The sequence below is a fragment of the Colias croceus genome, chromosome 2 (genome assembly GCF_905220415.1).
Source record: "Colias croceus chromosome 2, ilColCroc2.1".
Classification (NCBI taxonomy): Eukaryota; Metazoa; Arthropoda; class Insecta; order Lepidoptera; family Pieridae; genus Colias; species Colias croceus.
The window spans coordinates 11,047,395-11,612,851 of NC_059538.1; the positions used below are offsets into that span (position 1 = coordinate 11,047,395).

The 565,457-nt window shown below is 34.5% G+C and overlaps 20 protein-coding genes and 2 long non-coding RNA genes across 29 annotated transcripts; 9 read left to right on the plus strand and 13 right to left on the minus strand.

Moving 5' to 3' along the window:
* The first annotated feature begins 1,537 nt into the window (after positions 1-1,537).
* LOC123702434 (solute carrier family 22 member 3-like) lies at positions 1,538-36,290 on the plus strand. The gene is made up of 12 exons (XM_045650183.1): positions 1,538-1,728; positions 24,063-24,295; positions 30,137-30,314; positions 31,948-32,077; positions 32,413-32,541; positions 32,745-32,937; positions 33,336-33,441; positions 33,638-33,870; positions 34,136-34,215; positions 34,729-34,904; positions 35,391-35,545; positions 35,948-36,290. The coding sequence occupies exons 1-12, from the start codon at positions 1,726-1,728 to the stop codon at positions 36,006-36,008; spliced, it is 1,677 nt and encodes a 558-aa protein (XP_045506139.1). The 5' UTR covers positions 1,538-1,725; the 3' UTR covers positions 36,009-36,290.
* A 5,554-nt stretch (positions 36,291-41,844) lies between these two features.
* On the plus strand, positions 41,845-59,476 carry LOC123700561 (solute carrier family 22 member 3-like). The gene is made up of 12 exons (XM_045647815.1): positions 41,845-41,871; positions 45,172-45,404; positions 52,010-52,187; positions 53,872-54,001; positions 54,319-54,447; positions 54,659-54,851; positions 55,803-55,908; positions 56,145-56,377; positions 56,662-56,741; positions 57,265-57,440; positions 57,847-58,001; positions 59,250-59,476. Exons 1-12 carry the CDS (start codon positions 41,845-41,847, stop codon positions 59,308-59,310), a joined length of 1,701 nt encoding a protein of 566 aa, XP_045503771.1. The 3' UTR covers positions 59,311-59,476.
* A 1,619-nt stretch (positions 59,477-61,095) lies between these two features.
* LOC123701625 (general transcription factor IIF subunit 1) lies at positions 61,096-77,767 on the minus strand. Of its 2 annotated transcripts, none has more exons than XM_045649116.1 (13): positions 77,744-77,767; positions 67,340-67,515; positions 66,739-66,873; positions 66,332-66,433; positions 66,091-66,159; positions 65,529-65,647; positions 65,216-65,335; positions 64,826-64,934; positions 64,227-64,292; positions 63,744-63,886; positions 63,225-63,326; positions 61,666-61,804; positions 61,096-61,329 (listed from the first exon to the last, which is right to left on the minus strand). In XM_045649116.1, the coding sequence occupies exons 2-13, from the start codon at positions 67,447-67,449 to the stop codon at positions 61,122-61,124; spliced, it is 1,422 nt and encodes a 473-aa protein (XP_045505072.1). In that variant the 5' UTR covers positions 67,450-67,515; positions 77,744-77,767; the 3' UTR covers positions 61,096-61,121. The 2 variants fall into 2 exon arrangements, with proteins under 2 accessions (XP_045505072.1, XP_045505065.1); XM_045649109.1 differs by lacking the exon at positions 77,744-77,767 and adding an exon at positions 67,624-67,680.
* LOC123701639 (kelch domain-containing protein 4) lies at positions 68,214-80,447 on the plus strand. Of its 3 annotated transcripts, none has more exons than XR_006752759.1 (10): positions 68,214-68,413; positions 68,690-68,863; positions 69,358-69,479; positions 69,945-70,053; positions 70,651-70,878; positions 71,401-71,598; positions 72,122-72,299; positions 72,699-72,908; positions 73,586-73,869; positions 80,230-80,447. XR_006752759.1 is itself a non-coding variant. In XM_045649137.1 (10 exons), exons 1-9 carry the CDS (start codon positions 68,303-68,305, stop codon positions 73,714-73,716), a joined length of 1,461 nt encoding a protein of 486 aa, XP_045505093.1. In that variant the 5' UTR covers positions 68,214-68,302; the 3' UTR covers positions 73,717-73,745; positions 80,230-80,447. The 3 variants fall into 3 exon arrangements, 2 of the variants coding, with proteins under 2 accessions (XP_045505093.1, XP_045505085.1); XM_045649137.1 differs by having other exon boundaries at positions 73,586-73,745; XM_045649129.1 differs by having other exon boundaries at positions 73,586-73,739.
* Positions 80,448-84,944: 4,497 nt separating this feature from the next.
* Positions 84,945-186,048, minus strand: LOC123703726 (glypican-4). Its single transcript, XM_045651826.1, has 11 exons — positions 185,663-186,048; positions 119,721-119,873; positions 101,176-101,299; positions 96,228-96,338; positions 92,974-93,130; positions 90,877-91,039; positions 90,102-90,674; positions 89,486-89,639; positions 88,732-88,904; positions 87,995-88,138; positions 84,945-87,249 (listed from the first exon to the last, which is right to left on the minus strand). The coding sequence occupies exons 1-11, from the start codon at positions 185,880-185,882 to the stop codon at positions 86,903-86,905; spliced, it is 2,319 nt and encodes a 772-aa protein (XP_045507782.1). The 5' UTR covers positions 185,883-186,048; the 3' UTR covers positions 84,945-86,902.
* Positions 130,788-132,841, minus strand: LOC123703735. The gene is made up of 2 exons (XM_045651838.1): positions 132,323-132,841; positions 130,788-131,898 (listed from the first exon to the last, which is right to left on the minus strand). The coding sequence occupies exons 1-2, from the start codon at positions 132,774-132,776 to the stop codon at positions 131,843-131,845; spliced, it is 510 nt and encodes a 169-aa protein (XP_045507794.1). The 5' UTR covers positions 132,777-132,841; the 3' UTR covers positions 130,788-131,842.
* Positions 186,049-188,014: 1,966 nt separating the features above from the next.
* LOC123703517 (probable pseudouridine-5'-phosphatase) lies at positions 188,015-191,965 on the plus strand. The gene is made up of 4 exons (XM_045651561.1): positions 188,015-188,327; positions 188,503-188,721; positions 189,435-189,667; positions 190,206-191,965. The coding sequence occupies exons 1-4, from the start codon at positions 188,213-188,215 to the stop codon at positions 190,383-190,385; spliced, it is 747 nt and encodes a 248-aa protein (XP_045507517.1). The 5' UTR covers positions 188,015-188,212; the 3' UTR covers positions 190,386-191,965.
* A 23-nt stretch (positions 191,966-191,988) lies between these two features.
* LOC123703525 (NADH dehydrogenase [ubiquinone] 1 alpha subcomplex subunit 2) lies at positions 191,989-193,547 on the minus strand. The gene is made up of 3 exons (XM_045651573.1): positions 193,370-193,547; positions 193,161-193,267; positions 191,989-192,119 (listed from the first exon to the last, which is right to left on the minus strand). The coding sequence occupies exons 1-3, from the start codon at positions 193,450-193,452 to the stop codon at positions 192,037-192,039; spliced, it is 273 nt and encodes a 90-aa protein (XP_045507529.1). The 5' UTR covers positions 193,453-193,547; the 3' UTR covers positions 191,989-192,036.
* Positions 193,548-194,807: 1,260 nt separating this feature from the next.
* Positions 194,808-198,499, minus strand: LOC123703868 (DCN1-like protein 1). The gene is made up of 3 exons (XM_045652055.1): positions 198,396-198,499; positions 197,662-198,261; positions 194,808-195,949 (listed from the first exon to the last, which is right to left on the minus strand). Exons 1-3 carry the CDS (start codon positions 198,483-198,485, stop codon positions 195,755-195,757), a joined length of 885 nt encoding a protein of 294 aa, XP_045508011.1. The 5' UTR covers positions 198,486-198,499; the 3' UTR covers positions 194,808-195,754.
* A 242-nt stretch (positions 198,500-198,741) lies between these two features.
* Positions 198,742-202,837, plus strand: LOC123704905 (probable glutamate--tRNA ligase, mitochondrial). 2 transcript variants are annotated; one of them, XM_045653397.1, is made up of 6 exons: positions 198,742-199,191; positions 199,459-199,654; positions 200,132-200,346; positions 200,932-201,047; positions 201,825-201,934; positions 202,298-202,837. In XM_045653397.1, exons 1-6 carry the CDS (start codon positions 198,851-198,853, stop codon positions 202,835-202,837), a joined length of 1,518 nt encoding a protein of 505 aa, XP_045509353.1. In that variant the 5' UTR covers positions 198,742-198,850. The 2 variants fall into 2 exon arrangements, with proteins under 2 accessions (XP_045509353.1, XP_045509357.1); XM_045653401.1 differs by having other exon boundaries at positions 202,304-202,837.
* Positions 202,838-208,385: 5,548 nt separating this feature from the next.
* Positions 208,386-349,418, minus strand: LOC123704473 (diacylglycerol kinase eta). Its single transcript, XM_045652871.1, has 22 exons — positions 349,236-349,418; positions 338,228-338,338; positions 248,445-248,525; positions 227,472-227,617; positions 226,906-227,104; positions 225,615-225,706; positions 220,644-220,849; positions 219,999-220,195; positions 219,440-219,585; positions 219,081-219,192; positions 218,202-218,377; positions 217,821-217,908; positions 217,320-217,427; positions 216,809-217,005; positions 215,153-216,568; positions 214,579-214,995; positions 214,188-214,362; positions 213,604-213,833; positions 213,070-213,190; positions 212,567-212,725; positions 210,913-211,032; positions 208,386-209,908 (listed from the first exon to the last, which is right to left on the minus strand). The coding sequence occupies exons 1-22, from the start codon at positions 349,368-349,370 to the stop codon at positions 209,630-209,632; spliced, it is 4,911 nt and encodes a 1,636-aa protein (XP_045508827.1). The 5' UTR covers positions 349,371-349,418; the 3' UTR covers positions 208,386-209,629.
* LOC123704485 lies at positions 254,296-260,400 on the minus strand. Its single transcript, XR_006753141.1, has 2 exons — positions 256,661-260,400; positions 254,296-254,867 (listed from the first exon to the last, which is right to left on the minus strand). It is a non-coding gene; the product is annotated as an uncharacterized LOC123704485 (long non-coding RNA).
* Positions 349,419-349,892: 474 nt separating the features above from the next.
* Positions 349,893-351,561, plus strand: LOC123698847 (tubulin beta-4B chain-like). Its single transcript, XM_045645631.1, has 2 exons — positions 349,893-350,131; positions 350,222-351,561. Exons 1-2 carry the CDS (start codon positions 350,075-350,077, stop codon positions 351,503-351,505), a joined length of 1,341 nt encoding a protein of 446 aa, XP_045501587.1. The 5' UTR covers positions 349,893-350,074; the 3' UTR covers positions 351,506-351,561.
* Positions 351,562-353,654: 2,093 nt separating this feature from the next.
* Positions 353,655-355,348, minus strand: LOC123698852 (tubulin beta-4B chain). The gene is made up of 2 exons (XM_045645642.1): positions 355,174-355,348; positions 353,655-354,983 (listed from the first exon to the last, which is right to left on the minus strand). Exons 1-2 carry the CDS (start codon positions 355,228-355,230, stop codon positions 353,712-353,714), a joined length of 1,329 nt encoding a protein of 442 aa, XP_045501598.1. The 5' UTR covers positions 355,231-355,348; the 3' UTR covers positions 353,655-353,711.
* A 1,408-nt stretch (positions 355,349-356,756) lies between these two features.
* LOC123702602 (tubulin beta chain-like) lies at positions 356,757-358,983 on the minus strand. The gene is made up of 2 exons (XM_045650366.1): positions 358,812-358,983; positions 356,757-358,133 (listed from the first exon to the last, which is right to left on the minus strand). Exons 1-2 carry the CDS (start codon positions 358,866-358,868, stop codon positions 356,847-356,849), a joined length of 1,344 nt encoding a protein of 447 aa, XP_045506322.1. The 5' UTR covers positions 358,869-358,983; the 3' UTR covers positions 356,757-356,846.
* A 586-nt stretch (positions 358,984-359,569) lies between these two features.
* Positions 359,570-367,363, minus strand: LOC123701139 (alpha-1,2-mannosyltransferase ALG9). Its single transcript, XM_045648547.1, has 9 exons — positions 367,148-367,363; positions 366,675-366,841; positions 365,832-366,018; positions 365,264-365,463; positions 364,659-364,936; positions 363,961-364,115; positions 362,579-362,757; positions 361,820-362,035; positions 359,570-361,207 (listed from the first exon to the last, which is right to left on the minus strand). The coding sequence occupies exons 1-9, from the start codon at positions 367,246-367,248 to the stop codon at positions 360,921-360,923; spliced, it is 1,770 nt and encodes a 589-aa protein (XP_045504503.1). The 5' UTR covers positions 367,249-367,363; the 3' UTR covers positions 359,570-360,920.
* Positions 367,364-367,787: 424 nt separating this feature from the next.
* On the minus strand, positions 367,788-369,749 carry LOC123701153 (pre-rRNA-processing protein TSR2 homolog). The gene is made up of 4 exons (XM_045648550.1): positions 369,512-369,749; positions 369,019-369,154; positions 368,395-368,531; positions 367,788-368,081 (listed from the first exon to the last, which is right to left on the minus strand). The coding sequence occupies exons 1-4, from the start codon at positions 369,614-369,616 to the stop codon at positions 367,914-367,916; spliced, it is 546 nt and encodes a 181-aa protein (XP_045504506.1). The 5' UTR covers positions 369,617-369,749; the 3' UTR covers positions 367,788-367,913.
* A 462-nt stretch (positions 369,750-370,211) lies between these two features.
* LOC123701159 lies at positions 370,212-371,656 on the plus strand. Its single transcript, XR_006752694.1, has 2 exons — positions 370,212-370,592; positions 371,095-371,656. It is a non-coding gene; the product is annotated as an uncharacterized LOC123701159 (long non-coding RNA).
* A 445-nt stretch (positions 371,657-372,101) lies between these two features.
* On the plus strand, positions 372,102-394,235 carry LOC123701164 (DNA topoisomerase 2-binding protein 1). Its single transcript, XM_045648561.1, has 26 exons — positions 372,102-372,298; positions 372,601-372,752; positions 373,032-373,164; positions 378,344-378,451; positions 378,737-378,874; positions 380,156-380,277; positions 380,558-380,733; positions 381,094-381,191; positions 381,285-381,401; positions 381,719-381,946; positions 382,542-382,716; positions 382,960-383,094; positions 384,000-384,175; positions 384,698-384,870; positions 385,646-385,845; positions 386,252-386,443; positions 387,123-387,236; positions 387,920-388,057; positions 388,705-388,853; positions 389,432-389,533; positions 389,652-389,705; positions 390,010-390,343; positions 391,002-391,135; positions 391,923-392,123; positions 392,875-393,098; positions 394,012-394,235. The coding sequence occupies exons 1-26, from the start codon at positions 372,209-372,211 to the stop codon at positions 394,205-394,207; spliced, it is 4,059 nt and encodes a 1,352-aa protein (XP_045504517.1). The 5' UTR covers positions 372,102-372,208; the 3' UTR covers positions 394,208-394,235.
* A 3,073-nt stretch (positions 394,236-397,308) lies between these two features.
* On the minus strand, positions 397,309-406,355 carry LOC123703125. 3 transcript variants are annotated; one of them, XM_045651026.1, is made up of 6 exons: positions 406,292-406,355; positions 403,214-403,389; positions 402,463-402,632; positions 401,027-401,062; positions 399,515-399,681; positions 397,309-397,943 (listed from the first exon to the last, which is right to left on the minus strand). In XM_045651026.1, the coding sequence occupies exons 2-6, from the start codon at positions 403,380-403,382 to the stop codon at positions 397,748-397,750; spliced, it is 738 nt and encodes a 245-aa protein (XP_045506982.1). In that variant the 5' UTR covers positions 403,383-403,389; positions 406,292-406,355; the 3' UTR covers positions 397,309-397,747. The 3 variants fall into 3 exon arrangements, with proteins under 3 accessions (XP_045506982.1, XP_045506988.1, XP_045506997.1); XM_045651032.1 differs by lacking the exon at positions 406,292-406,355 and having other exon boundaries at positions 403,214-403,400; XM_045651041.1 differs by lacking the exons at positions 401,027-401,062; positions 406,292-406,355.
* Positions 406,356-411,615: 5,260 nt separating this feature from the next.
* On the plus strand, positions 411,616-414,601 carry LOC123703794. The gene is made up of 3 exons (XM_045651954.1): positions 411,616-411,701; positions 412,386-412,676; positions 413,580-414,601. The coding sequence occupies exons 1-3, from the start codon at positions 411,656-411,658 to the stop codon at positions 414,581-414,583; spliced, it is 1,341 nt and encodes a 446-aa protein (XP_045507910.1). The 5' UTR covers positions 411,616-411,655; the 3' UTR covers positions 414,584-414,601.
* A 141,243-nt stretch (positions 414,602-555,844) lies between these two features.
* LOC123705739 lies at positions 555,845-562,500 on the minus strand. 2 transcript variants are annotated; one of them, XM_045654728.1, is made up of 5 exons: positions 562,312-562,500; positions 561,367-561,509; positions 559,835-560,090; positions 559,653-559,733; positions 555,845-559,323 (listed from the first exon to the last, which is right to left on the minus strand). In XM_045654728.1, the coding sequence occupies exons 3-5, from the start codon at positions 560,088-560,090 to the stop codon at positions 556,517-556,519; spliced, it is 3,144 nt and encodes a 1,047-aa protein (XP_045510684.1). In that variant the 5' UTR covers positions 561,367-561,509; positions 562,312-562,500; the 3' UTR covers positions 555,845-556,516. The 2 variants fall into 2 exon arrangements, with proteins under 2 accessions (XP_045510684.1, XP_045510685.1); XM_045654729.1 differs by having other exon boundaries at positions 561,355-561,509.
* Positions 562,501-565,457: the final 2,957 nt, after the last annotated feature.

Sequence of the window (565,457 nt, forward strand, 5' to 3'; positions counted from 1 at the left end):
ATGGAAACGTACCTTATTATCATTACAGTTTTTTTTTTATTTAATTATAAGCTATACTTTCCATAGCAACTGAAGAATTATTGTTGTGAGTGAAAATTTTCTTCATTTTGTGTTTTCTTCATAACTGTAGCCTGCTAGTAGTTAGTTATTAAGTATTCTGTGATAACTATAAAAAAATAAAACAGTTTTATCTAATTTCTTGTGTTAGATTTTTGATAAGTAATGTTTTCATCGTACGAAAAAAAATATTTCTCAATCCGACAGCGAATGTATGTAATGTACTTACTCTTATAATGCGGTAGCTCAAGTATTTTAATTAAAACGCTTCATTAAAAGTATCAACAATAATTACTGACGCTATATTGCGCCCTTTTAAATTGTAAACATCCTGATAACTAATTCAGGTCAATTACAATACGCCAACCATATAAACCTCTGTGGGAACTGAGAACTATAACATAATCCGAAGTCCACGATTGGTCGTAACTCGTATGATTAGCTTTTTAATTCGTTGTTTTGGCGGGCTTTTGATCACTGCTTTCGTGCCAGTATCTTATTATTGATTTTTTTTTTATTTAGATAGCTAAGTAGGTATGAAGTTACCTATATTAATTAAACATATTTTGTGGTGGTTTAGGAACAAAACATATTTTATTGAATTTCAATACATTGCAAACTCGAATTTATAATGATGGATTTTGTACTATTTATTTTATTTATTTATGTAAATGACAATTGAGTAATACCTACGCACGGCCATAGTTTAAACGTAAATACACAAAATAAATATTAATGTAGGTTGACTGTCAATCTTCCAATATCTGACGATATAAAATATTTGCAAAACATTGAAAAGTTTCATCTACCTAGTTCTGTGTGTATATTAGCACACAATATTGTTATTAATTAACCTGTGGTACCTACACATTTATATACATTTATTTTGTCAAGGTAACTAAGTAATTCAACGTAAGAAAACCTCCCACTCATGTCTTCATCCTATCTTGACTCATATGACTGATAATGGATTAGGTACCTATACGTTATAAGTAATTAATTTTTATACGATTCGTTTATGACTTTTATATCATGTAAATAAAAGATTGTAGGTAGGTATCATCCGATCGTACGGTGCTTTAAGAATTACTACAAAAAAAGCTCTATTCTATATTGTGTAGAACACAGAACATATCTATTATAAAAGATGTTCTGTGGTGTAGAATTCGTAATACTGGCAGCTGTAGCCAGTTCATTCAATAATATTTCGAACAGGTAGTCTATATAAGTCAAACGCCATTGGTCCATTCTATATTTGCCGCAATGCGCAGTCCTGCCAGTTCAAAAACGGATACTTTCTCTCGTTTGAAACTACTATAAAAAATAAATTCTTTTCTTGTAAGTAATGCCCACTTGAGAATGCATTTAAATGATTTCATACTTTATTGTCTTTCGCACAAAGCTTAGTTTATATTTAGAGCAAAAGGTCACTGCAGTCATTCACACGAACCGAACATGTGGTAGTCCGTAGTAGCTAGTACACTCGCGCCAAGGCTTCGGGTGGCCGCGCCAAATGTAAATCCATTTTTAAAATTCGAGAACCGTTATTTTTACTCTTTTTATTTTTTCATTTATTGTCTGTGGCCGCATAGTGATTATAAACAAATGAGGAACAATTTAAAATTTTATTTCCCGCTGTTGTTTTGAACATTTATTCACCAATCAGCCATGGTAAGTTGGCAAAGTTCCAATTATTACCTACGTTAAATTAGGTTCATTATACAGTTTAATTTCGCGTCGTAAAATTGTTGTTTCGATATCTCATAATATTATTATTATCGTCAAGACATTGACTGTATTTTTGCAAGTTGTTACATAAAATAATAATAATTTTATATCACTCAAAGGTACTTACGACACTTGAGTAAACAAAATGCGATTAACGATTTATATCTAGTAGACCGTACTTCACTGAATTGAACAGTATTAATAATAAATTGTAACAATGGAACTATAGATTTTTAATGATTATTACCTACAACTTTTTCAAATTATGTGCATTGTTTAACAATTTTAGCACATTTAACTAAAAAAATTAAGATTTTACTAGTGGCGAACGCAGCAGTAAAAATCTAGGTAGTTCATACCTAAACATGCAATCCAAATCATTTTTATAGGCATAGGTCGTCCGATGAAGGGGTACGCCACTGCCAGCACTAGCAGGCAGAAATGATAACTCAGGGGTGGATGTCAGTTCTTTACTAATAAAATAATTATATAAAGGTTGTGGATCAGTGGTCGCCTTTCCACACAAGGTCACAATACACTATACTAAGAATAGGAGAAGTTAGGGTCTGCGCGGGAAACGTTGTGTCGCGTTCGCGGTTAATCCTCGACTACCGATAACGGCTGCACGTGTAGCAGACGCGCCGGCCGTTACAGAGGGGCGCGGGAGGTGAGGCGAACCATATTGGAAAGCGTCCGCGACTAACAATAACGGCTACACGTGCGGGAGATGCGCCGGCCGTTACAGAGGGGCGCGGGAGGTGAGGCGAACCTTATTGGCAAGCGTCCGCGAGAGGCCCTTGTGGTTAAGACGCGGGCGGCTACAGGACTACGGTTTACTATATACTCCCCCTCTAGTTCAGGTGTACGCCCTCGTTCCTGGACTAGCTGCTCTTTTACCTTCTTCGGTCGTCCGCGTTTCTTGACGGGGTTAACAGGTTCCGGCGGAGTATCATCGTTACTAATGAACGGGGTTAAATCTTGAACATGGTATTTCCCTATAATCTCGTGAGGCAGCTCCATACGCGCAATGTTGTACGTCGTAGGGCTTATCTTCTTGGTGATGACGTAAGGACCATCGCGTCTCGGCATGAATTTTGCAGTGAGTGCCTTTGAACCTTTGCTCAAGAGGTGCGATTTTAGTAGCACCTTATCACCCACCTTGTATTCCATCCGCCGACGCGCCTGGTCGGCGTATTCTTTCGCCTTGTCCTGTTGCTTCTCGACTCGTTCTCTGATCGCCGACAACGAGCTGAGGAATCGTCGTAAGTAGGGTGTTATTTGTGGAACAAAGTTATCTTTGTCCAGTATGGCACGTTGGTCATGTGTTGCTTCCGAAGGTGACCGCAGCTCTCTTCCGAATGTCAGGTACGCCGGTGTTGTTCCTGTTGTACGGCACACGGCACTATTTAGAGCAAATCTGATCACCGGCAAGTTCTTGGGCCAGGTACTATGGTCTCCTTCAACCAATCGTGCTAACTGTGCCTTAAGGTCGCGGTTTTTCCTTTCTGCTGGGTTGGCTTCTGGGTGGTATAGTGGCACCAAGTTCTGTGTCACACCCAAGACTGACATACATTGACGCATGACTGCCGAAATGAACTGAACTCCGTTGTCGGATATGATCCGACGAGGCAACCCAAACCGCATGAAGAATTCTTCGATGAGGACACGTGCGCAGGCTTCAGCTGTAGCATCCTTAAGCGCGTATAGCTCTACCCATCTTGTGGCCGTGTCTTCAACGAGCAATATCCACCGTTCCCCTTCCTCTCCTTCCGGTAATGGGCCGAATAGATCTATGGCCAACACCTCGTTACGTTGATTCATGACGGGCGTCTGGAGGAGGCCTGGAGGCTTGTTATTGGTGGCCTTGTATCGTTGGCATTGAACGCAGGCTTTCACGTAGTCGGCTATTATCCTGCGCATTCCTGTGAAGAAGTATAGCTGTGATACTTTCTTGTAAGTATTGTCAATACCAGGATGCCCTGCTACTGCAGAGTCATGACATTGCTTCAAGATGTCTTGCTGTTGACCAGCTGGAACTACGAGTTGTGGTGATTCACTGTCCGAGTCGGGGTTATACCGGTACAGCACTCCTTGATCCATCATATATCCCCGCTCTGTCCATCGCTGGGCTGCGACTTCCTCGGTGGCTTCGCGCTCCTTGACAATCTTCTCCAGTTCTGGATCTGCCAGCTGTTCTTGTCTCAACACATCCGGTTTCTTCACAGGTACGTCTATTATTACAGTGCAAATGCTGCATTGATCGCGGGTTTCTCCTGTGCAGATCGGCCTACTTAATGTGTCGGCCACAACATTTGCTTTACCTGGAGTATACTGGAATTGTATATCAAACGACTGGAGTTTGAGAGCCCACCGCACTAATCGACCGGTTGGTGATTTTAGGGTCAGCAGCCAGCGGAGTGGTTGGTGATCACTTCCAATAATAACGGGTTGCCCATCGAGGTATGATCTGAAACGTTCGACTGCCCATACCACCGCTAGAGCTTCACGCTCGGTGGTAGAGTAGTTTCGTTCCGCTGAGGTAAGGAGTCGACTCGCGTACTCGATTGGTCTTTCCTCTTTTAACTCCCCCTGAAGTAAAACAGCTCCTAAAGCGTAATTACTGGCATCCGTTCGTAATATAAAAGGCCGACTAAAATCAGCTTGGGTCAAAATTGGGGCTGAAGTCAGCAACCGCTTGAGCTCATTGAACGCTTGTAATTGAGCTTCACCCCAAGTCCATGGTTGGTTCTTTCGTGTCAAACGCGTTAACGGTTCAGCCACTTGGGAAAAGTTAGGAATAAATTTCCTAAACCACGAACACGTTTGAAGGAAGGTTCTCATGTGCTTGAGATTGGCCGGCTCCTTCATTTCGAGTACCGCGCTTACTTTATCATTGTCGATGGAGACGCCTTCCTGTGTGATTATGTGTCCAAGGTACTTTACTCTCTCCCTTGCAAAAACACACTTCTCCCTATTTACATGGAGGTTATATTCAGTCAAGCGCTCGAAAACTGCCTCAAGGTCTTTGAGGTGCTGTTGGAATCCACTTGAGATTATCAGGAGGTCATCTAAATAGGCTAACAGGACTACATCCTTTAATGATGCGCAGGAGCGGAGGCGGTCGATCAGCCGCTGGAATGTGGCCGGCGCGTTCTTGAGGCCGAAAGGCATGCGCTTAAAGCGATATATGCCAAGCGGAGATATGAAGGCTGTCTTATCCCTGTCTTCTATCTGGACGCTCACTTGCCAGTACCCAGATCTGAGGTCCAGCGTGCTCATGAAGCAGTTCCTTTTTGTTGATTGCAGGAGCTCATCAATTAGTGGCATAGGGTACGTGTCCGATTTGGTAACAGCGTTCAGGCGCCTGTAATCTACACAGAACCTGACGCCCCCACGAGCCTTAGGTATCATCAACGCTGGAGCGCACCATGCGGACTCGCACTCTTCAATTATATCTTCCTGCAGCATTTTCTCAATTTCTTTTTTCATCACCTCTTTCTTCGCGGGATTCAAACGGTATGGGGGCACTGCTATCGGTGGATGTTCACCTGTATCTATACGGTGCTCCGCGAAAGGCGTAGGAGCTCCCCCTAGACGGAAAATGTGCGCGTGCTTAACGAGGATCTGGGCGAGTTCGTCTCGTTCTGCCGACTCCAGCTGAGTACCCTCGTCATCCCGGAGAACATCTGTAGAGGCACAAGTAGTGCCACGCGAAGTTGGTTCAAAAAATAGCGTATGTTTAACGCGATGATCGTTGTCAAAATACCATAATTCCTTGGAGAAATTAATAACGACACCCATAGCCCTAAGGAAATCTATACCGAGTAACGTCTCGTTGTCGCCGGACTCGGGGAAAATAAGAAATGGTATTGTGATGATAACGTGTTCCAACCGCACCTGCAACGTGGTAGTGAGAACGTTCATTTCGCGTGCGTGGCCATCGGCGAGTTTAATTTTCCTCGTCGAGGGCGTGAGCGGGTGGCCTTTGCGTAGAAGGAGAGCATATAGTGTGTGACCGGCAATACAGTGTTTCGCGGCAGTATCAATTAAAGCTGTACCATTTACTCCCAAAATCTCGATTTTGAAAATGGGACGTAAGTCGCGACGCTTGACGGGCCTGTCGCCGACGCTACATGCCAACAAATCGTCATCGTTCCTAATACGCACATAATTATCATCATAACAATATATTAAATTCACATCATCAGTAAAGTTACTGTTTTTTACATCCGTTGATTTTTGCGAAAAATCTGACTTATTACAGGTTTTATAGTTTGAAAAATTTATACAATTACATTCAAAATCCGACTTAATACACTTTTGAATTGTACCGTTACATGTATGCTTACCCTTAGTGTCATTTTGAGAAAAAACAACATTTTCGGTGGTAACAAGATTTTGTGAAAAATCAGACTTATGACCTTTTACTTGAGGGCAGGTTGTTACAATATCATCGATTTTATAGTTTGAAAATTTAATACAATTACATGCAAAATCCGACTTAATACACTTTTGCATTGTACTGTTACATGTACGCTTGCCCTTAACGTCGTTACAACAAGAACACGGAACGTTGTGTGATAAATCTGAGTTACTGCACTTTCCTTCGGGACACATGTGCGAAATCTTTACGTCATTGCCTTTGTGACAACGAATTTGTTCACAATTATTATTACATACAAAGTTAAACTTGTTACATTTTTCCCGTGTACAGGTATGAATTACGTCATCGATTTTGTGACTACGAAAATTATAACAATTTTGTACAAAATCGGTATCGGACTTTTTAAATTTCGGTATAGCTCCGTTACAAGGTGTAGGTACATTTTCAACATTATTAGCATAACAGGCACACTTGTCGTTAACGTTACATACAACATCTGTACTTTGTGTACACTTTTGGTTATTATGAGAACAGATCAGATGTGAGTTGTGATTATGATTGTTGTATGTATCGTTCGTGAACAAAATGTCCGAATGACAGAACTTATTTTCATAAGGAATACCGGTCAGCTTTTCACGATTACAGTAGTCATTGTTCACTGTACCAAACGAACTATTTTGAAAATCACGATCACGCACGGGTAATTCGAGACTATAGAACTTTTCCGATTTATTTACGTAATTTACGGCACTTTCACTCGCGTTATAAGAGTTATTATTATGACTGTAAGACTCACCTCTGTCCTCTAACTTACGACACTGTTCACGTCGGTGACCGTAGCGCTTGCAGTAGGTACAGTAGGGACGTGCATGACCCGAGCCGGAGGCCGAGGTCGTCGGAGGAGCCCGAGGTGTCGCGTTCACGCCAGGCGCTCCGCGCGCTTGCGGCTGCGGCGGCGCGGGCGCGTGCAGGGCTGCGGTGGCGCGGTGCGGCGGCGGCGAACAAGAGGCCGCAGGCCGCGCGCGCATCGCGGGCGCGCCTCGTGCCTGCGGTCCGGCGGCAGCGGAGGGGGCCGGAGCGGCGCGGAAAGTACTCGCGCCGGCGGACGGCGATGGCCTCGCTGTTGATGCTCGTCGTACCTCTTCTCCCATGGAGTCTTCAATATTTCTAGCGTGTTTTAGTAACTCGGCGAATGTCGTAAACTCCTCTCTGCGGAGTCGTTTTCTTATACGAATGTTTAACAGGCCGTATATCATATCTAGTTTCACTTTTTCCGTTAAGTCACTCGGTGGCAACCTTGCCAACAAGGCGCGAGCTTTCGCCACGAACACATCTGTATTTTCTTTCCCTTGTTCGTTTTCAAACAAGTCGCGGTATATTCTGTGGGGCGGCCGTCGGTCGCCGTAAGCGCTTCTTAAGTTAAATACGACCTCGTCCCAAGTAGATATTTGATTCTTAATGCCCTGCCACCAGGTGGCCGCATCATACGTCAACAACATTGACATCCCTTTAATTGCGTTGGTATCAGCCACGTTGGCGCACTCTTTGTAGCTTTCCACTGCGTCTATGAATCCTTCTATCGATTCGTTCGGTGCGCCGCTAAATACCGCCTTGCACCGCGCAAAATTACCATTTTCGGCCATTGGCGCGGGAGTCGAGGTCATTGCGCGGTTCCCAATAACACTATCCAGGATTTCTTTAATTGCTTTTGTTTGTGTTCTCTGTAAACCCTCCAGGAGCATGGACACACTCTCTTGCGAGAATGTCGCGTCAGCGCAGTGAGGGGCGGGGGGGGGTTGGGGAATGCGTGTTGCATCATCCCCCTCGTCGCCATGCTGGTACTCCTGTTGTTGTTGATGCGCGTCTTCTCTGTTTCCCTGTCTGGTACGCGTCATTATTATTAACACAACACGAATCGTTTAGCCACTAATCCACCCACTGTTGGGACGCCAGATATAGGCATAGGTCGTCCGATGAAGGGGTACGCCACTGCCAGCACTAGCAGGCAGAAATGATAACTCAGGGGTGGATGTCAGTTCTTTACTAATAAAATAATTATATAAAGGTTGTGGATCAGTGGTCGCCTTTCCACACAAGGTCACAATACACTATACTAAGAATAGGAGAAGTTAGGGTCTGCGCGGGAAACGTTGTGTCGCGTTCGCGGTTAATCCTCGACTACCGATAACGGCTGCACGTGTAGCAGACGCGCCGGCCGTTACAGAGGGGCGCGGGAGGTGAGGCGAACCATATTGGAAAGCGTCCGCGACTAACAATAACGGCTACACGTGCGGGAGATGCGCCGGCCGTTACAGAGGGGCGCGGGAGGTGAGGCGAACCTTATTGGCAAGCGTCCGCGAGAGGCCCTTGTGGTTAAGACGCGGGCGGCTACAGGACTACGGTTTACTATATTTTTAAATAAATATTATAAATGCGAAAGTTTGTATCGATGCATCTATGCATATCAATAATAATACTTAGTAAAGTTTTTACTTTTTGTGTTTATCTACACTAATATTATAAAGAGGAAAACTTTGTTTGTTTGTTTGATTGTAATGAATAGGCTCATAAACTACTGGACCGATTTTGATGAAATTTAGCACAGACAATCTTTAGACCCTGAGAAAGAACATAGGCTACTTTTATTGCGAAATATTATGTACCACGGGTGATGCCGGGGCGGACCGCTAGTAAATTGTAAAATACATAGTCGTGTTAGAGTATAGAGTCAATATTTTAACTCACGCAAGTATACAGCTGTTGGTCATATAAAAGCAATGAAATCAAAATCGTTTCTTTTTTTATGGAATTTGATTCTCATTATGAGAGAACTCCAATAAAAAAGAAACGAACTGAGATTCTTGATAGTTTATACCTACCGTTAGTTAAAAATGGATTTTAAATTGATTCAGTGGACTTTTTATTATCTTTTGGCTGAAGATGCTGATTACAGTTTTCTGATATTATTTCTTTCATCCCGGCACGGTCGTATAGGTAAATAATTTTAACAGTTTCGAAGAAAGATAGATAATTTATGTACGGTCTACTTACAATTACATTTTTTATTGTTACGTAAAATTAAAAAAAAATCTAAAAATAAAACTTATCGCACATAGGTAATATTCAATTAAAATGCAGAACACGAATTTGGATATATTTATTCAAATCAACGCGTAAATACTTTAAATGTGCTTTAAATTCACTGTTTGTATTTAACAGTAAATACCTATTTAACATTACTGAATTCTTATCATGATTCAATCAGTATTCGAAGAGAATATTATGAGTCCTTATAGTTTTAAGCACTAGGTTTCCGCCCGCGGCTTCGCCCGCGCAGTCAAAGAAAAACCCACATAGTTCCCGTTCCCGTGGGATTTCCGGGATTGCGTCATTTTCCCGGGATAAAAAGTAGCCTATGTCCTTTCTCGGGTATCAAAATATCTCCATAAAATACATAAATTTCATGAAAATTGGTTCAGTAGTTTAGGCGTGATTGAGTAACAGACAGACAGACAGAGTTACTTTCGCATTTATAATAGGTATTATTATGGATTTCAATGCCATAAAAAAAAAACAAAAATTCTTAATTGACAAAAAATGTTACTTTTATAAACTTCAAACTAGTTTACTATTTTTAACCGAGACTCAGACGCGTTCCTACGAATCCCAAAAAAACCGACCGCAACGCGACGGCTCTCAATTTGTAGCGTATAGGGTCATTGCGCCTGTTCGCGTCCACCTGCCTATTCGCGTCCATTTTGCGGATATCTTTTAGAAAATACGCGAAAATAAGTATACTTTCTGTAAAATTGTAATAAGAAAAATTTCCGATAATACCTCAATGTATAAGAGACATGCACTCATATTCAAAATATTCCTGTGCACCGCCTATCCTATTTTAAAAAAATATTTAATTTTGGCTATTAAACGAGAGAGCTAAAACGCGCGGGATTTTGAGAAAAAAATAGTGCGCAGCGTCGCGTTTGACGGTAAGTATCTTATTGTTAAATGTGAATTTTTGAATATGTAACTGTTTCTTTACTTTGCTAACAAAACATGGATTATGAATCAGCTTATTTCTTTTACAATTAATAGCTAAAATAAGGTGGACGCGAATTACTACACCGAATTTGCACAACTTCCATTTTGCGTCCACGGTGGGCGCAAACTATACCTATAGTGCATAACAATAGAACATATTGCGTCCACATTGTATTTCATTACGTAGCAATGAATTGTTTGTTAAAATATGTAATTTAAAATAGATTGTAAATTTTTGACTGAGACCACAAGTTGATAATTTAAATTTTCATTCAAATTAGCAAATTTTTATGCTATTTTTTTTCATTTTAAAATGGGTATTCTAAGAATGAGACTAGTATCTGTGAGAATGAGAGTCAATAGGTAAGTCTGTGGTTAAAAAAATAATATAAACAAAAAGAAATTTAATTCATTAGGAACTATTAAATAACGTTTATAATATAACGTTGTTTTTTGTTAATTTTTAGTTCTATTAATGATGAGAAGATAAATATAAATATGTTTTTCGAGTTTCCTTACAGTGAATTATATTAATAATAGTGTTGATTTTAGGGTTCCGAACCTCAAAAGGAAAAACCGGAATCCTTGTAGGATCACTTTTATATCCGTCCGACTATATGTCCGTCTGCCGGTCTGTCTTTCTGTCAAGTCCCTTTTTCTCAGTAACGCGTTCAGGTATAAAGCTGAAATTTATACTGAATACTCAAGTCTACGGTCCCTTGAAGCAGTGAAAAAATCAAACTTATAAGCCAAAGAATTCAAAAGATACAGCCGTTTATGCTTCAAATTTTCGCAAATTTCGACATTCGCTAGGGAATCAAAACCTACAGGGTTATTTACGTGAACACAGACACTTAAAGTTTGGTACGAAGCAACGTTTTATAGCACGAATAAGGGAAATATTGAAAAAAATAATCATTAACAGTTAAAACATATGAAAAAAAAAGCAGGTTAATACGGAACCCTCGGTGTGCGAGTCCCACTCGCATTTGGCCGGTTTTTATTAAATAACTATATTCGTAAATAAATAATTTATTAAAATCTAATTTTTATTTGCATTTATCTGATAAAATATCACCCAATACACTCTAAATTCCTTTTCTAAGCTGGTGCACGCGAACTGGTCCACGGGTGGACGCAAACTGGAATTTTTGGACGCGAACTGGGTAAAACGCCTAATTCTGCTATTTGTCTAGATAAATAAAAACCACATGATATTTCCAACACAATTGAAAGTAAATCTTATAATAGACTATGTAATGAACACGTTACATAAATTTTGGGTTGAAATTTATTCTGGAACATTTTTATTTTCTACTTCAAACTTTCCAACTGCACTAAGTGGACGCGAACTGGCGCAATTACCCTATTATGGTTAGATTCAGATAGACTTCGTTATCGAATAACTAAAAGGCTATAGTGAAACCGGAAACGTTTGATAATTATTTATGCCGTTGAAGAATGAACGCTACTATTTTTTGTAAATCAGGCAAGGTAGATACCTACTCTGTTGAGATTAAATTTGGTTGGTGAACAGTGAAGATTATATTTTAAAATAGCCATAGAGACTTCAATGCTTCAATAGACAAGGTCCGTGTATGTCTATGGTGTATGTCCGTGTTCGTGTGTCCCTTTCATAGGAGAGTTTATGAATCAGAATTATTTCCTAAAATAATGGGCTCATCTGGTTACCAAATGGCTAATTTTCGATCTGCCTATCGGCCTGCTAAACCGACAAAAACTCAAATATTTATTTATTCAATTAGAATTTATAACATATTTTTAACATTTAATACCTCAGAGCAATAATTGCTCTGAGTTTACTACTGATTCGGAAAGCAGTATCTATGGAGAAGACTCTATATCTTGTCTCTATATAGTTGCTCACAGATAATATAATAATACCATAGATATTAATCTATCGCTAAGAATCAGAGAAGAAGGAAATTATACGTTGGATTATGTGCATCTAGGTACCTATTTATTTGACTGACCGGTTGGCTTGGTTGGTAGTGGTCCTTCCAAGCCAGAGGTCGTAGGTTCGATTCCCACCCGGGGCAAATGTTTGTGTGATGAACATAGATGATTGCTCTGTGTCGGGGTGTTAATCTACACTAATATTATAAAGAGGAAAACTTTGTTTGTTTGATTGTAATGAATAGGCTCATAAACTACTGGACTGATTTTAAAAATTCTTTCACCATTCGAAAGCTACATTATATCCACGAGTAATATAGTACATAATATAAATATCAAGCTAAGACCAACAGGAGCGGAGCTACGCGGGTGAAGCCGCGCGGCACAGCTAGTTATTTAAAATTATATATGAATGTTTATCAGCAATCTGCTTTCCATAACACAAGCGAAAGCCTAGTATGGGATCAGATCGTGCCGTGTGTGAAAATAATTGTCCCGATATATTTATTTATTTATTATTTATTGGAACTTCCTACGAATGTAGCGAAAGTTTGTAATAATGTAGGGTTTCCTCTTAAAACAGATGACCGGATTGGATGCAATTTTGTATAGAGATAGATAATATCGCAATGCTTCCTTATACCTGACGTTGCAATTACCTATGTTAGGTAATTGCAACGTCAGGTATAAGGAAGCACCGTTCATTTGCTGGTTGAATTATATGAATAAAAAATCTACGATCTGAATAAGCACAAAGGCTAGGTAACGTACCTACCTCCTGGTCACAGATAATATAATATTATGTACTATACCAGCGTATCCAGCGTGCCGCGCCAGTGACACCGCGGACTCCAGCTAGTAACTATTATTATAGAAAGAAAGAAAGAAATTATTATTCAACGATGTACCCAAGTAATTTCTTTGGTCAGCATTATGTACTTGGCGTTATTCATTTCACGAGAATAACAATCAACTGATAAGTAACAATCAAATAGACGATCATATCTCTGTTCACAGGCTGGTGCGAAATGATGACATGTTCTACGTTATTTACCAAACTAAGCCAATGTTTTGATACATGCCACCCATACTAGTTTATGCTTTATACAATCACACTGAAATAATATAATACGCTTGACTAAACATATGTATTTTTGCATACAATTTGAAAAATATTAAACACAAAAAATTTGAATGCATTTTAATGTTCATCGGAACTAATCACCTTTTGTAGTCGTTAATTTTGGATGACAATGGCACAACAATGGTGGACAATGGTTTTAAGAAGAAAAAAAGTTAAGGTTATTAATTATTTGCTGCCAAAATAGATACCGAGTTTGTTTTTTGAGCAGAACTGATATTTAAAATGCCTAAAAAAGACTCAAGGAGCATTGTTTTTTTTGTTGCTTTTTGCGAAATTTTACATTTATCATCCAAGAGTCGAGTTTAAAAGCCTGATAACAATTAAAGTTTATTATTTCAACGGTTGAAATTCAGCAGTTATGTGATTGCAATAATTATATTTTTAATTAATGATGCAAAAAATATCGCTTAATTGTTGCCTAATTGGACATAATTCTGTGGGTGGTCACTTACAGGTTACCGACCTTATTATTATCAGGTACCTTGTAGGTATTATGCAAGTTAATAACAACAATGAAATAATATAATCTATTCCACATGGTTGCATAATAAAATAAATACACTAATATCTTCTTTCTACAGTTTCACATTTATGGCGAATAAATCACAAGGCAATGAATAAGTACAATTAATGCGAGGTAGGTAATCAAAATTAACTACCTATTGAAAATCGAATGATCGTCAGAAATCGAATAAATAATGAATCGTAGTTTATAAGAATTAAATTTTAAATTATCTTCTGGTAGGTATTAGGTAAGTAATGTTGCGTTGATGTCGCAGTTTTCTGAAAAAAAAATAAACACATGTTGCAAAATTCAAACATTATGCCATGAAATTAATTAGATAATAAAGAAAAATAATTTCATAAATAGTATTAGGTTATGCATAGGTAAGGTTTTCCACTATCTATAAAATACGGAACATGCTCACAATTTCAACTGAAGACTAGACTAGAGAATCTTTTTATAAAATGTATATTTACCTATTAAATAAAAGATTTCACCTTCATTTAACAATTTGTAAAAAGTAATTAGAAATTACAGAGATGACACATTTAATACTTATGAGTAATTGTAATCAGACAAGATAGGTCAAATATAAATGTTCGCCGATTATAATATTTCATCTTATCTTTTGTTGTCAATGAATATCAAGATGATGTAATTTTTAGATTACAGAAGTAATATTTCCAAGAAACATAATTGTTAACTTTTTACGTAAAAATATAACTGTAGATTTTCACATCATCATCATCAGTCCATATACTTTCCCAAATCCCACTGCTGGGACACGGGCCTCCTATCAGGGTACAGGCCAGGTTTTCACATGCCTTGGTAATATTACATTTTGCAATTAAAGTTCACATAACCACAGATTACTTGATAAATACAAATAGTTACTTACTGGGTAAATATTACGCAAAACATAGACCAATACTAACGCTAGTTAGTTGGATATATAAGAAACTAGCTTTCCGCCCGCGGCTTTGCCCGCGTTTTCAAAGAAAAACCCGTTCCCACTTCCCGTAGGATTTCCGGGATAAAACCTATCCTATGTCCTTTCTCGGATATCAAAATATCTCTATACCAAATTTCATGCAAATTGGTTCAGTAGTTAAGGCGTGATTGAGTAACAGACAGACAGAGTTACTTTCGCATTTATAATATTAGTATGGATTACTACACTCAGCGGCACGGAATCTTGGCCACTTACAAATTTGCCGATAAAAAAAGTTTGAAGTGTTTTTCACGATTTTTTTGTATGCAGATATGTTAACATATTATTTGTTTAATTTTATCGTAAGAAATCATTGAGTTTGAGAACAATCTTTTACCATTTTTTAAGAGTTACTCGTAATTTGTGATTTGTGCGGTTAAGCCGAAGTTACGAATTGTTCGTTTTAAATTTTTTTTGATATCGTTTATGCCGTTTTAAGATATTGTTATTGTTGTACTATAGTCAATGATCATAACAAACAATAAAAAATGCCATTAACATCTGAACAACCTACTCAGGCCATCACAATGTTAGACCAATGACTGCCGCAACGTAAAGTACCTAATGTACAGTATGTACCTCGTTCAGCAATGCACTATGCATGGAGAAGATACCAGGAGACTGGCAGCCACATGTGCAGACCAGGAAATGAAGGTGTGAGGTGCGCATCAGCTCGAGAAGACCCGTTTATTGTTCGAGAGATACTCAGAAATGGCTTTCTGACAGTTTTTAGGATACGCCACCGGCTCTTAAACACCAGGATAATAAATGTGAGTGAGCAATCGGTGAGAAGACTAATGAAAGAAGTTAATTTGAAGGTTTGCAGACCAGCACGCCGTCCAGAACTCCTCAGACATCACAGAGAAGCACGTCTTCGTTTTGCACGAGAACATGAAAACTGGACCCACAGCCAGTGCGCTCGTGGGGTGTTCACAGATGGCTGCTAAGGTACTTTACGAGCTTCTGATAGCCAACAGTCAGTATAGAGGAGACGATAAGAGAGGTTTTCACACATCACCACACTCAAAATGCGATTTTTCATGGAGGGTCAATAATGGTATGGGGAGGTATAAGTTCCGATGCTCGCACGGAGTTATTTATCGTAGATAATGGCTTAAATTTGATCAGGTACATCGAGGAAATTCTCCAGGAACATGTTCAGCCCTATTACAGGTTTATCAGTGAAGAAAATTTGCTACTTATACACTATAACGCACGTCCGCGTGTCGTACGATACGTATAAGAGTACCTTCAAGAGGTTATTATTGAAAAATTGGAGTGGCCAGCTCGTAGCCCGGATCTTAATCCAATAGAACACATCTGGGACATGCTTAAAAGAAACATAAAGTTCGATTCCAACCCAGCACTAATGTTAGATGAGCTTAGAAATACAGCTGGGGCCGTTTGGTACACTATAGCTCAAGTGGTCTCCAAAAATGTATTCTAGAGTATGCCAGACTGGATGCAAACAGTGTTTAAGGCAAGAGAAGGAAACACCCTTTATTAAAAGGTTCAATTTTTTTTTTATGGAAACGTTATTTCTAATTTTTTAGCATTTTTTAAGAAATCATTTAAATTTCACAGGAAAAGCGTAAATTCTTGTTTAATTCATATCTACTCGGTAGTACTTCTTATTAACTTCCAATTATTACTAAAAGTTAGTAAAAACATTAAAGTAACTAGTTTTGATTAAATTTTTATTGAATTTTGTAGTAGAAAAGAAATAGTGTTATTTTACGCAAAAATTTGCAGTGGCCAAGATTCCGTGCCGGTGAGTGTAGATATACAACAAAAAAAAGAAAGCACATAAGCATACAATTACAAGCACCAGGTAATGATAAATATGTTTAACTACATGACAGAAGAATTTCCTCAAAAATAAATAGCCTCCTGAGTACATATATCAACGTTATCTCTGAAATGGCAGTGCTATGTGTATAATTCACATTACACTGTGTACACAATACACAATGTATTGTGTACAAAGCCAAATTTACATTACGTAACCACTAACCAGTATAATGCATAATGAAATAAATTTTAAGAAATTTGATGCAATCCAACAAACTTTATTTCTGTGAAAACATCACTATGTACCATTGAGATATATACATATGGAGACGACACCGCCTACATCACTTATGTTCCGCTCAACATACGCCATATGGCGTAACTGCACGCTCATTTTTTATTTGTTTTAAAGTGAAACGCATCAAATATGCCTTCGTGTGTGTTAAGATATTGCACAAATACTTAATACAAATAACACGGAAAAGTGCAAAGGAATAACTTTCATCGGTAAGTACCCAACTAGATAATAATTTTTAAAACTTAGTTAGAGCAAAAAAATGGCGCACAGATTTTGTTCGTGGTGTCTCCTCCATACGTAGTATTATTATCTCAATGATATGTATGTACAGACAGGTATGTATCACTAAAATGATTACTTTGACTGTTAGCATCTGTTTTTGTGAGTTAACCAAAATGTTAATTCTAATTCATTGTGTTCAACCATCCGATAATATCTTCAAAAATATCCGTTTCATAGTAAAAAAAATATAAACTTAAATATTTCCCGATAAATCTGTCAACTCATTGCACTACGTTTAATGAATGGTTCTGTAGAATATAACCCTTCAAGATTATTTTAAAGCTCATAAATAAATAGTTTAGAATTTAGACTCTAGTTTATAACTTCATTATGAATTACCTACTTTCGTTGCGTTGTTCTGCAAATGTCCTAGGTTGGAAATTGGAATAAAGAAGAAAATATCTCTTAGACCGATCGCGACAGGACGCATGGCCCATTATTACACTATACTGGTAAAAGGTAATTTAAGGTAAACGATAGCAAAAAAGACATACACTAGACCTAGAGGATAAGTGTTACTAGTTATATGAATCTAATGAAAACTGTAAATGAATCTAGCGAAGCAGTGGAGAAACAGCCTACCTATATGTACATATTTCCCAGCACATAAGACTACTATACTATGATTTTATACGAAATTTATACGACGTCATACTAATTTCAGCTAGATCTATTCAGTTTTATGAAAGAAACGTCGAATATATGTATAACATAGGATATGATGGTAATACAATCCTTAGCAACATTATTTATGTTTCCAATTTAGCTACTGAACCCTAAAATGAGATCATCAATATTATTATGATTGACAAAAAAGCCTCGTACGAGTAAGCTTAACAAAAAACCATAAAAACCTATTATAAGTACTAATATTCGTATTTTTTGTAAGCATCATTATTGAAGACCAATGATATGCTATTTATACCTAATTTGAGGTTTTATGGTATACTTAGTCATAGGTACCTATAATGAATTTAAAATCTATTTGCTGAGTATAGATAGATGAAATAGATTTTTATGTTTATTTCGTGTACTTTGGCAAACATAAGCGTAAAATATATTATATCACCAATCCAAGAATGTACTTTTTAGCCCATGATATTATTAGATAGTAGGTATTTGATTATTTTATACTTATGTAAGTATAGCATGTTTTATCAAACAAGTTTGCGAAAATATAATAAACCTCATCCAAATTATTCACGAAGGAGTCTGAATAGGAGGATTGATCTTGTAGAACCAAAAGCTGCCTTCCTTTTAGTTTTCTTATGTACTTATACGTTATTGTAGCCTAAGAAAATGCTTCCTTGCATGTAGGTCAGCATCTGACCTGCATATGTAGTACAGATTATTTATTCAATCCGTTTGTCTGTCAGATAAACATAATGGCTGATTGTGTCTTTACATAATTTACGAGGGGAATTTTTGCACAATCTCCGAGAGATTACTAATGGAGAAAAAATATTTTTATATGCGTCCTGCTATTTACACGTATAGATATTTACACGTAGTACATATATCTCGATGATATTTACTGATAACAGGATTTTAGGTCTTCTGATTCTGTGTACACTAATAAATATATTATGTACTTATAGCTTTATAGAAATAGAGATAATTCTTACTCTTCTTATAAGTTAGGTATTGTTTATCACATAGAGAGGCTAGCTTATGGCGCTTTAGCACAGATTAGTTACTACAGGGCAAAGGTCAAATCGCTTTCCAATTCCGCTCAATTCTGATTATTTTCTTTTTCCTTAATTTTTCAAGCATTTATAATTTTCATTTAAGTAAACAGTACTACAAAAATTTTACGTCAGTCTATGAATTTTTATCTACTATGTTTAATTAGTAACTATTCCTTTTTTATTCGTATGACGTTAATAAATGTACATCTTTTGGCTATTTTCGTTCTGTCAGGACCTAAGGTCACCGATTTTTTGTAAAAGATTTTATATCATTACTTTTTATTTCATATTTTGCTTCTTGTTTTTACGTTTATGTTTTATAAAGTAAGCATAATTATCATTATACATCTTAATAACGTTCTCGGTTAATTAATTTGCTAACAACTTGTGTACGCACGGTTAAATGTACAAGTAGGTAAGTATATATATAGGTAAGTATATCCGTTATACTCGTTATATAACGAGTATAACGGATATGGAAAGCTTTTGAAAGAACTTACTAATGAGGCGCTTGAAGTTTATATTTTCATAATGTTTTTATTTGACTGATATTTGTGGTAAAAATCCTAAATTCATAATAATAATAAATATCTAAATGGTTAGTTTTTAAGTCAACGGCCAGGATTGATCCTTTTTGTAAGTTGTAACCTTTTATTTATCTTCAAATTTTTTATCACTCACGTACAAGTGAAGTAAACTAAGACATTTAATAAAATATTCAGCCATAAAGTGCTGTAATTGTCGAGGAAATAAAACTTCAATTTAACTGCAGCCAAACAATTATTGTTAATTTTACTGCATACAATAATTTCATGTTATAACTTATGAGCTTAGTGATGGCATACATATGAGAATGTCGTGTTTGTGACTAATTATCTTTTAATACTTGTAGTACAATGTTAATGACAATAAATTGTAAGGTTATAAAAATATATTTTATCTATAAAATACCTATCTTGATGGAACTTGGTAGAGGAAAATAATAGTGTTATCTATCTATCCAGCTAATAGAGCCCATAGAACTACCGAAATAATCTCTGAAACTTATATTAGTTGCATAATATGTATATAGGTATCCATAATACTCGCGTACCACCAAAAGGACGGTACATGGTCTTTTGAAAGGCTTACGTGGGGACACGGATCCAACACGCAGAGGCCCTATTGAGAGTTTTAATGTGTTATGACTTATGAGACACCAGCCGCAGCCTGCCAATGACTGCACTATCTAGAGATATTATATCTATTGCTGCTATATTATGTCAGTTTATTATTAACTTTCCGGTGCTCTGACGTCACACATATTTTTTTATTTCTATCCCCAGTTGCAGATAGCAATCGATTGAATTACAATTGATATAATATACAGATTGAATAGTCCAGAGAGTTACCATGACGTCTTAAAGCAGTATTATTTCCAAGGTAGGAAATTGATGGCGCTATTAAATTAATGCTCTAAGACTGGAACTAATACTGCGTTCGGACAGCATACGAAAATTCATAATATTGTACCTACACGAGTATCTCCCATTTAGAAGCACATAGAAACGTTCATTCATAAAGACGAGTTATCAGTTACTGGCAATGATCTTGATTATAATATACACTTGTCGCCCTGGGGCCTTAGACAAACGTACGTAACGCCATGGAATAGAAACTGCTAACGCTAATTATTGACATAAGCTCATGACATTTTGGTAATGGTTCGATCACACTACCAACGACGCAGACGACCACGACCAAAGTTCCAATCTTGCCGAAATTTGTTCATAATCAATATTAAAATCTCCCGTCATTCTGGTACTCAGGAATAAAAAAAATCGAGGTCAATTAATAAAAAGAAATAGGGTTTTTTGCGATTTTCGCCGAGACGGTAAGTTTATCATACAATCACCTGAACCAAAATTGTATATAATCTAATTATCTATAAAAAAGGTTAAATACATTTTTTTCTAGGAGCCACCGTTTCTATGAAAAACCTGTTTGTTTATCCATTGATCTCAAAATTTTTTTTTTCCAAACACCAATACGACAGGAAATTCTTAAATTTCATTTTTAATTGTGTTTTGCACAATTTTATTTAATTGCGACTGGATGAAAATTTTGTTCGTGGTCGTCGTTGTCGTTGGTAGGGTGACCGAATCCTTATGCAAAACATCATACGCTTATGTCAATTTCTATCGATAGCGTATTCTATTCCTTGGCGTTTTGCCGTTTGGCTAAGGCCCCTGGGCCATCGCCCCGCCCCCCCTAACGCCGGCACTGATGATAATTGCTATATTTAGATAATAATCAGGTAATTTGATAGGATTATAAATTCACCAATATTTTCCTGTTATGATGTTGAAATCTATATGGCTTATATCATAAGATCACCAATTATTATTTATAGACTATCTCTTCGTACAGATAGCGAATATCCATAGTTACTAATATTATAAATGCGAAAGTAACTCTGTCTGTTACTCAATCACGCCTAAGCTACTGACCCAATTTTCATGAAATTTGGTATGGAGATATTTTGATACCCGAGAAAGGATATAGGCTACTTTTTATCCCGGGAAAATGACACAATCCCGGAAATCCTATGGGAACGGGAATTATGCGGGTTTTTCTTTGACTGCGCGGGCGAAGCCGCGGGCGGAAACCTAGTATTTTATATGTGGAACACTACATGGTACGTATAGTCAAAACAGAAATAAAATTTTAGTGTGAAATTAGGTCTTCAAAAAGACTGTTGTTAATAAGTACCTAGGTAGCTGGTAGGTATATAATTTATAGGCCACCCAGAGTAGCACAGTGCACACACTAGGTAATGCACAGTGCACACATTTTCTTTAAGAAAAACTTAGTCATTAATTCGTTAATTATGCATGTACCTAACTCGATCTAAATATATTGTAGTGTAATAAGAAGCCTTAACATAAGTTTGATTCCTTTATAATAGGAATATGGAAAATAATATTGTAATACTGTGGTATATAAACACACTCGTATTTAATATTATGATACTCGTATTCGTATATAATACTTATCATGGCAGAATAATTTTTCTCTTGGATATTATCTTATGTTTATCAAAACCATACATTATATTTATAAAGGAAGGTTACGAAAAGATCCAGTAATGTCTTTCGGATTGGGGCGAAATTTGGCACAAAGATATTATGCCACATAGAGAACTTGTCTACCTGGCTTTGATCTATCTCTTTTTTTTCAAACTTTCTTTTTGTCTTGAAGAAGGAATTAGCCTACTTACTTTTCATTTCGGAACCAAGCGAATGAGTTGCATAAATAAAAAAGTATCGAGATATTTCATCATAACCAAAATTTATATTTATTTTACAGAGATGAAAAGAAATATAATAAATGAATAAAAACGGTTTAGGTATGCTACAAGTTCTTCTTCAAACTTTCCCTAAAAAACATACCTACATCGTTTTGGAATTCTCAAGTCACGTTGCCAGAAAAGCTTCGTCACAGTCATGTCACAGTATAAATATTATAAACTTTACTTGCGATAAACTTTTGACATCGTTTCTAGAATTTAGCAAATGATAATAATAATTACTAGCAAAGACTTCGCAGAAAACAATTGATGATCAAGGATTTCAAGTAGGTAATTAATATCTAGCAAATGCCGGTAAGCACGTTTAGTAAGTTTTTGAAAGCATTCCGTTTGCGGCTTTGCTAAAACATTACATAATAAGATATACTAAAACCTTCCTTTTGAACCACCTTATCTATTAAAAATCCCCATATGCCATCAAAATAGGTTGCGAAGTTTTAAAGATCTAATCCTACATAAGGACGGATTTTTGTTTTGTTTTACGATTTGTTTTACATTATGTGTGAAATTGTGATATAGATGTGAATGATATTGCATCATAAATTAAATATTATATCCAAAATACGCTAGTATGCGATACTGTCCATTTTTCCGTGTGTCATTGATAACAATTTTATCAGCTAATATTAAAAACGTCCACGTGCAGTAGAAGCCAGTGTGGAATAACTTTTGGACGTGCTGTGTTCTAACATGATTCTCAACGATGTTAAAACTGAGGTTAGAAAATATTTCTAATTGTTTTTCTACACCACTATTTCAATTTTACCGTTAACATTACTACAACAATTGGCATTGTTAATTACTTCTATTACTGCTTACATAACTTTAATTTTTATTACACTTGTTCATTTGTAACATTGTTCTTATCTCTACTCGTTTTTCAATTAAGTATTGTATTGAATGTATTCAGTTTTAAAAGCGATGAAATGCAATTTTATTTTAAACGATTGAGGATTCACAAATTTCATGACTGTATTCAATATTCATGGGCTTTGGTCAAAGGTTGCATGCAAGTAATTGCTCCTCCTTTGTGCAATGTATACTGTAATTTCGTTTGTATATTTACCTTGCTATATTTTTGTGCTCATGTATGATGTCAATTTTGTTTTAGTCACTATTCGTAACATAGTTTTAATTGAACATACTTAAACATACGTAAACATCTATACAATAACAACTCTAGGTGGGTACTATGCAGTTCCATCATCCATGGACTGTTGTTCTGGTGTGCTTGTTATTTTAAAGTTTTTATGTGAAAATTTAAGAAGTTTTGTTTTATCATTAACTATATATTAAATGGAAAATGCAACTAAGCCGTTCATATACCGATAGGTTGTTGATGATATTGATACATTTGTTGTTCTACAATATCGGATGGGAGTAATAAGTGATAGCTAGTCAGTTGAATGAAACCAATATAAATTAATTATTATTGATTTGTATCTCAGATTGCTCATAACAGAAACAGTTTTCTATTTATTGCACATATGATAGAAAACAATAAATAAATAACATTGCAAGCTTCAGACCAGCAATCCTCTGCAGATTTTGAATAATATAATTACATATCCAACATGAAAATTAATTACTTACACCAAAAATCAGTTCTAACTAAAATATGCTTTTCTTGTTTTAATTACAAAGGTGCCTCTACATTATGCCTCACATTTGTTACTACCGGGATTCATGCCTTCTACGATGGGTTAAATTCTTTTTACGCAACCAATAGCTACAATTTGTAAATATAAAAAAAAAAAAAACATTCGAACATGGGCGATCTTCCTTCGATTAGAATGTCCATTGCCTCACCGACCGCGCACTTGCGAAGAAAAATTTAATAAAATTTCATTTTTGACATAAATTTTAATTCTATTTTCCCTTTTCCAGGATGTCAAAGAAGAACTCAACAAAAAGGCGCCAAACGATGACAGCGACGCGTTGGACGCCGTCATCTTGCACATGGGCGAGATGGGCCTGTACCAGAAACTCCTGTTTGTCATGATGGCGCCGTTCGGAATATTCTTCGCGTTCGTTTACTTCGTGCAGATGTTCATTGCTGCTACACCACAGAACCACTGGTGTAAGGTGCCAGAGTTACAGCACTTGGATGTTGAATTGAGGTATGGTAAAAAGTTTCAGTAGGCTACCGATAGAGCTTAGATATATTTGATTAGGATTAAAAGTAGTTAGTTGTTTGGTGGGAATTTAAATAATATTTAGACCTAGACCTAGATTTATCTAATGATTCATATATATTATGCATACTATGTTTCTTATCAATATTGAAATAACTGTACATTCTAGTTATCCTCCCAATAATAACGTAATATCACAAAATTATGCACAAAAACTAAGTAGGTAACAGCCAAAGCATAGCAATATTATAATTCGATAAAATTAACCTTTGTCCTTGACCTTGTATAAATTTACCCCCTACTGGTACGGTTGCTATGGTAACGAAAGTGTAATCATTATTTCTTACGTAAGCTTTTCCTTTAATTAATTGTAGTGTTTAACTAACGGCTTTTACATTAAACGAGCGAATGCTCATTTTAACCTCACTATGTCAAATTCTTTAGTACAGTCGTAGAGCATTCTTTCGTTCGAAAAGATTCTAGGTACCTGTGCAATGTTCTAATACTGAACAACTTACTGAATACGAGTTTTCGTTGTCACTAAAAGATCACGAATGAATGCTCTTGCTCTGGCTCTATGTTCGCTTTGATGGAAATTCACCGTTAACACATACATAATATTTTCTAAGTGAAATATGCACAGGAAATATGCTTCAAGAATATATAGCATAATAAATGAATTAGTATTACCAAAAATATACAAATATAATACCTAGGTAGGTACTAGACTGACTAGACTACTATTTAATAATTATATCTAATACTAACTAAATTATTAGTTAGTATTAGATATAATTATTAAATATTGACTGCTGAAATTAGTTAGTGTAAGTAAATACATTAAGTAAAAATAAATATTTGAAATGATGAGACTTCTTAATTCTTACCCAAATTATTATCATTCTGGATCTTTTGGTAATAAAATGACTTAAGATTATATAATATGCGCAAATAAGTAAATACAGAAAAAATAAATATTTGAAATGATGATACTTCTAAGTTCTAACCCAAGTTCTAAACTAATTCTTATCCAAAATTTTATTAAGCTGGATCATTTGGAATTAAAAAAGCCTGTTATCTTAAGGAAATTGCTCTTTACAAAAAATTACTCAGTACTCTTCTATTGAATAAATCTTGTCATCCACAAAGTAATAAAGATCGCAATCGTACCTACTTTAATCTTATTTTTACCATTTCACGTTTTCGATTCATGTACAGTTTAGCTCAGACAAGAATTTTTAATATCTTCACTTTCTCTTTACCGTTGTTTTTTTAAGTTTACGTATATTTCTTATTTAATTTCTTTCCATTGTTACAATAGTGTTAAAATAACAATAGGAATCATTATTGGTAGCAGAAAATTGTACCTATCTCGTTTTGTAGAAAGTGACTATTAATCAATACTAATAATATTATAAAGCTGAAGAGTTTGTTTGTTTGTAACTACTACTGGTCCGATTTGAAAAATTATTTCGGTGTTAGATAGCCCATTTATCAAGGAAGGTTATAGACTATATATCATTACCCTTGACCAACAGGAGCGGAGCAATGCGGGTAAAACCCCGGGTCAATCACGTACAAAAATACAATACGCATTTCTTAATTGTTAGCTTTGATTAGAAGACGCCATTGTTGATATCCAAGGGTTTATGTTTATTTGAAATTGTATCGCGAATTACCCACTATTGATATTAATAATCTGATAACTGTTGTCATTGAATGATTGCGAAACATATTACAAGATAAACGAACGACGAAGTCGACGCACATTGATGATTCGTTATCAATTTAATATGGATTTATTTCTTCTAATATATGTATATATAAAACTCAAAGGTGACTGATATAGTGATCTATCAACGCACAGCCCAAACCACTGGACGGATCGGGCTGAAATTTGGCATGCAGGTAGATGTTAGGACGGAGGCGTCCCCTAAGGGCGGCCGTACACGGACCGCTTCAAGCAGTTGAGACCACAGTATTTTTTTTATGTTAATAGCAGGCAAACGAGCAGACGGGTCACCTGATGTTAAGTGAACATCGTCGCCCACTTGCACCCACAATACCAGGGGTATGGCGAGTGTGTTGCCGGCCTTTAAGGTGGGTGTACGCTCTTTTCTTAAAGGTCCCCAAATCGTAACTCATTGGAAACACTGCCCGCGGGAGCAGATTCCAAATTTCCGTAGCACGAGGCAAAAAGCTTCTTTTAAAGCGAACTGTTGTTGATCGCCAGCTGTCCAGATGGTATGGATGGAATTTGAGCTTGTGACGTGCTGTACGGTGGTGGAATTCAGCCGCAGGCAGTGTTCCAAACAGTTCTTCAGAGCACTCCCCATGATAAATGCGGTAGAAGACGCATAAGGAGGCGACTTCTCTACGCAGTGCTAAAGAATCAAGCCGATCGGTTAGACTTGGCTCGCCAACGAGGCGCACAGCTCTCCGTTGGATTCGGTCAAATGGAAGGAGATACTGTTGAGGTGCACCGGCCCAGAGATGGGAGCAGTATTCCATATGCGGCCTGACTTGCGCCTTATAAAGTTTAAGGCGATGGCTCGGAGTGAAATATTGCCCCGCTCTACAGAGTACACCTAATTTCTGGGAAGCCAACTTAGCTTTTCCTTCCAGATGACAAGAGAACTGCACATCACTCGTGATTTCGAGACCAAAAATTCCGATACTGGCTGTGGCTTTTAGAGGAGTATTTTGAAAAATGGGAGAAAATATTGCAATATTTCCTACAGTATGGCAACGAATGGCACAGAGAAAAGGAGGGGAACTGGGGGGGGGGGTCGGGCGACGCGGGCCGCGTACTGCAATCACGCTTAGTTTGCATTATCTAGCGTGAACGGACGACGCATTCGTATTGTTTGTGTAATAATTTTATACTTACATGTTCTTTATTGGCGCGCACAAACTGTTCTGTTTATGGATGTAAATCTACATCGAAATCGCAGAAGTTATTAAGATATTTTAGATAGATTGTATTTGTATCTATAGAATTTTAATCAAAGCTGTGTATATGTTGTTCTCATTCTTGTCTTATCAGATTGTTCATCGCAATGCAATACTTATTTAAATGTTATAATAGACAATTAAGAAGATCCAAAAATAAAGTGTCAACGTAAATATTTAGCACCGTAATATTATATATGTAAATACATATATATGTATTTATGAATAAATAATTATATCAGATTTAATAATCTCAATTATTATTTGTAATGTACATAATACATATTATGAATAAATGAATTCATCATAATTCATAAGATTAATAATCACAATTTTTTTATTTCCCATTTCTTGCAACCCTAGCATATTTTCGTGTGGCAGCGTAAGTACCTACGCTGGCGGCGGCATCGCGCGACATCAAAGGCGTTTCCTTACTGTAGGAAATAATATTGTAATACTGTGGTTGAGACCGACTGCTTGAAGCCGCGACCGCACGGTGAACTATAGACATTCATTCACCGCCGTACACATGACTGCTCGAGCCGTCGCCACCGCATCAAGCCGTCAACTGCTTGACGAAATTCCATCGTACCGTCGACTGCTCAAGCCGTTGACTGCGCTAGAGCCGTCGACAGCTCCCACCCCCCCTGAAAATCAATGACTCGACTAGTCAAAAAAATCTATCTATCGATCTAAAATCTAAAAATATAGCTATCAACCGCGAGCGGTTGGTAGCGACGGCTCGAGCGGTCAACAACCGACGCGACGGCTCGAGCAGTTGACGCCAACCGCTCGAGCCGTCCGTGTACGTCGCTCAGCCGTTAACTGCTCGAGCGGTCCGTGTACAGCTCGTTTCTAATAAAGGCATTGTTCATTATTTTAATAAAAATTGTGTTTCTCTATATTACTGTTGGATAGAGTGATGTCGGCTGCGAAAATTATTGTACCTAAAAAACTGATACTGTGCTATGACTTATGATAAACTGCAGTAAAACTGTGTTATGCACCGCTGACCGCGGTCCCGCATTGCTCCGCTCTTATTAGTCTGTGTATGATATTGTATATAATGTACAGTACGTAATGTATCTAATACACAAAAAATCGTTCCCGTAATTTCGAGATTAGTTCGTTCAACCGACCATCCAAAAAAATCTTCAGCTCAATAATATTAGTAAAGATTTGTTTATTTTTATGTGCAAATCATTGTCTTGCAATATTTTTTGCAAGGCTTTTTGTTCTTAACCTAGACCTGTTGACCTAGAGTCAAACAAAATAACCCTTAAAAACCTACGAGTCAAGATTAGATAACGGATTTGTATATAACTTCTACCATACTAGGTAAATGGTATTAAATAAATGTTACAAGGCGAAGGATCGACTCCTTATAAATTATTAACATCGAGAACATTGCAACGCCTAATGGGAATATAAACAACCTTTTCACCTTCCTTAAGAAAACAATATACCTAGGTATTTAATTATTTACGATTCAATTCAGTATGTAATTCCAATAGCTATTAGCTTGCTCGAGCTTTTTCTTTCTTTCCTTATTTCTGCTGAACATTTTTGCTTCCATATGAATCCATACTAATATTATAAATGCGAAAGTAACTCTGTCTGTCTGTCTGTTACTTAATCACGCTTTAACTACTGAACCAATTTGCATGGAATTTGGTATAGAGATATTTTGATACCCGAGAAAGGATATAGGATAGGTTTTATCCCGGAAATCCTACGGGAACGGGTTTTTCTTTGAAAACGCGGGGAAGCCGCGGGCGGAAAGTTACTTATAAATAATTATAATGTAAATGTGAGTAATATACATGCGGTAAATTAAAAAAAAAAAAAACTACGAAATGCCTCCTAAATTATTATCCATGACCGATGGACATGGATTTGTAATGTAATGGTATAAAAACATAGTTATTTTACGTTGAAAAGAAATCTCTTACAATTACGCAAGAAAGATTCTAACGTAATCGCATAAATAATATTTCTATCTAACGCCTTTCAAGTTTCTTTTCTGCAAAATAAAGTATAGTATCCCTTGCCAAGAACGCGTCATTGTCCAAGATCTAACTCATTTCTATATTACAATAATTCATAAAAATCGATTTGTCGGTCGTGAGAGCAGAACATTTTATGTATGTTACGATTGGTTTAATGCTCTAAGGTTACGATCGGCAAATATTAAATTTATCTAGAATGTGGTACTTCAATGAAGCGGAAGTACCCTTTCGAACTTACAAGTAGCAAAATTCCTCATATCCTTTTACAGTTCAAATTATCAAAAGTTCAAGACAATGCTCTTGGCCAGCGTTGTAAATTATGGCCTAAACCAATAGAGGGCCCTTACTCTACATTGGTAAGGTGAAGCTTTATGCCTCCTCCACACTACTCGCGAAGTTGAACGAGGTTAGACGAATAGAATAATGTAGAGAGGCACTTCGACTTACTTCGTCCAACTTTACCTCGCCTCGGCCGACTTTCGTTTGTTGTCGGTTTTTGCGCCCGAGTCAAAGGGCACGAAGTTACCTGAAGTTCGTTCTGAATATGAACGTATGCGTTCCTCGCGAAGTTGAACGAGTGTGTAGTGTAGCACCGCGGACTTCAGTCAACTTCGGCCGAGTACTTCGCCGAGGAACTTCGCGAGTAGTGTGGAGGAGGCATTAGACTTTAGAGTGATCTATCACCAGCGATGTTCCCGAAGAATTACGATATTAGGTCAAGAGACTGGAAAAGTATAGGTACTGTAACGCCACCAATGTTGCTAGTTTTTATGAGCGATGTAGACCGAGATCACATAACATCAGATGGGCCTGCCTCTTTCCTTGTTCAGCATTTAGATAATTTTATAAACTTTATCTATTACAGACGGAACCTCACATCCCCACGGATCGGCGAAACATGGGAGAAATGCCTGATGTATGATGCTAATTGGACTCAAGTGCTCATTGACATGGCCATACCAGTGAACGCAAGTATGGTGCCTTGCCGAAATGGGTGGGAGTTCCAGCTGGGAGACATTCCTTACCATACTGTTGTTAGTGAAGTAAGTATCTCTAAATATCTTATACGTATAAAAAATAACTTATAGTTGCTTGTATAGGATATACAAAAACTATTGGACTACCTGAAAGAAATAGAACGGCCCACTTTATTCTTGGGAAACATACCTAAGCTAAAGGAATTTTTGGGGCTTATACTGGTGAAATAGGACAAATGAATATAGAGATAAAATTAACAAAACACGTCTTCCAGTTCCTACTTACTTACTTACTTAACTAGCTCCGCGACCCAAACAGAGTCTTGGCTTCCGACACGAGTTCACGCCACTTTCCTCGATCGCGCGCAGTTTCTTGCCAATTCTTCTTCCAGTTCCGCCATTTTTAAATTTTTTACATGAATGTTGGAAAAACGTTTGTTTCTTGTTGGCACAAAAAACCTTAGTTCAGTTTGAACTTTTTATGATTAATATGATTTTAAAAACATAGGTGAACTTTTTATGATTATTTGAGACCTCTACCTAAATAGTACCTGATATTTACCACGTACGATAGTCATAATAAGTTTTTGGTGTATTTCATTATTTGGCGAGTACCTACAATGATAGCAGTTACATTAAACAATGACAACAAAAAGAAAGTAATGGTCAATTGTTACTGGTTAAGGATTATGATCGCGTTACTAAAAATAATTGCCATAATCAGATTATGGGGACGCATACCAGTCATAGCAGTCATGCAATCATTAAAATAATGCGCAGTGCAGTTCAAGCGTCACATTTTTAGAGAAATAAGTATTATAAAATATGATTAAAATATTTAATATAATCCCGAACAATTTTGGTTCCGCAACCATGCAAATAATGTGTATTTCGTTTACGATGCCTTTAATTTTCTGACGTTACCCATGCGTGAATTGCTTGTTTAGATTACAACAGTAATAAAATTTATAGCAAATATAAACTTACTCGAATGTTTAGCTTTCCCGTGTTAGTAACAGTTATTTTTGGAAGACTATTTTATTTTAACTGTCGAATGAAAAATAATCCTGCCTAAAATATGGTAGGTACTCCGTGGCTTTTTTGTATTGTTCGAAGATATTATATTTTCTCATTAGCAGAATAATTTGATGCATAATGGCAATTTATATACCTATTTATATTTATATACTATTGACCTTTGGGTACGACCAAAGTACAATAATCTTTTAATGTCTTCGATTTCGAATATGAATGCGAAATTACAAAATCCAATATTGTTTCTTTTAAATTATCATTAATTTACTTAAAATAATAACATTTTCAGTCTCTACGTACAAACATTTATTCGTTTCCCACTCAATTTTATTCAATTTATTTTCAACCAATTAGTCTAAATAAAAGAAGGAAGTTCTCAATTCGACTTGTTTTCGGTATATTACCTTCGAACTTCTGACCCTGTCCAGTTTTGTGTAGTTCTGCCAATTTTAAGGAACTTTAGATTCTTTCGAAGAACTAAAAGTTTGATGACATGTGGCATCTGCCAACCCGCACGCAAGGGTGGCAAGGGTTGTCTTATAGTTTGAACCCACATAGGAGGCCCGTGTCCCTGCCGTGGGAACACATATGGGCTGATGATGGAGATGATTATGATGATGATGATGAAACCATCCTTAATTTTCTTTATTTTCGATACTTTTAGCGTGGTTGGGTGTGCGAAAACGCTGGCTACGTACCCCTCACGCAGGCGATCTTCTTTGGCGGCTCCATGGTTGGTGGCATGTTGTTCGGCTGGGTAGCGGACTACTACGGCAGAGTGCCGTCTTTGGTTGGTAAGAGTTTGTATGTAGGTGAATGTCTGGTGATGGAAATTTTTGGAACAATCCCATTGATGTTCCAATTCGTATTGCAGATTTTTTTTTAATCTTGACTGGTCTCAATCTCATCTTAGCAAGGCTGTGTACTTATAAGATTATTCGAGAGGGTTTCATTAAACATTAAAATGTACTTTTTTGCTGTATATTAGGTTTTGCTGGTCTTTTATCAAAAACATCATATTTTGGTTATTTTATGAATCTAATTTTTTTTTCTGGACACCTCATCAGAAAAATATGAAGAACAGGATTTTTTTCTACAATTATTGATATTTGAAAATATCACATTCCAGGAGCAAATTTAATAGCACTCGTCGGTGGTATAGCAACCATCTACTCTACTGGAGTTTGGGACTATGCGTTCTGTCGATTTCTCGTCGGCATGTCGTATGATTCCTGCTTCATGGCTATGTACATTTTAGGTAATTATTTTTGTAATCACTTATTTAATTGTTAAAGAATGTTTTCTGATTATGACTCAAGCCCCAATGTCTTTCGTTTCTCAATAAAATGTGATCCGTCAGCTTATAATCTAACGCATTATTTTTCGATATATTTTAATCTATCGAAGTGAAACCGTGAAAGTTCGATTTGACAAACTTCGAATGTCTAATGCCCCATCTAGCGTTAGAGTACGTGGGTCCGCGGCACCGCACGTGGGTGAGCAACATGTCGATCGCGCTGTACTTCGGCGGTGGCTGCCTGGCGCTGCCCTGGCTGGCCGTGTGGGCGGCCGACTGGCGCCTGCTGCTGTGGGTCACCAGCCTGCCCATGAGCGTGGCGCTGCTCGTGCCGCTCGCGGTGCCGGAGAGCGCGAGGTGAGCGGGGCACACGGCCAACTGCTGTGGGGCAGCAGCCTGCTTTTAGTGTTCCGCCGTTTCAACCTTAGGACGCCATTAGGGCATAAGACTCTTCCAAAGATTTCCAGTACGACCCATTAGTTTATTCAAGGTGGACGCACACTTATCCGGGCCGAACAAAACGAAGGAAACAATATTTCTGAATACACATTTAAATTAAATACAGTTGTGTTACAATATCTTCTTGATCAGTTCATTGTAGCTGTAGGTTCTAATTAGGCCCCAGGTCCAATAAATCCATTTTCTAATACGGTATTCACATCTGTATGTCACCATTTAAGTGAAACTCCTATCCTTATATCAGATAACATTTTTTTGTCCTTACTAAGCTTATATTTATTTTATAAAATTTACAGATGGTTAGCATCTCGAGGTCGGGTAAACCAAGCCGTTACAGTATTGAGACGTTTCGAAAAAGTCAACAAAAGCAAAATTCCTGAGGATGCTTTAGATGAATTCATTGTAAGTATCCGTGAAAACTTAGCGAAAATTTTACCTGCCCTGTAATTTTTATCGTGCCCTTGAAATTCTTGTTTTATTTTTTTGCTATTTACTTATTCCACAAAGACAAGATCTTCTACCACTAAACATAACCAAATCATATCAATATTCATGTAGTCAAGAGAAATATAAAATGAACTTTACTGTTTATTCCTAGGTGTCCGCAAGCCAAACCCGTCAATCCAACGAGTCCATAATGGACGTGCTAAAAAGCCCTCTTCTCCGACGCATGTTCTTTCTCATAATCTTCGTATACATGGCGAGTGCGCTGGTCTTCGATGGCCTGGTCAGAATGTCTGAGGGCTTGGGGCTGGACTTCTTTATTACCTTTACGTTGACGTCTGCTACTGAAATACCGTCGGTGGCTTTGTTGGCGCTGGTTCTTGATAGGTAAATATTTGTCTTGAGTTTTAGTCTTATATGTGACGTTGGCTGTGAAACTTGTATAGTAAAAGTTTTATAATTATCTACCTTCTGGTAGCGTCTGTGTAATTGATAATTAAATAATATTTGAAAGATTTCATATTTTCCTTCAGTTTGTTTTGAAATTAAATTAAGATTATTTTAATGCATTCTTCTTGAAACTTGATTGAGAACAAATTTTTGTATTAATATCAATCATTCAGCATTTTAAGGGTAACTTTTCCCTTTTCAGATGGGGTCGTAGAAATCTCGCAGCAGTACCATTAGCTATTTCTGGAACATTGGCTATAATTGCTGCTTTTGTACCAAAAGGTGAGTTATTTTCATGGCATTCTATTAATGAACTATAAAATAATAGAAAATATTGCTTAAATATTTTGCGACTTTTCTGAAGCATTTGACTTGTACCATTCCACTTTATTACGTAATTTTAGTTACTATGAACTCAAAAACTTCTTAAAGAGCTTATTAGTGAGAATTTCATTGCTTCGTAATTTCAGAATAGAATACAAACCGTCGTTGTTGTTAATGGTGAAACATCTTGCAGTTTGTTGGTTCACATTGGAGTTCCACAGGGATCTATGTTAGGTCCCTTTTCATTTCTATTTTATATCAATAGTTTACTCCATAATTTACAAGATATATATTTTGAAATAGTTTTATTTTACAGATTATTTTGATATTCATAATGTAGATGGGCATGATTAAATTTTTTATAGAAGAAACAGCGCGCATAAGCGTATCTAATCAGTTTTTTGCTTATTTTTTAAAGCAAACAAAATTCTATTCAATTTGTCCATAACTTTAACATTACATCCATCACAGGCATCCCGCAAGTGACGTTAGCCATATTCTCGCGGTTCACAATCAACATGGCGTACAATGCGGTGATCCAGTGGTCGGCTGAGCTGCTGCCGACCGGCGGGCGGGCGTCCGGCTGCTCGCTGATACACGTCAGTGGTTATGTGGCGACCGTGCTGTCGCCGTTTGTTGTGTTTTCGGTGAGTATCAATACATAGTCGCTTTCTCTGTCCCTATCACTATGTCCTAATGTTCCTTTATCCATATGTATCCGTCAGCCCTGCACGTCTTCAGCCCCTTTATTTTTCAAACTGTTAAAAAAATTGGGTTTCAAAACTTGTTTCTGTAAATTTGAAAATTTAATAGGATAAAGTTTATTTATTGTACATCTTAAAAAAAATTGACAGGCGATTACAATAAGCAGAAGTATATGACAGATCAATTAGAAAACGCACAGTTGATGAGGTAAAATAAACTTTATCCTGTATACTCGAAATTTTTATATGTCATCAAATAAACGTCTCAGAGTAAGTATGTACAATGCCAGGCGGTTTTGAACAGCATACGACCTTGACAGGCGAGGGGACAGTTGCTAAGGGCGGCGTGCAAATAAGAAATGTTACATGCCTGCACTTGGACCAATATATTAACCCGTTATAATATATATACGTATGTATTGTGCACAGGAGCGCGTGTGGCGGTCGCTGCCGCTGGTGCTGCTGGGCGGCGCGGCGCTGGCGGCGGGCGGCGTGTGCGGCGCGCTGCCCGAGACCTGCGGCCGCCGCATGCCGCAGACCGTCGCCGACGCGGAGCGCACCGTGCGCGCCTACACCTGCTGCGGGTATGTGTGAGTGCTGTAGTCAACAGTACAGTGGCACTGCAGTACAGTGACATTACACTTCAGTAGGTACAGTATGACTACAATGCAGTACAGTGACAATACAGTACAATAAACTGCCAGGTATGTGCATCGTATAACTGAATACCATACAACAACTGGATTTTAATTTAACTGATCGTAAATGTATCACGTGTTTCACACTAATCACAGTTCGTTTAAATTAGTTTTATTCATTAGCAACTGTATAACTAATAGTAATATGGGTTGATAAAATACCTTATTGACTTGAACTTAATGTTTACTTTTCTATTTTAGCTACAATAATATACTAATTGATAATTGATTCCTATCATTCCTTATACGTAATAATTAAATATTCAGTAATCACAACTATATTTTCAGGTCGGCAGTCGACGACGAAATCTCAGCAGATGAAGGCGAGAAAGACAAGGCTGTTACTTAGATTATTAATTTAGCATTTATTGAAATCAACTCAATTTCCCAAAAGGGTAATTTGAACAGATACAAGCTATGAGCGAAAGCGGGAGCGACTTATGGAGTTTTTGAAACTAAATATCTTAGGATTTTTAGGACGTAGTTTACCAACAATATAATGCATTTATATTTTATAATGGTACTTATAATGGCGTTATTAGGCTATGTTCCTTACTCCTTTACTCAAACAACAAATATTTTTAAACTAATATTTTCATTGTGAATGTTATATTAAATACGGAGTATTAAATTGAGATTTTATTTTACATGTGTTATATTCCACTCGTAATACAAAATTTAAGTACTATAGTATCTAATAATTAAATGGTCACAACTTTTGGCATTTGCTTAAAGTTCGCTCTGTCCGCGAATCGCTTTCTTTGATAACGTGATCTTACCCTTAACTTCCACAACGTGCACGAATACTTGAGAAAAGTATCTTAATATTGTTACATAGTTTCTGAGTTATTGTAAAATATATTGTACCTAAGTTTATGGTTGTACTAAATATATTATTTTTACATTTATTTTGGCATTTCTTTTTTACACTTTCAATAAAAAAAATTTAGTTACTACTTATTTATAAAAAGACCGCGTGTGCCGAGAACACGTGTCAGAAGTGAAACTTCTTTGGCAAAATTCCAAGATACCAAAATCGTCGCCTCACTCCATGACGTGATTTCTATGACGCGACCTTGAAATTTTATGTTACGAGCCAAGAAATTTTATTTCAAAAAGTAAATAATAAATATTGATAATATGAATGAATAAAAGTACTCTAAATGAAAGTTAATTTATGATTGGTTTATGATTAACTACTATTTCCTTGCCTTGTATATTACTAATGTTATATTTAAGATATACAATTTTAAGCACATGCATCTGGTATGCTCAAAATGTATAAGCATCTTATGATTTTGTCTGTGATATTAAATGTCAATAACATTATTTTGCGGAATAAAACATAAGAATTGTTAATTTGGTGTTTATTTTGATTCTGTGACTTATCCCATCGTCATCAAATCGTTCGGCGAGAAAAAAAAATTTGCAGATTTTCGGTGGTATGGCGACCATTTGGAATCGTCCGAAAAGTATGGCATGGCGATTTTCGTAAATGGCTGCACTAACCTAACCATATCTCCCTTTAGTTTCTGTGATCTGTGACTTGTGAGTAGTTACAATGTTAATGACAATAAATTCTAAGAATATGAAATTTTATTTTATCTATAAAAGATCTTGGTGGCACTTGGCAGAGGAAAAGAATAGAGCCCACAGAATTGCCGAAACAAACTCTGAAACTTATATTAGTTATATAATATACTAGCTGAAAGAAAGAAGAAAGAAGAAGACCTGGCTCCACTCCTGTTGGTCGTAGATATACCTCTATACCCTACTAGCTTTCCGCCGGCGCGGCGGCTCCGCCCGCTCTCAAAGAAAAACTCGCATAGTTCCCGTTCCCGTGGTATTTCCGGGATAAAACCTATCCTTTATTACTCGTGGATAATATAGCTTTCGAATGGTAAAGGAATTTTTAAAATCGGTCCAGTAGTTTATGAGCCTATTCATCAATCAAACAAACAAACAAAATTTTCCTCTTTATAATACATATTAGTGTAGATAGCCTTCCTCGATAAATGAGCTATCTAACACCGAAAGAATTTATCAAATCGGACCAGTAGTTCCCGAGATAAGCGCGTTCAAACAAACAAATAAACTCTTCAGCTTTATAATATTAGTATACCTATAGATAATATTATATTGTATCTATTGCTGCTATATTATGTCGGTTTAACTTGCTGGTGCTCTGACGTCACACATATATTTTTTTATTTCTATCCCCAGTTGCAGATAGCAATCGATTGAATTACAATAATTATAGTTCAGGATACATCGCCCATTTTTGCAAGTGACCACTATCAAGCTAATTTTCCGTTTGTAGCTTTATTTTGATGAGACGCCCAATAATTTCGTGTACGAAAGTCTCGATTGTGGTAGCTAACAGAGATAACAAGGATAAAAATTTTTGATTTGATGGTTCTCAAATATTTATTAATAACTGAATTTTTTTTTTCAATCTCAAGATAGTTACAATTACCTAAATTATTCGAAAAAATATTTGTCCTACAAAATCTATGGTTGGTTCAAAGAGTCCCCCTTTCCCAAGTGTATCGATAACGAGGTCATCATAAATGATTACTAACAAGCAGATTTTTTTGTTTTCAGTTAGTTCATATAATTCAACTAAGAATTCAACAGACATATTGTCCTACAAATTGCGTAATAAATATTTGAGAACCATCAAATCAAAAAATTTTATCCTTGTTATCTCTGTTAGCTACCACAATCGAGAGTTTCGTACACGAAATTATTCGGTGTCTCATCAAAATAAAGCTACAAACGGAAAATCAGCTTGATAGTAGTCACTTGCAAAAATGGGCGATGTATCCTGTAACTACTATTAATATAATATACAGATTGAATAGTCCAGAGAGTTACCATGACGTCTTATAGCAGTATATTTCCACAGTTCCACACAGGCGATTATTCCGTAACGTAACTATTACACATATCAAAAAACTTTAAACCGATATCGAAAGTACTTTACCTAATAAGTAAAATGGCCATAATATTTTGAAATCGAGAAATATCTAAAAAAATAACTTTGAACCCTCCCATACATTTAGTACATTTAATATGAAAGATTTTAGCTTTTCCTTTCTTTTTTTGGTTTTCTGCTTTACTTCGCAAATTTGAAGGGAAGTTCATTTAGAAACTTATTTAGAAACTGCAAATAGAACTCCTCATTTATTGCACAATGTGGACGTCACTTCGAAAATCTGCTATGAATACAAAATGTATGGGAAATAAAATGTATGGGAGCGTTTAATGTAACATTTTTGGATATTAATCGTTTTATTAAAAAAAAATATGGCCATTTTACTCATTAGGTTAAGTACTTTCGATATCAGTTTAAAGTTTTTTGATATCTGCAATAGTTACGGAATAATCGCTTGTGCACACTTAACGATTACACCCTGTATATAGCAATGTTGTTGGAACCACACTGGAACTAAAACTGCTTAAAGACAAGGTTCGCGGGCAGCTTATAATCCAGCATACGAAAATATCTAATTTACACGAGTATCCACACGAGTATCTGTAGTCTGTACCTTCCATTGCTTAGAAGCACATAGAAACGTCCATTCATAATGACGAGTTATCAAGTAATGGCAAAGATCTTGATTATTTACACCCGTCTCAATGATAATTATTGGTATAATATTTAGATAATTATCAGGTAATTTAATAGGATTAAAATTACACTAATATTTTCCTGTTATGATGTTGAAATTAATATGGCTTATCATAAGATCACCAATTATTATTTATAGACTATCTATTCATACAGATAGCGTATATATATTTTTGATTTTCTATGTGGAACACTGCATAGTACCTACGTAGGTAGTCAAAACAGAAATAAAATTTTAGTATGAAATGAGGTTGTCTTCAAAAAGACTGTTGTTAATAAGTAGGTAGGTATAATTAATAGGTCACCCAGAGCAGTAACTATTCTCTAATCTGTGCCCAGAGTTGCACACACTGAAACATTATCTTGAAGAAAAGCTTAGTCATCAATTAGTTAATTATGCAAGTAACTAGATTTACCTAAATATATTGTAATTTAATAAGAAGCGTTATTTCTATAACATAAGAAATAGGTAACTCTGTCATGTTAATGAGAATGGCTAATTTAAATAAAATAGAATAATTGTAAATCTATTTATCCCAATTTAATTTACCCGTCTCATCTGTTTATCAAATATCAGAATCAATGAAACGAAATTTTAAAATAAATTGCTAAATCTACTAAGTATGCTAGGTACAGTATAGACCACAGTATAGACACATTTTTTTTAATTTAAAAATTTAAATTTGGAACATAACAACGGGTTAAATGAGATGTGTCATGTGGCACGGGTGCCAACGCCCACCTCCATACGTGAAATTAAGATACATCTTACAATAATTTTAACAATAATAGGTATGCAAAAACATGATTAAACATATTTAAGCATATTTTTTGATTAAACATATTTAAGCCTACTTATCATGACAGAAATATTTTTCTCTTGGATCTTATATTTGTAATTTACGAATACCATACCTATATTTATAAAGGAAGGTCACGAAAAGATCCAATAAATGTCTTTCCATAGTAACGACAAAATGGTTAATAAAATGTAGGTATTTTTATTACTATTTTTTTTTTATTATTTAACTACTCTTTCACACAAAAATTAATTGGATTGGGGCGAAATTTGGCACAAAGATTATTTTGGCAACGTAGAGAACTTGTCTGCCTGGCTTTGCTCATCTCTTTTTTACTAATAACTATTTTTTTTCAAACTTTATTTTTGTCTGGAAAAAGGAATTAAGCCTACTTTTCATTTCGGAACCAAGCGAATGAGTTGCATAAATAAAAAAGTAGATATTTCATCATCGCCAAAATTTATATTGTGTTATTTATTTTACAAAGATGAGTAGAAATATAACCCACTAGCTGCTCCGCGCGGTTTCACCCCCGTGGCTCCACTCCTTTTGCCTGTGTGATGAAATATAGCCTATAACCTTCCTCGATAAATGGGCTATCTAACACCGAAAGAATTTTTCAAATCGGACCAGTAGTTCCCGAGATTAGCGCGTTCAAACAAACAAACAAACACACTCTTCAGCTTTATAATATTAGTATAGATTGAGCCCCGAGCGGCCCGATCGGTCCACGACACAATAGATTTTCTATTGTGTCTGTGATTCCGGGGCCTGAGTTAATAAATGAATAGACAACGAAGAAAACGCTTTATCCTAGAAGTTCTTCTTTCCTTCTTCTTCATACTTTCCCTAAAAAATACATCGCTTTGGAACTCCCGAGTCATGTTGTCAGAAAAGCTTCGTCACGTTATAATTATTGTTATACAATATAAACTTAACTTACTATAAACTTTTGACATCGTATGTAGAAATTCGCAATTGATGATAATAATTACTAACAAAAACTTCGCAGAAAGCAATAATTGAGATCAAGGAATTCAGGCACATTCAGGCAAATGCCGACCGTAAGCACGTTTAGTAAGTTTTTAAAGTATTCCCGCGTTTGTTAAAACTTAAGAAATTGTTTCTATAAATTTCCTCTTGAACTAATCTATCTATTCAAAAGCCACATTAAAATCAATGACCTATTATACTAGTAGACGCGGCATACGCCAACATCATTGCACTAAAAAAACAGCGTAATTAATACATACCTACTTACTAACGCATTATCACCAATACAGTTGTTCTCTCTTTCACTCTCACGCACGAGACATAATACATGTCTCACTCATGTACTTCGTAATAACAACTGCCGATTAAAATACAAAAAGAACGTCCAGCCACGACGCTGAATGGTGCGTGACTAAGTGAAACTCTGGCACTTACCTGAGTTTTTTCTTGCCAAAATAGAGAGCGGGTAACGTATCTAGCTCTTTTATATATCATAGATCAAAATCCGTTGCGAAATTTTAAAGATCTAAGCATTCGGTACGGATAGATGCGGAAAGCGACTTTGTTTTACATAATGTGTGATATAGATGTGAATGATATTGCATCATAAATTAAATATTATATCCAAAATACGCTAGTATGCGATACTGTCCATTTTTCCGTGTGTCATTGATAACAATTTTATCAGCTATTATTAAAAACGTCCACGTGCAGTAGAAGCCAGTGTGGAATATCTTTTGGACGTGCTGTGTTCTAACATGATTCTCAACGATCTAAAAACCGAGGTTAGAAATAATTTCTAATTGTTTTTTTACACCACTATTTCACTGTTACCGTATAGTTGTTAACATGACTACAACAATTGGCATTGCTAATTAATTCTATTACTGCTTAAGTACATAACTTTTAATTTTATTACACTTTTTTATTTGTAACCATTGAGATATAGTAGGTATACGTATGGAGAAGACACCTCCTACATCACTTATGTTCCGCTTCCGCTCAACATAGGCCATATGGCCTAACTGCACTCTGATGGTCGCATTCAGATTACAAAATAAAAGACAGATGGAGCGTTGCCGAACTAAGCCGAATAATTTATCGTCATTTTCAATAAAGCTATGTGTGCTGTCATTTCGCCGCTGTACGTACACGGTGCTTCTGTGTGCGTGTAATGTTGCCAGATATTGAAAAATTTCCCAAATTTTTCCCCGACTACGGAAAAAAGAGGGTTATGTTTTTCGAGTTTATGGATGTATGTATAATATTTCTTTGACACGCCCTGCAGTATAAACCGTTGGACCGATTTTGAGTTGTGAGGTTTCATTGCAATGATATGAATTATTATGTTAGTGGCGGTAGTGACGTAGGCTATATACATAAATGAGAAGTCAAGTTTTAATTTTTATTATTAAATTCTTTTATTACATAAAGTACCTGCCTGCTAAAGTTATATATGGACAAAATAATTATATTCAATTTTTTATTAAATAAATTACGTAAAAAATGTTTCAATATTAACTATAATAATTATATTATTTTTTATTTTTCATAACATATGAATACGAATAGCGGTAGTTTTTAGTCGAGAATACGGGACATTTTATTTTCATCATATCCATCATGGAGTTCACATAAATTAAATCGCTAGCGAAAACGACTATGATGTTTTTAAGCTTTATAAAAGTAACAAAATAATGTATTATGCTTATTAAAATAATCTAATAATTATCATGAACCTTTAGTGCACTATACAAATAATCACTTTCACGATCGAAAAATCCAACAGCATTACCCTGAAGATCTTTTAACCATTTTACCGTTTTACCAATAAAAATGGCAAATTCATTTTCAAAATACTGGCAACATACGTTGAAGTTTTGTATTCCTTCATATCTGTAAAATTATTATTCGTATTAAAGAAATAAATCAGCCAAATAATCTACAGAAAACCTGTGAAACGATGTTTTATCTTTTTTTTTGTTTTCGGGAACAAATTTTACAGCGTTTTATTATCACAAGACGGCATTTTTTTACTAAAATTGCAAACCCTTTTTGACGTGTTGCATGACACTTTATGCGCTATAGCACTGGTGCAGCGCAAGTGCAGCGACGTATTTGTTTTTGATTTCGTATTTTCTTTGACAAGGGCGACGGGCGGTTGTCATGCTCCATCTGTACTTTACACTAATTTATTTTGTAATCTAAGGTCGCATTCATGTCTTGTTTGTTTTAAAGCAAAAAACCAAGAAACTCATCAAATATGCCCTCGATTGTGTTACGATATTGCACTAATAATTCAAGTAATGCGGCAAAGTGCAAAGAAATAACTTTTCATCGGTAATTAACTAAATAATAATTTTTAAAACTTGGTTCGAGCAAAATTTTTGGCGGGCGCCATTTTGCGTCATCGAATCAAAATTTAAGAAATGCCATTTGGTATGAAAGATGTTTAGATAGTAATATTACATGACGTAAATTTATATTGTGGAAAATAATAATTTTACACATTTAGAAAATATTGTACTGTGGATATTATTTGAAAAAAGGTTAAAACATGAAAATATGAAAATAAATTGCATACGTATCAATTTTTTTTAAGCTATTGCATAGCTTCTATCGCGGGCCTTGAGCGCGGGGACCGAATCGAGAAATTCCGTAACGAAAAAACCTCACGCTCCCCACTCCGACGGGCGGAGGTGGGGCTTGAAGGCATAGCATGCAAGAAACCGCGGCAGCCCCCGAGTGCCACTCGTCGTTTTTGTTACATTGATTGGTTTTAATTTAAAAGTTTTTATTTGATATGTTTATTAATAATTTATTTATTAGATTAATTATGTAGGTATTTTTTTGTTACATTGATTGTTCTAGGCAGAATATTTAGGATGTTTCGCCTCTATGGCGGTGGAGACGACGACATCGCTTAATCTATGACTCACTAGCCGCCTCCGCGCCGCTGCGCTTGGCGCACAGATTTTCTTCGTGGTGTCTCCTCTATACGTATTAATAATAGCTCAATATTTGTAACATTGTTCTTATATCTATACTCGTTTTTCAATTAAGTATTGTATTGAATGTATTCAGTATTTATTTTAAACGATTGAGGCTCAAGGGCATAGTTAAAGATACAATCTTTTACAAATTTCATGACTGTATTCAATATTCATGGGCTTTGGTCAAAGGTTGCATGCAAGTAATTGCTTCTCTTTTGTGCAATGTATATACGGAAGATAAATACTGTAATTTTGTTTTTATATTTAGCTTGCTATATTGTTGTGCTCATGTATGATGCCAATTTTGTTTTAGTCACTATTCGTAACATAGTTTTAATTGAACATACTTAAACATACGTAAACATCTATACAATAACAACTCTAGGTACTATGCAGTTCCATCATCCATGGACTGTTGTTCTGATGTGCTCTTTATTTCAAAGTTTTTATGTCAAAATTAAGCAACTAAAGAAAAACAACTAAACCGCGTTCATATACCGATAGGTTGCTGATGATATTGATACATTAGTTGTTCTACAATATTATAAAAAAAAAATATCGGATGGAAGTAATAAGTGATAGTCAGTTAAATGAAACCAATATACAATAATTATTATTGATTTGTATCTCAGATTGCTCATAACATTATCAGTGGTTTTATATTTATTGCACATACACGTATATAAGGCGTATAGAGAAAACAATAAATTAACAACATTGGAAACGTCATACCAGCAATCGTTTGAAGGTCCTGAATAAAATACAACATGGAAATTAATATAGACAACTAAAAAATCAGTCCAAAAACTATTGCTAATACTTCTCTTGTTTTAATTACAAAGGTGCCTCTATATAAGGTGGCTCACATTTGTTATTACCGGGATTCATGCCTTCTTTATTGGGTTTAATTCTTAATAAGCAATGTTGGCATTGTAAGAATATTAAAAACATCAATCATGAGCGATCTTCCTTCGATTAGAATGTCCATCGCCTCACCGTGATGACGCTTTCGATCGCCAAATTAAAAAAAATCGACATTAAAAATAAACTATTTATCCCTTTAAATATACTATTTAAGTATCCCTTTTCCAGGATGTCAAAGAAGAACTCAACAAAAAGGCGCCAAACGATGACAACGACGCGTTGGACACCGTCATCTTGCACATGGGCGAGATGGGCCTGTACCAGAAACTCCTGTTTGTCATGATGGCGCCGTTCGGAATATTCTTCGCGTTCGTTTACTTCGTGCAGATGTTCATTGCTGCTACACCACAGACCCACTGGTGTAAGGTGCCTGAGTTACAGCACTTGGATGTTGAATTGAGGTATGGTAAAATGTTTCAGTAGGTACCTAGGCTACCGATAGAGCTTCCGGTTAGATAGATATATATTTGATTGGGATTAAAATTTCTTTATTTGAAAAATTTAACAACTTTTTTTTTATACGTAGTTACTTAACTAAGTAATTAAAAAAAAATTACGTGAAAAAGCTTTCCTTTAATAAATTACGGTAATACCTAATGTCAACGAAATGTTAACCTTACCTATTTAAGGTTTTCCTTTTTACCTAGACCTAGATTTATCTTATGATTCATATATTATGTACAATATAGGTACTATGTTGCTTATCAATATTGAAATAACTGTACATTCTAGTTATCCTCCCAATAATAACGTATATAACAAAATTATGCACAAAAACTAAGTAGTTAACAACTAACGCATAGCAATATTATAATTCTATAAAATTAACCTTTGTTTGTCTTGACCTTGTATACCTTAATACGTATCAATTTTTTTTTTGTTACATTGATTGGTTTTAATTGAAAAGTTTTTGATTGATAAGTTTATTAATAATTTATTTATTAGATTAATTATGTATTTTTTTGTTACATTGATTGTTCTTAATTGATAAGTAATAGGCAAAATATTTACAAAGTTTCGCCTCTATAGCGGTGAGTCGATGACATCGCTTAATCTATGACTCACAAGCCGCCCCGCGCGCGCCGCCGCGCTTGCAGCACAGATTTTGTTCGTGGTGTCTCCTCTATACGTAGTAATAATAGCTCAATGTATTTTCCCTTTCTCTTTACCGTTGTTTTATTAAGTTTACGAATATTTCTTATTTAATTTCCTTCCATTGTTACAATAGGTTTAAAATAACAATAGGAATCATTATTGGTAGCAGAAAATTGTGCCTATCGCGTTTTGTAGAAAATGACTATTAATCAATACTAAGTAATAATATTATAAAGCTGAAGAGTTTGTTTGTTTGTACTACTGGTCTGATTTGAAAAATTCTTTCGGTGTTAGATAGCCCATTTATTGAGGAAGGTTATAGGCTATATATCATTACCCTTGACCAATAGGAGCGGAGCAATGCGGGTAAAACCCCGGGGCGCAGTGTGAACAGTGGTTCGCATCGACACTTGACGAATATTTAAATTCATCAATCACGTACAAAAATACAATACGCATTTCTTTATTAAAAGCTTTGATTAGAAGACGCCATTATTGATATCCAAGGGTTTATTTTTGTTTGAAATTATATCACGAATTAGTTACCCACTTTTGATATTAAAAAATCTGATAACTGTTGTCATTGAATGATTGCGAAACATAAGTAATACAAGATTAACGAAGTCGACGCACATTGATGATTCGTTATCAATTTAATATGGATTATTCATTATTTTAATAAAAATTGTATTATTCATTATTTTAATAAAAATTGTGTTTCTCTATATTACCTTAGGTAATTTGGATAGAGTGATGTCGGCTGCGAAAATTATTGTAACTAAAAAAACTAACAATATAATTTATTAGGTTTTAGACAAAGACTTTATAACACTTAAACCTACAAGTCATAACGATATACGGATTTGTACCTATACAGTACTCCAAAATTAATAATGCGCATGCAGATCTTCGCTAATTATCGTACATATTTCCAGAAACACCCGAATCACCCCGGATCATTAATTAATCGTAAGTGCCCTAAACAATGCACTTGCATCTTGCACCTTGTTTGAAAGAAATAGGAGTCAATTCAGAGTCATACAAAATCGAAAAGTGATCGAAAACAATTCGGGCGGTAGGTGACGGTAGCTTGTCAGTCAAAAAATTCAAAAATCCGTCAGTCGTCTTTACATATTGGTGGTGACCGCACGTATTATCTCTGTATGGAATTACAACCCCTCTACAGTTGGTGACCTCCGACGGAGCAAAAAGAAAACATGGAAGAAAAAGACTAACATCATCATGAAGAAAAGCACTGCGAGCTGGCCCCCGTCTCCATCCAGTCCAGGCTGCTACCATCTTTAACAGAGACTGCCTACCGAACCAAGCACATCTACTTACAAAATGAAATAAACAAGTATCTACACAATAAAAAGAAGAACGACAAAACGCCTATCGAATGGACTACTGCAGCAATTGAAGCTTTTGAGAAATGCCGACAAAGCATCACAGAAGCGACAACATTATGTTTTCCCATTCCTGGCTGCTCCCTTGCCATCATGACTGACGCCTCGGATCATAGTCTCGGCGCTGTACTTCAACGAAAGATTGATGGAAACCGCTAGCCTTTTTCTCTAAAGCAATGAGTGCTACGCAATGTCGCTACAGCGTGTATTTTCGCGAATTATTAGCAATATACGCGGCTGTATTACATAAGTCAATTCTGTTCCAGTATCAAGTACATCAAAGGAGAAGAGAACACAGTCGCCGACGCGTTGTCACGCATCGAAGAGATCCAATGCCCTAATGTAATCGACTACAAGCAGTTAGCCATCGACCAAAGTAACGACGAAGAGCTCAGAAAATTAAAAACTCAAACAAATTTAACATTCGGTGAAGTCTCGCTACCCAGACTCGATCGACCAATCACGTGCGAGCTATCAAGCGCATCGCCCCGTCCCTTTCTACCAAAGGCATACCGTTTTATGGCATTTAACGCTCAACACGGACTATGCCACCCTGGAATTAGAGCTACTCGAAAGCTAATAACATCGAAGTTTTTCTGGCCAGCTATGAATAAAGACGCTACGTTATGGGCCAAGTCTTGTATCAGCTGTCAACGAGCAAAAGTTCACCGGCACGTCGTCACTCCATTAGCAGAGTTCCCACCTTCGCAACGCTTCGAACACATACACATAGATATAGTCGGTCCACTACGACTCTCAAGAGATTACCGATACTGTGTTACCATCATTGATCGTCTTACAAAATGGCCTGAAGCAGTTCCAATTCAAGAAATAACTGCCGAAGTCGTCGCGAAAGCATTGTACGAGAACTGGATTGCACGCTTCGGCTGTCCGCTACGCATATCTACCGATCAAGGCCGACAATTTGAATCTGCTTTATTTAAGGCACTCATGAAAAGATTTGGGGTTACAAGAATACGCACTACGGCATTTCACCCTCAAGCAAATGGGCAAATCGAACGATGGCATCGCACTATAAAAGCCGCGCTCATAGCTCGCGGCAGTACTTGTCAATGGACAGACGAACTACCGACAGTACTGCTGGGTTTACGCACAGCTATAAGAGAAGATAACAACTTGAGTCCAGCTATGATGACCTACGGCACTACACTGCGCATGCCCTCCGATTTCTTCGTGCCTACACGGACGGGCATTGAAGACGCTGACTACGTGAAACGCCTGACAGAAACTATGGCTATACTCACACCGACTAAAAGATCCCCCGCAAATCGAGCAACATTTATTTACAAGGATTTGTCTACGTGTACTCATGTATTCATACGGAACGATACAGTTCGAGCACCACTCACTCCACCGTATGACGGCCCTTATGAAGTACTGAAGCGCTACGACAAGTACTACCAAATACAGTTACCACTTCGGACTACAGTAGTATCAATTGACAGACTCAAGCCTGCATACATATTAAACGAACAGGTTGAAGGTATGGCAAGCACAGCAGTAGCATCTACACCTACACCTACGAGTGCTACGTCGTCAGTTCCTGCTACAGACTACAACACGGACAAGGCACGTCCCTACACTACAAGAAGTGGACGCGTCGTCAAGAAAAATGTTCGCTTCGCTTGAGGGGGGACACTATGGGAGACATGCATAGAGTTTATATATATCATATTGTGTACAGGCCGGCGCATTCTTTTTCATAATCAGAGCGCATTCTAAATTTCAATATCAACATTAGAATTCTGATTGGTTTTGTTTTTGGTCAATTTTTGTATAAATACGGATATTGTGTGCAAAATAAAATCATTACGATCAGTATCGTCTTTGAGTTCACAACCCCTCTACAATATAAAGCTGCTGTTACATACCCTTCTTAGTTTTGTTTCAGTTGAATTTTCCGCTAAAATGATTATTTACACAGGTAGCAGATAGCTGTGGGGAAAGTGAAAATTAATAAGAGCATAATGAACGTTCTGATCATTCTACGATATCAGAAATAGAGATAATCCCTGATTCTGTAAATCCTATTTTGTTCATCCTATTAAAAAATTTAAATGTAAACCAGTATTTAAAAATCATTTTTTTTTTTAATAAACTTTGTCTTATTTTAACCTTGCATACATCCATCATTACGCCAGCTTCAATAAGACACTTTAATAGTTCTAAGTATAGTATAGAATTTTCCAAGTAAATCAATACAACAAATATATTATATTCGCAATCGTGTGGCTTATCCTCGCTATTAACTTACATTGAATTATCGAAACAAATTTCGTTACTTATCTCTTTTACGATAAAATCACAATATTATTCTATTCTATTCTAAGAAAATACATTTCACCACTCTATATACATATCATCTTCGGAGGCTCGGGGAATATGACAGTTGCCGAACAGTGACGAATTTTTCTATGCGCATTATCAGTTTGGGAGTACTGTATAATATTATCTTCTACCATACTAGGGCCTTAGACAAAGCAACAATTACAAAACGATAACGAAGTTAGAAATCGCAAAAATGTATGGGATTGACATACGCCGCGTTAGATCACGTGGTCTATCTATGTCAATCCCATACATTTTTACGATTTCTAACTTCGTTATTAGACCGGGAGATACTGACACAAAATTTCGAGTCTTTGTAACAGGATGGCGGTTCTACAGGGTTCTTAGTACGCAATGACAAAAAGAAAAACGATGGTGTGAACGCTGGTACCGGCGGCTTAGTCGCGTGGGCGTTAGTCGAACTCGTCGGAAAATAGCGAAAGTCAAACGATTTGTAACAGTATGGCACTTATTTTTCCTGTAAGTTTGAGGATCAACGAATATAAATACAAAATTTCAAAGATCTAGGTGTTGGAAATCTTCACTTATATAAATTAATACTAAATTAATTTTTCAAGTATGACAGCACTTTTTCCCCCTACTAGAAGTATGGCAAGTATAATAATGGTCACATTTTATCGAATACTCTCCAAAAATCTAAATTATGCAATACTGGTACAAAAAGTTTGGCGAAATAAACATTTTTTGCAGATTTTCGGCGGTATGGCGACCATTTGGAATCGTCCGAAAAGTATGGCATGGCGATTTTCGTAAATGGCTGCACGACGATGGTTACCTGTGCAAAAGTTAGCCTGATACGTTAGGTTGAATAATTGTTTTATTTAAATCAACACATTCGCGTCGGTATGGCGGGCTGTAAGTCACACCGGAAAAGTATGGCATGACACTACCGCCTACTTCTTTTTTATGGGCTATCGGTAAATTCTAAAATTTTTGTGTTACAAATCGTTTGACTTTCGCTATTTTTCCGACGAGTTCGACTAACGCCCACGCGACTAAGCCGCCGGTACCAGCGTTCACACCATCGTTTTTCTTTTTGTCATTGCGTACTAAGACCCCTGTAGAACCGCCATCCTGTTAAAAATGACTCGAAATTTTATGTCAGTATCTCCCGGTCTATATCGTTTTGTAAATGTTACTTTGTCTAAGGCCCCTAGGTAGTTAAATGGTATTAAATAAATGTTACAAGGCGAAGGCTCGTAACATTCATTACCTAATCGACTCCTTATAAATTATTAACATTGAGTACATTGCTATGCCTAATGGGAATATAAACAACCTTTTCACCTTCCTTAAGAAAACAATAGATATATTTAATTATTAACGATTCAATTCAGTATGTAATTCCAATAGCTTGCTCGAACTTTTTCTTTCTTTCCTTATTTCTGCTGAACAGTTTTGCTTTCATATGAATTACTTATAAATTATAATGTAAATGTAAGTAATATACATGCGGTATATTTCAAAAAACTATGAAATGCCTCCTAAATTATCCATGACCGATGGGCATGGATTTGTAATATAGGTACCTAATGGTATAAAAACAAAGTTATTTTACTTTGAAAACAAATCTCTTACTCAACTCTTACGCAAGAAAGCTTCTAATCGTAATCGCATAAATAATATTTCTATCCAACGCCTTTCAAGTTTAGTTCCTGCAAAAGAAAGTAGCCCTTGCCAAGAAAGCGTCCTTGTGCAAGATCTCTTTCATTTCTATATTTACAATTCATAATAATCGATTTGTGGGTCGTGAGAGCACAACATTTTATGTAAGTACCTTTTTTACGATCGGCAAATATTAAATTTAGCTAGAATGTGGATATAAGTAAGTACCTACTCCAATGATGTCGACTAGTATTTATACCCTTCCGAATTTATAGATAGCAAAGTTCCTCCTTCCTTGTAAATTATGAATAGGAGCTTTAAAGCGATCTTCGGGAACGCCGCTGGTGATAAGCATCAGTGTCCCTGGAGAATTAAGACATTGGGTCAAAAGACTTGAAGTACCTACATGTAACACAGCCAATGTTTCTAGTGTTTATGAGTGGTGTTGACCTTTTATGACTCAACATCAAGTGGCCCACCTGCCCCGCGTTTCCGTGCTTAGATAATTTTAAAAACTTTATCTATTACAGACGGAATCTCACATCCCCACGGATCGGCGAAACATGGGAGAAATGCCTGATGTATGATGCTAATTGGACACAAGTGCTCATTGACATGGCCATACCGGTGAACGCAAGTATGGTGCCATGCCGAAATGGGTGGGAGTTCCAGCTGGGAGACATTCCTTACCATACTGTTGTTAGTGAAGTAAGTATCTCTAAATATCTTATATGTATAAAAAATAACTTATAGTTGCTTGTATAGGATATACAAAAACTATTGGACTACCTGAAAGAAATAGAACGGCCAACTTTATTCTTGGGAAACATACCTAAGCTAAAGGAATTTTTGGGGCTTATCCTGGTGAAATAGGACGAATGAATATAGAGATAAAATTAACAAAACACGTCTTCCAGTTCCGCCATTTTTTAATTTTTTACATGTATGTTGGAATAACGTTTGTTTCTTGTTGGCACAAAAAACCTTAGTTCAGTTTGTTCACACAAAAACATAGGTGAACTTTTTATGATTAACGGAGACCTCTACCTAAATAATACCTGATATTTACCACGTACGATAGTCATAATAAGTTTTTGGTGTATTTCATTATTTGGCGAGTACCTACAATGATAGCAGTTACATTAAGAAACTGGAAAGCCGTAAAAAAAGAAAGTAATGGTTAAGGATTTTAATCGCGTTACCTACTAAAAATAATTGCCATAATCAGATTATGGGGACGCATACCAGTCATAACACTCATGCAATCATTAAAATAATGCGCAGTGCAGTTCAAGCGTCACATTTTTAGAGAAATAAGTATTATAAAATATGATTAAAATATTTAATATAATCCCGAACAATTTTGGTTCCGCAACCATGCAAATAATGTATTTCGTTTACGATGCCTTTAATTTCTGACGTTGCCCATGCGTGAATGTCGAATGAAATTTATAGCAAACTAGATTTCCGCCCGCGTTTGCAAAGGAAAACCCGCATAGTTCCCGTTCCCGTGGGATTTCCGGGATAAAAACTATACGATGTGTTAATCCAAGTTACCCTCTATATGTGTGCTAAATTTCATTGTAATCGGTTCAGTAGTTTTTACGTGAAAGAGTAACAAACATCCATACATCCATACAAACTTTCGCATTTATAATATTATCTATAGGATATAAACTTACTCGAATGTTTAGCTTTCCCGTGTTACTTCTAAGACTATTTTACTGTGAATCACAATTGTAACAACTCAAATCGAATGAAAAATAATCCTGCCTAAAATATGGTAGGTACTCCGTGGATTTTTTGTATTGTTCGAAGGTATATTTTCTCATTAGCAGAATAATTTGATGCATAATGGCAATTTAAATATACGTATTTATTACTATTGACCTTTGGGTACGACCAAAGTACAATAATCTTTTAATGACTTCGATTTCGAATATGAATGCGAAATTACAAAATCCAATATTGTTTCTTTTAAATTATCATTAAATAATAACACATTTTCAGTCTCTACGTACAAACATTTATTCGTTTCCCACTCAATTTTATTCAATTTATTTTCAACCAATTAGTCTAAATAAAAGAAGGAAGTTCTCAATTCGACTTGTTTCCGGTATATTACCTTCGAACTTCTGACCCTGTCCAGTTTTGTGTAGTTATGCCAATTTTAAGGATCTTTAGATTCTTTCGAAGAACTAAAAGTTTGACGACATGTGGCATCTGCCAACCCGCACTTGGCAAGCGTGGTCTTATAGTTTGAACCCTCATAGGAGGCCCGTGTCCCTGCCGTGGGAACACATATGGACACATATGGGATGATATGGGAGATGATTATGATGATGATGATGATGAAACCATCCTTAATTTTCTTTATTTTCGATACTTTTAGCGTGGTTGGGTGTGCGAAAACGCTAGATACGTACCCCTCACGCAGGCGCTCTTCTTCGGCGGCTCCACGGTTGGTGGCATGTTGTTCGGCTGGGTAGCGGACTACTACGGCAGAGTGCCGTCCTTGGTTGGTAAGAGTTTGTATGTAGGTGAATGTCTGGTGATGGAAATATTTGGAACAATCCCATTGATGTTCCAATTCGTATTGCAGATTTTTTTTTTAATCTTGACTGGTCTCCATCTCATCTTAGCAAGGCTGTGCACTTCTACGATTATTAGAGAGGGTTTCATTAAACACTAAAATGTTCTTGTTTGCTAGTCTTTTATCAAAACATCATATTTTGGCTATTTTATGAATCTCAAATTTTTTTCTGGACACCTCATCCGATCCAGAAAAATATGATAAGATTTTCTACAATTATTGTTATTTGAAAATATCACATTCCAGGGGCAAATTTAATAGCACTCGTCGGTGGTATAGCAACCATCTACTCTACTGGAGTTTGGGACTATGCGTTCTGTCGATTTCTCGTCGGCATGTCGTATGATTCCTGCTTCATGACTATGTACATTTTAGGTAATTATTTTTTAATCACTTATTTAATTGCTTAAGAATGTTTTCTGGTCAAGTCTCAAGTCTCAAGTCTTTCGTTTCACAATAAATTGTGATCCGTCAGCTTATAATTTAACGCATTATTTTTCGATAGGAAAATCTATCGAAAATCTATCGAAGTTAAAACCTTTAAAGTTCGATTTGATAAACGTTGAATGTCTAATGTCACCTCAAGCGTTGGAGTACGTGGGTCCGCGGCACCGCACGTGGGTGGGCAACATGTCGATCGCGCTGTACTTCGGCGGCGGCTGCCTGGCGCTGCCCTGGCTGGCCCTGTGGGTGGCCGATTGGCGCGTGCTACTGTGGGTCACCAGCCTGCCCATGAGCGTGGCGCTGCTCGTGCCGCTCGCGGTGCCGGAGAGCGCGAGGTGAGCGGGGCACACGGCCGACTGGCGCCTGCTGCTGTGGGGCACCAGCCTGCCTTTAGTGTTCCGCCGTTTCAACCTTAGGACACCAACAGGGCATAAGACTCTTCCAAAGATTTCCAGTACGACCCATCAGTTTATTCAAGGTGGACGCACACCTATCCGGGCCGAACAAAACGAAGGAAACAATATTTCTGAATACATATTTAAATTAATATAAAGAAAGCTTTTGTATCACAAAAAAAATGCATCCGAGCTATATGTGGTGTAGGGCCTTTCGAATCATGCAAACCCCTTTTTATAAAACTTAAATTATTAACTTTGCCGTGCCTTAACATAATATTTGAAATTTGCAAATTTGTAAAAAATAATCAAAGATTATTTACCACGGCTCAAGAAATGTACGGGAATTTACGTCATCCTAATAGATTGATATTGGATTGATACTTGACCATAAACCTAGAACATCTTTGTACTCAAAAAACTGTCATGCTATGTGTGTTAAAATATATAATAATATTCCAGGGACCTTTTGGATTATAAACATAAATATTGACATGTATAATAATAAATAAGTATTTGAACTTCTTTTGAACTTAACTATAATAATGTTTATGTAATAAAATTGTATTTTTTTCTGATTATGCGGAGCTGTGAAATTATGTTTGCATGCCAGTATAACTGGCGAATGTGCTGTACTTTCCATAAACTTGTGAACCACATTTGAGCAAATAAAGATTTATTTATTTATTTAAATACAGTTGTGTTACAATATCTTCTTAATCAGTTCATTGTAGCTGTAGGTTCTTATTAGGTCCCAGGTGCTAATAAATCCATTTCCTAATATGGTATTCACACATCTGACTGTAACCATTTAAGTGAAACTCCTATCCTTATATCAGATAACATTTTATTATCCTTACTCAGCTTATATTTATTTTATAAAATTTACAGATGGTTAGCATCTCGAGGTCGGGTAAACCACGCTGTTATAGTATTGAGACGTTTCGAAAAAGTCAACGGAACCAAAATTCCTGAAGATGCTTTAGATGAATTCATTGTAAGTATCCGTGAAAACTGGACGAAAATTTTACCTGCCGTGTCATTTTTACCGTTACCTTGAAATTCTTGGTTTCTTTTTTTTGCTATTTACTTATTTGCACAAACACCCATTTTCACATTAAAACAATAAAAGTTCTTTTAATGTGATGATGGGTGTTTACACACTTAACATATCATATCATCATTTAGTCAAACGACAAATAAAATTTACTTTTCTATATTTTCTATTCCCAGGTATCAGCAAGCCAAACGCGGCAATCCAACGAGTCCTTAAAGGACGTGCTAAAGAGTCCTCTACTCCGGCGCATGTTCTTCCTCATGATCTTCGTGTACATGTCGTGTGCGCTGGTCTTTGATGGTCTGGTCAGAATGTCTGAGGGCTTGGGATTGGACTTCTTTATTACCTTTACGTTGACATCTGCTACTGAAATACCGTCGGTGACTTTGTTGGCGCTGGTTCTTGATAGGTGGGTAAATATTTGTCTTGAGTTTTGGTCTTATATGTAACGTTGGCTGTGAAACTTCTATAGTAAAAGTTGTAAAATTATCTACTTTCTGGTAACGTCTGTGCAATTGATAATTAAATAATATTTGAAAGATTTCATATTTTCCTTCAGTTTATTTTGAAATGAAGATAAAATTATTTTAATGCTTGAAACTTGATTGAGAACAAATTTTTGTTAATACAAAAATTTGATATTAATATATTATCAATCATTCAGCATTTTAAGGGTAACTTTTCTCTTCTCAGATGGGGTCGTAGAAATCTCGCAGCAGTACCATTAGCTATTTCTGGAACGTTGGCTATTATTGCTGCTTTTGTACCAAGAGGTGCGTTATTTTCATGGTATTTTATCACTGAACTATAAAATAATAGAAAATATTGCTAAAATATTTCGCGACTTTTTCGAAGCATTTGACTGTGTAGAGTGTAGACCATTCTACTTTATTACGTACTTTTAATTTATTTGAACTAAAAAAACTTCTAAAAGAGCTTATTAGTGAGAATTCCATTGCTTCGCAACTTCAGAATATAATAAAAACCATCGTTGTTGTTAATGATGAAAGATCTTGCGTTGTGTCGGTTGTAGGTGTTCCACAGGAATAAATTTTAGGTCCCTTTTCGTTTCTATTTTATATGAATGGTGTAGGTACTTTATTATTGGCAAGATAAGTCTGAAATAGTTTATTTTACAGATTTGACTTTGATATTTATAATGTAGATGGGCATGATTCAATTTTTTATAGAAGAAACAACGCGTATAAGCGCATCTAATCAGTTTTCTGCTTATTTTTTAAAGCAAACAGAGTTTTATTCAATCTGTTCATTACTTTAACATTTCATCCACCACAGGCATCCCGCAAGTGACGCTAGCCATGTTCTCTCGGTTCACGATCAACATGGCGTGCAGCACGGTGATGCAGTGGTCGGCTGAGTTGCTGCCGACCGGCGGGCGGGCGTCTGGCTGCTCGCTGATACACGTCAGTGGTTATGTGGCGACCGTGCTGTCGCCGTTTGTTGTGTTCTCGGTGCGTATGCGATAATATAAATTATAATACTATGTTGGGTGCGTATAGTACAATTAAACATGAATTGTTTGGTTTCAGGATTTGTCGTATTGTGAAACAGGAATATTATTATTTGGTTTTAGATTTTTGTGGTTAGTTAAGGTTAATTGTGTGATAAAAAAATTGAACCTAATTTACGGCCCACAGGTTCTAAATGATTACTTTTATATATATATATTTTTTTATTATTGTAGGATGTGCCAACGGACGTATAGAATGACGTATCGTCTTTTACCAAGTCTGCTACTGTAGTTTATGTTAACTGACAGACAACAGCCCAGTGCCTACTACTATGGGTTTACAACTGACAGGCGACAGGCTATATTTCTATATCTTAACCCGTTATAATGTATTGTATTGTGCACAGGAGCGCGTGTGGCGGTCGCTGCCGCTGGTGCTGCTGGGCGGCGCGGCGCTGGCGGCGGGCGGCGTGTGCGGCGCGCTGCCCGAGACCTGCGGCCGCCGCATGCCGCAGACTGTCGCCGACGCGGAGCGCACCGTGCGCGCCTACACCTACTGCGGGTATGTGTGAGTGCTGTAGTGTACTACTGTACAATGACATTGCACACAGTGTGACTACAATAGAGTACAGTGACAATACACTATACTACTGTACAGAGACTATACTTAAAGTGTGACTACCCTAGACTACTGCAGCACTGCAGTACAATACACTACATTTAACTATGTATGTATAAATCCCCACTGCATAGTGTAAGTTACTGGACTAATATAATAATTTTACTGATCGTAGATGTATCACGTGTTCGGTGTTTCACAGTACAGTGACATTGCACACAGTGTGACTACAATAGAGTACAGTGACAATACACTATACTACTGTATAGAGACTATACTTAAAGTGTGACTACCCTAGACTACTGCAGCACTGCAGCACAATACACTACATTAAACTATGTATGTATAAATCCCCACTGCATCGTGTAAGTTACTGGACTAATATAATAATTTTACTGATCGTAGATGTATCACGTGTTCGGTGTTTCACAGTACAGTGACATTGCACACAGTGTGACTACAATAGAGTACAGTGACAATACACTATACTACTGTATAGAGACTATACTTAAAGTGTGACTATCCTAGACTACTGCAGCACTGCAGCACAATACACTACATTAAACTATGTATGTATAAATCCCCACTGCATCGTGTAAGTTACTGGACTAATATAATAATTTTACTGATCGTAGATGTATCACGTGTTCGGTGTTTCACAGTACAGTGACATTGCACACAGTGTGACTACAATAGAGTACAGTGACAATACTCTATACTACTGTACAGAGACTATACTTAAAGTGTGACTACCCTAGACTACTGCGGCACTGCAGTACAATACCCTACATTAAACTATGTATGTATAAATCCCCACTGCATCGTGTAAGTTACTGGACTAATATAATAATTTTACTGATCGTAGATGTATCACGTGTTCGGTTTTTCACAGTATAGTGACATTGCACACAGTGTGACTACAATAGAGTACAGTGACAATACTCTATACTACTGTACAGAGACTATACTTAAAGTGTGACTACCCTAGACTACTGCGGCACTGCAGTACAATACACTACATTAAACTATGTATGTACAAATCCCCACAGCATATACCTTACCTACTGACTTGAACATAATATTTACTTTTCTATTTTAGCTATAATAACAATATTTACCAAAATTGGTATATTCTAATTGATTCTTTACTCGTAATAAGTAAATATTTAATAATCACACGTATATTTTCAGGTCGGCAGTTGACGACGAAATCTCAGCAGACGAAGGCGAGAAAGACAAGGCTGTTACTTAGATTATTAATTTAGCATTTATTGAAATAAAATTCAATTTCCCAAAAGGGTACCTAATGTTTGACAGACACAAGCGATGAGCGAAAGCGGGAGCGATTTATGGAGTTTTTGAAACTAAATATCTTAGGAGGATTTTTAGGACGTAGTTTACCAACAATGCATGCATTTATATTTTACTAGCTGTTGCCCGCAGCTTCGCTTGCATGGAAAAGATAAATTTTCATGGTAAATAATATAAGTTTTCATCTCCTATTTTTCCCCCCCTTAAGAGATGAATTTTCTAAAATCCTTTCTAGGGGACGCCTACGTTATGACATCTACCTGCATGCCAAATTTCAGCCCGATACGTCCAGTGGTTTGGGCTGTGCGTTGATAGATCACTATATCAGTCACCTTTGAGTTTTATATATATAGATAATGGTACTTATAATGGCGTTATTAGGCTATGTTCCAATACCTTTACTCAAACATTTTTAAAATAATATTTTCATTGTGAATGTTATAATAAACACGGTGTATTAAATTGAGATTTTATTTTACATGAGTTCTATTCTACTTATAATACAAAATTTAACTAGCTATAATGTTCAAATGGTCAAAAAATTTACATTCGCTTAAAGTTCGCTCAATCCGCGAATCGCTTTCTTTGATAACGTGATCTTACCCTTAACTTCCACAATGTGCACGAATACTTGAGAAAAGTATCTCTAATATTGTTACATATATAGTTTCAGAGTTATTGTAAATATTGTACCTAAGTCTATGGTTGTACTAAATATATTATTATTTTTACATTTATTTTGGTATTTCTTTTTATACTTTTAATAAAACAATATTAGACTGTAATGTTGCATGCCATGCCTTACGCTTCTTAGTAATTACTTATTTATAAAAAGAGCGCGTGTGCCAAGCACACGTGTCAGAAGTGAAACTTCTTTGGCAAAATTCATAGATATCAATGTCGTCGCCTTACTCCATGACGTGAAGGTATTGCCATGACGCGACCTTGAAATTTTACTCGCAACGAGCCTAAAGAAATTTTATTTCCAAAAGTAAATATAATATTATAAAAGTCTCTAAATGAAAGTTATTAGGTTTATGATTAAATACTATTTCCTTGCCTTGTATATTACTATAAATGTAATATTTAAGATATACAATTTTAAGCACATGCATCTGGTATGCTCAAAATGCATAAGCATCTTATGATTTTGTCTGTGATATTAAATGTCAATAACATTATTTTTCGGAATAAAACATAAGAATTGTTAATTTGGTGTTTCATTTTGATTCTGTGACCTATCCCATGAATATAGAAATAGCTAAAAATATATGTACTTAGAATTTTCATGTTATTATTTCCAAATATTTGGCTATTTCAACATATTTACCTACGTACTACGAACTACGAAGATAAATACTACTTACTACCTATAGTATACTCACTATCGCCTAATAAAATAAAAAATGTCCGAACAGCGTTGTGCTTTTATTCAAATTAACACAATTTTGAGCAGTAATGTTCGAAGTAAAAAATCTAAAATTGTATGCGCTAATTCCAAACCCTGCCTAATAGAAACGTAGGCAGACTTTTGGATCGGATAATTTATAAGCGTGATTGTGAATCTAGTTGAGTCCACGATTTTACAGCTTAAACTCAATACTTATTGGTCACGCTTCGTTTAAATGGAAGTTAAAATAAAACTAACCAGACTGTACGTCAGTGACCAAAAAAATTTTTTTAACTAATTTTATTTTCTGTTCGTCTAAAAAATAAAACACACAAATCTAACAAATGAACTTTATTAATAAATCAATTATTCTTAATACTAAGGTACATTTTCCCGTTAATATTCTGTTTGACCGGGTTAATTCTCTTTAATATTTGCGTCATTGTTTCCACGAGTCGTTCGCTGCTGACCCCAGTACGTTTGGATTTGAATTTGGTTAGAAGTTCTGTTGTCGTCATTGGCTTGCGCGCTAGATACCGCCTCACGGCTTCTTCTGTCACGCCGCATTCCCTGGAAAGAGAACTATAATTAATATTGCATTACTAATTGTGCAAAAATGCAATTAAAATTTTTACATTTTGAAATATTAGAAAAGTTCATCCATCGATATTAGGCATGCTTAGAAGGATAGACAAGGTCACATAAAAAATTCCAATCATTCATCTACAGTCTAGATTTTACACTCATCAAAATGATTGGTCCATATTGGTCAACATTTACGCACAAGCATATACACTCCCATTATTCCCTTCTCAACCTCGACCACATTGGCCCATCATGGCCCAACGCACACCACATTCCCCTTCTCCCCCCCCCTCCCCACTCCCATCACCCCCCAACACTCACGTATAAGCCGGGTCGAGCTTGGCCCGCTTGGCGGGCTGGTGGCTGTGCGCATGCGCGTTGGCCGCCGCCACTGCAGCCTGCGCAGCGCTCGGGGTCGGCGTGCCTGCGCGGGATGTACTAGCACTGCCCGGAGCACTAGCTGCAATGTACAAAAAATACAATAAAATTAATATTTTTATTTCAGATTTTTCAAATCAAACAATTTATTGCATACTAATAGGTACATTTTACATAATATTGTGATTTTTAAAGAAACAGGTGTACGATTATCGAGAGTGCTTGCTGGAATGTACAAAAACTTGTTTTTTTAGTTCAGATTTTTAAAGAAACAGGTGACCTACTTGACGATGATGTATACCAGTGGTAGTTTTTATAAAAAAATGGAAATATAAGAAATAAAAATCTGATACGTGTAACAGCTGCTACAGCGAGTTTCACAAGTGTAACAGCTGCTACAGCGACTGTGACACGTGTAACAGCTGCTACAGCGAGTGCGATACGTGTAACAGCTGCTACAGCGAGTGCTCTAGGTGTAACAGCTGCTACAGCGACTGTGACACGTGTAACAGCTGCTACAGCGAGTGCTCTACGTGTAACAGCTGCTACAGCGAGTGCTCCACGTGTAACAGCTGCTACAGCTACTGTGACACGTGTAACAGCTGCTACAGCGAGTGCTTCACGTGTAACAGCTGCTGCAGCGAGTGCTCTACGTGAAACAGCTGCTACAGCGAGTGCTCTACGTGAAACAGCTGCTATAGCGAGTGCTCCACGTGTAACAGCTGCTACAGCGAGTGCTCTACGTGTAACAGCTACTACAGCGACTGTGACACGTGTAACAGCTGCTACAGCGAGTGCTCCACGTGTAACAGCTGCGACAGCGAGTGCTCTACGTGTAACAGCTGCTACAGCGAGTGCTCCACGTGTAACAGCTGCTACAGCGAGTGCTCCACGTGTAACAGCTGCTACAGCGAGTGCTCTACGTGTAACAGCTGCTACAGCGAGTGCTCTACGTGTAACAGCTGCTACAGCGAGTGCTCTACGTGTAACAGCTGCTACAGCGAGTGCTCTACGTGTAACAGCTGCTATAGCGAGTGCTCCACGTGTAACAGCTGCTACAGCGAGTGCTCTACGTGAAACAGCTGCTACAGCGAGTGCTCTACGTGTTACAGCTGCTACAGCGACTGTGACACGTGTAACAGCTGCTACATCGAGTGCTCTACGTGTAATAGCTGCTACAGCGAGTGCTCTACGTGTAACAGCTGCTACAGCGACTGTGACACGTGTAACAGCTGCTACAGCGAGTGCTCTACGTGTAACAGCTGCTACAGCGAGTGCTCTACGTGAAACAGCTGCTACAGCGAGTGCCCTACGTGTAACAGCTGCTACAGCAACTGTGACGCGTGTAACATCTGATACAGCGACTGTGACACGTGTTACAGCTGCTAAAGCGACTGTGATACGTGTAACAGCTGCTACAGCGAGTCTGACACGTGTAACAGCTGCTACAGCGAGTCTGACAAGTGTAACATCTGCTACGGCAAATCTCAATCAAATCTTACCGTTAGCAGAACTCTTATCGCCACTTTTGCTCTTCTTCGGCTTCTTGCTGCCGCTGTTCTCGGGATCCGTGTCCGAATCCGAACTGAACTCTGTTTCAGACTCTGTAAATAATTAAATATTACAAAAAGTTTTTTATTATTTATTAAACTCATGAAAAAATTGTATTGTTACCTTGTAAAGTGTACAAAATTTGAATTGAATCGGGCAGTTAAATTCTAGTCAAAAGGAGTTGGTTACATACAAAGGTGAAGTTAATATGAACATTTTATAAAGAACTAAAAATATAGATAAATTTAACACTCAATTTTCAATTTAACATTTACGCGGTCTTACTAGTAAAAAGTTAAACAATGGATAAATTTCTACCATTTTCTACCATAGCTGTGTCCTGTTCTTGCTCACATGAAGCGTCAATCGTAAAAACAAGACAGGTTATTGCAATAACTAATCCATTGCATAGCGAATGGGTAACATTTTATTAGTAAGACCGTTAGTTTAAGAGCCCTATATAAACGCACCTTTTTTATCATCAGCCTTCTTCTTCTTCTTAGTGAGTTTACTAGCCCTCTCCTCTCCCTCCTTGGTGTGCTCGTCCTCTTGTTCCGACTCTTGTTTCTGCTCCTGCTCAGAGTCACTATCTTCGTCTGAGGTTAGGAGTTTCCTAGAAACGAAATATTTTTTATTTTTTTTACATTGAATAAATACCAACTCGAACATTTTAATTGAATGAATAAAACATTTGTGTTATTTTTTTGAAGTGAAAATTCTTTATCGGGGTTGGAAAATAATTTAGTGTAACATTTTTTCGTTACGTGTGACATTTTTCCGCTACGCGCCATTCGAGATTCGACGTATTTCTGTAAAGTTGCATATAGTAAATTATTTTTTGAAAAATAAGGTCATAAAGAAGTTTCACTTCTTACGTGTGTACACTAGTACACGCACATATTTTTTTTTATTAAATGTAGTATTATTGCTAAAAAATCAAAGTTACAACAAACCTTAAAGCATCCTCCTCAGCAACACCCTTGAGTTCCTTGTTGGCTTTGGTCTCGTGGTCTGATTCACTGTGAAAGATATTATTTACGAACGTTTACAAAAAAATCTATAAAAAAATACATTTTAATCTGCGGAAAAAACTTTATTATGAAAAAAATGTATTTTTTCAGAAAACATAAAAAATCTCACAATTTTTCATTAAATCTAATCATAATTGCAGAACTTAATGAACTTTACAGAAATGCTTACAGTGCAAATTCTTACAACAGACGTAACTCTAGACGAATTCACTTATTTAAACAAAAACAAAAATTATGTAAGTATAACTTAAAAAGATCAGTTAAACTAATCATATTAGAAGTACCTACGTCCTACAATCGTATAGAAAAAGAGGGTTAAAAAATACAAAAAAAACGACGTGTGTCACTCGGGGACTGCCGCGGTAAAGCTATTGCATGCTATGCCTTCAAGCCACACCTCCGCCCGTCGGAGTGGGGAGCGTGAGGTTTTTTCGTTACAGAATTTCTCGATTCGGTCCCCGCGCTCAAGGCCCGCGATAGAAGCTATGCAATAGCTTAAAAAGTTACTTCTGAAAACTGACCTCTCAGAGGAGTCCGATATGTAGTCCCTCTCCCGACCCTCCTCATCACCATCGTCACTCTCTTCGAATGCTTCGTCTTCTACCTTCTTCTTCTTTTTAGGTGCGGCACCTAAATAAAACAAAAAAATAACAAAAAAAAAATGCAAAAAGAGAAAAATATATAATTTTCTATTCTATATATTTTTTTTTTTATTTAAAACGCATTTGAATACTATAGAACAAAAAATATAATCCAGGTCAAATCGTTTAGTCTCCTCAAATATGGTCTTTGTCTGTCTGTAATTCAGGTACAAAAGATTAATATTTCGAATTTTTTTAAAGCAATCTTATACAATATATTTTTCATGATAGACATAAAAAAAAAATATTCTAACAACCAGATGCACTTACCTTTTTTGTCTTTCTTCTTCTTACTGCCGGAATCGCTATCTTCCTTCTCTTTCTCACCCTCCGAGCCCGACGAGTCGTCGTCCGAGTCGATCCATTCATCCATGTCCGAGATCTTCAATTCTAAAGGATAATATTTATAAGTATGTATTACAAAATAAAGTACAAATCAAATCAAATAATTTATTGCATTACATATTACAACCTTATGCAGGTATTGCAATACAATATTAAATTTAAATTACATTTATATTGTCTACACACAGGTGGCTACAAAAGTGAAAAAAAAAACCTTTTTTTATACATATCAAAATACCTTTTTTAGCTTTAGAAGTCTTAGTTTTCTTTTCATCCGGGTCCTCCTCGTCCGCGGCATCGTCACCGCGCATTCGCTTCCGGAACATCAACGAGAAGTAGTTTATTACTTTGTTACGTCTGAAATACCGTAAAAACTGGCCCTTAGGTATTTACTATATGGCCTAATCTATACTAATATTATAAAGCTGAAGAGTTTGTTTGTTTGTTTGAACGCGCTAATCTCAGGAAGTACTGGTCCGATTTGAAAAATCCTTTTAGTGTTAGATAGCCCATTTATCGAGGATGGCTATCGGCTATATATCATCACGCTAAGTCCAATAGGAGCGGAGCAATGCGGGTGAAACCGCGGAGCACAGCTAGTTACTAATAAGCTGAATAGGGCCTCAGGCAGTGTGATAAGTAGACCATTTAATTCAAGGTCTTATGGATGTAAGATAAAAATTCGCGGTGTATTTTTTTCTATTTAACATCAACTGACGTGACATTAATATTTTATGGGCAAAATACATTTTTGGAAGAGAACTTTATATCACTACTTACAATACAACTATAAAGTTTACCTGCCAAATTCCTGTTCAGCTTCCTCAGCCGATAATGCTTTGTACCTTTGAATGGGTTGGAAATTATACCTGGAATAAAAAAAAATGTAAGTAACATTTTTTTATAATACAGCGAGTAACGGAGCATGAGCACTCACAAAGTTACCTTTGTGAAGCTGTTACCGACTGTCGAAGGTGGGTATTGGCCCTCTTTTTAAATAAATCCATGTCATACAAATTTAAGGTTTTAAGAACTTGTTACCATTCTTGCAGCGGATAAGCGTCAATAGCCCCGTCAGCTGCGTGCGTGAACACGTAGTATGCCGCATTTTCGGAGACACCTCCCTCACGGATACCCTTGAACCTAAAATGTGTAAAAATGTAATACATTCAATTTGAAATTATTAGGGTTTCACAATAACCAAAATAAGCTTGAACATCTTATACTAATATTTGAAAAATTTGTTTGTTTGCTTGAACACGCTAATCTTAAGAACCATGAGTCAGATTTGATTTCACTTTAAATAGTCCATTTATTGAGGAAGGCTATAGGCTATATATCATCACGCTAAGACCAATAAGAGCAGAGCAATGTAGGTAAATCTGCGGGGCACAGCTAGTACCCCCTTTTACATACAAGCAAATACAAACTATAGTGAAATAACTTACTTTTTCCCCGTTTTTCCTCCCACTTTCAATATCCAGGGTTGATCTTCAGGTTTATATTTTCGAGAAATAATACCAAATTTCTTCCTCCTTGCTTCTTCTCTTAAACCTCGGCCATATTCTGATCCTGCACCATACCTATTATAAAATTATCATAAGCAAATGGTAAAGAGCCTATAGTATTCATGAATTTAGGAAATATGGTAAATCCAACTCAAACTCAAACTCATTGAATGTCTCAAATCCATGGAATTTTGTTGTTTAAGCACCACAGTAGTTATCGGACATAATTATTATTTTAAATGTAAAATGCTGTTATGTTGATATTATATTGAAAGAGCAACAACAGTTTCTTGTATGCTCTTCTCTTTAGAAACTGCTTTCCACCAACAAGTGGTAAATTAATATTTACACTGCAATACTAAATCCTAAATCAGATGTGATATGAAATTATAAAGGTGATAGATTTAAGGCAAACATAATAATATAATTTTCTCAAAAATCAACCTCTAAACAAATGAATAAGGGAAAAAACCTTAATACTATAATCCGTCATAGATTTTTAAATGTAACTATTAGAACATATAAAATTGTAAGTACATACTTGGGCATGTCCTCATCCATTCCTTTGTATTCTTTTATATTGTTCTCTCTCTCCATCTTTACATGAGTCCATTTTGCAAAATCCACATTTAGAGTAGCGTTGAACCGCATCACATGATACTTTTTCTTTACATTTTTTGGGACTCTGATTTTAAACTCTTGCACCGCTGCAGACGACTGAAATAGTGTATTTTATAAAGACTACGAGTCTTACAAGATAAAAATACCTACTAAATTATAAGTGTATTAACTTTTAAAGTAAAAATAAAGACTCATAATACATACCGAGGCTCCAGGAGTAGTCATTTTAAATACTAAGGTCCACAGCAGTCCACAGAAAGAAATATTGGAAGAACAAAGTTAAATTAATTTTATGAATGAGTTTTTGTCATATTCTACAGCATTTTCTTTATAGATTGTAAAAGAACTATTATAAATAATTTAAGGGCCAAGATAATACTTGTGCGAAGTGACACGAAAACTTTCTTTTTGAGAGAATCAGAGAGAAGAGAAATGAGAATCACAGAATTCACAACTCACAAGATAATACTGTCACAAGATGACAGAATTGCGAGAATGCCGATGGTTAAATAATGTGTCAATGTCATTAAAATTTTGATAAAATAACAAACATCAATATTTAATTTGATTTTATTAATTTCATGTCCATTTAATACTGACCTATCTATTATACATTATATTTGATAAATTTTCATTACCACTTTTCGGTTTATTATGTTTTGTATTTGTACTCCCTTTTCGGTTATTGATTTATAATCTATGGCAAAAAAGTCATGTCAAAGTCAACCGCACATGGACAGCGCGCGGTTCAGAGTTGTTCAGACTTCAGAGTTCAGACTTCAGGGTAATTGTCATTGGTCAAAAATCACAATAGTGTGTTCAAATTTGAATCATTTTAATTTTAAAAGGTTTTAATTGTATTTTTACAAATTATTAACCTAAGATGGGTAAGAAAAAGAATAAGAACAAAGTTAGTGGAGCTGTTAAAACTGCCGCAAAAACAGAAAAAAAATTAGCGAATAAACTCAAAAAAGAACTTGCGAATATGGGAGAGGTTAGTAAACAAACCGACATGCTCTAAGATTGTCGCTAATATTACTATTAATTATGTAGAATTCACAAATATGAGCTCCTAATTTTCGTTAAAACTCACTCTTTAAATAATTTTAATTATTTATAATAATTAAATTCATAAAATGCCGCATGTATTTACTTTCAGTAAACCGGCACAATATCGTACACAATAATAATCAATATCGCTACGTAGATAATATTTTGAAAAGATTTAAATAATGCTCTTTAGCTATTATATTCTTTATTTTTCTCCCAGGAAGACATAGCAAAAGTGATTGCAGAAATCGAAAGGGAGGAAGCTAAAAGAACAGCAGCAACAGAGAAAGCCCTCTCTGGCCCACCATCAGCCAGAGCTTACGCATCTCTCACTCCCCATCCAATAAATAATGAACTTATTCTGTTTGGTGGTGAATATCATAATGGCCAGCAGGTAAATAAAGTTTAAATTTTAACTAAATTCAATTGTGTAAAAAGTTGAGACTGAACAAGAAGTCCTGCTCTCCATATGCCTGTATGTGTTGAGCTAGGATACAAATAATAAAATGATAAAAATACCATGTTATTCAGTAATGATTTAGTTCTAGTGAGAAAAGAATTTTCAAAATTGGTCAAGTACTTTTATCAATTTGTAACATGTTAAAAACATTCAAATTTCCATTGTTAAATATTAGTTTACATAATTATACATTTTTAAAACATTGCTTTCAAGTCTTGTCTCAGATTTCATCACTAAAACTGAGTACTGACTGTACTTTAATATAGGTAAGTTCAGTTCATAAAATAAAAAAGTGAAACATTGTATCAGATAATACATTGAAATTAATTTCTTATTTTTTACCTACTTAAAAATAAAAAATAATTAATTATCAAAACTCAATTTCTACATGCATTTTTATAACACAAAAAATAAAACCATAATTTCAGACGGAGGTGTACAATGACCTGTTGTTCTACAACCCAGTTAACAATACTTGGCGGCAAGTGAAGGCGCCGGGAGGGCCGCCGCCACGCAGCGCACATCAAGCTATTGCTACACCCGCCAATAGGTAAATTTAATAAAATATTTATATATAAGAAAGGGAAGTCCACCTTAGCAGTAGTAGCTGTAACACATGTCAGAGTCACTGTAGCAGTTGTTACATGTGTCAGCTTCTCTGTAGTAGCTGTAACACGTGTCACAGTCGCTGTAGCAGCTGTTACACGTGTCACAGTCGCTGTAGCAAGTGTTACACGTGTCTCAGTCGCTGTAGCAGCTGTTACACGTGTCACTCGCTGTAGCAGCTGTTACACGTGTCTCAGTCGCTGTAGCAGCTGTTACACGTGTCACTCGCTGTAGCAGCTGTTACACGTGTCACAGTCGCTGTAGCAGATGTTACACGTGTCACAGTCGCTGTAGCAAGTGTTACACGTGTCACTAACGCTGGAATAGCCTTTAGTTAAATTGTAAATTCTAACCTAATTCATGTAATTACTGTCACTTATTAAATTGTATGTTTCTTCATTTCTTGCAGAGGTGAACTGTGGGTGTTTGGTGGAGAGTTTACAAGTCCAACAGAAACACAATTCTATCACTACAAAGATCTGTGGTGTTTTTCACTTGCTGACAAGAAATGGGAGAAGGTATGTCGTTTAAATTATTGAATTATGTATTTATGCATGTGCTTTTTCGTTTTGTCTTATTTTTCATTGTTGTTATCATTACCTAAAATCTTAATTTTTTTATTTTTTATTTATTTTTTTTTTTTTGTATGGTGTTTCTCAATGTTAGCCAGAAGGGCTACTACAATTTAACGCGGACGCGGGGGTGAACTGAAGGTTCACCCTGGTAGCGACATGCACAAGGGCGTCCCCCCTTGACGGGGACCACGAACCTCGGCTTGAGCTGTCGCTTGAGTGGAGGAGGCCAGAAGGGCCCTAATCGGATGGGGATTTTTTATTGAAACACATTTTAAGTTCTACATTTCTGATCAATGTAATGGTGTTCTAGTATCCCTCACTTTCTGTCATATTGGAGAAACCGAATAAAACAACTGTTCTTTATTATTCATTCTGTTCTAAAAATAATTTATAAATTAGAAATTGTGTTATATAATAATTGGCAGTCAGTTGTTTTTCCGTTTATTCATTTGTTTTTCACCAAAGCTTTTGATATCATACATGATTTCAATTCATAAAAATTTACTTTATCTAATAAAAAATCAAAGCCAATCCATCTAGGTAGTAGCACCAAACGGTCCGTCCCCCCGCTCCGGGCACCGAATGGTCCAGCTCGGGCGGAAGCTGTTCATCTTCGGCGGCTACTCAGATGACGGTCGAGAATGTCGATACTTCGACGATCTGTACACTTTCTGTTTGGATACAAGGCAGTGGGAGAAACTCGTGCCAAGTGGTAGGGGGCCGTGTGCTAGGTCTGCCTGTGTTATGTTACCGGCTGGGAGTGATTCGGTAAGTTATCTAGTTTCTTATTATCTATTTAGGGATTTTTGGAAGGTAAAAATGTCAATCTCATTGTACCTTATGTAATACATGGCACTAACGAAATAGAAACTATTTGTTCAAAATTTTAAATGCAATAACATTCTAGAATTTTATGAAATACACCAAGTATTCTAATTGGTATTTTTAATTGTGGTTATGAACCTGTTGAACAATTACAGTTTTTATTTAAATAACTCAGCCCCCGGAATAACAGACACAATAGAAAATCTATTGTGTCGTGGACCGATCGGGCCGCTCGGGGCTCAATGGGTTAAAAGACGGTATTGGTGTTATAAGAAGTCCTATGATATTTCATTATTTTGTTACTTTTAAATTGCATTTATTTATTTAGTGTTGATTTTTGATATGATATTATCTATAAATAATTTTTTTAAGGTGTGTATTTACAGGCTAAGATATTATTTTTGTGCAATGGCATAAAACATAAAAAATCAACATTTAAAAAAATAACACCTTATATTTCCACAGCTAATAATCTACGGCGGTTTCTCTCGCGTGCGCGAAGGTCGCACGGAACGCACACACACGCACACAGACATGTACAAGCTCGCACACAAGGGCACGTGGACGTGGAGGTCACTGACCGGCGGGAACTGCGCGCGCGCGGGACTCGCTGCTACCGTCAATGTGCACAGCAATAGGGGTTACGTGTTTGGTGGGGTGCGGGTGAGTGGCAAGTATTTTGTAGGTATGACAGAAAAGGCGGGAGTGGTGGGGGTTTTTAGAAACCTAAATTTTTCTCTTTTAAGCTATTGCATAGCTTCTATCGCGGGCCTTGAGCGTGGGGACCGAATCGAGAAATTCCGTAACGAAAATACCTCACGCTCCCCACTCCGACGGGCGGAGGTGTGGCTTGAAGGCATTGCATGTTAGCTTTACCGCGGCAATCCCCGAGTGCCACACGTCGTTTTTTCATGTGTATGGTTGCGTGTATGGATAATATGAAAGCGTGTGAATGTGAATTTTGGTACTGAATTTTCATTAAAGTTCTGTTTCTCAATATCTACTCATCATCAAATCATCTCCTTTATATCTAATCGTAAAGTTCTATATACGTAACTAATAGTGATACGAACGATTAATTCAAGGGTGGGTTTAATCCCAGAAATACCAGAAAAAAATTTAGTTCAAATAACGATTTCTATATATACAATATGGTTGACCTATTGAAGTTCATATAAATCACTAGGATGTGGAGGAAACAGAAGAAGACCTTCGCGGTGAGATGAGCGACGAGTGGCAAGTACTAGACCTCGATACGTGTCGCTGGCATGAGCTCACACTACGCACTGACGCACAAGTTAACACGCAAGCTAGCACGCAAGCTGACATGCAAGTGGACGAAGGTGATAAGGAGAGTGTTACTGGTAAGTTCTGCTCTAAAGAGCGACGTCACGTGTTGTTGGTATGAGCACACATTATGCACTGACGCGCTAGTAAATAGGCTGGGTTTAGTTTATTTAAAATTTCACTCAGGTTGACCTTTTTAAAAACTGTTGCAAACAAATGATAATATACTGAATTGAGTATGATTCAATTCTTTCCCCTATTAGTAGTGTAATTTTTTTTACTACTGACTATTTTGAAATCTTACTTGAGTTTATGAGTATTATTTTTTATATTTTGTAGATTAACGACTATTTTAGAATTCAGTTTTTTTCAATCCTTATAAGAATAAAATCATTTTATTAGGTTAGGTTATCAGAATATTACTTTTCGCTGTCATTTGCTTTTTACGGTGTTCTATAATATTTTTATCTCCGCAGTGGTAACAGACGAAGTGTTCACCATGAAGCTGGGCGGGGCCAAGCCGCCCACGGCCACGCCCACACCGGCCCGTACTAGTGACACTAAGCGCGCAGTGAGCGGGCGCATGTCGGCGATGCTGGCCGTGCAGCGCTCCGTGCTGTACGTGTACGGCGGCCTGCTCGAGCGGGACGACAAGCAGTTCTACCTGGCCGACATGTACAGCCTGGGTGAGTGGGGAGTGGCGCGTGTTGCCGTGGCAACGCACGCAACAAGCGGGCGCGTGTTGCCGTGGCAACGCACGCAACAAGCGGGCGCGTGTTGCCGTGGCAACGCACGCAACAAGCGGGTGCGTGTTGCCGTGGCAACGCACGCAACAAGCGGGCGCGTGTTGCCGTGGCAACGCACGAAACAAGTGGACGCATAATCAGAATAAATAATTTATATTACTTCGGGATTGGGGTCTTAGGAAAGAGTCAAGGTCATATTGTGTCAAAAAAAGAGCGACAAAATATTTGCGATACCACCAGTAGTAAACGTAATTTTTTATGGGTGCTGGTGACCACTTAATACACATATTCTTTTCGAACTTTACTTACTCGTATCTCTTCAGTTTGAATCACCGTATTAGAAAATAACGTCGTAATGCATACTTAAATTAACTTCAATTATGTATTATCTACACTAATATTATAAAGAGGAAAACTTTGTTTGTTTGTTTGAGTGTAATGAATAGGCTCACAAACTACTGGACCGATTTTAAAAATTCTTTCACCATTCGAAAGCTACATTATCCACGAGTAATATAGGCTATATAATATTATCACGCTAAGACCAACAGGGGCGGAGCCACGCGGTTGAAACCTCGTGGCACAGCTAGTAAGTGATAAAAATCTGTCTATTTCAGACCTACACAAATTAAATGAATGGAAAACAATCATCGCACAACCGAAATTACCCGACTGGCTTGGTTCAGATTCGGAGGCATCGGACTCGGAGAGCGAGACAGAAGATAGCGATGATTCTGGCGATGAATAAGGATAGATGTCGTCCCCTTACTGGTAAAAGTGATTATCTGCACAAAACATAAACTGGAGTTATAAGCATTTGAAAGTATGACAACATTTTAAGTTGTGTAGACATCAGTAATCTAGGTTATTAGTGGTTTGTTATGAAAGGCCCATTATTCAGGTAATGTTTTATCAGAAAATAATCTAAGAAATTGCAGAAGAACTTCAAGAAAAATGAAGAATAAGCTGAGGGGGGGCGCAGTTACCTGGTTTAACCTGAATCACGAAAAATGTCTATATTTCATAAACTAGTTGACTTGTGGATAAAATGATTTACTTTTTATAGTTCTTTGTTTAAATTAAGTAAGTATGTCTTAATAAGAACTTGTTTTGAATATAAATGGCCATGTCACATAAAAAAACGTAAAAACGTAATCTGTTTTACCTGAATGAAAAAAAAGTATTTTTGTATTATTTGCAAGATTTTCTATGATTTCCTTCTTTGTCTTTAGAAAATGAGCTTGAAATCAAAGGAATGGGTAATATTTTAGTCAAAACCACAATATCTGTTTTATTGAATAAAAATTGTCAAAATCAATTTAGAGCTGTCATTTGAATTTGAAAGTTACACGTGCGAGTAGAATAGCAAACTGCTTTAGCATTGTCAAATTAGACTTAGCGATTTTATCTGCCACTGTAGAATTGGCTCTATTATTATGATAACTTACTCGTAGTGTGACTCATCAGAATACTCATCATCTGTGTCAGATAAGGTTGCCTCAGGCAAGCGGTCCACTTGGTTGGCCTCAGTAGGTAACGATTCAATCCACCCGTGATATACCCTTTACGGCAAAGATTGATCAAATCTTTTTTCTTTGCCATGGATATGGGTAAAGGTCCATCATAAAGTTGTTTTAAGGAAGAAAACACTTCATTATCGCTAGTTGACGGCGGCAGAGACTCGTCATCTCTGTTCTGTTGGTGCCTCCGTTTATTCCTCGTGGCATAACCATGTTGCAGATGAGATGAAGCTGTCGCTGAACTCGCCGAGTCGTTTTCTTTCAGAGAATTAGTCAGGTCCATGGCCATGAAACTTTCTGACATGTCGTAGTTATAATATATCTTTTTGTCATCTTTAAGGTATTTCATCCTTTTAATTTTGAGCCAGTTAACTCGTTCTCCGTCCGTATTTTTTGATCTATTGATGATAACAGTGTCAGCCAAAGCTTTTAAATCCTTGAATTCATCGTATTTAAATTGTTTAACATGGTAACAATTCTTGGTAACTTTCTTGCCATCTATCTTGTACACAGTCTTAGACCGAGCCCGTTTTAATATGTTTATCCAGTCAGACATGCAGAATATTTCGCAGTTTTTCTTGGCTGTCTCAATCGCACTGTGCATGGAGTCTACCTCCATGTACGAGTGGTTAGACTCAAGAAATTTGTGTTCTACAACATTAAGTTGCGTGTTCTGCATCATCAGCCTGCGCTGTACTGGTTTCTGTTTTGGCCGCCACATGTATCTGAGAATAGGCTTATTTCCGTAATCTCTTTTGGCAGACAGCTCGTCAAGTAATGCAATAAAATAGTCCCAATTTCCGAACTGCCCTTTTTGCCGTTCATTTCATTCCACATGAAACAATAGGCTTCATTGGGAAGCTTATTTTCATAAACCGTTAAATTGCACACTGTCAGCTTCCTAGTGTAATAAAGAAGACCTACTCCCGAGGCTGGAATTTGCAAGATAGCTTGCAAATCGAAAGTAACTGACATGAAGTTACTTTCTTGTTCAGCTCTTTTATTGTCATTTTCTTTTCTTTGTTGCAATCCTGTTTTCTCTTTATATGTTCGTCATAATCCTTCTTCAGATTGGTTCGAGATTCGCCGCTTGCTTGTTTGAATTTATTGCATAAAATACACTGATCTTTTTTAGGCACATAGAAGCCCAAATTGAATTCCGTACAAAAAATTATTCGGTAGGTCATCTCAGATACAGCTGGAGCAACATTTTTTTCTTTGCACTCGTTTTCATAAAGAGAATACATTTTACTTAATGTAAGCCCAGCTTGTAAATATTGGCGTTTTGTCTTTTTTCGCACGTAGTGGCTCTCCATGCTGGGGAACGATGCTATATGTCTTTTGACATCATTTACTGCTTCTGGGGATGTTTTATTAGGAGGCTCTCGGGGTCCACGGGGTTCTTGTTCTTTTGCATATTGTCCAAAGCTATTACGCTACTTTATAGCATTAGCTATGACACCGGGCGAAATCGATAGTGTTCTGCAAAAGAAATCTTGACAAATTTTTCTTGAATTATTTTCTCGTTTTCTATGATGAAGAAACATTGCTTAGAATAAGAACGCTGTGTTGATCGTGTTCTTTGCAAGAGAACTCTTTTTGGATGCTTTATAATATCTATGTGAGCTAATATAAAAGCTTTCTTTGCCACGAAGTTCAAAGCCCAGTACTTCCTGCATATTTCATTCCGCATACTATTAGAAACATGAGAATTGCATTCAAATTTGCACTTTGAACATTCCACAAGCTTGGGAATTTTCGGCGTTCTAATTTTATTTCCAGTTACGTATGAAAGGCCTTCATTTCTTCGCCTTTTGTTTACATTTATTTTCCACGACGCGCGATCTTCATTCACCCACCTAGATCGTGGTTTTATAGTCTTCCAGCAAGTTTTAAACACTTCATCCATTAAAGATTGAGCTATGTAAAGAGGCTCATTGTTATTAGGATCAGCAGCTTGTTTGGTTTTACCAAATACCATATGGATTCCTATTTTTTCATATTTTTTCTGTTATTGTCTGTCTCAAATGGATCGAACAAATCTGAATCGGAATCTGAACTATGTTGAGGAGAATTTACTGGAATGTCAAATGGTATGATGTAGGGTCATCGTCGGAAAAATCCCCACCAAATAGAGACTCTTTCTCAGATTCTGCGTTCGCTTGTTTCGTAGGGGAGTTACCTGCAACAATTGTTAGTAAAGTAAGTAATATAATCGATAAGTAACCACAGTGTAACGTATAGTGTCTGCATTGTGTAATTTAATATTATAAAATAATAGATGAATACCTACCTGATAAATAATATCTATAAATAATATAAATAATATAATATAAATCTTGACTAGATTGTACTGTGGTACTAGACGAAACAATCTTAGATGTGCCTTGTATAACACTACGACATCTTGTTCTAGGAGGCTCTTCTGTATTCGAAGCAGTATCGGTATCTGCAAACATAAGAAAAAAAGTAAATAACTGCAGATTTACACCCAATAGGGTGAGGCACATGTCCAGCAACTTACTTGTACTTAGTTTTCTAGATCTTGGAGATTTAATGAATAGATACTTACTAGAATCTGACTGCTCAGAAGGTTTGTGTTCATTGGCCTGTGTTTCTATATCATTCCCTTTATTTTGAGCACAGTCAATTATTTCCTTTTCTTTAACTTCACCTGAACAAACTACATCTGTAAATAAACAGTCACAAATCAAATTAAAACCAAAATCAAAAAAAGGTATTCTTAAATGCTGTTTAATTAGTAGAAAAATTGTTAGCGGGCGAGTTGGCGTGGCGGGTAAATAAATAGGCGGGTGGTGAGTTATTTGTAAGTCAAAATGCAATAATTAACAAAATATTGAAGCAAGACAAGAGCAACTTTAAACAATCCGTGAAGTCTTTTAATGAAATCCCAATTATTCCATTTTAACTCTCGGTCTAAAGCGGAACTAGTGGGAAATAAAAAGTTCCAATCATTCCCAGTGGGGACAAATAAAACGTTTTTTTGGGACAAGCGGGAAGTACCCGTTTCTAATCATTCGTACGTAGTAAGACCTAAAGTTTTAAATAAACGAAATATAAATCTCGTGTTTCCCGGTAGAGCAAAATGTTGTCGGGCCCCCCCGGTAAACCACTCCATAAAACAATTTTTTCATTATGTTAGCAGGATAGAATAAAATTACCGTAGTACTTAGTACTTTTATAATTATATAAATGACGTACTTATTCGATACAAACACACACATAAGAACCTACCTTTTATCGTCACTGGAGATAGTAAATTACTACTCGAAGTAACATTCTTGAGAACTATCGACTCTGGTTGACTTATGTATTCATCATAAGCCTGTGATAGTAAAAGGCCCTACTCACGGTTCAACACAACCCACAATCTGCTGACACAATTTGTTGAAGTCGCGATTGAGCGTTCTCTACTCACGATTCATCCAGCCCTCAATCTGCTGATACAATTTCATTCCGCGATTGCTTGCTACAACGTGTGCACGTCACGTTGATGCCTGTCCTGATGCTAAACCTCAACGCAATAATACGCATTATTAATGGATATACTAATTTATGAAATATAAGATAATTATCTTTGTAAAGCATGTATTTTTTCCAATTTTATTGATAGATTTCAAGGGCTATAAAGTATAAACGGCTATAAAATATAAACATTTTCCTCAAATATGTAAAAATGTCTTTCCCGCGTTTATCTCAAAACCGCCATTTTGCGATTACTGCGCAGCGCGATTGAGCCGAGATTGGAGCAATCACAATACTCACGTTTCAACACGCACACAATCTGCTGAGACAATTTGTCGGGTTGCTTCCGCGCCGATCCAATACGCAACATGTTGGGTTACGCCCCCAACGTGCCCTCAACTATACTATTCACGACACAATCTGTCAGCTCACTGCAGATTGTGTCAACAGATTGTTACTGAAATTGAATCGTGAGTAGGCTACTTAAGTTGTCACAATCTACAAGGTCATCTTGCCAGAGATCTTTGCAACCTATAAATTAATTAAATTATTTTTTACTTACGTTGAACACAAATTGTTTTGAAAAATGGCAGTTGATTGATACTAACATTAAAAATTTCGCTACTTACCTTGATGTTCCTGGTTATTTTGTAGTTTAATATCATCCTCGTCTTCTTTAGTACTCATTTTTCGAATTACTTTGTCACCAATGTCGTTTTAATTAGATAAAAACAAATAAAACGATAAAACAACACAACCGGCGCGCGAGTAGACAGCGAAATAAAAGCGGTTAACACTTAACAGCAGGAGCAAGTAATATAGGGTTAACAGCGAGAGCGTGCGCGACCAGTGTTCGAAAGAGACGACTATAATTGGATAGTTAGTTTTAGCTGAAGCTTGCAGTACGAGATCCGGCTGCAGGATTAGTGCGTTCATCGGTTTTTTGCTGAAAACCGATGACCAACCGGCAACCCTTATTTGCGGCCGGATTTAATTAGGCAACCATATATGATAATAAATAGAAAAAAATTAGCTTTAATTTGATATATGATTCATAAATGTACGTTATGAACGTAAAAATGAATCGAAATGATACCTGTTTGCACCAGGCTGCCAAGATGTTGCGGCCAGGTGAAAAGCGGCAACCGTGATTTTTTAGAATCTTTATATCATTTGCCGTGATGTAGACTACATTTTATTCAAAAAACAAGTGAACGAATTTTTTTCCCAAAAATCGATTAGAAAAATTTTAATTAAACATGCTTGCGGCCAAATTTTGACTGGCAACCTAGTCGATATATATTCTCCTTATTATAAATATACATAAAAAGAATGCGTCGGTGTACTAATAGGCGTAAATATATATAATTTTTAACAGCCGGCAACCCTTATTTGCGGCCGGATTTAATTAGGCAACCATATATGATAATAAATAGAAAAAAATTAGCTTTAATTTGATATATGATTCATAAATATACGTTATGAACGTAAAAATGAATCGAAATCATACCTGTCTGCACCAGGCTGCCAAGATGTTGCGGCCAGGTGAAAAGCGGCAACCGTGATTTTTTTGAATCTTTATATCATTTGCCGTGATGAAGACTACATTTTATTCAAAAAAACAAGTGAACGAATTTTTTTCCCAAAAATCGATTAGAAAAATTTTAATTAAACATGCTTGCGGCCAAATTTTGACTGGCAACCTAGTCGATATATATTCTCCTAATTATAAGTATACATAAAAATTCGGTTTTCAGCAAAAAACCGATGAGCGCACTAATCCTGCAGCCGGATCTTAGACTATTGGTTTGAAATTTCGCGCGCGGCGCGCTTCAAACATAAAATATTAAACGCTTGTAGTTTGTTTTATCTGAAGTAATTTAAAAAGCGTGAAACTAATGTAATTCAGTAAATTATTACTGAATTACATTAGTTTCACGCTTAGTACATTAGTACTACAATCGGATAATTTATTTTACTTGCCTCAAAAAAGGCAAATACGCTAACTAATATTCAAGAAAAAGTAGGTAACTAAAGCTTTTTCACTTTTATTTTATGAAGTGTTAATCAATAATTTTGTAATATTTAAAGAACCACAACCAACTACTGTAGGATAACTGGTTTTAAATGAATCGTTTCTGTGTATGATGAATACAAGTGTCAATAAACGAAAACGTGTTAAAATGCGAAACATTGTCTTAACAGTATACATTTTTTAGAATAATATCCTAAAGCAATTTAATCGTTTTTTATAGAAGCAATTGTGGAGAATCATGCAAGAAAGTCTGTTTGCATGCAAGCCGAAGATAACTTTGTAATTACGCACCGTAGAAGATAAGGGGTTTTACCTGAAGATAGATCTTGACGAGACGAATCGATTGGTGTATATAACTGAATTTTGTAAAAATGTGCAGTTAGTCAGTTTTACCAGTAAGGGGTCGATATATGTGGTGATGTAAAACATCCTAATTATAAGACAAACACAATTACCTTACTTATTACACAATTACCTTAATTACCTTTAAGTGTATTATTTTGTAAAAAATATATTAAATTTTACTAAAAGATATGCGTGTTTTTTTTTTATCCACTACGCAACAATTTAGATATAGTACACTTAACGTTAAAAATTTAATACATTCTGCTGAATCAATTGTCATCTACGCCAAAAAAGTTAGGTAACTAAGTAGTTTAACTCAATACGCAATAATTTAGATAGGTATCTATTACCTTCCGATTACAGGCAAGGTTTAATAAACCCTATATTACTTTATATTCTTGAATCAATAAGAATCTTATTATTTTTTAATCTTATTGAAAAGCAGTGCTCATACTACTACAGTACTTTTAGCGCACAAAATATTAATTTTATGGAGAACTAGTCTAAGTTGCCTTGTTTTGTTATACAATTCTATCCAAATAACCATAATTGCGTGTTACATTATTGTGGAATTTGAGTAATTTTTTAATTTGAAACACGATAGATTCGTTCACTGTTAATTTGTGGTTCTTAGCATGAATTCCGGTCACATCGACTCTAGCAAATTTCATTTATTTTGTCGATGATACTCCAAAAGCCTTAGAAAAAAGATATAACCAGTCGCTTCGATGCGTATTAATAATAACGTTATTCTTTTTTTCTAATTTTTCCAATTAATTAAAATTCCGGGATTCAGAGGATATTTGTCAGATCTATCTGAAAAATTAAGATAGGTACTGAATAAATCAGCCCCCCTAGTCAAGTGGCTTTCTGTTAGCGTAGCGTTCAATAGAATAGACTACGAATGTATGAGATTGACATACTCATACATTCGTAGTCTATTCTATTGAACGCTACGCTAACAGAAAACCACTTGGCTAGGGGGGCAGAACGCTTGTGGGGAACAGTGTAATTCATTTTCTGTGCTTTCTGAATTAAGGCGATAACAAATGCCGTTCGTTCATACATGTGGTACAAATTAATATCAATGCAGTGCCACCGCCCGCCCGTGGCATGGTACATGCGTGGGCGTATGTTCGGCGAGAGACGAGTGAGAACGCAGACAGAAGGCAGTTATTTCATTTAGTACAATAGCTGGCTTCGGATTCGGATACATCATTGGCATTCTTTGTCATTTTTTGCAAACTTACGGCAGTTGTAACAGATACTTTAAAGATAGTTCCAAATCTTGGATAATAAATTAACATTTAAATCACATATAAACCATGTGAGATCTAAGTTAATACCACTTACAGGAGCTTTAAGAAATGCGGCTAAATATATATCATTTAAATTACGTTATAGTATCTAGGGTCAATGTACCACTAGCTGACCAAGCGCCAATACATGACCAAAATTCAAATATACGCGCCAATTAAGAAAATACGTCAGCCCCAGATGATAGTTTATTGTTTTTTTCTATAAAGCAACATCATCTATAAAATAAAAACAAACCTTGCTGCTATTGGTCAGAAATATCGACATTTTTTCAACACGAAGATGTAATTAAGTAGGTAATCACATTTTTTACTAAGAGTTTTTATCGGGAGTTGATTGGGAAATATTAATTTATCTTGAATGCAATCGATTACTCTTTATATGTCTTGTTATAGGTGTCGTGGTCATATCGTAGATTTGATCATTTCATGATATGAGTGGCCATTTCACGAAATGGTCGCATATCGTGAAATGGCCAACATAGTTTGATCAGATCGTTAAATCGTCAACGTTTCACGATTTGGTCATCCACATTTGGCCAGATCGTATAAAATATAAAGAGTCCATAAAATATTAAAAAATTTCAGAATAACTATATTCTAAAAACTTGTTTAATGTCACTTGTTAGAGCCGCGGCAGCGGCCGGCGAATGCCAGAAGCGAATCGTTTTTGCAATAGAAAACAATTAGGTTAGGTTAGGTTACACTTTGATAAACAACGCACGAGCCGAGCGAGCAAAGCGAGCGTGCCGCGGCAGCGGCCGGCGAGTGGCAGAAGCAGATCGCTTTTTAAAAAACAAACAATTATAATAATATAGTAGTAGTTTCTTAAATTATTTTATTTAAGTCGCATTTTTTCTTAAATACATATAAGATATCCACATTTTCCATAGTACTCGTACCTCTTCGTCGTAAATTCTTTGCTATGACTTTCTTCATAATATTGTTATTAAACGAATTATGAAGTTTTTAACTGCGAATAATTTAATTTTCGCCAGCGGCCGCCATCTTATCACATAAACACAGAACTTGCAGCGCCTCTACCAACGATTAATGTAACTATTTTACGATATGATCGAATAATTTTGGTCATCTCATGAAAAAACCGTGCGTTAATTGGCCATATCGTGAAACGATTTCTTATCATTGATCTGCCCAAACCACATCAAGATGTGGCCAAACTAAATTGGCCATTTCACGATATGCGACCATTTCGTGAAATGGCCACTCATATCATGAAATGATCAAATCTACGATATGACCACGACATAGGCATAATGTTGAACCATTCTGTTATAGACTTTCGGCTTCATTTTTGGCATGAACAGTTTTTCATGATTTTTAGCGGCCTGGTTATCTTTTGGAGCAACAAAAACAATTTTTCGCCTATTGTTGACCAGTATGGTCAGCTCTTGGTTCTTTATATTTTGCTAAGAAAGACTTGCTTTTTTTTGTGCTTATACCTAATTTAACAAACCATATAAGCCGTCTAAGTCCAACACCAACAATGCATCTCGAATCAACATCAACTTCAGTCAGTCATTTCCTTGAACCTCCTTCGCCCAAATTAGTAGATTTAATAACTAAAATGCAACAGCAAATAAGCCCAGCTTTTGGCAAACATTTAATATGGCCTTCTGATTCTCCGAAAAGAAGACTGAACGCTTGCCCTTTGCTACAACTTCCAAGAAATGGCAAGACTACTGGGTGTCGAAGGAAAAAGAGAAAGAAGAAAAGATTGTATGGTACGTAGGTATAGTCATTAAGGATTAATAACAGTATTGTAAGAATGATTTATAACATTTAATAAAATAAACTTCAATACAAATACAGACTTTTTTTATTTATTAAACAAAACTAATATTCGAAGAAGGACATTTTGTCCATTTTGAAAATGGTCAACTTTTAGAGCAATGATGGTCAGATATTGGTGATCAGTGGTCAGGTATTGGTACTTGGCAGAAGATTGGCAGAAGTAACTTTCAGAGTAGTTTTCATAAAACCTTTAAAGGTTATCAAATTGATACTAAGAACAATAGTTGCAGTGACTATTCAATTATCTGTGTCCCAAAAATAACATTGAACGTAAAACAAATAACCCGTTTTTTATATATAGCTAAAGATAAAACCGCTTAAATGGTCAACTAGTGGTACATCAACCCTATAACACGCTTGTTAAACCACATCTAGATTATCTTATCCCAGTTTGGGGGCAATCGGCGCCTACTAATTAAAAAAAAAACTACAAATTACGCAAAACAAACTAGTAAAAATCCTTTTTAACTTTAATTTTTTAACGCCAACTAAGGATCTATACTTCCGTACCAAATTGTTTGATTTAAATAAATTATATAAATATCACACTTGCATACTGATTAAAAATATTCTATCTAATAATATAAAAACACAAATAACACTAAACAAAAAATCCCACAAATACCACACACGAAAGAGTGATAACCTTGAATTACCATTTATAAGAACTTTATACGGTAAGAGAAACTTAAGATTTGAGGGAGCACAATTGTACAATAGCTTGCCTAAAGCAATTAAAGAATCCTCATCAATTAATATTTTTAAAAATAAATTAAAGACATATTTAACTAATTTCGATAGCTGATTGTGTTATACTAACTGCAAAATTGTTATTTCTCATATTTGTAAAAGATCATATTGTATTGTTCTTGTTTATGAGATTATTAAAGTTCTTTAAACCGAAGATGCAAGCAGCATGTAGCATTTGAATGCCATAAAATCAAAAATATCAAATTCAGCATAATATAGTTTGTAACTATGTAGTTAAGTATCTATTAAATGTTCATGTATTTTTTTATTTTTCTTAAATTGTATTAATATTGAAAGTACTTATTTAAACTAATATTATAAACGCGAAAGTGCGTTTTTTTTTTGTATTTCTTTCGCCTCACAACGGAGATATAATTTTATGTCTAGAGACAGCTTGGAAGCTAGACAGAGTTAAGAGCTACTTTTACTGCAGTAAAACATCGAATCCCAATTCCCATGGGAAAGTTCATTTATAAATTGTTTATTGTACAATCCCTCCTAAATTTATAAATGGAGTTATAACTATTAAAATTAAAAAGATGGGACATTTATATGACATTTAATTTTCTTTGGCCACGCGAGCGAAGCCACGGAGAATATCGAACAATAGCAATTGAGTAATTCAGTATGTATATTAAAAAAACCAATACTCGTGAGTTTGACAAGTTACAACAAAATATGAAGGGGAATGTTAAAAAAAACAACACCATACACATGTTACCATTTTATTTACACATTACTTATGCAGTAATATATTTTTATAAAAATTTCGATACCTATTCGTATTTAATGTCACACTTAATAATCGAGATATTTTTAAACAGGCAACATTTCTTGACAATACATCGTTCTCAACGAAGTGTGACTGCTAGATTGATTCATAATACAAGGGATGTATTAATAATTATCCAAATTACGTATATTATAGTAAAATAATTAGAGTCATGACTGAGTAATTTAACTTGGTATCACTGGTATTCAGTTTTCTTACAATGAGCATTCTTAGTTACATAAAAATGATGAAACTTATATAAAAGTAAAATAGATGATTTGAACGTATATCGGTAAATGTTAAACATTTTCTGGTTAAATAATGAACAGATTAAAACTGAATCATAAATCAACTCGCAGTAAATCTATATAACATGTTACCCTGTTATTATATATAAGCGAACTGTAAAAAAGCTATCTCTAACATAGAACAGACAAAAATTACATTTTTAAATGTTTATAATATACAAATGTCACGTAAATCGTAATTACCAGTTGAAAAAAATGCATTAAAAACATTAGGTAAATAAATACACAAATAAAATAAAATTTTAAACATTTTTTGCTTTAATATTACAAGAAACAAAGTTCATGAGTTAAACTTGCCAGTATATAAATCTATATTCTATGAGATGTCATGGTGATAAAAATATTAATCTGTGCAAGATACATTGCGAAGAAATTTACTATTTAGTTAAAAGTAGATGGCACAATACAATTATTAAGGGTTTAGTTTTGGTCCCGCAACTTGCACGTATTAAAAATTTGCGTTATGGTGACAAAAAGTCTAAAATAAAAAATAAGTAGGCAGTTAATTTAGCATTTATATTGAAGTACATGTTAATTAATTTCAATGTTGTGCGTAAAAATGACTAAATGATTGATTTTAAATATAAAATTCCTAAAATATAATAATTAACAGCTACCAAGACTAAATTGAATAAGAAGAAATAAAAATATAATGCATTGGAAATATAAAAAAAAATATTTACATTGAAATTATAATGTAAAACTGCATTTTAATAATTGTATATAAAATTAAAAATTAAACAAATTATGACACGAGTCGTTTACTTAGTAGGAATAAGAAAATGCGGTCACAAAAAATAAGAAAATTTCATATTAAAGTATTATAAAATAAGCTTGCCATTGCATTAAATGAAACATAATAAAGCAAAGCGAATCAGTCTCAACTTATGCTTAGTTTAACGACTAAATTTTATTTACATTTTATAACATTTCATATCGCCGATGCTTCGCGCCATTTTTATGTACATTTACACTATTCCTACATCCTTCATCATAGACAATTTTTTTTTAATTTTAAATATCGTTTCCTTAATCTTTCCGAACGCGAAGCAAATCGGCTCAAAAGACCATTACATACAAACATAGTACGTGAAAATAAAAACATTCGCTATCTAAATCGATCATAATTTACACGTTAATATTTACAAGATCATTAAATAAATACACAATTTGGCTGATATTTCTCTAAACATTTTTCGATTACGACCTAAATTCATTGGGATAGTTATTTCCGTTATTGTCGATCACTTGATATCCGACCGTGAGATACGAACCACCAATTTATAATCTGTATTTAAACGTCACTTTTATTATCTGTCCTCTGACACTGACAGGTCAAAACTTGCCACAATATTCCGTCCTCAATTTATCACAGGATCGTGCGTGTAACATGACCGCTTCAAAACCGTCGCTCGCACTGACTAGGCTGCATTGGCGACGACATTTTTGGGTTCATTTATTGTGCAACACTGATTGAGATTATAACACTGAACCAGAAGTCAAGATGCTGTTGAAAAGTTCAGTATATAATAAAAGCCAGTGAGATTTATTATGCGTTGCCCGTTAAATGTCATCGCCTAGTGGAGTTTAAAACAAGTCGGTAACGATTGTACCGAACCACGCGCACACCACGGGCAAAGCGTATGAGAAGAGAGCGTTTTGTAGCGACGGCCTGTCTGCGGCTGAAGCGACCGGTTGTTCGCGCACCGGTGTCCTTTCCTTACTGATATCGGTATCGGTATTGGTGTCGATATCGATATCGGTGCCAATACCGGTGCCTGTGACGTCATCAGGGCCGGTGAGATCGGTACGAAGCCGGGGTTGGCCGTTGTTGATGGCCGGTGAGTCAATGATGTTGGGCACTTCTGATATCGGTGTCTGGCTGTGCGTGTCGATGTCTGTTGTCTCTGTGTCCGTTTGGTGGTCACCGGAACCTGGAAAGTAGAAAATAGTTAGGTCTATATATGGTTATTCTAAATTCTAAGACCATGGTAACTATATGGTAACCATTGTTGTAAATCCATTCACTCCTTATTTATGTTAAAATTCGAAAAAAAAAGTTTTTTAAATACTAGCTTCTGCCCGCGATTCCGTCCGCGCGGATGTCGGTCTTCGCGTGGATGGTTCATTTCTCCATTTTGAGAAACTCTGACAATGACATCTTATAAATATCTATTGGACCCAAATACGGCTAGGCCTATAATAATACGCAACGTGTGTTCGCGGTTATACAGAACAACGTCTATGGATAAAACTGAAAAATTAAGAATTTTTTTTCTACGTATTTTTCCAGGATAAAAAGTATCCTATTTTACGCCCAGGATAATAAGGTATAATTATACCAAGTTTCATCGAAATCGAACCGGTAGTTTTCACGTGATGTCTTCACATACAGACAGACAGACAGACAAAAATTTTTTTAAACACATATTTGGGTTTGGTATCGACCCAGTAACACCCCCTGCTATTTATTTTTTCAATATTTTCAATGTACAGAATTGACCCTTCTACAGATTTATTATATGTATAGATTAGAGCACTACCAAAACATTATAGTTCATCATTCAAATGTACAGTTTAATTAAAATCTACAATCTGACCTTTCCAAAGGCCCCACATTTCGACAAAATTCCACTCAAACCATATACCATACCAATATTAATTTCAAAATAAACCCACCTTCAGGATAGTCATTGCCAGCATCCCGATCCTCGTCATCATCAGGCAGATCATCATTATCATCGATGTGGTCTCCGGAGCCAGACCCTGAGCCAGCACTCTCGAATAAGTCTAGATTAGTTTCAGCCGCTTGCAGATCTTCAGCTGGGGATAGAATATTGAGATTTTATTATTTGTGTACATAGCTTTATATAATACTAGCTTTCCGCCCGCGGCTTCGCCCGCGTTTTCAAAGAAAAACCCGCATAGTTCCCGTTCCCGAGGGATTTCCGTGATAAAACCTATCCTATCTCTCAAGTTGGATCGAACTGCATATGGTGTGCGAATTTTATTATAATCGGTTAAGTGGTTGTGGAGTCCATTGAGGACAAACATTGTGACACGAGATTTATATATATTAAGATTTCACGGTTTCTGAATAATTTATTTCGCAAATCTAAAGCGTAGATTTATTTTTTTCAGTCATTCAAAAACCTACTTAGATGTATGTAAAAACGATTCAAACATTTAATTTTGTGAGATTAACGAGACGAAAATCGTCTATTAATAGTCGCAAAAAATATCCGTTCAGATTTGTATAAAATATTCATTAAGAAAAACTCTGCCAAATACGCATAGGCAGAGTATTGCTTCGGACACAGATTTTTTAGCGAGATTGCGAGTCTAGTTATTTCGTGCATGCGAACCGATCACAGCTATCAGAAGTGAAACTTCTTCTAGAACAAATAAAAACTTACCCGAATCCTTCCACTGCACCTCCACTCCATTATACGCATCCTTCAACCTTGCTGTGAGCGTTTTCAGCGAGTCCAGTTGTGTTCTAGCGACGCTAGAGGGCGGTGGAGTTCCGCGCACTTCCGGGTTTGACGCTAGTGCTGTGCTCCCGTCGCCTGCTGCTATTGCTGTGTATCTGTAGATAATAAATAGTTATTTAGATATATTTATTATATAAGGGGTTTATTCGTGACAAAGGTGTATAAAGTTGGGGGGTATTCAATTAATACATTTTTCGGTGCAATTGATTTCCTAAAAAATGTCGAAGTGACAACTACTCACGCTATGACATACGTTCTGTGTACGGTTCGTACACCTGGGGATACTGCTGCTGATAAGAATTAAAACTAGGCTACTAAATATAATATGTTTTATTGCTATGCTGTTATGCTAAGAGTTACACACGTACGCGGCTCGCGACGTGAACTAATGCTATATGAAAATGAAAATACTGTGACATACAAAAATGATGATGATGCGCTTTGTACGGTTGCACCGTACATTCTGTTTAAGCATAAGGTGCTGCTAACTATAATAATCCTAACTGTTGCAAAACATATCAACTGGCAGTCAACAACTTCAAAAAAAAACCACACTTTTTTTTCTCTGTTATGGCAAAAAAAACACATTGTCAAGTTGACAGGTGACACTGACAGCTAACAAAGTGACAGCTGACAGCTACAGCCGCCATAGAGAAAGAAAAAGAAATCAACTCACGCGGCAACGTGCGTCCCGTTGAAGCAGGGCGCGGATGTGATACTGGCGGAAGCGCACAGCAGCGCGGGGAGGTGCGCCCAGTAGCGCCGCGAGCTGCGCACGCGGGCGCGCGTCTCGCGGACTAGACGCTCGAGGGCCGGGCCGCCTTCTGCGCCTGGGGGATGATGATTTATGTTAAAAAATAAATAGTCGAAAGTCTCTAAAATTTTAAACCGATACATTAAAATTGTGACAGATATGAAGCAAATAAAAATAGTTCTAAACCGAAAAATTATAATTGGGAAAAAAAAGCAAGCAAAAAATAATCGGAAGTCACAAAAATTTTCAAAATAAAAAATTACAACTGTGACAAAATTGAAGCAAGAATCAGAAGTAACCAAAAACATATAATTGTGATAAAAATAAGTACACGATTAGTAAATTAGAAGTACAGAATGTATTGGGCAGAGCTAAGCGATCTCGTTAAAATGTTAAAAGATATGAATGGATGGATGTCCATTAGTGTGAAGAGATATAAGGAATGCCAAAATCATAGATCATAAAGATATGAAATTATGAAAAAAAAAAACTTTTACGCCGCTATACTATCGACTGAATTATTCCAAACATGACTTACCATGACTCTCTTCGACTTTAGTAGCTGGCTTCTTCTTCTTCGAACCGCGCTTGCCATCAAACTCGTACGACCTGTAATCTATCTCTCCCGCCGGCTCCGGGTCTGCGTCTCTCTTCTCTCTCTCCCTCTCATGTTCCTCATACTGCTGCAAGGTTATATCTCCCCTCATATACTGCAGGAACCGGGACCTCGACTTCGCCTGTTCCTCCATCTCCTCCGTCACTCTTTTGATGTCCTCTGGCGTCCGGAGGCTGTTCAGTGACGGGTCGTTATTCACAACTGTCTCTAGCGACGTTTCTATCACGAAATCGTCTACGTCGTTCGCCTTGTTCCAGTCCATTTCTGGTAAGGAACGTGCGAATCTTCGCGTCCTGTCTGGTGCGAAGAACGGGCCAGAACTACCACCACCGCCCAAGACAGGCTTGCCGCAACCAGAAAATATTTTCTGTGATATCTCCTGGTTGCGCTCCTGGAAGCTCATGATGGCTTCTGATATCTTTATGTCTATCGGTCCGACTACCATGGCTATGTTAAACGGCCCGAGCAGGCGGTCAGCTACCTTTTCCACGGCATCTGAAATAATTAAGATTTATTTAAGATATTTTTCACATTATTTGTATAAGAGTGTTGTAATGTTTATATGTTCTGTGGATAATCCTGCTCCTTTTACAAATCAATCTAGGTTAAGTAAACTGCTTTTTAACCTTCTCAATCCTACACCAGAACCTTCACCCAAATGCTTTACCCTATCTACTCTCTAAACTCCAAAACTCACCAACATAAGCGTCCCACTGTTCACTAAGATCAGCATGAGCCGGCAAACAGCCGCGGATCACATTGTGGCAGTAGCGGCTGCAGGCGAGCGTCGGGTCGCCCGCACACGTGCCGCAGTACCGTAATCGAGCCCAAGCAGTCACGCACTCTTGACTCACTCCCACCTGGAAGGGGATGATTGTATGAAGATGATATGTAGAATAGATGATAAACAGTCTAAAAAAGATTTTTTAATAAAAAAAAAGATGTTCCAAAAAGAAAGAATTTTCAATTTGAAAAGATAAACAGTGGTGCACCAAGAACATTGAATAAGGTCGCGGCTTAATATGTTTCTAAAGTTATAGATAAGTTCTGCTATGAATTATATATGCTCCAGAGTGGCAATACGGATGTCAGGTAATTGCCTGACATTTGTAAGCTGGCGAGAAGAATATGTTTTATACGTGGGAGTGATAGAGTGGGAGAGATAGTGGCTTATAACAGACTCGGCATTAATAAAGCCACGTTAAGAAATCGTTTTTATGATGAGTTAGTTTTGAGCCAATAGGTAATCTCTATAGCTCTACTAGATATTTACAAAATTCTAACGACGCAGGAACCAAATATCATCTATCGAAAATAGCCATATTTATTTCTTCACTTTCCACTGAAAAAATTGCGCTGTTTCAAGAACTGTACCGAATGGTGAAATCATCTCTCCTTGACCTTAACACTAATCAAACAAACATTCAGTTAGCGAGTGGTGTTAGCAACACGATGACATCAGCCTCTTGAACCGAAACAATTAGTAATAACTTATAATAATAACTGAATCTTTGCTGCGAACTGCCGGCATGTGCGACGCGATTTAATTGGGTTACTTCATTTGTCGTTCACGGATTATTTAGTTCGTTTTGAGAGGCCGCTGAAATTAACGTAACGAGTTCGAAGAGGCTTAAAGCATTTTATAATTAAAATTAATTGAATCGACCCTTCAACTTTGGTCTGTTCTACATACAATTCGCATATATTTTACATTTATTAAATAGTATTTTCTTAATGATAATCCTTTTTGAATCTACCAAGTAGATATCTTTCAAATTATTATAGAAAAGAAACAATATTTCTCCTTTTTATGTGCAAATTGCAATCTATTAATTTCCTCTGAGCAACTAACTACTGCAGTAAGGACCATAACGCTATTATAATTAAGGAAGCAATAAACTAATCCAACCTAATTTTAATGGAGAACAGACATCGTAACATTCAAATAAAACGTATTGCAATGTATGATGTTTCATCTGGCGCCAAAGATCGTAATGACGTGACCACAGAATATATAATTATATTTAATCTGTGATGTGACTGTGCAAAGAGGTCTGAGACTCCTTGTTTGCTAAATATGGATGTCGATGGTACCATAAATACTAGGATGATTGTCTTTGATTGCCAAAATCATGATCAAATAGAGAACGACCTACCGCGCGAGGTTACGCAATATTAGGGCTTAGAAGATCGAAACCTATTCATATCTGTTTTTAGGTAGAGTATAAAAAAATATTATAGGTATCATAAGGAGTAGATGAGTGGCCATTCAAACACTTTCAACTTTAAAATTATGGTGAAGATAAAAATCGTACAACATCTTCTTCTTAAACGTTCAATCTAAAAACTCATTTTGTTAGCTTAGTAGCAAGGGTCAATAGTAATAATGTTTACCCTTGTAGGATATGTCTGCAGCGCCGAGGGTGTGGGCTGTTTCCTTTCATATATGTACAAAGAAATGTAATTTACCAAGCAAAGATTAATATCATGTTGAAATAACAAATCAATGCTGGGACAAGGGCCTCCTGTTAAGGATCAGGCCATAAACTACCACGCTGGCCAAGTGCGGGTTTGCGGATGTAACATGTTTTCGAACTTTTTGATTCTTCGACATGTTGTTTACCTCACGATGTTTTACTTCACCGTTAAAGCAGTGCTGATTTTATAAACATGGGCAGATATTTTGAAAAATCAATTTAATTTCTGCATTTTTGCACACTCGCCTGGTATCGAACTCCCGACTTATCGATTTGAAGTCCGACTGAGCCACCACTGTACTTTTGCTAATACATACCTGTACCATATTCCTGACAACATCTGCTCCAGCTCGCAATGCTTTATGGAAGGTGCGTGTAGCAACGAAGGCGCGACGGAGTTGCACGGAAAGTTTGGAGGGCACATCCTCGAATGGTTGGATGTCTCTCATGTGCTCGCTTACGCATTTTAGGTATCTGGAAAATGTAGAAAGTTCATAAGTAGTCTGTTTGTTTGGGGTACTATAATTATGTATAGGTTCAGAATTGAAGTTTGATCTAGATAAATGCCTAAAGTATAATGATTGGTCTTCGTTTTAAGTTTGATAGTAAGACTTACAAACCAATCATGCTCTAAAAGAAGGTAAGTTTATAATACACTCGTCAAAAAATACACAAGTAAATACTAGGAACAGTTTAGTTCATGTTTTTATAATAGGTAACTTTCTAAATAATTAGAGCTTTGCCTTAACATGATTTCGCTTTTCTCGAATGTTTCTGAATTAACGCAAATGTTAATGAATAATTTGAACAGACTCCTGTGAGCACAAAATCTTCCTTTGTACATAGTCACGCTGTATATTCCAAGAAACCGTTTTTACTATACAAACATTAAGAAAATAAACTTTTTTGTATTGTCTGGCCGCAAGTGTGGGCGGCAGTTAATTACGGCGGTGGCGTACTTGCTACAATTTGTTAGAAAACCACAAAACCGCCTTGCTAGACGTATCGGAAAATTATGAAATGTATTTACCGATATATCTGCTCTTGTTATGCCAATTTCAGCTCTAAGGTTTATAGATAAAAGGTTCAAAATTGATCTGGATAATGATTTGATATTGATTAATAAGCATATGAAGTCGATTCATCAAACACATAATAAACACAACTGCTTGTAAGTTGTAATGATGGATGAGTTGTTGACATATAAATATAAATGATTTATTTATTTGTGAATACATATAAAAACATACTAGTCATAAAAGCATAGAGCTGAGCTGTGCTAGCTATTTAAAATCTTATACTGTCTACATTTTCATCTTCACAACTAACTGTTGCTACCGAAGCGAGCGACGCCGCGGCCGTCTGCTTCCAATTGATAGTTTCACCTTTTAACCAAAATGTAGGTAACTATGATTCAAATTAATTTTATTAAAATAAAGGCCCGATTGACAAAAAATCCAAGATAATCGCGAAAAATCACATTTGCGACATTGTCGCTAACAACATTGTCAAGTTCACTTAACTTTAACGAACGTCGAAATAACTGTATCTTATTGAATTAACGATCAAAGAGTGCACCGAATTCCCAGTAAATTGTATCGGTAAGATTAATGGCCGCATTGTGCCAACAACATCGTAAACCTATAATTATCTCTCGGCGGGCAAATTGCCGAAGTTACGCCTAAATATATTGTATATTTCATGTGAATCACCCGATTTATTATCTACCTAAAATACACTTTCTTCTGTGCTGTGGTCTGTGAAAGTTATCAAAATTGTATTTAAAAAAGCAAAAATGCCACTCTTGTTGTCCTCTATTAAAAAAAATAGAAAAGAAGTACAAAATTGATGCACAAAAAAATCAATACAAAAAACCATAGACCTAAGGAAAAATTAGACGACGATTAAATTAATTTAAAACATTTTTATTTATCTCCCACAGATAAACGATCGATTATTATTATAAACGACCTGCTTGACCCATATATTTTGTACGTAAATATCATGTGTCAGATATCATTACACGCATTCCAGTTGAATACGGTCATTGGTGAATTAATATATGATTACTCATGGATTAGACGATTATTAGTCAAAATATAACATCGTTGTAATGATTAGCTCAAATATATCATTGTTTAGAATTCTTGCATGACTTCATACAATTTTCGCAAAAAATAGACGATTTTTTATCTACATTAGTATACCTATACGTATAGTTCTAAAATCGGAGTACAAATAGGACTAAGATAGGGACGTAAACCTTGGACAATTCTAGAAAATGTGAACTCAGCCCCAAGTGAAATTCTATTTCCTATTCCTAGGTAACGATGCGATAAAATTACAAACATAATATCATTATCTTCAGTGTTTTTTCCATAATGGAGTTTCTAATAAAAATGCGGCTAATGTTTAGAATATTACAGATTACTAACCCACAAATGGGTCATAGTTACTAAAAAATTTGGGCTTCACATGCAACTTTATCGTCCGGCGGCTTATTAGCATATTGGCGCAAGCATGCGACATCGTGCCCAGAATACTTAAGATTATTTGCTTCATTCTGTGCTTTTAACACACTTGACCATGCAATACTTATAATGAACCAGAAATCTATTTATTTTTCCACTATTCAACAAGCGAGAGACAGAAATAATGCTTAATTAAAAGTAAATGTAGTGTAACACATAAATAAGAATTTAGTGTGTTGGTTAAATAGCAAGATAATGAAAAATAGACTGTCATTCGTTGAAAACTTTTTTTTGAAATAGAAATACAAATTTTCTATTATTATTCCGAAGTTTTCTTAGATAATAGTTTTGAGTTTGTTCACAAAATTGTACATTATCTATAAAAGGTCATTCTCGTCAATGATACGTACATTTATTTTAAATAATACATAGTAATTTTAAAGCGCTATAAGAACAACACGCTAAATTTAATATTTATATTGTTCTAATTCAATTGTATACCATTTTGTTCCGCAAGCTATTTGTTATGACATCACGTGTCCATCGTATTTTGTTTACGTGTGCACATAAAAGCGTCAGCTCTATTGCTTTTATAGCGCTATAAACACCGACGGCAAGCTTAGGACACAATGTATCTTAATGCTTAGTTAATAGGGTTGTTTATTGTATGACTAATTATAGGAAAGCTAAGCACAAAGGTATTAGAGGCGACATCAAACAAAACCAAAGGCTTAGTTTCAAATGGTGTGTACTTAACTACTTATGTCGCAAATCGGACGGTGGCATATGCGGCATACCAGCGCGCATAGGTCATTTATTTAATTTAATAGTTTAATTCGTAATAATTAGGAGTAATCGTTTTAAGTTATCACAGTCCATAATAACACAATAATAATGTAAGATTTACATAGGAAATGTTAAATAATGATAAACTATAGTCGCTCTTAACGGAGTAAGGTTGGTTGACTGAAAAGATGGCTGATAAGGCTATAAAGCTTCCTTATACAAAAGTCCCTAGTACTTAGTTACTACCTACCAACTTTTTAACAACTTTCTAAACAATGAAGTATTCATAAATAAATAATGTGAAAGATACTTACTTGTCATCAAAACTGTACTGCGAGTTGAGAACCGTGAACATTTTCTGGTAGAGTATTCCGAAGAAACTATCCATCATTGAGTCAAAATCTGTGTCGCCGCGTGTGTAGTACCTGGATAAAAGTACAATATTATTTATTTTAAGAACGCGACTAAAGTCAAATCACCAATCAACATTTAGTTGATACGTGTAATATTCAAGACCAAATATAAAAAATAAAATATATGTAAAACTTGATGATATTTTCGATTGTCCTGTTTGATCAAAAACATAAAATATTGAAATTGACTCGATAGAAATAATTCACGAAGTTACCTCTAAATTTCACACTTTGAAGTTTTTTACTTGACATGGTTATGCCTATTATGTTATTTTTTTCATAAACAATTATATTGAAACATTTGTGAGAACTTTGTTATACCACTTTTGTCTAATTACTTTTAGTTTTGATTTAATCACGATAAAACACTTTTGGCGCTTACTATATTTTTAATTACGCAAGAAATCATCTTGCATCGCACGTTCTAGGAGCTTCAAACATAATTCTATTTCATACATCAGACGCTATCGCTCCGTTGAGACGAGTAGACTGTGCTCAAATTGCTGTGCCGCGCGCCGATTTTTAAATAATATTGTTTTAATATTGTTTTTTTGAAAATGGTAAACAACAAAAGAAAATTGAAACTTCAGAAACGAGAACTAAAAGAGATTCGTATTTACATGATATCTAACTAATTTTCGAAGATAAGTATAGTATTGTAATCATATTAATAAATATTAAATACCTAATTATTATTTATAATAAATAATAATAATTATTATTTATTAATATGTATTAATAAAAAATACGACTTTCGATTCATTTCAGAAACTTTATGCAGGTGAGTTTAGATATTACATAAATATGTAATATCTAATCACACTCACACGAATTTATGCAAATGCATAAATTCGTTTCCGTGGGCTGAGTATTGACGCGACGATCTTAGGTATACAAACATATATATAGGTATATATTATATGGATACAAATATTTCATTCATAGTGTTACATCAATAAAATCAAGAAAGATTTATATGTACCTAGTATATTTTTTTATTAATTACTTATTACCATTACTACTATGATTACCTAGTACCTACTACCTATTTGTAGATTCCTATGGTTGTTCCAGTAAATAACGTAAATAGGTTGTGAATAGTAGATATATATATAATATAATATATTCACAATCTGTATTACAATAATCACTGGTGCAGTGAACTCCCATAAATAATTATAATCCATACTATAATATTATAAATGCGAAAGTAACTGTCTGTCTGTCTGTTACTCAATCACGCCTAAACTACTGAACCAATTTGCATGAAATTTGGTATGGAGATATTTTGATACCCGAGAAAGGACATAGGCTACCTTTTATTGCGAAATACATATGTACCACGGGCGAAGCCGGGGCGGACCTCTAGTAAATTATAAAGTTATACCTGCTCATTATTTGAAATCTATCGTAAAATTAAATAAAATAAGTAACTTTACTCGTCTAAATATTTGTATATATAAAAATGAAACCCGTTTCGCGTTGTCACGGTATCACGTGTGAACGGCTGAACCGATTTCGATAATTCTTTTTTTATTGTATCCCTTGAAGGATGAAGGATGGTTCTCATGTAGAGAAAACGTAAAAATGTACGGGCGAAGCCGGGGCGGACCGCTAGTTACAAATAAAATACATATATCATTCATAAGTAACACGCGAAACCGAGCGCTCTCGATTGCGCTCATATGAAACAACATTCAGTACAATGCCTACATACGAAATCCAATAAGAGAAATTTCGCGACAGTCCTGCGCGTGAATCAAAAGATGGAATATCCATTTTTGGAGCGCCGGTTTCAAGCGACGGTGATAGCAGCAATTGCGCGCGACGCGACGGCGACCTTGCCACTCCTATATTATAAACAAACACTATGAATAGGGTTGCCAACTTTTTTTACAAGAAATAAAGTACGTATATTCATTATTCAGGTCTCTCTCTCTCTCTTGTCGGTCCCTCATGTCTGAGGATCGTGGTCAGCATCAGGGTTGCATCTGGAGCGGATGATTTGCCTCCACCGGTCTCTGTCCATGGCGTCTCTTACGACCGTGTAAAAAAAAATATTAAACAGTATTTATTGTAGTGTGTGCCCTCTGACTAAATAAAAAAAATTGTGAGCGTCTAAATGTAACACATTATATCTGTCTATATTATGTGTCTGCACTTTGATGCTGAAAACAGTCTTTTGTATAAATACTTTTTATTTGATAAACAGTAAAAAGTATAATTTAGTGAAAAACAGTAGAATAATGTTTGGCAACCCTAAGTATGAATACACTCGCGAATGCAAATTCGGGGATTTTCTAATTTTGCTAAATTTTTGCGTTTGTAGTAGTGTATGGTCAGCAAATAAAAAAAACAACATTTTATTTTTAGTTTTTATTATAAGTAAATACAGGGTTACTTGTAAAACACCAGCAACCTCGCAGGACAAGATACCTTACATCATAAGTAACAACATTAATAATTGTTCTACGACTTTTGATATTTTGTTAGATTTTATTTTCATAAAAAAATAAATGTTCATTTCATTTTCCGTTTGAATATTATAAACTCTACGCGCATCACAAAAATTACGTAAACAAGAAGCGAACGGGAGGGGAAAGGGGGCGTCGCGTCGCGGTTGTCCTTTCGATGATGAGTAGAACATAGACTTACAAACGTTAGGAGAGTACAATAAAAATTAAAAGCTTAAAAAATCATTTAAAAATAATTTATTTCGTTATGCCAACAGCCAAAAGTCGTAGAACAAATGTTACTTATGATGTTAGCTATCTTGTCCTGCGAGGTTGCCGGTGTTTTACAAATAACCCTGTATATGGGATTTTAAATTAAACTATATGTGTTTCTCCTCTGAAAAAGATGAAACTTTATTTTAATATTTGCACATTTAACATACGTATAACTTTTACATTAACAATTAACAATATAAAGTTACAACACTTACACACAAATTAAACACTTCAACAAATATTATAACAATAATAACAAATAATAACAACAATCAACAAATACAAAATTTAACAATTACGTAATAATTATAACTTTTGAATGAAATGTGTGCTTTATGTTCTAACGGTACCAAGCGACTCACGGACTGCACGTGGTACCTGCGGACAGCGTAAACTGGTTTATTCTGGTTTTGTGCGTGTTTCCACTTTCAACTATCAAGTGACGATTTATTTATTTGTTTTGTTTCATAATTATTATGGTCAAATATTAATAACGAAACAAATTATTATGGACACGATATTTTATTGTTTCACGGTAGTCGTTTTGTCGTTTGCTCAAGAACGTGAAATTGAATGATAATTATTTTTTTTTTTATAAAGTCAAAACCATTTTCTTTCAAATAAAAACTTGTTTTTATTGAAATCAGAGTGTTGCTAGGAATAAGTATAAAATTAAATAGTAATGTAAGGATATCGAAACATTTTTGTATAGGCCTGAACGTTATAGTGGAAACGCGCTCTAAGATCTGAGTAATATACACACCACTAGATATGCAAATATTTCTCCAAGCTAATTTACCTTGTACTAATATTATACTAATATTGTACTAATATTGTAAATGTGAAAGTAACTCTCAATCACGCCTACTGAACCAATTTGCATAAAATTTGGTATAGATATATTTTGATACCCGAGAAAGGACATAGGATAGGTTTTATCGCGGAAATCCCACGGGAACGGGAATTATGCGGGTTTTTCTTTGACTGCGCGGGCGATGCCGCGGGCGGAAAGCTAGTATATAATAAATATAATATAAATTATAAAGTATAAACACAACAATTTAACATTCATTCAAATCATACAAACAAACAGACAAACAGACAGAATTTTTTACGGATTCGTGCTCTATACTGTTTCCCTAATATCGTTTTTTTGAATATATTACATACGTATACACTTTTTTTACTGTTTTATTATATACGTATAGATTATCATCAATTATTAATTATAAATAAAAATTAAAAAATAATAATAAATTATCATATTACATAATTTGCCATGATTTCAACTTCACCTTATACTAACTACCGAAAATACGCGTTGAACGCGCGAAGAATATTGTGTTTAATTTAGCGTCCGATGAACTTTACGTAAGTACGGTGAGCCGTGTATGATGGAAGAATGATTGCGCGCGGCATGGCGCGCTAGGGCGGGGCCCATAACTTTAGAAATTCTCTGGCTTTATGCCCACTCTTAAGCAGAAGTTTAAACAGTAACGGTATATTATCTTTATAGTTGGGAAAATATGTTCAGATTTGATCTTTTTATTAGAAAACTACCTGTTTATAAGAAGCACATGCCATACCAAGTTCGGTTCCCGGCAGTAAATAGGAACAAAAATGTCTATGCAAAAAAGCCAGTAGTGCGGGAATTTTACCATTCATTGAAACAATAAAAACGTCACAATGAATCTCATTTAGTTATCGGTATCTTTTATTCATATTAATATTATCATTTTATAGCAGCATTGATAATATCGCAAGAATTTCATCCCATAAATTATTAAAATGAAATTTTATCACATTAAGACCATCAAAATAGCACACTCTAAAACACTGCAAAAGATAGATTGATCTTTATAAAATTTATCATGACTTTTATCACCATACTTATGGGCCCCAGCAAAAACCCCAGCAAAGGTTATCTTGATACCCAAAAACATTAGTCTCCTAACCTAGAACTGGAACGTTACCGTGACGTATTAAAGTCGTATTAATTCTAGTATAGGAAAAGGACAGCGCTATAGCTTGTGTAGCCCCATCACTTTCATACACTGGATTTAGTACTACTTTAAGATGTCAAGGGTTACTGCAGTAGTGAAGCTAGGAAAGGATCTTACCTCTCCAATTGCTCGAATAGCTGCACGAAGACGTACGAATGTTGTTCGTAGATCATTCCGTATGTCCGTTTGAACATAGCGTGGAACTCTTCGCGGGACAACTGTAGAAGTTTCCGGAAGAATTCTGGAACAAACAAATGTCAATTTAAACAAGGAGCCATATAAAGGTAAATCAGACTTCATACTTTCAAATACTTACGTATTTGCAAAATCAACTAACATTACTTTATTTAACAGCTATAGTTCAACATTATATTTATAGAAAAAGATTAATGTCTTATTAGAATTTTCATCCTTTCGCAAAACCTAATACCAACCTATTATAATACTCTGGCAATACACAACTGTCAAACAGGTCGTTCAAAGTTCAAGAACGTTCTAGAATTTTCGAAACAATATTCCCATACCAATTCAAAACAGAGTTGAAAGCCGGCGAGAATCAAATAAACGTTTCATGTTTTTGCATTTGCTAGAGAGACAAGTAATTTCGCATGCTTAGCAATGCTTCAAATAATTTATATATTCTAAATATAGCACCTGCTTGCATACTATTTGCAGGCTTAACCGCATGTGCCGTAAACCTAGTTACTGCTGTTTCGTATAATATTGCTTTGAGAGAATTTCAATACAGTGCCAGTGGCATGAATACCGTGTTATAAACTTTATGTAATTTCATTAAATTAACTGTCCTTTGACAAATTTGATTATAATTAATTTTTAAGGTAAAATAAAAAATTATTTTCACAATTATTGTTGGTGATCGAATTTTTTCTATTCTTTATATAATTTTTTTTTTTGGAATGTGAACATAATTCTATGAAACTTCATTTAAATGAATTCAAATAAATCCTAGTAAGTAGGAACATATTAGATAAATTATTCTCTAAAATTTAGAATATAAAAAAAAATTAAAAATATTATGAGGTACGTGGCCCTAAAGGTACCTACTATAAAAAAATCTGATATTAAAAATTAAAACTATGAATTTAATAAAGCTTTTTTACCATTTATACCTATAAATGACGAATAGACCAGACCAAACCACGTGATTTATATCAAACAAAAAATATGAACATCACGACTAAAAATAGTTTGTTTATGGAACTATATAAAGAACGCCAGAAGCTGTTCAGTTTGTAATTTGTTCATAAAAATTATAGCAACGTGCTTTTTCTTATAGTTTTTTGTGTCATAACCTGGTTTTGTTACGTATTTATTCAAACAATGGTCGTGATGGTATTTTTCTGTGTGATATTTTGTAATCTATGGTACAATCTGATGTTTGATACGTTTATTTTTATAGGTAAATAGCTGCGCTCCGCGGTTTCACCCGCGTGACTCCGCTTCTGTTGGTCTTAACCTGATGATATATAGCTTATAGCCTTCCTCGATAAATGGGCTATTCAACACCGAAAGAATTTTTCAAATCGAACCAGTAGTTCTTGAGATTAGCGCGTTCCAACAAACAAACAATGAAACAAACTCTTCAGCTTTATAATATTAGTATAGATTCTATTAAATTAATAAGAAGTGGATTGTTCATGAGTCTGAAAATGAGTAATTGCTATAAAATGTATAGATAAGCTATGGATAAGATTCAAAATCTTCAACATGACCAATTAACCTGAAAATCTAATGTGACATGATTTTGTATCCCGCGTAACGAGACATTTATAAAGAATAATAATAAGAATTAATTAATGCTAATGCAACTAGAGCATTAATTAATACACTTAATAGGTACCTACCTACTTGAACTTGTGCCAAATCAGCAAAACCGATTTTATTGTAACTAGAAAGCATCACATAAACTCTTTAATATTGCGCCAAACGATATGTTCAAACTTCAAAGGCACCTGGGATTAACCCACATACAAAATAAATATATACAGTAGAAATATATGAAAACAACATCTTCGTCTTTAAGTGCAATGACCGCAGATATAATTGGACTGCGACTTGCGATAATTTCGTCGCGAACACTCCGTCATCGATGTGTAATCAATTTTCTTCTGTTATTCACCGACGTATTTATATTTTATGTGCGAAAGAGACGGTTATACGTGTCAACTGTCATGTGAGTAAAGGAGACATATAGGTAGGTACTAATTAATCTCTGTATTAACTGTATTTAAAATATTTTTTGTGTGCTTGTGAAGGATTTCTAGAGATCTTTAGAGTTGTATACTGATGTGCTTAGTGTATATTGTGTATACCAATGTATAATCGACGTGGCTCGCTAATTCATCTGCACATAATACAGTAACAGTATTAAATTTAAGAGATGGAGGAGAACTACATCTACATAATATGAATCATCAAATTTTTCTATCTAGGTATCTATTGTTGTCCGTTTTAGGTAGGACATAATAAGTAATAATATATCGATATCTTACATTATTAGGACTAGATAGTGAGTAAATTCATTTCATATAGGTAGATTTGTGAAATTAATTTTTCGCAAAAAAAAGCTTTGTCGCATGAAATTCGTGTGATTCGGAAATATAAATGTTAATTATTTCCATGTTTACATTTAAATATGTAATGAATCTCATTTGTTATGTACGTAACATGTTTATGTATGTATTCAAATAGTGCGTGTGCGTGTGCGTGTTTATAGAAGCTAGTTCCGTACTAACTTACTGGTAATATACTTCATTATGCAAAGTTGGTTCAATGTTATTGTTTACATTCTCGAATGAGATGGGTCATGGGAGAATGCTGTATAAAATAATCAATTTACTTATATACGTATATTAGGTATAATATATAAAAATAGTTATTTTGTAAGGTAAAACTCAATTTAGCTGTGGTCATGTATTTTTTACAGTGATTATGTGAAAAATTTTTATTTTATATTTTCTATTTTTGTTTCTTGTGGTTTAATAATTTAATTTATAAATCTAGATGTATTTATTCGTCAAATTGTATTCCATATTATGATATTAAGAACTTCAGAATATCTGATGGTTAGTGTTTAAAGTTTTAACTTTTAAGTATACCACTACAACTCACTCAACTAGGAACTAATGTAGTTATTGAAATAATTATTAAATTATCTAAAATTAGATTACAATAATCCTGTCCTAAAAAGCGAAGATTTCTCTCGTATAAGTTACGTTTGTTCAAATAAAATTTGTCTATTCATAGATTTCACACGTCTTACACCAAGCTTTTGTTTTCTCAATTAGTATGAAAGCGACTCTTCTTTCTATAATCTATTCCATACATAATTCATCTTATAAAATCTCACAGTTGAAAATTCTCCATTAACATGACAACAAATAAAAAAAAATCCATGAGACTACGTAGAAGTAGAGTAAATAAAGCTCATAGAAGGCTAGCTGAACGCTGATTTAAAACGAATTTTCGAAAATCGATTACGAAGGAGATTTTTTGAAACAAACAAATAAAAAAAGCTTTTAATATATTTACGAGTAAGTACTGTACATAATAAAAGAGAAATGTATGGTCAATCACCGATATTAATATTAAGATCAAAAAACACAAAACGCCCGTGAAACAAAAAAACAAATACATAGCTATTGATTATAATAAATTATATAAAAGCATTGAATTAAGTAATTGGAAAAATGAAGATAATAACTATACTAATTTAGAGACGTTTATTAAAGAAAAAATTGTAAGTGCTGAAATAACAAAATACAAAATGGCCAATTTACCTAAATCTGACTGGATTAATAAAACAATACTCAATTTGATTGAAGATAGAAACAGAATTTGGCATTCTTATCTATGTGACCCACATAATACCGCTCTGCACATGCAACATAATGCTGCAAAATTGAATGTTCGTACAGCCATACATAACACAAAGAAGAAATATTATTACGATTCTTTCAATAAATGTAAAAATAATCCAAAGAAGATGTGGCAGCTAATCAATACCTTGGTAAAAAATAAAATAGACAATAATTGTGCTCCTCCAAATCTAATTATTGACGGTAAAATAATCCAAAAAGGAACTGAAATCTGTAACTGTTTCAATAATTATTTTGCTACTATAGGCACTCTTTTGGCTAGTAAATTACAAAATAATAACACCGCATCAACACTGTCACAAAATACTATTAAACATTGTAAGACTTCTACAGAAATTAGGCTCGATAAATTTGAATTATGTACAAAAAATGAAATATCTAAAATTATAGATAAATTAGACAACAATGCAGCTGCTGGAATAGACGGCGTTACTACCAAAATCATAAAATGTATAAAGAATCTTATAATAGATGACCTCACTAATTCTATAAACAAATGCCTAGCTGATGGTGTCTTTCCCGACAGTCTAAAAGTTGCTAAAGTGACACCTATCTATAAAACTGGACCTAAATCTGACCCTGGAAATTATCGACCTATTTCAGTACTGCCTATAGTATCTAAAATTTTCGAAAAGGTTTTATACACTCGTCTGCTCAAATACCTAAATAAAATAAATTTTCTAATTGAATATCAATACGGTTTTCGTCCTAAATCAAATACACTATCAGCTACAATTGATCTTGTTTCCAAAATTAAAGACAATATAGATAAGAAGCACTTGGCCTTAGGAATATTTATAGATCTTAAAAAGGCATTCGACACCGTCAGCCACCCCATACTATTAAATAAATTAAAAAACATAGGTATAACTGATTCAGCTTATAAAATACTTGATTCATACCTGAGCAACAGGTATCAAATAGTAAAAATTAATAATTATGTATCGAATCTCGCCGAAATCAAATATGGAGTCCCTCAGGGCTCTGTCTTAGGACCGTTGCTTTTTTTGGTATATATCAATGATATTAGTAGCGCTGGATTGTCAGGGAACATATCACTGTATGCTGATGATACTTGTCTCTTCTACTTCGGGGATTCAGCAGTCAACTTAACTAAAGTTGCTCAAAATGATCTTAATCTATTAAATAGCTGGTTTAAATTAAATTTATTGACAATTAACGTAAAAAAGACCTCTTATGTAATCTATGCAGCCAAAAATAAAAAAATATCTTATTTTCCACCTCTTACAATAGACTCACAACCTTTAAACAGATCTAATGAAGAAAAATATCTTGGCCTAATCTTGGATAATAAATTAACATTTAAATCACATATAAACCATGTGAGATTTAAGTTAATACCACTTACAGGAGCTTTAAGAAATGCGGCTAAATATATACCATTTAAATTACGTTATAGTATCTATAACACGCTTGTTAAACCACACCTAGATTATCTTATCCCAGTTTGGGGGCAATCGGCGCCTACTAATTTAAAAAAACTACAAATTACGCAAAACAAACTAGTAAAAATCCTTTTTAACTTTAATTTTTTAACGCCAACTAAGGATCTATACTTCCGTACCAAATTGTTTGATTTAAATAAATTATATAAATATCACACTTGCATACTGATTAAAAATATTCTATCTAATAATATAAAAACACAAATAACACTAAACAAAAAATCCCACAAATACCACACACGAAAGAGTGATAACCTTGAATTACCATTTATAAGAACTTTATACGGTAAGAGAAACTTAAGATTTGAGGGAGCACAATTGTACAATAGCTTGCCTAAAGCAATTAAAGAATCCTCATCAATTAATATTTTTAAAAATAAATTAAAGACATACTTAACTAATTTCGATAGCTGATTGTGTTATACTAACTGCGAAATTGTTATTTCTCATATTTGTAAAAGATCATATTGTATTGTTCTTGTTTATGAGATTAATAAAGTTCTTTAAACCGAAGATACCAGTGGGCAGGGAGGTAGGCGGTGCATTGTGATTGAAATGTAACAACATTAACATATTACAATGTACCTATCTGCTTTGAAATCGTTCTAACTTCCTAGGCGTGGTTTCTCCAGAAGTCATTGTTATTCATTTTCCAACTTAATTGAGGTAATCGTTTAAACGGGCAATGACACTATTGCTTAGTTTCAAATACTGTTTATTTTACTAGCTGCGCCCCGCGGTTTCTCTCGCGTGGCTCTGCGCCTGTTGGTCTTAGCCTATAGCCTTCTTCGATAAATGGGCTATATAACACCGAAATAATTTTTAAAATCGAACCAGTAGTACCTGAGATTAGTGCGTTCAAACAAACAAACAAACTCTTCAGCTTTATAATATTAGTAGGTATAGATTTAAGTATGATTTCTATGCAATTCATCTACATTTAATTGAATATTTTACTTTATTAGGCAATTTTTGTATCCATTTATTGTCGCTCAAAACAGACCATCTGTTGAAAACTTTGAGGGTGCTTTTCCACCAATAATGTGCAATAAAAAATTTGTAAATAAAGGATTTGTAGCGAGGAATGTGTTTGTAAATGACCAATCATATCGCTTGATTCAGTATGAAGCGTTTAGCGTTTGTAGCGATACTAAATACATTCCTCGCTACACATCCTCGCTCATTAATGGTGGAAAAGCACCCTAAAACATAAACAAAACAAGAAAACAAATGACTATAGCTATACGACATGTATATTTGCAACACATGCAAAGATAGAACTGCAGTAAGATGCGAATCAAAGCAAAAAGGTTTAGCCCATTTACGCACTCGACCTAAATCCAGATTGACGCCATGTTCTCAGTTTTATGGGCTTCTAGACTTTTCCATACACCAAAGAATGGATATACAATTCAAAGATTGTGTCTTAAAAAACATATGGTTATAAATACACACTAGTTACTTGATGTTTGATCTCCTAGTATAGGTACATATAAGTAATATTATGTAGTATAAAAATAAAAAAAAAATTGGAAAATACCTGACAAAGAGAATCAATAAACATTTTTCGAAAACCGACTAAACCCATACAAATTACATACGTTATTTATGGCTAAGAGGAAATGATGCTATCCTTTATAAAGACTCAACACTGCTCCTGTGCAAAATTTGAATTAGGCTACTAGGTATAATATACTAGCTGTGCTCTGCGGTTTTACCCGCATTGCTCCGCTCCTGTTGGTCTTAGCGTGATGAGATATAGCCTCTAGCCTTTCTCGATAAATGGGCTAACACCGAAAGAATTTTTCAAATCGGACCAGTAGTTCCTAAGATTAGCGCGTTCAAACAAACAAAGTCTTCAGCTTTATAATATTGGTATAGATTATGATCTTCACATATTCTCAAGAATGTTAAATCATCACACAGGTGTATTAGCACCTAAATATACATTTTTCATTAAATAATACATATAAACGATATTCCCTAGAAAGAGTATGAACCGCAACGAGGAAAAGTTAATGAAAAAACATATTCCGGTTTTCTGGAAATATATATTCTGCGAACTTATGAGTCTTGAATAAATGTAACCGAGTTTCGTAGAATTGAATGAGATTTGTTTTCGTTCATTGCTATATCTACTGAATGGAGTGAATGATAGATTCAAAACACTTATTTATTTATTTATTACTCTTTAATAAAATTATAGGTACATGGGAAACTTATTGCTAACGTAGGTATTCAAAACGAAAAACAGTATACTTAGTTTATTAGGCGGCCCTATCACTTCTCCTCTCTTCTTCTCCTTGTACATTATGATGTGTCATTCGCAAATGAGTTCGAATATGTATGTTGGTAAATCAATAATGTTTTGTAATGGGTTTGTTTGTTCATGTGCACTATTTTGTACAGGATTATGTTATTAGAATTAGTATTAAATGAAAAGTTAAGAATTAGCAACTAGCAAGTCAGTGTACCTACTTCGCTATGGTATACTTCATTACTATGAGCATCCTATTCTAACTAATATTATAATAATTATAAATACAGAGCTACTTTAAATTCCATCTGCCCTTTTTCACGTTTGCCATTTAAACCGAGTTGGTTGAGCCGTTTACATAGCTAACAAATAGACTTTTAAACTTGTAAACCATTGTTTACATGAATTTTGTTTCTGTCTTCTTATCACAGATAGAACAAAAATGAATGATGTAGAACGTGGAAGAACCCCAGTGCGTCGCTCCTGTTGGTCATAGCGCCAGCGCGATAATATAGCCTTCCTCGATAAATGGGCTATCTAAAACATAAATAATTTTTCAAATCGGACCAGTAGTTCCTGAGATTAGCGCGTTCAAACAAACAAACTCTACAGCTTTATAATATAAGTATAGATACGTAAGACATGACTATCAATAATTACGGTTAGTATGCCAAAGCTTTCAAACCACAAGCTACTCGATCAACAGGAAAACTGTAGGAACAGGAAACAAAACAATTGAATACAATTCATTGATTTTTGAATTCATTCATACATTACACGCATGGCGTGTCTTTTTTTTAAACCGCCAAATCAATATGCGAGTTTTTACATATACTTTTTACAGGAGAGGAAGGTAAATGCAAAAAGCATGTCGCGTGTGTTGAACAAAATGATACAATGTATGTATTTACATGTTATATATACTAGTAGGCCCCCTGGATTTCCTTCGAATATGTAGGCAGTTGATTTAAGGGAACAAAATGTTTTAAACTATTTACTGCGTATTTAAAATGCGTAACTCAGATGCGCTGTAAACATGAATTTGAAAATATACTTACTTTAATATAAAATTTTATCAGTGTACTTGTATCTTGACCGCCTCTTTGGTACAGTGGTTGACGCGTGAGCGTAAAACCGAAGGGTCCTGGGTTCGATTCCCGGTGGAGACGAAGAAAAAAAATGTCTCGGTCGGGCAGGACACAGAAGGTTTATCACCTACTTGTCCCTAAAGAAATTCGATCAGTGATACAAATTTATAATGCATCTGCCTCATACCCCACTAGGGGACATGGGACTTCACTTTCACACTTCGAGCTACTATTTTCCTAAGCGCTACGAGACTTCCTAGCTATGAACTTTTATTTCTGAAGAAAAAGATTGATTTAATGGAAAATATTCCATTTTACAAGCTTCAACCAGATAAATATGTTAAAAATTAATGGTTTTCATTTTAAACGCATCAGATGTTATTATGTAAGACGTATGGGTATGAGGTCAAACCAACACCTACACATACCGCGTAAATTATTTCGACCACAGACGTTACGATATACGTACCTATTAAGAAAAATCTAAAATTTCGATATCACGAATCACAATCTCAAAGAGTTCTTTCCGATTGTAGATAAAAAGTTAACATATTCAGAATTTAATCTGTCCATAGATAAATGTATAAACTACGATAATCATAGATAAAATTGATATACTATTTACGGTAGCCTAAAATATTCCATAGATACCGATCGAGGTCAGTTAACTCTGTATTTATAGTTTTATTTGTTTATTGCTATATTTAATTACAAAGTCATTATTATTGGAAGATTAGATATCTTTTATAAGTAGGTATATTTATTATGAAACAATTCTAAATATATTACATACGTCGCTATAAAAACTTGAGCAACGTGGGTGTTTATAAATAAGTTCTAGGAAAAAAGAACTAACAAACAATTTACCTCATTTCAATGGAAATGATAATTTCAATCGAAATGATTCATTCACTGCCCCTATCATATTCGTAAAAAAAATTCATACAATATCCTATCCTATCCTACTAATATTATAAATGCGAAAGTTTGTGAGGATGTATGTTTGTTACTCTTTCACGCAAATACTACTGAACCGGGCACACATATAGAGGGTAACTTGGATTAACACATAGGATAGATTTTATCCCGGAAATCCCACAGGAACGAGAACTATGCGGGTTTTTCTTTGAAAAGGCGGGCGAAGCCGCGGGCTGAAAGCTAGTATATATACCTATAAATAATTTAATGATTTGATCATCCACCCACGTAATGTTTAATATATGTACAAATATGTATATTTATAAACATATCGACGACTAACGATTCAAACATAATATAATATTATTATCTAACATTTGAGGAACTAAATACGTTAATAATTACTTGTATATATAACGGTTGCAATTAATAAACGGATATGTAATTACTAATAATAATATAACCTAGACATTTCTCGAATTCCAAACAAAAATGTTTGAGCAATATCTGGAGTAAGGAAAATGTTTAGTTTTCTAAATAACGTAATCAATAAAATACTAGAAATCAATGCAACCTTAATTTATACATATTTTGTACTAAAGGCAATATCAATAGGTCTTTATAATTGTTCGTAATATTCGTATCATAACATACAGTAATAATAATGACGATCGCCATTACTAAAATTGTTACAATATGCAGTCGTAGCATCAACATAATACTAAGTGTTTAGATATATTATTCTTATGCACTAATGAGTCGTTACAAATGATCTCCGAACTGCTTATTACAACCACTATTATTATTACAACTATTGATAGAACTATACATTTATTTTGCAAAATTTCAAGTACAATAATATTCCTACCTACTCGTGCTATGTTACACATGTCGCATATTTACTAACATTTACGGTCCGTCCTAAATACGCCAATCTTAGCAAACAATTAAAGTTCTAGAACATTCCAGAATGTCATGCCAGGAAATATAGGAACGGTACAATAATCGATCATTATCAGAGATTGTGTCCGGTCAATTAATGGTTCAGTTTTCTCGCCGTCTGAATAACTTTCGAGTCAAGTTGCCATGTACGGCCGCTCACAATTAGGTCTTTGAACGATGCGACAGAGAAGGAAAAGAATTATTACAGTGCAGTTATGAACAAACATCTCTACAAGTGTACGTACGGTGATAATTCTTTGTGACACGCTTCTTGAGCCCGTGAGATCTTTTGACACGCCTTGAGAGTTGACTCCTGCGGTACGTTGACTCTTTGTTAATAAAATAGCATGGGTTCTGTAAGGGGTTGTTTTGCGCTTTGTTTTCGCATATTTCATTGAGTTTTTGTTTGATGGTGTCATAAAATTAAAGGAAGCCTCAAAACTTTTATCGATACTTCGATCGCTCATTAACTCCAGTGTCATAACATTTTATTTCATTCAAGATTGTTCATCAAAAAACTGTTAATGTTTTGTATTTAATTGTTCTGCATTCCGAACATATGATAAGTTTTCCTATATCCTGCAGGAGTCCATGTCCCATTTTTTCTTAGCTTAACACAGCTCATTATAAATGGGGTAAACATTCTTCTTGTATATTTATCTTCGGGTTATTCAATTAAAGACATAAAAAATGCTACACAAATTCCACTTACAAACTTACAATTACGGGCATGACAGCATTTCACTCATTTTTTATCTCACCCGCAAAAGAAGGTATGCAAAATAATGAGCTGATCAATTCCGATAAAGTGCATGTAAAACACACCCAAACCAGCTTTTGAGTGTTTCTTCACCAAGTTGTAAGGAATAAGGATTAATTATTATAATGACCGATTGTCAAAGAAACAACGCGTATGGTAATGAAATAGCATTGCTGTTACAAATTAGGCTGTACCAAGCTTCCATTTCGAGGACCGAAATGTTTCCAATCAATTTAATTATCTTGTACTTTCTACATGTGAATTGTCTTTGCTAACATTGTTTCAGGGGATGTCAACCTGATTTGTGACATCTCATATGTAACTAATTAAAGAATATGTGCTCAAAAACATCTAATATTATCTCACAACTTGTGAGACAAAGACAAGGGCACTGTAGCGACACTTCTGAAGAGCACAATTGAAATGTTTTATAGTACACAACTTCTCCGTAGCATCTATAAGGGCTTTCCTACCCGACCAGTCTACTTAGTCAAGTATCCCTACATTTTCGTTTGTGGAATAACAGCTACAGCCTGCTTCTTGAACATGTGGAGGAAGGAAGGTGGAATTCCACCATCGTGAAAGTGAGGATCCTCAACCAGTCTATTCGACTGTTAATTATTTCAGAGCGATGATTCAGAGCGAGATGTCGCTGCAAACAGATCAACTAGAGTTATTAAAGACATTCTCCAACAAGTCTAGCCCATTTTTCACTGCCATTACTAGATTATTACGAACTTTGTCCATACCACCCTACATGCACACGCAATAAAAAGCACTGTTCCTAATAAATCCGTGTACTTAGCTGGAAATCTCGGTCCCAGACCATAAGTTTAGTAGCCCTGGTCCTCTTGACAGACGAGCCGTATTTGGTTTGGCGCCCAGTCTCGACTTTACAATTAATCGCAGAGGCCGGCCACATGTATTATGTATGTGAATTTCACAGCAACAAAAGTCACGGATGATTGGTGGCAAAAAGCGATTGCCAACCCCGTGAGAAAGATTTGATTAGATTAATTAAATGTTAACTAGATGTTATGTTAATAGACAGATGAATGTTTTACAATGAAAAAATAATTAGCGTTTTAATACTTGTCTCCGTATCAATTGCATAGTTACGTAATTTTCACAAATCCGAAGCTGCATTCCAATGCAGAAAATTGCAAAACCTAAATGGTATCTATCTGGTATAATATTGAAATTACATAAAGCAAATTAATTATTTACCTCACGTTTGCTATATCTATCTGTTTAGATTGAAATACAAGAACTGGTTAAAACAGTTCCAATTCCTACTAAAGCCTAGTATCCAATCTGTGCTTGGCTTAACTATTTTATATTCGAGTATTACTTAACAGTTAGTTTCCTACTTTAACTATAGTTATTCTCATTTATCCATCAACCAATACCAGCAAATATACAAACAACCTCAATTTATATACCCAATACCAGCAAATATACCAATGACCTCAATATTCTCACGTGTAACTTTCGCACTCACAATATCAACATATCCAGCCACTACAATCCGTGTGAAAGATCAAATCCAAACAGATGGTCGCTATCTACATCTGCACACGTGGGTGGATATATTTAGACTTCGGTAAACCAACACTAGGCAGAACTCCCGGCTTTACGAGCGAAATGAGTTATGAGTGCCGGAGAATTCACGTTTATTGAAATGAGGTATACATGACAAAGCAGTTCTTGGATTTTCTTTAATGATTAGGATATCAGAGTTATTGTAGCTCTGAAAATCTAAATTGATCATCAATAATGTATACTATAAGTAAACTCTCAGTTAAAGTCAATAAATTGCAAAAGACATTCAACGAAATATCACATAAGCATGTGCTTATGTTTAGCTACTATTATTTATTCTGATATACAATATAGTAGCTAAACATTAGTGAAAAATATGGCAAGGAAATAAGCTAATAATTAATTAGAAGGTACAAAGACGGTAGAACCGCCTTCATAAAGTTCATGTCATTCTATATATTTTCTGCTGCTCAAAAAATGACATACATTATCATCAAAAAGCACTTGCCGTATTAAAGTGTTTAAGATGATTCATCATCTACAATTCGACTGAACTTTTACTTTTTACTGTGAATTGAGCAAATTCCTTGACCATAAGACACCAAGTACAAGATAGCAATCTGCACTTACAAAAGAATGTTCTACAAGATATGATATTCACAGTTATTCCTTGAACAGCCTGTTGAACCTAAAAAATATTAATACCAGCTTACATAGATAGCGTAACCGTTAGCAACGACAACGTCGAGGTACGACTCGTATGTATGTCGAGTAATGTTGGTACATATTTTGTAACAGACCTGTGTTATCAAATCTTGGACTTTTTAATGGTTTATTTGTCTTTGATAGCCTGTTTAGGTTAGCCTTCCAATTATAACCTGTTACCGTGTTTTTTGTTATTGTGAAACCAAGACAAATACTTTGATAATGCTATTGTCTTCAGTGTGATCCGTTTAATATTATACAATTCTGTTTACTTTTGTGTAAAAATCAATAATAATGTTTGAATAACATTGCATAGTTCCTTATTTTTGCTTCGTACAGCATATATTGATGTAGATAGTAATAATAACGCAGTGCAAATAGGTACATATTAATGATTTTTTTCATTATGTAAATAAAACAAGAAATAACTACAACATTGAATAAGTTCATAATGACGTAATGATAGTTTTAACAAAATAACACAGATAAAACATGACTTTAATGTTTAATACAAAGACCGGACAAAAACCTTAGCTCATACTGTCCATACACACACACAAACATACACACAAAACACATCCATTAACCCCGTTAGTGTCGTTCTTGACACAATATGATTTATATTTCACGCCACATTACCATGTGCGTTACTAATTATCGCTTGCTGCTATCTGTAATCATTTATTTTCCTTCTGTAACACAGATTATTATGTATCTGTGACAAATTTAAGAATACCCGCCAAAATTTATAACCTTTAAAATAGAAAATTGTAAGAGTTCATTAAACTTCGAAGTCAATAACATTTTAGTTTGTACTAATAGTTGCTAATTATCTTAACGATGTATAAATTCAAAGACCTTATCATTTGTCTCATTTTATGTAAGCAGGGTAAACGTAACAGCTAATTTATTTGTGTGTTTCATTCAAAGCAAAAACCTTTCGAAAATAATTTCAAACTTGATTAAATCTATCTGTTGATTCAAAGATGTTCAATGTTATATCTGAAGAAAAAAACAACGAACAATAACCATAGAATAAATAGTATAGTTACTAAATTTACTACAATCCTAAGCCCTAATTCACACTACATTTTTCTCGATTTTTCCATCATTATGTAGTCGCTCCTTTCTTTAGAACACTTGTTAATACCTAGTAATTCTTTTCACGTAGTTACGATGCAAATCGCACGTGTAAGTCTTGGGAAACTATAATGACGGCTTTCCAAGTACTATCAGCGTTTATCTTAATCCGTGGTAATAAGTGTGAGATAATTCCTATGTAAGCACATATGATGGAGTTTCTTCATACAGTTTTGAAATATGGATCATGAAAATAATGAACAAGAATTTTAGGCGTTTGACGATGAAGATCTGATTACGTAAAAATTTTTTCAACGTAAATTATCATTATAGTCCTTTTAAAATAATGACTTCGCTATTCCAGCTGTCACAATTATTAAAATAAAATACACGATCTTCTATAATTAGAGCTAGCGCGCAAGAGCAACTTTTGTCTCCGCAACTATGTATTTTGTCTCTCCCATCAACTCTATGGGCTAGAAAGAAAATGCGCGCAGGTCGCGACGCAACTCCCGGAAGACTAGTTGCGGTGACAAAAGTTGCTCTTACGCGCTAGCTCTAGGAAACAAAAATATATTTCTTATTTTCATACAGGAAAAGTATACACGATCTTCTAAAACTTTTCACTAGGTCACAGATTATCAAAATTAAAAACTCTCCAATGTCTGTATGGAAACAGGGGCTATCGGATCAATATTGACACTTTCTGTTCATCAGAGACTCCCACGGTAAGTCACATGTGAGTGAGGAATTTTGTGTGTTTAGTGTCGGTAGTGTACTCATAATAAAGGAAAATTAATAAATACGCTACGAATTAAGAAGCCTTTTATGTTTACAAATACCTAACGTTAAAAAGGAAAGCAAATGCGATTGATATTGTATTACATACATAACTTGTTTATAAACAAGAGTATTATGTAGTTATTGTAATAATTTCTTGTTATGGCAATCAAACTTTATTAATAATTATTTGAATAGTCAAACAACTGTGCTAGTTATACATATTCTAATCTATACTAATTAAAGCTGAAGAGTTTGTTTGTTTGTTTGAACGCGCATCTCGGGAACTACTGGTCCGATTTGAAAAATTATTTCGGTGTTAGATAGCCCATTTATCGAGGAAGGCTATAGGCTATATCATCACGCTAAGACCAACAGGAGCGGAGCAATGCGGGTGAAACCGCGGAGAACAGCGAGTTGAAAATAAAAATAACATAATTTATCAAATAAATTGCCGAATTAAGTATTCAACAATCTTAATTAAAAGTTACATCCTATTTCCTGTATATCAAAAACTAATATATACGGAAAATCTAAGTTCAAATTGACGAAATCCTGGAATTTTCGTCTTTATTTGTCGAAATGAATCCTGTAATAAATACCTAGAGCCCTAGATTAGACAAGAATTCATCCCTTTCAAAGTTCTGTTGGGATTATGTACCTGAGATAAATATAAATAGAGGTAGGTACGTCATTTAGTATTTAATGGAAGACAAATACTAGTCTCTAGCTGCGACTTCGTCTGGATTTATACGAAGAAATGTAAACCATGTTGCTCAGGAATTAAATAGCTTATTGGTGAAAGAATTTTCAAAATATTCTAAGCAGTCTTTGTGAAGCACCTACAAATGTAAGTTCTCTTACTATTAGTGTAGTTCAAATACATAAATACATGCATTATGAATAATGATTTTTCAATGCGATACAGTAGATATATTCAATATTATGTCTAGGAATATAAATAACATTGATTTAATACGCGAATAACAATACATTATAAAATCCACCGAACCGAATAAAACTTGTTCTGTAAGTGATTATTTCAAGTACATTACATGATGGATCAACATAACAAAGTGAATGGATTGAAAGATATCTCATTTTTTTTTAAGATATATATCATAAAAATTAAAAATCATGTTTTGTATATTTTTATTCTCATAATATTTTCTTTAACACGTCATATTTACAATTTCTAATATTAATTAATATGAGTAGCAAATGTACAAAATAAAAATTAAAACTCCTTCTAATTGAATAAATAAAATAATAGTAATCACGTTCATTACTATTAACTTCATTTAAAAACCTTTTAAATTGATACGAACTTATATTTACCATAATAATAAAATAATTTATCTCAAACAAGCATTTATTATCTGTGATACGTCTGTAAAGAACAAAGAGTTGTGAGGTTAGGTTAGGTCATGGATTCAAATATGGCGATACAGTTTATAAACAGGCTTTAGATGAAAGATAAATATCGCAATTATTTTATGAGGAAAATATTTATTAATATACGTATTTAGTTTAATAAAAACAAAGAAAAGAAAATGAATGCAAACAATTTTATACTTAGTTCTTTTTAATTCAACAAGCTTTTCTATAGCTTTGAATAAATGAACCGGTATTTAATTAAAGCATAGACAATACAGGTAGGAATTTAAAATGCTGCTTTCGTTTATATAATAAAACATAAAATGAAACCTACAAGGATTCGTATATTACATAGATATTTCAAATGTGACCAAAGATTATGTTTATAAATAGATATTCCATGGGTAGGTAAATACCTACGTTCTAGAAAAAGTTGTTCATGGGAAAAAGATTATTTTTTATTTCGCCCGACCTCTGAACGTAAGTTCTTCGCAGAATAGTCTTAAATCTCAAATCCCTTACTTAAATTACGAATATTTTATTCTCCATACCACAAACATTTAACCGTTAAATATAAAACATTGCAATTTATATAAAGCGGCACTTCAAATAACTGCAATGCAGAGTGCGTTTGACTCTTAATTTTAACCTAAAAATTATTTTTAATTCCAACTCCAAGTAAAGCCGTTTCAATTCGCACTAGTTTCATTTCTTTTGGTAACTATGATTGCGTCGACGTTGTAGAAGTTTTATTAAAACTCGCATTTTTTTTATTTCGTGAAATTATAGTTAAATTTTAATTTTTTGTCTGTAAAAGTTATGATGTAAAATATGAAATGAGCTTTATTTAATTGTAATTTACGTTAATGCTAATTTTATTAAATAACAGGGACTTACAGAATAGCGGAAAATAAGCATGTTGTTGTTTATGTAACACTAGCGGTCCGCCCCGGCTTCGCCCGTGGTAGGTAATAAAATTTATGCCTATGTTCTTTCTCAGGGTCTAAAGATTGTCCATGCCAAATTTCATCAAAATCGGTCCAGTAGTTTATGCGTGAAAACCATATCTACATACAAACCTTTCCTCTTTACAATATTAGTATTATAGATAACAGCAATTTTTCCTAAGAACTAAAGAGATTTCAATTACAATAGCATATTTTTTCGTAATGCATTTTGGTTTTAGTTTAGAAATAAATGACCATATTTTAAATGCAATCTTTGTTCGAATTGTATCAAAAATCTAGCGTGGGCGAAATCGCTGCATTTTTAACCATAAGCTAAGTGCTTATAAGATTTACGAACTACATGCGGGGTCACCATTAGATTGCTTTTACGGGCAGTCAAGGTTGCTGCCCACGATCTGCCCACTGTATATGAACTTGTGTAATATTCAGCGATATTATAGTCTATAGAAATATATGTATATGGATTTTATTGCAATTTGCTTGGGCAAGATTTCCAAGAGTCGATAACATAGAAGACAAAAGCTTCGTAATGAGCTTGCGCCGATCAGATTTCAAATATTATTAGGCTATTTCACGGCATTGTGTATTTTTAAAGCTAGTAGTAGTAGGATCAGATGTAATTTTGGCACTAGGTACAAACCGTATCATTAGATAATTGATGCAATAAAATAGATTATTTATTTATTTATAATCATATTATTGAACAAAAATTTGAATTTATTTTTATATGTTTATATGTGAAGTCGTATACCTACGTATTGCATATGTATATATTTTCATGTGCATCATCCATATTAATAGATATACGCTGAAAATTCTCGAATAACAAATTTGTTCTAGTAAGTGTCAGGTTAGATCAACATTAAGTTCTAGAACATACCATCAAACTTCTTCGCCTTGTTCCCCAGTACATCTGCCAGCTTCGTCAGCTCACTGCGCAATTGTCCCTCCAACTGAATCCTCGCTTGCTGCGTGAGGCGCGGCCGTGCGGCCGGCCCGCAGCAACCCTTGTTGGCGCAGAGCTCTCCCGCGTCTATGGAAAAAGAAAAAAAATGAATAAAAAAAAAGTGATTGGCAAAGGCTCGAAGAGCGGGAAAATAAAAAAAAGTTTTTGTGTCATGATTGGTTGTTTTGATAAACCTTAACGTATTTCTAATATTTAAATTGTATTTTAGACGATTTAAATTACGTATGTGCGTTGACAAATAGTTATGGAGTTTTTATTTAAATATCTAAAATCTAAAACTCTCTGATTAAAATGCCATACAACAATAATTTTAAAGTTTAAAAATCAATCTACGAATAGATGTCTACAGTCAGCTTTTTATTATTAATCTACGTGTACATAACTAAGCTTACATTCAATTGAACATTAAACCGCTGTTTATGGTATAATAAAAAATCTAGATGTTAATTAAAGATTCCATATCACTATTTCCGTAACCTTGCTTGCGTGTTTGACTCCGAAGCTTGTATAACCTCGATAAAAATCATAAAATTAACAACAACAATCGTAAAATGCATAGCGACTCTACTGTAAATATCTTTATTTTGATTATCTTACAAGAGATCGCACGGTCACTATAAAATATATAATCGATTTTATACAACAAAGTTATGTAATGTCTTGGATTCTTTATCTGCATTATAGATTATAAATTTCCTTTATTATCTGTATTTTCATTGAAAATGCGGGAAGTCAATAAATAAAATTCAAAATTCGAACTTTGTATTCCGTCACGGTTGTCTATGCTCACCCTAGTCGTTCAGTAATGCAATAAACTCTCCATTCAGCGGATGTTTAAACTTATTTCGCCCCATAGATTATAGAAGGTACACTTCGATAGGGTCGCGACCCTAGTAAGATTGTGATGTTAGTGTTGTTCTAAATATAAAATTTTGAATTTGAATGCTATTCCTTAGAGAAAGTAACTCATGAATATAATTTAAATTGATTTACATTTTATTAATAAGAGTTTAGGTTACTTTTCGACCTCTCATAACAATTTCATTATTTTTTTGAAGAAAATACTTACTGAAAAATCAATTTCTTTTAAGAATAAAATAAAAAATTTAAGATCAAAAAAGGCACGTCTAGATAATCAAAATATTTATAATCTAAATCAACAATCAAAATAAACATCGATACATATAGCTATATCGATATCGATAGAAGCACATCACTACGAGTCAAAATTTATTTACTGATCAACAATAGGCAGCTCGGATCGATACAAACTAAATTACTCGTCTCCGTGTGGTTATGACATCAAATAGTGATATCATGGTTTGAATTTTCAATAAAACAATATTGTATATGAATACAGAAACCACATACCTATTGAACTAAAGGTATAATTATTTAAATTTATTTACGCAGTGCAAGCTGACCTTTTTTGTGGGTTTAAACTTTAAATCTACTAAAGTAAAGGCAAACTTTAATTTCAGAGTTTAAAAAATGCACGACTAAAAATATAGGTAGGTATTTAGATTTTTGAGCACGAAAATAATACGAAAGTTTCACAAATTCTAAAGCTCCACAGATACACAGATACAGACACATAAATATGTAGGTATTTCAATGACATTACTGCAACGTTCAAACTAATCTTAAATTACCAATTGTTTCCAGTACATTTTTACATATAAACATAACTTATCTATATTTATGAACAATCACATCTCAATTAATGCATCCATTGACGCGTCACCGCGTGAAACTAGACGTGCCTCCAACCTACCAACTAGGATAACGCAGATTTATGCTAAACATTGCAATATAATCCTTATGACCGGGATGTAAAGTTCATTGTAATTTGCATAGCGAGATTGTGGGGTCAATATAAATTAAATGAGGGCTGAGGTAAACGCGACTGGCGATTTTACATCGAATAATGAAAAATAACTTTATTCTATGGAACTCTTAGTGTCGCGAGTCCGACTCGCATGTAACAGATTTATTCATTTTTTGTATGTATGAAAAGTTAACAGATTTTTATCAATACAAAATAACTTTCTGTGAACTCAAGAAGTATGAAACCATATTTTATATCTAGAAACAGATCGAGCGTATAATTAATTGAAGTAGAAGCAAAATCCAGGAAGTTGTAAATTATTTATTTGACATTTAATCTGAATACGCAGATCCTTTTTTTATACTAGGCTGTAAGAAAATGGCTGAATAAAATAGGAAGTAACCTTAATTCAATAAAACATAAGAGCAATCACACCATTAGCATAATTAAACCAATGCCGTATTCACATTTATTTCTTAACACCGTCTGCTCCAAGATCCAAGAATTAAAAATAAAAGCACTCCTTTCTAGATAAAATAAACAAACAAAAACTTGCACGTATGATTTACTGCACCTTTAATCTCTGCATGGAGCGAACAAAATAACTTTAATGTAAATAAAACAATTAAGACAGACAAGAAAGACGTGGGTGTTTTAACTCAGCTGCAGCGGTAGGTATCGTAATTTAAAATGAAATTGCATACAAATCTACTCTATCATCACTACATAATATCTACATAGTACCTATAAAACAAAGTCGCTTGCTCCGTCCCTATTATCCCTATGTAATATGTATGCTAAAATCTTTAAAACTACACAATGATAGAGTATTTCTCGAGGATATTTTTAGTATATAATTTATTAAATTCCAGACAAAGCGGGCGAAGCCACATGCGAAAAGGATATAATATATTATATATCTACGACTATCACTCTAATTTTACACTCGAAGAAGCACTTTATACAAGTGACCACTGTTTCACAGATGTTAAACTGAATTGACAGAATGATGAATGCATGTCAGACCCAAAATATTCTTCTTATCCTTTTTACGTTTAAACTTTGCAATACTTTGGATGTATCTTAAAACCAGACGTAAACTTTTCAAAAGATGATTGGCTATCTATAGGTAACACTTTACATGTGATAATTACTTTAGTCTTTATTCAACACTTTACAGTTCTATAAGTTTTCCAAGGATATACTATTATTTATGTATCTCTTAAGTAATTTAGATATCTAGTCAGTATGTATTATCAAATCAATGTCATGTCGTTCGTATTGAACCCATATATTATTGTAAATTGTAATGACATACGGAAGCGTCTTATCGTGAACTATTTAAAGAAACCATTGCAGTATAAAATTGTCGTTTTGAAAACTTTAGTCATTCTTCCAATTATAAGTCTCTCCTACATGTTCTTACTAAATCAATTATTTGAAGTGCATCTTCCGACTTCCATTTAGAAGTCCTCGTCACCTACTCATATTAATTTAATGAATTTTGCGCTAGTACCAATAGATACAAATCATAGATATAAACATTATTTAAAATATAATCGGCGTGTGTGCAGAACACACGTGTCGGAGTGAAACTTCCTTGGCAAGATTCAAAGATACCAAAATCGTCGCCTACTCCATAACGTGACGGTATTGCCATGATGCGACCTTGAAATTTAACTCTAAACGATCCTAAAGAAATTTCACTTCAAACCACAAAACAGATCGACACAACATTAACACCAAGAAATCTTGAACAAACGCAAACCCGTTTTATAATCCAAAATGATTTATTTAAAAGCGTCGAGAAGTGATTCCGCCTCGAAGACTCCCTCGTTACAAGTGGGGTAATTTTATTTCATATTTCCCTTTGATAATTTCCTTTCACCCCAGATTGAAGTGCCGCTTCTAAGGTGCTAAATAATGAACATTTTGCGTTGACAAATTGAAAGATTTTGTTTTGTTTCGCATTGTAATTTAATTGTAAGTCATCAGTTTACAAGAGACTAACTGTGTCCCGCGGTTTTACTCGCAGTGCTCCGCTCCTGTTGGTCTTAGCGTGATATATAGCCTATAGCCTTCCTCGATAAATGGACTATCTAACACCGAAATAATTTTTCAAATCAGACTAGTAGTTCCTGAGATTAGAGCAAACAAAAAAACTCTTCAGCTTTATAATATAAGTATAGAAGCATAGATTGGATTCACGTTGAAAATTAACTGCAGACTTGGTAGAAATGTGCGTACATACAAAATACAGTAATTTTCTTTAATTTAGGTTATGTCGGAAAGATAACTAGGTATTAGTTATGCAGTAGTGGCGTCGATAATAGCGTGGTAAACAACTCCTCAATTAAAATAAAATAGACGACTTGTCAACGTACTAGGAATGCTACCTAGCAACCTGTTTATCCTCCTACATATCTAGCTTTAATGCAATTTGCATATAAACAACATAGTTGATAAAATAATGAGCGTAGCGCATTTTATAGGATAAGGTATACTAAGTAATTAAATTGACACAAGCACAGCCAAGATATTATAACTGGCAAAATATGTAAATAGTACCTAATTAAAATAATTGCGCGGGAATAAATTATTTCCTTTTTTACATATACACATGTTTTAATGTAAAAATAATAATTTAACCAGAGGTCGAGGTTTTAGAAAAACACTAGCGGTCCGCCCCGGCTTCGCCCGTGGTACATATTAACGTTTTCTCTACATAAGAACCATCCTCGTACTTCAAGGAATATAATAAAAAAAGAATTATCGAAATCGGTTCAGCCGTTCTCGAGTTATGGAATTACAACGAAAAGTGGCATTGATTTTTATATATTAGATTATAGTAAGATTGCAGATATGTTTTTAGAGCATCTCAGAGTAAATAATTTCATAGAAACATGTATTAGCAAAGATTACTACAAAGGTTTCTTTTTCTTTAGAGTGGAAACTAAAATGGGCTGATGATGATGATGATGATGATGATGACATAATAATACCACGTGCTAAATTGTGATAGTTACAACTTACACCTACTATTAATACATACAACAGTAAGTGATTTGTAGTTCAAAGAACATAGCTAAAACAGCAGAACAAAATATAAGTTGACATTTTATTGAACAATCAATGACCTATTATTTAAACAATAAATGCAATAATATAGTTTAATACGTAGGTACAATAATTGTTATATTATCGATATCTGGGTATCTCTATTACCAAATAAACTTAAAGGCATTTTAGTAGGTAATCATTCGACTAGTGAAGCTATCAATTTGTCAAAATTATGATCATTATGTGAATACCCATTATTTATTTGAGGACGACCACCCGAGCAGTTTTCCTAATAGTTACTAATTATTGATAATTTAAAAGTCGTGCAATGAATAGACTTTTTGCAGATGATTTTGTTTAACCGCATAGAGCAACAACGATTAAAATTCTTATATTTTAATTTATAAAGAAAGCTTAGGTTATAAAAGTCGATAATAAATTGGACACCTGTCCAGGCGGAAGTTTAAAAAATATAATTAGCAAAATACCGCCACGAAATTGACAATACAGAACTAATGTTGCCATAAAACACGGAAAAAGCAAATTGACAGATAAATCAAGAAAAAAATATCTCCAGATATAAAACTAAATCATTTTTATAGAGGCTATTATAATAGTAATGTAGAGATGCCTCAGGTGCTAAGAGTAATAAATATCTGGCAAGTTTAAGTGGCGGCAAAAGATTAAAATATTTATTATTAACAAAACGCGTTTATAGTCTTTTGTAGGATACCACATGGCGAAACATATTTATAGACTTTCTCTAGTTTCTGGATAATTTCGATTATGATTAATCACGTAATCAATCAAATATTTTCCTATTACTTTTATTTATAGATCTATATTTTTATTTTATTATTAGCAAAATTGTATCAATATAGTATATATTATATGATACTATAGACATTTAATATAACATAAATTTCATAGATATAAAAATAACAATACATATCTACCAATGTTATTAGTGTTATTATATACCTACGTATCTAAGGCCTATTTTTGAAAGAAAAACTATAGATGTTACTGAATTTTAGCATCCATAGGCGAGTTTAGATACTCAATTAACATTTTAAAACTAATTAATCTTTAACCTACCTTATCATAGTGATATTAAAATACCTTCTTATCATTTTAATAATGAAGCTTACTAATCTTTAAAAACTAATAAAGTGTCGTGACTTTTCCAAAATATTTTTGTCTCTCTCTATCTTTGGGAGGTCTATTACTAAATTCTATTGTGTGAAAGAGAAAGGGAATGTAATGACGTGTAATTATGGACCACCCCGAAGACAAAAATATTTTATAATATTACGGTTGGACATAATGAAGTTATCAAAATGTTTTGGTTATGGGTCGACCGCCGCGTAAATCGATTTTGTTTAGAGCACCATTTTGTTATTTTATCTGTTACAGATTTTGCCAGATTAAACATTAAGTACGTCATATATAAAAAATAGTGTTTTTGTATTATATATGAACATCTTCATATATTAACAATAAAATAGAATGAATATTAAATTAGGTAGAGACATAAAAATTAAACTATTCTTTATTAGTTATTATGAAAAACACTGTTATTTCACGTGATACAAGCAAACTGGCATTATATTATAACATCAAGTATCACCAATTTATTGAGGAAAAATAGAAAGTTTACAAAAAACTTCATTTGCATATCATTCAACAATGGATTTGCCGGTAATTGGTTTTTATAGATTATGTTACATTTGACACGCTCGGTTACGCAGTAGTAATTCGAAATGACACTTGGACAAATTATTGCCAGTGTAATAAATTATTTATATCGGTAAACGACGTTTTATGAAAAAAAAGAAACAACGTGTCAACTGTCGGGTACAAGAATGCCTTAATGGAATTTCCGAGTATGAATATCACAAATGTAAGAAGAAATTGAATTTTATGTTATTTTCTAACTGTCACTTTTTTCATGTTATTCGTTATTTTTTTCTCTACATGATACGTGGACTGTGGAGAGATAAGAGAAGATACGATTTTTATTCATATACTAGCGGTCCACCCCGGCTTCGCCCGTGGTACAATTTTACGTTTTCTCTCCATAAGAACCGTCCTCGTACTTCAAGAAATGTAATAAAAAATGAATTAACGAAATCGGCTTAGTTGTTTTCGAGTTATGCGCTTACCAACACATTTTGGGATTCATTTTTATATTATAGATTACAAATGATGTATCATTATTTTCAGAAAAAGCTGCTTATTAATAAACTAATCTACACTATCCATCTACACTAATATTATAAAGAGGAAAACTTTGTTTGTTTGATTGTAATGAATAGCCTCATAAACTACTGGACCGATTTTAAAAATTCTTTCACCATTCGAAAGCTTCATTATCCACGAGTTATAAGTTTAGGCTAGGTCCTAGGAGTACGTAGTACGAGTTATAAGTTTAGCTAGAGTATAATAGTTAGGCTATAATATTATATATTATATTATCACGCTAAGACCAACAGGAGCGGAGACACGCGGGTGAAACCGCGCGGCACAGCTAGTAATTCATATTTTAATTTAATGACGCATTTCAGTACTTGTTCAAAAGTTTATTGAAGCATACGACACATAAATGATAAAATACACAATATATTGCATCTGAAGGGTATAAAATTGTTTAACTACACATAAACACTTGTAGGAAAAGTCACAGGTTTAAATATTATTTCTCACGCAATTTATGTTAACATGCAATACAATTATAAATTATTTTGTCTGCATATCTTTATAATTTTACGATATAATACCAGCTATACTAGCTCGCCCCCTCGGTTCCATCCAGGGGCGTATTATGACTTTTTATTTCCAGACAGTTTAGTACGCCGTGAATTGACTGGCAAATTCATATTTTAGGTTAATTAACCATAGCAGGTTATTTCGTCTAAATCCATCCAGTATAAATCCAAAAGGTAACAAAATATACAAAGAACCAAAAATGATTAAAATTCTTCCCGTTTTTGACATTGGATTCTCGTGTTGTAATATCGAAACTTCTGTGATTAGATAGAGCCAAAGCATGTACAAGTTTTCTAAACTGCTCAAAAGTCGGATTAAATCGAGATTAAAAACACTTTTCTGCTTTCAATATCATTTCATAAGTCTTCATAAAATTAAATTTCCTAACTGAATATAATATGTACCAGCTTATTATCTGACCTACGGGAAAGTAAAGAGTAAAGGCGGACGCATTTTATGATCGGATGTGTCTATGGTAGGACGAACGGTATAAATATAAAATCTGCGGTGAGACTTTACTGCTGTGTTGCCATTTCTAATATTAGCTCCATAAAATTGGAAATTAATTCATCATTTCATGCTATATGCATGCTAGCTGCGCTTCGCGGTTTCACCCGCATGGTGCCGCTCCTGTTGGTCTTAGCGTAACGATATACCTATAGCCTTCCTCGATAAATGGGCTATCTAACACCGAATTTTGCAAATCGGACCAGTAGTTCCTGAAATTAGAGCGTTCAAAGAAAAAAAACTTCAGTTTTATTATATTAGTATAGATAAACATACCTAGTTAATGATATTAGTTCGTCAATCTCTTAGTCCAATGCATTAGTATAACAAAAGATCTTATAAACACATCAACGTTCAAAAAACGCGTGTCTTAAAAAAGTAGAAGCCCGCCAAAAACTGCACTCCCCATTAAGTTAACGTTACAAAGGACTTTTTTCATGTGCAAATCCTTTTTTACTTTGCAAAAAACTGGTCGCGGATAAATAAAGGATGGTGGGATTCCATTATAATTAGACGTTCGGAGCGGCCGCGCATTCCACCAAAATTGCCCATATTGAGAGAAAAAATGCGAACACTGAGATCGATCGCTGCTTGCGCTTTAGTGTACAGTTAGTCAGTTAGGTATTGATTTAATGCTTAATAATAATTGGAACATGTTTATACAACTGCTTATGAGGAAAATCTTTATTTAATTATAGATATAAAGGGTTGTATAATGATAGTTTTGATTAAGAGTTTTTACAAAGATTTTCGTAGATTTTACAAATAAATAGAGTAAAAGTCAGCTATTATTTGTTAATAAGTTTTATGGTCTAATCTATCGCTATCTTCTTATACATTAGTATTTTTTAGAAAACTGACGTATGTTAACAACAGGTTCAATATCCTATTTCACAAACCTGGCTGAAAAGAATTAAACAATCAAATCCATTTAAATTCTAAACAATTGCCAACAGCCCTCAATAGTCAATACGTGCATACTGGGAAGCGTTTAACGCCGTGAAGTGGCTGATTGATAAGGAACGATATGCGCACGCCACTCGACTGACGCGAATCGACAGTGAACATACTGCATTATAATATTATATTATGTGGGGAGTATAGTATAGATGTATGCAGTTCGGTGTAGAAAGGTTATTGGTTTTAGATTACAGACGTGATGTAGATATTCAAATTAACTTTATTCGTTGAATGTATAATGTTAGATAGGCATAGAAATACGTTGGCAATATTATGATAGGAGTTGCAATGTAAATAATTCTGTTGTTGTATAGTCTTACTTTACATTGCGATTATAGAGTTAACAGAAGCTTTAAAAATGGCCTTGATTTATCTGTCCTTCCTATGTATACGAAATTTTAATGCATGTAGATTTGAAGGTAAATAATTATTTGACCATTTCATTGCAACACCTAGCAATTAGCAAACATCATATTATGTGTTAACCTATAACACACTTGTAACAAAATTACTACATTCACAAGTGCATTGACACGTCTTGGCGGAAACGGGTCGACACTCAGCTTCTCAAAGGGTCTAACACGTTACCACCATTTCACAGATAGTTAAACCGAGATAAAAAATCTCCACGCGACACTTATCCGAACAATCAGGGTAACCATCACGAAAAATATCTCCATGTCGCGGTGTGAACGCGCCGAGAGGCCACAGACTATAAAAACTCCCGCCAGAAAACGTCGGGACAGATTAAAAAAACTGTCACGTATACAAAATTCTCCGATGTAGAATGTTTTGAAGAGTGCATTGTTATTCAGTAGCGACGCCTCTGTATTCAATAGTGTAATGTAAATCATTACATATTTTAATATCAAAACTGGAATGCATTCCCAAATATCTTTGTTTCGAAAGGGCTTTCATTCTTCGACACGTAACATATGAAGGGTACAATTGAAGCAGTATTTCATATTATCTATTTGAAACGTGATTTCAATGGATTGTATTTTGAAATTAGTCTTTTATGGATTTGAGACCTAATTTTTAACAGTGTGTGCGAACATAAATAAAGATCGCGGTCTCGAGATACCAAGATATAAAATGATCAGTTGAAAGCGTTTAAAAGAAGTTCATTAATAATTGAAAGAAAGAAAGAAAGAAAAGAAATCATTTATTTGACTCCACAATAATAACAAACACAATTGACACAGAATACAATAATTAAAATTAAAGCAACACAACATGAAACAAGACAATACAAGTACAATAAATGAAAGAGTAAAATAAAATAAAATGAAGCCTTTTTTTTATGAAGATTTAATTTGCATTTCAAACAATATTATAAATTGACGTATTATGTACCTACAAGTTTTGACGTATTAAGTACAAAAAAGCAATCCACCAAACGAAGATGAATGAAAATAGCCGATTCACTTGTTTGTCCCAATTCAATGTTGTCACAGAACGGGAGCAATTGCTTGTTATCAGTACATTGACGGTTGATTTACTGCTAGCCTCTGAACCCCTGATAGCGACAGTTAATGGACTGCATTACATTCGCAATGCTCGATTCGTTGCAGAACTTTCAAAGGCGCAACTGTTCAGTGTGGGCTTTTAATGCGTTTCCTTGTACTGTTCCCATGTAGTTTGACACCTTAGTTAGGGTTGGCAATTACAAATAATAATTAAAGTATTTATCACGCGCAATCTGTTAATAACAATGTATTTGATATTGTCATATAATGTTGCTACGCTGTTTATCTTAAACCGATTGTTGCATAATTGATGAGTTAAAATAATTAAAATTGACGTAACATTTTTATCAGTCATATATGTGGGGATGGTGTAAATGAAAAGCCAAATTCGCCCAATCGATTTATTTCCCAGACACCGGTTACATATCAAAAATACATTCCAACAATCCTCCATTACATCGTACCAAAAAACACAAAGTCAAGTCATAGACAACATAGATCGTTTTACAGTCTACAGATAACATATCCACAGATTAAATAATAGAAAAGCACAGACTAAAAATAAAAGTAGTTATGAAATACAATCTTAATTATTTATCCTATTCCCACACGGTCATCCTGCAGAATCATCTGTCCCAGATGAGTCAACAGTCGTAGATGATCAATATGGTAAGTAGACAATGGTAAATCACCTTTATCTATTACATGTAGAAATCCTTCCTTCTTTCCTCTTTTATTTGAATTAAGTATACATTCCACGCAATTATCAATGTTTGTTTTAATCTTTTCTTTTAAATTCTCCATATAATAATTTCTATTTATTAATTCCTCAGTCTTAACACAACCAAAATGTCCGTTTTCATGATGTTTTCTTATAATTTCATTTTGCATTTTCTTAGGTACAACCATTAATTTATTTCCATCCTTAATCTTCCATAACATTCCATTCTTCTTTTTTGCAAGCACAATTGGACTAGCATAATCAGACTTACTTGTTTTTATTATTCCTTCATCAAGCCATTCTTTAATCTGTTTGTCAACAATGTTAAGCTCCAAAGGTGACAATCGTCGTGGATTCTGATAAACTGGTACATCATCGGTTAATAATATTTTAAGTTTTACATTTGATTCTTTAGTACATCTTTTGGGGTTATATTCTTTTATAATATTCTGTATTTTATTCTTATATTCTTTGTTTTCAATATTTGTGATATCTTCATTTTCATTCTCTAGCATTGTAAGGTGTAATATTCTTGTTGCAGTGATAGTTCCAGATTTAAAATTGATTTCTACTTCTTTCAGTACAGGATTTCCTAATATAATGTTGACAGGGATAGCGCCATCATCAACAACATAAAATAAAGTTTCAAAATAACAATCATCAATTTCAATTTTTGCTGTGAAAGATCCTTTTGTATAAATTTCCTTTTCAGCTATTCCAGTTAAAGTTTCTGTTGTTCCTGAACTATAAGATAACAATTTTTCACCTTGAATCTTCCTAAAATAAGACATAATTATTAAATTAGCATCGCTTCCGGTATCAATCAGGGCTTCTACATCAATATTATTTATTTTCAGCTTCTTGAAAGGTCTCACATCAATATTATTTTTAGTTGACATAATTTCCAAACTCTTTTTTATACTTTTAGAACATTCAGTTGATTTATGGCCAAACAAGTTGCATTTAAAACATTTAATGCCTTTAGTACAATTAGGCGACTCATGATCTAAATCTCCACAATTGAAACATCTCTTTACTCGTAGTGTTTTTTGAATTTTCATGCCAATGGACTTTGATACTGAATTACTTTGAATCTTATTAGGTGAATATGATTTTTTCTTAATTTCTGAATAAATGTCTAATTTCTTTCTGAATTCTTTAATGTTACAAGCGCCATATAAAATATTTTTGTTGGACTCACTGTCTTTAATACCGTCGATGACATATTCCATCAGGGCTTCATCTTCAACATTCCCAAGTACTGCAAGTTCCTTTATATGTAAAAAATATTGCTGATGAGTCTCATTCATCTTCATCCGGCGAGTTGAAAGTCTCTTGTGAACAGTTGCACTGTTCAACTTCTTACCAAATTCCTCACGGAGCTCAGACTTAAGTGTATCCCACGTGGTGGTCCCACTTAGTGAACGTAAAAATAGCTTGGCGGTTCCCGCGAGAAGCCGCTTCGAAAATATGAGTTTTTCTATTTCGCCCCATTGCATTAAAGAGGAAATATCTTCAAAATCTTTTACGAATGTTTCGATGCCATAGGCATCATCACCCGAAAATGGCGTCATTGATTTCTCTAAGTCATTGAAGGAAATACGCGGCGATGGTTCACCACAATCATCATCATCTTTTACTCGTTTCGGCGGCATGTTGAATAATGTAAATAAAAAGTTTTATAGTCTTCAAGTCGTAATCGTTTAATCATAAGCTTCTTTAAATCTTAGTCTTCGTTCGTAATTCGTAAATTATTCTTAATCAGGTTAAATCACCGGCATCATAGTCTTCGTCTGTTTTTTCTTTATTCCACCATCCCGTATCCCGGACGAGCCCCCAAATTATGTGGGGATGGTGTAAATGAAAAGCCAAATTCGCCCAATCGATTTATTTCCCAGACACCGGTTACATATCAAAAATACATTCCAACAATCCTCCATTACATCGTACCAAAAAACACAAAGTCAAGTCATAGACAACATAGATCGTTTTACAGTCTACAGATAACATATCCACAGATTAAATAATAGAAAAGCACAGACTAAAAATAAAAGTAGTTATGAAATACAATCTTAATTATTTATCCTATTCCCACATATAATTATTATTTTCATTCACTTGAGTTATTTATAAACGTTACTTTAAAGAGGTAAACATTTGGTTTAGGTATCTTTATACACTATCATACTACAACATTAAAACATCGACTTTAATGTAATATTTATTTGCTATCCGTACCTTATGTTGTACACTGTGCAAATAAAGCATTGCATTCATGGTTTTTCACATGACATTTATCGATACACGCACAACGGTACATAAATTCCCTTCACTAATAAACTGTCGCTATTACCTATAGGTAAATAAAGATACCTGTAAGGCCTATCCTATACTACTCATATTATAAATGCGAAAGTTTGTGAGGATGGATGTATGTGTGGGTATGTATGTTTGTTAATCTTTCACGCAAATACTACTGAACCGATTACAATAAAATAGCACACAGATAGAGAGTAGGTAACTTAGATTACCACATAGGATAGGTTTTATCCCGGAAATATCACGGGAACGAGAACTATTCGGGTTTCTCTTTGAAAACGCGGGCGAAGCGGGTGGAAAGCTAGTCTAACCTCTAAGATATAGATATTTTTCCTAGAAGCTCAGTAACTCCACATTCACTAGAAATTTTATCGACCATTGTTAAAGTTAAATGCACTTCGAGGCTTTGTAATTTTCGCTCACTGTATTGTACAAAACAAGAGGATGGTGAACAAGAGAAGTTGTTTTTTGAACTTTTTTCGTGTTTTCAGGCCGCAATTTGGCTGTGTAACGTTTGTAACAAGTACAGGCTCCATGGTAAAAGGTGTAACGTAGTCGTAGTTGCAGTTTAAACGCTTTAAAAAGGATATTTGGAACCGCCATGAAAATGTGTTTGTGAAAAATAAAGTCATTTAACTTATATGTTGTGCAGATTTTTTTTTTATTTAAATAATCTTTAAACAGAATCTTTTATGAATAACTAGCGGTCCGCCCCGGCTTCGCTCGTGGTACATTTTTACGTTTTCTCTCCATAAGAACCATCCTCGTACTTCAAGAAATGTAATAAAAAAAGAATTAACGAAATCGGTTCAGTTGTTCTCGAGTTATGCGCTTACCAACACATTTTGCGATTCATTTTTATATTATAGATTTATTTAATTCTAATCTTTACTTTTATATCATGTAGATTATAGGTACCATATTATGTCACTATAAATAAGTGAATAGACAACTTGCATAATATCATCCAATTTATCGAAGGTCATCATACAATCTGCTCTACTGTAGATAAATATATTAGGTATATAATGTAAATATATACTCATATTATAAAGCTGAAGAGTTTGTTTGTTTGAACGCGCTAATCTAAGGAACTACTGGTCCGATTTGAAAAAATATTACGGTGTTAGATAGCCCATTTATCGAGGAAGGCTAAAGGCTATATTATATCATCACGCTAAGACCAACAGGAGCGGAGCAATGCGGGTGAAACCGCAGGGAACAGCTAGGATATAATAAATTAGTATGAAATTTACTCACACATTAGGTTATTTCGGATCTAACACATCTAAGTAGTAGGTAAACTCAATCGGCCGCTAACCCGTACAGTTCAATAAGTTAATTGACGTTTAACAGGCGGAAGTCACTTCAACAGATCATTAGCTTTCTAAATATGGGCGCTACGCCACGTGCCTTTGATTTACTATAACATAATATACTAGTTTACGCCTTTTCTTTGACTTGGCATCGAAACAAAAACGCAAATGTGTTTGAACTTTGACGGAAATAAAAAAAATTAGGTACATGTTTCGATTTTTTTTTTTTAATTCCAATTTCAAAAGTTTCTAGAACAATCATAGTCATAGACAATGACAGACAAACCAATAATGAATCTAAAAAAAATATAGACTATATAGAGTTAAGTATAGAGTTTGCACGTGCAAAAACTAATCCTTTTACTGAAAGCCAATAAGGAATCTTGTTAAAATATTCACAAAATCGAACTTTCGGAATCTAGGTGACGCGAGATATTCGGAAGCAATTCTTGTCACTTATAATTGTGAAACTTTTAATCTTGCCCCCTTTATTCCAGGACTATTGAAATTGTTACCGAAGTTATATTGAAGTTTAGATTACCCCTCTGAACCCTTCGATGTCAAATTAATTATGACAAAAGATGATGATAGTGCCTTAACCCATTGAGCCCCGAGCAGCCCGATCGAACCACGACACAATAGATTTTCTATTGTGTCTGTGATTCCGGGGGCTGAGTTATTAAACGATATTTTGAACATAAGACCAATTAACTTGATATGTTAAACATTTAAAATACTTGATAGTTGATATACGTACATACATATGTATACCACATATGTATAGGTACGTGGTACCTACGTAAAAATATACAAGTAAGGTCAACATAAGTCACTGAACAGATTAGTACCTAATTACTAGTTATTTTTATAGTGTTCATGTTTTATTTACGTTTAATATAGAAACGGACGGAAATATAAACGTTTTATAATATCAAGTAACTTAGAAGCTTTATAGTTAATCCCTTTATATTATGCAGACTGTACCAACTAGAGTACACTGTACAATAGATCTGCTGAAAATTGCATGTTGATTAAGAATTTTCTAGAAATAGGACATCGGCAAGTATCATCAAAATTCAAGCCAATAACTTCCATAAGTTATTAAAGTTTCCAATTTCAATATTAGGTAATAGAGAAGTTATTACAATTCAAAGATTTCTCATTAAATTTGCTATTGGACATTTAAATACGTAGGTATAAGTGAGACCTTTGACCCTTTTAAGATATGAGTCAAATATGCTTCACATCTGTTTCATGATCGATTTTCATAACAGACAGCGTTCTGTACCATGAAAAATTAATAATTCTTTAAGATTACACCTAAGTTTTGATTATACATATAATATAATATGTCTATGGCTTCTTTTATTGAGTAAACCAGTAATAACTCAATTTACTTAAAAAAACAGTAAAGCAGTAACAAAGAAGAGCTGGCAAGAATGACTGAAATAAACTACTCTTTGCAAATCATATAAAATGTACCAACGTAAGTATACAGTTTCTCCATATTATAAAGTAACTAGCTTTCCACCCGCGGCTTCGCCCGCGTTTTTAAAGAAAAACCCGCATAGTTCCCGTACCCATGGGATTTCCGGGAAGAAACCTATCCTTCGTGTTAATCCAAGTTACCCTCTATATGTGTGCTAAATTTCATTGTAATCGGTTCAGTAGTATTTGCGTGAAAGAGTAACAAACATAAACACACACACACATCCTCACAAACTTTCGCATTTATAATACACTAGTGGTCCGCCCCGGCTTCGCCCGTGGTACATATTTCGCAATAAAAGGTAGCCTATGTCCTTTCTCGGGTATCAAAATATCTCCATACCAAATTTCATGCAAATTGGTTCAGTAGTTTAGGCGTGATTGAGTAACAGACAGACAGACAGACAGAGTTACTTTCGCATTTATAATATTAGTATGGATAATAACATAATATTAGTAGGATGAATATCCATAAAAACCAATGTCATACCGATAATACATTTAAACCTCTTTCCATAGCCAAAATGCTTTAATATAAATAAAATTCGGATATCGTTTTAGTGCACGAAACTGAATTTTATTAAAATGCAGCTACATTTTAATTCTAGGTTAAACGGCTCAAAGCTTTGAAGCTATATAGGTGGAGTGTTTCAAGAGGTTTATACAAAGGTAAGTGTGTCATAGAATCTATAGAATAACCTTTAGTCACTGGGATCAATCAATGATATGATGAAAAGTTGATTGCGACTTGAATATTTGTTAGTTGTAATACAATTTAAAAATGAATAAATTGTGACTGTATGTGACAATTTTCTTTCAGTGGTTCTTATTTTTGTTTTTATCTATTATCAAATTGACAACTTGAGTGTAGTTTTACATGTTATTCGTAAAATTTGTTGTAGTATAATTATTATTTATAAAATAATTAATTGTGAACATTTGACAATCTATGCGACCGGGACTACTGTTTGCAGAGATCCTACGCGATAATTTCCTAGCACGCATTATATTTTCGCGCCTTTCTTCCATATTCATAAACAACGAATTATCTGGCAACACTATAATCATTAATCTTAAAAATTAACGCGTACTCTCGCGTACTATAATGACGTATTAAAAATCCATTTACCAGTCAACCCGTCTATTATTGGCGGATTATAAATAAATATCCCTTTCGATAATAAGTAATGTTCCATTAGAGAAAGCTGCTTCGTCTCCATCAGCATTGGTGTTTACATTACAAGGGCGAGGGTAGGGTTGCCACTTGATAGTTTTGATTGTAGCAAAATGATTCTTACGAAAAAAAAACCAAACTTCAAATTGTGAGAACTAGCAGAACGCGGAAGAAACTAGCTTTTCAAGTCGGAAGTTCAACGTAACAAAGAAAACAAAATACAATTGAATTGATAACCATCACCTTGTCTTGAAGTCGGTTAAAAAATGGAAAATACCTTGTGATTTTACTTTATATTTACAAAATATAGGACACACCTACATGTGTTAATCATGTCTATGTAATCGTTTTTAAAAATATCTCAAGATAAGATTATTTTAAAATGATGTTAATATTTATATATAGGTATGTTATCATTTGCGTCATTGATACGACTACAACGCGAACGGTAGCTTAAAAATCGTATGAGAATAGACGTATTATAACTACATGTTGTTTAAAAATATCCTTTGTTTTAAATAGTCATAAAAATCCTACTTCCTTCCTACTAATATTATAAATGCGAAAGTTTGTGAGGATGTATCTTTGTGAATGTGTATGTTATATATTTGTTACCCTTTCACGCAAGTACTACTGAACCAATTACAATGAAATTTAGCAAACATATAGAGGGTAACTTGGATTAACACGTAGGAGGTTTTATCCCGGAAATCCTACGGGGACGGGAACTATGCGGGTTTTTCTTTGAAAACGCGGGCGAAGCAGCGGGTGGAAAGCTAGTCCTAAAAAAACTTAAATGTTTCTTCAAACACGTCGAACTATTACATAAATATAAAATAAGTTGAAACTGCGTATACACAGCCCTATAATACCATCGTATAGTAAACACACGCGTTTCATTATTTCATGTAAACAAACACACAGAAATATCATTTGTACGATCATTCATAATCATAACGAAATGGGAAATATTTTGACTGCAACATTGAAACGGTGATATCAATGGTATTGATTTCTGATGACAAAAGACTGAAACAATATCTGCGTATTGTTCAAAGTGGAGTATTTAATATTTAATGTTATTAATTCTGCCTTTCTGCATGTGGAGTGTGGACTGTATTTGTATGGTTAGTGTAGTTACAAAGATTAATTATTTATTAATTTATGAGATATTAAATCAAAATCAATTAAATAAATGAACGAAAATATGTTCTTCTTGTCTCATGTGTAAGGAGATTGTATTCTCACGTCAATGCGAGTAAAATATTGCCGATTTTTTTATCCACCATATACCTACTCACTCAGGTCAGCATTTTTGATGTGTGTGAAACAAACTCTCATTAGTACCTGAAAATATAAAAAAAACAACACTTGAACAAAAATACATTAATAAGATATAGGTAGTGTTCTTATTTACAATTTCTATGTGTATTTTTGATAGATAAAATCCATCATCATTATCAAGTAAACTTTCTGATGATAATAGAATTCCAGTGCATTATCAATATAAAGATCTTGAGGTATTCAAACAGATTATGATGCCTTTATAAACTCCTAATCAATTGAAGCGTAAAATCTCAGCTTTGTATCGTTTACAATGCTCGCAGATTAAATAGCACAATTATTTATCTGTGAAGGACTGAGCCTTAATCCTTGTTGAATTAAAAAAACAAGTCAAGAGCGAATAAAAAAATACATGACAGAATTTTAAAAAGAGAATTACGTTTTGTAAACTTGTGTGCACATTGCAATTTCAAAGAGCTTTATAGAGGAATGTTAACTATGGAATAGTGAAAAAATTATCTGTGATCGCTTGGTGATCGCACTTCAACACACGGATGCGTTCAGTCTTTTACTAGAGATGCTTCAACGAAGTTTCCTTTTTGAGCACTTACGCTAAAAAATCTTCAGAATAATTGCTTGTTGAGTATTTGATCATTTATTAGTTCTACAGCCTTTATAATGATAGTTACACATTAGAACACTGTATCAACGTTCAACATTTCTAAATCTATACATTTTTAAAATAACGTTTTAACAATGCGTAGGACCGCATGGCGCGGGCGGTGCGAAAGTTACAAGTATTTGTTCAAACAGGAAGGGACCCTTGTCCCAGAATTTATTTATTTATGAATTGAACAGAATTGAATAGAAACAGTGTTTATTAGTCCATTGCTTCGTAATTTGAGCGTCCACGTATAGAAATGTTATTTTAAACCACAGAGCTTTTGTGATCATCTTGATTCTACGGTAATGTGGAATTAATTGTTATTTATTCTATTGTTATAGTGTATAGTAGTTTCTGAAGAAGTTGCCATGTGTGCAATATAAATAGCGTTTTTATAAGAATTTATATTATTATTACACATATTTGTATGCAAATACGAATAATAATGCTCACGTTTTGAAGCAAAACTTCTTTAGGTGAGTTGAGAGTAAAATTTTAAGGTAGTGTCATGGCAATACCGTCACGTCATGGAGTAAGGCGATGATTTTGGTATCCTTGAATCATGATAAAAGAGTTTCACTTCTGACACGTGAGCTCGACACACATGCTATTTTTTGATCTCTGAATCATTCTTACAAATATAGGTATTTTTAATGAAAGGAAAATGGCGGTTGACAAACAATTGATGTGTGTTATTATGTTATTATTTTTTTAAGTTTAAACTTGTTTTACCTAAGTTATAATGAAAATAAAAGTGTTTGTCGTGTTTTATATTTCTTGTTTACTACAAAGTACCTCTGAATTTTGTGATAACGTTGCGATAGTGTGAAAAATAAACTTATTCTTAGAATAGCGAGGGGTTTTGCCAAAGAGATATTGGAAAAGGAATATGCGTCATAGCTAATAAAGATCTTTATAATTGTGTAGCGTTTTCTTCCTTTATACTTATTGAGTAAATACATTTTTAGAAGAGTAAGAGTTTTACGTCTTATTTTTCATGCAAATTGTAACGATTGTTTATTTAATTCATTCAAAACAATATTCATAAAACATTAATTAATCGTCAATTTTTTTCAAAAAAAAATTGTTTATCTTTACAATTTTTATATGAATTTTAATTGTTTCCAATTTTATTCAATCCTCATTTCAATTGACTATTTGACCAGAGTCCGGATAGATTCAATTATCGACCAGTATTGCCAGCTATAAAATTCGAACACATCTATCTTTAGTTGTCAGGTAAACATTAGCGCCGCTATAGCGGTCAATATCCTACCACAAATAGATGTCCGACAAAGGGTGAGCTTCTTGAACGATTCTGGTTTAGGGCTGAAGGGTAAATGTGTATTATTTTATGAACGGTAGAACCAATTAACGATGTTCCATGGTATGGAAGGACTAGTCACTAGATGTAGGTTTACTAAGATTAAACCTTGATGTTTTAGTACTTAAGTGTTGATGAATAATACAAAATGTTATAAACTTTAAAGAATATTGATTATAATTTGGAAAGATATGTGTTCTCTTCTACAAATACAAAACATTAGACCAAAGATTATTTTAAAATTTAAACAGTGACTTAAAATCCATGCGTGAATAGCATCTTTAGAATCTAATGCGCTAGCTACACAACCTCTCCTATTACATATTATTGTAGTGTTGCTACCACACACTACTTTATTCAACTTTATTCAACACTATTGCAGCAAGTTTTTATTGTAAATGTTACGTCTCGCCAACACAATAGCTTCAAGCTCAAAGGTGACGGAAGGACGTTTGCCTGAATGCGTGCAATGATTTTGTTCTGAAGGGGAAACTCAATACGGCCTATTGTGCCGGCCTATTGTGGTCAAATTTAAAAGTCTGCCAATGAGGGATCATGTTTGGTTCTCTAAAACTTGCTTCAAGAACACGGGTATTACCATCTCTGAGTATCTCACAAAAGCCAGGCATGACACTTTTATGGCTGCACGCAAGAAGTTTGGTATTCCAAGGTGTTGGACGCTTGAGGGGAGTATTATCATCCGGACCTCTGATGGAGTTCGCCACAGAGTTGTTTCATCCGAGGACCTTGATCTTATCGCTTGTGATAGCACTGAGCTATCTGCTGCTACATCCAACAACACTAAAGATACCAAGGGGACAACCGGCTCTCGAACGAGGCGTCCTAAAAAGTAAAAGTAAATTTCAAATCTATGAGGTTATACCACCCATTAGGTACTTATTATATTTCTTTTTAATTTCACTCTTGCTTCTTTTGTTCATGATCTGTTTATTTCGTTCACTTCATAATTATTTTATCTGTGGTATTTTACCTCTTAGCTTTTTACCCTCTTTACTTATTATGCAATTACTTTCATGTTTACTTTTGTATCTCTCATATTTCAAACTAACTTGTCAAAATATGTCAATTGTCATTTCATTGTTGTGATTGTCAGCTGTCACCTGTCAGATATAGACTAGATGTTAGTAGTTGTCAACTCAATTATTGTTGCCATTTGTGAATTATTATTATTTTTTTATTTTTTTTAACGTTCCATTAATATGTTTTATGTGATTTAAGTATGTATTACTTTCAAATGCTGCTGGCGGGTATAGGAAAATTTCATATTTATATTTTATTTTCTCTTTATTCAAATTTACTTTTATATTTTTCTCTTTCTGTATATTATACATATATTTATTTATTATACTTACTTAAATATAATTTACAAATATTGCTCTATTAAATGATACAGATTGCAGTGATTCCTATCATACTTTATCCAGCTCAAATAACAGCTTCAATGATAGTTTCCATAGCACAGAGTATTTACCACTCGACAAAACGCTTGCTTCCACTTTTTCCAATGTTCCTAACAACCTTAATCTTATCCATATAAATGCGCAAAGTATTCCGGCCCACTTCAATGATTTGCTTGCATCTTTTTCCAATGCTCCCATCCATGCCCTTCTTATTTCTGAAACATGGCTTAAACCCTGCCTTTCTTCCGTTGCCTATTCCCTTCCTGGTTTTAATTTGATACGTAACGACCGCACCGGCCGTGGAGGGGGTGGAGTTGCTATTTACTTACGCAACGACATACCGTTTTCTATCGTCAGCACTTCTCCTCAGCCACCGCCAGATGATGCGGCCGAGTATATCCTATTGGAATTAAATATTTCGAGTAAAAAAATCCTTTTAGGTGTTTTCTATGTTCCCTCTCTCCTTGTCAATTATTTCCATAACTTTGAAACTATCCTTGAAAACCTACGCCCTCTCTATGAACACGTACTGATTATGGGTGATTTCAATACTTGTCTCTTGAAAAATGATGCCCGTAGTCATAAACTTTCCTCTGTTGTTTCCTCTTGTGATTTAAACATACTTCCTCTTAATCCTACCCACTCTGCTCCTGGCTGTAATCCTTCTTTCCTAGATTTAATTATTGTCTCTTCCACTAGCCATGTTTCGAAACACGGGCAATGTTCCGCCGACGCCTTTTCCTTTCATGACCTAATCTTCCTGTCATACCTCCTACGTCCTCCTAAAAAGAAGCACAAGGTTCTGCTACAGCGTAATTTTCGTGATATGAACTTAGAACGTCTATGTGAAGATGCACAAAAAATAGATTGGTCTCCCGTTTTCTCTGCCGACACAGTGACAACTAAAGTTGATGTCTTCAACACTATTATTGTAAAATTGTACGACGTCCATGCACCCATTAGAGCTATTAAAATGAAACATGCCCCGGCTCCTTGGCTTACTGATGAGCTGAAATCGCTTGTTCACAAGAAGAATTTAGCTAAATCAAGGTTCAAGCAGAACAACTCAGACTTCAACCGGGAGAAATATAAAACTCTTCGTAATCGCTGCAATACGATGTGTAGAGACGCGCAACGACGCCACTTCCATAAATCTGTTGAGAACGGCAACACAAGTAGTACCTGGAAATTTCTTAAATCCCTTGGAGTTGGCAAATCTAATACTAATATTCCTCTCAATACCAACCTGAACCAATTAAATAAACACTTTACTTCTTCGGTTGCTCCTCTAGATAGCAACACTAAGTTTGATACTATTAACTTTCTTTTATCTTTGCCGACCCCTAGTTTTCCTCCGTTCAATTTCTCATCGTTCACTGACAGTGATATTAAAAAGAACATATTGTCCATTGCTTCGAATGCTTTGGGCTGTGATGGCATTGGCCGTACTATGATCCTACCTATCCTTGACATAGTCACTCCTATCATATCACATATCCTCAATTTCTCCATTTCAACCGCTAGCTTCCCCGATAGTTGGAAGGACGCTCATGTAGTTCCTCTCCCGAAAAAGATTAACCCTTCCAGCTTTTCCGATTATCGTCCCATTTCAATCCTGCCCTTCCTTTCAAAAATCCTCGAGAAACTAGTACAGCAACAGCTGTGCCTTTTTCTAACGAAACACTCCTTATTAGATCCTTTACAATCCGGTTTCAGAGCCGGTCATAGTACGGTCACTGCGCTTGTCAAGGTTACAGATGATATTCGTCTGGCAATGGATAATAAACAACTAACAATTCTTACTCTTATAGACTTTTCCAATGCTTTCAACACCGTTGATTTCGATATATTGTTGGCATTGCTGAGTTCTCTTAATATATCTCCTGCAGTGATCGACTGGTTTCGTAGTTATCTACATGGTCGCCGGCAGTGTATCCGTGTTGATAATAATTTTTCAACTTGGTGCGATATCACTGCTGGCGTACCTCAAGGCGGCGTGTTGTCACCACTCCTTTTTAGCGTATTTATTAATTCAATAACTTGTAAATTATCTTCTCTCTACCATCTATACGCAGACGATTTACAAATTTACACCCATGCAAGTCTTGAGCATCTTGAACAAGCTGTTGAGTGTATCAATAAAGATCTGCGTGCTATTGTGACATGGGCTCATCAGTATGGACTTAAAATTAACCCAACGAAAACGCAAGTAATAGTAATAGGCAGTCCTCACTTCATATCTAGAGTTTCTTTTGAAGACCTGCCTGCAATTACTATCGATGGTGTTGATGTTGACTACAGTCCGACGGTTAAAAATCTCGGCATATGGTTTGACCAAACTCTATCGTGGACAGAACACGTACAACAGGTAAGCCGTAAGATCTTTGGGGTTGGTTCGATGTTAAGACGACTGCGCAATTTTCTACCAAAACCCACGAAAATTTTGCTCGCGCAGTCTTTGCTTCTTTCTATCCTTGACTACGCTGATGCAAGCTATTTAGACCTTACTGAGGAGCACCTTAACAAGTTGGAACGTCTTCAAAATTTTGCAATTAGATTTATCTTTGGTTTACGTAAATTCGACCATATCTCCGATTTCCGCTCACAGCTCAGATGGCTTCCTATCCGTCTTCGCCGGAATATGCATATCCTTTCCTTATTATACTCCATCCTTTTTGATCCTAGAACTCCTTCCTACTTGAAAAAAAGATTTGTGTTTATGGGGTCTTCTCATGAACTCAATCTCCGTTCCTCCAACAATCTAACGCTTCGTATGCCTGTTCACACTTCCAAATTCTACGATTGCTCTTTTACCGTACAAGCCGTAAGATTGTGGAACTCTCTCCCGACAACGATCAGGCAAGCCCAATCTTTATATAGTTTTAAAACTCTTGTTAAGAACTACTATCTATCTCTTTAATGCTGTTTGTCTATGTTCTTTGCTGATTTAGTTATATTCTATTTATGTAAATTTATTTTCCTCTCTTCTAATATTTGTATTCCTATACTGCTCATTTCTCCTTTGTTTTTGTATAATATTATTTGATTCTTAAGTTATCTATCTATGTATAATTACAGTTCCTTGTATATGTATGTATTTATGCACTATCTACCTTTTTACTGATTTATTTTTCCTATATCCCAAGGTTGCCTGGAAGAAATCGCTTTTAAGCGATAAGGCCGCCAAATTGTACATTTATTATAATAATATCGTTTCTGTAAATTTTGTTTTTGTGTGCAATAAAGTGTTTTCTATCTATCTATCTACGTCATATTAAAGTATATTATATGGATATGTGTCCAAAATTGTTTTAAACATTATTTTTTTTAACAAATAAAGTCTAAAACAAAAATAAATGTAGGTTTGTTTAATTTTAGTGCGTTTTTAAACCTGTAGGTACCCAACATTTAAGCTGGGTCTCTTAAGAGCTAAATACTTAGGTGATTTTAGTGTTATAATATATGCTATATCTTCTTCCTAAATTACATCAGTACTTTAACTACCTATATGTGTAAAATATAATTAATAAAGCACCTTCATATTAGAATTTTAAAAGAATACTAATTGTAAGCACTAAAAAGAGATAGGGCTGTCAGACATATTGAAAATGCATAAGTATTATTGAATCTTACCCTTTGCAAGTCGATTTGAATACAGGGTTGTCACTTGCCACTATAAATTAGTAGGGACATAGTATATTAATTTAGTTATTGTCTGTACCTACTCTCCTATTTTATATAGTTTCTTTAAAGTTAGAAAATATGAAATGATATAAGGAAGTATATTGTATTATATTATTTAACTTTCACAGTAATAACTAATAACTTTGTTCATGCAAAAATGCATTGAAAGTTCAAGTAAGAGCAACATCAAATTTTTACGGTTCATTTTACGATTATAAGATTGATTAGGAAATAGAACGATAACCTAACTACAAATCATACCAACAACTACCGACCCAATATTTCGCCACAATAAAAAACGTTACATTCCAATTGAATACCAATCACAAAGAACTACAAACTCATCAACCCTAAAAGCAGTCTACACAAAGTACTCAACATCCTGATGAAGCTGGGGACAGAAGCACCCTTCGCACTCCCAACGTATGTACCTCTGTACTTTAATCTGACTTTATAGTACTAATGCCTTACGTCTATGGACACTTTTTTGTATAGCAGCACTAATTATCTGTCAACTTTTTTAGTGATTCATGACTCTAAAAAGGCTATAAAGTTATTACTGGCACTTTGATTTCATCATATTAAACCGATCGTCCCAGCTTTCGATTGGTGAAAGAATTTTTGAAATCAGTGCTAGGTACTGCAAGTTTTTGTGAGAAAATATTACTAACATACATATGAAAACACAAATACTTAGTTTTTATGATTTATCATACTAGTTTAGTTAGGTTAGATACAGACAGAGGTCGTCTTACGTCTGTACTTACGTGGTTAACTCTGAAAATCCGAAGGGATTTGGGTAAATATCCTTTCAGAATAGTGGATTTCTTATGCATGTAAAATTATATAGGAATTAGGATACGATACTTTTTATTTGGGATTCAAACCAAATACACATAAACATGTATAATATCGGTAGCTATGAGAAGATTAAAAATATCTTATACACCTTTAAATAGATACAAAATAACAGCTGAATGTCAGTCATCATAACATTTTAAATTTTTATATATAAGTAATTTACCAAGAATTTACCACTTAATTCCCTACAATACGGTAATAAAGAGCACAAGATAGACATTTTAATCGCAATAACAATATGCACTAATAATTGTTATAACGAAGACAAAAGGCCATTCACGACGAGACAATTCCTCCATTTGCGTCGCAAATTAAAATCCCGGGTAATGGAGAAGTTGCATTCCGTGCGTGAATGGCGGATCTACATCTGTACTTGAAATTTTCAGTCGACAGCTGCTAACAGAATAACACCTGAACTATCTATAAAATTATCTTATTTTATTGTATTTTAAATGTGAGTACAAATAAGTAGGTATGTTTAAATGTATGTTTTAAATTAGATACTTTATCCACCGAATTTTGGCAACTTATACAATAGGTATATTATATACTACTAGCTTACCGCCCGCGGCTTCGCCCGCTTTGTCTAAAACCTAATAAATTATATACTAAAACTCTTGAATCACTATCTATTAAAAAAACATCAATACATAGTAAAAAAGACACTTTGTTTTATACTATGTATATTTGATTATAGTAGGTACTTAACCCAGTTTGAAAGTAATCTGAATCTTAACTTGTATAAAATTAAAACTAAAAATCAATTTGAATATTTTTTTCTGATTAACCGAAATCTTGGTTTTCCTTGCTTGCGTACATAAATTATTCAATCACTGTGACAAGTATTTACATCGATTACAAAAAATATTGTCGCCATTTTCTTTTGTCCATTGTTCTTTTTGTTGTTAAGCGTAAACGACCGAGCAAAAACAATTCTAACATTAATGATTAATTATCTATTCGATGATGCGTGACAAATGTTTAATGTAAAAAAAATATATTTTGATTGTGTGAAAGTGCTGAATCTAAAACTATCAATAGAAAATTGTTTTTGCATTTTTTACCGTAACTACCTAGATCAATTTAAACATTTCTAAATTCTAGTAGATACCTACAGATACCTACTTAACAATTTATTATATAATATACCGTAATTTACAAAAAAAAAAACAGATTTTGTATGATCATCTAACAATACTTGCTCTTTCCATCAAAAACACGACACAAAGAACGATAAGTATGGGTAGGCACTGTAGTTTTTAACATTTTTAAGATGTGTACCTTACATGTGTATCTATGTACACATTTTATTTCTTCCAGTAATCTTACAAGCCGAACTACAATAATCACTATCACAATCCAAAAACCTAACCTCCCATTGCGCAGTCGGTATTGCCACCAAGTTACGGTTGCACCATAAAGGACCATTATATCTTATCTCCTATTGTCTGGCAAACAGCGGCGCATGTACTCGCAAGCCGGGTTATTAAGCACTGCCTTTGAAAACTCCGTTTCACGGTATTTACTATGAAAATTTCGTGTCTAGTACAATATTTGTGTTAGTATTCATATGTGCCGCTGATAGGAATTGTCCACATTCCTAAGCTTGTAGATGTATTTATTTAATTACTAGCTATCCGCCTGCGGCCTCGCCCGCGTGTTCAAAGAAAAACCCGCATAGTTCCCGTTCCCGTGGGATTTCCGGGATAAAACCTAGCCTATGTTGCTCAGTGAAGATGCAGCTTTCTAATGAAGGTAAGGTGAAATAATTTTTGAAATCGGTCCAGTTGTTTATGCGTGAAAACCATACATACATACATAATTACAAACCTTTCCTCTTTATATTATGTATTACATAGTATAGATGAAAGGGATTATATTATGATACATGAAAGCACCCACAAAATTTTCTTTAATTTTCAGGGAAAAGAAACTTTACCGGAACTCTTCATCTATTTGTTATTATGAATTAATTTTTTGATCTTATACCTACTAATATTATGAAGCTGAAGAGCTTGTTTGTTTGCTTGAATGTGGTAATCTCAGGGGTATATTTGAGAAATTACTTCCCTGTTATATGTAACATGCATTTATCGAAAAGGCAGCAGCGGAGAAATGCGGGTAAAACCGGGCACAGCTATATACATAAAAAAATACAAATACCACCCATTTCTATGCCAATGCACACAACTGCTCCCGCCGACCTACCCGACCCTACTGATCAAAGAATAAATTTGTTCCAATGAATTTCTTAATTCAAACGGGCGATAATTAAAACCAATTCATGGACTCCAAATTGGAATTTGGGAAAGCAACTGTATTAACAAAGGACACTTACTTAAATATAATTATGGAGTCATTCACGATTCTAATGCCACAGGATGGCACGGCAGCCATGTTGGTAGGTGTTCATTTTGATAGGATTAGGAATGGAAGTAGGTTTCTGGGATTAACTTATATTTTATTTGGTCTAATTGTCTATTTGAAAATCTTTATTAACTTATAGTAATTTGGTAAAAGTATTAGAAGTCAGTCTTCACTGTTCAAGGGCTGCCTAATTTTTTTATAATTAGATGATTAAAAGAGCTTTTCAAAGAGCTTTTGCTAATTTTTTACTTCCTTCGATTTATAAATGCAGACGATTAAACGGACATGAAAGCTCTATCATTAAATTGAAACATTTATTTACGGTTATCTATACCTATAGCTTCAAACGCCTCTACACGATACTATAAAATATTATAAATTTATACAATCTGCCATCAAAGCTCAGCCAATCAGGACGCAGCAATTTACACCAATAGCAAAAAGCTTTCCAACCAATCAACGTTCAGCATTCAACCGCAACCCGTTAGTCGCACACGTTCAAACTCTATTAAAACTCTAGATTATTGCAAACCACAAACATAATTTCTACTCAACATAGCAAACGTTTTACATTGCGCTTTCCATGTCTACATATGTATAGACGCTTTCCACGAACCAAGCTATGTATTGCGTCCTTCGGTAATATTTCGCTTTTAACTGTGAGGTGGTTTACTCTGTACAATTTGCAATAAATTATACATTTTATTACGTCTAATATTTAACAGAAATATACGATTAGAATGGTTGGTATTGTATGACAAATAAATTTAAACTTTCAATGTAGTAAGGCTTCGTCACTATTTCCTTCAAGTAGCTATACAAAGATCATCAATTCTTAATAGTTAATATCTATCTATCTTATTATCAAACCTAACTTCACAACGTAAAATAAATTATCTTGAATAGGTAAAGCCTTGGCCTTACTTCGCAACTGCTATTCCTATATTTAACCATGTGTGCAAATATAATAAATAAATTTTATAACCATTCTAATTACAACAAACTGTCTTCAACGGGTAAAGCATATAAAAACTGCTGCAAAGTTGTCATATTAATACCAGCAATTATCTTTGTGTGCACAATTGCACAGCATTCCATAGTTTCTGTGCATTTTACATGATTACTTACTTCGCAAATAATTAAATAACAACTGTCGACAGCCGTGTAGCTAAATTGCGCACGCAAAATATGTACACTAAGCGTTTTAGGGGCCATCCATAAAGTACGTCACACGTAAAGAGGGGGGGAGGGGGTCGACAAAGTGTGACATGGTGTGACAAGGGGTGGGAGGGGTCCTAAGTTTCGTGACATCACATTTCAAAATCTAGAGGTACTAATCGCGTAATTTGAAATATAAATTAAACTAAAAAATATGTCCAATTCTATCTTTAGGGCAATACGGTTTAAATTGTTTTGTGGACAATTTATATTTATTAATTAGTTTATTTTTTTGTTATTGTTTCAAATATTTGATATTATGTTGATTTCATAAAAAGTACTTAATTTAAATGGAAATAAAACTATTTTGAAACTGCTGTTTTAATTTAATAATTTTGATGTTAAATTGCAAAACATGTGACGTCACACTAGGGAGGGGGGGGTCTTAGAAATGTGACCACCTGTGACAAGGACGGGGGGGTGCTCAAAAACTCATGAAATTAGTGTGACGTACTTTATGGATGGCCCCTTACCGACTGCGAAGTTATTCTTTCAAGTTTAAATATACAGGCTCTTAATACTTTCAAGAGTTAAGTGTGTGAACAGGTTTCGCCTGCTGCTAAATTAAGAATATTTAAAATACATTTCACTCAATACCTGCGTGCTAATGAACTAAAGGAAAAAGTTAAGTTACGCACAAGTTAAGTTAAAAAGCTCTATCTGCAACCGTTTGTCATCTTTACATTTTTTTTTTCTCACAGACGTTTTTATAATTTGGCAGATCACCGTAACTACAAAACATATAAATATTTGTAGCACTGATAGTGCAACCTTGAACATGTCACATCCAAATCCAGAACTACCACCACAGTGGCGTGCCTAGGGTGTAAGGACTGGGCAAGCCCAAATTTGTCGAAATGTTTGCTGAGTAGGTACCTTTTTCTCAAATTATACTGTGTACTGTGTAGTGTGTACCTATGTTCGTTATAAAACTTATAAAAGAACTGTGAACATACCGAATCAAATCTTCTAAATATAAATCTAAAATTAAATCTTTTTGGGAGTTTTGATGCCTTTTTAGTTTTTACGACTTGAGTTAAATTATTTAAATCGTCATAGCCAGTTGTGTTTCAAACGTTCTTTTCGTTTGAAAAAAATATGCAAGGCCAACAATAAAACTTATTAGAATGAGAGCAACCAGCAAGCCAATGGGTTTTATAAATGGATCTATTAAAATTTCGTTTATGTGACTTACTAGTTTGGGTAATGCACAAATCGGGAGTTGGTTTTGGTAAAGAAATTAATTGTTGTTTATGAGCAAAGTTTAACGATTTTACCTTTCCCCCGCTGAGTAAAACATGCACACAACGCAAACCATCACAATTTACAACACAATCTGCTGTCGCGACACTCATTTTATCACAATATTCGAAAAACTTTCTAAATTACACCGTTACAATCACCCGCTCAAACAAACACTAATAATAATTATAGAAAAATTAAATTCATAAATCATAGTTCATACACTCAATCGTATCTCTCACTTACTCGTATCTCGCATTCTTTCGCGCATCGTTTGACTATTTTCATAGTACCTATAACTGCTGTACTGCAACGAAAAGCCGGGCATTTTTCCCCATACAAATTGCTATAGAATTTTATAGATAGGTATGTAGCTACTTAGTCGAAATTTCATACGTTAGAAGAGAGGCGCGCAAAGCCCGGTAAAAGCCCACGCGTGCGAGCGAGATGCCACTCAAGAACGACAACACAAAATGTCAACATTAAAATTACGACCTTATTTGGACAGCGAGAAGGATGAAATTAAAACGAATTCGACATTACTTTATTCTAAGCGTACGCTATTCGCTAGGCGTAGGTAAGTTTTCGTAGAATTTCGGCTCGGTTTCGGCAAAGGTTAAATTACTCATTGCGCGCGAATATTCAAAAGTGAATTTGGATATTTTCCTGACTCGTAGCGAATTTCTTAGGCAAGCCGGGCTTTTCGGCTTGTATGAACGTACCGCCACTGTACCACCACATGTTATTCACACTTAATATCCCCATACCAATCAAACAAATCTACCAAAACTTTTTCATTCAATTTAAATAATCAGCAAGCATCAAGCATAAAATTACGATAAATTATATTTAATTACGTCGCTGCAAACGAGACTGGTGTTGCAAATTGAAAAGTAAAATAGTTAATTTTAGACGCGCATAAGTATTCTAGCGGCGGCCGGGCGGCGGCGCCACTGGGCCGGTACGTAAATCAGATGTCTTAAGGACGCGTTTACGAATCTGACTAAAATAAGCAGTTTTTCGGTGCATTTTGCGGCGAAATAGCACAAAACCAAATTTAACTAATAATTACCATAAATAGATTACTCCTTAATCTTTAAGTGGTACTAATTTTTAAGTCGAAAATTTTGGTTTATAATATTGAAAAAAATAATTTCCGTTGCCTCTTCACACAAAATTGACAATATCGTGCTGAATAAACGAGCATTTTTCTTGTATTTAATAAAACAAATTGATTTATTTAAAAATATTTTAAGTAAGTAGACATGTCTAACTCAAAAAGGTACTAGATAAAACTATCAAAATGTTACAAATAGGCTGAGAAAAAAATTAAAATCAAATCTTATTTTTTCACATATTTAGCTGTAACGCGTGATACTTATTGCATTGAAATAAGGGTTATTTTATTTGTCACTATCTTGATAAAATTTGTAATGAAATATTTTAGTAATTTAGTCGGCGCTCGGACGCCTTTGTGAGTAGACGCTGTGACGCTTGTAAGCAGTTCCTCGTTTACGAAAAGATCGCTGTACGTATACAAAATATTTGACCTAATAAACTTGATCATTGACGCATTCTGCACCGACAACCAAGGCACACCAAGGAAAGATTTTATTTATAGTTTTTCATACTTATGGGATTATAAATTTCATATTTAGTTTCTGACTTGATGGAGTGACCTGCATGTGTACTTCGAAAGTTCGAAGACTGCTACTGGAACTAATAGACGAGTAGAGCTAGGTATGCCGAGTTTGGGCTCGTTTTGTTAGTTATGTTGAGACCTTACCTCCGGACTTGATGGAGTGACCTGCAGGTGTACTTCGAAGACTGCTACTGGAACTAAAAGATGGTTAGAGCTAGGTGTGCCGAGTTTGGGCTCATTTTGTTAGTTATGTTGAGACCTTACCTCCGGACTTGATGGAGTGACCTGCAGGTGCATTTACAAAATATGTTTTATTAATTAATGTAATAATATAGTGTCGTAGTATACGTACGGTTACTTACATATTTTGTAAAATTAAATTGTAATACTGAAATGATTTAAAAGAGCAACTATGGAGTTTCTTGCCGATTCTTCTCCATAGATACTGCTTTCCGAATCGGTGGTAAATGATAAAAATATGTATTGACGTTTCAAAAGTGCTTCTCGAAGAAGTCTAATTGAATAAATAAATGTTTGAGTTTGAGTTTGAGTTTGTCGACTTATAAAAATACTACAGGTTTGCCGGCAGCTTCGCCTGCATCATTTTTAAATTTAACCCAAATTCGGCGCCATTTTGAAATTCTTTGTTAATTGACCGATTTCGTTCAAAATCGATATCTGAGGATCCTTAGGATCACAAAACAGGAAACTGTTACAAAAATTTGAAAAAGTCAACGCCATTTTGAAATTTTCTGTTATTGTACCGATTTCGATCAAAATCGATATCTGAGGCTCCCTGGGATCGCAAAACAGGAAACTGGTACCAAAATTTTAAAAAGTCAGCGCCATTTTGAAATTCTTTGTTATTGTACCGATTTCGTTCAAAATCGATATCTGAGGATCCTTAGGATCACAAAACAGGAAACTGTTACCAAAATTGAAAAAAAGTCAACGCCATTTTGAAATTTTCTGTTATAGTACCGATTTCGTTCAAAATCGATATCTGAGGCTCCCTGGGATCGCAAAACAGGAAACTGGTACCAAAATTTTAAAAAGTCAGCGCCATTTTGAAATTCTTTGTTATTGTACCGATTTCGTTCAAAATCGATATCTGAGGATCCTTAGGATCACAAAACAGGAAACTGTTACCAAAATTGAAAAAAAGTCAACGCCATTTTGAAATTTTCTGTTATTGTACCGATTTCGTTCAAAATCGATATCTGAGGCTCCCTGGGATCGCAAAACAGGAAACTGGTACCAAAATTTTAAAAAGTCAGCGCCATTTTGAAATTCTTTGTTATTGTACCGATTTCGTTCAAAATCGATATCTGAGGCTCCCTGGGATCGCAAAACAGGAAACTGGTACCAAAATTTTTAAAAGTCAGCGCCATTTTGAAATTCTTTGTTATTGTACCGATTTCGTTCAAAATCAATATCTGAGGATCCTTAGGATCACAAAACAGGAAACTGTTACCAAAATTGAAAAAAAGTCAACGCCATTTTGAAATTTTCTGTTATTGTACCGATTTCGTTCAAAATCGATATCTGAGGCTCCCTGGGATCGCAAAACAGGAAACTGGTACCAAAATTTTAAAAAGTCAGCGCCATTTTGAAATTCTTTGTTATTGTACCGATTTCGCTCAAAATCGATATCTGAGACTCCCTGGGATCGCAAAACAGGAAACTGGTACCAAAATTTTAAAAAGTCAGCGCCATTTTGAAATTCTTTGTTATTGTACCGATTTCGTTCAAAATCGATATCTGAGGATCCTTAGGATCACAAAACAGGAAACTGTTACCTAAATTGAAAAAAAGTCAACGCCATTTTGAAAATTTCTGTTATTGTACCGATTTCGTTCAAAATCGATATCTGAGGCTCCTTAGGATCACAAAACAGGAAAATGGTACCGAAATTTAAAAAAGTCAACGCCATTTGGATTTTTTTGTTATTGTACCGATATCGTTAAAAATCGATATCTGAGGATCCTTAGGATCACAAAACAGGAAACTGTTACTAAAATAAAAAAAGTCAACGCCATTTTGAAATTTTTGTTATTGTACTGATTTCGTTCAAAATCGATATCTAAAGATCTCTACGATCACAAAACCGGAAACTGGTACCAAAATTTTAAAAAATCAGCGCCATTTTGAAATTCTTTGTTGTACCGATTTCCTTCAAAATCGATATCTGAGGATCTACGATCGCAAAATAGGAAACTGGTACCAAAATTTAATAAATTCAGCTGGTAAAGAAGCAAAATATACAATTCTTGCAGTTTCTATGTCAGTTAACTGTCGAATCTTTCTGCCAGCGTAACCAGCAGAGCTGAGTTTGATCCTAAGGATCCTCAGGTATCGATTTTGAACGAAATCTGTCAATTAACAAAGAATTTCAAAATGGCGCCGAATTTTTTAAATTTCGGTACCATTTTCCTGTTTTGTGATCCCAGGGAGTCTCAGATATCGATTTTGAACGAAATCGGTACAATAACAGAAAATTTCAAAATGACGTTGTCTTTTTTTCAATTTAGGTAACAGTTTCCTGTTTTGTGATCCTAAGGATCCTCAGATATCGATTTTGAACGAAATCGGTACAATAACAAAGAATTTCAAAATGGCGCTGACTTTTTAAAATTTTGGTACCAGTTTCCTGTTTTGCGATCCCAGGGAGCCTCAGATATCGATTTTGAACGAAATCGGTACAATAACAGAAAATTTCAAAATGGCGTTGACTTTTTTTCAATTTTGGTAACAGTTTCCTGTTTTGTGATCCTAAGGATCCTCAGATATCGATTTTGAACGAAATCGGTACAATAACAAAGAATTTCAAAATGGCGCTGACTTTTTAAAATTTTGGTACCAGTTTCCTGTTTTGCGATCCCAGGGAGCCTCAGATATCGATTTTGAACGAAATCGGTACAATAACAGAAAATTTCAAAATGGCGTTGACTTTTTCAAATTTTTGTAACAGTTTCCTGTTTTGCGATCCCAGGGAGCCTCAGATATCGATTTTGAACGAAATCGGTACAATAACAGAAAATTTCAAAATGGCGTTGACTTTTTTTCAATTTTGGTAACAGTTTCCTGTTTTGTGATCCTAAGGATCCTCAGATATCGATTTTGAACGAAATCGGTACAATAACAAAGAATTTCAAAATGGCGCTGACTTTTTAAAATTTTGGTACCAGTTTCCTGTTTTGCGATCCCAGGGAGCCTCAGATATCGATTTTGAACGAAATCGGTACAATAACAGAAAATTTCAAAATGGCGTTGACTTTTTCAAATTTTTGTAACAGTTTCCTGTTTTGCGATCCTAGAGATCCTCAGATATCGATTTGGAACGAAATCGGTACAATAACAAAAAAAATCAAAATGGCGTTGACTTTTTTAAATTTTGGTAACAGTTTCCTGTTTTGTGATCCTAAGGATCCTGAGATATCGATTTTGTACGAAATCGGTACAATTAAAAAAAAATTATACTGCGTCCATAGATAACAGGTATACCTGTTATACGGACGCAGTATAATTTTTTTAACAAAACGAGCCCAAACTCGGCACACCTAGCTCCACTCGTCTATGAGTTCCAGTACCAGTCTTCGAAGTACACTTTGGCAAGTACTTGTTTACCAAACAATCACTGTCCAATGAAATTAGATAAATGGTATCTACTTTTGTGACCATTCAACGTTACAAACTTTACAAATCAAAGTAAAGTTAAAAAAACATAGCAATAAAAATAAGCTCAATTATCAAGTCGTGTCAGTTTACTCATAATTTCGCCGCTTCGCGCATTTCGATGTGTGTGTGAGCCGTGCACGTGTAGTAGTAAGACTCAATACCTAAAATTGATGCGCGTCAATTTGTAAATACGTCCTTAAGTCGCCAATAAATCAAGTAATCTAACTAGTATGCTGACCGTACGCGCGCCGGTTAGATTAAAGCCTAAATACAACGAGCAGATGGGCCCGAGAAGTGTCAAATAATGACTCATGTTGGGGAGTGAATCACCCCACAGAACGCTTTGTACCTGCGCTGCGTGAAAGCATTAGACAAGGACGGAATATACACACCTTAGAGATTAGCTTTTTTTAGATAAGTTTCAAGTTTAAAATAAATAGCCGTTTTATCAACGTCGTCCTTTACACCCGGTCTTGTTTTTTAAACGGAATAATGATTAAAACGTTTCAATGCTGCGCTTTTAATTTTCTGATTGTTACTTCGGCTCGAAATATTTTAAAAGTTACCTACTTTTCAAATTTGTCGCTTATAGGTCTACCAGAATCTGATGGCATATTTATATTTAAGAAATAAAAGATTTTCATATGGCAATTTTATTTGATAACTATCAAAATGGTTGTCAAATTATTTGTCTTCTTTGCAATTCTTGAATAATTTTTAGGATTTTGTCTAAAAAATCTTCGAAGATGTCGAAAAAGCCGCTGCGATCACAAGCAAGAGGTGTTGTTTATAATGTGTATAGAAAAACATTCGATGAAGAAGGGTCAAACACATCACAATTTTCAATTTTGAATATTTTATTGGTAAATTGGACTTAGCCGTTTTGATACTTAAAATCAAAAATATTATAAGTAGGTAAATAACTATAATATTGTTTTTTGATTACAATATAATTTTATGAAAACTTATTACAGGAGTTTCCAATACGGCTATGCGTCAAGTCCAAGCTATCCAAGTCAATTTTATAATTATTTGTGTATCTGTTAATACTTACGAAAATAAACATAGTTTTATTTTATTTTATTGTTATTTTATTTTATAAAAAAATATTAGCATTATCTAGTTTTGATCTGCATTATCATTACATCCATATTTTTACATGGCTTAATGATAATGAATATACAAATATAGGTATGTGTAAATAATAATATTATGTATTACATAGATAAAAGTAATATGTATATTATACAAGTAAGTAGAACCTTCAAAATATTAAGTGGATATCTCATTATTTGGTACAGTATTGTTCACTTATGTAATGTGACTAATGATGTTGAGGACAAAATAAAAAATAAGCAGTATCAAGATCGGTCAGTCCATTTTCCCTAGGGTTGCACACTCAAAATTTTGATTTCCCCAATTGCCATCAGATTCTGGTTTACCTATAATAATATAGACCTAGTGAACACACAGCCTTAAAAATATACATCAACGAGAGGTAACAAGAATTCAGTCATACTTAATGATATCTACGAACAAAAAGTTAACATGAATATCATCGAATAAAAAAAATGTTTGTATAGCATGTTTTAACATAATAAACCAATAATGTCACAATGACCGCGCGCCCTACGTCTTTAGAATGTTGCAGTGAGCGCACATCCGCAACTTTTTTCCCACTAATTAGGGAAGAAATCGCTCGTCTATAAATGTTAACATTACCTCACGCAATGACAGCATGCATATTCTTTATGAGGGTAACATTGTATTCACTGTTGACAACCATACATAGTTTCTAACTAATTGCTTTAAATCTAAACTAGACATAGTATATCTATAAGAAAAAAGGAAAATTGTGGTATACGCATGTTTTTTTATCCCTTTCACACCTAACTTGGTCACCCCCACAGAAAGAGATAAAAAAACATACAGGCGTCATTCAAGGTCATATTTTCTTGTTACAAGTTAATGTTCATACTAAAATCTCCAGTGTATTAGATATAAGCTTCTTGGGTAAAAGGTTCATTTTGTCAGTCTTTGATGAAAATAATTTATCCTAATAACAAGAATATCGACGATTTTTGTCAATTTTTTATTTAGCAAGTGACGAGCCAAGATAATTTTATTTTGTCATTCTTATAAACATAATAAGATAAATATTAAAAGAATGTATGTAATGTCAATTGAAAAATAAACCCCGTCCTGTGAAGAATGGGCAGATGCATTTTGCACCTGTATCACTTTTCGGTTAGGTTATACATATTATTGATGTTTTTATGTTAACGATATGGGTGGGTTTCACACTGGAAGTTTTATTTTATGCGGGGACGAACCCAGGACCCAATAGTTAAACCTATTAATTCTGTAGCAACACTCAATCGACCGATTTTAAATAATTTTATGAAGATAACAACATCCAAAATTATTAACCTCAAAGTTGTAGTATGATAGCAATACTTCAGACTTCTTAAAGAAAGTTGGTAGTCTTCTCTTGCCTTGCTATTTTTTCCTATTATCACATATTATGTTATCTAAACATTAATACCAAGCAATAATTAAAAAACAACAACTACCAAGCTATTATATCCAAGGAAATGGTATAAGTAAATAGAAAATACATTATCAATCATTATCAGCTGTTACGCTTAGGAAGCGAATAAAAACTGATACGTAATAAATCTGATAAAGTTTCCGACTTACAGTTTTCACATGTAGACTTACTTTGATAACCTAAATAACACGTGGAAAATAAATAAAAATAAAAGAGTACGAAGAAAGATATTATGATCGTAGTCTACGAATTACAAATTTCCCACAAAATACTCAAAAAATATTCACATTTTATGAGACTTGTTGAGTTTATAGAACACTAGTTGGTCTTCGCGTACATATTGTCTGGCTAACGAAAGATGAGACTGGGAAAAGGCGGCAAATTCAAAAAATCAACATATGGCAACTTAGGTTATAGTTGGAAATATAGTTTTAATACTTTTATTTATTATTTTCTCTTACGAGCAAAAAAAAAACAACAAACTCTTCATCTTTATAATATTGTTTTAAGGTGGTTTTAAGTAATATAGTACAGTTAAGAAATACAGATAGACAAAAAAGAACACCGAATGAAAGCAAGAAAAAACACAATAAAAATACAATTAAAGTTTGTTTAGTCAATATAATCATTTTAAATCTAAAAATTCAACCGCGAGTGAATAGTAAGAATCACTATCATTATCTCTGACTCTTATTATGAACTCTTCCATTTCTGCAGTTTTTCCATGACGTTTTTTATACTATCTTCAACACGAATAAGTAACATGGTCCGGTCATAGAAGAAATCTCGTCAAGATACTGATTTTGAGTCTTTAAACATTTTGAACGAAACAGATCATTCAATTTTTTTTTATTGTTGCTTGAATAGTTTATAACTGGACTATTGGTATCATCCATGTTACCTGCAAAATAATAAATATTTCAGAATGAATAGTATCAAAATATCAAAGTCACACTTAACAATGCATTGAGATATTTCACGTAAACACTCTTGTTTTTCCTTGAAAACTACATCTCTTTCAACTTGTTTCTTTTCAAATTTACTAATCATAGTAAAAAGAACCTTTTTTAAGTCGCTTTTCAATGTTTTCGTCTCGTTTTCAATTAGAAATCACTAAAATCGCGGAAATAATTTTCACTTTGACATATCAACAACTCAGGTTTTATTGACAATTACGTAATTATAAGTGTTGCCATATAAATTTTCGAAATAAAAAGCCAGTCTCATCTTTCGTTAGCCAAACTTTATCTAACAACGAAAGAATTTTTCAAATCAGACCAGTAGTTCCTGAGATTAGTTCCAAACAAACACATAAACAAACTCTTCGGCTTTATAATATTATATTATGAGTATTTGTATTAGTATAGATACTCAAATTTCGACGGACCGAAGGACGTTTTTTAAAAAGACAAGATTTAATTTAAACGTCTTTAATATGTGCTCTCTACATCCAGAATGAAAACTTAAACTATAAACTTATCGTTAAACAAAAATGCAACGCTGCAATCTATGTTCTAAGAAATACAAAATGCATTAAGGCGATGCAGGGTGGCCGTAGTTATGCTGCGTTAACAAATACGATATCACATGCATGTACTGCGGGTTGCCCCGACATAACTCCTCCATCCTCAGTTTCAAGAAAATCTGAAGGATTTTCTTGAATACATATTTCTCTTAATTTAGACTTAATTACTACCACAATTACAATTATAATTACGATTAATACAAAAGTTATAATGTTAATCACTCCGACGGCACTATTCACTGTACTACTAAACTGGTTTTCACTATTTTCACTATTTTCAATTAAATGCCTAAGCATATTTATGTCAGTTAAATTTGCACCCTTCAGGTTAACAGGCTTCCTGTCGGTCGGGAAGTTCATCAAATTTGGTAATATAATTTTTGGTAAACTTGGGTATATAATACCAATTCCATTTACTTCATATTTCTTTAGTGTTATATCTCCGATTTTCACGTAACAGCCAGTCTCGTCTAACGTCAATAAATAGGTACCATGAAGGAATTCTTGGGTTACCTCGTTTTCACAGACCTTGGTAAGTACTGTTTCCACATTTACGTATAGTATCCATCTATTTGGCAGAACATTGTCGATTTTCACGTCATCTATGGAAATGGGAATCGGCTGACAACTGGAAACATTTGTAGATAGCCGCAAAAGATCAGCTAAACAATCGTCTTTATATAATGTTGATGTCAGTATTTCCGGGCATAGGAACCGGTCTTCATCTATTTCTTTGCATGGTTGTGAAAGTGGCATGGTTTTCAACCCCTTCACAAGGACATATGGGTATTTGGGTAGGATAAGGGAAGTCTGACCTTTTTCTTCGTTAAATATAGGTAAAGGTATTATTTTAAAATATGAATAAATGTCGTCAGTAATTAATGGAATAGTCATTACGAATTTTATTTGACTTTGTTTTACATAAGTTTGTACTTCTATTAATTGTTCAATTTTAAGAACATTATCTAAATTTACTGGAAATGGCAACTTAGAGCTAGTTTCAATGTTTTTTAATAAAAGTAATAATTCCTTAGTATCTACAACAGATTGGTGTAAAAGTTTAATTTTACTAAAAGCTACAGCAGTTTCTATTTCACTTAATCTAACGTAAAGAGACATAAAATTATATAAGAATGCAGAATATGTATGTATAATTTCATTAGTCCTTTGATGTAAATTTGTGTCATTTAAAAGCGAATCAATTACATTTAGCTTATTCTGGATTGCAATGAAATTGTTATTAGATATTTCAGCTACATTTAATAACGAACCCACCATCTCAGTAACTATTGTCATCTTATGTATTATAGAGTCTTGTTTAGTCTTTAATTTATCAATAGTGTTTTCAAATTTTATAGCATCTTCGTTGTCGAGGTTACCGGTGATAATTTTTATAACTGAACCAAGTGGATTTAATAAACCACGTTTAGATCTAGAAGACGGAATTAATTGTTCAAATTTATCGATAGTATAATTCATATGATAATCTGTTTGCAATTCGGTTATAATAAAATCGGAACCTAACGCTTGTATATCAATACAACTATGAACCTGATTCCTAAATGATAGATAACTATTTATATTAAATTCTAAATCGTCATATATTAACTTTAAATCTAAAACCTTAATAACTCTCCATGTGTCATTGCTGACGACTGCATAGCCTTCACGGAGAGGTAGTATTCCGGGGTTCCGTTTAATCTGGTGCAGTTGAAGACCCTGGTTTTGGATCACGTGGATCGCCAAAATTAGTAACCTGTGGAGGATGCTTAATGTTTTTAATGGGGACTTTAGTTTCACGATTGTGCGTCGTTACTGGCACAATATTTTTATGGATCGGTCCCGTGACTATCGCTTTCTGATACCTAGGCTTATCTGTAGCACGTCTCGTGTTAACTCCTTTAATGTAAACTGAATCTCCTATGTCTATGTTAAAATTATTTTCACCGCCATGCTTATCCTTAATAACCTGTTTCTTATGAATAATTTTGTCTTTAAGATATTTGTTTAAAAGTTTTGTATGTTTGTGGTGATCTTTTACAATTTGTTGAGTTAATTGTTTATTACAATCTACAGCTTCATCTAGAATCAGTATGCCTTCCGTATCAAGATCGCGAGCTGAGTGAACCGTATCTGTATTTTCGCTATTATTGCTAGACGCGGTCAAGGTGCTGCTTTCCGCGGTTATTGTACTACTATCGAGTGACGGAATCGAATATGGGGATCTCGGGCAATTATTTTTAGTAATAGGCACTGTTTGGTCTGAATCAGACGAAATTGTATTCGGCGTCAGGGGTCGCGGGTCACATGTTCCAGCCTGATCGTTACTAACTTTTACTATTTCGTCTGTTGCATCGGTTAAGTGTTTTTGAAGATTTCGCTCCTTTTCATCTACATTAACTTTCATTGCCACGTCAACTATTGCTGCTGGCATACGAACGCTTTCACGAAAAGTCTGAAAATCTAATGTAGAGTCACCGTTCTGAAAGTTAGTTGGAATTGATACTCTAGTTTCTGATCGAGGCTCTAAGGTGATTTTTAACGGAGGGTTATAAATAATCGGTATTTTGGCGTTAAATGTTTCTAAAACTTGGTGTTTCATATCGATATTTGCATCTAGGTTCTTAAGTAAATCAGATCCGATTAATCCATCATACTTACTGTCTACATTGTATACATAAAATTTGTGGGAAAGTGAGCTTCTAAAAGTTTTTAATAACGGAATTACTATAACCTCATCATGAGTGCTTTGCGCATGTGTACTAACAACTGTAAATTGTTCATACTGTTTATGGTCTCTAAAATATTCTTCTGCTTTGGCCGGACTTATAAAAGAACGACTGCTTCCTGTATCTATGAGAAACTTTGCTTTTATTTCGGGAACTATAATATGTGGTAATTTTAAGATGCTGTCACAATAATTTAAATTAATTATTTCACTGTCTCGTCGGAGGCCGGTAACAGGAAATTCGTTATTGTCATTAAAATTGCTTTCAGTTACTTCCGGATCGGTAAATTCGTATAAATCGTTCGCGGCGTCTTCGTTATAATCTAATGTGGAGTTACCGTAATTTTCGTAATTTGGTTCATCGCAGTAATATAGATTATGAGTTACGTTTTGCCTCATAGGTGCCGTACGCATTGATACATCACTATTTAAGCCGGGGTTCGGTGCCTGAGCATGTTGTATGCCAAATTTAAAACGAGGTTGGTCCGTTTGTTGATTTGGGATTCCAAATTTATAACCGGAATTTTGAAAAGGTCGCAATTGGTGGTTATTATTAGATTGTGTGCCAAATTTATAGCCTTGGGCTTGTGGTGTTTGCCTTAACTGTTGAATAAAATTTGGTCGAGGTGGTTGCATTAAATTTGGTCGAGGTTGTTGAGCGAAATTCGGTCTATAACCAATTGGCTGTTGAGGACTGCCGTATTTAAAGTTTTGATTTAAAGGCATCGTACTAAAATTAGGTTTTAATGGATTTTGGAAAGTGTTTTGAGTTATAGGTTTTGGCTTACTAATCTTTGCGTTATATTGTTGTATAAAATTTACTTCTTCTGTAACTACGCTAAGTGCATTTTCTAAGTTTGTACAACCCCTTAATCTAACAATCCGGATCATGTCCTCCGGGAGGTTGTACAGAAAAACATTTAACGCAGTATTATTGTATATGATCATCTTCGCGGCTTTAACTCCTTCATCCGTGAGGCGGTTTACTTTTGAAAATAGGGAGCTTTTAACATTTTGTATTCTGTGGCAAAACTGTATGTAACTTTCACCTTGTTTTATTTTTAACCCTTCTAATTCTAGTGCGATACATTCTTCCGATCGCGGGTCTCCGAAATGTTGGGTAAGTATTTCCTTTAATTCAGTCCATGAAGTTATATTTTGGTAATCACTAAGCAGTGAAGCTGCCTTACCGATAAGCCTACTCGTTATGGCATGATATACATATAAGTTTTGTGCGTTATTGTTCGCATCTTGGAATGATCTTATAATGTATTCGCTTTTATTGATAAATAGGTTTAACAGTTTTTCATCTCCATCAAATTTGGGGATGATACATAGTATTTCTCTTGGTATGAGTTTAATCTCTTCCATTTTGGTTCTTTTAGTTAGTTTTAGCGATTAAAACTCTAAATATAATAAAGATAACACTATTTTTTACTAATAACTAACACTTAAAATTAAACACTAAAAATTACGACTTATCACGATAATTGTAACGAACAAAATCAAATAATCGTAATGATTAGGCCGACTATTTTGGGTCGGGGATTTCGTGAAAACAGGGAATGTGAAAAACAGGAGTGAAGAGGTTTACTCACAGACTGCTCGCTCCCATGTCCTTCACTTATGATCCTGGATGCTCGTCCTTGAGGTCACAGTACGCGTTTCACTTCAGCGATTGAGTTTTACGCGTACGCGTCGCGGGAGAGTTATTTATTTGGTTCGAGGATACTCGTACAAGCACCGCACTATCACAGATCCTTTCGGCTATAGTGTTAGCTCGGCAGCAGGATATTATCGAGTATCCTACCGGCTGCGCCACTCAAATTTCGACGGACCGAAGGACGTTTTTTAAAAAGACAAGATTTAATTTAAACGTCTTTAATATGTGCTCTCTACATCCAGAATGAAAACTTAAACTATAAACTTATCGTTAAACAAAAATGCAACGCTGCAATCTATGTTCTAAGAAATACAAAATGCATTAAGGCGATGCAGGGTGGCCGTAGTTATGCTGCGTTAACAAATACGATATCACATGCATGTACTGCGGGTTGCCCCGACATAACTAGATTGAGACATTATTTGTTTATTGTGATATTTACATCACTTGAAATACAATAGAAAATAACACTATTTTCAATTACCTTTCTTCCTAAAGGAAACAAACTAGCACTTACAGATCGTTCAGACATCGATGCGACATCCGGCCGACCCACATCGGAAGTGAACAACTAATCTTGACAGTTCTGCCGCTATTTGTCGCGACTTGTCGCACGCTATATGCGTAATGTACATGCGGCTTTAGTTTTTACAAGAATACGTACTTTTTAACGACGTTATAGTCTGGGATACATCGCCCATTTTTGCGAGTGATTACTATCAAGCTAATTTTCCGTGAGTAGCTTTATTTTGATGAGACGCCCAATAATTTCCTGTACGGAACTCTCGATTGTGGTAGCTAACAGAGGTAACAAGGATAAAATATGTCGATTCTATGGTTCTCAAATATTTATTACTAACTGATTTTTTTTTGTTCAATCTCAAGATAATTATCTAAATTATTCGAAAAAATATTTGTCCTACAAAATCTATGGTTTGATCAAAGAGTCCCCTCTTTCCAATGTGTATCGATAACGAGGTCATCATAAATGATTACTAACCAGCTGATTTTTTTTTGTTCACTTAGTTAATATTTATAAAATTCAACAGACATATTGTCCTACAAATTGCGTGGTACGTTATCCTGGTCCTACGCTTAGAAATTGTTGATACCACAAGACCATTTTTTTCATTACTAACTGTAGGACAAAAATATTACATAATAGGTTAGTGTGTTCTCAGCAAAACAGGTATGTATCACTAGTCCGACAAGAATTGTAATTTTTTCGTTTTCCTATTTGTTAAATAAGATACAGTGAAAAAAGCTTTTTAAAATTTAAACAACTTTATTTTTTAGTAAACAGTGGCGTGCCTAGGGTGTTAGGACTGGGCAAGCCCAAATTTTTCGAAGTGTTTGCTGGGTAGGTACCCTTTTCTTGAATTAGGTATACACTGTGTTACTAAGTAGGTACCTACCTATGTTCGTTATAAAACTTATAAAAAATGTGAACATACCGAATCAAATCTTCTAAATCTTCACGCGCGCCCGCAAACAGTTGAGTCAAACGTTTACCATTACAATCATATTAAAATCTACCTATATCTATAAATTATATAAAACTGTAGGTATGACATTATATTATAAAATTGTACAGATCATTTATATTCTAATTCAAAACGCCGATCTTTCTGAAGGAAATATTTTATAACATCGGAATAGAAGTAGATACTTAGGTGATTGTTTTAATTCAATTAACAGCTCTTTCTCAATGACAGTCATTGTTAATTCAGAAAGGCGTTCTTGGCCTTGTGTATTTCTTAAATACGTACCCTATGAATTCGATTTAACGCTGAGAAAGCACGCTCCGTGGAAGAACAACTAGCAAGAATCGTAAATACCAAAATAGGTATGTGCAAGTTTCATCAGAAGGCTTCTTCTAACCAATTCTCATTCATGAAATCGATTAATTCGTAAACATTACAATTAAAATTTGGTTTATGTTACTTACTGCACAAATCGGGAGTTGGTTTTGATGAAGAAATTAATCGTTGTTTTACAGTAAAGTTTAATGATTTTACCTTTCCCCGCTGAGCACAAAGCAAACCATCACAATTTACAATACAATCTGTGTCGCGACACTTATTTTATCACAAAATTCTAAAAACTTAACCTAAATTACACCGGTATAATCACGCGCTAAACCATACTAACAATAATATTCACGACGTTCGTTCGCGCGACGCGCAATCGTTACTATCTTCACACTGTTAAAGCCCGGCTTTGTTGGCCATATAAATTGCTATAGAATTCTATAGATAGGTATGTAGCTACTTCAACGAAATTTCATACGTTAGAAGAGATAAGCGCAAAGCCCGGTAAAAGCCCACGAGTGCAAGCGAGAGAACTATATGTCACTCAAGAAGGACACCGCACTGTTTATACAAAGTACGACTTTATTTAGATAGCAAGAAGGATGAAATTAAAAAGTTTGACTCGAATTCGACATTGTTTGTTGGTGAGTTTTCATTGAATTTCGGAGCAAATTTTGAATTGCTCGTTGCGCGCGAATATTCAAAAGTGAATTTGGGTATTTTCCTGTCTCGTAGCGAATTCCTTAGGCAAGCCGGGCTTTTCGGCTTGTATGAACGTACCGCCACTGTTAGTAAACCAGGTACAAAAATTTGTGAACATAAAAGTTAATCTTCATCAGATTCATCTGATAAATCTTCGCTACTAACATCGCTGTCATTTTCATCTGTTTCACTTTCCTCACTCGTGATATCTGACTCTGTAATAACATGAAAAAATTAAGTAAATAATATAATAACTAGCGGTCCGCCCCGGCATCGCCCGTGGTACATATTTCGCAATAAAAAGTAGCCTATGTCCTTTCTCGGGTATCAAAATATCTCCATACCAAATTTCATGCAAATTGGTTCAGTAGTTTAGGCGTGATTGAGTAACAGACAGACAGACAGAGTTACTTTCGCATTTATAATATTAGTATGGATGAATAATCAATCATTAAATAATAATAGTATTATTAGGGTACCTTGTAAGTCAGAGGATAATTCTTCAAATGATGGACTTTGGGGACCATCAAACCAATAATATTGATATTTACCATCAATTATTGTCCATCCAAAATTTTCTGGCAATTTTTCCGTGGGGCACCGCAAGTGTGCACATACACCACCATACATTGCAGATGAAGAAACATTATTAATTGTTTATTTGAGAAACATGCAAATAAATACAGTATCTACATGAATATCACATAGCATCATCGATATTGAAAAAATTATCCCATATTAAATTAATATTTATATTTACAAAAAATTTAATAAAAATGTAATATAATATACTATCAAAAATTATTGTTTAAAGAATGTAACAATGCTACAATAGAATGTTACAATGCTAATGTATGTTGTCACTCAGCTGCTGTAGTAGCAAAATACAGAAACCCAAGCAACACGATTTTTTTTTTCAATTTTTTGTTGAATTTAAATTGACGATTATTAATTCTTATAACTTCTTTTAAATTTTTGAAAATAATCAAATCGAGATATTGTATCATTGCTACCTCTGTTAGCTACCACAATTGAGAATTTTCGCATAGGAAATAGTTGGGCGACTCATCGAAACGAAGCTATTCACGAAGATTCAGCTTGATAGTAATTATTTTTATATCAAGGATCTGTACTACAACTTTTTAGCGTAGGACCGGGATAACGTACCACGCAATTTGTAGGACAATATGTCTGTTGAATTATATAAATATTAACTAAGTGAACAAAAAAAAACCAGCTGGTTAGTAATCATTTATGATGACCTCGTTATCGATACACATTGGAAAGAGGGGACTCTTTGATCAAACCATAGATTTTGTAGGACAAATATTTTTTCGAATAATTTAGATAATTATCTTGAGATTGAACAAAAAAAAATCAGTTAGTAATAAATATTTGAGAACCATAGAATCGACATATTTTATCCTTGTTACCTCTGTTAGCTACCACAATCGAGAGTTCCGTACAGGAAATTATTGGGCGTCTCATCAAAATAAAGCTACTCACAGAAAATTAGCTTGATAGTAATCACTCGCAAAAATGGGCGATGTATCCCAGACTAATTAGTACTTTTGAAGTTATACTTCTTTTGGCGCGATGGAGAAAAATAATGAGTGAATTTTTACGATGCGCGCGCACACCGACACCTAAATTTATCAGCATGAAGTTAGTTCTAGGTGATATGAAAATTGATAAATATGTTCAAGTTGTATAATGTAGTATTTTCCATACGCCAAAGAAGTGTAACTTCTAACGCGTGTACATAAGTAAACACACTCTTTTTTTAACACGCTTTTATTCTCAGCTTTTATTAGCTTCACCTGTATTCACCTGTATGTGACTACGTCATGTTTGTGTTCAACCGACTCCTTTAATTGTCCCACTTTAAACATATTTAATACAAACTTTGTACACTTATCAAGGTTTGGTGACAAAACAATTATTTCATGAGTTTTTAGTTTTTTTTTTTTCAAACAATACTAAATATTTTACAAGAATGCTTAACTTTTAAACGAACATGTAATCTTTTGGGACGCTTTGTAGCTATGGACTAAAATTCGGTAAAAACACAGATTTCTTAGCATCATTTTTTGCGAATTTTCATCGAAATCTCTCAATTATCTCATATCTTTATGTATTGTAGTGATGAAAAAAAACTTCCTAATTCACTTTTTTTCGTTTTATTACGTTTGCTATTATTACTTTACAAAAATAGTGGCCTACATTCGCGTATTTATGAATAATGTCCGACCCAGTTCCGTCTATTTTGGCATCTCTTTGAACGCCCACTTGTTACATTAGCCACTACCTACTGATCTATCAGCTTGCGGTAAATCTACTGTTTAATTGTTTAGTGTTTACTGAGAAATATTTACATTACGTGTGAGCTTTTACAAAAAAAAATGTGTAAAGGTACATATTATTATTTAAAGTTGGTTTTGATTAACTAATATGAAATAAAAACGGCTAGATTTTGCGTACATAATTTTTTATTTTTTTGCGTATATAAAAGTTATTTCGATAGGTAGGTACCTACCTACAAGTAAATAATATATTAAGCTATTGCATAGCTTCTATCGTGGGCCTTGAGCGCGGGGACCGAATCGAGAAATTCCGTAACGAAAAAACCTCACGCTTCCCACTCCGACGGGCTCGGAGGTGTGTCTTGAAGGCATGCTATGCAATAGCTTTACCGGGGTAGTCCCCGAGTGCCACACGTCTTTTTTTTTCATATTTTTGTTTTCCTTCGTATGTTCATTAAAAATCTGTAAAACATTATTGAAACAATATTCAATGTCAAAAGTCTAATTAACATTAATGAATGTAATTTAAAGAACTACTAAATTTTAAATCTCCATAAAGCTTTCACTCTCCTTTTTACATACGTGTTTACTATTTATTCTATTTCCATCAAATACAATGACTAATTAACGGACAACTAAACAATTCGTATCGATAACCAAATGCAGCTGCGTCTTATTTATATCCAACCCGTTCCACCTTCGTTTAAACTTTAACAATGATGAGACGCCCGCATTCCCCGTTTCCGATCTTTATTACACAGACTGTAGAGGATTCCCACAGACTATATTACGGTGTGACCATAGATTATATAAATTCGTACTTATCAGTTGTCTTGTCTTTGGTTTTAAGCGAATCTTAGGGTGTATATACGTTTCTGAATACTTAAAATTTGTACATATTACATACTTTTTTGACGTGACAACGTCTTATAATTCGATAGAGCCGGCTGCACGCCCGAAAAAACATGACTCATGCGGCGTTACCTCGCTCTGAGGCGTTCCATGTAAGGCTTGAAGTGCAAGCGAGAGCGCGGAACGAGCGACAAAGAAGCACAATCGTTGTCACGTTCAACTAGCGTCAGTAAACCGACTTTACAGACAACCAATTTTTTTTTTATTGTAGATAGGGAAGTGCTTGACCACAATCTCGCCTGATGGAAAGCTATGGAAAGCTCCCTTTTCCTTACAACTAGAATGAGGATTATTGTGTTATTTTACACTTGCACTTGCAAAAAGGAACAATGTAGATAGCACGAGTTGTTTTAACAAACGATTTTACCTTCCGTTATTGTCCCAAAAGGGATTTAATTTGCCTTGCAGTGGGGTAAAATAATTTTGTCGTATTTAGCTTTTGAAATGACATCATACTCATTACTCAATAGAAGCTAGTGCTACCTAATATAAGTTTATCTATGTGTAAAACTAATAGTAGGTAATAGCGTAAAATTTGGCTATCATAGATTAAAGATAAGATAGAGCAGACACAAAAAAACTTTTGAGTTTATAATTTCATTGTCTACTTATCTATACTATCTGCAAATATTCTTAAAACCTTATGGATTATGGTAATAACCTAAAAAAATACAAGAAAATGCGCATTAAAATATTATCGCGAAGACAAAGTGTGTCAAACGAAGTATGATATTTATGAGCATTATTTTTGTGTTAAATGGGTGCTAACGAGTAAAGTCGTTAACTATATCCGCTACGAATATATACATATATTTATTGTTACATTGATTATATTTTCTTTGTAGTATTTTTTAAGCTCACATTAATTGTATGAATTATTAGGACGATGTTTCAAAACTTCAAAGTATATGAATAAATAATGTTTATTCAAAGATTATACTGTAACAATAGGTACTTTAAAATAACAGGAGAGATTAAAAACACAAAAAATCATTTGAAGCTTGGTATTTAGATTTACAGACTACAGTTTAGATTTTCCAGGTGCAGGTGAGCTATAAAACCGCAATGGCTTTTATATAAATAATAAAGCAGTAGGTAAATAATAATAGGTACGTCTTTATGAATGTAGCCTCAATGTAACATGAGTCACAAAAACTGTGTCATCTATACATACGAATCGAATAACATTTAGCCACGTAAACAATCCAAACATAACATTCCCTAAGTAATATTGTCTCATTGTTGCATTATGACTAATATATATTTGTTATAAAAACTTAATAACTGAAGTGTTGTGTTACACCATCCAAGTAATTTATCTATTCTAAACTTTAATTGCATGCAATAAAGTTGAGATTTAGTTCGAGAATATATCTCCGGGGAGGCGGCCGGCGCCTTTGATAGAAAGAGATAACATCTACATTGGGCAGGTAGGCATTTATCGACATAACTATATTTTAGTGCAAGTCCGGACAAGAATTTAGTGGATCTCGAGAGAAGTGAAATAAACGTCACAATGGTCTAATTGAAACTATCTTTGTTTACCTATTTATTTTGTCTAGCTGTAAATAAAGGTATGGAAACTAGTGTGAATTGAAAAATAATCTTAACTATTATGGGCATTTGGACCGAAACTTCTATAAGTATATAATAGGTAGGTATGACCATGACAAATTTTGCAATAAAATAAAGTTCTAACTTACCAATTCATTCTTATAAATCCAAAATAACAACCGAACTTTCTGGTTAAGATGTAAGTCGGTAAGTGCGTCATAATATCATATGGGAGCTGAGTAAAACAACTTTGAAGTCAATCAGGCGTAACCCACAACCAATGTTCCGACTAAACGGTATTTTGTACTAGCTACATAATAATAATATCATAATAAAACACCACATACCGATGTAAAGCCTTTGGCGCGCTTGATACAAATAAAAGAAAAATGGAAAAACCATAGAGTTCAGTCATCCATAGAGTATGGTCTATACTATACTCTATGTACATAATGCGTTGCATACACGATAAATAGCTCTTACGTGACAAGGAATCATATGTTATAGGTATTTAATCAATATATACAAGATGAACATTCCACTGCTCTTTGTGATGTAAAACGAATTAGCTATTCTGTTATTTTAATACGGCGCGCAGTCCTCAGACTTTTGAACACTTGTGTAAAGAAATTTGGTACTTAGTACTGACATGACTTCCGATAAAATATCGTTTATTAAACAAAATCTAAAATCGCTCATTCATTTCGCATTGACTATTGTAGCTATTGTATGTATATGTATATCAAGCTATGTAAGTTCATCCTTATATTTTGAAATGAATAAAACATTTAACATTATAAGAGCACCAAATGAACTTTTCATAATGGGCTATTTATATCACTAGAACTGTTGACTACTGGATATAATGCAATATAATTAAATTCTGTATTGATAATATTAATTGCACAGCAAATTGCTTCATACATTTATAAGTTTACTTGCCCCTAGTAACTAATAAAATAACATGTACCGCTCACCGATTATACCGTCGCGTCCGCGTCTGCATATTCATGCAAGATCAACAAAAACATCGTATATTTTATAGTTTACACGATTGAAGAGATAATAAAAGCAAGGTAATTCAATTCGCTCTTCACTTAACATACATTATTTATGTTTAAATTTAAATAATGACGTAACAAGATTAAACCGCTAGATCGTAGTTTATGAAAAAAAAAAAGGTTATGTTCATAATCCGCAATGAAGATGTTTATGGGTGGCTTAATTACACCTATAAATGTTGCAATTAGTAAAAATTGATTTCTGATTCGATAGGCACAAACTTATTTATAATCGAGTAGGTAAGTAGATACGACAGATACATAATAATCTAGTTTTGAAATGTCACTTTCTGAATTTAAATTCAGAAATCGAGCATTACACCAAACAACGTATTCGTAAAAACTGAATACCATTGAACCTTCGTTTTTGTGGAAGTCGGTAAAAAACTAATTTATAAAGGACACGACCATTTAATTCTGAAGCACTTGGTTAAACAACTAGTTAATAGTAATTTCATTTGTAAACTAAAGACAGTCAATGGTTGGTCGGGGCAGGTTTTTTATCGTAGAAATTTTCAAATTCCGATCTCCACCGTGGCCGGGGGTCCACTTTCATTCATATACCATTTGAAATAGTTCAAACGGGTCTATAACCTTATAGTTATTATCGACGGATCTTGACACTGTGTTGAATGCACTGAACTTTAGTTTCCTATCGATTTTATATAAAGGGCAGTTTATTTGAAAGGTAACATTTAATAACTTCTTTTCTTTTGTTTTGAATGATAGTTTGACATTAATTATTGTAATAAGAATTGTAATTACTTACTGAGCGTTATATCGGTGCGGTTTGTTATATTTTATCTTTACTTGTATAGAATATTGTATGCTTATGCAAACGGAGAAAAACATGCTGCATGTAAAACAAAAGAGGGTTTATATTTTAAAAGTTGTTTCATCAAGAACAATCGCCGATAAGATTAGAGAATGTGTTAGAGAATAATTTAACCATAGGTATATGAATGTTACAAAATATTTGTTATTATCCAAGAGATTTGAAATATCTCATTATAATTAAGATTTAATTAAACAAAACGTCATTTGTAATTCTGTTATCGAAAATTTATTTTCAATTGACTATTTCCGCACATAGAAAAAATTACACAGAACACTGCACATACATTCTATGCAACTTTTTACGTCATTCAACTTCTCTTTGACCACATGTTAGTTTGCACTAGGAAGCGCCTAATGAGAATAGGGCCTTATATTAGGCTCACTTCTCATTGAGCGGAAACGTTCACAAAAACAAAGGCACATTGTTTAACATTTCTATTACTGTCCGAGTGTACCACCAACGTTGTCTTTTATCGTAAACACGTCATCTCCTTTTATAAATCACGCTGTTTGGAATATGAGATATTTATTGATTTGCTTTTAAAGTTGGAAGCTGACGTCTGCTTACCATATTTGATTTTTGGAATGCGTAATGGACGACGGAACTGTGAGATTGCCATTTACATGCTTATTACGTTTCCCTAAAGTCCTGTATGTTATTAAATAAATTACCCATATTTTCGTAAAAAGGTATTTTTAGTTGGAACCCAGAAATTTTAACTCCCGTTCTTAATAAAAAAACCTTCATACATCACACTTACGCTCTATTACAAGCTAGTTTACAAAAACAATAAACATCGTGTTTCGGCAATTCGCAACACATTAGTTCAGTGGCGCTATGGTCAAAGTGTGATCGGCCGTTCACATAATTACCTATAGTCCGCTTTACAGCCCCTCCCTCCCCCCGCAGCTGCCAGACCGCATTCCGCTCCCATGCGACCCGCGCCGCGTCCTGGCTCAGGACCTCACCAAATTTTTACTTTTTATTATCTACCGTAACGGGCAACCCCGACCAATATAGTCTGTGCACTAAATGTCATGTGAAATTAGGCTGAAATCCTGGCTGGATGACTACTTTTTTAAATTCTAAGTACCTATTGTTTTGAAGTGTTATTCAATTAATATTCTTGGTACCAAAGACAATTTTAAATATATGCGAAAGATAGACTGATAAGCGTTGATAAGAACATATCTCAACGAAAACAACGATTAAAATCTTAATAAGATATAAAAATAAACGCGTAAAATCCGTCAGCCGCAGCGCAGGCAATAAACGTGTAAATCCCAAAAATCCGTGTGATGATACCGATTCACACGCTTATTGCCTATTCCATTAACTAAATCAGACGATGACGAATCGACGCCGAGATTATAATGATCACTGCCTCGCGGGCGCATTCTTATTGAAAGAATCGATGGAATGCACGAACACGTTTCGATTTCGCCACGTCATAACTCGCCCTCGACCTCGGACCTGTCTGAGCTCGAATCACATTGTTTTCGATTCCACATTTTATAAATTTATACCTTACTCTGTTGTATTTAACTATCATAATCACGGCTAATTATATGAATTCATATTTGCTGACTGACATTCGATACATGTCGGTGTCGAGTTTATTTTGGAATTTGCGATGCACGACTAACAAAACTTGTTGTACAGGATTTTAAAATAATTAACAATAACTACAATACCTCATTCTTGTATGTAATATAATGATAGAACTGAATATAAATAAAGATTCATATGAAATTGCTTTGTTGTCCGTATAATGTACGTATACTAAGAAGAAATTAGTACTTACTTTATTATTATTTCAATTTCTTTCAATTGGCTATTTTCTTAATTCTAAAATATTGTGGTAGGTAACTCAAGATATCAATTGGGTATATAAATAACTATTTTTCGATAAGCGCTAATAAAACATTACGGCAGTTCAAACTTGAACGAACAATTAATTTTGACTATAAAATGAAGAGCCGCTTAACATTCTAAAGGCCACATAATCTAAAATAACAATAAAAATAGTCAATAAGTCCTATTTACATAACATGATCCTGAAGTAACTTATTATTCAAAGATTAGGTAAAATTTATAGTCTATTCTTTTTAAATTTAACGATTCATCCAGTGATAGTTAGCCATAAATTAATGTATGTTCTTTTAACTAAACAAGACTATTAAAATAAATAAAAAATGGGCATATTTTTTGCCAATAACACGTAACAAATAAATAATATTGTCCGATAATCATAAGTCGGCCATTTGCAAATAGAAGGTCATTCACTTGTGGATAACATTCTTAAATATTAACTTGTCACGTTCAGTAAACCGTGTTAAACTAATGTGATTAGATATGTGAGCGAAATCTTTCTGCATTTAAAATTGGTACAAATTGTTTATAAATTAACAGATATCATCAGATGTTACATAATGATCCGTGGTATTTCTTTATCTTAAAAATATAAGGCAGTTTAACGCACTAGCAATCTCCCAATTATTATAGACTACACTTTCTATAGTAAAGCAATAAGGCGGGCGGCGCTTCAAACTGTCAAATGTCAAAACGTCATAATTCCCTCGTTAATCCTAATTTCTTTTTAATTAGCCGTAATGGCGGGGTGTTTGCATAAACGTATGCGGTTGACAAAAGATCTTGAGCGTTTTTGCGGTCCGGACCGGTCTTCGTCTCACGTCTGGACGAGTCGCCACCTGCATCGTTGTGGAATGCTCGCTGATGCGGTCATCGTTTAGAGGTCTTGCAAATTAAAAGTTACTACGTGGAGTTTAAGCGGAATTCACTTGAGGTGAAAAATTGTTCAAGCTTATGATGCAGAAACGGCTGAATGCTACATTTTTCCTTTATATTTTTATGTGCTCATAGTTTCATTTTTGCATACCATTTAATCTGTTAATAAAGTTCTGCTTTCCCATTTCAGGTATACAACAACCAAAAAGGTAATCTAGTACCCAACTGAAAACATATTATCATTATCGGTTATACCAATTTTACCCCGGATCTAGCTCATTGTCTCCCATATAAATTGTTATTCTAATCCATTGTTCAGAATTCGCAAGCAGGATGCTCAAACGCACACGAAACGTGGGTTGACATAACAATTTGCTGTATCTATTTACGTCAGAGCTAGCCTCGACGTGGTAAACCAATTTTAACGACGCATAAATAAATCTTACAATTATAACCCTGACTTTAAGGATGCTGTGCATATGGCTAATCTGTTTTAAAGCTTGCTATTAAAAATTTCAATTGAATGTTTGTTATGTATGTACATTTTTTATTTTTTATATTTACCTGTTTCTCGCAAGCACCAATAAATTTATTTTGTTGCCAATTAATTTGTTACACGTGGAAACAAGACCCTTATCACGCGTCCTTTCAATTTCCACCCATTCAAGCATTTAGAAAATTCCCAACGGCATTGCTAGTAATAAAAATTTCAGTTAACAATACGGCATCCTGCTTAACGAATAATTCGAGGATCTAATTACAGAATAAGGTTATGGGATGCGAAGCGACACAAAGGTTCTGTCAGAGCCTGTGACTGATGGAGCCTCGTTCACTTAATATGATTGAAAGGGTTCGGGTGATCAAATAAAGGTAGGCAATTCATGTGCAGTAGATAGGAGCGCCCATTCATGTACACACTACCTTTATAAATTACTTTTTTCCGTTTCATTTTATAATTTGCTCGGTATTTATACATACGTTTATTATTGGAATCTCAATTCATTTCGATTTTTATTAGCGTTTTTTTCGCAGGCCGAATAGGTCTTTGTCAATCGTATTTTTTTCGTTAATTACCTACCTATCAAATTTTCTGTAAAGGCAAAATTTCCCTCCACACTGATTTGTTAAACCATAGATAAAAAATTCTCTGATGCACTAAGTACATACTTCCTACTGGACACTAAATGATAAATAACTAATAACCCGGAATCTAATCAATATGGCTGAGCAGGCGGGTTGTCGACCTCCTGCATGTTTACCCAGTCTTTGTCGGCCTGTCAACCAGTCCACCCACTAGACAATTTGTATGTCATACCATTTATTAAGGTACGGCGACAGTGTAAACAGGAATGTTGTACAAACTATGGATTTCACATTTTTTGATCATACTCTGATACGCTAACCAATTAACGACTTGAGACAAGTTAATTTGATGAAGATAGGAGTTAATTATTAGGAATACGATACCAAATTTAACTATGTAATTATATAGAAGAAAGACAAGTTAACTCATTATGAAAATGACTAAAATGAGTGGCTATGTATGTTTATGATTTAGTCACAAGAACATTTTATATAGAATATATTATACGTATTGAATAAAGTAACTTTTTCAAAATCTCGAGGCATCATATTGTTAGAAATCTCATTTCATAAAGCAGACGAACTTCACACCTCCTTATATTACCATAAACAAAATTCCCACCCAAATTAAAGAAGAAACCGTGAATAAATCTACCAGTGTGAATAAAAGTTCGAGTTACATTACGTGAATGCCACACAAGCTAACTCCACTTTCCCAAGGTGGACATACGTTATCTAAAGTGACTCCTATGACAGCCATGATAGATAGGTTAGCTTAGAAAGTATCCAAACAGGATACCCAATGATAACGACATCCTTGTATTAGGGATAATATTTTCTGTACGAAGTCGGATATTATAATAGCACTAGTTGGAGAACGCGGCATCATGCTTGAAGAAAGAAGAAGTGCGAAGTGCTTTTGCTGCGATGTTTATCCACTTTGAGTGAGTAAATAAACGAAAATAATTTATGTCTGAATGGCGTAAAAATAATAATCAAAGTTAAATTAAAAAAAATTACTCTATGGTCACTTAAAAAAATATTAAATGTGAAAAATAAAGAAATAAAAACTAGAGATCTAGGTACTCTTTATGATGAGACCGATGCGAATCTCATTTAAAAAAATCATTAATTTTTTATACGTATAGATAATTATAATCTTTTAGATATTATTAAAGAATTATAACCAATGGATAAATAACAAATGGATAAACTATTAAATAGGATTTATGTTTCCTTTTTAGTTAATAAGTTTCGATAAAATAGACTTTGAATTGTTATAGTGACTTAGAGAATAATAAATTTTCAAACAGGTTCTTAATCCATAATCAACTTGATTTTATTCTAGGTATTGAACAATCTAGCCTTTTGAATATTGTATCTTAGATATTATATAAAGAAATAACGTTTATTTGTCTGTTTCCCTGCAAATTTTAATGTAAATACACAATTAATCCGTGTCTGTCTGTTTGTTTCATTTTAAATTGTACGTTTGGAGCCTGATAAAAAATGTAAGCCTAGCCTTTTAATTTCAGAAAAAAAAACCAAAATGGTTCCCTACTAAAAATCGACGAATCCGCGCATCCCAACTAGTGATTAATGCCCAAGCGCCAACCGCCACAGATATAACAAGAATATAAATGAGTGACTCATAACATCCCTTTCCGGCGAACTAACGTCTTCTTTATAATAAATTCATCATTGCTAAATATACCGTCTACAATTTATGCCGGTAGGTAGTCGTCGCGACAAACCGAGTATTCGCGAATTGCATACATAATTAGCGCGTATCAAATCTTATAATACGGCCGTGAACTTATTAAAACTTTTAACTTGTAAACGTGTTTTTTGTGAATTATAGACGGACGCTAGACAGGTCTTGTTTATGCCCTTTGATGTACCGACGTCGACATCAATGTTCATTAATTGTATATAATTTCTGGTACATTGATTTTTAAAGAAACACAATTTTCTAGACATGTATTAGATGACCCCCTGATATCGGTTCTCTAAAACAACTTTTGTAACAGGTATTGGGTACTTGCCTACTTGGTTAGATGCCTAAGTCATAACATTAATTTTACAAATCTTGTGCAAATGTTATCTATTATTGCAGGCATTTGTTTATGAAATTTTAATAGATAAAATAAACAAGGATTTAAGAATTCCAGTCTGTCTTAAGTCGAGTTTATTTCGACTCCAACTCAATTCGCATCTAGTAGAGCATAATATACTCTTTAACCTTTAGCAAGTCTATTATAGTCTATACCCACACATTCCTTTGGTTATGTAAAACGCGGCAATGTCACACATCACGGCAGCTCTATCAGACATGACCATATTTGGTGAGCCAGTTTCCAGCCAGTCTTGAAGTCTGTAGACTTAATAACTCCGTATCACTTCGATTTACATTGGCGACGTATAATTGTTATTTACGAATGAATTTGCGTATTAACTGCATAAGTGGTTTAACGGGTTTGCTATTTCATGCATGTTTAAGTGACTTGGTGAGACACGGTTCTACTTTTTTTTTCTTTGCCATCGTGTACAGCTGCATTTTCCATTATCTGAACATATGAATTCTTGATAATATATTGTTTAATGGACGGTATAAATATTTTAAGAATAATGTTTTTATTACGTTTTTGTTATTTAAATAATATGTATCTATGAATACAGTCAAGTTCAAATTTAACCTAACAACAATATACCTACCTAGTAGAAATTTTTACAAATCTGTGCCTCCAGTGAATAAGGGAATAACTCAAAAACAGCACTTTTCAGTAGAGATAAAAAACTACCTATATATCAACACTAAATCTTTATAACTTCAAATTTTTAAGCTTGTATGGGTAAGATATGATGTTAGACTTTAGTTTTACATATGAACAGATATTGTAACAACCCCATTAATATACTTTTTTCGTGTTTTTTTGTAGTTGTGCCCTTATGAACGAGTACTTCATGGAATAACTCAATGTATTCACATAAGGTTTTTTTTGCTCTTTGCAATATAACGACTTATGCCCTAATGCACTATGTTCATAGTCGCATAACACGACTTAAATTATTGCCAGTTTTGGTTTTATAGAAATGATGCGACTTATTATGCTTGAAATTTGTGTACTTTTTGACTCAATTGAGGCCTTTTAGTGGAACAACCATGCATGTAGTTTGAAAAACGAATAAAATCAACGGATTTTTTATCGTTATTAGATATAATAAAAACAAAACAACATGTAGGTGTTTATGCATTTAACCCTAGAAGTCCAATCTACGTAAATTTAATGTACACCGCGGCGAAATAACTTTGTCTTTTCTATATTTACCATCGAATCGCTTCGAAATCCAGAAACAACTCATTAGCCGTCGAGACCTAGCAGTACCTACATAGTTGGCTCATCCCGGTAAATTCCGCCATTTTGTAGTAAAGAGGATGTTGTACGTCATTTTGACGTATAATTGGGCTTTTCGTAACTTTTACGATTGTTTAAAAAAAATATGTTGATTTATTTGAATATTTTTTTTCCAAGTCACGTTTTACATGATATAGTATTATATACTATATATTGAGTATAAAATAGGATCCAGAAAACTTTAACACTAGGACGAAAAACCTTCAATTTTAGTAAATGACGATTATTGTCCTCCGCTGGATTTGGACTCCAAGCAAGAGGATTGGGTGGCTGAAGATGTTGTCTGGAGAAAAACCGAATATGTCATGGTGGTTATACATTGAGGATACAAGCACTATTAAGAGATAAGAGAAGCTCGAAAACCATATTCCTGTAGGTATGTTCAGTTACCTTACAGGGAAAGTTATAGGTGGTCAGTGGCAATGTTTTACGGCATGATATGGAATTTTAACAATTTCTATACCTTATAATATCAAAATAATATAGATAAATAAAGAAAAAACAATGAGCCGCAAAGATTTTATGAAAAAATTAAGCACAGATTTGAAGGTGCCTTGGATGCAAATACGACTTGAAGAGACTCTACGTGACAATATCCAAATTTTTTCAAAATATGTGGTACCAGAGTATCCATAATATGTTTACGATAATGCAGGACCAAAATAGTTAAGATATTGCGGATTTTTTCCTATAAAAAGGCAAATTACAGTGGCTAAAACGCTATATGAGAGAGAGCACAATATTCATAATTGTCAAGACTGGTTATAATTTTTTTTTCTATGCGTCTATAATAATTATAGTATTATTGTAGTTAGATTAAATAAAAAAAAAGATTAAAAACTAGTTATTTTTTATAAAACTTACCCAAATATAAGAAGAAAATATTATAAGTTTAACATTTTTGTTGGCTTTTTTTAGTTGATTCAATTATCGTTCTGTATTTATATAAACAAGGAGTATAATATTAGCACTTAATGTGTTAATTAAAACTGTATTTTAATATCTATTGCAAAAAATAGTTAATTTCCATAGAAATATTATTAGTATCCCAAGTTAACTGATAAATAAAAAAAGATTGAAAAATATTATTAAGCAAAAAGGAATAGTGTCCGTTGTTTCCGTGCAGTATTCAAATAGACCAATAGTAACACGGCATAATGCAAAACTGTCTCATGTCGTCACTTGAACCAATGACACTAAGAGTTGTTCCTTTATGCTCATGTTAGAAAAATGACACAACTGCGTTTATACTAAAATAGTGTTAGCACGGATGGAACAAAATGAATTAAGTCTTTATTCAAAAAGTATAACTACACATATGTCTTTGTGTTCGTGGGTTATTTTGACTCGAGACGAATAGTTCCTTTGCGATTGCCTAAAATGATGGATAAGGTAACTTATACCGTTTATCACACCCTACTTATACCGTTTGGGTCATTCGAAAAACTGGGTTAGGATGCAGCTAGAGATATGACCTTTTGATATGTTGTGTATTTTGACGAGCTGAATCCAATGGTGCAATAAAAACCAAAGGGAATAACTCGTCTTACTCCCTTATTCACTGGAGGCACAGAAATAATCTTATACATAAATCTAATTCATTTCGTATTACATTATTGCAAAGTGTTTCCTTACAAAGTGACGACATTAAATCCTTTGGGATATTGTTAAATGAATACGCCTATCGTATTTCCTCGGAGACACTTTGTTCATGTCAGAACTTTAGTAACAAACTGCGACACCCCTTTTGGGTCCATTTTCTCAATTTAACTTGTTTTCCTTTACTTTATAGGCTCGGAAAATACAAGGAACGGTACTCTCCACTCTCCAGTAAAAACTTATAGCATTTACTTTGTAGTTTTTATTGACTTTTATAAAATCTCATTTTCGTAGATATCTACAAAAATATGCATAAAGATAAACCTAATAGGCATGACGAAAGATTTTGAAATCCTCTTCCATAATGTGTGTATACGTTTACTATACAAGAAAAACCCTATATTTCGGTAGTATACTTAAATTTAACGAAGATAAAAGCCATTTTTCTAAAAATATTTATTAACTGTGCCAAAACAGCTGGCAGGTGTCATGGCGTAGGCGTGACGTCACTCTTTAGTAAATACGTAATTATTTGTACGCATTGCGAAGAAAATTTTAAAAACATTTATTTAATATGTGTTATAGAAACGAATTTCAAAGTTTATAAGTGTTGTGCAATATTGCAGTGTGAATCCACATAAAAATAATGCTCAAAAATGTGCAGTTAGTAATTATTTCAAGCGAGAAAATAATAAGAAATGATTGTATAAAGTTGGTGCGGAGAACTCCGAAACCACGTATTCGTGAATTCGCAATTATATTTCTCTTCTGAGTCGATAAAGCATACGTAAAACAATAGAAAATAAATAAAAATGCGTTACCAACAAAATACATCTGACGTCACGCGTGTTTTAGTCAAAATGGCCAACTGCAGTTTCAATGTTTTATTTTATTGATAATTTCATTAATCTTAATGTTTTTAAGTCACTATATTTAATTTATTTATAATACATTTTCCCTTAAAAACACTAATACGATCATTTTTATGGATACTGTCGTCATGCCTATTATGTGGCCTTTTTTATATGTGTGACAATTTAGGCCCAGGAGGTACTTTGCCTTATTTTGCCGTTTCTTATTCCCATTTAATTAGCACAAATTATCTATTTAGGTACAAACGCGTAAGGTAAATTATATTTTAACAATTGACGTTGATTAATTGAGAAATTCAATGCAAATACAAATTGTTACAAATCAACCAACTGATTTATTACCCGTATCTTTATACCAAATCGCTTTATAGATTTACGTCTAGAAGTAAACTTCGGAATTAATTGCAATTGTAGAGCAATAAATTAATCCGGTTTTGTCTTATGTTATAACTTATAAGTGTACTTCGCCCACACGATTCTTGCTACCTTTTGCCTACTGTCCGTTGTTTGACACATTGCATTTTTAACTCTATGGTTTAAAAATAACGATCGATTTTGGAATTTTTCTCTATGTTCACAAATGGGATTAATTAATAAAAAGCGTTATGCAGTAGGTAGGTACCTACGCTATTTGTATTCTGGTTATATATCAGTTATTATAGGTAATTAGGAGGTGTTACTCAGACAGACGGCTCAACATCAGACGTAAAAAATTATCAAGTTGAAATTTCGAAACAATTGCTTTAACAAGTTAAAAAATGAATGCGTAATGTAGAAATAGAGATTATTGGCGATTATGATAATAACATCGTTGATATTTAGGATAGAAAAGGATAAAACTTACAAAGGATCTCCAGGTACCTAGGTAGTAGGTACCTTCTTAAGTCTCTTAATTATTTTTTGAAAAACCCTCGGTAAATTATTGTGGTTCTTAGCAGCTAAATATTGATATATTGATAGCCTAACTAGGTACCTACCTACTTAATGATTAAATTTTATTGAAAACTAGCGGTCCGCCCCGGCTTCGCCCGTGGTACATATTTCGCAATAAAAAGTAGCCTATGTCCTTTCACGGGTATCAAAATATCTCTATACCAAATTTCATGCAAATTGGTTCAGTAGTTCAGGCGTGATTGAGTAACAGATAGACAGACAGACAGAGTTACTTTCGCATTTATAATATTAGTATGGATGTATCGATATTTGAAGATCTGACAAATCACACAGTCACACAAAGCCGGTTCACGCTATTCAAACTTATTTGGAATCAAAGCTTTTTGACAGTGATCGGAAATCAAAATTAACATTTGTTAGGGGTGACAACAAACTGTTTACCTGTTTTTGTCTTTGAATATGAATCCTACCCGCATATCCGGTATTTTATAAAACATTTTTAATTTTAATAAGACTGTTATTTCATCAAATAGCGATATGAACATTATCATAAATACTATCTACAATCGATGTTAAAATAGAGAGCGCGTGATTCTTACCTGAATTAGGCTGTTCTTGCAAGTCAATCATCGCCAGCATTCCTTTCTTTTCAAATAATGTTTTCACATTAGCACAGGACATTTCCGAGTCTGCTGCCGATACCGACACCAAAAAGCCAATAAACAATACAAAATACAATATTTGGCTCTTCATTCTCAATCCAAAAATCGATTTTTTGTTAGGCGACAATTCAACACAACAACACACGTTCACAGCCATGTTTGCGACCAAGTTATTTACGAATAAAATAAGATCAACTTATTCTTCTAAAACGTTTAATAAATTATAAAGAAATTAATTTAATTTTTAATATAAACTTTGGACAATATAGTGCCATCGAACAGGCCCGCGACGCTCTAACTGCGATCCATGACGGCCGCAGCCCGACTGCCCGACTGCGCTGTCAAAGTTAATAGTACCTAGCGAATTCCGATCCTCACCCTTCGCTTACTTCGATGCGTCGCGTGAATATCTTTGGTGAATATGCTGAAAACGTCAACTGTCAACCCTATTTATTAACGCGTAAATTATTCATTTATAGTGAATTCAAATAAAATAAGAAATAGCTATTAATTAAGTTAATTGATCATGTATTATTTTAAAGTAATTACGTCAGTAAAAAGATATTCCTCATCAAACGAAACATAGAATATAAATTACACAGTATGAAATGTTTAAATTTTGGGGTAAATTAAACATTAGAAATAGCAGTAACGGTATTTTAATTTAATTGTTAAAGTTAATTGTATTGAATTACTCATTATGAAACTATAAAATAAGGATTCCTCAAAAGACCTTGAATCTGAAAGACATTCAATCAAGAAGCTTATATCTAATACACTGGAGATTTCGGTATGAACATTGACGTGTAACAAGAAAATATTGCCCAGTTCATGTTTTTTATCACTTTCACACCTAACTTGGTATTGCCACTGTTAATACGAAGTTTTCCCAAGGCTACTATGGATGCTGTAATATTCTGTACAAAAGGTTAGTTTTTGTACATGAGTTTGTTGATAAATTGCCAAAAACGTCATTCAGAAGCATTGTTGGATGAGACAATTATTATTTATGCTAAATAAAATAAGTATCTGAACCAATTATTAAAAAGCGATACTCCCTGCTTATGGGTAGTCACCATAATAAAATTGTAGCAACTCTCACTTTGTCAATATGGCATGTGTGTCAAAAAAATTGCGTCGATTCGAATATTTAAGTTAATATTGTTGCTTATTTAATGAATATTTTCCGAATATAAAGAATGCATTGTATTGTGCAAAATTGCAGAAGTGTTTGGACACCAAATTCTGGCATAGAATTTCACAGGCAAGTGTATATTTACGTTATTTACAATATTCCTCAATACTCCAGCATTGACCTGTTTAGAATCATTTCAATGGCAAAAATTGTCTAATTAAGCATCATTTTAGTAAGCAGTCATGTTAAATTTGTTATTTCCCCAATACTTTATCATTTTTCAACAAGTTTTCAATAAACAAATTTAACAAGTAAGGTAACCATGATGACGAGTTTTTATGGATAGCGAGGAGAATATATTGTAATAACAATATTATGATGAAAATTTAGAACACCATTTAAAAGATTGTTACTAGTAATGAAACAACACACGACATCGGTATTGCACTCACATGTAGTTATAAGATTGTAAATTTTTACATTGAAATTTATACTTTTTTAACTTGTGCCCATCAAGATTACTGAGGATTACGACCCAGAAAAAAATACCTTTTGAAAAATAAACTTTGTAAAGTTAGCTGAAATTTGTGCAAGGCCGCTATAAATTTTCTTTGATGATTTTGGATTGAAATTGACCCGTCGAAGCAACGCGTTTAAAAAGAAGATCTGAGTAGCTTACAATTTGGTAAACAGCATCTGATGCAAAACACAACTTTTCTCTATTTACAAAGGATGTTAATGCTATATATCGGTTCATATCCAAGCTTTGTAGCCAAAAGTTATTTAAAACTATCATTCTATACCAATTAAAATTGTATGTACCTATAAAGTATGACCATAATATTATAATATAAATACTGTTAAAAATATACCTATGTCGTTATTATTTATAGACCATGATTTTTAGTTTTTTCTATTTTGAAAAATCCTGAATTTACAAACCAACGTGGTCACTCAACAGAAAGAGACAAAAAACATGACTGACGTCATTCTAGGTCATATTTTCTTGTTACAAGTTAATGGTCATAGTGCAATCTCCAGTGTATTAGATATAAGCTTCTTGCATTCAATGTAAAGTACTGTTTTGTTTATGGTTTTTGTTTGACATTGTCACTTACATTGTCAACTGTCAAGATTGAATTTGAAGGTGTCTGAAGGTGTCAACTTTTAGGCCTTTGGAACTTTTTTCGTACTTTTGAGTTGACTTTAAATTATATTATAATTATTATAAATAGCTTTAACATAAATTTTATTCATATCACTGTGTAGCTAAGTACGTATAAGTCGCCCGTTAGAAACATTATTGATAGTTTCATTCAGCAAAACGTTTACATAATACTTTCGGCATAGAAATGAGGATTTTTCTTTTAAAAACTGTGTCGGATACGATCGGAAGGCGATTTTTATCAACTAAAAATGTAAGGAAAGTTACCCATTGCATCTTTGATATGGACGGCTTGTTATTAGGTGAGTTAAATAACATTTTTTTATTCGACCTTTTTCATTGCTGTCAATGTTATTGTCCTGTGTGCTGAAGGTTATATTTACATTATAATATGATAATGTTATTCAATGAAATACTGAAAGTGCGCATGTGAATCTCATTTACACATTTAATGTATAATGCTAATAACTATTTCAGATACTGAGTTGGTGTATAAAAAGATGATAACGCAGTTATGTGCTAAATACGGACATGAATACACTGATGAACTCATGATGAAGGTGCTGGGGGGGACTGAACAGCGTCTATCGGAAATTCTATGCAAAGAGCTGAAACTGCCAGTAACTCCAAAAGAGTTTAGGGACGAATTACTTGTGATGGGAGACACTATGCTGGCAAACGCACCATTATTAGATGGTTTGTTTATTTCTATTTATATAAAATACTTTATTTAATATACCTCATGCAACTAAAGTTGTAAGTTCAATAATTGATAAAACTGTAAGCCAAAATTAATTAAAATCCTTACTATTGCTTAGATGGAAGACACAAATGTTCATATTTTTTTAATATTCACATTAAGAGATTGAATTTCATTATTTAATACAACTGCAAATAGTTATACTTCCCATAATTTTCCTTAAAAAGTCCAATGTCCATGTAAAAAAGCCCTTAAAAAATATTAGCTCAATTATTCCAAATCATAGAATCTAAATTCATATAGTTTTATTTCATTTATCAATTTATTCTATCTATTTCATTCCATATAATCATTTGATAATATTATCTTATCTAATGATATATTTGTATTGGTTTGGCATTACATAACAAATATGCAATGATGATATTTAAGCGGCCGTACAGGGGCAGCTCGAGCTGTTAACAGCTGAGCAACATACACTTGAGCGGTCAATCGTTGACGGACGGTCTGGACTGAAGATTAATACATATTCTATGACCCACTTTCAATTTTTAATTGAATAGATATGCAAATATCATTTCACCATACAGATAAAAAAGTAAAAACTAGGTTTTTAGATCAAACCTCTGCTAAAATAAAAATTACAATAGAAGTGTGTGTTGTGTGTGTGTGAGTGATCTCCTATAGCTTCGTTTTGTTTATATTACAGGAGCTGAAAGGCTAATCCGACACTTACACGAAACTAAAGTACCTTTTGCATTAGCAACATCGTCAAGTGATAGATCAGTGAAAACAAAAATAGCAAGCTACAAGGAACTATTCAGTTATTTCAATCATATGGTCATGGGGAGTACGGATAAGGAAGTCAAGTTTGGGAAGCCGAACCCTGATATATTTTTAGTGGCTGCATCACGGTTCCCTGATAAACCTGAACCTAGCAAGGTAAGATTTTTACGGTTTTATATTTTTTGCTAATATTGTGGTAGAATGTTCTTTCAATAGAAATGTCTTCATAATTAAAATTTTGATTTATAGAATTTGATGTGTAATATAGAATAAAGGAATATTGATAAAAAAACATTTATTTGGATTCAAAAAAAATTTTTGCGTTATTGAATATCTATAACTAAAAAATTTATATTTGAAAAGGCGAAAGTTTAATTGCATAAGAACAATCCTCATATTAATCTTATTGCATAAGAAATCTCATGATAATGTTGTATGCCAATTGGTGTAGTTGCCAAAATATCCAATCATAGACAAGTATATTTTTTATTAAATAGAGTTTGAAGTATTTTTTTTAACACCTAATCATTCAAGTATTTGCTGTCAACTTATTTAGGAGTTTGGTGTTACAATTATGAAAAAAAAAATTACATTGCAAGTTATTTAGATTTTTTTTTTGGGTTTTAATTGAATCTTTCATCTTCTACAGTTAATGTCTTAAAATTTTTTATACTCATGTCTGTGTGTTTTTCAGTGTTTAGTCTTCGAAGATTCACCGCACGGCGTAACAGCAGGGATTTCAGCTGGCATGCAAGTAGTAATGGTACCAGACCCACATTTAGACAAAAGACTGACAACCCACGCGACAATAGTGTTGCCAACGCTAGCAAAATTCCAACCAGAAATATTTGGGTTGCCAGCGTTCAAGTCGTAACTAGTAAGACGTACTTGTATAATATTGTAGTATTAGCTGTGAAGTATTTAGTATAGAGCTGTTTATTGTCTTCCAGGTTTTGTATTCAAATGTATTTTTTTTTATAAATGTTGTGAATAATTTTGAAAAGTTTTGACATACTGTACTGTAAACATTTAACATACTGTAAACGCATACAAATTTACAGTATATAAAATGTGTAACACAAGATAGAATTCAATTTATAAGTTAAGTTAAAATATCTAATTGTGATTCAGTTTTTTAAGCTGTGTTCAATTACTTACTAACATATCTAAAATGACCAGTTAGAAAGCCAATGTCTTGTAAGTTATACTTGTATACGTAGTATATTATTATTAGTCTGTGGTTATACATTATAAGTGAAACTTAATTGCAGAAATTTTGCTGCAGTTTTTATTACCTATACTAGAATCTGCCGTATATCAGTAAATTAATAAAAGGTTGACCATTATGTAAACGGGTAGATTATTAAAATAGTCATTGATGGTTAGAAATACATAATAATATGTAACAGTTTGAGTTGATTTAGAATGAATATGTATTGATTTGTATTTAATCCATTTATGTCCCGAATAAATCAAAAATTGTGTTTTTACTTGTGGAATATGATCTCATCACTTATTATTGTAAACTAATACATAGTCTTATTTCATATGAAGATTGAAATATCCAACTATGAAAATCTAAGATATTTATTAAAACCATACACAATATTGTTATCTATGTAAATGTATTAAATCAAAATCAATAATATTTAAAAGTATATCACAACTGTGGTATAATATGGGTAGTGCTTAAAATACCTAAAAATATTTATCCTTATGTGCCAACACATAGCTAAATGTTAGCCCATATATGACCATAATGTAATATTATAATTAAAAAAGTGTATAAAAGTTATTAGTGCTTTGAGAATAATTAATATATTGAAATGTGGCGAATTAGCCACATTTTAGTTCAGTTTCTTTTTTGTCTTAAAAGTTGAATCATGCCCTTTTTAACGTCTAAATTGTGTGAGCGTTAGCGTGCCGTTTTTGAAGATATGTTGTGTTGGTAACCTATCTACACCTTTTTACTTATAATATCATTGCCATAATGTAGGTAATTTTACCTTATACATGGTGTTTTTAAGCATGTTATGACTCCAACATATTTTTTTTACTTTAAGCATCTTTTTTTAATAATAATTTGCTGCCATATAAAAATGTTTAAGAACAACATAATGTTCTTTAATCTAAAGCATATCAGTCATAATGTATATTTTAGCTTTAATAAAATTTTTGATGTGCATATAGCGATTTTTTTTAATCAATATTTTTGATGTGACAGATATAATTGTAAAATAATAATTTCGTAGCAAATATTAACAATTTTATCAAAGCATGGACTTATTATCAGATTTACTAAATCATTGCACATTACATTTTCTGTATGTTTTAAAATAACAAATGTGTTTTATTATATTTTGCCATACAATATCCAGGGTAGATAAAGATACATATTTGTATCTTTCTTTAGACTTTAAGCTATTCAAGTATGTGCTAGTTCTACTGTGTTTTATGTGCAAATAAAAGAAAAAATATAATAATCTATTTTTTATTTAATAACAATAATTCTAATAAAAACATAATCACTTCACAAGCTGTTTAAGTGCAGAAAAGACATCACTGGCCGACAAATTTGTTAGAGGCATGCTTTGTTCTACTCCTTTCTCTGAAAAAAAGCAAAAATTAGTTTAAAAGTTAAAAATTAAAATAAATCCTTGTTATTAAAATAAATACTAAATACAGACTAATAAACAATCATGTTATTTTTAAATTCCAATAATACCTAGTTAAAATTTCAAATTCAAATAGGTAACTAAACCTTTTTACACGCTTTATATTAGCTTCACCTGTATGTTTGTAACCGACTTCTTTGGGCGCGATTTTGACCCACTTTAAACGGCCAGATTTCGTTCAAACTTTGTAGATTTATTGAGGACCAATGACAATACACTTATTTGATAAAATTTTCTATTTTTTAGTTCGGTTTTCTATAAAAAGCGTGTTTTTTAGTTTTTTTTAACTATTATTATTATTTAAATAATTAAATATACACTAGTCTACTTCTCTGTTATAAATATTCTATGTTACTAGAAACTGTCAAATAAATTTCAAACTTCTACTAAAATTTGTAAAAACAAACTTAAATGCGGCACAGTTTATATATAATGCCCAAAACCTGAGCACTGGATAAACCACACAAGGATTCACTTGCTTCGCAACCTCTTTCTGAAAATTTAGATTGTATTTGTAGACCAACTTCTTGGTACTATCATTAATTATTTATTTAACACTTTATTGTGCAATAAACCAAGTACATAAAATAACAATTTTACAATAAACAAAAACACAAAGAGCGGTGCTATCACTGCAGTGTTTTCTGATAAACAACCAAGGCAGAAAGGCAAAGAAACGAGATATTATATTGATAAATAAAATATATCATTATTTATTGTATAATAAAAATTTTACTTATTCATTATTCGAGGGTTTCTTAGTAATACTTTCTAAAAATCTGAGACTTCAAGGTAGATCATCTTTAAGGAATCTAATGCATTTACATAGACAGAAAAAAGGACACTTCAATTATTTAGAGTATCACAAGCATGATTTATCGTGTATAAATAATTACCTGCTCTTTTGAGTTTAATTTTAATAAGTTGATACAATCATTATTTGTTTAAATTCAATAAGACTGCATTAAACTTACCGTAACGAGCCCAAATGCGCGGTTGGATCCCATTGCATTCACGAATCAATATGGGGAAATTAGGATTCTGTTTCTTAATATTTACATAGTTCTTCTGAATAAATTCTCTGTAAATTAAAGTAATATTTATAATAATTTTTAATGCAAAAAAGACAGGTTAGAGATGTTTATGTAATAGCTCTATTTAATAAAGTTATTATTGTTTTTACCTTACGCCAGCTGATTGTGCGCTTGTTTGGCACAAGTGAATCCTTAGCTCTTTAAGACTTCCACCCAGACGGACTGCAGCCATGGCTATTTATTTTAGGATCGAATAAAGGAAAATTAAATTCACCAAAAGCACAAAATTTTCAAGAATTGCTATCAATGTCTAATTGACAGTTCAAACTTCAAAACAATCTATTGACAATGACAATTGACATATAGGTACGTTGTTTTTTTTAGTGTAAAAATAATTTACTACGAATGGGTACCATAGACTATACATATTATTAATTATATTTTACTAGAGAATTAATAGGTATAATATACATGACATACCTAGTTAGCCTAGTTACTAGGAAGTAGGAACATGGAGATTTTTCAGTACCTACTAGATCCTTGGAGCTAGGTAATGAAAAATTTCCTTCAACAAATCCTCATTATACCTACTATACTAGATAGCACTTTAATTATTGTTTATGTAAAGTCATTAAAATATCATCTTTATTATTATAACTAAGTATTATGTATTAAATTCTTTAATAATTTATCTACACATATCTCGAAAGTGTAAATTACGATTTAACGAGTTAATAAATTAGCCTTAATGTAATAATATTAATAATCCGAGTAGATTCCAAAATATATAATAATATTTTTGATTTTTATTTATGTAATAGATTTCCGCCCGCGTTTTCAAAGAAAAACTCGCATAGTTCCCGTTCCCGTGGGATTTCCGGGATAAAACCTATCCTATGTGTTAATCCAAGTTATTACACTCTATATTATGTGTGCTAAATTTCATATATGTAATTGTAATCGGTTCAGTAGTATTTGCGTGAAAGAGTAACAAACACACACACATCCTCAGTAACTTTCGCATTTATAATAAAGAATATTAGTTAGAGGATTTCAACTTGCCTCAAGATATAGTTTTCAGCTAATTTAGTAGATGAGATATTTAAATTAGCTCCAAATCTTCAAGAATAATAATATTATCAATGATATGGTTCGTTTATAGCCATTACAGCGAATCAAATCGAGATAATTTGTCATGTAATAATTTTTTCATTATTAGGAGATAATAATAATATTTTAAAAGCAGGAGTCTTACACCAGGTCACCAAGTGCCTGCCGTAGGTACTTTAACCGTTACAGCAGCCCACTGTACGTTCGTAGGAAACCATCTACTCTGTTTAAATAGCAACTCGAAACGAACTTTTTTTTTAACATTAAAAAAAATATTTGGTACAAAAAATTACACGTGTTATAGGGGGGAGGGGCCTAAAAAATGCCAAAAAAAATATTGTTTAAGAAGGAGGAAGGAGAAAATATGATTCAGTAATCATTGTCTATGAATAAAGGGTTTTATTTTGTAAACACTTATTTAATAAAGCCGATTATAACTTCTCACTCCCCTCCCCATATAAAAATAAAAAGCAACCAGTCTTTTATTTAACAATTTATTTCAATTAATACTCCATACATCAATTTTATCTTTTGTACATTTAACTAAGTACCAAACTCGATATTACTCTAAAAGCTGATTCCCCTAACATTATAATAATGTTAACATTTTAAAATTAACACTTCAAAAAACCAGCAAACAGTAATTTAGTACAAAATGTCGCTATTGTTTAATATGTGTTCATATTGTAACATTATTTTACGAATATTTAGAATAAAACAAGGCTCATGAATTTTAACAATTATTATTATTATTAAATGTCATTTAGAATTTTTACTAAGTTATCATACAATAAAGACAATAAAGAAGTTATCATTGCACTGAACATAAGCAGGTTATAAAAATATATTTCTATTTGGGCAATTAAATTAGGCATTAAAAATAATTGAAATCACAACAAATTAAAAAATTAGACATTCAACATTACTCTCCTGACTGTTAAATAAAAAAGTGAAGGAAATACTAAACTTTAATTGTAATAAAAAAGAAAAATTAATATCATTATTATATATACATATTTACATCTTAATTTAAAATCTTCACAGATTAGTTACACTATCAGTAACGAGATTAAAATCTTTTGAAAAATTCGAAAAATCACCTACTATATAAAGTGAAAAACGAAAACTTCAAGCTAAGTATTTGAACTGATTTATCGGATCTAGTCAATTGTCTAACGGACGAAAGTTGGAGGCTATGTACACTCTTGTGAACTCGTGCTAGAGGAAGCATCGACATTACACGGTCAGCTACATAAGTCGAAAACGATGATTATTGCGATCCATTCGACCGTGCATAGCTCGAGACTGTACAGAACGAAGCATGACAATAGCGAACAAATGTATGAACAGAAACGCCTGACTAAGCTTCTTCTAGTTTCCGTAATGTGTGTCGTTGCTTCGTTCTGCCGTCGGTAAAGTATCAGCTAGCCAGACGCCGGCTCTAGAGCTTTGACCCCATCCGCGGTTAGTTCATTCTTTTGACACCACTCTACAAAGTCATCAATGAGAACCGGCCAGGCTCCTTCTGCGTCATAATTGCTCATTCCATCGTCTATTTGTGTTGCAAAATCTAATAATAAGTTCCAGGTGTCTTTTGGTATAGATCTTTTATGATGCTCCTGAAAATATAAAAATAGTTTTTAGATGTTTGGAGCATTGGATCATTGGGGTTTTCAATTAGTTATTCATACCCATGCAGATTGAAAAAAAAAAAAATAGTGCATGTATCCACGTAAGAAGTGAAACTTCTTTATGACCTTATTTTTCAAAAAATAATTTACTATATGCAACTTTACAGAAATACGTCGAATCACGCGTGGTAGGGAAAAGAAAAAGATGGCGCGTAACGGAAAAATATCACGCGTAACGAAAAAATGTTACACTTAATTTTTTTCCAACCCCGATAAAGAAGTTTCACTTCAAAAAATATGTAAGAATAAATGCAGTAAAGGGAAATTTGCTGTTAAGAAAACAGTAATTCATGGTCAAAGAGTCAACAATCATTAAAATATGTAATACAGAAATTATTGTAAGGTGGGGAAAGTGCTTGTGCATATATCTATATTATGGAGTTAAGGATACCAGTCACATTTAGATAATATCTTTTATGGTAAGTAAAAGAGAATTGAGTGAAAAATATACTACCTACCTGAATTGTCATATTTCAAAATTCTACCTGATTTTACCTGAATAACTTCCCGATTTTTCAACTGAATTTCAAAGTATAGAAGTTTTGTATAATAGATAAAACATTAAATTAAATTTATTGATTGATTTGTTACTGACAACAAAAAGGAATCTTTTAGATTGGTCAAGTAGTTTCAGAGTTGAATCATAAGAACTCATTTCTTCCAATTGAATCTTTCCTTTTTATATTTTTACAGTTGCATGTATGACTCATTGTATTCACAGAAATTTCATATGATGTCAGTAAAAATTAGCACCATTTAAAAGTTTGATAGATTTCTCTTTTTATTTGTTTCAAATATATTACCTACCTGATTCCTGTTTAATTTACATTAGAATTAAATATTAAGCTATTGCATAGCTTCTACCGCGGGCCTTGAGTGCGGGGACCGAATCCAGAAATTCCGTAACGAAAAAAACCTCACGCTCCCCATTCCAAAGGGCACGGAGGTGTGGCTTGAAGGCATGCTATGCAAAAGCTTTACCGCGGCAGTCCCCGAGTGCCACACATGTTTTTTATATAATTTATTTGTCATATTATAGGTACTAGTTTTTCAAAAAAATTGTATATGACTAATGTAATAGATATTAGTCAGATATTGAATGATTTCATCAAATTCTATTGATTTTATATATTTATTTATATGATATTTTTATGAATAAATCTATACTAATATTATAAAGCTGAAGAGTTTGTTTGTTTGTTTGATTGAACGCGCTAATCTCTGGAACTACTGGACCGATTTGAAAAATTCTTTCAGTTTTCAATAGTTCATGTATCGAGGAAGGCTATAGGCTATATATCATCACGCTATGATCAACATGAGAGGAGCCACGGGGGTGAAACCGCGCGGAACAGCTAATATGGTATAAAAGAGCAAATACAAGATAATTCAAAAGGAAATTCAAACAATAATGCACAATCTTTATCTACACATATCAATTGTTTTATGTAAACTAAATTCCCACATTATCTGCATGTTTATATTCATTCAATATCATATTTGCAAGTTGTCTTTATCTTTTGAGTTTATGATATACATTTATAGTAGGTTAATCCTCTCTCTTTGATAATAGACTCTGTTAAATAAATAAATGGCAAGTGACATTTTTAAATAAATAAATAAATTAAAAACATACATACCGTGAGAAATTTACACCACGCGTCGAGGAACTTAAATCTCCCACGGAGCACAATATTCCAATAAGCTATCGCCATGTCTAATTCCAATCCTTTTTGACCCGGATTTTTCGCATAGTTGAAAGTAAAGTGATAGAAATCTTTAAATTTATTTGGGTCTTTAATTTCTGTTTCCAGTGTCGGTAATTTCGCTTTTAATTTATCTATACTATCAACACTGAGTTCTATAAGCCCTGTTGTGAATTCCTCTTTCGTGAACTCGCATTGCACAGCAGCTTTACACTTCCAAGCTATAATTAGGATTAAAATTGACTCAGGACTTAAATTTAGGTCTTCTAGGAACTTCATAACACCGTCAACAGTAATTTTATCGTTCTCTTGCTGGTCTCTGTACTTATTGAATAACTGTTCAACTTTTTTCCTATCCACTAACGCTTTTGAAGAGTCTTTGTAGTACGCATCTGGATTTTGAAAATAATTGTCACTAGCCAAGTCCAATTTCCAATCATTTTGCGAAAGGCAAAATATTGCCGTACTCTCCGTTGTTTGCGTGAAAGCGACAAATTTTTTCACTTTATCTCTCTGTGATGATTTTAATTTATTCTGAAAAGAAAACGCAGTAATGTCATAACCTTAGTTTTATGCTTAGCTGTCAAATAAAATTTGCTTATTGGAAAAGTTATATGCTGAGTATTGAAAATAATATGATAATTCATTCATAAAATATGTTTACAAACCATTTTTGCAAAACTTTTTTTATTATTGTCTAAAACTTTCACCAAATTCGCTATTGTTTCGACATCGGAACTAAATGAAATAACAACCATAGACTCTTTTTTAATATTTTTAATTTACAAATGGCGACCATAAGCTATGGCTTTTGAACTTATATGTATAAAACAATTACTTATTATTTTATAATATTTTAATAGCAAATCTATATCAGAAATTTAAACAAACGAGTTGAAAATAGTATGACTATTATCATTATTAAATGAATAATTATCGTAAATTAATTTTAATATTCTGCTCTTAATAATTAGAACAGCTGATTTTGACAGTGACAAATGATGAACAATTTAAATCGCGTTTGTGAAGGTTATCCATTTGTTTTGGATTAGATTTTATTTAAATTATAAATAAATAGGTGTATTAAGTGTGTTTGTATCTACGTAGGATATACAGTTAAACTATGTGGTCTTATCTATACAGACGAGTGATTTTTACATCGAAAAACAAGTTATTACGGAGCCTTGCAACCGATGTGCCGAGAGTTAGATTTGCTCCTAGTCCCACTGGATATTTACATTTAGGTGGTTTAAGGACAGCTTTGTACAATTATTTGTTTGCTAAATCCCGAGGCGGAGTATTTATACTACGAATAGAAGACACTGACCAGAGTCGTAAAGTCGAGGGGTCGATAGATGCACTTATAGATGACCTGGACTGGTCAGGCATCGAATGCCATGAAGGACCGCACAGGGGTGGTAAATATGGGCCATATGTCCAAAGTGAGCGTTTACATATATACCAGTAAGTAAGGTATTGATATTTTCGTAAATTTAATACAGGCTGTCCAAAATTTTGTAAATGCATAGATTTCTTTATTTTTAAGAGTAGATGTAAAGCTATTGCACCTTCGAAGCTTAAATAGATGTCGATCAACTTGCTAATATTATGTTATTAAAATTAATAATTGTATTAGAGTAATTTTTATTCTGATTCTACAATTCATATTTGTATATTGTTCTGATATTCTGGAATCTTAAAATTACTAAACGCTGTGATTTACACTTGCAGGGAATACATAAATAAACTATTAGAAAATGGTTCAGCATACAAATGCTTTTGTACTGAACGCAGATTGAATATATTAAAAGGAGATGCTATAAGGCATCAGCGAATACCTAAATATGATAATAAGTGTAGGAGTCTTTCTGATGATGTTATAAAAGAGAAGATGCGTGCTGGGACTCCTTATTGTATTAGATTTAAGGTTTGTTATCCTACTAATAATCTAAATGTGTTTGAGGATGTATGTATGTTTATTACTCTTTTATGGGAAACCACTGAATGTATTTTGATAATGCTATGTAGTCTATATACAATTTGTTTTTGTATTTGTACAATTATTGTATATGTATACATGTGTATTTGTATTTTTTATTTTACAAAAAAAAAAATTGTACAAATTATACAATTTTTTTTGTACAATAAAAAATATCCCTAGACTGTTGATGTGTGTATATCTAATGTTAATTATATGGTTATGCTTCTGCATTTAAAATGTAGGGAGGTAAGGATAAGGAAAGGTCTTAATTAAAAACAATTGTTATTTTAACCTTTATTTCTGATCAAAACTAAGAACACATGTACACACACAACACTAGGCGTTGCCCCGATTTGGCAAAAAGACGAAATCCTGCCTCAATTTTTTTCTTTCTTTAAACATGTCTCATATATTTTAAACCAGCTGTCATCCGACTGCCAAGCTTTCGAAGATATGGTGTTCAGTGGTATAGCGTACGACGTCTCCATGAACGAAGGTGACCCAGTTCTGATGAAGAGTGATGGCTTCCCAACGTATCATTTTGCTAATGTTGTTGACGATCACTTGATGGGAATCACGCATGTGCTGCGAGGGGTTGAGTGGCAGATATCGACGACGAAACATTTGTTGATTTATAGGTATGGTTTTATTATTTATAGGTATTTATTTGTTATTGTTGAAAATTTTAAAGTATGTAGAAAAGCAACTTATAGTCCATAAATGGGGCTGCTCAAATACATTTTTTTACATTACTTCACTTGAGACTCACGATTTTAGAAGGCAACTGTAGTATGATAATGTTATGGCGATCTATTTCTTCCAAGGTTTTATTTATTCATATTCATCCAAATCTATTCAGTAGTAAATGAGATCATGTTAATGGCTGTTTAGACTGACCTCACTTTAAAGCCTATCTGAATTCAGATTCTTAATTCAGTATCTGATTTTCGTTATTGTGCATCAGATGGTTATAAAATTAAATAAAATTATAAGAAAATACATTACTCACTATTCATTTAGCAGCACAACTAAGACGATTCATAATCTTAAAACTTTTGTTTGTTTGCTCTTTAGAAATGTATGGAAATATGTGTGTTCTGAATTCAGAATCTGAAATTTTCAGACCCTTAAAATCGCTTGACTGACAAATTTATCTGAAAAATAAAGAATCAGAAGCCGATTTTTTTTTCAATTGCAATTCTGAATTCCATGTTTTTATACAGAGCATTCGGTTGGACTCCGCCGCAATTCGGTCACTTGCCGCTCATTGTAAATGCGGATGGAACCAAACTTAGCAAGCGACAGAGTGATGTTAGAGTTGAAGATTATAAGAAGAAAGGTAAATTTTGAGTTTTTGCTTATTTTTAAGTTGCTCGTGATTTTGTCATGAACCTATTTTTTACAAAAGTTGTCGTTATCTTTCTAGTAGTGCTACTTAATCACTACATAGTATAAAACAAAGTCGTTTTCTCTGTTCCTATGTCCCTTAAATCTTTAAAAACACGCAACGGAGTTTGATGTGTTTTTTTTGATAGATAGAGTGATTCAAGAGGAAGGTTTTAGTATATAATTCATTAGGTTTTAGACAATGCGGGCGAAGCCGGGGGCGGTAAGCTAGTACTACATAATTTAAAAAGTATGTTTTTAATTAATCAATAAATTACACTTAGTACACCGACGCGGACGTTAAGACAACCTGAATATTTATATCATTAACCTATCAGAAAAATTCCCAGTAAAATTGATCATTCAGAAAATATCTCGGTGCTTATTCCAGAAACAAGGACCACTCACACAAGGATACTACACGCCATTTTATACTAGCTTTTTGCTCACGGCTTCGTTTGCGTGCACGTCACGTTTAATATCGTGTGGCAATAAAAAATATATATTATTATCTTTTTTCACTTGCATAAATTTATCTTTCAAACTGACAAATCTCTTCTAAATTTGGTTCACCATAACAGACAGACATGTTAGTAACGTAGTTGGTAGTTATAATTTTATTGTGGATTGTAATTTACTTTACTTTAATATCGTTTATACATGAAATATCAATTATATTAATATGCTTATAATATATTACGTTCTATATCAAAATATATGTTTTTTTCAGGTATATATCCCCTTGCTTTAGTTAACTATATAACATTGTCTGGCGGTGGGTTTGACCATGTGCCCGGGGAAGGAGTGAGGCTGAAAACTATAGACGAATTAGCTGCTGAAGTAAGTATTAATAAAGTTATTTCAAATTGTAATTTGTTAAGTTCAAAAGACAAAAATATATTTGATAGCATTGACGAGCAAAGTCCAAAGCAAAAGTCTGCCTACGCATGCAGGTAGAGTTTTCTAATGAGGGATAGGTAATAGATAATATTGAACGTTACTGCCACGAAATAAAGTGTTAATTTCAATTAATGTTTTATACGGCCCGGCTCAGACATTTCTTGACGACATTTTATTGGGCGATTACGATTCATAGTTAAGTACGTCAATGTTTTGTTGAACATGAATCTATTTAAATTTTAGAGTATAATATATTAAACTTCAAAATGCGTTTTACCAAAAAAATAATTAACACATTTTTATGAACAGTTCCAGACGGAAAAAATATCCTCTCACCCAAGTCGCTTAAACCCAGATCTACTCGAAGAATGCAATAGATTGGAAATAAAACGTCGCTTAAGTGACGAAAACCTTACTAAAGACTTAGTGGAAAAGTTACAAGGGCTTATAAAGGAAAAGTTCTATGACCAGAATTTGAATATAACAGAGGACCATATAAGAACCGTTTTATTATGGGCCACATCCAGGATAACAAGGATAGAAGATTTGGTATCAAACAAATTCGCATTTCTATGGATTCTTCCGCAAAATAAAACAGAAATAGACACACAATTATTTCATAAATTAATACAGAATTTGGAAGATTTGCAAAACTTTGATGAAACTTCAATAAAGGGGAATTTACGCGAATTTTCTACGGTGAATGGCATAAAGTTTCCCGCGTTAATGAAAATGTTGAGATCCGTTTTGAGCGGGCTGAGCGAGGGACCGGGTGTAGCGGAAATGATGCAGTTGTTGGGTAAGCGACAGTCGTTGGAAAGAATAAAGGCAGTTATGAGATAATATTTGTTTTATTCTGTATCCATATTAGGTGTTGACTTAAGCGCGTCACACACGGTGAAGATACTATAATATTTTATCTTAAGATTCTCTAATATAAAATACTATAAAAATGAATCGCAAAATGTGTTGGTAAGCGCATAACTCGAGAACGGCTGAACCGATTTCGTTAATTCTTTTTTTATAATATTCCTTGAAGTACGAGGATGGTTCTTATGGAGAGAAAACGTAAACATGTACCACGGGCGAAAACAGGGCGGACCGCTAGTATAAAATAAAAATTTTGTGTCAGTGTTTCGGGTCATTTGTAACAGGATGGCGGTTCTTAGGGGTCTTAGTACGCAATGACAAAAAGAAAAATGATGGTCAGAACGCTGATACCTTAAGATACTATAACGTTTTATATTAGAGAATCTTAACATAAAATATTAAAGTATCTTCACCGTGTGTGACGCGCTTAATGTATCTTTTAATATTTTTATCCGACGATCGTTTAGTCAAGAAAAAAGGCCTTAGACCAGCATGTTTATCCGCATAAAAATAAACTCTTCAGCGTTATAATCTTAGTGTAAAAGGTATAGGAGAAATAAAAAGCAAAGCAATGAGTAACAGTATAATTTATTGAATTCCCAAATATAAATTAGAGAAAATACACGATAATCTGATTCAAAATTTAATATCAACAAGATCGCACGCACACAAACAGTAAGGCTGGTTGCAGAGCTTGACCGACCATCAGTGCGTACGTCAGTCGCGCTTGTCATATGTATGGAAATTCATAAAACCGTTCATAGCTAGACCGACCATACGCACGCGTATTGTCATGCGTATTAGTGTCATAGTCATACAATTGTTGATGCGTATCGTCAGGACCGACGGTATGCACTGACGGTCGGTCAAGCTCTGCAACCAGCCTAAAGATAAGTAGAAAAATTATTAAAAAATCGTTATAGGTGTATTGTTTATTAAAAGTAAATGCTTTCACAGAATTTTGTCTATGGTTTTGGGTATCGATATTTAACCTGTATCTAATCTTGTTCACTTGTTGTTTTTTTAAATTTTTGGTGTTATTTCAATTAGTTTTTCATGTAACGTGATGTAATTATACGCTTTAAGCTTTATTTATTCGAAATTACTTACAAATTTGACATAGGTAATTATTTCAGTTTTATAATACATGGACAGACTGGTAATATTAAACAATACACCTATAAACATTACGTTTTATTCACAAAAACTTAGCAAAATGATGAGACAAGTTAAAATCTTGACCAATTTGATTTTATTTATTAATTGTAGACTTAAATATCGAAGCGTATTTTTACTCCACACTTATAATTATTACATACTTAATAATCCTAAAGAAATACTTTAAGGGATGCGACGAAATAAAGAAAAATAATATTGCGATCGACACAGTGCTTTCTTTTTTTGCAGTGAACATTTACAAAAAATACTTAACCTAAAGAAACCATTAAAACTAAAATTTATAAATAATATTGAGCAAAATTAACACCAAAATTGTGAAACAATAACAAAACAATACAATCATGTGCACTTAATTAAAAATAGATTAATGAAATTATATAACACACATTAATAGAACAAAAATAAATAATTACCACAATCAGTCTTTACATTAGTGAAAGTACATGAGATTTATATTATATACATTAACATTTAACATAGGTATAGTGTATAGATTTAATGAAAAGAAAAGGAAATATTTCATTGTCTATGGTATTCCATAAATGTTTTAGTTCTGTTAAAATGACGTTTCACGCATATCAGTCTGTCAGAAAAAATGGCGACCTTTTGCATGTGTATGGTGAAAAATAATAGAGAATAAGTCACAATCACACGATTGTGACTTATTCTCTTTCTTTGTCATCTTTTGTCATACAAGATACTATTTTCCAAGAAGCTTATATATCTAATACACTGGAGATTGCACTATGAACATTAACTTGTCACAAGAAAATATGACCTTGAATGACGCCTGTATGTTTTTTTATCCCTTTCACACCTAACTTGGCAAGTTGGTGTGAAAGGGATAGATATAAGCTTCTTGCTTAGAAGCTTCTTGCTATTTTCATTGCTGGCTCGATCAGTGAAATATTTCCTTTAGGTACTTCCCAATTTTATAAAATGAAACACATTTGAATATGACACTGATTAAGAATACAACACCTACCTAAATAACGTATTGATATGAATATTTTATAAAATATTAAAAATTCTTGAAAATGTTTCAATTACACGTCAATAATTTAAGTACATAATTATAGAATGAAAAATAAAAATGGGAAAGACTTCTTTGGATACATAAAGTTTGTTATTGAATTTATTCAAATGTTTACCTACTTAGGTAGGTAATTAATTAAAGTATAACAATTTTATTTTAAATTATACGATGACAATACATTTTAAAGGTAATATACCTTAAACATTACATAAAACGATTAACAATTTACATTCACGACGTCTCTTCACAATCTATCACCATAGACAAAACAAATTTCTTAACTAAAAAAAAGAATATTAAAAAGATCGATATATTTAATTTATTACCTATCAATTCACGAAGATTATGTTTTTCTAGAATGTTAGATAGTAATAATTCATCATTCGAATATAAGTACTAAAATGTTCTAAGGCATTGCCGCATTTGGCGGCGGAGTAAAGGACTAGGTTATGTTAAGTTTGTAAGGCTAATATAAATGCTATATATAAATAAAAGTATAGACATACGATTCTCGTACATTCGTCTCGAGTATAAGTAGAAATAACTCCTCAAAGGTATATTTATAAAAAACACCTATAAGGCAGATCCTTTAGGGGGCGATCGCGGTGGATTTAAACAGATTATATATAAAATACAAGAACAAAATATATATAAACGAAGTTAAGAGATTACACAATAAAATATTGAAATAGTCTTTCACTTGGATAAACATCAGAAACTGCTAGATCCAACACGATCACCTTATAACTACATATTAAAAAACGAGAGATCACATTTTATGTTAAGAGAGAGTTTATATTAATTAGGTATTTATTATATTAATTGTCACGTAGACATAAGATGTTGGGATTGCTTGTTTTATTTAGAATCAAGAATAAGACACCTACAGTAAACTATCTAATAATAAAATTGAACGTACTATTGCGCATAGAATTCTACTACTAAACAATTTGAATATCTGTCTATATATCTAGGACTACTTTTAATATTTAACTACGTTTCCTTTAGTCTATATTGAATTGTCCCGACATTACGATCTTTGTAATGAAATAATATCTATTGGTTGCAACAAAAAATATTTCCTAGTAAACTTAGGCCTATTCAGATTAGAGCGGTAGTCCGATGTAGGTAGTATCCCGATGGCACACGGCAATTTAACGGCTATGTTTCACGCTACCCACGGCCGCGGCGATAGCGGATACCGCTCTATCTGAATAGGCCTTTACGCAGGTCCATATTATAGAGTATAAAGTAGCCTACTCACGATTCAATTTCAGTAACAATCTGTTGACACAATCTGCAGTGAGCTGACAGATTGTGTCGTGAATAGTATAGTTGAGGGCACGTTGGGGGCGTAACCCAACATGTTGCGAATTGGATCGGCGCGGAAGCAACCCGACAAATTGTCTCAGCAGATTGTGTGCGTGTTGAAACGTGAGTATTGTGATTGCTCCAATCTCGGCTCAATCGCGCTGCGCAGTAATCGCAAAATGGCGGTTTTGAGATAAACGCGGGAAAGACATTTTTACATATTTGAGGAAGATGTTTATATTTTATAGCCGTTTATACTTTATAGCCCTTGAAATCTATCAATAAAATTGGAAAAAATACAAGCTTTACAAAGAATTATCTTTGAAGAAAATTAACTATCTTATATTTCATAAATTAGTATATCCATTAATAATGCGTTAAGGTTTAGCATCAGGCCAGGCATCAATGTGACGTGCACACGTTGTGGCAAGCAATCGCGGAATGAAATTGTGTCATCAGATTGAGGGTTGGATGAATCGTGAGTAGAGAAAGTAGCCTACTCACGATTCAATTTCAGTAACAATCTGCTGACACAATCTGCAGTGAGCTGACAGATTGTGTCGTGAATAGTATAGTTGAGGGCACGTTGGGGGCGTAACCCAACATGTTGTGTATTGGATCGGCGCGGAAGCAACCCGACAAATTGTCTCAGCAGATTGTGTGCGTGTTGAAACGTGAGTATTGTGATTGCTCCAATCTCGGCTCAATCGCGCTGCGCAGTAATCGCAAAATGGCGGTTTTGAGATAAACGCGGGAAAGACATTTTTACATATTTGAGGAAGATGTTTATATTTTATAGCCGTTTATACTTTATAGCCCTTGAAATCTATCAATAAAATTGGAAAAAATACAAGCTTTACAAAGATAATTATCTTATATTTCATAAATTAGTATATCCATTAATAATGCGTATTATTGCGTTGAGGTTTAGCATCAGGCCAGGCATCAACGTGACGTGCACACGTTGTGGCAAGCAATCGCGGAATGAAATTGTATCAGCAGATTGAGGGTTGGATGAATCGTGAGTAGAGAACGCTCAATCGCGACTTCAACAAATTGTGTCAGCAGATTGTGGGTTGTGTTGAACCGTGAGTAGGGCCTTGGAACGCTCAATCGCGACTGCAACAAATTGTTTCAGCAGATTGTTGGTTGTGTTGAACCGTGAGTAGGGCCTTTCATACATACCTATAGGCTATAAATATTATTATGTGATTGGTTCTATGGTTTAGTGTTTTTTAATTGTGTTGTTTGATAAAGGTTTGATACGATAAATGCTACAACAGTAAACATAATTTTTTATTCATTTTACTTTGCTCGTAGTTTACAAAGTAACTACAATGATTAATAGAATTTAGGTTATTTTATCACAAAGATCATATTGCAGTTTTAATTTTTCTTTAATTATTAAATCAAAAACAAGAATTTGTTATTAAATCTACTATTGTTATATTTAAACATTCAATTAAGTAAGTAATTAAAATTTATAAATTTATTTTATTGCGCATGCAGAGAATTCGTCAAAAATTACTTTTAAAAAGATTTATTGCTATATGACGAAATGAGATTGCAATTAAACAGTTATTGTAGTCTAATTATTAAAATAATTAACGCTATATTATTATATCTATTACAATTATTAATTGGTGTAAGCATGCATTGGAAAAACGGTTTCACAGTTAACATTTAGAAGTATTTTAATTTGTAAATACAATAAATACATATTATTTGAAACATTAAAAAGTCACCTGTATGAACTGTTGATGCTTTATTTTTGAGTAATCACAGATATAAGTGCTGATTTACACAGGGTCAGTAGACAAGTCAGTCGCGGCGCCGAATTTCGGCGCCGAATTTTGACTTTAACTGTTTACTTAGACTTCAAGCCTCTGTACTGACTTCAAATCTGTTTACACAGGGTTTTTTTTCGGGTCAGCACTGATTTGCCTCGAATTTGTAGTCAGTTACTGACCCTGTGTAAATCAGCACTTAGATTAAGTCAAATAATACAATAATAAACGGAGATATTATTAAAAAATATTAAGTTACAAATAATTGATACTATAGACAACACATTATTTTATCACAATATATTTTAGTTGTAAGTTCCTAAATACACAATGTATGTGTCTAACAACGTTTATGAACACTAAACAACAAAATTTTAAAAGTAAATTTACTATGTTTATTCCCTTGAACAATTACATATTATTAATAGTAAGTATAATGCATTGAAATCGCATGTATTTCTCTCTTATGAAATTTAAAATAACGATCAGTAATTACTCAAAAATTGTGAACACACGGTTATTTCTAGCTGTAAATACGACGTATATATTATGACATTGTTGTATGAGTAAAGGGGTAAAGTAGATATTATAATATAGTTAGCAAATATAAGCATTCTGATTAATTCTTTAATAAATTCGCCCTTCTGTTCCCTTTTTTCGAGAAAAATTCATTCGAACTGCTTTAACTGACTGATTCTCTGGAGTTGTGTTTATGTTACAATAATTTTAAATCGTAACTACATCAAGATACAAAGATATTATTGATCTTAAAAAAAAATAGAGTCTAGCTCTAGCAATTGAAAAATTCGTAAGCGAAGAGTATTCGTTGAGTGCTGAGGTGTATTTAGGATAAAATTTTCGATGTTTGTAAGAAAGGCAAATGATTTGAAGTAAAGCGCGACGAGTTCCAAACTTATACAATAATTATCAATCGACTAACGAATAGGAATGTTCAACTGACACTTACAATTAGAGAGATTAACAATATGAACGGTATAATTTGGTCATTACATAACGCCTAATCGGGATACGAGTGGCAAGTCAAGAATCACCTAACCTACGAAATATCTTGAAATAAAATACTTTGAGCTTAAAAATCGATAATCTAAGAGTTAAATCACAACGTTGTAGGATTGAAGAATAAAAAATGACATTTCAAAAAGTATATCTATATATTAATGCGCAGTGGGTCTTCTCGTACGTATTTAAGAATGTTCCATCCACGCATCGCGATGATACTGTTTTCTAAGATGATTTTAAACGTTATTGACTGTATATAGCTGTTTAATATCATCCAATGGAGACTTTTATCGTGTATGTGATATTTTCATAGCGATACGTGAATCGGAACACAGGTGACAGTTACAACGTGATCGAATTTCGACCACCATCCGTTGCTAGTGCATCATCAATTCACCTGTGGCCGTTCTCCTCTGAACGGCCACGGCGTCGTCACTGGAGATCTTTCACGGCTTGCAGGATCCTCTTTACATGTCCGACTTTAGTGACGCCCAAATCGCGTAGATCCCGCCTGGCCAGAGACAACAGTTCCCGCCCGGTGATGTCGTGTTTCGCGAACGCGTCCGCGTATTCACCTAGCTCTATTGTCTCTAGCCACGTTTGCACCTCCTTGGTGCCCCACGAGCGGACCTGCGCAGTCTGCGCCGACGCTGCGCCACCTTCGGACACGCTTCGCCGGCTCCGCAGCCAGCGGGAGCCTTTCTTCGGTGCCTAGGTGATGAAAGTGAGGTTATGGCGGGGTCACAGGCCGGCGTGTATCGGGGTCACGCTACGCTATAGTTGGACGTGTTGGGGTTTTGTGTGTGTTGAGTATATTGATTTTTGATACGTGTCTATGGTAAACGTAAAGCTAAGGGACTGTAAGAATGAAAAAAACTAAAACGTATAAAAAATAACTCAAATTAAAAAAACTTCAAATCAAAATTATTATTTCTTTGAAATGTGGGTAGTTAATATACAAGTTTTCTTTTAGTAGTGTTCTTTTATTTGTTGGGAGAGACAAATACTGAAAATAAGTACCATACAAATTAGATGCTTTGAAGTGTATGTAAACAGTAAACTGCAAAAATAATGTAGAGTTTAACACAAAGACAGATTCTGGTATGACGAAATCAAAATATTATTTTGCATGCAGTACAATAACTAAAAAGTCCATAAGTGAGGGTAGCTTTTAATGTGTTCAAAGTATAAGAACTATCCTACCGTCTAAAGACAGTTTCCGTGTCGGAATGATTTCTGGAGCCTGGGTAGGGGATGTTCGTGTGTGACAAGGAAATAATTTATTGTCCAAATTAGTATTTATTTGTGTCCAATTTATTATGTAGCTATTTAATACACTATTTCCGTAAAGCAATACTGAATGCTGATTCGAGAATAGTATCAAAAATTTTGTAAACTATTTGAGAATTAATGTAATATTTCGCATGGAGTTCAGATTACAAAAGTGTAAGACAAAACTGGTATTTCAACGAGCACACAATAATAACACAGATCTACACACATTATGCTGGTTAAAGCTATTATGGTGGAAAGCAAGACTGGACAAAAACATTTCGAACATATTTCTATTCCCAAGATTGACATCCTACCAAAGATCCCCATTACTTAGCAAAAAAAAAAATCTTAAGGTTAATCACCCTGTCTTTGCACGAGACTAAAGCTTAGCTTTAAAGTTGCCTTTTCCATACAAATTAGTACGAAACAACCAAACATACCTCCTCTGTATTGATAAAAGCCAGGCCATCTTTCGTGGTGCAACGCGCGAGCTGCGCGCGCAGCCCGCCCGCCGCGCTGCCCACCGCACCGCTCTCCAGCAACTCATGGCAGCTCTCGATCTGAATATTGTGGGATATTGGTTCATTATTGTCATGAACCGATAAGTTATTTTAAGGAATTGTCAGTTTTGTCTAAGATGCGGGAGATTGGAAAAAAAGAAACGCAACTATTTTATTGCATCAGTAATTGTGTCTGACTTGAATTAATTGCACACACATCCGTTTAAAGCTCTTACAAACAACATTTAGCTCTTTTTTTTTTTTTTTTTTTATGTTAATAGCAGGCAAACGAGCAGACGGGTCACCTGATGTTAAGTGAACATCGTCGCCCACTTGCACCCACAATACCAGGGGTATGGCGAGTGTGTTGCCGGCCTTTAAGGTGGGTGTACGCTCTTTTCTTAAAGGTCCCCAAATCGTAACTCATTGGAAACACTGCCGGCGGGAACAGATTCCAAATTTCCGTAGCACGAGGCAAAAAGCTTCTTTTAAAGCGAACTGTTGTTGATCGCCAGCTGTCCAGATGGTATGGATGGAATTTGAGCTTGTGACGTGCTGTACGGTGGTGGAATTCAGCCGCAGGCAGTGTTCCAAACAGTTCTTCAGAGCACTCCCCATGATAAATGCGGTAGAAGACGCACAAGGAGGCGACTTCTCTACGCAGTGCTAAAGAATCAAGCCGATCGGTTAGACTTGGCTCGCCAACGAGGCGCACAGCTCTCCGTTGGATTCGGTCAAATGGAAGGAGATACTGTTGAGGTGCACCGGCCCAGAGATGGGAGCAGTATTCCATATGCGGCCTGACTTGCGCCTTATAAAGGTTAAGGCGATGGCTCGGAGTGAAATACTGCCCCGCTCTACAGAGTACACCTAATTTCTGGGAAGCTAACTTAGCTTTTCCTTCCAGATGACAAGAGAACTGCACATCACTCGTGATTTCGAGACCAAGAATTCCGATACTGGCTGTGGCTTTTAGGGGAGTACTTTGAAAAATGGGAGTCGCGATAAAGGGATTCTTCTTAGCGGTAAATGCGCAGACTTGTGTCTTATTGGGGTTAAATTGGACCAGGTTAATTCGACCCCAATTCGAGACTTCATCTAAGGAAGTTTCGATTTCGGACACAAGATCGTTCCGGCACTCAATGACGCGATCCCGAGAAATATTGCTTCGGCCGGCATAAACTGCATCACACGTACTGTCATCTGCATAGCAATGAATGCTGCTAACGCGCAGCAAATCTCTTACAAACAAATTTTATTCATGTTCGCCAGATGTAAAGTATGCAATCGATAAGCGTATGTATGTTGTTTTATATCTATTCATGTGATTATTCTGTCTCTCGCTCTGCGTTTTCATAAACGTCTCTGAGTAACTGTGTGCGTGCCATTGTTGCGTGACTGCGTCACTGCTCCGTTCGTGTATCATTTTTGCGTCTATGTGTTTTTGTCATCGTGTGTTTGCGTGAGTGATTTGTGCATGTACCTTATGAGGTACATGCAATAATGTACATGCATAAATACATATATGTATTTATCTAGATGTATGCTATGTGTGTGATGTATGTATGTATGTATGCGTGTGTGTGCGTCTCACCAGCGCAGCCAGCAGACGGCGTAGGTGCGGCGCGGGCAGCAGGCGCCCGTCGGCGTCCTGCAGCGCGTCCGCTTGAGCTGCGACGCGACGAGCGGTCGCGAGCGCACCGCTCGTGCGACCCGCGCCGGAACCGGTATCCGATATGCACGCTAGCTTCACCTGTAAATATAATGTATACCGTTGAATGAATTAATCAATTTAAATAATAAAAAAGATTATCTAGATTTTAAAGACTAACGGATTATAATCGCGATTCATTCATCACATTATTATTCCGACGCTTCGCAAACTTTGCAGCGAGCGTGGTCACGGGGAGAGAGTCTCCCGGTGACTACGCTTTAAAATCCGTCTAAGTCTAAAATTTCTAAATACTCACGTAAAATCCAACACAAGAAAATACTAAAAGATTATTTAATAAACTTCGTGTCTACCAATTCGTCCCTCCGCCCACAAAACACCACTCAACATAGTTACTATTCTGTGACCCAACATTAAATACGTACATGTTTAACAATGGTGTTGACGTCATCGAGCAGTGTGAGCAGCTGTGCCGCTTCGGCGGGCGGTAACGCACGCGCGACACCCACCGCTGCCGCTTTCTGCTGCTGTTTCTCGTCCCATGCGCTACACACGTCATATAAATGAAAATGGGCAATTATAGTTTAGCTAGTATAGGTAGAAGTATTCACGATTTTTTATGGCGGCATAAATTACTCGCTAAAGTTTCTATAAAATGTGTGTCAGGATGAACACGAGATGACATGAGTATTTAATTAATAATTAAGGCACTCTATGATTTAAGAATCGATTTGATTAAATACCTCTTATTTATTCATACATATACTTATCTAGATGTATGCTATGTATGTGCTTTCATAGTAGAAAAACAAACGAAAACATACATAATAATTTATTGAGATAAGAATATCGTGAGAACGCTAATCTGACGTCGCCCTATAACACCGCGAAATGACGCCGAGTTGTGGTACTATCAATCCGACAAAGCTATTCAGAATCCGCCTCACAATCCCACTCACCGCAAGCTCGTCTCCAACGCCCTCGAGCGGCACAACATCTGCGCTCTATTCTTGTGTATGATGCGCACACAACCGGGCGGCTGCAGCCACGCCTCGCCGTCCACCTGCACGGGCACGCACTCGTCGCCGAGGATGTTGATCTGCACCGCGCGGCATTGCGCTATGCGGTGCTTCTGAAGGTTGATCAGGCGGGACGCGGCCATTTGAGCGGAGCCGAATACTGCGACCACCTGGAGATGTTGTGGCAATGTTATGAACAGGGAATTATTACCAATATTGTAAAAGAATTAAAAAAGATTAAGGGCACACATACATACATAATAGAACATTGTGGCAAATGGTTTAAAATACAGAAAAAAATTTTGGACATACTATTTTTCGTGAAAAAAAATAATAATTTAAAAGATGCTGATAGAACATCTTGATTAGAAAGCTGACGCGAGTTTCGCGAGTCATTGAAAGCCATTCTAATATCGTACAACTTTCTAATAATTGAAATGGCAGAATATGTCTTTGATGCTCTAGAATTTCAAGTAGGTATAAAATCGATATTATTATCGATCTATAATTCATATCATACTTACTTCAAGCACACGATCATCAAAAGATGGCGCCAAGAACAAGTCATCGCCCCTCGTGCCGCCCCAGAAATTGGTTCCTCCCATGAAAGAGGGAATATTCAGCACCACGATGCCTTGTAACTCTGGGAGTGGTATGCGCTGTCCGTCGCACTCTAGTTGAACACGCTGACCCAAATGTCTGAAAGGAATGATTATAGATTATAAGTTAATTCTAACAGCCATATTATGCAAATAAGCAATACGAACTTATTAACATTTTTTTTAATGTGGTCTAAAATTAAAAAGATTCGGAAAGGTTCTTCTTGTTTCTTCAATATAATATACATATTTTTGTTGCTTTTCCTTTTAACATTATTAAGTTACAGAGTATAAAATATTATTCTACATTTCTTACCTATACGTTCTATTCACCCACTCCTTCGATCCCAAAACACCGTACCACATATAGTTTCTAGCCCGTGACCTGCACTTTTCCGGATGTTCCTCTCTCTTATTATGAAAGTCGAGCGTGATCTTTGCATCGATACCAATTCCAAAGTAGTTATTCATTACTGCTCGTTCATAAAAGCCTTCTAGCAGCGTTTCATCAGGATCCATCAAAGGACTGACAGCAGCGCATAGAGCGTCAGCATTTGCCAGAAGACATTGGCTTATGAACCCTTGAGTGACATGCGGCCAAGCTGGTAATTGGACTAGTGGGTTTATAATCGGGAGTTTTCTAGCCCTTTCACTCGAATCTGACTTGGTTGTTGGGCAACCGCTGAATGTACCGCTCTCCCCCCATATTGATGATACGGATGTTGAAAGCCTGCTTTAAATAAAAATAAAACTTTAATAAACAAATAATGGTAAACGAATATTAGCATCATAAAACCAAAAAAAATCGATTGTTCTTATTTAGAAAGTATCTAAGAGTAATAAATAATAACAGGATTTTTTTTGGAAATAAAGAATTATAGATTACTTACTTATCTGGTTCACCAGGTTTAAAGAGGCTCCCGCAAGATATACGTCTAGTTGCAGCTGGAGAGCAACTCAAAAACTGCCCATATTCCGAATCGGATCCTAGAAGCTTTGGGTTATCGGACTGACGACGTTCCCTTGCGCTTATTATGCTTGGTTCTGGCGAGTGAACGCTCAGAGTGTCTGTTCCGTGATCAAATATATCACTCAATACTGATGCCATTCGACTTGTACTCCTTATACTCTTCCTATCTTCACTGTGAGACGGCGATGGAGGTTCTACTACAACACTGACTTGCGGAAATGCTGGTATCCCTTTGTTTTCAGTATTTTTTACCTCTAAACTTTTGGGTTTTGGTGAATCTTGAGGTTGTGGTGATTCGGGTTTAAGCACTTCTTCTGTAGTCGACTTTGGTAGTAGGTGTTTTACTCCACTTTCATCTACGACGCGTTTCTTTACGCTTTTTCTCATGTGCTTCCGAAAAGACTTCCTAGCTATGTCACTGCCCTCTTCGAATTGTGCTAAACTGCAGTATTTTACTTGTTCTTCTGCCTTAGCCGCATTTTCGAGGTAAAACACTTTATTCTCAAACCCAAATTTTTCTACATCTGCATCTATTGGCTTTTTAATTTTCGATATGTATCTATGTTTCGATTCACAAGTTTTCTCGATGCTCGGATTCCGACTATCCATAGGTATGTCTGATACTGTGTCTGATGTGAATAAGGTAGTATCATCTGTATATGTTTCATTTTCTCCATTCTTGCCCATCATAGCCATGAGTACATCTTGTCCTAGCATTGAACTGATATCATCCATGATTGACTCTCCGTGTAAAGTTTCTGAATTCATATACGTCGTTTCTGATACTTCTGGCGAATCGATATGTCCGATCCCACCCTCTTCTATATCTTCTGGTTTACTGTCGATAATTTCTGATATTAAACTAAAGTCATCGCTAATGTTGGACCCTTCAGAGCTGGTCGCATCCATCTCCAAGTCTACACTAGAAAGCTTCCTCTCAGGTGTGCAGTCGCCACTAGTTGGCGCCGCTCTCTCGCTCAACTCGTGAAAGTGAACTTCATCCGTATACGGTTTGTCGATGTCTATAATAGTCAATTGGTCCGATTCATAAGTTTCTCCCTGTATTAACGATCTTTTATCACTATCGTCTGACACGACTAGGTTAGGTATTGTAAGACTACTGCTATTATATGTTGTGCTTCCGCGATCTCCATCCGGCCTAAGTAGATTTCTGCAAGAGCTAGTATCACAGGAAGATAAGTTTGAAAGCGAAAGGCGATCTTGGGGTGACGCGGAACTCGTTTTGCTGCGGTCCCGTTTCTCCACCTCCAAGTAATAAGCTGGTTCTGGATTAGTACTAATTAACTTAGCTATGTCTTCATCTACATCTGGAATGCTGAAAAATAACATTGAAACGTTAATGATTTTAAAGTTGGTAGCATAATAGAGCAAAGCACAGGATTTTTTTTAAATGCTTCATGTTAAAGTGGTTTAAATTTTCATAGTTTTTCCTAATATTATTATTATTATAATTAACTGAACTATTTGCTCTCCCCAAGTGAACCAAAACCATTCTCGAGCCTATTAATTTACAAGGAATGAAATTTTTTGATACTGCTTTTATTTTTACACTAACTTTTCCGGCTGCATGGAAGCTGCCGATATAGCGCTGGCGGCGGACGAGCGGCGACTGTCGGCGAAGGCCCGCGGCACCGGCAGCGCCGACATCTCCTCTCCCCCCGCGCTCCCCGCACCACCCCCGCCGGCTGCACCCCCCGCGCTCTTATCCGCTGAATCCTCCACCTCTTTGCATGTTTGCTCTGCATTTGAATCCTGGTGAAGAATAATTCTCGAATTGTTTATACATATAGTTAAAGTTATGTTAAGTAAGTACAGTTTAGTTATAATGTAGAGTTATAAAATTTGTTTAATCTACTTTATTAATAAGAAAGACTTGCAGTTAATGCACGTTTTAAATCAAAATATAAAAAAATTCTGCCTACTTAGCCTGCTGTTAAATATACCACTGTGTCTATCATTGCTCTTACATACGTCTCCACCGTGTCCGTCTACGTCTACGTTATTTCATTCTACCCACACCATTGTTCATACTCTACGTCTTCATAAAATCTCTTCCAAATACCCACCTGCGGATAAAGCATCGCAAGCGTCCGCACGAGCGAGCGTAGCGCGCGCCGCACGCTGTCCGCGCGGCCCGCGAGCGCACACCCGCGCGCCGCCCAGTTCAACTGCTCCTGGTTGATACACACCGGGACATGATATGTTAGCACAGCTTTGTGTTACTGACGAGTTGATCATTGCATGTAGATTAATGAGTAATGTACAATATGTAAGTATAGTTATTATATGTAAGAAATATTATAGTTTCGGTCGTGGACATAGTAATGGTATTATTATTATACAATAAACTGAGTAAACGAAATATCTATAATGTATATTATACAAGTTTATAATATGTACTATATACAATGAAACGATTAAATGCTAATATTTAAAAAATCTAGATTTTAAATTATTATGAAAAATTTTTTTTTGGTTAGAGTTACTAATAAGCATAGTTTTACGCATCTCATATTTATAATAATGTAATCATATTTACACAAAAATACGCAATCAAAATTAATCACCTTTTCAGTCTTTTCAATGCTGCCCTTTTCAGCAGCGGGTGGAGCCTCTGGTTCGCTCTCGCTCGTTGTGTCTAAAGCTTCCCATGACCTTAATAAAATACGTTCCAATTTATTCATTTGCTATAATATTGTGGTACCTAAATAATACTTGTTATTCATTTGAAATTAAATGCCAACATTTTTAGTTTATATAAAAAAGAGAGTCAAACAGTATAAACATTTATTTGACGGCTATAATGCACAACACATATAATCGACAAAAAAAAAACATCACCTGACTGATTACATCAAGGCATCCCGTTCACGACTGAGCTATTAATTACACTATTACTTACACGGCTCTTACAACAATCCCACTACAACATAACAACAACAACTCACTCGCACTGCGCGTGATCATGAGCGATGTGAGCGCGCGCGTGCAGCAGCAGCGACAGCGCGCGGCGCAGGCGGTGCGCGGCGCGCGCTGCCCCGCCCCCCGCGCGCTCCCCCGCTGTAGCTAGTCGCGCGCAACCCGCGCGGAGCGACGCGCGAGCCACGCGACACGTCTCACCCGACTCGCTCGCCTGGAGTTATTACATTTTATATGATTAAACAGGGTGTAACTGTAACATTTATTAGTTAGTAAGTATAAAAGGACATACGTAAGAATACATTATCAGTTCTTGGGATATAATATGGTATTATGGTATTATAGGTATAGTATGCAGTGAAAAGAAAAACTGCATTCATAATTTTCATACAAATTTTTTTCAGGATTTGGATTCGGGGTGTTTTCAAAAATAAAAATTAGATTATTTTTATTTAAATAGTGAAGGTATTCCTACGTCCATTCTCGTGCTATTTTCTCATTTGCCTCTACATTTAATTCTACCATCAGGAACGGGAAAATTGTATAGTTAAACAAGTGATAACTGCGTTAAAAACAACCGACTTCAAACTTGCACTTGCAAAATTTACAAATACCTACAGACAAAAATGCTCATAAAATAAAAACTACTGGGCCTATCCGAATAAAATTTTTATGGGACCAATTCGACACCATCCCGCATCGAACAAAAAAAGAATCACGTAAATCGGTTCAGAAACCTCGGAGTAATCGGTGTACATACATAAAAAAAAAAAAAAAAAAATATACCGGCCGAATTGATAACCTCCTCCTTTTTTTTGAAGTCGGTTAACAATCAAGTGAAGTCAATGCTTAGCATAACCCATATAAAAAACTGGTCAGTACCACAGATAATATAATTATTACTTTACCTGCACGATCTCCTGCAGGTTGTGCAGCAGCGGCGTGTCGTCGAGCAGGTCGGGCGGTACGGGCGGCGGTGGCGGAGCCGTCACTGCGCGCTCGAACGACATTATCGACCATCTGCATAAATAAATAAAAAAAATCGTACCTTACATAATATTCTGCCGGCTTATAACTTTTTAACTTTCCTTTTACAGTCGACTAGTCTTATGAAATGAAAATTTAGGTATACAATGTTCAATTCCTAAAAAAATCTTAAATTTTTTTATATGCCAGGTATTTTTTAACAATGAATTCGTAGTGCAATTAGCAGAAGGTGCAATTTCAGCAAATTGCATGTCAATTTTAATGACTGTAACCAACGAACCTGTCCAGCATCTTAGTAGAAGCACGCTCGTACCGCTCGAGCAGCATCTGCAGGTTCGCTGCGTCATCGCACGACGCGCCCCATCCGAGCACGCGGGCTAGATCGTTGCCCGTGCCCAGCGGTAGTACGGCCGTTTGTACTTGCCGCTGTAAGGACAACGTAAATGATTGAAAATATAACGAGATTATGGCAAATAAATATAATTTCGGAAAGAAAATATTTCTTATTGTAATTTCGATGCGTTGTAATCGAGAGGAGGTAGAGCGATTATAATATCATCTAGTTAGATGATCTTACCGGACCGTTGGTTCAACAATTAAAAATTGATATACCTACCTAACCATATTACATTAGAAAATTATTTTTATATCCGATGACTTAATTATAAATTTCTGAAAGTGAATTAAATCTTTAGTTTTATAACATTGCTTTATAAATGAGAAATTTTCGTGAAAGTGATCACCCCACAATCTAAATACTTTAAAATGTTCATGACAAGTTTAAAACTTACGACAAATCATCCCTTACAGCTAGAACAATATACACATCATTCACATACATGCATGTCCAGCTTGTCGATCTCCTGCAGCACCCATCCGACGGAACCATCCCCGCTGCACACGAGCACCCGGAGCGGGGCGAAGTGCCGGAACAGCCGGAGCCCCAGGCGGGGTCCCGCACCGCTCAGCTCGAAGACTTGCGCTGGATTGAGCAGTTGCCTGAAGCGGCGCAGGAACTTGATGCCTTGGTTGTCGCCTGGAAGACATAGGAGCTTCATTGTAAATGTGATTGAAAAACAGTAAAATAAAATGATGAACAAACTAAGATAGATAAACTTGATAGAAAAATGGAATGTGACAATAAAGCAGCCACGCTTAGTTTAAGTGGAGTTTTCATTTTTTACCTACTTAAATTGGTATACGTACAAATAAATTTCCATAAAAGGAAATAAAAATAGCAATATCTTGCCCTATTGTAATAATATTCATTGTTATATTTTGAGATTGATCCGAGCAGATAGATTTGTTACAATTTGTTTTTGAACACTGAGGTACAATAATATTTTACCCTTATTAAAGAGTGAGTATACTCTTAGCCTTTAAAAGTTCATATTTTAACCATACGTTGAAGCTTGTGCAGTATCTCACTCATAACTTTCGAACCCACTAAACTATCTAACTTCTATTCTTCACACAACACTGACCCGATCTCGAGTTAACGAACACAATGAGCGGCGACGCGTTCGCCGGCCGGTCCGGCAGCCAGCCATCGTCCGGTCCGACCGAGTGCAGGCGTGTGGGCGGCACGACGGACGCGCGCGCCGGACCCAGCGAGCAGGCAGCGCGCCAGCACGGCCGGCAGTTCGCGTGCACGCACTTGCGGCACCATATGCAGCGGAGATCTTGTAGTCTGAAAAATATATGAATAAAATCAATAAAAATACGCTATTCATTGAGAATCTCCTGGGATAAGGAAGTCTCTTCTGATAAGAATTTTATTGACCTAAAGTAATAGGTGCTATGGTAGTAAATCATCCAATGTCTGCGAACTACCTTTACACTGATTTGTTTGTTATATTTGGAATGTTAAGACTGTCCGCAAGTTGTATGCTGAGCTTTGCATATGTAAGAGTGACCGCCAAAAGTACCGCTGAAACTGTATAAACCATTCAAAGATGCTTCTCGCTCCAAGCCGAAATCTCATCCACACTATCCATTTACACTCACACAAATGCAAAGCACGTATATATGTACATAAGTCATAATATAAGGAATAATGGAGGGAACACTAAAACAGATAGGTATCATAGGTATGCGTATGTATGTACCTAATATACGGAATAATGGAGGGAACACTAAAACAGATATGTAGAAGTAGATTCAGGGCAAATTCATTATGTACAGATCATTTCGATTAAGGGAAAGTAATTATTATTCCGTAAGTGGTATACATGAAATTCAATTAAACGTCAAATAGAGTCATCAAATATCAGATTTCCATCTGTAAGGACCCCTTCCTTCATTGTGGTGTGCTGATATGAAATTTAATCCAATGGGCACAATAGGGTAGTTGGGATCCTAAATTAATTATTATAGGCACCTATAGGTATCTTATATACCTATAACTACGATGTTTGTCTACTAAATATTGAAATGTGTATTCATGTTTAAATCTTATGTGATAAATGGACCTATACAAAGAAGTTATATCAGAGAAATTAAAGAAATTTTCATAATTTTAACTAAGAAGTAGAATACGTGAACGAAGTACCTAACAAATCTCTCATGAAAAATACCCACACTTAATGTATATGCAATAAATATGCTCAAACTCTACCATTCCTTCTAAAGAAAGTATTTTTTATTCAACCTAAAACCCAAGAAATAAACTTGCAACGTGCCAAGGCAAATAAAATTGCGCTTTCCCCGTTTAAAATGCATTCGAACAGAGGCATCCGTTCCATTTCCCGCCAGAACGTAAACGAATATATTTGCCACAGACTATAGTAAAGAATTATATTATCTGTGGCCATAGACAAGCGACACTGCGAACTTCGGCACGTGTTACATTTGCACAATCATTTGCATAACGTTTAGAACGTCGCACCTCAGCTGGCCCACATTCGTAATGGATGCGTTTAACTTTAATTTGTTCCGACTGCGGACTGATGCATTGAGAGCTTTGATTAAACAGGATACATATTGGAAAGTATGTCTATCAAGATAAATCTCTTTAAAGAGAATTAGAGCATCCTCGAATGAAAGTTTAGCTTATCCCTAACTAGCTTACCGCCCGCGGCCTCGCCCGCTTTGTTCAAAACCTAATAAATTATTTACTAAAACCTTCCTCTTGAATCACTCTATCTATTTAAAAAAAACCGCATCTAAATCCGTTGCATAGTTTTAAAGATTTAACTTTTAGGCATACAAAGGGACATAGGGACAGAGAAAGCGACTTTGTTTTATACTATGTAGGTAGTGACGATTTCGAATCGGTCGTTAAAAAAAAAAATTACTTTGAGAATCAATGCAGCAGCAAAGTCAGCATGTTTCAACTAGTAAAATATAGAAAGAAAAAAACGAAGCTCATTTCTTATTTTATTTCTAGTAAGAATAACTCAATTTATTTTCCACATCTACTTTTAAACTTAAGTCATTAAGCGGTAATGTTGGTACTAAGATAAAATGTTTGACCTAATTTAAAACTTCTGTGAGCCATTACAATTATTTCTTTTCAAAATAGGTCTTGGCGAGATATTTTAAGGAATTACTCTAACGAGGATATCATTTAGTTAAAACAGTTTATAAATTTTATTTAGGACTAAGAACGCTTGTTTGGTTTAGCAGGTTCGTAAAGGAATTACCTGTAACTTGTGAGATATTTTAAATGAAATATTATTTATATTGTGTAGCCAGAAGTGTCTAAAATTTAATAGCGAGTAAAGTTTTGTACCGACTGACCTGTCCCATTTCATGTAATTATATAATCTACCTTCTCTCATTAAATTAAACCTTTGCACTTTCTTATAATTATTACTCAACATAATTTTTTCATCATTTTATTAAAATTTAATCTTAGTATTATGATAGCCTTATAATGGAATTTAATTTTAGAGCTGGCTTTTAAAATATAATAAACTTCCTTGATGCACTATGTCTACTTTTATTCACGTTTTACGTTTATTTAAATACAAAAGGTAACCGGTTTCTGTACATCACCGTCAGGTAAAAATTTCATTTCCAATTTAAAATATTTAAGGCAATATACAACGTGACAGTACGACACTTATACCTGTTTCATATGTGCCCCATTCTATTTGAAATTCAGCAGAGAACTTCTGAATCTTTGAACGCAATACCGCGTTCAACGAGACAGCTAGTATATTACCATCTTTATCATTTGCACTAGTTTCTGTATATTATTGTGACAATTTAGCCTTTGTTTCTTAAATTTAACCGTCAGTTCTGATATTGTTATTGTGGCTGTTATAAAGATTTAGATGTCTTTCTAAATGAACATCGTATGAAAAGTGTAGGCTTTCCCCTTTCCCCGTATGTGGTTGACAAAGTTAACATTTGTTTCACTGATTTAAAAGTCAGTAGTTATAGGTGAAGCAAGTTGTATTCATATCACCAATCGTGCCCACATTTACATTAAACTTCTGAACCTAAGAAAAGAACCAGGAAATATGATTTTAAATTAATTTCGACCAGGCATAGGTCTACCTCTTACTCTATAACGCTCACCATTTTAGCAGCTAAGTAGGCAAATAACCATAAAAAACGTTACCACGTTATAGTTCCAATTTTCCTAGCTATTCCCATTAAGACCACCCACGGGTTTAACTTCAAAAAAGTAACTACTATTTTATTTTCTGTTAGAAAAAAAAACCCTTTACAAAATCGAGTGAACCGTAAACGTAGTGTTCCTAAAATAGACATTCTGCTTCATTTTAATTTTACTTAAAATGTGAGAGCTATTTCAGGTTTCAGGTAAATCCAGACTGGATTTAACATTTGTTCAAAATATATATAACATACAGTTTAAGAAGCTTTGCTAGGACTAAACTATTTATTTATTTTATGGCTTATTATTAGGAAAATAAGATATATCATTATAGAACGGGTTAAAAACATTGAGATATACATATGGAGATGACACCGCCTACATCACTTATGTTCCGCTCAACATACGCCATATGGCGTAACTGCACGCTCATTTTTTATTTGTTTTATAGTGAAACGCATCAAATATGCCTTCGTGTGTGTTACGATATTGCACAAATAATACAAATAATGCGGTAAAGTGCAAAGGAATAACTTTCATCGGTAAGTACCTAACTAGATAATAATTTTTAAAACTTAGTTAGAGCAAAGAAATGGCGCACAGATTTTGTTCGTGGTGTCTCCTCCATACGTTGTATTATTATCTCAATGGTTAAAAATTCTTTATACAACAGTTATAAATTAAAAATTATGGATGTCAAGGTATTTATTTATTGCTCTTATTATTATATATCTTAAAATCATTAGGGACAAGCATGCTGGTAAGAAGCCCGAAAACATATTGGCTACCAATTTTTATCAAGATATCGGTCGCACGTGAAGCCGCGGCTTAAATCTAGCTTCGACTCCGTTGGAACAACTAGCTGAGAATAACGATGCTGATGAAAGAACTCTCAAGTATGACATAAAGCAGCATAATAAATATTCACATAAAATAAATATTCCGCCACTACCACGCATTTTAATCTTGCATTGTTATCCAGAGCGTAGTTATGAAAAACATCAGGTCATAGAAAATATATAGCTACATACTCTAGAAAAAATAGATTACATCATACAATTCCTACCACTCGATAGTGAGATTACAGAAGAACTTATTGGCAACGAAATAATCTCGAAACGTATAAGCTTAATAACCAACTTCGAAGAGCCACTCGATCAACATATTATCTTTAAACTAGTTTCATTACATTGTCCATTGCCCCTATCGCCTGCTGCCGGTACCTGAAACTTGGAGGCACGTGTACATTCGAATAAATAAGACGAACATATTGACAAAGTTAGGGGCCACGTGCCGACGCTCACGTATTCGACTATAGGACTTGACTCTAGAGGCTATTGGATCGCTCCGCTAAATGTTTTCGGTGAAGCCGAAGTTATTTGGTGTAGTTACGTACCTACTATTTCTATTCGAAATTTACGCTTCTCGTTCGTATGCTTGAACTTTGATAGTAATCTTATTTTATGTGGTTACAATTTTGTAACAGCTGTATATAGGAAAGATATAATATAGATTTGTTTAGTAGAACACTCTCATTGGAGTGATCCATCTCTATGAGATCGGAAATTGCTATATACCTAAAGCATATTATATTGATTTTCTATTCGCTAAATCAGATTTATTTATATCTTCATCCTGATTCTTTCAGGCTACCTACTTCAACTAAGTTTGGGTAATTTTTCGTGAAACAAATATTTGTTCAGTTCATATAAAAACTTTCGGGATTTTAATCTTAGAATTACCTATAGGGTCTATTTACTTAGTACATAAGTTCTACACAAATCCTACGTAAATATTTTAAAGTAGGTACCCGTTATAATGGGCGAAAGAATGTTAAGTTCTAGAATGTTTTAGAACATTCTTTCAAAAGAAAAGTCATATAGAGTACCTGAGTACGGAGCCGCAGGTCTTGTCGCAAACATCACACTTGGCCGCCACCGGCAGGTTGCCTTCGAGCCACTGATGCGGCATTATGATGTTCTGCAATGGAATTATTCGTTTAACCTATCATAAAATAATAAAATATGATTTTATCCAACTTCATTTGAGAGCTTTTGATCGTCATGTTACACAGGAATTAGATAAAACAAATGAGTATATTTCTTTTGAATGGAGTTGTAATGTAACACCGCATTATCCAGCGATTAAGTCATAATTAAAATTCGGTTTCTTTGAAGGATTCAATAGTAGACTAGTAGATAATCTAATGCGTCTAAAGCAAAAGACGCGGATTCGAATCCCTCTCTAGAAAAAAATGATTCCCTTGTATATAAAACATACGACTAAAACTCGATGATTAATGACTACGATTTGTTTATATGTTTATAGTCATAATAGTAATCATTCGTTCGTTCAATCGTCCAACACAAATAGGAGCAATATTGACATATATCAGCTGCTAATAGAAGGCCGCTGTGTATCGACGGCGGCGGTTTTATGAGGCAATAAATTTGCTACGATTTCATTTTATAGCCCTCAGGACGCTTCAGTGTAATTGATTAGTACTTGGCTGCCGATTTGGATTATATTATTTATGATATACACTGATGACATGAGTGACTATATAAAAATCGATCACTGTGAAAGATATTTTCGATTCTTGATAACAGATGAAGCTAATTTTGTTATTGTTAATCGTTGTATTAAATATTAAGTTTTATAGCATTGAAAAGCTTTATAAATTAGATTCTTTTTTAAAGTATAGAAAAAGTTCGACCACGGAGGCGTTGTCCCGGCATGACAAAAAGATGCGATTTCGATTTTTTCTATTCCAAAAATTTTCTAATGTTACTTGTATGTTTAACGTTGTCATGTAAACAGAGCATAATATTGATTACATCAAAGCTATCATGTCGTCTGTACTCTAATCTGCCAAAGAATGATTACTATTAATCCTTCCTTCCTTCTTTGGTCCTTCGAGCCAACGTCAAACTGTTACTTGCAGTTGCATGACAGGAGGCGCAGGCTTGTGCGCTTGCACAGCGCGAGTCATAAACCATTAACTATACATTGAGTTATACTACGCATCCCCTCAATGTCTTCCACGACGTGCGGGCCGAGCAAGGCGAGCGTGTTCCACTTGCACGAAGGGAGAGCACGCGCCGCGCACCACTTGTGCGTTTTGTCCTTGCACAGCACTGTTCTATAGCACTAACTATATATTAAGTCATACTACACACCCCCTCAGTGTCTTCCACGACGTGCGGGCCGAGCGAAGCGAGCGTGCTCCACTTGCACGAAGGGGGAGCACGCGCCGCGCATCGCTTGTGCGCTTTGAACTTGCACAGCTCACAGGCGAGCGCGTGCGCAGTGCCGAGCGCGCCGAGCGATTCGCGGCAGACATTGCAGAAGGTGGGACGCGCGTGTGTTGCTGTGTACCTGGTTGATATATAAAATTTGTTAATGTAATACAGACAGTAGACGTCAAAAGTGGATTTAAACCATATAATATGACGGAGAAACTATTAAAACTGTTTGTCTTTTTGCACGTGTTATGACGTGATACAATTAGGTTTAATTTCGTTAATTCTGTTTCAAAAATGAATTAATAATTAATGCTTGATACGGTACAAATATATTTTCTATCTTCTTTTTTTCTTGCTTTAATGCCTCAAGGTATAAACCACCTTAACCTAAAATACCTACCTAAAATTAAATCGATAGCTTTACATGTACATACAATAGGTTTTCTTATAACTTATACACAATAACAATAACTACGTCAATTCACGAAGAACAACATTACCAGTGGTGGTCCCCAGTGGACAGGCTGGCGACGAGATCAGCAACATTGGAGCCGCTGTGCAGCGCACCCCGCAGCGCGTTCGACCACGCCTCCATCTCGCCCCGTGTGTCCGCACAGAGGACCAGGCAACGGCTGGCTGTTATCACCTGAAAGAGATGACAGTTTTTAAGTTTCTGAATAAAAATGGTATAATATATCGATTGTCATCGTTCTTATGTTAAAAAGAAAAAGAGAAGTTAAATGGCAGCCCTATTGATAAATTTTATACCGTTATTTGTTTGGAAATATCGCTTGTTAGACGCTCTACAATTTAAATCTCGCTATAAATATTGGAGATTAAAGTATCTACGATTAAGTATGTAATCTCATATTGTTCTCCAAACCTTATCATATCCAATTATTATTGTTCTGGTACCATTCTAATAGTCGTTATCAAAGGTTAAAATATTATTCTGGTTCCATTCCCATATTCAATACAATAAACCGCAAATGCGTCCATTCCTTTGGACCAGTGGGCAACTGTTCAACAAGCAAATAGTCAACCGCTGAGAGCACTACGCTTCGAATTTGATAATAGTTTCAAAGTTAACCGCTCCCAAAAGCTTTGACGATCTCAGCTTGTAACCACGTCACATTCTAGTACCTACAGTTTATATTTGACTTGCCGAGGCACTAATGAAACAATAACAAATGTGGTTTTGTATAAATAGCACTGATTGCGTGTATATAAAGTGTGCTAGTTTTATGTATTGTTTGGTTTACTGCATGGAATATGTAGTTATTTATTAATGTTAAGTACAAACAAGGCATTTCTTTTCATTGCATGATCAAACCCTTATATTTTTAAGTTGCTTTGATTGAATAATTAAGATCCTATAAAAAGCTAGTATGTGAGCAAATTAAGTTAAATTATTTCGACGTTAATTTTCCGGAATGTCTGAATGAATATGAATCTTGTAAACCAAGTATGAATGTCCAACATCTGGCATACAGATTAAAAAAGTCACTTCATTTTCACAAGCAAAGCCAAAACAAAAGACTAGCAAGGAGCCTTCACCTTTTGCATGGCGTTAATACTAAACTAACCCCTGGAGGATAAAATCAATAGCCTAGAGACTCCAATCTATTGAAAGCAGTTAGGGTATTTGCATGTGAAATGTCAATCTGAGTGCTGTAGCTACCGTGATATTCTATCATTCATGTTTCAGAGCTGAAGTATATGTATATATATATATACACATAATATATAATATTCTAGACCTACAATATTTAGGATTAAAATGGATATGATTTTATGCTGGTCAACGATTTAAATTTGATTGGTCTACGTATACTTAAATTAAAGACTTACAGACAAAATCTATTGAATCTAAAATAACTAATTTAAAATAAATAATAATAAAAAATAAATAAATCCAACCATGCATAAACATGTACAATGTACATACATTGTTTCGTTATATTATTTATTTTCAGAATATTTATAAAGCTATTAAATAAAAAGTAAACATTTCGAAAGTGTCATAAACCTATTGGGAGTACGAAACTTCAATGTGGAAATCAAACTTAAATGCGAGCATAGATACATCTCTGATTTCTAATACGTATATTTATCCTACATCATACACCATATAAATCTTAAACACGAGTACTTCACCTTTAATATAATGAAAACTAAAAAAACTATCCAGGAAAAACACGCGACATCGGAAAAGAGCAATACAGAAATAGCCGAGAAACTCCCTAGTGTACTTTCAAAGCACGTGAGCGCTGTAAGCGACACGTGTCAACGTGGCCGTTGGTTGTACGTAGGTACGCTGTCAGCGCTGCAGCGGCTGGATGCCGTGCTTTTAAACAAAACACTGCAGGGTTGGCAGTGGTGGAGACGGGTCAAGGATTGCAATTTTAAGCGAATAAAAAAGCTATTTAGATATTTTTGTAGCTATTTTTACGCTACAAAAATCGCCAAACACTTTCACTTTTCAGAGAAATATTAAGCGTATTTTATAATTACAACATTATATTGTTTCTAAATTTCAAGCAGCCAACTTGAAATACAAGTTACCTAACAAAACTATGCTGAAACTTCTCTTAGCTCGGGGAATAGCTTTAATATAAATTAAGTTTTGAATCCTCAGGGATTATTTTAGTTTGCTGACCTACTCTATTTAGTGGGTACCTATAGATACCAGTGTTATGATGAATGGAAGGCAATATTATAGCTAGTAAGATGTCACCTACAAAGCCTGAATGAACCTTTGAGATCGAAGAAATGGTATGCATTTCATTCAACTATCATAAGGAGTAAATGCACACTTCTCTAGTTTAGGAACGTGAAAATTTGCATGGGAATCCCTTTGACATTCTAGGGCTTTTGAAGTCCCTTTGACATTAAAAAGACGTGATCTTCACTTCTTAACATAACTTAACTATAAATGGATCAGTACTATTTTAATATTACGATAGGGGAGAAACTATCTTAATTTAGCTTTAGTTAATTAGGTATCACCAAAATGTAACTTAATCTCAAACTAAAATAGTTTAATTGACTTGGAGTTTTATTATTAATTTGCTAGTCAGAATAGCCTTATGACTGTTCCCAGCAATTTATTTGTTGTTTACAGTTATTTTTTAATAATTTCTGGCGAGTGACAACCCTAGCCCGCGGACTCGTTTGTTAATTGTTGACACTGCGTGCAAATAGCCGCGGAAACATCGTTAGTAAATGGAATTCGGGAAACGTGCGTTACGGGGCGCGTTGTTTAATTTGTATAGTTTTAGAACGTTTACATTTTGCCATCGGCTGCTAGTGGATTTGTTATGAAATATTAGTTTGCTTTCGGTAAACGGAATCAAAGCAAAACGCAGATATACCTGTACATTTCGTATCGTTTAAACGTGTGTTTCGCGCGTCGCGTGGTTCCTCTATGCTTACACGGGATGGAATTCTGATACCCGAAGAGAAAGTATATTTTTAATACTGTAGATAGGAAATTTTCAAATCTAATGAAAGATATAAAATGTCATCCCGTATGTGTTATCTTAGGGCAATTTGGTATGTAATATGTATGTAATATGAAAAAAAAACCGACTAGTTTCACACACGAGAATGCGTGAAAAACTAAAATGTTATGATGGATTTATGGATACCTAATCCGCTGAATAAATATAATAAAGTGCGTCGTAGACAATCAATTTAAATAGGAAAAATATTAAGAAGCTCGAATCCCTCATTTTTAGTTATGGTGAGCTAAGCATGTAGATTGTAGACCCTTGCCCATCACTGAAAGGTTAGTATATAACCTTTTTTTCATAGGTATATTTAATATTTAACGATGTCGACTTTCGAAGCTCGCATAAAGGTCCCTATTAGTAGTTTTTTTGTGAATAATAATATACATGTTACATATTATATTCGTATCCATGTAAACTTTAGGATTGTGAATATTATTAGTATAAAGAAAATACGCAAATCCTTACATAAAACTTAAGAAATATCATTACATTCTAGCTTAGACTTTTTCTGGTTACTGCCATATCAAAGGATATTATTAAATTGTTTTCTATTTTCGATTGAATTTAAATAAGACAGAGGTTTTTCCGATCTATTATTAAAACCATACCATCTGATATTGACATCAAAATCAAAATGTCTGATATCTAGAAGATTTGTAACCCTTTCCCAAGCGCAACGCTTTGAATGTTACAAACATTTATTCCCTTTTCAAGACGAAAATACCTAAAATAATTATGCGCTCCTTTCACAAAACTTATTCCATTCAATTTGCCAACACAGCGTCTCACTGAGGCAAGATTGACGAGAAAATCCCAGCACATAATACGAGTGATACATCGTACAGGAAACGTGGTAGCATTTCGGACGTATCTAAATGTATTTCACCAATCAATGCCATTCATCATGCCCGTCCCGAGACCGTCCTTATACTCTGAATTAAGCTCGGATGGTATTCATGTTGAATACAATTGATGTAGCACATAGAATAAACTTTGGGTATCGTAAACTGAAAACATAAAATTAGCTTTGCGCTCGCGGTTTTGCTTCGATTGCTTGTTGCTATGCGAAGATCTTCAGCACTCATTCTATACCAAAATTACATATTCAAGTTTAATTTTAAAAAGCATTTTATTATGTTCTGCAGCACCAACTATCTCACTACCAAATTGATTGAAAAGAATGAAGATTGTCAGTTTGCTGGTATAATTCTAGTTTTACAAGTATGTAAATAGGTAGAAATACCCCAATTCGTCTTTCTTCTTGAATCTTATTTATTTATTATTCTATTACTCGCATATCTTTTAAACTCATTAATATAGCAAAAAAAATCTTTAGATCTGAGCGTCTCCTACTATCAAATTGCTATAAAACTATTGTAGTACAATTCAGAATAAATACAGCCGACATCGCAGGTAAAAACAAGTACAATATCACTAAGAGGTCCCAAAAGATCTTATCACTAGATGGATTGCTTGTCAAGCAGGGAAACGACGGCCATCTCGAGTGTAAAATATCTGAGAGCTCATTGGACGACTCAAAATACACATTTATCTTCGGTAGGTATAATGTTTCTTTGATGAATTTTGTATACAAAACCGAGCACTGAATTAATTGTATTAGAAACTAAGGTTTGGATTATGGCAGATAATTTATGGGTTCGTTTGTAATGTTACTCTTTGTAATTTGCTAATTCATAAATAGTAGATGTGGGTTAATCGTTGACCTCAAACCATTCATTAAGTATCTAGTTTATTTTTATAAGTCTAATTTGAATCTATCTATTAGATATCAATATATTCCTCGAATTAAATGAAAAATAAACCCAGGCCCAACGCACATTGAAACTAATTCTGCTCAAAGACTTTCAAAATGACAAATTAACGATCGACAAAATAAATTAACTTGTCATGCACGAAACCATTTTACTAAAGTAAGCAAATTGGATTTAAATTCAAAGTCAATGGAAGTTGGAACCCTCAAGGCATTGCAAGCAATAATAGAATATATATATTATTTGCTATCGAGACAGAAGGTTCTGGAATATATTCTTTAGATTTCAGAGCATTATCAATAGAAACGACATTCGTGGAAGAACTAACGAGACACCCCTTGAAGACTAGCTAGGGCTGCTTATGATGAAAATAACAATATTTATAGTTTAAGAATTATCTTCGTTTTGTTCGATGGGAGTTCATTTATAAGTTTATAAAACTGAATTATCTTTATGACGAGTATAATACAATTGAGCATTTTTAAAACTATTCTTAGTATTAGCATCTTTTGATCATAAATATAAAATGAAAATAATTATATCAATGTTATATTCAACATTTATAATATTTATAGCAGTAACTTTCTGAATATTTTAAATTTATGTTTGTATACATTTAAATATTTCCATTTGTCGCAACCATACAATTTTCTCGTTCAACAATATTTCTCCATTCAGAATTCCGATTTCCTCCGCACTATTCATTTCTTTATTTCAATTCTATTTGCGCTTGTCAATCACAGATGTTTCACGTAACACAATACAACACGCCGCCAGTTGTTCAATAAAACTTATTTTTGGCAGCCCTACGCTATGCTGACTCGTTTCTATCCGCACATACCCATTGAGGTGCTCTAAAATGTACTTCACATTTCATTATATGCTTAAAACTTATGTCTGCATTATAGTTAGCCCCTATCGTTAGCATAATCCCCATATTCACATTATAATTTTATTATGCGAACTTTCAGTTTATTTGCATAACGATGTCGTACACTTTTATGGACTTTTTAAGTTAGGGTCGTAAAAATTTGTGAAGTTTATTCCTTTTAGAGAGCGAAAAACAAAGGTTGTATGACGTGTACAAAAATTATGACGTAGATATGAACCACGTGATTATATTTTTGTCAGTACCTATTCATGCGTTTAATTACGATCTCTTTGACCTTTGTACCATGACGTTCACACTTTTATTATATTTATTCGTTGTTAATTACTGTTATATACATACACTACACGTTTTCCAACGATAGAGAAACATTTATATTTTATACTCTGACGTTCTTGAAAAAGCTACACGAGCTAAGAGTCTGAATTTTGTATATAAAAATATCCTGGTAAGTCGGTAGAATACAAATATGTAGAAGTTTATAATCTAGATTAACTCACGAAGTTTTTATCTAGATTATGCTGAAGCAAGAAAAAAGGTGAAAATTTTTTCTTTGAAAAATTTGTGCACATTTTACAACAAAAACTTTGAGAGCGCGCACCTAAACTTCAAGTAAAAACTTTGATCATTTATTATCGTAATAAAAACGCCACTTTTGTCTCATGAAAGCGATTTGAACATATATTAATGTATGTAAAAACTCTTAATCCACACTCAATAAAACAATAATGGCCTTACCACAAAACAATTTAAACATAGTGGTAACGCCAATATAATTAAAATAGTAAATGTAGAAATTAAATGTTTATTATTTGTGGTGTATTCCTTCATCCTTCCCTACATACGAGCACAACCAATCATCGCGCGCTATTTAGCGCTCGTCACGTGACCTACCTATGTCACGAACGACAGCCAGTAGTTCTCTCCGATCTTTCGCGAGGATCGGGACTCACCGCCGGAGAGCTTCCACGAGGCTCTCTAGATCATCAGGCATTGTGCTTTTGTAACACCACCGGGGTATCCCGTGCCCCGGCCCTTGGTCGCGCTCACCGCCGCGTGTGTGTTTGTGTGGAGTGTTGGACTGGACCCGTTCTTGCCCGCCGCGAGCTGGAGGACCCTGACCGCGTGGCGCGGCGTGTGTTCTGGACGCTACTCCCTTCGACGAGGTATGTGCCGTGTGTTCCCGTCTTTCCCCTCTTTGCTAACACCACGTTGATCTAAATACAGTCCACTTTTATATCGAGAATATATTTTATATTGGCGCGACCATTGATTGGTACCTTCGATCCGGATAAGAATCATTGATTGGTACCTTCGATCCGGATAGTAACCATTGTTAGTCCTTACGAATCGTACATTACCTGATGATTCCACCGCCCTTGTTAGGATACTCATTGTGTAGGCCCTAATAAGCGTATTAGTAGTATCTTCAATGCGAAATACTATTTAAAATACCGCGTAGAACGACAGTGCGTCTTCTACTATTATTTATATAAAATATATTTTAAACCCGCCCTTATTAGGATACTCATCGTATGCCCTAATAAGTGATTTAATAGTACATTCATTGTGAAATAACTATAATTATTACCGCATAGATCGACATTGCGTCATCTATTATTTTCCGCTTAAAATATATTTTATTCCGCCCGTGACAATAAGTTACGCGTATATTATTATTAAAATAGTTAATTAAAGCTATATTCATATTGTTTATCCGCAGTTATAACGCTAAAATCATTATAAATCGAACATATTTCATCATATTTATCTACGGTCTACCCGCACTCGAAATTTATCGAGTACCTACATTCCGCGATCCGCTGTTATAATCCGACCATATTGTAATTGCATAGTGCATACTCGGTTCTTATTACGCTTGCGTCATTGACCTACTTTATTTGGTCGTATTACTTGTTATTGTAACTTTTACTGTAACATTCTCAGTTTGAATATATACTTTTGTTATTAAAAATGCCGCCTAAGAAAATGACTAAGTTACCTGATAGTGACGCTTCGGATGTTAATGATTCGGAAGATATAAATGATTCGCAGTTATCCATGTTATTAGCTAAACGCGAAGTTATATTCGAAATGGTGCAACAAATGTATGATTTGTCTTTAAACGTTCATAACAACGCCTCGCTTATGGAAAGTTTCCTTGACGAGTGCGCGCAGATAGAATCACTACGTGAAAGATTTGAAAAATGTTTAGACGAATACAATACTCGCTTATTATCGTTAACACCTACCGCGAAACCTGATTATAAAAGTCTCGTTGCATTCGAGTCTTTATATAGCAGAGTTATAAGAATTAAATCTCAATATTCGCAACCAAGTCCGTCACACGGAGATATTAATAATTTGCATAAAAATAGGCCTAAATTACCGCCTATCGAATTAGTACCATTTTCGGGTGATATTCGCTCATTTCCGCTGTTTCTTTCGAATTTTGAATCAATTGTTCATAACAATCCTGGCCTTACAGATGCCGAGCGTTTATATTATTTACTAGGTAAATTAACGGGGAAGGCCACAACTGTTATAGCTGGTATAACCCCCTCCGCTGAAAATTATAATTTAATTTTACAAACTTTAAAAGATAAATATGATGATAAACGTATGTTAGTTTCCGCGTATTTAAATCAAATGTTTGATTTTAAACCTTTGCATTGTGCGTCCGCAACAAACTTTGATTTATTTACTGATAACTTTATTAGCGCAGTGCGCGCCTTACAAAATATAAAGTTAGATAATATTACAGATTTAATGATTATTCATATCGCGTTGAAGAAGTTAGACTCAGACACTGTTCGCGCTTTCGAGACTGAGTTTGGTAGTGAAATGCCTACTTTTGATAACTTAGTTCAATTTATTCAAACTCGTGCGAAGGTATTAGAACGCATTCATCCTTCCACAAATTCGGGAATAAATAAACCGCCTCGAAAGAATAATTATAACCGCAGTTCAAATAATACTTCTTCCGCACCGCCTAAGACGTATCAGTCTTACGTAACAACAGCTGATTCCGCTTATAGTTGTCTTTGTAAAAATATTACGCATCAACATTTATATAAATGTTCGAGTTTTCATAAAATGAGTCCGCAGGAACGTTTGAAATACGTAAAGGATAGAAACGCGTGTATAAATTGTCTCAGTATAAAACATCGAGTTTCTAGTTGCTCATCTTATTCTAATTGTCGCGTTTGTAAATTAAAACATCATACAATGTTACATTTGAAACGCGAATCTTCCATACCCGCGCCTGCGTCTCACCCCCCGCCGCGCAGCTCCCCGCCGTTGCCTTCGCCGACACCGCCCGCACCGTCGGGCGAGTGCCGCTCTGATATTGCGCTATGTACCGCTAGCTATACAGCTGATACTGATAACGCATTTCAATGCAACGCGCCCGCGAATAAAGTAATGTACTATTTTATTATCAACCGCTGAAGTCGTAGCTTATAATTGTAAAGGTGAACGGCTTATTATTCGCGCGCTTTTAGATTCCGCTTCGCAAAGTCACTTCATTACGAATGAATGTTGTGAACGCTTAGGTATTAAACCGCAGAAAACCGAACGTACTATTATTAAGGGGTTCGGTGGTTCAGAAAAAATTATAAATAGTAATTCCGTAAATATAAAATTTTATTCGCGTCTTGACAACAACATATCTTTTAATATTTCACCGCTAGTTGTTGATCATGTTACGGATTTATTACCTACCGCTGTTATAGACACTTCTGTCTTATCGCATATTTCGCATTTACCGCTCGCAGATGAGAGTTTTGGTACGCCAAATAAAATCGATTTATTAATCGGTGCTTCTCTGTTCCCTCATCTGCTTCTCCCCGACGTAGTTCATGCAGCTCGTGACTCGTCGGCGCCCGCTGCATTGCGCACGGTGTTAGGCTATGTAATAATGGGTTCAGTACCCACCATACCTAACATACATAAACCGCCCTTGACGTGTTGTCACGTTCAAGAGACCGCCGCTATTGACTCATTAGTCAGGCGTTTCTGGGAGCTCGAGGAGCTTCCTACCGCACCGCCCGTTCAACATCCCGATGATGTTGAATGTGAAGAATATTATAAATCAACTACAACCCGCGACCCCGTGAGTGGCAGATATATTGTTTCGCTTCCATTTAAGGATGATTTCTACACTCTCGGTGACTCATTTAATATTGCCCGCAAACGTTTCATGTGCCTCGAAAGAAAGCTACAGGCTTCACCTAAATTAAGGTTGGCATATGATGACGTCATAAAAGATTATCTAACGAAGAATTATATTTCACCCGCGCCTCCGTATGATCCGCGTGACCCTACACCTATTTATATTATACCGCATCACGCTGTTCTGCGCGAGGATAAATCGTCGACTAAGCTGCGCATGGTTTTAGATGCTAGCATGCCAACTTCTGGAAGCCAGCGTTCATTGAATGACCTTCTGCATGTTGGGCCGAATTTACAAGGCAATTTGTTTACAATTATTTTAGGTTTTCGTCTCCACGCGATTGCCATGACCGCCGATTGCCGCCAACAATTTCTGCAGATTTTCGTGCGTGAGTTTGATCGTCGTTTTCAATGTTTTTTATATCGTTTCAGCCCGCAGGATCAGCTGCTTCTTTATCAATTTAATCGAGTTTGCTTCGGCATCAAGTCTAGTCCTTATCATGCACTGCGCACGGTAAGACAGCTCGTAGAAGATGACGGCGCGAAATATCCGCTCGCGAGTAGCATTGCGTCTTCCTCGTTGTATATGGATGATATCGCCTTCTCTATTCCCACGGAATGTGAAGCAGTTTCCGCGTCGCAGCAGCTCATCGATTTGTTTAAGGGAGCTCAGTGGGATCTAGTTAAATGGAATAGTAATAGTAAAAATGTGTTAGATAATCTTCCCGCTTCGCACAAACTTTTACCCTCCGCGGTGGAGTTTGATAAGACCGTGCAACATAAATTACTTGGTCTGCATTGGTCTTCTGTTGTTGATTGTTTTTATTTTAAAATTACCGCACCCGCCGATGTGATGTGCACTAAGCGCTCCATCTTGTCAATTGCCGCCCGTCTGTGGGACATGATGGGCTTCGTTGCTCCCACAGTCGTGTATAACATCCCATCAGATAATTTCTACCATATTTCTGGTATTGAAAATCCCGCTGACGTTCTTTCGCGTGGCATTATGCCACAAAATCTCGTCTCGCACCCTCTGTGGTTCCATGGACCCCAGTGGGCTCGTTCGGACCCATCTGAATGGCCTCTTAGGAGTCTCGATGGTGAGTCTATTGCAGACATTCCCGAACGAAAATTATTAACACACACTGTGTGCCCGCCTATAAAGCATTGCGCTTTATACGATACCGCCCTTCGCGTCTCGTCGCGTCGTGTATTTTATATTTATAGGTTCCTTATATTATTATCCCGCCGCGGTGTTATGATGACCGTAGAGGAACCTAATTTCGCTGTAAATAAAATTATTCCCGCCCTGCAAAATAAATATTTCGCAGAGGAGTATTCTAATATACTCTATTATAAATTTTATTCGCAGGCCTTCAACCACTTGAAGCCTTTTACTCGCAACAGACTTATCCTCATTGGACGTCTAAGCGATACCGCCCTGGAATATGCACATAAGCATCCAGCGATATTACCGCACAATGATCACATAATTATCATGATCATTGATTATTATCATATTAAATATATGTATAATATTATAACGAATTTGTTTCGTGTTATTTTAATTACCGCGCTCTTATTATCATTACCCGCGCCGCAAGTCAAATCTGATCACGTCAGTTTGCTTGATAGGCATTCGCTACTGGACAAGTTAGTTCAGTCGTTTTGGAAACGTTGGAGAATGGAATACTTACACGGTTTGCAGGTTAGGCAGAAATGGAATACGCCTTCCACACCTATTACTCCTGGAACGGTCGTGGTTGTGATAAATGATAATGCACCGCCCCTAACCTGGCCTTTAGCCGTCGTAGAGAAAGTACATCCTTCAAAGGACGACATCGCGCGCGTTTGTACAGTTAGAACCGCCAAGGGAACTTACCTTCGCCCGGTCGTTCGCTTATGTCCGCTTCCAAGACAATAGTTATATCGCATTAATATATTACCGCAGTTAGTTAAGTTTAATTTTAAGTTTTGCACCGCTTTCGATATAATTTCTTAGTTATAAATACCGCCGTGACTTTAGGAATTTTTTATACCCCGCTCGCATTACGCGATCCTAGAGTCATAGAATTTGTTAGTTATATTTTCCGCCGTGACTTTTAGGATTTTTTATTATCCCGCTCGCATTATGCGCTCCTGGAGCCATAGAATTTGTTACTTATATTACCGCCGTGGCTTTTAGGACTTTATTAACCCGCGCGCATTATGCGATCCTAGAGTCATAGTTTTTCGCTGTATCTTATGATTGGTTTTAAATGGTGACCCATTTAGGGCGGGTGGATATGGTAACGCCAATATAATTAAAATAGTAAATGTAGAAATTAAATGTTTATTATTTGTGGTGTATTCCTTCATCCTTCCCTACATACGAGCACAACCAATCATCGCGCGCTATTTAGCGCTCGTCACGTGACCTACCTATGTCACGAACGACAGCCAGTAGTTCTCTCCGATCTTTCGCGAGGATCGGGACTCACCGCCGGAGAGCTTCCACGAGGCTCTCTAGATCATCAGGCATTGTGCTTTTGTAACACCACCGGGGTATCCCGTGCCCCGGCCCTTGGTCGCGCTCACCGCCGCGTGTGTGTTTGTGTGGAGTGTTGGACTGGACCCGTTCTTGCCCGCCGCGAGCTGGAGGACCCTGACCGCGTGGCGCGGCGTGTGTTCTGGACGCTACTCCCTTCGACGAGGTATGTGCCGTGTGTTCCCGTCTTTCCCCTCTTTGCTAACACCACGTTGATCTAAATACAGTCCACTTTTATATCGAGAATATATTTTATATTGGCGCGACCACATAGTCTAACTTTAAACCAGCGATTTGTCATTTTAATAGTTGTCTATGGGAAATACGATAAAACTAGATTAAAGAGAACCCGCGCTTAAAGTTAAACCCTGTCAAAAGTTTTTTTTTGTGGTAAGACAGTAAGCATTTACGGGCAGCTCAAATTTGAGAAAACTGAACATTTATCATCGTAATTATAACGAAAGCTTAAGGCTCGATCATCTTACTCCGCTGGTACCAACATCAATTTTGTTACAGAATAATGAGGCTTCATATTTCTGTGCCTCCAGTGAATAAGGGAGTAAGACGAGTTATTCCCTTTGGTTTTTATTGCACCATTGGATTCAGCTCGTCAAAATACACAACATATCAAAAGGTCATATCTCTAGCTGCATCCTAACCCAGTTTTTCGAATGACCCAAACGGTATAAGTAGGGTGTGATAAACGGTATAAGTTACCTTATCCATCATTTTAGGCAATCGCAAAGGAACTATTCGTCTCGAGTCAAAATAACCCACGAACACAAAGACATATGTGTAGTTATACTTTTTGAATAAAGACTTAATTCATTTTGTTCCATCCGTGCTAACACTATTTTAGTATAAACGCAGTTGTGTCATTTTTCTAACATGAGCATAAAGGAACAACTCTTAGTGTCATTGGTTCAAGTGACGACATGAGACAGTTTTGCATTAATGCCGTGTTACTATTGGTCTATTTGAATACTGCACGGAAACAACGGACACTATTCCTTTTTGCTTTATAATATTTTTCAATCTTTTTTTATTTATCAGTTAACTTGGGATACTAATAATATTTCTATGGAAATGAACTATTTTTTGCAATAGATATTAAAAATACAGTTTTAATTAACACATTAAGTGCTAATATTATACTCCTTGTTTATATAAATACAGAACGATAGTTGAATCATCTAAAAAAAGCCAACAAAAATGTTAAACTTATAATATTTTCTTCTTATATTTGGGTAAGTTTTATAAAAAATAACTAGTTTTTAATCTTTTTTTTTATTTAATCTAACTACAATAATACTATAATTATAGACGCATAGAAAAAAAAAATTTATAACCAGTCTTGACAAATATGAATATTGTGTTCTCTCTCATATAGCGTTTTAGCCACTGTAATTTGCCTTTTTATAGGAAAAAACTATTTTGGTCCTGCATTATCGTAAACATATTATTGATACTCTGGTACCATATATTTTGAAAAAATTTTGATATTGTCACGTAGAGTCTCTTCAAGTCATATTTGCATCCAAGGCACCTTCAAATCTGTGCTTAATTTTTTCATAAAATCTTTGCGGCTCATTGTTTTTTCTTTATTTATCTATATTATTTTGATATTATAAGATATAGAAATTGTTAAAATTCCATATCATGCCGTAAAATATTGCCACTGACCACCTATAACTTTCCCTGTAAGGTAACTGAACATACCTACAGGAATATGGTTTTCGAGCTTCTCTTATCTCTTAATAGTGCTTGTATTCTCAATGTATAACCACCATGACATATTCGGTTTTTCTCCAGACAACATCTTCAGCCACCCAATCCTCTTGCTTGGAGTCCAAATCCAGCGGAGGACAATAATCGTCATTTACTAAAATTGAAGGTTTTTCGTCCTAGTGTTAAAGTTTTCTGGATCCTATTTTATACTCAATATATAGTATATAATACTATATCATGTAAAACGTGACTTGGAAAAAAAATATTCAAATAAATCAACACAAAATATTTTTTTAAACAATCGTAAAAGTTACGAAAAGCCCAATTATACGTCAAAATGACGTACAACATCCTCTTTACTACAAAATGGCGGAATTTACCGGGATGAGCCAACTATGTACTGCTAGGTCTCGATGGCTAATGAGTTGTTTCTGGATTTCGAAGCGATTCGATGGTAAATATAGAAAAGACAAAGTTATTTCGCCGCGGTGTACATTAAATTTACGTAGATTGGACTTCTAGGGTTAAATGCATAAACACCTACATGTTGTTTTGTTTTTATTATATATCTAATAACGATAAAAAATCCGTTGATTTTATTCGTTTTTCAAACTACGTGCATGGTTGTTCCACTAAAAGGCCTCAATTGAGTCATAAAGTACACAAATTTCAAGCATAATAAGTCGCATCATTTCTATAAAACCAAAACTGGCAATAATTTAAGTCGTGTTATGCGACTATGAACATAGTGCATTAGGGCATAAGTCGTTATATTGCAAAGGGCAAAAAAAACCTTATGTGAATACATTGAGTTATTCCATGAAGTACTCGTTCATAAGGGCACAACTACAAAAAAACACGAAAAAAGTATATTTATGGGGTTGTTACAATATCTGTTCTTATGTAAAATTAAAGTCTAACATAATATCTTACCCATACAAGCATAAAAATTTGAAGTTATAAAGATTTAGTGTTGATAAATAGTTTTTTGTCTCTCCTGAAAAGTGCTGTTTTTGAGTTATTCCCTTATTCACTGGAGGCACAGATTTATTCCCTAAAACATGTGCCTCGAACCGCCTTCGGGCTTAATATAAATTACATAGTTTTGTTCAATGTCCTGTATTACCATTATGCTTTATTCCACGGAATATTTTATGAACATTAATAATATTATTGTGTTTAAGTCTACGAGTTTACAATTCACGTTATAATATTATATTTGTGAAACTTAACTTTATAATTAGTTATTTTTAAACTATAATAAAAATACAATTTCATGTATAATAAAAATACAATTTATATTTTGACTGAAATATTTATCTTAGAACAAATCTTTGTTATAGGTATCTGCTATTCGTAAATAATGAAAAAGGTCCAACACAATGTTTCAAGTTACCTACTTTCTCTAAGAACAAATAAATCTTATATACTCCTACTTATATATAAATTAGTTTATTATCTCCATATTACCACACTGAAGGATTGATTACATAGCGACCGATCGTTTTGTCGATAACAATCATTGATATCTACATTGACTCTGGATACTGACAACGTTCATTGGATCAAATGTTTTTCTCCTTTTGTAAGTAACTCATTTGAGTGAGTATTGTGAATGAGTGGCTGATAGTGAATGACTATTTTGAGTGATTGGTTTTGACGTGATAACGTCTTTAAAATCGTTTTAGTCGGGTGACATGTTCCGAAACTTGTGTCACACCAAAACCTCACGAGCGCGATCGCAGGTATAACGAGAGAGAGACGGACCGATCTCCCGTCTCATCTCGAGCGTCTCATCTCATCATAAGACGTTATCACGTAAACATCTCGATCGTAAACCTACTTTACAAACAACCAATTTTTTTATACTTCATTTTAGACTAGCGTTTAAGGATGAATTTTTCATCATCTTCAGTATCAATGAATGTACTTCAAGGCTGAAGCAAAATTGCATCTAAGTATTTTAGATACATAGATAAGTAGGTATTTTAAATTATAGTTTTATAACTAATTATTTTATACATTTTTGAGACATTTTTAATTATCATTTTGTTACTCGATAACTCAGTGGGTGTTAAACCGATTGACGTGATTATTTCTGTGTTTGAATTGGAATTTTTTGTCACAATATGTTTCTTTCATAGAATTCGGAGTGGTACCTCCCGTCCAGGAACTTCAATTAAGTTAAGTAGAAAAAAAATATTAACATAAGAAGGTTAAGCGTACGAAAGTTTCAGAAATAAACGAGCATAAAAAATACAAAAGCGAGCTATTACAGTTTCAGCGTTATAAATGACACACCAAAGGCAAAGTTATACAACAAATTTGCCGAGCTAACACGAAATCCGTGTTAGGTAATTTGAACACTATAAAGCCACCCCAAATTTTGTCCGAGTCAAATTAAAACTTGCATTATAAATCGAAATACGAAACAACGCCCGTAATTTATAGTACCAAACTAATTACATAGTTCAAAATGCAAAGCTATAATATATCGTTTCAAATTTAAATATAACTGGACACGGGAGGCACCAGCTTTCAAATAAAAAGGAATTATCGTATCCAGTTCACCTACTTGAAAGTTATGGGGTAACAAACCAAAAAAAAGAGCGTGTATGCTGAGCACACGTGCCAGAAGTGAAACTTCTCTGGCCATATTAAAAGTTTCCAAAATCGTCGCCTTCCGTGACGGTATTGCCATGACACGACCTTTAAATTATACTCTCAACGTATATAAATATAGTCGAATTGAGGAGCTCCTTTTTTGAAGTCGGTTGAAAACTGTTTAAGTTCTTGACACTTGAAAGATGAACGTGATAGCTAGACCCCGTCTCTATACATCAAATGATTACGTACTAGGTCACCGCAAAGAAAATCGCCCGACATTGTTAACCATCTCTACGATCTAGGTTACTTCACCCTTGTCGTAGATAGATGTAGGAATGTGGTGGAGGTTACTTTTTACATCGGAGTTTAGTTAAGCTCAATATTTAAATGATAGCGGGGTAAATGAGCAATTTATTATCATAGTGAAACACATAAGTTCTTATCGTTGGCGTATGCATGTATAAATGATTAGCACTATCTGCAAATGTATTTGGTACCTTAATTTTTATTACCTATGATCAATGTTTTGGCGTCCCTTGATGTGGTACCTACCACGGTCTAGTCTATTTAATCCGCTAGTAAATTCACAACTATACAACTTACAAGTAATTATCTTTGTGTGCAAACGTTGGTAATGATAATATCATGTATGTGTCTTTGGTACCCCCTCTTCACAATGTGAAACTATCAAACTAGTCATGATAATATATACGGCCTATAGTGACAGTAAATATAAAGTATATAAACTAAAGTTGTGCACCACCAAAAGACAATATAATTATATATAACATGTGTTAAGTTAAATCAAACACACATATAAATTAATGGTATAAATTAACGGGAACGAGGTATTTCGTTCATTTTATATTATAGTATCCAAAGACGTGAGAACACTCGCTCGTTTCAAACGTTTGTGATGCTTCTGGAAAGGATTTCTTGGTGAAAAATACTGTTTCTACGGTTATATTCCTTTATCAGACTGAACCATTCGCAATAATTGCACCACGACATTTTTGATAGGTATTCATCCAATTTTATCGTACGCAGTATTTTTTAGCCCATTGAGCCCCAAGCGGCCCGATCGGTCCACGACTCAATAGATTTTCTATTGTGTCTATGGTTCCGGGGCCTGAGTTATTACTGCTATTATAGCTCACCTGTATTTCTAAATCTTATTAAACTCACGTGCTAAGAAAGCATCTATAATACTGTAATCAGTAGTGTTATAATGTATTCTGTGTTATTGCATTGTGAAATGTTATAATGTTATTCATTGGAATTGCTAACGTACTAGAGGAGCTATAAAAATACTAAGAATTGCTACCGTTTAAGTCTATAAATTGTAAGCTTCATAGCAATTTAATAAAAAATGTATTTCTATGAATTAACAAGATCCTCTTTAACTTGGAAAAGAAGTAAACAATGCAATAGCTGGAAATTTCTCAAGTGTTTTTCATCTTATGGAAAAATTCTTCACTCGAGTCTGGAACTATAAACAAGCTGTAACTACTATTCATTTAATAAATTTTTTTTATCTAGTATTGATATCGATCGACCTATAATCTCCACAACTATACAAAAACAATCTTTCCATTGCATTCAGACAAGCTTTTGTCAGAAAACGATCAGGAAATACATCTTTGCGACTTTTGTATTAGAATGATTACCATCAGGCGTTAGATAAAGTGTTACGTGAAAAAGTAAAGTGTTACGACACTAAAAAGGGCTATGTGTTACAAGGCCACATGGCCACCATTCCGCAAAGTGCCCGTTTCTGTCAATTTCCTACGACCTCCTTTCTCGTTCCGCATTTTTTGACGCGCTAAATGCCGTCTCCATTAATCAAACGCGACTCGTGTCCTATTTATGCATCATTTATAACCAAAATACTTTACGATTCTTGTATTTTTATTATTTATGTGTCACTGGGACACGCGACCACATTGCTACAGGCAAATGGCCTGTCACCTAGACACATTTGTCACAATTAGTGGTCAGAATTGCAAAATACAAACGATACATCATTTATTTTGTTTTATTATTGATGTGGTAATGAGTAGTGCTCAGACATATAAAAGAAATGATAACTATGCTGATCGCAGCCAAATTGCTCTGTAGCTGAGTCATAGAAGTGGTCACATAAATTGTATGGTTTATTTTATTAAAAAAAAACGAATATATACTATCAGAGTTTCCATTGTTATAACTTTCCGAAGTTGACATCGGACTCGAGTGATAATCAATACATAAAATAACTTTATTTTAAACCCATTGAAAACTATAACATTGAAAACGCAATCCACGCTTGAAACAATACAAATATTCGCTAGAACTTCGCTAAATACCTAAGGAAATAAAACTAGTAAGCCCAAGTTTACTTTAACAGTCGGTTGATAATATTATTTCCTCTGAAGTCTCTGTACGTACCCAGTAAATATTTGATTTCTTTTGTTCAGCTCTAACAATTTTATTCTTTGTAATGTTCTTATGATAAATCTTTTAGTAGAAGTGTGGAAGTTATATCAACGATATAAGTGGAATTATTAATAAGCTACAAGAAGGGGAATATCAATTCAATGTTTGTATTATTGATAATATGTTTTATCCCGTGGCTTATTCACTAGCGTAATGTTCAATGTTGTGATATTATAAACTTAGTTATAAACACGAAGAAAACATGATATTTAGTTTAATAGCATTGAAATGCTTTAAAAATATACATTTTTAAATAAAAGCAAAAATTCAATGAAACAATTCAAGTTCACGAGGCAGGATTCATACCCGCGTCTTTCGCAATGCCGGGGAAATACGAGCCGTCTCTCCTGAGTCCTGACCCATGATGTTTTAAGCCACATTTACTTCCCTCACCAAAATACCACCAAGTTTTTTATACATACCGATATATGTATAATCAAAGTCAAGGATCTAATCAGAACTACGAACCCTTGATCCAACACTACCACTAGTCGGGGTAATTTGTCAGCCGTCTCGGCTGACCCAATAAGCCGCGGCTTCACTCATTTGGGTCAACCCGGCTATCCGTGATGTATGAACACTTAAGTTTGATTGGAGCACGTACATTAATTTGTTAAATTGGCCATTGGCTCGCAAATTTGAATGGTTAATCTGTAATGTGGAATCGTTGATGTCGTATTCAGAATTTGTATTGTATCGTGAATACAATTTCCCATGTAGTTATTTAACGATGTATACAATAGTACACATTCGTGACAATCTAAAGGTAATTAAGCAATAAACGGAGCATAGAAGATCGCATTCCTTTAATTCATTAAGGTTAGAATTCAATATTTATCCTCCATTAATATAATATATTCTTTCTATAGGTAGGGCTTTCTTCGCTAGCTAGCCTCCATTGTTTCCTTTTCCATGCTATTCTTTTAACTATTTTTATGATAAATTAAAAATAAATAAAAACCTAAATCTTCAATACCTAAATTATTTTGGCACCTATTACATATAAGACGATATTCTTATACTGCATCTTCATATACATAGCATAGAAGATATAGTATACCTTTATCTTCTAAGCGATGGACATGTTTCCTTGTGTAAACCAAAACCATTTGCGCAGGCCGAGACAATTTCCCGTCACATCGTGTAGCATCTAATGTTCTGGATGTTGACCAAAATGCATCACCCGTGTTGGTTATTGTTTCTTAGAATTGCGTTTTAGTTTCGCCACGTTTATAACGTAGAGTTTGCTTTGAGAAACACATTCTTGTTATGTTTTCTTTATTTTGTACTACGTTCGAATACATGTTGAACCACAAGTTTACACTTATTGAAATTTTAAAATTACTTAATATTAATTGTACTAAAGCGCATTTTCTATGTGTTTGGTAGAAGTAAACACGACTTTTAAATATGTTCAAAATTAATTTCACTCAAGTTTAGGTGGTAATATAGATATTACATAGGCTGCAGATGTTTGACCACAGCTACGTCCTGAAAAAAAATGGTGACGCGGTCTAAAGTGATCTGTTATAGTGATAAGTCATATTTACCTGGAAGGTAATCCATACTAATATTATAAATGCAAAAGTAACTCTGTCCTTTAACTTAACTTTTTACCCCGGGACATAGGATAGGTTTTATCCCGGAAATCCCACGGGAACGGGAACTATGCGGGTTTTTCTTTGACTGCGCGGATGATGCCGCGGGTGGAAAGCTAGTAAATAATAAATGTTCCTATATATGCAAAGAAATGTTAAAAAAGGTATATAACTATACATATATCTCACTTGAAAGCTGTGGTTAGCGTTGCTGATGCTACATTCGGCGAACGTTGCGTCTTCTAGCTCATACTCGTCCCATAGTTGGCTCTGAAACAAAATATATTATTTTTAAATTGTGCGATAAGTTAGAATAATTATAATTATATTATAAACGTATGTATGACCTGTTAGAATGCGTAGTAATATCTGTATATAAAAAAATCTAATACTATTTAATTACCTATTATTTTGAGTAATTGAGTTCAATTTATTTAGAGTCATAAGTTTCCAATTCAACTAAATGCACTTATTTCGGTTGTTTGTGTCAAACATGTTATCACCATATTTAATTATGTAGGTACCTACTATAATAATACTTAGAGAACAACTTTACAATTAAAAGGTATAAGTTTTGAAGCTATAAATTTTGAGCGGAGTTGTAATTATTAATGTAGTAAGATTTTCTAAACTATGACCGTATCTACTAGTCAACATAACCACTACCATATACTTTCTGTGAAACATCTATACAAAGAATAATTACGCGTCCTTTTTACGTATAATACTTCGTAATGACCCTGCTGCGTGTAGATTTATGCCACCCCATCGCGATCAAGGATGGAGACATTACCGCCTGAATGGAGGAAATGATATTACAGCTAATGTAAGGCTTTATCACGTTTTATTATGCTACACGTCAGAACATGGTCATTAGCTTGATTTCCTTTGGTATTTTTCACGGTGTACCATTGCGATAAGGAAGGAAAAGAGCTTTTATCATAATAGAGACGTTATTACTACGTATTAAAAAACAAAATCCTACGGCTGTCTGTTCGCGATAACTCAAAACTAGTAAACCGATTTTCGTTCTCTATTCACCAATGGATAGCGTGTTAAGTTTTAGAAAACGCGGGCGAACCGCAGGTGCAGAGCTATACTAAATTAGCTAGTTGTAAACTGCGTGTGTGTGGCATATGCCTGCAGATAATTATACTTTTTACTTGTATTCCTTTCGAAAAATATACAGAGAATAAAATAATAATATTCCTTACGTTGAAAATATTCTTGCTGTGAGTGCAAAACAAATAGTATTCAGTTTTGAATATTGTAGTAGTCACTAGTAACCAAGTATGTTCAATGTCACTGCATACAATACCAACTATTTCTTGTGAAATATCTAGTCCGTTTGCATAAACATATTTTTTTTTTCAAATCTTAGTTTCAGTTGGAATAATCTTAGTAACAGTTAACCCGCGACTTTTGCTATTAACAAGTACGAGTACCTACAGCTCAATTGTGGCACTTTTAAATTATGAAAATATTCCTTTATTTTACACTAGTTGTGCTCCGCGGTTTTACCCGCAGTGCTCCGCTCCTGTTGGTCTTAGTGTGATGTTATATAGCCTATAGCATTCCTCGATAAATGGGCTACCTAACACCGAATGAATTTTTTAAACCGGACTAGTAGTTCCCGAGATTAGCGCGTTCAAGCACAAACTCTTCAGCTTTATAATATTAATAAGTATAGATTATACAGATCAAATTTACGTCATCATTTCATTCATAATCACTGAAACAAACTATCTTACAAATATCGTTTAATTATTACGATAAAACGTTATTTCTATACTTTTCATCAATAAGAGCATCATTTAAGTCTATTTAGCGTTAAGGAACACACTGCACACACAATTAACTTCGACTTTCCAATATCCTCGCCTCATTAAACCTCTAAAGCTGCAATTAGCACTTGCGCTTGCAGAAATTCGACTTCTGTACGGTCAATTATCTTATGTTGGCTTTGCAATTACAGACACTAATATAAGTAATGTTCATAATGCACAAAAACATATATTTTTAACTAGCTTCCGCCCGCGACTCCGTCCGCGCGGAAAAATTAAGAAAAATTAAGATTTATTTTTTTCTCCGTATTTTTCCGGGATAAAAAGTATCCTATTTTATGCCCAGGATAATAAGGAATAATTATACCAAGTTTCATCGAAATCGAACCGTTAGTTTTCACGTGATGCCTGAACATACAGACAGACAGACAGACAAAAAATTTTTAAATCACATATTTGGGTTTGATATCGATCCAGTAACACCCCCTGCTATTTATTTTTTCAATATTTTCAATGTACAGAATTGACCCTTCTACAGATATAATATATGTATAGATAACGTTAAAATATTTTTAATAACGTTAAAATGCTATACAATTATTTAATTGTAGAGCCATTTGATTGATTATTATGCTATATGTATACAAAGTGCTTTCTTAATAAAGATGAGATACTATTATTTTTTCGGGATAAAGTGAAGTCCCATGTCCCCGTAGTGGGGTAAGGGGCAGATGCATTATGCATACATCTGTTTCACTGATCGATTTTTCTTTAGGGACAAGTAGGTGATCAGCCTTCTGTGTCCTACCAGACCGAGACTTTTTTTTTTCTTCGTCTCCACCGGGAATCGAACCCAGGACCTCTCGGTTCTACGCTCACGCGTCAACCACTGTACCAAGGAGGCGGTCATTTTTTCGGGATAATATACCAAAAATTTAGAGCTTTCATCTGCACTGGTTGTAAGATTAACAGGAGTTTTATATAAATACCTATTTTGTACTACTTAGCAGTAAAAATTCAATTGCTTTTATTGAAAAATCACGAACCCTACTTTGGAGCTAATCTTCCAAATAGAAAACATTAAAACAACCCCATTACTGCGATTGCAAATACAGTGACTAAGCATAGCTTGGAACGCTAGTCACAGTTCATTTAATCTTATGAATAATTCATTCGTGGAATTTCAAAGTACGTACGCCACAAATTTGTTACAAAATACTGCATTGTAACTGCTTAACATGTATGTTTCTTTCTTGGTACAGTGGTTATTATGTGAGCGGAGGATTCAGTAGTAGGTTCGATTTCTAGTAAATATAAACTTTAAATCGTTCCGATATGTGAACGACTTATTAAAACAATAGATTAGTATTATTTTATAACAATCTACTCACATATACTTAGTTTGAGGCTTTTTTAGTTTTTGTTTTTTTATGACAATTCTTAAGGAAACTTTTGGTCCATCTTGAAGACGTACGGACCTAAAACCATGTTTTTACGCTGTTAAGAAAATAAATCAGACATGAGAGAGTTTGCCAACAGCTCAATACACTGTTATCTTAAGCGATATCACAATAAATATTGTAAGAAAAACATTCCCAAAACCGCAAAACGAGGCCTTAAAGAATTCTAGTTAATACAATTGAAGCAAATTACATTGAATTGTAACAACGTTATCTATACTTATAATAAATCTGTAGAGAGGCCAATTCTGTACATGAAATATATTAAAAAAAAAACTATGAAGGGGTGATAAGGGATCGCTACTGATGCCAAAAATGCAATCAGTAAAATTTTTGTCTGTCTGTCTGTCTGTCTGTCTGTCTGTCTGTCTGTATATTCGTTATAGAAACAAAAACTACACGACGGATTTTAACCAAATTTGGCACAATTATTCTTCATACTCCTGGGCAGGTTATAGTAAAAGAATCATGTAAATCGGTGTAGAAACACCAAAGTTATACATGAAATACGCTATAAGTCATCGCGCGTGAATACAGAATCATGCAGCCATAAGGATTATTTTTGTGTATCAGTTGCCGCGTTCGACGCGCTTCGCGGCGGGAGCTATAAAAAGGCGGCGGGTCTGCACCCGTTTCGCGTTGTCATGGCATCACGTGTGAACGGCTGAACCGATTTCGATAATTCTTTTCTATTATATTCCTTGAAGTACGAGGATGGTTTTTATGTAGAGAAAACGTAAATATGTACCACGGGCGAAGCCGGGGCGGACCGCTAGGAAACTGACCGATATAAGTTGCGTTGCTACCCCAATCTACAAAACTTTTTTGGTCTTACATTAAAGACAAAAAACGCGCTTCGTCCGTTCCCACGCTTACTCTGGGTAATCGTTCAGCACATACAGATATTGAAAATAAGTAATATGTTCGCAGAGTTCTTTTCATCTGTCTGGGAAAAAGACTCATCAGAACGTGCACTTAGCCATGGCAATTAAAATAAAAATAATTTCGTCATCAGATAATGCAAACACGTGTTTACGTGAGTCATAAATTTATTATGGTATAGTCCTAAAATGTTTTCTAAGAAACAATAGTGTACTTACATTGTCGGCAAGTTTATTTTATTTTATTTTATTAAGGCTCATTAGCAGCTGTACATCGATTGTTTTACATAAAAAGTACACAAAAAAGTTCAAGTTCTTAAAGTCGGCAACTTATTTTTGTTCGAACAATAGAGATAATAAATTCCAAATGATCAAGTTGTAGATAAAGGTTGTAAAATAAAACGTTGCTATGGTCGAGATACAAAGGTGAAAGTTAATTTTTCGAGTTATTTTATTTTATTTTATTTTCTTTATTAGGGATAATAAACAGCAGAACAGTGGTTAATTGTACAATAAAACTTAATCTAAATACAGGTATAATTACTGTCCAACCAACAACATTATCCACAGTTTGGATACATACATTTTTATACGTGCAACAAATGCGAATAAGAAAAAATAAATATAAACGTGCACTTAGCCATGGCAATTAAAATAAAATAAATTAAGAATTGGAGATAAAAGTAGAGGGACGCAAAATAAGATAGGTTATTGCATGTTTAAGAGCAGATCAACTAAACTTCTTCGAACGGTTAAAGAGTGAAAATATGTACCAAATGGCTTGGAGGGACTCGGTGATTATTTCAACTAATAGAGGGTCAAGATTTCAAGTAATGGAGGTTTTGGTGTTTGAGGGGAAGGGAACAAAACATTTTTTCTAGATTTGGCGGTATTTGACTTATCGAGGTTCGACTTAACGAGGTGCTACTGAACATGAAATACGCTATAAGTCATCGCGCGTGAATACAGAATCATGCCATAAGGATTATTTTTGTGTATCAGTTGCCGCGTTCGACGCGCTTCGCGGTGGGAGCTATAAAAAGGCGGCGGGTCCGCGTGCGAGGTTCATACAATATTTGGCTGTTGATGCGAATAGACGTTCAGAGTGTTCGACCTTATTGACAGATTTCTTTTGTTGTTGTTGTTGGTTTTAGTAGTGTTAAAGCATATTATTAGTTTACATTTTATTTCTTTATAAGTGAAGTACCAGTAGGTACGCATTTTAGTTATTTTGGAAGTGTTTAATTATATTAATAGTTTTTTTTCGTAATTATTTGTTTTTCTATAGGTTTTGGTAGTGTTTAAGCATATTATTAGTTTACATTTTATTTCTTTATAAGTGAAGTAGCAGTAGGTACGTATTTTAGTTATTTTGGTAGTGTTTAATTATATTAATAGTTTATTTTCGTAATTATTTGTTTTTCTATAGGTTTTGGTAGTGTTTAAGCATATTAATAGTTTACATTTTATTTCTTTATAAGTGAAGTATCAATTGGTACGTATTTTAGTTATTTTGGTAGTGTTTAATTATATCAATAGTTTATTTTCGTAATTATTTGTTTTTCTATAGGTTTTGGTGGTGTTTAAGCATATTATTAGTTTACATTTTATTTCTTTATAAGTGAAGTAGCAGTAGGTACGTATCTTTGTTATTTTGGTAGGTATTAATAGTTTATTTTCGTAATTATCATATATTTATTATAGTAGTGTTTAACTATAATTATTATAGTTCATTTATAGATTTCTTTTGTTGTTATTCTATAGGTTTCGGTAGTGTTTAAGCATATTATTAGTTTACATTTTATTTCTTTATAAGTAGTAGTAGGTACGCATTTTAGTTATTTTAGTAGTGTTTATATTATATAATATTAATAGATTTCATAAGTGCAAGGTAGCTTCAGTTACTGTTGATTAAAAATACACAATGCCACCTAAAAAAAGACCATCTTTATCTCGAAATTCTAGAGATGCTAAGAGGATGAGAAATGCGCGTTCTCAAGAATCGGCAGAGGAAAGAGCATATCGGTTAAACTCTATGAGAGTTAGTGCCTCAACTTCTCGAGCCAATGAAAGCTCTTCAGAGAGAGAGATGCGATTAGCAGCTGACAGAGCGAGACGAGCTACATCACGGGCGTCTCAAAGCTTTTCTCAACGAGAGCTAAGGCTTACCATTGACCAAGAACAACATGTGTTATCCCGAGCAGCTGAAACTGCTTCACAACGAGAATTGCGTCTCACAGCTGACCGCGAACGACATACATTATCTCGCGAGTCCGAAACATTTACTGAAAGGGAATTACGTCTCACAGCTGACCGCGAACGGCATACATTATCTCGCGAGTCAGAAACCTTCACTGAGAGGGAATTACGTCTTACAGCTGACCGCGAACGTCATATATTGTCTCGCGAGTCAGAAACCTTCACTGAGAGGGAATTACGTCTTACAGCTGACCGTGAACGTCATATATTGTCTCGCGAGTCAGAAACCTTCCAACTCACTCCAACAACTCACTCCACTTCCAACCAACTCACTTCTTTCCTTAATACACACAATATCCTTAGTGATTTCCAATCTGGTTTCCGTCCTGGTCATAGTACGACTACAGCTCTTATCAAGGTTACTGACGACATTCGTGCTGGTATTGACAATAAGAAGCTCACAGTACTGGCTCTGCTGGATTTCAGCAATGCCTTTACCACCGTCGACTTCGACATACTGTTGGGTTTGCTGCGTTTAATTAACATATCTCCTTCAGTAACTGACTGGTTTCGTTCCTACCTTACCGGTCGGAGGCAGCGTATCATGATAGGTTCTAAGCACTCGTCTTGGTGCGCAGTCTCTGCTGGTGTTCCGCAAGGCGGTGTCCTGTCTCCTCTCCTCTTCTCCATTTTTATCAATTCCTTATGTTCCCGATTGACGGCTCTGTACCATATGTATGCAGACGATTTACAGATTTATACCCAGTCTACTATCGCTGACCTACCTAAAGCAATAGATTTTTGTAATAATGAATTAGCTTCCATACTTAGTTGGTGCGATGATTTTGGTCTAAAACTAAATCCTTCTAAAAGCAATGTCATCATAATCGGTAGTCCTTATCTTATTTCTGAAATCGACTGGGGTATTTTGCCTAGCGTCAAAATCGGTGGCGTAGTCTTGCCTTACCAAAAGGTAGTCAAAAACTTAGGTGTTCTGTTTGATCAAACGTTATCCTGGTCTAATCATATCCAGGAATTGAGCCGTAGGATTTATGCCGCTTCCGCTACGCTCCGAAGGCTTCGTAACTTTTTGCCCATTCCCACTAAAATTATGCTAGCACAATCCCTTCTACTTCCTATTCTTGATTACGCTGATGCATGTTTTCCTGATTTATCAGTAGAGCTAACTGATAAACTTGAGCGACTCCAAAATTTTTGTATTAGGTTTATTTTCGGCCTTCGGAAATACGATCACGTTTCTATCTACAGAAAACAGCTCAAGTGGCTCCCCATCCGTTTTCGCCGGAATCTTCATTTGTTGCAATTACTGTTCCGTATCCTTTTTGATCCTTCTGCTCCTATTTATCTCAAAAACAATTTTTCCTTCCTGCACAATGAAAACTATTCTCTTCGCTCGGCTGATAGACTCACCTTGAGTGTTCCTGTTCGACGTACTCACTTCCTCGCTAAATCGTTTGTTGCCACTGCTGTCAATCTTTGGAATTCTTTGCCACTACCTATTAGACAAGCTAAAAATATATCTTCATTTAAAAACCTCTTGCGACGACACTTTCTCACTACTGCTTTCAACTCGGCACATTAACTATGTATTTATATATTATTAATTATACACAGCATGCATTTGTAGTATTTTATATTTGTTTTATGTAGTATACGTATGTATTTAATAATATGTATCATGTATTTAATTTATAGTCATATAAGTATATGTATAAATTGTATATATTATTATTGAATTAATTGTATATATTCGAGTGTAGTATATTTATCTATATTATGTAGGTATTTTTATTATATATCTATCTATATGTATATCTATTTTAATTATTATTATTTATTTATTTATCTTGTTTTGTTTTTTGTTACTTGCCTTTTTTTCTACCTACCATCGTAATTTCAGTAAGCTTGTTACCTTTTGCCCAGGTTGCCTGGAAGAGATCACTTCTAAGTGATAAGGCCGCCTAATAAACTATACTTTTCTTGTTTTGTTTTGTATAAGTTAGCAATAAGTTTCACATGTATAGTTTTGTTAAAGAGTAATAAATAAAAATAAATAAAACCTTCACTGAGAGGGAATTACGTCTCACAGCTGACCGCGAACGTCATATATTGTCTCGCGAGTCAGAAACCTTCACTGAGAGGGAATTGCGTCTCACAGCTGACCGCGAACGTCATATTTTATCTCGAGAATCTGAAACTTTTACTCAATATGAAGACCGTTTGACAAATGATAGGGTGCACCATAATATTGTTCGATCACTCGAAGATGAACATGAGCATGAACAACGACTAGAGTCGGTACGCGAACATTACAATTCTTTGACACAAGAACGATTAATAAGTTTGTCTAATGAAAGATTAAGAATCGAAAATATTCGGTCTCTTGAAACGGACGAACAGCGAGAGGCCCGTCTTACTGCAGACAGATTTCGTCATAGTCTTAATAACTTAGATGTACACATAGAAGATCAATCTAGAAATACGGTGGCGTGGTCAGACAAATATAAAAGTGGGTTTGCTTATAATTTCACAATTGATTACAGATCATCTTCTGTAATAGGCGATATGAACGTGGTATGTTCTTTTTGTAATGCTTTAAAGTGGAGTAAGGAGTCGGCTGGATTCTGTTGTTCTGGAGGTAAAATAAATTTGCCTTCATTCGAAGACCCACCGGAACCTTTGAAATCATTACTTTTAGGGGAACATGTGCAATCTAAACAGTTTTTCGACAACATTCGCACTTATAATAGTGCGTTTCAGATGACATCCTTTGGTGCTCAACAAATCTCCGAAGGTCCTTTCATGCCTACTTTTAAAATACAAGGTCAGGTTTACCATTTGATAGGATCTCTTTTGCCTGAAGACCAACCTAAGTTTCTTCAAATATATTTTGTATCCGACTACAACGAACAGTCGAATATAAGAAATCAATATTTCCCAAATTTAAATGCTGAACTCATTTCACAACTTCAGAACATGTTGCATCAGATTAATTCGTATGTATGCAGTTTTAAATCGGCATTAGAAGCTCTTCCTCGAGATGATGATAACAATTATAAAATTGTTATAAATGCCGATAGGCGTCCAACGCAGGAACACCCTGGGCGTTATAATGCTCCATCCACGAATGAAGTTGCTGTGGTATTGGTCGACCAGGAATGTGATAGGCGTGATATCGTTATCCGTTCCAGAGACAATCGTTTACAACGTATTTACGAAACCCACAGGGCTTACGACGGTTTGCAATATCCTTTGATATATTGTCGAGGGGAAGATGGTTATAATTTTGCTTTATACCAAACTGATCCGCATACAGGCGCACCTATTTATAATAAAAAGATTTCATGCCTTCAATTTTACTGTTACCAATTGCAAGTAAGACGGAATAGGTTTGTATACTTGCAACGTTTTCGTGGCTTATTCAATCAGTTTATTGTAGACATGTACGCAAAAATTGAAACCGAAAGATTAGTTTATATACGATCTAATCAAAGGCAGCTGCGCGCTGAAGAATACGTGCACCTTCGCGACGCCATGCAGCAAGATAATGATACGGTGAATATGGGCCGTTTAGTTATTTTGCCCTCTTCTTTTACTGGTGGTCCACGCTACATGCACGAACGTACTCAAGATGCTTTTTGTTACGTAAGAAAATATGGACGTCCCGACTTATTTATTACTGTAACTACCAATCCTAAGTGGGATGAAATCACTCGGGAGCTTCTTGAGGGTCAAGCACCGCATGACCGCCATGATATCATCGCAAGAGTTTTTCATTTAAAATTAAAATCAATGATAGATCTATTTACCAAAGATAACATTTTTGGAGAAGTATTGTGTTATATGTATAGTGTTGAATGGCAAAAACGCGGCTTACCCCACGCACATATCCTGCTTTGGTTAAAAGATAAGGTTCGACCTAATGATGTAGACAGTTTAATCAGTGCCGAAATTCCAAGTCCGATTGCAGATTCCGAGTTATACGACATTGTTAAAACTCATATGATACATGGTCCATGTGGTGCATTTAACGTGAATTCTTCTTGCATGCAAGACGGTCGTTGCACTAAAAGATATCCAAAAGCCTTAGTGGAAGAAACTGTAACAGGACATGATGGATACCCGAAATATCGTCGCCGTTCAAGAGATACTGGTGGTTTCACTGTTGAAAAGCGAGTGTCTGGACAACAGGTTATTTTAGACAATAGGTGGGTCGTTCCGTATTCTCCTGTGTTGTCCAGAGCATTTCAAGCTCACATAAATGTTGAAATGTGTAATAGTGTAGAGTCAATAAAATATATTTGTAAGTACATTAATAAGGGCAGTGACCAAGCTACATTTGCTTTGAGAAATGAAAATGATGAAGTTACAAGATTTCAGTCAGGCAGATATATAAGTTCTTCAGAAGCTGTGTGGCGGATCTTAAGTTTCAACATTCATGAAAGATATCCACCTGTGACCCATCTGGATGTTCATCTTGAAGGCGGTCAACGTATATATTTCAACACCGAAAATGTCACAGAACGGTTAGAGAACCCTAGACAAACAACTTTATTAGCATTCTTTCGACTTTGCCAAACTGATGATTTTGCAAAATCTCTTTTATATGAAGAAGTTCCATCGTATTATACCTACGATAAGCAACGAGGTGTCTTTAATCGTAGACGCCGTGGCAGGCCTGTAGATGGCGAGTCAGGTATTTTCAAAGAACATGTTCTTGGTAGAGTATACACCGTTCATCCTAACAACGCTGAGTGTTTCTATTTGCGATTATTATTACATACTGTGCGAGGACCAACCTCATTTATAGATTTGAGAAAAGTAGACAATGTTGTTTATCCCAGTTATCATGCAGCTTGCCAAGCGCGTCATTTGCTTGAAAATGATCAGCATTGGGATGACGCTTTAGCAGAATCCTGTGTTAGTGATAATCCAAGACGGTTACGTCATTTATTTGTAACATTACTTACATTTTGTAATTTGTCAGATGCTGTACAATTATGGGAAAAATATAAAGACAAATTTTCAGAAGACTTTCTTAGAAATATATCTAACAATGATGAAGGCACAACTAATGATAATTTCCGTGATCTTGCCATAAATCAGTGCTTATTAGCTCTTCAGGATGAGTTAACAGCAGTTGGCGGTAAATCACTATGTGAATATGGTTTGCCAACACCAACCTCAGTCGGAGAGGTAACTAATAGGGAATATTCCGCAGAGATTGGTTACAACTTAATGGAACTGCTGACAACATTAGAAAACGGTGTCCCAATGATGACTGCAGAACAACGTTCAGTTTATGACCGTGTGTGCGGAAGTGTTCAAAATAATTTGGGAACAATATGGTTTTTAGATGCACCTGGAGGAACTGGGAAAACCTTTTTGACTAAATTAATATTGGCTTATGTTCGAAATCAGCGTAAAATAGCTCTTGCCGTAGCTTCATCTGGGATAGCTGCAACATTGCTACCAGGAGGTAAAACGGCTCACACTATGTTCAAAATACCAATTGATTTAGATCGCACGGAAAGTCCAACCTGTAGTATTTCAAGAAATAGCGACAAAGCAAAGGTATTACGCGAGTGTAATTTAATCATATGGGATGAATGTACGATGGCCCATCGAAAAGCAGTAGAAGCGGTAGATAGAACTTTAAGGGATATAAGACAAAATGATCGACCAATGGGCGGTATCACGGTTTTATTTTGTGGTGATTTCCGACAAACCTTACCGGTAATACCACGGGGAACCCGAGCTGATGAGGTTAGGGCTTGCCTGAAAAGCTCTTATTTGTGGCGTGATATACAATCGGTGCATTTGACTATAAACATGCGAGTGAGAACTGGAGATAACCCGGATGATAGTCAATTTTCTGATTCATTATTAAAGATTGGTGAAGGTACCTATCCACAACTACACCAAGGAAAACTTATTCTGACGCCTGAATTATGTTGTATAGTGCAATCTCAACCACATCTTATATCGTCGGTTTACGGTGACGTAACAAATATATTAAATAGGGACAATTCCTGGCTATGCGAAAGATCTATTTTAACTCCTCGCAATGACCAGGCATCTGAGATTAATAACAAAATACTGTCGAATATACAGGGGGAAAGCAAAGTTTATAGATCAATAAATAGAATGGTCGATGAACAAGAAGCAACTAATTACCCGATAGAATTTTTAAATTCTTTAAATATGCCCGGACTTCCTTCTCACGAAATTTGTTTAAAAATTGGCATTCCGATTATTCTACTCCGAAATTTAAGACCACCACAACTTTGCAATGGAACTCGACTAAAAGTAACCCAGTTGCAACAAAATATAATCGAGGCTCAAATTTTAACAGGTTGCGGTGCAGGAGAAACCGTCTTTATCCCCAGAATACCCTTAATACCAAATAATTTTCCATTCCAATTTAAAAGGACGCAATTCCCAGTATCGGTGTGTTATGCAATGACAATAAATAAGGCTCAAGGGCAGACTTTTCATGTTGCCGGAGTAGATCTCGGTGTCAGTTGTTTCTCGCATGGTCAGTTATACGTTGCTCTTTCCCGTGTTAGCAGTTCTAGAAATCTTTATGTTCACGTGCCGGACGGGTCAACTTTCAATATAGTTTACCCGGAAGCTTTGCGCTAAAGTATTTTGATTCTATAGGTCCTTAAGCCTCATGTGAACCTGATGTAAATAATATTACCAATACATTTTAAATTAATAATACACAAGGAGTTACACGCTGACGTAGTCGCGGGCACAGCTATCTATACTTTTCTGCCGGAAGTCACTATTCCACGCGGACGAAGTCGCGGGCAAAAGCTAGTTTTAAATAAAATGAAACGATACGTAAAATAAATTACATTCTGTCTGTTTCATATTACCGCGGGCTCGGCCCCTCGAGCAAAGCCTTTTAACGATGCGATGCGCGTAATCAAAGGAATAAATTCATATACAAACACAAATGTATAACTATTATTGTTATACATTATACATTTTTCGCTTCATGTATACTTTTGACCTTTAGAAAGTTAGTCTTAAAGTTGCCTAGCAGTACCGTGCCGTTCCATTTATAATCAGTATAATATAATATTCCGCCTATTATATTGTTTTTTGTGTGTTTTATGTATGTTTTTTTTCTACCTTATCGTCTTTGGTCTTTGAAATTCTTTTCAAAGAAAGCAGCCACAGATTTTGTAACCTATAATATATTTCGATACATTGTAGCCTATCACACAGAGATTAATCACACTTCAACTGTCCCAAGAGACATGAAGCCGCCTCAGGTAGAATTTAATATGTCTGTCGAGTTTGAGTTGAAGTTACTTGATGTGAGTATAATACTCGAACACAATGGTTTAAGCCAAAATTGTGGTTCGTAAATATTGGCTAATGTTAAAGGTCGTATACTCATAGGTCTAGATTTGAATATTTAATTTAAATGTCTTAAATTAGATACCATCATCGTATCTGAGTAATGTAAACGCATCTGTGTGTATGTGTTTGTTTTTTTGTGTTGCTTACATCAAAATTTAAGAGTTAAACCAATCTTACACAAACTCATATTTTTTTGGGGGCATTTATGAGTTTGAGAAATATTATAATAAAGTATGCAAGAAGTAATAAATAAGCATTTCTTGAATGCTTATAATAAGGCTAGATATCTAAACTTACAAAATAATAAACAGTTCATAAAATTTATTATCCATTTAATTACAATATACAGTCATCTTAAATATTAAACAACACAATTTATTACGCTATCTACGTTCCTTCGTGATATACGTAGCACGAGCTACGATGTAATTTCGTAGACTCGTAGACAGCGTAGCGTCGTAGCTCTATCAAGGAGACAATAATCATAAATTCTATACTTGTATCGATCATTACGTATAAGAGTCGTAATAAATATGTTTATTATTTGTTAAATAGTCACAGCAATTGTAAATGTTAATGTTTACAAATAAATAATTGTTGTGTTTTTTATGATGAGATACCTTTATCTAGAAGTGATTCTGCTTTCAAAGTGGTTTTTTAATTCACAATTCCTTCAATTAACGTTTATTTATGATTAATTAGTTTAGGCGAGTATATAATATATATATAATAAATGCATACTTAGTTTGGGTGTTGATTTACATTGGCTGCAGGTTTGATTGCATATTTGCAATGAAGTAACCTACTAATATTATAAATTCGAAAGTTTGTGAGGATGTGTGTGTGTTTGTTACTCTTTCTCGCAAATACCACTGAACCGATTACAATGAAATTTAACACACATATAGAGGGTAACTTGGATTAACACATAGGATTGGTTTTATCCCGTAAATCGCGCGGGAACGGGAACTATGCGAGTTTTTCTTTGAAAACGCGAGCGAAGCCGCGGGCGGAAATCTAGTGTTTTAAATAAATTGATCAATGTATATTGTATATCTACGAAACAACGCAATTAAATAACACATAATAACCATAAAACACCCTAAATTCTACTTCCCCGCATTACAACTCTAGCCAATCCCTTCATTCAAAAGATTACACGCAGTCAAGCCATCAATCTTAAGTCTTAACAAAGAGAAGGTAGTAACAAATCTACACACGTACAAACGTTCATAACTCCTCACAGAGGCTTATGCGGATTGAGAGTTTAGTGCCGAGGCGCCTGCGGTTCAGGGGAGGGATTACCTGCAGCTTACACACTGTGACGATATGGTTACTTCAAAAATATATTAGATTGTTTGAAACAGGTACTTTATGTTTGAATTTTGATCTTAATGTGCTCAAGACTTCATAATTAACACGCAATTGATGTAAATCTACAAAAATTTATGCGCGAAAACACATATACTCATCAGAATATATAAGCATGGGGTTTTATAACATTATTTTTGTGTACATATTTATAAATAATTGTGAAGGAGGTTTTTGCTGAAAATTACAATTGTATTGTTTTGGGCAAAATATGTACATTTTAATAATACTTACTAATCTTTATAAATTAATTTGGTACGCTTTCTCATAAGCTACTTATATCAAAAATTTAGGTTCAATAATTTCAAAATTAATATTGCTTACTAGCGGTCCGCCCCGGCTTCGCCCGTGGTACATGTTTACGTTTTCTCTACATAAGAACCATCCTCGTACTTCAAGGAATATAATAAAAAAAGAATTTAGACATTTTGCGATTCATTTTTATATATAAGAAGATGATTGTAACTTAAAGCATTGTGATAAGGCGGACACTCTCTTGCATACAGAAATAGCTTTCGAAATAATTTAAAAAGATCTGCTTCCTAAAACAGACATCAGAATTTACAACGTTGACTTCTGAATACCTCACCACGCTCAATTATTCAGGTAAATGTGACACGTTTAGATACGCTACGTTGCATCGCCTTTGTTATAATATTTCAGAGGTACAATTTGAATTATACATGCAATTATTAATGCCGAAATATCTGTACGTTTTGTGTACATATTCTGAAACAGAAAGGTTTCCGATTAAAACATAAAATTTGTGTTTCAATATATTGATTGAATATTATATCTATTGATTAATTATTAATGACGTTAATCCGTTTTCTAAACGGGGAATATGATTAAAAAAACACTTTCATACTCACTAGAGCTCTACAGAGAAAGAGAGAAACCTTTATGACCTTATTAATCGATAATTACTCTGTATTTTACGTTATATCATATTATATAATGTATAAGAATTAATTCTATTGTCTTTTATCAAACAGCACAGTCAGTAAACCATATAGTTACACGTGCGAGAGGATTCCCGACCGATATATAGCTCGGCTTGCCGTGTCAACGTTATTTTGTGCCGCATAAAATAATTTGCAATATAGGCCGGTTACTGTGACGTCATAGAGCAATACTACTCCCATTGTGTGACAGTGATGTCGCTAGACGACCTGTATAGCTTTATCTTTGTCTCACAGTGGAATAAGTACTGCTTTTGGAAGTAGTACTGCGATAAGAATTGAAATGCCTTATAGCAGTATTTATTCCAGTGAGGGAAAGTGACGCGACTAGACGACCTGTCTAGCGCCGTCTCTTTCGCACACTGGTAATAGTTCTGCTTTAATATGCCAAGACAACCCTGCAGGGGAAAGAAAACATCCTGTTGATGGCGCAAATGTTCCGTTTTAAAACACCACCGTTCCAAGAGCTGTAAGATATCTATACTTAAAAAAAAATACAAAAAATAAACCCCTAAAAAACAGATACAAATTCAACACGTCAAGCGAACAAAATCGCCTTGAAATCTCAAACATGTCCCCGTCGTACCGAATAAATTCCATCTATTTACAATATGCTTGTAGTCTGTAGTAAATAGTACTCCGTATGCCTCGCACGTAGGACAAGGGCGTAGTAGCCTTGGCATTGTGGGTGTGAATGTGGCCTTGAAACGTTCAAGGCACGAGCGAAAGCGGAATAAATATCTACTGGCTCCTTTCACTGCGCGTCCTTCGACCTCCATGTCAATGGGATAGACGAATTTCAGGTAATTACTAGGTCTCTTTATTGCGTGTCTATGCTGTGTATTGGACAGACGAGTTTCAGTTTAAGTGATTGATTTTTTGCAATGGGTAATGATCAGCCTTCTGTGCACTGGTGAAACACGATGATGTGATTTTAATAACTCAATGTATGAAACTATTATGAGCAGTGTTCATTGACTACAATATCTCCATTTTCTAAAACGATTTTCTAGTGATTATCCTATTATAAGGAATTGAATATGTCAAAGCAGACACGCATAAATTAGTTTTTATTCCAGGAAAACGATAAATATATATAAGATATATTATTGAGGATTTTCAAGGAAACCAATTTGTTTCTCTGTAAATTAAAAGTTTTATTTTAATAGTTTTCACAATAGTTTAACATACAAATAGTTTGTTACTACAACAACTTAACATATGTAATCTCACCTGTAAATTAAAAGAAACGACATTTAAAGTCCACATATAATAAATCCCCAATTATATCCCTTCTATCTTTCAGTTTTATTATAAATTGCGTTGCACACCAGCACACAATACTTTAATCCTTTCTCGCCATTTTTTCTTACCGCTACGTCAATCCGTGCCACAGATAACGTGAACGCACGAATCGCGGCAAATTTGAATATTGATGAAATGGCATTTCATTACATCTCCCCCCCCAAAAGAGAAAATTCTCAATAATATATCCATATAAAACGACATTTTCGTTAACTAAAAGAAGATGGACCGGTTGCAGTTTGAGTTTACGATGATAGCTTCAAATGATGGCAAATCCAATGTGTTAGCCATAACCTCAATTACTACAGAAGAAGGAAAATGTTATGTCTTACCTGATGATCTGAAACCGGTCATTCACCATACATGTATTGTTAAAATGAGTACATTCTCGAAAATAAAAAACAGCATAAAGAAGAGGCATCAAAGCCGAAAAATTTGGATAAAATTAAATGAGGATCAAAAGAAAACATATACAGATGAGGAAGGTAATATGCAATTTTTGGATCAATACTTGGAAGAAATTAGCATCATACAACCAAAAGACAAAGATAGTAATTTACAAAATATATTAGAAAAATTAATTGAAACTACCACGAATAAAGAAAATCAACATAACCTAAGACATGTCTCGGAGAAATTTATTATTGAAAAATTCACAAGTAAGAATTGTAATGCATTGCAATGGATAGAGAATTTTGAAAAAGAGTGTGACCGCTTCAGTATTACAAAAGATGAAACAAAAATTGAAATATTGAGATTGTTTTTAGAAAAATCTTGTTTGGATTGGTATAGCTCGATGGCCATCAAACTAACAGTAACTTCTGAATGGAAGGAATGGAAAAACAATTTTTTGGAAACGTTTAAAAACCAAGGATGGGACATGGTCTCATATGCTTTTTCATTCAAGTATAAAGAAGGATTATTAATTGATTATGCAATAAAAAAAGAACGACTTATACTAGACATAAACAAATCAGTAGACTCCAAAACAATAATAGATCAATAATAGTTTTATAAGATATATTATTGAGGATTTTCAAGGAAACCAATTTGTTTCTCTGTAAATTAAAAGTTTTATTTTAATAGTTTTCACAATAGTTTAACATACAAATAGTTTGTTACTACAACAACTTAACATATGTAATCTCACCTGTAAATTAAAAGAAACGACATTTAAAGTCCACATATAATAAATCCCCAATTATATCCCTTCTATCTTTCAGTTTTATTATAAATTGCGTTGCACACCAGCACACAATACTTTAATCCTTTCTCGCCATTTTTTCTTACCGCTACGTCAATCCGTGCCACAGATAACGTGAACGCACGAATCGCGGCAAATTTGAATATTGATGAAATGGCATTTCATTACATATATTTCTTCTATGTTAGTAAATATTTTATTACACAACTAAGCTTTATTTAAAGCAACAAATCTTGTCATATACGGTAACGGTAGTTACAGATATCGTACAGTTTATATATATCAATCTGAATTTGCGCCAAAGTCTATCACTTAACGTCTAAACTATTACGTAGTTATCGCGCTGGTGGCCGTTTTATTGCGTTCAGGATAATGTCCTTGTGCCGCCATTACGATTATGATTTTCCCGGCAATACCAAACTGAAACCACTATCTATGGACAGACGTGTGAATAGAATAACTTGATATAGAATTCTAGTAGTGTCCATTGTGTCCTCTTTTAGTATGTTTTAGCTATCCGCTCGCTATATGTAAAGATATAGGGTTTTTATGAGAGTGGATAAACGTGGGTCCTCGGGGATGTGTTTATGTGTCGGGGACTTAAATATTAACTGTATTGAAAATAAGGATATTCATTTTCCTATTTTTGTCTTTGTTTTACCTAAGAGAATATACCTTCTCCATGTGTATGTTAAAAAAATTAAAGGATAAGAACTAAGAACTATAGTTCTGTAACTATTAATTAATTAAATTTTATTAAATTTATTTATTTCTCTCATCACAAATGCACAATATATATACATTGTTAATCTATATAATATCTTAACACTAATATTAGTGAGAGACTGGTGCCCGCGATAAGTATAAAATACTTGTGTTACGGGTCACCAGGCCCCCAAGCATTAACAATCACATCAATAAGATAAATAATGAGCGTGAACATGAAATGAGAAAGAATTAACTACTTTAAAGAAAAGGTTAACATTATAATGTTAGACAATCTGGATTATATTTATGTAACTGGATATAAAGAAGGTTCTATGTTAATTACTCTTTAACGTAATTGGATTCTTCAATTGTACAATTACCTTTTACAAGTATTAACAAGATTTAAATACCAATACGAAGCATAGGTAAGATTATCCGCTAGAAGGTCGTTCAATTCATGCATCGATACATAGTACACTTAAACTAGTAGTATGAATATTAACGTAACGTAAATTAATGTAATCCGTCATTGTATTAAATTCCTAGAAAATGCATATAATTTTTTTTAATCACAAGGAAATGCGTGAAACAAATGATTATAAACTCATTTCCTAGGAGTTGTATACAATTCCTAAATTTCTTACATTTCCGGGCACATATTATATACAACTGAAATTCAACAATGAACTAACTAATAATAATAATATACTGAACACATAATTTATTGTAAACTAAAGTAGAGCGGCTAGATAAAGACACCAATGTAATATTCTCTCCACACATCGTATAAACTACGTGACTGTTTCCTAATTAGAATGCCACCGAATTTCCCCGGCAACTATATTCCAGAGCAAGCGTGACCCAATTATCTAAGAAGTTTCTTCACTCCTATTGGCTGTTTCAAGCACATACCTACATAAGCTGTGATTACGCCGCTATAGGCTACCATTCATGGATGCGTCCATGGGACGCCATGGGATGGTTCTGAGATAAGTGGGTTACGCTTGCACTGGAATATAGTTGCAGGGGAAATTCGGTGGCATTCTTCGAGGATTTTAGTATTGCGTAGCATTCAATACACACACCACGAGCCGAGCTCCGAGCTACCCCATCAGTAGGCAAAACCGTCATCATCTACACACTATACAACGCTTATGTAGTACATTCACAAGTAGATTTATTTGTCCGCAGACTTGTCGCCAGTGACTACTACGGCAGATATTGCGTGCCTCTTGTCAATGTGAATTTGTTGACTCTCGCACGCACGCGGCTTGTTGAGACTCACGGCTCGGCGCAGCACTCGGCGTCACAGCCTTTGCAACACCTTGTAACGTTGTGCATTACGATCATTTCATTAAAATTATTAAGTAGTAGTTTATGTAGTATGTTCATAAAATAAAATATTTGAATTTGAATTTGTAGTTATCATTTGCCATTTCACCTACAACGTCGCAACCTGTTATCGTAGCGACTCGGGCCTCGACGCAGCACGTGAATAGTAGGCTTTATATTAACCATTTCCCAGAAATCAGGTTAACGAATTGCAATCACGTAGCACCTGAACCCTCGGCCTCCAATTAAGAAGTACTTAAAATATTTCGTAGCCCTCTTGATCTCCGTACAGTCTCTCCGAAAACAACCAGAGGCCCGAGATTAAGGACGCTATAACGTATTTTTACAAAAACACGCTGTTTTTCGGTACCATTTTAACTTAAAGCAATTACACGTGAGAACATAGTAATATCTTAATTTAAAGATAATATATTCAGCTCTACGTTCATCTTATAAAAATTGTACGACGTCATACAAAATTGTCGCTGAAATACGTTTTTTCCATCACAATAAACGCATAAAATGCAAAAAAATGGGGTCTAAACCGGTACCATTTTAGGAAAATTAAGAGCCTAATCTGTCTTCTTAACTATATCTTATTGAGGGATATATAGTCCTTTATACATGGTGTAATTTTTATGAATCTAAATCAAAATTTTATTTCAATAATGAGCTAAATTAAAAATACTTGTCGATTTCTTCATACATTTTGTTCTCGCGGTTCGTCAGACCGCGCTCAGAAGCGCTCTTGGAAGGACGGGTGTATCGCTCCTCGTGCCAAAAATAAAAACGAAATAAAAAAGATTATTGTGCGTGCACTGTCTTTTTCGTGATTTGAAATATTTGATACTTTTTATGAGTAAACTGTATAAGTTTCATATTCCAATTATTTGTAATTTAAAATTATGTTTTTAAAATTACCTTGCCTGAGATCCTCTTTTTTATGGGTTGTTGAATAGATTGGTGGGGTAAAACAATTCAAGATGGCGTCGATGAAAATTTGGCTTTTTTTCGTGATGGGTGTCATTTTCATAGTTTTTGGGGTAGCTATTACCGAATATGAGGTCAAAACTGAAATCCAAGATGGCGCCGACGAAAATTTTACATCTTTTCGTCATGGGTGTCATTTTCATGGTTTTTGGGGTAGCTATTAACGAATATGAGGTCAAAACTATAATCCAAGATGGCGCCGACAAAAATTTTACAACTTTTCGTCATGGGTGTCATTTTCATGGTTTTTGGGGTAGCTATTAACCAATATGAGGTCAAAACTGAAATCCAAGATGGCGCCGACGAAAATTTTACATCTTTTCGTCATGGGTGTCATTTTCATGGTTTTTGGGGTAGCTATTAACGAATATGAGGTCAAAACTATAATCCAAGATGGCGCCGACAAAAATTTTACATCTTTTCGTCATGGGTGTCATTTTCATGGTTTTTGGGGTAGCTATTAACCAATATGAGGTCAAAACTGAAATCCAAGATGGCGCCGACGAAAATTTTACATCTTTTCGTCATGGGTGTCATTTTCATGGTTTTTGGGGTAGCTATTATCGAATATGAGGTCAAAACTATAATCCAAGATGGCGCCGACGAAAAATTTGACATCTTTTCATCATGGGTGTCATTTTCATGGTTTTTGGGATAGCTATTAACGAATATGAGGTCAAAACTATAATCCAAGATGGCGCTGACGAAAATTTGACATTTTTCGTGATGGGTGTCATTTTCATGGTTTTTGGGGTAGCTATTAACGAATATGAGGTCAAAACTAAAATCCAAGATGGTCGTCGAATTTCAAGATCGCGTCATGGTAATACTGTCGCGTTATGGAGCAAGGCGGCGATTTTGGTATCTATGAATCTCGCCAAAGAAGTTTCACTCCTGACACGTTTTCTCGGCACACACGTTCTTTTTTATTTTATTCTCTTCGTTTAAATGTTTTAGATAAACTTTATTTTAAATAAAGTTTAGCGAATATATTTAAAGAATATATTTAAAGTTACTAATATCTGTCAGAATATTAACATGATTGCCACAGAGTTGCGTTTTATATTAAATTTCTAAATATGCATTTCAATGTTCTTTAAAATTGTTTTTTTTAAGACTTTCTACAAAACTGTGGTTGTTAACGTTTTTGTTATTTTATTTAAGTTTACTTTAAAGGAGTAAGAAAAATATACCTAATTATCGACGGTTACATTGGGGATTTGGTAATAGCTGTCTCAAAAACCTTGAAAATGACACCCATGCCGAAAAGATGTAAAGTTTCGTCGACACCATCTTGGATTTTAGTTTTGACCTCATATTGGTTAATAGATACCCCAAAAACCATGAAAATGACACCCATGACGAAAATATGTAAAATTTTCGTCGGCGCCATCTTGGATTTTAGTTTTGACCTCATATTCGTTAATAGCTACCCCAATAACCATGAAAATGACACCCGTGACGAAATGATGTAAAATTTTCGTCGGCGCCATCTTCGATTTTAGTTTTGACCTCATATTGGTTAATAGCTACCCCAAAAACCATGAAAATGACACCCATGTCGAAAAGATGTAAAATTTTCGTCGGCGCCATCTTGGATTTTAGTTTTGACCTCATATTCGTTAATAGCTACCCCAATAACCATGAAAATGACACCCATGAAGAAAATATATAAAATTTTTGTCGGCGCCATCTTGGATTTTAGTTTTGACCTCATATTGGTTAATAGCTACCCCAAAAACCACCCACATTTGCAAATGTGTTTGCTACTTAGGAAAAGTTCATATTTAAAGATATAGGTAATGTGAATGTGTGGTAACGAATTAATTTATTTCATTCCGACTGTTTCTCGGAATAACATACATTTACTAAGAATTGCTTACAATGCCGGGTTTAATATATTGCCGGTAACATATAATATTATGTATGATAATAATTCTTAAAAAAGTATTTTATACATTTCTTAAAAAGCTTCGATATTGTATACAATAATACAATTCATATTCAAATTGTTGTAAAATAGTCACACTTTTTTAAGTTGGTTGAATACACTAAAATACTTATAAGGATCGTACCTACTAATAATAGTAACAAAATGAATTTTTAAAGTTCCCAGTAATCTTCTGGAATCAATTTCAATAAAAATATAAAAAAAAAAATAATATCAAGTATGAAGATGGTCTATAAAATGGAATGCGCTATGTTTACGTGAGCGCGATGTTCCCGCGAACCACGTGGCGACGTTAGATACCTAAATTTGAGTAACGCAGATTTGTGACAGCGTCCTTAACAAGGAAACTTTAGAATCAGCATCTTGTTGTAAAGTTGGAGAATCTTTCAAAGTTCGCCCGTTACATTAAATACATTTATTTTATGGAAATTGTGTAGGTTGTAAGTCCGGTCGTGTTCAGTAGAACAATTTGATGTTAATTACCTTTAAGACCTTACTTCAATATCATTAAAACTAAAATGCAAAAATACATGTAACATCTCAAATTTTGTGATTGTAAATGCCTTAGGTAAATGTTATCCTTTATGTTCGGTGGTCGTCAGCCGAACACTATGTTAACCATTTAGTAAAAATTTTAATTTGATGAAAACAAAGGATATAGACCTACATAAATATTTCTGAACCAATGATTTTCACGTAAAAGTATAAATGTAATCAAAATCCAATAAGTGTATTTCAGTTACTTTTATAAAGCATAATATAATTAACCTGAGAAATACACTTATTATATTGCACATAAACTTTTATATAACCATTAAAAATGAATATAAATGGAAGAAATATAACTCCGCAAGTACACCGAGTTTTATATTATTACGACTTCAGAAGCCAAACGATGATAGACGAAGTTTTAATTCACTGCATTCGCATTGCCTCTCAGTTATAAGGTCAGGTATTTTTTTACAAGAATATTATAAAGCAAAAATATTTGTTTTGTTGTTTTATAATGAATTTACTCAAACTACTAATAATTTTGAGTTATTTTCCTCGGGGCAAACGAAGAGAAGCAGGGGCAAGCTAGGTAGCTATCATAAAATTGGTTACGACGAAACTACAATAAATAAGATATACGTTTAATGTATACATTTAATCTTATATAGTATAGATTTCTTTTAACTTAGAACGTAAATTCGATTGATTTTGCATTAATAATCCTGTATGTAGTTATTGCTCTTTACAATATACTGATTACTTATAGTAAGCTCATAAAAATATTTTATGAGCTATCTTATTATTTATCAATTCAATATAGAAATATATCATTTAAATTTTTAATATTATAAACATACGGACTAATTACCTAACTATACAGGAAAAATAATGACATGTAAGCCAAACTTTCACTAGAGAAAATACAGACTAACCACAAACTCCTATAAAACATATTCATTGCTGCATACAACATTCATGTTATATTCCAACACGTATCTAATTATAACTCCTATGCATATATTCAAATTCTGAAAGCGCAAAACCTCCGCTTTCACACAAACAACGTTATATGGGTCAAACATCTTGAATCTGTACACACACACTTTGATCCATCATGATTAGCTCAAAGTCTATCCCAAGTAGCTAAAAGTGCCTTTCGGCGCGCTTCAGTACACTCGCAAAGGCTTCAAAATGAACATACACATTATATTAATTATACATCGTAGGCCTCATAAACACACGCGGTTTTTTGCCGTGAAAATCTATGGTTAATTCGCCGTGTGTAGGCACGGTCGTCAGTGTTGTATGGATCACAATGGAAGCTTTTAGGGCGGCCATACACGGACCGTTTCAAGTAGTTGAGACCGACGCGACGGTTTGAAGTCGCGACCGCGCGATGAACTATAGTCATTCATTCACTACCGTACACATGACTGCTCGAGCAGTCGCGACCGCTTCAAGCCGTCAACTGCCCGGTTGGTAGCAATAGCTCGAGCCGTCAACGACCGGCCGCTCGAGCAGTCCGTATACGTCGTTCAGCCGTTAACGGCCCGAGCAGTCCGTGTAAGGCCGGGCTTAGACCGGCCCGGCGCGGCGTGCCCAGGAACGTGGTGCCGCCGTGCAAGCCTACAAGCTTCCGTTCCGTAAGCGAAAACCCGTGTGTGTACAAGAGGCCTTACCCCGCTAAAATTACACACGATAATGACTCCACGTGCCTACAATATAATTTTACCTCGTTTCTCATTGTCGAGTGACGTTGAGTGGGTTTCGGAGTCCAATTTTATCATCGGTTTATGTAGCTATTTATAGCCAGCTGACCCGTCTAATTTGGTACTAAGCTACAGGAAGTATTTCCTTTAAAGGTAGACAATTATCCTGTTTATGTTTAGTTTAAGAGATACTTGTTTGATGGGCGAGAATGCTTTTACGCATTCATAGGCAATTTCATAGGCCATAGCTCCATATAGAGAAAAAAATATCTATGATAATGGTAGTAAAGAATCCATACTGTTTAACGTATGTAAAAATCTGTATAAATAAGGCTTTTAAAGTTAGACTAAATATTTGAATAAATAAATCATTTTATGGATGAGTTAAATGCAATATAGATGTAACGCGTTAATAATAATATCAATGCGGTAGAAATCTGATATCTTTTTCAACGTGTTTTCTATGATTTTTCATTTCATTTTAAATTATGCTGAAGATGAGTAGGAATAGGCATTTAAAAAGCACATAAAACATTCAAATGCTATTCAACTACTAGTGCTCGCCGTGACTAAGATTTGTGACTACTAGAGTATGTGTACTAATCGTATTTACAAGCATTTATTTAACTAAAAATTTCAATGTCCTTAAATGAGCATTCGCACCAAAATCATACCCATTTTTACTTATCCATAACACCTCATCTTTATGACATTCCTGCACATAAATCATCAAGACCCGAGAGCCGAGTAAATTTTTAATATCCCAAACTGACGATCCTTCGTCCCTTTGAGAATTTATTGATTGTGGGATCTTTTGGCGAAGTTATTGCACCGTTCCGTTGAGCTTTAGCGTCTCCTACGTTAATTTATTGTTGCTTCTTTTTTTTATGTATTAGCGGGCAAACGAGCTGGCGCCTCATCGGATTAATGCGATGATTGGCGCCGCTCATAATCACCCACAAGACCTGTACGGTTGCAGGTGTGTTGCCGGCCTTTTAGGGAAGAGTACGCTCTCTTTTTGAAGTAACCTAAGTCGTATCTGTCCGGAAATGCTGAGTTCGGAAGGTCGTTCCACAGAGGAGTGGTGCGTGGCAGAAAGTTCCTCCTAAATCGCACGGTGGATGAGCGCCAAGTATCCAGATGTTGAGGGTGATATTTCAACTTGTGGCGAGCAGTTCGATGGTGAAATTCTTACTTATGAAGCATTTACTCGATGTATTCTCTTGGGATTTTCTTTTCGTAAAATGTACGAAATTTTGTAAAGGCATATATTGATAATATATTGAATATACTATATTGTATGGAACGTTAAACTAGTAAGTTGATCAAACTTTATTTTTAACTACATCGAATAAATAAATATTCTATTCTTCTATTCATTTATAAAACAAACAATAATTTTATACTGCATTGCGATTTAAGTTAAAAATAAATTCACAAAAACTTTTGACATTTCAATCGAGACCTCTTGAATCTCGTGTGAAAATATTCGAATTCATTTGTGAATAAAATTCAATGAAATGCGTACTTTCCGAGTTATTTATGAAGGATCCTAACCTTCCAACCGTGTCAAATAGTACTATGGTCTATGAGAATTATGAAATGAGAATGAAATATTATGTTTTTCTATTTGTTAGGCAGCTATGGATAAAAATTTTGATATATTGTAACTGTAGATATTGATAATTTACGTCTAAAAGAGGACCTCATGTTTGTCGCTAATTATTCGCGTCTTTAGAAGTGATTATGATTGTAATTTTAGAAACATTGAATTTACTGAATATTTGAATTTGATTGAATATTGATAAATACATGCTTGTAAAAGTTTTCATGATAAAAATGCTATACAATATCTTCTACGCTTTCTTCTATTCCCCATTCTAAATCAATTACAAGTTACATACATTTTGATCAAGTTAGCTTCTACTTGTGTGTGTGAGTGACGTAAGAGTGTGTGTGCACGTATGTTTACACCTACACACTCACGAGCGTAGACTCCGGTGCTCACTCGAAGTCATTAAAACATGTTATAAGAACAACTCTTTCACTCCGACTATATTTAGATAAACTTCCCACTATCAATTATTATTGTACCTACACTAAGTCAGAAATAGCTTCAGCTTTTAGCGATCAAAGAAGATATATTATTAAAGCAATCTGTCGCAGATTCAGAATTATCTTATTTAAATGTTTAATTCATAATATTATCATTGCTATTTTAGTACCTATTTTTAGATAACACTTGTGTAAGTATTGCATCAATTTCAAACGATCTAAAAAATCAGTACCTACTCAATTCTATTGTATTTTTTCTTGTATTCGTTACCTCAGCAATTTTAATAGAGTTAACTGATTTTGATAATAACTTTTTTTAAAGCTGGTGTCTGCCATGAGGACTGTGGTCCCATTAATTCAAATGAAGGCGGTTTTTAACTTTTTCTTAAAATTCTATGAATTTGATGTATTCATAAAAACGGCTTAAATGTTATTATTAATATTATCATATTGAAATTACACAACACATCTAAACTACATTCAAATCAACCCAAATGAAATAACAAACATACAAATATACCTATACCTATGACACAGCATAGAAATATGAATTTCAAAGATACACCGAGTTCATTAAAGTCCAAAGGTCGCTTACATAAAGGGCGGCATTGACCTGCCTTCGCGGTAAAGATCATACATTAAAAAATACGAAGGTTTAATGTGTCGCTTTTTAACAAACATACCAGAGGACGATGCCTCCAATTAAAGGTTTTTAACCAAAGATATTAAAGTAAAAATGATACTATAACGGTAATTTACGAGTACTGCGGTGTTATTATTATACTGTTGTAATAATCGTTCGCTTTATGACCGCTCTCAAATGTCGTAGGGTACGGGGAAGATCTTATTTACTTAATAAGTTTCGTTGTGCGTAAATGTGTGTATACGATAATGTAATCCACAAATATTATGAAGTTAAAAGTATCGTATTTTAATTATATGCATTATTTCCCTATTATTTATGTGAATATTTTTTAATATACCCAAGTGATTGTTAATATTTTTGTTAATTTATTAAGAGTTTTCAAACTTTCTTTATTATTCGTAACTAACCATAAAAAAAATTATATGAAGAATGTGAAGACACAAATTTTTTTTTTTTTGCCATGAAAACTGTAATTTAAATTATAATCTCGATAAATCTAACATTATTACAGTATTCACATATAAATAAACCATTATTTTCTAAATAATATATATGTCAGAACATCTCTATAATAACAAGGCCTCGCAATCCAAATCCTTTCACTGCGAAAACTTCTAAACATTCAGTAGCTATCTGAATTTATGACATACCTACTTCTAAAACAATTTTACAATCGGGCCTCCGAACGATCCTCACAAAAAAATGAACCTGTACGTTTATTATATTACGTGCAAACGTGCTGTAGCCATGTGATTATTAGTGAGGTGTTTCACAAGTCGATATATTGATAATTTTCTACTAAGTATATAAAATAAAGTATAACTTAATTACTTAATTTGAGTACAACATCAAGATGTTTTCATGTTGATGATGATCAAAATGATTATAGAGATTTGGGTGTTTTAAAATTATAGCAACGTGTAAAAATAATGTCAGGAAGTTATAAATCATAAAGGACGCATTTACTCCTGCGTAGTGCGACACAGGAAACAAGTTTATTTTTTGTGGATTGTTATACCACTAGAAGAAGAAAAACTAACAAAACAACTACATATACCATTGTTCGTCATACGTACCGATACCTATTAAAATACCTACTCACTGTTCATTGAAAGCCTTGATTTATTAAAAAAAATATTAAAGTACTACTACTACTACTCTACAGTGTAGTTAATACATCCACTCAATACGTATTCCTTCACAATTTACCATAAAGAGTTTACAAAAACTCAGAGTTTAAAACATTTGAAACTCCAATATCACATTACTATAGATATCGATACCATATATCGATAGTATCCCATCACTAGCGTCCCGGCTAGGCGATCTAACTCAATCGCTTTGTAATACGATCCCCAACTACTCCACAAATTGCTTGCGGACCTCTAAGAGCCTTCCATTAAACGGGGACATTCTTTCGTCCCCGCCGCGACAGACACATCCGACTCTAATGGCTGTAATGGACGTCAATTCTATAAAATATATAAAATTTTATGTGTTATATGATACAAGCTGTGCTCCGCGGTTATACCCCCAGTGCTCCGCTCCTGTTGGTCTTAGCGAGATGATATATAGCCTATAGCCTTCCTCGATAAATGGTCTATCTAACAACGAAAGAATTTTTCAAATCGGACCAGTAGTTCCCGAGATTAGCGCGTTCAAACAAACAAACAAACTCTTCAGCTTTATAATATTAGTATAGTATAGAAATACAGGATGGAATTCTGTAATGCCATAAGTACTGTAGATAGAAAATAAAAGGAAACATTCCATTATTTTTGAAAATAAAGGAAACTGCATTCAAAGATTTTAGATAATTTCATTGCCACACCAAACGGGAATCGAACCGTCTACAACCTTTAATTGTTATTTAGGATTCTGTACTTTTAATTTGTGATTATAAGTATGAAATATAAACATGTTTATTACATCAAATGTTGCTCTACAAGTATTTATCATGAGGCTTCACATTTGACATTATTTCTTACTGTCAGTAGAATTATAGACTACTAGCTTACCGCCCGCGGCTTCGCCCGCTTTCTCTAAAACGATTTGAGATTTAAACTTTTAAACTATCCTATCTCTCAAGTTGAATCGAACTGCACATGGTGTGCGAATTTTATTATAATCGGTTAAATGGTTTAGGAGTCCATTGAGGACAAACATTGTGACACGAGATTTATTTATATTAAGATAGATGATTGTTTTTATTATATTTGTTCTATATGTAGGTATGTAGTAAGTATGCCAAGGTTATATAGATGATTGATGTACTTTTAAGTGGAGTTGTAACTGTAGTTTTACCGTTGAGCTAATGTCTTTACTCGACGTTTTTATTCCAGTGTCGAAGACGGTTGTGTTTGAAAATGATGAATGGCTTAGTTTAATATAAATAACCCAAGATTGTTCTTCGTGTTTATTAATTGTACATGGTAATGTTCAATTTGAAAGAAAAGCTATTAAAAATCAGTCTTTTATATACTTTTGTATCTTTAGGTATTGTAAACACACCACAACCTCCTCCAAAAAAAAACTATATCTTAGTGCTATCTAACGCAATTAAGATACCAAGATTCATCTATAACAAATTACAAATTCAGCGACCAAACAGCCAATAAAGAACGAACACCACAATCTAAAGCTGCTAGTAACAGATCACATTAAAAACGTAACTCTTTAACACTGTAGTATGAATAATTATTTTGACTAACTTAAAATAATTTAGACCAAGATTATCCATTACTTCTAAACCGAATAAATAATCGAAACCTTACAGGGAAGCGCGCTCCATCTTAGGCTACATTTTCATCTATACTAATATTATAAAGCTGAAGAGTTTGTTTGTTTGTTTGATTGTTTGTTTGTTTGAACGCGCTAATCTCGGGAACTACTGGTCCGATTTGAAAAATTATTTCGGTGTTAGTTAGCCCAATTATCGAGGAAGGCTATTATATATTATTCATATCGCTAAGACCAACAGCAGCGGTGCACTGCGGGTGAAACCGCGGGGAACAGCTAGTATTATTATAATTTGCTCATAAAAAATCCAATAACTAACAAACATTCTACTAGTAACAAAATAAAAAACTCCTTAACCCCGTTAATACCAAATCATCGAATAATGAGGCCATAGAATCTATTTTACGGGTGGTCCACGATCAGCACTCGTCTGAAAGAGATTACGATGTTTTTACGACGCTACCGACATTAAAATATAATTTATGACCGAAATTATAGGGACAGAGCACTAATGAAGGTGTTGGGATAATAATAAGATGCTGTGAATCATCTTTCTGGAAACATCATAGTGTTGCAAGATTAAAATATGTTCGTATAAATGTGGTATAAACGTCAACGGATTGATATTATTAAACAAATAGGTTTGTACTTATTATCTTAAAGGCAGTGTATTGAAGTTTTTAAACCTCAAAGTTATCTCAATAACTTGTTTGTATGTCCCTCAATACAAAGCGAAAATAAAAAGTTAACGTTTCCCTAAAATATTATTGTAAGAGCGGCTTACCGACAGATTAATTTATAAACATTAAAAGACCATCAGAAGCAGTATTAATTAATATCAAACATTTACGTACTTCTTAGCCTGAAAATTAAAAAAAAAAAAACTGACAAGAAAATCACGTCGAAAGCAACTACCGCTATATCTCGAAACTTCCGCAAAAAAAAAACATGGCGCTGATTTTAAAAGCTTCTAGGATAAAATGTAGAAAATACTTTATATAAGAGCTGAAACGTTTCTCCGAACTTTAATATTTAAATAGTCTAAACGGTTGAAAGATAAAATACTTTCGTTTGGTGCAGCAGATACCGAAACCTCAAGAAATAATGCAGATAGAACGACGAAAGAGAATTCTCAATATGTTTTTGCATAAAAAAGTCACAATTTTTACCTGAATACATATCAAATACCTACATAATTCTATATTAAAAATAACGATGCGCAACTCCCACATAGAAACAATAATTGGTGAAAAGAATGAAAAAAAAAATTCAACTACCATCCTAAAAAAGTCCTGACATCAAACAACACGGAAAACATCGAAAAATATGCAAATAGATATGTAATTACCATAAACAAATATAACGTATTCCTGTAAAAATATCAATCAGTATATCACCTTGTATACACAATACAGCGAAACATCTCACGTAAAAATATCAAATACTTATCAAGCATTAATATGTCGATACGCTACAGTTATGAAATGTATTTCCTTCGACTATAGGCACTGTAAATAACTATACTGCAAATAATAAACTTCTACTATATTATAAGCACGGAAGATTGTAAGAATGTATGTAACGATGTTTGAAATTAGACATTATTGCTACACAAATCTATATTTATAAAAAAAAGTCGTGTTAGTAACACCACTTATAACGCAAGATGGACTGAACGGAATTTTATGATTTTTGGTTGGTTGGATTTGTCAAAAACAAAATAAATTTCGATCCGAGCCGGGCGAACAGCAACTAGGTTACAGTCGGGGTTATCAAGGAATCCACGAGCGCCAGCTAGTTTCATATTATATAAATTTATAAACCATATAAAAAGCATCAAATTAAATATTCACGCCCTCAGACATCAAAGGCTTCTAAAAATCTAGCTTTCACAAGATCTTTTTACCCATTACGTAATAATTGAAAAGGGCTCGATAATGAAGTGAATCCCCGCTAATCCATGATTGGCAACGAGAATTGGGGATTGGTCGGATTAATTGAATATTACGAGCAATTTACATAATCATTGCTATTGCGTAGGTATTACCAGTATTACTGTATAGCCGATACAGATAATGCGTATTAAAGTTGTGTGGTATTCATATTCGAACTCAATTTCAATTAGGAGCTTCATTTAAAAGACTTCATTTTATTTATCGTTTTTATGTACATAAAAATATGTACCACCGGTTTGGTACCACCAGTTTATAGACGGCAAGAGAAGCAAGGATTAAAAATCTGTAAAGGAGGAGTACACTTCCTTCATATCTGGGGCTTATTACATCAAACTTTACTTCATCTAAACTATAGCACGCCAGATTCTAACCTATAAAAAATACAAAAAACCCAAGTTAATCCAATCTTTATAAAAACACAGATAGATATATAATATACTAGCTGCTCCACGCGGTTTCACCCCCGTGGCTCCACTCCTGTTGGTCATAGCGTGATGACACCGAAAGAATTTTTCAAATCGGACTGGTAGTTCCCGAGGTTAGCGCGTTCAAACAAACAAACAAACTCTTCAACTTTATAATATTAGTATATAACTTCGAAAGTATTCGCACATTAAATTAGGTGAAATTAGAAGGGTTAATTCCACATTTCCTTATTCCGACATAGGATATTCATTAGCGAACCACCACGAAAAACAATTACGCCTGAATTCCAAGGAACCCAAATAAACGGGTCACCACACACACCGATCTCGGTGAACTAGATAAGAGACCTTTCACACAAAACTTTCTTACAAGCCATGTGTTTATAGTTCATTTCCTTTGCTAATAATAATGTGTAGGTATGCATAGTATAGCGTTAGCTACTATCAAATATTCTGTGCATAGTATGCAAATAATTCCATCCCTACTAATATTATAAAAAAATATTTTACTTAGTCCGTTTATTAAGGAACCATCTGCTTATCAAAATAAATGGTTTTTTTCTGCTTATCAAAAAAAAATTTCAGATATGTAAATATATGGAATATACAAACCCGCATAGTTCCCGTTCCGATTTCCGGGATTAAACCTACCTATGTCCTTTCTCGAGTATCAAAATATCTCTATACTTACCAAATTTCATGCAAATAATTTGCAGCAAATTGGTTCAGTATGTAGTTAAGGCGTGATTGAGTAACAGACAGATAGACAGAGTTACTTTCGCATTTATTATATTAGTATAGTATGGATTATCATCACAGTAAGTTTCAATTCGTGATAACTCATAGACAAGTAATTTTTTATACTTCAATATAAAATCAATTTTAAAAACATATTCTCCATCTACTACTCTGTACTAATATTATAAAGCAGAAGAGTTTGTTTGTTTGTTTAAATGCGCTAATCTCGGAACTACTGGTCCGATTTGAAAAATTATTTCGGTTCGGTTAGATAGCCCATTTATCGAAGAAGGCTATAATAGGCTATATATCATCACGATAAGACGAACTGGAGTGCCAAAATGTAGGTAAAACCGCAGGGCACAGCTAGTTTAAAAATAAAAAAATTATTAAGAATACCACACGATTTTGAAAAAAATATAATACGTACTTATAAACATTGGCAACAACAATAAACAATTCAAAAGTTAATATTACCTATTCTTATATTTTATTCAAATTGTAACCTAACTTTGATAATACATATCCGGTACCTATTCGTTATTGAATATTACTTACACGAAATTATGTATATAGTTTAATAGATGGAGCATGACAACCGCCCGTCGCGTCGCCCTTGTCAAAGAAAATACGAAATCAAAAACAAATACGTCGCTGCACCAGTGCTATAGCGCATAAAGTGTCATGCAATACGTCAAAAAGGGTTTGCAATTTAAGTAAAAAAATGCCGTCTTGTGATAATAGAACGGTGTAAAATTTGTTCCCGAAAACAAAAAAAAAAGATAAAACATCGTTTCACAGGTTTTCTGTAGATAATTTGGCTGATTTATTTCTTTAATACGAATAATAATTTTACAGATATGAAGGAATACAAAACTTCAACGTATGTTGCCAGTATTTTGAAAATGAATTTGCCATTTTTATTGGAAAAACGGTAAAATGGTTAAAAGATCTTCAGGGTAATGCTGTTGGATTTTTCGATCGTGAATGTGATTATTTGTATAGTGCACTAAAGGTTCATGATAATTATTAGATTATTTAAATAAGCATAATACATTATTTTGTTACTTTTATAAAGCTTAAAAACGCATAGTCGTTTTCGCTAGCGATTTAATTTATGTGAACTCCATGATGGATATGATGAAAATAAAATGTCCCGTATTCTCGACTAAAAACTACCGCTATTCGTATTCATATTATATATTATGAAAAATAAAAAATAATATAATTAATAAATAATTATTATAGTTAATATTGAAACTTTTTTTATGTAATTTATTTAATAAAAAATTGAATACAATTATTTTGTCCATATAATATAACTTTAGTAGGCAGGTACGTCTTTATGTAATAAAAGAATTTAATTAAAAATTAAAACTTGACTTCTCATTTATGTATATAGCCTACGTCACTACCGCCACTAAAATAATAATTCAGATCATTGCAATGAAACCTCACAACTCAAAATCGGTCCAACGGTTTATACTGCAGGGCGTGTCAAAGAAATATTATACATACATACATAAACTCGAAAAACATAACCCTCTTTTTTCCGTAGTCGGGGAAAAATTTGGGAAATTTTTCAATATCTGGCAACATTACACGCACACAGAAGCACCGTGTACGTACAGTGCAGCGGCGAAATGACAGCACACATAGCTTTATTGAAATTGACGATAAATTATTCGGTTTAGTTCGGCAACGCTCCATCTGTCTTTTATTTTGTAATCAAAGAGTTTAATGTAAAGAGAACTGCCAAAAGTATTCCATATACCTACGTATGAACGTTAAATCATAACATTGCAATATTCCCTTACACTTACTAATACAGCCTAAAAGAGAATGGCAAACTCCCATAGGACTCTGGGCCTGATCGTTACACTGATGATTTATGGGTGATTAAATAGATAAAAATATACAGACTCTATGAATATAATAATTATAGATCTTTTCTATGGGATAGCAGAGATATTGGGATATTGATTAAGATCAATTTTGAATATAACGTTACTAAGGCCCTTCTGCCATTAGGTACGATACTTCTTGAATACGATACTCGCGTAGAATACTACTTAGATATTTGCTGGCTACCCGATGCTCGCATATTATGCGACTGAAAAATGACTAAATTCATCATTATTGTGCCTCGTTTTTGTGGACCGACGTTATAATAATAATAATTCATTTATTTATTGCAACAACAGTTACGTCGTTATGTCGAGCAATCAGCAATTCCAGTGACGAAGAAGCTCTTGCAGTTTTTCTTTTTTATAGAAGTAGAAGTACTGGATTCATCCATATATTGAAAGAAACATAAATTGTAGAGTTTTTGTAGCCGAACGAGAACTACAACATGATGATTAGATTTTTTTATCTTTTTATCGAAAAGATACGCACGAGAGTCGAGACGCGATGCAAAAGCGACCGACACGGTGAGTAGTGCTATAATAGTCGCGGACGTGTAGGATACCAGTAGCGTAGTGTGCGAGCCTACATAAAAATGTATGTGAGATACTCCGCGGCGACTAGTCTCCGAGACTTGCAGGATACTTGAATCGCCTATGCGTATCGTAATGGGAGAAGGGCCTAAAACTTCACTCAAATGTCAAACAACAAACATAAACAAATCACTCATAACTGACACAATTATGATTAATAATTTGACATTTTATTAATGGCCAGCTACCTAAATAAAAATGTTATAATTATTATTGATTAAGTAAAACATGTTTATATTTTATAGAATGATCTAAATAAATTAAGATATGTGTTAAAAATAAGTTAAGTTTTGCTTCTGATTTATAAAGCATTTGAATTCAATAAAATATAGACATTCATTCGTATTAATCGATATATTCGACTTTTTTACTCCTGACAACACTGACAATCTCTGCTTGATAAGACCGGTAGTCATAGAAATCTAAATAACAATGCCGGTAGTGAATACATTATCTTTTTTTTCAAAGATTTGTTTTCCCATAGAATCAGGAGTAAATATTTTACCAAGAATTACTAAAAATAATATAATGAATTTTAAATATATTATGTTTTCTGTAACAGTTAGGCCCAGTTTCGCCATTCTCCTTTACGTATATTCATTGCATACACAGCATTACCGATAAGCTTGACCCTCTGTCATTAAGAAGGGACTTAAGGTCTCTTTGCATATTCAACCGATTTTTTTACGGGGAGTGTTCTAAAGAACTATTCGACCCTATCCCTGCATCACAGTTTCACCACCGCAAATCTCGTCACAAGAACCTCTACCATCCACACCACCTGGACGGTTGGTGAAGCACAACTGTGCGCTTTATGCGCAACTTTCTTCCGCGTACTGCTGCTGCGTAACATATATTTCACATAAAACACTCCGACACCTCATCCCGGAGCAATATTAGCAATTTATACGCACTCAAACTACAGTACGGTTGACTTAAACGACAAATTGAGTTAGTTCCACATCGTCAACTCACTTAGTTACAACTCAGAACATTTCTTGAACCTACTTTTGCTATTACGCAGTATGAAGATAATCCTACCTTTGATGGACATAAGACGGTTTATGTAAATCGTTTTAAATGATGACAGAATTGAATGTGGAAACCTTTAAATCCACACTTAAAGTGGAGCTCGGATCTATTCCAGTTGTATCCCGGAAATCTCACAGGAACAGGAGCTATGCGGGTTTTCCTTTGACTACGCAGGCGAAGTCGCTGGCGGAAGCTGGTTAAGTAATAATGCACATTAAAAAAGGAGTAGGATTTAATGTGGAATTATTGTGGATGTTTAAATGTTAATAAATGTTTAAACATCTACAATTATTCCACATTTGCATTCTCAAAACTAGCACTTTATCCAAAGTAATATGATACAAGAATATATGTCTCTTTTTAATCTTTACGCCATTTTTTGTGTACTTCTGGTTCATAATATGAGAGTAGGCTGTAAATATAATATTTCATTCCTCTAGTAATCTAGTTGATAAGGGTGTCCTGACAAAACAGCGTTTACCAGGCCATTTATTATAAGAAACATGCTGTGAACAAAAGAAGAAAAATACGTCGTGAATTATCAACTTTCCGCCTCGTTGAGAATGTCCGTAAAACACGTAACAGTAAAAAGATATCCTTTGCTTGCTCTGCCATAAAAAATAACTATATTTATTATTTTATAAATATATAAAAACTATTGTTGACTAGCTTCCGCCCGCGTGGTGTTTTGATAAAAGGTAGCCTATGTTCTTTCTCAGGGTCTAAAGATTGTCTGTGCCAAATTTCATCAAAATCGGTTGAGAGGTTTAAGCGGGAAAGCGTAACAGACAGACAGACAGAGTTACTTTCGCATTTATAATATTATAGTAGAGAAGTAGGGATAAGTGCACAAATTTTGAATAAAATCTGTCCGTTTAATGGGTCAAAATCGAGTCTCAAGGTGTAGGTTACATACAAGGTGGCAAAAAGCAAAAACAAAAGCAGGTGAATAAAAACATGATAGAAGTACGTACGTCGATTTCCAACCAATCTAAACTTTTATAGACATCCTATTACCCCGATCATTAATAGATTAAACATTAAAAGTACGCACAAACATCGTATAGTAAGCCGGTTCATTGCTCCGCTTACAATATCTACCGTTTGGATCTATGCGTATTGCGTAAACAAAGTCAAGTTATAGATAAGACTGTAGTAAATCGGGAACTTCTGGAGATGTAGATTCGTAAATAAACTCCTTATATCCGTGTTTGTGAGCTTTGCTTTATTAGGCGAATAGGTATGACATAACAAAACTATTAATGTTCTGAATTCGCGTTTATGTGCTTGTGTTTGTATTTTACCGGTACATATTTAATTGTATATTTATAGACTACTAGCTTACCGCCCGCGGCTTAGCCCGCTTTGTCTAAAACCTAATAAATTATATACTAAAACCTTCCTCTTGAATCACTCTATCTATTAAAAAAGACGTGTGGCACTCGGGGACTGCCGCGGTAAAGCTATAAATTGCATAGCATGCCTTCAAGCCACACCTCCTTGCCCGTCGTAGTGGGGAGCGTGAGGTTTTTTCGTTACGGAATTTCTGGATTCGGTCCCCGCGCTCAAGGCCCTCGATAGAAGCTATGCAATAGCCTTAAAAAACCGCATAAAAATCCGTTGCGTAGTTTTAAAGATTTAAGCATACAAAGGGACATATAGGGACTCATTGTAGATGTTTATTCATAATCGCCGTAATTGCCGCCGACGATCATTTTTAGGCCATCGCTGCCCATTATGAAAAGCGCCCAATACATAATACGCTTAAACCGCATATAGCCGCCCCCTGTCTGTGCAACTTTGAAGTGATAATTCCTTCCAAAGCGGGTCTTGTCCAAACAAACCGACTCTGACATTTAGGGTAAATAACCAAAATGGAGCCTACGACAAAGGTCAGTCGAATTTCCACGAATCGCTGTTAGCGATACGTTACGTTAACGTTCTGTCAAAAGTTATTAAACTACCGATTAATTAATTTAGCACTACGCTTTTTTTTAATTCATTTTCTGTCGAATATGACGCTAAATGTACGTACCTACGTTGCAACTCATTTTTTATAGTTGTAAAATAAATTAAATCACAAAGTTATTTTCCTTTCTCAGAAATAACATATTGAATATTCTGTTTAGTACACGTGTACATTTTGCGTAATATCTTGTAAATTTGTGTGCTTTTGAGCAAGTGTATTACACGTTGACATTATTAAATATTTCACATTTTTCACTGAAAATTAATAAGTTATATTAAAACGTCAGTATTCCCCGTATTCTGTCTTAAAAAAATATGTATTTAATCCTACCAAACCCTATTCACTACACTAATATGTATTTCTGATTACTTACCTCCAAGTAAGTAGGTCGCAACCCTTTATTTGGTATCATGAAAGTGTCCAAACAACGTCACATCTGTATAAATTTTAAAAGTTTCTTTGCAAATTCGATTCTACGTTCGCTAGCGATTTTCGTTCCCGGTAGGTACTCAGAATTCGTGAAAAATGTTTTCGTTTATATTTTTTTAACTGAATATTTAATTTAAAAAAAACACACTTCAAACTATAACAAAGGTTTTACTGGTTTGTTTATAGTCACACACAATTAAAATAATTCTACCTATAATACATATCTTAACCATTCTTTTATTATTTCCTTGTTTCCATGGAAAATTAATTTTAAGTCGAATCTCGTTTCCACTGTGCGCTCCCACGTTGGTTATGTTTGCTTGTTCTCCTTTGTAACGAGCAAACTTAAACTCTTTAAAGCCAATCTTGAAGACCACACACAAAATTATTTTTTAATTTGGCGAAATACATCTATTTTCACTTGATCGAAGGCACCTTCAAGTACACACCTTCTAATCAAATATATCACGTAGGTACCTCAGAGCGGACACAGAGCAATTGCTCATAAAGTTTATGTGGTGTCGCACAGTTTACGACCAGGGTACCTTCATGTTTGTATGGGTCTAAATTAAAACTGTTGGTGTAATGAGGTGAGGGTATTTAATCAGCTATATTGCGAGGTGTTAATTATAATATATGTTTAGAAGTAGTATTTTTTGTTACTTGGTATTTTTCAGTACCTTTAAAAAAGTTACATTTGCAACGAAGTGCAATGAAATTATAATAAGGATGAAAACTAAAATATAATGTTAGTAATTATAAAAATAACTGGCCATTATGACTATGAGTAACCTAAGAAAATGTTCACCTACAAACAATACTTCTGTTTAACATGGTTTAACGTATAAATTTTCTTTCAATAAACATATTCACAGGTTCAGCGACAATTATAATTATAGTTACCCCAATTACAAACATTAAATTACTTACAATAATACAAATCATACATACTACTAAATTATACACACACTTCACACCGTTTCATCTCGCGAGAGATGATCAAATAAGTTCAGTACGCCACTTATCAAATCACCGTGTGTAGGGGAGCACCGCGCTCGCGTGACCTAATTCTTACCAATTTCGTATTCATATACGGTATTGTATATACGGTAGAGCAGTGGTGGCTCAGTGGTGAGACCTCGGACTTCGAATCGATAAGTCCGTGGTTCGAGACCAGGCGAGCGCGCAGGAAATAAATTGATTTTTCAATTTATCTGCGCATGTTGTAACATCACCACTGCTCGAACGGTGAAGGAAAACATCGTGAGGAAACCGACATGTCGAAGAATTAAAAAAAAAAGTTCGACGACATGTGTCATCCGCCAACCCGCACTTGGCCAGCGTGGTGGATTATGGCCTGTACCCTCATAGGAGGCCCGTGTCCCAGCAGTGGGAACGTATATGGGCTGATGATGATGATGATGATGATGATACGGTATTGTATAATGTAATTCAGTTACATTATGATATCTCGTATAATTAATTGTTAGAACGTTATTACGTTTTGTCGACTAAGTATATATACAATATATTATTAATTTTATGATTTCCAGGCATTTATCAAAATAATTAATGGCATTTTCCTGTTATTTGTGACCAAAGATGAAGTATTCACTACGTAACGCATTTTTAAATGTTTAATTAAAATTAAATTATTTTACAACAAAAATTGCAGAAAGAAAGAAGAAACAATGATCACTAACTACGCTCTTGACATTTTATTCTCCTTCACATAATAGAGTACGCAGCTATCCAGTATCCGTCATATCATTAACATTATTATAATAAGTCCGCACAATACCTCATCTCCACGATACTTCATATTCATTGAATTTTAAACAGCAAACAACCTCGATCGGAATCCAATAATACAAAGTTGTGACGTCAGACGCGGCAGGAATTATCACGAGACTCCCTATTTTCCGATTTAATGACTGTCTACGTGCTTTAACGACTTGCGAATTAGTTTCTGAGGGGCGTGCAATGCGTACCTATATTGCCTTGCTGAAAATAGCAGACGTATTGCTTCACTCAAACTTGATGTGTTTGTTAATGGTAAACAAAAACGTGGTGATGAATAAGTGACGAGTACAGTCACAATTTATTTATTACTAGCTTTCCACCCGAGGCATCACCCGCGCAGTCTAAGAAAAACCCGCATAGTTCCCGTTCCCGTGGGATTTCCGGGATAAAACCTATCCTTAATCCTATGGCCTTTCTCGGGTATCAAATTTCATGCAATTTGCTTCAGTTGTTAAGGCGTGATTGAGTAACAGACAGACAGACAGAGTTACTTTTGCATTAATAATATTAGTATGGATTTTAATTAAGTATTCTGTGAGATGATTTTCGTGCGCTTGGGAGTAACATCTGTAGGTACATGTTGGAAAGCAACAAAGGTGGAAAATTGCACTACTTCAGCCTAGTTCAGCGCGAAAAATAACTGCTAAATAACACAAATGAATCTCTAGGTTAATCTAAAGGCTTTATCGTATACTTAGAATCTCTAACTTTATAATATTATTTCGCACCTAATATTACCTAAAACCCATTTGTAAATAAAACTTCCATAAAAATAAGGATAATACAGTCGTTAACCGCTACATTTGGCATAACAAACAAGGTAAAAAAGAGCAGCATTCCAGTACATTCCGACTCCGTACCTACTTCAAAATACTTGAACCTCAAAACCTCAGAACAATTCACGGAGCGAACATAATTTTATGAAACATGAAAATGTCTTGAGCGAAAAATTTCCTGCCAAAGGACTTCTTGTGATTTTCTCTTCTCTTTCACGTAAAATTTTAACAAGTTTGTACTCAATGACATTTGAATAAACTTCTTTGGGCACGCTTTTATCTTGCGTAATTTGATTTTGTGCTATATTATAACAGCAGAAGCTCATAATGAGGATATAAAGCTATTTAGAAAGAAAGAAAGAAAGAAAGAAAAAAAGCTTTATTGCCAACAAAAACTTAGATTAACTTAACTTAAAAAGTAAACATAATATATTAGGCAATCGGAACAGACTCAGCCATGCTGTGGGCTAGCACCCGAACAGCGCTGATTTTCAGTCTGCCCGCGTATTTAGACCGCGAGGCTGCACCTTGGGACGAACTTACGGGCAAAAGGAGCTGTTTCTATAGCATATGTGTTATTCTCATACACCCATACTAATATTATAAATGCGAAAGTAACTCTGTCTGTCTGTCTGTTACTCAATCACGCCTAAACTACTGAACCAATTTGCATGAAATTTGGTATGGAGATATTTTGATACCCGAGAAAGGACATAGGCTACCTTTTATTGCGAAATATGTACCACGGGCGAAGCCGGGGCGGACCTCTAGTAAGCTATATCACTGCCAAGTATCATCAAATTCCGTTCAGTGGTTTACGCGTGAAAGAGGAACAAACTTTCACGTTTATAAATTTAATATTAGGAAGATGTACCTAAGTAATATAATATAGGTACTCAGACTTGTCGAGCACGCTACGATGAAAATCGAGCCAACATTGAGGCAGTTACCACGACATGAGTGATTAAGCGTAAAACGTAAAATATTACACGCTTCATAACGCACACTTCACGTTCAGGCAATGGTTTAATCTCGATTTGGCAATATATAAGTGTAAAAATAAGCTATTTTCACACCCTACACTACTTTATTTCAAAGAAAAAAGCTTTAAACAGCTTATAGTTAAAATATATTCCTAACAATATTATCGAACGATAAGTTTCGTGGTTAGCAATATATGAATTGCATGATTATTATACATTATAGGCAATTAATTGAATAAATAAATAAATTATAGAAATAAATGTATACATACGCGAATAACATTCAAACGACTGCATGATTGCATCAAATAGCATAATATTTTTTTTAACTTCATTATTATTGCGAAGAGGTTTTTCTTAAGAAGATAATAACAAAATTACAAAAAAACCGGCCAAGTGCGAGTCGGGCTCGCGCACAAAGGGTTCCGTAGCAGCAAATATAATAAATTACAGTTAAATCAACCTATCTCAAAAACTATAAGAGATACTTTGATCAAACCAAAAATCGTTGAAAGAGTTAATTAGCATGCATCACCTCTATTTTTTTTAGAATTTTATACCCCGTAGTTATAAAAATAGAGGGGGGGGGACATACTTTTTACGACTTTGAGAGCTGATATCTCAAAAACCGTTCACTTTAAGAAAAATGTTTTTTAGAAAACTTTATATCATTTTAAAAGACCTTTCCATTGATACCCCACACGGGTATGTACATCGAAAAAAAAAATTTCATCCCTCAGTTACATGTATGGGGGGCCCCACCCCCAATTCTTTTTTTTACTATTTAGTGTCATATTTTTGTAGCGGTTCATACAACACATATTCCCATGAAATTTCATCACTGTAGTACTTATAGTTTCCGAGTAAATCGGCTGTGACAGACGGACAGACGGACAGACGGACAGACGGACATGACGAAACTATAAGGGTTCCGTTTTTGCCATTTTGGCTACGGAACCCTAAAAAAATGGCACAGATAGAGCCTTTACTAGTTCTCAAGTAAAAAAAAAGTTTTTTTCAAACATGTTGATTGCAAATAAAACATTCATCAGAAACACGTGAACCAAACCGAGGTCTGATTGACCCCGCGGTGCCCGGGGTAAGGGCCAATGCGTGCTCTTAAATATTTTATTTACCCACGTCACGTCACGTTAACGTAATACTTTTTATCCCAATCAAGCAATGAATAATGTATCGTGTAATGTAATTATTTATTCCAATATGTTTAGATTACCTACTTACATTTATATGGAGACTAGCTAACCGCCCGCGACTTCGCACGCTTTGTCTAAAACCTAATAAATAAAATACTAAAACCTTCCTCTTGAATCAATCTATCTATTCAAAAAATCCGCATTAAAATCCGTCGCGTAGATTTAAAGATTAAAGCATACAAATGGACATAGGCCATACTTTAAGGGCAAGAATAAACTCACAGACAATTTTTTTATATAGGTATTGTAAAATTAGTTAGTTTCAAGTATCATTTTTTTTTATATTTCGCATAAAAATAGAAACAACTTCCAACATACGTAGGATAATTGCAATATGCTAGGTGGGCGGGCGGTATAGAAAAACAAAATAAAAAAATTCTAAAAAATTAAAGATATACAAACAGCTTTTTACAGTGCTTTATATTTGGAATACCTTTTAAAATGCTCAAAATAAGTACCTACTTAAGTATACTTACATTTACTTAGCATTCAAAGTACATTTTTTTTCATAATTATTATGAAAATACTATTCGACGAAGGAAAAGTTATTCCGCCAAGCTATCTTATCACTTAGTAAATAGAAATAGTTTTTGGTATCTTCGCAGACCTAACGAATATACAAGTTTTTATCTGATCAAGCCGCGCGCTTCGGAGAACTTTGTGTGACGACAATTTTATGTCTATAATCTAAGAATACATATATATTTATATATGTACTAGAATATATATTATATAAAATTATTATATTCATATTTTTAAAATAAAAATAATTTTGTCGCTAAGCACAAATCTCGAGAATAGCTTTTTTTATGTAAGAGCAGGTAACTGAGCAGGTGGATCACCTAATGAAGTGACACCACTGCCCATGAGCACTGACAAAGTTACCTTTGTGAGGCTGTTACCGGCTGTCGAAGATGGATGTAGGCTCTCTTTTTAAAGGAATTTAAGTCATACACGTGCGGGAATACAGGAGGGGGTAGACTGTTCCACAAGGTGGTAGTGCGGGGTAAAAAGTGTCGCGAGAAGCGTACGGTACTCGTTTGCCAGCGGTCCAAATGGTGTGGATGGAAGTTTGCTTTATGACGGGCGGAGCGGTGGTGAAATTCCGCTGCAGGTATGAGCTCGAATAACTCCTCTGAACACTCCCCATGGTATATGCGGTAAAAGACACACAGTGAGAACTGAACCGATTTCGTTAATTCTTCTTTTATTTCCTTGAAGTACGAGGATGGTTCTTATGGAGAGAAAACGTAAACCTGTACCAAGGGCAAACCGCTAGTCACTAATAATTATAGATATTGCAAAACACACCAAATCTACAATCGAATCATGATTCTCATTAGCAAATAGGACAACCTCGTTAGCAATTTCATTGCCTTGTAAAAAAATGATTTTCAGCAGCAAAGTGGATAATAAATGAATTATTAGGACATTGGCCCGCTATCAAAATTTTCATTGATACTAACCATCCGTAGAGTACTTTCTAATGACTGGGGCCAGGGCTTAAGCTTCTGTAATAAAAAGGCTCTTAGCTTAAATAGTACTATACAGTTCTTTATTTCTAAGTAATGCTTTTGTTTGAAAACACACTTAGTAACACATTAACTAGCTGTCCGCCCCGGCTCTGGCCGTGGTGTATTTATCTATAGCCTTACTAAGGCATTAGGTACGTAAAAAGGTATCCAACGAAACTACTTTTCGAAACCGCTCCAGTTCCAGAGATTAGCGCGTTCTATGAAATAAAACTTCCGTTTTATGTTATTGGAAAATATTATATTTTTTTAAGCTATTGCATAGCTTCTATCGCGGGCCTTGAGCGCGGGGACCGAATCGAGAAATTCCATAACGTAAAACCTCACGCTCCCCCACTCCGACGGGCGGAGGTGTGGCTCGAAGGTAGGAAGGTGGAATTCCTCCATCAAAAAAGGAGGATTCTCGACCAGTCTACTCGACTGGCCGGCCGTTAAGGCCCCAATGGATAATGTCGGAAAGTTGTATATATAGCTCTGTACCGAAAAAATTTCGCTTGCGCGATTCAGAGCGAAGTGTCGCTACAAAGGCATAGCATGCAATAGCTTTACCGCGGCAGTCCCCGAGTGCCACACGTCGTTTTTTATTCGTAAATTACTATAAAAAAGTGAAGTCCCCTAGTGGGGTACTTAAACATACATTTGTTTCAATGATCGAATTTATTTAGGGACAAGTTGGTGAGGCCTTCTAAGTCCTGCCAGACCGAGACCTTTGTTTTTTCGTCCTCTCCACCGGGAATCGAACCCAGGAGCCCTCGGTTCTACGAACATGCGTCAACCACTGTATCAAGAAGGCGGTGCATGAGGAAGTTTTAATATCTTATTGCATGTTACGTTTCACCAGTCTGGACCCGGCATTATTGAGTGTAAATTAGTACGTAACAAATATTAAATTTTACCTATCGTATATTTTAATTATTCAAATTGCAAACGGTCTCAATGATTAATTTCACCCAGTGTATTTGGCGTTAAATAATAATTAATTATCGCCAAAGCTTCCGACTCGGGAAACCATTATCATTAAACAATGACATTCCGACTATTGTATGGTTGTTCAGCTTTTATAGAAATAGATAATAGAAAGGAAGAATATAATATGCGAGAATTATTATAATGCTTGATATATTATTCTATATATCGAATACCAATCAATTTAATATTAATAATGTGAGTATTGTTATTATGCGAGCTATATATTATTCTTTATATCGAAGATCAATCAATTTAATATTAATAAGTGTGACATGGTACAAGAAAAATTGATAATCGATTAAAGAAACATAAATAATGCTTATTGTATAAAGAAAGTAGCATGAATCAACAAAATAGCGGACAAATAATAGTTTTTCCATTACATATATTTATCATTATGTAAGAAATGATTATTTTACCGAAATTAACAGCTGTAGTTATAAATTAAAATGATCCATTTACATCTTTGAATATATTAAAGATCGAGGAAAGAGCTAGGAAAATATAAATAAAATAATACAGCCTTATTTATATTCTTATAAACAAAATCTAATTACATCCAACGACCATTCTATGCATTTCAAATAGAGCAATTCACTACCGTCCGAGTTTTAAACAAAACAATTTAAAATTTCCTTTATTTTTACCCGACTTCTGCGAGCGGAGATAATTCAATTTTAACTTATATGCATGCAGGTTCATTTATTCTATCCTAACTACAATTATTAAGCTTGAAATACCTACAAAATTGGCTTTTACGTCATTAAAAATTCAAAATGGCGTCCTAAAAAGTTCATTAACAATTTAGGCGCGAATTTTTCAGGACTCTCTTATTACATCTGCACATTCACCTTAAATGTACACTTTTGTAAGGTATATAAGACACAATGATAGTGTATTAATAAAAAATGATTTTGTGGAAATACTTACTAAAAAAAGACGGGTTGCACTCCGGGAGTGCCGGCAGAAGTGAAAACTTGATTAACGTTCAGCATGTTTGATATTTTGGAATGGTATCCGTCTTACGCATGGAATATAAGGGCTAAAAAAAATCTGTCTTACGCTTTTTCGATCAGGCCACGTGTCTTGACGCGAGTTTAAGATTTTATACCCAACGCCGCTAAAGAAGTTTTCACTTCAAATATACCTTGTTAAAAAAACACGCTCTAATTAGATAAACACATGAAATTATAATATTCACTGATTGGAAGTGAAAAAGTTCGAATTAAATTAATCCGCTCAAATCGTCAAAAGAAGTCGGTTACAAACATACGGGTGAAGCTAATGAAAGCGTGTTAATATCCAATACAAACACACAGGTAAAGTTAGTAGGTATAAACGTGTTAACAACCTTCGTTTAAATCCGTCGCGCAGATTAAAAATTAGTTAGCGCTTTTTGAGTGTAGGCAAATATTTCCCCTGGGCTTATCTGGAAACATGTTTATTTACAGAAATGAGATCTCGATCTCTAGTAACGAGCGGGTAAACGTATTTGCTTAGCTCCTTGCGTATGTTTACGTTGACATAGAAAAGATTATGTAGACATTTCTACGTATGGAATACCTTTTTGGGGATAAGAACGTGGCTTATATAAATCGTGAACATACAAACATTTGTATGACAAAAGAATTTATCTAATGAAGCGAAAACAAATGAAACGGAACGTAACGAGGCCCTTAGAATTTTATTAAGCTATTGCATAGCTTCTATCGCGGGTCTTGAGCGCGGGGACCGAATCCAGAAATTCCGTTACGAAAAACCTCACGCTCCCCACTCCGACAGGCACGGAGGTGTGGCTTGAAGGCATGCTATGTAAGCTTTACCGCGGCGCGGCAGTCCCCGAGTGCCACACGTATTTTTTATATTTTATACTAGGTTTCCGCCCGCGGCTTCGCCCGCGCATTCAAAGAAAAACCCGCATAGTTCCCGTTCCCGTGGGATTTCCGGGATTGCGTCATGCGTCCTATGTCCTTTCTCGGGTATCAAAATATCTCTTTACCAAATTTCATGAAAATTGGTTCAGTAGTTTAGGCGTGATTAAGTAACAGACAGACAGACAGAGTTACTTTCGCATTTATAATAATTATGGATATAAACTTTCCGCCTGCATTTCCCTGCACGCATTGCGATAATTAAATTTGTGAGAGATTCTAACACAGTCCTAAACGAACACAGGCTCTTATTAGTAACAATTTAAAGTTTTATTTATTATTTATTAAACGGAAAATACCAGCTTTTATTTTTAATTGCACATCCTATAAAATTCACTAATTACTCCACAAAATGAATCACAATTAATGGAGCGTGCAAATCCGTCGCCTCGCTCGCTAATCCGCTCTGACGGCATGTCACACTCCGCGCACCATTCGAGCCTCTGATAACACCCTTATTCGAGCCGAAATATTCCGACATTCAAGCGAGTTTTGGTGCCGCTATTTATAGATATCTAAATGTAGATCGTAACTTACCTGTGATGCTTTTACATCTGAATATGAATGAATATGCAAAAATTGTGCGCGATTTTCATATCCGCATTTCAAGTTGACCATGATGTTTATTTGTCAAGTATTCATTCGAAGTTTGTGTTCTTTAGCTATTGCATAGCTTCTATCGCGGGCCTTGAGCGCGGGGACCGAATCGAGAAATTCCGTAACGAAAAAACCTCACGCTCCCCACTCCGACGGGCGGAGGTGTGGCTTGAATGCATAGCATGCAATAGCTTTACCGCGGCAGTCCCCGAGTGACACACGTCGTTTTTATTAATTTAAAAGTTAAAAATCTCATTATTCTTATTAAATCATTTTAACCAGTTACTAGTTTTACTTGTTTAACTATCCCTTTATATTTGAAAGTATAGGAATACGCGTACTGTATGTATTTTTACTGTCCATTTCGTGCCATAGAAATTTCATCAAGAAAGAGCCCACGTCGTGACATAGTATAACGATTTTAATTAAACTCAACGAGGAAAGCAAATTGCTTAATTTAAACAAAAGAAAACATCATCCAATCTTGTACTGCTCTCCTATATTTCAACAATATTTAACTTCAAAATGCTATGTAACCGTGTCGCTTATAGTAACTTATAGTAACAATAGTAAGTACCTACATCCACGCAGCCCTGGTTTTACGAATTACGAACTAATTTTCCATCTCAAATAAGCGAGATTATTCGCCTAAAGCAGTTTAAACGTAAGAAAAAACAATTTTGTACAAACACTGCTTATCCGAGCGCCTCCGAGCAGTGCGCAGTTACGACAAATCCTCTTCCATTAAGATAAATAAAGAAAAAACGAAGTAAAAAAGCGGCAAAGCGCGTGTCGGACCGGGAACAGCAGTTCCGCATAACATTCTTGAAATTCAGACTGTTAATTTTCTGTCAAATGTAAACTTGAAAACGACTTTATCGATTTCATTTATGTTAATAGGTTTTGTTGTAAAATGCCATTCGATACTGAAAATTTAAGAAAATCGTGCAGCAAATATGGTCAATTACACATGCAAATGTTCATACAATTGCAGTTCTACTGTTAAACAGGTATATAAGAAAAATCAAATATTCTGCCCCAAAAAGTAGATAATTCCGAAATCAATGTAACTGAAAAAAATATTTTTAACACATAAACTAAAAATCTAAACACCCGACATGAATATGCTCAATTCTTTTACCACTGATGTGATTCTCGATACCGACGTGACGCGACGTCATGATAGGGTAGGGTAAAACGTAGGGTTCTCTATATTTTCCCATAGAACCCTAAAAATATACATATGCACGAGGCGAGATCCCCTTAAACCCTGCGTGATCTGCTAGTAATTATAACACGTGCAAACATTTGCCAGACCATACGGTTTTTATTCAGCTTTGGCTTATCTGGGTCGATCGATGGCACCGCTTTCAGGCTATTGTCCGCTGAAAATATTGCAATTTTTCAATCTTCTAAAATACAATGAAACTGGTATTAAAATAGACCTAATTTTGTGGCTGGGAGAGATGAATATTCGTTCATTTCTTAAGGTTTTTCTCTCAGATTAGGGCGCGCTAGATGTCTTGTGTAATTTATTACTTATTTTAGGGCCATCGTCTGTATTATGTTACTGAAGATACGTGGATGTAAATGAAATACAATTTAATCTAATATATATCTTCCTTATACTATATCTTAAATCTTCCTTCCACACAATGTCAATACAGCCAATTTATAGAACTTTTAAAATTGAAAAAGAAATTTCACTGATAATGTTTGGATATGTAATCTATCTAATGAGTTACATTATTTGCAATCAGGAAGGGTTGCAGGCTTACGATACAAGCTACCTTAGTAGTTAGTGTAGGCCTGCAGTTCATATTATCTTTTTAATCATCAGGTTATAATGTCATTGTATTTTTTTTAGTGTTTAATTAATTAAGATAATGATTCTATGTATTTAATTCTGTTTTTATTGTGAATAAATGATTACGATTATTATCTCTAGATCTAATGTTTTTTTTTGTTAATGTCATCCAAGTCCTACGTATGTTATCGTACGAGCGCACTGTATCAAACGGGGCTTGTGCTAAAATACATTTTGTTACAGAAATAGAGTACTATTTCAAGTCTTGTTTGATTGATCATTCATTTGTACTAATATTATAATGGAGTATCGATATTTCGTACGTATTTTTATGTTTAAGCTCGTTACTATACAGGTACTTATACTAATATATCATAATGTAATACATCCACATCAATTAAGAAAATGAATCTATAATCAAAAACGTCGTTTAGCACAATGCAATGGTTTGAATATTAGAAATTTTTACGAAGTAAATTATCGAAGAAAATTCAAAAATATTGTCACTTCACGAGATATAGTTTCTTAATAGACTATCATTGGCCAATTATATTCCAATACCAAACCAATTGGTAATTTACCATGATCAAAGTCGATTAAAATAATGTGTGTTTCTTCATCAAAACAGAATAATTCAAACATTTTTTCCACTTGTTTTCCAAAGTAGGTACTAAGCCTTAGTCATTTAATTACTTTCCCCACATAATAATATAAACTAATCAATACATCGATTTAAACACATTTATATTATTGTTCAAAATATACAATTCGTCATGTGATTCCTCCATCGACTATTCACAGCATAAATAATTCATATGCCCACTGCAAACGTTCGCTTTTAGTGCATCAATACAGTATAATAATCAAAGCTTACTTATTTAAACTAATAGATATTATTTGAGACGATGTAATAAAAGTTTCACTTTAAAATTAATTTAATATATATATACTCAGTTTGTTACTTAAAATTACTACAAAAACTAAATAACAAATATACAAAAATAGTTCACTATTACATACAATGGTTCTTTTCATAGTTGAATATATTAAAATGTACACAAAGCGTCATGTTAAAATACCAAAGTTTACAATATTCCAATGCAATTCTTTCATAGATTTATCGCGTCTAGACTCAGTTATGCGCATTCGTTTATGGACAAAGCATGTTTTTAATGAAAAATATACATAGTTGTGAATACCACTGGGTAATATAAAAGAAACTTCTAGAAGCAGTTTTGGAAAGTCAGTCCCCCGTGTGTCGTATACGTGAAATGAGAAAAGAACTCGTAGTAATGTCACATTTTATCATGGCTATGGCACAGATAATATAAAACTAGTATAGTAATACTAATAGTAGCTAAGATAATATAGGAAAAGGAATAATCTTCTTTATAGATAGACTAGCTGCGCTGCGCGGTTTCACCCGCGTGGCTCCGCTCCTGTTGGTCTTAAGCCTGATTCCCACGACATGTTTGCTTCACAAACCCGACCGCGCCACACCATACCACATGCCATGGAAATCGGCGCGCTTGTCGCTCGCCAGTGCTTGCCATACGCACACATGCCGTGGGAACGCTCAGTTCAAATCGCGACGGACGGCGACAAGCGCTTGTCGTCTGCCAATGCTTGTGAAGCAAACATGCCGTGGGAATCAGGCTTTAGAGTGATAATATATGCGAGCCTTCCTCAATGAATAGGCTATCAAGACCGAAATAATTTTTCAAATCGGACCAGTAGTTCCTGAGATTAGCGCGTTCAAACAAACAAACTCTTGAGCTTTATAATATTAGTATAGATATAAGGCAGATTACACCGTGCTTTTACTGAATATTTTTCTTTTTTTTATTATCAATAATAAAACAGTCATTTTCACTATTAAATAGTACCTATTGTATTATTAATTTTAATCCGACACAGAACGAGGGATATAAAACAATGCACGGGACTTTCGAGATGGCATCTTTTTGCCGCGAAAGCATCTGCTGATCTTTTAATCTGCCGAGATTAAATAACAGGACGTCAGTCAGACACATTTCTCCGGCTTTCATGACATAAAGTAAATTGCACAGCCATAATCCTGTAAAAGCCAATCAGCAAGATCTTTGGCGTTATCATTATTATTGTTAAACTGTAAAAAAAAGTTGACATGATTTTAAAAGAGCAACTACAGAATTTCTAACCGGCTCTTTCCTGAGAAACTCCATTTTAATTGTTGAAAGTTTGAGTTTGAATATAAAAGACACTTATACAATCAAAATAATCCCGATCCATCCGTATCAAAAAATAAACACAAAACATTACTGCCAATTACAATTTTCATCGTCAATTATAGCCATCAATCCGTTTGCTCCAGTATTGCAAAATGCAAATTGTTTCCAAAGCCAAACTGGATTTACATAACTGCATAAAGCGGCTCATTAACTGCTACGGTTTACTATTAATAGTGTATCAGTGTGACGTCATCATATACCCAAACTGGAAAAGATTTACAGAAGGAATAAAGATATGATTTATTTACTATTTAGAAGCGATTATGAAATTAGGTAAAGGAACAGCTTCGGGAAGCTGGTGTATTTTTAAAAACATTTTATTTTGTGGTAGGGTGTCCCACTATTGGTATACTAAGCGCGAACTGCGAAGGGACTGTTACGTACTCAGCGTATGCAAAACTATAACCTCCTTTGGGCTTAGTATACCGTTGCTGGGACACCCTGTATAGTATTTAGTTTTCGCTACAAGTCGTTTAAGTACAAGTGTTTTCGCTATAAATAATAAAGATACTTTATTGTACACAGAACTATTATGCACTAGTGTATTGCACTTAGTGACAGGCCTAATGCCTATTGTGGCATACATATACCTAATTATGTTAGATTTAAGTTTCTTGTTTCATTTTATTTGTATCTTTTCATGTATCCATAATAACCGTATTTCATTTCATTTTATTTCATTTAATTTCATTCATTTAATTTAATTTATTAACAGAAAAACAATAAAAAATGTAAAAGACAAAGCTTCATATTTATGCTACAATATTCACTTTGTCAAGCGCTAAAATTTCACATAAGATGTACCAAAATTGCTATACCATTATATGATAAGCAACATCTACATCAAAGTTAAACAGCGCCTTTGTTGTAGGCTATTTACAAATTTAACTTTATTAATTATGCTGACGGCGCGGCGCCAACTTTTGTTTTCGTTTTAAATAATTAGATGGGCGAGAATGTCGCAGTTCGAATGAATGAACGGTAATTTATCTTCAGTTCGCTGAATAAATGATTCTGTGGCTTTTGTAGATTGGAGAACTTTCTGGAATTTCTCGTGTATCGATACGATTGTATAGACTAGTTTGTACACGCGACTCTCCGACTTCTTGCTACCATGTCGGACGATGTTAAGGTACTTTTATAAACTTGGTACTTTTATTATTAACTAGCGGTCCGCCCCGGCTTCGCCCGTCGTACATGTTTACATTTTCTCTACATAAGAACCATCCTCGTACTTCAAGGAATATAATTATCGAAATCGGTTCAGCCGTTCTCGCTTACCAACACATTTTGCGATTCATTTTTATATTATAGATATTTTAACTTATTTTGTTTATTAGAGGGCTGAATTTTAGACCATAACTCTCTTAGCAATGTACTTCAAATTCTTTTACTTTTTAATAATTTAGGTTTAAAGAACTAAAGTGTGTTTTGCAATTTGATCAAAGTCAATTAATGCGGACTCAAGTCTAAATAGTATATAAACTAAAAAACAAAATACATATATGATATAAAAAACTTGAGCGATGTCAATGGACATCCGGATTCCGGATGGAACGAAGTGTTAAGTTAGAGAGTGACAGACAGAGAACCACGCGCACGCCGCACGGCTTACAACTCTAGCCAAAAGTGTCGTGACAACTTTTCGTAAGAATTTTTTCCGTCTAGCCCCCTTTTACAACGCGCGATAAGGAACTTCATTCCAAAAACTATACACTTACATTTTCGTCAAGACTATCGCCAAAAATGTATAAGAAGAGATAATCCGTACCACATTACTATTAAGAACTACGGAAGATATTCAAGATGAGATATTCGATTGAGCCGTAAGAATCCATCGCCTGATAAGCCATCGGCGATCGCTTATCATCAGGCCATCCATCAATTTGGTGTCCGCTTTAGTGAAAATCTTTCCGAGCGCAAAAAACAGCGAGCGACGGCTTCATCTCGATTATTGAGAGGAAATCTAGTTTTACTCATTATAACGAGGATTGATACCATTTTTTATTATTCGTAATGGATTAACTGAGGACTGCTGTGATAAATTATGATTGAACAACATCTCTCTCTTCATTCGTAATAAGATATTTATTTACATACTATGAAAAAAGAAAATCTTTACCTTCATTTGTTCTTCATGGACATCTTTCATTTTAGAATTACATTTCACATGAATAATTAAGAGCATTTTTTTATTATTAGATTATATTTGACACGAATAGAGAAACCACAAAGCTAAAAACATAAAAACTTTAAAGGATTTTAAAAACGAGTTTGTAATTTCTAAAAATGTTAATCACTACATAGTATAAAACAAAGTCGCTTTCTCTGTCCCTATGTCCCTTTGTATGCTTAAATCTTTAAAGTTTTTTTTAATAGATAGAGTGATTCAAGAGGAAGGGGTTAGTACATATATAATTTATTCGGTTTATGACAAAGCGGGCGAAGCCGCGGGCGGTAAGCTAGTACTCGTATAAAATCAAACACAAGAAAATATTACATAGTTTCACCATTAACTAATACAAGAACTACACATCCATGTAGGCGGAACATTATCTAAAGACAAAACAAACATAAAGAAATTGATTACATCATCGCTGTAACTTCACGAGTCATTACAGATAAAGTCTTACGATAAACGTGGATCTAATAAGGCCACAACAGTAAGGGTGCTTTTCCACCAGAGACGTGCGAGGAGGCGTATTAATACGAAAAACCAATCATATCCCTTCATTTAGCGTTTTTAGCGATACTATTGGTTCTTTACAAGCACATCAAGCTAACAAGCTACGCATCCTCTTACATCTCTGGTGGAAAATCACCCTTAACTAGGTAAATCGAAACTAGTAGAGATGTAAAAGACAGGCGACACTGAGACACGTGGTTTTAACAAGCGAAGGATGCGCGGAAAGACTTTAATTTGTACGTAATTAACAAAGGAAACGACAGCTTACCGTACAATCTTGTACGTTATAGTACATATATATATGTATACTTTGTTGTCAATAAATGTTTCATTCATTCATTCATTCATTCATTCATATTTTAATGTTACGTGATGTGAAGGTACAGTTATCAAAGTTGACGATGCCCTCCGTCATTTTAACTGAAGAGCTATAGGATTACATACATTACATACATTTAATGTACTAACGCTATATAAGAGACACGTTAATGAATCTTGGTGTATTTTTCCGACTCACAGTGAAAAACATGAACACATAAATAATTTTGAAACGGATTGTAGATGTTGTAAATTGTGGATCAAACACACAACAAATAAACATTTAAAAACGCATGTTCGTTGAATTGATTAGAAAATATACTTAAAGATGAATAAACAGCACCAGAAAAACATCCTACTTCCTCATGTTTTCTATAGTAAATTGAAAGTTACTAAAAACACACGAACCTCCGAATAAAAACCACACAAACGCGTCACAACGACAATTAATTTCATTAAAATATTCCCAAAGCTCTTGTCCAAAATTCTATTCAACTGTGCACAAACATTACCTGCCTTTGATAAACAATATAAACAATAATAAGCTGTGGTCACAAAGGGAATTTATGACCACAGCAGGTCTGATGCCCCTGAGGCTATGGCAATATTGTAATCGTTTGATATTTGTGGCTAACTAACGTAGACCTTTGTTGTTGTTACTTTTGACATCTGTTTGTTCGTACCAAGATAATTGTAATTATTGAATTATGTATAAACTTGTACGAGTATAACTAAGTGCTAAGTACTCCTAATAGCTGTACTAATTTTCTGAATTTTTAGCGCTGGATTTTGAAACCGTACGGATGGTATTGTTGTAACCTATAATTACCTCTAATCGATGAACTATTTTATTGTGGTTGTTTACTGTAAACATTTAGTTATAAGACAGCAAAAATATGTATCGATTTTGAAAAAAGTTAAATAGAAACTAACCTAGCTAGTTAAAAAGGTAAATAAATACAAATTCAAATTCAAATTATTTATTTCTTCCTTTTACAATAGGTCCTTAACTAATTTGTGATTGGAACACTCCTAGTAAGCAAATAATATGCTTGTGTCAGGAGGTTCCGCTCTTCCTTAACACTATTAGACACAGAAACAGAAATACAAGCAATCTATTTTAGACTATGCGGACTTTAGGTAAAGCTGAATACCTAGCCGTACTATACTGAAACTAAATGCCACTAAAATATTCGGCTATTCGCAACCGGAATTATTTAGTAGTTAAAGTTAAACCCATTTACTTTGCTGATTGATTGATGTGCTCTACAGTGGACGCAGACAGCCCGCCATTTTGTTGACCGTTAGTGTTAATTTATTAAATGATTATAGATAAATATTATAAAACAAGCCTTTTCCTCGCGCTTTTGTTTACATTAGCATTCATTATTTACCCGTGAGCGTATATAGAGTGTTGCCATGTATGTTTAATCAAATTGTTAGAAAACTTACTAAAACTCCATGCCACCTAAACACAGATAAATACAAAATTGATATGTACATATAAATATAATCTGTATTATAATATTAATTATCTGTATTTTAGGAAGCTATAAACGTGGATTTCAAAGAAATTAATATAGATCTTTTGAAAACATCATTTCAGTGATGACGCTATAATATTATAACCTACGTAACACCGTAATTTATCCACAAAATAATATTGTTTTAAAACATCATCTACCGCTTGTACTACGTAAGAACTTAAATCCAACTGAAAATACGCTGAATCATAGTAGAAACAGAGACAGTACAATAAACAATACAATATAACTACTAGCACAGAATACATAATAGTAGCTAAACGCTACAGAACGGACACTCTCCGCCTCCCGCCAAAATTAAACACTTACCTCACCCCGCACGATCAGACATGTTATGGTACCCATTTCCCCGCAAGGACGATACCAACGACGTCTTTAGACGAAACGCAACGAAGATTGACAACATTAATCAAATTGACTTAAAGCAATTTTATTATTTTAGATTTGTGATTATCGTTTTTCGTAGAAAATGGTTAGATATTGTGCTGTTTACGGATGTATTTCATCAGAAAAACGCGAATTTTTTTTTACGCTAGTCACAAATGTGCCAACCATAAAGAGTTTACACACACATTTGCAGTCTCTACAGTGTGACTGTCAAAACTATAATTTTGTATGGAGTGTCCGGGGTGTGCTACTAGTGTAAACTTGAAGAAGCTATTAACAACTTGCCTCGCGGAAACTTTTAGAGCTATCACAGGGCATTTATTAATTGCACTATTCAGTTTCTTGGCTTATGTATGCTTTAAGTTTTAGTACAGTATAAATTATATTATTTTGTACAGGAGGAAATAAAAGGGAGAACTGGGAAGAGCAGATTGTATGTAATACAAATAATGGAGGTATGAATCAGACACTTTATGCAGTCTTTTCAGTATATATGTTACAGTCAAAACCCTGAACCAGTCAATAACGTTATTGACCGGTAAAATCAGTTAATAAGGATATTGACTAAGGGCATCGGTTAATATCCTTATTAACTGATTTTATCTGATTAAACCAGTTAATAACGTTATTGACTAAGGGCATCGGTCAATATCCTTATTAACTGATTTTAAGTCGAGACATCTAGTCAATATAGGTTTTAACCGACGTGCCCAGTCAAAACTCATAAAAAGTTAAGGACGTTAGTGAAATTATACTAGAAAATCATTTAAAAAGGTTCATAAAACTTTTTAAACTTTTTTATATTTAAGAGTTTTATGTTTTATTAATTAATTCGGGGCATTGTTTGTAAACTGCAACCGCGCGAGAATATGTGCCCCAAAATATTTTTGAAGATGGCAATTGTGTTTTAATAACAACTAGGTTTCCGCCCGCAGCCACGCCCGCGCAGTCAAAGAAAAACCGCATAGTTCCCGTTCCCGTGGGATTTCCGGGATTGCGTTAGTTTCTGATTTGACGGAGTGACCTGCAGGTGTACTTCGAAGACTGCTACTGGATCTAATAGACGAGTAGAGCTAGGAATGCCGAGTTTGGACTCGTTTTGTTAGTTATGTCGAGACCTTACCTCCGGACTTGATGGAATGATCTGCAGGAGTACTTCGAAGACTGCTACTGGAACTATTATACGAGTAGAGCTATGTGTGCCGAGTTTGGGCTCGTTTTGTTAGTTACGTTGAGACCTTACCTCCGGAATTGATGGAATGACCTGCAGGTGTACTTCGAAGACTGCTACTGGAACTATTATACGAGTAGAGCTAGGTGTGCCGAGTTTGGGCTCGTTTTGTTAGTTATGTTGAGACCTTACCTCCGGACTTGACGGAGTGACCTGCAGGTGTACTTCGAAGACTGCTACTGGAACTAATAGACGAGTAGAGCTAGGTGTGCTTAGTTTGGGCTTGTTTTGTTAGTTACGTTGAGACCTTACCTCCTGACTTGATGGAGTGACCTGCAGGTGTATTTCGAAGACTGCTACTGGAACTAATAGACGAGTAGAGCAAGGTGTGCCGAGTTTGGGCTCGTTTTGTTAGTTACGTTGAGACCTTACCTCCGGACTTGACGGAGTGACCTGCAGGTTTACTTCGAAGACTGCTACTGGAACTAAGAGATGAGTAGAGCTATGTGTGCCGAGTTTGGGCTCGTTTTGTTAGTTACGTTGAGACCTTACCTCCGGAATTGATGGAATGACCTGCAGGTGTACTTCGAAGACTGCTACTGGAACTATTATACAAGTAGAGCTAGTACGTTTTGTTAGTACCTGCTGGTCACTCCATCAAGTCCGGAGGTAAGGTCTCAACATAACTAACAAAACGTGCCCAAACTCGGCACACATAGCTCTACTCGTCTAATAGTTCCAGTAGCAGTCTTCGAAGTACACCTGCAAGTCACTCCATCAAGTCAGAAGGTAAGGTCTCAACGTAACTAACAAAACAAGCCCAAACTCGGCACACCTAGCTCTACTCGTCTATTAGTTCCAGTAGCAGTCTTAGAAGTACACCTGCAGGTCACTCCATCAAGTCCGGAGGTAAGGTCTCGACATAACTAACAAAACGAGCCCAAACTCGGCACACCTAGCTCTACTCGTCTATTAGTTCCAGTAGCAGTCTTCGAAGTACACCTGCAGGTCACTCCATCAAGTCCGGAGGTAAGGTCTCAACATAACTAACAAAACGAGCCCAAACTCGGCACACCTAGCTCTACTCGTATAATGGTTCCAGTAGCAGTCTTCGAAGTACACCTGCAGGTCACTCCATCAAGTCTGGAGGTAAGGTCTCGACATAACTAACAAAACGAGTCCAAACTCGGCATTCCTAGCTCTACTCGTCTATAAGATCCAGTAGCAGTCTTCGAAGTACACCTGCAGGTCACTCCGTCAAATCAGAAACTAACGCAATCCCGGAAATCCCACGGAAACGGGAACTATGCGGTTTTTCTTTGACTGCGGGGGCGAAGCTGCGGGCGGAAACCTAGTTGTTATTAAAACACAATTGCCATCTTCAAAAATATTTTGGGGCACGTATTCTCGCGTGGTTACAGTTTACAAACAATACCCCGAATTAATTAATAAAACATAAAACTCTTAAATATAAAAAAGTTTAAAAAGTTTTATGAACCTTTTTAAATGATTTTCTAGTATAATTTCACTAACGTCCTTAACTTTTTATGAGTTTTGACTGGGCACGTCGGTTAAAACCTATATTGACTAGATGTCTCGACTTAAAATCAGTTAATAAGGATATTGACCGATGCCCTTAGTCAATAACGTTATTAACTGGTTTAATCAGATAAAATCAGTTAATAAGGATATTAACCGATGCCCTTAGTCAATATCCTTATTAACTGATTTTACCGGTCAATAACGTTATTGACTGGTTCAGGGTTTTGACTGTAACATATATTTATTTTTTATTGCAATCGCTCATAATCGCCATGTTTTACAAGAAATACTGAAAATCTTAAACAAAGTAAATTTAAAATCCTGTTTCATGCTTTTTTTCTGTATTCGGTATGTCTAAAAACATCGCAAACTGCTTTACTTCAGTAAATCTCGGGTCGTGGCAAAGTAACGCCCGATGTGCGCCCGATCAAATAGCATGTATTATTATTACAATACCTATTGTGCCTTAAATTATGTTTATATCAGCAATATTTGCCTATCCATACCTATTAGGTCTTCGAAACCAATATGCTTATGCTCATCTATACTAATATTATAAAGCTGAACAGTTTGTTTGTTTGTTTGAACGCGCTAATCTCAGGAACTACTGGTGCGATTTGAAAGATTCTTTCACTGTTAGATAGCCCATTCATCGAGAACTACAGGAGCGGAGCCACGCGGGATAATCCGCGAAGCGCAGCTAGTATTGTATAGAATGGTCAGTCGTTATCAGCTCAGTTATGAATGCATAACTGAGATGTATAATCACGTCACAAAAAAAATGATGTAAAATCATTTAAGTTTTATTTTATCTTTTTTAAACCAACCACGAAATAGGCAAAATATAGAATTATTTGGAGATACAATGTAAACATTATTTTAGTGGTATGTTAATTCGCTCTACGCTAACGTGGCAGTAATAATACACTATGGTTAGAAAAATATGTTTCGCTTAGAGCTATAATTTTATTTCAGAAAAAATGTACACGTGCCGATATTCTGCACTCATAATAAATGGTTTTTACTAAAAATATTTTAGTCTATATGTACATGGAAATAATAGGTATGAAAACAAATGCCCTTTTTATAAAGTTTTTCGATATTATTGAATTACAAGAATATAACACGATAAAAAATCACAAATAGAAAACAAATTTAGTTTTCTCTTTATTTCATAGATCAACACAAAAATGTTAACTACGCAAGATTAACGAACGAACAAAAATGTAGATATTTTAATCTAATATTTTAGAAAAATATTTCTCAGCGAAAAATATCTTCAATTTACTTATTGGAAGTATGTCGAAGTACATTTAAATAAGCATTACGTAACGAGACATTTTGTGAGCGAATTTTCCATATGTAGGTAAAGATAATTTGCTTATATTCACACATATTCATATTTGTATATTAAAAAGGCTAAATTTTACACAAAGATACAAAGTAGAGCCAGATAGATAACGAAGTAAAATGGCATATATAGATTAGTTGAATAACTAAATTTTATGATAACCAAATTTGTGCTGATATATTTTATTTTCGATTTTCCAGCAAAGAACACATATTCTAAGAACTCTCATATTATATTTTAATAATATGTTATGAAATAATATGTTAAGATGAATTATTAGGCATATATTCTCCATATGGTTATACCATATCATTTATCTAATGATGATATTCATTGATTGCATATTTTTATATAAAAATTCAATGCCCCATCCACATGTTTCTCGAAGTTTCGATCGAACATTCGAACGCAACGCCGTGGAAACTGTTAAGAGTACTTTCATTAGCGATAATGGCGCCCTCTACAATTAGACGTAACTCAACAAGTGGCAATCACTGAGTGAACTTTATATAAGTACTGTTGTTCAACGTTATTTTTAAGTTCTTTGTTTTAATTGTTTATTTCACGGTGTTGTTATGTATTGTTTTGTTACGTATTAGAGGAAAACCTTTTACATATTGTATTGGTTAACAGAATTTGAAAAAACAAAAGACAACATTAAAATCCTGCTATCCTACTACTATAAAGGCGAAAGTTTGTAAGTATGGATGTATGGATGTTTGTTACTCTTTCACGCAAATACTACTGAACCGATTACAATGAAATTTAGCACGCATATAGAGGGTAACTTGGATTAACACATAGGATAGGTTTTATCCCGAAAATCCCACGGGAACGGGAACTATGCGGGTTTTATTTGAAAGCGCGGGCGAAGCCGCGGGCGGAAAGCTAGTATAATATGAAACAAAACAAAAAGTTGCTCTATGCCTAATTAGATAGCTAGTGAATATTGACTTCATTTGCCTAACTCTTTATTCAAACTTTAAGCAATAATATAGGCAATTTTTCAGTTTAATTGTTTCATAAAAATCTTATACATAGGTACACAATAATTAGGTAAATCTATTAAATCTAATCATTGCACATTTGTCCACCAAAACTATCCAATGCACTACACACATAATAGGTACCTATTCTATACATTATTTACAAGCTACATGTTTGCGTTCATCCTGAAACAAATAACTCCATACTGAAACCTAGTGTCCATAAACCGCACTCAACAAGTCTTCAACTACGTAATTATCTACAATGCGACGCTTTTTACGCTGCACTTGGATTTAACGACGCTGACCGGACCTGAGTTTGAGTGTCTCCTTTTTTATGATGGAAAATATAACTATACTATGTGGATAATAAAATAGCATCAGCAAGCAGCAAAATTACCTATCTATACTAATATTACAAAGCTGAAGAGTTTGTTTGTTTGTACGCGCTAGTCTCAGGAACGTTTCTTTGTACTAAATTTCAAGATTATATAATATGTTTCCTGTAGACCGTGTCGATCGATTCCCTTGCGAATGTCGAGAATTTGCAATACTTTTGAATTTTGATAACTCCACTGGTATTGACAGACAAATAAACAACAGAGTTATTCTATAAGCTTTCTGTTTTTAAAGTGAACTTCTTTAGGCGCGTTGAGAGTAAAATTCAAGGTCGCGTTATGGCACTACCGTCACGTCATGGAGTAAAGCGACGATTTTTGTATCTTTGAATCTGCTAAAGAAGTTTCACTTTTGACACGTGTGCTCGGGACACACGCTCATGTTTTCCTTTTGTGGAACCCTAAAAATAATATTCTTCGTGTTCTGTAAGAGACAACTTGAATTTCCTGCCGTCACGAGTCACGACATTTGATCAAAAACAAGCACGCCAAAATACGACGTATCAAAAACGATCTTCAAAGTTTAATTGAAGAAACACGATTATGAAAGAAAATATTCCGTTAACGTCACAATATCAAACAATTTATTTTGTACTAGCTTATCGCCCGCGGCTTCGCCCGCTTTGTCTAAAACCTAATAAATTATATACTAAAACCTTCCTCTTGAATCATTCTATCTATTAAAGAAAACCGCATCAAAATCTGTTGCGTAGTTTTAAAGATTTGAGCATACAAAGGGACATAGGGACATAGAAAGCGACTTTGTTAATTTTATACTATGTAGTGATGATAATATAATATGATGACGTTAATAACCACAATTGTTAATAAACACAATTGTATTAAAGTGAGAAAGGCCAATTCGATTGGCTTGATCGACGTTCGACAGGGCTATTGTTGTTTACCGCATTGAAACCGCCTAATAAAAGAGTTTCCATGATTAAATCTTCAATTTACTTCACTTTTTATAGCCCATTCACTCTATATCTACTTAATAAATAATTTAAATCTTTACATATTAACTATATACACACATAAACTAGCTCTGTCCCGCGAATTTACCCACATTGCGCCGCTCCTGTTGGTCTTAGCGTGATGATAAACAGCCTATACTCGATACTCGATATGTACTATCTAATACCGAAAGAGTATAGCATCAAACAAACAAACTCTTCGACTATAAAATTATTAGTATAGATAGAGGAAACAGCTCATATTTATTATCTGTGCAGTTACTTTAATAAAGAATCCGAGAAAATATGACGAAATAAATTTTAGTATATCTATATCGTATTACATTTATTTAAACAAGAAAACTTATTCCCCACTATAACAAAAACATGATCCATTATGTATACCTACCTACTAATTCATCATCAGCCCATATTATACGTTCCAACTGCTGGGACACGGGCCTCCTATGAGGGTACAGGCCATAATCCACCACGCTGGCCAAGTGCGTGTTGGCGGATGACACATGTCGTCGAACTTTTTAATTCTTCGACATGTCGGTTTCCTCACGATGTTTTCCTTCACCGTTCGAGCAGTGGTGATGTTACAACATGCGCAGATAAATTGAAAAATCAATTTATTTCCTGCGCGCTCGCCTGGTCTCGAACCTCGGACTTATCGATTCGAAGTCCGAGGTCTCACCACTGAGCCACCATTGCTCCGCACTACTAATTCAAACAACCAAAATGGACATCAAAACCTAAGAGCGGTTCTGAGGGCTCTTCCCTTTGATGTCGGCTCTTATCTACCAGCGGTAGGGAAAGGTTAAGCCAGCTGTTAAGTTTATCTTTGAAGGGTTTACCATGATGTGTTAAAGCAGTATTATATCCAGTGTGGGAAAGTGATAGCGCTAGACGACTTTATGGCTCTGTCATTTTTCGCACTCAAACCACACCCCGGACACTCCATACAAAATTATAGTTTTGACAGTCACACTGTAGAGACTGCAAATGTGTGTGTAAACTCTTTATGGTTGGCACATTTGTGACTAGCGTAAAAAAAAATTCGCGTTTTTCTGATGAAATACATCCGTAAACAGCACAATATCTAACCATTTTCTACGAAAAACGATAATCGAAATGGGTACCATAACATGTCTGATCGTGCGGGGTGAGGTAAGTGTTTAATTTTGGCGGGAGGCGGAGAGTGTCCGTTCTGTAGCGTTTAGCTACTATTATGTATTCTGTGCTCAAACTCAAACATTTATTTAATTAGGTAGACGTCTTATAAAAGCACTTATGAATCGTCAAAACATTTTAACATTTACCACGGATTCGGAAAGCAATGGAGAAGAACCGGCTAGAAACTCCATAGTTGCACTGGAATTAATGCAGGTTTAAGACGTCGCGTCATGGTAACCGCCATGTTAGCCAATGATAGTTTCATATTACCACAGATAATGTAATACTATACTAATTTTACAATTTGTAATTGAGTGACACTGACCGTATATAATCTTAAGGCTGGTTGCAGAGCTTGACCGACCATCAGTGCGTACGTCAGTAGCGCTTGTCATATGTATGGAAATTCATAAAACCGTTCATAGCTAGACCGACCATACCCACGCGTATAATTGTCAATTGTCATGCGCATTAGTGTCATAGTCATACAATAATTGTTGATGCGTATCGTCAGGACCGACGGTACGCACTGACGGTCAGTCAAGCTCTGCAACCAGCCTTAGAAGCAGTGACAATGAAGCTTTTGTGGTATCTATCTGATGCTCGTATTTAATTCAGCGGATTTAAAGATCACGCACTCTGTGGTCATTTAAAGTAACTGAAAATTTCAGATATACCATACTGCTTGTGTACTGTCAGTTTCTATTTATTGAATTGCAATAAAATCCGCTTATCCTAAACATGTTTACGTTTGCACTATTAGATTTTTTTTTTTTTATTCAAGATTAGGCAAGCATTTGACCATCGCTTCGCCTGATGGAAAGCGATAAGCATGGTCTAGGATGGAACATGCTGACCTAATAGATGCCTATTCACTTTTCTTTTGAATAAGTCCAGATTATAATTGTAATACGCAGGCCGGAAGATTGTTCCATTCCCTACTGGTACGCACGAGAAAGGAAGAAGCGTAACGCTTAGTGCGTATAGGTCGATGTCGGTGTCGATGACATAGGGGTGGAGACCAGCACCGCGTCGACTCGACCGGTGGTAAAAAGGAGAAGCAGGTATCAGGTTATGCAGTTCTTCAGCACATTCACCATGATAGATCCTGTAGAAGACTGCCAAACTAGCCACTTTTCGACGATGTTCCAAGCTGTGTAATTTCGAGGTGGTGAGGACCTCATTCCCGATAAGCCTTAACGCTCGTTTTTCAATCGAGTCCAAGGCGCTAAGTTGGTATTTTGCTAAACCAGCCCAAAGGTGAGAGCAATACTCCACACCCGACCGAACTTGAGCCTTACAAAGGTTTAGGAGCTGTTCCGGTGTGAAGAATTCCGCCACTTTGGAGAGAATTCCCAGCTTCTTGGCGGCAACTTGCACCTTGGACTCAATGAAGGTTTTAAAGTTGAGGTTAGAGGAGAGCTTTAGGCCTAGAAGCTCCAGTTCATTGGACAATTCCAAGGACACATCCTGAAAACTAGGTGTTAAATTTAAGTCGGTGCGTTTAGCTGTAAACAGGCAGGCCTGTGTTTTAGAAGAGTTAAGATTTTAGATTCTACTAAACATTAACATGTGAGTACTAAATGAAAGTCATAATAAATGTACATTGTGACATTCCCTACCTGTTTTTATTGCTCGCAAAATCCGAAATAACACGACCCTCTAGGGATGTGCAAATCTCCTTGTGTGAGCGTTAAACGAGGTCAAAGCTCGTAAACATTAGAATAAAGAGGTTTTCATGCAAACCTTCATGTTCTCTATACCTTTATATATGGTTTAATGGAACATAAAAAAGAGCGTAAGTGCCGAACACACGTGTCAGAAGTGAAACTTGTTTGGCAAGATTCAAAGTGAAGAAAATCGTCGCCTTACTCAATGACGTGAAGGTATAGCCATGACGCGACCTCGAAATCTTACTCTCAACGCGCCTAAAGAAGTTTTACTCAAAAAGTACTTATTGATTAATCCAATTATTTTATAGAAGTTTCAGACTGCAGTATCTTAATAAATTAAAGCGACACCAGCTAATATTAATGAAAGATAAACAATTTGAAACCTTTATTCAATTGTATCGAAATTCTCTTTTCAGAATCCAAGTAAAGAATAATACAATGAAAAAGTGGAATAAATACGAAAACATGAATAGCGCGGTGGAAACTGACCAAATAAAAAGATAAAAAATTCTGTAGCTTTATAACATTCTTTTGTTTTCATTCTTTTAGAGTTTTTGGTGGGAATATATTAATTAAATGGTAAATTATTAAGGTATAATAAACAAAAGAATCGCTGGTTCGGTTTTAATTGTGTACTAACTGTGTCATGCGGTTTTACCCGCATTGCTCCGCTCCTGTTGGTATTAGCGTGATGATATAATATAGCCTATAGCCTTCCTCGATAAATGCGCTATCTAACACCGAAAGAATTTTTCAAATCGGACCAGTAAGTAGTTCCTGAGATTAGCGCGTTCAAACAAACAAACTCATCAGCTTTATAATCTTATATATAAAAATGAATCGCAAAATGTGTTGGTAAGCGCATAACTCGAGAACGGCTGAACCGATTTCGATTATTCTTTTTTTATTATATTCCTTGAAGTACGAGGATGGTTCTTATGTAGAGAAAACGTAAACATGTACCACGGGCGAAGCCGGGGCGGACCGCTAGTATTAGTATAGATTTGGTGTATACCTTTCTCAATAATATTTAAACATCCAAAATAAAAAGTAAAGTATTCTACAAAACTTCACAAGATTAACAAATTTTGAAAATTAGCCAGTATAATTTCTAAATTACTAGGTACCTCATTCCTTTTCATTCCCAGTTCAACACGAGCGGAACGAACATAACTTTAAGAAACATTCATACAATTTCACTCTTAAAGAGAGTTTTGAAAGATAAAATATATATTTATAATGGAGTCATCGGAGTGCGACAAGGCCCACCATTAATTAACGGTCATTGTTTAAAAGTTAAATAAAAGCAGAGAATGATTTGAAAATAAAGAAAGAAATTCTTAAATTTGCAAAGAAATATTCCACAATTCTAATATTAAGGTTTCTTATTGTTATTAATTCCGCTCTAAAATAAGACTTCGACATGACCAATCGATTTAAGAAAGAGATTCGTAGGTATCCAGCACAGGTATCCAGCATATGGACAAATCTTAAAGTTCAAATCCCCACATCATAATTTTTCAGACTATCGATATTTTTTAATTCTATTAATTCTTGGATTTTACTAATCGGCTTTCATTATTTTTATGAAACTAAGCTACGATTCAGTAAGCTTTATAAAAATGTTCGAAAGAAAATCAACTAACAAAGAAAACCATTTGTCTTACTTTTATATTATTTGCATAATATGTACATATTATTTGCATTATATCCCTACATTTTATCATCATACATTTGCTCGTTCGCTTTATGTTGTGGTTAACCACAAAACCACATATATCCAACTAGCTGTGCCCTGCGGTTTTACCCGCAGTGCTCTCCTCCTGTTGGCCTTAGCATGATGATATATAGCTATAGCCTTACTCGATAAATTTTTTTTTCAAATCAGACAAGTAGTTCCTGAGATTAGCGCGTTCAAACAAACAAACTCTTCAGCTTTATAATATTAGTATAGATTGAAAACACAAATCACACATCAAAGCCTCCAATTAGCTGTTTGAACATGAATATCGAACAAAAACATTCACACACGAGTCTATGAATTTTCCACTAGTAATCAATACATAATATATTTCCATCGGAATCATTCATCCATATTTTAAAAGCAATTAATTTCATAAAATGGAATCTTCCGGAATATTGCCATGAATACTGTGCTTCGAGCGATTTCACCGACTTTTAAAGCTACGCTATTCAATTTTATTCAAATTTTACATTGTGGCCTTTCTTAATTATGTTAAAGGATGGACCAATTTTAAAATTTTACTCGCAAATTGTCGATACTAAAATGTTTTATTAATTAAATTTTTAATTGGATCTAAAGTATAAACTGGAAATTAATTTATCGCGGTACGTCGTAATTTATTAAAACAATTTCAGTACGGTATATGTAATAAAATACGTTTGATCTGTTTTTTCTATTTTTGGATCGGTATATCAAGTTCTGCGCCCAGTAATTAAAATAATCAAACTCAAACTCAAACTCAAACATTTATTTATTCAATTAGACTTCTTCGAGAAGCACTTTTGAAACGTCAATACATATTTTTATCATTTACCACCTATAATAATCTTTACTATTCTACTTCTCGTGATTGTTCCTTCTGCCCATCTCCTTTGTGCTATGGTTGTCTGGCGACAGGCCTAACTGAGAGATACTCAGTTCGACCCTTAATGAAAAATCAGAAAGAGTCTTCGCATCTACCACCGGCACCAGGCATCTCTGGACTGTACTATATATACTACTTACTTCGTCCATAGCAAACATTGTCTCAATGCCTACAAAATAAACAATAGAAACATTCGCATACCAACGATTGCCAAATCACGATTACAATGCTCGGCTCGGCCAAGTATTCCAAGTCCATATATTTTGATTAGGATTTCTGGCAACAATACCATTCACTGCAAGGCTATATTTAATAACCAACATACTGGATACTGGCTTATTACCATTGGTCACGTGTAGTATTGTAATCAGGGAGATATAGCTTGTGTAACAACCTTTGGGCCAATGAAGATATTATGTGGATATATTACTGCAAATCTGAACCCTGGAGTGTTACCATCATGCCTTAAAACAATATTTCTAATGTGGGAAAATGACGGAGTAGATGATCTTCATAGCTTTGTCTTTTATCTACTTCAAAAATCTTTCTCGTTGAATTAATACTGCTTTAAGACATCATGGTAATCACCCTGACCAGAAAGGAGGGTCTACAATACGACTATGCTTCTATAATAGCGCCTGTATGCATTACGGAAAGTACATAATACCTAACAAAGTTTATTATTAAACCAGTTTATGTTTCGGATCCATTATTTCCACTTTTGTAAGAGGAATTCACTGCATCAAATGATATAGAGAATTCTAAAAGCAGTCCTTTAAAAATATATTCTGTTACTGGACTTTTCTTCACTAAAAATCCTCAGATCGGATTTAGTTACATCTCTATCTGCATCTGACATAATGGTTCAAAGTTCTTTGAAGTTAGAGATGTCCCCTTAATGTCAGAGATGGCTAAAGATTACGACGCTTACTTCGCTCCAAGGCTAAGTTATGTATATGATAAACAAACCAATTGTTTGATAACTAGGCAATAAGTACTGCACTTTTATTTGCGCATTCACCCATTAATATACTAACAAATCTAATAGAACATACATACGCCATAAATTGTATTGAAACTTTGTGAGGAGGACGTTAGAAAAACTCATATATATTTAGTGGACGCGGATAAAATTTGATTTGCCCTCCAATAACATTTATTCGACGACCAAGAAAAACATCATAGACAAATATCGTGTGTTTACATAGGACCGTATCCCTTACTACTTTGTCAGTAATATTTCATCAAAGGCGGACATCGAAGCAGTTTACAGTTATGTATGTACAGAAAAAAAATAAACAATAATTATTATTGTCTGTTATGGAAATATAACACCATTGATATAACACTTCCTCAAGTTACAGAAATACTCTTTCGCATTGAGGTTAAAACATATTTTGAGTCTCATATTTCCAATTTAAAAACCCAAGTTTAACCAATGCTGTCCAGAATTAGGAGATAAAACTACAGCACTAAATTCCAGCCAAAACTTCGCACAACTCTCCAACAAAACTATACATTTCTCTACTCTAATACACTTAGTAACTTCTCGCTTATAGCCCGGATCCCACGCGAGTCAGGTTTAAGCTCTCAGTGATAATATCCGCCAAAGGATTAAACTATGTTGAATCCACAGACTTAGTGTGGCCTAGATGGAGTTTATTTATTAAAAAGCCACGAGCGGTATTGTGTTGCAGAAGAGATCAATATTTATTAAAGCGTTTGCGTTAATCTGATTGTGCTTTTTCCTGTCCATAAGTTAGGCAAATTGACAACTTTCCTGTAGTGATAAATAGCTACATTTTTGTTTTAATTATTCAGCATATGAAAATTGTCAAAGTCCCCCTAATTAATATATTTTTGCAGCTCACACACAGAACCACGAAAATCGTTGCACTCATTCTTGGAGGAATATGTTTTTTTTTATTTTCACTTTTGGGAAATGTATTTACGCATCCTCATACAGTTTTACTGTATATAAGGAATATCTTATCCATCATCATCATCGCACAACAGTTTGATGTTTATGCACAACGTTTTTCTTTGATTTACTCAAAATAGACTAAATAATATAGATGTCTATTTTGTTAGACATAACTTTTGATTTAATATTTTTGTGGATGAATAGTTGTCAATGTAGTTGTCAATATTTCATGTCTGAACATGCTTATCTGTCGAATACTATAAAAAGCCGCTTTCCTTTGACTCGTGGCGCATTCGTACGAATCGTGCCTAGGGGCTCGGACGATGTTTATACGACGTTCGACTCAACTACCCTCACTTTACTAATAGTCGTTGACTTGCTGCGATTTGTTATCGACTACCTACATCAATTAGGTAGCTAGCAGGTTAACCCGTCCTCGCGTGTAAATTCTTATAATATGCTATAATATATATGACTTAATAATACATATAGATGTCTAGGCTAAGCTGGCTACTCAGCCATGTCTATATTAGTTGATTATCTAGTCATGACGACCACGCTGCGGTTGACTTCCTTTAAACTGCCTTGGCAAATGTTTTTTTTATTTTTTTTATTGGTAATAGGGAAGCGCTTGACCACAATCTCGCCTGATGTTAAGCTGAGATGCGGTCTAAGATGGAACGCGCTTCCCTAGAAGGTACCTGTTCACTCTACGCTTGAAGACCCCCATATTGTACTCGTCGGGGAACACAGACTCAGGAAGCATGTTCCAGTCCCTCGCGGATGTTAATAATAAATGGCTAGAGGCGAGTTGTATTATCTTGGCCTTAACATCGTTACCCTCGTAATTTTTCTTGTTATCCGCTTATAAATAGATAATAACGTTATTATAAAAGAAACTACAAGTTAAAGCATGTTACGAACCTACATTATTTTGGTAATTTGACAAGAACAACGATCCCATTAGTTGATTTAATGAAAGAAGATCTTTTTTGCTTGAAAAACAGTACTAAATTGGCTTGAGGAAAACATGTTTGTTAAACAAAGGGTTTGATTAAAGTTCCTACAGGGCTTAATATGCACATTTAGATTAACGTAATTAAAGGTATTTTGTTGTTTTTTCTTTAAATTATGTTAACGAAGTATAAACTTCTTTCATGCAAATAAGACAACAACCATCCTAATACTGATATATTCCACAAATTTCTCTGAATATTATGATTAAAATAAGCTTAGAATCAAATAACATACCCATATTGCAACTAACGACTGTACCTTTCATTATTTAGATAATCCCTTACCTCCGCATCCTAAAGGGGTCCACGGATACCGTCGGATACACGTTTTGTTTACATAAAAGCCTTCTTCACCGTTCTATTTATAGAACAAATATTTCACCTCATACACTCTCATGCACACAAAGGCATTCAAAACATACTGGAATGTGCTCGATGACAAATAACTGCAGGGGATCAAAGAGACGCTCTCAGTAATAATCTTTGAGTAGAATTATGTATTCACTTGACGGGGCTTAGAAATTCTTACTAGTATATGTTATATACTATATAACAATATATTCAATTCTTATGCAAATACTTCCTTAGCTATATCTAAATATCTTTGAAAGGAGCAACCCTTGAAATTATGCAACCATTAAGATCCTATTTCGTATTTTAAAAATTTAAGCCCTAAGGCTGGTTGCAGAGCTTGACCGACCATCAGTGCGTACCGTCGGTCCTGACGATACGCATCAACAATATTGTATGACTATGACACTAATGCGCATGACAATACGCGTGCGTATGGTCGGTCTAGCTATGAACGGTTTTATGAATTTCCATACTCATGACAAGCGCGACTGACGTACGCACTGATGGTCGGTCAAGCTCTGCAACCACTTTACTCCAGTAAAAAAACGCAGTTTTATAGAAACAGTTTTTTTAAATTCGTATTTTTATGTATAACTGCCTATAACTACATGTTTTAGCCTGTTATATCTTTTCAAACGGCTACAATACCAACACTGAAAGCACTAAGAAGTTAAGAGTATCCTTAACTTAAGGCCTTTCCGAGTTCAATATTGGCAAAGTAATCAAAATGAAGACTTTTTATCTCAATTTTCTACCCCTTAAATAAATTATTTTACACGGAATAATATCCTTTATTCAAGACTAGATGTAATTTTAATTAATTTAAAATAAGCCTAAATACTAAACTCAAACTCAAACATTCATTTATTCAATTAGACTACTATTTAGTAGCACTTTCGAATTCGAACTTTCAAATTACTTAAACTACACTTATTAATTTTGTACTATTCTTCAACACTATATACATAATGCCCAAGTTGAATCTTCATGAAACGTATTACTTTATTAGCAATAGAAATATTAAAAATTAATTTTAAATGTTCTCCCAATTACCCTCCGCCATTCTTGCCACGTAAAAGATGCTTTTCATCTCCGTCGTATAAAATTATAATGAATTAAAACAAATTGTGCTAATTACAGAAGGCGCCTCGCAAATGAGTTGCCAGTTTCACTGTCCCATTATAATCATTTATACCAACTTTAGAGTTGATAAAGATTACTAGGAAGTCAATGTATATTAATGTGAAAATGTATATTACAATTTAGTAGAGCCTACTAATTTATTATTATTTTTTCTGTATATACGAAAACCAAACACATAGGTACAGGTACTATTTTTAAGCAAGATTCTCTAAACTACAGTAGACTCCCCATTTTCACAGCGTCATTTTGTTCGACTCTCGATGAAAAATAAATTATATTGAAAATAAATATCCGTACGAATTTCAAAGCTTTACTACACATATTATGTAGTTCACACGATGTAAGTAACAAATGTTGATCAATGTATGCAATAAATTCTAAACCCATCGACTGATGTTATAAAAAACGTTTGTGCGGTCACAATAGCCAGGCCGGGTCAAGAACTGCACTTAATTGTATTCTTATATAACCTGGAGAGTAGGTTACCATGATGTCTTATAGCAGTGTTATATCCAATGTGGGAAAGTGATGGCGCTACACGACGTGTATATCGCTGTCATGTTTCCACAGTAGAAGTAATACTGCTTTTAAGACATAGAACAAGGGCTGTAGTATCACATGTAGTATATATTGAGTGCCTCTTCATCTTATAGGTGCTATTCGTAGTATTTAGTTTTTGTTACTATGTTGATCCAGGTCTTGGCAAACTCAACGCAACCTAGCTATGTAACCTTATATAACCTTTAATTAAATACGTGATACTGATAACGTGTTTAACGACTATATTGCCATTTCACATATTTATATTTTTATACATATGAAAACATTTTAGAAACCTACGTATTTGGATCAATTAAGGCTTATTACTTACTAACTTTAAAACTCTTATTTTTCGATTTGGTGTATTTCTAAATTACACGCATCACGCAGTGTCACAATTATAATTTTATTATGATCTACATAAATAAATATATTATAATTGAATTCTACAAAATACTATGTCTACATAATTATAAATCAGGTAATTAATTTACGACGCGAAATAGTCGTGAACAGAAGCTAGTGTAAAATGAACAAAATATTATCTATTTAGATATTAATATTATAAAACTGATTGTTTGTTTGCTTGATCGCGCTAATCTCATGAGCTTTTGTTCCGATTTGATAAAAATATTTCAGTGTATTTTTTCATTTATCCATGAAGGCTATTTATACGCTATATATCATCATCATCCATAGGAGGGGAGCAATGCGGGTAAAACTGCGGGGCACAGCTAGTATAATAATATAAACTTTATATTTTCTAAACATAATAGAAAACACCCGCCTTGTTATAATGAATTCGTCACACAAATTGATTAGCGAACAACGCGTTGGATATACGCTTTCAACGAAGTTTTTTTCGATCGACTTAAAAGCTTTCATATTATAACACTTTTTCAATTTTTGTTAGTGCTCGTATATTGTTTATTATCATTATTTGCTTGTGGAAAATAGCTTTTTCCACTTATTAAACGTATAAAGTCGTGTTGTGGCTTTCAGGAATTAGTTTCATGAACAATTTCAACAATATCTTCTGAAAAATTCGTGCAAGCCGTATGTTATTTACTTACGGTTCAAAAACGCTTAAAAGACAATTCGGTAATAGAAATTCTACACAATTGGCTAAAAAATTATATTTACCTGCCTATACATACAATATTACGGGTTAAATTTTGGTTTATTATGCATGTTCTTTCACTTGCATTTATTTAAGGACTGTAAATAATTATAGAGTCAAAGTAACAAAAAGGTACCTTATCTTCATCTATACTAATATTATAAAGAGGAAAGGTTTGTATATGTAGGTAAGTATGTATGATTTTCAGGCATAAACTACTGAACCGATCATAATGAAATTTAGCACACATATAAAGGGTAACTTGGATTAACACATAGGATAGGTTTTATCCCGGAAATCCCACGGGAACGGGAACTATGCAGGTTTTCCTTTGAAAACGCGGGCGAAAAGCTAGTTTATTATAATAGCTACATGTATGAAATTTTGTACCTTTGTAGATTCACTTTCACTTCTAATTTCTATGTAAAACGTAACTATATAATTAAGAAGTGCTCTGAATAGAATCCTTTAAGCGTTTCCCGCCTGAAGGTTAATTAGAAAACTGGCGCCGTAATTTCTCGACAATTTTCAAATTACTTATACAAATATTCAACGAGTTTAATATTAATATTCGTCAACCTGTGTGTAGTGAACAAGGAATGAATTACCCTTTTGTTTTAAAATCTACTTTGTTATAAAATATATTAACGTCTGCAAGAAATAAATGATTACATACATTAGGCACGCATTAGAAAGTACAGTAATGATTTCATGTAAATGTGGATAATTACTGCTAATAAATCTCTCCAAAACACACCGACAAATAAACCGATTGAAAATATTTTAAGCTATTGCATAGCTTCTATCGCGGGCCTTGAGCGCGGGGATCGAATCGAGAAATTCCATAACGAAAAAACCTCACGCTCCCCACTCCGACGGGCGGAGGTGTGGCTTGAAGGCATAGCATGCAATAGCTTTACCGCGGCAGTCCCCGAGTGCCACACGTCGTTTTTTCTTTATATCCCTTTCTCCCATATGTCCATGTCATAAACAGTTGCAGACAAGTTACAGACCTTATGGGGCCGCGGGTATTGGTTGGAATTCTTCCGCAACAGACAAGTTACAGACCTACCGAAATAAGACTAAAAAGAATAATTAAAATCGATTTAGCAGTTTCCAAAGATACATAACACCTACCTCCGCGATAAAAAGATAAAATAGCACGAGCTTAAAAAATTAACTAATTACCTTTTAAAGTTGTTCCATTAAACTTAGTGATAATATTATACACTAGTTACCTACTACTACTAGTACTTTAACCAAGGAGCCTCGAACACCAAGTTAGCGGCATTCAATATTTAGATTGCAAAGTAAGAAAGAGAATTGCTTCGGCGCTCATAGTTTTTCAGCACACAATATCCAAACTAGTTAGCTTGTTTCATTTAAAATTTATGAAGTTTGATAACCTGAGCACTCGATAAGTCTATAGGGGTTATAATGTGAGAAAGTTTAAAAAAAGTCATATGACATGCATTAGCCCTAGAAAAGTTATAATGGGCAATAGATTAAAGGAAGGAAGGATAGTTGGCTTGGATGTGGCACTACGATATTTTTTTCTAACCTTATTTATTCTTATTTTTGTTCAATCACCCAAATACTGGTCTTTTAATGAAAAATAGTATTTTATAAATTATTATTAGCGTGCTTTCTAGTCCTAATATAAAAATGTCTATTGAAGTCTAGATCAAGAGCCCACGACGGCGACGCGACGGCCAGACATTCCTTTCTTTAGGAAAGTTGAAAGTTTCTCTGTATATGTCTCTGATACAGATAAGAACGACTAGCGATTATCAAGTCTGGGTTGTGGTTACTTTGGCAGGAAACAGGTAGTAAAGGTGTATAAAATTGTACCTAACTTTCATTATAGTTTAAAAGCTAAATTTTATATATGTTACTTGGAGACGTATAAAAAGATGTTACCTCAAGAGTCTGGCAAGATGTAAGAACCATGAAAACTGTCCGGCTCTTGAGGTAACATCTTTTTATACGTCCCCAACTTATTTGTTTATTAAATTGAATATTAAAATAATTGTGAACGGTATCGCTTACAAATTCTTTGTTTTACAGAATTTGATAAGTAAGTTTTGGTAGAAACCACGAAGTATGAAAACTTAACAGCTAATAAACTAGCTGCTTATCTATACTAATATTATAAAGCTGAAGAGTTTGTTTGTTTGTTTGAACGCGCTAATCTCGGGAACTACTGGTCCGATTTGAAAAATTATTTCGGTGTTAGATAGCTCATTTATCGAGGAAGGCTATATAGGGAGTGGAGCCACGGGGGTGATACCGCGCGGAGCAGCTGGTAGATAATATTTTTATCATAATTATGAACATTATACATACAAATAAAACATTCATAATTCTTTACATGCATTTTCAGATATTTTTCCCGTTATAGACATAGAAACCACACCCGGACCCGTCTTCCATCATTTTAAAGTCTCTTTTTAAAATCTATCTTTTTAGGTATTATTTTGTTACAGAATAATCAATTCAAGGTTATAAGATTAAGAGATATAAGTAGATTAGATATCTTGGAATATTTTAGAAAATATTATTTAAAATAACAAAGATTTTTACAGCAGTCTAGATCAAAGTCTTCTCAGTTTTTTCGTCCTCATTATAAAATTAATTATTACTAAGTATTGTAATTAAATTTTTATAAAAATAAAATCAAACGTAAAAATAATTACTATTAAGTAACAAAAAGGCAAGCTGTAATAAATCAAAGAATTTTCAGGAATTTTTATATTAAAAGATCGACGGGATTGCAAGAAATATCGGATTAGGGTTGAGTAAATGAGGTTTCTGATTACCTTTTAGATTTGGTTGGATAAATTCGGAATCCCTTTTAATCAGTGTGTGGGAACCTTAATTATTATGCCAATGTTAGTAAAGCCCTAACAACGTTTTGTTTTACCTGATAACAGGGCGTTTTTATAAGTATTATGTTGTGTATAAAATTATAGTAATTTATCTCATTCGCAGGTCTCATTATGACGTTAAAGTTTAAAGTTTTAATACACATCGTTTCTCTTTAATCCTATCTATACTAATATTATAAAGCTGAAGAGTTTGTTTGTATGTTTGAACACGCTAATCTCAGGAACTACTGGTCCGATTTGAAATTATTTCAGTGTTAGATAGCCCATTCATCAAGGAAGGCTATGGGCTATATATCATCACGCTAAGACCAACAGGAGCGGAGTCACGCGGGTGAAACCACAAAGCACAGCTAGATAAAAATATGTATCTAGAAACGATACACTACAATCATTAATTCGAACATAGATAAACATATCAAATCAATATTGTTACTATTAATCTATCCTACCGTTATATTGTTAATAGAGGAAATACTCAGAGGAAATTGAAAGACGTCTCGACGTCACCGACAGACGTATTTACTTATTGTATTAATAATAATATTTTATATTCCTCACGCAGCTTTGTGAATGGGTAGTGCTTGCCGGTTACCCGATTGTGTTGAAAGAGGGTTATGTTTTTATTTCATTCTATATGTAGGTATTTCGGTACTTTCATGTTCAGATAAGTTAGTTGAATATCAATTATGATTATGAATGTATGTTTTAGAGACAAACTCGCTTCTTTAATCGTATTATATGTATAAACTTCCGCCCGCGTTTTGTCTCAAACCTAATAAATTAAATACTAAAACCTTCCTAAAGATCCACTTTACCTATTAAAAAAACGCATCAAAATCCGTTGCGTAGTTTTAAACATTTAAGCTTACATAATATAGAGACAGAGAAAGCGACTTCGTTTTATACTAAGTACTTAGTGATACTATAGAGACTCTGATCTTAATTAGCTATATGTATATACCTGTATGTTATGCTTAATCAGCTCGAATAATTTTAGTTTTTAGAAATAAAAAAAAAAATATCCCAGGTCAACAGACACCAGGATAAGCGCATAGAACCTAAACATAGCATATATTCATGAAACAGATAGAAAATGCATTCATCATTACAATCACACGTTAACAAAAACCTAGCCACAAAACTTTCAAATGGAGTCAAACATTTTTATCAAGCCTCGTTACTTACATAGTTGCGGCTGAATAAACGCCGCAAAACAATTTTGGCGCTAAACTTAAACGTTTCGTGGACACGCCCGGCGCGATAAAATGGCTGCTCATTTTAAACTCGAGTTACGTTTACGTCATACAATTAATATACCAGTTTCTGCCCGTGGTTTTCCTCGCGTACTATTTGATTATAGCTTCATTATAGTAATTACCTACGCCTGAAAATTCTGCGTTCAATATTTTCCACGTGAACGAACTTCAAATTACTACGATTAGAACGATTAGTTATCAACAGCACGCTCTAATTGTTAAACATATTAGGCTATTTTTGATGTTTGGATATCCTCGCTCTTACAACAATGTTTTAAGTAATGCTCTTTTTATACCAATGATGTTATTGTAATTATCTTTCTTTATACCAATGCGTAATTATTATTAACATTTCATAAAAGCGTTGCCTCTATATATATGAATGTTGATGTCATGAAACTGCCTCATCGGAATAATATCTGCAATAATCTTCAATATCTTACTTATTATTAAATTCTGAATACGCAAAGCTATGCCAACTCTTGACTTTTTGTTTCATAGCCTATATAAAAATCAATGCCACTTTTCGTTGTAATTCCATAACTCGAGAACGGCTGAACCGATTTCGATAATTCTTTTTTTATTATATTCCTTGAAGTACGAGGATGGTTCTTATGTAGAGAAAACGTAAACATGTACCACGGGCGAAGCCGGGGCGGACCGCTAGTAGCCTATAATTTATTCAACTAAGCTCGGAAGGGTCGATTTTCATGTGAAAAAAGAGAACAGGGTTACGGTTTAAAGAAAACGAAATTTGAGTTTATTTTCGATTTTACCTGAACCAAATTATAATATTAAAAATTCTGTATAAAATAAAATTACAGCCGTTTCCTTCCTAATCGTATTAAAGCCGAAATTTCATATTTTCAGATTATCAGATAATTTTTTTTATATTTCTAAACCTTTTTAAAGCCTAAAAAACTTTTATTGTGTTTTTGTTTGTCGAACGAATTTAAATTGCTCGTATAATTAGTATCACTGCCATCTATGAGATTTGAATCTAGTGCTCTACATTGCATAAGAGCTAGCGCGCAAGAGCAACTTTTGTCTCCGCAACTATTTTGTCAACTCTATGGGGAGTTGCGTCGCTACATGCGCGCACTTTCTTACTAGCCCATAGCGATGATGGGAGAGACAAAATAGTTGAGAAGACAAAAGTTGCTCTTGCGCGCTAGCTCTAATTTGATTTGATTTGATATCATTTCATTTCATTTCATTTCAATATTCAAGAACCACTGCTATGACTAGGACTATGACTTAATAGAACATAAAATTGCCCGCAAAAAAATGAAAAGCCATTTTGGCTTTTAATAAAACGACGTGTGTCGGGTCAGCTTGCTTGAATATGTATGAATGTGACTTTGAAAATACCTATTTCACCCCTTATTTATTAAAAAATAAAAGAATTTAAATACAAAATAATCCTCTCTGTCACAAAAAAATGCAGATTTTTAAGCCCCGTTGTATTTCTATTTACATACGTTAATTAAATCGCAAGAGATATTTCATGCTAAGCTCTGAACAATTAGAATCTGGAATTACAATCAAACAATGCTATCTGATCCGGATAATAATTAGGGTTGCCTATTGCTGAGTTTTCAAACACAAATAATTTTGGTCTATTTATATACAAATCAGAATTGTATTTAACATAATTATTAATAACTAGCGGTCCGCCCCGGCTTCGCCCGTGGTACATATTCACGTTTTCTCTACATAAGAACCATCCTCGAACTTCAAGGAATATTATAAAAAAAGAATTAACGAAATCGATTAAGCTGTTCTCAAGTTATGCGCTTACCAACACATTTTGGGATTCAAATATATTATAAGATTATGAATTTAAAGAGAGAGTAGAGACAAATAGAGTGTAGAGATTAGTTAAAATCACGTACATTAAAGTATTTATTTATCAAGCCATGTATTCTTACATACGATTATTATCAAAAAACCGCATTTACAAATAAACACAACACGTGTTCAGATTAAATAAAAACCTCGAAGCGACAACCCTACACTCCAGTACAAGAATCCGAGATAACCCGCGTAAAGGCCCCGACGTCAGTTTTTATTAAAATTGTTATGAAGAGTCCAAAAAAGGTATTTTTTCACGGGAATTATTAACGGCGCACTTTCAGTCCTTTCATGTTTCGGTCGTTTGTAATTATGAAAAACAGCGGACGATTTTTAAACGTGATACCTGTGGAGATAGACGCTGTGTATGTAATGAGCTTTCGCTGTTAAATCTACACCGATTAAGCCTACAGCTATTCCTTATCTTTTTTTTATATTTGTCATAGAGAGGACATGAATTTCATAGTAGAAAATGTTGGAAAACATTGTACCTACTTACTGAAATGCGATCTTTTTTATTGAAAAGTTACAATATTCGGCCACATTTCTTAACAATTGCATTTTACCAACCTCATCTTCGTATTATGGCTTTTGAATAAGAGTACAAGCAGCTATTTAAAAAAATCAGAAAGAACATTAGAAACCAAAAGTAAAATATTTTTTTTTTAAGAAACTAAACAAAAACGTTTAAATACGTTTTTTTATTTGAATATACTTCTAATATTATGTTTTAGTCCTTAGCTTAGACCCCAATAATGTAAGAGGCAACCCACTGAAATGGTAGCTCTTGAGTAACCAAAAATAGATAATAGAGAATACGATAATAGTTTGTTCGTGCCTATTTAATAATATATTATGTTCAATCTTTATATTTAGGGCCGATTTTTCAATCCGTGGTTAAAATTTATCCGTCCAATAAAGTATTACACAAACATTTTAAAATGTCACCTGTATAAACTGTCGTATACGGACAATTAGAATACATTTTTGAAATGGTAGTTTAATACGTTATTCGATGAATAAGTTTTAACCAAGGATTGAAAAATCAGCCCTTAAAGGATTATATTTTTATTTTTATTTTTATTTTATAGGCACGTTGATATTCAAAGGATCTACATATTGAATTTATGAACAGCACATTGATATTGAAAGATTCTATTGACATTTATACCAATAGGATCATCACTACATATTATACAAGTGATAACTGCGTTAAAAACAACCGACTTCAAACTTGCACTTGTAAAATTTACAAATACCTACAGACAAAAATGCTCATAAAATAAAAACTACTGGGCCTATCCGAATAAAATTTTTATGGGACCAATTCGACACCATCCCGCATCGAACAAAAAAAGAATCACGTAAATCGGTTCAGATACCGGCCGAATTGGTAACCTCCTCCTTTTTTTTGAAGTCGGTTAAAACAAAGTCGCTTATCTGTCCCTATGCCCCTTTGTATGCTTAAATCTTTAAAACTACGCAACGGATTTTGATGCGTTTTTTTTATATAGATAGAGTTATGCAAGAGAAAGGTTTCAGTATATAATTTATTTGGATTTAGACAAAACGGGCGAGGCCGCGGGCGGTAAGCTAGTATTTGTATATTTTTAAATACAGTTAGTAATCAGGTAAATTTACAGTAACTAGTTTTCTGACCACGGCTTCGCCTGCGCTGTTAAACGAAACGCCCATGAAAACAAGATGTTTTGATTGCTTATAATATAACTCTCTACCTAACTATCTACAGACTCAACAAATCCGACCGCTCAATTACGACGTGAAAGACAAACAATCAAACACACTTTTGCCACACTCTTTTGCATTAGTATTACTTAATGATCTAAGATTAGTAAGATTTGGTTACGGTTTTATTCGCGTTGTATTTGGATAAAAAAGCATTGCTAATTAATTTTTCTCTTGTTCTGAATAATAAGATAGGACAAAAAGATATACTTTCTTTTATTTATTTTACGGGAAGTATAGAAGTAACATAATATAATATACTTATTGATAAAACAGTCGCGATGTCAAACCAAATGTGTATCATAAAAATGGAAATCCCTTAAAAGTATTTTTCTTCGTATAATTCTGCGGGTTAATAATAAAAAAGGATATTCAGAACGGATTACCTTTTCTGGTTGTTATTTGGAAATACATGTATATAGCGTATTAAGTTTACTTCAGTAAAATAATTACAGGTGTTTTTGTATTTGTAGGAATTACTTTAGTTTTTTTTAAGAGAATTGAGCTTTAAGCTTTTATTATGAGTTTCGTTCAAGCTTTTCGTTTTAATATGAATTAAATTATTTTTTTATAATTTATAACAAATTAGTATTTAAGGATTTTAATTCAAAGATAACTAATAAGCTCTAAATTTTAATAAGAATTCTTATTAAAATGTAGAGATATTAAAGTTGTAGTGAGGGAATGTTTAGCATTGGCTTGTTATTTTACTAATTAAAATCCTGTAATATTTTTTTATTGAGGTCTAAATGTTTATTAATGATAAAATACAAAATTATCTTATTTATATTAATTGAATTAAGTATATAAAACAAATATTATTCTATTTTAATAATGACTCTACATAATATTCTCTCTAGACATAATATCTAACAACAATATAATTAATTACCATAATTTTGTCGCAAATACCAGATCAATTTAAACTCCAAAGGAGAATTTAATATAAGAGCAGATTCTACCAATTAAGCCCTAAATAAATCTTCACGTTATTAACTCTACGAGACGTGAGAAGCTTCAAACTTGTAAACAATGTAATATTGGCAAAGAAAATTATCTTCTTCTTATTATTTGGTACAACACACTCGTTCAAAACCCGGTGACCAAGTGACCCATTTACACTCTCGCATCCACAATACAAGTGAGCAACCGTGCAATTTAAACGTAAATACATCCTAAAATACAAACAAACATAAACAATACTTACAGTATCCGAGACTTGTTCAAAAACGGCCGGCGAGAATTGTGCAAGAGTCAAAATAAAACCAGGTCAAACGTAACTGCAACTATTTGTCAATACACACACTTGGACAGACACAGGCGAGGTGTTCAAGCATATATTATAGCATTAGAAGTAATTATAGGGAGGTTTTCATTAATCTTTTTCGGTTTATAAGTAATGGGTTATAGTCGCGAGAGGGCGCGCACAACACGTGTGAACCGTTTGGCGCCTGAAGCGCGACTGAATATAACATTTCAGGGAACACAGCCCCAGCAGGCGCCCAGCGGTCTCGGCCAGGTGGGATTCGCTATACGACCACAGATATCATAAATATCATTATACAATTATATTGACATGTTTGACATATACTTATTAGAGCCTGTGGTTGCGTAGATAGATATGTGTTTACATATATGTATAAACACTAGCTTTCTGCCCGCGGCTTCACTCGCGTTTTCAAAGAAAAACCCGCATAGTTCCCGTTCCCGTGGAATTTCCGGGATAAAACCTATCCTATGTCCCGGGGTAAAAAGTAGCCTATGTCCTTTCTCAGGTATCAAAATATCTCTATAGGTAGTAGGTACCAAAATTCATGCAAATTGGTTCATTAATTAAGGCGTGATTGAGTAACAGACAGACAGACAGAGTTACTTTCGCATTTAAAATATTGGTATGGATGGATGTATTTTATTTTTTAGTTTAAAATTGTCACTTAGAAAAGATTTTTAGAGCTTAAAATCATTAATAAGAGAAAAATTTGTTACGTATACGACTTATGATTTAATTAATAATTTTTCATGGAGCTTCAACAAGTAAAACCTATTTAATCCTTTAGAAAATATAAAGATAATATTTTCTAGTGTTAGATTTTACGCGAGTATTATACATTTAGAAATTAAAGATTTTTAACGGATTTTAAACGCGATTTATTCATTTTATTATTTTCCCGACGTTTCGAACACTTTACAGCGAGCGTGGTCACGGGCAGACTCTGTTGCCTAAAGAATATTATAAAGATGGAAAAATTTAACGAATCCGTGGGAAGATTAACAACATCAGGCATTGTATAAATATCGAAAAGGAATATTAAAAATCCTACATAATGGAATATTTCCATTCATCCCAATTTTACGATAAACAATTTGAATTAAATCGAACCCATCGCCTTAATGAGCTCGTTATAATATACCTACACAATTTTATTATATTTTGAGCCAAAATATGTAGCATTGAAAATTACAGAAGCGAATAATATTCAACGCAAAATAATTTAGTTATAATGTATTCAGTTTGCAAATTATAGACTAACTAGGTTTCCGCCCGCGGCTTCGCCCGCGCAGTCAAAGAAAAACCCGGTAAGTCCCCGTTCCCGTGGGATTTCCGGGATTGCGTCATTTTCCCGGGATAAAAAGTAGCCTATGTCCTTTCTAGGGTATCAAAATATCTCCATACCAAATTTCATGAAAATTGGTTCAGTAGTTATTAGGCGTGATTGAGTAACAGACAGACAGACAGAGTTACTTTCGCATTTATAATATTATATTATGGATTTTCACATGTTTAATAATTAATTAAAATCCACACTGGCTTAATATAAACGAGACGGATTAAATGTTGTTTATGCTCGTTAATTTCAAGTATATAATTATTTTGCGTTCTAATCTATACTAGTAATATTATAAAGCTGAAGAGTTTGTTTGTTTAAACGCACTAATCTCAGGAATCATAGTGCCGATTTGAAAAATTATTTCACTGTTAAATAGCCCATTTACACACCCCGGACACTCCATACAAAATGATTGTTTTGACAGTCACACTGTAGAGACTGCAAATGTGTGTGTTAACGCTTTATGGTTGGCACATTTGTGACTAGCGTAAAAAAAAATTCGCGTTTTTCTGATGAAATACATCCGTAAACAGCACAATATTTAACCATTTTCTACGAAAAACGATAATCACAAATCCAAAATAATAAAATTACTTTATGTCAATTTGATTAATGTTGTCAATCTTCGTTGCGTTTCGTCTAAGACGTCGTTGGTATCGTCCTTGCGGGGAAATGGGTACCATAACATGTCTGATCGTGCGGGGTGAGGTAAGTGTTTAATTTTGGCGGGAGGCGGAGAGTGTCCGTTCTGTAGCGTTTAGCTACTATTATGTATTCTGTGCCATTTATCAAGGAAGATTATAGTCTATATATAATCACTCTAAGACCAAAAGGAGCGGAGCAATACGGGTAAAACCGCGGGGCAAAGCTAGTAAACCATATAAGCCTACGTCAAAATTGTATTTCATATTCATAAAGCCTTTCTGTACCCACATGTTGTCGCAACGTGATCCTTATTATTTTTCCTTATTTTATTATGAGGTATTTATAATAACAGTCATATTAGCAAAATACTCTGTATAAAGTTGATAAACGTACAAATATTATTCTAAGAAGGTTAACGAACTTACGAGATAATACTCGAAGGTATTAACTTTAAAAAAATATTACTTACACGATTAGCATACAACAGCATAATGTTTTAAATATGTAAATGAGTATTTTATTTCACTAAAACTTCTAAATGCTTAACCAGATTAGATGCAGTTTTCACCCTTATGTTAATCAGAATTTTCTATAAGCTATAATTTTGATGTCTCTTGATGCCAATATATGAATAGAGTATATATTTTTATCTACGAAATCACACAGGCTAGAGTAGAGAACGTAACTTAACATTTATTTTTTATCAATAAATTTTTGTTCATAAAGATATAACTAACTGTGCCGCGCAGTTTCACCCGCGGGCAAAAGCAAGTATTTCTACAGCATAGGTACGTCTTATTCTCGAATATAAGCTACATCACTTCCAAGTATCATCAAAATGCACCCAGTAATTTTTCGTGAAACAATAACAAACATTATATTTGATATTTTTGTTTTTGTATTCAAATGTTTTATATAATTTTTAAACAATAGAGCTCTCTTGTTTTTTTTTCTTTAAAATAATGGGCAACAAACATTTCATCTCAAAGAGTTACGAAAATCACAAACTTTCGCAATTATGATATTAATTGTATTTGTATTTATTGTTTTAAAATGGTCACGTTGTTAGGTTAGGTTAGCATTTAGACTATAATAGATCTAGATCCTACTAGATTTAGACAAAGGAAAACCCGCATACCTGTTCCCGTGGGATTTCCGGGATAAAACCTATCCTATGTGTTAATCCAAGTTACCCTCTATATGTTTGCTAAATTTAATTGCAATCGGTTCAGTAGTTTTTGCGTGAAAGAGTTACAAACACACACACACACATCCTCACAAACTTTCGCATTTATAATATTATTAGGATGTAGGTATATTGTATAGTCCTATGTATAGAATAATATTATGTATCTAGGTAACACGAATGCAACTACCGAGGCTGTCAACAATTAGGTCACATGGAACTCCAACTCCAAGTGTCGTCACATCATTTAGCTTGAATTGGAACAGCTTTGCATAGTCATTGGAACTTTTTGTTTTTGAACGTGAAGCTTTCGTGACGTCATAGGGAATAAAGAGATATTATTTTAATTGATAATGCGCAATAAATGTAAATTGTATTTTGTGTAAGTCATTTATGTATGAAGAGAGAATTTTATCGGTCATGTAGAGTACCTATTAATTTCTTTTATTTTACGACTTGTATAATATGTATCAATTTTAGTTAGTGCAACGCTTAATCCTCAAAATTAACTGTTATAAAAATGTAGAGTTTGAAAAAAATTTCGCCTCTACGAAATAATAAATACTGAACGAGAGAGTGTTCAGAGTAAGAGAGTGAACAGGTTCATTCTAGGGAAGAGCGCTCCATCTTAGGCCACATCTGAGTTTACCATCAGGCGAGATTTTGGCCAAGCGCTCCCCTATTGCAGCGTAAAAAAAAAACTAATACAATTTTATTAAAGCTTTGCTTAAATTACTACTAATAATAAAAATAGGTACAATAAATATCAACTAGACTCACATCCTTCTCCTTTGCGTAGTATAGCGTGCGCCCGCGCAGCTTGAAGTACCGGCGTTGCCATCTTTGGAAGCTGCGCGTCTGTTTCATCAGGTAACCCTCTTTGACCACTGGCTGCAATAAATTTATTATCTGTAGATATTTTTACAATATATGTAACAGATTATCATAATGTGTAAGATACATAATAATTTTACTTTAAATTGTTGATATTTTTAATTATGTTGCCTGGTTGAGATCGCTACCTGGCGATAAGCCCGCCTTTTGCTTATTTTAAATGTACTGTATGCTTTTATGTTTTTATTTCTATCACAATTCTTTCAATCAGTCATTGGTTTGGTTTTCATTTTTGTCTGTATGCTCTGTATAAAAATTATGAGGTCAGAATAAATGATGTTTATGAGACTCTCAAACAACTTCGTTAAATATAGAGGTACTTTTTAAATTATAAATAATGACCAGACAAAGTCATGAGCTTTACCTAGTATTGCATAAACGGTTGCACATTCCGGGGCCCAATTAAATAATTAATTAGCGGTACATTTTGTATTGCGAGCATTCCACACTGTTGCTTGGTGTTTAATTAATAAGTACTCAAGTAGGGAGTGCTTAATTACCTGCTACGTACGTTTTACATTACCAATAGCACAGTGATTAGAGTTCAGGACCATTGACACGTAAACGTACGTACATTCATATCTATTAATCTCAAATCTCAATTATTAACTTTTTTTATAATGAGTAAGCAAGTGTAGCATTTCGCTTTATCACTTTACAAGTCGTTCTGATCCCTTTTTTCCAATTTTTATTGACGTTCTTCAAATCAACAAAAGCTTCTCAATTTGTTGCGTAGCGTTATCAGGAGAAAGTTATTCGTATAGTATAGGATACAGAGCATTAATTATAAACCTGGACATTATAAAATCAGTCCAAATTATAGACACAACAGAAACTAGGCGTTAAACACAATATACTCAAATTCTCTTGTTCAAAACTAATCCATTACAAATCTGAGAGAACACAGCAGAGTTCATCGCACCGCGGCATTAATGAAAACAAATATTTATATTCGAAATAGCGGGAAATATATTTTTCACATCAACAATTCATAATCTAGTTTATTTCGCGCGGAAAGTTGTACTGAAGGTGAACAGCGAAAGCTTATAGCTAACCACATTACGAGCGTTTTTAAATAATAAAGTGGAGTTTATCCTCTTAGGTTTTACGCATAATTTATGATGTGAAACGTGAATTAGAGAGATAATGTATATTTTTATATTTATGAGCTTTACAACTGTTTACTTTTGTGCGTGCGTTATTATTCCATCAACAGTAGGGAACGAGTTTTAACTTTTCTATAAAAACTTTATATTTCGTAGGCGGTAAAATATGTTTGGTAAATACTACGACCAATTAAACAATGACTCAGGTATTGACTTTCTATGATAAGCAAATGCTAAAATGTCGGAGACTAATTTTTTAATTCATTTGCAAATTATCGATCTTTACTGCTCCAATTATTGAAGGGAAACATTATCAAACCGACATCTTCTGTAAATGACGGTCTTGACTAGGATGATGGCCTGTGACTTCAAATTAAAAAAATATGGTCAGATAATGGGTACCCATCATTTCAATGACCGCGCTCTACGTCGCTTTAATTTTAAATCCACTGACCACTTATATTATCTACTCGCCGCTACTCGCTCATAAACAATCGCGTATCAAACATGAATAAATAATATCGACTTTTTCAATCATATTTACTACTATCATGCGCTTTACTATAGCAGAGATCATCGACCGATCTTCTGAAGTTTGGACGAATGCCAGACGCGGCACACATTCATTTAGACCTGCGTGATGTTGAATTTAAGATGATAGAGGGCATATTTCTTTCATCCACTCGTTATACTATAGTTTTATGGATACTTACTGTCAGTTAGCTTACGTAGTCAGTTGTCACAACAATTATTATCTGATGTGATGTCTTTTAACGTGTAACGTTTTTAAGGCTGGTTGCAGAGCTTGACCGACCATCAGTGCGTACGTCAGTCGCGCTTGTCATATGTATGGAAATTCATAAAACCGTTCATAGCTAGACCGACCATACGCACGCGTACAATTGTTGATGCGTATCGTCAGGACCGACGGTACGCACTGACGGTCGGTCAAGCTCTACAACCAGCCTAAAGGAATAAAGAATATGAATTATGCAGAGCTTTTTAAAGACATTAGTTGTCACATTTATGATGCTATAGTTGTTACAACTGATGCGATGTGATGTATTTTTACCTATCTTTTCATAATGTTTAATGTACATTCAGTAGCTCTGAGACTAGTTCGTGAACTATTGTTATCTCAGAATGATATTAATCATTCTGAGATAAGGAAGTCCTAGCGGAGCAAAGTTTGTCGGGTCAACTAGTACAACATCAATCATCCCATCTAAATATTGCAGGCCATGCTTAGTTTGAGTGATTTCCACCAAACTTAGATAAGAAACTAGCTTTCCGCCCGCGGCTTAGCCTTAGCCTTAGCATTTAAAGAATAGTTCCCGTTCCCGTGGGATGTCCGGGATAAAACCTATCCTAAACCCGCATAGTTCCCGTTCTCTTTTGTTTAAAACCTACCCTATGTGTTAATCCAAGTTACCCTTTATATGTGTGCTAAATTTCATTGTAATCGGTTCAGTAGTATTTGCAAAATTTTGCATTTATAATATTAGTAGGATAGGATAGTAAAACCGCATAACAATCATATCATTCATAGTTACTTACCATGTCAATACAAATAAACGTTTGTAAAAAATAAACGCCAACGCGGTTCAAAAATAGAACTTCTCCCAAATATCTCCAAATAAAACATGAATAAACTTCATTAAAATCCGATAACTACACTCGACAACTAACTTTCAATACCTCTGAATTCTGAAATAGTGTAGATATCGATGATCAAACGAACTTTGAACTACATCATAATTGGCCCACTTTCGGCAACTTTCAACAAACATCTCAAGAAAGTTATAATTAGAAATAACGAACAATGAAACCACAGATTTAAGGCTGCGTACGCACGAACGAGTGTACCGCTTATCTAATAAATATGGTTTAAAAGTTTTTGATTGATTAGCGAAGATTTTTTTTTATATTGTTAAACTAGCTTACCGCCCGCGGCTTCGCCCGCTTTGTCTAATTCCTAATTATATACTAAAAACTTCCTCTTGAATCACTCAATCTATTAAAAAAAAATGTGTGCGTGTACTAGAGCACACACGGTAGAAGTGAAACTTCCTTATGACCTTATTTTTCAAAAAATAATTTACTATATGCAACTTTACAGAAATACTACCTATACGATACTTTACGAAATACTCGAATCACGCGTGGTAGGGATAAGAAAAAGATGGCCCGTAACGGAAAAATGTCACGCGTAACTTAAAAATGTTACACTAAATTTTTTTCCAAGCCCGATACAGAAGTATCACTTCAAAAAACCGCATCAAAATCCGTTGTGTAGTTTTAAAGATTTAAGCATTCAAAGGGACACAGGAGCAGAGAAAGCGACTTTGTTTTATACTATGTAGTATTATACTAAATGTGTGGCCTTTAAAACTTTTTAGTGAGTAAGAAATAAATACTTTTTTATGATATGATTATTGCCTATATTAACACATGTAATGTGGGAGTCGTGCACGCTTCGGCACGTATTTGTTTCGTGCGTAGGGGAGCCGGAGGCCCGTTTTATTTTCTTCACGCTTTCCAGTTCATTCCTTTTTTCCCTTAATTAATCCCGACTTATTTCTCATTCTTAAAGTTTTTTAAAATGTAAAGGAGCAGTTTCAAAATTTTTATCTGTAAAAAGCCATCGTACATCTGCATGATATATTATGCTATCGAGAGGTAACAAAACAAAGTATAAAATATAAATTACTAGCTTACCGCCCGCAGCTTCGCCCGCTTTGTCTAAAACCTAATAAATTATATACTAAAACCTTCCTCTTGAATCACTCTATCTATTCAAAAAACCGCATCAAAATCGTAGTTTTAAAGATTTAAGCATACAAAGGGACATAGGGACAGAGAAAGCGACTTTGTTTTATACTATGTAGTGATGATATTATTTTTTATTCCGTTAAAAGCGGGCACCGCATTTTGCAAAGGCTCTACCTCTACTTATTTTCATGGGCGGTAGAACCTACCTTATCTCTTACCGTAAGGCGAACCACCGACCGGTTCGGTTGTCCGCTGTGACATCGGCAAAACATATCGAAATTTCAATATTTTTCATACAATAATGTATGTTGTGTCACAGATTATACTGTCGGATTTAAATACATGTGTCATGTCTTGTACGATTAAAGCATTAACAACACTGTTACACATTTTTGAAGATATAAGATGTTCGGAAAATTCGTGTATTTCACGTTCAGATATCTTTTAATCATTACCAGAACCTAAAGAATTTTTAACGGATTTTAAACGCGATTTATTCATTATATTATTTTGCCGACGTTTCGAACACTTTACAGCGAGCGTGGTCCCGGGGAGTCTCCCCGGGAAAATAATATAATGAATAAATCGCGTTTAAAATCCGTTAAAAAGTATTTTATTTCTAAATGTAAAATACTCGCGTAAAATCAAACACTAGAAAATACAGTACCAGAATCTATAATCCCAAGGTTATATCTATATTGACAAGAAGAGATATTATGTTCCCTATGTATCTATTATGTAAGGGTTGATTACGCTCAACCTATGTTTATTCTAGTCCCCTATTTATTTTCAAACAATATATTATTAAGTTAATTAAACCTTTATACAATATCACGCCATAAATATATGTATCGTTCGCTTCTAAGTTCTATGTAAAATTGAACTAGGTACCTATTGCATTTTCAGAAAAAAGGCCGACCAAACACACAGGTATAAAATATTAGAAACACATCAAATAATTATAAGTAGTTTCCTCTCCTTTAGTGAAATAGAGAGCAAAAACTACAACTTTTATTTAATACTTTTTTTACTCACAAAGAAATGATTAATCTGTTCCCTGCTCGACCTAGTTACATTTCTATGTCTTAGACTCCACCGATTTTCAAACCCTAAGCCCCAGAGACCTACGATCATACAATCACCAAGTGCACAAAAAACATGAAACACAACACTATAAAGCCAGAAATAAAAAAAAAAGCTTACAAAATCTCCTAACCACGGTCATTCATGCGCTGTATGTCACACGGGAATGACGTATGCGTTGAGCCGTGAGCGCGCTGCGGACGTCCGCTTTCAAGACGTTACATCACGACGGCGAAACAATGATAATATAGAACATATTACATAATGGTAATATAGTAACATCTATAGAGCATCGTTGTTCATCCTAATATTTGTTTTATATGTTACGGTAACGATGTGTGAAAATATCTTGTTTCTTGACACAAAAGAGTATCACCGTAGCTTAATATCTGACTGATCTTAAACTTTGATATTCCTTTTGTTAATTGCATTTCCTAAATACTTAAAAAATGTAAAAGAATAAAAAAAAATTGTACTGAAATATTCGACTAGCTGTTTTTCTCTTAACTTTACAGCCATTGCAACATGCAACGAAAAGTGCAGCCAATCACTTTGCAAATTGTCCAAAAAATTCTAACAAACTGGTACAAAGATGGAGCTATATTTAATCTGTACATACTACTAATTATATTAGGTACCTAATAAACCTTTCACTCAACAATGCTTTTAGCACTAATATAACCCAGACCTACACTCGGCTCATGCAATTGAATTATATAATGTCGCATTAGCTGCACATCATCATCATCATCATCATCAGCCCATATACGTTCCCACTGCTGGGACACGGGCCTCCTATGAGGGTACAGGCCATAATCCACCACGCTGGCCAAGTGCGTGTTGGCGGATGACACATGTCGTCGAACTTTTTAATTCTTCGACATGTCGGTTTCCTCCCGATGTTTTCCTTCACCGTTCGAGCAGTGGTGATGTTACAACATGCGCAGATAAATTGAAAAATCAATTTAATTCCTGCGCGCTCGCCTGGTCTCGAACCCCGGACTTATCGATTCGAAGTCCGAGGTCTCACCACTGAGCCACCACTGCACTGCTTAGCTGCACATGGCGGTAAATAATTAAAGTTTTATAGTTATATCAAGTAAGTAAGTAAGTATTTTATTGCCTGAAACGGTGCAATGTAATAAAACGTTAGGCGTATTGCTTGAAAATAAAGAGATATTGAGAGATAGAGAAAAAAAATAATTCATTATTTGAAATTTCTAATAGCCAATCAATAAAAAAATAGATTAAAAAAAACAGAACAGAGGAAAAATAAAAAAAATTGAGACAGTCTTTTAAAACAGCGACTTGCTATGTATCTGAAAGAGATAGAGTCAGATAGAGCTGAATTAATTTACATTTTTAACTGGTTTAAAACGTGATTTATTCATTGTTTCATTAAACTAGACGTGATCCACGTGCGTTGGCAGGGGCAGATTAAATAAAAGTGGTGCTTAGTGACTCGGACCGTTGCGTAAGAGGGAGCAGGTTCAGTCCCCATAAGTGTAAAAATAATATAATGATAATATTTTCTAGTATCCGCATCTATTACCTATAATATAGGTCCTATATCCTGCCACAGTGTTTGCAAACCTACTCCTACAAGACGTTTTTATTATATTTTTTAAGTATATTCGATAGGTATGCGTCAATTAAATCGTCAGTAAAACTTAAAAGTTGATGTATTTTATTTTCATGTAAGTCTTTAGTATAAGGATTCCGTGTGTAATAGGTACCTTCTTTTACGATTGTTTTTAATGCATTTTACACTAAAATATTCATCTAACTACACAGTATTTAAGGCTATATACATTATACATCCTCTTTCACGTTTCTCAAACCTCGGATATATTCATGCCAAACGAATGAATGACGACAGATTGACGCGCCGGACGTCCGCCGCGCGACGTGGGTGGAACAAGGAGCCTGTTAATTCATGCCTCGTCAATTCTAGTAAAGCTGTATAGTAGTACATATAATATGTAGGTTTGTATGGCTCAAATAATGAGGGAGAGAAGAACCATACATTATAGAATCACAAGCTATATGCGTTACGAATAATACGAAGTCCATTTAAGAACAGAAGAAGGCGATATTCTATATCATCACGCTAAGACCAATAGCAGTGGATCTATGCGGGTAAATGAGAGGTTCTGTAACTTTTGTACAACTTTCTGATAGGTTTCCCATAGCTTGTGTTGTGTCTTATGCGTCTGTTCTTTTGCCTCCGCATAACATAAAAAAGTTACAGCTAGTATGATATATGTATTAAGATACTGATAGCACCTTGATAAATGTTCAATAACTCACTTAAAAATAAACTCCATTTAAAAGCTTATTAGCTATAAGTGTATGGAAAAACTCTTTAATTTGCGTGAGTGCAAATTAATTTTTCACAAATTAATTGGCGCCGCATCACGTCAGCTACCAATTAGTCAGATTGTTGGCAATTCGGAAATTTTTCGCGAACAAGCCTTAAACGGAAACGCCTACGTCACTATGTTTTACCATATAATTAAAAAAAGATGACTAACTAGCTGCCCTATTGTCCCTTTTTCGTGTTCCATAAGAACCTTTCTTGTTATAAAAAACTTTTAAAAATAGTCACAAGTCGAGCCGTTTTCGAGTTTTACGCTTAGCAACATATTTGGCGATTCATTTTTATTCTAAAGAGAATATAAGCTTTGAGAAATTAAACTATTTAAAACTATAAGCTATAAGATACAATAAACTACGTAAAAAAATTAAAAATTTACCTTGACTTCATAAATGTCTTCTCTTTTAATTTTAGTTAAAATCAAATTCTTAAAATTCATTTTATAATTATTTCAAGCTAAAATTATAATATTACTTTCATCACTAATTTCGTCACTATTACAAAAATATGTAACACTGTAATATGTAACTTTTTGCAACTTCGAAATACATCGCTTGTCATTAATCAAATATTGTATTCCACTCGTAACAAAACACGTAATGTAATTCAAAGATTTATTACCCACAAATAAAATTCAATATTACATATTATATACATAGTACTATTACGGTTATGACTTCTAACAAAGGCCAGTAACAACTGGCTAGTTTTTAATATTACCTGCACGAACTCTATGAAAATATGCAAACGACTCGTGAACAATAAAACTGTACATAAACGACAAGCCTTATCTATATTTGATCGAAGTACTTGTATTGTGAACTATTTCATTTTAAATAAGAGAATCTTTTTGTGATTATATCATGTAAAAGTTCCAATTATATTTATGTAGACTCTACACTTTACATTGTAGAGTGTATCATCACTACATAGTATAAAACAAAGTCGATTTCTCTGTCCCTATGTCCCTTTGTATGCTTAAATCTTTAAAACTACGCAACGGATTTTGATGCGGTTTTATTAATAGATAGAGTGATTCAAGAGGAAGGTTTTAGTATATAATTTATTAGGTTTCAGACAAATCGGGTGGACCAGCGGGCAGTAAACTAGTAAAATTATAAAAAAAGTCGTATTCGTATATATGTAGTTTGTAAGCATCGATTGTTCTGCAAATCAGCTCTACAATTGAAAAGAGCAGGTATACCCAAAAAGGAGAGACCATACTTTTTCATTAATGTTTTTAATATCTACACTTTTTTGAATGATATTTTTTTCTAAATTACAAAAATACGACAAGAAAATTTGCATAAAGTTAAAAAGTATACCTGTAGTACCCAAAGACGAAATCATGAACGCAAAATTAGTAATTTTATACGTAAGAATAAAGGCATGTTTACACGTGCCGTTTTAACTTCAAAGATTATTACGAGAAATACGAGGATTTTTCCTTTAAAATAACGCGTTATAAAATATAAATTATAACTGTAAAGACTCTGCTTTTAAAATACGGGTCAAAGCAATTAGCGATAACGCTTTTATTTATTTAATCCCGGTTTAATACGTGCTGTTAAGTTAATGGCACTTAAAAATACATTTTGTTGCACTAGTTGATATCGCGGCATTGTCAACATTGTTGTTATTGTTGAAATAATATTTTTTTAACATTAAACTAAACTTTGAATGGTCAATACTGGACAACGTCAAAATTAGACTAGGAAAGCACTAGCTTACAATAAGAAAAGAATCATCAAAATCGGTTCATCATGTCGAAAGTCCAATATAAACCAAGAAAAAGAGTACAATTTAAAACCTCCTCTTCTGGTTGATGAAATCTATGTCTACATAAAAATCAATTGCTGTTCATTAGTCCCACTAAATCTCGAGAACGGCTGGGCCAATTTATCTGATTTAAGTTTTTAAATGTTTGTCGTAGGTCATGGAAGTTTTAAACGGTGAGAAACATAAATAATAAATAACAGGTGACACGAAGTTCACGGGTCATCTAGTTATTGTAATAATGTAATAAATATTTATAAACGAACAGCCTTGAGTCGCAGCTTTGCTTGGGTGGTTGAATTATAGACTACTAGCGGTCCGCCCCGGCTTCGCCCGTGGTACATATTTCGCAATAAAAAGTAGCCTATGTCCTTTCTCGAATATCAAAATATCTCCATACCAAATTTCATGCAAATTGGTTCAGTAGTTTAGGCGTGATTGAGTAACAGACAGACAGACAGAGTTACTTTCGCATTTATAATACATACTAGGTTTCCGCCCGCGGCTTCGCCCGCGCAGTCAAAGAAACCCGCATAGTTCCCGTTCCCGTGGGATTTCCGGGATTGCGTCATTTTCCCGGGATAAAAAGTAGCCTATGTCCTTTCTCGGGTATAAAAATATCTCCATACCAAATTTCATGGAAATTGGTTCAGTAGTTTAGGCGTGATTGAGTAACAGACAGACAGACAGACAGAGTTACTTTCGCATTTATAATATTAGTATGGATTAGTATGGATAGTATGGATTAATAGGGTCGATTTTTCAATCCTTGGTTAAAAATTATCCGTCCAATAAAGTATTAACTACGCGAACATTTTAAAATGTCACCTGTAAACTGTCCTCTACGGACAATTAGAATACATTTTTGTACTGTACTCTATCTGTCTACCAACATTTCATCGAATTCTGATTATATTTTTTTTCTTAATAGAAAATCGAATATCTCTACAGCTTTTCAGTTGCATATCCATTTTAGATGTAAAGCTAAAATGACGGTCTTTTGCTTTAAGTGTATGAAATTTAATGTAGAGAGAGCTTAGACTGTTTTATGAGAAAAGTTCAAATATCAAGTGAATATATTCGTATGTCTCTATGAACGTAACCATACGGAGACATGTACCTATTTTATCATTTACATTTATTTTTTTTATTAGGAAAAACATAATGATAATTTTTCATACATTTTGGTAATTGTGTGATCCATTATTAAGAGTTAAACTTATTATCATCTCCAGAATTCATTTATTTCGATTCAAAATGATTAATTTTATCGAAAAAGCAACAAAAATCATATTCACTATTTAATTTTCAGTTCGAAAAATGATTACAAATTGATTACAAATTGTATACAAATGCAAAACAACACCGTGCATTAGTGCAATTGCTTGTTTAATTCGTTTCAAATAACAATTACATTAAATAGAGCGTGCAGTGCAATAGTCCTGTATTACACTGAAAGGGTTCGTTAACCCTTAATCACCCCACATACATTATATACCTATACTACTATCATAAAGTAACATCACATCACGAAACTTTAATTCTCAATAAATTAGTAGGCTTTAGTTCTTAATAGAGACATAATAGGTATTATTATATTGGCTGGAACCAGCGTTTGGCAACAAAACAAACTATAGAAAAATGTACAATAGTATATGTAGCTTAACCGCGTCCCGGGCACATGGTAGCCCCCGCGCGCCCCGCGAAACGTCACTTGGCACGCCCATACTCGCTGCCTGAACCAAAACAATAGCTTTTCATTTTTGCAGAAGGTACTCACCAGCCTCCCGACGCATTTGCTAGTTGATATCCGTCGCAGCAAAGGCTTTTTCTCCGTTTCATTTTCACTGTCCGTGCTGTCTTCACAGAGTGATGATTTCTTTTCGCCGCTCGCGTTTCCTTCGACCACTGACATCGCGCTTCAAGCGCGTAATCACCACGCACACGGAACACATCAAACACGGCTACATCATACAGAATTAATTAATATTTCACATCGTTAGAATGCAACGCTACCTCTCTGACATTTCGAGCGAGCGCCATGGCCACTGTGACAAGAAACGCTGAAAACAAAACAAGCGAGCCGGTGGTGGCGCCATCTCGTAGTTTTCACGGGAAGTTCGAGCTTACCGTTCTTTCAGGAGCTTTTCAAAACTAGGGACTTAGAAGCTTTGTAAAAAAATTTGTAGATGGCATTATTTTTATTGCAGACTTCATAATAAATTGCTAAATTATTCTTATAATTTTTTATTGAATTTTACGATAACATTTATGTAGAGATTTTTAGGAAACATGCAATAAATCATTTTATAGTTGAAAATTAATATTTTTATGATTCTCCTGTGGATTCTCCTATCATTGTATTATCAGGCATAAAAGAAGAATAAAAATTGTTCTAGAACTCATTTGAAAAATCGATGTGTAGAGCAGCTTCATTTTTCTAGTCATTTATCTGAAATCCAACGTAAGATGCGTACAGTGTGAATCATCTAGAGATTTTTTTATATTTTTTTATATTAGCTTTAAGTTAATGTTAAGATTCAACTTAATAACAATATTTTGATAATTTTTTGAGAAATTTACAAGTAGCCGAATCTCAATATTGGATAAATTATCAAGATGAGGGAGATCATTAACCTTCAAGTCGGTTCGTGCGGGAATCAAATCGGGGGAAAGGTAAGGAATTACGAGCAATTTGAAACGTAGCAATTAAGAATGATCCTGTTTCATATGAAAACCTTTAATCAAAAATGTTACTTTTTTCAGTTCTGGGAGGTGATATCTGACGAGCACGGAATCGACCCAAGTGGCTGCTACCACGGCGACTCGGACTTGCAATTGGAGCGAATAAACGTCTACTACAATGAAGCATCGGGTGGTAAATACGTACCAAGAACCGTACTTATCGATCTGAAGCCATCCACTATGGACGCCGTTCGCTCTGGACCTTTCGGATGTCTCTACCGACCGGATAACTTTGTATACGGCCAAGGTGGCGGCGCCAATAATTGGGCAAGAGGACATTACACAGAAGGCGTTGAGATTCTAGAATCCGCTTTAGATGTAATCAGGCGAGAAGCTGAAGGATGCGATTGTATGCAAGGCTTTCAATTATCTCATTCACTTGGGGGTGGAACCGGCTCTGGCATGGGTACGTTATTGATCAATAGAATAAGAGAAGAGTACCCTGACAGAATCATCCTGTCTTTCTCCGTCTTCCCGAGTGCACGAGTCTCCGACTGTGTAGTAGAACCTTATAACACTACGCTCGCTGTGAACCAGCTTGTGGAGAATACAGACCACACGTTCAGCTTGGACAACGAAGCGCTATATGATATTTGCTTTAGAACATTAAAACTCACCACACCCACGTATGGTGACTTAAATCATTTGATTTGCGCTACAATGTCTGGCATCACTACCTGTTTGCGGTTTCCTGGGCAGTTGAATGCGGACTTGAGGAAGCTGGCTGTGAATATGGTGCCATTCCCGCGTCTCCACTTCTACTCACCCGGGTTTGCGCCGTTGACGTCGAGAGGTGGACAACAATACAGAGCTCTCACGGTTCCTGAACTCACTTTGCAAATGTTTGACGCGAAGAACATGATGGTTGCGTGCGACCCTCGACACGGCAGATATCTGACAGTGGCTACGATATTCAGAGGTAGAATGTCTATGAAAGAAGTAGACGAACAGATAATGAATATTCAAAACAAGAATAGCACGTACTTCGTGGAATGGATACCGAATAATTGCAAGATAGCAGTTTGTGATATACCACCGAGAGGATTGAAAATGTCGTCGACTTTTATTGGCAATACGACGGCCATTCAGTCTATATTCAAGAGGGTGGCAGAGCAGTTTGTCGCTATGTTCAGGCGGAAAGCGTTTCTTCACTGGTATACAGGTGAAGGGATGGATGAAATGGAGTTCACAGAAGCGGAGAGCAACATGAATGACTTGATTTCAGAATACCAACAGTATCAAGACGCGACGGCAGATGACGAAGGGGAGTTCGACGAAGAAGCGGAGGGGGAAGGATTGGAATGACTATTTGGTGTTTTGTGTTTGTCCCTATTTTATGAAAATAAAACAGAACATAATAATTTTGTGCTTTATTGATAGTTTAGATTACACTAGGTTCACAAAAATATAATACTGAAATACATTTGTAAAAGTTTGTAAATAACTGGATAGGGTATATTATTTCTGAATAGTTTGTGATTAGAATTGATAGATAGCAATACAAACACAATATGTCCTCGTATACCAAATTTAACTCTATAGTTCTGTCGTAATACGACTATTAGGCTAAGCGCGCACCACGATTTTAATTTTTGCGACACGATTTCAAAATCGCGCTGTAGAAAATCGCAGAGAGTACGGTGCGCGCACAGCGATAATTTAATAGTGATCCTTACTCACTTTCATCGTGGATTTCGTACAAGTTGCTTGTCTTTATTTACTACTTCGGAGGATAAGAAGAAAAAAAAAAAGAAAATTCGTCTATATTGGACTCATTCTTTTACAGCAGATAGAATTGTCAAAAGTTTCTTATATCCATACTAATATTATAAATGCGAAAGTAACTCTGTCTGTCTGAAAATTTGGTATAGAGATATTTTGATACCCAAGAAAGGACATAGGATCGGTTGTATCCCGGAAATCACACGGGAACGGGAACTATGCAGGTTTTTCTTTGACTGCGCGGGCGATGCCGCGGGTGGAAAGCTAGTCAGAAATACAATGAACTTCGGATGTATCCCAAAAAATTCTTTAGCTATTATAAAATGAAAATTCCGCCAAAAGGCCGCCCTTGCCCCTTTGTGCTTTTTTATTTTTTTATTATTGTAACCTTTATGTATATTTTGTTTCTTGTACAATAAAGTGTTAAATAAATTAATAAATTCAAACCTTTGACAGATTACTGAAAATTATGTTTACCAAACAGTACCTACCTATACCACTACGATGTTTACTGTTGGACAGACGAAACACAAGTGAAGTGCCGGCCGGGTCCGAGTGTGTGATTTTATTATCGCAGTGCGCGTGGTACCATACAATTTCATATTCTGCATTTCATTTTCGCGACAATCGCGTCGCGAGCAGTCGCAGCAAAATGTGACAAATCACAATTTTAAAATCGCTGCGATTATTTAATCGCATGTGCGCGCATTCTCATAGTAACTCATACGTTGTATTTCTGCGATAAAATAATCACGCTGCATAAAATCGTGGTGCGCGCTTAGCCTTATGTGCAGTAAGTACATATATACTACCTACATACCTAGGTACTCCTGTCATATTCCCGGAGCTTCCGAAGACAATATAGGTACCTATGTATATAGTGGTCAAATGCATTTTCTTCGTGCATAATTTAGATTTGTTTGTTATGCTAAAATAGCACAGCTATGCAGTATGTAGCATAGCACATCTCTGGTGGAAAAGCACCCATCAACCATTATTTTATGAACAATGTCGATAAGTTTGACATTGACATCGCCGAAATACTATGCCCGAGAGTATGGTTTTTAGAAGCGCGTTAGTAGGTTCATTGTTCATTATAGTTCAGGATACATCGCCCATTTTTGCAAGTGACTACTATCAAGCTAATTTTCCGTTTGTAGCTTTATTTTGATGAGACGCCCAATAATTTCGTGTACGAAAGTCTTGATTGTGGTAGCTAACAGAGATAACAAGGATAAAAAATTTTGATTTGATGGTTCTCAAATATTTATTACTAACTGAATTTTTTTTTTGTTCAATCTCAAGATAATTACCTAAATTATTCGAAAAAATAATTGTCCTACAAAATCTATGGTTGGTTCAAAGAGTCCCCCTTTCTAAAGTGTATCGATAAAGAGGTCATCATAAATGATTACTAACAAGCTGATTTTTTTGTTTTCACTTAGTTAATGTTTATATAATTCAACAGACATATTGTCCTACAAATTGCGTAATAAATATTTGAGAATCATCAAATCAAAAATTTTTATCCTTGTTATCTCTGTTAGCTACCACAATCGAGTTTCGTACACGAAATTATTCGGTGTCTCATCAAAATAAAGCTACAAAGGGAAAATCAGCTTGATAGTAGTCACTTGCAAAAATGGGCGATGTATCCTGAACTATTATTACTAAAAAATCACCATTTAAATTAGTAACAAAATATATTTATTCAAAACATTAATATTTTTATGTTACACTTAAGACGTTACACCAAAAGGACATATACAAAACATTGGACAGGACTGTTTTATTCTTCCACTTCTTCGTCAAACTCCCCTTCGTCGTCTGCTGTAGCATCTTGATATTGCTGGTATTCAGAAACCAAATCATTCATGTTGCTTTCAGCCTCCGTGAATTCCATTTCATCCATACCTTCACCGGTATACCAATGCAGGAAAGCCTTTCGCCTAAACATCGCCGTAAATTGCTCAGAAATTCTCTTAAACAGCTCTTGAATAGCTGTAGTGTTACCAATAAACGTAGCAGACATCTTGAGGCCTCGTGGTGGAATATCGCACACAGCAGTTTTGACGTTATTCGGGATCCATTCGACGAAGTAGCTGCTGTTTTTATTCTGAATATTAAGCATCTGTTCGTCCACTTCCTTCATGGACATCCGTCCGCGGAACACGGCAGCGACGGTAAGATAGCGCCCATGTCGCGGGTCACAAGCAGCCATCATGTTTTTGGCATCAAACATTTGTTGCGTCAGTTCTGGTACCGTCAGCGCTCTGTATTGCTGACTTCCGCGCGACGTAAGCGGGGCAAAACCTGGCATAAAGAAGTGTAACCTCGGGAATGGCACCATATTAACCGCTAGCTTTCTCAAATCTGCATTCAATTGACCAGGGAATCTTAAACAGGTTGTTACGCCCGACATCGTAGCCGATACTAAATGGTTCAAATCTCCATATGTAGGGGTTGTAAGCTTCAAGGTACGGAAGCATATATCGTACAAGGCCTCATTGTCTATGCAATATGTTTCGTCGGTATTCTCTACTAATTGATGTACAGAGAGCGTCGCATTGTACGGCTCTACAACCGTATCTGATACTTTTGGGCTAGGTACGACTGAAAAGGTGTTCATAATTCTATCGGGATACTCTTCCCTGATCTTTGATATCAATAGCGTGCCCATTCCCGAGCCAGTGCCGCCACCCAACGAATGTGTTAGCTGGAAGCCTTGTAGGCAATCACAGCCTTCTGCCTCTTTCCGAACTACATCAAGGACAGAATCAACTAATTCCGCTCCTTCTGTGTAATGACCTTTGGCCCAGTTATTACCAGCGCCAGACTGTCCAAATACGAAGTTATCCGGGCGGAATATTTGCCCAAACGGTCCAGAGCGAACAGAGTCCATGGTACCGGGCTCAAGGTCTACAAGAACGGCGCGCGGCACATACTTGCCACCAGAAGCCTCATTGTAGTAGACGTTGATGCGTTCCAACTGCAGATCGGAATCGCCTTGGTAAGCACCAGTCGGGTCGATACCATGTTCATCGGAAATCACCTCCCAGAACTGAAAATAAAGTTTCAATTAGATAAAATTATCTACATCAGGGGTAAAATTGGTACGGGTGTACGGGGGTACGGGTATTCTATAGCAAAATAGAAATTTATACATGTTGCTTAACAGGTTTGAAAGTCTATTTCGTTTTACCGTTGTTAGAAAATAATGTAAAATAAAGTGTAAAATTTGCATACGTTACCTTGGCTCCAATCTGATTTCCACATTGCCCGGCTTGGATGTGGACGATTTCCCTCATTTTGAGTCACAAGAAATTTTGGGCCTAAATCTAGATAATTAAATTTTCAACCTTAAATTGATATCATATAAAAAAAGCTTTAGAAAATGTAATTATTACACGTGCATCGCACACAGAATTTTCGAAAAGAATGAATCTGATTTGTGTCTGTCAAAAATAAATACAAACAAATTCGAATTTTAAACATAACTTTTTCAATATTCGCAAGAGTTCATGGCAAAAAGTTTCATATCCATATTTCATATTATTATTATTATGTATCTCAATTCCATAATACACGGGTACCATCATAAGGAAGGTGCCCGGTCCTTTGGAAGGCTTACGTGGGGACACGGATCCAACACGCAGAGGCCCTTTCGAGAACTTTACTGTGTTGTGGGACACCAGCCGCAGCCTGCCCATGACTGCACTATAGAGATACAGCCCTGGGCAGTCCGCGGCCGATGTAGGACTATTGCAAGATAAGGAAACAAAATAAACTGGGCTATGGAAAGGGATGTTAATGGACCGGAATTTAGGACTATGGAATACTATGGCACCTGCCTTTCTACTAAAATATAGCAAAAAATTGTTGGCAGGTGGTGACTCGCCCTCTCACTGTATGGGCCCCCGAAATAAGTCGCTGCAATAACTAGTGCGACAAGGGGGCAACATATTGTGAGCAGCTAAGGGTGGAGAGGCGTCCCTGGACTTTAAACTCCGATCACGCGCTCCCTGAGGGTCCAGCATCACGTGCCCACTCGCCACTTACGCTTCGCATCCACCCTTCGAGCTAAAAGCTCTCGCGACTCCACTCTGGCCGGCCGGTTAAGGCAAGCCAGAGGTGGGGGTCCTGTCCTCGTCAGGCTTCACTCCGACCTGCCGGTGAAGGCAAGCCGGAGATGAAGACAGGGGCCTCCCCCGGGAGCACTCGGTTCCCGCGGGGTCGCTACTCCCCGACACCCCGCCACAAGGTGTCCTGCGGGTTGACTGATTGCACGGGTGGAATATCTACTGTCACGTAGACAATAGATATTGCAACCGTGGGCGATGGGGTCGTCACATCCCTACGCCGATTTTTATAGCGATTTTTTTTTTTATTATTATTTCTTTTTTCTTTTTCTTTTATTTCTCCCTTTTCAGGGGTTTGTTTGCTAGGGGCGCGGGCTATTTAGCCAAGAGACCCTAGGTAACTTACGGTTCGATTTAAATATCGGTTACAGTAGTTTCGCTGTCACTAAGAAATTTTCGCACAATACGGCAGGTATTTAATATAGCTGCTTTTTGCATTGTAATGTATGTATTTTTTGGTAGATCTAGAAGTTTTATTATTATTATTATTTTTTTTTTATTATGAAGGTCCACCGTCCATAGGTACATGGTCTATATTTATCACCACTATCACATTTTTACTATTTTAACGCTGTCTACAGCTATTATTATTCTTTTTCGTATCATCATTATCATTAATTTATAAATATTACAACTTTGGTAATTCGTGAAAAATACTCATGTTAGCTTGGTTTTGAGGAAAATGAAAGAAAGTATGCCATAAATAGTTTTAATTCAATGGAAGTTTACGAAAACGAACAAAAGTATAATAAATAAACTCAACTAATAAATAAATTATCTATTATCTATTCGTCACTATCATCATTTGGTGCAGTCTCTTCTTCAAATTCCTGGTCATCAATGGTCGCATCTTGATACTGTTGATACTCCGATATCAAATCACTGAGGTTATTATCAGCCTCAGTGAAGTCGCTCTCATCCATACCTTCTCCAGTATACCAATGAAGGAACGCCTTCCTTCTAAACATCGACGCAAACTGCTCAGCAACTCTTTTAAACAACTCTTGAATAGCCGTCGTATTACCTATAAAAGTAGCTGACATTTTAAGCCCTCGTGGTGGAATATCACACACAGCCGTCTTCACGTTATTCGGTATCCATTCGACGAAATAATCTTTGTTTTTATTTTGTATATTACACATTTGCTCGTCGACTTCTTTCATAGACATTCTTCCTCTGAAAACTGCAGCCACTGTGAGGTAGCGACCGTGTCGTGGGTCACACGCAGCCATCATGTTTTTAGCATCAAACATTTGTTGCGTAAGCTCTGGAACGGTTAAGGCACGATACTTTTGAATACCACGCGACGTGAGAGGAGCAAAGCCAGGCATGAAGAAGTGTAGTCTCGGGAATGGTACCATATTTACTGCTAACTTCCGCAGATCAGCGTTTAATTGCCCAGGAAATCGTAAACACGTGGTCACACCAGACATGGTAGCTGAAACTAAATGATTCAAATCCCCATACGTGGGAGTATGTAATCGTAGTGTTCTGAAACATATATCGTATAACGCTTCATTGTCTATACAAAATGACTGATCAGAATTTTCTATCAATTGATTTAATGACAGAGTAGCGTTGTAAGGTTCCACAACAGTATCTGATACTTTGGGACTCGGAACAACGGAAAACGTAACTATAATTCTATCGGGATATTCTTCTTTTAAATTGGACAGCAATAAAGTCCCCAATCCGGACCCGGTACCACCTCCAATAGAGTGAACTACTTGGAAGCCTTGTAAACAATCGCAACCTTCAGCTTCTTTTCTTACAACATCAAGAATTGATTCAAGCAAATCTGCGCCTTCTGTAAAGTGTCCTTTGGCCCAATTATTGCCTGCTCCTGTCATGCCATAAACTATGTTATCAGGTCGGAATATTTGTCCATAAGGGCCAGCTCGTAAGGAATCCATAGTACCAGGTTCGAGGTCGACTAAAACGGCTCTTGGAACGTATTTACTGCCAGCACCTTCATTGTAGTAGACGTTGATTCTTTCTAGTTGAAGATCCGAATCTCCGGAGTAACAGCCATTGGGATCTATACCATGTTCATCTGATATTACTTCCCAGAACTGAAATAGCAAATATTATATTATCTTTATTAATGTGTGCTCAAATAAATCGCTTGTATCTGTAGATTTTACATTTTATGTGAAAAACAATAAGTCAATGCATAAGTCTTCTATAATATAAAAATGAATCCCAAAATGTGTTGGTAAGCGCATAACTTGAGAACGGCTGAACCGATTTCGTTAATTCTTTTTTTATTATATTCCTTGAAGTACGAGGATGATTCTTATGTAGAGAAAACGTAAATATGTACCACGGGCGAAGCCAGGGCGGACCGCTAGTATGAAATATTTATTTTGATATTATAACAAAGTGGGTTATCTCGTTGTTATGGATTTTCTTTCCTTCCTTAACAGTGTCCTAGTGGCAAGTTTATTGTTAAAGAAAATATTTAAAACTAGCTTTCCCGCAGCTTCGCCCGCGCAGTCAAAGAAAAACCCGCATATTTCCAGTTCCCGTGGGAATTCCGGGATAAAACCCATCCTATTTCCTGGGGTAAAATTAATATGCCTATGTCCTTTCTCGGGTATCAAAATATCTCTATAGGTACCAAATTTCATGCCAATTGGTTCAGTAGTTAAGGCGTGATTGAGTAACAGACAGACAGACAGAGTTACTTTCGCATTTATAATATTAGTATGGATTGATAGATCTTTTGAAATAGAAGAATAAATACATACCTTTGAACCAATTTGGTTTCCGCATCTTCCAACTTGAATATGTACAATTTCCCGCATTTTAATAAAATTCACGAGAATTTGCGTAAAATAAATAAAAATACTAGAGAATGGAATATAAAAAATAAATTGAGAAAAATTATCGTTACATTAAACTATACCTAGTTTACCCTAAAATTATACTATATAAAATAATTGGGTTATTGCTTCAATTTACGACCAGTAGGCCATGGTATTCTTTTATTAAAAAAAATTCAATCGTTGATACTTTTTAGCAGATTTGTGAACAAAGAAGAAAATACTTTTTATAGCTGTTATCCATTAAAAGGTATTTTTGTCTTTTTCTTACTCCATACATTTTACTTTATATATAACTTTGATTTTTTTTTTAATCTCTACAAAATGATGCAGTAAATGTTATTTTGAATATAAAATGTGTGATACATTTACTGTTAAATAAAATTAGAAGGGGTAGAAAATAAAACAAAAATGTGTATGTTTTATAATTTATTAAAAATATCCAATAAAGTTACAATCGACTTGCAAAAATGTAAAACGGATTATTATTTACTATTACGAATATATTAATTATTATAATTATAAATAATTAGGGTCAACTCACACCAAAAGAGCGTCGAAGCGCAGTTTCCGTGTCATATGAATTTTAACTTTATTGTCATTACTATAATACGCCGCGGGCATCCGCGCGACTCGTTTGAGTTTCTCATGCCATAATAAGTATTATAGTCATGAAAATAAAGTTAAAATTCATATGGCACTGAAACTGCGCTCCGCTTCGCTGCGCTTCGCCGCTCTTTTGGTGTGAGTTGACCCTTAGGTGCAATTTACCTAATTACAAAGCTCACATATTTTAAAATACAATATTTCTTACAAAACATATTGCTTTTTTCTTGTTTCGACTGCAGAGATCAACTTCTTACCAATTACTTTTTGCTCTAAAAAATAATATTTTCCACATTTTTGTAACATTTTATGAAAGCATCTTTTGACAAATAGCATTATGTGATAAATTATATTCTAACTCGATAATGGGACTATACAATACAAAAACAGTTTTCAATTCGAACCAGTAGTTCCTGAGATAAGCTCGTTTAAACGTTTGTTTGAACATAAAACTCTAAATAAACATATTTAAAGAATATAATATTATATATATGTATAATATATAATAAACATCTTCAGAATAAGAAACTTGAATTCGTATGTTATAAAACTAAATATTACATTCAGTTTCAATTGACAAAAAATATTATAGATATGAAAGAAAATCTATTACTTATAAAATAACCTTATTGCACTTTTGATAACCTGTGTCAATTTTCATTATAAAATACAACCCAACTTTCTACTTGCCCTAAACTTAGTTTTATTTATGACTAGAATTACTGTATTGCAGTCAGTTAATATATTATATTTTATATTACGTATTATATTAACTTATATCTAACGTTTATTATCTGTGGAAGTTTTTTTAGTAGTTCTTTCGTTTGAAAAATAATGAATTGATATCAAAGACATTTTATAGTATAACTTGTATACGTAGTATATTATTATTAGTCTGTGGTATAACTAAAGTCCGGTCGCGGAGCAGGAAGAATTTCGTACAATGACCTCTTTACCTACTAACAGTGGTCACAAACATTTTTGAATGAAGTGCAGTTTACATGAAATATTTAGAGGAGAAAATGTTTTTTACTAACTTATTAAATAAATGTCCTTTATTCATTTACAATACTTATTAGTTACATTTAATTTTTTTCAATAACCACGATATATTATACGATACATTTTGTCGTGACTCAAGGTCAATAAAAAAACCACATGCAATCAAGAACATACCTTACGCTCTCAGGTTAAAGGTGTACAATCCCTAAGGACGGCGGTCATTGCATCTAAGCGAGCAAGACACATTATATTTACGCGGGAGTGACAGTGACAGGTAATAACAGGCTAATGTACGAAATTCTTCCTAGTTCGCGTCCGGACTTTACATCTTATAAATACTGAAAAAAAAAACATTTTTTGGTTCATTTCTTCAGTTTTGTACTTCCAAAAACAGTTCAATCAAAACTTACAACAATAGTATAAAAATTAAATATTAATATTCTTCAATAGATATAAATTCGCATACACTACATACTTATAAGAAAGACCGGGCACATAAAAAGCTCTGAAGACCTTATTAGATTTAGACGCGTCCAATATATGAACTGAGGAAGATATCTCCCAATTTTTCGTGTCTGTATGATAAAACGGTTGTAGCTCTGTGGCTTGTCCAATGTCTGAATCGACGAGGTAGTTACATTGAGATGGTTGGAGGTAGGTCGAATTATTTCCCTTGTTAAGGTCGTTGAAATATGGATGGATGAGGCGAGTGGCTGAAAACAAAAAGCAGGTTAATATACTTCTTTTAGGATGGAAATAGGGAAACAAAAAAATATTTTAACTAGATTTCCGCTCACGGCATCGCCCGCTTTTTCAAAGAACAATCCGCAAATAAATTCATTCACATAGTTCCCGTTCCTGTGGGATTTTCAGGGTAAAAAGCCTGTCTTATTCTGGGTCTTCAGCTACCTACATATCAAATTTCAATGTCATCGGATCAGTAGTATTTGCGTGAGAGAGTAACAAACATCATCAATCATTTTCACAAACTTTCGCATTTATAATATTAGTAGGATTGTGTAATTCACTGAGCAAATTTTGGTAGTGTATAGTGATCTCTACCATTGTCGAACTACACGATTTTATTCTAAGAACAATACTAGTTCAGGATACATCGCCCATCAATGATGATGGATTGAGAACCATCAAATCAAAAATTTTTATCCTTGTTATCTCTGTTAGCTACCACAATCGAGACTTTCGTACACGAAATTATTGGGCGTCTCATCAAAATAAAGCTACAAACGGAAAATTAACTTGATAGTAGTCACTTGCAAAAATGGGCGATGTATCCTGAACTATACACAAACATTTGCAAAACTCACCATTACTAGCTTCACTGTATGGTGCTGGCAATTGTCCACCAAACTCGCTGGCCACGAACCGTATATGATAGTTTGGTGATAGATGGAAGCTCGATGGTGATCTGTACCACTCTTTGCCAAAGCACACGTACGTAGTGGTGTCCGTTGGTGGTAGATGGCGCAGGATGGCCATGGGCCCGTGGTAGTTGTGGTAAAGGGCCGCTATACGCGATATACCTGGAGTTGAATGATAAATTAGTATTGCATTATTTGTTAAATACTAATCTAGAATAACCAGAAATTGAGAACCGTATTGAAAAATTTTCTTATTTAACAATTATTACAATATTATCAAAACTGAATTCCTACTATTCGGCCGATGGGCGCGAGTTAGTGCCGCCGCTCATATGAGTGATGATGGAAGAAGCTTATTAATGAATTAGTACACAGATTGAATATTCATTATTGAAATATGTTGCGTTTCAACATGAAAACAAATCCCAGGGGGAGAAACGAATAAAAAAAAAGGACGTGTGTCACTCGGGGACTGCCGCGGTAAAGCTATTGCATGCTATGCCTTCAAGCCATACCTCCGCCCGTCAGACTTCAGAGTGGGGAGCGTGAGGTTTTTTCGTTACGGAATTTCTAGATTCGGTCCTCGCGCTCAAGGCCCGCGATAGAACCTATGCAATAGCTTAACTTTTTAAGTTTTTTTCGTAATTTTTCCTGAAAAATATTTTTTTTTTTTACTTTAATTTAACTACTACACTACAAACTCACTGGCAGCCCCCACCACCAGCACCACGGCCACCACGAGCGGCGTGGTGTGCGCGAGGTAGTGCCGCCGCGACCGGTACACGCGCAGCAGCTCCGAGCCCACCGCGAACGTCATCTTCTGCACGCAGTCCAGTGATATGGCGCCCGCTAGCACTATCATACTGTATACCGGGTACAGGAACCTGGAATAAAAGTATTGTTACTTAAAATTACGAAAGCCAAATATGTATACTCATATATTATGAGCCGGCACACACACACACACGCACGCGTACACACGCGAACGTCATCTTTTGCATGTAATCCAGTGAAATGACACCCGCTAGCACTATCATACTGTACACTGGGTAGAGGAACCTGCAAAAATGGTATTGTTACTTAAAATTACGAAAGTATGTATCTATACATATTATAATAAAATCGTAGGTAAGTCAAAACTATACATTGAATATTTTTTTTTAATAATACTTGGGATTTACAATCAATAGCAAAGTCAAAAATTTGATCTTTCTTCGACTACGTGGGCGAAGCCGCTGGCGGAAAGCTAGTACTCATATATTATGAGCCGGCACAAACACACACACACACGCACACATGCACGCACACACACGCGAATGAAACATAATATGCAAATATAACCTATTTCTCAAGTCTATACACGCACGCGCTAACACAGACACGCACGCGCTAACACAGACACGCACACACACACGCACGCTAGAACTATCATGCTGTAGACTGGGTAGAAGAACCTGCAATAAAGGAATTGTGAGTTAAAATTGCAAATATACAGATATATTACCAGCCGATGCGCACACACGCGAATGAAACATGTATAATCTCGCTAATCTCAGGAACTACTGGTCCGATTTGAAAAATTATTTCTGTGTTAGATAGCCCATTTATCAAGGAAGGCTATAGGCTATATATCATCACGCTAAGGCCACCAAGAGCGAAGAACCGCGGGTAAAACCGCGGAGCACAGTTAGTATGCAAATATAACCAACTAGCTGTGCCGCGCGGTTTCACCCGCGTGGCTCCGCTCCTGTTGGTCTTAGCGTGATAATATATAGCCTATATTACTCGTGGATGTAGCTTTCGAATGGTGAAAGAATTTTTAAAATCGGTCCAGTAGTTTATGAGCCTATTTATTACAATCAAACAAACAAACAAACAAAGTTTTCCTCTTTATAATATTAGTGTAGATTTCTTAATAATTTTTCGTCTATATACGCACACCCACACCCACACGCACGCACACACACACATAGAAACGCACACGCACGCACACACACGCATACACACACCTCCTGAGCACTGGCTCATGTGTACTGACACACACACACACGCACCTCTCTTTCTACGGCACGCACACACCCACGCACCTCTCCTCCTTGTGCGGCTGCGCCATGAACACGGCGAGCCACAGCGCGAGCGGCATCAGGCTGAGCCAGTACGGCGAGCAGAACGGCGCCCGGGCTGTGGAGCGGACCAGCACGAGGCACGAGGCGAGCAGCAGTGGGCAGCATAGCGCCAGCACCTGTGTGTACAAGTGTCTTCATATACATGTGGAGCAGGTAGCTACCGCCGTATCTGCCGTATCAATTATACGGGGCCCCCAACGTGCGCTTTTGTGAGAGATCTTTAACCTTCCTAAGGGCCCCCAAACAAATTTTTATACGGGGCCAAGGCACGCTACGCTTCTGATGTGGAGGAAGGAAGGTGGAATTCCTCCATGAAAAGGATCCTTGACTAGTTTAGCTGCCTATTATCTCTAGCGAAAACGTTAAGCTTGCGCGATACAAGGCGAGGTGTCGCTACATACGTAGACAGAGTGAATTCATCAGCCGTTCATTACTGATAATGGCAAGTAAAGAAATCAGTTCCGTAAATTTACATTGCATAAGTAAGTAAGGTTTGAAATAATAACAGACATTTGAAATTTTGTAAATATGTAGTATTATGTAATTTAAAAGTTTGTGTATAGTTCAAATAAATCTAATTTGACCACAATAACCATAAACTCATTTATAATATTGAAGACAAATTCACACACTAATTTTATTAGTCAAGTTCCACTTACCCAAACAGCATTAAAATTCAGGAATCCGTTCACGAAATAATACGTCCAGGGTTCTACACCATACAAATCAGGGCCATGCTCAGTGAATATATTATACGCCACTATATTCCATGGAGCAATCACCAACCGACCATAATGCCATGAATCCACTGCTATCGTTGGTAGTAGGATCACGAGTAAAGCAATGATAGACCATTTGAAGAACTCTTTGAATTGTTTCTTTAGAATGAGCATGTCAATTGCGATTGGAAGACCCAGGAGTGCGGTGAATGGCCAGCCTGGAATGATAGATTTTATATGAGACATTATAACTAGTTATTTAGAGCAAAATGACAATATTATGATAGGAAAAATATCTACATGCATGAAAAACAAAGTCAATGTCACACAGTAGTTACTGTTACATTGGAAAAAAAACTGTTATATTGAATTAAAAATCTCTATAAAAATTTTTATGACAAAAAGAGACCTAGACATTTTTTGGTTTACATGAGAAAGAGACACTGCCTTTTCTAGTGTAAGCCTAAAAATGAGGTAATAATATAAAAGTGTTTCTGTATATCAAAGATTTGCTACCAAAAATAAGTTACACATTATCGACTCACTCAACAAACTCGTGACCGCAGTGAACATAACAGCAGCCGCGTACCGTCTTCGCCACCAGCTCGCCAACGCAGCGCTCACGAGAGCTGAACTCCAAGCGGAGGGCAGCATTGCTGCGGAGGACGCAAAGTTACCGGCCGCGGGCAGGGTAAGACAGAGCCATACTCTGCCCACATGAACGCCAAACTCGTGGCAAACGGCTCTGAAGAATACAATTATGTTTGTGTGAATTTAAAATAAGAAATGAAAAAAAATTACATGCGGTACATTTAATACATTTATTATTTTCTTGTGTTTCAATTTACACAAATATTATTTAGAAAATAAAAACATCGGTACAATAATATGTATATAATGAATAGGTAGCCTTAGTGTTTATTACTAAATATTTATTATTGTGCAGTGGCCAATGTACTATGATGAATTCTTAATTAAATATTCTTAACCTAAGTATTTTTTGTTACTTAATACCTCTAAATAATTTCATTTTAACAAAGCCAAAAACGTCTACTGTCAATTTATACTTCTCAAAATACCGCACCAAAAAATTATAATAACTAATTCACTTACTTATAAAACATAAGCTCAGCACACGCCGTTAACGCAGACAGCACTACTCTAATTGCATAAAACACAGTGACAGGCGCCATGAAGATGGCCAGCACCTTCGCAGGCACTGCAAACAGCCATAGTGGCATGTACGACCGGATAGCGTACACTGGACTGTACTCCCATGTTTGTAGGCCGCTGCCGTATACTGTAATTGATAAGAAATTATTTACTTATATTGTTTTAAACATATGTTTGTGTGTAACTTGATATGGTGATTAGAATATGTTTAATTTGTTGTTTAGCATGCGAGTTTGTGTGTGACTTGATATAGTGACTACAATATCTGCTTAGAAGCTTATATAACTTTCAGTTCAAAAAGTTATCAGCCAATGGAAAGGGCTTAGCAGACTTTATAGTTTTTATCTATACTTATATTATGAAGCTCTTCGGTGATAGATAGCCCATTTATTGAGGAAGGCTATAGGCTAGAATGGCTATATATCATCACACTAATTAGACCAACAGGAGTGGAACCACATGGGTAAAACCCCAAGGCACAGCTAGTTAAACTCTATAGCTTAAATTTTATTTAGATTAGAGTAACTCAAACAAACAATTAATTTTCTTTGTACAATCAAACAAAATCAAATCAGATTAGTAATTTGATAAAAGTAGAATGCAGAAAATCATTTCTGAAGTACAAGGAAATAAAAATTTTACAAAGGAATAATTTTATGTTTAGCTCCTAATAAATAATATTTTGTTGATAATTTACTTAAATAAAATTCTAAGCTATGTTGTAGGAAGATGGAAAGGTACATAATACAAAACAAATGTAGACTCTGTTATTCATAGTCTTACCTAAATAATGCAACGGCTCCCAATAATTATATGTTTCATCACAATCTGCTATATGTCCCCAATACGCAGATATGAGTCTAGCTGTTAGCAACAGGGCCAGCGCGACAGCACCACCAGGGTATGATATGCTACGTAAATCGGTCGGCGCACTTGATACTAGATACTCTCTATAAAGGAAATGGTAACACATTGGAGTTTGTTTATTTTAGTAAGTTAGTAAGTGATATTGTGGTTTGGTGAACGAACAGCTTCTGCTAAGGGTTTGGTTAAGTGAGATAACATTAATTAGTAGGTATAAAGATGTATGAAAGTAAATAATGTTCGTTGTTTCGTACTGCTATATTATAATAAATAAGTATTATGGTTCACTGGGAAATGTTAAGTTTCTGTTAAATTATGTGCAAAATGCTTATATTAGTTGTTTTCTCTAGGGATAAACAATAATAACAGAGGAATATTATTCGTGAGGTTACCCTTCGCTTGATTTTCTCGTTCGTTTGCCTTTACTCATACTAGCTGATCTTTTGGCGCCATTTTTATTATGTATACTTCTTTGTCTTGCTGTTAACGGCATTTCTATTGCTACGTTAATACTATAAACTATTAATTAAAGGTTCATTCCAATTGGATTTATTAAAAAATTGAAAATTTTTGCTGCGATGCCGCCAGTTGATAGCGAAGTGCGAACGCCAAAAGCCAACCTGTTTGACAAATGACATTGACAATTCTATATCAATGTTGCCATTTATTTAGCATAGATATTCTTAAACTACAGCACAGGCTATAAAAAATATATTTTGGTGAACTTACCAAGTAGCTTATAATATCTAATACACCAAAAAAGTAAAATTGATAATTTAATTTAAATGACAAATGGAGTGATATTCTATCAAATAAGTACACAATAATAAATAAAAACAGTGTTCATTAGCTTAGACAACTGTGTAAAAAATAATATTTAAATATAAATTATCTATCAAACTGAAACATAATATATTTAATGAATAAGATTTCTTTATGCAGTTTTTATTCATCAAAATTGTTTTTACTGTTCTGTGATCAAAATACATAATTTAATAATCACATCACCACATCGAAAAAAAACAATAGATGTAACAATAAGTGCATTTATTATAAAATAAATAAAAATACACTAAAACGGAATAACATCTACAGTGTAAATGCTACGTGAACTCCATTAGAGATAAAATAATAATATTCTTTCTTAAATCTATAAATTCATTTTTTCCTTCTCGTTCGAACAACAGTCCATCCTGGGTCGACATCTTCTTCCATAGGTTCAGGCTCTGAGTTTTGTTGTTGAGATCCAGTTCCATTATTTGTTGCATTTTCTGGCTCATCCTCACCACTACTGCTGGTTGTATCATCGTCAGGGTTGCCATGGCACTAAAAATAAAATAATAATTTGGAGATTATACACGAATATGTAATAACAAACATTGTTCCAAAAAGACGTACATATTTATTTCATTATTAGAAAACAATTGTGGCATTAAAAAAAAATGTGCAATCACTACAAACATAGTCACTTGTCACTGCCTGTCCGACTCTTTATCAGATCTTCAAAACTATGAAACATATTTTGATGCAGTTTCAATAGAAAGAGTGGTTCTTAAAAGTCTAAGTGTATTATTTTTTAAAGTTGTAAAGCAGGGGATGATGCGGGCATTAAGTTAGTCATAACAAAGTAACAAGCTACCTGTGGTGGTACAGATTCATGAATAGGCGTGCTCAACCATTTCTGACATTTTGGCAAGGCTTCAATTCTGTTTCTTAGTTCTTCATGGTGACCATCCTTCAATAAAGTGAGGAAAGTTAGCAGTAATGTTGCAACCTCTGAAAACATAAGTTGTTAAAGTAAGTAAACAGATTGAATAACATAGGAACTTGATTTTGGAATTTGAATACATCAAAAATGGAAGATTATCAATATTCAGTAATAATTTACCAAACTGGAATGCTGCATCTTAGAAATTTTAAGTTAAACAGGAAAAATATATTTCATAACAGAAGTGAAATTAGACAGTAAAATAACTAAGGCTAAATTAACTTATTTTTTGCTTTTCAAAATATACTCTAGAAGTATTTCAGTATCTAGTAATTATTTAATCTATACTAATATAAAGCTGAAGAGTTTGTTTGTTTGTTTGTTTGAACGCGCTAATCTCAGGAACTACTGGATCGATTTGAAAAATTCTTTCAGTGATAGATAGCCCATCTATCAAGGAAGGCTATAGGCTATATAATATAGGAATGGAGCCACGGGGGTGAAACCACGGGGAGCAGATAGTATTGCATAAATATGTATGTAGTAAGCACACACCTCTTGGAGAGTTATCATGGCATACAGTTTCAAATTCTTCATCCATCAAATCCTCTAGTACTTCAGTTAATTCATCTGCATCCACAATATTTTCCACACAAAATCTCGCTACATATACTGACATGAGTTGTGCTGTCTGAAAGTTAAATATAATATGACATTTATGTTACTAGGTGTCTCTATAATAAATTATCTAAATCATTGAAATTACCTGGTGATGTAAAAATATTAAAATGAAAACTAAAAATCAATAAATTATGCTTAAGCATTGTAAAACAATAATTCGTACTGTTTATGATTGTAAATTGTAATAATTTAATTTGATCGCCGTACAAACTATGCTACAATAATTCAGTTTTTGTTATTATTTTCTCTTTGACGCGGCATAAAGAGGTGACCGTATACAGAGTGTTTATGAACATCTCTTAGGAAGGGCTTTATTGAATAAGTATTATAAGATTTGCGAGTCCATAAAACAATTATATTTATTTACCTTTTCCCCGCCAGGCGCACCCATTCCATGTTCTACGGCTAACTGTAATGCCGTCCAATTGTTGAGAACGAGATCCACGATCGGCTTAAAGTCATCATACAACATTTTTATTTGTGTTGGAAAGACTTATTAATCAAGAAATAATCCTCCGTTGCTGGGTTAGTTCGATCAAAACATTATACACATTTCACACTTAAACATAACCTCTCTCTCCTAAAATATCGTCGATCGATAAATGTCAAAATCCAAATTCAAAATATGCCAAACGTCAATCTAGTGTGTTATTTTTTTAAAGTACCTATTTCTTGTTGCAAGAACAATTATTTTTATTTATTACTTAACTTGACCTAAGCCTAAACGTGTATATTATATTATTGTAGTCATAGTATTGGGTGGTATTGCTAATATTAATTAAATAATATTTAAATGAATTTTGCACGAAACAAGGTTAAATTTTACTATAAATATGATATCACAGAATAGTAAAAACTGTTCACATGGATAATTTTGTGGATAATTGAGATCTTATTCTTGTATGCAATATGCATTATTGTGATCATGGAACTATAGTCATACTGGAACCCAAACTCCTAAGAAAAAATAAAAAACTGATAGAATGACCGCAAGTAACCCCTGTTTTCCCCATAGGGTAGCCAGTGTGATTGTAAATTTTTCCCCTTTTGACGTGCATTAAAAATCGACTGTCAGTATAATAGGTCTATATGACAAAAATCATTAATAAAATCCGCTAAAAAAATGAAATTTAAACGAGATTCATGCAGGTTTGCTTTTCCATTGAAATAACAAAGGTTTACAACTTTTAAAATGGATTGCTTATCGAGCACGCTCATAATTTTTTTCCCATATTTTGAATTATGTTATGAAAATCGTTGCGCGGCAGCCCCAATTCTAGGTGTCAAATAATGTTTACTGCAAAATGGCGGATGTTTATATTCATTTCGTGAGTTTGTTCTTGTATTTTGGAATTATTCTGAGCCAAAATTAATAGAAATGATTGTAAATATATTGTGCGCGGTTGCAAAAGTGAGTGGCAGCCAGGATGTGATATTATATTTCATTCGTAAGTACAAAAAACCATCCATAAACTACGCTTCATGTAAAATTGTAGTTTAGTAATATTTCTACTTTAATTGTTGTTAAATCTGGAATAATAGATCGAAGTTGTGATTATAATGTTAATTTCGATTAGGTTTTTTCCATTTAACATCGTTATTTGCTTATTATTAAATGTTTCATGATTGTAGTAAATATTAGACTAGGGTGTCCATACTTTATAAAATTGTGTATATAATATATTTCGGTACGGTATTTTATATGAGGTAAAAGAAAAGGAGAAGTCTTTCTCCACTGGCTACGTCTTAATTGGCGTGACAGTTAATGGTATAAAAACGTTGTTTACTACTTTTATATAATGATATATTGTAAAATCAAAAACTCAAAGTACATAATAAATAGTACCTACCTACTGAAATAGAAGCACTAGACAACAGCACAAATTTTGTGTTTTCTGTATCTAAATGACATTTTTATATTTTGCAAATAATCTTCTTTTCTCTTTACAGGTTTCCGTCCAATCTAGCGGAACGCTAACGCATGGCGAAACGCATGGCTAAATAGCTAAATATAGTAGAATTAAAAATATCCTGTTTTGAAAAAGCGAAGATATTATGCAACATTCATTTTAAACCAGCACTTGGACAGTGCGGCGGATGTTGCCTGTAACCTCATAGGAGGCCATGTCCCAGCAGTGGGAACGTAATATATACGTTACGGGAAATAAAATGTATGGGAGGGTTTAAAGTTACATTTTTAGATATTTCTCGTTATATTAAAAAAAGTTATTATTGTTATTTTCGTTTCGTTTCGTTTCGTTAAGTGTGCACTTAACGATTACACCCTGAATATATTATATATTTTGTTTTTTATTGTATCATAGGGAAGCGCAAGACCACGATCTCATATTTCAAGTACTCTTAAAACTATTTAAATACTAAAGGGTATGGAATAATTAAAATATTTTCAGTGAACCGATTTCGTTATTTTTTATTGTTATTGTATCTTATAATTTGCAATTTTGTAAAGGCAGTTGGCATTGTAATGATAAATAAATATTATTAAAACGCATTGATATTTTACTTCATTAATCCTTAAATCTAGTATTACAGTAAAATTTTTATACAAATAAAATTGATGTATCCATAATTTTTTCCTTAATATCCTGAATTTTTTATCTTTATACTCACCCCACGGAAATATAGATATACTATATATATTTCCATGACTCATCCTAGCTAGAAAGAGACGGAGGGGAAACGATAATTTTCAAGGTCAAATTTCTTGACTGCACTTTTTCTTTGGGAGTGTGGGTTCCAGTATGTATATAGTTCCGTGATTGTGATCATCCAGATCAAAGACATCGTGACAGACATCAAAATATAATATTTATAATCTGTGATTATCATAGACAACTGCTGATTTAGGCTGATTTTGATTTAATGTGATTATGACAGGTTGATGACAGCAATAAGCTACATTCTGTCGACTGTCAGAAATTTTGTAATTTGTAAATAATTCGCGCGCTCCGACAGTTTTTATTTTGTAATTTGTATGTAATATTTTAGGTACATCAGCCATGTATTTAATATAAACGTATAATAAATATAAACGTTTAGCAATATGTCGGAAGATATAAACGTTACCTTTATAATCCCGAAAAATTTGGCGAGTGAAGATGATTGTTCCGAAGAAATGAAGTTGGCGTATACAGTGAGTTAAATTGAATATTATTATGTTCTGACTGTGAATACTAATATAATAGTAGTTTAGAATGCTTAATCAAAGACCTGTTCAAGTATAACGTTTAAGTGTAACTTTATCTGCTTAGCATAATGAAGTTAAACGAAAGGTTAGATATTATGTTGACGTTATTTTGTTGCAAATTATATTTGCTCAGTAATGATTTTTAAGTGTAGGATACAAACGATTGATCAATTGAATACAAATATAACATAAAATGTCAAGAAATACTAAGAAAAGAGTCTACTATTCCTGTATATCTATACTTTTAGGCCTGTGAACAACATTCTGGAGGAGGTATTCAAGCCCAATGGGTACAGGAAACACAGTGGAAGAAATTCGATGGACTCACAAAAAGAAATGTGTTTGTTTTGTCTGATTTTGCTGGTGAACTCTTTGAGAGATTGAAGTTGACAAAATGCTTGTAAGTATACACCTATCTTATTATAATAATTTATTCGTAAATAAATATTAAATATAAATATATTTGAGTTTATAACTTAAATGGTTTTAAATGGTGAATGTTGAAATTTATTTGAATTCATTCATGTAACAAATAATGATTAATATCAGTTTTTTCCTCAATAAAATAAAATATGTTATTATTATTATTGATAATAGGCTTGTCCTTTATCAATTTTAAACATACAGTATGTCATGAATGTCTTTAACTTGAACTTAGACAAACAGTTTTTTGTTTTAGATTGGTTGGTCCCCGATGTTTATCATGCTGTCTCACAGAGGGGACTCCAATTCCCTCTGGTCCAGAACCTGTGTATACTATAGCTATGAGAGGCATTGTAGTCACTGCTAGTGGCTTGTCTAAGCAACAGAAGGTTAGTTTTTGTACTACTGCTAGTGCTAATGGGTTATGTTTATACATTTATACTAGTGGTCCGCCCCGGCTTCGCCCGTGGTACCTACATGTTTACGTTTTTTTTTCATAAAAACTATCCTATCTCTCAAGTTGGATCGAACTGCACATGGTGTGCGAATTTTATTATAATCGGTTAAGTGGTTTAGGAGTCCATTGAAGACAAACATTGTGACACGAGATTTATATATATTAAGAATTACATATGATTTTTGTGCAAAATTATTTATTAAAAAAAAATTATATGTATATTTTGTTAGTTTTTTGTGGTATTAATGTGAAGTTTAATAAAAAATATTGTGTGTGTGTAATAAGTAAGCTTATAATTGAATTATTTATCAAAAATATACTGTCAACTGTCAACACGCGCAATTGTGCTGTTGAAGATTTATTTAGTTATATGTGTTTAAACTTTGTTATTTTATGTGTGAACATTATTAAAAGTGACTCTTACCAGTGATAATCCTGTGACATTATTAGTAGTGCATAGTGTTCAGTGTTTATCCAGAAAAACTGTGATTAAAATCAAAATCGTGACATTCCGTTTTTTCGAAATTTTTCCACTACCCTCATAATTTTTGATAATTATTTGATCCATAATGTCATAATGTCATTTGACGTTTGGAAAATCAATCATTAGTGTTGCCATATAATAAATTTAAATTTGCCATGAATGGAAAAAATAGTAGTAATCTTACTGGAGTTAAAAATCAAGCTCCTGGTCAACAAGATAAGAATTCAACTCAAAGTACAATATCACCTAAGAAACCAGTGCGAGGGAATAATATTACCAATAATAAGAAAACCCTAGCTCAACAAGTATTTCACCCATCTCTTTTTAATAGACAGAGATCTATTTCACTTGTGGATTCGGTATCAGAAGAATGCGGAGGAACATCGTCTACCTTACTAAGTTCAGAGCTAAATTCAAACACCGCAGAAATGCCTGGTCCAGATTCTGAAATGCTTACCTCTGAAAAGCAGCCACCGGCTTGGCAACGCGTCCCTTGGAGCAAAAAACGAAAAGTTTCTGAGCTATCACCACCCGGACCTTCAACTCAAGTTGGAAATAGGTTTGCTAACCTACCCATCGATCTCACTGAAGATGAGAATAATGCGCCAATACCAGTGAGCAAGCCTCCCCCCATAATTCTCTATGGCATTGAGGATCTTAATGAGCTCACAAAACTTATAAGTACAGCTGTAAGTCGATCTGAGTTTAACTACAGAATAGTAAACAAAAACATCATTAGAGTAATGATGAATACTATAGAAAGCTACAAGAAAGTTATTTCGGTTATACGAGAAAACGGTTTAATCGGCCATACATTTACACCTAAAGATTCCAAATGTTACCGTTTTATCATTAAAAATCTTCACCACAGCACACCGCACGAAGCTATTCGAGAAGCAGTTGAAGGTTCCAACAACAAAATTGTAGGTGAAATTATTAATGCTCGCTATGGTCCAGAGAAATTACCAACGTCTACTTTCTTTGTGTGTGTTGAACAAAGTATAAATAATCGCGAAATCAAGAATATTCAATATATCTACAACCAAAAAGTTAAGATAGAAGATCCACGTAAATCTAATTCCATTGTGCAATGCCAGAGATGCCAACAATATGGACACTCCAAAAACAATTGTATGCGTCCGTACAGATGCGTCAAATGTGGTGAAGGACACAAAACCTCAGAATGTATGAAGAAAGACAGATCAACACCGGCTAAGTGCGCTTTATGTTCTTGTAATCACCCGGCCAACTACAAAGGATGTGAAGTATATAAAGAGATTTTAGCACGCCGTAATAAACCTCGCACTACAAGGACAAACCATAACAATATTACAGCTCCGCCCACTGCTAGCCCCAATATTGTGCCAACCCCAAACGAAATGCATCAGAGAACTTATGCCTCAGTTGTTTCTGGAGAAAGATATAATAGTAATCAAGAGCTAAGGCAGGACACCCAGGAACAAAACAACAAGTTAGAACATATCCTAATAAAACAAAGTGAAAAGCTAGATATTCTCATTCAACAAATAGGCTCCTTGGTGAGTCTTATCTCTACCCTCATTTCAAAAATTAAAAAATGACTTCTCTTGCTATAGCTGCCTGGAACATAAACGGCATTACTCCCAACACAAATGAACTAGAAATATTTCTTAAAGAAAACAGGATTGACGTCTGTCTTATCTCTGAGTCACATACAACAGAAAGAAGTCAAATATGCATACCTGGTTTTTGTGTTTATTTTACTTCTCATCCCGATGGCGTTGCACATGGTGGTTCTGCAGTTGTCGTAAAAAATAGTGTAAAACATTGTCTATTGGAACCTTTTCCTGCAAAACACCTGCAAGCTACAACTGTAAGAGTAGAAGACCGTCTCGGTGCTATTAATATCTCTGCTGTCTACTGTCCGCCTAAACATAGAATTAGTGATGATATGTTCACCTCGTATTTTCGCACTCTTGGTAAAAGGTTTATATCAGGAGGAGACTGGAACGCGAAACACACACATTGGGGCTCTCGGCTTACGTTAACCAGGGGACGCGAACTTAAGAAATCTGTGGACATTAATCATCTAACAACATTGTCAACAGGAGAACCACGTACTGGCCCACGGACAATAACAAAATTCCGGATCTTCTCGACTTCTTCATCATAAAAAATATCTGTCCAAAATACACTCAAATCGAATCCAGTCTTGACGGATCTTCAGACCACACTCCAATTATATTAAGACTTAGTATAGGTATTATAAATTGCATTCCAAATAACGACACGCTTTACAATCATAAAACAAATTGGGTGAACTTCAGACAATACCTTGAAGAAAATATCACACTAAAACTTCAAATGAAGTCGGCAGATGAAGTAGATAATGCTTGTCTTTATATTACAAACCTCATTCAAGTGGCTGCATGGATAAGTACTCCTGAACTAAAACACAAAGCATATAATACTCCTACTCCTATTGAAATTCGTGAAAAAATTGCTGAGAAGAGACGACTTCGGAGAGTCTGGCAGATATCTAGAAACAGAACAGATAAAAGTCGCTTAAATCGTGCTATTAAGGACCTTAAAAATCTTCTCAAAGAAGCCAGAGATAATTCTCTAAAAAGTAATCTCGAAAGGATGTCTCCTGAAGCTTATGGAGTCCACTCGCTCTGGAAAGCAACTAAAAATATTCCACAACCACAGAATTGTTCTCCACCCATTAGATCAAACGACTCATGGGCGCGCACTGATCAAGAGAAAGCTGATGTCTTCGCAAGCCACCTAGCTAACATCTTTAAACCAAATGAACCTAATACACCCGAGGATTCCGAAATAGACACCATCCTTAAGCAAGATGTTCAACTTTGTCCACCCCTGCGCCTAACAACGCCACGTGAGCTATCCAGACTTATCTCTATAATGGACTCCAAAAAAGCTCCAGGCTTCGACTTGATTAACGCTAAGATCCTAAAAGAACTCCCACGAAAAGCAATCGTCTTCCTCACTATTCTCATAAATAGCTCTCTTAAAATATCGTACGTTCCTGCTCTTTGGAAAATATCGCAAATTGTAATGGTTCCCAAACCTGGGAAACCAGCTAATGAAGCACAATCTTATCGTCCTATCAGCCTTACTCCGATCTTATCCAAGCTATGGGAAAGAGTAGTTCTGCATAGATTGAAAACAGATCTACAGCAAGTTCAGTTGATTCCAGACCATCAATACGGATTCCGAGACCAGCACTCCACGGTAGAACAGGTTCATCGCGTTTACCAAATTATTAGGGAATGTCTTGAAAATAAGGAATACTGTTCGGCCGCCTTCCTCGATGTCCAGCAAGCTTTTGATCGAGTGTGGCACAGGGGTCTACTTTGCAAGATCAAACTGTTTTTACCTCACTCCTATTACTTACTTCTTGAATCTTACCTCAGCGAAAGGATGTTCCAGGTAAAGGTTCATGATGCCAGATCATCTCTCTTCGCTTGCTTAGCTGGTGTCCCTCAAGGATCTGTACTAGGCCCGGTCTTATATAATATTTTCACTAGCGACCTTCCCCAACACCCAGGGGTATCTATAGCAACATTTGCCGATGACGCCGCATTTCTAGTATGCAATCCAGATCGAGAGAAAGCTAGCTATATTCTTCAAAATCAGCTAAATAAAACCCAAGATTGGCTAGATAAGTGGCGCATAAGAGCAAGTGCGCCTAAATCACATCACATCACATTTGCACTTAGACATGGTCTCTGCCCGCCTGTCCATTTGGGCCAAGAAACTCTACCACAGTCTAATTGCGTGAAGTACCTTGGCTTCTACTTGGATCGTAGGCTCACCTGGAAAGATCATATAAAGAAGAAGAAGACAGAAGTTAACTTCCGCTTCAAAAACTTACTTTGGCTCTTAGGTAGACAATCCACACTTTCTCTAAGCAATAAACTTAGAGTGTACTGCGCAGTAATAAAACCTATTTGGACATATGGTATTCAACTCTGGGCCTCCGCTAGCGAATCCAACCTAATGTGCATGCAAAGGGTGCAAAACAAAATCTTAAGAGTGCTCACAGCAGCTCCATGGTTCACTCGCAACTCTGAAATTCATGAGTACTTAGAAATGCCTACAATTAAGGAAGAAGCTACTAAATACCTCAAGAAGCATAAGCAAAGACTTGTAATGCATCCAAATCCACTCTCCCAGCAATTGCTTAAACTAAAACCCAGGAAACGTCTGAAAAGAGCTAATGTTGATGTTGAGCTACATTAGAAAGGGGAATTAGGGCACTGGTTCTAGTTCTCAAATCGCCAAATTATTCTGTCCAAATATCTGCTCATAGTCCGTTGACTGATCGCAGATGTCAATTAATAAAAAAAAAAAAAAAAAAAAAAAAATTATCAGAATAATGGTTCTATTAATGAATAATACAATGGTATTACTTATGATTTCATAATAAATATATCTATCCTACCTAATTCTATTCCTTCTTTGATCAAAATATCCAAAACCCACCTGCAGATTTATATACTCTGCAAATATAATAAGATTTGCAATACAAAACAGTACAAGGTTATATTTGACCATATTATTGTACCCTGATATTATATTATTTACCCAGTTATTTATAAACATATATTTTATTATCTTTTAGGAGAATATTAAGAAGAAGGTGCATTGGATGGGAGGTATCTACAGCACAGTATTGACAGAGGAGACTACACATCTCATCTCTGATACAGTTTTATCAGATAAATATATTGTACGAACAAACTGTTAATAATTTTCTTTTGTAGTTGATAGTGTTTTTCTTATGTTATATCTGTACTAGGTTTTTGGGCTAACTATATGTCATCTTCATTTACAATATTATATCTCTAAAGTAAACAATTTTTATGGCACAGAATTACCTATGTTAACCTTAAGAATTAAGAAAATAATTTATCATCAATATTTAGGTGTAAATATATTATTATATTCAATATTTATTTTAAATTAATAATTATTTATTTTAATATGCATATTTACAATAATAAATATTTTACAGAAATCAGTGGAAAAAGGTATACCAATAATGAGCGAAACATGGGTTGAAGCTGTGTGGGAGGCATCGTTACAGTTAAATATAAATGGATCTTCATCAGACTTTGATAGTCATTGCCTGCCACCGTTTACAAATTTGCAGGTAAAATTGAGTTGGAAGAATTTTTAATATGTGGGGCATTTCACGCGAAGCGGACACAGATTTCGGGGTCAGGTTTCCGATTTCGGTTATATTTTAGTATGTTACACACCTGTATATATCCTCGGTATGTATACGAAATATTTTTGCATTTAGAAGCTTAGTTTTTAAAATACAGGTCTTTGAAGATGTCAGCAAGCGCGAGGCATGTGACTTTGAATGTAATTATCAGTTCAAGAAAAGGATTTTTTTAATGAATTGATGACTGAATAATTATCCCCATTAAAAAACCTTTTTATTCTCATATTTTGAATTTCGAATTTATTTTTAAATTCCTAAGAAAAATTACAAAATTTTTGTCTTTGTAATTTTATACGAACTTAGCATATTTTTAAAATTTTTTAAGATCATTAAATAAATGGCTTATATTATGCTTAAACTTCATGCCAAGTTCTAGAGTGGTCATCGCAGAAGTTTCGAAGCTACATGTATTATAATGGCGAAGCGCGGCAATATCATTTGGCATTCGCGAAGGCATTTGCGAAGGCATTCGCGAAGGCATTTGCGTAGGCATTCGCGAAGGCATTCGCGATGGCATTCGCGAAGGCATTGGCGAAGGCATTCGCGAAGGCATTTGCGAAGGCCTTCGCGAGAGTTGTAGAACGTGTAACACAACAAAAGTGAAATTGGATAAGTTAGTGGGGTAACTAATTGGGGTGCTATACTCATTTTTCTTACAGTTCATGTAACATAGAAGCCTCAGCTATTTTCTTTTTTCGTGTGTAATTTTTTAATTCGAATTATTCTTATTCACCACGAAATAGATCCAAAAATCTTCAGCCGTTTGGTCGCTGGGCGTATGACACTTGTTAGTTGTTAGTCAATCAATTTAGAGGTAAATAATACTAATTATAAAGGTCGCATTTTCTGTGTCGCCTGTCGACTTTCGAGAATCGAGTGTGAAATTTCTTACGGATATTAAGCTTAGTAGTTAGTACTTAGTAGGTACTTCAATTTTTAGATTTGGTTAGGTATCTATCTACCTTCCATGTCAAAGCTAGAGTGGGGCAAGCGCCCCACCCTGCCCCACCGTGGCTACGCCCATGCTAAAATATAACCGAAATCGGAAACCTGACCCCGAAATCTGTGTCCGCTTCGCGTTAACTTAATTTTGTATTTTCCATTGAACCAATTAAAATTCTATTTTTGATAGTTTTTATCATTATTTATCATTCATTCATTTATTTGTCTTTATTAATTAAGTTTATTTTATATCTTTATTAGGTTACTACATCGGGGATATCAAAACGCGAAAAACAAACAATAATGAAATTAGTAAATGAAAATGGTGGATCATTTTCTGGAGCTTTCCAGAGCGAGACAACAGACGTTGTTGTGCTTACTAAGTAAGTTTCTATTTGAAATATTCACTTTTCTCAAATATTTGCAAGAATTTTTTATTCAAATTGTTATTTGTATAACAAACACTATAACAATAGATTCAAATAATTTTATGTATGCAGAAATAATAGATTTTTGGCAACAAAAGAAAATCAAAATATCACGCTAAAAATAACAAGAAATATTTGACCAAAATCATCTATTAGAATTTTTAGTTTTAAATGCAAAGCTAAAAATTTTCATAAATTTATCATCAAGTTTTTTTCTAATTTTATTTTTTTGTAGAGAAGGCATAGGCAGCGAGAAATACAAGGCCGCATTGGAATACGGCAAAGCATGTGTGCTACCATCTTGGGTGATAGATTCCGCGGCCCGTGGTGTTGCTTTACCATTGCTAAAGTATAAGGTTGCTGGAGCCTCTACGTCCTCACCGCTTGCTGAACATAGACTTCCTGACATGAGTGAGTTGTTTTTATATACATGTGCGATATGAGTGGGTTATGCGCAATATGAGTGAGTCGTGTTTATAAACGTGCCTGATATGAGTGAATTGTTTTCGATATGAGTTATTATTTATTGGTACACTTTGGTCATATTACCACTGAAGTATATGTGGCTAGTGCTTCTACCTCCTGCTTACCGCTGATCAGTGAGCTGTGTGTAATTTCAGTCCTATAACTAATAACATGAAGGTGATGGTGATAAAATACAAAAAGACAAAAGTGACACTGAATTTTTTTTTTTCAATTCATAAGAATGCTTAAATAATCATAAATACCTTTAGGTAAATACCTTTTATACCAATTTTTATCCATCATCAGGTTTGAATTTCTCGCGAATAACGAACTTGAGGCCGCCAAGTAACTTTGTGGATGAGACACGGTCAGCGGATGTAACCACTCTCTCTGGCAGAATGAAGGTAAGTTATGTTTAAAATTTGATGGTTTAACGTGGGTCACATTGTGGGTCACATCCTAATTTATTTTGTTACGTGGTTTTATTCAATTTCCAGCTATCGCAACAAGTCAAGAAAGCGGATACGTCAATGGATAGAGATATTGTTGAAGCGTTTGAGAATTTTGACATGAGTCTGATCAAGAAGGCTGGACCAATTTTTGATGGATTTTGTGTGAGTATTTATTTTATTTAAAAAGATGATTTTTTCTTTTTTTAATACTAGTGTGGTTGCTATCATCATACTCAATACGTATTTTAAAGTGAAACTTATTACATCGTCTCAAACTTTTTGGTCTGTGTAGCGCATGTCGCGTGACGCACGATACGTACGATAATTATCGTACAAATACGATAATTTTTAGTTAAATGTCTATAGTGTGAAAAAAAGTTTCACTTTTACCGTGGTTTCATAAAACTACACAACATTTTTTTTTTCAAATCTTGTGAACGGCGTGTTATTTTGAGGATAAAATGTTTGAAATGTTCCAGATATGGGTGACGGGCATGGAGGGCGCGTGCCGCGAGCGCGCCGCCGCGTGCGTGTCGCGGTGCGGCGGCGTGCGGTACGACGCGCCGCACGAGCGCGTCACGCACACGGCCGCCGGCTCGCAGCGCGCCGCGCACGCCGCCGCGCGGGCCCTGCCCGCCGCGCCCGTGCTGCGCGCCGCCTGGCTGGCGCACAGCGTGCGGGCCGCCGCGCCGCTGCCGGAGGCGCAGGTGGGAACAGCAGCCCCATGAGGTCACAGCTGGCGGGCTCATAGTTTGTGTTGGCCTGGAGACGGGCAGCTGCTGATGGGGTCACGGACGAAATCTACCTATACCCGTGGTCGTTGATGCGGCTTGACGGAATACAGTGGGGTTTTAGTCGGTATGAATCCGACATAACCCACGGCTCCTTCCCCGGGGGCCTTTGGAAGATTTCCCCACTATAAAAAAAAGGTGCGTGGGGCGGGGGGGGGGGGGGGGGAGCGGCCCGTGCTGCGCGCCGCCTGGCTGGCACACAGCGGCGACACAACGACATCACCCGACACACACCATCGAGTTTGAATTTGCGTCGTTCGTTTAGTTTTATTTTACACAAGCTGCGCTCCACGGTTTCACCCACGTACCTCCGCTCCTGTTGGTCTTAGCGTAATAATATAAAGCCTATAGCCTTCCTCGATAAATGGGCTATCTAACACTAAAATAATTTTTCAAATCGGACCAGTAGTTCCTGAGATTAGCGCTTTCAAACAAACAAACTCTTCAGTTGATTTGTAGATTGTAAAAAAAATTATTATTTTTAATTAAAAAAACACTATCTCCCTTCCAGTATCTCTTTGACACGCAAGCCACTACTCCCGTTAAATCTCGCAAGCCGCCAATGGAACAAGCGTCTCCAATGAGCAAACGCAACTTGCAACTTTTACATGAACCGCTCAACTTACCTCCTCCGGAGCCTGTGGAAGTCGCACCTGTGGATGATATTGTTAACCATTATTTGAGTCGTGAGTATCTAATACCCTTTTACCTTAAAAGGAGAAATTCTTGTTTTTGTGTGTTTGTACATATTACCTAAGGGTACTTAGGTACTTCATCACTTAACCAATGATAGAACAATACATGATGTGAAAACAGTCTTATATTTTTTCTACACTGTTTTTTTTGGAAATAAATCAATAAATATAAAAGTGTATATTTTATACACTAAATACGTCTACTATACATTAAAATAATGCTCAATTTTATAGAAAACTTAGAACCACAAGAGAAAACGCCAGAGCCCGTACCAGTCCCAGTATCAGATGACGTCACTAATCAGAATCCTGATATCACAGAAGATATTGGAGATGATCCCACTGAAGAAATCGAACAGATATTTAGAGGTAAGTCTTTAATATTTTAAATTAAAGAAAGTACATTTTTTGCCTATTCAATTTCTTCTTCAATGAAACACTTATTGTTAGCAACAATTATATACAAAAAAAAAATATTCTTTAAAAAAGTTCAATGAGGGCAGAATTTCGGTCTTTGGAAATTCGACTTTAATTTCATGAAAATAAGGTTGAAAATATTTTGCATATTTTGATTGAAGGCTGTTAAAATTTATTACTTTTATAGTAGAGCCATTTTAATAGGCAACATTTGACAGTTCAATAAAATTCAAAAACGTAACCTAGTAACGACGACATAGAATAACATGATATTTCGTTTTGTTAGAACTGCACATTTGCTTAACTTTTTTCAATTATGATTACATATTTATAATAATAATGACCGATACAAGTAATTTTAAGATTTCATTTTACTGATAAACCATACTAAACATAATAAACAATTTCTGAATTGAAGAACTGACGTCGCTACAATTTTGTGTCAATAAACCTTTTTTCTTTTTAAATACCAGAGACGTTACTCTAAAAATCGAAATCTGACATCTAGAATCGAATGCATTGATTACTTGTGAATAAAAATCATCATAAATTAATAAATTCGATTGACAAATGTTTCAAATCCGTATCGATTAATTCACTTTAATCGATGTTTTTAAGCAGGTTACCTCTCTTCGAAGATAAAATTGATAGACGTCAAATGTTGCCTATTAAATTGGCTCGACTATAGTAAGTTCTGAATACATCCTAAACTTAAGCCAATAAGTGTAGTCGACACTTGCGTTTGTTTCTTTTGACTAGAATGTTGATAAAAACATTCGAAAACAGTTTAAATTTGTTTTTGAATACAGTTGTTAAATGATCGAAGATTAAGATTTGTAACACATGTTAATTTTTAGGTATTAAAATCGAGGTGCAAGGTCTGGAAGAAGAGGCGATAAGTGAAATAGGCGCGGAGGTATCGGCGGCTGGCGGTCTGTTGGTCGCGAAGGGGGGTGGGGGGAGTTACCGACTCGTGCCACTAGACTGGGACTGTGATGATGATAATATTGAATATATTACTGTGTTTTGGATTGTAAGTAGTTTTCATTATTGTGATTTGTGATGATGACAATCTATACTAATATTATAAAGCTGAAGAGTTTATTTGTTTGTTTGGTGTAATTCTTTCGGTGTTAGATGTCATCACGCTAAGACCAACAGCAGCGGAGCAATTCTGGTAAAACCGCGAGGCTCAGATTGTATAGAATATATCACTATGTTTTGGATTGTTAATATTGCAATTGGTCGCAAATTTCCATATAATTTTGGTGGATAGGCAGGTAGTATTTATTTGCATGGCAATTTGTATAATAAGATTTTAGATTATTTATAAATTGTGAAAATACATTTTTTTTATGTTAGGCAAGCATTTGATCATCGCTTCGCCTGATGGAAAGCGACAAGCGTGGTCTAGAATGGAGCATGTTTGCCTAATAAGTGTGAAACATTTAACGATTTTGAATCGTGGAAGTCTGTATCCATTTGTCCATCTTCTAACAACATAACTATTTCTCTCATATGTTAAAGATTAATTCATTAATATCTTCCTCAACAGAAAGACTGTCTCAGCCAGCAAGAGCTGGTGCCGCTTCAGTACTACCACAGACCTGTCTCCATACCGCAGACGTCTGGCCCCGGGCCGTTGCACGGAGTGGTGGCCAGTCTCAGCACTTACAGTGGGCTGGAGAGGGCATTCCTGGACGAGCTGGCCAAGCTACTGGGCGCTACGTGAGTGTTTCTTGTATTATTATTGCCTCACTGCCTGCTCTGTGTTGCGACGTGATGTTACGTGTTGTGACGTGATGTTACCTGTTGCGACGTGTTGTTACGTGATGCAATGTGATGTTACGTGTTGTGCCGTGTTGTTACATGCTGTGACGTGTTGTTACGTGCTGTGACGTGTTGTTACGGGCTGTGACGTGTTGTTGCATTTGGCGACGTGTTGTTACGCGCTGTGACGTGTTGTTGCGTGTGGCGACGCGGGTGTTGTGTGGCGACGTGATGTTACGTGTGGCGACGTGTTGTTACGTGTTCCGACGGGATGTTACATGTGGCGACGGGATGTTACGTGTGGCGACGTGTTGTGACGTGTTGGTACGTGCTGTGGCGTGTTATTGCGTGTGGCGACGTGTTGTAACGTGTGTCGGCGTGTTGTTACGTGTGTCGGCGTGTTGTTACGTGTTCCGACGGGATGTTACATGTAGTTACGTGTGGCGACATTATGTTACATGTGGCGACATGTTGTTACGTGTTTCGACGGGATGTTACATGTGGTGACGTGTTTTTACGTGTTCCGATGGGATGTTACGTGCGGTGACGTGTTTTACGTGTGGTGACGTGTTGTTACGTGATGTTACGTGTTGCTACATGTTGCTACGTGCTCCTGTATGTTGCTACGTGCGGTTGCGTGTTTGGTAATTGAATTGTCATTTGTTATATTTCTCCTTAAATTACTATTTTATTTGGATTCAGTATAAAATGTTCTATTACTAATTTACTACAGAACGCAACTGCGCTTCTGCCGGCGCACGACGGCCACAGCTCTCGCGTCGACGCACCTGATCTGCCCCACGGCGAGCGGCGACAAGTACCTGGGCGCGGTGAAGTGGGGCCTGCCCGCCGTGCGCGCGAGCTGGCTGCGGGCCTGTGCGGCGGCGGGCCGGCGGGTCAGCGAGCGGCCGCACCTCGTGGGCGATACCGTAGGTGAGTGCGCGGCGGGCCGGCAGGTCAGCGAGTGGCCGCACCTCGTGTGCGATACCGTGGGTGAGTGCGCGGCGGGTTGGTGGGCCGGCGGGCCAGCGGGTCGGTGGGTGAGTGCACCCGGCTGAGTGGCCGCAGACTGCCGGCTGTTGCGTGACGTCACGTGGCAGGGGCGCACACACCGGTAGTAGCGGCCTGCTCGCTGTGCGCAGGTACCGGTGTTCACGTGACACATATGATTTTAGCTTATTGGACTTATCTACTCGTAATGTGTCGTTTAAAGTGGTGTTCTTGAATATTAAAATGATTGTTATAATTTTCTGAGCTATAATGGTAAAAGTATGTGAACCACTTGTAACAAAGTTTTTTTTTGTAGGTTGGAAATAAACTATTTATTTATCTATTTCAGCACCAATTCTAGAAAATCCTGAAGAGTCCCCACAAGCCAAAGAGCTTGAGAACAAAAGCGAGACAGGGATGGATATAGGAAAAGACAAGCAACAAGAGAGAGACAAAGAGAACGAAATGTTGCCGCCCGCTGATACACACGTGCCGAGGAAGAGTTTAGCGAAAGATGATACGCCGAAAGCTGATCAAAATGGTATCTTATAGCTTTTTTAAATACTTATAGCGTTTTTAAATATTTATAGCCTTTTATAAATACTTTTTTTTAATCGGTTATGTGCGAGTCGGACTATGGGTTTCATACAAATTAACTTCTCATTTTTTTTCTCTAAATGACCCTTATTGTTTTACACTATTGGTACGAAGTTTCCATAAAGCACAATTGTGCTAAGGAATGGACAAGGATTTTCTGTCATTGTGAAAAATTCCATACAACTTCGTTGTAAGAAGATTAAAAACCAATCCCTTTAGGCTATTGTTTCAATATAAAATAAAAAAAAGACGTGTGGCACTCGGGTACTGCCGCGGTAAAGCTATTGCATGCTATGCCTTCAAGCCACACCTCCGCCCGTCGGAGTGGGGAGCGTGAGGTATCTTCGTTACGGTATTTCTGGATTCGGTCCCCGCGCTCAAGGCCCACGATAGAAACTATGCAATAGCATCACTACATAGTATAAAACAAAGCCGCTTTCTCTGTCCATATGTCCCTTTGTATGCTTAAATCTTTAAAAGTACGCAACGGATTTTGATGCGGTTTTCTTTAATAGATAGAGTGATTCAAGAGGAAGGTTTTAGTATATAATTTATTAGGTTTTAGATAAAGCGGGCGAAGCCGCGGGAGGTAAACTAGTAACAATATAAATAAATAATTTCAGACGACATGTCGCCCGCGTCACGGTACATAGCGATGGCCCGACAGGGTCTGCTCGGCGGGGACTCGCAGGAGACACCCAAAAGGGTGCAGGAACTTCAAGAGACTGATAAACAAGGTAAATTTCTTTGACATATCATAGACAAGATTTGTAATTTCGCCGTTATTTTGAAAAAAAAATTTTTAAATTCCAATGTTAAAAAAATAATTTGAAATACAGCCACAGTGGGCATAATTTTGGCAGTTATACCTCTTAGCATTCAAAATTATTGTGTGATTGAAGTGTGTACTGTGTACACTATGTGTATTTGAAGATTGTTAATGTTTGAAATACCCACAATAATTGTCTATGCTTGTATTTATATATTCCCTTCAGTCTCATAAAGGGTGCTAGGTGATATTAATGTTCCATGTCCACTATATAAGTATTTATTAGTTATAAAATAAATAAATATTTCAGGAGAATTTTAACACACGGCACGATCTGATCCCATACTAATCTTTCGCTTGTGTTATGGAAACCAGATGGCTGATAAACATACATACATAATTTTAAATAAATACTTATATAGATATAATTAACACCCAGACACAGAGCAAATATCACACAAATATTTGCCCCGGGTGGGAATCGAACCCACGACCTCTGGCTTGGAAGGCATTGCTACTGCCAACCGGTCAGTCAAGTTTCCGCTTACTACTTTTATTTTATTTCACTGTCTTCTTTAATGTGAACATTTTGGTTTTCTTTGTTGTATTTTATTAACCTTTTTAATAAATATTTTCTCTCAACATCCATAGAAATGGCAGTACGCACACCAGACGAAGCTTTATCCACACCAAATTTAGCCGTATATAGTCCGACCACCCGGCGCCGCTTGCAAGCGTTGAGACGCGGGGAAATGCCCTCTGATCCAGTGCGGACGCCTACCGATCCTTGTGAGTATAACATTCATTAAAAAAACGACGTGTATCACTCGGGGACTGCCGCGGTAAAGCTAACATGCTATGCCTTCAAGCCACACCTCCGCCCGTCCCCGTGGGGAGCGTGAGGTTTTTTCGTTACGGAATTTCTCGATTCGGTCCCCGCGCTCAAGGCCCGCGATAGAAGCTATGCCATAGCTTAAAAATGAAAATCAGTTCCCTTTCAATTTATCAGTGTGTATCTTTCTTCTCGCTCATGTTAAATGTTGTACCTAAATGCGATATTTCTTTAAGATTTGACTCGTATTCTTAAATTATTGTATATTATGATAATTTATAATTGTCATTTAAGTCATTGGGTAAGTAAAGGATTGGTTCAATATTTATTTGGATTTTGGAAAATAAAAATTAGAATGTTTGATTATTTCAAACTTAAACATTTATATATTCAACTAGATTTTTTTAGAAGCGCTTTTGAGTCGTCAAAATACAGAAAAATAATAATGTACCAACTTTGAACCGATTAGAATTAATGACTAGAAGTGAGTTGATTTATTTCGACAACAAAAGTAAATTGGTGGAGTATTCGCACTAAATATGTCTTCAGAAATGTTAAGTTTTGTATTTTCAATAATTTCAAATAAATATTTGTTGTGTTACAGTTGCGCGACAAATAGAAACCCCAGATAGTGGTTTCGGCGCTGCATTAAGGCCGGGTTCGGGAAGACTATCTCCAGAGTCTAGGAAGAGATTGTGGAAGGTGGTCAACGAGCTGCCATCGAAGCAAGAGCCGCCTAAGGACAAACAGACGGTAAATATGAATGAATATATGAATGAATGAACTTTATTGCACACACAAACAAATTGCAAAATAGGCAATGAAAAGGTGATAAAAGATTAGCAGTAAAATTAATAAACTTATCTAACAGTAGCACTGCAGAATTTTTCAATGAAATACATACAAACATTATGTTGGAGTCACAAATTAAAAAAATATATTTTCGGTAAAATTTCGTAGTATCGTATTATAGTAAGAAATAAAAGTAGTCTTTGATTTAAAAGTCTAGGTATAGAATTGTTACGAAGATATAAAGATCTCATACGTCTACCCCATAACTCTAATCAATTTTATTATAAACTAGTGGTCCGCCCCGGCTTCGCCCGTGGTACATATTTCGCAATAAAAAGTGGCCTATGTCCGTTCTCGGGTATCAAAATATCTCCATACCAAATTTCATGCAAATTGGTTCAGTAGTTTAGGCGTGATTGAGTAACAGACAGACAGACAGACAGAGTTACTTTCGCATTTATAATATTAGTATGGATTAAGTAATAATAATATTCAATGCTAATGTTTACCCTAAAATGTAATAAACTTATTATTTACAGCCTTTATCGGAGATAATGAATCGATATCTCGCGCAGTTCAACGGCAACTCATCAACTCCGCCTTCAGGACATACGGTTGCTCCTAGAAAATTGCACTTACAAGTGAGTTAGTGAGTGAGTGAGTGAGTGTGAGTGAGTGACCTTTTTATCACTACACATGTCTTTAATAAACTCAAGAAACTTATTAAAGCGTTTTTACATTATAATGTTTCCTTTTTAGGATGATGTCGAAACACCACCTCCTAAGATGGCCAGAATGTCACACACTCATCAAGTAGGTGCATAGTTTAGGATTAGTAATTTTTGTAATAAATTTAAACCCTATAAAAAATTAAATCTAATTCTCGTAATTGATATAATTTTCGATATAGAGCAGGAGCATTTGAACAAATAATAAGTGAGTCTAATATTTTATTTATTTATTTTCATAGAATTCGGATATCGCAGTTGTTAGTAAAAAATAAAATTAATACATAGTATGTATTAATGTTAGTAATTACATCTAATATGATGCCGGTCTGATTACACACCTTTTTCGTTATAGCTATCTCAATTCTATTCTATTTATTATCATTCAGAGTCCCAGCTGTATGAACATCAATGAAGACGCAAGCGACAGCACCATCAGCAACAACAAAACCAACATCAAAAGCACCAACAATAAAAGCAACAGCACTAGCAACATCAACACTCCTAGCAACAACATTAAAAGCAACAGCAACACTCCTAGCAACAACAACAACAAAAGCAACACGTCTAGCAACAACAGCAACACGCCTGGCAACAACAGCAACAAGTCCAGCATTCCCGCGGCAGTAGATGCTCAATTACAGAAACTTAGTGCGGCATTAAGTAACCGACTCAGTTCGCAGCGAGCGAAGCGAACGCGGGACTCTGTTAGTGTTACGCCTGGTGAGTGATTTTGAATCTTATGTGTACGTGATATGGTCGATATTTGTTCATAAATTTCGACATCAATTACAACAGCAACAAGTCAAGTATACCACTAGCAGTGATGTTGAATTTTGAATTATATGTGTATAGTTATAAGGTTGATCTTTGTTTGCAGTGCCGATATTTGTTTGTGATGTTTTATTTAAGTTTGGTTTATATTTGTGAGCTAATCCAATACAGGGTAGCCCACCGTCCCATACCCGATGTAAGGTCAAAGGGACTTATAGTTTACTCTGACTAAGGAAAACAAAAGGACGTCAAAAAAAGAGTATATATTTTAATAAGTGCTTTCAAGCTTAGTATACCGACGATTGGGAAATTGTGTACATTATGTTAATATGTGACATTAGAAATAGAAATAGAAAGCGTTTTATTTGTAACCATGTAAAAAAAATCTTAGTAATATAATACACAAAACCGAAAAAAAGACAGCAATGGAGGCAAAAAGGACTCCCCGTCAGCAAAGCAGCAACCATTATTTAAAATGTATTGCTGCACTGATTTTCAGAGGAGACCACACATACATAATGTTTAGGTAGATATAAGGATCGACACGAACATAATATATTTGCGATAAGTTTTAGAAGATACTTAGTACTAAATACGTTTTTTTCAGTCCAAGGTCCAGAAGTAGAAGCAGGTCCGGAATCGCAACCGAACACAGTGGGCTGGGACGATACAACACCACAGCGCAGCGACGCGGCCACACAGCCAGACATCAAACGTTTCATGCTGTCGTCTAATGTGGATGTGAGTTTATTAGTTTTGGTATAGCCACATCTATACTAATATTATACAGCTGAAGAGTTTGTTTGTTTGTTTGAAGCGCTAATCTCGGGAACTACTGGTCCGATTTGAAGAATTATTTCGGTGTTAGATAGCTCATTTATCGAGGAAGGCTATAGGGTATATATCATCAAGCTACGACCGACAGGAGTGGAGCCACGGGGGTGAAACCCCGCGGAGCAGCTAGTAATATATAACAGGACTACGTACAGAAGGTTCACTCTCTAACAAAAGTTAACTTTAGGCATAAATATGTAATAGGTAGCTGTATAGCTATAATAGCTCAGGGTTGCTACTCGCTGTCGATTTATCATAGCTACGCGTACATGTCACGCGACCAACGCAGTGAGCGCGAGTGTCATACAAATAACATTGGCCCCAAATGTGAACCCTGGAGTACACGTAATGGAATAGAATTTTTTTTAGAAATGTTACATTGAATTTAAACGTTGAATACGATTCAGAGGTACAGAGAAACACGCCATTGATGAAGTGACCCATTGATACTAATATCTGTGATGTTTTTGAGCAATATTTCATGGTCAAATAAATCAAACGCCTTGCTGAAATCTTTTCATATAAAATCTTACTATCTCTAAAATAAACCTCACCAAAATTTGTTCTGGTACATTTCTAAGCTTATGACAAACAATAATATTCCAGATGAGGTTTACATTTATGTACAGTTTTGATCTAGGCCCGTGTTACGTATTTTCCGGCATTTTTCAAGTTTTACTATCGAATATTCCAGAATCGCGAAGAGATCATCGCGATGATAGAGCACTTGGGTGGCGAGGTTTGCGAAGGTGCAGAGTTGGACGCGAACGCTACGCACTTGCTGTGCGCTCTGCCCGGGCGCAGCGAGAAGATGCTCTGCTCGGTGGCGGGCGGCAAGTGGGTGCTGCACCCCGCGTACGTGGCGCGCAGTGGGGCTGCCGGCCGCTTGCTGCAGGTGCTGCTCAATCTATATCTACACTAATATTATAAAGAGGAAAAATTTGTTTGTTTGTTTGTAGTGAATAGGCTCATAAACTACTGGACCGATTTTAAAAATTACATTATCCACGAGTAATATAGGCTATACATTATCACGCTAAGACCAACAGGAACGGACACACAATAAAAATATTTCAGGACAATTTTCACACGGCACGATCTGATCCCATACTAAGCTTTCGCTTGTGTTATGGGAACCAGGTGGCTGATAAACATACATAATATATTATTTTAAATAAATACTTATATAGATAATTAACACCCAGGCACAGGGCAAATATCTATGTTCATCACACACATATTTACCCGGATGGGAATCGAACCCACGACTGGCTTGGAAGGCAGGGCCACTACAAACCAAGCCAAACCGGTCAGTCGAATACTAATATCTTATGCTACATTATGTGCTCTGCCCGGCGCAACGAGAAGATGCTCTACTCGGTCCGAATCATAATTATTCATCAATTGTTGCCCCCATCAGACTTTGTTCTACGATAATTTCCCCTTTTCGTGTTTTCTATGTTAAAAATTTAAAATTGTTCGATCCGCTTTCTCTCGTATTTTACGCTTGGCAACACATCTTGCTAATCATTTTTATGGAAATTATAACTCATAAAACAAAAAGTAATTTATGAAACGTACGCTGATATTTAAATTTTATAACTTTTCTAGCAATTATTTTGATGATGATCACTCAATAATTACAGGAAGAAGAATACGAATGGGGCAATCCTCTAGCGACCACCCTACCCCCCCTCTCCGGGGGGGAAGCAAGCCTTGCTAGAGCTGCGTATCGCTGGCGCAGTGCTGTGTCCCGTGGGGCCCCCGGGCCATTCGCGGGGCTCGTAGCACTGTTACACGTACCGGCGCCGAGGAGAAGATTGCTGGCCAGGCTGTTGGAAGCTGGAGGTGGTACTGCGCCTGATGAACAGTAAGTTCTTATTTCCTGGATTGGCTTGGCTGAAGTGTCTTATGCTGAATCGCCCTGATGGCATCGTAATAAGGACGAAATTGCCGGATGTAAAGTGAGTTCTAGTTGCGCTACTGTACGTGTCGACGGTGGCACCACGTTTCATATTCGTCGATATGATATGGGATAGTAGACCTTAGATCACTGTAATAAGGACGATATTAGCAAATGTACTAGTGGTGCTGCTGCACGGTCCGGCGTTGGCGCCTCGCCAAAAGTGCAGTGAGTGTGATATATGGGAAAGGCCCCGGGGCTTTTAGCGGGGCTCGTAGCACTGTTACATGTACCGGCGCCGAGGAGAAGGCTGTTGGCGAGGCTGTTGGAAGCTGGAGGTGGTAACAGTAAGTTCTTATTTCCTAGGGATAAGGTTGAGATTGGCTTGGCTAATGTGTAATGTGCTGAGGCGCTCTTATAACATTGTAATAAGGACGAAATTGGCTGATGTTAGCTGCGCAACTGCTGGTAGAACCGCGCTTAGAATAGTAGACCTTTTGCCATTGTGATAAGGCTCAAATTAGCGTAGTAAGCGTTATGCATTGGTGGGTCACGGCGGCTGCTGGTACGCTCGTTGGAGATTGGTGGTGGCACCGCGCCTAATGTGGAGTGAGTATGATAAGGGAATGTCGATCTTGTGGCATAGTTATACGGGTGAAGTTAGCATGTCATAATATAAGCCTTAAATATTTTATACCCCTCGTTGGTAATGAATATGGAACAGCGCGGTTACGTGGATATAAGAATTTTATTTACATTTCCTTAATGATTTATTTAAAAGTGCAAAATAAACATTTTGTAGTACATTTTCTATCCTTTGTCCTACTTAAATAAACAAATTTTATTTCCAAAAATCTCAATTTTCTCCAATTTTTTCCAGACCACCTTACTCCAACGACGAAGTGACGGTCTGCTTCGCTGATGTGAAGCGTCTCCCACTATCAGAACAAGATACAAGGTGGCTGATATCTAAGAGAATTCCCGTGTGCGCTCCTGTACTATTATCATCGTATCTCACTGAAGAAACACCCCCTAATCCATGGGAACATTGTCTTCCGGAATTTAGACCTAATTGAATGGGAATAAAGATTATTTTGTATTGAATTTGTGTTTTATTTCTGGAATTTTCGATAGTCTTAAAATTATTGTTCATTTGTCTATGTCAGTCAGGTGCAGTTAATGTAAAAATTAATTAAAACACATGGAAATCTGTCTAACCATTATCGAGTTAAATTTTTAACTCCGAATAGTTGTATCAGATATTTATCTGATACAACTATTTTGTAGCAAAAAAAGGAGAGAAGTAGAAATTTGACAAAAAATTGAAACTTGATGAAATTGGGTAATAAAAGGCATATTTGCGTCATAAAATTAAATTTTATTACACAGTTTCCAATTTAACTTTATAATATTTTATAATAATAATTTTAAACGTTCATACCCATTATCACCAATAAAAGATTAATATACAAAATATAACATAGTTCGAGATTTCATACTTCTCATAATATTATTATAAAGCTCATGTCTTAAAACTAAAAAATCTCATTCATTATTGTAACTGCAAAAATAAAGTATTTAAATATAAATTTGCAAAAAACTATTTTTGGTCAATTTAATACAAAGTACAATAATTTTGCATATAAAAACAACGACCAATATAACGGAAATAAAAAAAAAAAATCGCAGAAAAAAGTAAACAGACAAATCGCTTTAAAAATGGCGCGAATTGTCATAACCTTAAATTATTCTTTCCATTGACTATATTGCCCGTTAATTTTAACAGTTGTATGACAATCAATTAAACAATGCATTTATTAAAACCTTTAAATAGATTTGAAATTATTGTATTTATAATATAAACTGTCCAATTTTTGTCCTAAGTCTGTTTATTACGCTTTCACAGCTAAACCACAGTCCACAGTTGCATACATAATCTTCAAAACCGATTTAAATCAAGTTTCGTGTGAAAACAGTTAACGACCGAGGGCTGAGGGCTAAAATAAAAATAGGCTACTTTTTAAATTTATTTTATTAATCAAATCTAAAGGGTTAAAATATGAGATGAAATCGTCGCGTTGGGCCCAATCTATTTCACTTTTCATTTCGCTTCATCCGGCGAATTCGCGGCCATTTCGATTCACTATAAAGTATATCATATGGAAACCGTAGACTCTTAACTATTGTTTTTTTTGCACTTGAGATAAATTGTACATTATCAGCTGTTAACGTAAAATGTAATGTGATTGACGACAAAGAGTCAGGTTATCAAATAAGTATTGTACAACTGAAAGGTTTCTCGATTATGTATCGCAATGATAATTTGAGTCGATACATATCAAACTCCGGTAAGTCCACTCCCCGCCAAAATTGAGATAACAATGGCGCCAATTTTGAATTGTAAAACTAAACCAGTCTGTACTTTTCAAAGTTAGGTAAGTCAATCGTATCTATATTAAAATAAGGTCTTAAGTAAATGTTTTTTTTCAAACGCCGGTATGTCCGTCGACAGTGGTTTATCAAACTCAGGTAAGTCCATTTCGACCAATAACAGCGCAGTATGGCACTAAAATGGCTGCCATTTCTCTCAATTTTGTTGAAGCTAACACGTGTGACCAATGCTTATAAATCGTTTTAATTGATAAATGATGGAAGAAAACAGTTTTACTATAGAGGTGGTGGTTCTAGACAAAGCAAGGAAAAAAACAATATCAAAAGCTAAAACAGACAAGGCTCCGAAAACAGCTAAAAGATAAATGAAACTAGACGCACAGCACACGCACAGTAGTTATTCCCAGCCATAAAGCCCAGGGCCGTACTGAGATTTTTTAACCGTTTTGATTTATTGAGCCCTCTCTTTGATCAGCAGTGGGATGATAAAGGTTAATAATAATAATAATTTGTATCTTTTAATTTACATATTTTATTTTAATGTCCAATACTTACAACGCGCCGAACTATCTACCTATTTCCACCACCTCAGTACGTCCCAAAACTAAGTTCTATCAAAGCCCTGTAAGTCCATTCGAGATTTTTCAAATTCCTGTAAGTCCAAGACGATGTTTTTCAAAACCCGGTAAGTCTTGCTGGTACATATCAAACGCCTGTATGTCCAGATTTAAATCTAATTTTGTGGCATAATCATCAAGTAATACGTGTCTTTTTCTTCGTAAAAATAATTCTAATGTATTATATTATATCCGTCATAAATTATAAAGGTCCAAACATATTGTTTTTTTAAGTTATTAAAAATACCTCGATTCCCACATTTCTGTTAGAATGGACTTACCGGAGTTTGATATGTATCGACTCATTTTATTTATGAGTAGTTAGCTATATTATAAGTTATCTTTCATTATCGTAATAGTGTGATAATAGTTTAAGCAATTTTATATTTATTTGCAAAACATGCGTGAGTAAAATTTGGCTTGATCATTTAAAATATGTGTCCTTGGATTTTGACTAAATATAAATTACTAGCTGCTCCGCGCGGTTTCACCCCCGTGGCTCCACTCCTGTTGCCCGTACCGAAAGAATTATTCAAATCGGACCAGTAGTTCCCGAGATTAGTGCGTTCAAACAAACAAACTCTTCAGCTTTATAATATTAGTATATATTATTATCTATATAAAAGCGGCTGTGGAAATGTGGAATGTTGCTTACTATTAAGTAATTTATAAATACGTAAGTAGTGTTACAATATTTATTTATTGGCTAATTACTGTTGCTGTAAAATAACTATAAGAATCATTGCCCTATTCATACATTTTCTTATCTATGGATAGATTTCTTTTACTGGGGACTATTCTTAAAAAAATGGAATTAAATTCCACTACAATTTGCTTTTTAACTGTTTAACAGTTGTTAAATATCACAGTAACATACAAATATTCTGTTATGACAAGCCTGTAAATTCTTAAATTCTCTTTCATTATCGACTAGCTGTTGCCCGCAGCTTCGCCTGCGTGGAAAAGATAAATAAACATGATACAAATTTTCATCCCCTTTTTTATCCCCTTGGGGGTAGAATTGATCAAAATTCTTTCTTAGGGGACGCCTCCGTCCTAACATCTACCTGCATGCCAAATTTCAGCCCGATCCGTCCAGTGGTTTGGGCTGTGCGTTGATAGATCACTATATCAGTCACCTTTGAGTTTTATATATATAGTTAGATACATTTTAAATGAAAAACTACTCCCAAAATCTAAAATATAGTTGCAATACTTCACAAAACCCCTAAAGTATTGCAACATACCCCAGTACCCATTTACTGCACTGAAATAACAATATCGCATATACGTAAGAGAAATGACAATCTTTTACACAGCTCTTGCAAGAGGCAAGAGCTGTGTACAAGATTGTCATTCAAGTACAAAGAGTGTACACCTACTTACGATGATAAACTTATACATAGTGGAGTATAAGGGTGCTTTTTCACCAACAATGTGCGAGGAATGTGTTTGTAAAGAACCAATCATATTGCTTCATTTAGTTTGAAGTTTGAAGCGTTTAACGTGTGAAGCGATACTATTTGTTATTTAGAAATACATTCTCGCTACTCATCCTCGCACACTATTGGTGGAAAAGTACCCTAATCCTACTAAATTAAATACACTTCATTCAAATCTCTTAACCATAAGTTTTATACACCTATTCTCATCTGGCGGGTATTTCAAACCGTTTTCATTCAATTCTTTCATAGACACCTCTGCTATGGTCTCGAAGCCGCATTTGGTGGCCAGCTTCTGTGATGCTGGACCAGTGAATACTGTTGTGGTTCCCTTGACACCGAAGAATTTGCATAGCGGCTCTCTGAAATGAAAAAAATATTGTTTAAAATATCCATACTAATATTATAAATGCGAAAGTAACTCTGTCTGTCTGTCTGTCTGTTACTCAATCACGCCTTAACTACTTAACCAATTTGCATGAAATTTGGTACAGAGATATTTTGATACCCGAGAAAGGACATAGGCTACTTTTTACCCCGGGACATAGGATAGGTTTTATCCCGGCAATCCCACGGGAACGGGAACTATGCGGGTTTTTCTTTAACTGCGCGGGCGAAGCTGCGGGTGGAAAGCTAGTATTAAATATATGGATTAAGCTTGCGATAGATTGTGTATCTACCTAGTATAGGATCTTAAAGACAGCTTGAACGAAGTAGTTAGGTACCTAGTAAATTTTGTGATGTAAAATAACTATGTATAAACTAATAAATCTTTTTGAAGCGAGAATTATTACGAGTATCATACATTAAGAAATAAGAGATTTCTGACGGATTTTAAACACGATTTATTCATTGTATTCTTTATCCTTGATTCCCCGTTCATTTTGTAAATTGTAGAGAGCGTGTCGTGAAAAGGTAAATCGCGTATAAATCTGGTACTTAACTAATTTATTTTTTATTTTTAAATGTATTTTGGTTATTACTATAATTATGATACTTAGGTAATTTTATCACATAATGAATGGGAAAACAACGCCCAGTTTCTGGGGATTCTATTTTCTTAATAATACTTTAATTATATGTAATAAGATGACAAAGCACTAAAATTGTAATTTTTTTGTTTATATTTAATGTACGCAGACATTGTTACAGACAGATAAAGTTATCATAATATTTGTAATGAAATAAAAAGAGATATAAATAACAACTGTACAGTATAAACTCTATATGAAATTATTGTAGCCTAGATATTATAGGAGACGAAGGCAAACATGTACCTAAAAGGTATATAAACCTGATAATTTATCCGTCTAGATATGTACTAAAGACGTAGAAAAAACTTTTATTCACTAAACCCCAAGTTCACCGACTTCACAATATATTAGTAGTAAAATATTTTCCTATTATGTCTTGTAGCTATAATATTATACATACATAATATAATATGTTTGTAGTCCGTACTAATGACCTTCTCTGACATAATATAATACATACATAATATAATAATATGTTTGTAGTCCGTACTAATGACCTTCTCTGACATATATAATATAATAATAGGTATATCAAAAGGTTTGCCACAAAAAAGACGTGCCTGTAATAATATTTTCGTCGAACGCATAATATACGTGTTGAGGAAGGTAGGGCTCCTTTAGTAGAAGCCCCACTTTTTTGCTTGCTTGTCCATCAATTCATATCAAATCTATACTAATATTATAAAGCTGAAGAGTTTGTCTGTTTGAAGACGTGTGGCACTCGGGGACTGCCGCGGTAAAGCTATTGCATAGCATGCCTTCAAGCCACACCTCCGTGCCTGTCGGAGTGGGGAGCGTGAGGTTTTTTTGTTACGGAATTTCTCGATTCGATCCCCGCGCTCAAGGCCCGCGATAGAAGCTATGCAATAGCTTAAAAACTAATATAATATGAGATTTACCTTGCAGCCAGTAACCTTCCGCCAAGCTTTGAGCCTCTGTATTCTCTCTTCACGACAAGCCCAAATGCATGTAACAGTGTATCCAGCCCTAAGTACTTATGTGGATCCTTTTTCGCCTCAATGTACTCTAAGGCTGCGAACACGTTTTTCCAGTTTTCGCCTTCTATCTGTTGAAGTAGGTAATACAGAGATTATTATGGCAAACGATTTTTAAGTAAAAAAAATGAAGATGTGTTATTTTTGCGAGTAACTTTTGTTGAGAATGTACCATCAAAATCGGTCTAATAGTTTAAACTGCAAGGAATCAATCTAAATAAATTAGGTATATCAATCTAAATATATTGATTTAATTATAAAGTAAAAGTAATATCGGAAGACGTGAATTATCTATAGATACTAATATTATAAAGCTGAAGAGTTTGTTTGTTTGAACGCGCTAATCTCGTGAACTACTGGTCCGATTTGAAAAATTATTTCAATGTTAGATAGCCCATTTATCGAGGAAGGCTATAGAGTATAGGCTATGTATCATCACGCTAAGACCAACAGGAGCGGAGCAATGTGGGTGAAACCGCGGGAAACAGCTAGTAAATAGATAAAATTAGGAATTTGAGCACATTCGTTTTGGAACGGTATTTTTTATGGAGTTCTAAGTAGAGGATAAGAACAATTCTCTACATATATTTAAGGAAGAAATAAGTTAACCAGTCAATATAAACGAAAATATGTATATACCTATGTATATTATCTACAATATTTTTAGGTAGGTAGTCCGATAGAATCATGCGTAGATATTATAGGCTTATCGAATGCATTTTTTAAGAAGCTTTCCGTTTTTTATTGTAAATCCTTAATATTCTGTTCAAATAGTTATGTTTCGAAATATGGTATCCCAGTCACAAACATGCACATTGCACATGCGAAGAATTAAAAATATGTCTTTAGAAAATTTAATAAGTATCTATTAATAAAAAATTTAATTTATTTTTTGGCGTCATACATCTATAAATATACTTATACATATAATAAAATATATAAAAATGAACTGAAATAAAGCATACAAAAATATTACCTACACAGGAAGTTTAATTTCTTATCAACGGAAGTCATTGACATTAACAATTTTAGGACATACCTACTGACCACGAAAATTCAATTTAAACACTATTTAATATAGGTCATAGTTGTAATTTTTTTTTGTTCTTTAGTAATAATTTGGGACATCTGTACAGTACTTACGTTACAATTTTTTTATACAAATTAATAATAAAATTATTAATAACTACGAAAGTCTGTACTATGTGATATGTCTGTCTAATACATTTTCACGGCCAAACTTATGTAATTATCAATTTGAAAAAAGAACAAGAGGAATGGAAATTTAATTTTTACAGTTTATTTTCATAGCATTAAGATTTTGGTAAATGGAAGCTCCAAGAATTATACTAACTACTGGAGATGCTGAAAGAACATTCAAAAGATGCAGAAAGTAATACATATTCTGTTGGTTACCTTTTCCGGATTTATTGGGAATAACTGTTGATTCGACTGAAACAGAGTTTAGGTATAAGAAAATATTTCAAATTTCCTCATCACATTAATCGCGCAAATAATTGAAAGGTACATTTATTTTAAGAGAAGTCAAAAAAAAGCAAGCACGATACACAGCTTTCTGTGCCTCCAGAAAGAGATACAATTTTTTTTTCATTAGATACAATTTTCATTCAAGCGGAAATGATTGCTTTCTAACACGACTGATTATTCGTAATGTGTTTGTAAAATACGCTACAAACAGAGTAGTAACCTATATGTACCTACCATCATAGGTTATGGGAGCGTTGGTTTGAAAATAACCCATATACAATAGTAAAATAACTAACATTTTCTATTCGTAGAAGTTTTTGTTGTGTACTAATCTACCTTTAATAATTAATAGTTTACTCAAGTTTACTAAATGATTGACAGTTAGGTCGGCTTCTCACATAGGTACCTGTCGCAGGGGCAATATTGGTACAATCTCGGCTGGTCGGCGGTCGGAGCCATTTCAGTTGTTCTCTAAATTGCCCCTGCCTGCATTTACACATCACAATTAAGGAGCCAATTAGGGGTCCAATTTCAAAATTGCGCCTGCTGCAGGTACGTAAGTAGTCGGTTTTAATAATAGTCTATCAGTCTCAGCTGATAAGTGATAAGCCTCTATTGATTAGATAAGGCACGATAAAACAATGCACCATGAAAATGATAATTCCATATATTGCCAAGTTAATATCTTTATATGTCGAGGTCATAAGGGATAAAGGCCTGCAAATGAGGTTTATTATGACGTTTATTTGCAGAACTAAATTGCGTATTCAAGTATTTCCATGCCATGTCATTTGTATGAACCAAGTCCATCTTATGTGTAGGAGCAATCTCTTATACGAATAACTTTTTTTCAGAAACGTTGATTATGAAAAAAGGTATGTAAAGAACTAGGCCATATTATGCGTAAATAAAAGAATAATATTTCATCAATTATTAAGGGTTTTTGGACGTGATTCGATATTAAAAAATACGAGTGGCACTCGGGGACTGCCGCGGTAAAGCTATTGCATAGATGCCTTCAAGCCACACCTCCGTGCCTGTCGGAGTGGGGAGCGTGAGGTTTTTCGTTACCCAATTTCTGGATTCGGTCCCCGCGCTAAAGGCCCGCGATAGAAGCTATGCAATAGCTTAATAAAGACCACATAATAGTAGGTAGGTAATAAAAATATTACGTGCAAAATGTGTGTGTAGGCCAATTGATAAGCATAATCTTTTATGAATGAAACTGTTTTGAACTTTCCGGAAAAAATAATTTTAAGACATATTTATTAACATTAGAATGTCACCTTTATTTTGGGAATTTGATTTTGTTGCATGAAAACAAAAAAAATGTTTTTCGGAATTTAATGGAAAAAATAACCTACCTCAATATCAGGCACAGTCTCCCCTACAGACGCGACGACACACACGTTCAAAGCGGCTAATGTCCTCTTGTCTCCCTCCCAGGTGTAAAGGGCCAAACTCATCCTCTGAGCCAGACACTCCTCCCAGAATTTCCTCATGCTGGTCATGCTTTTCTCGTCTTCTTGAACACCTGGAAGATTTTTCTGGTGTTATAAATGGGAAATCTAGATGAAAATGGTATGATTAAAGCATTTTTTATTTATAGATGGGCATAGAGAGAGTTGTTTTCTTCTTATTCAAATACCGTTAAAAATATTTCCAAGTAGAGAAGTAAGTCAGTTAATTTAATAGACACTGTAAGTACACATTTATCATTGTTATTCTATAAAATAGCAGAATAACTGACTCTACATCAACTACTCTATCAATCGAAACTAAAAAAACGACGTGTGTCACTCGGGGACTGCTGCGGTAAAGCTATTGCATGCTATGCCTTCAAGCCACACCTCCGCCCGTCGGAGTGGGGAGCGTGAGGTTTTTTCGTTACAGAATTTCTCGATTCGGTCCCCGCGCTCAAGGCCCGCGATAGAAGCTATGCAATAGCTTAAAAAAACTATTAACTAATACATTAAATTAAATACACGGTATATAAAAAATAACTATTTGTTACAGCCAGTGCAGTTCTTTCAAATAGGTACGTCATGCTAGACAAGTTTACTACTAATTTATTGCATAATTATCTCTATGTAATATCAAATAACATGTACTCACGACTTGTCGCGCAGAGCGCTTCATCAGCGGTAAGAGTATCCAGCAGGACTTCCAGGGCCTCTGCATCATCACGAGGGTCCAGGTCTTGCAGCACCCACTTTTTACCGTCTACGGTCCATTGCTCCCAAACTCGCGGGCATTCAGCGTCCCAGTTTCTTTTGAACGGCATTTTTTTTCTGCAGATAAACTAAATTTAATTAATTTTTGAGTTAGGAAATAAGTTTGTGAGTTGTAGAAAATAGTTAAAAGTTTATGTAGATTTAAAATTGTTGAAACAGCGTGAAATGATCAATCATTTCATGAAATGAGCAAATCTACGATATGGCCACGACATATATAATAACATCACGCTATGACCAACAGGAGCGGAACCACGCGCGTGAAACAGCGAGGCACAGCTAGTATATTATATTTACCATAATGTTAAGGACTTAAGGAAAACTAAGCCTTAGTTTTCTGAACGGCAGTTCGCGTTACTGAAAAATACTGTGCGCCTACTGTATATACCCATTTTGTTTTCTATGCGTATGGTAAAAATTGAACTTAAGGCATTTAGCTACTATTATGTATTCTGTGCTTAAGGGTTATGTTTTTGTCAAAGTGTTCTGTTTTTCTAACTTTCGTCTACAATCAAGTTTAAAAATAACTTCGTGTGTGTGTTACATTATTTTGTACATTATTATTTTTTATGTATCTATAAATAATATAAATAATATACCTGTTGTAATCTTTTTATAGACGCTTATTTACATCTTTTTTTGTATATTTAAAATAAAACAACCTGCTTCTATAACTCAAACAAAAAAAAATCATTTGATTTAAAAATAAAAGTTCTTGATAGAGCCGGATATTTTTTTTTAAATTTTAGTTTCATTGATATGATTAAATTGTTATATCATTTTAAATGTACCTACATAGAAAGAAAGAATGAAAGAAAGAAAGAAAAAAGCTTGCATTGCCAACAAAAACTACCTTCACTTAAAAAGTAAACGGCGATATTAGGCAATCAGAACAGACTCAGCCATGCTGTGGGCTAACACCCGAACAGCGCTGATGTCTCTGCATTGATGTGTGAATGAACTGCACAAAACGCTGTTATTTTTTCAGCAAAAAATAACAGCTTTCGAGAGCTTCAGCTAGGTGTAGGTACGTACCTAAAATTCTTAATTGAAATTAACTCCAAGATAACACGAATAAGAATTCTTGAAACAAAACACTACTAACTGTGTTTTAAATCTTGTATTTAGTAAATACATTACCGATGTTTACAATACCAACATTAGATCGTCAATCATAATGGATAAATATAACGCTTGCGCAAGCGGCGCAAAGGGCTCCAATATTTGTGTGAATGTCACTAATAAAATGATCTTGAACTCAATTGTAATTATAGGAACACTTAACAGCAATTAATAAAATAAACAAAGACAAATATAGTTCAAACATTAAATTATTTCATTTCACGTAGCATTTGAAATGGCGAGAATAAAGAAAATTACCGAAATTAATAAAAATGAAAAGTAATTAACGTAACTGGCAATAATTATATTGTCTTTTTATCGATTGCAATGAAACCAGAAACTTTTTTTAACTTCTGTAAATTATTTAAATCGTCGTTTTACGTTGTTCTATAAAACATAGTGAATTATTTTAAACTGCTTGTAATATGAATGAATGAATGAGAACTTTATTGTACACACCAAATTACAGACATTACATAAAATAGAATACATATAAATTGCACAATGGGCGACCTTCCAGGTAACCCAAACCCTGTTATTACTCAATCAATGTAGCACGGTACATTACGAACTACGAACCCTGTAAAATAGCTTCTAAATTATAAGCAGTTACGGAACGTAAATTTATTGTTTATTTTACAAATAGTTTATTTTGTTTATTTACGCGGAAGGAAAAGGTATCTTGTTTTACAAAGACCTTGTAAAGGTTGAGTTTATGCCAAAATAACTTTATTTTACTCGGTCAAGGTAGTTTCGAGAGTCAATTTTATATTGGGATAGGTCAGCTATTTATAAAATATACTCATGCAGTTGAAAGCTCTATGGCACAAATACTGTCTAATCTTACGCAAAAATAAAGAAGAATAATTTGGTTATTTCAATAAGAAGAGGAAGAGAAGAAAATTCTTTCACAGTCTGTTATATTTTTCAGGATTAGGTACCTTTGTTTTCACTGATTAAAATGGCGAAGTTGGCACAAAAAAGTTGAATATATTTTGTGAGCTGCTTATTATCGTTTATAAGATTGATGAAATAAAGATGATGTTAATAGATTCTATAGAAGAGATGAAGTCTGTTAAAAATAAATCACTTACAAGCTTTTAATTAATTCCTTGGTAGTACACAATAAAAAAAAAAAACTCTGTCTGCGAGGAGTATCTTATATATACCTATATCTCGAATATAGATCCTTTCAACACAAATCTCTTATTTCTTAAGTATTTCTTCATTGTATTTCTTTTAATAAATCAGGATTTTAGTACATTTGTAACAAATGAACGTAGTAAATTTTATGATACGTGTGAGCAAATATTTTGCAATAGTTAGTGAGCGAAATTACATATTATTTCCTTACATTGCATACATAATAACTGCAACATATTTGCTTTACGAAAACAAACTATCTGAATTGTAAAACGTGTTGTTTTTATTGGCACTTTAGATATAACGTAAATAGCAGTTTCTGTAAATGAATAAAAATGTAAATATATTGTATGAATGTACCTATACCTACTGTTAGTCCCGGTTCGACTTCGGAAAATTAAACGATCTAACCTTAGAAAAATGTTGAAAAAACGGTGTAGTTTTTTCGTATACCTATTTGGTAAAAGAACCAAACAAAACTGATATAAGTTTTTCATCAATTTACCTATGCAAGAAAAAAAAATATATAGGTACCACAAAATCAACATAAATAATTTGAATCATGAATTATGTTTATTTACATGTGCTAGGTATATTTAAATTATTTCAACGATCTTTTTACATACAAAAATCCGATTACTAACTTATTGACATAAATTGCATAAAAATAGCAATATGAAAGAAATTCACTCACCAATTAATTATTCCTAGTTATTGTATGTTTTTCATACAAATAAATTATTATTATTTAACATACGAGGCGTTCGCTCGGCCGCTTATATCTCCACGAACTAGACTAGCTCTCAGATATAAGGCCTTGAGAGGAAGAAAAGTTTAGGCCTGGTAATGACTTGCGACTATTGTTAATATGTGAATCAAAGGTTTTTGAAATTTTACGAAATAATTAAATAATATTATTTCTCCAATAATGGTTCTACATAATATTGGTATGTTTTTAAAAGACAGACTAGACTGTGTGAATGTAGTTTAAGTATTAGGTTACACGCTCAACCGGTATTCGGAAAACCGAAAAATTTTCATTGTTTATATAATTTGGAATTTTGTTACTCAATCAAAATAGCACGGGACCGAGTGAGTTCGCAAATTTGTGTGTGATAAATGATTTTTAGATTATAGAGACGCAATAAGATATGATAAAGTATTAATCGATCAAATGTAATAGTGAATCAAGTCATATTGGAATTTTTAGATTACAAATACGCAATAAGATAAATTCCTCTAAACTCATGAATAATAAACTCTACTCTACTCATATTAATAGGGCAAAAAATGTCCCGCTAGATCAAATATGAAAAATTTCAATTGATTGAGTGTAATCGACAAAATGAAAAATCTTATCAATATGAAAAATCTCCAAAAGATTCATGTACATGATGTTGCTGTATTCTATGCATTTCTTTTGAGATTCTATTTCTTTATATAGTCTAAAGAATCGTCTATTTTAAAAATATTGTGCAAGAAAATTAGTTATATCTTTTGTGCCAGAAACACAGCTTCAAACAAAATTTTATCACTCCATGCTCAAACAATTTTTACGGATTACCTACACTTTGTGTATAGAGGAAAGCAGTGAAAATTACATATTCTTTGGAATGCGCTGTGAATGTGCGCTGAAGTTCGCTAAATACGCACGTGTATGACCAGCCTTATTTTTTCAGAGTAAGTAATAATAATATATTATGTTATTGTTTAGAGGTGGATCATCTTTGTGGCGGAACCATAAAAATTAATTTGTTTCAGACTGGTAATTACTAACTTAACGTTATTTGTCTTTACTTGTATAAGGAGATATTTTTGTATTTTATGTCTATTTTTGGAATATAATTTTATATGCTGTGTAGTTATGTTATAGCTTCTGTAAAACTGTATCTTATCGTAACATATGTTACGAAATACATTAAAATATATTACACGACATCTATACTATAATATTATAAAGCTGAAGAGTTTGTTTCTATGTTTGAACGCGCTAATCTCAGGAACTACTGGTCCGATTAGAAAAATTCTTTCGATGTTTGATAGCACATTTATTGAAGTAGGAACTAGGAACCACGGGGCGCAGCTAGTTATTTTATACAACGGAACGTTGAAGAAGAATCGCACAGAAATTGGAATTAAAATATAACAAGATTTGTACATACCTACTATGGAACTCACAATGGAACTGAACCAATTATATTTTATAAAACCAAAATTCTTGAATTGATATTTTTGGTTTTATGGCATTCAAATGCTTTATAAATATAAATTTATAAAGAATACAATTTTTCTATCTATAATATAAAAATGAATCGCAAAATGTGTTGGTAAGCGCATAACTCGAGAACGGCTGAACCGATTTCGTTAATTCTTTTTTTATAAGATTCCTTGAAGTACGAGGATGGTTCTTATGTAGAGAAAACGTAAATATGTACCACGGGCGAAGCCGGGGCGGACCGCTAGTTCTTTATAAATTTTATATTTATAAAGCATTGCATATTTGATGGTTCTTATGAAATAACCTCCTCCTTTTTTTTTAGTCGTTTAAAAAAAACGTAAACATGTAGGTACCTACCACGGGCGAAGCCGGGATGGACCGCTAGTATAGTATAATTGAACTAATAATTATTTTAGTCACTCATAGGTGTAAAAGAAAATCTAACGTATTGTAACGACACTAATCTAAATAGAGTCATGATGACGAAACAGTTTCTAGTTTTTATTGATTTGACCGTGAGTGGACATCGTATTCTTCAAGTATTCTTCAATTGTAAAATTGGTGTAGATTATTCATTTTAGAGCTATAGAAGGAAGAAAGAGCGAAATTCTGATGATTCATCGATTTGTTGTGGTCTTTTGTATATTAATTTATTTTGCTGGAACGAAAGGCTCCTAAAAACGAATGAAGTATCTTCAAATTAACCCATTGAGCCCCCGATCGGCCCGAGCGGCCCGATCGGTCCACGACACAATAGATTTTCTATTGTGTCGTGGTACAAACGTGGTACAAACAAGTAGGTAATAATTAAAAAATGTTGAATGTGCTGGTAGTTTCAAGTGTTTGATTTTAGGCGTGTCTTTGTAAGAGATCGAACAGAAAAAAATCAAAAAAGGAAAATTAGAATGTTTCCCTAATTTTAGCTGTTAGGTCTTCTTAGCTTCTCTTTTATATCCTTCTCCTTTCCTGAGGACAGCAACACATCCACTTCCCAGTGGAGTGGATGCTTATGGGCGACGTGTATCGCTTAACACCAGGCGACGCGTCTGCTCGTTTGCTATCCTATAGCATAAATAAAACCGGCCAAGTGCGAGTCGGACTCGCGCACCGAGGGTTCCGTATTTAATACCTATTTACTACTTACGTATTTAATACCATAATTTGGTATGAATTTCAATTTAATACCTCTACGCGCTTATGAGGAAATGGGTAGTAAGTTTAAAATTATTAAAAAAAATATATATTATGTGATGTAACTAAAAATTTATGGTTTTCGTAATTTTTCCTTTATCTATGCTATAAGACGTTGCTTCGTACCAAATTTCAAGATTCTGAGTTCACGGGAAGCACCCTGTAGGTTTTGATTCCCTTGCAAGTGTCGAAAATTTGCGGCATAAACGGCTGTATCTTTTGATTGCGTTGGCTTAGAAGTTTGATTTTTTCACAGCTTCAAGGGACAGTAGACCTGAGTAATTGATATAAATTTCAGCTTCATACCTCCACGCGTTCCTGAGAAAAAGGGTCTTGACAGACGGACGGACGGACAGACGGACAACAAAGTGATCCTATAAGGGTTCCGTTTTTTCCTTTTGAGGTACGGAACCCTAAAAAAAGGTACCTACATACGTACCTATTTGCAAAATTGCAATAATAGGTACCTATTTACATTTTAGGTGAAATTGTGTAAGAAATCAATGAACTAACTTATATACATTTTGTTTCTGCTATCTGTTGAGTTTCAATAGCTTTGAACTGTAAATGTTGCTTGCGTTTCGTTTTGCCTTTGTACTAGTTAAACATTATGTAGACAGATGGCGCGATTATCAATTTTCACGGAGCATTTAATGTACTAATGGTAATCTTAATTCAATTGAATAAATATAGTTCGAAAAAATTAGGAAAATTAGCGGAAATAAATCGTACGTAGTTTTCAAAATCGCTACAGTTATTCCTGTGGTTATTCCTTGACATGTCCAGATTGTACGGGTTAAAGAGGACAACAAAATGTAAGATATGAACCAGAAATTATGTATTTGCTATTAAATGTATGAAAATTTTACAGGAAACGAGAAAAATATTTTTTCTATATCTACTGAAATAAGTATAACCTTACAAAATTTACAAAAAACAAATACATCACACAGCTCTAAATAAATATAAAAATCACGCGCAAATCCACGTGACAGAACTAGTACATACTATAACCCGCACCTCTTAACGGCCCACTTTATGGCTTTCCCGGCCATCGCGTTTCCCCGCGCACATATTTTGTGTGAACTAATATAATACATGGTTTTACTAACCATAAAAAACCCAGAAAAGATTAATATATAAAGGGTGTTTATTTTGTTCTTTAAAGATTCTAGGAAATATTCCAACCTATCGTTTAACTGACTGAGCATCTAATTTGAGAAACTGATGTTTAAACTATTGATTTACAAAACGAAATTTAGTTAAATAATTAAATTCAAACATTTATTTATTCAATTAGGCTTCTTCTAGAAACACTTTCGAATCGACGTAACAGTTTTAACATTTACCACCGATTCGGAAAGCAGTACCTATATCTATTGACAAGAACCGGCAAGAAACTCCATAGTTGCTCTTTTGAAATGAATCCTACTAATATTATAAATGCGAAAGTTTGTGAGGATGTGTATGTTTGTGTTTGTTACTCTTTCACGCAAATACTACTGAACCTATTATAATGAAATTTAGCACACATATAGAGGGTAACTTGGATTAACATATAGCATAGGTTTTATCCCGGAAATCCCAAAAACGCGAGCGAAGAAGGCTAGTCATTATATAAATCAAAAAGGTTGCAGTCTCTGTATATCCTGCTCGCTTCTATTTCTACCACACATAGCTAAGAAGTGAACTATCCTGATAAATAAGATTCATGTCAAAAGATTCGCAACCAAAAGAGGAAGGTAATCCATTTTTGAGCTACGATGCTACTGCAAAAGACACAAAATAATAGTTTTAACTGAAAATATTCCTCCTTTTTCATTGAATTTAGGGAAAAAATATAATAATACAGTATTAGCTTTTATCAGAACGTAATCTGATCGCCCCAAATTTTTGATGAAAATGTAAATATAACCTATGCCACTCAGTAAAAACTTAGTTTTCCACCAAAATAATTTTCCATTAGATTCAGACAAGCAGTCTTGATTTTCATAGTATTCGAATTCGCATCCTTATAATATACTTGCATTCAACAGACGGCTTTGCCCGCGTAGTCAAAGGAAATTCCCAGAAAAATGATAGAATTTCACATCGATATGAAGTTCGTTGTAAATCCAGTCTCCTTACTATCTCCAGACTCAACAATCTATACTAATATTATAAAGCTGAAGAGTTTGTTTGTTTTTTTTTCGTTTGTTTGCACGCGCTAATCTCAGGAACTACTGGTCCGATCTGAAAAATTATTTCGGTGTTAGATAGCTCATTTATCAAGGACGGACAAGGACTATGTACCTCTCATTACGCTAAGACCAAAAGAAGCGGAGCAACGCAGGTGAAACCACGAAGCGCAGTCATATGATAAAATTGCTCCATTGTGACGTTAAAGACAGACAAACACACTTTTGCATTAACAATATTAGTTAGGTTTTATTAAAATCGTTAAATGATAATAAATGCGTTAAATTTTAAATTATAATTGTTACCAATCAATCATGGGAACTTCCTCTTCACTTTGCTTACAGCTATTGTGTCGTTTGTTTTAAAACAATTTCAGTGTAAGCTTGATTTCGTTCAGACAGACGCAGTCGCAGTACGCTGGTCTTGTTAATTCTCTTATCTTTTTCTATTATAAGTAGTTTATTATTTGGGATGTCCAGGTTTAGTGTGTTTTGTGTTGTTTTTATGTTTGTTAAATGTAAGTGTTTTTATAAACGTATTTTAAGATTTTACTGCATAATTATATAGTTTTACTAGCTTTCCGCCCGCGGCTTCGCCCGCGTTTTCAAAGAAAAACCCGCATAGTTCCCGTTCCCGTGGGATTTCCGGGATAAAAACTATCCTATGTGTTAATCCAAGTTACCCTCTATATGTGTGCTAAATTTCATTGAAATCGGTTCAGTAGTTTTTACGTGAAAGAGTAACAAACATCCATACATCCATACATCCATCCTTACAAACTTTCGCCTTTATAATAGATATATATATTAGATTAGATATTAGATATTAGATGTCTGGTTATCCTTGTAAATTTTTATTTTAAAGTTTTGCTTTATGATGTGTCTAATTACAATTATTGTGTTAAGAATTTTAAACTAAATTTCTAGTTATAGTAGTATAATTAAATAAATAAATAGATATAATAATAACTGAAATAATATATCAGTGTTGTTCAGCATTTATGTAGTAGATTATGTATACGATTTACATCTGTTCAAAATGAAGAAAATGTCGCTTTCAGAATCATTGCACGACCAAAATTTAAGACATTATTTAATTTAAAGTGTTGTGTATTATTGATATAGAATATAGATCATGAAGATAATATGAATAAAGACAAATTTTAAATACAAAATCAATATTAATTTTCTTAATTATTTAGTTTCAGTGATCACCAGCGATGCCACGGTAACACAAAGCTGCGAGAGCGGGTCATTAGTGGAACACTTCTTCAACGTCATCTTCTCAGAGTTCCAGAACCGTCCACCCGCGTGTGTGTGTGTCCAAATCTGTCCAGACGAACCCACATACTGTTACCCGAATAACTGCTTTAAACCTGTTAAAAGGAGGAATGAAAATCCGGTGTCTAAAATAGAAGGACATAAACAGAATGTCATGTTTTTGATTGAAAATGAGAAGGAGCTGTTCGATATATTTGAAGAACGTGAGAAAGGTGTGTAGATTTAATCACGAATAAAACACGAATTAAATTTAATTTAAATTGGGTTTGATTGAAAAAATAATTTAAAAAAATCGTGTGTGCCGAGCACATGTGTCAGAAGTGAGACTGCTTTCGCAAGATTCAAACATACCAAAATCGTCGCCTTTCTCCATGGTGTATTATGATCACGCGCGATCTTGAAATTTTACTCTCAACGCGTGTAAAGAAGTTTCACTTCAAAATACCTATTTATTAAATATTAATTAATTAAAATAACTAATTAAACATACAAACAAAATAAATTAATAAAGATTAAAGACACATCAAAGTAATAATATGTAGTAACAGTGAAATATAATTCTTATTGAAAGGCTTCCACAAAATAATAAGCTTATTACAAACAAAAAGCACCAGTTTTGAATATAAGTTGAAATATTCTAAGTGTAATTAACGAAATAATAGTTGTAATTAATTTTGAAACAGTTTTACATTTTCTGTACATAAAATATCCTTAGAACGGAGTTCAAAGCATTAGTTCAACGTTATTTAATCTGACGATTGCTTCACTTCATAGAGCGAGGTATCACGGGCAGAACTCTCTAGTTGTGTTTATTAATTTCAAAATATCCACGTAGTAAATAGATGAAAATAAACATTATTACCATTAACGTAATGATGATTTTATCGTAAAGCATTTCAGTTATATTAATTTTAAAATGAAATTTACTCCTAAAATGTTCGCCGTTTCCACTGAATTGGACGTCCTCAAATAAGTTAATATTGTTGTATAAATTACTATGAATATTGTAAGCGGTGGAAAATTTCGTTTCATTTATTCGCATAATTCAATAAAAAAAAGTTTGTTCAAATATATAATTTGATTACGTACTCTAACTTTATAAAATAATGTTCCAGGGAGGACGGAGAGGCCGGTAAATGAATTCATATTGCGTCCAAATCCATTTAAGGAGTTAGTATTAAAGCACAAGAGGCTGCCTAAATTGGAAATGAGGTATAATTTACGGGAACAAGTTAAGAATACTAAATCCGACAAATTGAAGGGGGACGGTGTAAATCTTTCAAAAACGAGGTGGCCACTGAATAAACAAGTGTTTCACAGCAAGCAGCCCCGCAGCGAAATAAAACATTTTAAGGGAAACGATGACACGAGACAAACAAAGTTTTTTGCGTCGATGTTTACAGAACATGAGCCGGTGAATTATACTCCCAAATACTTGAGGAAGTATCTGACGAAACGAGAAAATGGCGATGTTAATTTGGAAGCATTGTATTTGTATAAAACGGATTACGCTAATTTTTCTTTAGAAACTTTAATTGACAATATGATTGACAAAAGTTTGGATGAAAACGTGGAAAGTGCGACGGTGGATTTGAATGTATACATGAATAATGAAAGCGAAGCATCGACTGAAACAACAAGAAAAGTTTTAAGAAATGTTGATAATGATAATGAAATACGTGAACACAAAGTTGGTCTAGATGTTATATCATTGAATTCAAGCAACGAAACGGTTGATAGAAATAAATACCAAGAAGACGTTGGCATTCAAGACAGCGTAAATAAAAGCGTCATAGAAATGATAGAAAAGCTTTCTCAAGAAATTGATAAGCAAAATAATATAACTATTGAAATAGTTGAGAAGTTAACTGGAAGTAAGGTTGAGACGACATTAAGCGATATGCCACTTATTAGTATAGATATAAACGAAGACATTCATCCGACTTACGAAGTGGTTAAAAGGAATTCAGTCACAGATAAATTAACAAAAAGTGCTAATCTTAGTACACTTGATTCCCAAGAAATATTTTCGACTTCTAAACCAATCGTAACCACACAGAAAATATTGAAAACGAAAAGTAAACGAAATATAAGGAAATTAAAGAACAGGAAGCATTAGTAATATTCTTGGAAAACAGGAAAGTGGTTTTGTTGAGTGTTTTGAGAGTTTTTTACTTCATTTTCTATCTGAATATAATTTCCACGAGTTAATTGGTTTTGTCTTAAAATTACGGTTATTTAAATATTTAACATTTTCCCTGATCATTTCGTCGGAATAACAAACGGCTACTTTTTTGTTCGCGAATATTAAATAGGAAATTATTCTGTGATTAAGTTATTGTCTTACCTAAAGTGTTAAATATTTTACTTACATATTTAAGATGAAAACCCGGTCTCTTGACTGCTTATATGTTCTGTGTGGTATTTGTCTGTTCAAATGATAACTAATTATTATGGATGAATAATATGTACATATCTATGATAAGATGAGATTGTGGTCAAGCGCTTTCCTATCTAGAATAAACAAAAAAAAACAGAAATTACCTATATTATATATATAACTATATTACTGTAAAAAAAGATTACAGCATCCATTTCAGAACATTATTTGAAATCAAATAAGTGTATTAATTTATCAGGATATTATTTTAATATTTATCAAACATATTTACAATTCTCGATGTAAAATACACTATCCGGTTCCGGAAGAAATATTTAAACAAGAACATAAATTAAATAAAGCTATGAATGGCGGTGATGAACGAACAAACGTGGGAGTTCGAAAAATTAAACAACAGTAATTGTTACTGTGTCGGTAACGATCTCTGGTTGTTCTAAATTTTTTGTAACTAACCTTTTTGACAGCTCCATTCACCACCGTAAAAAGCATACATATAGTTTTAATTCTACTAGTATAAATATCTCATTTTGAACAAAATTGTTGCTTGACTCACTTCACCACTAAAGTGACGAAATAAGCTTTGTCTAATAGAATAATAATTACTTATTTACTATTAAAAATTATTTTATCCTAATATTATAACATCATACCTTATTTATTTAAACTTTCTATACTAATGCCATGGATAATATAAATACCTACAATACAAGTACTAATGCTATTTGATCCAGCAAAGCTGTTCTACCATTTAATTAGCATTTCGTAGATAATATCACATAAACAATAGTTATCATAAACAATTTAAACTATTTTTAAGCTATTGCATAGCTTCTATCGCGGGCCTTGAGCGCGGGGACCGAATCGAGAAATTCCGTAACGAAAAAACCTCACGCTCCTCACTCCGACGGGCGGAGGTGTGGCTTGAAGGCATAGCATGCAATAGCTTTACCGCGGCAGTCCCACACGACTTTTTTTAAATCACCAGAAAATTGAAATAACCAGAAATAACCCATTTTAATAGCGGGGCTTCAAAATTTAACTAAATATTGTATTATGATAATAATTAATACCTATGCAAACATTTCTTGAAAACGTATGTTTTTTTAGTGACTTAGGTTCTTATAAGATAAGAGCAAACAATGGGCTTATAAATCTAATCCACCTTCACACATATTATGTGATTACGATGATGTAGCATATTTACCATAGTGCTGTTATATAAACAAACATTTAAACATTAGTTTTTCACACAATGACGTATGATTATAGAATTTACTTGGAGAATGACGTCAGCTAACAGGCATACATAATCAAAGGCATAAGAATCAAAATTTAATTTAATATTAATAAACACAGCGTCACACTCCTAAATTACTCCATTAAACTACTTCATACATATAGGTACCTACCTTTCGTTCAGTTCACTTTTATCAGATAAAATCAGTCAATAAGGATATTAACCGACGCCCTTAGTCAATAACCTTAATAACCGTCAATAAGGATATTGACTGATTCAGGGTTTTGACTGTAGCATACCTATACATTTTTAAATAAAACCTAAATGTCCGAAGGCAGACTGAAAAGGAAAAATTAAAAATTAGTCTTGGATTACCAGAATTTACAATTTCAACTTTTCAGGCGCCCGGCTTATTAACCACTAGCTGTGACCTGCGGTTTTACCCGCATATAGCCCTCCTCGATAAATGGGCTATCTAACACCGAAATAATTTTTCAAATCTGACCAGTACCTAGTTCCCGAGATTAGCGCGTTCAAACAAACAAACAAACTCTTCAGCTTTAGGTATAATATTAGTATTAGTATAAATATGTTAAAAGGCAAAAGAGTTTACAAAACTTACCTATTAACTCCATCTGTTAGTGTGATTATATTCGGTGCGTTTTGGCAAGTGTGTCGAAGGGTACCTAAGATAATGGTTCATTAACAGCTTATTGCAAATAAAACTAGGATATTAAATACTATTACGGCTGATGGTTGCGATTATTGGATGTGTAATTAAAGACGTTTCTTTGAGCGGGATATTTGGGATAAAGGGGATAAAGGTTATGGGTTAGGGCTTTTGTTTTAGATGAAAAATGAAGCTTTATAGTTATAATATAATGGGCGGTATTCAAGTGACTATTTACATATAAATAAGTAAAGAAAGATTGAAACCAGAAAATTACATTATACCAAATATTTTAATATCCTGTACCTCTGTATCTAAAAATACATTTTACTCCAAAGATTGCAATTTTGTAGAATACTTGATCACAGTGAACATAATATTTATATTTTTTGTAATTTTTGTCTTTTGTAAGTTTGTGTCGTTCCTAAAAAGCACGCAGGTTATTAATTCCTTGCGTATTCATTATATTTTTGATAATTTTTGTTTAAATTATAGGTAGTATACTTTTAAAAATCTATAATACACTTTTCGCACTAGTCTATATTCAACGCTAATTCTAATCAAGCCGTCAAATATCTTATTCTATTTGGGGAGGTATGAGCTCAGGGACAGTCGCGCAAAAATGACAAACAAATATTTTAATGGACGACAGCGAAGGTGCCTCGAGGGATATTATCTGCTTTGTAAAGATGGAACAAGATTTTTTGCCCTAGTGCCTGGAAATTCTACTTTGAACCTAACGAAGGAAGGAAAACATGACTTTTTAAAGTTTAATCCCTTTAACTTCAAATTATTTTAATTATATTCAAAACCTAAAAAACTGGATATTTCAATACACTTTTTATAATTCTTCCATTTTATTGTATCGTGGTAACTTGACCACATACTCGTAAAATGAACCATATTATATTGACATAATCGTATAGGAGGTATCAACGTTGACAAGAGAGAATTTTAGTATAGTTGGTTCTTTGATATGCTGTTCCTCTTGCTATTTCGGTTACAGTCCGGGCTGTCTGGCTGGCCGCAGTGGTTGCGTTTATTAGTGCGCATCTTATCTGCACAGGAAAATATCCTTAATTTAAAGTCATTTTTTAACGCGTAATTTTTAATCTTTTGCCTTTAGATAGATCCATCAGACATACATTTTTTTATTGCAAGTCGTTTTTTTCGTTGTTAAATAGGTGCCAGACGCAATTATTATTCCAAAATAATTAAAATATCATCGAAATAAGTGAAATTCCATCAACATTTATTTATACTTTATTGTACATAATATGCACTAGATAGAGTACCTATCAATGACCTATTATACTAGTAGACGCGGCATACGCCAACATCATTGCACTAAAAAACAGCGTAATTAATACATACCTACTTACTAACGCATTATCACCAATACAGTTGTTCTCTCTTTCACTCTCACGCACGAGACATAATACATGTCTCACTCATGTACTTCGTAATAACAACTGCCGATTAGAATACAAAAAGAACGTCCAGCCACGACGCTGAATGGTGCGTGACTAAGTGAAACTCGGGCACTTAGCTGAGTTTTTTCTTGCCAAAATAGAGAGCGGGTAACGTATCTAGCTCTTTTATATATCATAGTTACCTATTACAAAATACAATAATTTAAAAAAGAAACTTACCCGAAGGCATATATATACGCACGAAAAGGCGGCCTTATTGCTTAAAAACAATGTCTTCCAGGTAACCCTGTTGGCACGGAATGATGAACGTGAACGCGATGGCACAAAATAAATAGGTAACGATTGTGATGTGAATGATTATTTCATCATCATCCATCCATCCATTCAGCCCGGATAAGTCCTGTTGGACGTCGGCCTCCCCCATACTGTGCCACAGTTGCCGTGTGATTGAATGATTATTTATTTATTTATTATTATACTACCTTCTAAGATGAAAAGCTCAAGCCACCTGTCAAACCAATCATGTCCTCCAGATCGTGTGTCGCCACCATTATAAGATAAAACGCTATTAAAAAACTACCTCAATAAAATTATTCCGTTTCAAACGTGACAACCGTGAGTTAATTTACTTCCACGGAATTTTCTCGAATAATGCTATCAGTTCCGTGATCGAAATAAACTTTCCGCTTTTAGAACGGCGCTTGAAAAGAAAAGTTGCGGATTATCTGTTTTAAATGGTCCAAAGTCGAAAACAGCCGTGTTTAAGCATTTCTCCTGGAAGCGTACCGTCATTTGTATTTATAAATTGGCACAGTAAAGCATTTTTGGCAAATTAAAACGAAATATCGACAAAAAGTCTTTTATAGGTACCCACTTTGTTTATTCTGGGTACAATGAAGTAAAATCACAACATATTATAAAACAAAGTCGTTTTCTATATCCCTCTCCCTTATGTATGCTTAAATCTTTAAAACTAATTTAGGCGCATTGAGAGAAATTTTCATGGTCCCGTCATGGCAATACCGTCATGTCATGGAGTGAGACGACGATTTTGGTACCTTTGAATCTTGCCAAGGAAGTTTCAATACTGACACTTGTGCTCGGTACACATGCACTTTTTTTAAAGGTAGAGTGATTTAAGCGAAATAGTATTTAATTTGTTCAGATTAATATACTTACATTTTTAGTGCTATAAAATTGTTCATTCTAATGAAGGTACATACATAAACACACATAATATGTAAGTCGTCAGTAAAACACCTGTCACTTATAATAAAATATGAATCTGCGTATCAAGGGATATACCTGTCAAATATAGAAACGTGATCGAATATTGCTTTTTAACCACGTAACGAATTTTGTAATAAATGTATGCCATAATATTATGAGCATTATCTTGTGTATTCTGTATTTTGATTAGGTATAAGATTGGATCGATTATAAGTGTATGGAAATGCTTAAACATAATATACCTATCAAAAGATTTGTTGGCTACAAGATTCGTTATCCTACTAATATTATAAATGCGAAAGTTTGTGAGGATGTGTGTGCGTGTGTGTGTGTTTGTTACTCTTTCACGAAAATACTACTGTACCGATTACAGTGATATTTAGCAAACATATAGAGGGTAACTTTGATTAATCCCGGAAATCCCACGGGACCGGGAACTATGCGGGTTTTCCTTTGAAAATGCGGGCGAAGCCGCGGGCGGAAATCTAGTCTACTATTTAAGTGAGCGTGCATAAATTACGTGAGGTGTTTTTTTCAATAGATTATTATGTTATTATTCCTACTTTTTCAATATTTTGAAGCTGTCATACCAAAATTAATAACGTTTTAAGTTTTTTTTCGATTTTTTCGTTATTCTGATTCTATCTAAATCTTGAGAAGCTGTGAAAAATTCAAGAAATTTTTAAACTATATTTAATTTTATTTAGCAAAACAAACGTACTCTCTTTATGTTGAAACCCACAATGTTTTAAAGGCATATATATACCTATAGACACCCTATAGATGTACCTATAGACACCCTATAGATGTACTAAAATGAGATAAACAACAAGGAAGGAACGTTTTTAAGGCAGGTCCGTAAACTTTCTCCGTTCACGCCATTAAGCGGTGGGGAAGGAGTAAAAAATTATTTTTAAATTGAACTTTACCGTTGTTAAATCCCCGTACGTATTTAGGTGGCGTGGAAGTGGCTTAGAATATATTTTTTACGATAATGCAACATTTTTACATACCTACCTATATTAAAAAAAAAATAAGTAAAAAAAGTGTACTCAAACTGTAATTGAAACTGTATCATAAGGAACAAATAAATCTTTTTTTAAAATACTTCCTCAAATATTTACCTATGTAGGTACCTACCTCTTGACGACGAAGTTATTTAAGAGCCAGCGCGCACGAGCAACTTTGTCTCCGCAACTATTTTGTCTCCACAACTATTTTGTCTCTCCACCCATGGGCTAGTATGAAAGTGCGCGCACGTAGCGACGCAACTCCCCATACAATTGATGGGAGAGACAAAATAGTTGCGGAGACAAAGTTGCTCGTGCGCGCACTTTCATACTAGCCCATGGGTGGAGAGACAAAATAGTTGTGGAGACAAAATAGAGCTAGCGCTCAAGAGCAACTTTTGTCTCCGCAACTATTTTGTCTCTCCCATCAACTCTATAGGAAGTTGCGTCGCTACGTGCGCGCACTTTCATACTAGCCCATAGAGCCCAACAAAATAGTTGCGGAGACAAAAAAATTGAATTGTATCCGTATTAATAATATCTGACCGATGACGGTGCATTTACATCGAACGAACATAGAGCAAGAGCATTATTTCATGATCTTTTAGTGTAAACGAAAATCATATTCAGTGTTGTTCAGTATTCAAGAACATTGCATAGAACCTTTTCGCAATAAGAACAAAGAAAGAATGCTCTACGCCTGTTTACACTAAAATAATTTGACTTGGAGTTAGAATGAGCATTCGCTCGTTTGATGTAAATGTACCGTTACATTAGCAGCTAATTAATGAAATGAAACTATGATAAAAGGATAATATAAATTGTTCGTGTATTGTTATCAATATTGTTTTAAATTCGTTGGCAAAGAATTTAATAAGTAGGTATATAGATTCTAAATACAACGCTGGTTACTAATAGACATTTTAGACAATATTACATGGCTGGTCAGAGTACATTCGCTAGACCCTTTTTTATTAAAATAAATGTTATACATCCTTAATACGAGTCCATTTAGTATCCCTTTTTATAGCCCGCATTTTACCATCCATATTTCGTAATAGTCTACTACATCGGATGGACCGCCTGCGGTCTTAATTATGTATCATAATAGAACTGAGATATCAAATATTTACCATGTTTATGTCAGTGAATACCTAAAATAAAACGAAAACGTAAATTTATGGCAAAAACTTTTATATACAACCTCACATCTATTCTATGTACCTATACTAATAATATAAAGCTGAAGTTTGTTTGAACGCGCTAATCTCGGGAACTACTGGTCCGATTTGAAAAATTCTTTCCGTGTTAGATAGCCCATTTATCGAGGAAGCTATAAGGAGCGGAGCACTGCGGGTAAAACCACGGAGCACAGTTAGTACTATAATATTATACTTTTTGTATGTGTTCTAATATTCTGAAGCTTTGTCCGCAAATAAAAATAGTTACTGTTCCCATGCGATTTCCGGGATAAATCTATTCTGTGTACTTTTTCGGATCTTTATCTCTCTCTGTAGCAATTTTCATCCAATCGGGTCAGTAGTGTCGGCGTGAAGAGAAAACAAACAGAGAAAGTTATTTTCACATTTATAATATGAGTTAGAAGTTAGGATTTACAAAAAAAATTAATAGTTTATACACTTTTTCATGTTCAAAAAATTTTCGAGCTTCCAGATTTTTCGTCAACTCAATGAATACAGCTACTTTATAGCTACGATTTGAGAAGTTTGAATGCTAACAGTTGAAAATCTTATTAAGTCGCAAAGCGCTTTCGTTTACGAGCGTGAATGGAGGCTCTCGGAATTGGCATTACTAGCACTGTAAAACTTAAGGATAATTACCTTTCTTTGATACTGCGGAGATTAAATAAAGGATCTTTGTTCTTGACACAATTGACATTTATTTGACATTGTTCTACCTGTCAGTCGTTTCTTAAATGGATGTTCATATATTCTCTTGTTTCATATTATATAAATTTTGGCAAAGAGAATACAAATACTACGAATTTTGGTCAAGTGTTTGGTAAAAACCATAGGTTTAGAACAAATACATTAGAATACAATATATTGTAATATAAAATTTTCAACAACATTAATTCATCTCTCTCCGTGTTTCTCATAAGAGGCACTTTGCGTACCTATGCAATAATGCAACATGTTTTTGTGTAGGTACCTATTTGATACTTTTTAATGGATTTTAAAACCACTCGCTGTTAATCTGTTTCTTACCTACATCTTTAATTTCTCAATTATGGCTATTATGGCTTTGGCATATTAAATTACATCTAGTTTTAAAAGAACCGTAAAAACGCTAATCGATATTACACTCTTATCTAGTAAATATTTACTGCTTTTATCATACAACTAAATCCATACTAATACATAATATTATAAATGCGAAAGTAACTCTGTCTGTCTGTCTGTCTGTTACTCAATCACGCCTAAACTACTGAACCAATTTTCATGAAATTTTGTATGGAGATATTTTGATACCCGAGAAAGGACATAGACTACTTTTTATCCCGGGAAAATGACGCAATCCCGGAAATCCCATGGGAACGGGAACTATGCGGGTTCTTCTTGGACTGCGCGGACGAAGCCACGGGCGGAAACCTAGTTATAGATAAATAAGCTATAAAAATATTTTTACGCATTGACAATTCAAGATATTGTACAGTTATAGCAAGCACACATTTATAATCATAATAGACAAAAAGACAGACCCTACATCCTTAGCGCCTTTGGGTACAAAATATTGGAGACCATTCTGCTCACTTTGCGCAAATTCAAACTCCGGCTAAAACAAAGGTTTCATATTCATCTCGAGTACAAGACATTGCTTTTATTCGCCAGCAAAAACTTTCTGTCGCGTTCTGTGAGCAAATTTTTTGCTCATCTGATAACTCTTGAAGGCTATAATTCAGAGCTAAAGTTTTTGGGATAACGCTTCTGGACGTCTCTGTAATTCATGCTGGTGACAAATTGAGGTTTTTTAAACATTTAGGCAGGTATGCATAGCGTTTATGAAGATTTTAAGTGACAAGTTTGCATAGTTAACGATAAAAAAGTATAGCATATATCATCAGAAATAACAGACCATTCTATCGGTGAAAACTTTTTCAAAATCGCTTAGAAGTGTTTGAATTCATTACAAAACACTTTATCTTCCCTGATTCTGATAAAAATGTTTTGATAATGTTCTGATAAAAATCTTGTAAAATTAGATATATAATAAGTTGTAACACTTTTCACCTTCTTTATCAGTATCACATACTATTATTGTAACTGCACAGGTAAACGTATTTTATAAGTAACCAATTTGTCTCGGTGATGTCGAAATTAAGGAAGAGCTTTCAATATTCATTATGACTGGACTATAGTAATTATAAACTGTTAACTGTAGTTTCAAAAAAATACAAATTAGGTTATCTTTGTATTCTGGAGCATATCATTACATAATTGCTTCAACTTGTTTCCGAGTATCTCATGTTTTTTATTTCTAAAAAATAGCCGTGACATGGCGATGTTCTAAAAATAGAATTTTAATTTCTTCACACCCACTTTGTCTGGAACTCTCGACCTTTATTTTGAAAACTTAGCTCTTGTGAGACTTCTAATATTATGTAATCCTATTTTAATTTAGCCTTTTGTCACACTCAGAAATCAGAAAAGTTATTTAATTAAGTAGCTATATATTAAAGTTATAATATTATGTTTAATTAATGATGAAGAGTTTGTTTGTTTGTTTGCTTGAACGCGCTAATTTCAGGAACTACGGGTCGGATTTGAAATTTTTTTCCACTGTTGGATACCTAGTCCATTTATCGAGGAAAACTATATCATATAATCACGCTAAGACCAATAGGGGTAAAACCGCAGGGCACAGTTATTAAAGAATATTGCTAATAGACAATTAATTTAGGTTTATATAAATAAACGATATTTTTTACAGTACAGAAGTTAAAGAGGACGCAATTGTTCATAAGAGTGAGCTTTTTAAATTACTAAGAAATACTTTACCTAATGTAATCATTAAACATCTAAGAATGTACGGTATCTAATAACAATTAACAACAGACGCAATAAAGGTGACAGTTGAATAAAAGAATTTAATTAAACACGTCTAAATCGAAGGAAATGTATCGAAATCGATTAGGTAACTTTCGCATTTATAGGAGTTTCGAAGATCCATTAGGCTTTTATTGGGTAGCTACGTTGATTGGTTCGTTTCGGTATGCAGTCGTAAAATATACTCTGGTTAGGTCTTTCGTTTTAGTTCGAGTCTATTGTTTTACTTTGAAGCGGGTAATGAAATATTCGTATTCGGTTGGAAATTATGGAAATTCTTATAAGGTATTGTTTATGATAATGTCATAAAGTTTGTTTTTAATGTTAAAATGTTTAAAGAAAGTAATACTATGTATAGTTATTAAGTACATTAAAATTTTGATAATTTATATTATCGTTGCTTGCTTGTCTCTATTATTGTGTATCTGTAGTCTTTTGTTGTGTGTTGAATTAAATGTGTTTTTTCTTTCTTTCTTATAATTCTGGATCCTAACGTAGAGTTCATAAATTGCACAAAAAGAAGTAAATACTCCTTTTAATACAGCTTATTTATAATACGTAAAAATTATAATAGTATTTATTTTACAATCTCTATATAGTTAAGTATCCACACTTGAATCACTACTTGAATATAGCGGAAAATTTAATCATCAATTGAAATGTGGAGTATTACCATTATTGTTAAAAGTCTACGCCTATTATTCGGAACTGCTAATTAATTAAAAAAGAAGTGTGGCACTCGGGGACTGCCGCGGTAAAGCTATATTGCATAGCATTCCTTCAAGCCACACCTCCGAGCCCGTCGGAGTAGGGAGCGTGAGGTTTTTTCGTTACGGAATTTCTCAATTCAGTCCCCGCGCTCAAGGCCCGCGATAGAAGCTATGCAATAGCTTAAAAACCTTGCTATTTAAATGTAAAAAGATTATGAAAATAGTTAAATGTTATAATATAATAATTAACAGCGTTTATATATGACCTCTTTTCCTCCCTAATTGCAAACGATATTTAGTAAACACATAACGAACAATCTGCGAAAAAACCAACAAATTAAATTCGTTCACTTCAAAACGTTCATCAAATTGCTTCCGTATAAGTACTTTAGTGAATTTCTTAATTTAGATGAGACCGTAGGGAGAGAATCATAAGAGCGCTTGACCCACATTCTGCGTAATTAAAAAAATACGTTTCGCCTGTCAAATGGATGGAAAAGACAAAAGCTATGTGATAAATGATTCTCATATTGTTATTATAATGTAAGATGAAACTTACGGAATGTAGGTTTTTAACCTGAATTTAAAATTTTATAATAGGTTGTATATTAATTATGTGTCATCTTGTTGGATTTTTTGATAGACCTACTCTATTTATATCTTGAGTATATAGTACGAGATCCCACAACAGGATTTGTGCGTTCATCGTTTTTTTTGCTTACACCAAAATTTTAGGTATATTTATAATTAGGAGAATATAATATATCGACTAGGTTGCCAGTCTAAATTTGGCAGATATTTAGTTTAATTATATTAGTTTCCATCAAGATTAGAATAATAACTGACAAAAATAGCAAAGTCGTCGCCTTACTATGTATGGCCATGACGCAACCTTAAAATTTTACCCTCAACGCGCCAAGAAGATTCACTTCAAAAATACGACGAGAGAAAAGTCGGCCACACTTATAATATTATGAGGCAGCTACAGCTAGTAGGTTTTTATATGACATTCGTGAACTTCCAGAAACTGCCAGGTCATTTCTCTTAAGTCTAAGTAAGTAAATAAGTAGATTAACTTTGTAACCTGAACAGTGTAAAGGGTACTTTTTGTCCCAATTAGGTAAAGTGAAGGGAATTAATTACGGGATGGAAATTTCTATTCGGACGAGGTTATCGCGATAAGGAATACAGCTGAACCAGGAACTGATATAAAAATTACATGTAAAATATTTTGTTAAAAAATTATTTAAAGGTATTTATGACCTATATTCTTCTACTTAACTTCGAAACAAAAAAATAAAAAAGTCGTCCAAATAATATTTAATTTACTATATAATTAATATTATACAGTTAATTAAAAATTACCTACAAACTAAGAAATAATACATCCCGTGGTTTCAGTGGTTAGCTGTTTTTACGTGCGCTTCGTGAACGATTAGACTTCTAAACTTCTGAGCCAGACTGAGGTTTTTAGTTAAGTCCCCTGTTGTTTGAAGTCAGGATTTCCGAACGCTAATGAGCTAACCGCAAGAACATCAGAAAAAGAATTAAACGCGAAAATAATGCAGTTCACGAGGGCATTTATTTTCGGGTTCCTAAATGATTTCATAAGTGTCATGTCGTCACAGACTATGACAGAACCGAAGGACAGATTATACATAAAATGTGGTAAATATTAAAATTGACGCGGAAATTATTCAGTCGCTCGTAACCGGGATGATGAAAAAAATGACGGGCCCGTTATTAAAAATTAAGGGGTATAGGCGTAATAATTTTATGACGCGGCTAATAAAGAAAATTACGCTTGGATCCCGGGTCTATAGTGGGTGTACTTGAGCAATTATTTCGCCGTTCGCGTAATATTTTGTAATACGCGCGTAATTGGGTTCTGTGGAAGTTTATAAAGAACACTTAATTAGTATTGTGGCGTTCGTTGAAAGGTTTCTGATTTACAATTTCTGGTATTTGAATATCTCGAATGTTCGATTCCTTTAATGCGGTGTGGCTTTTATAATATTACGTTTCACAGCTACTTAGGCAAAAAATTGATTATATTGACGTGTTGACACCAATGACCTATTATACTAGTAGACGCGGCATACGCCAACATCATTGCACTAAAAAACAGCGTAATTAGTACATACCTACTTACTAACGCATTATCACCATACAGTTGTTCTCTCTTTCACTCTCACGCACGAGACATAATACATGTCTCACTCATGTACTTCGTAATAACAACTGCCGATTAAAATACAAAAAGAACGTCCAGCCACGACGCTGAATGGTGCGTGACTAAGTGAAACTCGGGCACTTACCTGAGTTTTTTCTTGCCAAAATAGAGAGCGGGTAACGTATCTAGCTCTTTTATATATCATAGGTTGACACAATATATTTTAGAGTTCTTGTGAAACCCTTCGAGGTTTGTAAATATTTGTTCAATAATGTATAAACCGTTAAAGATTAACATAATATTATAAAGTGTCAATTTTATACACTAATATCTGACCCGTACTCTACGGATCACATATTATGTAGAACGTATTATATTTTTTCCATTTTCCGAATTTTGTATGAATAGTAAAGTTTAATGAGATTAAATTCATACCTATTTAATAAAGATAAATGACGTAAACGTTTTGCGAACGACCGTTCACACGATCTGTTTTTTAAAGAACTAGCTGTTTTTACCCGCATTGCTCCGCTCTTGTTGGTCTTAGCGTAATCACATATAGCCGATATATAGCCTTCCTCGATAAAATAGTCTATCTAACACCGAAATAATTTTTCAAATCGGACCAGTAGTTCCCGTGATTAACGCGTTCAAACAAACAAACAAACTCTTCAGCTTTATAATTTATATTAGTATTGATTAATATTAGCTGATATTAGCATTATTATTCTTACCGTTAAGTAGGTCTGAGAGTGCTGAAATATTATTAATATTTGAGACTCAGTTAAGTAGGTACGCCGTTCATTTTTGCTTTATAAAAAGAAAAAATAACCAGTGACCTTTGACCTTATATTATCTACAAATATTATGAGTTACAAGACTTTTCTAATAATTGAATACTTGACTGTTGGTTCGTAATACAGTTGAATTTATAACCTACAATGATATTGTATGAAACAAAATTTAATATAAATTAAATGAATCATTATTCAGCTTGTTATGCTAGTCACCATAATATAGGTATACTTTTTGTTATAGTTGGCAAAGGAACTGGTAATCTACTTGATGGTAGGTAGTTAGTGATCTATCTTTCTTTCTTTCTTTCCAGTACAGCTCGGCACAGGCTGTAAATCAGCAATGTTTTTGTGCAGCATTTTGCTGAAGCTGTGTCCATTTGCCTCATTATATTTTTAAAGAAATTTTGTATGTTATGTTTTTGGCAATACATTCTTCATCTTTTCTTTGTGATGAGACCTGATGGTATGATGATGGTAAGCTACCACCACCCATGAAAATTTGCAGTCGCGTTATAATACTTGCAAACAACTCCTCTGAAAATGGATTGTCGACTTATACGTATGGGGTAAGCAAAGGATTGATGATTAGAATAAAAGGACAGTTATTATAAACATGCTTGTAAAAGAAATATAAAATTATTTCTTAGATGTGCATTCTCATCGTATAGGTAATATTATGTTCTCCAATGATCAAATGTAAAATACCCTACGAAAGTTACCATTATATTTGGTAGTATAATAATTGTAGTAAACGTCTTGGCCTCTTCACTTCATAATATTGAACTGCAAAAATATATCAGAAATTTTATGAAATTCATCCATTTTCCCGCCGGGTCTAATGGTAAAAGTTTCCTCAAATATCATGACGTTTCTCCAATACACTTTCACCATAAGGTTACTTTTTGTTTGTATTCGAAAATATTACTTTGGCTACGAATATTCCATTCTTATTTATAGAATATGAATGGAATATTCGTCAATTTAAAAATGCATTGACGTATTTATGCTTTTTTGATGTGTATTTTTAGGTATATTATTTTTAATCTGCATTTTATTCACGAAATAGAGTTTTTTTCAATATTATATAGAGTTTTTTCATTACTTTAAAAACGTAAATTCCACCATGGACCAAATTGTTATAGTACGACGACACGATGGAGTGTAATTCTTAAATTTACACCTACATGTAAGTATTTTATTTTAATTTTTTGTAAATATTATTTAGAAAGAAACGTCAGTTTATGTTGTGTAGACACATCTATCTCCATAATCTTCTTCGCATATTAAACCCAACGCATATCATAATATATAAGATTTTATTATCAACTACAGAGCGTCAAATTGACGCAGTTCGCAATCCAAGACGCTCATTTGTGGTCATAAATTGTTCTCGATAATTAAGGGCGCTCATGTACAGATCTATTCTATGCAGCTATTATTAAGGCTTAGTATACAATAGTTTCTACCAGCCATTTGCTTGTAAACTATTTGAAAATGCTATGAGTGCTGGTAATTAAGCCGTAAAATATGAGAATATAGAAGACAGCAGAATAGAAATCTTATGATTAGTTTATGATTAAAATAATTCGGATATAATAATAGAGAAGGAAAAAGTTCACACTGACACGAAAGCAAAACATGAAAGGGATGAAGTTGTGGATGAAGTAGATGACGGAAATCTGCACGTAGAATAGCGATGCAATAAAGTGCACACGCGTAGAACGAATCTAGTGACATCATTCTGTAAAATATTCCTGCAAAATCCTTTAAAAACGCTGACGTGTCACCCGTTAGCGAGCCTAAGCCTCCAGCATCAAATTACACAATCCCAATAAAAAATCCTTCAACCCTGTCATATTACATTTCCGAAACAGTCCTGAAAAATTTGATCAAAGTAAAAGCCCGTCAGGATTACTTTCAATAGGAAAGAGAAGCCAATTCAATTATACACTTACTTTTTCATATTCCCTCAATTGTAACACAAAGGGGCGCCTCGGGAGACTTTTTCGCGATATTTATACCGGATGCATAGCAGTACAATTGAGCAAAGCATAATGAGTATTATCCCCAAAAGGTTCCACGTTTCAGCGTTCCGAACTAGCGCTAACTAACGTATACTCGAGGGCTTATATCATATGTTTTACATCCACGTAGTTATTATGTGGAGTAATAAATATTAGATGTCTGGAAAGAAAATTGCGGTGCAGACCATGAGATATGTTCGAGAAGTAATTTAAGCTGGAGTATTTCTTGTGTCGTGTCTTGCTGAGTTTTATGACGTCATCGTTATGACGTTAACTGGCTGAGGTAAGTAATTCGAGTCTTGTAAAGGGTTGGTTGTAATTTTAGTGGTACGCTTTCGTGAGATATTGAAATGGTTTTGATACTTTGAATAGTGGTTTATAGCAATATTGACGCTTAAACGAATTAATCTAATCTTTTTGTAAGGAAACAATACACATAAAGATTAAAGCGTAAAGAGATTGCGTTCATACATTTCGGCGATTAAAGGCCACAGCTCATTAGAACCACCCGGCATCCGACCAATAGCGCCTCAACTCATTATATTTATAAATATGTAATTATGTAATGTACAAGTATTTTTAACAACCTTGCTGTTAAGGCGCATTAGTTTACACTGTCTACATCAACTCCGTTGCGTCTTAAATTTCTCAGTAGCATAGGTACTGTAATTTTTATTTATGTTTGTCATGTAGACGATAAAGCTAATTTTAAATGCTTGCAGCGATTGAAATTATTTGCAAAAGAAGAAAACTATTGCCTAATTTCCGACATCATTATTAATGAATGAAATCGTGCAAATGATATTTTATTAAACAGTCAAACAACTCAATGATTTCTGTAAAACTGTAGATTGTAGAAAATTGTCGAGCGCATTAAAATGGCGGGAAGTTTGCAAAAACGTAAGTTTAAAAGAAATTCTTTTATTCATAGATCTCGGCAACACGGTTGGACTTGTCGAAGTTGAAAGAGGTGAGGAGCGAATGGGAAAAATTGAACGGGTTCCGTAGTAATATAGATCTGTCGATCTGTCTATTATAGTGATTTTGAAGTTCTGCATCTAGAAAAAAAATAATAATTTGAAGGTTCAGAAATATGAATTCGTCTTTTGCTTTTAAATTGTCTTTCGTAAATGGTATCGTATGGTCATGGACAGAAATCACATCAAATCCAGCTAATATTCGTTGTAGGATTTTCAATAAAAACCCATCCAAGTTCAGGATAATGTAATAATGTAATGATTAGACATCGGATTATATGCACTAACAAAATGCCAAAATATGCATGCAAATATGCACTAAAAAAGGCCGAAATATGCACTAAAAACAACTGATATGCCTAAAATATGCACAATAGAAAATAAAAAAACCTTTATTATTTTATATATTTAAATCGAAGATAGTACAAAAACAGTGAAATTTTCTTGAAATTAAGTATAGTTTTTGTTCCAATATACAATTAAGCATTTTTACCTAAATTTCGAGCGCAAATTTGTGACGTTTGTCACCCGCGAGCCCAGTGTTGCCACATTAGACCTTTCCAGGCTAAATCTAGCCCTTTTTAAAGTGAAACTTTTATTACATCGTCTCAAACTTTTCGGTCTGTGTAGCGCATGTCGCGTGACGCACGATACGTACGATAATTTTTAGTTAAATGTCTATAGTGTGAAAAAAAGTTTCACTTTTACCGTGGTTTCATAAAACCACACAACATTTTTTTTGGAATACAACCCGTGTTTTAAGGTTTTAGTCCCGAAAGGGTATAAACTAGCCCTATTTTGAATGGCTCAAAATTTATTTAAAATGGAGCCCATTTTGTAATTTTTCGCCATTTTACCATGCCAAAATAGGGTTTGTTTACTCGCTGACCGTTCTGATTGGCTATTAAAGGTTAGTCGACCATTCAAAACTCCTGCTACTTAACGAAATATGCACGATTGGGGAAAAAGGCTAAAATATGCACTAACGCCGTAATTAGAGAGTTTTATGCATTTGCATATGCAAATATGCAAATGCATATAATCCGATGTCTAGTAATGATTGTAAACAAAATGAATTTGATGTTAATAATCTTAACGTTAATTACTATCGAAACATACTTTATGTAAAAAAATTCTTACAACATAATATGAAGTACGATGTAAGTTAAAATATTGTAACACGGAACCCTGAAAATGAATACGAAAGGCGCCGATCAATCAGGTTCATTTGATTTGCGGAGAAGTGGCGGGCAAATTCAATATAAACTTTTAAAAGTTGAAGTTTTTAGTAAATTAAATATCTATTTTCATTCTGCCTTTGGTTTAAGGTTTTTCATTACATTTCCGAGATGAGCCGTGACCTTTTGATTCGAAGTGGTTTCAATACTTTTTGGTGGGTTGGTTTTTTTAGATGGATCCTATTGAAGTTCTATGTTTTTACGTAATAATTTTCCTCCTAAAACTTAAATCCTCGTTGTCTCTAAAACAACTACTTGTCACATTGTCTAGGAATTGTTAGTTATTTGTGTTCTAGATTCCTAGATATTATTAGTATCATATATGATATTTTAGACAGAAGTATTTGAATTAAATAATAAATTATCTACGTTTCAGAATTATTGTCTCTTGTGGATGAACTAGATTAAGGGCTGATTTTTCAATGCTTGGTTAAAACTTATCCATCCAAAGTATTACACGTTACCTTAAACTGACAAAATACGGGTAAGTTACACATTTTTGAAATGGTTGTACAATACGATGTTTGAAGAATAATTTTTAACTGAGGATTGAAAAATCGGCCTTTAAGCGAACCAATATTAATCTACTACCTACCTAAAATCTTGCAAGGGCGGTGAAATATCCATACACTTAATTAGTGTACTTAATATCTGATTAATTCTAATCAAGATGTCACTTGAAGCCGTAAATTAAAATTCATCAGTGGCGATCATTATGCCGAGGCACGTAGGCACCAGCTGGTACTAATTGCAGCCGTAGCGAGTGTCTATAGCCAATATTTTGTAACTTTTAGCTTTTAATCTTGTTTATGCTTTATTTTTGGAAGGTTTTATATTGAATACTAGCTTAGCTCCGCGGTTTTACTCGCAGTTCTCCGCTCCTGTTGATCTTAGCGAGATGATGTATAGCCTATAGCCTTCCTCGATGAATGAGCTATCTAACACTGGAAGAATTTTTCAAATCGGACCAGGAGGAGTGTTTTCGTAATATTATGTTGTTGTAATAAATGTTTTAATGGAAATCTTAAGTATCTTTTGTTCCTGCATTTGTTTAGAAACATCGAAATTGATCCTTTGAGCCGGATGTAGAAATTAAGAATACAATCTGCTTGTCAGTCTGTTACGCTTTTACAGCTAAATCACAACTAGATTGTAGATTACAGATTTTAATGAAATTTGGAGTGACCATAGTAAAAAACCCAAGGTCCGTAGAAAATGTTCTTCAAATCAAATCATTATCGTTGTTTTTCCGAGTGTGAAAACCGATGTGTTCTAAACCTTGCGGTTTCACACGTGGGACTAAGTGTAGTTGGATATTATTATATACAATTAACATACTATAGTTCTATACCATTTAACTTAGCGATATTAGCGTATCAAATTAAGTAGTAACAACTCCTTATCATTACCCAAATAAAACACAGACATCTTAAAACTGTTAAAAAAAAACATTTTTAAACTTTTAAGAACTGTAACCACGTGCCAAATTGAAACTCTAAAAGTTCCTTGAAATAAAAGCAGTCCTTAACAAAACTTCCAGCAATTACATTACTAATTAGTCCAAAAACCGAGTTTTAAGTCAGAACAATAAATTGGCACAGATAGTTCGGGGACATTAAGAGAACCTGCGCTCTTCGCGGTCCGACTGTAAATGAGCGAGATATATTCATTGATGTGCTTTTAATCTTAAACGTCTATAGTGTTTTCTGAATTAACGAGGTAGAATTTATCTGAATTGGACCTTTAATTTTAGACTATCAGTAGTAGCTTTAGTTCTGTGATGATTAGTTATATTATTTTAATAAATCTATCTGCATATGAAGAAGTAGCTTGAGAGGAGAAGAAGGTTTTATACTAAACAAATAACCGTAATTTTTAATTTTTCCGTCTGTATAGTTAAATGCCTGTTTTTATGAATTTGACTGACTTTATCATTAACATATTTATCGTTATTAAGCTGCATTATGGAGCTATATCAGGTACATAACAAAAGGCTTGCACACATCTCATAGTCACAGCATTAACAAATGATATTCAATTAGCCACTTTTTAACCGGCGACCATTACGAGAACCACTCGCAGGTAATCACTTAGTACAGTGATAGCAAATGGTGCCCAATGATTGATGTCGCAGCCCAGACAGCAGAGAATACTGTGATAAATCACGGATATTGCCAGAGACCGTTGGATTAATCTTGGATTACAGTTGATAGCTTTTGGATAGGAATCGAGCGTGCTTGCCAACTTATTCAACGGGGTAGCACTGTTATGATATTTGATACTAATGAATATGTATTTGTAGGCCAAGGGCAATGTGTTTTTAATGGCTGTTTTGGTACAGTTGTGGTATACCAGCTTGATACCGATTTGTTCGTAATTAATAATAAGTGACTAGTGGGTATAACTACAGTAAAATGATGAAGACAATTTTTATAGATATTCAAAAGTATGTGAATAGTTTACTAGATTAAGTTATAGTTTATATCTGATATAGTAATGAATGAATAAATGATTTTTTTTATTTCACACTAAATACAGAATAAAATTTTAAGAATTTTCCAATAAGGGATCTTTAAATTCGTCATGATACGTTCTAAAAATTTTTCATTGAAACGAAAACCTTGAATCTGGAAGGTGATATACTTTTTAGTGTTTATTTATTAAGTTCGTTTAACCATCCAGTTCTAAACAAACTTCATAATTTTAATCCATCCATTACGGAACATTCTAGAATGAATATCGACATAAATACCTCAGAAGCAGGTGGAGTAATTCCCATCTCTTTGTAAAGTCCGACTAAGTTGCATGTACTGACAGGTAACTGTTGGAAACTCGTGTTGTAACCATGGTTTCCTTGGAATTGGATGGAATTATATAGAGGTGGTATTCATAGTTGTGCTGTAGATTTGTGTTGTTACTTAGGACTGAATTGTTATATTATGAAGAGCAAATACTTAATTTACTACAATGTTTCGATTTAATCCTGAAAGATACTCGGACTGATTTAAATAATTTAACCACGATATGAGTTTTTTCGGAAAGTTATTGACATGATTAATTTCAGTTATAGGGTATTTTTCTACTACAATGCTTCTTGAGCTAAAATTTTTAAGGGTTATTTTATTGAGATACCTACTTATATAAAGGCTTGACATCTTATAAATAACACAGGGATAGATAATCCTGTAGTTTTCCATATTTTTACTTTTTTGAAAATACCTCATCCCAGTCTTGAAAATAGAAAAGTGAATCGCAAATTATGAGCGAAGAACACGCAGAAATCATAAATGCAGATCAGCAATTGTTCTACAGAACTGCAGACCCAAGTTTGATCAAAAGTAAAACGCTGGCTACCCTATTCTTTGTAGGCATCTAATAAAACGCACCAACTTAGGTACTTGCTAGTTTGCTCCAGTTAGCAAATTATAGGTTAAGGCAAACAGTATAGAAGTACTTAAATGTAGTAATTAGGAACTCCACCTCAGTGCTACTTGCCAAAATTGCATGATAGTTGTTACTTAATAGTTTTATTTCATTTAGATCCTCGTTAGCATTATAATCCAGTTAACTGTGTTAATGAGCTGGTTTTAGAGTTGGAAGAATAATTAATAGAATTGTAGAGAGTTATTAAAAACTTTCATGGATAATTCTGATCTCGTAAGTCGGATAGTTTGTATGTCTGTGTTTGATGACTTATCATGGTCAAGCAGTTTTATTTCTAGTGAGGAAAAATGACAGCGCTGTATGGGTCATCTAGCGCTATCACTTTCCCACACTGGAAATAATACTGCTATAAAACTTCCGTGTACCTATTCTTTGCATATCTTACCTTGCCACAAAAGATAATATAGACCTGTGTATAGACGTTTCCTTGTCAATGCTTCAACGACGAAGGATCTCAATTCGTAGTATATTTTTTGAGGTCGACGTCGATGCCAAAAATAAGAATAACATAATATATGAAGCATTTGGTGTAATCAAATAAAAGAGATATTTAGCTTCTTTTCTTATTTCACTCAGGTGCTACGAACGTGAGATTTTCTTGTACTTGTGACAACATTTTATATATATCATTTATTATACAGTATCATATCAAAATGCGCGTATTTATTTAGGTGTTAAGTTATACTTAAGTGTGCCTAAAAACAGCAAGTTAATTAATGATCACTTATGTTTTCTGACTATCCTTGAGTATACGAAATAACTTCCAGATATTTCCTCGCACAAACTTAAAAGGTTTATCGCCTAACCTTAATTCTTTGTTCCAAAAAAACTCAGAGAAAAATTGGCTATTCACGACGAAATTGCACACGTCAATCTTGGTGTAAAAACGCGACGTCACCACGCTGTACGGAGAGGAATGTTGGAACACAGGCACGACAATCAATTGCTTTACGTTTGGGAAATGTACTCTAAGATAATGGGTTAAGGATGCTTTATCAATGTCGCGGGGAACAGTGTAAAAGAGCAGCAGTTTGAATAACCAATGCTGTAATCTTTTTCTAATCTTGTTTCATAAAAAATAGTCTTATAAATCTATATCAATGGCGAAAAATATATTGTTCCAGATTTGATAGTTTAAAATGTAAAACGAAATTCCATTGAAGAAATATTTCTTCTATTGATTGTTATTGTGCCATAATAAACGAAAATGAATCAGGATATCAGCTTACTGGATTTTCATATATTACTAGCGGTCCGCCCCGGCTTCGCCCGTGGTACATATTCGCGTTTTCTCTACATAAGAACCATCCTCGTACTTCAAGGAATATAATAAAAAAAGAATTAAAGAAATCGGTTCAGCTGTTCTAAAGTTATGCGCTTACCAACACATTTTGGGATTCATTTTTATATTATACTAGCTTCCACCCGCGACTCCGTCCGCGTGGAAAAATTAAGATTTTTTTTTCTTCTACGTACTTTTCGGGGATAAAAAGTATCCTATTTTATGCCCAGGATAATAAGGTATAATTATACCAAGTTTCATCGAAATCGAACCGTTAGTTTTTACGTGATGCCTTCACATACAGACAGACAGACAGACAGAAAGACAGACAGACAGACAGACAGACAAAAATTTATTTAATCACGTATTTGGGTTTGGTGTCGATCCAGTAACATCCCCTGGTATTTATTTTTTCAATATTTTCAATGTACAGAATTGATCCTTCTACAGATTTATTATATGTATAGATAGATATTATGTAAAATGAATTCAATATTATTTTACAATATTATAGAAATATCGTTTCCATAGGATCAAATACATTAATGAACCAAAAATATATTTACAATTCCCTTTCAACATTTACTACCTACATTTTATTATAATCTATTCAGCAAATTGAATTGGAATTAATATTAAATTGGTATAATGATTTTGGCGATTTTGGTTTCATAACAAATAAGCGGTTGATTATAATTATTTGCGGAAAATATATGAAATGAAATGAAATGAAATAATTTATTTGCAGGAATTGTGGTCTACAAGGTTTTACAATATATTACATTAAAGTCCGCACAATTCGCCAGCAGACTGGCATACAAATATTTATGTGTATTTAACTAACTAAATTACAATATATATTTAGATTGATTTTAACATTTTACATTACAGTTATTATTATTATCTACCTTTTCTATCTTTAGTGTTTACAAGCAAAGAACTCATTTATATTATAAAAGCAATGAGATTGCAGCCACTTTTTTAATTTAAGTTTAAACAATTGCATGGGCAATTCCTTAAATGCCATTGGGATTTTATTATATATCTTCGCACTCATAACATGACTGTTTTTGCTACATAAAGCAGTGCGACAAATTGGAAGTTGCAATCTGTGAGGATCCCTGGTTGGGTACTGACTATTTTGACAACTTTTAATGTACATATAGGGATGCTGTTTCACAAATATTCCAACCTCCAAGATGTATAAGGAAGTAAGTGTTAAAAGTCCGAGTCGCTTAAATAAGTCTCGACAACTTTCTAAGGGCCCTACTCCACATATTGCTCTGACACACCTTTTCTGAGCTATAAAAACTTTTTTTACGTTAGTAGAGTTGCCCCATAAAATAAGACCATACCGAAGCAACGATGAAACATAACCATGATATGCAATGATTGCCGCTCTCTCATCAATAATCTGTTTAATTCTTCTGAGGGCAAATACAAACTTATTTACACGGGTACAAACAGAATCCGTGTGAGCTTTCCAATTTAAGTGGTTGTCTAATGTGATACCTAAAAATACCGTTTCAGTAACTTCGTCAATACGTTGTCCATTATAAATTATGTCAAGGTTATGTCTAATGTTATGATAATTACAGAATTGCATTAGTTTTGTCTTTGTAATGTTAGGAGTTAAATTATTATATTTTAGCCATTCTGTTACATTTTTAATAGTCAAATAAATGTCTTCTTTGTAGGTGGTCAATTTGTTACGAGGTATGGTGATGGATACATCATCCGCGAACAGAGTACATTTATGTTCTGTAACGTTAGGAAGATCATTTATGTACAATAAGAACAGGAGAGGCCCGAGGATACTGCCTTGTGGCACTCCGTATTTATTATGTACGTATTGTGATCTTACCGACTTTTTTAACGAATTGTTGTCTATATACGATATCTCTACACATTGCATACGGTTAGTCAAGTATGAGGTCAGCCACTTGTGCGCTGGACCTCTTATTCCGTACAGAAAACATTTGCTGAGTAGAAATTCATGGTCAACACAGTCAAATGCACAGCTCATATCAAAGAAGACTACAGATACCTCATTACGCCTATCAATGTTGTCAATAATATTTTTTGTCAATGTGTGAGTTGCGAGTGTGGTCGATTTACCTTGTTGAAATCCATTCTGTTCTTGTTTAATGATATTAAATTTACTTATAAATCGATTTAACCTGCTATACATAATTTTTTCATAAATCTTTGCTATTATTGGTATAAGGGTAATTGGTCTATAATTGACTAATTCCTGACGTTTGCCTTTTTTATGTATAGGTCTAATGACTGAATATTTGAGTCTATCAGGGAATATACCTTGTGTAAGAGATAAATTAAGCAGATGGACTAATACAGGACATATTACTTTAATACACATTTTAATAGTACATGTTGGTATATTGTCATATCCTACTGCTGCAGTATTATTCAAGGATTGTACAGCCTTATAAACATCGGATTCTATGCACGGAGATAAGAAAATAGAGGATTCTTTAGACACAATACTATACTTAGCAGAACCAGAACCATTAGCGGAGTTATGTCTATTGAAAAACGTATTGAAAGCTTCTGCAATTTTAGCTGGTTCATCTATTACAATATCGTTTTGTGATATATATTCGATATTTTCAGACATGTTACTATTATTAATTTTATTTGATATTATATTCCATGTCGCTTTTGATTTATTTTTTGATTTATTTATATAATTACGGTTAATACATTTTTGAGAAGATACTATACACTTTCTTAAAACTCTTTCGTATTTTTTATAATTATTTCTGTTATTTTCAGATTTATTTTTGTAGTATGTATGACGAAGCTTACGTTTATTTCGACTTGAGATTCTTATACCTTTTGAAATCCATTTGGGTGATGCTACACTGTTCTTTAATTTGATTTTGTTTATGGGAAAGCATAGATCAAAAAATAATTTAATGATGTCATGAAATTCATTGAAAGCTTCATTACTTGAGGTTTGTTGTAGAACCTCGGTCCAGGATAAGCTGTTTAGAGCATTAACAAATTTCTTCGTATTTTCTTTACTGTAACAACGTTTTTTTATAAAGATGTGATTTTTTTTCTTCACTGTGGCAATGGGAAATTGTAACGTTTGGCCAGTTTCATGGTCTGACAGATCAAGAAAATGAACTTTGCCAATTGACTCTCTGTTACTTATGATAACATCCAAGCAGGAGTTTCGCCGCGTGGGTTGGTTAATGTGCAATATTTTTAATATATAATGTGTAATATTTTTAATATTTTTAATATATTTTTAATCATATACGCTTCCAAATAAATTCTCCTGTTTTTAAGTAATACATATTTTTTATTTTATTTATTTAGGGCTGATTTTTCAATCCTTGGTTAAAACTTATTCGTTGAATAACGTATTAACCTACCATTACAAAAATGTATTCTAATTGCCTGTATTTGACAGTGTACGTGTGACATTTTAATATTATCGTGTAATACTTTATCCCACCAAAAACATAAATGTAAAAATTGGAGCCGAGTTCAATCGTTGACTTAATTTGCCAAAAAAGAAATGAGATCTAATTAATGTGTGCCAAGTTCTGCAGACAGTCCAGAAATTTATTTACAAAGATGTATTAAGTTCTTAGGTTGACTGAAAACTCAACTGTTTTATTTTCCCTTAGAGAACAATGTTTATTCCAAAATATAACTTTTTTAATTAGAATAATATAATTATTTTCACAAAGCAAACAACTAATGACCTATTGAAACCCATAATTTGATGAGGCTAGTTTTTAGAACCTCACAAAATATATAAACAGTATGTAAAACTAGCCTCATCAAATTATGGGGTTCAATAGGTCATTAGTTGTTTGCCTTGTGAAAATAATTATATTATTCAAATTAAAAAAGTTATATTTTGGAATAAACATTGTTCTCTAAGGGAAAATAAAACAATTGAGTTTTCAGTCAACCTAAGAACATATTACATCTTTGTAAATAAATTTCTGGACTGTCTGCAGAACTTGGCACACATTAATTAGATCTCATTTCTTTTTTGGCAAATTAAGTCAACGATTGAACTCGGCTCCAATTTTTACATTTATGTTTTTGGTGGGATATCATTACTTTTTGTACAGAAAATTACTCTTCAAATTTGATTTACTTTCTGAATATAATACTTTTTATATACGATTTTTTATATATTTTTTCTTGCGGTTTCTTTGTATGGTTTGTTTAGTATTATTTTCTATATTTTCTTGTATGTTACGAATGTCAGCGCACATTGCCCCGTCATTATCTGCAATTTTTTAAACTCGTTTTCTGTTTAAAAGATTACATGATTTTCTAAACATCCAGCGTGAATTTGTACACACACTATTACAAAGATGCAAAGATCGTTGTAGAAGAATCGTCGCCTTACTCCATGACGTTACGGTATTGCCATGACGCGATTTTGAAATTTTACTCTTAACGCGCCTAAAGATGTTTCACTTATATATTACCTACGCAAATTAAATCATTCCGACCTTCGACGAAGCCTTCTTCCATTACACTGAAATTAAAACTAAACTAAACACTCATAAATAAAGAATAAATAAATGTGAATATGTAAAATTATATATTATTGTTACCTGTATGAGCAATATTTTTATTACAATTTTCTTTTATTTTACGTTTAATAACAGTTTTGAATAAAGAAATCATGCAATCGAAGTAATTAGCCCTAGCGATACTAGCGCGAGTGAGTGTGATGTCAGAGGCGCATCGAATCTACAGATGTTTCGCGCTAAAATATGTAAACTTCAATAATCTATATCTCAGTCATTTATTGATGGATTTCAAAATTTTTTTCGGCCACTGACTAGTTTTGATCTATTTTTTAAGGACTAGTAAGGTAAGTAAGGACTAGTAAGGAATACTATTTTCTATTTTTATAAACTTTTCCATTTTTCCATACAAACAAAATTTATGTCATTGAAAAAAAAATTAAATACAGATAAATTCAGTATTTTCTGATTTTTTCCTTTGTACACTCACTATTACCTAGTTGATTACAAAATTTGAACTTTCTAGGTCATCTGGAAGTGGGTTAGGTTTTGTATATGTCTATAAGTCAGTCAGTCTTAAAAATTGCGATTTTTGGATATTAATATCTACGCAACTGTTTAATCTGTATTTATGAAATTTAAGGTTCTTGTTAATCTTGAGGTCCTCTTGATATGTACCAAATTTGGTTTATTTAACTTAAATAGTTTTCGAGTTATAAGGGGGTGAAAAGTGGCTCGAAATGGTTCGTGTAAATAAATATACACACGGCTGCTGCTCGCCAGTTCTCTTCGCTTGAACTCGGCTTGACACGCTGCCGCGTGTCTTGATTGGACGGATAAATTTCAACCAAGGATTGAAAAATCAGCTCTTAAACAATTAGATAACAGAGATCCATTTAATGTTTGTAAGTGGCTTATAAGCTAATGTTAGTAAATATTAAAAATACTATAAAATTAATTTTCAGTTGGCGGGGCACCTTATCCGTAAACCCGTCGCTTTGAATGGACAAGTTTAATATTAGCTTCAATTGTATGTTTATAAGTAACCGTTTGACTCGATTTTGACCCACTTTAAACGGACAGATTTAATTCAAACTTTGTACACTTATCAAGGATCGGGGACAATGTTTTTATTATACCTGTGTGCATACTTCGCGTAGTTTGTCGCTCGGCTTTTATATAAATAGTTTTCACTTTGTCTCAGTTATATTGAAATTCTTCACTTTAATATGCACTCTTTGATATTCAGAATTCATTTGGTCAACTGTCAAGTTAGTATTTTCATTTTATTTCACGACATTTTAGTGTTTTTTCTCCTTTTGGAAGTCTGAAACTGTTTTTTATCAACGTTCTTGGAAATATTTCTTGTAAGGTGACATTTATAAATGTAATCAGTAAATATTTTGTTAAAATTTTGATATTATTCAATCCCACGACTTCGCCTACGATCTAATTGGTTTTCTTTAATAGAAGAAGCCTTATTTACACATTACATGATCGTAATTAACTCAAATAAACAGACATATAAATTAAGTATAAAGACAATCATACGCGAAAATTTGTAAGTATATGGATGTTTGTTACTCTTTCACATAAAAACTGCCCGACGGATTTGGATGAAACTTTGCAGGAAATTAGTTATACATCAGAATAACACATGAGCTATTGAAATACTTCATTTTTCACGCGGGTTCGTCCGCTAGTGAAACCTTGTGGCACAGCTAGTAATAGATAAACAAATATATGAATTTGGTATAAACTATTGTTTTGACAATACAAATATACACTTCGATTTTATTTATTTAAATACATGGATTGTTTAGTTTTCATTGCTTGTTGTTATTATATAATTGTTGAATGTGAGAAAAATAAAATACTATCAACAGTTTTGTTTATCTAATCCCACTGTTGCAAATCAATGCATTTAAATGACTCTTGTGTAATTATTATAATTCATCATACAAAGTATTTTAAGCTATTGCATAGCTTCTATCGCGGGCCTTCAGCGCGGGGACCGAATCGAGAAATTCCGTAACGAAAAATCCTCACGCTCCCCACTCCGACGGGCGGAGGTGCGGCTTGAAGGCATAGCATGCAATAGCTTTACCGCGGCAGTCCCCGAGTGCCACACGTCTTTTTTTTCAATTATTGAGAGGAAGCTTATACCTAATTTGATCTTTTCGTTTTTCACCTTTCGCATAAGGACGGAAAATACGTTTGTCGGATCAGCTTTTAAATCATAAATTCCTTATCAATAGGACTGTAGGTAATTAATACTAATCGTTGAATCAAATAGTTATCAAAAACGATACTAAAATAAACCCTAAATTTGAACGCTAAATGGTTATCCAAAGCGACGCTTGGCGCCTTTCCAGCCCCCTAGCCAAGTGGCTTTCTGTTAGCGTAGCATTCAATAGAATAGACTACGAATGTATGAGATTGACGTAAGCTGTAGATAACGTTATCCACTTGGCTAGGGGGGCAGAACATTCGACGTGTTGAAAGCAAATTCTATAGCAAATCCTGTGGAACAACTATGAGATTTTCTCAGGATGGATAGCAGATATCTATTATAGTAAAATAGTTAATGGAATTTTTGAGATTCGCAATTTTAAGCTATTGCATAGCTTCTATCGAATATAATATAATTGTGTAACGAAAAACCTCACGCTCCCCACTCCGACAGGCACGGAGGTGTGGCTTGAAGGCATGCTATGCAATAGCTTTACCGCGGCAGTCCCCGAGTGCCACATGTATTTTTTATTACCTTATATGTGGGGATTAAAAAGCAAAATATTAAAAAAAGCCTTAAGGGGCTGAAAAATTAGATAATAATAAACAATCTTTATTAATTAACCAGATGTGTAAAAATATTGCACGCCTCATAAGCGAAGCGTTGAGGTGGGTACTACTGTCACTTCGCGCAAAACATCTGATTTTTCAAACTTAAAATGTCTTTATGTATCATACATTGCACTTGTAAGATAATACATACACACACATATTAAGAAAAAACACTATTTTTAACAATCATGATATTTTTGATGTCATTTTTGTTATTTAAACTAGTTAAAAAACAGTTTAAAAAAGTTCTGTCTTGGACGTCCGTGTGTCTGTATGTGCGGAGGATTTTCTTGTTATCACGATAGCGACCGAAATACTTTACTAATCGAGTCTTTTTTTTCTCTTACGCTTGAGTATGCTCAGGAATAGAACCCTTTCATTTTTCAGGGTCTGATTCGATGTGGTTTAATTGTTATTAAATAAACAAAAAAAAAATATCGACTGTTCTCCATAATTTTGGTATATCTATATATATTCTTTATTTTTTTTATATTTATAGTGTACTCAAAATTCACCATTATAAACTCGATTCTTTATACTATAAGCCAAGGTTTAAAAAAATAAGTTGGTAGTCAGTCCCTTAAACCTGCGCAGTTTCACATCTAGGTGGGGCCACAAGAAAAATAGCTCAATTATTACGGTACCGCTTTCTTTACTTTTCCAACTGTTTTATTTTATTTCTTTTTTATATTTATAGTGTACTCTTTATAAATAATCAATTTTATTGTAAAGGATGAGATTATGAGGCGTGCACTTTTGGATTTTCCAAACTATTTCAGTATTACGGTTATGGTAACAAAGTGAAATGCATACGAATAAACTAATAAAGCTTTCATGTAATATTTAAATGTGAATTAGGAGTATTCTAATTATTCATACCACACACAAAACTGTACCACAATGTACATCATTTAATATTTCTACGTATTAAAGACGAATATTATTTTTTAAGTGCGTTTTAATCTGCAAATTTGAACGAATTTCCATGGGATTAACATGTACCTATAATAATCCATTCTAATATTATAAATTGCGAAAGTAACTCTGTCTGTCTGTCTGTTACTCAATCACGCCTAACCTAAACTTCTGAACCAATTTTCATGAAATTTGGTATGGAGATATTTTGATACCCGAGAAAGGACATAGGCTACCTTTTATCCCGGGAAAATGTCGCAATCCCGGAAATCCCACGGGAACGGGAACTAAGCGGGTTTTTCTTCTGCGCGGGCGAAGCCGCGGGCGGAAACCTAGTGTATCATAAGAATTGTCTCACTTGTGCCAAATACAGTTTAAATTACATTGTAAATCCCCTTTTATACCTTTAATGACCGCTCGAGGCGTTCCCATACTGTCATTTTCGAAAATCCCAAATTGTTAAGGCGTTTAAATCGATCTTTTAAAATGTCCAGTAAAATTTGAGTAAAATGCACAATATGTCGGCACTAGAATTTTAATGAAGGGTAACAATAGTGATGTAGAATGAGAGGAACATTTTTCGGACCATTTGCCATTTTTACTTATGCAAATAAGTTTCGACGGACGAAAGCGCGGAATGAAAGCGTTTGTTTTCCGAACAGTGAGTGGTGTGGAGTGGTTTGTTTTTGTTTTGGAATTATTTTGTTTGGTAATTACTAATTAGATAGATTATTTAATAGTTGCAAGGTTTGTAAGTATAGTTTTGGCAGTCACGAATGTGCATAACATTTTTTGAAGTACCTAAATAATACTTATTTATCTTTATTACAGCAATTAATGTTAAATTTCTATTACATAGGTACGTTTAATATAATATTTGTTACTTATTAAATTTAAGAACAACAATTCTGTAAAGTCATAATGTAAACAACAGCTCATGTGCTTGTAGGGAAATATAAATTAATTATTTCCGTACTTAGTAATACAATATTAAACATATATTTGTATTTGTTATTTAATTCAGTCAACATTGCATAACATTTATACGAAACCTTACAAATTTACAATGAAAAAAAAAAACAGAATGAAGTCTCCATAGATTTCGCGAACGTTACCGTAAATTGTACACATGCTTCCTAATGACGTATAGTTAGATTTATTATACGCCTGTACGTAGTCTCTATAGATTTTCTTTGTATTTCAAAGCAAACTTCATAGAAGCGAATGAAGTCTCCAATGGCATGGAGTCGGTTATTGAATTGCAATTTTTATATTCAACACTTTTAAGTTGATCTGATAAAATAATGATATTTTAACAATTGTGTTGTTTGAATTATTTGTATTTTATAACTTGTCTATGTTGCGGCCGATTTTTCAGTTCTTGGTTAAAATTTATCCGTCCAATAAAGTATTGCATGAACTTTTTAAAATGTCACCTGTAATCTGCCAAATACGGGCAATTAGAACACATTTTTGAAATGGTAGTTTAATACATTATTCGATGAATAAGTTTTAACCAACGATTGAAAAATCAGCCCTTAGTGAAATTCATTTTGTTAATTCGGTTCTTGTAGTTAATTCAATTATTGTTAAAATACCTTTATTAGTTTATTAACAAGTTATTTTCAAATTTTATATCACGTTTGTTTGTCCACGATCTCTTTAGTAGGTATAGTGATGAGTACATATTGTGTTCAAATTTCAGTAGAGAATTATTAAATAATCTCTATCTACATAGATAGGTCACAAGACAGAACATTTCACGGAACAAAAAATAATCAATCTTCACGTAGATAATTTAGAGTACAATTTACTAATAACACTTGCCTCATCTTCGTATATTAAACTCTTCACAAAATAACGCAACCACAAGTAAAATAAAAATATATAGCAAGACCCCAAACACCTATACATAGAGTTACAAAGTTTGCGAATCAGATGATACCCTGAGCTCGGGGTGGCCCGCGGAAAATGTGGTATAATGCACACAATACAACCGGCTAGGCAGAGAGCCGGTTGGGGCATTTGTTAAGAGTGGGCATAAAGCCAGAGAATTTCTAAAGTTATGGGCCACGCCCTAGCGCGCCATGCCGCGCGCAATCATTCTTCCATCATACACGGCTCACCGTACTTACGTAAAGTTCATCGGACGCTAACACAATATTCTTCGCGCGTTCAACGCGTATTTTCGGTAGTTAGTATACAGTGAAGTTGAAATCATGGCAAATTATGTAATATGATAATTTATTATTATTTTTTAATTTTTATTTATAATTATTGATGATAATCTATACGTATATAATAAAACGGTAAAAAAAGTGTATACGTATGTAATATATTCAAAAAAACGATATTAGGGAAACAGTATAGAGCACGAATCCGTAAAAAATTCTGTCTGTTTGTTTATGTCTGTTTGTTTGTATGATTTGAATGAATGTTAAATTGTTGTGTTTATACTTTATATTATATTTATTATATACTAGCTTTCCGCCCGCGGCATCGCCCGCGCAGTCAAAGAAAAACCCGCATAATTCCCGTTCCCGTGGGATTTCCGGGATAACACCTATCCTATGTCCATTCTCGGGTATCAAAATATCTCTATACCAAATTTTATGCAAATTGGTTCAGTAGGCGTGATTGAGAGTTACTTTCACATTTACAATATTAGTACAATATTAGTATAATATATTACAAGGTAAATTAGCTTGGAGAAATATTTGCATATCTAGTGGTGTGTATATTACTCAGATCTTAGAGCGCGTTTCCACTATAACGTTCAGGCCTATACAAAAATGTTTCGATATCCTTACATTACTATTTAATTTTATACTTATTCCTAGCAACACTCTGATTTTTGTTTTCAATAAAAACAAGTTTTTATTTGAAAGAAAATGGTTTTGACTTTATAAAAAAAAAAATTATCATTCAATTTCACGTTCTTGAGCAAACGACAAAACGACTACCGTGAAACAATAAAATATCGTGTCCATAATAATTTGTTTCGTTATTAATATTTGACCATAATAATTGCGAAACAAAACAAATAAATAAATCGTCACTTGATAGTTGAAAGTGGAAACACGCACAAAACCAGAATAAACCATATAAACCAGTTTACGCTGTCCGCAGGTACCACGTGCAGTCCGTGAGTCGCTTGGTACCGTTAGAACATAAAGCACACATTTCATTCAAAAGTTATAATTATTACGTAATTGTTAAATTTTGTATTTGTTGATTGTTGTTATTATTTGTTATTATTGTTATAATATTTGTTGAAGTGTTTAATTTGTGTGTAAGTGTTGTAACTTTATATTGTTAATTGTTAATGTAAAAGTTATACGTATGTTAAATGTGCAAATATTAAAATAAAGTTTCATCTTTTTCAGAGGAGAAACACATATAGTTTAATTTAAAATCCCATATACAGGGTTATTTGTAAAACACCGGCAACCTCGCAGGACAAGATAGCTAACATCATAAGTAACATTTGTTCTACGACTTTTGGCATAACGAAATAAATTATTTTTAAATGATTTTTTAAGCTTTTATTGTACTCTCCTAACGTTTGTAAGTCTATGTTCTACTCATCATCGAAAGGACAACCGCGACGCGACGCCCCCTTTCCCCTCCCGTTCGCTTCTTGTTTACGTAATTTTTGTGATGCGCGTAGAGTTTATAATATTCAAACGGAAAATGAAATGAACATTTATTTTTTTATAAAAATAAAATCTAACAAAATATCAAAAGTCGTAGAACAATTATTAATGTTGTTACTTATGATGTAAGGTATCTTGTCCTGCGAGGTTGCTGGTGTTTTACAAGTAACCCTGTATATATAATAAAAACTAAAAATAAAATGTTGTTTTTTTTATTTGCTGACCATACACTACTACAAACGCAAAAATTTAGCAAAATTAGAAAATCCCCGAATTTGCATTCGCGAGTGTATTCATACTTAGGGTTGCCAAACAGTATTCTACTGTTTTTCACTAAATTATACTTTTTACTGTTTAACAAATAAAAAGTATTTATACAAAAGACTGTTTTCAGCATCAAAGTGCAGACACATAATATAGACAGATATAATGTGTTACATTTAGACGCTCACAATTTTTTTTATTTAGTCAGAGGGCACACACTACAATAAATACTGTTTAATATTTTTTTTTACACGGTCGTAAGAGACGCCATGGACAGAGACCGGTGGAGGCAAATCATCCGCTCCAGATGCAACCCTGATGCTGACCACGATCCTCAGACATGAGGGACCGACAAGAGAGAGAGAGAGACCTGAATAATGAATATACGTACTTTATTTCTTGTAAAAAAAGTTGGCAACCCTATTCATAGTGTTTGTTTATAATATAGGAGGCAAGGTCGCGCGCCGTCGCGTCGCGCGCAATTGCTGCTATCACCGTCGGTCGTCGCTTGAAACCGGCCGCGGCGCTCCAAAAATGGATATTCCATCTTTTGATTCACGCGCAGGACTGTCGCGAAATTTCTCTTATTGGATTTCGTATGTAGGCATTGTACTGAATGTTGTTTCATATGAGCGCAATCGAGAGCGCTCCGTTTCGCGTGTTACTTATGAATGATATATTATGTATTTTATTTGTAACTAGCGGTCCGCCCCGGCTTCGCCCGTACATATTTACGTTTTCTCTACATGAGAACCATCCTTCATCCTTCAAGGGATACAATAAAAAAAGAATTATCGAAATCGGTTCAGCCGTTCACACGTGATACCGTGAAAACGCGAAACGGGTTTCATTTTTATATATACAAATATTTAGACGAGTAAAGTTACTTATTTTATTTAATTTTACGATAGATTTCAAATAATGAGCAGGTATAACTTTATAATTTACTAGAGGTCCGCCCCGGCTTCGCCCGTGGTACATATGTATTTCGCAATAAAAGGTAGCCTATGTCCTTTCTCGGGTATCAAAATATCTCCATACCAAATTTCATGCAAATTGGTTCAGTAGTTTAGGCGTTATTGAGTAACAGGCAGACAGACAGAGTTACTTTCGCATTTATAATATTATAGTATGGATTATAATTATTTATGGGAGTTCACTGCACCAGTGATTATTATAATACAGATTGTGAATATATTATATTATAATATATATCTACTATTCACAACCTATTTACGTTATTTACTGGAACAACCATAGGAATCTACAAATAGGTAGTAGGTAATCATAGTAGTAATGGTAATAAGTAATAAATAAAAAAATATACTAGGTACATATAAATCTTTCTTGATTTTATTGATGTAACACTATGAATGAAATATTTGTATCCATATAATATATACCTATATATATGTTTGTATACCTAAGATCGTCGCGTCAATACTCAGCCCACGGAAACGAATTTATGCATTTGCATAAATTCGTGTGAGTGTGATTAGATATTACATATTTATGTAATATCTAAACTCACCTGCATAAAGTTTCTGAAATGAATCGAAAGTCGTATTTTTTTATTAATACATATTAATAAATAATAATTATTATTATTTATTATAAATAATAATTAGGTATTTATTAATATGATTACAATACTATACTTATCTTCGAAAATTAGTTAGATATCATTTAAATATGAATCTCTTTTAGTTCTCGTTTCTGAAGTTTCAATGTTCTTTTGTTGTTTACCATTTTCAAAAAAACAATATTGAAACAATATTATTAAAAAATCGGCGCGCGGCACAGCAATTTAAGCATGGTCTACTCGTCTCAACGGAGCGATAGCGTCTGATGTATGAAATAGAATTATGTTTGAAGCTCCTAGAACGTGCGATGCAAGATGATTTCTTGCGTAATTAAAAATATAGTAAGCGCCAAAAGTGTTTTATCGTGATTAAATCAAAACTAAAAGTAATTAGACAAAAGTGGTATAACAAAGTTCTCACAAATGTTTCAATATAATTGTTTATGAAAAAAATAACATAATAGGCATAACCATGTCAAGTAAAAAACGTCAAAGTGTGAAATTTAGAGGTAACTTCGTGAATTATTTCTATCGAGTCAATTTCAATATTTTATGTTTTTGATCAATCAGGATAATCGAAAATATCATCAAGTTTTACATATATTTTATTTTTTATATTTGGTCTTGAATATAACACGTATCAACTAAATGTTGATTGGTGATTTGACTTTAGTCGCGTTCTTAAGGTGGTAATTGTTAAAAATATGTAATGACGATGATGACGATGAAAGTGCTTCTAAAAGAAGTCTGATTTAATAAATAAATGTTTGAGTTTAAGTATTGCGAAGAAACATTTCAGGGATATTTTTGCGGATGAACTTGTACTAGTGGCTCAGGCTAGTTTTGTTGTCTTAGCTTATGAAAGGTTTCTTTTTGCGATTTTTTCTAAATTTGGTTTTAAGAATTTATTGTACTTAGTTACATTATTTTATTGTAAAAACTGAAATTGTGGCAAAGGAGGTGGTGGGTTAACCATAGATATAATAGACACGATGTGTGTAAACCAATTCAATGTTAACTGTAACAATTTCAAAACATTGGATTTCCAATGGTGTCTCTCAAATTATAACGGCGCGGCGTGAATAAATGTTTTGGTATGAAATTCTGCGAATAATTATAATGAAGTTAATAACAACGTATATTTGTCTTTCATTACACTGGTATTTATTAAAATAAGATATTTTCAATAATTCGATTGTGTTCATTCAAATGACTGTGAAATAGAATCGATAGTTACCTGTTTATAGTCCATTAATTTCAAATTATTTAGATTTAAATTCAGATTTAATACGAATAGAGGAATAAAACTTTCAATTAGATAATAAATAGTCTCGTATTTTTTGGAATATTTCTTGAAAAGTTGTTCAGTTTTAGTTGAAAATTAATTTAACAGCAAAAATATTAAGGCAACTTTATGTACGAAATATTTATATCTAACTAATTTCTATAAAGTTTACTTGTAATTTTTGTTTAATAAAGCATTATTAATTAGAGGCTGAAAAGTAAAATATATTATTTTCCATAAAGTAAGGGTTTTCAACAATTGTCTCTCGGACTATAACTTAGTTTAAAGAAAGCTCCGGTAAGTTGTAGGAAACTGCGAAGTTGAGCGAAACAGAATCACTGTTTTCAAAATTCGCTTACTTAAACTCGACTTGGGGCGCTTTTTAGTTTTTTATTTCTTGAGACATCTGAAAATATATTTTTCTTGTTTAAGAGTGGGCATAAAGCTAGAGAATTTCTAAAGTTATGGGCCCCGCCCTAGCGCGCCATGCCGCGCGCAATCATTCTTCCATCATACACGGCTCACCGTACTTACGTAAAGTTCATCGGACGCTAAATTAAACACAATATTCTTCGCGCGTTCAACGCGTATTTTCGGTAGTTAGTATACAGTGAAGTTGAAATCATGGCAAATTATGTAATATGATAATTTATTATTATTTTTTAATTTTTATTTATAATTATTGATGATAATCTATACGTATATAATAAAACAGTAAAAAAAGTGTATACGTATGTAATATATTCAAAAAAACAATATTAGGGAAACAGTATAGAGCACGAATCCGTAAAAAATTCTGTCTGTTTGTTTATGTCTGTTTGTTTGTATGATTTGAATGAATGTTAAATTGTTGTGTTTATACTTTATATTATATTTATTATATACTAGCTTTCCGCCCGCGGCATCGCCCGCGCAGTCAAAGAAAAACCCGCATAATTCCCGTTCCCGTGGGATTTCCGGGATAAAACCTATCCTATGTCCTTTCTCGGGTATCAAAATATCTCTATACCAAATTTTATGCAAATTGGTTCAGTAGGCGTGATTGAGAGTTACTTTCACATTTACAATATTAGTATAATATTAGTACAAGGTAAATTAGCTTGGAGAAATATTTGCATATCTAGTGGTGTGTATATTACTCAGGATCTTAGAGCGCGTTTCCACTATAACGTTCAGGCCTATACAAAAATGTTTCGATATCCTTACATTACTATTTAATTTTACACTTATTCCTAGCAACACTCTGAAAACTTGTTTTTATTTGAAAGAAAATGGTTTTGACTTTATAAAAAAAAAAAAAAATTATCATTCAATTTCACGTTCTTGAGCACACGACAAAACGACTACCGTGAAACAATAAAATATCGTGTCCATAATAATTTGTTTCGTTATTATTATTTGACCATAATAATTACGAAACAAAACAAATAAATAAATCGTCACTTGATAGTTGAAAGTGGATACACGCACAAAACCAGAATAAACCAGTTTACGCTGTCCGCAGGTACCACGTGCAGTCCGTGAGTCGCTTGGTACCGTTAGAACATAAAGCACACATTTCATTCAAAAGTTATAATTATTACGTAATTGTTAAATTTTGTATTTGTTGATTGTTGTTATTATTGTTATAATATTTGTTGAAGTGTTTAATTTGTGTGTAACTTTATATTGTTAATTGTTAATGTAAAAGTTATACGTATGTTAAATGTGCAAATATTAAAATAAAGTTTCATCTTTTTCAGAGGAGAAACACATATAGTTTAATTTAAAATCCCATATACAGGGTTATTTGTAAAACACCGGCAACCTCGCAGGACAAGATAGCTAACATCATAAGTAACATTTGTTCTACGACTTTTGGCATAACGAAATAAATTATTTTTAAATGATTTTTTAAGCTTTTATTGTACTCTCCTAACGTTTGTAAGTCTATGTTCTACTCATCATCGAAAGGACAACCGCGACGCGACGCCCCCTTTCCCCTCCCGTTCGCTTCTTGTTTACGTAATTTTTGTGATGCGCGTAGAGTTTATAATATTCAAACGGAAAATGAAATGAACATTTATTTTTTTATGAAAATAAAATCTAACAAAATATCAAAAGTCGTAGAACAATTAATGTTGTTACTTATGATGTAAGGTATCTTGTCCTGCGAGGTTGCTGGTGTTTTACAAGTAACCCTGTATATATAATAAAAACTAAAAATATAATGTTGTTTTTTTTATTTGCTGACCATACACTACTACAAACGCAAAAATTTAGCAAAATTAGAAAATCCCCGAATTTGCATTCGCGAGTGTATTCATACTTAGGGTTGCCAAACAGTATTCTACTGTTTTTCACTAAATTATACTTTTTACTGTTTAACAAATAAAAAGTATTTATACAAAAGACTGTTTTCAGCATCAAAGTGCAGACACATAATATAGACAGATATAATGTGTTACATTTAGACGCTCACAATTTTTTTTTATTTAGTCAGAGGGCACACACTACAATAAATAATAATAATAATAAAAATAAAAATAATAATAAATCTTTATTAGCAAGCAGGCCAGTTACATTAAAAATTAACAATCTATGTACTTACAAACTAATAAAACCTACTAGCTAAAAGGAATGCCGCTCAGCATTTTACAGTGAAAGCATAGACTTTCACTGCAGAGCTGATTTTCAGCGACACCTTACTACTGTTTGTTTTGCTAAAATACTGTTTAATATTTTTTTTACACGGTCGTAAGAGACGCCATGGACAGAGACCGGTGGAGGCAAATCATCCGCTCCAGATGCAACCCTGATGCTGACCACGATCCTCAGACATGAGGGACCGACAAGAGAGAGAGAGAGACCTGAATAATGAATATACGTACTTTATTTCTTGTAAAAAAAGTTGGCAACCCTATTCATAGTGTTTGTTTATAATATAGGAGTGGCAAGGTCGCCGTCGCGTCGCGCGCAATTGCTGCTATCACCGTCGCTCCAAAAATGGATATTCCATCTTTTGATTCACGCGCAGGACTGTCGCGAAATTTCTCTTATTGGATTTCGTATGTAGGCATTGTACTGAATGTTGTTTCATATGAGCGCAATCGAGAGCGCTCCGTTTCGCGTGTTACTTATGAATGATATAATATTATTTTATTTGTAACTAGCGGTCCGCCCCGGCTTCGCCCGTACATATTTACGTTTTCTCTACATGAGAACCATCCTTCATCCTTAAGGGATACAATAAAAAAAGAATTATCGAAATCGGTTCAGCCGTTCACACGTGATACCGTGACAACGCGAAACGGGTTTCATTTTTATATACATATACAAATATTTAGACGAGTAAAGTTACTTATTTTATTTAATTTTACGATAGATTTCAAATAATGAGCAGGTATAACTTTATAATTTACTAGAGGTCCGCCCCGGCTTCGCCCGTGGTACATATTTCGCAATAAAAGGTAGCCTATGTCCTTTCTCGGGTATCAAAATATCTTCATACCAAATTTCATGCAAATTGGTTCAGTAGTTTAGGCGTGATTGAGTAACAGACAGACAGACAGAGTTACTTTCGCATATATAATATTATAGTATGGATTATAATTATTTATGAGAGTTCACTGCACCAGTGATTAGTAATACAGATTGTGAATATATTATATTATATATACCTACTATTCACAACCTATTTACGTTATTTACTGGAACAACCATAGGAATCTACAAATAGGTAGTAGGTAATCATATAGTAGTAATGGTAATAAGTAATTAATAAAAAAATATACTAGGTACATATAAATCTTTCTTGATTTTATTGATGTAACACTATGAATGAAATATTTGTATCCATATAATATATATATATATGTTTGTATACCTAAGATCGTCGCGTCAATACTCAGCCCACGGAAACGAATTTATGCATTTGCATAAATTCGTGTGAGTGTGATTAGATATTACATATTTATGTAATATCTAAACTCACCTGCATAAAGTTTCTGAAATGAATCGAAAGTCGTATTTTTTATTAATACATACCTATTAATAAATAATAATTATTATTATTTATTATAAATAATAATTAGGTATTTATTAATATGATTACAATACTACTTATATTAACTTATCTTCGAAAATTAGTTAGATATCATGTAAATACGAATCTCTTTTAGTTCTCGTTTCTGAAGTTTAAATGTTCTTTTGTTGTTTACCATTTTCAAAAAAACAATATTAAAACAATATTATTAAAAAATCGGCGCGCGGCACAGCAATTTGAGCACGGTCTACTCGTCTCAACGGAGCGATAGCGTCTGATGTATGAAATAGAATTATGTTTTTAGCTCCCGGAACGTGCGATGCAAGATGATTTCTTGCGTAATTAAAAATATAGTAAGCGCCAAAAGTGATTTATCGTGATTAAACCAAAACTAAAAGTAATTACAAAAAAGTGGTCGGACAAAGTTCTCACAAATGTTTCAATATAATTGTTTATGAAAAAAAGAACATAATAGGCATTACCATGTCAAGTAAAAAACGTAAAAGTGTGAAATTTAGAGGTAACTTCGTGAATTTTTTCTATCGAGTCAATTTCAATATTTTATGTTTTTGATCTGACAACACAATCGAAAATATCATCAAGTTTTACATATATTTTATTTTTTATATTTGGTCTTGAATATTACACGTATCAACTAAAAGTTGATTGGTGATTTGACTTTAGTCGCGTTCTTAATGAATAAATTGTAAAGTTCGCTTTTAATAAATGGTCTTTTTAATAAGAGAATTTTGGAGACTTCTAAATTACTTGGATTACTTATTGTAAACGCGCTAAAACCAAGGCTAAAAAAACTCTTATGTAAGTCTTGGTGTTTAACATAAGATGACATTTATCCTGATGATGACATTTTTTAATCAAAGGTATTCTATCACTTAGCTGTAATTATTTTTTTAAATTGAGGTTTTACGGGGATATTAGGAGCGCTGGAACTATGTGTATGTAAGGGACACTTCATTCACATAAAATAATTATTTTCTTGGTTGTTTAAAATATATAATTATGTTTAGAAAGAAGGTACATACAAATTATTATCATATTATAATAACACATAATACATCACTTCATAGTATAAAACAAAGTCGCTTTTTCTGTCCCTATGTCCCTTTGCATGCTTTAATCTTTAAAACTAAACAACGGATTTTGATGCGGTTTTTTTAATCGAAAGAGTGATTCAAGAGGAAGAGGTTTTAGTATAATTTAATAGGTTTTAGACAAAGGGGGCGAAGCCGCGGGCGGAAACCTAGTTATAAAATAAATAACACGCAATAAACATAAGCAAATCTCCTGTCAATTCAGAAACCCAATAAACACCGTTTCTGTTATTGGAATGGCTTCAAAAGAATACTTGAGGGATAATCGTAAGCAATATTATTTGGGTAATGTATTGGAAATGATCAGTGGGCGATTATGACTATATTACTCTTAAATATCGATATTTTATACATATTATATACTAGAGGTCCGCCCCGGCTTCGCCCGTGGTACATATTTCGCAATAAAAGGTAGCCTATGTCCTTTCTCGGGTATCAAAATATTTCCATACCAAATTTCATGCAAATTGGTTCAGTAGTTTAGGCGTGATTGAGTAACAGACAGACAGACAGAGTTACTTTCGCATTTATAATATTAGTATGGATTAAGTATAGTGGAATAGGCAAAGGGATGCTGATTGAAAACGGTCATTGATCTTTAATGCTGTTTATTCGATTGATCGGCTTGTGATTTGAGCTTACGTAGTCACACATTTTAGCATGAAATAAGAGAGTTTTTGTTTTATAATCAATATGCAATATGTTGCTGAATTTCTAAGGTTTAAAGACATTTATTCCCATTAAGACATTAAGTCACTTACATGAGAAACTTAAATTTTAAACATAGGTATTTATAAAAAATATCATTCGTTAGTTAAAAATTTAGAGTAAGTTACATACTATAAACATAAGTTTAGGTTAGGTACTCATTCATTGCATTCAAAGTTTGAGCGTGTGGTCTTCCAGGATGTGTTTCGCTAATTGTTTTTTGAATACAATGAATGAGTTTACACTTTTTAATTTGCTTGGCAATCCGTTATAGAAACGTGCTCCCTCGTATGTTGCCGTTCGCCTTCCATAATTCGTTCGGATCTTCGGGAGGGCAAGATAGCTAGCTCGTCTATTAGGATAGTGGCGATTTGATGTTGAGAATATTATATTTGTATTTATGTTTTTATGTAGCGCTTTGTGGATGAACATACACGTATTATAAAAGTATAATTCTTTTAAATTCATTATTTTAGTATCGTCGTAGATTTTATTTGTAGAAGTTAAAAAAGGATATTTAAAAATGGTTTTAATAATTTTATTTTGTAAAATTTGTAGTGGCGCTAATTTATTTTTGTAAGCGCTACCCCATACTTCTATTAAATACATTATTAAATACATTAAATACATTCTAACACATTTCTATATTATGTGGTCTTATTAGAAGTTTGTTAAACGAATTTAACATAAAGCACTTTACCTTGTCGTTGATTAAAATACTCGGAGAAGTTGCCAGACGCGCGCAGTTGTCGTTGTACATTTTCTCATTTTAGTGTATTAGGGTTGACGTCCACTGAGTGAAATAAACGCTGTTTTTAGTTGGCAATGAGGCCTTTAAAAGTGGCACAATATTTTGGTGTTACACTACTAGAACAAGTTAGAGTATTGGGTAAATCGACGATTATTCGAGTATTGGGTAATCGATTCACAGAAAGAATAGATTGAAAATGCGGCGAATAATTTGATTTGTATATATGTGAATATTTTTATAGCAGTGAATTGCATAGGTTTGGAGAAATATATTAACGGTAACTTCTAAAATTAAACAATGTAATAAGTTACACATCTAATAAAAATATTAAAGATTAATTCGGGTATGTGGACATGCAATGCAAAAAATGCAATTTATGCAATATTTATTAAAATAGATATACATATAAATAATGATTTTTAGGAATCAAAAGAACTACTTTTTTATATTTTTTACTAACCTTTTTAAATGTGTTTTAGGTTTAGTATACGTTTACCCTTACAGGAGTATTTGTCGTAACCAAGACAGACAATAAAAATATCTTCCACAAATAAATCTCAGGGCAAAAAGTCCATTGAACTTACGCATTTTCTTATGAATTATGCATTTTATCTCTTTAATATTTAAACTCACTTCATTTTAAATATAGTTTGAATTTTTGCTGTTAACATGCGATAGTTTTGTGTTTTATTTCTTTAATATAATAATTTTTATATTAATATAAGTAAAACAAAATATTTTGCGTGAAATGGTTAAAAAATTTCACACTACTTTCACACTTAATAGCGTGCAAAAATTAAAAGATTTTCAATTTATCTGCACATTTGAAGGAAGTATATAGAAAAAGTCCTGTCTTTTTGCTGTGTTCCATTCTTATTTGTAAGAAAATGGCCTTTTATATGCGGGTATCTTCTTTCTTCTCTACCTCTATGGTTTCCTAAATCTTTGTCTCTGGTTGTTTTACGCTGTACTATCAAGCATTGTCTCTGGTTCTATATTCAAGTGGCATAATAAACAAAGGCTTGATTAAGTATACGTTCTAGTTAATGCCATTTCATCTGTCACATGACAATACAAATTGCTATCGTGACGAGGCTTTTTCGCGTGACCTAATTACGTATAGTTTAGATTGATCTATTAGTGTAATTACTGTAGTTTGTGGGTAATCTTGTCTAAAGTTTAAATAGATAGACATTCTCGGTATTGAAATTAAATTTTTATAGATATTGAAGGAGGACGACCGAGAGTTTTGCACGTCTGTACCTAGTACCTACATAATATATAAACGTTCAAAAAATGCAACTGAACCTGATATCAATAAGAGAGAAGCAGAGAAATGCATAAATGTTTAAATTTTGAAATAACTTTTTTTAAACTGACTTTTTACGCTACTAACTAGTTCATAATATACGGAGCTCAAACACAACATAGCGAGAGGTCTAATCTGCAAGTGAGCCATTAACAAGTTATCAACACACTCGAAGTTGCAGAACTAAATTGCAACTAAACATCGCAGAACACTCATCTTTGCACCAACTTGAATCGAATTAAGCCGACGCCTTCGCAGCCGTCGGATTGTATGCGTACTACGACTCTAATAGTCTTAGTGCTGGCTGATTACGTGTTTACATAGCAATGACTGCCAGTATTTACATAGCAACTCTGTCTGCTATGTGCATTGCTTTTGGCGTGTGGTGTAATTGTAACGGTGTTCATTAAATTATATTCCAAATTGTTTTTCTAATGAATTTTCTATATTAAAGTAGTGGGTGATGAGAATCTGTGTATCAGTATCTGTGTGGCTACAGCATAGTAATTTTTAAGTGCGCTGATTGATTAGGTTGACATCGCATGTTAGGATTTCCATAGCAATTATAGCCTAGATGTTGTATTTCTGCTTTTTGCTAAATATAAGTAAATACCAATTAGGTATTACATTCTTAAACACTATTAAAATTGCTTATTTAATCGGCAATTCCTGAATTGGTTGAAGTATGAAAATTGTTTACCGTTTAAGACAGTTTTCATTTATATTTTTCTAAAAATATTTTTCTTTTCTTTGCAACTATTTAAATTTTAAACAAACTTTTTAATTCTTGGAAGAAGTGATTACTGATTAGAATCATGTAAATTTATTAGAAAAATTGGTTGTGGTAACAGGCAATAGGGGAAAATATGTTACGTTATAATATGTTAGTATTTTCAGAAATGATGACGACGCCACACGATTCTCAATATTTCAGTTTCACTTCAAAGCGAAGGAAATTTCTAAGAAAAACCAATTCCCTTTGTGACATGTAATAACGCATTGCTATAGCTTATTCAAATTAGTTGCGGATCTAGACTACGATTAATAGTACGTTGCAGTCGATAGTCGCAGTCGTATATGTAACCCGAGGGTTTTGTTTAGCCAATCGTGGCGAGGCAATTCCGATTGATTCTGTCATACGTGAAATATTTTAAACATTTGAATGGAACGAGAGATCGTTTGTTTTGGTTTTCGACGAGTTGGATTGGTTTGATGCGATGTAATTTTTGAATTTGAAAACATTGTTTGAAAATCAAATACTTTTATATACAGGGTGTCCCAAAAAGTAGTGATGAACGGAAGCTGGGAGGTAGAGGACCTAGAGGGCTATCCGAATCATCCCCATGTATGTTATGCAATTTTTCGTATTTTCAGAGTTACGTTTTTTTCAATTTTTCACCTATCGCCGAGTACGATGATATTTTCACTCATGGTGACGTCAATTATTGCGCTAGATGTTTTATTTTTTTTTGTGTGCTAAGCTGAAAGAGAGGCCAATTCATTATGGTTACATTTACTATCGTTAGATAAATGAACATACATGGGGGTGATTCGGAAAGCCCTCTAGGTCCTCTACTTCCCTGCTTCCGTTCATCACTACTTTTTGGGACACCCTGTATATTTATGAGATAGAAGCCAAAGAAACTGATCGTCATATTATTAAGTTTTTAAAATAGATCGTACCTAATGTAAAATAATACTTAATTTAAAACAAGTGATAACTGCGTTAAAAACAACCGACTTCAAACTTGCACTTGCAAAATTTACAAATACCTACAGACAAAAATGCTCATAAAATAAAAACTACTGGGCCTATCCGAATAAAATTTTTATGGGACCAATTCGACACCATCCCGCATCGAACAAAAAAAGAATCACGTAAATCGGTTCAGAAACCTCGGAGTAATCGGTGTACATACATTAAAAAAAAAAAAAAAATATACCGGCCGAATTGATAACCTCCTCCTTTTTTTGAAGTCGGTTAATAATAATTAGGCTCAAACTTTTAAACAAACACTTACATAAGGACATTGATAATAATTGTGGATTTTTTTAAACATTCGAGAGAGGAATTTAACTTCCTTTTGTTGCAGTTTCTTTAACAAAATATATCGATTGATATATGCGTAATTACCCTTACTTCCTACCCTGTTCCACGTGTGACAAGAGCCTAACACTCAAAACTTTATCCAAAGCCAGTAATGAGTTGAAATGACAAATGACGTCACGTAATGAGACCGCATCAAAAGTTACTGTATTATTTCAATTGAGCGCAATTCGTGAGTTCGCAAACGTGAGATTTATTTTGCAACTTTTCAAACGTACGCCATGTTTTTGAAAGGCTTTTATGTATATGCTAATTTATTTAAATCGAATTGAATATTTTAGCGTTTGTTTCCAGCGATGGTAGTGGTACCGATTTTGGTGTCGTGTTTGTTAAAGAATTTTGGTGATTGTAATCTTTTGTTGGTTTGTTACAGATATTTGTTTTATATATTTGTCTGTAACTATGACAACGAGTAATTCTGTTTTTCCAATGTATAATAGTTTTCCTGACCGTATTTAAGCTTGCGTCATTCTCAATAGGTAGTTTATGGTGGTAAGCCAAAAACCAGGAATATGAATAGCAAAAAAGATACGTTTATTTTTTATATTTTTTGCATAACCAATCAGTTTTTTTTAAGTATCTATCCATCTCCAGAAACTATCATATCTATTTATAATATGAGAATGTAACGATGTGACTAGATGTAAACATAAAGGCACGATGGACTTTTGCATCAAACATATTTATACTTAGATATCTAAACATAATGCGGTATCGAATCCGCAATTCACGCTATTCCGAATTTGATACAGAGTATTAAACCCCGTTTTATAAATCAGAATATAAATGGGAATTTTATAATAATTTATGACCCGTAAAATGCACCTTCTTGGATGTACATAACATAAAATTATTGAATATTTACCTTATTAAAGTTAAAATGTAAAACTGATTTTTAAAGAGCAACTACAGAGTTTTTTCGGCACTTCTCCGTGAAAGTGTCATTTATTCTATCTTAAAAACCGTAAAATTTCACAACAAAACATCAAGTCCATATAATTATTTCGACCAATTTACTTCGACTTTATAAGATCTGCGAAGTCTGTTTGATAATATATACCTACAAGAATTATTCTATTCATTCCAATTATAATTGGAATAAATTAGAAATGAATGAGGGCGTGGAATAATCGTTTTACAAATAAAGGAATCCAATTTCTATTTGAGATTAATAAGACTGGGCTGTGGAAGCGGCCAGGTGTCTCTGTTTATTTATAATTTACCTTTTGTTTTCTATATCTTTGAGTTTATAAACTTCAGTCTTGGCGTAAGATTAGGTAATTGATAAATTATATAGTTGGAGTACTGGTTTTCGTAGAACTTTGATGATTATTTATGACTTAGTTATTTTGTTGTGACAAAGATGTTGTTCCCGTTGAGTGAGGGTTGTAAAAAGTGATTATTATTTCTATTCAATAGACAATAGACAAACATTTATTCACAAAAATAACACATTATTACAACAGCTGACAATCACAATAATTAAACATAGAAAAAATACAAATAAAAAACACGAAACACATATGACAATTTTATACATAATAAATAAATAAGTAAATAGGTTGCTAATAAGTGTTATGGCTGTGAAAGGGTCCTGGCTCAGCATATGTCATGAGTCGACTGACTCATGACGCTGTTGATTCTGCCAGATTATTCCATATTAAAAATAAGCCTCTGATTAAATTTGTTGTTATTTGCCATTAATATTCCTATTAAAATTGGTGTCATTTCGAGGATTTACCTAAACGAATAGACAGACCGAAATCATAGGTAGGTACTTAAGTACACACTTTCAGGTGCATTTTAGTTAAATAGTTTAATTTCTAAATTAACAAAGACCAAAGTCACTTCAATCAGACTAGTTTAAAACTTTAAAGCTAGTTAGCAGAAAAACTAATCCATATCATACAATAAACCTAACTATATTCTAATTTTTATCCGGCAAGCGAAGCCCGATGTTAAAACTAGCTATGAACTAAATAACTTCGACCCTACATAAACATGCAACAGCGGCCGCAATCTAGTCATTTAATTAATGTAATATACTATATCTCCACGTACACGTAACTCGGCTAAAGTTTTAATAGACTATGTTAGGTTTGCAGTTAGGTTACCAAACTTGTCAACGGCCTGCCTTGTCGGACATGAGCGGAATCATTGTTCAAGATATAGATTTAATTGGATTGCTTCGTTAATTTATGCCTTAAATTAGTAGAAGTTTTGAGTTCCGAGTATGTTAGTCTAACGTGTCGAGGTTTTGAGTTTCGAGTATTTGTATAAATTGTAATGTAAGCAAAGTTATTACGTATGTTCATAGGTTTGAGAATGGTCATAAAGAAGAGAATGATCATACTGCTTTTGTTATTTTAAAACTGTATGTTTGTTACATTTGAAGTTACCTTTTAATTAAATTTAGTCTCGATCGAAATACCTACATTTTGTTTAACGAGGCTTAAAGCTGAATTTAGATTTGAGCACGATCGAGGGATTATGAATAGATAAAGTTGAAGCAGTGGAACCAGTGGACGAGGGCCATGTTCTTTTGTTTTGTATGAAATAAGTGAAATGCACATACATATGAAATGAATTATGTAAAGCCTTGTTTCCACTTGAGCATGCTCAGGCGAATGAGCGGCTCATTTGGCCGAGCCGCTCAAGTGGAGACGCCTGAGCACGCGCGGCCCGAGCATGCTCAGGTGTCTCCACTTGAGCAGCTCGGCCAAATGAGCGCCTCATTCGCCTGAGCATGCTCAAGTGGAAGCAAGGCTTTATGTGCCCTCTTCACAATAGGCAGCGTTGGCCCAACAAATGATCGTCGATATTTGTCGACATTACGGCGATTATAAATAAACATCTACAATGACAGTCGATCAGACCGACATGGTCCCCTACGCTTTCGTGATTGCCTCTAATCGCCCAAATAATTTTGAAGATGACGAATTAATTACCTAAAAAAAAGAAATTGAAACCAATTCAAAGGAAATTAATTATATTATATGGTAACCGAAATAATGCGTATACAATATATTTTATGTGAATTTAATTAATATAAATACCGCACATTTAATCCTTAATGAGAATAAAACACATCTTTCGAAAAGGTTTTGTGTGAATTAATTCGAAATTCGTAAAGTATATTATTTTGTGTGCCCCACGGCTTCACTCGCGGAAATAATCACGAGCGTAATATTTCATCTCCTAGTTCATCCTTTTCAGGGGAAGATTTTTAAGCAGATTTGATCCAGGGTTTTAAACTATTTTTATTTCAAATTTTATCAAAATCTATTTTTCGATTAGACGTGGAAACGTAACAGACACACTTTTGAATTTATAAAATTCAAAGGATCACCTTTGTAAAAAGTGCTTTTGCTAAAAGTGTAGTAATTCTACAATAATTATAATTTAACATAGCCCAGTTTTTAATTCTTATGCATATTTTAACATTATTTGGTTATCTAATTAAGATCTTAATAATTGTGTTATTAATAATAACCCAAAAGTATGGCAAGAGTTACTGAAAATCTGCAAAACACATCACTAATGTATACTGTCAGGATAAATGATATTTAGCCAGAAATATTGTGCACATAGCTAGATTAATGGGAAGAGATGAACAGTGGGGGCGTAGCTCAAGAGATGCTGATGTTTTTTATGAGTGATTTTTAAATAATATATTATTAGTGAACTATTTGTGAGGATAAAATGTGAAATAATATGATAAGTGAATATAGATGTATGTATATAGTATTATTATTACAATTTACACGTAATGAGACAGTGTGTAAAAACAACGCTAATAAATGTTTACAAACATAATTGTGTATACTGATATATCTAAATCAATTATTAATTTTTCAATTAATAATAATAACGCTAAAGTGATGTTACGGAAAAGGCCTTATAAGTATTTATTTTGAAATAATATTTGTTATTCTTGGCTTCTACCCAAAAGTTTCAATTTCAGTAATAAAAGCATCTTCTGTTCTTGTTATATTCTGCTGCGTTATTTCGGTAATAAAATTCTAATAAAACGGGTTAAGGGTTTTACAAGTGTACTAGGTTCTTGTTGTCGGCAAACTGTATTGCGTAAAAATTTGCATCCCGCTATTCGCTTTTTTTCAGAGTTGTTTTTGAGTGATATCATCATCATGAGAAGATTACATTCTGTTAAAAGTAAAAGAAATAGAACATACAAATATATTTTCACACTTGTTATAGTAATCGGATTGTATCTACAACAATTTAACAAGAAGGAATTTTTCAAATAGGACCAGTAGTTTCTGAGATTAGCGCGTTCAAGCAATCAAACAAACTCTTCAGCTTTATAATATTAGTATAGATATAAGTATTTTTACCCAGCTCTTAGACTAATATTTATACAGTCGTGACACGCTCACGGCAGCCGATTTATAAGACGCGATATGATGAAAATTATTATGAAGTATTATTTTTTTATGCACACAAAGTGTTGTTATGCGACCGAGGAATTCGGTCAATGGATTCATCTTGGTATGGCACGATGTATGAATAAAGATGGTTCTAGATTAGTTCTAAATGAAATACTGCTATTATTGTGATAAATTACGCTTGGCATAATGTAATAGCTTAGATAAGATTATTTATAAGTTAGAGCTAGTAATAAAAACATTCTTTATTTAAAAGAGTTTTAGTGAAATATGCATGTATTACTATTCAGTATATTTCTTATTGTCTAAACACTCTTACTTTATGATACATAATAGGCTAATAGCATCTCTTTTGAATGGGTCGCCTGGAAGAGATCAATATTATATTATTAGGATAAGGCCGCCTTGTGCCGAATATAATTTACCTACGTTGATATAACGTGTGAGTAATTAATGTACCAAAGCTTTGAATTGAAAAACTCATTATAAGGTACATAAATTATCCCAAATAACAATAATTACAAGCTTACAAAGTTGAAATTTCACTTCACCCAGATGCAAAGAAAAAAAATTGATTATAAAATAAAAACCGGCCCGGGACGAAACTCGGAGTTTATAAACGAATTAACGTTATTGTTTACGAAATTATATTTTAATTTTGTTGAAAAAATTCTTGATAAGCGAACTGACTACGAACTTTCACAATTAAGCGCAGCTAACGTGAAGTTCCCTCAACTTAAAGTTAAGCTTCCAGTGATGTTGAAAGAAAAAAAAGGAATCTCTTTTGTTAGTAAAATTGAGCGATAACGTGCTTTGCGAATGTATCACTGAATTATTTTCTTTCTATGCTTATTGAAATAAACTGATATGAATGTTTAACTGTTTTAACAGTGATAATATCTAAAGAATTAAATCGGTATTCTTTATCGCCAGTTGGTTCATTATTTATGCACTGTAAAAATACTCAAATGTTATGTACAGTGGCTACACGTACACGTGTACATGCTTAATTAGAGATTCTGCGATTATACTGTTTGTTCTTTTTAACGCAGATTCCTGTACTTTATTCAGCCCGTAATTTCAGCCGTGAGGTTCCAATCCAGTGCTAATCTGGACTATAATTTATCTATGTATCAAAATATTACTATCCCCGTACCTACCAATCAAACCAATTATTACCACCCTATCATAATATGCAGGATATAACTCGATTCTGTCCAAATATTTTCAGTAAAAGAAAGATAGAAAATATACTACACACAAGTGATAACTGCGTTAAAAACAACCGACTTCAAACTTGCACTTGCAAAATTTACAAATACCTACAGACAAAAATGCTCATAAAATAAAAACTACTGGGCCAATCCGAATAAAATTTTTATGGGACCAATTCGACACCATCCCGCATCGAACAAAACAAGAATCACGTAAATTGGTTCAGAAACCTCGGAGTAATCGGTGTACATACATAAAAAAAAAACCATACCGGCCGAATTGATAACCTCCTCCTTTTTTTTGAAGTCGGTTAAAAATTTTCATACAATAATATTATAGCATAACCTGGACGGTAAGCGCATAGAGGATTTATTAAATTGTTATCCGAGATATTTTGTACACAGTTTTTTTCACAAACTTCAGGGAAACAATAAAGGGATTTTATTAATTTCGAAGCGACTATTGCTTTCATATAACACAAAACTTTTACAAAGAACGTAGGTACGTGCAACCGTAGTAGGTATGTATACTTATTAACACGCCGTTATTAGCGTCACCTGTATGTATGCTAAGTATGTATGTATGTAACCGACTTAGACTCGATTTTGAACCACGAAACGGAGAGATTTAATTTAAACTTTCTATAAGTACTTATCAAGGATCGGTGACAAACGTAAATTTCATGAATAAGCATGTTTTTAATTTTTTGAAGTGAATTCTTTAAATGGGCGTTAAGAGTAAAATGTCAAGGTCGCGTCATGGCAATACTGTCACGTTATGTAGTAAGGCGACGATTTTGGTATCTTTGAATCTTGCCGAAGAAGTTTAACTTCTGACACATGTGCTCGACACATATTAAGCTCTTTTTTAATTACCTATAGGTATATTAGATATTTTATAACATTAGCCGTTTAGCCATATTAAAATAATTTTACGTTTGAGTTTTTCTTCAATATTGCAGTTTCAATAAACTTGATTTCGAATTGGGTCAAGCCGGCAAAAAGCGACTGATTCTTACAAAGAAGAGGTAGAATTTGCGAAAATATTTGTCGGATTTGAGGGAATATTGCTGACGAATGTCCTTTTGGTGTTTCTTTATTGCGATTTTAATCCTACTGCAATTGAAGTTTTAATGCCCTACAAATCAAGGACAGGAATAAGCTAAAGTATAAAACCATTGCAGTACTACCTGCTAAAGAACTTAATAGAAATAAAGAATATTGAATAAAAATAATAAATATTGAATAAAAATACTGCCCTCCTTTAACTAGAAAGCCGTTAAGCCAACGAAGTGAGTTTCGAGTAAATGACAAAAAACACGGAAATCGTTATTTCGTAAAAATTATGACACTTAGAATAATTATTGAGAGATACATCGATCGACATTTAATTATATTATATATAAATAATAGTTTTTAACCAGACACTGTTATAATTTATTTTTTAATTCACTTTTTCTCGTTTAGCTCTGCATATTATCGGAAAAAAATAACTTTTTACTGGACAAGACGGCCGTTAACATACCATAGCGACTTTTTAGCTAAGTAATATAGTATTTTTATTTTAATTTTGCGATTTTTTTTAATTTATTAATAAAATGCTTACCTAAAACGTCGTTAAGCTACTATACCTTTTTTTTTTTTTTTTTTTTTATAGTGGGGAAATCTTCCAAAGATACCCACGGCCCCCGGGGAAGGAGCCGTGGGTTATGTCGGATTCTTACCGACTAAAACCCCACTGTGTTCCGTCGAGCCGCTTTAATGAGGGGGCCGCGGGTATTTGTTAGAATTCTTCCGCAACAAGCTACTATACCTGCTTTTAAGCTATGAATTTCGCTTTAATTTATATTTCAATAACTTTATAATCAGCGGTTAAGGGCTTTTGGATGCTTTTGTACTACGATTCGAATAGTTGTACTAAATTTTAACCTTACTTATGTTAAAAATTTGCAGCTGTCTGAGGCTTTGCTCTCGGGAATTACATCCCCTAGGTCAACCAATGGATAGGAAAAGGATCAAAAGCTTTTAGGTTTAAGTATTAAAGATTTAAACACTATCTAAATTAATGGTTTTCGAGTAACAAGTATTTAAACTTTTACTAAATGACTCTTTTAAGTTTTTGATCAAATTAACCTTTTTTTCACGTCATGTTCACGTTTATTTCATTACAGAGGCTCATTAAGGGGTTAAGATTGAGATAAATCTTCTCGCTTTTCTTTTTGGAACCGTATTTTCATTTAGAATTGCAATTATAACGTTATTTTAATATTATAAGCCATCACACAAGTCACGGATATGTGAGTACAAACAGGAAAACAAACAATATGCTTAAACAAATCGTTTTCTGAAAAAATATTAAGACTTGTGCACGAGGCTTTTGAAAAAAAATCCTGGTTTCAATAGGGCTTCAAGCTTTTACATGTGGGATTCTCTTAATAATTAATGTTGAACCGCTTATCAAATGATTAGAACTTTAGAAGACTCTTTCATCCACATTCAGAAAATACATATATTATACCAGAATATGTGGAAAATAGCAGGAGGTAGAAAAATAAAACTTTTTATTTGCTACCATGTAAAAAAATACAAATCTTTATAATCTAATATAAAGAAAAGAAAAAATAGAAATAGTGGCAAAATGGACTCCCCGCCAGCGGGTCAAAGGTAGTATACTCATAACAATTTTTGTATCACCATCTCTAGTACATTGCTTGACAGTCGATTACTAATTCCACCCAAGGGGTAAATTATATCATTAATAAATAGTACAGACTGTCTATAATTCTATATCCTCTTTCTCGGTTACAGAGACTAATCAGAGTCTAAACAGAGAACTATAATGATTGAAAGTTCGCACTGTCGTAACCATTACCTACCAAATTTTCGTAACTTTGACTTGTTATATTTTCCGTAATTTAGCTGCTAGATTGTATAAAACTTAGTAAACCTGATCAGAAACAATAGGTCTTGTAAAAGAAAATCAAAAGCAATCGGTACTCTGCTTAGGAGCGATAACATTACAGCATCACACTCATCCCCAAAACGGATGCATCACCAGAATCTGATAACTGCCTTTTAGCTACAAAATGAGGCTTAGCTGCTTTTTAGCTAAGCAAAAAAGTGTAATTAGAATTTTTCCTAAATAAATTTACTTAACTAAAAAAGCGTTAATGGCGAGTAACTGCAAATAAGGTAAGGATTTCCATTGGAATCGTTATATGAAAGCATATCACAAAGCAGTTATAGTCAGTTTGCGTCCCTATAGTCAAGTATAATCTGATGACGTGCCTTTAGTCAAGTAAAAAGCTAAAAAAATATTATTAAATTTGGCGGTTAAGGTACTTTAAAGGAAATTTAGCGAAGTAGTGTTGGTTAGACGCTTTTAAGTTATGAAATCGCCGAAAATTGTGTTACTTAACGGCTCACAATATTTTCGTATCTCTTTATCTATTAATGCTAGAGACATGATTCTTAGACAGAAAGATAGAGAATTTTGAACTTTGTCACCCTACATTTAAAACTGAAAATTGACCATTTGAGGGTTAACGGCTTTTTAGTTAAAGGACGGCAGAATAGTAAATAGTAATCCCAAAAAGCACATTACAATTTATTATATAGCTTCAGTGAATGGTTGTTGTAAATGAAATGTTTAATTTTGTTTCACGATCTATTTGTATCGCGCAATTAAAGAACAACTTGCTCTATACAATTTCCTTAGCATTATTTTATGTGTCTAAAGGCCAGCGCATCACTGATCACATCACTAATCGTACTAAACTACTCAAGTAGACTGGATTATGATTAGTTTTTATTACTGGAGACATAACTCAAACTCAAACTCAAACATTCATTTATTCAATTAGACTACTATTTAGTAGCACTTTCGAATCGTCATTACATAATTATTTTAACATTTACCACCGATTCGGAAAGCAGTGATCTATGGAGAAGAATCGGCAAGAAACTCCATAGTTGCTCTTTTAAAATCATGTCAATATTACAATATATGAAACTTATATCTAACTACATAATATATCATAATATGCCAATGAACTGTCTTGTGGTTTTTACGCGACAACCCTCCATGGGTTTTTATCGTCCATATATTCCTGAATATTGTAGTACGCTCTCTGAACTAATACATTTTTTATATAAGTTTTAAATTTAGAACTACTAAACTCTTTAATATTGTGAGGAATTCTATTGTAAAAGCGTATACCTTGACCCATAAATGAATTTTTAACTTTAGCTAATCGGAAAAATGGCATTTCAATTCTATTCCTGTTCCTTGTGCCATAATCGTGTCTATCTCCTACTCTTGTGTGTAAGTCGGAGCTTTTGTGTACATGCAAAATATTATTAAATATATACTGTGATGGTACAGTAAGGATACCAGTATTCTTAAAATGATCTCTTAGTGAATCCCGAGCACGTAAATTATATATAGAGCGAATGGCTCTTTTCTGTAAGATAAATATAGTTTCTATATCTGCAGCCCTGCCCCACAGTAGAATTCCATAGGACATAATGCTATGAAAGTAGCTGAAATAAACCAGTCTAGCCGTATCTTCATCGGTGAGTTGCCTTATTTTTCGGACTGCATATGCAGCTGAACTGAGCTTACCTGCAGCGGTGTTGACATGGGCTCCCCACTGTAGTTTCTCGTCCAATGTTAACCCTAGAAATACAGTAGACTCAGTAGGATGCAATACCTCCCCGTTCAAGGTAATATCTCTGTTCAACTTTTTTACGTTAGGAAGTAAAAATTCAACACAAGTGGTTTTTTTGGCATTTAATAATAAATTATTGGCATTAAACCATTCAGATATGTGTAAAAGAGCACTGTTCACTTCGTCAGCATTTGGGTCATGCCTATCCACATTAAAAATTAATGAGGTATCATCTGCAAACAGAACTATTTCACACCTATCCTGCAAATAATAGGGAAGATCATTGATATATACCAAGAACAAGAAGGGACCTAAAATTGACCCCTGTGGAACACCAATGTTAATTGACGCACCGCTAGAACGTTCTCCATTAACAACTACAGTCTGTATCCTATCATGCAGGTATGACGCTATGAGGTTCTGTGCTTTTCCTTTAATTCCATAGTGATTAAGTTTACGTAACAAAGTACAATGTTCAACGCAGTCAAATGCCTTGGAGAGGTCACAAAATATCCCCAGAGCATTTTTTGAGTTTTCCCATGCTTTATATATATGTGTTAGAAGTGCAACCCCAGCATCTGTGGTTGAGCGCCCCTTTGTGAAACCAAACTGTTTGGTGTGCAGTAAATCATTAGATGCAAAATGACTACTCAGTTGGTTTAATATTAACTTCTCGAATACCTTACTTAATGTTGGTAAAATAGAGATAGGTCTATAATTGTTACAGTCTTCTTGATCGCCCTTCTTAAATAGAGGTATAACTTTACTAAGCTTTAGTAAATTAGGAAATGTACCATAGTCACAACACTTATTAAATATAAAAGCTAAATTTTTCGCAATATTTTCTATGATATTATTAACTAAATTTACGGACATTCCCCAAAGATCACAAGTATTTTTTAGATTAAGCGTCTTAAAGGCAGCAACAATATCAGCAGTTACGTGTCGTAATTCAAATAATGTACTGCACCCCGCAACATGGTCCCTCAAAAAGGTTTCTGCAAGTGCTGAAGACGAATTTAAACTATTAGTAATAGTAACAGGGACACTACTGAAGAATTCTTCAAAAGCAAGCGCAACATCAGCACTTTTGTCAATAACCCTGTCATTATTTACAAGTTTTATAGTATTACTTGATTTGCTTTTACCCATTTCACCATTAATAATAGACCAAACTGTTTTAACTTTATTATCCGATTCGCGTATTTTATCTCTGATATACAATCGCTTCGCAGTAAAACAAACAATTTTAAAAGTTTTTGAGTAATTTCTAACATAACTAAGAAAAGATGGGTCTTTATTATATTGCTTCATACCATATAACTCATAAAGAACGATCCTACACCTATGTATGCTAGGTGTCGCCCATTTACTAAATGGTAAATCCTTGGTAATATTTAAAGATTTAACTTTGAATATTTTTTCAAATTCATTATGAACTAAATTGAAAAGATTTTTAAACATTTCACAAGGATTATTATTACAGGATTGATCATTCAGTACGGGCAGGTTTTTATTAATATTATCTCTAAATTTATTAATGCCTTTTTTACTTATAGGCCTAACATTAATTCTTTTAAATTCAGGTAAGCAATCCCATTCAAAAACTACTTTCTGGCCACAGTGATCCGAAGTGAGTGTATTGAGAATATTTTTCTCTAAATAGAAGCAGTTGCAGTATATATTATCAATACAGGTTGCAGAAGTCGGTGTAATTCGTGTGGGTTCATTAAAAAGTTTATACAGATTAAATGACTGAAACAAATTAACAATTCGTGTAGCCGTTTGTGTTTGTAAAAGTATATCAATATTAAAATCACCACATACTATAACTTTTTTTTTACTCCTACTTAAACGCTTTAATATTTCTTCCATGACTGTCTCAAACATATTATAGTCACTGGAAGGGGGTCTATAAACGCAAACAATAATGTAACGCTCCAGTTCAACACAGGACAGTTCAATGGTCCGTTCTACAGAAAGACTAACAATGTCAGTTCGTTCTTTACATTTTACACTATTGTGTACAAAAATATGAGAAGCTCCATGAATAGCATATGTCCTGAAGTATATACTTTTTAATGTATAATTATCAATATTTATTAACTGACATTGTTTAAGCCAATGTTCTGTTACACAAAAAACCTTAATTCTATTATGATTTAAAAATAATTCTATTTCTAATAATTTGCTAGCCAAGCCTTGAATGTTTTGATGTACAATAGAAAAAGTCTGCTTAGCTGTTGTCTTATATACTAGTTTAAATCTAGCTTAGGGCTAGATTTTCTGTCAACACAAGGTTGGTGTATATAATTATTATCACTACTACATAAAATTATAGTAGATCCAGGGTCTGATAACAAACATGTACCAGACTGGTTAATATTATATGCTATTAACATAGCAAGTTCTCGCTTATATCTAGATGGCAGATACACTGTATTCTTTGTCAAAGTAAAAGATTTAATACACAAATTAATGTCAAAGTAAAGAAATGCATCACGATGATGATTTGTTACATTATACAATTTTAAATTCATATTATGAATTAATCTATTTTGTTCTTGTGTCAAACCAGGTAGGTACGGCAATGTACACAACATAAATTTACATTTAGTCTGACTACTAATTTCCAACATTTTTTGAAATCCTACATCAATATCCTTGTTTTTTATATTTAAACTATCTCCATATAGTATAATTACAATATTATTCTTATTAAAGCTAAAGACTAACATATGCCAAAGTCCACCAGATTTACTAATTCAGATTATTTATTCTGTAACTTGCGAACATAGAGTGAGAGCTAGAGCAAGAGCATTCTTTTTTGATCTTTTAGTGTAAACGAAAACTCGTATTCAATGTTGTTCAGTATTAGAAAATTGAATAGAATCTTTTCGAACGCACTAAGAACAACGAAAGAATGCTCTACGCCTGTTTACACTAAAAAAATGAAATAGTGGGGTTAGAATGAGCATTCGCCGGTTTGATGTAAATGCACAGTAACATTGTTCCTCCCGAAACAAAAAATGCCAGGAATGAATAATGACTTGAAAATACCGGGAAATAAACGTTCCCAAAGCCGGGATTATTATATCTTGTGCGCGTTTTCGGTTAAAATATATTTAAGCTTTCATCAGGCTGATCCGAAATCAGTGAAACAATTAAAACGGCTCGGAAGTGATTTATTATTCACGTTTTTACTCGTTCTTTATTTAACACCGGTAACGTATTGCTCGCGAGATGAGATTATGATTTTGTATGTATGGAGTAAACGATTTGTGCGTGGGCGTTAGGGAGTAAAGAAAATACATTCATAGGCAGGTAGAGCGCCCGGCAAACTTCTTGGCCAAAAAGTAGCGTGGTGGGGGAAGTTTGCGCATCAAGTTTTAGTACATTTTTATATGCGCAAGCTTCCCCCACCACGATACTTTTTTGCCAAGAAGTTTGCCGGGCGCTATACACAGGTATAGAAGTCTTAACCTTACGGAACACATTATAGTGTGTAGTAATTGGAATTAAAAGCAATGAAAAGATTAAAGACATATCAGAATATGGCTTAAGCATAAAATAATCTTAATATATATAAATCTCGTGTCACAATGTTTGTCCTCAATGGACTCCTAAACCACTTAACCGATTATAATAAAATTCGCACACAATGTGCAGTTCGATCCAACTTGAGAGATAGGATAGGTTTTATCCCGGAAATCCCACGGGAAAGGGAACTATGCGGAGTTTTCTCTGAAAACGCGGGCGAAGCCGCGGGCGGAAAGCTAGTAATATTATATACTTCTTGAAGTTCTTGATTACTTGCTGTTCCCCCGATTCCTCTCAGGTTATCATTTTCTTCTACATATATAAACTTTATCCGGACATTCGTCTCATTCGTTCGGAATATTTCACGATACATTTTAGGTGAGAAATATTACACATTACACATACAAAATTATATCCAAAGTCCAAACTTACACAACAATTATTATTATCTATACTAATAATATAAAGCTGAAGAGTTTGTTTGTTTGAACGCGCTAATCTTAGGAACTATTGGTCCGATTTGTAAAATTCTATCGGTGTTAGATAGCCCATTTATTGAGGAAGGTTTTAGGCTATATATCATCACCCTAAGACCAACAGGAGCGGAGCAATGCGGGTGAAACCGCGCGGCACAGCTAGTGTTGTTATAAAGCTAAGCCAAACAATTTATAATAAGTTTTGCTGTCAGCACATGTTCGTGAGTTTCAATACGTGTGTTAATTGATTTCGAGTTTAATCCACCATTTTCTTTTCATATAATAACGCTTTTGTTTCGAATTTCTCGTAGTTTCTAGAAGCACATTTATTTTCTTCAATTTATTTTGTTTCTCCATTATTTGATTTAACTATTATTTATTTTTATGATGAATAAACATAATTAATTATTTAATAAGAGATGATTTACGATTAAGAAAAATTAAAAAAAAAACTCCACATGTTTATATTGAAATTTGGTATGCATGAAATTGGTTTTATTTATTTTTATTTTTATGACATTTAATTCACTTAACAGACAATAAATTGTACAGACCCATAGAATAAATACCTTACAGACTAACATATATACATACATTTTAAAAAAGATTAAGTAAGGTAGCATCCATCGGTACATGTCTTAGTCATGAATTTCTAAATATTCACACACGTGTAACTGGTATTTGCTTAAGCTTAATAACTAATTGATATTTTGTATTCAGAAGAACTAACATTCCCAAAAATGTATACATATATACATAACATAATTCATTGAATACCTCTTCAAAATACCTCTTACTTTGCAATATAAAATACTTTGAACTTTAAGCTTCTCGAATAAATATTGACTCTTGAATAATCAAACAATCCCTAAAGGTTCGATAGTTTTTCCAACGAGCCATTAGGCTGAAATTTATAGCCAATTGATTTCTTTCAATCTGAAGTGAAAATAACCAAAGAAATTTAAGTAATATTGAAAGTGAAATTTCAAGTTTTATCGGATTTAAAAATCTTGCCCTTAGAATCTACATCTACAAAATTTATGTTAACGATTTTGTTATCTATACTAGATCTTAATATATATAAATCTCGTGTCACAATGTTTGTCCTCAATGGACTCCTAAACCACTTAACCGATTATAATAAAATTCGCACACCATGTGCAGTTCGATCCAACTTGAGAGATAGGATAGCTGTTTAAATCTCAAATCGTTTTAGAGAAAGCGGGCGAAGCCGCGGGCGGTAAGCTAGTAATATTATAAAGAGGAAAGGTTTGTATGTATGTATGGTTTTCACGCATAAACTACTGGACCGATTTTGATGAAATTTGGCACAGACAATCTTTAGACTCAGAGAAAGAACATAGGCTACCTCTTATTGCGAAATATGTACCACGGGTGAAGCCGGGGCGGGCCGCTAGTCTGTAGATACCTTAAAAGATAAATTTAAAGTTTCAACAAGCTATTTTATGATTTTTGTTTATGGAGATATGTTAGAGAGACAGATGATTTTTAGCGCGAAGTAGTTTTAGTTTAAAAGCCAAAAAATACAATAAGTACGTTTTTTTAGTAGAATATATCTAATGCACCGACTGTAAATCACATTTTTGACGTGGTTTAAAAGATCATAGCCATAAAAATTAAGTAACAGGTGACACGAAATTCACTATTTTAGTTCAAGATTAAAACATAAAAAATACACTATTCTCCTTTTTTGTTCGACAATAATATATTATGCTATAAAAATATATTTCAACTAGCTTTCCGCCCGCGGCTTCGCCCGCGTTGTCAAAGAAAAACCCGCATAGTTCCCGTTCCCGTGAGATTTCCGGGATAGAACCTATCCTATGTGTTAATACAAGTTACCCTCTATATGTGTGCTAAATTTCATTGTAATCGGTTCAGTAGTACTTATTTGCGTGAAAGAGTAACAAACACACACATCCTCACAAACTGTCGAATTTATAATATTAGTAGGATAAGATAGGATTAGTTTGTGCAAAACTTGTCAACCCAACAAGGTGGCAATTGGAAAGCTTTGTCCATTTTCTTTTTTGTACGTATCATTCGAGTCGCGTAGATTTCGTTTATTTGCGGGACAATTCAATTAAACAGCTGTTATTTTATCTAGAAATCCAGTGAAATGAAAAGATAATTAATTTCTAGTTTGTATTAAATTGTATTTTTTTCATTCTGCCATTATTTTCACTTTTCAGTACATACTTACAAGTTCAGTATATAATTACTAGCGGAGCGCAGGCTTCGCCCGTGGTTGGTACATGTCATTTCTCTCCATAAGAACCTTCCTTGTGACTTAACAAAAAAATTTGCCGAATTGGTCGAGCCGTTTTACGCTTAGCGACACATTTGGCGGTTCATTTAAACTATCATATAGAAAATGTCTTGAAACTTTTCTCTATATAAGATAGTAGGAAGATGTCTGAAGAAGCGTGATAATTAAGTCGCAAAATTACAGCAATTTAGAGGCAAAATAGCAAGATTACTATCACATTACACACTAAATATTAATTAGGGGTATACAATCGAGGAAGCGTGTAAGGCGAATCCTTATTAGGCTAAATAAGATAAACTGCCTGTGTCTCCCCTGGGGTATACTACGTTATAATGTTTCGCTCTTACTAATAAAATGTTACCCATTCGCTTTGCAATGGATTCGTTATTGCAATAACCTGTCTTGTTTTTATGATTGACGTTTCATGTGAGCAAGAGGACACAGCTATGGTAGAAAATGGTAGAAATTTATCAATTGTTTAACTTTTTATTAGTAAGGCCGTAAGACTATTTTTGTATCAATGTTATGTTTTTAAATAACATTTGGTTGGATTATTTAAAGGTAAATGTGTTTTTAAAGGGTAATTAGATGAAAACTACAAAAATATACTGGTTTACTTTTGCACTAATTTTGCTGTATTTATAAGCTTTATTAAAGTATTTCGTTAAGAATTATATTAAACTAGCGGCCCGCCCCGGCTTCGCCCGTGGTACATATTTCGCAATAAAAGGTAGCCTATATTCTTTCTCAGGGTCTAAAGATTGTCTGTGCCAAATTTCATCAAAATCGGTTGAGAGGTTTATGCGGGAAAGCGTAACAGACAGACAGACAGACAGACAGAGTTACTTTCGCATTAATTATACTTAATACCTAAGTATTAGTAGGGATAACAAGAAAAGTTTCTGTATAATTGGTAAATTAGGAAGATACATTTATTTTATTAAGATAGAGATCTAAGGATCTCTACAATTAAACAATGCGTCTATTATTGAACAGAATTTTGTATCAAGAGCACTGCCTAGTGCATATAGCAGGATAAAAACTGCATACAGAAAAGAACATCCATCACATACCAGATAATCCGTTGAAAAAGCCCCGAAACATCGAATATTCTAGAATCAAAGAATACAAAATACAGTATGGAGTAAAATCGACGTAGAATAATTGTTAGATAATATTATTATGCCGGCATAAAATGGTCGTGCAAAAGTGGAAAATGTTTTGTATTTCACACTGCGAATGTGTCGGCGTCTGTCCGCTAAATTTCAATTTATTTTCGCTTTGGGAATACCGGGTCTGTCTGAATTCGGAAAGTATCTTGTTAGTTTGCACCAATATCTTTGGGAAATGTATGCTATTCGATTAATTTTGTGTGGGTTTGGATATGTAATGGATAAGGTTTTATCTCTATTTATTTTGTAAGTTTAAACTGAGGTTGCTAGCAAAAACGTTGATTATTTATTTATTACTAGCTCCGCTCCGCGGTTTCATCCGCGTGGCTACGCTTCTGTTGGTCTTAGCGTGATGATATATAGCTTATAGAATTCCTCGATAAATGGACTAACTAACACCGAAATAATTTTTCAAATCAGACCAGTAGTTCTTGAGATTAGCGCGTTCAAACAAACAAACAAACTCTTCAGCTTTATGATATTGTAATATAGAAGGACAGATGGGTTGTTTTAAAAAATATAATATGTTTTATGTATGATCCTGGGTATTGACAATTTTCATCAGAAATTATAACAAATCGGTGTTGTTGTTTATGCGTAAATGTGTAACAGCAAACAGTCTTTCGCAATAATTTTAGTAACCACTAAACTTGTCTTTAAAATATAATCAATATTGTTGTGCCTCAATTCTATAATAAAATCATAATATTTTACTCCAGATTGTCCCAAAAATGACGGAGGTTTCAACTAAGCGTTGACGTGACAAAGATATAAAACTATGACAAAGTCGATATGATCGACTCTCACTTCGTGTCGTAAAAATATTATATTTTGGTCGTTTTGTGAAAAATGTAATAACATTTTTGGGAAGATGTTGTTAGTATTAAAGTAAAATGTCTTTTTTGACGATGTGGTAGGTATATCGTTTTTAGACTTAGGGCCGATTTTTCAATCCCTAGTTAAAACTTACCCGTCCAATAAAGTATTACACGATAATGTTAAAATGTCACCTGTAAACTGTCAATTGCATGCAAATAAGAATACACTTTGAAATGGTAGTTTATTACGTTGTTCGTCGAATAAGTTATAACCGAGGATTGAAAAATCAGCCCTTAGACAACAAAAGCAAGCAAAATATTTATTGATATTCTAAAACATTGTAAAATTACAAAAAAAAATCTTAACAGACTTATAAGCCTACAGAAAATAGGTATTCAAATGAAGTTTTATTTTGGCCTGTAATCACGTAATCAAAATCGAGACTCCTTAAAAATAGGCATGACGAAAAATTTTGAAATCCTCTTCCATAATGTGTGTATACGTTTACTAAACAAGAAAAACTATATTATATATCGTTAAATTTAAGTATATACCTATATTTCGGTAATATACTTAAATTTAACGAAGATAAAAGCCATTTTTCAAAAAATATTTATTAACTGTGCCAAAACAGCTCGCAGGTGTCATGGCGTAGGCGTGACGTCACTCTTTAGTAAATACGTAATTATTTGTACGCATTGCGAAGAAAATTAATAAAATATTTATTTAATATGTGTTATAGATACGAATTTCAAAGTTTATAAGTGGTGTGCAGTATTGCAGTGTGAATCCACATAAAAATAATGCTCAAAAATGTGTTAGTAATTATTTCAAGCGAGAAAATAATAAGAAATGATTGTATAAAGTTGGCGCGGAGAACCCCGAAACCACGTATTCTTAAATTCGCAATTATATTTCTGTTCTGAGTCGATAAAGCATACGTGAAACAATAGAAAATAAATAAAAATGCGTATTCTCAACATATTCATAACAACAAAATACATATGCGTGAGTTGTTTACTTAAGCGTCGTGACGTCACGCGTGTTTTAGTCAAAATGGCCAATTGCAGAATTTCAATGTTTTATTTTATTGATAATCTCATTAATTTTAATGTTTTTAAGATTTTTAAGTCACTATATTTTATTTATTTATTATACATTTTCCCATAAAAACACTAATACGATCATTTATGAATACTGTCGTCATGCCTATTCATACACCCAAAGGAATCCTTGATCCCCGTCGTCGTTCGTTATATAAACAAAACTAGCTGCTCCGCGCGGTTTCACCCCCGAGGCTCCACTCCTGTTGGTCGTAGCGTGATGATATATAGCCTATAGCCTTCCTCGATAAATGACTTATATATCACCGAAAGAATTTTTCAAATCGGATGAGTAGTTCCCGAGATTAGCGCGTTCAAACAAACAAACTCTTCAGCTTTATAATATTAGTAAAGATAAAATTGTATAATAGTCTTCTATAAAATCTCTATTTTCTTGCTTAGTTACTCTCTGAATAGTGAGCAGAGCAAAAACTGTTTTAATTTATAATTGCTCGAACTTAGTCGTTTGCTTTCCTGAGCTCAGTCTTTGCTTTATTAAATTGTAAAAATAACTATGTCTGTGGATTGAAGAAATCCAAAAGATTTTCAGTTTTCCCATAATTTCCATCGGATTTCATAGAAATTATATTTGTCTATTTTGTTTGACTTTAATAAGGTTTTAATCGTTGACGTTAATTTGATATAATTAGTGATTTTATTTTGTTTTTTAATCTGAAAAGAAAGTAATATCTACACAAAATAATTATGAAAAATAATAAGATTTGTTAGGTTGTTTGAAGTTTAAATTGAAGGAATGCGAAATCCGGAGATCTAGAGGTTAGTATACAAATAATATTCATTCGTAAATAAATTATTCCTTGTAGCTGTGTGCCTTGTTTTAATAATCATGCCTAGAGGTAAAAACACAGATCCTCGCGCTGTAATTCTCCTAAAAAGGTCAGAACTGCGAGAATTTATTGACCCAAAGAAAACTAGGCTTAAATATTTTTTAAGATAAAACATCAACTACTTCCCGTCATTTCATTTTTTGTAGTTTAACTACGCATTGACATAATTAAACGAATTTACGTCTTAAACCAATTTTTTTGTGTACCAACGTAACGTAACCAACCAATGTACCAACACAAAGCACGATAAAGTAACATACTTTCATAATAAAATAAATAATAGAGTAAAAGCATAAAAATGTAGTGAGAAAAGTTGTTAAACCATCCGTTAATTACAAGACTCGATATCAAAGCGAATGTCTGTATTAGATTAAAGTACCAGGCGACCATAAACTCAAAGAGATTCCAGAAAAAGTGGCATACGAAGTGTTCCGGCTAAATCTAAATAATTACAGTTTTTGCTTGCTAACTAGACGTGTAACCAACAAGAAAAGGACCGCTTAGAAACTCCTCGCTGGGACTCATTAAAAGTTTTTCAAGTGAATTAAATAACGCCCCTAAAACAAATCTATTTAGACGCTGCGTTCGCGAGTTACGAACGGTGGTTTTTAAACATCTTTCAGTGTTTATTTGAGATTTTTTCAAATTGATGTGCTTAGGTTGTTGTTGATAGCTATAGACTATTATTGAGTAGCAGTAACATTGTTTGTATATTTGTTTCATCATCATCATCATCATCAGGCCATACATGTTACCGGCCACGGTTTCCTATGAGAATCCACTACGCTAGATAAGACGTATGGGTTGGCAGATGTCACATGTCGTCGTACGTTGGATTCTTCGACATGTCGGTTTCCTCATGATGTTTTCTTTCACTGTTTCGAGCAGTTGTGTTGTTATAAGATGCGCACATGAATTGAAAAATCTTTTTTTTCCTGCACGCCCTCTTGGTCTCGAACCCCCGACCTATTGATGTCAAGTCTCTCAAGTCCGAGGTCTTCGCCAATGAGCCATCACTGCAATATATGTATTTATGATAAGTTGTTTGATTTCGACCGGCCTTAAAAAATGCTTTTGAAAATTGCTATAACCAAAACTATTTTCATAATTATTACGCCTCATCAAAAATCTGATTCTCTTTATTACCCTCATTTTTGAAGTCGTCGAGTTTGAAATTGAAATACCGTCCGTTATAATGCGAATTTAAGCCTATTTTAATAATTCACAGAAAATTCTAGACTTTTCTGTAGAAGTTTTAAGCTTTGAAATTGGTTAATGAAGTGAAACTTCATAATTTCACAAGGTTTTAACCACTAATTAAAGTGTAGTTAAAACACGCTCATTTTTGCTGCAAGGGACTTATTTTTTTAATTCTTTTATTACATGTTTTATTATAGAATATTATTGCTTTATATTCTACAATAAAACATAGAATTTTAATTGCTGATTTTTGGCTGATTTTTTTATCTGGTATCTTTGATTTAACACTTATTGTTAAAAATATGGATATTTAATGTTACGAAACGATATAAATTCAATTATATATTTTTTCCATAAATAATTGAATCTCTCATCAAATTAATTATACAAATTCTAATTCTTACAGTTTATAAGTAGCATGGTAATCTCGAATATAGGAACATTACTGCAAAATGTTCTTAATAATATTGTCATTCGTCAAAGACTACATAGTCTTTGTAATGAGGTAGATGTTATATTGTCGTCACGACTGAGTTATCGTTACGATCACGTGTCGTAGCCGTCTAATTTAAACTGACATTCCAAGTATGTAATACAGGAAATTATGTTTCATAACTCTAAGTGACAACTCATGTGGTTAGTTAATGTTAACAATTTCGTGAACAGAATTGTTAACTGTTTTATTGTATGTATTAATATAAATTTATAATGATGGGATTTTAGTAAACGGTAGAATTAATTGGAGTTTGTAACGATTATTAAAATAGAAAGGTTTCTAGAATATGTGTAGAGAATTTAGAGTGTAGGTATCATTTTGATATACTCCTTTACTAGCTGCTCCGCGCGGTTTCACCCCCGTGGCTCCACTCTTGCTGGTCGTAGCGTGATTATATGTATACATAAAGCCTATAGCCTTCCTCGATAAATGAGCTATCTAACACTGAGGGTATTTTTCAAATCGGACCAGTAGCTCCCGAGATTAACGCGTTCAAACAAACAAACACACTCTTCAGCTTTATAATATTAGTAAAGATTGACAATACAATGTTCTATTGTTTACATATTTTTCGCAATTTTTTACTTTAGCCTATAAAATTTTTGCATGATCATTAAAATTTATCAACAGCCAAAAGTTCGCACCATTAAAATTTCTTACAAAACATGTAACAATAATAATTCTTTTATAACAAAAAACAAAAACGAAAGGAAATGCTTTCTCGAATATTCCATTCTTTGCCAACTACGTGTCGAAATTCTGCTGTGATAAATAATATCTTACATTTATAAGAGCCAAAATGTTATTGATTCTTTACAAGAGAAAAATGTTAAGTAATGATTCAGTGCATAGGTATTCTAATATTTATTTGCTTGACAGTAAAATATTATTGTTCGAGCAGCGAACAAATATTTTATTTTAAATTACTTATTATCCATAGTTACATTACATATTACAATAATTGAGCAATAACGTAAATGAGGTCAAGCTGCCTCAGCAGTATTATCGTGCGACGGCCGAGCCGGCCGGAAAGCGCAGTTCACCCTTAGCAGCGCCCGAGTGCTCTATCCGCTCGAATCCGCGTAAATCATATATAATTATTAGCAGCCATTAAAGTGTTCCCAGTGGTCCCATAATATCATAGCATCATTAGCAGCATTTATAGCGACCTAAATACAGTCCACTTTCGATGTAATACGTAAACCGTACATTTTCGAGCCGGATTAACGTAAAAAAGTGTGCCGCGTCGCGAGTGTAAAGTGTGACGTGGAACCGGAAATCCACGTGTCCCTTCTTCCCCCGTGATATTTATTCAGCATATTATGATCTTATAACTAGCATACTAGCAACAAGCAAGCAGCATATAATTCAACAGCAGCCAAAATTAGCATTTTTACGAGACAAAATCCAGCATTTTCAAGCTATAAAAGAGCTTGCGTCAGCTCCACGTGTCGCCACGTATATCGCCCCGAGCAAAGTACAGCCAGCCAGCAGCAAAACCCCTACCAGAATATCTAGCAGCAGCATTCGAGCGGGATAGAAATTAACAGAATAGCAGAATTAGCAATTATCTATCAGCGACCAGCATACAGCAAGTAGCAATCAGCAATCATCATTCAGCGACCAGCAATTAGCATCTAGCAATCAACAATAAGCGACCAGCAACTAGCATTTATTATCAGGCATCTAGCATCCAGCAATCAGCATCTAGCAATCAGCAACTATCAATTAGCAACAGACAAGCAGCGACCGAAAATTAGCATCTAGCAATCAGCAAGCAGCAAATAGCCATCAGCAATTAGCAACAAGGAATCAACAACCAGCGAGACGTAAGCCAGCTGCTTACGTCACCAGCACGTGCCGCCACGCGTCAACCGCCACGTCAGCCAGCAGCAGCAAGCAACCTAAGGTATCCGGAGACGTAGCCACGTCGACCGTATCCGAGACAGCCAAGTAAGAATTTTCCATTTTATTTTTTATTTCTACCGTTTGATTATTTTACATTAAAATGGAAGCTTTATATATGGCCCAACTGGAGATAAAGGAGAAAATAAAGAGGTTATTAGCGAATTTTAAAAAAAGATAGTGCAGAGCGTAAGAGTATCGACTATTGCAGACAGCGTTTAGATATATTAGAATCTTTATGGGATGAATGCCAGAAAAATCATGAAAAGCTTTTAAAATATGAATCGACACAGCATCAATATTTTATGCGGGAAGAATTTATTAACATTCAAGATATTTATATTCGAACAAAGGAAGCGATCAGTGACGCATATGATAAGTTTTTATTACAAAAGCAAGCCCATCTAGAGCCGAAAGCGGGAGGATCCGCTTTAGAAGCGCAAGCGACGCCTAAGTCTACAACATTTCAATCACGGGGGACCAACAGCAAATTAGATGATTTATCTCGAAAGCAGGAAGTCAATTTTAAAGCATTCATCAGAGCAGTGAGCAATATTGATGTGAATAATTTGGAGGAGAAGTGGGAATATGAAGACTCTCTTCGTATTCTCCACAATCGATGGACAGCGGTGGAAAATCTACATTGGGAGATAGTTGGTGAACTTGGAGAGGAAGATGAAGCATACGAAATTAATTTTACTAAACATGAGAAAATATATATCAATACAAAGAGAGCTATAAATTCGAAAATGTGTGCAACAAGTCATAGAGATAAATCAACTCCGCAGATGGATATACCGACATTTTCTGGCAATTATCATCAGTGGGTATCATTCAAAGACCTTTTTAATGAAACTATACATAAAAATACATCAATATCGAACGCGCAAAAAATGCAATTTTTGAAAGCTAAAGTAAGCGGGGAAGCCGAGCGCCTTATACAGCATTTGCCTATCAGCTCCGACAATTATTTAGTTTGTTGGAACATCCTAAATCATCGATTTAATAACAAGAAGCTAATTTTTACATCGCACGTTAACATATTTCTCAATTTACCCAATATACAACAGCAATCATATATAGCAATCAAGAAATTACATGACGTCACATTAGAAAGCTTACACGCTATAAAGAACCTAGGCGTAGATATAACTACTTGGGATCCGCTATTGGTACATTTATTATCACAAAAATTAGACAGCGAAACTTATTCTGAATACGTAGAATCATTAAAAAGTACTCGAGAGCTCCCTATACTACAAGAATTTTTGGATTTCCTTGAGAACAAATTTACATCGCTTGAATCATCACGAAGAAACCAAAATTCAGCATCAGAACAAAGATATTACAGAACATCAAACCAATTATTAGCAACGAACAGACAACCTATACATATTAATTCTAATAGAATTAATATTAATAGCCAAGTAAAGAGGTCACTGACGTCAATGCACACCTCAGCGAAAAAATGCCCCTTATGCAATTTCGAACACGCGCTCACTAACTGTCCACAATTTATTAAATTACCTTTTATGAATAAACTTCAAACGGTTAAGCAATTACGTTTCTGCATTAATTGCATTTTTGATCACAATGGGAATCAATGTACTTCGAATAAACGGTGTCATGTGTGTGCAGGCCCACATCACACGTTATTACACGAATGTTTTAAGCAGCAAGCTAGCGAGAATTTTAGAAATAAAAAATTGATGAGTAGCAACACCCAAAGACAGGTGTATTACAGCCCCAAAAATCAAGTGAATACGTCTCAGCAAGATGATTCTGAAGTACTTTTAGCCACCGCATTGGTAAAGGTAACAGCTGAAGATGGCGAACAGCACATAATGCGAGCACTGATCGACCAAGGGTCTCAAATTAGCATCATAACCGAACGAGCAGCACAGCAAGTGGGCTTAAAACGCCAACAAAGCAAAGGGATCGTCCTTGGTGTAGGGGGCCAAGAAAACAACTGTCGTGGAAAACTCAAGATTAATTGCCAATCTATATATAACAATTTTACCTTCAACGTCGATACATTCATCATGACTAATCTTATAAAAAATCTACCTAATAGATCGTTTGAAAAACCCGGCTGGTCGAAATGTATAGCGCACTTAAACTTAGCAGATCCAGAATTTAACAAAAGCCGAGCAGTAGATATTTTATTTGGAGCAGATATTTATTCATACATTATGTTAGATGGGATCATTCGAGGCCGCGAAATCTCACAACCACTAGCACAGCAGACGCAATTGGGTTGGTTATTATGTGGAGGCAGCATAAATACCTTCCATTGCAACGTTATTTTGAATCACATACAAGAGATTCAAGATTTTTGGAAAATAGAGGATATACAGGAGCAAAATGATATGTCAGCGAAAGATAAGCAATGTTTAGATTATTACTTAGCAACTACAAAGCGATTAAAAAACGGGCGTTATGAAGTAAGCATACCTATGGAGGATCAAGCGTTACAAAAACTGGGATCGTCTGAAAAACTTGCATTAGCACAATTTATGAATTTAGAAAATAAACTTAATAAGCAGCATGAATTATCAGAGCAATACAAGCAATTTATGAGCGAATATATACAACTGGGACACATGAAAATAGCAGCATTAAATTCAAGCGTACAATGTTTTTTACCACATCATGGGGTACAGCGAGCAGCATCCAGCACCACTAAACTACGAGTCGTATTTAACGGATCAGCTAAAACCACGACAGGCTACAGCTTAACCCATATCATCCCAGTGTTCCATTTTTGGATCGGTTATTTTAGGAATTTTTGTTTTTTTTAACATGAACGCAGCCGTAAATATTTTTGTACTGTGGCAACACTGAAGTAGCTAGCTGTGAAAACCAACTTTTTCTTTTTACAATTTGGCGCGAAATTTTTGTTTTGTTTTGAGTTTTCTACTGAGATTTATGGTGAAAAAATGTCCAGCCGTAAAAAGTAAGTAATTTTTATATATTATAATGATAATTGCTACTATTGTTATCAAATATTATCAACTATGGAGTAATTTATGAGACTGTTACAAAACATCATAAAAGTTGAATGTATTTATATAAAATAAATTTTCTTCTTCGTACCGTTCCACTATTGGAACAGTAGGATAATATGCCTATGTGAATTGTTGTTATATGTGACACTACATTTATTCAATTATTTCAATTGTTTTGTTTCAGATTGTCTGTAAATGATATTATTACATACCTAGAAGAAGATGACGATGTATTATCTGCGGATATCTACATAACACCCCCGGAAAATTACGACAAAAGTGATGAAGACAGTGGTGATGAGGAGTCTACCAATATAAATAATTTAACAAAACACCAGCTGTTAGCGGAAGCCAAAGTAAGGGCATCGGTTAATACCCAGGTAGGAATAACTGCAACAGAAGATGCTTCCAGTGACCTTCTCCTGGAAGAATCCACTGAACCAATACCTAGCACATACTTTTTCTGATATTACGCTGGTTCGTTACAACGATAATAATATTGTTACTGTTGCATCAACACAATGCGGGGTAGAGCCTATCGGAAAAGTCAAACGTTATTGTGACAAGCAAAAAAAAAGATGTTGATCAACCTCGATGCATCGTGAATTATAACAGATTTATGGGAGGTGTCGATCGACTAGATCAAAATGTGGGATGCTATCGGATTTCTATATGCCTCAAGAGTTAATGATGTTCCCAATTAACGTTTGCGTCAATAATGCGTTTCAATTATACAGATTATCTCCAGTGGCACAAAATAACTCTTACGATTATTTATCTTTTACGAGATACATTGTTAAAACTTAACTTATGACAAAAACTGCCTCATCTGTCTCGACTGCCAACAAACCGACCCCTAGATCTTCTCTTGCAGTTATCAAACGAGTTCCTACTAGTATAAGATTAGAAGGCAAGACCCATCATATTATAGTAAAAAATGAGAAACAAAAACAAATGCTGTGGGTTGTGCCATAAAAACACAACAATGAAGTGTGAAAAATGTAACGTTGCTTTGCACCTGCTTTTCATTCCAAGTAAATTTTAACTAAAACTTTTATATTCTAATTTTTCAAATAGCCTATAATGTGAGTTGCAAATTGATATGCTTATTAATAAATAATACGTAACTAAATGGCTTTATTTTCAACCATTTCTATACATAAGAAGCTACTTGGTACCAGTGGCATATCTTCCTACTGTTCCATTATTGGAACGGTACTGAAACTGAAATATTAGAAACTGATATTTTTTTATTATTACATATTATTAATAAAAAGGGTCTTATGATGAAGTTCTGCAAGTTTCATCGAAATCGAAGAAGTTTAAGTAGGCTTGGGATGATATGGGTTAAACGACCTTATGCACAAGGGACCCAATATGCAAAAGGATTTACAAAGTATCATTATCAATTGGAGACTATACCGTTACGCCTATACATCTGATATTGAAAAAATGTATCGACAAATATTAGTAAAAGAAGAAGACCAAAAACTTCAACAGATATGGTGGAGATCAAGCCCAGACCAGCCTATAAAAGCATATCAATTAATAACTATCACTTACGGAACGAAAGCAGCACCTTTCTTAGCAATTATGACGTTGAATCAGCTAGCACAAGATGAGCAAAATAATTTCCCAAAAGCAGCAAAAAGCATTAAAGAAGAGTTTTATATGGATGACTACATCTCGGGAGCACACACAATTAGCGAAGGTCAGCAAAAAATAGCGGAGGTGAATCAGGTACTTAGCGGAGCAGGGTTCCTTTTGAGAAAATGGATTGCAAACGATACGAGCCTTATTGAAAACATTATCAGCGAAGAACGAGACGAGCAATCAACATTTATGTTTAAAACGGAAAACACGCCGAAAACCTTAGGCCTACGATGGGACCCGATTAGTGACGTATTTGTATTTGACTATGATAGCGTAATAAATGAATACTCAGCAAAGTTAACGAAAAGAAAATTATTATCGGAAATGTCTAAGCTATTTGACCCATTAGGATGGTTGACGCCACTTACAACAAAAATTAAGATTTTATTTCAAAAAGTATGGTTACAAGCAGATCTTGAATGGCGTGATCCAGTCTCCCAAGATATAAAAAGCGAATGGATAAAAATAAAAAAAGAGCTAAACACGTTAAAATGTATTAAGATTCCCAGATGGTATAAATGTGATGAGAATAGCACAATTGAATTACATGGGTTCTGCGATGCCTCAATAAAAGCCTATGCATGCGTCGTATATTCCAGAGTCGTAAAAAATAGCTCAATCTCAACTATAATAATAGCAGCAAAATCCAGATTAGTACCGAATAAAAAAGAAGTATCGTTACCTAGATTAGAATTATGTGCCATGGAGTTATTAACAAAGTTAATGAATAAAATAAAAAATAGCATCAGCAGCACAAAAGTTGAAATTTATGGTTGGAGCGATTCAATGGTAGCCCTTGGTTGGATTAACGGAAACCCCGACCGTTGGAAGCCCTTCGTAGCACATCGGGTAAAGAAAATTCACGAAACAATGCAACCTCAATCATGGCGCTATGTAAAAACGAAGGAAAATCCAGCTGACGCAGCGAGTCGAGGTCAAACAGCATTACAATTAAAAGAAAACTTATTATGGTGGCGAGGTCCGGGATGGTTATTAAGTTCAGATTTTAAAAATAAGCAGCAGCACACTAATTATACGACAAATTTAGAAATAAGAAAACAAGTTAATATTATTCAAAAGCATACACATCAAGCATAATAGATCATTTATTATACAAATATAGTTCATTATTAAAAATAGTACGAGTATTAGCATGGATATTACGAGCGATTACACCGTCATTAAAGCAAAGGCCGACGTATCTCACATTACAAGACGTGAGAAAAGCTAAAACAGCAATTATTAAATATGTTCAATCGACTGAATTCTCAGCTGATTTAGAGCAATTAAAAAAGGACAATAAATTACGATCTAATAGTGCATTATTAAGCTTAAATCCATTTTTAGATGAAAATGGTATTTTAAGAGTTGGAGGACGTTTAAAAAATTCAAACATCAGCGAAGATATGAAACATCCAATAATTATTCCATATAACGGGCGTTTAACGGAACTACTTATAAATGAAGCACACGAACTTTCTTTTCACGGTGGAGCAAAAATTACTATTTCAATTTTAAGGCAAAAGTACTGGATAATCAAAGGATATCGAGCAACAAAAAAGCAACTTCGGACCTGTATCACATGTAAGAAGCGAGAACCTACAAAATTACATCAACTAATGGGAGATATGCCTAGCTATCGTGTCAATCCAGCTCCTCCGTTTTATCATACAGGAGTTGATTTTACGGGATTCGTCAACGTCAAGATTAATAAAGGTCGAGGAGTAAAAACCACAAAAGGTTACATAGCGTTATTCATATGCATGGTTACGAAAGCAGTACATATAGAGATAGTTTCCGACCTCAGCAGCACAACTTTCATAGCGGCTCTGCGACGCATGGCAGCACGACGCGGAACCCCAAAGCATATATATTCAGATAATGGCACGAACTTTGTCGGTGCAAATAAAATTATACAACAAGAATATAATGAATTAATAAGCAATTTTAGCGATAGTTTTTACAAAGAAATCACTGAAATGGAGATAGAATGGCACTGGAATTGTCCATCGTGGCCTAGCGCAGGAGGAATTTGGGAAAGATCGATAAGAAGCCTAAAACAGCATATAAAAAGAGTAGTGGGAGAGCAAGCTTTAACCTTTGAAGAATACAGCACAATCCTTGCACAGATAGAAGGATGCCTTAATTCAAGGCCTTTATGTTCAATTACGGAAGATGTAGAAGATTTAGATTTCTTAACACCTTCACATTTTTTAAATCAGCGAGCGGAGAATACTCTAATAGAAACAGCTCATGATGCCAGGACTAGATGGTACTTAGTAAATAAAACTTTTAATGATATTTGGAAACGTTGGAAAAATGAATATCTCAGCCAGTTGACCGTTCGAAGCAAATGGTTAGAACCTCAAAGGAACCTTAAAATAGGGGATTTAGTGACCATTCACGATGATATTATGCCAGCCGGGAAGTGGCCAGTGGGCCGAGTAGTAGAAACCCATCCAGGAAGCGACGGGTTGGTAAGAGTCGTTACATTAAAAACAAAAAATGGGATCTTAAAGCGGCCAGTAGTAAAGTTATCATTATTACCACTCGAAGAAAAAAGCAATTTTCAGCAAAATAATAATATATCCATTCAAAACAACAGCAGCGAATTGAAAAGCGAAAGAAAGGAAAGTCCAATCATTCAAAACAGCAGCAGCGAATTGAAAAGCGAAAGAAAGAAATGTCGAATCAGACAAAATATTCCTTCAAAACTTGTAAGCGTCGTACTATCATTAATATTTTTTATGAGCATTTTATCCTACTCTACAGCGGAATATAAGTTAAAACAGATTGAAAGCAATCTATCCATATACTTTGACTCGATGGGCGAAATGCAACTAGCTAGAGACAAATGGAAGATAATTGCATATTTTGAAAACATGTCTCCATATTGGCAAGGGAACAAAGCAGCTGAACTTTTATCGGATTACTTAGAAAAAACCTGCACTGACATGAATGAATCAAATCACTGCCAGACTATCTTGTTACAAATACGTCACGATTACAATGAACTCCAATACTACAACCAGCTGTTACTGAATCAGCATTTCGACGCGCGGTCAAGAACCCGGCGCGGTCTTTTCAATGCGGTCGGCTCAGTGGCTAATTCATTATTTGGAGTACTTGATCAAAGCTTTGCTGAGAAATATGAACAGGAAATTGAGCTAATTCAAAATAACGCAAATCATATAACTCAACTTTGGAAGAACCAAACATCGGTCCTAGAAGCCGAATTTAACATCTTAAAGCGAACAGAAAAAACCATAGAAACCCAGTACAAAATGTTTAACAGACATTTAAATATCTTAAACAACAAAACAAATATAATCCAATCTGAAATTGAAACCATTCAGGAAGTAACCTTATCAGCAATAGCGTGCAACAATTTAATTCAGAACTTACGTAGAATTCAAGATACTTTATTAGACACTACCACTGAAATTTATCACGGCCAGATAAATGTACACTTATTGTCACCGAAACAATTGCGCGACGAGCTGCAAATTATATCCAGCCAAATATCCAAGGACGTTACGTTACCAATAGAAAACATCCATACAGACCTATATAAAATCTATAAATTAATAAAAGTAAAAGCTAGAATTACCGAAAACTTTTTTATATTTGAAATCCTCATACCATTGATTAGCCGGGACAATTTCCAACTATACAGACTGATACCCATACCCAAGCAAGTTAACAGCAATATGATAAGCATAAAACCAATAGCGGAATATATTTCTATAAACATAAAGAGAGATGCCTACATAACATTAACCTTAGCCGAACTACAAGCATGTCAAAACCAAAATGATATTTATTTTTGCCAATTGCACGGTTCCATAATAAGTTTTAGCAACAATGAACGTTTTTGCGAAATAAAAAATAATAAATGTGAATACAATATAAACAGCTGTAAAAGTAATTGGATACAATTACATGATCTAACTACATATTTATATTTTCAATGCGATACTGCACACATACGTATTCTATGTGATAATGACATACAGTCGCGCCAAGTCAGCAAGGCCGGACTTATATCACTGAGTAAACAATGCATAATAAAGGGACATGATATCACTCTATACTCATTTAAGCAACTTGAAAACAAGCTATATCTGAAACCGGACATATTAGAAACCAAATTAAATCCCATCCACAATCTGATTAACTCTGCTCTGCCTATCACAAACTACTCTGACAACGAAGAAATCAATACATCATTAAAATCTCTTGGGGAGAAAATAAAAATTATGAAAAACGCTGTCGATGAAACGGATACCTTAGGTATTTCGCAACACGACCTACACCAATATGCCGTATCATATGGAACACTAGCATTAACAATATTAGCAAGCATCTTTTTCTTCGTGTGGTGGCGAAGGAGTCGAGCGACTCCACAGCAGAGCGTCCCAGGAGCCCAACAGCAGAGCGTCCCAGCAGCGCAACAAACTATTCAGTCTCGGACAATACCCCAAGAGTGTGTCGATTCTAGTGTGTGCGTGCATCAAAAAAGTGTTACTAGTGTTCGTGCGTCTCCCTTACCCGAGCGGGGAGAGTGTATCAGTGAAGTAGCGTCATGTGAACAAAACAGACTCAAACGATGGGCAAGCGCGCGTTTTAAAAGGAGCGATAGGTCGACATCGCCAATAGCTAACAAACGCTCTGCTATAATAAGTGACTCAGTGGTGGAAATATAACCTCTAAGCATTATAAACATTTCAAGACTTATAAAAAATTAATATATATCTTCTGTGGGCCTCGGGAGCATGTTCGAGCAGCGAACAAATATTTTATTTTAAATTACTTATTATCCATAGTTACATTACATATTACAATAATTGAGCAATAACGTAAATGAGGTCAAGCTGCCTCAGCAGTATTATCGTGCGACGGCCGAGCCGGCCGGAAAGCGCAGTTCACCCTTAGCAGCGCCCGAGTGCTCTATCCGCTCGAATCCGCGTAAATCATATATAATTATTAGCAGCCATTAAGGTGTTCCCAGTGGTCCCATAATATCATAGCATCATTAGCAGCATTTATAGCGACCTAAATACAGTCCACTTTCGATGTAATACGTAAACCGTACAATTATGTTAATGAACCTTGTGTGTACAATTTATTGCGAATATACGAAACAACGGTTTTTCTCCACGCTTTTCTAATTATATCACTAATTATCTAGAACTAAACTAAATGTTCTACAAATAATTTTGTACATCTAAGTAGCCAGGGAGGAGGGAGAGTAGCAGGGAGTCGCTGAATGCAGGCCGCCGGTGCCCGGTCGTACTGGAAATCCTTGAGGGAGGCCTTTGTCCAGCAGTGGACGTCCCACGGCTGAAACGAACGAACGAACGAAGTAGCCAGGGAAAAATCGAGTTTAAATTTTTTTTAAAGTGGATTATTTTTAGTCGAATAATTTATAATGATGCCTTTTTAACGTAGATATTTGCTTAAATATACCCATACCACACGGAAGTAAAGGCTCATATAAAACACATTTATACATATACGTAAAAGATAGTTTTGTTCATAGCCCTTACCCCAATAAACTTTGAAATGTTATGATGAGCCCTTTACTTCATAACTAGGCACTTTATAACTCTATCCTAGTTTCCAACTTTAGTTCAAGTTTAAAACTGTGATCTATCGGTTTTTAATATGATTTTTATAACTTTGTAGAAGTTTTGTATTATTGAGAGCGATGTATCGTCTGCTTATAAAATACTTTATCTTTTCTATACTCAAAGCAGTTATTAGGCGTGACTCATTTTTTTTTTAATTTAAACTATTTTTTGTATCTACAATTCTCTAGTAGATTTTTTTCGAGATAATATTATATTCATTTATCTAGTACTTACTAGTTTTCCACCCGCAGCTTCGCCCGCGCAGTCAAAGAAAAAACCCGCAAAGTTTCCGTTCCCTTGGGATTTCTGGGATAAAACCTATCCTATTTCCCGGGCTAAAAAGTAGCCTATACCAAATTTCATGCAAATTGGTTCAGTAGTAAAGGCGTGATTGAGTAACAGACAGACAGAGTTACTTTCACATTTATAATATTAGTATGGATTAGCTGTAGCCTGTGGTTTTACCCGCATTACTGCGATCCTGTTGATCTTAGTGTAATGATATATTATAGCCTTCCTGGATAAATGGGTTATCTAAAACCGAAATAATTTTTCAAATGGGACCAATCTTTCCGGAGATTAACGCGTTTTAACAAACAAACGCTTCAGCTTTATAAGATTAGTAAAGAAAATGCTAGAAATATATGCCATGTACTAAAATGTCCCGAATAGCTTTAATGAATTCGACTCATTACATAGACTATACCTAGATAACGTGGTGAATAAATGCATTCCTTTTCCCTGCATTTCTGAATTAAATCGATGCCTTTAATCCTACATTCAATACCAAATTTTGGACTAGTTCAAACTTACTGGAAACACAAAATTTATTCCCGAAAACGCTCGATAAATTCATTCACCGAATCACTCCGCGACCGCAGAGATATCTAGATATTAACGTTCACATAACTGTGGATTGTTGAATTAAATGGAAAATGGCTTTTAGAGTTATTGTTTTTAATATATTTACATGTAGGTTTTGCTTGCATGTAATATATACTGTAAAAATACATAATTATAGTTGTACCTACAGTTTTAATAAATGTTCAGATATAAAATATAAGATGTAATTGGCTAAATATAGAACGTTAACTGAAAAAAAAAACTATAACCAAAGTTGCGAAATCAAATTAATTTTATACTAAAACATGTTTACTGCCTTTATTTACTAAGAGACATACCTTATACCTCCTTACTATAAATTAATTGAGTGCCTTTAGGCACCACTTTATACAAATTAATCACAGAATCCATAGTGCCGAATTACGCGTTAATAGCATAACGTTATATATATGTTACCGGAAATGTATTTAATCCGTCATTGTATACAATTCCTAGGAAATGTATACAATTCCTAAAATCGTACGGAAATGTGTGAAATAAATTATTTTATACACATTTTCTAGGAAATCTATACATTTCCTAAATAGCTATCGGAAATGTAAAATATTTAAGATATTTATATGTCGCAGGCAAGTTGTATATAATCTGGCCGTTTACAAACGGTCGGCATTTTGTAGTAAATATGCCTATAATTCGTAATCAGAAATTTTTGGTTTGGATAAAGGGGTGGGTTAGGTTAGGTTCGTGTTTTTTAAAACTACACAGAAATAGGAGCCCGAGCAGATATGGTATCGGAATTGTACACATTTCCTAGGAATTGTATATAATTCCTTGATTTCATACATTTCCGGTAACATAATATATATAAATTACATAATAATATGTATATTGTAAAAATACTAGCAGGTAAAAACATTCATACTAAATTATACACGAATTGAAAGACATCAATTTTAAAAATAGCATCTCAATAGTTTAAACATTGAATTCTCAAGAGTCAAGACGATGTATGGAAATAAGACATAATGATGTACTTATCCGATAGAATTCAATAGAATGTTCTGGAATGTTCTAGAACTATCGAAGATACGTATTGTGATATTGGAGAATGGAAAATTAGAAGGATTATTGAATTTTCATGAGATGTAAAGTGCATTTTCATGCGTACCTACAATAGTTGTAGAAATAAAATTGATGGCCATAGTGAATGTATAAGATACTTTAGGTACTATATTTGGATAATGATCTACAGTTAGTTTAAATGTTGTTCGTTTGTATATGTTACTGAAATGACACCTTACAACTTATTACATTACTGTAGTAGCAAGCGAGTAAAATAATTGTTATTTTTATATGCTTAACTAGCGTGGTACATATTTCGCAATTAAAGGTAGCCTATGTTCTTTCTCAGGATCTAAAGATTGTCTTCGCCAAATTTCATCAAAATCGGTCCAGTAGTTTATGCGTGAAAATCATACATAACTACATAATTACAAACCTTTCCTCTTTATAATATTAGTATAGATATATTATTCTAATATATATATAAATCTCGTGTCACAACGTTTGTCTTCAATGGACTCCTAAACCATTTAACCGATTATAATAAAATTCGCACACCATGTGCAGTTCGATCCAACTTGAGAGATAGGATAGTTTAAATCTCAAATCGTTTTAGAGAAAGCGGGCGAAGCCGCGGGCGGTAAGCTAGTTTAATATCAGTGTTTATTTACAGAAAGGGTCAATTGTACGGTAATTCATTTTACATAACTAAGAAACGATTTTATTCTAAGAAATAAATTGATTTATTTCAAGTTTCTATCAAATAAGTGAAACCCAAAACCTTTTGGTTGTAGCATTAGCCAACTGTAAGTACCAACTGCGAAAAAACAATACTTATAAACAACACCAACATAAGAAAAAATAACCCGTGGTGTAAATATCTGGTAAAAAATAAATGGCTCACATAGATTATTTTTAATAGTCTTTGTCCTTCCTTAGTTTTCAAGATGTCTTCATAAAATTTCAACAAAAGGCCAAGAAATATTACTGTCTTATACACAGCTTCCTTCCTTTTAGAACAAGACATAACCCGCGGTTTTACTTGCTCCAATTGTTTCCATTTTAACTAACCTATTTTTACATCTACATTTCTAGACTTATATTATAAAGAGGAAAGTTTTTTTTGTTTGTCTGTTTGTATTGAATAAGGTCAAAAAGTACTGGACCGATTTTAATGAAATTTTTACTAATAGGAAGCTAAATTATAGGTAACATAGGCTCTATTCTAATTCGTTTGTTTAAACTTAGGTAACTAATTATTGATTTTCCTTTCTGTGTCTTAACTCAGTTAAATTTCAAGTGATATCCAGACAATTACTCCAACTGACACCTTAACTGAGAGATTACAAATATTCCAATAAAACTATCTAGTTTTAATAGTTGGTTAACTAGAGTGTTTAAATATATGATCTTTCCGCAAATTATGTTAACCTCATTTTAATACACCCTTCAGAACTATGACAAACTTCTATTAACTCCAATACGGTCAATAAACCCTTTGTTTAATTACATCCATTCATCCCGGTTTGCCCCTTCATCCAGATTGACCTAGGATAAAAACTAATTAAAACAACTCATCATTTTGCAATAATGTAACTTTCTGGAAGAGTTTTGTAAACTCATCCGATAGTTGTCAGATTCATTTCTGTTAATTCATAGAAACAGAAATAATATAGTTTACTAATTGCGAAAGAATTTTCTAAATGAATCTAGGTATGCTACAGAATTATCATCATCATCATTAGTGCATATACGTTCCCACTGCTGGGACGCAGGCCTGCTATGAGTGGAAAGACCAGTGAATATTTCGTATATTTTGGATATTTCTCGTTTTATTTTTAAAAAATGATTATGGCCATTTTACTCATTAGGTTAAGTACTTTCGATATCAGTTTAAAGCTTTTTGATATCTGCAATAGTTACGGAATAATCGCTTGTGCACACTTAACGATTACACCCTGTGTATAATAAACAAAAAAAAATGTTAGTGTTACACTCAAAACTCATAGCCGGTCAAAATCACGTTTGACTACAAAAATCACGCATTGCTTTTAACCGATACCTTCAGCTAAATAGTCTTGCCTGATTTTTGCAGTCAAAAGCAGTTTAAACCGGAGTAACTAACACATGTGCAACATTTCCTCACACGCAAAACACACTTAACATAGTTCAGAATGTGTCCAACTTTCGGTAACTATAATACACTTAATTATTACAGCGAGCATCCTGGCTTCGTACCAGAACATCGACTACTTAAACTCCTAAGTGGGTGTCTCGTTTAGACCTTGCACACAATTTATGCCCTACTTAAAGAAAGGAACATTTTACCTCCCTAGTACGGAATGGTACTTGAATATTGCGAAAAATTTGGATTAAGGACACTTGTTTTTGTAAAAATTTGTTCAGTCGTGCGTGGATTTTGATGAAATTGGTTTTAAGTAATTAAGTAATTGGTACTTATAATGCTGATTGCTGTCGATAAGTTTTGTGAATAATATCTACTTAGGTATTTGAATCATAAATAATATAGTGTATGTTAAAAAAATGAACAGGATTACTGAAATAAGATAAACTCAACTTTTTGGAATGAGTAGACTCTGTATAAAAAAGCTAACTTCAGAATTACACGGAATATTATGTTTAGTTAATATTCAATTACTCGAGCTTCCAGTTATAACGTACCTATCTATACTAATATTATAAAGAGGAAAGGTTTGTAATTATGTATGTATGTATGTATGGTTTTCACGCATAAATTACTGGACCGATTTTGATGAAAGGAGAATGGCGAAACTGGGCCTAACTGTTACAGAAATCATAATATATTTAAAATTCATTATGTTATTTTTAGTAATTCTTGGTAAAATATTTACTTCTGATTCTATGGGAAAACAAATCTTTGAAAAAAAAGATAATGTGTTCACTACCGGCATTGTTATTTAGATTTCTATGACTACCGGTCTTATCACAGGGTCTTATCAAGCAGAGATTGTCAGTGTTGTCAGGAGTAAAAAAGTCGAATATATCGATTAATACGAATGAATGTCTATATTTTATTTTTAATTTTATTGAATTCAAATGCTTTATAAATCAGAAGCAAAACTTAACTTATTTTTAACACATATCTTAATTTATTTAGATCATTCTATAAAATAAAAACATGTTTTACTTAATCAATAATAATTATAACATTTTTATTTAGGTAGCTGGCCATTAATAAAATGTCAAATTATTAATCATAATTGTGTCAGTGATGAGTGATTTGTTTATGTTTGTTGTTTGACATTTGAGTGAAGTTTTAGGCCCTTCTCCCATTACGATACGCATAGGCGATTCAAGTATCCTGCAAGTCTCGGAGACTAGTCGCCGCGGAGTATCTCACATACATTTTTATGTAGGCTCGCACACTACGCTACTGGTATCCTACACGTCCGCGACTAGTATAGCACTACTCACCGTGTCGGTCGCTTTTGCATCGCGTCTCGACTCTCGCGCGTATCTCTTCGTTAGAAAGATAAAAATATCTAATCATCATGTTGTAGTTCTCGTTCGGCTACAAAAACTCTACAATTTATGTTTCTTTCAATATATGGATGAATCCAGTACTTCTTACTCTTACGTTGGCGTCTTCTATTTCTATAAAAAAAAAAACTGCAAGAGCTTCTTCGTCACTGGAATTGCTGATTGCTCGACATAACGACGTAACTGTTGTTGCAATAAATAAATGAATTATTATTATTATAACGTCGGTCCACAAAAACCAGGCACAATAATGATGAATTTAGTCATTTTTCAGTCGCATAATATGCGAGCATCGGGTAGCCAGCAAATATCTAAGTAGTATTCTACGCGAGTATCGTATTCTAGAAGTATCGTACCTAATGGCAGAAGGGCCTTAGTAACGTTATATTCAAAATTGATCTTAATCAATATTCCAATATCTCTGCTATCCCATAGAAAAGATCTATAATTATTATATTCATAGAGTCTGTATATTTTTATCTATTTAATCACCCATAAATCATCAGTGTAACGATCAGGCCCAGAGTCCTATGGGAGTTTGCCATTCTCCTTTGGCACAGACAATCTTTAGACCCTGAGAAAGAACATTTATTATGCTACCTTTTATTGCGAAATATATACCACGGGCAAAGCCGGGGCGGACCGCTAGCACGTAGTATAAACAAAGTCGCTTTCTTTGTCCCTATTTCCCTATGTCCCTTTGTATGCTTAAATCTTTAAAAATACTCAACGGATTTTGTTTTTTTTTAATAGATAGAGTGATTCAAGAGGAAGGTTTTAGTGTATAATTTATTAGGTTTAGAGTATAGACAAAGCGGGCGAAGCCGCGGGCGGTAAGCTAGTCAATAAATACAATGAATAACAAACAGACCAATACAAACAAAATTTCCATCTAAATTAATACTAAATACACAGACATGGGATCTAATTAGAAACGAATTAGTCTTGATATACCTACGTGTGTGTTAGCCTAATGTTATACAAATGTATTGTGACATGTCAAAGGAGAATGGCAAACTCCCATAGGACTCTGGGCCTGATCGTTACACTAAGGTTACACTGATGATTTATGGGTGATTAAATAGATAAAAATATACAGACTCTATGAATATAATAATTATAGATCTTTTCTATGGGATAGCAGAGATATTGGGATATTGATTAAGATCAATTTTGAATATAACGTTACTAAGGCCCTTCTGCCATTAGGTACGATACTTCTAGAATACCATACTCGCGTAGAATACTACTTAGATATTTGCTGGCTACCCGATGCTCGCATATTATGCGACTGAAAAATGACTAAATTCATCATTATTGTGCCTCGTTTTTGTGGACCGACGTTATAATAATAATAATTCATTTATTTATTGCAACAACAGTTACGTCGTTATGTCGAGCAATCAGCTATTCCAGTGACGAAGAAGCTCTTGCAGTTTTTCTTTTTTATAGAAATAGAAGATGCCAACGTAAGAGTAAGAAGTACTGGATTCACCATATATTGAAAGAAACATAAATTGTAGAGTTTTTGTAGACGAACGAGAACTACAACATGATGATTAGATATTTTTATCTTTCTAACGAAGAGATACGCGCGAGAGTCGAGACGCGATGCAAAAGCGACCGACACGGTGAGTAGTGCTATACTAGTCGCGGACGTGTAGGATACCAGTAGCGTAGTGTGCGAGCCTACATCTAGTGCGACTAGTCTCCGAGACTTGCAGGATACTTGAATCGCCTATGCGTATCGTAATGGGAGGAAGGCCTAAAACTTCACTCAAATGTCAAACAACAAACATAAACAAATCACTCATAAGTTCATAACTGACACAATTATGATTAATAATTTGACATTTTATTAATGGCCAGCTACCTAAATAAAAATGTTATTATTATTATTGATTAAGTAAAACATGTTTATATTTTATAGAATGATCTAAATAAATTAAGATATGTGTTAAAAATAAGTTAGTTTTGCTTCTGATTTATAAAGCATTTGAATTCAATAAAATTAAAAATAAAATATAGGTAGACATTCATTCGTATTAATCGATATATTCGACTTTTTTACTCCTGACAACACTGACAATCTCTGCTTGATAAGACCGGTAGTCATAGAAATCTAAATAACAATGCCGGTAGTGAACACATTATCTTTTTTTTCAAAGATTTGTTTTCCCATAGAATCAGAAGTAAATATTTTACCAAGAATTACTAAAAATAACATAATGAATTTTAAATATATTATGATTTCTGTAACAGTTAGGCCCAGTTTCGCCATTCTCCTTTGCGGGTTAATGACGTCACATGAGTTTTACTACCAAAAATAGTCGAACATGACTAAGTATTTATTTAACTAACAATGACCTTTTTTGTACATAATATTATAATGTGTTTCAATTAAGAATATAATATAAGGGTTTATTAATTCTTTTTGTTTTAATGTCTCTTGATTTAAACATCAAATCTTGTCAAGCCCGTATTTTCTTCGTTGCCCTTCCCAAGCCTTTCCTTCGTTCTGCTTACCGATCCTTTCATTATCCCATATCTTTTTCAGTTGGCAATCCAGATGTGATGTTAGTATCGTCAGTATAGATGGTGCGAGTTGAGGCGTGAGGCTCTGAATATGTTCATGGTGGAGACGCCATCAGGCGACCCAATACCCATCAGCTTTTTTTGAACACGATGACGTTAATAAATGCTTCTTTTGACCACTATGACATGAATAAATGTAAGAAATAACCTATAATAGCTTACGACTAAATGCTGGATTCATAATGAAGATATTTGTGGACATAACTAATACTTTTTCGTAATAAAATCAACCCTTTTATCAAAGCAAACGGATTGTCCGTCCAAATTGATTTATCTTCTTTATTTACGAATATAGACAAAACTATGAGAACACAAAACTTTTATCGTAATTTTCTGAGTATTTTTCTCTACAGACATCTGTTTATTTCTTTGTATAGAATATAGATCTATTATTACATTAAGAAACCTCTACCAAACATATTAGACTACAGGCCCATGTTGAAAAATTTATGGTCAGTTGAACCACCAGGTGACCTATCTAGAACGATATAATATTATAAGAGCATAAGATAATAAGATTCAGCACTATGCCATCATTTGTAAGCTGTCCAACTGAGTGCAGATGAGAATTCGAAAGTACAGGTACCTAGAGATTTTTTCCCCTTGTCTCCATGATTTTTGTACGGCGTTGCGGAATAATGGATTAAAAGCAGTATAGAAATAGTATGACACAGATGCCGTACAAAAATGATTACAATTTAATACAAATCAGTAAAAAGATAGAAATAACAAATTCAGAGCAAGACCTAATTCACATAATAACACTTCTTGACAAGACGTGCGTTCAGGATATTCCCATTTAATAGTAAGTAATAAAGTTTAAAATCCCCTGGCAGTTCAGGACGTGACTCTCAAAGACCCTCATTTCCTGCAGAATCCTTTGTTACCTTTGAAATCGCGTCTTATCTAACTTAATGAACTCATATGACTTAAGCCTATTGTATACAAGTTTCATATGATTGAAAATTAAATATCAAAATGGGTTTTTGGGACACTTAATTCGAATATTTTACAAAGGGCATGTAATAAATTTTATGTGGAATTATGACCACTGTACTACAAAATAAACAAGTGAAAAGTTAGTACAAAATTGTATACAACTATAATAACTTATAGAAGAGCCTAAGAAACAGAATTATTTTGTTAGTTTATAAATTAACCAAAAATCATGAAAGTTGAGTGGATTCTTTTTTTGTACTAATAACATTTTTATGACAATAAAGATGTCGTATACTCCTGGGTATTCATCAAAAGAAGCTATAATCAATACATACTATAAATATACAGTGGGTTGTCTTTTACTTAATTTAGAGTATTCCACCTACGTAATGTGTCTTATTTTCGTTCACTAGAAGTTATTTGTAATAGTTATTTTTATTTTGTTTTGTATTTTTGTAATATGTGTAATTGTGAATAAATAAATGTTTTTAAGCTATTGCATAGCTTCTATCGCGGGCCTTGAGCGCGGGGACCGAATCGAGAAATTTCGTAACGAAAAAACCTCACGCTCCCCACTCCGACGGGCACGGAGGTGTGGCTTGAAGGCATGCTATGCAATAGCTTTACCGCGGCAGTCCCCGAGTGCCACACGTCTTTTTTTTCTTTGTTACTATCTTTATAATTTATTATTCTTCTAATATATAAAAATCAATGCCACTTTTCGTTGTAATTCCATAACTCGAGAACGGCTGAACCGATTTCGATAATTCTTTTTTTATTATATTCCTTGAAGTACGAGGATGGTTCTTATGTAGAGAAAACGTTAATATGTACCACGGGCGAAGCCGGGGCGGACCGCTAGTGTACGTATATAATATCTGTCAACTGTGATAATAATTTATGTTTTATCCATAGGGATATTTGACGTACACATACATACAGTTAAGTATCTTCAGTATGTGAAAATGAAATTTTGGTAAAGTCCATAATTGCCCTGAAGTCTATATTTTTATTTTTTTTATTTTTTTTCATTTAACAATTGTATGTACCATTACAAATAACAATAGGTACATAATATTAAAAGAAATGAAAAACATGCAGAGCACATAAGGCAACCTTATCGCTTATCAGCGATCTCTTCCAGGCTGCCCAAGGTACCTAAAGGATAATGAATAAATGATGATATACGGGTGGCAATGAAAGTAAAAATAAATTAATAGACAAATCCAATTGAAGATTTTCTTTACAATCTACATTATAAAAATGTAAAAAAATATTCAAGTAGGCATCCTTATTATTAAAACGGAGACTTAGAATTAATTTTCCGAATCCCGTAGACGAAAAAAAGGCTACTTCAAAATGAAACAAACAACATAACTATACAGAGGTCACAAAATGATTTATTTGAAGCCTTTGAGCTTGATTCAGATGCAAATTATCCGGTATAGCATTGAGTTCGAACACAATAGGTATATAGGATCTTTTGAAATGAAAACTTCGAGACTGGGACGGATTTGCTGGTTTATGTCTGTGTCCCCGAAATGCTAGAATTTTTATCACTATAGTATAAAACAAAGTCGCTTTCTCTGCCCCTATGTCCCTTTGTATGCTTAAATCTTTAAAACTACGCAACGGATTTTGATGCCGTTTTTTTAATAGATAGAGTGATTTAAGAGGAAGGTTTTAGTATATAATTTATTAGGTTTTAGACAAAGCGGGCGAAGCCGCGGGAGGTAAGCTAGTAAATTATGAGATGAAGTAATGTCTGTGTAGGTTATACAGTAAATAACAGTAATGTGTATTTATATCTATTTGTCTTTCATTTCTTCTGACGACTGATGGTTTGGAAGAAGGGACAATAACTGATTCAGTAGATAGATACCTAATAATAGATAGCTATAGAAAATAGTTTTAATTTCAGAATTCAGCAATCAGCAAAGTTTTATAAAAAGTTATTAAGCTAAACTTAAAAAAGCGTGTGTTACGAGCACACGTGTCAGTAGTGAAACTTTTTTGACAAGATTTAAAGTAAAAATCGATCAAAATCGTCGCCTTACTCCATGACGTGACGGTATTGCCATGACGCGACCTTGAAATTTTTACTCTCAACGCGCCTAAAGAAGTTTCACTTAAAAAACTTAACTAATAACTATAATAATAAGCAGTGAAAATGTAACGAAATAAATAAACCATCACAAAAAAAGAACGAAGTGACACGAACCTAAACTTCCTTACAAAATAAATTACGGAATTTCAGTGGCCCCGAAAATGTTTTCAATCCTCGAGACTGGCTTGAAGGGGAATATTTTAAGATACTTTCAAAAGAGGTGCCGACTGATGAATGCAGGCGGGATTTCAAAAAAGAATATATTTTGCACCTTAATAAAGGCTTCCGATAACAATGAAGATTATGAACTCTCTTAATAATTTTGTATTAAAGATTACGGATTAAAATTTTATTAAGTAGAGGTGAAACTTTAGGGCGGCCGTACACGGACCGCTTCAAGCAGTTGAGACCGACCGCTTGAAGCCGCGACCGCGCGGTGAACTATAGGCATTCATTCACCGCCGTACACGTGACGGCTCGAGCCGTCGCGACCGTTTCAAGCCGTCAACTGCATGACGAAATTCCACCGTGCCGTTGACGGCTCGCGAGCGGTCGTGAGGCATACACTGACTGCTCGAGCCGTTGACCGCGCTAGAGCCGTCGACGGCTTCCTCTCCCCCTGAAAATCAATGACGCGACTAGTCAAAAAATCAACGGCTCGAGCGGTTAGTAGCGACGGCTCGAGCAGTCAAGAACCGACGGCTCGAGCCGTCAACGACCGACCGCTCGAGCCGTCCGTGTACGTCGCTCAGCCGTTAACTGCTCGAGCGGTCCGTGTACGGCCGCCCTTAGAGTTAAAACAAGATTAATTGAATTATGTGACAGAGAATACTATGTGACTTTTGTGGATGAATAGTTGTCACTATTTCCTGTATATATTATATATTGTTAAAGCAGTTGAAAACTATAAATTGCCGCTTTTCTATGAATCGTGGCGCATTCGTACGAATTGTGCCTAGGGGCTCGGACGTTGTTTATACGACGTTCGACCCAACTACCCTCACTTTGCTAATAGTCGTTGACTTGCTGCGATTTGTTATCAACTACCTACATCAATAATTAGGTAGCTGTGTAGAATCGCAGTACATTCTTATTACATACAAACTAATATTTAACCCGGCCTCGCGTGTAATTTCTTACAATACCATAATTACAGACTATAATTCTAATCATATTTATATAAAGCACCTAATATCTAATTCTTTCCAATGCTTAGTACTGATCTGATTTCCGAACTGAATATATAAAAAAGTTACTTAAATATTCGAGTATAAACATACTATTTTTCAGAACCATAAGTAGTAAAGAAAGAAAGAAACAGATGGTTTCCAAACCAATCTCTTTTGAGTTCAAAGCCTTTGAAAGGCATTTAACACACATTTTCATCACAAAGAAGGATTTATTTGTCAGAAAACTATTTACTCAGAAACAGTAATAAAACACATAATCCGTCACATTGAACACAATAACGAACGCAGATTACCTCTTTGTACGTACAGAAGTCCTTGAAGCAGAAATCAGTTCATCCTCAACAAAATGAAGTCTACATGACTTTCCACTTTATTAAATTCACATAATATCGAAATCGTCTCAGTCATATCAAAATACCTTTCAATATCGAATATTGGAGACAGTCCAATGAAAATTGAATCGTGCGCCTCATAATTACGGTTTAAAATCCGACGTTTCGACAAATGCTGATGGCATGAACTTCAAAAGGTAACATTAACGATCGATCAACGTTCTGAAAACAAAGAAATTGCTTGCGTTACCTGCCCGAATACATCTCGGCATACTAATTACTTGTATTGTGTGTAAGATGATGGAAACGAATTCCGTAACCTATATTTATAGCAATGTGGGTTACCTTTTTGGGGTTAGCTGTATACTGGTTTGTGTAAATTGGAAATTGGAAAATCCTGCTTCTTATTTAAACTTGTTCTTTATTCTCTAGGGTTTAAAGTTTTTTTTTCATCTGCAACAATTAGTTTATGCAATCTTATTAGTAAAACACAAATTTCTACCAGATAGTATGCGTTAGACAGACCTACCTTGTTTCTACCTGTGTTTGTTTGTATATAATTATGTTTTTATTCTATCATAACTTCTAAACCAATTATTGCAGAAATTAAATAAAATATACAAACTAACAGTTATAGCGAACACGTGAAGTCTACTTAAAAAGGCAGTACACAAAAGAAAGCACAGAACACATGTACCCTCAACAAAAAGGCTACTAAACAAAACGTATGTTCCAAAACACGGACATAATCTCCACACTCAAACATTCCAATCCCCTATGATTAATCGTGAAAAAGAAACATCGAAATGCTACATCACACGGGCAAAGCATACGTTCGTTAGTCCGACAACACCCGGGGCACCAATTTATCCCTCTAACCTAATTACCTTCAGAATCGAGCTGTATTTATTTTGTACAATTCGGTACGGTTGATAGGTGTGATTTTTGCGGTGTAAGCTTGGATGGTTCCTGCGTAGAATAGGTTAGAGCAAAATGTGGACATGTAGGTAACAAAGTTGTCATGTAGAAATAAAGAAAAAAACTTAAATGTGATCGTTTAATCCGATTTTCTGAAAACATTACTACATTTCTTGAAACCCCACTGACTACTAACTGACTGGCTGACATTGCTTTTCTCGATAACCAAGTGGAGATTGAAGTCAATGTGTAGAATCCAAGCGATTCAAATTGGATGAGGAACGTCATACAAAGAAAGCAAATCAAAATGATCTGGCAGTCACATTACATCAACATTTAGCAAATCTATGTACTTATAACAAAAAAACATAAAATTCACGCACATAAAGCATAACGAAATATTGTGACGCTCAAAATGACATCCATTTAATACCATCAAATCAAGAAGCTTATATCTAATACACTGGAGACCTCAGTATGAACACTAACCTGTCACAAGAAAATATGACCTTGAATGACGCCTGTATGTTCCTTCATCCCTTTCACACCAACTTGCCAAGTTAGGTGTGAAATGGACAAAAACATACAGGCGTCATTCAAGGTCATACCTTCCCGTGACAAGTCAACGTTCATAGTGCAATCTCCAGTGTTTTAGATATAAGCTTCTTGCATCAAATCAACATAAAAAAATTCAACAAATCCATTAAAAACCGAAAGTATGACGTCATCGCTCGAACATTTCTACCAATGAATGGCCTAAAACGAAAGTTTTGAACCGATGAGTCGCGCTTTAGTTCAAGTTGGCAGAAGTTTATAAACACATCTCGTTTTAAACATAAATCATCGTGGACGTCGCGTTAAGAGGTTCTGCCATAGTAAAAAGAGAGAAGTAGGCCAACTCCCGGCGTTTAGGTACCGCACGGTACCTAAACTCGCGAGGCGCAGGGTTGTCACTTGTCACATTGATATCGGAAATAATTGTATAAACAAACACCGACTGCTCACAGCAATGGCGCGGCTCTCACGAGACCGGTCCATGAGAAGGAACTGAGCGGCGTTGTGTGCGTGCGTATATACATAAACGGGGGGCGTGGTCAAGTGGTCCGCGTACATACAAACGGCGCAATGTACCTTTGTTCCAAGATAACATACTTCTCTCATTTTACTATGTTAAGAGGATCTGCTGAGTGTACACGTAGACCAATTTTGTACCAGACCGTAGTATCTCCGAGAGGTGCATTTTTGTCTGAAACGTGTGCATTATTGCACCTAGAGGACCTTTCTGTGTATGATATAAGCTTGTATAAAAGTTAGGAAGCGTAACAGTAGATAATATTTTCTGAATTTCTTACTGTATTTTTCATAGCGCACTAAAATAAACATTTTCCTAAAGTTGGGACCAAAACTAATTTAAAAACGCTTTAGGGTAAAATAATAAATTAATGTATGCTTATCAACAATAAATGCAATGAATTCCATTTCTATAATGCATAAAATGAGATTTCACAGTTTAGGAATTCAAGTAACGTAACATAGTAAAACTGGCTAAATAGCCAATATTACCACCCGATCATCAGCTCACATAAATATTAAAAAAACAATCAATACGGTATATTATGTAATAATGAATTGTACTAAGATTTAAAAGCATTTTGTATTTCCTTTACGATTTTATATTCTAATACAATCAATCATTTGATGTTATTAACCTATACAATGTATTATACAAAAACTCCCTTGGGGTTACCAGTACGTCTTATCGCAGGACTTATTCCAGTGTGGGACAGAGACGGAGCTAGATGGATCGGCTAGCGACGTCACTTTCTCTTACTGGAATAAGTACCGCAACATATCGGCAACACTGCAGTTCTTTATAAATTAAGAACACAATGCAAACCTCGCTTAAACAAAACCCTTTCTCCACTGAAGAAGGCGTAATTTGATACCGTATTTTTACAATTCAAACTTAAAATGAGTAAGGGTTTCAGACTTATTGAAGAATCTCCTTTATCTCCGACTTACTAAATCAAATAATATGAAAGGCACTTTTGTCTCGGGTCAAAATTCAGATCTTTCTTAATTATGACTTTTAAGCTTGATTTACTTTTGAATTAAAATTCAGAATTTGTTTCTACTATTATTTCTATCTTGACTAACTGGTGATATACATTAATATAATAAGTTTGATAACTGAAATTCTCTCTCATACACTACTATTCTTAGTCTTACCCTTTTCACAAAACAATATTAAAACTGATATTAAAAAAAGAGCGCGTGTGCTGAGCACACGTGTCAGAAGTGAAACTTCTTTGGCAAGATACAAAGATACCAAAATCGTCGCCTGTGGACCTGACGGTACTACCATGACGCGACCTTTAAATTTTACTCTCAACGCGCCTAAAGAAGTTTCACTTCAAAAACTACACATTTTCTGGAACGTTATATTATCTATCTTCAAAGACAATGTTAATGTAACATACTTAACTATCTTTATCCATTCATTTCCCCAACAATAGTTAATTCCCATATAAAACTACCCATTTTAGTACCTCCAATAATACATCGGAAACTTTTAAATTACGATACAATTGAACGGATTCCAAAAGGAGCGGTAACTAATATGTGTCACTGAAAAAGGTATTGTAGTGGGATTTCATAAGTGTCTCTCACATCTATCGAATTGTATTTTTAACTGCAACCTTCGGAGTTGGATTTAATTAATCAGTGAGAGAAATAGTGAAGTATATTTTACTTTAGTTGTTAGAAATCCCTTGCGAGATACATTTTGCAGTTTCACTACAGAACAAAGTTGCATCTCGCTATGTATGCTTAAATCTTTAAAACTAGGCAATGGATTTCGATGCGATTATTTTTAATGATGCACTGTTGGAAGAGGAAGGTTTATGTATCATCAGCATTGCAACCGTGCGAAGGTCGTTAGTTACAAATAAATTATAACTGCTCATATAAAAGGGTCCTGATACTGAGTTTCGTTAAGTATATTTTATTTTATATCTTAAATTATGTATATAATTAAGGGCACTGAAGTAAAAGCGGGCAGCTCGTGTAAATTAATGAAATAGTAGAAGTGAACGAAGAAAAGAGAACGATTTATTGCAAGATTAGCTTGTGATCAATGAATTATTACTAATATTGTGAATCTATGGATTGAACAGATAAGTCTAGGACCGTATATATCAATGTATATTATAGTAAAAACTGTATTGAAAATAAAATGCTTTCCCTGTGGTTGCTATACATAAGCGCATCGCACGACAATGTTAATTAAAATCATTATCAAACTTTTTTATTATTACGTGGTATAACGGCTTAAAGTTGTACAACGTCAGTTCTAATAAAACTCCCTCTATTTCAGGTGAAAAATATGACTTCAAAATATTATAAAAACTGCACTCGCTTTGTTGTGAATACACATAAAACGTTGTGTGTATACTGTATAGTGTTAAAAATTTTAGTAAGTTTCTTTTTTAACGCACGATTCTCTAGCAAACTAAGATAACTCCAAAAAGACTTTGTTAATGAGGAAGGTATTTACAAGATAAAATAAAATTATAAAATATAAAAGTATACTTAGTACTTACTTTTATTTAAAACTAGCTTTCCGCCCGCGGCTTCGCTCGCGTTTTCAAAGAAAAACCCGCATAGCTCGCGTTTCCGTGGGATTTCCGGGATAAAACCTACCTTTTGTGTTAATCCAAGTTACCCTCTATATGTGTGCTAAATTTCATTGTAATCGGTTCAGTAGTATTATCGTGAAAGAGTAACAAACACACACACATCCTCACAAACTTTCGCATTTATAATATTAGTAGGATAGGACCAATAGCCTTCTCCATAAATGGGCTATATTATTACTCTGACATAATTTTTAAAATCGGACCAATATTTCCTGAGATTAGTTGCCTTTGAACAAACAACACTATTATTCTGTTCAATAATATTATTATACATTTTGTTATACATAGATTATTTTAAAAATCTACTCTGTCAATGTAATTAATTACCTGTGTTGTATCTATAAAGAAAAAATCTACGATTGATAAACAGTAAAATTTTGCCTAAATTTAAATACCGAAATGTTGAAAAAGATAAATTTGTTATCATTCATCTTGAATTCCGTAAGACAAGCAATAAACTCAAGCTTAAGGTGATAAAGGGAGACTTTTAAAGAGGGTACACACCCTCTTTTTATTGGATAGATATAATATAATTAGATATTTTTTTTATACAACACTGTATTCAAGATTTATTTATGATAATAATGATAGAAAGAAAGAAGACGTTTCTTTCTTTCTTTCTTTCTTATAATAATGATAACGATGATGCTAGGTAGATATATACTTAATATGTAGAGGTCTTTACTAGATATTAATGTAGATCTTGAAAACTATGCAACATATTTTGATGATTTTTTTAAAGGTAGAATGATTCCAGAGGTTTATATGTATGTAACATACATATCTGTATGTAATCGCTTTCAAAATTCGGACATTATTGTAATTAAACGAACACTAGCAAGTCAGGCAAGGCAGTTTGAATTGTGATGACTGATACCCATTAATTCAATTTTTCGAAGGGTGGCAATTTTGTGTACAATTCTGCCAATGTCACGTTGGGAAGATAATACACGCTTGAGAAACTAATATTTAGACCGATGCCAATCAAAACGCAGATATACCTAAAACAAAAAGAGACAAACACAATATATAGATACACAACATAAAAATTAGTACTGTTATTTCAGACAGATAATAAATGATATGAGAGTTAATTAAAAACAAACAAAAATAACCCTGCGAGCTGCTTAATTTGGGAGAGATTTCAAACGTGTGGCGAGGATGCATCCATTTGGTCGCGGAAGAATTCCAACCAATACCCGCGGCCCCATCATTAAAGCGGCTCGACGGAACACAGTGGGGTTTTAGTCGGTAAGAATCCGGCATAACCCACGGCTCCTTCCCCGGGGGCCGTGGGTATCTTTGGAAGATTTCCCCACTATAAAAAAAAGGATGCATCCATTTGATATTTTATTATGTATTTGCAGCTGAATGCGACTGGGTATATGTCGTCAACCTATATCGACATAAGCAGTAAGCACACTGAATTATGTGTCCAACTATCAAACTAAAGGTTATAGAAACGCTGAATCATCTATTTGTATGCCAACTCAGTCATGTTCTCCAAGAGCCCTTCAAGAACAAAAGCATGATAAACTTTAAAGGCGGCCTCGTTTGTTCTTATATTTTTTTCCAGACTTCAGTTTGGCCCAGTTGATTCAAGATCTATGATACAGAAGGTATACTTTCTGATGTTAAAGAAAGGTGTCTAATAAATAGGACTTTTTAAATATCGATATCGATCTTTATGACAAACTAGCTGTGCCCCTCGGTTTTACCCGCATTTTTCTGCTCTTATTGGTCTTAGCGTGATGATTTAACCGCTCAGTTGCTTACGCGCAAAAAAAAGGGTCTCGATTGCTTCTGATTTTTGACCGAATCTGGGAATACGACGCGCCGTAATAAAACTTTGATTGTGACTCGCTCTTGAAGCCTATAACCTTCCTCGATAAATGGGCTATTTAACACCGAAATAATTTTTCAAATCGGACCAGTAGTTCGTGAGATTAGCGCGTTCAAACAAACATACTTTTCTATATAATATTAGTATAGATTTACTGATTTGTTTCTAGCCGACTACAAAGAAGTAGGAAGGAAGGATATCATTTAAGTCCTAAACTAGACAGTAAACGCAAAGACTTTGAAACTTCCTTCACCATTATGTAGTAGATTTTTCAGGAAAGTTTATTTGTACGGTATATCCTGATAAAAAATTCTTACATGTAAATAATGAATGTATTTTGGAACAACTTTAACCACGAAAGTAAATTTATTGACAAATAGTGGTCCACCCCGGCTTCGCCCGTGGTACATATTCACGTTTTATCTACATAAGAACCATCCTCGTACTTCAAGGAATATAATAAAAAAAGAATTATCGAAATCGGTTCAGCCGTTCTCGAGTTATGCGCTTACCATCACATTTTGCGATTCATTTTTATATTATAGACTAGCGGTCCGCCCCGGCTTCGCCCGTGGTACATACTACATATTAACGTTTTCTCTACATAAGAACCATTCTCGTACTTCAAGGAATATAATAAAAAAATAATTATCGAAATCGGTTCAGCCGTTCTCGAGTTATGCGCTTACCAACACATTTTGGGATTCATTTTTATATTATAGATTTACTTTCGTGGTTAAAGCCGAAGCCGGGCTGGGTCACTAGTTTATTATGCTGTTAAGCAACAGATCTACCAAATGAAAATGTTTGTTTATTATATACAAAGTTATCGTTCTTTGAGCGTCCTTAACAAGATTCAATCTTTGAATCTACATCTCTTTGAACAAGCCAGTTGCAGTGTGGTATTTACGGTATTTATTTGTATGAATAGAAAGATTTTAAGACAGAGTACTAAATATAATAAGATCGTGTGTGCTGAGCGCACGTGTCAGTAGTGAAACTTCTTTGGCAAGATTCAAAGATACCAGAATCGTCGCCATACTCCATTACGTGACGGTGTTGCTATTAAGTTTCACTTCAAAAATCTATAAGTAGAAATTTCCTTTAAACACACACAGTTCACTTATTTATGATCTGTGCTATGATGCAGTATAGGGATACACATTTTCACTCGCGTTGTAACCGTTAAAAAGAAGCAAATCCAAATTAATTCATATCATAAAAAGTAATATTCATCCAACTTCACAAACTTTATAAAATTACAAGATTTACAACACGCCTTACATCACTTTCCCTCAGCAAGTAGTACGAAAAACTTCTCTATGACGTCACATTCTCAGTCGTGTATGACATTTGTCAGAACAAAGGGAAGCAATTACTCAAACGGATCGCGCATTTAGCATCGCATCTACATATTTTATTGTACATCACATTTCTCATACGAATCCCCTCAAATGAACCTCAAAACTTTGAAAATTAAATTCTCCACAGCATGATGTGTGCTGCGCTATATATCCTCAATTCCCTGGGGCGTAAGAATTAAATTGTCTTGCACGAAACGCCTTATTATTTATGTCGTAATGAGAGAGGCGTTTTAGGTCTTATTTTGCCGTGCGAAGTCTGAGGTGCAAGTGATGAACGAGTTACCGTACTCATTTAAATCGTATCTTTTTGCTTTTGAAAAATAAACATTAAACTTAATGAAAATAAGGACGTATGTCTGTATGAGCCGCTGAGTGTTCATTAGCAATATTATGTCAGTAAAGACATTGATATTTAATTGTAGTTTTTTTTTCATCTCATTATTTATTGCAAATGTATTTTTATTTCATCAGTAAAATTTTATTACCGTTGAACATAAAAAAAATCAGATTTAAACTGAAATAATTCAAGATTTTAATTTTAGCTTTTATTTGGCAAATCTTATATTTTACACCAAACAGTAAAGATGTAACTGAATACAGTGTCTTATAGGAAATTGTATTGTACTTAGTTAAAAGAGATATTATGTAATTAAACTCGTTTTATTATTAGTTTGCCTCTTATTAAAAACTTTATAATACCTAACTATTATAATATTGCTTTTTCAAGAAAAAATATTATTTAAAAGCTTCCCTAGGCTTTTGTTTTTGTGGTAGAATAGTTAGTTATAATTGTTATTTTAACGAAATCCTACACAATATACACACATAGGTACCATAACATTTTATAAATAACATATTCAATTATTTTTGCAATTGTAGCTTTAATTACTTGAAAAATTTTAGAAACACGCCTTAAAAATTTCATTCATTGAACCAAAACGATGTCCAAAAGCTACTGAATAGGTGGAATGTAATAATAATAATTATAGTTTATTATTTATAATATCACAAAATTTTCGAGCAAAATATTATCACTTTAATCAAGCGTACATCACGTAAATCCATTTCAAATTAATATTTACGCAATGAATATTTGACGTAAAATATTGGTTCAAATAAAATAAATACCTCATATATTTAAGTTTAATAATTACACAAAATAACATTAGTTAAGTACTTGATGCTACGACGTTTTCTCTATTTTAAAAAGTTGTCAGCGGTTACTTCGTTAAAATATATTTTAAAACTTTAAATTTCAGTGCATGTATGACAAAATCTAAACAAGGTAACACGTAACACTTCTTTTGCAGTACGACCCGTTTATACGATATCGGTCCGACATGTTATAAAGAAAACGAACTCTACGGACTTTTAGTATTTCTCTACTAAAACATGTTTTTGTATTATGGGACATCTCTCTATATTTATTACGTTATTTGGTAACTAAAATATCTACTAAACATATTAGTAAAATATAATGTATGCATTACTATATATATTTTAATTATAAATTGTAACGTAAAGTACACCTTGCGTCGTCCATCTTAAATAAAGCCATGTATCCATCATCCAATCCTGTCGTATAGAGAACAGTTCTAACGACTAACACATTACAGACCAACGACATTTCAGTCGTGTAAACGAGCTTTTCACGTTAATATACTCTGTACGTTAACGCAAAAGCACGTATGTCCCCTTCACGAAACGAGCGCTTATGTAAAACTAGTACTGAAATAAAACCGCTTTAGAATTATGCTCTACACGTATGTAGTAGAGTATCCTTCCTATTTACTAGAATGTGTTTTATTCAAGTGGCGCGCTTGCATTTACATTTAAATGATTATAGTTGATGGTGAACAGTTTAATTTTTGGAGTGTCATTTTAACGTTGTAACATTAGAGTAACTGACATCGTGTATTTTGTTTATGCTCGTACCTATTAAGATTTTTCAACTACTGATTCTATGCGGTTTTAAAAAGTCGGAGTGATTTTCATTCGAGGCCTCGAATTAAATTGATCTAAAAACATTAGCAAGCGTATATCGTAACATCCTTCCGAAATTTTACCATTGTGAAACTGTTATTATTTCATCAATGCGTGCAAAAATATCGACAATTATTTTAGATTTAGATAAATTTATTTCAAAGTATATGCCTAATTAATACTAACATAATACTTCAAGGAGTTCCTTTTCAACTACCCTTAAAAAAAACAAACATCACATTTTACAAACATTACCTTAAATAGCAGCGTACCTAATATAACAATTATTTACAGTACCAATGCAAACTGCTATGCTAAATACCGTCCTACGTTTCACAATTGCTAAACAAACATCGTGAGTGCTTTAATTAATTACTATACAAACACATATATCAGAGTTGTTACATAAATTACAAGATGGTTACTCGGTTTATCCTGTTTGAATATGTCAAGCTGAGGTCGGAGATTTTGAAATGTAACCCAGCATTTATTGAATTTTAAAAACGCTTTGATAGGTAATAATAATTAGGTAACAAAAAACTTTTTTACACACTGAGAGAGAATTTTTATCTTTATGTCGGAGTCTCAATTTATTAACATAAAATTCTTATGGGTAATCTATAAAGAAACAGTTGCATTTTCATAGAACACTTGGAATAATTTTTGAACACGATTGCTTCGGAAATAATGATTTGTCAAGGCACAATTAACATGAATACTTCGAAAGATTCTCAGTATTTTACTTTCATCATACCACTATCATTAAGAATATTCCCGAGGTTCTATCGAAAGTATACATAATTTATTTTATACTGGGAACATTCTAGTTTAACGACGGTACAAGAATAATGTTTGCTTTATTATCAAAGTGATAGTTGAAGCAAATTTATTATATAGAAGGAAATATTATTTGCTCTGTCGTATCTTTTATTTTGAAATAGCGTCTGCTGCTTGAAAATATTTTACGGTGATTTCAATCAATTTTTTAGATAAATAGTAAATGTTTTTTTTGGATAAGAACGATCGTATTACGTAAGTAAGGGATTTCCTGAACCTTTTAGAAAGTATCGGTACCAGTTAGCAAGCAACACTATTGACACTATTGAGACTACTATTAATTTTATCGTGTGAATAGATTAGTAGTTAATCTCTATATAAATAGAAAATTGTTCTGGCAAGAATATCTGGGATAATTAACAGACATATAGAAATTCATCTTTATGTTTTGTTTCAATACCTATTCCTGAAATATTGTTTTCAATGATGATTCAATAAACGAAGCTTATTTAAACAAAATAATATAATATGTTACACATTAATAACACGCCTAACATAGCAGAGTTTTGCACTCTTTAATCAAGATCCTCAACAGAGATACCATATGAATTACCAAGGAAGCATAACATCAAATATAATTTGAAAATCTTAAAAGGACGAGGACACATGAGGCGGGTTGATCCCCTGAGTCGTTATGCCACAACAAAGGATTTCGGTACAAATTGAGGTACAATACAGTACCTTGTTAGGCTGGTTGCGGACTAACGATAGTCTGTTGTATTGTATACTTTAGTTGCAAAGAAATGGTACGTGCGATTTATTTTGAGAAATGCGAGTCCATATTATGTTTACAGTTTCATATGAAATTATATTAACATTGTATTGCAGTAATATTATGTGAAAATTAAATTTTTATTGCTTATGAATCGTTTCATGGTAGGTACCTTTAGCATTATACGATTTATACCCAATGTACATTAGCAATATTGATGTTATTTGTTAGTATCAATGGTCGTTGCTTTAATAATATTCAAAATTTGGTAAAGTTTGAAGTTTGGTATTTATCCATTATCAGTACAAAAATCATAATATTATGAACACCTATTTACACGACGTACAAACGCCGCGTTCACCCGCTTCTAACGGTACCGCTTTCGGCTATTTAGTTTTAATTACAACCCCTTTCAAATTAAGGTAAAATATGAAGTTATTTCTAGGTTACAGTAAACATAAAGTATAGAGCTGAATTATTGTCGAAATTGGAGTTTCCTTTGAGGTTAATATTCGTTCAGCATAAAGAGTCTAGTCCATTCATTGAAAATGGTAAATAAACTTTAATTACAAGTACACAAATGGTTATAATGAAATGGTTTGGCATATTACGATAATAAACAGTTATAATAATATATTTTGTAAAATTAAATTGTAATACTGATATGATTAAAAAGAGCAACTATGGAGTTTCTTGCAAGGTCTTCTCCATAGATACTACTTGCCGAATCGGTGGTAAATGTTAAAAATATGTAAGTAAAAAAATATGACGTTTTAAAAGTGCTTCTCGAAGAAGTCTCTAATTGAATAAAGTAATAAATGTTTGAGTTTTTTGAAAAGCTTTACTCGGTTAATTAAAACTGTGTTACAGACTGGTTTAGCCGTTTTTAGGGATTGAGGATCAAACATAAATATTTTAATAATTGTAATGCCAATAATTTTGAAAAAACCGTGAAGATGATCATTCCTTTTTTACTTAAAATCTATAAAATTTAGTGAAGGTGTGATATAAGAACGAGTTTCGAATAATTTGTTACAGTAAAACAATAATTACGGCAAGTCAAATTACTAGAAACAAACTTTCGGCTAATCACTTCACAGGTTTTTGCAAGTAACAAAATCTTACCATTACCATTTTGAATGTTTTATTAGAAGAATCAAGCTAGTTTTAAATCATATTTATTTGTGAAGCATAGATATCATAAAGATTAGACATCGAGTTGCTAGATTTAGAAATATTCGTTTTATAGTCGAGCCAATTTAATAGGCAACATTTGACGTCTATCAATTTTATCTTCGAAGAGAGGTAACCTGCTTAAAAACATCGATTAAAGTGTATTAATCGATACGGATTTGAAACATTTGTCAATCGAATTTATTAATTTATGATGATTTTTATTCACAAGTAATCAATGCATTCGATTCTAGATGTCAGATTTCGATTTTTAGAGTAACGTCTCTAGTATTTAAAAAGAAAAAAGGTTTATTGACACAAAATTGTAGCGACGTCAGTTCTTCAATTCAGAAATTGTTTATTATGTTTAGGATGGTTTATCAATAAAATGAAATCTTAAAATTACTTGTATCGGTCATTATTATTATAAATATGTAATCGTAATTAAAAAAAGTTAAGCAAATGTGCAGTTCTAACAAAACGAAATATCATGTTATTGTATGTCGTCGTTACTAGGTTACGTTGTTGAATTTTGTTGAACTGTCAAATGTTGCCTATTAAAATGGCTCTACTATAATTCTGGCAACTCGATTATAAACGCTCTAACGAAAGTTGGTAGCAGCATCTTGGCATTTTATGTCCGACTCCTGCGCTAATATGTATATTATTAGATACTGTCTTTGTATTCTTTCAATATCATAATAGAACTTTTGTATTCTTTTTTCCCTTTGCGAAACGGCTTTCCGCCCGCGGCTTCGCCCGCGTATTCAAAGGAATACCCACATAGTTCCCGTTCCCGTGGGATTTCCGGGATAAAACCTATCCTATGTGTTAATCCAAGTTACCCTCTATATGTGTGCTAAATTTCATTGTAATCGGTTCAGTAGAATTTGCGTGAAAGAGTAACAAACACACACACACATCCTCACAAACATTCGCATTTATAATATTAGTAGGTATGTACCATGCAGTTTCGTACAACTGTTATAACACTAATTAAAACCGAACTATTTGATGAAAACTCGTAAAAACCTCTCTTAAAATTTACTACACCGTTTATTTATCATCCACGATCAATTTATTTGTAAAATAATCCAACGTTCCTTTAATTAACACCTTCACAATTAATGTTTGTTTATTCCAACGAATATTGAAAAGCCGAAATAATATATTTAATGAATATTTGAAATAACTTGACTGCGTGGGCTAAGAAAGTGAAATCATTATTTATTATTATTAATTCTTTTATAAGTAACTAGCGGTCCGCCCCGGCTTCGCCCGTGGTACATATTTCGCAATAAAAGGTAGCCTATGTTATTTCTCAGAGGTTAAAGATTGTCTGTGTCATCAAAATCGGTCCAGTAGTTTATGCGTGAAAACCATACATGCATACAAACATTTCCTCTTTATAATAATAGTATACCTAGACAAAATGTAATAAATGCCAATTAATCTTCATAAATCACATCATCTATACTAATGTTATAAAGCTGCAGAGTTTGTTTGTTTGTTTGGTTTACAGGTCCGATTTGAAAAATTCTTTCGGTGTTAGAGATAGCCCATTTATCGAGGAAGGCTATAATATCATCATGCTAAGACCAACAGGAGCGGAGCAATGCGGCTGAAACTGCGCGGCACAGATAGTCCATAGTCCATACTTATATTATTATAAACTAGAGGTCCGCCCCGGCTTCGCCCGTGGTACATATTTCGCAATAAAAGGTAGCCTATGTCCTTTCTCGGGTATCAAAATATCTCCATACCAAATTTCATGCAAATTGGTTCATTAGTTTAGGCGTGATTGAGTAACAGACAGACAGACAGACAGAGTTACTTTCGCTTTTATAATATTAATATGGATGTGAAAGTCTGTCTGTCTGTTACTCAATCACGCCTAAACTACTGAACCAATTTGCATGAAATTTGGTATGGAGATATTTTAATACCCGAGAAAGGACATAGGCTACCTTTTATTGCGAAATATGTACCATGGGCGAAGCCGGGACCACTAGTATTTTATAAAACAAATGTAAACAGACATTACATTTATTAATAACAATAATTATGTTTTACATAAATGTAGGCTTCATTCATTTTATTTAGCTCGAAGCTAAATGACTAAAATTTAAAACAAATTATACTACAAATTTCTACTTTAAAAACCATTACCGCGAATTACATTTTTATTTTTAAAATACAGAATACAGATACAAAACAGGCAAAGGGCTATAAATTAATTTTCTCTTATAAGACCTTTTTAAAAGCGAATTTCACAAAGGAGCCTGTTATTAAAATATTTTACTGTCGGTAGGCGTAAAATATTCATCATAATATTTAAAAATAGAACTCTTAATATTTTCTTAAAATTTCGTTTTGTTTTAGAAATGTTTGGAAATAAAACAATTTTATAACTCTTTATATTTGTATGAAAGTTTTATATCTTATCTTCTTAATATATATAAATCTCGTGTCACAATGTTTGTCCTCAATGGACTCCTAAACCACCTAACCGATTATAATAAAATTCGCACATCATGTGCAGTTCGATCCAACTTGAGAGATAGGATAGTTTAAATCTCAAATCGTTTTAGAGAAAGCGGGCGAAGCCGCGGGCGGTAAGCTAGTTAAATTATAAATTAGTATTAACTTATGCATAATGACCTGATTTAAACTGAGTAGAAAATACTTTAAATAACTGTATCGTTTATTGATATTATTAAACAGAATATTTCGTATTAATCATAATAATTTACATATTGTGTGATAGAAGATGTATAATTGCCTATATTAGAAATGAGAGAAAGCGACCACGCTCAATGTCTCAATCTTTAATTTCTAAATGTATTCATATTACATATTCTATATGTAATATGTACTAGCGTAACATAAAACACAAGATAATATTACCTTTATTATATCATTTTTTATTATACCATCATCCAGGAATAATCTATTAGTTTGTACAATAAAATATTTCAAATAAACACATCCCTATAAAACACTTGTTCACTTTCTTACAAAAACTATATTAAAATCACAAAAATTAGTACAAAGCCCTGAGGATCGCTCCCAATAAAAATATACGTACTATGAAATAAGACAAAAGATAACCCAAGCTATTTGTTGAGGCATGTTTACTTTCCTGTCTCCAAGTTTGTCAACATTAGGAAATCGTATTTCGGCTAGTTCAAAGAAAAATGTTTTTAGCCGATTTCACGATTGATTGGATGTTGTTTTATGAAATCTTATTAAGTTATTATAATGCTGGATATTGCGACGAAATATTAGATCGGAAATTTGGGAAGGACAGGAAATTAGAAAGGGATAAATAAGATAAGGTTTAGAGTTCGTTTGGATGAATTAATTTTTAAGGTTGATTAAATTTACATTAAAATTAACGAACGTAAACATAATATATGAAAAAATGTTCCGCAGGACAGTAAATCTACCTAACTATTACTTTGCCTGTCTGTAGATAATAATAGTCCATAATATCATTCAGACGATGAAAGAATGAAGTTAAAATTCTAAAATTTAACAATCATTTATATTATTAACTTTGAGTATAAATGAACGGGGTAGATTTTAACTGAAAACAAAACTATAATGAATAATATGTCCATGTCTATGTCTATGAAAGAATAAGAAATAAACGTTTTAAGTATTATTATTATTGAAAGCAAGAAAATATGAAGCTGTAAACGGTATAAAATATCAGATATCCGCTTCATCATAAAATACCGTCAAAAGCATTGCTACATCAATATTTCCCTTCCAGAACTTAACAATATTCAATTCTAAAAGTTAGCGGTGATTTCAATTTGTCAGAGCATCATAAAAACGGCCTTTGGGCATTGAAGTTGGATTGGCCAATGTACCGGTTCAGGAATTTTAATAATTGCGTTGGCTCAGAAATTTGTAGCAATTATTCGGAATAATATAACTTGTTCTGCCTTAAAGCAGTATTATTTCTAGAGTGGAAAAGTGACAGCTCTATACAGGGTTACTTGTAAAACACCAGCAACCTCGCAGAACAAGATAGACGACTTTTGATAATTTGTTAGATTTTATTTTCATACAAAAATAAATATTCATTTCATTTTCCATCTGAATATTATAAACTCTACGCGCATCACAAAAATTACGTAAACAAGAAGCGAACGAGAGGGGGAAGGGGGCGTCGCGTTGTTCTTTCGATAATTAATAGAAGTATAGACTTACAAATGTTAGGAGAGTACAATAAAAGCTTAAAAAAATCATTTAAAAATAATTTATTGTGTTATGCCAAAAGTCGTAGAACAATTAATGTTGTTACTTATGATGTTAGCTATCTTGTCCTGCGAGGTTGCTGGTGTTTTACAAGTAACCCTGTATAGGTCGTCTAGCGCCATCACTTTCTCACATTGGAAATAATCTTACTAATGTTATAAATGCGAAAGTTTATGAGGATGAATGTATGTATGTTTGTTACTCTTTCACGCAAATACTAACAAACCGATTTCAATGAAATTTGGTATGTAAGTTGAAGACCCAGACTAAGACATAAGCTACTTTTTATCCCGGAAATCCCACAGGAACGGGAACTATGCAGGCACTGAAAACGCGAGCAAAGCCGCGGGCGAAAAATTAGTACTGCTATAATAAATATAATATAGTAACCCTGAAGTCGAGTTGGTTCCTAGTAATTTCAACACCATTCGACATTGATCAAACGTTCCAAGTTTTTCTTGGAAGCTAGGTGCTATTCTGGGAAATAACCCTTAGCTCTGAGCTAAAAACTACTTCTATTATTGGATAAGAAAATTATTCAATTATACAATAATTATGTTAATAAGTTTTAAGGTTTTGTTTGCAAGAAATAATGATTTGAAGATTCTTCTAGAATTTAAAGAAATCATGACAATATGATGATGTTACGAATCCATTTTTGTTTTATTTTTTTTTTGTTAATGATAAAATACGTGTTGTCTATGTGTAGCCAATATATGGCTGATTTGATGAACTCCTAAATATTATTATTTCTAATTGACAAACTAAGACGCTACGAATACTCACTATAATTTTAAAATGTGATTTCAGTGATGGCATTTTCCTTGCATCATCATCATCATCATCAGCCCATATTATACGTTCCCACTGCTGGGACACGGGCCTCCTATGTGAGTACAGGCCATAATCCACCACGCTGGCCAAGTGCGTGTTGGCGGATGACACAATCGGTCGTCGAACTTTTTTTTAATTCTTCGACATGGCGGTTTCCTCACGATGTTTTCCTTCACCGTTCGAGCAGTGGTGATGTTACAACATGCGCAGATAAATTGAAAAATCAATTTATTTCCTGCACGCTCGCCTGGTCTCGAAACCCGGACTTATCGATTCGAAGTCCGAGGTCTCACCACTGAGCCACCACTGCTCTGGATATCTTGTCAAAACTTTCGTTATATTCTGAAAATTTCCAGAGAATTCGACGTGTAAAACAATTATTATACTATCTCTGTCTCCCCATCTTATTACTTGTTGTCATAGCAACAGGCAACCACTTCGTGGCGCAAATAATGAGCACAAACAACTTTATATACCTACCCATTTCTATCAAAATATACTATGTTCTGATATCCTGGCTGTGTTCACGATTATTCCTATGTTTTCGGTGACAGTGCATAGAAATTTCTATATCTATAATTAGCTTTCCGCCTGCGGCTTCGCCCGCGTTTTCAAAGAAAAACCCGCATAGTTCCCGTTCCCGTGGGATTTCCGGGATAAAACCTAGCCTATGTTACTCGTGGATAATGTAGCTTTCGAATGGTGAAAGAATTTTTAAAATCGGTCCAGTAGTTTATGAGCCTATTCGTTACAATCAAACAAACAAACAAAGTTTTCCTCTTTATAATAGTAGTGTAGATAATAAAACAAGAATAGAGCGAAGCAAACTCTATTCTTCTTTTGTTTTCCTAATAACTACAACTAAATCTTTGTTGAAAATATACATATAGTATTAGTATTTCTATTTTATAATCTATATAAGTATTATAAAGCTGAGAGTTTGTTTGACCGCGCTAATCTCGGGAACTACTGGTCCGATTTGAAAAATTATTTTAGTGTTAGATAGCCCATTCATCGAGGATGGCTAGGCTATATCATCTAGCTAAGACACAGAGCACAGCTAGTTAAGCATCTTTGATGTTTGGACTGAAACAGTACTTAAATAGAACACACACATTCACATCATTTATGCTATGTGAGTATTACGTTAGTATCATTGTATTAAAAGAAGCATTACAAATACGATGTCACTGTCCCTATTATCGATTAATGGGCTTACAGGAAATTTATTCGCAACATTTAGCGATTACCCTCTTTTTATGTGTCACAGTTATAAATACACAATATGTCAAATATACGTATACTACCAAGTATACTACAAGTATACTTAGTATACTATAGTCAAAATAAACCTAATTTTAATACAAATCGAATATCTTGTCCAAAAACTGCAAACGCCTTCGCTTCCATGCGATAGCTTTTTATAAGACCTATCAAATACACCATATTAAAAGTACTGACATACAAATTTTATGAAAAATAACAACACGAATATTATCATATCGTGATGTACAAGCATTAAATCATCATAATAAATCGCGAATATGTGTGTTATTCGTAACAGTTTCATAATAATATTAGCTTTAGTAAGTCAAACAAAAGCAATCCAGCCAACAATTTAATGCAAATTCCTATTGACGTGTCTCCGGCTTAAACAACCGTAGAGCAAAAAGTTAAATTGAATATAAATCTATTCCGCCAAGTGCTGCAAACTTATTACCAATCCCACACGGGAATATACCCCTTATCCCCTTGAAATACGGGTCAAAATGACAGCACAAAATATCGAGCAAGGGTTACGCCAGGGTGGTATTATTTATTCAAATGAATAAGTTAGTAACCAATTACATTGGAACTTCCCGGTGGAATAAATACAACTATTTTGTAAGAATTCTGCCGGAACTATCCTAAATGTCTTGACAATGGCATTTCTATTTATAGAGACAACTCTTCTATTTGCTTAACTAACTTTTCTAGCGTTGAATAGTTTATAAATTTAATTAGAGAAGTAGATAACTGCGCTCTGTTATAAATTCCGGAGTGCACTGGGGAAATAGCAGGCTAAAATTAAAGTGTTAATGGTAAAGAAATAGTCGTCTCGAAGCAGAAATAAGGTGCAATTTTAAATTATAGGTAGGTTTATTATGTACCATGTAATAGGTAATATTTGACAGCCAGTGCCATTAATTTTTTTCTTGGAGCTTAAAGCATTGATAGCATGATAAATTAAAGAACCAATAGTATCGCTTCAAATGCTAAATGAAGCGATATGATTGGTTATTTACAAACACATCTCTAGTTACGCATTTTCCCACTTCTCTGGTGGAATAACACCCTTAAACGGTATGATAATTGTATCCTTAAGTGCCATTTTATATTACTAGCGGTTCGCCCCGACTTCGCCCGTGGTACCTACATGTTTACGTTTTTTTTTCATAAAAACTATCCTATCTCTCAAGTTGGATCGGACTGCACATGGTGTGCGAATTTTATTATAAACGGTTAAGTGGTTTAGGAGTCCATTGAGGACAAACATTGTGACACGAGATTTATATATATTAAGAATAATCTAAAGACATAAACATAAAGTCATATGTTATTAAATAAATACATTTTGTATCACTGTCCTCCCCAGTTTTAATTAACCACACAACAACTTAAATTAACCAACAAAGTTCGTATGGTCACTTAGTTAGAGACAACTAACTACTAGATAGGATTAAAGTACCTGTTCAATGGACGGGAATATTAATTACAAACTAGGCACATAGTTTACGTACCGACTTTACCATGATGTATTCCCGAACTAATATTTTGAAGTTTGCCGTGCGTTTTACTACGGGTTGGAACTGTGGACGAAAATGTTCTTGTAAGATGATTTGTGTACAATTTAATTGGTCGGGTGTTGCTTTTTAATTTCCTTTCGTTTTTTAATGGAGGGAGTTTCTGTTTTTAACTTTCAGGTACTGTTTTTAATTATACTCCTGATTTACTTTCGTTTTATACTACGAATGTATGCTGTGTTAATGTATTTAACGTTGATCTTACAATAATTAGGCTGTAGATCGATTTGCATTTATGAAAAAACAATACAAAATAAACTGCCCCGGTACCATAAAGTCATAAAGCAGTACTATTTACACTAGGTATATCAAGTCGTATAGCGCCATCACTTTCACTGGAATAATACTGCTATAAAACACCATGGTAATCAACCCTACTCTATAATTATAAATAAAAAGAAAAAAAAAACCTCTAAAAATATTTTTCTTTTGAACACTAATCACATTAAACTAAACCCTATCTCACCACTAACCATACATATAAGCATTTTATCAAGCCATCATCAAACATTAATTATACGATACTAAAGGCGTATTTCGTGTGCCTGAATAATTCCTCCAGCAGTCAAAGGTATCAATTTTAAGTAACCGCGCAGAGTCAAAGGTTTTGAATAATACATGGGTGGGAACGGATCCCGATTGATCCTATCCCTTGGGTAAAGTAATGGTTCTGGCATTTTGGGCAACCTGGTGAGAACAGGACGTAACCTGTAGTTTCTGTAGTATATTGCTATAATAAAGGAAAATAATAAATAACATGGATCAATGATGCAGGTATGTTTTGTATAGAATTTAAAATCGTTAAGCTTATTTTGTCAGGTTTTTCAATAAATAAACTGGCATATTAGGCACAAAAATAAATAACAAGAGTTTATATCTACACTTGATTTTACGTCAATTTACAAGAGCAGGGCAGCACACACTTTTGTGTTTCTTTATTTTTATCTAGTATAGTTCATACATCTACAAAGTTGTGTGAAGAATTTCCATACATAAAGAAGACAAAAGACAAAGAGAAAAATCAAGTAAATAACCATTAACCTAATATAATATAGGATGTATTTGTAAAACTTATAAACTTTCTTTCTTTCTAATATTTGAGTCTAATTTATTGTATATCATAAAATATTCAAAACCTTCCCAATTTCACCACGACTCTCCAACCAAAACATTATTGCATTAAAGTTAATGGCCTACTCCTGTTAAAATAAGTCAATTAAAGGAAAACCTTCATTAACAATTGATCTCAGCAAACTGGGCAATTAATACCCTAATCATCAAAATGAACCCAATTTCACCTGTATGAATATTCCATGACCAACCTATTCTATCTTTGCCAATCACTACATAGTATAAAACAAGTTTACCCTTCTTATGTACCTATACTGATATCTTTAAAACTACGCACATGATTTTGATGCGGTTTTTTAATCGATTGAGTGATTCTCGACAAAGATTTAAGTATATAATTTATTAGTTTTTTAACAAAGCAGCCAAAGTCGCGAACGGAAAGCTACTATAAGTAGAATATTTTATAAAAGAAATACGCGGAGCAGCATAACTCCGAAAAACATTTTGTATCGAAGACCAAAAACTAAACAAAGTAGGCCGAAATCGATTTACTTTGAGCGGTCGACAAAGTTTTATAAGGATTTTGCTATAATAAGACCTTCGACTATAATTTTCTATTAAAGCCAAGGCTGAGAAATGCCACGTGTAAAGATATTATATTATGGGAAGTTCGTACTTGACAATTTTAGGTTTTTAGCATAATATGACCATCAGGATACAAGGACACCCTTGTGGCTAATATGGTCGACGCTTTTTCACAAATCTTTTTCTTTTATGGGTTGTGGTTTAGTCCCTACTTAAAGTTACATACTATCTTCTTAAATCCTTAAATAGTTCAATCGCAGTCAGTCTGTTGAAGGTACGTTTACAGCATAATATCTCTGTACGTGATTATGATTTCATTTTTTTTTCTGTTAGTAAAGTAAAGTCCCATGTGGGTTAAGGAGCAGATGAACCTATACATCTGTTTCACTAATCGATTTTCTTTAGGAACATGTAGCTGAACAGCCTTCTGTATCTTACCAGACCATAACTTTTTTTTTCTTCGTCTCCACCGTGAATCAAACCTACGACCCCTCGGTGCTACGCTCACGCGTCATCCACTGTACCAAGGAGGCGGTTGTTTTCTGTTAGTACTGTCTATTTTTCTGTTTCGTTGTAAATTACTCTTTAATAAAGTATTTGAAACAAATTTGTTGTGAGAAAACATTTACTTTAAGGATCTTTAGGGTATTTAAATAGAGAAGTCGAGAACGTTTGATCTACAGAAAAAGCTGTTTAGAAATACAGCCCATTGTGCCCGAAACCTTTTATAAGAGTTTTGACAAAACACAATGTTTCTTGCAAGCCCTGATATTAACATACAAAGTGCGGACACAGGCGGATGTCTTTGAGATAATGGTTCTTAAATATTTAAACTTGGGCCTCTGGAAAACTGTGTTTAATTCATCATCTTTTTCATTTACTTCGCAATTTTCTGCAGCAAATGATATTCATTTTTCAAAATCACATACGTCATCATCATCCATCTATGTTTCTACCGCATGTCTCTTATGAATATTATTTTTCTAACTAAGAGAGCCTACATCCATCTTCGACAGCCGGTAGCAGCCTCACAAAGGTAACTTTGTCAGTGCTCATGGGCGGTGGTGTCACTTCATTAGGTGATCCACCTGCTCAGTTACCTGCTCTTACATAAAAAAAAAACTGGTGGTCTAATTTTTTTTCTAGTATAGCTTACTTATCTAATTTAAAACATACAGTAGCTGTGTTCCGTGGTTTTACCCGCAATTCTCTGCTCCTCGTAAAGCTTTCCTCGATAGATTGACATAATATATCCAACAGTGAAATTATTCTTCAAATCGGACTTTTCCTGTGCTAACAAACTTACCCTTCAGCTAAGGCTGAACTAATATTATAAATAATATAAGTATATATTAGTTGGAGATTTTTACTGCTAAGAAGAAACTGATACTAATCTTTGAATGAACTTCGTTTACGTAATTACATTTCAATCATGTGATACATGAAGGAAGACTTATATCTACTTTCTTTTCCTTTAGAGCAGAAAATAGCTACAGCAGAAAATGCTTTTCATATTATGTTACTAAGTTTTTTATAAAATTCAATACAAATATCTCTTATAGTAAATACATTCATTACATCAATATAATTACGGTTAATTGAATGTTGTTAGTTAATAATGTTGCTAATTACAACACAACTAATTAGTTCATCATGTTGTTACTGTAGCAGTAGTTAATTCGTTAATATTAAATGTTATATTTTATATATTTTGTACTAGATTTCCGCCCGCGGCTTCGCCCGCGTTTGCAAAGGAAAACCCGCGTAGTTCCCGTTCCCGTGGGATTTCCGGGATAAAAACTATCCTATGTGTTAATCCAAGTTACCCTCTATATGTGTGCTAAATTTCATTGTTGTTACGTGAAAGAGTAACAAATATCCATACATCCATACAAACTTTCGCCTTTATAATATATATTAGAATATTAGATATAATTATATGTCCATATTATGCTCGTGAGTTGAAGCTATTTTTTACTATTTATGATCCTCGGAAATAATAGAGAAAAATAAGCAAACGTTGCCTGGAGTATATTTTGATATAGCGAGAAGACCGCTTCATGCTAATTTTAAATGTATAATTTCTTTATATAATATCTGCTCTACAAATTATATATGGTAAAACTCACAAAATATTAAGGCCGGTTGCAGAGCTTCACTGACCATCAGTGCGTACGTCAGTCGCGCTTGTCATATGTATGGAAATTCATAAAACCGTCCATAGCTAGACCGACCTACGCAGGCGTATTTCCATAAATAATATGAAAACCGCGACTGGTCGGTGAAGCTCTGCAAACGGCCTAACCAAAATTTCCTCAGATCAAATGGAATTTTCCTTTAACATAAAGCAATTCCTAAAGATATAACTAGAAAGCTGAGCGAAATAAATATTTCCTAATAATGAATTAACAGATGGACTCAGTTACAGAAGCTATTAGTTTCTCTTTTATATCGAAACATAGAAAACGTGGCAATTTGCGATAGGCTCTGCGACCAACACGGTATTAATATCTAGACACGACGAGATTAAAAGCTGCCTATTACACCATTAGTGCTATGTTTAAATCGTTACTACATAAATGTCATTATGCAAATATTTTCTCGAGATGTGAAAGGGAAATGCACTGAAATAAATATGATATCACTAAACAGTCCCTTAATAATTATGAAGATTAAATTAATTAAAAGTCCTGAGTGTCTTCTTTTAGAGTGTACTCTATCAATGCAGTGGGCAGATCAATTAGTAAATCAACCTGCCTTCTACATTCTGCTTATATTATGTGAATTGAATAACAATGTATTTTTTCAATAAAGGCCAGTTTTTCCGTTAAAAAGACAAATTCCATATTAATTTCTGGAGCCTATTGCAATAATTCGAATGGTCAATAATGATGTCATAAAATAATTTAATTTAAAATTCGATTCGGTGTAACAGGGTGTCCATAATCTGACGTAGCGAGGCTTTCCCATGGATTATGTTTGACGTTCGCGAAACAAAGTAAAAAGTTATTTCGCGAAGTTAAACATAACCGTATTAAAACTAACCCAATGGGTTTCATATTGTGGGATATTGAAGTTTCTTAAGCTTAAGTTTAATACTTGCGTACTTGGGATATCAATTTTCTATTCTTATAGAGTTTATAGAGTGTTGTTGTATTGAATTCACATATTTTGTTTGTTTTGAGAAATATTCATAACTAGGTTTCCGCCCGCGGCTTCGCCCGCGCAGTCAAAGAAAAACCCGCATAGTTCCCGTTCCCGTGGGATTTTCAGGATTGCGTCATTTTCCCGGGATAAAAAGTAGCCTATGTCCTTTCTCGGGTATCAAAATATCTTCATACCAAATTTCATGAAAATTGGTTCAGTAGTTTAGGCGTGATTGAGTAACAGACAGACAGACAGAGTTACTTTCACATTTATAATATTAAATATGGATTAATGTTTGACAAATATTCCGAACATAATATTCTGTTTACAACTTGTCTGTTGCAGGAGCCATCGATGGGATCTGGAAGTGTCATTCAAGCAGAAGAAAAATAATGTGTGGTTATACATTGCGCGCTGACTTAGGATGCCTATACTATTTGACTATGTTAGCAATCAATACACAGTCATCAAGCATAACTTGTCACATGCAGAGACAAATGGCTGAACACGATTGGGGTCAGCCAGTTAATCGATCATTAGCCATCTGGCGCTGTCTAGTATTCACTTATCCATGTGAAGTAATAGATTTGTTTTGCTTCGTTTTAGGATTGATTTGGCGATTGATATTGGTTATTTGGTATTGAGGGGTTAGAGGTAAAGTCATATTTATAAGTGTAAGTGCACATATGCGTTTTCAGAAACATATTTCAATTTAGTCGCAAACAAAATGTTTTTGTAAAAATTCTAATCTGATAGACCATCGGAAATTTACGTTTTCTAATGTCAATCAAATAAGGTATTGTTTTTTATTTTAAAAATTTTGTAATGTGAAGTGTTAAAAACACTAAAAATTTGCAGTTATTCACAAATTTTCAGATCACGACAAGGCTTTTATTCTTCCTTATTTTACCAGGCATACTGAGTCACAGATCATAAAATCATTTTTCAATTTAAAATACAACTAGAAGCTTCCATTACACAGAAACCATTCTCCTAACAATAGTAAAAAAAAGTGTGTTTTTGAGTCTATGAAGAGGCTAGTCGTGACCAAACGAACTGAGAACGCTGATCCGTGAACGAACTGAACGAGTGAACGGACATTACTGACAATAACCCACTTTGACCTTTGTGTAAGTGAAAGTCAACGCCGCTGAAAATCAGCACTGTGTCTTTTGTGATAATAGTGATGTCCAGTTTAATTGTTACATTACTTTGCGAGTGCGATCTAGTGGCACTCTTTTTAAGATCAAAAGTGGTACTATCACTCTGTGCAAGTACGTGGAAATTTTCGGTCTTAATTTCGTCTTTTTTCGTGGGAGTGCTATCTAGTGGTGCTCTTTGTGAGATCAGAAAAATTATGTAATACTCTGTGCTAATAAGTCGATCGTTGACGACTTTCTAACGAAGAGACAGAAAGGTTACTAACATTAAGATCTATATACATTTTACTATTGGTAAAGATAACAAAACTGACATAAATAGAGTAAAACGCAAAAACCTGGAGAGCGCTTGGATTCAGTAACAAATCTTAATGATATAATATTCAATTCCAGGTGGAAATCCAGTAGCGTCTTGAAGAGTGAAATAATTAGAAGTAGCTAAAGCGGAAGCGTGTATTTAAATGAAGAAAGAGAGTAAAGTATATACTATGAATGAAATAATATATTGTTCAAGCTCCTGGAGAATATAAAAAAGAGAGTGTAGTGACAACTCTCTGTTAATTAAATCCAACCTTTTAAAACGCTTCTTCAGAACATCTTGGAAATAAAACGCACTACACGAAACATTGAAAATTATTGAACATTTCCGTCGATTTAATATTGCCACTATCGTGTTATCCGGAATTCTTTAGCACTCAAGAATTACTCAGCATCTATCTTTAAACGAGGGAAAACGTACGTGCGTTACGTTTTACAACACCTAACCTAAGTTTACGATTTACGTGACGATTTTAGTGCCTTTTAGCGAAGGTCAATACTTGGGAACATATTCTTTGTTTATTCACGGAATAGTTTTCCGGAGATTTGACCGTGTCATAGGTTATCCCCAATATTATACAATATTATACTGGTATTATACAAAGATACAGGGGAAGCTAATAAAAGCGTGTTTAAAGGAAGCCGCAATTAAAGTTGAAGTTGTATGATGATTTTCCCGTTATTATCTACCAATTTCCGATTAATATTTTTTCATTCATTAATAATCACAAATTTTACTATACACATCACTTTCATATAAAAGTAGTTCAGAAATCAGAATTTTATAATGAAATCGTAAATATTTGACATTCCGAATCAATTCATTCCACAAAAGTAAATTGCTTCAAATTTAGCTGTTAAAATTTCAGTTTATTAACCATTGAGACGTACAGTTTAAACTAAAAGCTTTTATGAACGTAAATAAAATATCAGATTTCGAACAAAATTCAGGGATAATTGTCTGTCCCAATTAACGGAAAATCGGATCGCCTTTTAAGAAATCGATGTAAAGCCAACGTATTATGTTTGCAATTTTGTGATTAAAATCTTGCATTTTACTATAGAATATATTTTACTAGCTTACCGCCCGCGGCTTCGCCCGCTTTGTCTAAAACCTAATAAATTATATACTAAAACCTTCCTCTTGAATCACTCTATCTATTAAAAAAACCGCATCAAAATCCGTGGCGTAGTTTTAAAGATTTAAGCATACAAAGGGACATAGGGACAGAGAAAGTGACTTGGTTTTATACTATGTAGTGATTAGTTATACATATACATTTCTTTACAGATTGGTATATTAATCTAATTATTTCTATAATTTGTGTACAATATTTGAATAGTAAGTAATATTTGTGTTGATAACAAATGTTCAACAAATATTAACTTTAAATAAATGACTTAACTTAAAATTAGTTTGCTTAAAATTGGTCTAAAACGAATCTAAAGGATAACAAACATACACGCTTGTCAAAAATGTTTAACACCAAAAATTTTATTAAAGTAATTACAGCAAATTATTACTTACTAGCTTTCCGCCTGCGGCTTCGCCCGCGTTTTCAAAGAAAAACCCGCATAGTTGGATAAAACATAGCCTATGTTGCTCAGTGAAGATACAGCTCTCTAATGGTGAAAGAATTTTTGAAATCGGTCCAGTAGTTTATGCGTGAAAACATACATACATACATACATAATTACAAACCTTTCCTCTTTATAATATTAGTATAGATAGAATCCTCAAGTCACACAGATAATATAGAATTATGAACCAATACGAGGGAACCAATATCGGAATAAGATATAATTCGGCCCTTTCTCCCCAATAAAGCGGAAAATTGGGATCGCTTGCAATAACTGATTTACTGACCACACGTGCTTTTGTATTGTGTTCTTAATAAAACCGTTGAGGTCACGTGGTTCTTGTAATTCATACAATAAAATACGTATGAAGACAAAAACGTTAATCAATTATTTTTGGAATATTTAAGAATGATAATTGAAAAATCAGATCCTGCATGCATGACTTCTTCTATTCTTTAAAAATTTCAAATATTTAGCAATAATTGTAGTGAAACCTTGCTCTGATTCGCGCAAGCGAAATTTTTTCGCTACAGCAATCAGCAATGAGCCTTTATACAACTTTCCGACATCATCCATTGGGGCCAATGGATGATGTCGGAACCATAATATAATATATTAAGTATTGCACACTGTACTTTTATGTTTAATCTAACTCTATCATAACATTTATTTAAACCCAGTGACAATTACAGACCACCGTTGAGTGAATAAATTCGTCAAAATTCACAAATATCTAAATAATTTATATCCCCTGTAAAACACCATTTAGCATTAGGTATGGACTAACAAAATTAAAGCATAATTATGTCACTAATAACAACATAATCGCACATACGTTAAGGGTACATTTCCACCAGAGATGTGCTGTGTAGCTATGCTACGAAAATGTAATAGCCATGCTATGAAACCATGTGACTGTTTCCACTGATGCAGCGGTGCGAGTAAGATTTTTTTTTTATGTCAGAGCAAAGGGGCGATTAATGATTTTTAAGGATTTTTTTTATGCATTGTTTGGGCCACCAGATGTTAACTGAACACTACCGGTTACAGGTGCTTTGCCTTGATGATATGGAGATGCGCCGTAGCAAAGCGAGGAAGATGCGCAGCTCGAGCTATGCGATGTATCAATGGTAGAATCCGCTCTGCACATAGCACGCATCCATTGCACGCATCCATTGCACGCATCCATAGCACGCATCCATAGCACGCATCCGTAGCACGCATCCATAGCACGCATCCATAGCCCGCATCCATTGCACGCATCCATTGCACGTATCCATAGCACGCATCCATAGCATGTATCCATAGCTCGCATCCATAGCACGCATCCATAGCACGCATCCATAACCCGCATCCATAGCACGCATCCATAACCCGCATCCATAGCACGCATCCATAGCACGCATCCATAACCCGCATCCATAGCACGCATCCATAGCACGCATCCATAGCACGCATCCATTGCACGCATCCATTGCACGCATCCATAGCACGCATCCATTGCACGCATCCTTCCATATAAAAAACATATCTTATCTGAGATCGTTTCAAGCGCATATTATGCATTAATGATGATTGGTGGATAACAAACGCATCGCACGCAACATAGCACAGCTCTTGTGGAAAAGCACCTTAACGGTTAAGTGCATGTAATGTAGCGAGTAGCTCGTTAATCAGATGCATATTCGAGGGCCATTAATAATTCCTATAATTATTATTCCAACCGCTAAAACCAAGATAGTGAATATTAATGGATCGTGCGTATGGTTTTATGTTTATCATTGCTGTGGACAGGTGTTTCTCTGTTGTCTATGTGAATATGGGAATATGTGATGAATAAGTGTCCCCCTTGTTTATCACACAGATGAAGATGATTGTATCTTCATTCAAATATAAATGAAGTGAGAATTCAATTTAAAGAAAGTATAAAATATTGTGATTGCATTATTACAACCGCTGAAGCTAAAATAGTTATATAAATGGTGAATAATAAAATTAAGAATTAATTAAAACTACGACGTAATTAGAAACGTATATTCATTAGTTTCGGAAATTAATTTCAATTAAACTTCAGCCTATGGCTTCGCTCATATAATATAAAAAAAAACTTATATACTTATCTGACTATAATCATTATAATATTATGTATTTTATCATATTTTTGTAGATGTCCGTCTAATAATAATAATTAATACTTAATTCAAAAGTTTTATTGCAACCATAACATCTGGATTATAAATTTAAACACAAGCGAAGCCGTGAGCCAAAGTATATTAAATAATATTATGTAGACAGAATATATTAAATAATAATATTATGTAATATGTATATCGACAGAAAGATACCTTAGCTATATGTGGAATTGACTCTACACCTGGTTCCCCGATGCTTCAAGCAAACAGAGAAAAGCAATTTTTAGACGTGTCAATGCCTGCTATTCAGAGATAATATTTTTATTCCACTCAATTCCCGGGAGCTATGAACTGTATGGATTTAAAAATATTATGGTAAGTTGAAATTATTGAAAGTGTCGTGAAAGAGGTCGTAGACTTTTATTATTTATACTAGCTTCCGCCCGCGACTCCGTCCGCGCGGATGTCGGTCTTTGCGTGGATGGTTTATTTCTCCATTTTGAGTAACTCGGACAATGACATCTTATAAATATCTATTGGACCCAAATACGGCTAGGTCTATAATAATACGCAACGTGTGTTCGCGGTACCTAATACAGAACAACGTCTATGGATAACTGAAAAATTGAGATTAATTTTTTTTCTACGTATTTTTCCAGGATAAAAAGTATTCTATTTTACGCCCAGGATAATAAGGTATAATCATACCAAGTTTCATCGAAATCGAACCGGTAGTTTTCACGTGATGTCTTCACATACAGACAGACAGACAGACATACAAAAATTTTTTTAATCACATATTTGGGTTTGGTATCGATCCAGTAACACCCCCTGCTAGTTATTTTTTCAATATTTTCAATGTACAGAATTGACCCTTCTACAGATTTATTATATGTATAGATTAGTCTCTGCTGTTATATTTCTTTAACCATAGAATTAGTTGGCTTTATTTACAAAGAAACAATTTTACAGCAACGCAAGACATTTTATTTAAAACACATATAACTAGTATGACTTATAAAGTAGGTAGTATAATTATGTATAGCAGGTGAGTAGGTAAGTACATACCTCCGGGCGATGGAGCGGGGATTTAGTCCATCGTCCGGTGAGATGAGGCGGCGTGAGACGTGCTCCGTTCACGCCGCCCTATGAGGTAAGAGCTGGCGGGCTCATAGTTTGTGTCGGCCTGGAGACGGGCAGCTGCTGATGGGGTCACGGAAGAATTCTACCTATACCCGTGGCCCCGTCGTTTATGTGGCTTGACGGAACACAGTGGGGTTTTGGTCGGTAGGAATCCGACATAACCCGCGGCCCTTTCCCCGGACGCCGTGGGTATCTATGCAAGATTTCCCCACTTAAAAAAAAAAAAAAAAAAAAAAAAAAAAAAAGGTAAGTACATACCTTTATATTTAGTTGTCTTACTTACTTCTCTTGGGTATATGAGTACCTACCGTGTATTACAATTTTATATTTTACTAGCTGACTCGTCTGCCAGGATATCCTTATCACTTAGGGGTATAACACATATTTTACGACCTATTCTAAAACTTAACGGATACACAAAAAAACCTCCTCCATTTTGGAGGAGTCTAGTTACAAACAGAGAATTTTCTATATAAATATATAGATCTAAAAAGAAAGATGATACATTATTATCACAATATAACCCATAATCACGTAATTTTTTACCCAAACGGTTTCAATTTCATGTAACATAAACCTCTAAGGTTAGGTAAGGGTCTTGTAATTGTTTTAAATGGGCTCGAAAAAGGTACATAATCTCCGCAGCTTTTCTTTTATTGTGATGTTGAATATCATTGTATGGAGTGTGTAATTTGATTCTTTGAAGTAGAATGTAATGATTGCTTACGCTTTGGTTATGTTATTAAAGAAGGTACTTTTTACGCGATTATTGTATGGATTAATTTAAGGCTTGTATGTGTTTATTAAATGTTAAGTGACAGTTTGAAAGTAATATTGAAGTAAAACTTCTTTAGGCGCGTTGAGAGTAAAATTTCGGGGTCGCGTCATGGCAATACCGTTACGTCTTATTTTACGTGTGCTCGGCACACACGCTCCTTTTAGGCTTCTTTATGTTTATGAATACTTATGTTTAAATCTTTAGATAATGATTCAATAAATAGCAAATATAGTTTGTTTGTAACGATAAAACTCAAAATTACTACACCGATTTCTAAAATTATTTTACCAACATAAAAAAGCTCTATTTTCAGGAATAATAACAGTTATTTTATTTTGCTTATATTATAATATGGTGATTGGACAAGCTTCTAGTATAAAATAAAATCATGTCAGTCCATCAAAAGTTTTCAAGCGTAATATTCATGATCCAGTTTTTTATTATATCTTCTACTTTCTAGTTGCTGCCGCGATTTAGTCGCATAGAAGTCGACAAGGTACGAGTTAAAGATACGGTCTTTCCCCAATATTCAGTTATTCACTGGAATTTTGATATAAAAAGTAGCCACTTCAATTCACTTTAACATATTATAGATTACTAGGTTTCCGCCCGCGGCTTTGCCCGCGCAGTCAAAGAAAAACCCGAATAGTTCCCGTTCTCCTGGGATTTCCGGGATGACATCATTTTCCTGGGATAAAAAGTAGCCTATGTCCTTTCTCGGGTATCAAAATATTTCTATACCAAATTTAATGCAAATTGGTCGGCGTGATTGAGTAACAGACAGACAGACAGAGTTACTTTCGCATTTATAATATTAGTATGGATTTACTAATTAACTACAGTATATATTGTCCACTTTACTACTTAGAAATTTGGTCCAGAGCTAAACCGACTAATAAATGAATTCTCACAACTAACGGAACGAACAATATAAAATTCCCAAGCCTATACACTCTAGCTAATTACTCAAAGATAAAGCACCCGAAATGCTCCCTTAAAGAACATTTGGTCCATAAATAATTGTTTTGTTTAATGGACAGTGAACCAGAGGTTCATTTTTAATGTTACCCTAAAAGATCCAGCTATGGAATTGCCTCTAATTACTGTTTCAAGGCCCCTGCGTGAGTTTCCACGCTGTCTGGGCATTGGTCTTATATTTATTTCGGTAATCAATTTAATGTATAAATAAATAAGTTATATTTACATTGTAGTGTATGTTTGTTTGATAGAGATCACAGCGAAAATAAAACTGTATTCTGCCTTTTCCTTCCTTTCCTGACATACCATCAATTATTGTATTTAATTATTATCTCCTTTTAAAATAACTGTTACAGGTTCAGAACGATAAGATCTAAATAAAGTATCTCTATATTCTATACACATAATTAAACAAGCCAATGTCCTAGTAATGTATTATTTTCTTATATTAACTTTAATAATTAACTAATTTTCTATTACTTTATGAACCGTGGAATGATAAATCTCTAGAAGTAAAAATACCAAAGAGGCCCACGATCACCTTATTAGATACTAAACTGAGCAAAAACAGCTCAAAATTCATACTACAACACAAAAATAAACACAACTTCTGCAATCAATTTTATCGCGCACGTTTGTTCCACAATCAAGTTCCAAGCTTCCACGTTCATGACTGGAGGTAAATAAAACGGAACAATCAGTGTAATAGTAAATGTTTCGGCTAGATGCGCCCTAAATACTAAACCCAAGTTTATTTGAACTTTTCGTAAGAGAGTTCTTAAATAAAAGTTCTGTGCTATTTATTCGTGATAGAAATCGAGGAATTTGGTCAATTGGTTACTAACTTGTTAGTTATGCATTAGTAAGAAATAGAGAAAGAAGTTTCAGTAGCAGACTTCAATAAAACTAAAAATAAATTCAATTTCAAGAGGGAAGTGAACAGGTGCATTCTAGGGAAACACGCTCCATCATAGGCCACATCTAAGCTTACCATCAGTCGAGGTCGTAGCCAAGTGCTCCCCTATCGCAGCATAAAAAAATATACAATAAAAATGGTTAAAGTGACTTATGCCCAAACAGTGTGACGCTATAAAGTGTAGCTAGTCAGCATGTGCTACACTTGATGTAGGTACAATTAATTGGAACGAAGTTCCTTATCGCGCGTTGTGAAAGGGGACTAGACGGAAAAAATTCTTACAAAAAGTTGTCACGACTCTTTTTGCTAGAGTTGTAAGCCGTGCGGCGTGCGCGTGGTTCTCTGTCTGTCTCTCAATACTACTCACTTCGTTCCATCCGGATGTCCCTTGACATCGCTCAAGTTTTTTTAAACTGTTTTTTTCCTAAATTTAAAGAATCTCTTGCTATTAATTCCACAAAAGCATAATAGATTATATTTCACCTGCAAAATATACCTCTTTTGTTATCACACACATAATTTTGCAGCTCTGCCTGATATATACCACGAAATAAAACAGCATATCCGATATTCGTATCTAGGCCAATAATTTACCCATTGTTATATATTAATTTTCAAGTATGAAAGGCTACGCGACCAGCGCAATTAGGGTTCTGATTTAAGATTATGTTCTATTTATGCTAGATTAAAACACTAACGAGAAAGCTCTAGGTTTCTAGGTCGAATGGACTAAAGCATGTTTTAGCTGAATAATGTAGGAATATTTTAAACTATAATTTTAGTGATGAATAAATATGACCCGATTCATTAGAGAGTAGTGCTGTCTCGCTTGCACGGTGCGTTCTCTTTCTTGCTATCCTGAGTACAATGAAAATAACGATGTTTATGTTTAAAATGGCAATTAAAGTACATAATATAACTCATTGAGGTTGACGTCGTTAATATTTTTTTTAGTTTTTATAATGCAAGTATTATACTAGTACCTAATGTTAAAGTTATTCCACCCAAATTTTAAAAAGACAGATTAGGTTAAGTCATTTTAATTATATTTTTGGAAATAAAATTATTAAATTACGAACTTTGTAAATTTCATTATTTTCCACAGTACAAAAATATTTTCTTCTCATCAAGGAAATAACAGTTTTTGTTTGAAAGTAATTTTGTTTGTAAAGAAAACAGAAAGTACACATTTTCCTACCAACACCCAAAATCTAATTATCTCAAGTACATTATAAAACATGGATCGCAAATAGGCATTGTTCTTAGATATTCCCGACTTTTAATTAGGGCCATCCCGCTCTAATGTCGGTCGGTAAATCATCGCTCCAGTTGCTATTAGGGATCAGTACCTAAAAGGTAACCGGGACCCTATTACAACGGTAAACAGATACGTACAGTAGCGAAACTCGATACAAATCGAATCGCTTATTCACTCAAACATGCGTATCGAAGAGACTTCACACAACCGCTCGTCGTTCGAACGTTTAGTAGATAGTTTGGCTACTGTTCGTACTATTTTTTTACTGTGGAAAGGCTAAGACTTCGCTGTCTATCTGTCTGTCCATCCATCGGCCCTGTCACAACTCACAAGCCGTGATTATTCAGACAGTTCAGATGCACGTGGTAATGATTTTATGTTTATGTTTAAGCGGTTGGTATGGTAATAAATTCTCTGAGTGACCAATTTTGTTTTCTTTTATCTTATTTGTACGGGACCCTTGTCGCGAATCCAACTCACACTTAACCGATTGTTATTATTATACTCTTGTTTCATAACAAACGCGGTAACCTAAATTTTTAACCTTTGTCCGTTCTTTATTCAGATCTGTTGAGTTTCGCGGCGCTGCGGGCATAAAATCTGGTATTGTTAAATACTTCCTTGTACATAAATATTAATGTACAGAATGGAGATTTAGTGGGTCGAGTTTTGTGAGGTTTTCTCGTATGAATTACGATTGAAATGAGATTGTAACTCCTTAAATTGTTGCAATGGCTATGGGGAAAGTTTTCACATTAATCATGAAAAGGGAATACTTAATATGTTTTTTTTAAGTGAAACTTTTATTACATCGTCTCAAACTTTTTGGTCTGTGTAGCGCATGTCGCGTGCGGCGTGACGCACGATACGTACGATAATTATCGTACAAATACGATAATTTTTAGTTAAATGTCTATGGTGTGAAAAAAAGTTTCACTTTTACCGTGGTTTCATAAAACCACACAACATTTTTTATTATAATAAACATCGTTCTTCTTAAACTTAAATTTTCTATTCTTTAAAGATTTCTTATTTATAAAGTACTAGCGGTCCGCCCCGGCTTCGCCCGTGGTACATATTTACGTTTTCTCTACATAAGAACCATCCTCGTACTTCAAGGAATATAATAAAAAAAGAATTATCGAAATCGGTTCAGCCGTTCTCGAGTTATGGAATTACAACGAAAAGTGGCATTGTTTTATATATATTAGAAGAATACCTTGAAACGTGGAGATAAATAATTATATTAATCACTACATTGTTTAAAACACGCTGTCGCAGTCTGTTCGTCTCTATGTAAGTATGCTTAAATCTTAAAAACTATAGCAACGGATTTTGATAGGATTTTTTAAGTAGATAAAATTGTTCCTGAGAAATGTTTTAGTATATTATTTGTTAAGTTCACTACAAAGTGGGTGAAGCCGCGCGTAAGCTAAGTAAGTAGAGTAAAAAGTTTCCATTACTATTTTATCATGATTTTTACAACCAAAATGAAAAATGGTTTCAAAAAAAGTTCTATACAAAAATGTAGTACAAACGAAAGAATTCGGTTTGTCCGCACGAGTGCCCTCAAAGCTAGATACCGCCAGCTCTAACAAGCTGTCCACAATAACGACGCTTTGTAGTATTGACTAGCTTTAGCTTCTTGCTTTGCTTGGTATAATTCTACACTACGTTTTACACTAAATTGCTTATTTAGACTCAAACATTTATTTATTCAATTAGACTTTTTCTAGAAGCATATTAATTGAAACATCATAACATATTTTTTAGTATTTTACACTTGGTAGATAAAAAGTGTATAGTTATTTGAAAGTATATACAATAATATTATTATGTGTAGTTTTCAAACGAATCTGTATAACTGCTTTATGTGTATAATAATTACTATCACGAGATACTTATTGTCATTGCGAGCATATGCCTCTTATGAGAGTTTAAGTCATATCCCATCATGCTAGCATTATTTGGGTAGATAACCAATAATCAGTTAATTGGTTCATGATAATTCTTACAATGACCCGTTTCCGTATGTTGATTTCCTCCACTGATTGGAGCAGGATGCATATAAATTGTTAAATTAATTATTAACTAATATGAAATCTTCCTTTCTTTCTTAAATCAATTTTTTGCCGCTCAGCAACTTTAGATCCCTTCTTTTTAGCCTTTTTAATAAAGGCTTTACCCCTGCCACCATTCTTCTAAACGTAATATACACACAATGATAACAATTCTCATCATCATTATTATACATAGGTAGGACTATAAATCGTTCACAAATCTGATCATCAATACGTTGCTTACTATAAATCTAAATAATATTGTGCCTAACTTCCAGGAACATTTATTATTAATCCAACTAAACGTAAACTATTATGCAAGATTATAATTCAAAGTAAATATCGGAACATTTCAGAATGACATGTCCTATCTTATCCCTGGGGTTCCGAGAAATCGCTTCCGAATTGTCACTTGGCTGTCCCATTCTTGATTCTTGATGTGGATTTTAGTATACCTTTAGTTTTATATTATTATTTTATGCTATACAGTATACTATCCGACTAATATTATAAATGCCATAGTTTGTGAGCATGGATTGATGGATGTGAAGGTTAATTCTTTCATGCAAATACTAATAAACCGATTACAATGAAATTTGGTACGTAGATAGCTGAAGTGCCAGAATAAGACATAAGCTACTTTTAGAAACCCCACAGGAATGAGAACTATGCGGATTTTTCTTTGAAAACGTGGGCGAAGACGCGTGCCCAAATCTAGTATTATTATAAATGTGAAAGTGTGTTTGTATAGCTTTCTTTCACACCGCAAAGGATTGATTTTGTGATATAATGTCTGGAAATATTTAAAAGTTTTTCAGTAGTAGTAAAATTTAATTAGAATTTTGCAATTTTAATGCGAGGAAGAATAAAACAGATATATTTTGTGATATGTAGGCTTTTGGACGTGATGAAAAATAATGATAAGTTTCTAATATTATATTATGTTAAAATTAACATCATACAAAATAATTATGTAGAAATTATTCATGATGAATGAATCCATTTGTTATTTATTTACTACTATTTTTTCTAGCCCGATGTGTCTACTTTACGACTGTTTCGTTTTTCGTTCTGTTCGTTTTTTAGATAATAATACTAACCTAACCTGTATTAAGCTTCACATTTTTCGACGAATTTTGTCAGGATAGGTCATGTTGTGACCATCAACAGTACATTCAACACAAACATAATTGCAAAGTTACATACTATTTAAAATCATTACCAATTTCACGTCGTTAAAACCTCGCTTTTCATCGATGTTATACATACAGATACATGATTTTTATCTAGTATGTTTATTTATATAATATTGTATTTATATATAATATATATTATTTTCTTCTCATATGTATATATGTATCTATTTGTGAACATATGTATATTATTTATCTCAGTCTTGTGGCTTGTACATGCTGTTATTATTTTATTTTTTAACTATTATCTATTTATTTTATTTTTGTATGTATGTGTATATTTATTTGTGCTCTGCCCACCCCTATCCTTTAATTAATTTCTCTGTGTACAACCGGTTGTCTGGAAGAAATCGCTATTTAGCGATAAGGCCGCCGTTTGTTATAATGTATCCTAGGTTAAGTCTCAATTTGTAATTTATCTTGAGCAATAAAGCATAAATAAATAAATAAATACAGCTAATCTTACAGGAAATCTCTTTATCTACAGATTATACTCGCATCAAACATTATCATGTTATCGAGTAAATCAAAACAGAGCTGACCGTTGGGACAAGTTGCTGGCAATTCATTAAAACGGCCAATGTGTCTGCGTTACTTGATATACGGCGTTGGATTCGAATGTATGTGGTACAATTGATAGGCTTTCTATTTTATATTATACTAGCTTTCCACCCGCAGCTTTGCCCGCGCAGTCAAAGAAAAACCCGCATAGTTCCCGTTCCCGAGGTATTTCCGGGATAAAACCTATCCTATGTCCCGGGGTAAAAAGTAACCTATGTCCTTTCTCGAGTATCAAAATATCTCTATACCAAATTTCGTGCAAATTGGTTCATTAGTTAAGACGTGATTGAGTAACAGACAGACAGACAGAGTTACATTCGCATTTATAATATTATATTAAGTATTAAGTATGGATTAGACTAGCTGTGCCCCGCGGTCTTACCCGCAGTGCTCCGCTCCTGTTGGTCTTAGCGAGATGATATAATATAGCCTATTATAGCCTTCCTCGATAAATGGGCTATCTAACACAGAAATAATTTTTCAAAACCGACCAGTATTTCCCGAGATTAGCGCGTTCAAACAAAAAATCTCTTCAGCTTTATAATATTAGTGTGGCTAACACACAATATTTTAGTGTATGTATTTTATCATACGTATTTATTACACACAACAAGTATTTAAATATTTTATTTCATATTTATATTCGTATTTAATTATAACACAAACATTCATTACACAAAATCACAAGAAATACAGACATACATTACACTCATACAAAATAATTATAATATTTATTATTCTATAGCATAGTCGCGGTATTTGCGTAGTATGCGTGCCGCGACTAAATTATCACGATCCCAGCGGGTAGATCGTAATAATTTACATTCCAGTTTCTTAACAATTTAAAACTAACAGTTCGATCTTAGCTATTGAATACGCTCATTGTCAGTTTCTTTTTGTTCTTGTATTTTCATGTCCAAAGTGTTGCTTGTATCTGATAATTGTCTCTCTCCTTCTATGTGGAGTAATAAACGTTAAAACTGTGAGTGTGTGGTTATTTGTGCATCACCAAAAGGTACAGTACCTAGTGTAATTAACCTTCATTATCACGCACCCCACAAATTGGTGACCCCTCTGAACACTATATGTATATATACGAACTATGTCCCGTGCAAGCGATTACGACAACGCTGATCGAGTAAATACTCAAGCGCGAAAGTGCGTCAAAATGGCGGAACGACCGTCGCACGTGTTGCTCGCCCAGCAACCATCCGTTAATTTAAGAATCCCACCTTTCTGGCCTGAAAAACCCGCAATATGGTTTGCACAAGTTGAAGGACAATTCGCTATAATGAACATAACTGACAATACTACAAAATTTTATCACATATTGGCCACATTGGACCGGCAGTATGCGGCCGAGGTCGAAGACATCCTTACCGGCCCCGCTGATTATAATAAATTAAAATCAGAATTAATTAAAAGATTGTCCGTATCCAGAGAAAATAAAGTGAAACAGCTGTTGATGCACGAGCAGCTGGGACTACGCAAGCCATCCCAATTTCTACGGCATTTGCAGCACCTGGCTGGTCCCGAAATCCCAGAAGATTTTTTGAAAACAATCTGGACCAGCCGGTTACCTGCTGGATTGCAGCCGATCGTGGCGTCACAACCTACGCTGTCCCTGGACGCTCTGGCTGAGTTAGCTGATCGCGTGAATGACATCGCGGCCCCTACCGCTCATGTTGCGGCGGCATCTTCACCTTCATCACCTATGGACGAGTTGGCACGCCAGGTGGCGGAGCTGACGCGCCAGGCGAGCGCGCTATCCGCCCACGTAAGCAGTTCCCGACCCGGTCCCCGTGTGCGCAGAGACCCCTCTCCCCATCGTCGTCAACGTGTTCCTTCTCGACGATCCCACTCTAATTACCGGCGTTATCCTATCTGCTGGTATCATAACAAACATGGCACAAAGGCTAACAGATGCATTAAGCCATGCGACTTCAAGGCATCGCACGACACGAAACGCGTACGACATTCAGTGATGGCGACTAACGCCTGTCCCATTTCCCCTGGTCGTCTTTTCATTACGGACCCCACTCTAAATGTTGAATATCTAATAGATACCGGTAGTGATATTTGTGTTTTTCCTATAACTGCTGTGTCTGAAAAAAGATGTAAGACTAACTATCAACTGTGTGCTGCCAATGGTTCCGTCATCGATACTTACGGTTACATTCAATTAAACCTTAACTTAGGCTTACGTCGCGTATTTCCATGGCGTTTTGTTCTAGCTGACGTCACTAAAGCTATTATTGGTGTAGATTTTCTTTCTCACTACCGAATTATTGTTGACGTTGGTAATAAACAACTGATCGATGGCTTAACCAATGTCAGCAGCTCAGCAAGTAAATGTAATTCAATTAATTGTAATATTTCTAGTGTTAAGGTTGTAACTGGTGGTGATAGTAATTATCATAAAATTTTAGCGCAATACCCAGAACTAACACGCCCCGCTGGTACTCCAGGTATTGTCAAACACAACACTACACACCACATTCGCACAACTCCTGGCCCTCCCGTTTCCTGTTCCCCTAGGCGTTTGGCTCCTGACAAACTTAAAATTGCAAAGATGGAATTTGAGGCTATGATAGCCAACGGAACAGCCCGTCCATCTGACAGCCCGTGGTCGTCTCCGCTTCACCTCGCATCGAAGAAGGACAATGGATGGCGTCCATGCGGTGACTACAGACTTCTCAACGCAAGAACGATACCAGATAAGTATCCAATCAGGCACATACAGGACTTTTCACACTGTCTGTCTGGTTGTACTATATTTTCTGTCATCGATTTAGTTAAGGCGTACAATCAGATTCCTGTTTCTGAAAGCGATATCCCGAAAACAGCGATCACCACACCCTTCGGTTTGTACGAATTTCCTTTTATGACCTTCGGACTTCGCAACGCAGGTCAAACTTTTCAGAGATTTGTCGATGAATTGACGCGAGGCCTAGATTTCTGTTATCCGTATCTCGACGACTTCCTGATATTCAGCAGATCAGCACAAGAGCACGAAGACCACCTGCGCCAACTCTTTACCCGTATGAGAGATTATGGTGTTCTTATAAACACAGCCAAGTGTGTCTTCGGCGCTCCTAACGTAACATTTCTAGGCTACGAAATCTCTGAAAAGGGAACCAAACCTTTGGACAGCAAGGTGCAAGCCATCGCCGATTTTCCTGTCCCAAGAACTGTTCGAGAGCTTCGAAGATTCTTGGGCATGGTCAATTTCTACCGACGTTTCTTGCCCAATGCTGCCCAAATTCAAGCACCATTAAACGCCTTGCTTGTAGGTTCTGTTAAAGGTTCTCATCCCGTGGTCATAGAAGGAAATTCGCTGCAGTCATTCCAGGACTGTAAGAAAAGCCTTTGCGAAGCAGCCCTGCTTGCTCATCCTGCCAGTGAAGCTAAATTAGGACTCGTCACTGACGCTTCAGATACAGCGATAGGTGGAGTCCTACAACAGCTTAAGGATGATGATTGGCAGCCGCTCGCATTCTTCTCGCGCAAGTTGAGCCCATCACAGGTGAAATACTCACCATACGATCGAGAGCTCCTTGCCATCTACGAGAGCATACGGTACTTCCGACACATGCTGGAGGCTAATCATTTTACGATCTATACTGACCACAAGCCGTTATGTTACGCTTTCCACGAAAGGAAAAGTAACTGCACGCCGCGTCAGTATAGACACCTCGACTACATCTCGCAGTTCACAACCGACATACAGCACATATCAGGTGCAAATAATGTCGTCGCTGATACTTTATCGCGCGTATGTGAACTGCAGAGGCCGGTCGATCTAGAAGAGATGGCAAGGTTGCAAGCTTCAGATCATGAGCTCACTGCGCATCTCAAAGGCGAATCATCTCTTCGTCTAAAACGGATGAATGTACCTGGAAGTCGTACTCCACTGTACTGCGACGTCAGTACACCGACTCCCAGACCTTTCGTCCCTACACAACTGCGTCAGCAGGTTTTCAATTGTCTGCACTCATTAAGCCACCCAGGCGCAAATTCTTCAGCCAAGCTTGTTGCACAGAGGTTTGTCTGGCCTTTAATGCGGAAGGACTGCCGCGAATGGTCTAAGGCATGTTTGACCTGTCAGCGCTCGAAGGTAAACAGGCATGTCGCGTCACCTATTGGTACGCTCGCTTTACCTTCAGCGCGATTCAAACATGTCCATATAGACCTAATCGGACCTTTACCACCTTGCGGTGATTATCGGTATTGCCTTACAGCCGTCGATCGCTTCACGCGATGGCCGGAAGCTGTACCACTTACCGACATCACCGCAGAAACTGTCGCAAAAGCTTTTGTGTCCTGCTGGGTAGCCCGCTATGGTTGTCCAACCGTCGTCGTTACTGACCGCGGTGCACAATTTCAATCGGCCCTATTCCAGCAGCTCGCTAAGTCTATCGGCTTCGATCACCGTAAGACAACGGCATATCACCCGCAGTGCAACGGCTTAGTGGAGCGCTTCCACAGACAATTGAAAGCTGCAATTACCTGTCACGCTGACGCAAACTGGGTAGAAACACTACCTCTCGTGCTTCTCGGCATAAGAAGTGCTGTGAAAGAGGATCTGCACTCTTCCTCAGCTGAGCTGGTTTTCGGTGAACCACTTCGCCTACCAGGTGAATTTTTTGGTCACGACTCCTCATCTTACACTACTGATATCACCGATTTATCAGCTCGGTTGACGAATTTTGCCCGGAATATTCGTCCTGTACCAACTCAGCATCATGGCAAGAAAAAAATATTTATCTACAAAGATTTAGTCACATGTAGTCACGTATTCCTTAGGGAAGACGCACTGCGTGGCTCCTTACAACCCGCATATACAGGACCACATGAGGTCATTTCAAGAGATCAAAAATTCTTCAAAATTAAATTAAAAGGAAAGTCAACGACGGTAAGCATAGACCGCCTGAAGCCAGCCTATTTACTGTCGTCTTCTCCTGAAAACCTTCCTTCTCCCGCTCTTCCACCTCCCAGTCCTCCCCTACCTCTTCCCAGTGCTCCCGTGGCATATACCACTCGCTCTGGGAGGAGAGTTCACTTCCCAGACTTTTATCGCCCTTAACCCGGTCTCTGGAGGGGAGTGATGTGGCTAACACACAATATTTTAGTGTATGTATTTTATCATACGTATTTATTACACACAACAAGTATTTAAATATTTTATTTCATATTTATATTCGTATTTAATTATAACACAAACATTCATTACACAAAATCACAAGAAATACAGACATACATTACACTCATACAAAATAATTATAATATTTATTATTCTATAGCATAGTCGCGGTATTTGCGTAGTATGCGTGCCGCGACTAAATTATCACGATCCCAGCGGGTAGATCGTAATAATTTACATTCCAGTTTCTTAACAATTTAAAACTAACAGTTCGATCTTAGCTATTGAATACGCTCATTGTCAGTTTCTTTTTGTTCTTGTATTTTCATGTCCAAAGTGTTGCTTGTATCTGATAATTGTCTCTCTCCTTCTATGTGGAGTAATAAACGTTAAAACTGTGAGTGTGTGGTTATTTGTGCATCACCAAAAGGTACAGTACCTAGTGTAATTAACCTTCATTATCACGCACCCCACAATTAGTATAGATTGGCTAACCCAAAAAACATTTGCTCAGTCCTCATCACGTGGCATTACATAATATACAAGATCGGGCCAATAAGCTTCTAGATTACCTAATGGTAAGCGATCACTATTAAGCCCATGGACATTTGCAGTTGCCTCAAATGGTCGACGTCTTTGCACGAAGAAAGGATAAATAAATAAATGTTTATTTACACTGTGATGTATTACATATTCACACGGGAATAAAGGAATGGACTGGGAAGGGTGAAGAAAAGGAAACTAAACTGTTAAAAACGGAATTTAAATTTAGTTAAGAATTAAATTAAAATTAATTAGAGTGGGAGTCGAGCATGCTTCGGCACGAATAGGGCCACGCTCGCACCGGGGAAGGTACCACACCCTCGCAGAATACCGGCGCCATAGTGACAGTTTACTGTCGCGTTCCGTACGGTGAGTGAGGGGTCCGGAGGCCCACATCCCTTCCCATCCCCTACTCATCCTCTCCTTCCCTATCCTCATTCCCTCCCATCCTCGCCCTTTCTACCTAACTCCTTCCAAATCCCTTTGAGGATAGCAACACATCCACTTCCCAGTGGAGTGGATGCATATGGGCGGCGTGTATCGCTTAACATCAGGCGACGCGTCTGCTCGTTTTCTATCCTATAGCATAAAAAAAATTGTGATGACAAACTGCGTTCAAATGTATACAATCCATACTAATATTATAAAGGCGAAAGTAACTCTGTCTGTCTGTCTGTTACTCAATCACGCCTTAACTACTGGACCAATTTGCATGAAATTTGGTATAGAGATATTTTGATAACCGAGAAAGAACATAGGATAGGTTTTATCCCGGAAATCCTACGGGAACGGGTTTTTCTTTGAAAACGCGGGCGAAGCCGCGGTCGGATAGCTAGTGTTTATATATAATAAATACTTTCATAAGTCAGCTTTTGAATCATATGTATTTTCTGAATCAGTTTGATAAGTCAGGTCAAAAAATAGGGAACTTTTTCAAAAGTTCCATCGTGAGGATCAATATAAAAGTTAGATTTGTATAAAATCTACGAAAAATAAGCCCTTGGTCAAGGAGTACATATTATAGTTTTGTCACTACATATTTTAGAAAGTAATATTTTGAGTCTAGTATTGGTTCATACAAGAGACGGGCTTTATTTATGACTAAAATCGATGACAAGTGGAATGATCAGCGTCTCGCTTTTGAACACGATCCATCAGTTTAAATATGCTAGGAACTACAATGAGCACTGACGAATTATCAATAAAACCATATTATTAAAAAAAAATATTTTATTTTCATACAATTGAGCTTGTGAACTCTTTTGTGTTACTATGAGTATGAATGACACTATTGACATCTCGTAAATCCACTTAACATCTAATATATATAAATCTCGTGTCACAATGTTTGTCCTCAATAGACTCCTAAACCACTTAACCGATTATAATAAAATTCGCACACCATGTGCAGTTCGATCCAACTTGAGAGATAGGATAGTTTAAACATGTAGAATGTAGATACCATCTAATATATATAAATCTCGTGTCACAATGTTTGTCCTCAAGGCTCAATAGACTCCTAAACCACTTAACCGATTATAATAAAATTCGCACACCATGTGCAGTTCGATCCAACTTGAGAGATAGGATAGTTTAAACATGTAGATACCACGGGCGAAGCCGGGGCGGACCACTAGTACACAATGAAAATTACAACTATTAACGATCATACGTTAGTAAACTATATAATGCTATATCATTATTTTCTCTAATAAGTTTAACCCGTGATTCCGAAGCCATATAATTACATTAATTTCTATATTTTAGGCCTTAACAATATTTTAGAATTATTGAATAACTTTACTTATATACGAATATTCTTAAAATTCTTAAAAAGTCTTTACTTTTATTTTTTTGACGAGGGTAAAAATTTTTTTGAGACACCGAACGATGAAGTTCGGTAGTGTAGAATTTTCACTATCCAGAAACGCCCTTCCACATAGTGCAAGAAGGACTGGGTCTAAGCGACGTTAGCCTCACTTAATTCCAGTCTTTCTGAAATTGTTTTCATTGAAAAACGCCGCGCGTCAGCTGCGCTTTAAGTCCAGTGTTCTTCTCTTCGTATCATGTCGTTCACTAGACTTGCAGGGTTGAGAGTCTCGCTTGAAGTTGCCTGATCCAGCGTGACTCGGAAAACGTGTGCTTGACGTCGTCGGTTTTGTCCGGGCAGTACTTGCACATTAAAGTATCGTAGGCCCAATTTGTGTCATCAACATTCAACCATTATACCATATTTGAAGCGAATCTCTTGCATCTTACTGTGTATCATATCGAGGATAGGTTTAAGATCAGTATTCCAATCACGTTGGAGTCCATGCTCTATAACAAAATTCAACAGTACCGAACACGCATGGTCATCTAAATCTGGCCTTATATTAGAACCGACACTATTAGAAGCCTTCGCTGTCTCACTCAATGATGAACAAACACTCAGTGAATTTCTGTTGAAGACTTCTGTTAATAATCGTCGAGCTAATGATGGGCAATCTTTCGATACTTGCTGACAATATTTGAGGTTTCCATAGCTGACGTAAATTTGACTTTCAGGTACAAGTTCTACGAGCCCTGGCAGATATTCTGGATAGTTCAATGTCCATCTTGAATCATGAGCGTCATATTCCGGTGGTAGAACGAACCGGAACAACTTCCTGGGTTTCTTTTTCGGCGTTTTGTTAGCAACATCATTACTATGTTGATTTTGAATACTAGTACTGGCGCTCGCTGTGATTGTAGTGTGTCTTTCTTCAGAAGGCTGTGGAACATCTGGTACTGGGTTGCTCGAAGGAGATGCATTGTTAGCTGTGTTTCCCGCTGAGTTAAATTCTTCGACAGCACCCAATAACTTTTCGTATGTCATGGCAGTATCGAGGATGGAACTTCGTAAGGTGTTGTACATATCATTCGTATGACGCAAAATAGATCCCATTTGAGTAAAGAGGGTAGAAAAGTTGTCCAACATTTGCTGCTCTAAAATAATTCTGGGATTCATCTGGTAGCTCCTTGCCGTAGAGTTTTGGGCAGCTGTCGGTCTATCTGCAGAACTACGCCAAGGATCATTTGCAGTTCCGTAAGCATTGTTAGCTGTTTCAGCAGGTGCTTCGTCTGATGACATCTCATGATCTGAGATTACTTCCTGATCCGTAACAGCATCAGAATCTGAAGTTACTGCATGATATGGTGACAGAGTTTCATCTACCGTGCACTCGTTTATTTGACACGCGTTGTCCATGTCGTTTAGATAACTTCCAGTCACAGGTAACCTAGTAGCGTCATCAATGAAGTGAACTCGTGTTCTCTTTGAATTCGTTCGAGTAGAATGGTGAACCAACTGTTGCTGCTTGCATAGGTTTTGATATCTGTTGTCATGGGGTGCTGTATGTTGTATTCTGGATGGTTGGTACATAGAGTAACTAGGAATTTCTGTATTTTGTCTGTCCCTTGTTTCTGATGCTATGACATTCTGAGGGCTGGTCATTAAGTCTTCATTGTTATCTCCAGTAGATCGTGGACTTATTCTTGCTTGAAGTTGTGGATTATTCGAGAGGAAGTTATTATAACTAGTTGTTACTGCTTGCTGTAATGAATTCCGAAAATTTGTCAGAATAGGCGATGGCGTTTTCCTTGTGGCCCCTTGAAGAGAAAGCACATCTTCAGCCTCGATAGAGATGTCAATACGTAGTTTAGGTCTCTGCGGTTGCTGCTGTGAATTTAGATGGTTTGGCTGCATCGGTCTCTGTTGTGCAACCTCGGGAGTCTGATACGTCGAGTTCGAAAGGTGTGTTGAATTTTGAAAGTTATCTTGGTTGGTCGGTAGATATTGATTTTGATAAGAGTTCGTATAATATTGTTCATGCGCTACTGAATTTTGATGTCCATCTAATCGTTGGATATAGCTAGGAGGCTTATGAGATAAGCTTGAAGGCTGTTGTGAAGTAGCTGCAGCATTATTGACACTTTGAAAAACATTATTTGGATCGAAATTGATTCTAGGTCCATGAATTTCTTGAGAGCTCATTCCGATGCTCCTGAGCGGAACTGTTTGGTCTCTGCTATTTCTAGTATGCGTTCTTGAAACTTGTAGATCAGATTGATTCTGAATAACCACTGGTAGTTTTTCTACTGAGCTTGTCGACAAAGGTCTGGTTTGGGCGATTGAATTCAATGGATTCTGTGCAGCAATAGCCAAACTTTTTATTTTTGTGGGACCTATTGTCTTTTCAACCGGTCTTTGAATTGGTACTAAACGTCGACCCCCATTCATGTGACTGTATAGATGAGCAATAATTTTGGGTGAGCATAATCCCTCATAATCGGAAGACACTTTCTGACTTGAAATTTCATTAGCAGGTAGTTTGTGATCGTCAACATTTGAAAGTGATCGAACATTCTCAATCTGTGGTAGAAAGTTTGATAGTGAACTTCTGTCTGGAATACATTCTTGATGATTATACTGATTCGGCTGAGTGCTCTGTTTATCTGCAGTAGAAGGTTGCGTTGCTGTCATTGTCACATCCGTTGCGTTGCTAGAAGAGTTAGCTTGGCTCATGTTATTATTATGTTCGGGCTTCTTAACACGTTGAGAGTGATCTTTGTCATCGACATTGGTGACTTCAATACGTTTATCAACGTCTTTTACGGGTGAGCTTAAAGCTTGTTCGGTTTGATCAGTATGCGGAGTTTTAGACCTTGGTTCAGTATTTTCTTCAGCATGAGAAACGACAGATTTTTCTGCATGAGAATTTTCCATTGATTGGATATCCTGGATGATAACCGCTGGCTGTTTTCTTTTTGGAGATCGAGGCTCTACTTTGGAGTCATTAACAACCGCACTGGATGACTGAGCAGATTCATCTAGTTTCAACCGTTTTTCATTGATTTCTTTCCTCGATTTTGACTTTATTGGTCGCTTGATTAATATTCTGGGCAGTGGTTTCCGAAGATTATCATTGGATTTTGACGAATGGTTTTTACTGACGCTGCGCAATTTCTTGTTTATCGAAAGCTCTGGTTGTGTATCTGAAATTAAAAATTCTTATTATTATTTGAAAATATTACTTATATTATCATCCATAATTATTAATTATGATAATATGTATATCAGGAATGTGGACTAGATAGAATCATAATAAAAAATTACATTATTATTTCTGCGACGTTTCGGTCATTTATTAGACAGAATTTTTTTTTACGAATAATAAAAAAAAATGTTCGTCAAAAAATCTATTTCCACGCCATCTAGCATGCGAGTGAAGCCGCGGGTAAGAGCTAGTTTAAAATAAGTAGTATTCAATGTATTTACAATGAAAATTCAATCGTGAACACTGATAAAATAATTTGATTCTTACCTGTTACTTTTGATGTTTCTTCAACCACAGCTCCATAATTATTTCTCGTAGCGATCCAAACTTCTGCATCGTCGAAAGAATCTGAAAAAAAAATCCTTTTAATTTATGAGATGTTCGGAATCTGAATATACTTCAATAATATAACGCATGATCTATTAACCAATACATTTAATTAAACTCACTTGACTCATATTTGATAGTGGCCATATAAAATCTCCACTCATCATTGATTCTCTCTTTTCTCTTCGCGCGATCTCTCGTATCAAAAGGATCTTCGTTATTAGGATAAGCAACAACAGCCCTGTCATTCGTCGCTTTGCCTAATGACTTTATTATCCAAGCGCGCGGCACGCATACGTAATCATCAACTCCTTCAAAAGGCAGTTCTATGAATTGAACAACATAGAATGCTGACTCATTATCCCTATTACGTGTCATCTGAAATAATCAAAAACACTTCCGTAAATTTCAAGTAATTTAATATTGTAAAAACAACATTGTCTCGGATTAGTCCAAGAACAAAAACTCATTTAGTTGTTATAATTATTTTAATGACGATAAAACTAATATTATGACAAACGTTATATTATGTCGCAGACGGTCTCTAATTAATTAAGCTATGTGCGTTGATGTGCGTCCCGTCTCGCCGAGGCTGATGATGTGTATTGTGTGGTGTCATCCGGCCGTCGGGCCGTGGTTCCCCTCTCCCTTGCCTCTCCGTCGCCGTCGCTTGCGCCGCCACTCGCCGCTGAACCGCGCCTCGCGCCTACCTTCCCCGCTGCCCCTTTAGCGTCGTAGACATCCTGGGGGGCCGTTGGAAGGAGCTGAAGAGACAGGCGCATTGTCATCATGGCTCGAGGTTTCTTCCAATGAATTTTCGTGTGGCAGGAGGCACACTTTATTTAATGCGCGTCTTTGAATTCCAATTATTACAATCACTAGTTGCGTCGTTGTTTTTATTATTGAATTTAGTAATATAACTTGTGTATGATTGAATCCTATCAAATTCATCAAAAACCTTTTCAATTTTGAGCAAACGGACATTCAATTCTTTAAGGAGAATGGAACTCAGCGGATCCCGGGTAGTTATCCAGAAACTGTTCAATTAACTGATAATTCCTTCTTCGTAACAATGAATGATTGCAACAAACACAGTTACTTCTTTCCACTTGCATTCTCACAAAAAACCAATCAGCAAAAACAGAAAGTCCGAAGTGATATAGCCTAGGTCGCAAGTAAAAAATCAGAAAAAGTCCAGTAAACAATAGCCAAAGTCGCAATGAATTAAACATAAGAATTCGCACAGTAAGTAAAGAAAGCAAGCAGACGAATGACGAATACACGGTGTTGTGGGTACAAATATAAATATTTTTCATATGGTCGTAACTTTTTACTGACAGCTTATTTATTTTTTTGTGCTAAACTGAAAGTTACTCTATATTTAGTGGACTATAAGTCAACATAAGTCTCGTTAGTGGTGGATATTTGGACCACTTTTGTTCATTCTCCTTTGCAAACTAGAAATATTTTCTACAGGTATTTAATTTAAAGTTTCAATAAAACATTTTGTTATAACGTCCCTTTAACGAACCTCGCATTATGATTAAATCGCTAAATTGTATTGTTCCGTATCTGGCTTGCTAACGTTATCATTTTCAGACATTTTGTATTAGTACAAATAATAAATTAAGCAAATAAATACTTTATATCAAACCACTGAATTATTTTAATTGCGATGAAATATTCGATCCACACTGCGCGGTGTAATAGGCAGCCACACGGCGATCGCTACGGTGTAAGCTCGTGGAGCCGGCCGCCCGGCGCCCGATACAATGTCACGCGCAGTTGTCGTGATAGCTGGAATGTTCGGCAAATTTTCGGTTTAATTAAAATGTATTTACAATATGTTTAGCAAGGAGAAATTACAGTTTAGCTTAATATTATTAAGCAACTAGATTTCCGCCTGCGGCTTCACCCGCGTTTGCAAAGGAAAACCCGCATAGTTCCCGTTCCCGTGGATTTCCGGGATCAAAACTATCCTATGTGTTAATCCAAATTACCCTCTATATATGTGCTAAATTTCATTGTAATCGGTTCAGTAGTTTTTACGTGAAAGAGTAACAAACATCCATACATCCATACAAACTTTCGCATTTATAATATTAGTAGGTAGGATGAAGAATTTCGGCTATAGTTTTATAGTTATGATTTTTGAAGCATAAAAACGTATTTCAACGGCCGCGGCGTACATACTTAGGTATAGTGCTTTAGATTTTAAGCAAAAGCAATATTATGATGGAGTGCACAATAATATTTATATTATAATTTTGTGGTTGCCAATAATATTAATGTTAACAAATATGTTATGAATATATTTACAATGTATGAGACTTGAAGGCGAAATAATTTTATTTTAATTTAAAAAGCATTAATCTCGACTGATCACCAATCTACTATCTTTAAAATAAAATAGTGGATTTCACTATGATAATTATTAGTGTTAACCTAAAAATGAAGATAAGATGAAGTTAGGTACACCGAAATTATAATTACCAATTTAAAAAATCCTATTTCAAGCTGTCAGATTTTTTTTTCGAATTCATTAATTATTGGCTTTGAAATGTCATTTAAATTAGGTTATTATCAAATTGATTCTTACCTTCTATTCCAGCTATGTATCTCTTGTAACAACCAAAACGTCATGTCATCGCAACTAACGCGTTGTAGCGATAGCGGAGCGATTGTCTAACTGTGAGCCCGTCCGCGTCGCTGTCATGAATTCTATTAATACAATACTGGTTGAAAACATTAGATATTGCGTCAGCTCGTCGATGGTAGGCAGTTGGATTCGTTCGTAAACAGTAAGTATAGAGATAAAAATAAAGTAGTTATAGTACGTGATGTGTTGACAACTATGGTGGTTGATATGCTAGAGTAATTGAATCAAGTAATTATTATAAGGTTTATAATTATAGCACAGAGTGATAGAATGTATAAATGAGTACTGAGTTGGTTTGCTGGTAACATAATATCATGAAACAAATTAATATGAGCATAGCAGTCGCTAATAATATGATAACTTTATCACTGTATGACTATAACGTGTTTATGAACTGGCACCGGAAAATGCCTCAAATTCCTCGACCGCTTTTTAGGGATAATGGATGAAGAAAGGATAAATATAATTTTTTTTTACACTGTGATGAATTATAATATATTCACACGGGAATAAAGTTATAATGGACTGGGAAGGGTGAAGAAAAGGAAACGGGCCTCTTCTATACATATAATAAATCTGTAGAAGGGTCAATTCTGTACATTGAAAATATTGAAAAAATAAATAGCAGGGGGTGTTACTGGATCGATACCAAACCCTAATATGTGATTAAAAAAATTTTTGTCTGTCTGTCTGTCTGTCTGTCTGTCTGTCTGTATGTGAAGGCATCACGTGAAAACTAGCGGTTCGATTTCGATGAAACTTGGTATAATTATACCTTATTATCCTGGGCGTAAAATAGGATACTTTTTATCCTGGAAAAAATACGTAGAAAAAAATTAATCTTAATTTTTCAGTTTTATCCATAGACGTTGTTCCGTAGAACCGCGAACACACGTTGCGTATTATTATAGGCCTAGCCGTATTTGGGAATTGGGTCCAATAGATATTTATAAGATTTTATTGTCAGAGGTACCTACTCAAAATGGAGAAATAAACCATCTACGCGAAGACCGACATCCGCGCGGACGGAGTCGCGGGCGGAAGCTAGTCCTAAATAAATATGCTTGGCATTAAACTATCATGTTTAGACTGTTTTTTTTTTATTAAGTTAAGAACTTTGTCAAATATAAATAAGTACAACAAGTTAGTATAGTTATTATAATACCTATTTATTTAAAATATCTTTCATGAAATAAACAGTTAAAATACACCGTTGCGTTAACAAATCGAGATTAATAATATAATTTAATCGCGTTTCGCTTGTAACATAAACAGCTGATTTTATAGTGATTTGTAGGGCGAGATGCTTCGTGATAGTCCAATACATTCTGCATGTTAATTATTTAAACTAATTACAGATGAGTACATATCCATATTTTATTTGATCGCATCTTTTTTAGTATCGGGATTATTTTCACTGTTTTAATTGCTATGTTTGAATTTATTATGGAAATATAATATACTAGCTTACCGCCCGCGGCTTCGCCCGCTTTCTCTTAAACGATTTGAAATTGAAACTATCCTATCTCTCAAGTTGGATCGAACTGCACATGGTGTGCGAATTTCATTATAATCGGTTATGTGGTTTAGGAATCCATTGAAGACAAACATTGTGACACGAGATTTATATATATATTAAGATAGGTACCTACTAATATTATAATGAGGTGGTGTTTGTGAATCTGTGACGTTGTAAACTTTCTACTGAACTGATTTTAAAAACCTATTTATCACTAGAAACTAGTAAGCCAATTTATTTATCTGTAAAGTGTATAGGTTATTAACTACATCTGTATGTTTTTGTATACGACTCCTTTAGACTCGATTTGACCAACTTCAAATGGACAGATTTCATTCAAACTTTATACACTCATCATGGATCGGTGACAACACAATAATAAAAATAAAAACCCTGTAGTTTTTTTTGTAAGCAATTTAATTATTTCTTTTTTGTTATTTAGAGTGGAACCGGGACGAGCGGCTAGTAAGTTAGAGGGATTTTTTTTTTTTTTTTTTTTTGTATGGTGTTTCTCAATGTTAGCCAGAAGGGCTACTACATTTTAACGCGGACGCGGGGGTGAACTGAAGGTTCACCCTGGTAGCGACATGCACAAGGGCGTCCCCCCTTGACGGGGACCACGAACCTCGGCTTGAGCTGTCGCTTGAGTGGAGGAGGCCAGAAGGGCCCTAATCGGACGGGAAGTTAGAGGGATGAGGTTGGAACATAGTACGAAGTATTTGTCTTTAAACTATTGTAATATGAATTTATAGTAGTTTCACGATCGAAGTTTATATTCCTATAATTTGTTAATGTCAATAAAACATCGAATCATTTCTAGCGGTTTTGTAATCTTTGCTGAGATTGTGTTGTTTTAGTACATTTAATATGAATGCTATGAAGTATGACTTGCGCATTATTATTTAAATGTGTAGTTCTATTAAATAACTTTTTGTAAAATGCTTTTATTCATATTATAATATGAGTGTGTGCTATAGCATCATTTTGCAGACATTCTAGATCATTAAGATACATTTTCTACTTATTAGTAAAAAAGAATACACCCTTTTTAGTATCAGCTATCTGACCATCAACACCTGTAAAGCAATTTTGAAGGTCAGCTGAAAAAACCGATGTGATTTTTTACGATCATCTAGGTAGGTAGGTATACAAATTCATTGCTCATTTAAGGTTGTTATTCTGAAATAAAAAATATATTTCTTTTATTTATTTTTATACAAATCTTACTCTTCCAGGGTAAATACGGTAACACCCATACCTACATCTCCGTGTTAGGCTGATCAATCAAGCCTCCACGTCATATGTTAAAAATTATACTTGAGGTTTCACTTCGAAACAACTTTGTATGTTTCAACAACTTCACAAAATTCATGTGTTTTATTTGCTGAATTTAAATTGAGTTTTGATTTCATATGTTTTACAACTTAGTTTGTTAAGGAATGTTTAGTTTATCTTCCTTTTATATCTTACACATACTAGCTGCTCCGCGCGGTTTCACCCCCGTGGCTCCACTCCTGTTGGTCGTAGCGTGATGATATATAGCCTTCCTCGATAAATGAGCTATCTA

Bases quoted from the DNA above. Each gene is read 5' to 3' on its own strand.
- LOC123701639 (XM_045649137.1), top strand. From the start codon at position 68,303: ATGGGTAAGAAAAAGAATAAGAACAAAGTTAGTGGAGCTGTTAAAACT. The intron at 70,054-70,650 runs GTATGTCGTTTA...CAATCCATCTAG, and splicing joins CTGACAAGAAATGGGAGAAG to GTAGTAGCACCAAACGGTCC. The intron at 71,599-72,121 runs GTGAGTGGCAAG...ATAAATCACTAG, and splicing joins ACGTGTTTGGTGGGGTGCGG to GATGTGGAGGAAACAGAAGA.
- LOC123700561 (XM_045647815.1), top strand. From the start codon at position 41,845: ATGATTCTCAACGATCTAAAAACCGAG. The intron at 52,188-53,871 runs GTAAGTATCTCT...CGATACTTTTAG, and splicing joins ACCATACTGTTGTTAGTGAA to CGTGGTTGGGTGTGCGAAAA. The intron at 56,378-56,661 runs GTGGGTAAATAT...TTCTCTTCTCAG, and splicing joins TTGGCGCTGGTTCTTGATAG to ATGGGGTCGTAGAAATCTCG.
- LOC123703726 (XM_045651826.1), bottom strand. From the start codon at position 185,882: ATGGCTGTGAACGTGTGTTGTTGTGTTGAATTGTCGCCTAACAAAAAA. The intron at 101,300-119,720 runs GTATGTTCTAGA...TGTTTGTTCCAG, and splicing joins CAAGGCGAAGAAGTTTGATG to AATTCTTCCGGAAACTTCTA. The intron at 89,640-90,101 runs GTAAGTCATGTT...ATCATCCCCCAG, and splicing joins TAAAGTCGAAGAGAGTCATG to GCGCAGAAGGCGGCCCGGCC.
- LOC123703868 (XM_045652055.1), bottom strand. From the start codon at position 198,485: ATGGTTGTTATTTCATTTAGTTCCGATGTCGAAACAATAGCGAATTTG. The intron at 198,262-198,395 runs GTTTGTAAACAT...TTTTCTTTTCAG, and splicing joins AAAAAAGTTTTGCAAAAATG to AATAAATTAAAATCATCACA. The intron at 195,950-197,661 runs GTATGTATGTTT...TTATATTTTCAG, and splicing joins CGTGGTGTAAATTTCTCACG to GAGCATCATAAAAGATCTAT.
- LOC123702434 (XM_045650183.1), top strand. The intron at 32,078-32,412 runs GTAAGAGTTTGT...ATCACATTCCAG, and splicing joins CAGAGTGCCGTCTTTGGTTG to GAGCAAATTTAATAGCACTC. The intron at 35,546-35,947 runs GTATGTGTGAGT...CTATATTTTCAG, and splicing joins CGCGCCTACACCTGCTGCGG to GTCGGCAGTCGACGACGAAA.
- LOC123703517 (XM_045651561.1), top strand. From the start codon at position 188,213: ATGAGGATTTTTCTTTTAAAAACTGTGTCGGATACGATCGGAAGGCGA. The intron at 188,328-188,502 runs GTGAGTTAAATA...TAACTATTTCAG, and splicing joins TATGGACGGCTTGTTATTAG to ATACTGAGTTGGTGTATAAA. The intron at 189,668-190,205 runs GTAAGATTTTTA...TGTGTTTTTCAG, and splicing joins ATAAACCTGAACCTAGCAAG to TGTTTAGTCTTCGAAGATTC.
- LOC123698847 (XM_045645631.1), top strand. From the start codon at position 350,075: ATGAGGGAGATCATTAACCTTCAAGTCGGTTCGTGCGGGAATCAAATC. The intron at 350,132-350,221 runs GTAAGGAATTAC...TACTTTTTTCAG, and splicing joins GGAATCAAATCGGGGGAAAG to TTCTGGGAGGTGATATCTGA.
- LOC123704473 (XM_045652871.1), bottom strand. From the start codon at position 349,370: ATGTCAGTGGTCGAAGGAAACGCGAGCGGCGAAAAGAAATCATCACTC. The intron at 220,196-220,643 runs GTCAGTGTTGTG...TATGTCTTCCAG, and splicing joins GTTCGTTAACTCGAGATCGG to GCGACAACCAAGGCATCAAG. The intron at 213,191-213,603 runs GTGAGTGGGATT...TGACGTGTGTAG, and splicing joins GCGTTGGAGACGAGCTTGCG to CGCATGGGACGAGAAACAGC.
- LOC123703125 (XM_045651026.1), bottom strand. From the start codon at position 403,382: ATGCCGTTCAAAAGAAACTGGGACGCTGAATGCCCGCGAGTTTGGGAG. The intron at 401,063-402,462 runs GTAGGTTATTTT...ACTCTGTTTCAG, and splicing joins AGACTGTGCCTGATATTGAG to TCGAATCAACAGTTATTCCC. The intron at 399,682-401,026 runs GTAACCAACAGA...CTACTTCAACAG, and splicing joins TCCCAATAAATCCGGAAAAG to ATAGAAGGCGAAAACTGGAA.
- LOC123703794 (XM_045651954.1), top strand. From the start codon at position 411,656: ATGTCCAGGTTTAGTGTGTTTTGTGTTGTTTTTATGTTTGTTAAAT. The intron at 411,702-412,385 runs GTAAGTGTTTTT...TTAATTATTTAG, and splicing joins TGTTTTTATGTTTGTTAAAT to TTTCAGTGATCACCAGCGAT. The intron at 412,677-413,579 runs GTGTGTAGATTT...ATAATGTTCCAG, and splicing joins ATTTGAAGAACGTGAGAAAG to GGAGGACGGAGAGGCCGGTA.
- LOC123702602 (XM_045650366.1), bottom strand. From the start codon at position 358,868: ATGCGGGAAATTGTACATATTCAAGTTGGAAGATGCGGAAACCAAATT. The intron at 358,134-358,811 runs GTATGTATTTAT...TTGCTATTTCAG, and splicing joins GAAACCAAATTGGTTCAAAG to TTCTGGGAAGTAATATCAGA.
- LOC123701153 (XM_045648550.1), bottom strand. From the start codon at position 369,616: ATGTTGTATGATGACTTTAAGCCGATCGTGGATCTCGTTCTCAACAAT. The intron at 369,155-369,511 runs GTAAATAAATAT...TTTAACTTTCAG, and splicing joins GTGCGCCTGGCGGGGAAAAG to ACAGCACAACTCATGTCAGT. The intron at 368,082-368,394 runs GTAGCTTGTTAC...TTTTATTTTTAG, and splicing joins ATGAATCTGTACCACCACAG to TGCCATGGCAACCCTGACGA.
- LOC123703735 (XM_045651838.1), bottom strand. From the start codon at position 132,776: ATGCCGCCGAAACGAGTAAAAGATGATGATGATTGTGGTGAACCATCG. The intron at 131,899-132,322 runs GTGAGTCCAACA...GTCTTATTTTAG, and splicing joins CATCGACGGTATTAAAGACA to GAAGATTCAAGGTGAAAAAT.
- LOC123701164 (XM_045648561.1), top strand. From the start codon at position 372,209: ATGTCGGAAGATATAAACGTTACCTTTATAATCCCGAAAAATTTGGCG. The intron at 383,095-383,999 runs GTAAGTCTTTAA...GTTAATTTTTAG, and splicing joins AATCGAACAGATATTTAGAG to GTATTAAAATCGAGGTGCAA. The intron at 390,344-391,001 runs GTGAGTGATTTT...CGTTTTTTTCAG, and splicing joins CTCTGTTAGTGTTACGCCTG to TCCAAGGTCCAGAAGTAGAA.
- LOC123701139 (XM_045648547.1), bottom strand. From the start codon at position 367,248: ATGCCGTTAACAGCAAGACAAAGAAGTATACATAATAAAAATGGCGCC. The intron at 366,842-367,147 runs GTAACCTCACGA...TTTCCTTTATAG, and splicing joins ACGAGAAAATCAAGCGAAGG to AGAGTATCTAGTATCAAGTG. The intron at 364,937-365,263 runs GTGAGTCGATAA...CTATCATTCCAG, and splicing joins TGCGGTCACGAGTTTGTTGA to GCTGGCCATTCACCGCACTC.
- LOC123698852 (XM_045645642.1), bottom strand. From the start codon at position 355,230: ATGAGGGAAATCGTCCACATCCAAGCCGGGCAATGTGGAAATCAGATT. The intron at 354,984-355,173 runs GTAACGTATGCA...CTTTATTTTCAG, and splicing joins GAAATCAGATTGGAGCCAAG to TTCTGGGAGGTGATTTCCGA.
- LOC123701625 (XM_045649109.1), bottom strand. From the start codon at position 67,644: ATGACTACTCCTGGAGCCTCG. The intron at 66,434-66,738 runs GTAAGTTATTTC...TACACATTTTAG, and splicing joins GGAGGAAAAACGGGGAAAAA to GTTCAAGGGTATCCGTGAGG. The intron at 65,336-65,528 runs GTATTTTGATAT...ATTATCCTTTAG, and splicing joins GACTTCTAAAGCTAAAAAAG to AATTGAAGATCTCGGACATG.
- LOC123704905 (XM_045653397.1), top strand. From the start codon at position 198,851: ATGTGGTCTTATCTATACAGACGAGTGATTTTTACATCGAAAAACAAG. The intron at 201,048-201,824 runs GTAAATTTTGAG...TGTTTTTTTCAG, and splicing joins TGAAGATTATAAGAAGAAAG to GTATATATCCCCTTGCTTTA. The intron at 201,935-202,297 runs GTAAGTATTAAT...ACACATTTTTAT, and splicing joins TAGACGAATTAGCTGCTGAA to GAACAGTTCCAGACGGAAAA.
- LOC123703525 (XM_045651573.1), bottom strand. From the start codon at position 193,452: ATGGCTGCAGTCCGTCTGGGTGGAAGTCTTAAAGAGCTAAGGATTCAC. The intron at 193,268-193,369 runs GTAAAAACAATA...TTTAATTTACAG, and splicing joins GCACAATCAGCTGGCGTAAG to AGAATTTATTCAGAAGAACT. The intron at 192,120-193,160 runs GTAAGTTTAATG...GCTTTTTTTCAG, and splicing joins GCGCATTTGGGCTCGTTACG to AGAAAGGAGTAGAACAAAGC.
- LOC123705739 (XM_045654728.1), bottom strand. From the start codon at position 560,090: ATGACACGTAATAGGGATAATGAGTCAGCATTCTATGTTGTTCAATTC. The intron at 559,734-559,834 runs GTGAGTTTAATT...TTTTTTTTTCAG, and splicing joins CACTATCAAATATGAGTCAA to ATTCTTTCGACGATGCAGAA. The intron at 559,324-559,652 runs GTAAGAATCAAA...TTTTAATTTCAG, and splicing joins AGAAACATCAAAAGTAACAG to ATACACAACCAGAGCTTTCG.